Raw genomic sequence first — 513339 nt, 5'->3', positions numbered from 1 at the left:
TATGCTTCTGTATGTCCTAGAATATATATCCGTTTGATTACACTCAGAAAATTGCCTGCCTAAACAGTTCAGGTCATTTTTATTGGTATCAAATTGGCTCACATTGCCATCTTCTTACATTTATAAATAAGGAGAACAGAGGGAAAGAAGTTAACATGTTGTCAGATATCTATACTACATTAAGCTGTTTACTTCATCAGCATTTATTACATTTAATGTAAACTGAATTGGATAGTAGTACTGTTTAGAGAAGCTGTTTACACTGTGTTCTCTTAGTTAGGATATAATACACATTTGAAGGTTTTAGCTGCTCACATTAGAAGATACTGATTAGGACCATGTAAGAGAATAAACAACGTCTGACACCAAGTGAAGGCATATTGTATAAATATATTGAGTGAATTTACCTGTAAATATGAAAATTAAATGGCCCTTATATTTTGTGTCATGACACTAGAGGGAGCTCTGTGCAGTACTTTTATATTGGGATTAGTAGTGGTTGGAGTTTTTTTAGATTTTTTTTTTATTTTTTTATTTTTAGGGATAGAAAAGGGGGGAGGAGGAGCGGAAAGCATCAGCTCATAGTAGTTGCTTCTCATATGTACCTTGACTGGGCAAGTCCAGGCTTTTGAACCGGTGACCTCAGCATTCCAGATCAACACTTTATCCACTGCGCCGCCACAGGTCAGACAGAAGTGGTTGGAGTTTAAAGTTGTTTTTCTAAAACTTTTCTCTGTGATTTATAAATAATACTGGAGACAAGAACTCATTTCAGGATTTCTAAAAGGGCAAGAGAATTAAAATATTTTTATAAACTCAGTATCAGATATGAAATATCTGTGCTATGTATTAGATAAAGTAAGTAGTTTTACTGATGACTTTTTCTTTTCATACTGATAAATGTTCTTAGTTAGCTAATAATTTATAGCCTTCCTCTTAAGATCCAGTTTAAAATTTATATTTTTTTAAAAAATATTAACTAATTATAAACTTTCCTTTTGTCATAACAGTTCTGAATGCTTTCCTCAAAGTAGAGTCAGGTGTATCAGCTCCCTGCCTCCTGCCCTCTCCCAGACTCTCAGTACATCACCAGTATTACCTGTCCTTTCTGAGCTCTACTCTTCACTCGCAAGTTTTTAGGAGCCTAAAGAGTTAAGTAGATATAGTGCAGAAGTTCAGTTTAGAATTTAAAAAAAGCATGGAGTCCCTATCTGCCACTTAACTTGCTGTGTGGTCTTAAACAATGGTAAATAGCTGATTTATTGAATGCTTACATACGGTAGGCATAACACTGACTGCTTTCTCCATAACATGTATAATCCTCCCAATGATTATGAGGCAAATATTAAATAAATATCATCACTTACAGAAGATTACTACAGTCTTAATATCCTCACTTACAGATGATGATTACACTCCAAAATGAGTATTGATAAGCAAATAGCATTAAGTATAGGCAGTGTATAAGTATATATAGATGGTAAGCTATTTATTGTTAATTAAGGCTTAAAAGTAAAAGTTGAACCCAGATATAAGGCCAGGATGCCTGACACTAAAGCCCTTACAACTAGTCATACATTTTTACCCTTCCTATTCCCTTTGTGCCTCAGTTTCCGCATTTGTAAGGTGCTTGTAATGTTTGCTTCATAAAGTTGATGTGAGGGATGAAATGACAGTGTATTTATTATGACTCTTTGGTACCCAGTAAGTTTCATTCCATCTGTTTCCCTGTTTACCTTCCTTCCTTACACTGCTGTGAATACGGAAACCAGTTCTCATTATCTTCACGATCCCTCAGATTGTCCTGATTTTATGCTGTGCTTTAATGCTTTGTTTTTTATTTTAAAACCAGTAACTACTTAAAAGAAACTTCATTTCTCTAGAATTCTTTATTTGAGGTATTATTGGCCCTCAACTTTGTAATAGTATTTTATCATGTCATTTTTTTAAGTAGGTCTTGACACTTGCTTATCAACAATTGTTATCACAGCTACATGGAACTGTCACAGCCCACTGGCCAATGTGATAGCTGGCCTGCAATGCACATACTGGTTTTGTTTCCTTTCAGAATGACAGCTAATGACTGATTCTTTAACAGCAACACAAAAATAAGTACAGCCAGGTTATAGTAACAATGTGATATTTAGAGTTGCTCATTCTAATCAAAGGTCACTTTCAGTAATCATACCACTTTCTTTTTATTTCCCCTCACGTGGCAGGATCTCTGAGAAGTCAGTTAGGCAGTGGCAAAAGAGTGCAAATGGGATTTATGCCTTTTATCAGGAATTCCCTATGTAACTGGGATTCTGAGGAAACCACTTTATGTATTTTTGAAAAACTAAAACTAGCAAGGTATAAAAATGGAATGCAGTATGGTGGGCTGAAACAACCCTGAAAGAACCTTCTTTAGTCTCTGTTCTCTTAAATAGCTTTGTGAAAGTAGGTGTGGCTATCTGGGCCTATCTCTTTATCTGCAAAATGAAATAATTCAGTTATCTGACCTCCAGGGTTTCTGGCTTAAGAAATTCATACTAAAAAGCCTTGTGTTTTACAGCTACCTCTTCAACAAAGTTTATAATCAACTGGAATATCTCCACCTGGATATTATCCACAGATACCTCAAAATCAACATGAAATGGAACTTATCTTGCTCCTCAAACTTGTTCCCTGCTGTGTTCTGTCTGGTCACTTAGGCTAGAAACCCCATACTACCCTCACCCCTATGTTTCATCAGACACCGTTTCATTTTCTCCTTCCACGGAATCTGTCTAATTGTTTGTTTGTTTGCTTGCTTGCTTGTTTGTTACTCCTACTGAGATTGCCCTGGTTTTGACTTTTCTCATCTTTAATCTGGTCTATATAATTCTAAAATTCAAGCCAATGCTTTCATCTTGACCACATACAATAGCTATACAAGTCCTTGACCTGTTCAGGCTCTTCCCTGATAATATCATTTTGGGAGAAATACCTAAAAAGAGAAAAAAGTCCAAAGATCTTAGTAACATTTTTAATAATGAAAATTGAAAATTATTGTGACACCACAAAATGAGTATTGATCCAAATGGTACTCAGTATATACAGTGTGTATCAGAGTACCCAGTAAATAGTAGATGCTCATTAAATACTTATTGAATGAGCAAATGAATAAGGCATGCAGCTATAGAGATAATAGGGTCTGAGCCCTGGCTGGTTAGCTCACTGGATAGAGCATTGACCCAGCATAAGGAGATCCTGGGTTCAATTTCCAGTCAGGGAACACAGGAGAAGTGACCATTTGTTTCTTCATCTCTTTCCCCCTTCTCTCCCTCTTCTCCTCCTGCAGCCAGTGGCTTGATTGGTATGAGCACTAGGCCCAAGTGCTGAGGATATCTTGTTGGTCTGAGTGTCAGCCTCAGGCACTGAGAAAAACTCAGTTGATTCAAGCATCGGCCCCAGACAGGGTTGCCAGGTGGATCCCTGTCAGGGCGCATGCAGGAGTCTCTATCTCCCGTCCTCTCACTTTAAAAATAAAAAAAAAGATAACTGGGTGTGGATTAAATTATAATTTGGACATGTGCTCATGAAATAATGTTAGATGAGATAAAAGAGACCACTCAGTAAGAATGTTTCCTACATTAAGATAAATCAGGATGGGCCCTGGCCGGTTGGCTCAGCGGTAGAGCGTCGGCCTAGCGTGCGGAGGACCCGGGTTCGATTCCCGGCCAGGGCACATAGGAGAAGCACCCATTTGCTTCTCCACCCCTCCGCCCGCTTTCCTCTCTGTCTCTCTCTTCCCCTCCTGCAGCCAAGGCTCCATTGGAGCAAAGATGGCCCGGGCGCTGGGCATGGCTCTGTGGCCTCTGCCTCAGGTGCTAGAGTGGCTCTGGTCGCAATATGGCGACCCCCAGGATGGGCAGAGCATCGCCCCCTGGGGGGCAGAGCACCGCCCCTGGTGGGCGTGCCGGGTGGATCCCGGTCGGGCGCATGCGGGAGTCTGTCTGACTGTCTCTCCCTGTTTCTAGCTTCAGAAAAATGAAAAAAAAAAAAAAAAAAAAAAAAAGATAAATCAGGATGTTAGATATACTGCCCATCCAAGTGAATTAAAAATCAGAATATACCAGTTATATCACTTGAACATCTTGAAAATAAATGTTGTCTACCCCCTCAGGTCACTGGGTGTGGCAAAGATATTTCTTTGGCCAGAGTCCCTTATTCCAGCTCTAGTGATTTTTAGATCTGTGATATTGATCTCTTGGGCTTCTAAGCAGCTGTAATTTCAGCTTTTGGGCCCACCCAGAGAGCTGGCTGGTATCCTCCTGCAAGTAAGCACTGCATTCTCTTAAACAGGGTGGGGACTGAATCTTAACTGTACAGGACTTGAGCCAGAACAGGGGGGAAATGCCTATCTGGCTCAAAAGTGTCTGGGAAAATTACTGAACTCTGCTAAACTACTCAATCCATTTCTTAAAACCCAACAACATTAAAAAGTGAATCTAATGAATCATAATCAAAATTTTCTCTTTCTATGAAGTTGTTTCAGGTCACACCTTTTTTTAAAGACCTTGTGCTTTGAGTAAAGCTATGACTGTTACTCATGCTTGGAGTAAAGATATGACTATTAAGAATGGTTTTCAAACTATGTTAGTACATTGGGATTCCACAAACTAGACCAGTGTGTTCCCACAGCTGAAATCAAATAATGGTGGTCCAAGAAAAGTTGGTAGATAGAATTTTGTCAGTTGTATGTTTCTTTTCTATAAATATGAATTCTTGCTACCAAGTTTGAAAGATTCTAAGGAAGCATGGGAACATTTGGCCAGCTGAATGCTCTTGGTCTAATAGCTTGTCTCTGTGACCGCCTGTACTCCTGGTGGTGTTATATTGCATACATGTATTTTCTGCTAGTCTAGTCAGTTGTTACTTGTTCATCATATTCAATTAAATGTGTTAATTAGCCTGACCTGTGGTGGCGCAGTGGATGGAGCGTCGACCTGGAAATGCGGAGGTCGCCGGTTCGAAACCCTGGGCTTGCCTGGTCAAGGCACATATGAGAGTTGATACTTCCGGCTCCTCCCCACCTTCTCTCTCTCTGTCTCTCCTCTCTCTGTCTCTGTCTCTCCCTCTCCTCTCTAAAAAAAAGAAAAGAAAAAAAAAGAATAAATAAATGTGTTATTATCATAGTGGCAGCAAAGGACAACTTGATTTCTAGGTGCTCCACAACTGGACTAGGTGTCTGTGCAAAATATAAAATCCAAATATCCTTTGTAATTTGTACAGATCATTTACTCATAGGCACTACATACATCAATGAAAATAACCCTTGGTAATGAAAGTATAAATCGAAATTCAGGTAATCCCTGGTTTATGCCTTCAATACAGTGACTCTGGGAAAAGCCCTGGGAGAGTGTGCCCTATTTCTTTGGCACTCAGCCTATAGTTAAGACTTTTCCCTTATTTCTAACCTAATATACAAGATGGAGACTTTCTAGGACCCTTGAGTTATAACTGATAATACTTGCTTTATGTCTATTGTGCTATGTCCTGAAGTTACTAAGGGTAAACTACAGTTCAGTAAGTATTTTAAGGACATATAAATACCTAATTAGAGCACTGTTTAATAAGTCTTATAATAGAAAAATGTACCAGCTTCTATGACAGCACAGAAAACTATTGGAAGAAAATCAAGCATGTTTTCACAAAGAGGTGACCCAGCTTTGAAAAGCATAAAATTGCCTGTTGAATGTCAGATAAGGGATGGGTAGAAGGAATGGGGAAGCCTCTGCAACCAGAGAACAATTTGGGTAAAGTTACAGGTACATGGCACAAGAGAAGTGGGTTCTACTCAACATAGGATGTATTGGGAGGCAGTGGCAGATGGTGAGGCTGGAGATTGTAGACCAGGGTCAGGATGACCTGTGGCTGGGGCATTGGAACATTATCTTGTGGTAATGAAGAACTACTAAGGATTTTATGCAGATAAGTGAAACGATGAGATTTGCATTTAGAAAAATCTCTGGTCACAGTTTGAAGAATAAATTGGGGGTGTGGGAAATCAGGAGCCTTTCGTAGACGTCAAATTCCAGAATTGTTTTGACAACATGATGTAGAAAGTAGGACATGGTGGGGGCAGGAAGTACAGGGGGTCCTCAGGTTACGACACCAGTCTGTTCCTACAACAGTGACGTAACCCAAATTTTGGTGTAAGTCGAAGCACACCCTAGCCTAAGTCACTTACCTATCCTAACACAGTTGTAAAATCATAATCTAGAACAGGGGTCCCCAAACTACGGACCACATGCAGCCCCCCTGAGGCCATTTATCCAGCTCCCACAGCACTTCCAGAAGGGGCACCTCTTTCATTGGTGGTCAGTGAGAGGAGCACAGGATGCGGATGCACAGGAGTATTGTATGGGAGAGTGCCGCAAAGCACGGCATCGCTCACGTACAGTACTACTTCTGGTGACACAGAACGTATGTGTCACGGCTCTGGAAGGGACGTCATATCACTTGTTACAGCTAGCAGTGACAAATATGGAACCGGACATTGACCATCTCATTAGCCAAAAGCAGGCCCATAGTTCCCATTGAAATACTGGTCAGTTTGTTGATTTAAATTTACTTGTTGTTTATTTTAAATATTGTATTTGTTCCCATTTTGTTTTTTTACTTTAAGATATGTGCAGTGTGCATAGGGATTTGTTCATATTGTAGGGTTTTTTTATAGTCTGGCCCTCCAACGGTCTGAGGGACATGAACTGGCCTCCTGTGTAAAAAGTTTGGGGACCCCTGATCTAGAATATAAAAACACAACTAAACCGCAGAAAAAGGGAAAGAACATAAATACATTGTATATTCTTCCGCTGCATGCACCCACACTAGCTCACCCATGTAGCCCATAAGTACTATGCTAATGATGGTAGCTAAAACACGTCTCAATTTTTTCAAGTTTCTATGGGAGTGAGTGTCGTAAGCTTGTAATGTCATATATTGAGACTGTTGTAACCCGAGGACCCCCTGTAGAGGACAGGGAGAAGCCTTAAAAAATTGTTACTGGTTTCCCTAAGGGCAAACGCTGCTCCAATAAGCAGGTAGGGTTACCAAATCAGCTTTCCTCATGTATAAAAATGGGAACAAGTATTCTTCCTTTTCCTGTCTTAAGGGATTACAAAAATGGCAATGAAATGTAATCTGTAAAGGTATGTACAAATGGGCAACAGAGTAGTTATTAATAGTACTGTCATAGTAATCTTCATTCACAGCACAAATGCCATGAGGTTGAACAATATGAAATTGCTTCTTTTATGGCTAAAAAAATCAAATGTCAGCAATTTCATGTGATTCAACCTCATAGTTTGTGGGTTAGAATTTCCTGTTAGTTCCTGCCTTCTTTTCAGCCATTTCATTGCCTTTTTTTTTTTTTTTAAGATGAGCAATACATTTCATCAAGGGGATTTCCAGGAATGCTGGGAAAGCGAGTGTGGTAGAAAGTGTACATACAGGCTTTAAAGTCAGAAAAACCTGGAATCAGCTTGTCCTCTGTAATTTATTAACTGTGATCTTAAGTCAATCTGTTTCTGCCTGGAAAATGGAAATAATGTCTGTCTTGCTGGGTCATTAAATGAGAAAATTCTTGCTCTGTTACTATGTGGCATGTAAAAGTATGGAATAAAAGTTAGCTTCAACTCCTTACTCCACCCCATTATTATTATTGTTTGTTTGTTTTTTACTTGTTCACAGTTTTGGCATAGAACTCTAGCTTTCTTGTGTCCCAGAAAAGTGGAGTTAATAGCTACATACCAGGGGTTTTGGTGTGTATCAGAAATGTTCAGCTGTCATAATTTCAAGCCAAAATTTTAAAAACTGAGTGACCATTTATACTATCAAATATCATGCCATGGAACTACTTTAGTGCACAATTTGTATCGAGTCTTTCCGGAATGCCACAAGCCTCATCACTTTTCACATAATTCAGGAAGTTACTCATTTAGCCCAGACTTCCAATAAACTCATGCATAGAGACTGTGTCATATTCCCCTGAAAGTGTCATAACATTGTGTGTGTGTGTGTGTGTGTGAGAGAGAGAGAGAGAGAGAGAGAGAGAGAATGGGGGGGGGGTTCTCTTTGCAAAGGAGATAAACATTTGAAATAGTATTTATTTCCTTATATTTCTGACTGAATCTAACCCCAGAAGGTGAACTCACAATTGCTGACTCTCTATGCTATTGGGTCCCAGCAGAAACAACTGGGTTTCTGTCTGTTTCCGTGCTTACCATTTTCTCTAATGATGAATTACTTCTGTCTGTGTTTATATATTTGTGGGTTGTTTTTATTTTTGAGCTTCTACTTTGTACAAACCCTATTTTTGTCACGGCGTATATATGGGAAATGAGACAAAAATCTTTACTCTCTTGAGCTTACGTTTTTGTGACAACAATCAAATAAGATTTTCAGAGTGGATTAGTGCTATCAAGGAACTAAGTGGTCTGATGGGATATATTATACATAGTGGCTTGTAGATGAAGGGCAACTCTGAAAGCGTTGTCAGGGATGTAAGGCAGTGACTAGGTCCTGAGGTGAAAATGAGTTTGACAGTTTGACATACTTGAAGAATAGAATGGCTGTGATTTTATTTTCTTCTCTCTTTTTAACAGAGGGATAGAGTGGTAGAAGATGTAGTAAAGAGGTAGCCAGGAGACAGATAAAAATTATTCCCTAAGCTCTGGTCTGCAGCTTCCCTGGAGGTTGGATCTGTATCTTAGCCACTGTCTAGAACCTCCCTTTAAACCAGAAGTTTGCCACCCTGAAGTAGGCTGTGACTAACATTCTGACTCCATCTCTATTGCATAGAATCTGGCTGTTTTGCCCTCCCTCCTTGAATTTGCCCTGACCGAAATCAACTCAGAGTCCTTGATATTCCACCACACAATGTCCTTTATTTGACTTAAAAATTGATTACTAAGTACTGTCTGCTCATAAAGATAGAAAATAAAGGAAGGCAAAACTAAAAAAATTATCCACTGTCTCACCACCCAGAGATAAATATTGGTAATGATTTTGGGAAATATCATTTCAGACATGTATTCATTTATATGTTTTTTAACCTAAATAGCATAATGTGACTTTATTCAATGATATAAATTTCTATATCAATAAATCAGTGTGTGCCTCTACATTATTTTAAATTGTCACACTGATGATATACCACAATTGCTTCAACCTATTCACTGTTTCCAGGACTAATGAAATAATTACGATAGTCATAGCAGTAATAGATGTTAAGAACACAGATAATAATACACACATCATTTCTGAGGCAAAGAATGTTAAGTGAGTTGCCTAATATCACCCAGATAATAAGTAACAGACAATGGTAAAACAGAAATGATATTTCCTAAGTGTGTACTATAAGCTAGGCCTGGTGCTTGTCTCAATAGCGAAAGAATTTCTGCTCTTTAAACCACACAGGTTAGGACTCTGTAGCCCTTTAGTGACCTGTAGTGCGAGATAGGCATCTGGATGTCCACCCTCACCAAGACTGCATATAATGGTGCAGAAATATGACGGCTATTAGGACAGGGAAACATATGCTGGACAGCCTAAACTAGACAGTCTTTTTTTTTTCTTTTGCCTAAGGCTACAGTCCAGTCTCAGTTTTTGGTGCCCCTCCAAGATGGCTCACCCATTCTGAGCCCCTCACCTCTTAACTTCAGTTTTTTCATCTATAAAATGGATATACCATGGTTTTTATTATTGTTGGCTATTAAAGAAAAGAGCCCAATCCTGGACGACCAAGTATCCAGAAATAAGGCAGGTCCCCACCAATGCCCTTTGAGAAAGTGAGCAGGGAACCATCAGAATTTGGGAGCCTAAAGGAAAAAAGAAAAAGAATTAGATATAATGGGTTTTTCCTCAAGGTTACTGAAGGAAAATAGAGGAGAAGGGGCTAGGGTGGGGAATTCTCCAGCAACCTCATTCAAGTGTGGCACAATCATAGAGTGGATGGCAAGTCATTATTCCTTTAAAGCCTTGCTGGTTTCCTTGAAGAACTCACAAGTTGACCCCCTGACCTCTCATTGGTTCCTCTGTAAGGTAGGGCAGTCAGCCAATAACAGGCATCATCAGACAATTGGGAAGAGTTATCAAGAGGCAGAAACTGAAGCAGGATGCCTCATATCTTGGGTGCTCATATTCTAAGCTCAAAGAGATGAAGTAATTGCAAAGGCTGCTCAGCAAGTAAATGCTGGAGCCAGAAAGGCCACTGGCTTCCGACGGACAGCCTGTCTTCTCTCTGGTACATGCTGTGACTTTTACTACTGGAACAACCTTTGATCTATTATAAAATAAGCAAACAGACAAACCTTATGGTCAATGGGCAGACTACTGTCTTCACCTCCTGCTTAATGGAAACTTGGTTCTCTCCCAAGGCCACACCTCCTTATATTCTCTTCCAATCTCTTGATTAGCAGCTGCCTATTCTCAAATATTCCATTGGGTCTCCATTGGCAGTCTTGACAGTTCCTTTTGACATTAGCCTATTACACTTGTAAATTTTACTTCTCCTTTGAGGTTTATGCCATCCAGCTCAGCCCATCAGACCCTCTCTCCTGGGACCATGATTCTTGGATGAGTGATGCAGGAATGGAAGGGGTGGTGAGTGTCGGGGGTTGTCTGAGGCTCATGCTGTCTTCTTTGCTATCTTTGTACTGGTTGTCTCCTGACCACTTCAGTGCCTCAAGTCTTCTCCACTTCCAGTCCTGCCATCACCCAGGTGACTTCATTATGTGAAGCCATTTAATATCCTAACCTATTTGTCCCTCAATGTTAGCAACAATAACCACCACCTCACAGCCATGATTATACCCTGGACCATCTCAAGGCCTGGCACTCTACTTGAGAGATCTTAAGTTCAGGTATATTAAATCTCTTCCTGTCATCTCCTAGCTCACTGACTCTCACTCTTTGACTCCTACCCTACCTTCTTGACATCCTGGCCTTTGGCCTCACTCCCTTTAATATTTTGCTTCTTCCCTATTCTGCCTTGTCCTTGTACTGCAGCATGAACATCAGCATTATCCTCTTCCTGCCACGCCCATCCTGAAAAGGAGACTGTATAAGTCCCACCACCTACCTTCTTCATTCCTATGCTTGGGATCCTGAGCACAACCACGCAGATTAGCTCTAAAGTAGCCTTGGCCATCTCTTTACAATAGGTATGAATTAATTAACTAACAAAACTATTCAATAATTAGTCCATCCATTCATTTGGCAAACATTTACTTGCCATCTTTTATTTGCCAGGAATATCAAAAACAGTAGACAAAAATAGACAACAGACACAGTGCCTGTTTCATAGGATTATAGTCTAGCGGAGGAAAGAGACCTTGTCCACCATAACAAACATACCATTACAGTCATGAAGAGTGCATGAAAAACCTCAAGAATTATAAAAGTATACCATAGGAAGACTGACCCTAGTCTAAAGGATCAGTGAAGGCCTCCCTGAGAAAGTGACATTTAATTTCTGGCCTAAAGGAATGGTTCATATTGATTAAGTGAAAGTAAGAGTGGAATGGAAGGGTTTTCGATGTGGAGGGAAGCGTATCTGTGAAGGCCCTGAGACAGGAAGGAGGAAGGAAATGAAAGGGGGCCTTGTTAGAGTGTATGGAGGGGTTTGGAGGCAAGGTTGGAGAAGTCAATGTGAGTCCAATCTTTGAGTCATCTTAAGGATTTTGAACCGTTAGAGTTTTATGCAGAGAATGACATTGTCGGATCTGCCTTGTCTTTTTTAAAAGGTCAGCTCATTTGTAGTATGTTGAAAGGATTGAATGTAGGTAAGTAAACCAGATAGAAATTGTCCACTCAATGGCTGTTGTAATTGTAATTGTCCACTCAGTGGCTGGTGGCTTAGTGGAGATAGATTTGAGAACTTTCTCCAAACTCCAAAAGGTCCATAACCTACTTTTGATTCCTCCCACTACCACCACCACCACCACCACCAACTTTGGCAATTGACTTGCTCCCTACTTCTTAGGAAACTGAAAATATCAGGTGTGAACTTCCTCAGTTTCCTGTCCCTACACCCACAAGTTCAGCTAACTGCATGTCCTTCACTTCCTTCCTGCCAGTCTCTGAGAAAGAGGGTCAGGTCTTTCTGAGGCCAATCATTCCCCCTCCTACCTTCTCGAGGACCAATACCATGCTCTATTACTTCTCCACTCCCTGTTCTGTAAGCAAACTCAATTCTCTTCCAATCAGTAAAGCAAAACCCACTAACCTCCTGTCACCCTAGCTATGACCTTATCTCCTTCCTTCCTTCCCTTTATAACAAATTTTATATAGTCTGTTCTCCCTGTGTTAGGGATGGTGGTACTCACCAAATATTCTTTGTGCTCCCCAGATTTCTCAGCTCCTTTGAAGTTTGTCAGGCCTAGGTAACTAGTATCTCCCTTTGGACCAAAGCATAGAGTAACTGGCACATGACCTTCCAATGAGTTCTTCAATTGCTAAGGCAATTGTGGAGGGAGTTTTAAGTTATAGCTTCAAGATGACAGAGCCTCCATCACTCTGAGCTCCTAATGACTGTGTAGAGTAGTCCCTTCACCACCTAGAATGTAAGAAAGAAACAAAGTTTTGCTGTAAGACACTGAAATTTGTAGGTGGTTTTTTACTATAGCATAGCCTAGCCTAACTAATACATTTACTATCTCTACTTCCTCACCTCCTGTGCACTTTTTAAAAAAAGAATTACATTATTTCCAACATACATTTTAGCCCTTGGACTCCTCCTCACCACTGACAGTTTACTCAAGCAGATACCACCACAATTCTTTTACTGCTAAGTCACCTAATTTGATTTCTCTGTATCATGTAAGATAGTTGGCTACTCTCTTCTTGAAGCTTCTTCTCCTCTGACTGCCATGACACTAGCAACTCTTGATTTTCTTCCTGCTTCTCTAGTACATAGGTTTTGGAGGTAAATAGAACTTTTTTCTCATTCTATCAAAGGGAATCAAATGGCTTTTATCAAGTCAAACTCCCATTTAAAAGACTTCTATGGCTTTCCAAATCTAAGATAATATTAAATTGACATGTGAGACACTCAACAATTTAACCACAACCTATTTTTCCAGCTTTAGCTTCTAGTCCCCTTTACACAGCGTACCCTTTACCCAACAGGAGCTTGATGATCTCCTCCACCTCTGACCTTCATCATGCCATTTCCTGCATCTGTCACATGCTTCCACTTTGTTTTATCCTTTCAAATAATTTAGATGTGTGTACAAAGATGCTTGTATAAGGATTGCTTATAGTAGTAAAATTTGAGAAATGACCTAAATGTCCATCTTCAGGATAGATTAAAGAAACGTTATAAACATACTATGTCTGAAATGCATTTTCTCACCAAAATAAGAGAATAAACCAAGAAAACAGAAGTCCCAACAAGGAAAGAGATGAAGAGCACCGGAAAGGTGGCAGTGAAGAAAGATCCTAGGACCACAGCTTTGCACCAGGTGTAAAGGACAACCAATCCTGGTAAGAACAAGGTGATTCAAAAGATTTATGTTGTGGGCTCTGACCAGGCGAAAACTGATGAAGCCACTGGTACACATCTCTCAAATAAGGATGCAACCTAAGAAAGAGTAAGATACAAATTGTAGTCAACAAGGATTCCAATTTAACACAAGGCAAAAAAAAATTTTTTTCCTAGGATAACATGGAAGGAAAGTTCTAGAAGACAGCTGAGCTGGAAGACAATTTGGGCTAGAGCACAGACAGTTCCAACAGAAAAATGAAGGTCTCAAGGAGGGGTGCATTCAAGAAAAAAAAAAATGGAAACAACAGATTATCTAATGCCATTGACCACAAGAAAATTATAGTGAAAGATTATTGGAAGGTGTTAGAAGAGTTATCTACAGATAATTATTGCACAGAATATTAAGCAAATGAAAAACCAAGGCAATGGTTAACTTTAGGAAAAGCAAAAGTAGAAAAAGAACTATAATTTTGGTATGCTTCAATGGTCAGTTGTAAATAATATTTGCAGAGGGATCATAATGTAAACACTGAATAGTAATTTAGCCCAAAATTGTAATAAAATTTTATCATGAAGATGGGGGAGAAGAAATAAAGGATGAGGATATAAAAGAGCTAAATCATAATCTAGTATGTCTAAAATAGACTAATCAAAAGAGTGATAGGAATATATTGTTTAGGAAGAACAGAGGTACATAAATGCCAAAAGAAATGACTAAGATGGTAACCTCTGGGGAAGGGACTTTTGGGAATGGGGAGGGGAGAGGCAGGGCAAGAAATTACTTCTTTAGGAGTCTCTGAAGAATGTGATTGGCAAGGAGACTGCATATATATACAGTGTGTCTGTAAAGTCATGGTGCACTTTTGACCGGTCACAGGAAAGCAACAAAAGATGACAGAAATGTGAAATCTGCACCAAATAAAAGGAAAACCCTCCCAGTTTCTGTAGGATGATGTGGCAGCATGTGTGCATGCGCAGATGATGACGTAACACCGTGTATACAGCGGAGCAGCCCACGGCCATGCCAGTAGAGATGTGGACGGTACAGAGGAAAGTTCAGTGTGTTCTTGGCTCGCTAAATTCAAATCCATGACCTAAGTGCAATGTGAATATCAGTTCATTTATAATGAAGCACCACCACATAGGAATAACATTACTCGGTGGGATAAGCAGTTGAAGGAAACCGGCAGTTTGGTGGAGAAACCCTGTTCTGGTAGGCCATCAGTCAGTGATGAGTCTGTAGGGGCTATACAGGATAGCTACCTAAGGAGCCCTAAAAAATCTGTGCGTGAGCCCACATCAAACTGCACTGAATAGGTATGAAACTGGGAGAGTTTTCCTTTCATTTGGTGCAGATTTCACATTTCTATCGTCTTTTGTTGCTTTCCTGTGACCGGTCAAAAGTGCACCATGACTTTACAGACACACTGTATATATCTCAAAAATTAGGGGATGTTTTATTGCTTCATATTCATTGCTAAACTGTCCCCTAATTTTTGTGAGCAGTATATATAGTCAATGTGCTGTACCTATTTTCTGGGAATTTCATCTCCAGGCTGTTAAGATCATCTCCAGTCTCAAGCCCTGTGTGTGGGTTTGTCTCCTTTATTTGAATGACAGTAGGGCAATGGCTCTGTGGTTTTTCTTCTCAATCAAGAGCTCATCTCAGTTATTGGCAAACTCGTATCTTCATGCCATCTCCAAAGGGCAGGAAGCTGTGGCTCCCTTAGCCAAGTCAGCCATTGTCTTGAATGCCAAAGAGCCTTTGTCACATCATGGCCTGCCGTGCAGTATATCTCTCTATTTTGAAGTTCTCTCCTCCAACCCTTACCTTATTCCCACTTAATAGTTGTTTTCATCTTCATACCCCAACCCCCAGCTCCTGGGACAGGTGTTTCCTGGAACATAATATCATAGCTATAACTAATTAAGTTTGTGTTTGAACCTCACAAGAGAAAATACCCTGAAATCAACTTTGGCATTCATAGTCTATGATTAAAAGTTGAAACCTGTATCTTTATTAGATGGATCAGAATACAAGTCTGCCCTCTGCCATTGAGAAAGATACTTACTCTGTCTTCTAAGGCTCTTTGCTATACGAATGTCCTTAAAAACATTATCTGGCCTGACCAGACGGTGGCGCAGTGGATAGAGCGTCAAACTGGGATGTGGAAGGACCCAGGTTCGAGACCCCGAGGTCGCCAGCTTGAGCGCAGGCTCATCTGGTTTGAGCAAAAGCTCACTGGATTGGACCCAAGGTTGCTGGCTCGAACAAGGGGTTACTCGGTCTGCTGAAGACCCATGGTCAAGGCACATATGAGAAAGCGATCAATGAACAACTAAGGTGTCACAAGGCGCAACACTAATAATTGATGCTTCTCATCTCTCCGTTCCTGTCTGTCTGTCCCTGTTTATCTCTATCTCTGACTCTCTCTCTCTGTCTCTGTAAAAATAAATAAATAAATAAATAAATAAATTTTAAAAAGAAAATGTTAAAAAAAAAACACATTGTCTGGAACAAAGTTGATACAAGATGTGCAGAAGTGCACTGGAAAACTGTCTCCCAAGACTGACCCATAGAAACTATGAGATAATAAATGTTTGCTCTTTCAAACTATTAAGATTTAGAGTAATTTGTTACAAAGTAATAGATAACTAATACACATATAGTTTTATTTCTGATGTGTAGATATAGATTTTTATCTGGTGTGATTTTCTTTTTGCCTGGAGTACTTCTTTTATCCCTTCTTCCAATGTCAGTTTGCTGGTAATGACGTTTTTTCAGCATTTTTCTTTTTCTTAATCTCTAAAGGTCTTTATCTTTTTATTTTCTTTTAAACAGCTTTATTGAAGTATAATGTACATACCACAAAATTCACCTATTGCAAGTGTATCGATTCAGTAATTTGGTAAATAAATAAAGTTGTGCATCTATCACCGTGATCCAGTTTTAAAATGTTATCATCTTTCCAAAAAGTTTCCTGATGCCCATTTCATAGTTAACCTCCACTCCCACCCCAGACCTCAGCAACCACCTAATTGCTTTAAATTTGATTTTTCTAGATATTTTATATAAATAGAATCACATCTGTAGTTTTTTCTCTGGCTTTATTCACTTAGTTGTTCAGGTTCATCCATGGTACAACATGTATCACATGCTGAATAATGTTCCATTATATGGCTAGACCAAATTTTCTTTATTTTTCATCAATTAAAGAACATTTAAGGTCATTTCCATTTTTTACTATTATAAATAATACTGCTATGAACATTTTCATACATATTTTTGTATAGACATTCATTTACCTTGGATGGATTCACAGAAATACAATTGCTTAATAACTTTTTAAGAAATGGCCTGACCTGTGGTCGCAGTGGATAAAGTGTCGACCTGGAATGCTGAGATCACTGGTTCAAAACACTAGGCTTGCCTGGCCAAGGCACATATGGGAGTTGATGCTTCCTGTTCCTCTCCTCTCTGTCTCTCTCTCCTATCTGTCTAAAAATGAATAAATAAAATCTAAAAAAAAAAAGAAAGAAAGAAAAGAAAAAAGAAATGAACAAACTTTCCAAAGGGGTTGCACCATTTTACATTCCCTCCAGTAATGCATGAGGTTTCTAAATTCTGCACATCCTCATGAACACTTGGTGTTATATACTATATCTTCCTTATTATACCCCTCTAGTAAAGGTATAGTGGCACTTCATATCTTATTTTTACTAAAGTATAGTTGACATACAATATTATATTACAATAGTTTTAGGTGTACAACATGGCGATTTAATATTTACATACCTTACAAAATGACCACCACAACAAGTCTAGTAATTATCTGTCTCCAAACAAATTTGTTACAGTATTATCGACTATATTCCACATGCTGAACATTATATCCCTGTGACTTGTATCTTTTATAACTGGAAGTTTGTCCCTCTTAGTCTCCCATTTGTTTATCTTCTTTTTGCCCATCTGTAAATTGGATTACTTTCTAAAATTGAATTGTAAAAGTTCTTTATTCCATATGCAAGTCTTTTATCAGAAGTGATTTGCAAATATTATATTTCAACTAATGCCTTGTCTTCTCATTTTCTTAATGATGTCTTTGAAACACAAGATTTAAAAAAAAAATTTGCCTGACCAGGCGGTGGCTCAGTGGAGAGAGCATCAGGCAAGGATGCAGATGACCCAGGTTCGAGACCCCGAGGTCGCCAGCTTGAGCACAGGCTTATCTGGTTTGAGCAAAAGCTCACCAGCTTGGATCCAAGGTCTCTGGCTTGAGCAAGAGGTTACTCGGTCTGCTAAAGGCCCGTGTTCAAGGCACATATGAGAAAGCAATCAATAAACAACTAAGGTCTTGCAACGAAAAACTGATTGATGCTTCTCATTTCTCTCCGTTCCTGTCTGTCTGTCCTTGTCTATCCCTCTCTCTGTCTCTCTCTCTCTGTCCCTATCAAAAAAAAATTTTTTTTGAAGTCCAATTTATCAACTTTTTCTCTATTGCTTATGCTTTTAGTGCTGTGTCTAAAAACTCATTTTCCAATCCAAGGCAATGAAGATTTTTTCTTACATTTTCTTTTAGAAGTCTTATAATATTAGTTCTTAGATCTAGGTGTATGATCCATTTAAATTAATTTTGGTATAGTGTAAGGTAAGGGTCTGAGTTAATTTTTTTGTATATGGCTATTCAATTGTCCCAGCACCATTTGTTGAAAAGATTGTCCTTTCCCTCACTGAATTGTCCTTGCTCTTTTGTCAAAAGCAAATCAGTGTAAAAATAACATTTTATTCCTGAACTATTCTGTTTCATTGATCTATAGGAATCTCTTTGTGTCAATAACATAGTCTCTTGATAACTGTAGCTTCGTAGTAAGTTTTGATTTCTTTTATTTTTGAAAGATAATTTTGCTAGGTGTGAAATTCTAGGTTGACAGGTTTTTTCCCCCCTCTCAGCACATTAAAAATTTTGTGCTACTGTCATCTGGATTGCATAATTTCATATGAGAAATTTGCTGTCATTAACTTTACACCTCTGTACACAATTTGCTTTGCTTTTGCCTTTTGAAGATTTTTTTACTCTGTCATTGGTTTTAAGTATTTTCATTATAGTATATGCCTTCATGTGTTTTTTAAATTAAAGTTTTTATTAATTTATTGGAGTGACATTAGTTAATAAAATAAGTTTCAGGTGTACAGTTTTATAAGATATCATCTATATATTGTATCATGTGTTCACCACCAAAGTCAAGTCTCTTTTCATCACCGTTTATTCCCCCATACATTCTTCAACCTCTCCTTAGCCCCCTTTCCCTCTGGTAATCACCATACTGTTGTCTGTGTCTATGAGTTTTTGTTGTTGTTTGTTTGCTTAATCCCTTCACTTTTTTCACACAGCCCCCAACATACCACCTCTCTGAGAGCTGTCAGTCTATTCTCTATTTTGTTTGTTAGTTTACTTTGTACAATAGATTCCACATATGAATGAATTAATATGGAACTTGTCTTTCTCTGACTGGCTTATTTCACTTAGCATAATGCTCTCCGTGTCCATCCATGTTGTTTATGGCAAAGGGTAAGTTTTACTTCTTTTTTATGGTTGCATAGTATTCCACTGTGCAAATGTACCACAGCTTTTTTTACCCATTTATCTACTCATGGACATTTGGGCTCCTTTTATATTTTGGCTGTTGTAAATAACACTGCAATGAACATGGGATGCATACATTCTTTTGAATTAGTGTTTCAGATGTTTTTGGATATAATCCCAGAAGTGGAATTAACTGGGTCATAAGGCAGTTCCCTTTTTAAATTTTAAAAAATATTTCATTTACTCATTTTAGAGAGGAGAGAGAGAGAAAGAGAGAGAGAACAAAGGGAGAAAGGAAGGAGGAGCAGGAAGCATCAACTCCCATATGTGCCTTGACCAGGCAAGCCCAGGGTTTCAAACCTGTGACCTCAGCATTCTAGGTTGATGCTTTATGCACTGCACCACCATAGGCCAGACCCCTTTTCAAATTTTTGAGATAACTCCATACTGTTTTCCACAGTGGCTGCACCAATCTGCATTCTCACCAACAGTGCAGGAGATTTATCTTTTCTCCTCACCCTCGCTAATACTAGTTTGTTGATTTATTGATGGTAGCCATCTTGACAAGTGTAAGATGATATCTCATTATGGTTTTAATGTGTATTTTCTCTGATGATTAGTGACATTGAGCATCTTTTCATGTCTGTTGGCCATCTGTATGTCCTCTTTAGAAAAGTGTCTATTTAGATCCTTTGCCCATTTTTTATTGGATTGTTTGTGGGTTTTTTGTTTGTTGGTGTTGACTTTTATAAGTTCTTTATAAACTTCATATATTAACCCTTTATCAGATTTATCATTGGTGAATATGTTCTCCCATTCAGTGGGTTGTCTTTTCATTTTGTTGATGATTTCCTTTGCTGTGCAAAAATCTTTTAGTTTCATGTCATACCACTTGTTTATTTTTCTTTTATTTCCCATACCCAAGGAGATGTATCATAAACAACATTGCTATAAGAAATGTTTGATATTTTACTGCCTATCTTTTCTTCTAGGACTTTTATGGTTTGGGTCTAACATTTAAGTCTTTAACCTGTTTTGAGTTTATTCCTATGTATGGTGTAAGAAGGTGATTTAGTTTCATTATTTTGATTGTAATTTTATCCAATTTTCCCAATACCATTTTTTGAACAGACTGTTTTTACCCCATTGTATGTTCTTGTCTCCTTTGTCAAATATTAATTGACCATAAAGGTGTGGGTCGTAGCTGGACTCTCTGTTATGTTCCATTGAGCTACATATTTATTTTTGTGCCAGTGTCATGTTGTTTTAATTACTATGGCCTTGTAGTATAGTTTGACATCAGGTAGTATGATTCCTCCAACTTTGTTCTTCTTTCTCAAGATTGCTGTTGCTGTTTAAGGTTTTTTTGTGGTTCCATATAAATTTTTGGAATATTTGTTTTAGTTTTGTGAAATATGCCATTGGTGTCTTGATAGGAATTGCATTGAATCTATAGATTAATTTTGAGTAGTATGGACATTTTAATGATGTTAATTCTCCCTATCCTTGAACATGGTATATGCTTCCATTTATTTGTAGCTTCATTTTTTTTTCTTCAGTGTCTTATAATTATCTAAGTACAAGTCTTTTACAACCTGGTTAAATTTATTCCTAGGTATTTTATTCTTTTTGAAGCAATCATGAATGGGAGTATTTTCTTAGTTCCCCTTTTTGATAATTCATTATTGGTATATAAAAAATGCAGCTGATTTCTGGATATTTATTCTGTACCCTACCAGACTTTAAAAATCCTCCCTCACAGAATGTCATTCACAAGTTTATCTTCTTCATATAGCCTTAAATATTGACTTCTTACTTCTCTTCTCATTCAATATTTATATTTTTCCTGAATGATTTCATCTATTACACTGGAGAACAAAATTTTTGTTGTATCCCCTAAAACACTTGTTCTTACCTAATTCAAGTGTGCTGATCTTAAATCTGACATTAGTTTTTCTCTGTAAGCTACAATTTCTTTGCAATTCAAGATTTTAGGTTTTCATCTAATTGTAAATTTTTCAACATTTAATTTAACATAATTAAGAAGAATGTCTTCTTGGGCATCATCTTTGTGAAAATATAATAATTTATATAATGCAGTAAATACACTAATACATTAAAAGATATGATTGCATCAGAATTTGTCTATAATTTCAAAATAGAACACATTAAGACACTTATTTTAATCATAAAATTTGCACAAAACTTATTTAAATTCTATTCAGGAAAAAATTTGCATTTGTAGCTCTTGCATTTGTGTACTTGTTGAGGACAATCTTGTTTGATGCTCCAGCAGTAGTCTGCTCACTAACAGCTCCAACATTTTTGGGAAACTTATCAAAATGACTGTACAGGAAGTGAATCTTAACACTCAATGTTACATCAATGTCGTGGAAAGCCAACAGCATCCTTTGAACCAGAAGTTCATAGTTTTCTGCCTTTTTGTTGCCAAGGAAGTTCTTTGTAACTGCCACAAAAGACTGCCATGCTGCTTTTTCCTTCTTATTCATCTTCCTGGAAAATTCTTCATCATGTATGAGGGTTCGAATTTGAGGTCCATCAAATACACCTGCTTTTATCTTCTCAAAAGACAAGGCAGGAAAAGCAGAAATAATGTGTTGAAAGCATTTACTTTCTCTATTCAAAGCCAGAACAAACTGCTTCATTAAGCCAAGTTTGATGTGAAGTGGGGGGAAAACGATCCTATCTCAATTAACTACAGGCTAATTCACAATATTTTGCATCCCTACTTCCAGAGCTTCACATTTCGGCCACTCCTATGTCCAGTGTTTCTCTCGAGCTTGGCTGTCCCACAAACACAGAAAGCAAGGATACTTCATGAAACCTCTCTCTTGTCCTATCAGGAAATTTACCATTTTAAGATCCACACAGCCTGACCAGGCAGTGGCGCAGTGGATAGAGTGTCAGACTGGGATGCAGAGGACCCAGGTTCAAGACTCGAGGTTGCCAGCTTGAGTAAGGGCTCATCTGGTTTGAACAAAACTCACCAGCTTGGACCCAAGGTTGATGGCTTGAGCAAGGAGTTACTTGGTCTGCTGAAGGCCCATGGTCAAGGCACATATGAAAAAGCAATCAATGAACAACTAAGGTGTTGCAACGAAAAACTGATGATTGATGCTTCTCATCTCTCTCCATTCCTGTCTGTCTCTATCTATCCCTCTCTCTGACTCTCTCTCTCTGTCTCTGTAAAAGAAAAAAAAAAGATCCACACAAATGATCCAGTTATGCTCCTCATACTTCAGAACGTCGAGGACAATTTTTATGTCATTCTTACTAAGTCATTCAATTCAGGTTGGCTAAACTGCTGAGGAGTTAATGACTGCTTGGCATCAGAAGAAGACCCTTCAGATTCTACAACCATTTCCTCATGCACCTTATCAAAATATACTTGATCACCATGTTCACTTTCTTCATCCTTAGAAGAAATAAAACCATTGAAAACTGGAACTAGGAGTGTCTCAGTGTTTGGGATAGGTCTTATTGCTGAAGGAATATTAGGATATGCGATCATATGCCATTTTTTCTTGCGGATGTCCTTTGTATGGATCAGACAGAAGTAACAGTCACTGCTATGGTCCTTGGGTTCACACCAAACCAAAAGGCATTTCTTTACGTTTTCCTTTTGTCCAGTCATGAAGCATTTCCTCACAATTATGACACACAATATGTGGAGCCCAATTCTTGTCTTGATTGCCAAGGGGAACTTGAAAATAAGCAATATATGCACGTGTCACAAATGATGAAATATTGCGCCTTTGACGTTGAAGTGTGTAACAACCATATATAATATATAACAGAAGGTGTCAGGACTATTCTTACATTTACGCCTATTTGAAGAAGCCATGATTCAATCTTAAAATAAGAGGGTGTTTTTATCAGATAATAATTTTTTAATTTAAAAACAACTACAGTTATGTAAAAGTGATGTTTGTAAAACATTAATTGTCTTGTGGTTATGTTCAATCCAAGAGTCATTGCCCTTGAACTCTAATTTAAAAACCAACGCATGCCATTAACTATAACAAAAATAAGTTAAAATTGCATAAAAACTAGAGCATGCACCAAAAAATGAATTTCAGATTTAAAATCAGCGATGAAGAAATATATATAAACAGTTCTAAAACCTCATGCAACAGGAAATGAAAAAAAAAATTATTCCCCAGTGTTATCCATGACTTCAGTTATCATTCATCTGCTCAGGACTCACAAATTTATATTTCAGAATCTCTTTCTCTAATACTCTAGGTCTATATAGCCAATAGCCTAATGTACATCTCTAGTTGGATGTCTCACAGTATGTCCCAAATGAAACTCATAATTTTCTCCAACAACCAATTCTGCATCTTGGTTTCATCTCAATAAGTGGCATTAATATCCACCATTCTTCCCAAAGTAAAAACAGAGAGGTTATGCTCAACTGTTCCTTCTTTCTTCTTAACTCCATACATTTAATGGAAGCACACAATTCTTAACTAGTTTATTTCCTAAAACGCTTCCTCAAACCTGCACCCTGGTTTTCTCACAATCCTCTTGTTCACACCTTTGTTATATCTCACCTGAACTACTGCAACAGCCTCTTATCTGGTCTCTGGATACATTGTGTTCTTCACTTGATCTTAGCTGAAAGGCCAAGAAGGGATACACACTGTGGCCTATATAAAACACCAATTAGATCATGTCACTCTCTTGATTCAAGAGCTCCAAGGGTTCCTCATCACATAGGATAAAATCTAAACTTTAGCTTAGTATATACAAGGCTCTTCTTCACAGCCTCCAGACTCCCTTTCAGCCTTACCTCCTGATCATCACAGATATATTGGGTTGGGGAATAAATTCATAGCCTTTTTACCGAAGACTTTTATTTAAACAAAAAACAATAATTATATCAATAAGTTAATCAATTATATATTCGCCATTGCTGTTTACAACCTCTTCCCACCTCTCGACCAATTTGTTGATGCCGTTCTGCCAAAAAGCGCCTGGTCTGGTGTCAAAGAAGTTGTTGAGCCTTTTTTTTTTTTTTTTTTAATTTATAAAAATTTACCAATTCCTCCGAAGCTGGAAACGGGGAGAGACAGCCAGACAGACTCCCGCATGCGCCCGACCGAGATCCACCTGGCACGCCCACCAGGGGCGACGTTCTGCCCACCAGGGGGCGATGCTCTGCCCCTCCGGGGCGTCGCTCCGCATGACCAGAGCCACTCCAGTGCCCCGGGCAGAGGCCAAGGAGCCATCCCCAGCGCCCGGGCCATCTTTGCTCCAATGGAGCCCCGGCTGCGGGAGGGGAAGAGAGAGACAGAGAGGAAGGAGGGGGGGGGCTGGAGAAGCAGATGGGCGCCTCCCCCATGTGCCCTGGCCGGGAATCAAACCCAGGTCCCCCGCACGCCAGGCCGACGCTCCACCGCCGAGCCAACCGGCCAGGGCCGTTGAGCCAGTTTTTAAGGACCTCTTTGTTATCGAAGGTAACGCCCTTCATATGGTTTGACAGGGAGCGGAAAAGATGGTAATCGGTCGGTGCAAGGTCCGGAGAATAGGCGGATGCTGAAGGACCTCCCATTCGAGCTCTTGGAGTGCGGTTTTGACGACTTGTGCAACATGGGGCCTGGCGTTGTCGTGAAGGAGTATGGTTTGACCATGTCGATCAGGTCTTTTCAGTCGAATAGCCTCATTCACGCGGTGTAGCTGGGCAACGTAGAGCTCCTTGTTGACCGTGGCATTCTTTTTGAGCATTTCCCAGTTCTTCATCGAATTCAGAAGGCCTTCCGCTGCGGCACGTGTCATCGACGTCAAAGTCACCATTTTTGAACTTTGCAAACCATTTCCATGCTGTAGACTCACCTATGACACCTTCTCCATACACGTCGCAAATGTCCCGGACTGCTTCGGCAGCTTTTTGACCTCGATGAAAAGCAAAAGAAGAGCAGGTGTCGAAAATGTTGATTTTTTCCTCCTGGGTATTCCATTTCTAAGCCTCAAAACTAATAAAAAATGAAATAACTCAAAAATACAATTAACATAGTTTTGTAGAGCAGAAAGAGTTTTATCAAATGAATACTTACCCTTTGCCAAACAGCAAACAAATCGTTGTAAAATAAAATATAAAAATGCTACGAACTTATTCCCCAACCCAATATTACCCCCAAATGCAGTATCACCTCTGCTTCATACATGCTCTTCTTTCTGCCTAGAAAGTTCTCCCTCATCTTCTCTTTTTCACAAATGTCTTCTCCTATTTCAACATAAAGCTGAAATATTCATTCTTCAGTGACTTTTTCCCTGGAACCCTCCAAGAAGTGCATCCCATCATTCTTCTCATGCGCTGGCAGTTCCTTCATTCAACCATTATTGCACTTGTCTCTGACCTGAGGTTATACGTGTACACTTATTTCTCCTACTAGACTGTGTACTCTTCAAAGACCATGATCATCTTATTCCTCAATGCACTTATCTCTCTAACAAGGGCTCATTAGAATAATACTCATAAGTGTTCAATAAGTGCTCAATAAGTGTTTGTATAATACTTGATTTCCTAACTGAGGTCCATAATAGGCTTTGGAGGGCCCCTGAGCTCTGTGTAGTATACATAAAATTGTAATTTTTGAGGGTATTTTCTTTGAAACAAGATCCCATTCTAGTCACCAGATTTTCAGAGAAGCCTGGATTCACAACAGTTTAAAACCAGGGTGCAGGTTTGAAGGAGCGTTTTAGGAGATAAACTAGTTAAGAATTGTGTGCTTCCATTAAATGTATGGAGTTAAGAAGAAGAAAGAAGGAACAGTTGAGCATAACTTCTCTGTTATTACTTTGGGAAGAATGGTGGATATTAATGCCACTTATTGAGATGAAACCAAGATGCAGAATTGGTTGTTGGAGAAAATTATGAATTTCATTTGGGACATACTGTGAGACGTCCAACTAGAGGTGTACTCCTAACTTAGGGAGAAACTGTAGCCAGAATGTTATTTTTAGAAACTTGAAGCTTGGTCAGAGCCTAAACCCCACTCTGTGAGTGGGATGACTTTCTGCTGTAACTCATGTCCCTCAGACCTATGATGAGGGGAGAGCTGGTGGGCCAGGTGAGCAGCAGCTCTCCACCATAGGTGAGAACATTGAAAAGGCTGAATTCAGAAAGCCTAGGACTCTCCTTGCCCTTTCTCTTTCATGCTCATGAGCACACATACCAGGATGAATGCAAACTTGAAATTCAAATACACACACATCTCTGCATGCACACAAATATGCACACACAAATACACAGCCAGGCATGCCCATACACACCCATCTGCATGCACACAGATAAACATGCACACACAAACTGGCCACATACAAGTATGTATTCTGGGTCACAGACAGCCTAACACATGCATGTTCCCTGTCACCTAACTCACGTACACACGGCCATGCATGTGAGAATCACACGCCCTGGCTCTGGCCCTCCCTCCTGCAGATTGCAAGCGCTGCCCTTGGCATCAGGCCGGGAGAGACAGCCGAGTGGAGCCATCTGTCAGGCTGAGGTTCCTGCGCCGCCCATCCTGCCTGAGCTCAGACGGTCGGCATGCCGGGCATGCAGCCTCACTATTCTCTCCCTGGCTGAATCATGCTGAGTGAGCTGGCTGGCCCGGCCAGAGTTTATCAAATCGGAACAGAATTTTGGCAAAACAGATGACTTGTGAGCTTGGCATTTGTGGGCCTGGGAGGTGGAGACCTGCAGAGGGAGGGAGGAGAAGTGGAGGTGAGGAAAGGGGAAAATTGCTTCTCAGTATACTGAGAGACAAAGGAGGTGACATGTGAACCAAAGTCTTCAAGAACAAATAGTTCTAGGGCAGAGAAGTGGGAGTGGGACAAAGGTGTTCTGGGAAGAAGGTATTCCAGGCAGAGAGTACAAGATTTATATAATTATAAAATTTATAAGAGCATCAACATCTCTTCTCTGGCTTCTTCATATACTGTCCTCTTTCTATTTCTCTGCCTCACATATTGGTAGAAACATTGTGGTGTTTAAGAACACAGGCTCTGAGCTCTGACAGGTTTTGGTTCTGCCACTTACTATTCATATGACCTTGTGCAAAGTCACTTCTATCTGACAAATAAAGACAATAATTCTATTTGTTTCATATGATTGTTGAAAACATTAAAGGAAATTACAAACTTACAGACTTAGCCCAAGGCAATGCTCCAGAAATGTTGCTGCTATTATTTTTATTGTCATCCTTAAGAACCTTTAAGCATCAAGGAACAGAGAGCCAACTCAAACTGGCATAAACAGTAAGGAGATTCTTCATTGTGTATAATAGGGAGGGTTGAAGTAGTGTGGGCTCCAGGCATGGAATACTCGGGGCTCTGACTTTATTTCTCTGCAGTTCTCCCCTCTGTTCTCTTCTTTGTATTGTCTTTGTCTGCAGGGTGGCTTCCCTCATTGTCTAGAGATGGCTGTGTCACCATGTCCTGAGCAACTCTGACAACATGCTTCCTTGTTCACATCCACCACGACAGAGAAAATAATCTCCTCGCCCAAACAGAAATATAAATCCCTTCTTTCAATCTGTTTAGGCTACCTTAGGCTGAGTGCCTGTCCCTGAGCCAATGCAGTGACCAGGGGATTCCCTGTGTTAACTGAAGCCTGGCTTCCTGAACCAGTCACTGTAGGTGAGGTTGGGTTGCCAGGATTGGCTTAGACTAATTGGGATATACCCCTGGAGTTGGAGATGGAGTCCAACTTTCTCCTGGTCACATGGCTGCATCATGGCAAGGTGGGTAGGGCTCTGTTAGAGAAGTGGGAGAAATATCTGGGCCCTGGCCAGTTGGCTCAGCGGTAGAGCATCGGCCTGGCGTGTGGATGTCCCAGGTTCAATTCCTGGCCAAGGTACACAGGAGAGGCGCCTAGCTGCTTCTTCACCCTTTCCTCTCTCCTTTCTTTCTATCCCTCTCTTCCTCTCCCACAGCCAAGGCTCTATTGGAGCAAAGTTGGCCCGGGCACTGAGGATGGCTCCATGGCCTCCACCTCAGATGCTAGAATGGCTCCTGCCACAATGGAGCAACACCCTAAATGGGCAGAGCATCGCCCCCTAGTGGGCTTGCTGGGTGGATCCCGGTCGGGTGTGTGTGGTAGTCTGTATCTCTGCCTCCCCACTTCTCACTTCAGGAAAAAAATAATAATAAAAATAAATAAGAAAAAAGAAAAAAGAAAGAAAAGAAATATCTGGATATTGGCTGGACAACCAACAGCATCCTCTGCTGTAAAAACTATTTCATTTGGGGGCATGGGAGTTCATCTGGGTCTTTTTAAACCTTGGCTCAAATAACTCTCTACCAGTGAGGTCTCCATTGACCATGGGACCAGTTACATAAAATCACACACAGACACACACACACACACACACACACACACACACACTTTCTCTTTCCTGCTTCTCTCCTCCACTTTTTCTCTGACTTCTGTATCCCTCACCCTGTGTTTGTTTTATCACCACTTGATATGTCATATACTTTTAGCTTTATTTGTTTATTGTGTCCATGAAAACAGTTATAAGTTGAGGTTTGGTTTGTTCCAAGCTGTATTTCTAGTACCTAGAAGAGTCCTAGCCCATGGTAGGTACACAATAACCATTTGTTGAATGAATAAATTATTCTGGCAGGAGCCAGGCGCCTCAGCTCTTCACCTGTTACGGGGCCTGGGAATGGTCACAACTTTCACAGCTCCTTCTTTTCTTCTCTCCCTGCTCTCTTTCTCTCTCTCTCTCTCTCTCTCTCTCTCTCTCTCTCTCTCCATCTATTTCTCCCTCAGGTATCTCCCTGTCCCTCTAAAATCCATCTGGGGAGTAAACTGTTATTTGCAATTTTGCTTTCTTTCTATGTAGTATTGATTATAAATCTTTTTTCTCCCTTTTCATGCTAATGATTACCTCTTATTCTCTACATGCACAATATTATCTATTTTGTGGTCAAATAAAATAAGAAAACCAGAGTAGCCCTTCCTTCTTACAAAGATTTAAGACATGGTTTCTCTTTTTTTTTTTAGAACTGCATTTATATTTTCATGCATGTGTTTAAGAGATCCATAATCCATAATGGAGTGTTTCCTGGTGCGTACTTCTGTGTCTTCCCCTCCAGTTTCCTAAATTTGTGTCCCCTTTGAAGTCTAGTTTGCTAGAAATATTTTTTAAATTTTAAGAAAAAAAATAATCTCTGCTTTTCCCCACACCATCTGCCTCTGACAACCTGTCTGCCTCTAATGAGGGACATGTAATAGTGCATTGTTCACTTGGGTGATCTTTTCTGACTCTAAGACTATACAAAAGAACAATGATAAAAATAACAGGTAATAAATATTTCCCCAGAAATTTACAATGAACCATGCCCACTGGTCTTTTCTTAGTTATAAAATTAACATGTGCTCATAAAATATTACTTATTTAGAATAAAAAGTGAAAGTCTCTCTGTCATCTCTAATCTTACTCCCTAGGTGACTACTGTTAATAGATGGGTGGTGTGCAGGCTCCAGACTTTTTGTGTATGCATGCATGGCCTGTCCTCTAGAATTTCACTTCCTCCTCTGTGGTACAAGTTGTTGACAGAAGCAGCTACCTGGGCAAAGATTCTATTTTCTAGCCATCCTTGCATCCAGGTGTACAGTTGTAGCCTTTGGAATGTGAGCAGAAAGACATGTTATCATTTCTGGGCTGAAGCTTTCAGGAAGTGAGCGTGACTCTTCCACACCCTTGTTCTCCTTCCTTCCGCCTGTTGAAGCCCTGGGGGATGGCAGAACCACAAGATGAAAGGACCCCGTGTCTTTGAATCACTGAGGGGGAAAGGGCCACCTGCCAAACAACCTTGAACTTATGTGAGTGAAAAATTAACTTCTATTATGTCTGAGTCTTTATATATTTGGAGACTTACTTGTTGCAGCAGCTAGCAGTAGCATAATTAATATAGTATGTGCAAACTCAAGCTATTTTATGTTATACTATAGTCACCTACACAAACTTTTTTTTTAAAAAATGGATCACACATTACACCAAGTTATCTGTCCTTCACAGCTGAGAGAGGCCACCTAAGAGATATGTCCAGAAGGCGCAGAAGCCAGAACTGGAACCTGGGCCTTGGAGCCCCAAAGCCTATGTTTTATTCAGTGCCCTCATGCCTGCCATAACCTGGTTCTAGCCTGCCTTTTTAATGATGCTCCCATGTAAGAAGGTGTTATTTGTTAGACTTCTTTGATGACTCAGAACAGCTGCGTTGCCCTCGGAGGTGGGGGTGGGTGGGTAACCCAGGTAGGCTCTGCCCACCCAGGAGCCTGTGGCTTCCTGTCTTCCTCAGTTCAAGAGTTTCTCAGAGAAGGAGCCTTCAAAATGATCACATTTCCCAGAAGACAGTTTTATTTGACAAATACTGTCCCAGGAGAGGGGGTATGGGGTTCTGGTAAACACCAGTAAAGTTTAGAAGAGCCGGGTCTGAAAGCCTCCTTCTCCAGTTCAACATGAACACCCCCAGGCCCCCAGAGTTTATAGCTAGAGAGCTTATGTCCCCAGAGGGGCTTTACTCCGTCGGGTCCCAAATACCCCCAGAAAGTGAGCTGTGGAAAGCCAGATGGCCTCAACTCTCACAGACTTCCAGGAAACCTTGACAGTTTTAAGAAGCCCCCATTTCCTGCTTAATATCCAGAGCCTGGGTGGGGAACGTCAGGGAGGCCTCCACCCACTGCTCGCCACCCCCAAACTTGACCCTGGGGAATATCTGTGTGCACAGATGAGATGCTCACAGAAGTAGAATGGGTAGCAGGATGGGTTGGGGACAGAGGGCCCTTGGGTTATCTAAACTCTAGGGTCCCCCACATCCCCAGGGCACCCACCACACCCATTCTTCTGGCTCAAAATCCTTCTATCACCTCGTGAGCTAAAGACAGGCCCAGAGGTGAGCCAAAGCAACTGATAACTCAAAAAGTATTTCATTATGGTTGTGACATTGAATAAATCAATGTTCCCCAGTGTGAGAACCATATAGCAATTGTGGGCACAAAATGATTGAAAGTTTCTACATAAACATCAGCAGTGAGTAATATTTAATTATTCCCCTTCCATCCGTTTTCAACACTTTTCATTACATCAGAAGAATGTCACCATTGGATGCTAATAGGTCTTTAATACTTCTTTAATATCAGTAAGACTCATCCAGAAAAAAAAAGGTACAAATAAATAATATTAGAAATAAAAATGTGGTCATAACTGATATAGAAGATATTTTTTAAAATATACTAGTGTCTGACCAGGCAGTGGCACAGTGGATAAAGCGTCAGACTGGGACATGGAGGACCCAGGTTCGAAACCCGAGGTCACCGGCCTGAGTGCGGGCTCATCCAGCTTGAGCACGGGCTCACCAGCTTGAGCGTGGGGTCACTGGCTTGAGCATGGGATCATAGACAGTCACTGGCTTGAGCCTAAAAGGTCGCTGGCTTGAAGCCCAAGGTCAGCAGCTTGAGCCCAAGGTCACTGGCTCAAGCAAGTGGTCACTCGCTCTTCTGTAGACCCCCAGTCAAGGCACATATAAGAAAGCAATCAATGAACAAACAATCAACAAACAAGTAAGATGCCACAAGAATTGATGCTTCTCATCTCTCTCCCTTCCTATCTGTCTGTCCCTATCTGTCCTTCTCTCTGACTCTGTCTCTGTCAAAAGAATAAAAGAGTAAAATATACTAGCAATAAACATATTCTAATGTAAGATCATTTTAAAAAAGATATCCTTTACAAAAGCAACTGAATTTTATGCATCTAGAAGCAAATCTGACAAAAGGTGTATGCTTGGTCTTTATAAAAAAATATTGTAAAACTAATGAAAAGCATAAAATAAAACCTAAACAAATGAAGAGACGAAGCATGGAGAGGAAGATGTAGTATTATAAAGGTGTCAGTTCTCCTAATTTTTTCTAGAAATATATGAAATTTCAATCAATATATTGACTCTGTGTGTGTGTGTGTGTGTGTGTGTGAATAAATGAATGAAAATTTTCTAGCTGATTTTAGCGTGTATTTGAAAAAGCAAAGAGCGCTGCTATTTCATATTAGGTGTTCAGAAAAGAATCTGAGTACTGAAGCATTCCAGGCAGGTTGAGCCAAGGTTCTGAGGCAGCAGCTGGCCGGAATGTCTGAGGAATACAAGGGGTCAGTGTGGCAGGAGACGACTGAATGGGCGGTAGAAATGAGGTTAGAGGATTTGCCAGGGGCCAGATTATATGGGCTGGTAGGCTGTGATCAGAGCTCTGGACTTGACTTTGAGATGAAAAGTCAGGGGAGTGTTTTGAGGAAAGAGTGATCCAATCTGATGTAAACATTTTAAAGATTGTGCAAGAGTTGGAAACATTAAATAAACATGTTTCCAGGTGGTATGGAAATGCAATAAAAACTGTGAAGGGAGTACATGAATGACTGAAATTTTGGAAATTCTGCCTTCAGTAACTCTGTGGGTCAGAGATTTGATCTTAATTTTGCTCTGCCCAAACAGAATGTGAAAGGAATCTAAACCCTAGGAGCCGACACTGACAAACATGCACGAGGGCCAGGCTCCGCCCGTCTTCCTGCTCGGTTGGCTCAGGGCTGATGTCCCAGGGAATCTCTTCCATGACTGGGCCTCTACTTATAGCCTCCCAGGGAGCGGATCCAAAAAGCAGCAACTCTGTCCGGCTCCTGAAAAACATCACGGCCTTCCAGACTAATGAGGCTTAAAGAAGGCTAAAGGTGAAAGAGACTCCAGAGAGAGTCATAAAAATAGTGAATTATAATACAGCTAGCATGTCCCCAAGGGAACTCATTATCTTTTCCCCCAAAATTGTTCCTTGTCTGGTATTCCCTAGTTAAGTAAATATCAATGCCATTATTCATTAAGTCAATAAATACTAATTAATTAAGCCTGACCAGGCGGTAGTCCAGTGGATAGAGCATCAGACTGGGACATAGAGGACCCAGGTTCGAGCCCCGAGGTCGCCAGCTTGAGCATGGGCTCACCTGGCTTGAGTGTGGGCTCACAAGCTTGAGCGTAGGGTTACTGGCTTGAGTGTGGGATCATAGACATGACCCCATAGTCGCTGGTTTGAGCCCAAAAGTTGCTGGTTTGAAGCCCAATGTCACCGTCTTGAGCAAGGGGTCACTCACTCTGCTGGAGCCGCCCAGCCAAGGCACATATGAGGAGTCAATGAACAACTAAGGAGCTGCAATGAAGAACTGATGCTTCTCACCTCTCTCCCTTCCTGTCTGTCTGTCCCTATCTGTTCCTCTCTCTGTCTTTCTCTCTCACTAAAAAATAATAATAATAATAATTAAATAAATACTTATTAAGCATGTACCGCCGGCATTGGATTCACTGTGGTGAGCAAGATAGACATAGTCTCTGCCCTCATGGAACTGATAGTCTAATTTGAGGAGAAAAACAATAAAAAAAATAAACAAGTTGTTACACAAATGCTGTGAAGGAAACAAATAGGGTGATGTGCTAGAGCAAAGATACTATAGGTAGCTGGTGGGCCGCATGTGTCCTACTGCCTTTTCGTTGTAAATAAAGCTTTATTGGAACACAGCTATGGTCATTTGTTTATGTATTGTCTATGCTTGCTTTCATGTTTTCAAAGGCTCAAACATTTACTATTTTATCCTTTACAGGAAAAGTTCGCCTACCCTTGTGATAGGAAATAACAGATAAGCCTGTCTCCTACCAAGTGTCTGCTAGAACCTTCTGCAATGAAGGCAATGTTCTATGTCTGTGCTGTTCAGTATGATAGCCACTAACCATATGTGGCCATTGAACTCTAGAAATATAGCTAGTAACTAAGAAATGTATATTTTACCTTATTTAATTTTTTTTTTTTTTGTATTTTTTCGAAGTTGGAAACGGGGAGGCAGTCAGACTCCCGCATGCGCTCGACCGGGATCCACCCGGCATGCCCACCAGGGGGCGATGATGCTCTGCCTATCTTGGGGCGTCGCTCTGCCGCAATCAGAGCCATTCTAGTGCCTGAGGCAGAGGCCACAGAGCCATCCTCAGCACCTGGGCCAACTTTGCTCCAATGGAGCCTTGGTTGTGGGAGGGGAGGAGAGAGACAGAGAGGAAGGAGAGGGGGAGGGGTAGAGAAGCAGATGGGCACTTCTCCTGTGTGCCCTGGCCGGGAATCGAACCTGGGACTCCTGCACGCCAGGCCAACGCTCTACCACTGAGCCAACCGGCCAGGGCTACCTTATTTAATTTTAATGATTTTTTTTTTTTTTTTGTAATTTTCTGAAGCTGGAAACGGGGAGAGACAGTCAGACAGACTCCTGCATGCGCCCGACCGGGATCCACCCGGCACGCCCACCAGGGGGCGATGCTCTGCCCCTCCGGGGCGTCGCTCTGTTGTGACCAGAGCCACTCTAGCGCCTGGGGCAGAGGCCAAGGAGCCATCCCCAGCACCTGGGCCATCTTTGCTCCAATGGAGCCTCGCTGTGGGAGGGGAAGAGAGAGACAGAGAGGAAGGAGAGGGGGAGGGGTGGAGAAGCAGATGGGCGCCTCTCTTGTGTGCCCTGGCCGGGAATTGAACCCGGGACTTCTGCATGCCAGGCCGACGCTCTACCACTGAGCCAACCGGCCAGGGCCTAATTTTAATGATTTTAAATTTAAATAACCACATGTGACTGGTGACTACTGTGTTGGGCAGCATAGTTCTATACCTTGATTCATGTCTTTCCTGAATACTCATTTCTTCTTTATGCATCTCCTGAATATCAATTAAAGTCCAAATAAGTCAATAAAAGCCAAAATCAAAATATATGTTTACCATAATTTCAGTTGTATACAAACATATATAAGATACACAGAAGTATATAACTAACACTTGAAAGCTATTACTATTATTATTAGGTACTTTAGGGTGATTTTATCTTGTTCTTTCAACATTGTCATTGATACTAAGAAATCATTATATTTATTTAAAATCTGACATTAGGCTATGCTTGTCAGGAACAAATAATCATTCAATTTACCTCATGAGGTGGCCCCTATGGTAGTGTGGCTGGGCCATAAAACCTTATGCATTGGCTTGGGTTAATATATCTAATGAAGCTCAAGGGACCTTAACAATACGGTTTCCATGGACCTTTACTACCCTACTCTAGTTGTGTGACTCAGTTACTCTGCATGTCTATTATGTCTACGCTATTTTCTATTATGTCTACGCTATTATGTCTACGCTATTTTCTCAATACTGCCTCAACTCATAGTTTCTAATTCCTTTATTTAAATTAATCTTTATTTTTTATTGATTTTTAGAGAGAGAGAAAGGGGGGGAGAGAGCGAGAGAGATGTCAGTTTGTTGTTCCATCCATTTATGCATTCATTGGCTGATTCTTGTATGTGCCCTGACCGGGAATTAAACTCGCAATCTTGGTGTTTTGGGAGGATGCTCTAACCACCTGAGCTAACTGGTCACGGCCAGTTTCTGATTCCTCATAATTTCCTTATAGTTTTTGCCTGCTCATCATGGTGGCCATTGGTTCTAAATCATAACTCTTTAATGTCTGCTCCTGCTGCTAAATGCCTCATTCTGTGTTTCTCTGTTTAAATTCCCAAATAAAAAACCACAGTTATCCCAGTTCCTCTTTCTGTGCCATTCTGTATTGGAGGTCACTGGCCACCCTGTGGGTTTGTTACAGTTGGGTTCAGCTTCCTGCTTCCAACTGACCAGTTCGTTATAGCCAAAGGGAGAGGGAGTCACATGATAAGAGCAGGGCTATCTTTGGCTGTAGGGACAATAAGTGGAAGGACTGTGGATATAAAGTTGAGTTAATTGACATGATGAATACCATCTTATAATGTCTCCGCTAGCTGGGACCATCTCTAGATACCCAAATCTGCGACACTGTGATTCTTTCATGAGGCTTTGGCCCCTGGAAAGCTGGGTCTTTGACACAAATTGACTCTCTCTACAGCCAGAAATTCCCAAATGGTTCGTTGGTTGGGGCAAACCTATCCCTCTGCCTCCTTCCCCCTCAGAATTCCCCTCTCGCTTTCCCAGTTTACAATTGCTTCAGCAAGGAAGGGAAGGCCAGCCCTTCCCACACGTGGGTTTCAGAGACACAAAGAAACACTACTGTCCTTTGGGAGGAAGCCTGCTGAAGAGGCTGCTGGAGGATTTCTGATTTTCTGCTCTGGGCCTTAGTAATTCAGGAATGATGTGATCAGAGCCAGAAGGGATAAGTTTTCAATCTCACCCCTAATAGCATTGGCTTGGGCTCTGAAGCTTGGGCCACCTCTGACTCAGAGTTGAGTTAAGGGATTAAATCTGCTGCCTCCCAAATTTGGCAAGGATAGCAGAGTGGGCGATAGCTGCACAGCCCCTGGCAGGCAGAGTGGGCTTCACTTGGCCATATGGGGGTGAGGGATGGAGGAAGCTGGAAATTTTCCATCCCCAGCATACCTTCCCCAGCTGCTCTGAATGCCCCAAACAAGCCAGCAGACACTTCCCTTTACCTGGCAGCTTTGGTCCCAATTAAAATGCAACTTCTCTTTACTGCCCAAGGCCGTCCTCAAAGTTGACCCTCTCTCCATGGGCTTTATGGAAGACTGACTTTCACACCCTTTCCTTTTCTCTGGTTTGGAGAGGAAGATAGTGGAGCACTGGGAGCTGGAGAGGAGATGAGGGGGTTGATGGAGGAGGTGGAATTGCAAGAAGAAACATGTTCAGAATGGGGGCTTGGGCCCACTGAATGTAGATGATAACAGAGCTGTACCTCTCACAGAGACCTGGTTTAACCCTGGCTGTGCCACCAATCCTGTGTGTCCTCGAGCAAGTTGCTTCATCTCTCTGGGCCTCAGTTTTCTCATCTGTAAAATGAAGAGGTTGGGTAAGGAAGTCTCTCACGGCCTTTTCAGTTTTAAATCACTGGACCTGAAACAAATGCTTTCTGGAGAAGAGCCAGTGAGAGGAGGAAGTTTCCACTGGAATCGCTTTTTTTAGGCTTTGAACTCATAAGAGCAGTGGCAGTAGCTCACACCCAGAAAGTTGGAGAGAGGGGAAGGTATTGTAGCTAAGCTCAGCTGGCTCCAGCTCCCAACACACTCTAGCCACTGCCAGTTTTACCTCCACTCCAATTAGAAAAATGTGTCTCTCTTCAAAAGTCAACATTTTACCTCTGCCTTCCTGAAATTTGCCTTAATAGTCTACGAATCTACAATGTCTATAATGTAAAGGGCACTCCCTGGCGTTGTGCAAAGCACACCCCGCACAGGCTGAAGCAGCAGCCTCCCCACCACAGCAGGGCCAGGGTGGAGGCTCAGGAGGCACTGGGTACCACAGAGACCATACTGTGGAGCAATGATTTCAAACCACCGAGCCCCACCTCAGAGTTTCTGACTCAGTGGGTATGGGCTGGGTCCTGAGAATCTGCATTTGTATCAAGTTTGCAGGTGATGCTGATACTGCTTACTTGGGGACCACATATTGAAACCCCCACAATAAAGCATTAGAGCAGAAAAGGGTCTTAGAGAAGAGTTCCCCCACTCCATATCCTTTCTTAGAGATTAGGAATCTGAGAGAAAGGGAGTTGTCAATGTGATGGAACTCTGACCAGATTTCTCATCCGTCTTTCTACTCCGTCACCTTGCCATTTCCTGGGTAGTGACTTTGATGGGAAGCCCAGCATCCTTCTCAGCTTCCCTGGATATCTTTGAGGAGAAATGAGGTTGGATCAGGGCTCCCTGGAAGCAGGAGGAAGGAGGCACAGCCTTGGGAGGCTCTGGGAAGTTCTGTTCGAAACACAATCTGCACAAAGGCAAGTGAAGCCTGCGCTCACTAAGGGACCCCGGTGGGGCATGCGGTGCAGCTGCCTGCTCACCCCAGACAGGGGGAGGCCTTAGCAGGAGCAGCCAGTTCAGAAGCAACTGTGTGACGCTGCAGTTTCCTGCTCCAGCTCTGTCACCTTTTGCTGACCTTGACTGGATTGTTTGCCATCAAGGTAGCAAACCGTGTTTCCCTGAGTTCTGATTCCAGTTTCTCTGTGAGACACTAATCCTGCTTCTGCTGGAAACCTTCAATGAGCAGAAACTCATACCTCCCCAGGCATCATTCTATTTCAGCTAAGTACCTAATCCTAGCTGCAGAATATCTCCTTTCCAAGGAATATGTACACTGACACCTAAAGTCTTCCTAGTGCCCACTTTGTCTTCTGAAGACCAGAAGGGTTGCCTCATGCCTATCAGCTATTAGGTGATCAGTAAGTACTTGTTAAACAAGTGAAATGGAATGGGGATGAGTGGATAGAGTGATACTGATGAGTAGACTGGCTTTATCAGCAGATATAAGGCTTTGCACGCTCTGGCCACTGCCTGCCTTCAATCTCATCTAATATGACCTTTCCTCGTACTTTATTTTTCTAACTATATATTTATTTGTGGGATGGTTTGGATAATATCTGTCTGTCCCACCATATTGGAAGGCCTGTAAAGGCAGGGAAAGTATCTGTTTTGCTCACTGATGTATCCTTATCACTTAGCAATGCACCTATTGCATAGTATAAGCTCAATAAAAGGAGGGAAGGGATTGCCTATTTTGTGGCAGGCCCTTGCATAGCCTTCTTCAATCTTTGTTTAAATAGACAGAATATGTATAAATAAACCATTTGGCTTAGACATTGAAGGCAGTACTCCAAGGGCCTATTTTCAAAATATATTGGATGGATGTTAGAAAAAAGGCCAAGTTACTGCCAGACCTGTGGTGGTGCAGTGGATAAAGCGTCGACCTGGAAATGCTGAGGTCGCCAGTTCGAAACCCTGGGCTTGCCTGGTCAAGGTACATATGGGAGTTGATGCTTCCAGCTCCTCCCCCCCTTCTCTCTCTCTGTCTCTCTCTCTCTCTGTCTCTCCCTCTCCTCTTTAAAATGAATAAAAAAAAAAAAAAAAGCATGAGGCTAGAAAAAAGGCCAACTTACTATAACAAAAGGGCCCAAAATACAATGACTTAAAGAAAATAGAAGTTTATTTTTCTCTCACAAAAGGTAAAGAAGCCATGGTGGCTGAACCTTCTGATCCACACAATCATTGCGAGTTCCAAGTTTCTTCCACTTTATTAGTCTGCCATCCTCAGTGCCATTATCTTCATCTGCATGGCCAAAGATGAGTCACATGCGACCCATGCATGTTTCAGTTTGTGAGAAGCGGGTGGAATAGAAGTCCAGGACAAGTGATTCTTTTTTTTTTTTTAACAAATAAGGCAAAGTTGCACCATTCACTTCCACTTACAGTCCTTTGGTGATAACTTAGCCACAAAGCTACACTGAGCTGCAAACTAGCAAGAAAATAGGTAGACATTTGCCTAGATTACCTTCTATTACTACAAAGGATGGGAGAATGAATTTGGGGGATACCTGGAAGTCTCTATCATAGGGGGTCTTATAATTATAAATAACCATTACTCAGGGAATGTGATATTAACCCAAATTATAAGTTCAAGCCACTAAGTACCACCAGTAAGTTAGCAGAAAATCATTTTCTTTATGGATTCTCCCAGTTATTTTTGAGAATTCTTAGGTATTCCCTTGTGTTCAAGAATAGGTACCTCCTCAATTTGGCAATATACATCAAAATTATAAATATACCCTTGATCTAATATACCCTCTGATCCAATAGATATATTTTCTCACAAGAGAAATGAAATACGCATTATTGTTGGTGGAAGGAAAAGATTAAATGAAATATAAATGTCCCCATACAGTGAAATATCATCCAGCTATTTTCTAAAATAAGGAAGCTCTTCTTGTACTGCTATGCAAAGATTATTTATTTATTTTTATTTATTTTAATTTATTGTGTTTACATAGATTCTAGTGTTCTGCTATGCAAAGATTTTAAAGATTTTATTTATTGAATTTACAAAGGGGTGGGGGATTGAGATCAACTCATACTTGTTTCACTTTGGTTGTTCTTTGCTGGTTTGTTGCTTGTCCTATGTGCCTTGACCAGGCAAGCCCAGAGTTTTGAACCAGTGACCTCAGCGTTCCAGGTGGATGTTCTGTGCACTGCTCCACCACAGGCCACGCAGGTATATTGTTAAATGAATTAAAAAGGTGCAAAATAATAAGTAGAGCAGGGGTCCCCAAACTTTTTTCACAGGGGGCCAGTTCACTGTCCCTCAGACCGTTGGAGAACCAGACTATAAAAAAAACTATGAACAAATCCCTATGCACACTGCACATATCTTATTTTAAAGTAAAAAAACAAAACGAGAACAAATACAATATTTAAAATAAAGAACAAGTAAATTTAAATCAACCAACTGACCAGTATTTCAATGGGAACTATGCTCCTCTCACTGACCACCAATGAAAGAGGTGCCCCTTCCAGAAGTGCGGCGGGGGCCGGATAAATGGCCTCAGGGGGCTGCAGGCCGTAGTTTGTGGACCCCTGAAGTAGAGTATCCTAACTTTTACAGTTGAGAGTAAAAAGGAATATATGCATTACACATATTTATATTTGCTTTTATACTCATAGGACATCCTAGAAGAATAAAAAAACCTAGTAACAAGGGTGGGGAGAGGACTGGTTGACTGGATGTTTGGGGCATACACTTTTTATACTTTTGACTTAGGACATGTGAATCTATTGTATTTTTTTTTTAATGAAAGGGAAGGAGGAGAGGAGAAAAAAAGGAAAAATAAAAACAGAGGAAGAAAGGAAAGAAAGGCAGACAGAAAGGGAAGGAGGAAGAAAAAGGAGAGGAGGAGGAAGGGAGGGAGTGTCTTTCCTGTTCTTCTGCTCAGGCCTTCTCTCCAAGAATCCATGCTGCTGCCTCTGTTACTGTGGCCCCTGAGCTTGCTACTCTACAGGCCTCGCCCTCCTCTGCCGACACTATTTAGGCTTCACATGAGGCACTACTCTCTTCTGGGCTTTTTTGGCCCAAATATGAGACAAAATCTTCCCTTCAGGTTCCCAAGGTCCAGCAGATACCAGTCTATAATGTTTAAAGAAAAAGGATAGATGGTTCCAGAATAAAGAAAAGGAAGAATAACAAAAGATAACTTCCTGTGACTACACGAACGCAGATCCTTCCTCAGGTATTCCTATGGGCCCATCTCCTGGCTGTGTTCCAGGCCTGGCCTCACTGTGCCAGGGTCAGTGTCCGTCACCACCAGGAGTTCTCTCGGAATGTCCCCACTTCAGAGACCAAGCCAAACTAGCCCAAGGCTCCAGAAAGAGAGGGAGTTTCCCCCTTACCCTAGTTCAGGAGATGGCTTCCCAGACCTTATCTTCAGCCAAAGGACTGAACTCTTGCCAGGATGACTAACAATGACAATATCCATTCTCTTCCAGGAGTGTCCCCTGCATGCCCACAGGGGTATATTTTGGCCTTATGGTTCTCCAAAGACAATCACAAGAATCTGACTTGAAAACATTACCAGTGTTTTCTAAGGGGGCTTTAGGTATCAAATTAAAATCAACTTAAGATCTGTAGTCTAGAATGTCAATTGCTGACCCAGGGGAAAATACAACAAACTTAGTCTGTTTTCAGTTGCTCTCTCCTCACGGGCTCAAAATTCTGGGGCTCAATCTTTCCCAGAATTAACTTATTACATAAAGAAACAACAACTAGCCTGATTAGGCAGTGGCGCAGTGGATAGAGTGTCAGACTGGGATGCTGAGGACCCAGGTTCGAGACCCCGAGGTCGCCAGCTTGAGCACGGGCTCATCTGGTTTGAGAAAAAAAAAAAAGCTCACCAGCTTGGACCCAAGGTCTCTGGCTCAAGCAAGGGGTCACTCGGTCTACTGAAGGCCCGTGGTCAAGGCACATATGAGAAAGCAATCAATGAACAACTAAGATGTCGCAATGTACAACGAAAAACTAATGATTGATGCGTCTCATCTCTCTGTTCCTGTCTGTCCCTGTCTATCCCTCACTCTGACTCTCTCTCTGTCTCTGTAAAAAAATAAAATAAAATAATTATTAAAAAAAAAAGAAACAACAACTACCCAATCTTAGACACAATATTAAAGAAAGGAGAAACAGAATGGTACCAAGAGCCTGGGATGAGATCATTGTGGCTGTTGACCACTACACATAGCTCTAAGTTTCACTGCTGTAAGAAAGAATGACCATGGATTGTGTCATTGTCCTTGTTTCGTGAGAGGGTATTTGTCCACATACACAAAGTTGTAATTCAAAGAAAGATTCATCACAGATTCTTACATAAAGATAGTGAACAAGAACATAAAGTATCTTCCATAGGAGTGCAGTGAAAACCTCAAGGGAAACACAAGCTGTGCCTGAGGGGCTGATACCAGAGCTCCGTGTGGAGGTAGTGAACAAGAGAGATGAGTAATGTTTTTGGGGAGGAGTCCATGTCAGAAGGGAGGGTGGTGAAGACAACCAGAATCTCTTACAGAAACTGTTGTCTGGAGACTTGAATTGCAGTGTGCTATGTGGAGAGTTACATGGTGTATGAACCCTCAAAGGACACTCCAGCTTCCATTTTAATAGAACCATGATCTTGTTCTGCTATCCACTTCTCCCTCGCACAGCCGTGTGTAGCAGGGGAGTGGACCTTACTCCCAGCTCCTAGGGATAGGCCTAATTGACTGGTGTAAAAGCAGCCTTATTCCCTTGTCCATGATTAGTCTAGGAACATGCATATGACCCAAGTCCAGCCAATGAGAGCTGAGAAGTCTGCTGAAGGATTCTGGGGAAAGTTTTTTGGTTTCAAAGAAAGCCACACGGAGATGTTCTCTCTTCTAGACTTTGTGTGATGCCTGGAGCTCTTATAGTCACCTTGCAGTTTGAGGATGAAATCAGAGATGATATATAGGGAGCTGGAAAGGAGCAGGATTTTTAATGGCATCACTGAGTTGCTTACCTGGGAACCTACCATACCTCTATCTTCTTGAGTATGATAACATATTTTCTTCTTTTAAAGTAAATTTTAGTTGTGGGTTTAGTCACTTGCAACTGAAAACATATATTCCATCCACAAATGTTTATTGGAATCCAACTATTTATTAGGTGCTGAGAAAGCAGTTTTTTAAGACACATAAATGGTCTCTTTTCTTTATTGATTTTAGAGAAAGAGAAAGAGAAAGGGAGAGGGAGAGAGAGAGAAGAGGGGGAGAGATGAGAGAAGCATCAACTTGTAGTTGCTTCACTTTAGTTGTTCATTGATTGCTTCTTGTACATGGCTTGACACCAGGGGCTCAAGCCAAGCCAGTGACCTCTGGGCTCAAACTAGCGACCTTGGGACCATGTTGATGATCTCATGCTCCAGCAAAGGACCTGGTGCTCAATCAGGAGAGCTTGGGGTTTCCAACCGGAGACCTCAGTGTTCCAGGTTGACACTCTATTCACTGTACCACCACAGGTTAAGGGGAAGAAATTTTAAATGGTGACACATTGCAACTCCAATAAAGCTTATCTTTTTTTTGAGGGGGTGGAAAGAGAGAAAGAGAGAAGCATCAACTCATTGTTCCACTTAGTTGTGCACCCATTGATTGCTTCTCATACGTGCCCTGACCAGCACTCAAACTGGCAATATCAGGATCGCGCTGACACCCTCAGGATCGAGCCGAGGACCCTGAGGTTGAACCGACAACCTCGGTGTTCCTGGAAGAAGCTCTTACACATTGTGCCACAGGCCAGGGCCAATAGAGCTTATCTTTAAAAAAAAAAAAAAATTAATGTATTGATTTTAGAGAAAGAGGAAGAGTGAGAGATAGAGACAGACAGAAACATCAATCTGTTCCTGTATGTGCCCTAACTGGGACAGAACACACAATCTTGGTGCATAGGGATGATGTTCCAACCAACTGAGCTGTCTGGCCAAGATAGAGCCTATCTTAAAGTGGAGGAGGGCTAGACATCATATAACTGATTTCACAATTGATCATGTAATCATGATAGTGTAAAGCGCTACCGTGGAAAATGTGCATAAAAAAGGAGCTGATCTTGTCTGAGGGAGACACGTGTCTTTCTGAAGAAGTCCCTCTCTTAACTAACTGGGCTTTTTTATTGCAACTGTGCTTCTCGTAAGAAGGTAGTCAGCATTCAGTTCTAAGTTTTGCCTTGGCAAGGGCTTGAGGAGTTAAAGGGATATGCATGGACTTTAAATATAAGACCAACAGGACCAAAGCTGATGTGCTTCTGTGAAAATTGTGGAGCCCGAATTATATTCCTTCTTGGATGGAAGGAGTCCAGCCTGTGATTTGCCGAGGAGGAGCAAATCCCACTTTGCCAACCAGCAATGCCAAAGAAATCCTGGGAAGTGAGATAATTAGGACAGCTGGGGACAGTGCATGGGAGTCACTTACAGTAGTGCAAGGATTGGATAAATTACAAACAAGGATTATATTAGTCACCAATTAGCAAACTTTTGATTACAAATTAGAAAATCCAGGTCTTTTTTAATCTCCTTTACTCAGAAGCAGTCCACACAAACAATGAGACCAATAAAAACAGAAACTCCATCTTTGGTGACACGATCTGAACTCGAGAAAGCAAGTGAGGAAAATGTCTTCAGAAATAACATTGTGATAATTATGTATGGGGCCAGGTGGGGACTTGACGCAGTCAGGCACAACTCTGTAAAGTATCTGATTTTCTAACCACTTTGCTGTATACCTGAAACTAATACAGGATAATATTGAATGTAAATTGTAATTGAAAAGTAAAAAAAAAACAACAAACACAACATTTTAAAGAAAAGGCAGTGGCGGCAGGTAAAGGCGCTGCAGCAGCACCTGCCCTCCTCACTCACAGGCCCCCAGACTCTCTGATTGCAGCCCCAGCTCAGCCTGCCTGCCCGACAAGGCAGTGGCCGCAGGTAAAGGCGCTGCAGCAGCACCTGCGGTCCTCACTCACAGGCCCCCAGCCTCTCTGATTGCAGCCCCAGCTCACCCTGCCTGCCCGACAGCACTGTGCCTCAAGCATGTGACTTGTATCTTTTCTCTTTCTGCCTTGGAGCTTCTGTGATATTGTGAAAGCTACTTGGCTCCTGTTCAAGTGAAAGTGTGTTTTGAGGAGAGTACACTTCTGCTCCTGGGGGGCAGTCCTCAAACAAAGAGGGCTTGGGAGAGAGTAAGTGCTCCAGCAGCCAGAGCTTCAGGCAGACAGTGCTGAGAGGCCCGCTGTCCACTTCTCCAGCCCCCAGAGCCCGCAGTGACGACCTCAGTAACATGCCCTTTTCCTTCTTCCCCTGACTCGCTTTTCTCAACTTCCTTACTCCAGCTTCCTGGGCTTGTCTGCTAAATAAACTGCCTGCTTAAGCCTCTACTTTTGGGAGAATGCAAGCTAAGGCAGACGGTACTTGCAGAGGGGGACACTGACAAAAAAAAATCATCAATATTTTTTTCAATACCCTAGAAAGGCTCAGGAATTGGAGGGATAACAGATTCTCTGGAGAGTGCCACTATCCTCTAACAAAAAATGCATCTCTCTACCTATGAGAAAGTTATAAGGAGGCTCTCTAGTCAACAATTTCTGCCCATAGACAGATTCCAATAAGCATTTTAATGTCCGGTGATCTTCTTCCTTTAGAAGAGATTTTTTTTTCATCAAAACAATCTTTCAAATCTACAGAAAGTTTGTCAGTATAATACCTACAGAGGTACTGGTGGAAACTGATGAATTTCAGTATGTGTGGAATAACTTTTTTTTTTTTTTGTATTTTTCTGAAGTTAGAAGCAGAGAGGCAGAGAGACAGATTCCCGCATGTGCCCAACTTGGATCCATCCAGCAATCCCACTAGGGGGGGTGATGCTCTGCCCATCTGGGCCGTTGATCTGTTGCCACCAGAGTCATTCTAGCGCCTGAGGCGGAGGCCATGGAGCCATCTTCAGCGCCTGGGCCAACTTTGCTCCAATGGAGCCTTGCCTGTGGGAGGGGAAGAGAGAGATAGAGAGGAAGGAGAGGGGGAGGGGTGGAGAAGCAGATGGGTGCTTCTCCTGTGTGCCCTGGGTGGAAATCCAACCCAGAATTTCTACACGCCAGGCTGACACTCTACCACTGAGCAAACCTGCCAGGGCTGGAATAACTTTTATCCCCTCAAACTACTTGAGAGTAAGGAACAGACATGATGATTCATCTCTGAATACTTTCGTGTATATTTCCTAAAAACAAAGACACCCTCCTACCTAACTGCAATACAACCATTAGAATCAGGAACTCAACATGGACACATCACCACCATCTAATCTCCAGACCCCATCAAATTTCACTGATTATCCCAATAAGTTCTTTTACAGAAAAGTGAGCCAGTTCAGAATCACGTGTTTCATTTACTTGTCATATCTCATTAGTTTCCTTTAATCTGACACAGTTCTTCAGACTTTCCTTGGCACTCATGACCTTGACACATTCAAAGCTTACAGTACAATTATTGTGTAGAATGTTCCTCGGTTTAGGTTTGCCTTATGCTTCCTCATGATTAGATTCAGGTTCTGTATTGTCGGCAGAGATATCTCAGGAACAATGTGGTGCTGTCATCGCATCCTACCAGGCGGTACATGGTTGCAATTTATCCCATTACTAATGATGTTCACTTTAATCATTTGATTAAGGTGGTGTCTTTCAGACTTCTCCACTGAAAAATTACTCTGTTCCCTTATGTAATGAATAAGTATTATTTTTATCATGGTAAAAAACATATAACATCAAATTTATCAACTTAGCCATTTTTAAGTTTACAGTAAAGTTACTGTGCATAAAGTGTTATCTATATACACACTGATGTGCAACAGATCATGTGAACTTTTTCATTTTGCAAAACTGAAACTATATCCATTGAGCAGCAACTCTCCATTTGTAAGTAATGAGTATTTTGTGGAGATGTGTTTTAAAACCATGAAAATATGCTGTTCTTCAAGCTTTCAACTTACTCATGTTTTTCCATCAGTATGCACTCATGGCTTCCTAATTTATGTAGTGAATTATAACCCATTATTATCATTATTTCTTTTGACGTGTAAATTATTCTAGATCTGGCCAGCTTGAGGGTCCCCTCAAGCTTGCTTCTGTGTCTTTTTGACCCAATTGATTTTTGAGAACTTCCTTACTTTCTGGCACAAAGAGATGTTCTAGGTTCATCTGGTACTTTTCCTGACTAAGCCCTGGAATCAACCATTTGCCCAAGGAGCCCCTGGTTCTTTTTCGTGGAAAATGGTTTTTAGAAACCAAGAACTGAGTGCTAGGTATGCTCATTGTGTTTGTTCCCAGAGCCTAAGAACGGACAGCTAGGGAATATAGCTATATGTATCCATGTTGCGGTGTGTGTGTGTGTGTGTGTGCGCGCGCTCGCGCGCGCTTCAATACAAACATTTATGTTTATAGTTGTTTCTACATCTATTCATACATATTAAAATTACCAGTTTCCACCAATACTCCAGCTTCTAATTCAACACTCTAATTCAGTTTTCTTCCTTTCAGTATCTTTGTTGATTTTTTTTTTTTTTTTTTGGAGAGAACAAAGAGAAATAAAGAGAGAAAGTAAGAAAGGAGAGGGAGAAACAGGAAGCATCTACTTGTAGTAGTTGCTTCCTGTATGTACCTTGACGGGGCAAACCCAGGGATTCAAACTGGCGATCTCAGCATTCCAGGTCAATGCTTTATACACTGTGCCACCACAGACCCTTTCAATATTTTTAACTTCATACTTTGACAGTGAGAAACTTAATGGATGTCTAGCATATTCTGTTGAATAAAAAAAGGAAGTCACAAAACAGTATATACACTGTGAGATCCACCTTTTTAAAGTTAATGGAGTTACTATTTACTGCAAAAAAAACTATAAGTATATGTATCAAACTGCTAACACTGTTTTTATTTTTCAGAGCAGTGAGATAATGAAAACTTTGTACTTTCTATATTACTTCTTTATTTATGGTATATAAAAATATTTTTGCCAGGAGCAGGGACTATTTCTTTTTTAAGTGAGAGGAAGGGAGATAGTGAGACTGACACCTGCATGTGCCCAGACCAGAATCCACCTGGCAACCCCACCTGGGGCCAATGTTTAAATCAACTAAACTATTTTTAGCACCTAAGGCTGAAACGCTCAGATCAGCCGTTCTCAGCTCCCAGGGCCAATGCTTGATCCAATCATGCCACTGGCTGTGGGATAGGAAGAGGAAAGAAGGGAGAAAGGGAGGGGGAGAGAAGTAGATGGTTGCTTTTCTTTGTTTTTTGTGTTCTTTTTAAAAAAATTTTTATTTATTATTTCAGAGACAGAGCGAGAGTCAGAGAGAGGGATAGACAGGGACATTCAGACAGGAACGGAGAGATGAGAAGCATCAATCATCAGTTTTTCGTTGCAATATCTTAGTTGTTCATTGATTGCTTTCTCATATGTGCCTTGACCGTGGGCCTTCAGCAGACCGAGTAACCCCTTGCTCGAGTCAGCGACCTTGGGTCCAAGCTGGTGAGCTTTTTGCTCACACCAGATGAGCCTGCGCTCAAGCTGGCGACCTCGGGGTCTCGAACCTGAGTCCTTCTGCATCCCAGTCCGACGCTCTATCCACTGCGCCACCACCTGGTCAGGCTGGTTGCTTTTCTTGTGTGCACTGATTGGAAATCGAACCCAGGATGTCCATACGCTGGGACCAATGATCTATTCACTGAGCCAACTGGCCAGGGCCAGAAACTATTTTTTAATAAGATGTTGGTGGCTCTTTTTCTCTTGCCCTGCAGTCACACCAAAGCTTATGAAAAACAAACAAGCAAACAAAATCCTCAAAACTCAAACATCTAAATACCTCACTTTTGAAGTGAACAACCTACATTTGGAGGTATACTCCCCCACCCTTCAACCTTCTCCTGGGATTACAAACAGGGTGCAAAATTTGTCCTGCTGCCATCATCCACCTCCTCTCCACCAATAAACCCCCTCTCCACCAATATACCCCCTCTCCAAAACATACTAAAAGATAGGTTAGGGAAGACAGGAGATTTCTTGAGGGCAGTTGGCCTTGTGGAGACTGCAGCATTTGTTCATGATGAGTGGGTTCTTTCTTCTCTACCTGAAGCCTGGTGCTGGCGTGTGGAGAGGGAGCTCCAAGAGAATCATTTGCAGAAATTAGAGTTGCCTGCAAGACAAAGAGACCAGATTCTATTCCCCAGCTGGGCTTCTGCTATGACAGTAGATTACTGAACAACCTCTAGTGTCTAACTGAGCAGGGGGAAAAAAAAATTGGAGGGAGATAGCAGGCCCAAGAGAGGAAGTGGGGGGCAGGAAAATAGTCTGCACACCCATTACTTGGAACTAAATGTTTTTGTGAGTTCCCTGAAGGTCAAGTGAGCATCTCAGACAATAGGGAAGTTTGAGCTTTCTCATTTAATTGTCATTCTAGTTAAGAGGGCTACCTGCCAGGCAGGAGCCTTCAACACTAGTAAGCTAGTATGCGTGCTCTGGGTTGATATTCACATAAATATTTAACAGTTGGACAGCATGGATGCTGCTTAATTAGAATGTACATGATTCACAAACGACTTTGGCAACAGGACTGCTGATTATCACTCTGATAGTCATTGCTGACAGGTGTGGAAGAGTAGAACCAGAGCCCTATCTCTTACATCAGATGTGCAAGGTTTTATCCACTTGCCCCTCCGACTCCCTTCTCCACCCTTCTCTGTGCTGCTCTGGGGTGTTTACTCCTAGGGACCTCATCAGAAGGCTCCTTTGCCCTCTGGCTTCCAGCTGGGTCTGGGCCATAAGAGACACCAGCAAAGATCAGAGGATAGGAGGAAAGAAAGACGTTTATTACCCTCCAACCCACCATCCCAAATTCCTCCCTGCTGGGCTATGGTTTTACAATAGCCTCACTCATCTTCCTATGACCACAGCCTTCAAGCGGCTCCTCTCCTATGGTTAACCATTTCCTTCTCCATACTCCTCCAGCCCAGTAGTGGTAAAAGTTTCCACTGACTATCCCTGGTGCTTCAGCAGTCCTGCTTGGTTCCCTTAACCTTATCCACTCCTCTGTCAATAGTCCAAATAGTCCTCAATCAGAGTCTCCTCAGTTACTTTTTTTGAACGTGGAGTCTGTTTCCTCCCTGGACTATGATCTTCAGACAATTCTGTAATGGGGAAGTAACTGCATTCCACCCCCCACCCCCCAAAGAACTCCCACTTGCTCTTCACGAGAGAGCCTACTTTTGGAAATCTGCCTCACAGAGGTCATCAGTGGCCAGTCACTGACAGCTACCTCAAGGAGGACTATAAACAGGGCCAATCAAATTAAGGCACTTGTCCCATTCCTTTTTGCCCACTCCAACATGCTAGAGGCTAAAAGAAGGATAAAGGGTATTAGAGTCTCTGATGTGATCCTATTAGCATATATCTCTCACTGCCTGGATTCTAAACAAATTGAGAAATTATACAAAGAATTAGGTAGATAGATGGTGGCCAAAATATTACCTTTTTTATGTTAAAGACTAAGCTGAGGCATATAGCTCAGCAAAGGCCAATAATTAATTGAACTCCAGAATTAGGCAGACTCACCACCCAGTGAGAGTAGTACCAGTCCCCAGCAGCCTGCAGACATGGGTCCTGCCCTGGTAAGACTTAAAACAGAAGCAGAGGGGAACTGCTGCTTCCGGCAGACAGGTTCTCTCCCAAGAAAAATAAGAAGAGGAAAAGGAGTCAGTTTAACATACCCAGCCTATTCCCAAATTTACAAAGCAAATAAGTCACTCCACTTTCTATGGACAGAGTAAATAAATAGAGACAGTCACAGCAATTGAGCTCTCTCGTTTTGAAATAAAATGTGGATGGTGGAAAAACCTCCCACCCAGTAAGGAGAAGTATTGTTGTGCTAGATTTCACCCCCTACTTCTACTCTAAGCAATCGAGTTTTCAACCTAAGTCTGGAGTGGGGGAGGGGAGAAGATAAAATTTACACTGAATTTAAGGTTGAACCTTTTAAACTCCAAATGGATCATAGACCTAAATATAAAAGTTAAAATTATAAAACTTTTAGAGGTAAACATAGGAATAAATCTTCATGACCTCAAGTTAGGTAGAGCCTTTTTAGATACAACACTAATAGCATAACCAGCTAGAAAAAAAATCAGATAAATTGGACTTCAGCAAAATGTAAAACTTTTGTGCTTCAAAGGGCACTAATAAGAGAGTGGAAAGAAAACCCATAGAATGGGAGAAAATATTTGAAAATCATATTCCTGATAAGAGACTGTATTCAGAATATATAAAGAATATTTACAGTTCAATAATTAATAGACAAATAACCCAACTTAAAAAATGGCCATAGATTTGAATAGACATTTCTCCAAATAAGATATATAAATGGCCAATAAGCACATGAAAAGATTCCCAATGCCACTAATTATTAGGGAAACGGCAATCAAAACCACAATAAGATGCCACTTTATATTTACTAGGATGACTATAATAAAAAAGAAACCCACACACAAGAATCCTCATATCCTACTGGTGGAACGATAACATGGTACAGCTGCTTTGGAAAACTGTCTAGCTGTTGTCAAAGGGTTAAATGTTTTTTGGGTTTTTTTTTGTATTTTTCTGAAGCTAGAAATGGAGAGAGACAGTCAGACAGACTCCCACATGCGCCTGACCGGGACCCCCCCCCCCCCCCCGGCACGCCCACCAGGGGTGAAGCTCTGTCCACCAGGGGGCGATGCCCCGCCCCTCCGGGGCATCGACCAGAGCCACTCTAGCGCCTGGGGCAGAGGCCAAGGAGCCATCCCCAGCGCCGGGCCATCCTTGCTCCAATGGAGCCTCAGCTGTGGGAGGGGAAGAGAGAGACAGAGAGGAAGGAGGGGGGGTGGAGAAGCAAATGGGCGCCTCTCCTATGTGCCCTGGCCGGGAATTGAACCCGGGTCCCCCGCAAGCCAGGCCGACGCTCTACCGCTTAGCCAACTGGCCAGGGCCGGGTTAAATGTTTATCCACTCAAAAACCTGTACAAAGCAACACTATTCCTAAAAGCCAAAAAGTGGAAACAAAGTAAATGTCCATTAACTGAGGAATGGATAAATAAAACATATGATTCATCAATAAACAGAAATGAAATACTGATGCTTCCTACAACATGAATGAATCCCAAATGCATTAAGATATCTACCTACCTATCATCTTTTTATTAAAGGAGAGGCAAATATAGCAGGTGGGCAAGAAAATGTTGAGTGCAAAGTTCTACCTCAGAGATAAGCCTGAATGCTATAGAACACAACAGGGATGGATGATATTTTGGGTGAACTTGGAAGAGTGAGTAGGCACTAACTAAATGATGAGGATGAAGAAAGAGCTTTCCTGGTAAAGCAAACAGCATGTGGTGAATGCAAAGATAAAAAATGAATTCAAAAAAATATTTACCAAGTGCCTATTTAGTACTAGATAACAGTGGAAGTACAGTACTAGGATTCTACAGTATAAAAGATTATGATAGCCTGACCAGGCAGTGGCGCAGTGGATAGAGCAGTGGTTCTCAACCTTTCTAATGCCGTGACCCCGCAATACAGTTCCTCATGTTGCGGTGACCCCCAAACCAAAAAATAATTTTGGTGGCTACTTCATAACTGTAATTTTGCTACAGTTATGATTCGGAATGTAAATACCTGATATGCATTATGTATTTTCTGATGGCTTTAGGCGACCCCGCTGGGGTCGCGACCCACAGGTTGAGAACCGCTGGGATAGAGCATCAGCCTGGGATGCTGAGGACCCAGGTTTGAAACCCCGAGGTTGCTGGCTTGAGTGTAGGCTCACCAGCTTGAGACAGGGTCTCCAGTTTGAGTGTGGGATCATAGACATGACCCATGGTCACTGGCTTGAACCCAAGGTCGCTGACCTGAGCAAGAGGTCACTGGCTCAGCTGGAGCCCTCCAGTCAAGGTGCATGTGAGAAAGAAATCAATGAACAACTAAGATACAGCAACTATGAGTTGATGCTTCTCATCTCTCTCCCTTCTTGTCTCTCTCTTTCCCTCTCTCATCAGAAAAAAAGAGATTATGATAAAAGCTCTTGGGCCTTATGTCCACATTGGCCCAATCAGCCAATGATAGGGATAAGAAATAGGGTAATGAAATTACATGGCTTCTGAGCGTATACTCCTGGGGGGAGGCAGGTGGATTCTCTAAAGGAGTGAGGACTATGTGTCCCACTGGGGCTGAGATGGTAAGGGTTTTATGTCCCAGGTTCTGTTGGGATCTACACAGTCTTGACAGTTTTTCCTGGGTCTCTTTCAGATTACACACCCCTAACCGTAATGAGCTGCATCTCATTTTCTTTGCTCCTAGTCCAGGCTGAGCCACCAAAAGATGGACAGTGAGAGACTGACTGGCCAGGGCAAAGGTTGCTCCGAGTCTGAAGGAAGCAGAGACGAGGGTGCAGTTTCCAAAGAGTTTGGCCTAGGGACAATTGGGCTGCCCCAAAGGAGGCAGAGAAGATACAGGGAAGATGATGCCTAGTATTAAAGGCACCCTGTTAGGAGCTCAACTCTGCCTCAAAGTCATTTCCATGAAATTACCACTCTGAGGCTCTAATAAAGTGATCTGGGAATAACTGGTATTTTGCATAATTCTTTGTAAGCCTGAAGCAAGTGGAGATCAGGACTGATTCCCTTGTACCTCTCTAGAGCAATAAAGGTTTGTGGCTAAATGTCATTGAAGGAGCAGAGACTGAGAGACACCTGGAGGCCCCCTGTGGAGGAGTCATCCCTAGGGAGCCTCTGGAGTTGCTCTGGAGGAGGAGAGACATTAGGTTTTGGAGTTTTGCTCCAAAATTGGCCTATATCTGGGAGACAGGTTAATAAGAGCGTCTCCCTGGCTCGGGGTTCCTTCCTTCTACCTAGGACATGCTCAAGCCTTATTCATACTTATAAAGTTCTCCTTCACCCCTCCCCTACCTCAGGTGTCACATTATCTCTCTTTTTATTTGTTTATTTGTATTGATTGATTTTAGAGAGAGATAAGGGAGGGGAGAGAAACATCAATTTGTTATTCCATTTGTTTATATATTCATTGGTTGATTCTTGTATGTGTCCTGACCAGGGATTGAACCTGCAACCTTAGCATGGTTGGACACTGCTCTAACCATCTGAGCTACCAGGCCAGGGCTTCACGTTATCTCTTTATTCTCCCTCACAGTCAGGCATCTAGAAAGAGTTTGCATTGGCTACGTTCACTGTTTGCATAAAAGTCATCAAACCTGAAACCAATTCCTCATTTTCCTGGATCCTCTGTAGGATTTAATACTCTCTTTTGAAAACCTCTTCTCTTGGTTTCTGTAACACTATCCACTCCTGGTTCTCTTTCTACCTCTCGGGTTTCTCTGAATCTATCTTTTTCACTGAATTCTCATCCATGCTTCAGTGCTTCTCACCTTGGGTTCTGTCCTTGGCACACTTTCTTTTTGCTCTGTGTGATCTCATCCATTCCTTTGGTTTTCACCAATCCAGCCCATGCTAATGACTCCCAGCTCCTGTCTGTTTCTGAGCTTCCAGCCTCTGTTTTGTCCTGCTGCCTGGATATACCTTGGTTCCCCAACTCAATATTTACATAATTGAGCTAATGATCAATTTCTTCAAATTTTCTCTTGTAATATTCTTCAGCTCAGTTGATAGTAAGAATATTTTACTCATGTACAAAAATAAGAAATCTAAGCAGCATTCTTGCCAATCAATCTCTATGTTTAATGTCAATGGCAATTTAACATCTCTAATTCCCTCTGTCTACCTCCGTAACTCCCACCCCGATTCTTGTCCTCACTAACTTAGTTCATACCTCATTATCTCTTCTATGGATTTTGCCATAGTTTGCTAACAGGACTCTCTGTTTCTCATTGTTCCCTTCCTCTATTTATTAAAATGAAGGCTTCTATCACCATTTTAGAAAGAATTAGATCTGTATCTTTATTTTGTTCATATAGCAGTGCTGTTGAGGCATTTTTGTTTTGGATTTAGATTTCTTTTAACTTATGACAGCCAAAGCAGTTACTGCTGCGATGGTTAGTCAAATGCATTCTTAAATTCAGTCTATTACTTATGCAAACACAAAACTGCCCACCCCTAAGAGTCATGTCTAGTCTGCTTTAGCCCTTAGGTCAGTGCAAGGAATGTAATAATAGCTAGTCAGCTACATTCTGCAGAGAGCTGGGTGTCACAGCTCATCCCTGATGAAACATCTAGTTATGCTGAACTGGTAGTCATGGAAACACAGCTGATGATGTGAACATATGGCCTAGAGCCTCTGTCTCTTACATTCTCAGTGAGGGAGGGGAGCTGGTTCTTGAGAACAATGTGACAATGTCCTATATTATCTGTCATGCTTGTTGAATGAAGGGGAGAAGAGGTTGCTGTGGAAAGGACTGAGTTGGGGGTGCTGTGAGGAATTAGAACTTAGAGAGCTCTGACCCCTCTGTGAACAGACACTGAGTGAGGCCTGAGCACCTAGAATGTGTGCAGATGGACCTGGGGAGGGTGGAGGAGTGGCGAGGGAGATGTAGGGAAACAAACTAATGAGTGCTCACTGTGTGCCAGACACTGTATGGTAGATAATAACAATAGCCTTTTTTTAAAAAAGTGTTTTTATTTATTTATTCATTTAGAGAGGAGAGGGATAAAGAAAGGGGGTGGGGGAACAGGAAGCATCAACTCCCATACGTGCCTGGACCAGGCAAGCCCAGGGTTTTGAACTGGGGACCTCAGCATTCCAGGTCAACATTTTATCCACTGCGCCACCACAGGTGAGGCCACAGTAATATTTTTTAAGTACATGAGAAGTGCAAGGTACTTTACATCGTTATTTCATTTAATTCATAGAACAATCATATGAGAATGATTCCATTGTTCTCCCAATTTTTCAGAAAGGAAAACTCTAAACAACTGTCCAAACTCAAGCAGCAAGTAAGTGGTAAGCCCAGGGTTGTCTATCTCTAAAATATCTGCATAAACCTAGTCTATACTATCTGTCTGTTATGACAACTGCTTTGGATATTTTCTCTTGTTAAAGTAAGTTATATTGGTATTAGATTTCACACCAAGCTTATAAGACATAATACAAGACACTGGTCTAAAGTATCCTCATATAGAGTAGATGAGAGTTTTTTGAACTTTAAATTATATTAAAACATTATTCTCATGATAATTTGGTGAGGTAGCTAAAGTCATTTCTGTTTTAAAAATAAGGAGTCTCATGCTCAGAGAAATGAAGCTATTTGCTCAAAGCCACATGACTGGTGACAAAGAGGGAACAGAAACGAATAGGTATCATTCAAAGCCTGTGCTCATCTACTACCTATTTTTTTTAGGGCCAGGCAAGCTACCTCTCCCTGTCCACTGTGGCTTCAGTTGCCATATTGGGTTGACTCTAAAGCCCACTCCTCAATCTGACTGAAAGGTTCATGTGTCCAACCAACTGCTTTCTCAAAGTCATGGTTGCGTGACTGATGGTGGCGCAGTGGATAAAGCGTCAACCTGGAATGTTGAGGTCACTGGTTCAAAGTCACAGCAAACTTGGTCTGTCCAGACCAAAACAACCACCTTCACAACTAGAAAACCCAAAATGGTCAAAGTCAAATTAAAAATCTTTTCCTTCATTCTGGCCTATGGTGGTGTAGTGGATAGAGCATTGACCTGAAATGCTGAAGTCCCTGGTTCGAAACCCTGGCTTGCCCGGTCAAGGCACATACAACAAGCAACAAGCAAGCAAAGAACAACAAAGTGAAGCAACTATTAGTTGATACTTCTCGCTCTAGCCCATCCCTCATAAAATCAATAAATAAAATCTTTTAAAAAAAAGAGTAAGTTTAAAAATCTTTTCCTACCAAAGCTACTCCTCCTCTCATACCCAATCTCAGTAAATGACACCATAATTCACCCTGTGGCTCATATCAGTAACACAAAGGTCATCCTTAATATACCCTCTCTCTTCCCTCTTTCATGTCTAATCCATCATTGAGTCCTGATGGTTCTGTCCCATTAGTCTATTCTCCCCACTACCCTGACCCACATACGTCATTGCCATCTTTTGTCTGAATTATTGCAAGTGCTTCCCAACAGGATTTCATGCCTCTGCTCTGTGCCTTCCAATCCAGCCTTTACTGTAGCAAACTCTTACTATCATTCTTTTCCTTAAGTGATTTCCTATGACTTTTTGGAGAATGTCCAAAATATTTCACATGGCTTATATGTCATGTTGTAATCTGTTTTGTGCTCTCTTTTCCATCACATCATCTGTCACTTTTATGATTAACCATTGCATTACTTATTTGTATGATTATTGATTTGATGTGTCTCTATGTGCGAGTCCAATCCCTGCATTCTAGTCCTCACTCTGCTATTCATTGTCCGTGCTGGCTTGAGCAAGAAGCAAGACTACTGCTCTTGTGCCAGTCTCTATTGTCTGTCTTTGTTTGTGTGTCTGTGTCCTCCACTGAACTCTGAGTTCCGTTGGGAAGAACTTGACTAGAAACCAAGTCTGTCTGACCTCAGAACCTAAATTTCCCAATTCTTGCAGCAGGACAAAAATTAGGAAAGGAATTGCGTAGATGAAGAAACTAAAGACCAGAGTAGCAACGTGATTTGCCCGACATCACACAGAGCCAGAGCAAGAACTATATAGCCTCTGGCTCTTAATCAGGGGCTTGTTCCTTCAGCCCACAGCCTCTCAAGCAGCAGCACCTGGCAGAGGCTGTGAGCTCTGAAAAGGCATTTGCCACTTCTACCTTGAGTGTTGGCAGCATGACTACTGCCCTTTGTGGTTTCTCTGGACCTCTCTTCCCAACTCAAATCTGTGTTAAGAGTTTTGCTCCAAATGAGCTCTGCAGATTATCCTTACTAGTCCAAGGCAGAATTGTTGATGATTCTGCAGGGGCCCTGGAGGGGCCTCTGGGAAAGAATGTCTGACTCCAAGGGACCATCTGAGTTTCAGGTTATCACCTTGCAGTCGTTGATGAACTTTCCTTGGAGCCCACATGGGACCCTGCTACCACATAGAGCACCTTTGGGCATATTACAAGCAGGCAGCTCTTCAGGTGGACAAACTGTAAACTGAGCTGTCCTAGGAGCCCACATTAAACAGCCTGCCTTCCTCCACTGGCTGAGCCTAGGCTGGGGCCCTGTGCTGCCTCCTCTGCAGGGTGCTTGCCTACGGCACAAACTGCCCCACCAGAAGCTGCAGCTCATCATTAGTTCTTCCCCTCCTCTGCCCACTTCCTTTTATCCTGTGCAATTTGTCCAAAGCTTATTTATCAACTACTTGTTAAGGTCCTCTCACTTCCACATCTGTGTTTCCATATCAGCCTCTTTATGGAATCACAGCTCTTTCCGCCCTGCAGTTTATAATCTAGGGAAAGAGGGAGAAAAATCTGAGGTGATTCTGGAGAGTCAGAGTCAGTCCCGGGCACGTGAATGTGTTACTGCAAGAGCCTCATCATAGGCCTTCACACCTCTGCTCTGTATCCTTCCAACCCAGTGGTCACTGTAGCAAACCCTTACTATAACTCTTTCCCTTAAGTGATTTCCTACAACTCTCTGGAGACTGTCCACAATCTTTAACAGGGGTCAACCAGGATGATGACGGAAGGGACCCAAGGAGCAGCAGTGGGTAAAGGAGAGCCAGGGGAACTGGACTGAAGGTCAGGAGGGTTTAGCCTGTTCCTTCCCCCATGTGTGACCTTGGGCAGGTCTTGTCCCTTTGTGGGGCCTCACTCTTCTTGGAGGTGGTCCAGGAAGTTGGCACCAGTGACAGCTGGGATCTCAGTCAGTGTGGACCTACCATGACAGGTTCTATAAGGGGGTGTATTAAACAATGAGAGTAGTTTCTCCAGTATAGTACACATAGCTCACAGACAGTATAGACACATACATCTTATGTGGCCTCTTAGATGATCTTAGGTGGTAAGAAGATGAATACTTTCAACTCTAGTGGTTATGTATTTTTAAATAAAGTACAGGCCCTGACCGGTTTGCTCTGTAGATAGAGCATCCGTCTGGCGTATGGACATTCCAGGTCCGATTCCCAGTCATGGCACACAGGAGAAGTGACCACCTGCTTCTCTCCCCTTCCATCTTTTCTTTCTCTCCCTCTGCCTCTCTTGCAGCAAGTGGCTCAATTGGTTTGAGCATCAGCCCCAGGCACTGAGAATAGCTCCATTGGTTGGGGTGCATGCAGGAGGCTATCTCACTATCTCCCCTCCTCTCATTTAATAAACAAACAAACAAACAAATAAACAAAGCACGGTATATTAGGGAGAATATATTTCGTAGGAAATCATTTTTGTTAGACTCTTAGAAAACGTACTCATTAACTAAAAGTACATGTGGCCTTTTTTTTTTTTTTTTTTTTCTGAAGCTGGAAACGGGGAGAGACAGTCAGACAGACTCTTGCATGTGCCCGACCAGGATCCACCCAGCACGCCCACCAGGGGCGATGCTCTGCCCACCAGGGGGCGATGCTCTGCCCCTCCGGGGTGTCGCTCTGCTGCGACCAGAGCCACTCTAGCGCCTGGGGCAGAGGCCAAGGAGCCATCCCCAGCGCCCGGGCCATCTTTGCTCCAATGGAGCCTTGGCTGCGGGAGGGGAAGAGAGAGACAGAGAGGAAGGAGGGGGGGGGGTGGAGAAGCAAATGGGCGCTTCTCCTATGTGCCCTGGCTGGGAATCGAACTGGGACTTTTGCATGCCAGGCCGACGCTCTACCGCTAAGCCAACCAGCCAGGGCCACATGTGGCCTTTTGATACAGTCAAGCACATGAGGTTGTTATGCAAATGACCAATACTGGGGCAGTGTGGATTTAGAGCAGTGATTTTCAACCTTTTTTGAGCCGCGGCACATTTTTTACATTTACAAAATCCTGGGGCACACCACCTACCAAAATGACACAAAATGACACTCTAACACAGTACATATTATACATATAGTTAATAATATAGTTTCTAAAGGTATTTATACTCACTTAGTGTGAAACCTGGGCCTGTTTCAATGAACACAAAAGGGATATCCTGGCAGGAATGATAGAAAGACACACATGAAGCTCTTCCTCAACAGTTCTCAGTCTCTCTCTGTTTTTAGGGAGGGGGGGTTGTTTTTGTTTTATTTATTTATTTATTTTTTACAGAGACAGAGAGTGAGTCAGAGAGAGGGATGGACAGGGACAGACAGACAGGGACGGAGAGAGATGAGAAGCATCAATCATTAGTTTTTCACTGCGTGTTGCAACACCTTAGTTGTTCATTGATTGCTTTCTCATATGTGCCTTGACCGCGGGCCTTCAGCAGACTGAGTAACCCCTTGCTGGAGCCAGTGACCTTGGGTTCAAGCTGGTGGGCTCTTTCCTCAAACCAGATGAGCCTTCACTCAAGCTGGCGACCTCGGGGTCTCGAGCCCGGGTCCTCTGCATCCCAGTCCGACGCTTTATCTACTGCGCCACTGCCTGGTCAGGCTGTTTTTAGTTTTTATCGCAGTCAAGCTTGAGAAGCTCAGCTCACATAGATATGTGGTTGAAAACGGGAGCAATGTCAAAATAGCTTTGTTGGCCAGAATGGGGAACTCCTTGGCAACAGATAACCAAAAACTGTCCAAAGGAAGATCAGCAAACTTTAGCTTTAAAGTTAAATAACATTGTGATGCATTGTATATCACCCTCTGCAGGGGCCTCTTTTAAAAAGAAAAAGGTCAAATATCTATATACACCATCAGGATAGACATAACCAGCTGAGGCTGAGGCTTCATCCACTGGTGGCAACATTTACCTCCAGTCCTGACCAGGATTAGAAATTGGGACCATGGGGAGGAGTAGGAGGAGTAGCAGCTTCAACTACTCACCGCGGCCACACAATGACAAGTGCCTGGCAGCCTGAGCGGGGACCTTCCTGGGTGTGGATGAGAGGCGGCCTACTATTGGTTCATCGCTAGTGGTTGGGATGAATCGTAGAAGGTGATTGGTCAGTGAGCATTCCCTGTGCCTCCACTCTTCCTGTCACTGATAGCTGGAGGGATTGTGAGGGGAATGTTTATGTTTGGAGGCGGCTGGCAACGGGCCAGATAAATAGCCTCTGCGGGCTGCATCCGGCACACAGGCCATAGTTTGGGGACCCATGTTTAATTTCCCCACGGCACACCTGACCATGTCTCACGGCACACTAGTTTGCCGCGGCACACTAGTTGAAAAACACTGATTTAGAAAACATTATTTCCCCTGAAGACGCAGGGGAACAACATCTTTCATCATGGCTCCTTTTACACTCAATTTCATTGATCTTTCTGTTGGCAGGTATCTGTTCTCCTTTGCTCTGGATCTGAGTTCCTTCCTACATCTAAATGATCGTTTCTTTGTGGAGTCTTCTACTGTGAGTGGTGGGAAGTGGAAAGTGGTGAGGTACCATTAAATACAAAGAACATACAAAATTAGAGAACTTAAAAGCACACATCTGATGAGCAGGGACTGACATTAGGTAGTCCTTCATAATTGATGAAGCAGTTTTGACATTTCTTTTTAAAAAAATTTTACTGATTTTAGAGAGACAGAGAAAGAGAGAGAGAAAGAAACACTGATTTGTTGTTCCACCTATTTATTCATTCATTGATTGATTCTTGTATGTGCCTTGACTGGGGGATGGAATCCATAACTTTGGTATACAGGGCCAATGCTCTAACCAACTGAGCAACCTGGCCAGGTTGACATATCCTTTCTTATATCACTTTTGTTTTCATTAATATAATTCATAGCTACCTATTGGGGTAAATATTATAATTATCCCTGTGTCACAGATGGGGAAACTGAGGCATGAAGCAGCATAAGGACTTACTCATGGTCACATGAATTGAGAGTCAACTGTAAGTCCTCTGATTTCTATTTTCATATTCCTTCTGTGTCACCACACTTTGTTTTTGTCATTTTTAAAACAAAGTTATTGATTCTAGAGAGTGAGGAAGGGAGGGAAGGAGAGACAAGCAGAAATATTTACCTGTTCTTGTAAGTGCCCTGACTAAGGATCGAACCCGCAACCTTTGCCTGTGGGGAGGATGCTCCAACCTCGCTCTTCTGTCAGGGCTGTTTTTGTCTTTTTAAATCGAGACCACAGCCCCCTGGGTGGGAACGGAGGGGAGAACTGAAGCGGGTGAGGAAGGCCCGGAGCTCCAGGACCCGAAACACGAAACACGTGACCCCGTCTGCCCTCGTTACCCCGCGCGCCTCACCCGCCAGCGGGCCGCCTGCCGCCGCCTAGCCCGAGCTCGCTCCTTTATGGCTCCCGGCGGCACGCGGGGGGCCGCGAGCGCTCAGGCGGCGGTCAGTGGGCCCGGGCCAGGCTGGGTCGCTTGCAGAGCTGCTTCCGCCAAGTTGACTTGGCTTTTCACAAGATTAAGCTCATACCTCTGTACGCACAGCCTGTTAGCACCCTTGTCAGCAGGCCGGACCGCAGCGGACGCCCCCACGCCGAGCTCCCAGCTCAGTGCCCTGCTGGAGTCACACAGCCTAGAGAGTCTCCCGGCCAGTGGGCAAGGTGGAGCGACTGCTCCGCGGCGACCCGGGGGCTGGCCGCTGGCCCCGTGACGCCCGCCGGCCTAGGCTTCTTCTGCTTTCCCCCTGCTTCTGTCCTCTGTCCTCTCTTTACTGTTACCTGCGCGCTTGGCTCTGTGAGCAAAAAAGCCTTTGATTTGGTCAGTTCTGGGTTTCCCCAAGCTCGAGGCCGGTGGGAAGTGTTGGGAATTGTGGCAGTAGGTGGGTTCCCTGGACACATAGGCAGCAGGTTTTTCTTAAAAAAAGGAAAAAACAAGTTGCGGGGGGGGGGGGGGGGAGGGAGGAACCTCCCCTCACCTTCTTAATTACATAAATAAGATAGATACACAAGACAGAAAAACATGAGAAAAGCAGAATAGCATGAAGGAAAAATACAAAAATTATTCTAATCATCCCTCCCAACCCAAGGACAATCACTGTTAACATGTTAGTGTCTGTCCTTTATTGTTAGTATTTTTTTAAGCCTATAATAGCATATGTTGTGTTCTCCATCCAAAAAAATGCACCCAAATAGTTTACTATTTGATAGGGTTTTTGTTGTTGGTTGATTGGGTTTTATTTTTCTTCTTAGCAGTAAATCATGAACATTTTCTGTGCCTAACAAAATTCTTCCATGATCTGATTTTTTTTACAATGTGATTTTTAATGGTTATACAGTATCTCATTAAAGTATGTCATAATTTATTTAACCAATATTCTTTTGTGTGTGACAGAGACAGAGAGAGACAGAGAAAGGGACTGATAGGGACAGACAGGAAGGGAGAGAGATGAGAAGCATCAATTCTTCATTGCGGCACCTTAGTTGTTCACTGATTGCTTTCTCATATGTGCCTTGACCGGGAATGTGGGGCTACAGCAGAGCGAGTGACCCCTTGCCCAAGCCAGTGACCTCGGGTTCAAGCTGGTGAGCCTTGCTCAAACCAGATGAGCCGGTGCTCAAGCTGGCGATTTCGGGGTTTCAAACCTGGGTCCTCCATGTCCCAGTCCAATGCTCTCTATTCACTACACTACCACCTGGTCAGGCTTAACCAATATTCTCGTTTGGCATTTTAGTGATTTTCTTTTTTTCCCCCTACTACAACAATGCTGTGATTATCTTACATTTTCCTGCATTACCTCTAATATAGAATACCTTAAATTCTTGGAAGTAGTATTACAGAGTTGGACTGTATGCACACTTTGAAAGCTTTTCTCCAGCAGTTCTATGGTGGGTGTTTTTTTTGTTTTGTTTTGTTTTGTTTTTTGTATTTTTCTGAAGCTAGAAACGGGAAGAGACAGTCAGACAGACTCCCGCATGTGCCCGACCAGGATCCACCTGGCACACCCACCAGGGGGCGACGCTCTGCCCACCAGGGGGCGATACTCTGCCCCTCCGGGGCATTGCTCTGCGGCGACCAGAGCCACTCTAGCGCCTGGGGCAGAGGCCATCTTTGCTCCAATGGAGCCTCCGCTGCGGGAGGGGAAGAGAGAGACAGAGAGGAAGGAGAGGGGGAGGGGTGGAGAAGCAGATGGGCGCTTCTCCTGTGTGCCCTGGCCGGGAATCGAACCCAGGACTTCTGCACGCCATGCCGACGCTCTACCACTGAGCTAACTGGTCAGGGCCTCTATGGTGGTTTTAAAACATAATTTTAGCCTGACCAGGCGGTGGCGCAGCAGATAGAGCGCTGGACTGGGATGTGGAAGGACCCAGGTTTGAGACCCCGGGTTTGCCAGCTTGAGTGCGGGCTCATCTGGCTTGAGCAAAAAGCTCACTAGCATGGACCCAAGGTCACTGGCTCAAGCGGGGGTTACTCAGTCTGCTGAAGGCCCACGGTCATGGCACATATGAGAAAGCAATCAATGAACAACTACAGTGTTGCAACAAAAAACTGATGATTGATGCTTCTCATCTCTGTTCCTGTCTGTCTGTCCCTATCTATCCCTCTATCTGACTCTCTCTCTGTACCTGTAAAAAAATTTAAAATAAAAAAACCCCATAATTTTATTTAATGTAAAAACGTTAGCCTGACCTGTGGTGACGCAGTGGATAAAGCGTCAACCTGGAAAAAACTGAGATTGCCAGTTCAAATCCCTGGGCTTGCCTGGTCAAGGCACATACAGGAGGGAACTACTATAAGTTGGGCTTTCCACTTCTCCCCCCCCTCTCCCTTCATTCTTTCTAAAAAACAATAATAAAAAAATAAATAAATAAATAAATAAATAAATAAATAAATAAAATCTTTTAAAAAAGTTCTTTAAAAACAAACATTTACAACATTAGAGCAATAATAGTAAATTCCTGAAAAGATATATCACCCACAAACTCTCTTCTCTGACAAATCAGTTGTTTTCATTTGCTCATGTTCCTGATCACATGCAAAGAGAATTTTTCATGATTGTGTTTAGACCTACTATAATTTCCAGAAATGCATACTCATATAAACCACAGGATCTAGCTAAAAGCGAAGAGAAAAGACGTACACCAAAATTTAGCAAAATGGGCTGCAGTCTAGCTAGACCTGTTGGACTGGAGCTGGAAAGGTATTCTGGATCAAAGGCAGTTTTCCAGACCCCAATGGACTTATGGGTCTTCACTCTAACACTCTGCCATTTACCTAAGTCAGCTACTCTTTGTGTTTTTGCTTCTTTTCTGCGTCTACCTCTTTTTTCTCCATTCACCTGGCTGACTTCCTCATACTCTACTCTGTCTTTTTTTTCAACCTAATATTTTCTGGCTCCTGATAACACACGTGTTCACTGATTCTCATTCCCGTACTTGACCTCATGGTCTAAATATCTTTTATGCTTCAGCACCTGATGTGGTTTGCCTGAGTCTCTTGGAATTCCCCAAAGAATGAAAAACCTATTGGCCCAGTTTACCTTCTTTGAGCAGAATTTTGCAGCAAAGTATCTCAGAAGATGTTGTCTACTCTGGATCAGTGCCCACCCCAGAGCCAATCAGTTATGTGAAAGGGAGGGGTCATAGAGCTACATGGCACAGAACATGGTTGTTTAGGGCTATTCTGCTCAGTAGGTGCTCAGGTGATTTGGTTTCTTAAAAAGGGATAATGGGCGCCTGGCCAGGTGGTGGTGCAGGTGGATAGAGCATCGGGTTGGGATGCGGAGGACTCAGGTTCGAGACCTGAGCGCGGGCTCATCTGGCTTGAGCAAAAAGCTCACCAGCTTGGACCCAAGGTCGCTGGTTCGAGCAAGGGGTCACTCGGTCTGCTGAAGGCCCGTGGTCAAGGCACATATGAGAAAGCAATCAATGAACAACTAAGGTGTCACAACGAGAAACTGATGATTGATGCTTCTCATCTCTCTCTGTTCCTGTCTGTCCCTATCTATCCTTCTCTGTCCTTGTAAAAAAAAAGGGGGGAGGATAATGGGTATCTTCACCAGGCGGTGGAGCAGTGGATAGAGCATCAGCCTGGGACACAGAGGACCCAGGTTTGAAACTCTGAGGTTGCTGGCTTGAGTTTAGACTCACCAGCTTGAGTGTGGGATCATAAGCATGACCCCATGGTTGTTGGCTTGAACCCAAGGTCACTGGCTTGAATCCAAGGTTACTGGCTTGAGCAAGGGGTCACTGGCTTGGCTGGAGCCGACCAGCCAAGAGAAAGCAATCAATGAACAACTAAGGTGCTGCAACAAGTTGATGCTTCTCATCTTTCCCTTCCTGTCTGTCTGCCCCTGTCTCTCTCTTGCTAAAAAAAAAAGAGATAATGGCTATTGTAGGTACTGGACTTTTATGTATATAGTAATAATAATATTGATGAAATTATATATTCTAATGTTTGAATTATTGTTATGTCATAAGCACATAAAGCCTTCATCCAGGAAATAGACTGTAATTTATTTAAGCAAATTCCTATAATTAGACATTTAAATTAGTTGTTTCTTTACCAATTTTGAAAATTCTGTAATGAACAATATATCAATACACATTTTTATTTTTTGATTTTTTTCTTAGGGGATTATTAATTAGTAATGTTTTCAGCTGCAAGGTACAGAAAGCTTCTCTAAGTGGCCTTTAATATCATATATAAAGGGTTATTTTTCTCACATAACAGGTCATTCAGAGGTGGGTGACTGCTGACTCTAGTTCCCTTGGCCTTTTTCTCATGTTCATGTTCTCAAAATGGCTGCTGAAGCTCTAGTCATAACAGCAGTCAAGGCAGAAAGGATGAAGAGATAATGCCAGTAAGGTCAGCCTGTTTGTTTTTGTCATCCCAGCATCATCCCTAGCAGACATAAACGTGTGTCCCTTTGGCTAGAATTGTGTTACGTGGTCACCCCTGACTCTAAGGAGACTATAAAAGCAAAAATCCTTCCAATCTCTTTATTTGTAGGCGGCAAAGAAGAAAAGAGTTGGTAATGTGTGTTAAACCAGCCTTCCTGGTGGGCTCACAATGGCTTTTCAGATGTGTTGGAGCTGCAGAAAACTTCTTTCAAATAAAATTTTGCCTGGGAGCCTATTTGGTAATGCTGGTGAAGGTGGAGTGCTTTAGTTGAGGTGAGGATAGGAGCTTAGAGCTTTATGTGGTCAGCACCCTATCATCTAGTACAGGAGTCGGGAACCTTTTTGACTGAGAGAGCCATGAACGCCACATATTTTAAAATGTAATTCCATGAGAGCCTGTGTACGTTACGCATTATCCAATAAAAATTTGGTGTTGTCCTGGAGGACAGCTGTGATTGGCTCCAGCCACCCGCAACCATGAACATGAGCAGTAGGAAATGAATGGATTGTAATACATGAGAATGTTTTATATTTTTAACGTTATTATTCTTTTTATTAAAGATTTGTCTGTGAGCCAGGTGCAGCCATCAAAAGAGCCACATCTGGCTCGCGAGCCATATGTTCCTGACCCCTGATCTAGTAGAAGATATTTCCTGCTTTTTAGCTGTCCAGCACCCATGTCATCTGGCAATTAGTCCCCCAAGTCTTCTGTTTGGGGGACTCCCCATATGTATGTAGACTTGGGAGATAGTTTCCATCTCCCAATAGGAAGCCAAAACCTCAGATTCTTCAGCCCCACTTCCTGCTTCCTTTCAAAACCTGAGACATGTGATTTAGGTACAGGCAATCAGGAATTCTGTCCTACGGTTTTGAATCATGAGTAAGTGACAGTGTAGGGGTGATTGGAGGTCATTGTCCTCTCAGCACAGTGCCACACGCACCTGATTGTTCTGGCTCTGTGACCTGTGGTGTGGTTCCAGTTGCCTAGCCCTCTGGAATTCTCCAGTTTCCTTCCTGTTTTCAGAACGTGGTTGTAGAGACGTACAACCATTGATTCCGCGAGCCTCTGAATTTTTTTTTTTTTTCAGTGCTTTGACTTTTTGCTTATGATAGGGTTAATTTCTCTGGCTCAGGGCCCCATACCCTGACTAGTACATACCTTCCCTAGCAGTCCCACAGACAATTCTGCAGAACTTCTAAGGTTGCAAGTAGCATAGTTTAAAATGTGCTGCCTTAGGACAAATCCCTTGGAATGGAATTAAGGGACAAAGGTACAAATAGTTTAAAGTTTGTTGATAATTATTGCCAAAGAGCGTTCCAAAAGTATTGTGTAAATTTACTTAACCACAAGCACAGGGTATTATCATTGTTTTAATTTTTGCTAGTATAATGGCAGGAAAACGGCCCCTTTAAGTGTATTAATTTGCACATACTTGAGAATATTAAACCAAACACTTTTCCTTTTGTTGATTTATGGTTATATTTCTATTTATGGCTGTTTATTCAAGCTTTGGTTTTTCTTTTCCTGATATGAACTTCCTATAATTTAGATATTCATTCTTTGAATGTTACTGCAAACATTTTTTATCTGTTTTTCTTTTTGTTTCCATCTTTTTATTTTATTATTTTTGTATAGTAGCTTCACATTTTTATGAAGCAAAATCTGTTCATCTTTTCCTTTGTGGTTTCTTCCTTTGCTTAATGCTTTAAAAGTTATAATTCCTCCAAAGATCTGATAGTCAATTCAATTTCCTGCCAGTTTTCCTGTGATTTGACTTTTATATGTTTAACTCTTTAATCTGCTGGAGATATATTTTTGAGTATCATATAAAGGTATGAATCCAAATGATCACACTGGCTTTTAGATTGATAAGCTTTTGTGAATAAGCCAAGTCTCTGTGGGGTTTTTGTTTTGCTTTGTTTTGGGTCCAGTAATGCAAGGAGCATTGTCCAGAGAGCTGGGGCTTGTTATTGAAAGAAATGTGAGTAAAATGGAGAAAGAACATGAGACAATTGACAGAGAAACAAAGAGACAGAGAAAGAGAAGACTGAAACAGAGACAAAAAGCTGATACAGGGGCTGAAATAGAAACAAAGACTCAAAGATCAAGAAGCCAAGGGAGAGAAACCAAGGTCTAGTGGAGGGGGAGCTTCGGAGGTCTTAGGCCTGCAGCCTAGATTGGTGACCACTGAGGCCGTGGGAGTGACTGACTCAGGGGCATTGGGGAAAGCCTTTCCTCTCTCTTACTGATTGTCTTCCTTCTTTCTGGTCTGGCTTCAGACAAGCATTCAAGGAAGTGGCTGAGATCCTGAAGACCAAGCACCCAAAATGGCCAGCAGTGGAAGCTGTAGTGAAACTATCTCAGCCTGGCTCTGAAGCCCCATTCTTATCCTGATCAAGGGGATTAAGTAACCGTGCCCATCAATACAAGATTCAAACCCCAGTTCTATTCAATTCTAAACCTTGTAGTTATTTCACATGCATTGAGATATTGGCCTTATTCTGTATTTCCACTAGAAATGGTTCTCCCTAGAATGCCTTTTATCTCTGCTTCTCCACATGTCATCTTCCCATCACTTCAAGAAATATGGCTATTTCTTGCCTCTGATTTTCTATAGCTCTGGCTACATTTGGCACTGAGACCTTACTTATAATCCTGGTTTCTACTCTTACCTAAATATTGTGATATTTTTGTTTTGTCTTCTCAACTGAGTTATAACTTGGAACTGCATTTTGCCCGTTTGGGCTTCCTGCATTATATGATGCTATGGTGCCCAATTATTGGTCCATTCATTCACTCAAGAAATACTTTCCAGATCAGTTTAAATAGGTTCCTGTCCTATAGCATGGCCCCAGGTGCTGGTATGCTCCAGTCACAGAAAGGTATGAAGTAAGAACACTCCATTGCTGGTCCCTGTGCTTTGGCTCTGGCATGAACATCTGTACAGAGGGGTCAAAGAGGAAATGGTTTTCCCTCCTGCTCACTAGTATACTTTCAAGCCTGGGCCTTGGTGACTGTGACTCGAAAATGTGATCCCCTTTTTACAAAGCTTTTATCAAAATTATATCTTTAATAGGTATATGATTGGCATATATCTTGCTTTGGATTCAGCCAGACCTGGGATGGAATTCAAATTCTACTTCTATAAACTTGAACTAGACTCTTCAACTCTCCAAGCCTTTGTCTTCTTAGCTGTGAAATTGGGATGATAGCTACAGGGCACATAAGACAATGTATACAGAAAGCTCTTTTATAGGGAGATTTCACAGGAAGGGGGAGGTGTTATTTACTGTAATGAGAGCTTCAATATCCCCAAGTGCGACTTTGGGCCCTTCAACAACCTTCCCTGTCTTTTGTTCTTCTTTAAATTTTTTTTCCATTGATTTGAGAGAGAGAAAGGAAAGGAGAGAAAGAAGCATCAACTTGTTATTTCACTTAGTTGTGCACTCATTGATTGCTTCTCATATGTGCCCTGACCAGGGATCGAACCTGCGGCCTTGGTGTGTGAAGATGACACTCCATCCACTGGGCCATCTGGCCAGGGCCTTTTGTTCTTTTTATCTACCTGGTTAATTAATGCATTATCTATACCTTTTAAAGCTCTAGGTGGCCATTGATAAACAGTTTTTGGACATGTTGCAATTTGTAGCATTGTAGTTTGTAGTGTTTATAGTTACTCATAATAATATCTAACATTTTAAAAATAAAAATGTTTCTGAAGTGAATGACTCTTAAATAAGTTTCTGAGTGTAAAATTTATTCACATTCATATTAAAGAAGTTTTTAATTAATTATTTTGCCTTAATTAATTTGTTTACCTTTACACGATTCAAAATTCAAAAAGTGCCAAAGAGTATATATGAGAATAGTCTTTCATTTTCTTGTCTATCCTTCTAGAAGTTATCTATATTATTACAACCAAATACACATTTATATATTGTCCCTCTTTTACACAAATGGTACTGTATTATACATTCTTTTTGGTATCTAGCTTTTCTCATTTAAATAAATCTTAAAAATTATTCCAAGTTAGGAATTCCTCTTTTTAAATTTATTTTGCAAAACAAATAAATAAATAAAATAAAAAAATTTTTGCTGGATAGTATCATTTTATAAATGTACCTTGATTTATTTGACCAGTCCTAAATTAATGGATATTCAAATTGTATCAACTTCTTGCTATCACAAATAATGCTTTGGTTAATAGTCTCATATATGTTATTTTGCACATATGTGAACATACCTGTTAAATAAATTATTAGAATCATATTTGCTAGGTCAAGAGCATGCGAATTTGTATTTTGCTAAATGTTGCTTACTCTCAAAGATGTTTATATCTTGGTTGGGGTTCCCTCAGAAAAGCATATCTCTGTGTCAATTATTCTAGTGCAAGTAGTATATTTGGTAGGTGCACAAAACACCAGAAAGCTGAGGGGTGGGGGAATGAGTGACACAGGGAAGGGAAAACAACCATTAAAAGGGTGTGTTATGAGGCTAGTTACTATAGTAAGTGACTGGAGCTTAATCCCACTAGGAAGTTATGAGCTAAGGTACAGAAACTCACTTTTGGACTTTCGTAACAAAGGTAAGGAAGCTGCATCTTCCAAGAGTCCTTAGCTAAAGGCTGCTCCGGGAGCACAGAGTGTGAGATGAGAGTACCTGTTAACTTTCCGGCCTGGCCTAGGCTGCTGGGGACCAGAATGCACTTCCATAGTCTAGAACAATTCTTCAGGCAAAGAGATGAAATTCTGGGCATACTGGGTTCCCTGAGTACATTGGAAGGTTCTAGGATATGAGCTAGACCTCATCAGCAATGAATGAGAGGATCTATCCCCCCCCCCCCGACTTTTGCTCATAGTGTTCTCAAATTTGATCTTGCCAGTTGTCTAGTTGGAAAATAGTACTCATAAAAAGTAGCTCTATAGTTTTAATTTTTATGTATATTATAATTCACATTGACTTTTAAAATAACTTAAAGCTTCCATCTATCTAATATTTCTCTAACCATAAAGGTCTCTTACATGTTCCAGTAAATCATCATACCCTCATCCTACTCTATGAGTAGATATTACAGTTATTTTCATTTTTAAAACATTAAAGCAAAGAACAAAAGTGGTAAAGTACTCTGCCCTAAACCCTTCAGGTTGTTAGTGGTGGGGATGGGATTTGACATCAGATTTTTTACTTCAAATTTCTTACTTCACTCTGTGTTGTGCCAACATGCCCTTTGGAAAAACTTCCATCTTTGATAAAACAGACCAGCCATTCAATCTTTCAGTGTCTTGATCTGTTAAAGGAAGAGTAGTGAACACCTACTGTTTGTGGCCCCTCAGCATCCATCCATTCTCCATTCTTCTGACAGTATCAATATTACCAGCTGGGAATTTGTTAGAACTGCCAGTTGTTGGGTTTTACCCCAAACCTATTGAATCAAAAACTCCTGAGTTGGGGCCTAGCAGTCTGTGTTTAACAAACCCTCTAGGAGATTCTGATTCATGCTGAAGTTTGAGAAATACTGGCTTAGGGGAAGCAATGTAACTGGGGCTATCTTGCCAGTAAACACCAGGGGAAACCCTGGTCAAGACTAGAGTCATATAGAACAAACACAACTGAGAGATACAGAGAGTGAAAGAGTCAGTCCTGAAGATACCACCTGAGTCTTGAAGTTGGACCAACAGCTGTATCAGTTACGTGAACCAAAGCATTATTTTTTTTTAAAAAAAAAGTCATTATGTTTTGTTTTTAATGTTTATTTTATTGATTTTGGAGAGAGGAAGGGAGAGAAGGAAAGAGAGAGAGAGGAATATTGATCTGTTCCTGAATATGCCCTGACCAGGGATTGAACCGGCAACCTTTAAGCTTCAAGGAGATGCTATAACTAACTGAACTCTCTGGCCAGGGCAACCAATAAATTCTTTTTATTTCAGTTTGAATTGAGTTTCTGTCACTGACAACCAAGCAAGTCCTGATTATCAAGGGAAACATTATTCCTGCTTACATTTCCAATTAAATAGAGTCTTTTTGACCACTGGTTCTCAAAATGTGGTCCCAGGATAAGCAGTCTCAGTATCATTAGAGAACTTGTTAAAAAAACACAGTTTATCAGACTCTACCTCTAGACTCACTGAATCAGCATTCTGGGGGTGGAACACAACAATCTGTGCTTTAATAAGCTCTTCAGGTGATTGTCATGCTCACTAATATTTGAAAATCACTAGAATAAGACCTCTAGCCTCTCTCTCTACTCCTTACTTATTCTTCTCTATGAAGAAGGTATGAGTTATCTAATTAGTTTGGAAGGATTATCTGGGCATGCTTGGTTTAGCGCCTCCCTTTTTTATGTAGAAGAGGGATGCAAGAGGAGCCAGCCTGACCCAAGGGGGCAGTTGTTTCATGATCCCCTATGTGCTACCAGTTTTATGGAGACAGACCCCTATAAGATGAGGCCTGCAGTTTTTTCAGCCCTGCCTGTAACTCAGTGTTAACTGTATTCTGGGAACAGGGTAAGCAAGCTCATTTGATCTCATATCTAAGCCATAGCCTCCAGCCTAGCTCTTATCAACTGACATTTCGATTTCCATCTGTTATTTTCTATGTCTGATTTCTCAATAATTGGTTCAGAACTTGGGTGAGGAAGATGGCTATTTATTGAATCCCCTAATGCCCCAACATTGACTAATTTGGGGGGGGGCAGAGTAGAAGATTTCTCATGCCCCTTCCCCTTCTAACATTTAGGATGCCATGTCTCACACTATCTCTCCAGGGCTTCCGATGCCATGTGAAGAAAACCTTGTTTGTTCTCACCAGACCACTGATGTTGTACCCACGGGAGACAGAAGTATCCCATGCCCCATGGGGCACAGGAGGGAAGATTGCAATCACAAAGCATTTCCTTTCAGTTCTCTCCTGAAACAGTGTAATTCTGTGCTGTAGGAATGGGGCTTAGAAACCATCGCATTCTAAAAACTTCCTGGGAGCTGTCTGCCATGCCTATTATCAGGTTCTACCAGCTGTCTAACCTAAATCCATATGGCTGCATTTGAAGCACCCTTCTGTTTTGCACTCGCTCTTAGCCAAAAGACTGAGAAGTGATACGTACCCTTCTGTTTTGGAGGCTTATCATTTGAAAGAAAAAAGGAGTTCCCTCTTCTCTCTTCCACTCTTTGGTCTTTTCTGAGTTAATCACAAATCTTTAAAACAGCCACAGACCTGTCTGGAACTCTGTAAACCAAACCTGGGTGCTACAGGAAGCTCTGTTTTCAGGGCTCAGTCCCTTTAGAACAGCAGGTGTGCCTCTCATTGGAGAGTTGCTGCCGGGGTGAAAGAGACAAAGCAGCCGTTACTGTTCAACCGGAGTGATGGAGGACAACATAAGAATGCTCTATATATTGACCTGTTTCTCAGTCTTCCTGGAATAGTTAGTTCTCCCAGATTATCTAACTATCACTTAGTTTTACATAGATCATATTTGTACAACTGCTTTACATAGTTGGAACATATAGGTATAACTGTGGCTTCTGTGTTGCCCAGATCCTTAAGAATTGCTCATAAAAATAATTTTATATTTTTCTGGCTTATGATGAATAAAAATTGAACTTCGTTAAAATTAAAAATTTGTGCACCAAAGAACACTATAATGGAGAGCCACCGAATGGAAGAATACATTTGCAAATCACAGATCTGATAAGGGCTTAATATCCAAAATATATAAAGAACTCCTACAGCTCAACAACAGAAAGACTAGCAACCCAATTAAAAAATAGGCAAAGGCCTGACCTATGGTGGCGCAGTGGTTAGAGTGTCAACTTGGAATGCTGAGGTTGCCAGTTCGAAACCCTGGACTTGACTGGTCAAGGCACATATGGGAGTTGATGCTTCCTGCTCCTCCCTTCTTCTCTCTCTCTTTCTCTGTCTCTCTTCTCTTAAAAAAATGAATAAATAAAAAATAATTTAGATGAGTCATTGTTTAAAAAAAAATAGGCAAAGGACTTAAATAGACATTTCTCCAAGGAAGATATGTGAATTGCAAATTAGCAGATAAAAATATGCTCTACATCATTAGTCATTAAGGAAATGTAAATCAAAACTTTAATGATATACTACTTCACACCTAAGATGGCTATAATCAAAAAAATGGATAATTACACATGTTGATGAAGATGTGGAGAAATTAGAACCTTCATACATTGCTGATGGGAATGTAAAATGGTGTAGCTGCTGTGAAATACAGTTTGATAATGCCACAAAAGTTAAACATAGACTTTCCATTTGACCCAGAAATTCTACTCCAAAGATTTGAAAACAGGAACTCAGCTAACTTGTACACAAATATTCATAGCTGCATTATTCACAATAGCTAAAAGGTGAAAATGATCCAAATGTTCATCAGTACGTGAATGGATAGGTAAATTGTAGTATTTCACTACAGTGAAATAAATACTATTCTGCATAAAAAAGACTGAAGCGTGAATACAAGCTACAACATGGAGGAACCTTGAAACATTAGGCTATGGGAAATAAATCAGATATCAAAAGACACATATTGTATGATTCCACTAATATAGGAAAATCCTAGAGATAGAAAATAAATTAGAGGTGATCTGGGATTGGAGATAGGAGAGAATGGAGAATTACAAAAAAAAAATAAAGAAGTTTGTACAGAAAAACTAAAAAATAAGAAACCCCACCTGTTATCACACTACGTAGGATAACAATATCCTGCCTGTCATTTTTTATTTTTTTTTGTATTTTTCTTAAGTGAGAAGCAGGAAGGTAGAGAGATAGATTTCCACATGTGCCCAATCGAGATCCACCCGGCAAGCCCACTAGGGGGCGATGCTCTGCCCATCTGGGGCATTGCACCTTTGCAACTGGAGCCATTTTAGCGCTTAAGCAAGTCTATGGTGCCTTCCTCAGCACCTAGGCCAATTGGTTGCTTCTCCTGTGTACACTGACCAGGAATTGAACCTGGGATTTCCACATTCCAGGCCTATGCTCTACCACTGAGCCAACTGGCCAGGGCTATTTTTAAAATGTGTACATGGTGGTCAAGTACAAAAGTTCGGTCCTTCTGGATTCAAACGTACACTCTGTCATTTACTAGCTCTGACATCTCTGTGCTGCTGCTTTTTGTAAAATACAAATAATAACAGAACACACTTCAGATAGCCAATTTGTAGATTAAATTGGATAATATGTTATAAGTGATTATTAGCACAGTGCCAGGCTCATGGTAAATGCTCAATGAATAATAGCTATTATATATTTATTTATATTTTATAACACTGGAATTATGCTATACATACTGTTTTGTATTCCACTCTTCTTGTCTTCTGGTATAAATAAAAATTATTTTTAATGGCCACATAGTATTTCATACCATGTAGCATCATTTATTTAACCAAGTTGCTGTTGTTGAATATTTAGGTAGTTTTTAAAGTTTTCATTATTTGACAAAATTGTTATGGTAGACATTCTCGCTTGATTCCTCCTGTCAGACATGCTTCAAAAGGGTGGTATGACTTTGGCCCTGCTCAGCCTTTTGGGCTTTTAGGCTTCCAAGGCAGTGCACCACGTTGAGGCCCACGCTGGGAGATAGAATCTGAGTTCCAGTCGTTCTTCTGTTCTATCTCTAGGCAATGCTGGGACTGCTCTTTTCTGTCTGGGTCTTTGCTTCCTCATCTGTAAAATGAGAGCTTTAGTAGGAAAGATCTCAGGGAGGATTTTCTGCTCTGTGATTCTCGGATGATCCCTCTGTTAAGCTGTGGATTTCTCCAGCCCTGTTGTGGCCTTCCTCACGGGTGTGTGTGTGCACACGCTTGAGTGTGTGTTTCAGTTTCTATTCTTAGCAGCGTGATCTTTAAACAAGGAATAGATTTGTGCGTCTGTCTCATCTCAGATGCATGCAGCTCCTGCTGGGCTGTTTCATTCTCTACTAAGGAAATAATTGGCTGATGCTCTTCCATCAACCAAGATAAGGATCGAATGCTCTCTGATTTGGGGGGTTGGCCTTCTTTTGTCACTAGGCCTGGGCTCTCCCTGACTCAGCTATAGATGAGGTCAGGGGAATCTTGGTTTCAGCACCTCCCTCCCCACTCCACTCCCGGATCCTTTCTCTGGGATGGGCCCAGGATGGTATTTGGTCAATGGTGATTTTTAGAGATGATGAGTAAGTAACATTCCAGAAGAGAAGGTCATTGTTTGTCCTGAAATAAAGAGTGGATATGAATGAGTCTACTCTCCTCCAAGAGTTCTCAGTTGTGGAGGTGTTTCAGAGTTACCTTGGATATTTAAATATACAACTTCAAATTCGTGGTCTGCAACCTCAGATATTCTTATTTATTAACTGTGGGTGGAACCCAGGCTCTTCATTTTAAGACACTACCGGGAGAAAACATTGGCATATATAATAGTAGTAAGATTTGTAAATTCTGAAAGCTCACAAAGGCCAGGCAGGAACATCAAATGGATGGGATGTGATACAAGAGTGCTGGTGACTCTGAAGAATAGGAACATCCACACCTTTTTTTCAAGGGCAACTTGTACTTACTTCTAGCCAGTTGTCATATAACTCTGGCCCAGTGTTGCTAAATGTTTTATTTAATTTGGGGGGAGCAAAGAGTAAGAAATCCAAACTTGTTTGTAAAATATCCTACTTTTAAATATTGGCAACCAATTCAAAAAATATATATATATTTTTATTGAATTTGGGGCTAAAACATATCTGCTGGTCAAATCTGGCCCTTAATCTGCCTGTTGAAATCTCTTGACAACTCCTTAGCCAGACAGTTGCTCAACCTAAGCCAGAATGATGCATTCAGTAGCGCTCTTGATTGACAGCATCATACTATCATTGTGCTGGGAAGCTTTGAGGGATTCTAGACAACACCTGGCTAGGTGTGAGGCGAAGTGCTCTGAGCAGGGGAGTCAGGAGACCTGTATCCTGCTAACAACCTGCTAGCTAACATTGTTCTTCCCAAGGTTCTAGGTCATTCTTCTCATGAAGATTGATATATTCACCTATTATCCTCCTACTTGAGAATGAAGCTTTTCAGATTAAGATAAAAATTCATCTTAAATTGGCTTGAATGACAATTAGTGCTTTCTCTTCCATAGTCTCCTATATCGTCAGCAAGTTGCTTTTGCAGGGGCGTTTCTTTTTGCTGAAGGCTTTGGGTTATTTTCTGAGGGCAAGAAAGCATTTTGAAATAGAATGTCTAAGTGAAGTTGAGCATATGGACTTTTGCTTGTTGAACACATGACTTTGAGTTAAAAAAATAATAAAGGAATAGAATTAATATGAGGGACATTTTTATTCTTGAAATAAAGACATTTTCTTGATAGATCAAATAAAACCCTGCAATTGAATCTTTTCTCCTCATAGCTTTATTAAGATTTTAAATCACATACCATAAAATTCATTTTAAAAGTGTATAAGTTAATGGTTTTTAGCATATTGACAGAGTTGTGTAACCATTACAACTATCTATATAATTTCAGAACATTTTCCTATCTCCGAAAAGAAAGCTCATACCCATTATCATTACTCAACTTTTCCTATTTAGCCCTGGAAACTACTAATCTATTTTTTGTCTCTATAGATTTTCTTATCCTGGAACTTTTTTTTTTTTAACAGGGACAGAGATAGAGTCAGAGAGAGGGATAGATAGGGACAGACAGACATGAACAGAGAGAGATGAGAAGCATCAATCATCAGTTTTTCCTTGCAACACCTTAGTTGTTCATTGATTGCTCTCTCATATGTGCCTTGACCATGGGCCTTCAGCAGACCGAGTAACCCTTTGCTCGAGCCAGCGACCTTGGGTCCAAGCTGGTGAGCTTTTTGCCCAAGAGAGATGAGCCCGCGCTCAAGCTGGCGACCTCAGGGTCTCGAACATGAGTCCTCTGCATCCCAGTCCGACCCTCTATCCACTGTGTCACCACCTGGTCAGGTTTGTTTCTTTGTGACTGGCTTTTTTGTTTAGCGTATTTTCAAGGTCCATCCATATTGTATAGTATGTATCAGTACTCCATCCCTTTTTATTGCCAAATAATATCCTGTTATATGATATGCCATATTTTGTATATCCTTTCATCATTTGATGAACAACTGAGTTTTCCCCCACTTTTTGGTTATTATGAATAATGCTGCTATAAATTTATATGTGCAGTGTTTATACAGACTTATGTTTTAATTTATCTTGAGTATATTCTTAGGCGTGAAATTTCTGGGTTGTGTGGTAACTCTATGAATTAATCTTTGAGAAAAATGCCAAACTGCTTTCCAAAGCAGCAGCACCATTTATATTCCTAGCAGCAGTATTTGAGGGGTCCAGTTTTCCACATTCTCGTCAACCTTTGTCATTATCTGTCTTTTTTTTAATTTTTTAATTTTTTTTTATTTCTCTGAAGCTGGAAACGGGGAGAGACAGTCAGACAGACTCCCGCATGCGCCCGACCGGGATCCACCCGGCATGCCCACCAGGGGGCGATGCTCTGCCCACCAGGGGGCGATGCTCTGCCCCTACGGGGCGTCGCTCTGTTGGGACCAGAGCCACTCTAGCACCTGGGGCAGAGGCCAAGGAGCCATCCCCAGCGCCCAGGCCATCTTTGCTCCAATGGAGCCTCGGCTGCGGGAGGGGAAGAGAGAGACAGAGAGGAAGGAGAGGGGGAGGGGTGGAGAAGCAGATGGGCGCGTCTCCTGTGTGCCCTGGCTGGGAATCGAACCCGGGACTTCTGCACGCCAGGCCAATGCTCTACCACTGAGCCAACCGGCCAGGGCATTATTTGTCTTTTTGACTATAGTCAATCCAATGGGTGAGAAGTGGAATTTATTGTAGTTTTGATTCTGCCTGATTGATGGTGGTGCAGTGGATCAAGCGTCAACCTAGAACGCTGAGGTTACAGGTTTGAAACCCTGGGCTTGCCTGGTCAAGGTACATATGGGAGTTGATGCTTCCTGCTCCCACCCCTTCATATTTTCTCTCTCTCTCTCTCCCCTCTCTAAAATGAATTAAAAAAAAAAAAGAATCTGTTCCTGATTGGCCTGATTTACGTCACGTGCCCATCCTTTAGCTAATTACTATGGCCAGTGGAGAGTGAATTTGAGTGAACTCCTGAAACTGGGGGTGGGTGTCAGTCTCTCCCAAAGAGAGGGAAAACTTGGAGATACTATTTGAAAGCAAGAAGAAATGAACTCCTGGGAGTCAACTAAAGCATGCTTTCTACAGGATGGGTTTGCTTGCTTGGTTTCAAGTTGGAATTGCCCTGTATAAATGGATCATAATGGCGCAGAGTACGAAAGAAAGAAAATCTCGGTCAGAACTCAGGCAGAGAAGGAGCTTAGCAAATAGGTTATTATTATTATTTTTAAAATTGATTTTAGAGAGGGAGGAAGAGAGAGGGAGAGAACGAGAGAAAAACAATGATTTGTTGTTCCACTTATTCTTGTATGTGCCCTTACCGGGAATCAAACCCCCAACTTTAGTGTACCGTATTGAGATGACGTGCCAACTAAGCTACCTGTCTAGGGCCAGCAAATAGCTTATTGAAATAAGTTCTACTGAAAATAGGTTTCTCTCTGAAAACTCTAGTCACTGACACTTAGGTGCTTACCAGTTTGCAATTGTTACTATATCCTCTTAATTTTCTTTAAAATTTTTTTTATTGATTGATTTTAGAGAGGAAGAGAGAGAGAGAGAGAGAACATTGATCTGTTCCTGTATGTGCCCTGACCAGAGATCCAACCGGTAACCTTTATGCTTCAGGATGATGTTCTAATCAACTGAGCTAATCCAGCCAGGGGACTTCATTTTAATTTACTGGTCAAACTATCATCAGGCTCAGTACCCCTGACTGCTCCTCTGCTGGATGCCAAGTCACAGAATAATAAGGAGTTCATTACAACTGTTTTAGGACCTATGTCTGATCCCCCAGTCTAAATAGCTGTGGCTAGTTTAGCTATGTTTTCTCGATCAGGGAATAACTTTCTTTTTTTATTTTTATTTTTATTTTGCATTTTTCTGAAGCTGGAAACAGGGAGAGACAGTCAGACAGACTCCCGCATGCGCCCGACCGGGATCCACCCGGTACGCCCACCATGGGGCGATGCTCTGCCCACCAGGGGGCGATGCTCTGCCCATCCTGGACGTCGCCATGTTGCGACCAGAGCCACTCTAGCGCCTGAGGCAGAGGCCACAGAGCCATCCCCAGCGCCCGGGCCATCTTTGCTCCAATGGAGCCTTGGCTGCGGGAGGGGAAGAGAGAGACAGAGAGGAAGGCGCGGCGGAGGGGTGGAGAAGCAAATGGGCGCTTCTCCTGTGTGCCCTGGCCGGGAATCGAACCCGGGTCCTCCGCACGCTAGTCTGACGCTCTACCGCTGAGCCAGCCGGCCAGGGCTAGGGAATAACTTTCTTTTGAATATTTTTGAGATTTGGTAAGCTTTTCTGACTACCAAAACTTTCTGAAAGGAGACAAAGATTTTGGATTGTACTTTAGAAGGGAAGGAGCATAAGAAGAACACTTTGTGCAGGAAAATTATGGGAAATTTCAGGGCTTGGTAGACACTGAGAGGCATTTGTGGGAAGTTGAACTGGCTCTTTCTCAGCTCTTCCTTGATGTAGGTTCCTCTTTCCTTTCTCTTTTCTCCTTTTCACATTGATAATAATAACTGTCATTGAGGCTCTCTGGTTAGTTCGGCTGTGTAACAAATACTGTCAATAAAGATAGCTGCACCTGACCAGGCGGTGGCGCAGTGGATAGAGCGTCAGACTGGGATGAGGGGGACTCAGGTTTGAGACCCTGAGGTCGCCAGCTTGAGCACAGGCTCATCTGGTTTGAGCAAAAGCTCACCAGCTTGGACCCAAGGTTGCTGGCTCGAGCAAGGGGTTACTCGGTCTGCCGAAGGCCTGCCCTCAAGGCACATATGAGAAAGCAATCAATGAACAACTAAGGTGTCCCAACGAAAAACTGACAATTGATGCTTCTCATCTTTCTCCATTCCTGTCTGTCTGTCCCTATTTATCCCTCTCTGACTCTCTGTCTCTGTAAAAAAAAAAAAAAAAAAAGCTGCTTAAAACAACCATTTTGTACCACACTTAAAAAAAGTTAAAAAGATTTGACAACCAGTGCAAAGCCTGATTCTAGACTGGATCCTGTACTAGAGGGAAAAAAATTCTCTAAAGCACATTGAGTCTACTGAAAAAATTGGAATATAAATGGTAGATTATACAAATGTTTTCATATCAATATTAAATTTACTAAAGTTGACAAATGTACTTTGGCTTCGTGGGATGATAACTCTATTCTTGGGATACATAATGAAGCAGTTAGGGGTAAAGGACCATAGTGTTTGTAACTTACCCTTAAATAGCTACAAAATTCATTTTATGAATTTTATATATAAATATATATCATATATATATGAAAGAGAGGGAAAGAGAAAATAGGGGAGAATAATAAAGGAGGTGGGGAAAGGTGTTCATAATAGTTGAATTTGGGTAAAGGTGTATGTATGGGTGTTCTTCATACTTAATATATAGAAATTATTTCCAAATAAAAAGTTTAAAATAAATGACAACAACAAATTTACTATTTTATTTTGCTCATGATTTTGTGGGTCAGGAATGGCTGGCCTGTGTGGCTCGTGCTTGGAATCTGTCATGCAGTTGCAGTCAGTAAAAATGCCAGCAGGGAGGGGCTGCAGTCATCTGAAGGTTGGGCAGAACTGGGTGTCCAAGACATCTCACATGGCTGGTAGTCGTTGCTGGCCATTGGCTAGAAGCTCAGCTGGACCTTTGACTGACATGTTTATATGTGGCCTCTCTAGCATGCCATCTCAGGCTAGCCAAACTTCTTACTTTGTTTCTCCTAGAGCGAGAATCCCAAAAGAACAGGTGGAAGCTGTGTGGCCTCTTCTGACCCAGCCTTGGAAGTTATACAGCAACTCTTCTGCTGCATTCTGCTGGTTCCAAGAGAGTCACTAGGTTGTGTCCAAGAACTTGCAGTCATGTTCCAAAACTGCCACAAATGCTTACTACAAGTCAGGGGCTATTACATGTATTACCTCATTTGATTCTTACTAAAAAAAAAAAAACAACCCTCAAGGTAGGTAGTCTTAGTCTTCTTATTTTAGAGAAGAGAGGCACAGAGGACAACATTATACCATTATTGGAAGAACTAGGATTTGAATCCAGACAATCTGGCCCCAGAACTCATGGCCTTATCTACTACCCTACACTGTCTCTAAATCTTGCTACATTCGGTTAAACTGTCATACACATAGATAATCATTTTTCATTCACAATTAGTGGTGTCCAAACTCCCAATACATTCAAAATCATGTGACACAATTCTCAGCTCTGGTTTTTACATATGTGGTTTCTTTTCCTGGAATACTTTTATTCCAACTGCTTGGCTGCCTATATTATTTATAATTCAGGTCTTTTAGGGAGCTTTCCCTGACCACTCACCTTTAGGGTTAGTGCTTCTCCTATGGGCACACATTGCCACCGGTGCTTAGTTACAGCCCTTAGTGCTACGCCTTATACTTTGCCTATTGTCCTGTCTCTCCTATTGGACTCTAAGTTCCCTGAGGGCAGAGACAAAATCTTGTCCCTGCCCTCCAGCAGAGTGCCTGGTATGTTGTATGCAAATAAGAAGTACAGACTAATCTCTCATACCCATGCTCTTCAAATACAATTACTACATATTTCTCACACAAAAACACAGCCACTAAGCCACTCTCCTGATACATACAAAATCTGTCACATTCACTATTGCCCACACACACTCAATCACTGTGACTTATTCCCCATGCTCGGTCTCTGCCACATTCCTCACACACTGTCACCACAAGTTCATCACACAATTTCTGTGACACAGCTTTAATCCTCAGTCACTGCTACATACTGTTTTTCGCACAATCATGGTCACCATCTGTACTCTTAAAACAGGATATTTACTTTGCTACAAATTGAGTTAAGATCACAACTCTTGTTTTTTACACATGCCTTCACATACTGTATTTTTCATCCTCATAATTCTTGACAATCCCTGACATACACAGTTTGATACCTTCTCTGACACTCTTTCTCACACACATAATCACGCACACACCCACTCCACAAGGGGAGTTACGGGACACATCCGCGGGGGTCTGAGCCCAGGTCAGCTCCGGAATCTCGGTCGGCGCAGCCCCGCCCCACCCCGCCCCCTCATGCATATGCAGCACCTCAGCCTAGCAGCCCGGCCCCCAGACGGCCATTTGTAGCGGCGCTGGAGGCTGCATTCAGCAGGCGCTGCGGAGACGTGTGGACTAGCGTGCCCCTCGGTCGCTGCTACCCCTAGTCCCCTTTGGTCACCACGCTTCTCGGCGCTTCGGGCGGGACTCGGCCAGCCAGCGCGCCGCGCTGCCGCACGCACCGGCCTTCCTGGCATCTCCGGGCGCCCGGGACCCCCGCCCGGCCGCTCGCCCGCAGCCCGCCGGCCGCACACGTCCCCGGACCCGGGCCTAGGGCGGGCGGCGGCTCGGCGTGGCCGGGCTGGGCTCGGCGGCGTCCCCATGGCCGCGGCCGGCTGGCGGGACGGCTCTGGCCAGGAGAAGTACCGGCTCGTGGTGGTCGGCGGGGGCGGCGTGGGCAAGTCAGCGCTCACTATCCAGTTCATCCAGGTGTCCGGAGCGGGCCTGCCGGGGACTCCAGAGGAGGGTGGCGGGCGGGGGCTCGCGCTACCTGTGGCGGGGCGGCCGCCTCGACCCCGCCCCGGAGGTGCCGCGCGCGCCGGGGGTGGCCGGGCCAGCGGCGAGCGGCGGGGGGCGCGGGGCCGGTTCTGTGCTCTGACCCTGCGGCTTCAGCGTCGCGCTCCTGTCTGCCCCGCGCCGCTGCACGGCGTCCCGGCAGTCGGGCTTCTCAGGAATGTGGCCGGGAGGGCGGAGCTGGGAGGGTAGGAAGCGCCGATCCACCTTATCGCTCCGGTCGGGGCCCGAGCCCTCCCGGAGAGGCAGCGCCGCCGTGCCGGGCTTCCTGCCCGGAGGGCCCGGGTGCGGGGCGTCGGGCGTGGGGCTGGAGCCCCGTCGATGGCTTTCCAGCTGCTCCGGCCGTCTCCTGCACCGTCGGTGCGATCTCGGTGGCTACTTGGCCGCGGCTCCGCGTGGTCTCCGGGCTTCTGCGCGCACGCTGAGCCAGAGCTGCCCGCTTCAAGCAGTGCTTCTCTTTGTGTGTTTGTGCTTTTCTTTTAAGTAGTCTCGTAGGTAATATGCCCGGGTGGGAGTTTGCGATAATGCTCCAGGGAAATAAATGGTGGCTTTGAGGAAGTTAAGAATTTTCTCCGATATGGGTGAGACCATTTCCTAGGAATTCCTGGTGCCTTCCTCCTCCTAGCTGTACCAAGGTGAAGTTTGGGATGGGCCAGACTGGGAGGTGACCGACCGAGTCCAGTGTTCTGTGCCTGTTTCAAACACCCTGTCCCCCACCCCCAACCCTTTCTGGTAGCTGGAGGCGAAAAGTCAGGGGTTGTAAAGAAAGAGATGTAGTTCATTCTTGGGATTTGCTCTTGGTTAGAGGTTTGAGTGATCTTTTTTGGGGATTTTAAAAAAGAGAATCCCAGTTATCTCTCGGCTTTTGTCAACCTAAAAGGTGTGGCTTTAGGTTGGGAGAGAGCAAAGGTACCCCGTTTTAACAGGTAACAAAGATATTCTTAGTATATATGTCATGGGTATTGTTAAGATGCTTTGGTGAAATATTTATTTCTTGTTTACGTTTCACCCATTTCTTATCAATGTGGATACTTGAATAGCTTATTTCGTTTCACTTAATGTTTATAGTGACATTAAAATACAGAGTTACTGAAATGTAAATGTGATCATTACCTTTCACATTGACTAAATGAACAGTAATTGATGTTATGTTATTTCAGGGTTTAAAAACTGCTTCTTAAGCCTTTATATCCAGAAAGAGAAGATGTTTATGTAATGAGCATTTACAGTGTGCTCATTAGTGGGTTAAAAAAAATTACGCTAAGATGTGAGATTGGTTTAAGTTTAGCAGGCATCAGGGATGCTGTCATGTTGCTGTTTCTCTAGGGCAAAGCAAAACAGTCTATAGCTAACCCTTTCTTTGGGGACTGTAGTTAAAGGGGGGAGGATTTGAGGGGAGTGACGAGTAGTGAGAGTATAATCCTGGGTTCCACTATTAATTAACAGTGTTACTTAAAAGATTTAAACCGCAAATATCTCTTTAGATTTTTGAGGGAAGTGACCATCTGAATGTAAGTGAATTATTTAATTAAGAAATTGGAACCTTTTGTTGTTGGAAATAGTATTAGAAACCATTAAGATAATGGCAGTTGCTGGCTTTCTAATGATTTTCTAGAATTCATTTGTTAAAGAAATGCCTCCTTTATGAATAGGAATGTACCTGGGGCACTAAGTGATATAAAAGAAATTCAGGAGACATATATACATGGGGGAAACCATGTATTTATACATAGATAAATAGTGTGAGCTTTAAGTCATACAGACTTGAGTGTCTGGTCTTGCTATGTTACTTATTCACATTGCCAAAATACAGGGGTGGGCAAAAGTCGGTTTATAGTTGTAAGTACACAAAACACAGTTTATTCCTGTATTATTAATTATTATTATTTTCCATACGAACAACTGTAAACCGACTTTTGCTCTCCCCTTTATTTATTGAGCTTCTTTGAGCCTCAGTTTTTATCTTCAGTAAAGTGGATCTGACCACACATTCTTTATAATCCTTTAAATCATGGGAATGTTCTTAGCATTGCATCTAGCGTGGCGTATTTACTCGGTTAATGATGGTTATTATATGTTTATATATGTACAATTCTGTAACACATTTAAAAGCAAAGAGAATTCAGAGTCAGGGAAAAGTCCGTTTGTAAAGGGTTGATAAAAGTACAATGTAGAGTTGGTAGGAGGGAGAGAAGAAATGTCTTAAGTGAGTATGGGGAGTCATGCTAGCTTTGAGAGAGAGGGCAATCAAGGAGGGGAGTGGGGTAGGCAGATAACTTGGGGTCAGTGAAAGGGAGAAATATAGGCTCTGGCTTGGAGGAGACTTTCTGAAGAGTCAGGAGCCAAACTACTTGGATAGAGTTTTAGCTCTGTAATCTTTGACAAATTTTACTTCTCTGTACCTCAGTTTTTCCCATCTTTACACTGGGGAAATACACAGTATACTACATACCATTGTTGTGAAATTAAACAAGTTAATATGTCAAGAGCCTAGAACAGTGTCTAGTACATAGTAAGGCTACATACATTGCTGTTATTGTTTTTGTTATATTAATCTTTAATTGTGGAGCTAACATGACTATCATCTACACTTAATAGAGCTGCTATTTATTTTCTGACTCCTGGGAAATTAAAATTCATTCTGCTATGATTGTCTAGCAGTAGTAATTGGAGGGAGAGGAGATGGCAGAAGGATAATAATCTTAACAAGCGGAAGTCAGTTCTCTTTGGAGATCAGGAATTAGTTTTATTTTTTAAAACTCCTGAGAATTAAAAACAGTGTTTTTATAGTGTTCAATATATATTTTTCCATTTTATAATCTTGAGCAGGACAAATTTAATGAATTTGGGAGTGGAGAACTTAAAATCAACTTTGCCCTGACTTTCTTTAACCTCAGCTTGTTGCCTGCTATACATATGAAGAGCTGCAAAATTAGAAAAGTAAAGCAATGATTACTTAATTAAGGTGTCTTTTCCTCTTAAAATGAATATAACACATCATACAGTGTGATAAGAATTGAAAATATTATATTATTAAGACTATATGTGTGGGCCCTGGCTGGTTGGCTCGGTGGATAGAGCGTCAGCCCAGTGTTCAGACATCCCAGGTTCAATCCCTGGTCAAGGCACACAGGAGAAGTAACCGTCTGAATCTCTTTCTTCCCTCTCTGCCTTCCCTCCCTCTACCCCTCTTTTTAGCCAGTGGCTCGATTGGTTCTAGTGCTGGCACCAGGCACTAAGGATAGCTAAGGTGGTCTGAGCAGCGGTCCCAGATGGGGGTTGCCAGGTAAATCCCCATTGGGGCGCATAAATAGAATACCTAAATGTGAGTAAATTCTAGTTATGAAATTACCTTAACATTGTACAAAGTGAAGTGGAAGGAGCATTTAATATCTGGGTTCTAGGCCGCCCTACTCAGGTGAAATGGGGGATTATTTTAATCTACCTAATTTCTCTCTCTCTTTTTTTAATGCTTATTTTATTGATTTTAGAGCGAGGAAGGGAGAGAGTGGGAGAGATGGGTACATCAATATATTCCTGTATGTGCCGTGACGGGATCGAACCAGCAACCTCTGTGCTTCAGGAGGATTCTCTAACCAACCAGATTATCTGATCAAGGCAATCTCCCTAATCTCTTTAAGGCTTCAGTTTCTTCATAAAATACTGGATTTGGTTGAACAAATCTCTGCACCTTTCAAAGTCAAGGTTTGTTCTTGCTTATTGAACTAGCTTTGTATCTTTGGTCAAGTTTCTTAGGTTCTCTAAGCCTGTTTCCTGTATGAAAAGGGAACTATTAGTAGTACCGTTAGGATTTTTGGAGGAAATAATATAATACTTGCAAACCATTTAGCACAGTGCCTTCTACAGAGTAAGTAAATAATAATTGTTACCTGGTTTTATTTGCTGTTACTTCTGTATTTTGTTCCTCAAAAACAAAATTTATAATTTATTCATTTTTCTTTGTCACATAATCTGGTCTTTTATTTTAAATTTTCAACATCCTCCTCCCCTTTCTCACCCCAAACTCATAATCCCCACCTCGCTTCCTTGTGGTACTTAAGTGATGAATGTTGATCCCATTTTGAGTCGGGGAAATTCTTTTTATTAGTTAGGGGTTAATTTTGGGAAATAATGGATTAATCATTGGGGTTTAGAGTTAATGCTAATCTAGCAACTTTGAGAAGAGACCAAACATGTTTTACAGAATTAGAGGGGACTTTCCCAGCTTCTGTTCTTTGTTTAGCATCCTGACTTTTATTCAGCAGTTTGTAAGATTTTGAGCTATGTAGGGGGTAGCTGATTGCTCACATAGAGTTTTAGTCAGTCTTACAATCTGTTAGTCTGGACCTGACTCAGACATTGTTTTTCACCTAGCGCTTTGTGTATTGCTGAGTGCTTCTTCCTTGTACTTTCCTGGGGCTGAGATCCTAAGAGAGATTTCAAGGCTCTTGTATTTGTTGTGTTCATAGTTAAATTGATCCACATGTGAAGATTTAGATTCCTTAATTGCTGTTCTATTGCTACATCTTGAAGACACATCCTACAATTATAAATCCTTTAAAGTTATTTTTATCTGTGCATTTGAAACTACTGTAGACTTATTTTTAGTGTGCAGATTGCTGTTTTACATTTTCAGAGTAACTTACAAGTGAGTCTTAGCATTGAAAAATAAGAAATCTCTCCCAATTGTGGTATATACTAGAGATTTCTTCATTTTGGTAACGGTTGAAATGGCTTTGCTGGCAATTACTGGATAGAAATGCTAGTTATCTAAGGAAGAACACTGTCTTCTTTAGAGAGGGTGGCTGCTTTTATCAGAGGAGAAACAAGGAAATTCTAACCTAGGATTTCTTAAAACTCATTCTTACTTGTTCTAACCTGTGTGTGTGTCCCTTCCTTCTGGATGGGGAAGTTGCAGGAGTGTAGTGGGGACATTTCTGTTGAGTAAAGAACCCTGCTTTTGACAGGCAGCTAATTACTGGGATGGGATTTTTAACTCACTGATGTTACTGAACTATCAAGGGTCTGTTTTAAGGTCTGAAATGAAAATAGTCTGTTTAATTCACCCAGATAGGAAAATAAATGGAGACTTTAAAAGTAGGTGAGGGTAGAGAAAGAGACTTTCTTCAAGCAGTATTATTTAAAAAAAATTTTAAGGTTCTTTTTTGAAGTTAAAATTGATCTCAAATTGAAATAGATTTTGTGATGCCACATGAACATTTATATGTTTATTTTTTTGGTGTGAAAAAATAGAAGTGCCCATAAGGTATTAGTTCTACTGTGCTATCCTTACTGAAAAGTAGAAATGAGTAAAAGACTTTCCCTCTGCCTGTAGACAGTGTGGAGTTAATAGTCATGGAATCTTCTTGAAAGGCCTTGATTTTGAATTACTTTGGGTATAGCCACTGAATCTGTGTTTTATATTGAAATTTAGTTTAAAGTGATGTGCTCCGTGGGCCTCTGATTTCTGTTTTGTAAAGAAAAGTGTCTCAGGCTTTTATGAAAAAGACAAAAATTTATACGTTTATTCACATATTTTCTGTGGTTCTGAAAGAGGCAAAGAAATCTAAGTTGTCAAATTGTGCTACTGGAGATATGATTAAACTGAGTTCCTTGTCACCTTTTAAATTACATTTTTACTGTTTTATAAAAGCAGTGAGATTTTTTATTGGTTATGTAGCAGTAAATAGCATTGCCTTAGTTTAATTAAAACTTTTCTAGTCACGGAATTTGTTGTTAGTATATATTAGTTTGATATTGTCAACCAACTTATCTTGTCACCTCATATGATGATGTTTTTTCCCTAGGAGAAGCTGTGTTTAGAATTAAGAAATGGTCAGTGCTAGAAATACGAATATAAATGTTAAAATAACACCTGCTTTAAAAAAATTTTTTACCCACATTTCCTTAATGCTAACACTTGACCATATCTATTTCATCCCTCCCTCATATGTACAAACTATTTATTTTCTGAATCATTTGAGTTGAAGACAGTGCCCCTTATTTTTAAATACCGCGATGTACATTTCCGAAAAACAGGCATTTGCTTACATAAACACAGTATATAACCAAAATCAGAAATTAGCGGGACAGTTCCAGATTTTGCAAAATGTCTCCAAAATGCCTTTTATAGCAATAGAAAATCTCAGATTATGCAGTGCATTCTGTTTCCATGTCCTTTTTTCCTTTGGAACAGTTCTGTAGTCTTTGTTTTATGACATTGACATTTTGAAGAGTACAAGTTAGTTGTTTGTAGAATTCCCTCAGTTTGAGTTTGTTTCTTCATGGTTAGATTTAGGTTAAGCATTTGCATTTTGGGGGCAGAAATAGCACAGAAATGATGGTTTCTTTCCAGTGCATTATATAGGAGACATAAGATACATTTTGATTTTAACTACATATGAATTTGACTCAATAATCCAAAATTTAGGAATTTCTTAGGAAGATACACTTCTGATAGTATGAAAGTACACATGCATGACATCACAGCATTGTTTGTGATTTAGAAATAACCTACAGGATAGAGAGGTTGAATAAGATATGATATATTCACTCAATGGAGCATTAGATATAGCTATAAAAAGAATGGGAAAGGTTTCTATGAACTAATGTGGAGTAATTTTCAGGATATATTGTTTAGTGGAAAAAAAGGAAAGTACAAAAGTATCTACTTTATGTATAATATACTACCTTTGATGTAAGAAAGAAGGAGAGATAAGAAGATACATATATATTTGTTCATTGGGGTGAAAACAGCACAGGAAGGACGAGTTAGAAATGAATGAGATTGGTTACCCATAGGAGGTAGGTGGGAATGGGGGTGGTGACCCTTCTGAAGATACCTTTTTGACTTTTGGAACCATGTTAATGTTTTACATATTCAGTATATAAATAGCAAACACCAATAAAATGAAGTGATGAAGAATAAAACCTCCCTAAGGTAGACTACCCACAGAAACAAGTGAACCAAACCCTTTTAAAATGAATAACTTAACCATACTGAAGGGAGGAAGGAAAAAAAATAAGTCACTTTTGACCCGATATTTGGACTCTGGCCATAGGATAAGGACCAAAAAAACTACAAAAAACAAACAACCTTCCAAACAAACATTGAACCCATGTCCCCCTTTTGTTTTTGTTGGGTCACAGAAGCATGGGTTTGCTATTTTGAAACAATTTTCTTTAGTAGGATTAAGCAAATAAGTAAATATAATTGTGGAAAATGAAAGCCACATTTTCTCACTGTTGGGGAAGGGGGATGAGCTCTGATGTTTGGGTGGAATTGAAGATATTGGCATGAACTCATGGTTTAAAGAGTATATAGATAGATAAATAAATTAGATGTGGGCCCTGACCAGTTGGCCCAGTGGATAGAGCATCAGCCCTGAGTATGGGTGTCCTGGGTTCAATTACAAGTCAGGGCTCACAAGAGAAGTGAGCATCTGTTTTTCTCTCCCACCCTTCCCCTTTTCTCATCTTCTCCTCCTATAGCCAGTGGCTCAATTGGTTTGAGCAGTCAGCTGAGGTGCTGAGGATGGCTTGATTGATCTGAGGGCATGGCCTCAGGTGCTAATAATAGCTCGATTGATTCAAGCATTGGCCCTATCTGGGCCAGGCACATGTGGGAGTCTATCTCCCCTCCTCTCACTTAAAAAAAAAAAAAAGGAAAGAAATTAGATGTGTGTATATACACATACACATTTATATGTATAAGTATACACACACACACACACACACACACACACACACACACACACACAGAGTGTCTGTAAAGTCATGGTGCACTTTGACCGATCACAGGAAAGCAACAAAAGACGATAGAAATGTGAAATCTGCCTGACCAGGCTGTGGCGCAATGGATAGAGCATTGGACTGGGATGCAGAGGACCCAGGTTCGAGACCCCAAGGTCCCCAGCTTGAGTGCGGACTCATCTGGTTTGAGCAAAGCTCACCAGCTTGGACCCAAGGTCGTTGGCTTGAGCAAGGGGTTACTTGGTCTGCTGAAGGCCCACGGTCAAGGCACATATGAGAAAGCAATCAATGAACAACTAAGGTGTCGCAATGAAAAATGAATGATTAATGCTTCTCATTTTTCTCCGTTCCTGTCTGTCTGTCCCTATCTATCCCTCTCTCTGACTCTCTCGCTATCTCTGTAAAAAATAAAAAAAAAATTAAAAATTAAAAAAATTTTTTAAAAAGAAAAAGAAATGTGAAATCTGCACCAAATAAAAGGAAAAACCTTCCAGTTTCTGTAGGATGATGTGGTAGCATGTGCGCATGCGCAGATGATGACGTAACACCGTGTATACAGTGGAGCAGCCCACGGACATGCCAGTGGAGATGTGGACAGTACAGAGGAAAGTTCAGTGTGTTCTGTGGCTCGCTAAATTCGAATCTGTGACCAAAGTGCAACGTGAATATCGGCGTGTTTATAAAGAAGCGCCACCACATAGGAATAACATTACTCGGTGGGATAAGCAGTTGAAGGAAACCGGCAGTTTGGTGGAGAAACCCGTTCTGGTAGGCCATCAGTCAGTGACAAGTCTGTAGAGGCTATACGGGATAGCTACCTAAGGAGCCCTAAAAAATCTGTGCGTGAGCCCACATCGAACTGCACTGAATAGGTATGAAACTGGGAGAGTTTTCCTTTTATTTTGGTGCAGATTTCACATTTCTATCGTCTTTTGTTGCTTTCCTGTGACCGGTCAAAAGTGATCCATGACTTTACGGATACACTGTGTGTGTGTGTGTGTGTATCCCAGCTTTGTCTGCTGAGAGGGCCTAGAAATAGTGGGCACTCCATTAGCAGGGATAACACGTAGACCCAAATTTTGGTTTCTTTTTTTTTTTTTTTTTTTGTATTTTTCTGAAGCTGGAAACGGGGAGAGACAGTCAGACAGACTCCCGCATGCACCCGACCGGGATCCACCTGGCACGCCCACCAGGGGCGACGCTCTGCCCACCAGGGGGCGATGCTCTGCCCTTCCGGGGAGTCGCTCTGTTGCGACCAGAGCCACTCTAGCGCCTGGGGCAGAGGCCAAGGAGCCATCCCCAGCGCCCAGGCCATCTTTGCTCCAATGGAGCCTTGGCTGTGGGAGGGGAAGAGAGAGACAGAGAGGAAGGAGGGGGGGTGGAGAAGCAAATGGGTGCTTCTCCTATGTGCCCTGGCCGGGAATCGAACCCGGGTCCCCCGCACACCAGGCTGACACTCTACCGCTGAGCCAACCGGCCAGGGCCCCAAATTTTTGTTTCTGAGTATCATTCTTTACTAAAAGGAACCTTGGTGAAATGACTGGCCCTAGGGTTAGGGCAGGGAAAAATAGAAGATTAGCTTGGAGCATCTTGTAGTGCCATAAAGAAGTCCTCAAAAAACAAAATGAGGGTGCATGTCAAAGACGAACAGCCAATCTATAAGAATTCCCACTGGTTAACTCTGGGACAATATATGATCATTGAAATAAATAATGATAGTAATTATTACCCATAAATAAAGTAAGACTCTATGACTCCATAATGATAAATAAATGAAGAAGGAAGGGGATTTCTTAAGGTAGAATTCTGACTAATAAGCATAGAGTAAATGGAATTAGAAAATCATTTGGCAATCCTAACAGTTGATTCATGTATGTATCATAACTGGATGTTAAAACTAGTGCCTAAAAGTTTGAGTAGTGCCACAACTATTACTAGAGTATTACCCAAGGGGAAAATAATAATCACAGGAGAAAAAGCCGGATCTATCACCTGGAATGCGTGATCAAAGGTAACATTTCTGATGCCGTTTTGGGTGATGATAATAAGCAGAGTTTGTTTTATACAGTTATGCTATCAAGATCACCCTATCTAGGCACTGAGTGAATTAAACCTAAAGGAACAAAGTTGACAAGAAGGGGACCAGTTTTCTCAGTGTTTAAGGAGAAAATTTCTGCTTAACTTTGTAGGCAGATATCTTTCAAGGGAAAGGTTGATAAATTTAGTTAGACCAATGCAGATTTTGGCTATGATCTTTAGCATAATGACCTCCCTTTGCGCTAATCTTGTCTTTTGCTATGTGGATTTTTTTTTCTGTGTTCTGTAGTGGTTTTGAAAGGTAGATTCTCTTTTTTATTTACTACTTGGATTTTCTTTAAAATTATTCATATTCTTTTTTATTTTATTTTATTTATTGATTTAAATTTATTTGTATTTATATAGATTCAAGTGTCCTACCAAATATATCCCCCCACCCCCAAATTATTCATATTCTTAAACATTTTATTAGAAAGTCAGAATAATAGTGTTGTTTCCAGTTATGGAAAAAGAGGAATTAGTAGTTTTGTTTGCTCTGTTTCTACCCACTTCTTTCATAACTTTTAGTGTCCTTATTTGAAGCAGCCAAAAGCATATGACTGAATTGTTTTAAAAGATTATTTTTTTGTCTTTTGCAGTTTATTTTGTTATTATAATAATAAAAAATAAAATACTCAGTGGTATGAATTTCTTTCTCATTAAGGGTTATTGCTTTTGCTGTTTCTCTTACTGTAACTGGATTCAGTGCTTACAAACAGTCTTCATCAACAGCTAATTTTAATAGCGAATTGTGATTTAGAGAACTTTTTACTGAGATGTCAGTAAAAGATTATATTTACTTTTACATGCTAAATAAGGATTTAGTTGGGTATAAAATTATTGGATCCCAATCTTTTTGTATTAAAACAGTGAAGGCCTGACCTATGGTGGCACAGTGGATGTAGTGTTGACCTGGGATGCTGAGGTTGCTGGTTCAAAACCCTGGGCTTGCCTGGTCAAGGCACATATGGGAGTTGATGCTTCCTGCTCCTCACCCCCTTGTCTCTCCTCTCTCTTTCTCTCTCTTCCCCCCACTCCTATTTCTAAAGTGAATTAAAAAAATAAACAAAAACAGTGGAGCTACTGCTTTTACTTCTCTTCCATGGCTTTCCCTTTATCTGGCTGGTCTCAAGTTTCTACTCTGGGGGAGTAACTGGTTTTCTACTTGTATATTTGTAGTCTTCTCTTATCATTGGAAATGGAAACATTGGTCAGGAATTAGAAGTTTCTCTCTGTTCAGTAGTTTTTCCTGGGAAACACCCTAGGGTCAGGAAAGGTTTTCTTCTCCATTTTTGTGTTCATTCTCTGTTATCTTGTTATATTGTGAAGTATCTATTATTTGTGCACTGATTCTTCGTAATTTTTTTTTTTTTTTAAGGGAGAGAGACAGAGAAAGGAAGGGAGAGATGAGAAACATCAAATTGTAGTTGTGTTACTTTACTTGTTCATTGATCACTTTCTCATATGTGCCTTCACGGGGGTGGGGGGTGGGGGTGGGGGGCTCCAGCCAAGCCAGTGACCCTTGGCTTAAGCCAGTGACCTTGGGCTTCAAGCCAGTGACCTTTGGGCTCCAACCAGTGACTATGGAATCATTTGGATGATTCCATACTCAAGCAAGTAACCCCACACTCAAGCTGGCAACCTCAGGGTTTCGAAACTGGGACCTCAGTGTCCCAGGTTGATGCTCTAGCCACTGTGCCACCGCTGGTCAGGCTCTGAAATCTTTATAACACATTGTCTTTAGTTAGCCAGTGAAAAACATAAGATAGTACCCATTATAGAATTTATCAAATTTCCTTTTTGTATCACAGATTTTTTATTTTTCTTGTGTGGTAGAATATGTTTTTAAAAATTTATCCTCCCATTTGAACAGTCGATGATAGCTGTTCTTTTTTTTTTTTTTTTTTTTACAGAGACAGAGAGAGAGTCAGAGAGGGATAGACAGACAGGAATGGAGAGAGATGAGAAGCATCAATCATTAGTTTTTCTTTCTTTTTTTTTTAAGTTTTTTATTTATTTTAGAAAGGAGAGGGGGGGGGAGAGAGAGAGAGAGAGAGAGAGAGAGAGAGAGAGAAGGGGGAGGAGCAGGAAGCATCAACTCCCATATGTGCCTTGACCAGGCAAGCCTAGGGTTTCGAACCGGTGACCTCAGCATTTCCAGGTCGACGCTTTATCCACTACGCCACCACAGGTCAGGCAATGATAGCTGTTCTTGATGTTGGAAGTAAAGAATTGGCCATCTCTCAGAATTACTGCAGGCCACTGAGATTTCTTTATTTTTTATTTTTATGCCAAAGGGCAAGTTGATACCAGGGAGCTTCAGTTTTTGGAGTATCAATAGTAGGATTTCAGCAAATGTGAAATTCTGTTAAATCTGCTAAGACATTCAGCACATTTGGGTTTTTGGCTGAGAGGTATAAATTTGGAGAATTAGATGGTTAAAAGGAATAGTTTTCAAATTTATTCTTCAAGTTTATGCTTTTTGCACTGCGGCAAGTGGAAGAGTCTGGGGAGTGTGTGTGTGTGTGTGTGTGTGTAGCTGTAAAATGTAGATGAAGGCAAATTTTTTTGCTATAGGTATAGAAATTGGAATGGTCTAGAAGCAAAAAAGTCCGTGTGTGTGTGTGTGTGTGTGTGTGTGTGAGAAAGAGAGAGAGAGCATACGAGGGATTTGACATATGGTAATTTTATATTGCATATTAAATTTTGTTGCTGCTTTTTTCCTTTTTTTAAAAAGAAAGATTGTTTGCCATCTGTTTCTTACTGTAGTACTCTGGGTATATTATATGATATAATTTATATTTTTAAAGATATTTTGAAGGAATTCTAGTGAGGGCAAAATGTTTTCTTATGTTACTATCATCACTAACTCTAGTATACCTAATGACTTTTGGAAAGGCATTATAGGACTGATTTTGCATTGTTCTCTATGATAAGTTTTGTGCTTTTTATCAGTTCTTAAATAATTTTAATTTGAATATCCTCCTAATTTTTGAGTAATTTAAATTTGGTAAAGGATTTAGTTGATCTTTTTTTTTTATTTATTTATTTATTTTTTTTACAGAGACAGAGAGTGAGTCAGAGAGAGGGATAGACAGGGACAGACAGACAGGAATGGAGAGAGATGAGAAGCATCAATCATTAGTTTTTCATTGCGCGTTGCAACACTTTAGTTGTTCATTGATTGCTTTCTCATATGTGCCCTGACCACGGGCCTTCAGCAGACCGAGTAACCCCTTGCTGGAGCCAGCGACCTTGGGTTCAAGCTGGTGGCCTTTTCCTCAAACCAGATGAGTCCGCACTCAAGCTGGTGACCTCGGGGTCTCGAACCTGGGTCCTCTGCATCCCAGTCCGACGCTCTATCCACTGCGCCACCGCCTGGTCAGGCTAGTTGATCTTTTTAAAGATTTCTGGCTTTAATGATATATTATCAAAGAACATGACCTGTAAATTCTTTGTTTTGTAACATTAAGAATTTTTAATGTAATGGCCCAACATAGCATTGATTTTTGTAAATATTTCAAGAACATGAGAGAAGAATGAGTGTTTATTTGTATCATATAAGATGAAAAGTTTTACACAAATCTTAAAAATGGAATTTGTTGGTTGTATTATTCAAATCTTCTGTATCTTTTCCTTTTTTTGCCTATTTAATCAGTGAAACTCTGAAATACATTTATTAAATATCCCATAAAGACTTTTAATTTTTCCCTTGCCTTTCTAGTTTTGCTTTCTTCCTCTCTCTCTCTCTCTTTCTTCCTCTCCTGCAGACATGGCTCGATTGGAGCAAGTTGGCCCTGGTTTCTGAGGATGGCTACATGGCCTCTGCTTCAGGTGCTAGGAAGAGCTCGGTTGCTAGCAATGGAGTAGCGCCCCAGATGGGCAGAGCATCATCCGCTAGTGGGCTTGCTGGGTGGATCCTGGTTGGGGCACATGTAGTCTGTCTCTCTGCCTCCTCTCCTTTCATTGAATTAAAAATAAAAAAAGTAGAGATTGTTTCTGAGAATCCTATTCCTTGTGGTTGTCTTATAAAATTAACCACCACAGCTGCCATGTTTTTTCTTTTTTTAAAAATATGTCCTAGACCTGGGAAAATTCGTAGACTGCTTATCTGAGAAAAGGCAGCTTAAAGCAGTGTCAAGTCACTTGCAAGTGAAGTAGTATAAAATCCTTGCAAGTCATGACATTTAGATTCGGTTCAGCCCACTATGTGACTGGTTTTAGACAAGAGCCATTCTCTGTGTGGTTCACTTTGGCATTATTATTTTAAATCCTAAAAGCACTAGAGTATTTACAAGTAAAACATATTTTAGTAGAAAATTTTATAGATTTGGAATCTTTGGCTTAAATGTCTGCCCCTTTGTTGTATTTATACATTTTATTCATATTTAGGTTTTAAGAATAATAGACCAGCAATACCTTTGTTACATGAAAGTAAGCACGTATCAAATATCTGTTAATATTTATTCATTGCTAGTGTTAGGTCTCCAACAAGACATAGTAAATAGTTGGAAATTAAAAGAGGTCTTAGGAAAATGAGTTGTGTCTGTTATGGTCTTGTAGTGGCGAGTTACTGAAGGGGACAAAGAACTGGATATTATAGTTTCCTTGTAATTAAAAGTTCATGTATATGTGGCATGTGCACATTTGAATCTTGAGTTTATAAAGTTTTAGCAGTTGATCCATTGCATTCAGTTTTATTCAAAATAGTCTTTAGAAAAGAAAGCCCTATTTTAACTTTTCTCTAAAAATTCTGACTCAGGAAATGTAAAACAGCCTGAATAAGGTCTAAAGATTTATTACTTTTGTTTTATTTCCTGGTGGGTTTTCTCTTAATGTCTTATTTTTGGTTAAATGATGATATGTTGGGATCACAACAGTCAGCAATTTGTTTAGCCTAAAGGAAAAGAATAATAAGCAAGTAAGTAATCGAGTCAAATTGCAAAGGAAGATTTGTGATAGATAAAACAGTAAGTTTCAGAAATCTTTTGGGAAAGATAAATGCCTGTTATATTTGTCATTTAGTCCTTTTTACCTCTGAAGATGTGTCAATTAAATAAGGTAAGGAAATTCACCTTATACGGGCGTATTCATGTGTGTGTAAGCACTCACAAGTGTGTTTTACTTAAACTGAGGAATGAGTGACTTTAAGGTTAGAGAAGGATTCATGGGTTTTGGGAATAAGAAAATAGAAATGTGGCCTGACCTGTGGTGGCGTAGAGGATAAAGTGTCGACCTGGAAATGCTGAGGTCGCCGGTTCGAAACCCTGGGCTTGCCTGGTCAAGGCACATATGGGAGTTGATGCTTCCAGCTCCTCCCCCCTTCTCTCTCTGTCTCTCTCCTCTCTCTCTCTCCCTCTCTCTCTCTCCTTTCTAAAATGAATAAAAAAAATTTTTTTTGAAAAAAAAAAGAAAATGGAAATGTAAAATAAAGGTGTATGTTTGATAATCAGTGACTTGCAGACTTTTAAATGAATGGTTATAGTAGCTTGAGTACTATCTGAGCTAAATATTAGCATGGGATTTCCGTGGCAACTACTTGGTTCGAATGAGCTGCTTTTAAATGATCAAGTTACTTAATGTTAAACCTTTCTTATAACCACTGCTATGTTTTATGGTTAAGTTCTTTTCATTTTGTTGTAAGTTAAGAATGGAGTGGGAGTTAGTGAAGTTGTGAATTGGTGATTCCACCTTCATCAAATGTTGGGTTTTGGGATATTTCCTTGCCATTATGAAGTTTAATTCTGTGGTGATAATTTTAGCAGGTGTTAAAAAGAGTGTAGAAAAGCTTGACTTCTTTTACGTACTGTTAGATTCTGAGTCAAGTTTTTTAATTTTACAGTTAAAGACACATAAGACTAATATTTTATTTATTTTTTTCTCTTTCCTCAAATCATTGCAAATTATGTTGTTGGTTAAATTTGTAGCAGTTTCAGGAAGGAGCCATTGACTGAGCTGGTTAATCAAATGAAGTTGTCTGACATGGGTTACTTTAGTTTGTGGTTTTAGATGAACAGTACATAATACACAGCTGTTGTTCCAACAGCTTCGTTCCAGCTGTCTTACTGGCCTGTCACAAAATACCCTACATTCCTTTTTTTTCTTTAATGGAAACCCTTGTAATATTCTATTAAAATGGATCCTAGTCATTTAATGACTTGACTTTTATGCCTATCAATAGTTTCATTTATTCAGAATGATGGTAAATGGATTATGACTGATAGATTTAAACCTTTTTGTATTTATAATTTTGTTGTGAATTAAAGTTGCAGTTGTGAAATATTTATACAAAACCAGTTAAGTGCTTAAAATAAAAAAAACACACCAAAGTTACTATCCCCAGATAAGTAGTTGGTAACTGGCATCTTCTAATTTCTTATTTTAATCTTGAGTTTGTATTAATTAATTTTGATAGAATTGTAAGGTGAAAAGCCATAGTAGTGTGATTATAAAGCTTGTATAGAACCTATACAGGTAAATTTTAGTTTGTATTTTTGATAATGTGGTTGGATTTCAATTCATTTTTTTTATTCTATATAGTAACTGACTTAAAATACTAAGGGTTTAAGTTTTGTTTCACTAAGGAACAGGGACCTCTGAAAAATTTTTGAATCAATAATGACTAATGTATATTAAACTTTTTTTATGTGTGTGTAAGACACCATGGTAATAACTTTTACAAGCATTGTCTTATTCAATCTTTACAATTTATTATATATTTTTACAGATAGGGAAACCGAGGCTTAGAGGTTAAATAAGTTGCTCAAGATCCCACAATAAGGCTGAGATGGGACTTGAATCCATATTTTCTGATTACAAAGTATCAGAAGAATATACTACTTTGCCTCCACCAATATATATTTATATATTTTTTTGGTGACAGAGATAGAGAGAGATAGAAAGGGATAGATAGGGACAGACAGACAGGAAGGGAGAGAGATGAGAAACATCAGTTCTTCGTTGTGGCACTTTAGTTCATTGATTGCTTTCTCATATGTGCCTTGACCAGGGGGCTACAGCAGACTGAGTGACCCCTTGCTCTAGCCAGAGACCTTGGGCTCAAGCTGATGAGCCTTGCTCAAACCAGATGTGCCTGTGCTCAAGCCGGTGACCTCGGGGTTTTGAACCTGGGTCCTCCATGTCCCAGTCCGACACTCTGTCCACTGTGCCACTGCCTGGTCAAGTCCCCAAACATTTTTTATTTAAAACGCTTATGGGTTTTTTTTTGTTGTTTGTTTTTGTTTTGTTTTGTTTTTTGCATTTTTCTGAAGTTGGAAACGGGGAGGCAGTCAGACAGACTCCCGCATGCGCCAGACTGGGATCCACCTAGCATGCCCACCAGGGGGCGATGCTCTGCCCATCTAGGGCGTTGCTCTGCTGCAACCAGAGCCATCTAGCGCCTGAAGCAGAGGCCATGGAACCATCCTCAGCGCCTGGGCCAACTTTGCTCCAATAGAGCCTCAGCTGCGGGAGGGGAAGAGAGAGAGACAGAGAGGAAGGAGAGGGGGAGGGGTGGAGAAGAAGATGAGCGCTTCTCCTGTGTGCCCTGGCCGGGAATCAAACCCGGGACTTCTGCATGCCAGGCCGATGCTCTACCATTGAGCCAACCAGCCAGGGCTATTTAAAACATATAGTTAAAAAAATTTTTTTTTTTTAAATTTATTGATTGGTTTTAAAGAGGAAAGAAGAGAGAGAGAGACCTTGATTTGTTGTTCCACTTAGTCATGGCTTCATTGGTTGATTCTTGTGTGTGCCCTGACTGGGGATTGAGTCCACAACGTTCGTGTATCAGGATGATGCTCGACTTAACTGAGCTACCTGGCCAGACCCAAAGTACTTATTTCAAACACTTATTTATTTACTCATTTATTTACCTACATGACTACCTTAATAGTGAAGTTTTTGCCCGAACTTTTCTTTCTTTTTTAAAGATAGTTAAGTTCATGGAGCATTTTTCATTTAGTTGAAAAATTAGGAGAGCTGGGATTGAAGAGGGAGTGAAGTTGTTGAAGGTGTCCCTTTTCCTCCTTCTTTCCTCCCTCTTTCCTCTCTGCGATCCATTTCTCAGCACTCCCACACGTGCTGCTCCCGTGGCTGCAGCTCCTCCCCCGCCGGCGCCCTCCGGAAACCTGCCCCGTACAGGCGTGTAGTTCACGCTCTCACACAGCCTACTGGAGAAACAGTGTGGTCACACTTAGTCACAATCTGTAGGAAATACACATCCATGGCTCTTCTGAAGTTGTATCATACTTTACCAAATATGCCTTTTGGCTAATTCTTAGTCATCTTTCTAGATGTAAATAAACCTTGACATCTCCAACAAGCCTTTCCTGAGGGAATATCCAGATTGGACTAGGTGCCCCTCCCATGTGCTTTCATAGTATTCTCTGTATTTTTCCCCCCTAAACCTTTTGAGAGTAAGTTGTGGCAGTGATGTCCCTTTAGTGTTTAATTCCGGAAGATCAAAAAAGAGTCTTCTGTATAACCTTAATACAGTTATCAAAGTCAGGAAATTATAGTACTATTATCTAACTTAATCCAACTTCACCAATTGTCACAATAATGTCCTTTATAGCAACAGAATTTTTTTGGGGGGGTCCAGGATACAATACAGGATTGTATATTGCACTTATTTTTCATGCTTTTTTTTTCATCTTAAAATTATTTGGGCCCTGGCCGGTTGGCTCAGCGGTAGAGCGTCGGCCTAGCGTGCGGAGGACCCGGGTTCGATTCCCGGCCAGGGCACATAGGAGAAGCGCCCATTTGCTTCTCCATCCCTCCGCCGCGCCTTCCTCTCTGTCTCTCTCTTCCCCTCCCGCAGCCAGGGCTCCATTGGAGCAAAGATGGCCCAGGCGCTGGGGATGGCTCTGTGGCCTCTGCCCCAGGCGCTAGAGTGGTTCTGGTCGCAACATGGCGACACCCAGGAGGGTCGCAACATGGCGACGCCCAGGATGGGCAGAGCATCGCCCCCTGGTGGGCAGAGCGTCGCCCCTGGTGGGCGTGCCGGGTGGATCCCGGTCGGGCGCATGCGGGAGTCTGTCTGACTGTCTCTCCCTGTTTCTAGCTTCAGAAAAATGCAAAAAAAAAAAAAAAAAAAAAAAAAAAATTATTTGTAAAATATCCCACAATTTGGGTTGTCTGATGTTTTCTTACTATTAGAATCAAATTGCATTGTTTTGACCGAAATAGCACAAAAGTCTCATTATATTATGGAGGCACATGTGAAATTTTTTTATTGCTTATAATGTAAAATCTGATGACTTAGTTAACTACTGAAAAATCATTGTTCCCTTCATAATTGATAAATATCTTGTGGGTAGAGATACTGAGACTAGGTTAATAATTAGTTATTTTTGAGCCTTTAGAGTTGGGTCTCTTTCTCTTTTTTTCAACTTTTTTCTTCCTTATTTCCTAGTTTCCTTATTTCTTGTTACATTTGCTGTCTCCAATTTGCCTTTTGTGGAAAGAATGTTTTTTAATATCCTCAATGAATGCTTGCATTATACTCATATCTTCTTCAGGGGAAAAAGCCCCCAGTTACTACATTTTCTTTCTTTCTTTTTTTTTTATTTATTCATTTTAGGGAAGGAGAGGATCAGGAAGCATCAACTCCCATATGTGCCTTGACCAGGCAAGCCCAGGGTTTCGAACCAGCGACCTCAGTGTTCCAGGTAGACATTTTATCCACTGCGCCACCACAGGCCAGGCCTACTACATTTTCTTTATTTAGTAATAGGATCTATGTTTTCTTGACCTTGGTTTATTCATCTATAAAATGAAGAGGCTGAAATAGATTTTATCTAAGGTGCTTTCAGATTCTAAAGTCCTGAGGTATGTGAGTTTGATTTTTTTTAAAAATTAGATTGTTATATCTTGACTCTTTAAATAAGGTTTCTAAAAAACTGTCTCTATACCTCTTTTTGTACAATATATAAATGTCTCATTGCTTTGGGTTGCAAGAGAACTGTTCTTACTTTGACTGAGGCCAAGATATTTTTCACATCATGATAATGCCTCTTTCTAAGCTGGAAGACAAAGTGGTATTCTTCTCATTTGATGAGGTAGAGGTGGGAATGGGGGATTCATTCCCACAACAGTCATTAAATAAATCCTGTAATTCCTTAGAGTTTCTAAATAGTTTAAGATTAAAAAAGGTGGCGCAGCAGATAGAACATTGGACTGGGATGCGGAAGACTCAGGTTCGAGACCCCAAGGTCACCAGCTTGAGCGAGGGCTCATCTGGTTTGAGCAAAAGCTCACCAGCTTGAGCCCAAGATTGCTGGCTTGAGCAAGGGGTTACTTGGTCTGCTGCAGCCTCACGGTCAAGGCACATATGAGACAGCAATCAATGAACAACTAAGGTCTCGCAACAAAAAACGGATGATTGATGCTTCTCATCTCTTTGTTCCTGTCTGTTTGTCCCTGTCTATCCCTCTCTCTGACTCTCTCTCTGGAAAAAAAAAAAAGATTAAAAAAGAAAAGAAGAAAAAATAATTCAGTCTAATAATGTTTATTATCTCGAAAAATATGATTTATGTATAATCATGTTTTGGAGAGTGTTACAAAGTTTCTAAAGAAGTGAGAATCTTGATTTAGTGTAGAGTTTATAGAAAATTATTTAGTTGTAGAATTTTTTCATTGTAAACAGACTGAGTCAAGTGTTATTTCAACATTGTTAAGTTTAAGCTCTGCAGTAAAAGCATTAGGTTATTTAATGAATTATAAAATATTAATTTGGGTACATTTAAACTTTTTAAAGTAATTCTTCCTTAAGAATTTTTATAGTAACTAGCATTTATTTTATATTTATGTAATACTTTAGTTTTCAAAGAACTATTGTGTACCTGATTTCCTTCTATACCAGTAACAACCCTTTATGATTGGAAGGTGGTTTGACATTGTCATGGTCATTGCTATTTCCGTTCTATACATGAAGAAATAGAGGCTTGGGAAGAAGTAATTTGCCCAGGGTCCTGTGGCAAATAAACAGTGAAGGTGGGATTTATGTTGGTTTCCTAATTTTTTTTTTTTTTTACATTTATTCATTGACTTGAGTGAGAGAGGAAGAGAGAGAAAGAGAGAGACAGGGACATCTGTCTGTTCCTGTCTGTGCCCTGACTGGGGATCAACCTGCCAGCCTCTGTGCTTGGGGACAATGCTCTAACCAACTGAACTATCCGGCCAGGGTGGCATCCTGATTCTTAAACTAGAGTGTCTTACTATAGAATTATGGATGTTAAATTGGAAAAATGTCAACACTTACTAGAGGGGGAACTGAAAAGTGATATATACTCATTTAATGAGTGAAATGCTGTTATGTGACTGGAACACTGGCAGGGGCCCCCAAACTTTTTACACAGGGGGCCAGTTCACTGTCCCTCAGACTGTTGGAGGGCCGCCACATACAGTGCTCCTCTCACTGACCACCAATGAAAGAGATGCCCCTTCCAGAAGTGCAGCGAGGGGCTGGATAAATGGCCTCAGGGGGCTGCAGTTTGGGGACGCCTGAGGGGAGAGGGAAGAGTAAGTGAGGTTTCATCAGAAACACATTTAACTACCTGCTATGTTGCTATGAAAATTATCAATTATGGTGACTGAGGAAATCAGTTTGGGCCAATGATTTATAGTGGTATCCGCTCTCTAAAAATGTAGCTTAAGACAGAGGTATCCATTATTTCATAGATATCACTGTTGTATAAATCAGGTCTGCCAGAAATTTTTTTTTTTAAATTTTATTTATTCATTTTTAGAGAGGAGAGAGAGAGAGGGAGAGAGAGAAACAGAGAGAGAAGTGGGGAGGAGCTGGAAGCATCAACTCCCATATGTGCCTTGACCAGGCAAGCCCAGGGTTTCGAACCGACGACCTCAGCATTTCCAGGTCAACGCTTTATCCACTGCGCCACCACAGGTCAGGCGGGTCTGCCAGAAATTTTGTGCCAGTCTGCAGAAGAGGTAATCACCCTGATGTTGTATGAAGATTATAGACCCAATGATCTTAAGTTGAATTTGCTTATACTCAGGGTGGTTTCTGCCTTAGTGGTCCCCAAAGTGATTCTTCTATTTTCACCAGTCTCCAAAGTATAAAGGTCGAAAACCACTGGTTAAATGCCTAAGAATGACAAATACTAAATTTCGATATTGATTACCTCTTGGGGTGGAAAGAGGGAAGGGGAGGGGATATATTGGCGAGGGACATAAGGGCCTGGAATCATATTGCTAATTTTTACTTTCTAAATTGGGAGATAGGTAGTCTTAATTTTTTCTTTATAACATTTTTTTGAGATACAGTTAATTAACAAGAATGTGTTCTGAATTGACTGGAAACTTTTAGCCTTTTATTTGGTGTTCAGGGTATCTTGACTTGGTTGACAAGACACAAGTGTATTCCTTAGGAGTTTTCCTCTAGGGAGGAAGCTATTTGTTTCTCTGTCTATTCAAACAATAAATAAGACTTGAATATAATACTTATTACAGTAAAAGAGTTTATGTTTGAGTTTGTGAGTAAAATTGTTTCATGTGTATGTGTATGTATAAGTGTATGCATTGTAATTTGCTTTTTAAAGTATCGTATACAATTTTTAACGTTTTCTCCAAAGTACAGTATCTGATTTCATCTTGATGATTATAGGAACTATTGATTAATTTTGCCTTAAATTTCCTGTATGAAGAAGTGATACTTTTTTTTTTTTTGTATTTTTCTGAAGCTGGAAATGGGGAGAGACAGTCAGACAGACTCCCGCATGCGCCCAACCGGGATCCACCCGGCACGCCCACCAGGGGCGACACTCTGCCCACCAAGGGGCGATGCTCTGCCCCTCCCCGGGGTCGCTCTGCCACGACCAGAGCCACTCCAGCGCCTGGGGCAGAGGCCAAGGAGCCATCCCCAGCACCCGGGCCATCTTTGCTCCAATGGAGCCTTGGCTGCAGGAGGGGAAGAGAGAGACAGAGAGGAAGGAGGGGGGCGGGGGTGGAGAAGCAAATGGGCGCTTCTCCTATGTGCCCTGGCCGGGAATCGAACCCGGGTCCCCCGCACGCCAGGCCGACGCTCTACCGCTGAGCCAACCGGCCAGGGCCTACTTTTTTTTTTTTTAAGAAGTGATACTTTTAACTCTTCCCAGCACAAAATTCTTAATACTGTTTGTAGGTATGCACAATGAATGCTCATATTATGTGGTTTTAGGTAGGTGTGAATAGATATAAATAAAAGAAAATCTAGAATACCGTATTCTAGACCTGTGCTTTGTGCTATATTTTGACATTTTTAGTAATAAAATTTACTCAGTTATATAATAGGTAACTTTATGACTGAGAACATTTTCACTAAGCTGATTAAAAAAAGTAGATTTTATGTGTGTGGGGGGGGCGGTATAGGATTATTTATTTATTTAAAAAAATGTGCTACCCTTTTGGTGGCCTTGTGAATGAAAAGAATTTTATTTCCAAGTTGAATAATCATGGGATTAGAAAAAAATGTTGGTAGTTGTTCACCTCAGAGCTTTGCCTTTATTAGGATACTTTTGAGTTTTGGAGAGGTTAGATGGGAAAGAGAAAAGGAATTCTGTGTTCTTTAATGTGAAAGTATATACACTTAGATGTTGCTAATTTCCTCATTAAAGAAATTGATTAAAAATGTGATTTAAGGGCATCTCTAGATTTATAGCTTATAATGTGTACTTAAGAGGAAGCGAGTGAGGAGTGTGGGTGAGAGGTAGTAGGTTGAGATGGTGGGATAAATGCTCTTTTTTTAATGGTAGTTTTAGATCTTCTAATACAATTGACAAACATTAACATAACATTTTAATATAACAAGAATTACAAGTGAATATTATATCAGAACTTTGTAGACCCTTGGAAGAAAGATATTTATATAATCTCTAGAGCATTCATTTAATAATGACATATACATACAAATATAATTATTTCCTTAGTTGACAGAGCTTCCTGTATAATTTAAGCATATCAAATAGGCCTAATTAGTTTAAAATTAATCTTTTGTAAGGAGATAAAAATCTTTTGAGGTGTTCCAGAGACCGACCCATTGTGTTACTGGCAATGTTGGCTGCAAAATGACACCCGATGTTTTTGGCGAAGTTGGAACCCGGTTCTTGAGTTTGGCAAAGAAGAAATTCAAAGCCAAGAACTCAGCTTATAAGAGAAAGTTTATTTAGAAAGTTACAGAGGTAGTAAAAGTGAGCAGAAAAGAAATGGGCTAAGGAAACAACTTACAGAGACAAAAGAAGGGCCCTTGGAGCTTAAGAAAGTACACTTGTAAAATGATTCAAGTGGGCATGCTCTGGCGCTTGTCAGTGGGGTGGGGGTGGAGGGGGAGCAATTCTTGTTTTTGATTTTAGAGGTTTGAGTTGTCTCCTTTTAGGGGGGGGATTACCTATGAATTAACTCATGATACAAATTGGGGGTCCCTTGGTGTTTTTGAATAGATTCTGAATGTCATCTAAGGACTTGACTCTTGAGTATTGATTTTTGAGAACTTGAAAGTATTTTGCTTCTGGCATGGTTTTCTTTCTCTGGTGTCTTCTTAAGAGCAGAGCCATTCTCCAATCCCAGGAGCAGATGGAAGCTGTGGTCCATTAAAATGTTTCTTATAGAAGAGAACTTAGAAAATGTTCTACATGCAAGGTTTTTTTTAACCTCTTTTGTACACAGAACTCTTGGCATTTTGATGAAGCCTGGACTCTTCATAATACAGTTTTTTTTGTTGTTGTTGTTGCTTTGTTTTTGTATTTTTCTGAAGTTGGAAACAGGGAGGCAGTCAGACAGACTCCTGCATGCGCCTGACCCGGATCCACTCGGCATGCCCACCAGGGGGCGATGCTCTGCCCCTCTGGGGCGTTGCTCTGTTGCAACCAGGGCCATTCTAGCGCCTGAGGCAGAGGCCACAGAGCCATCCTCAGCGCCCCGGCAAACTTTGCTCCAATGGAGCCTTGGCTGCGGGAGGGGAAGAGAGAGACAGAGAAGAAGGAGAGGGGGAGGGGTGGAGAAGCAGATGGGCACTTCTCCTGTGTGCCCTGGCCGGGAATCGAACCCGGCACTCCTGCACGCCAGGCCGACGCTCTAACACTGAGCCAACCGGCCAGGGCCAGAATACAGTTTTTTAAAATGTATAACTACATAAGATTATATAAAGGAGACCAATTATGTTTAAATACAGTTATCAAAACATTAAAAACAAACGTCCTATTTAATTTGTGTTGAGTGTAAATGCTCTTCTGAATTATCTGCAACCATTGTTATGTGATGTATCTGTGATTTCTATTGGTGATAGTCACAGGCACTGCTAGAGTGGTTTCCTGAAGAAAATGCAAAATTTTAGTGAGAAGTTAGAAAATATTTTCCCCATCCATATTTTTGAAATTTTTTTTTTCTGTATTTTTCTGAAGCCGGAAACGGGGAGAGACAGTCAGACAGACTCCCGCATGCGCCCAACTGGGATCCAACCGGCACGCCCACCAGGGGGCGATGCTCTGCCTTTCCGGGGCGTCACTCTGTTGTGAGCAGAGCCACTCTAGTGCCTGGGGCAGAGGCCGAGGAGCCATCCCCAGCGCCCGGGCCATCTTTGCTCCAGTGGAGCGTCCGGCTGCGGGAGGGGAAGAGAGAGACAGAGAGGAAGGAGAGGGGGAGGGGTGGAGAAGCAGATGGGCGCTTCTCCTGTGTTCCCTGGCCGGGAATCGAACCCGGGACTTTTGCACGCCAGGCCGACGCTCTACCACTGAACCAACCGGCCAGGGCCGTATTTTTGAAATTTTAATCTCAAGAATGCCTTTTTAAATGCAGTGAAAAAAGAAATAAGAATTTGGAGCCAGATGATTAAGGGATTGAGTCTCATGTTCACTACTTGCTATTATCTACCTACTTTTGCAACTCTGAGTCTTAATTTCCACACCAATATAATGGAGATGGTAATAGTACTTGTGGGATTTTTGCATATTATACCTAGAACACCCACAAAAAAGTTAGACTCCCACAGGTACTATTACCATCTCCATCTACTATTACAACTTACTGGGATTGTCGTTTTACCAGTTTGAGTCAAGTGTGGAAACCTTACCTCCCTTTATGTCCCTTTACTCTCTCTTGTTTATAATATAATTCTTTTAAATATTTCCTCTACAGACATATAGAGAAGCACATTGGCATTATTTAAAATTTTTTAAAAAAAAATTATTGATTTTAGAAAGAGAAAAACATCAGTTTGTTGTTCTACTTATTTATGTATTCATTGGATGTGCCCTGACCACAGACTGAACTTGCAACCTTGGTGTATGGAGATGGAGCTGTAACCAACTGAGCTACCTGGGTGAGGGTTCCACATCAGACATTATTATAAGATTTGCTTCAACTGTCAAGCATACCTCAGACAACAAAAGAGAAGGAAAGCTTGTTATATTTAGCCATGTTTTTGCTGTGTTCTTCTTTCTGAAGTTCTTTCTTTTTTTATTTCTTTTCTGTTTAGGGAACTTCTTTAGCCATTCTTTTAGAGTAATTCCACTTGAAACAAATACTCTTATATTTGCTTTATCTTCATTCCTGAAGCTATTTTTTTTGTTGGGGGGGGGAGTGAGGTGTAGGATTCTTGGTTGATAGTTCATCTTACTAAGTACCTAAAAAGTTGTGCAGCTTCTGGTCTCCATGGTTTCTTATGAGAAATCTGCTATCATTCTAATTGCTATTCTCCTAGAAGGAAGATGTTTTTCTCTGGCTGCCTTCAGGGTGTTTTCCTTGTCTTTAATTTTTAGAAGTTTAATTATGATGTATCTTGCTGTGGATTTCTTTTTTTTTTTTTTCTTGTTAGTTTTGCTCAGCTTATGAATGTGTAAGTTTCTGTCTTGCCAGTCTGGGAAATTTTCAGCTATTATCTTTTCAAGTGCTTTCTCAGCCCCCTTGCTTTGTCCTCTCCTGTACTGTACTAATATGTTAGCTCTTGTGTTAGAGTCTCATGGGGCCTCGAGGCTCGGCTCTTTTTTTTTTTTTTTTTTTTGTCTATTTCTTTCTGTTTTGCAGATTGGGTAGTTTTTTGTTCTTTATTTCATTTCATTGATCATTTCTTCTTCCCTTCCATTCTGCTGTTGAGCCCATCCTTTGAGCTTTTTAAGTGCCCATTTGGTTCTTTATGAACGTATTTGTTTGCTGAGATGTTGACTTATTTTTCATTTATTTCAAGTGTTGAAACATTTTTACAGGACTGCTTTAATGTCTTCATTAGATGATTCTGTTGGTGTCAAATCTTTTTTTTTTTTTTTGTCATTCAGTTTGAGATATCCCTGGTTCTTGGATTTTCTGTTGAAACCTGCATATTTTTGTCTTGTTCTGAGGCTCTGGATCTGAAATCATCTGTTTTAGCTGACTCTGATGATACTGCTCTGGCAAGAGAAGGGTGGTGAAGATGCTGCCTCATTGCTGCTGGGGCAGGGAGGGGTGGACATCCAGATTCCCAACTCAGCCCCCATTGAAATCTGAGGCATAAGGACACTGCTGATTACTGCTGGGTGGGGGTGGGAGTCCAGGCTCCCACGTGATGTCCATTGATGCTGTTGAGGGAGAGAGGTTCATTACTGGCTGGCAGGGATGAAAGTCCTGGCTCCCTACTTGTGTTTCTCTGACACCAACTGGTGTTGAGGTACCTCTTTATAGCCTTGAATGTGGAATTCTAGACTTCCCAGTGGGTCTTTGCTGGGCCATAGTTTTTTTCTGTGGCATGTGACTGGAATAGAGTGATTATTATCTAAGTTTTCCATCTTTCTAGGCTGCCTTTTTCCTGGTTTGTTGGCTAGAGAGAGCATGCTTTGGCTGAAGTTCTTTTGGCTTTCTCTTGTTGGCATTTCCAGGTTGCAGGCATTTTCAGCTCCAATTCTGGAATTTTTTAAGGTAAAAAGAAAACCCAGGGAACTCACCATGATGTTGTTCCTTGAGTTCCAAAACATTAGCCTGTCTGCACTCCAACACTGAGAGTCTTCTTATATTTGTTTTATATACAGTTGTCCCTTGAACAATGCAGGGATTGGCATGCTAACCCTATGCAGTAAAAATTCTGCATATTATTGGATCCACCGGGTACGAGAACAAACATCGGAGACTTTCAGGAGCTTAGATCGTACTTTATTGGCCAAGTTTATCTTGCGCAGGGGCGAACTCCCCAGTGACCTGAGACACCATACTCACAGGGAGGTGCAAATGGGAGTCCCCCTGGCGCTTACAGCCAGGTCCTTATATATCCTAAGAAAGCAAGCATTATACAGAAGCAGATGTGGCAGTTAACAATTGGCTAAGGGGTCCGCACGCAGCATAGCAACGGGCTGGGTTTAGCTTAGTGGTGAATTTCAAACATAAACTTCTGATAAGGGTCTCTGACCAATGGAATGCAAATGTTTTTCCTCCTTTGTGCTGATCTTCTTTGTTCTCAGCCTCAGAAAGGCTCTATCAGCACCTCCCTGTTCTGATTCCTTCAATAATTACTTCTGGCAGTCTCAGCACCCCTTCCTGAATCTAACACATATAACTCTTGATTTTCAAAAACTTAAAATCAAAACTTAACTACTAGTAGTCTATGGTTGACCAGAAGCCTCACCAGTAACAGTCGATTAACCCATACCTGTATTTTGTGTATGTATTATGTACTGTATACAGTCTTATAATAAAGTAAGTTAGAGAAAAAATGTTATTAACAATCATAAGGAAGATAAAATACATTTACAGTACTATACACATTTATTGAAAAAAAAAAAAAGCCGTGTATAAGTGGACCCGTACGGTTTACCTCAGGGGTCCCCAAACTTTTTACACAGGGGGCCAGTTCACTGTCCCTCAGACCATTGGAGGGCCGGGCTATAAAAAAAACTACGAACAAATCCCTATGCACACTGCACATATCTTATTTTAAAGTAAAAAAACAAAACGGGAACAAATATAACATTTAAAATAACGAACAAGTAAATTTAAATCAACAAACTGACCAGTATTTCAATGGGAACTATGCTCCTCTCACTGACCACCAATGAAAGAGGTGCCCCTTCCAGAAGTGTGGTGGGGGCTGGATAAATGGCCTCAGGGGGCCGCATGTGGCCCGCGGGCCATAGTTTGGGGACCCCTGGTTTACCTGATTCAAGGGTCAACTGTATAAAGATTATCAAGGATATTTTGCTTAGCAGGAAGAATGGGAAAAATATGTCTTTTCTATCTTTCCAGAAGGAAAAATCCTTTTAATATTTTCTTTTTGTTTTGGTTATATTAAATAATATAATTAATAATTTCTCTGGACTTTAGATTATTAACTCAAAAATGAATTAGTATTTTTATGCCTCTTGATTCACACTGCAAGCCATTATGTTATTCAACTAAATTTTGTAATGAATTTAGTTCTGTACCTATGGAGTTTGAGCTGCTTCAGGGACAGCTGTGTGAAAGACAGTGTTATCCCTATTTATAACTAGAAGGCAGTGTAGGAAGGAGATCTGGGTATAGAGATAGGTTTGAAAACCTAAAGTAATAGACGATTCTTGAAGATAGTTATGTAGACGAGGTTTACACATGTTAGCTGAAGATGGAACTCTACAAGGCTGCCATTGAAGAGAGCAAGAAGAAGAGGAAGATCAAGATGACTGAAGAGATGCCTGACCTGTGATGGTGCAGTGGATCAAGCATGGACCTGGAATGCTGAGGTTGCTAGTTCAAAACCCGGGGCTTGCCTGGTCAAGGCACATATGAGAGTTGATGCTTCCTGCTCTTCCCATTCTCTCTTTCTCTCCTTTCTCTCTAAAATGAATAAATAAAATCTAAAAAAAAAAAAAAAAAAAAAAAAAAGACTGAAGAGAACCCATTGGAGAACTGGAGATGGGAAGCATGTTATATATTGCAGAAACGAGAGAAGAGAGTTTCTGTAATGGCTATGTGTTGAACAGGGCACATGTCTCAGTTTGAAACATAATCTAAGGGTGAAAATTTAAGATTGGATTCAGCAATGGATAGGTTACAGAGAGCAGTATTAGTGGAATGACATGAATAGAAGCCAGACTACACTGAATGGGAGGAAAAAAGAAACATTGATGGATAAGAAAGAAGGTAAAAACTTGGGGGGGTACATGAGAGTATTTTCAGATTTTATAAAAGAAAGTTTCTTGTTTATATGCTGAGTGATAAAGAGCTAGCACGATAGAAAGATACTAGAGAAGGGACCTTTGAGAAGGTGGGAGTAGATTGAGATTGAGTCTAGAGCACAACTGAAGGATAAAAGCTGGGTAGGAGTGATACTTGTTTTTCCTCTCCACGAATTGTAGAACGGATAGTTAAATGCATTTGATTCTGGATAAAGGAGACTTTTTAGAAACAAGGGAGAACTTGATGGGAATCTCAGCTAGAAATAGGAGGCAAAATAATCTAGATGTATTTATATAAATGCTTTTTTAAAAGTTTTATCCAAATTAGTCATTTCATAGGTTACATTACAGGCATTTCAGAATTGCTTGTATTTTAAAAAATTTGTTAATACAAGCTGTTCTTATACCTTAAAAGAAAAATGGCAAAAGGTGAGCAATTAAAATACAAAATACAGTACATATTTTAAATTATTACCCCTCACCGAATAGCAAAAAAGAAAAGTAAAATGAGGCCATTTAAAAATTATCAGTTGATGAAGATTGATAAAAAGTTACCTGTTGTAGGTAAAGGTGTGGGGATACGGGTACCGTCACATTACTACTTAAATTGTAAACCAACAAGCTGAATCAAATCTTACATTTTATACACTCTGATCTAGTAGTTATTTTTCAAGAAATTCTTCCTGATGAAATATTTTGCTCTATGTGCTAAGATTTGCATACAAAATTTTGTGACATTGTTACTTATAATGCAGTTTTTGAAATAGCCTATATGGTCAATAGAAAATAAGTAATAGTTCATTTCATTAAAATTAATCTTAAGAGACTATTTGGCAAGGAGGAAATGCTCATTAAGTGGGGGGAGGGAGAATCAGATTGTAAAACTGAATATACATTATAATACAGATTTATTTATATACAGGGGGCGGGGGGAAAGACTCGTAAAGAATAAACATCCCTGGATAATTTTATTTATTTTTGTTTTTTTCTTTTCTTAGTCTGGGTTTTCTTCACTGACCATGTAATATATTCTGAAAGGAATTTTAACATGTCAGTGCTGCTGAGAGCACTCTTAGGGGAATACAATGGGTATAGCTTGCTACAGTACAGTTTTGTATTTATCAATAGTACAGCCTTATCCTTTGACTTGATAATATACCTCCAGGGATTTTACTAAGGAAATGAGTAAGAACCATAAAGCTCTTTACACGAAGATATTTACCATGACATGATTTATAATAGTGACATGCCATAATTGTTCTAAGGAGGCCCATGGTTAAAATATAGGTCATTGCTCTAGTGGACTTAACGCAAATCAATACAGCCTATAAAAATGATTTTAGAAATGTATATAATGGCACAGGAAGTTGCTTATTATAATTTACATGAAGAAAGAATAGAAAATGGTGTATTAAGACTTGTCCTGATTTTTATTTTTAAAATAATAGAAAAACAATGTGAAGGGAGACCCAAATATTGACTTATTTTCTTTATACTTTAAAATTTTTTTCTACTACAGTGGCCATTGTTTTATAATTAGAAAAGTATTATAAATAAATTTGCTAATTGATATAAAATGATATGTAAAGTTGTTTGGTTTACATTGTTATGATATGCTGGGAAGTTTGAGTTCTTATTTTTACTATTGCAGTTTTTCTTACATGACTTATTTATGTCTTTTGCCCGTTTATCTATTAGATTCTTATTTTGAAAAGCCTCTGTGTGCCTTTCTTATATTTACTTCATTTGGTGGAGAAACATTGTAGACTACAAATCAAGATTTCTTTCATCATTTAAAGCTTAGAAAAAGATAATTTCTCTTAAGATCTAATGTGGAGTTCTTTATTACCTATGATCAAATTTTTAAATATTGTTATCTTTTATCTATGTCTTGGCTTTATTGTGTGTGTTTTCTTAAATTGGTTGAAATACTGAGCAAAATTTGTGAAAATTTAAAAGTGCAAATTTTTTACCTCATCCTAGGCAAAGATGTAAGCACTAGAAAGATGTAAAATAAAAAGTAAGTTTTCCTACTCTTCCCCACTATTTTATTCCTGTTTAGGTTCTCATTCTCTAATAGTAATCAAAATAAAATGCACCCATTTTAAGTGTATTGTTAGATGAGTTTAGCCAAGTGTATATATGAAAACTGTGTAACCATCACGAAAAGCAAGATACAGAACATTTCTGTCACTGGAAGTTCTTGTGTCCCTTTCCCATTCAGTTACGTCCAGAGGTAACCACTGTATTGATTTTGATCACTGTAGTTTAGTTTTGCCTATTTCAGACTTTGTCTTGTAATTATAGAGTATGTACTGTTTTGTATCTGGGTTGTTTTTGTATGGCATAATGAATCTCGGTTGAGCGTCATCCATGATATTGCTTGTTTTGGCCATTTGTTCCTTTTAATTGCTTGCAACATTCCGTGGTATGGATATGCCAAATTTACTTGTCTGTGTACTTGATGATGGAGCATTTGGGTTAATTTAATTTTTAAAAAAGTTTTTTCTTCTTTTCCAAGTGAGCAGAGGGGAGATATAGAGACAGACTCCCACATGCGCCCCAACCAGGATCCACCTGGCAACCCCTGTCTGGGACTGATGGTCTGCCCTTCTGGGGCCGTGCTTGCCGCTGAACTATTGTTTCTGGCGTCTGAGGTGGTGGTTCCACAGAGCCATCCTCAGAGTCCGTGGCCAACACACTTGAATCAATTGAGCCATGGCTGCAGGAGGAGAAGGAGAGAGAGAAAGATTATGGGGAAGAGGGAGGAGAGGAGAAGCAGATGGTTGTCTCTTCTGTGTACCCTGACTGTGAATTGAACCCGGGACATCTACACGCCAGGCCAACACTCTACCACTGAGTCAACCGGCCAGGGTCTATTTAGTTACTAAAAATTACAAATAAAGCTCCTCATATAGTACAAGTTACTATATGGATTTATATTTTCATTTTTATTGGATTAAAACCAAACTGTGGGTTATTAGGTCATATGGGAAGGGTATGTTTAACTGGGAAACAGTTTAGCAGTTTCTTGGGTCCTTAACAACACTAGGTATTTTAGTCAGTCTAATGGGTGTGTAATGGATGGTATCTCATTGTGGTTTTAATTTGCTTTTCTCAGACTGATAATGAGATCTTTTTGTGTGTACATGGGGCATTAGTATACCTTTAGTGTTTGTTTAAATCTTCTGTCTGTTTTAAAAATTGGGATGCTCCTGTTACTGAATTGTAAGGGTTCCTATATTTGGAACACAAGTTCTTTGTCACTTACGTACATTGTTAATACTTTTTCCTTGCCTTTTTGTTTCCTTTTATGTATTTATAGCGGTGTAATTGATTATATTAATTTTAGGTGAACAGCATAAAAATTTGATATTTTATATATAGCAAAATGATCACAGTAAGTCTAGGTAACATCTGGCACCATACACATTTCTTCCTTTAAATATTTATATCCTATTTTCAGTTGTATTGCTTTGCTAGAACTTTTAAAATAACGAAACAGTTAAAATGAACACAGTACATATTTTACTACTGATTTTTTCTTTGTACGTGAGAGGAGGGAGATAGTGAGACAGTCTCCTGCATACGTCCCAACAGCAACCTCATCTGGTGCCGATGCTCGAATCACCTGAGCTATCCTCAGCACCTGAGGCCAAAGCTCAGACCAACTAAGATATCCTTGGCACCTGGGGAAGATGCTCGAACAAATTGAGCCACTGGCTGTGGCAGAGGAAAAGAGAGAGAAGGGGGTGAGCAAGGAAAAGAGAAGCAGATGTTGCTTCTCATGTGTGACCTGACCAGGGATGGAGCCTGGATTGTCTGCATGACAGGTTGATGCTCTACCCACTGAGCCAGGGCCTGATTTTTTTCTACGTCATATAAAATACCTAAAAAGTTTTTGGGTAAGTTAGGTAAAATAAGTATCCTTCAGTATTTTATCGAATGCTATTATTAGCAGTGTAATTTTATCAGATGCTATTTGGCATCTATAGAAACTGATCCTTTTTGCTTTCATTAAACCATTGTTGTGGTATTCCTTAACGTTGAATTGTTCTTACACATTTAGGACATGAATCAATTCATTTATTTAACATACTGAGGAATTTTATAAACTACCATTTTACATTTCTTTTTTATTTTATTATGTTGTATGGGTGTTATGTTTCTTGTTTACATTTTCTGGGTACATGGAACCTGTGATCAAGACCATATTTGTCTTGTAGGGTCAATTAGATATGTTCATATTTGCGTTCTCTTAATTTTTTTTTTTTTTTTTTTTTTTTTTTTACTGATTTGAGCTAGAGAGGAAGGGGGTGAGAGAGAGAGACAGAGACAGGAACATGAATCTTTTCCTGTCTGTGCTGTGACCTGGGATCGAATTGACAACCTCTACGCTTCAGGACAGTGCTCTACCGAGCTATCCAGCCAGGGCTCATCTTTGCATTCTGGAAGAATTTAAAATTTTATGTTCTTTAGAAATGAGAATTTACCACTGTTATTATTTTAGATATGAATGTTGATAGTTTTTAGACAGTTTTGTCCATTATATTTCCTGTTTGTTTGTTTTTTTAAAGTTTAGAGGAGGGGAGGCAGAGACAGACTCCTGCATGTGCCTGGACTGGGATCTACCCAGCAAGCCCACTAAGGGGGATGGATGCGCTACTCATCTGGGGCCCTTGCTCCGTTGCACTGGAGCCATTGTTTTTAGAGCCTGAGGTGGAGGCCATCCTCAGTGCCTGGGGCCAACTAGCTTTAATCTGGCAGTGGCTGCAGCAGGGGAGGAGAAGAGAGAGAGAAAGAGAGAGAGAGAGAGAGAAGCGAGAGGGGAAGGGTAGAGAAGCAGTTGAGTCCTTCTCCTGTGTGCCCTGACTGGGAATTGAACCTGGGACATTCACAATGGGGCTGACCGCTACCACGGAGCCAGCCAGCCAAGGCCATTATATTTCCTATTTAATTTTCTATTTCTTGAGATTTCAGCTTTGTGCATAATTAAATGTTTTTTCCTTTATAAATTTTGGTGTAAAAACATTACCTAATTAGGCGTCTCAGCTTTTTTTTTTTTTTTTTTTTTTTTTTTCCATTTTTCTGAAGCTGGAAACAGGGAGAGACAGTCAGACTCCCTCATGCGCCCGACCGGGATCCACCCGGCACGCCCACCAGGGGCGACGCTCTGCCCACCAGGGGGCGATGCTCTGCCCATCCTGGGCGTCGCCATGTTGCGACCAGAGCCACTCTAGTGCCTGAGGCAGAGGCCACAGAGCCATCCCCAGCGCCCGGGCTATCTTTGCTCCAATGGAGCCTTGGCTGCGGGAGGGGAAGAGAGAGACAGAGAGGAAAGCGCGGCGGAGGGGTGGAGAAGCAAATGGGCGCTTCTCCTGTGTGCCCTGGCCGGGAATCGAACCCGGGTCCTCCGCACGCTAGGCCGACGCTCTACCGCTGAGCCAACCGGCCAGGGCCTTCAGCTTTTTTATATAACTGTATAAGAGTACTGTATTTTGTTTTTCTTATAGACTCTTTCCTTTGAACACATAAATAAATATCACGTGAACATTTTTTTTTGAGTGTTACTACATGTCAACAACATACTTTTTCAAGGACTCTAAGATGATCAAAGCATCCCTGCCCAGTGGGTGTTAACTCATTTAGGTTTTCTAGAATGGGCCCCTCCACCTGCTCCCAGCCTGGGTGCCAGCTCTAAATTGTGAGTGCTGTCAATGATTATGTTGTTTTCCTTTGTGCTTAATAGTTTTCTGAAACCTTATTATTTATTGCTTTGTTTTTCTCTTTTGATGAATTTATTTATTTATTTATTTATGGGAGAGACAGAATCAGAGAGAGGGACAGATAGGGACAGACAGAGAGGAAGGGAGAGAGATGAGAAACATCAATTTTTCATTGCGGTTCCTTAGTTGTTCATTGATTGATTTCTCATATGTGCCTTGACTGGGGGGCTACAGCAGACCAAGTGACCCCTTGTTCAAGCCAGCGACCCTGGGCTCAAGCTGGTGAGCCTTGCTCAAACCGGATGAGCTTGTGCTCAAGCTGGCGACCTACCTCGGGGTCTCGAACCTGAGTCCTCCACATCCCAGTCCAACGCTCTATCCACTGTGCCACCGCCCGGTCAGGCTCTTTTGATGAATATATTTAAAATTATGATTTCACCTGTGAATGCTGCATTAGTCATTTTGGTACTTGTTAAATTCTTGTTTTAATTTTCTAAATTAAAACATGATTTTTTTTCTTTCTCATTTTTATGGTTTAGTATATAATATATATTTGAAATTTAGCTCTTTGTTGATTTCTGCTTTTTTGTTTTGTTTTTGGCACTGTGGTCAGGGATCTGTAAATTTTAGACATTAGAGAAGATATATTTGTTGTCTTTAGTACAGGGACATATCCCATTGTTAAGGGGCCTAGAGCTTCTGTATATCGGACACCCTCTTTCAGAAAGAGAATGCAGCCCTGGCTGGATGGCTTGCTTGGTTGGAGTGTTGTCCCAAAGTACAGAGGCTGGTGGTTCAGTCCCTGGTCAAGGCACGTATAGGAACAGATTGATGTCCCTGTTTCTTTAAAATCAAAACAGAAAAATGTAAACAAAGGAAAGAATATGGAATTATGTACGCAGGATAATATTTGTTTAGAATGAAGAAAGAAGGCATCTGTGTAGACGGGGGGGCCTCAAAGCCCAATCTTCATTTGATATTGAATCCTTAGTCTACTTCGAAGTAGACAGTTTGATTTGTGTGTGTGTGGAATCTTTATTAATTATTTATCACCTTTGTATCATATATTTTTGACTACGTGATAGAGATAATGTTTTACTTAACTTTCTAATAGTTTTTGCATTGATTTATACTTTTCGTTGCCTAAGTAATGTTTCTATTATTGCATAACGGCATTTTAAATTATCACTATAGCTCTTGCCAAATGTTGCCATGTTTAATAATGATGATTTCTTACCTGCTGTCCTTTGTTGACTAAATTTGATGCATTTTTTTTTTTGTTCACCCTTTTGTTGTTAGCTTTGTGTTTGTAAAACAACATATTACTGGATTTTATTTAAAAAGAAATCTTATGGAGCTTCTTTTCTAGTGAAGCCACTAAACTGTTATCATGATTATTTTGTTTTCAGTTTATCGTCTTTATATTTTTCCCTCCATACATTCTGTGTTTGACCTGTGTTTTAGTTTCTTTATTTTATAATGACTTAAAAGGTGCAAACATTTATTTTTATTACTTGCAGTGTGTTGAAGGAGAGTAAATAGTTTTCATTTATGAAATCTTTTCTCTGATGAGTTGTGGTGTGGGTAAGAAGTGTATCTGAATCTGAAGAATTGGTTAGAAGAGATTAAAATTATGTACTGTACATTATTATTTTCTCTGAAGTATTTAGAAATTCATTAAGTAGGGGGGAATTTATGTTGTTTGGGTTATGCTGCATTAATTTGTATCATCACAGTTCTAGTAGCAGTTCTACCAATAAGCTGACTTTTGAATGAAATCAACTGAGAATTAATAAAAAATCATTTATTCTCTTGGAGTAAAATTTTAATTTCCACATGCTTTGGGGGTGTTTTAGATAATGTGTGTGTGCGTGTGTGTGCACTCAAACTTAGTTTACTTAAGTAGATTAGTGCAAATTAAAAGGCAATTTTGCTGGTACAGATACACATGCTTCTGAGGCTAACATAACACTGCTTAGGTTTTGTTTTCTGTTAGCAGTGACAAATTGTATTTGTTCTCTAAATACTTAGGAAGGCCCTGACAGTGATTTTTCAACTGGTATGCTGCAAGAATTTTTAAAACATGCAATACTGGACTATTTAGTTAGGGGCAGACCTTTTTCCCCTTACATTGTCAAAAAAATGAAAACGGCCAGCCAACAATAGTTGTCTGATGTTAATTACGTCTTGAACTATAAATATAGGCTATATATTAGCGCTGCATCTTATTGGTCACATTGCATAATGTTGTATCTGATAGGTTAATTCATGATACCAGAAATCCTTATACATAAGTAGAGGACCTGATTTTTTTTTTATATATAATTTTATTTTTTTAATGGGGCGACATCAATAAATCAGTATACATATATTCAAAGATAACAAGTCCAGGTTATCTTGTCGTTCAATTATGTTGCATACCCATCACCCAAAGTCAGATTGTCCTCTGTCACCTTCTATCTAGTTTTCTTTGTGCCCCTCCCCCTCCCCCTCCCCCCCCCCCCCCGTAACCACTACACTCTTATCAATGTCTCTTAGTTTCACTTTTATGTCCCACCTACATATGGAATAATGCAGTTCCTGGTTTTTTCTGATTTACTTATTTCGCTTCGTATCATGTTATCAAGATCCCACCATTTTGCTGTAAATGATCCGATGTCATCATTTCTTATGGCTGAGTAGTATTCCATAGTGTATATGTGCCACATCTTCTTTATCCAGTCATCTATTGATGGGCTTTTTGGTTGTTTTCATGGAGGACCTGATTTTTTAAAAAGTCACTTTGGAACAAAAAGGGTAGGTGGTTACCATTATTATTTTTTTGTAAATGAGTCAAAATTACACCTGTATTTTTGTCAGATTGGCAAAATATTTTTTGGTGTACTGCAGAGTTTTAGTAATTGGTTTATGTGTGCCAAGAGATGAAAAAAGTTGAAATGGCTGGGCCAGGAGACTGATTTCCCTCACAAAGATTCCCCACCTAGTAAACAGAATGAGGCTTTTTTTTTTTTTTACCTTTTCACTCTGAAGAAGAGAACTTCCTTTATTTTGCATTTTTGGGTGGTGGTTATAGCACTTGTTTTGAGGTTTGACCACCCTCTGTTCAGCTGTTTTTATTTTTACTTGTCACTTTGAGTATACTTAGTGGTCTTTTAACTATATCTTCTATAATTAAATTTGTGTAAAAATGTTAGCATAATAAAAAGAAATGTATGCATGCATATTCTTAAAACACCATTGTTTTGACTTAATTTGGTTTAATTGATTTATGCTATTTCTGTTTCATCTAAGTTGTTTTTTAACAAGTGAATGCCTATTTTCTGCAGCTGAACTGAGTAGCAAAATCATACTCTTAATAGATTTGCAGTGTTTGTTTTTCTCTGTATAACATGTAAATGATTGAAGATATGGCATGAGTTTCAACTGCTTGGCTGTTCAGTGTCCCCACCTTTCCCTCCAACACCCTAATAGAGGATATTTTGCTCTTATTGGAAACTATGTCCTAAATTGAATTGGACTCCTGATACTGTTGTGTTAGTTAGAATAGTAAAAGTATAGGAGAACATTCATTAACTCCTTAATTTTTATTTTGCCATTGTTTAGCTTTCAGAGGTTTCAATAAACAAGTTTCAGAATTAGTGAAACTTGATAATTTTATGTTGCTCATTTACAACCTTTTCCAAAATTTTATTAACATGAGATAGCATATGCTTCCTAAAATAGTTTTATTACCACTATTAGTGTGGAGTTTAATATCTGTAACATTTTTTTTTATTAAGTGAGAGATGGGGAAGCAGGGAGGCTGAGAGACAGACTCCCGCATGCACTCCAACGGGGATCCACTCCACCTGGCAAGCCTTCTACAGGGCGATGCTCTGCCTATCTGGGACTGCTGCTCGGTTGTTTGGCAAGCGAGCTATTTCAGCGCTTGAGGTGAGGCCATGGAGCCATCCTCAGTGCCCCGGGGCTAGCTTGTTCAAACCATTCAGAGCCATGGCTGCAGGAAGGGAAGAGAGAGAGAGGGGAGGGGGGATGGAAAAGCAGATGGTTGCTTCTCCTGTGTGCCCTGACCGAAATCAAACCTGGGACTTCCACATGCTAGGCCAGTGGTTCTGAAACTTTTTGAAGTTGGGGCACATTTAAAATCCTACAAATAATTGTAGGCGCACTATATACAAATTTCTGAGAAATATGTTATAATAATTAAGTCAAATATTAAGGAAAAAAACATAAAGTCCAAGTGTGCTTTTATGGTAATTAAATGAAATAAATACAAAATTAAATTTATTCTGACATTAAAAAACATTTAAAAATTATTTTTATTTATTTATTCATTTTAGAGGGGAGAGAGAGAGAGAGGGAGAGAGAAGGGGGCGAGGAGCAGGAAGCTTCAACTCCCATATGTGCCTTGACCGGGCAAGGCCGGGGTTTTGAACTGGCAACCTCAGTGTTCCAGGTCGATGCTTTATCCACTGCGCCACCACAGGTCAGGCAAAAAACATTTTTATGTTACATTTTTTGAGTTATGCTTTTTAGAATTCGTTGAAAAGGGGTTAAAAAATTTAAAAAATGACAAAAAAGCTATCTTTTTATATATATAGATACATTCTTAGTAAGATTTAGTAAGGCAGGTCCTGGCGTGAATGTGTTAAGCTTTTTCATTCTGTGTTTATGAGAAACATGAGCCTGATGTGTCCTAGCGATTTCTTCAATGTTTGGGCATCTATTTGAAAGGCAAACTTTCATTTCCTCGTCAATACATCGAAAGATTCCTCTCTTTTTAGTCTTAATTGTGTTGAGTGTAGAAAACCCCCACCCTACATATCATCTTAACTTTACACCAAACAAAGGATAGAGGAAAATTGCTTCCAGTCTTTCCGGGAAATGTAGGGGGTAGTGTAAACAATCCAGCACCACAGCTTAACAGCCTTTTGCAACCTAATCAGGCAAGTGAAGTGGGAGATTGGGCAGACTGTCAGCTAAAAGCCAATTCCCCACACCTCTGTCCCCCAAAATTCTAAACTCCAAAAACCCTGTTGGTTTTTTGGTCCCCAACAGGCACATATTTCTCTGGAATACCATAGAGTGCACCACTCTGAGAAACACTAGAGCACACTTTGAGAAACACTGTGCTAGGCTGACACTCTGTCACTAAGCCAACTGGCCAGGACCTGTTCTGTAACTTTTGATTTAAAAGATAACTTGAGAATCATGTAAAATAGTTAACAATTTTATACTTTCTGGCACAGATGTTCAGTATATGGAGTGCTAAAAATTACATTTTTAGAAGCTATGCAACATTCTAGTGACTTGTAATTTTAAGCTGTCACTATTTCTGGTTTTTTGAAAAATAAAGCATTTGGTATATGCCTTGAGATATTCAGATTTATATGTGTTCTATTGAAGCCGTCACTGCTGTTTTTGGCTTCATGCCATGGATTAATGAGGTCATTTTTAGTGCTGTTCAAGGAAAGAAAACTAAATTCTTTCAGAGATTCTAATATGTTAATGTTTTGCTGAATGCTTTTCTATAATGTTCCCAGACATAAAGTTTTAAATTTCAGGAAGTAGATGAGAGACCCCTAGTGGGATTCTAAACTCCATCCTCCAAATGGGATCAATTGCTGCTCCTTCCCTAATGCTGATTTCATTCTGTAATTGGACAGTAGTGCTTTATGAAAAATTATGTTACAAACCAAGTAGAAGATACAATGGGAAAAGAGACCCGCTGTACAAACAGCAAACAAAAGACAGTTTTTCCACACACTTAAAAAATGTGTAACTTCTATATCAGGAAACCTAAAAATACTACTGTGGTTTACATAGAAGACTTAAATAAATAGAAATACATACTACATTCTTGAAGGTTCAAGTTCTTAACTGTGCCAACTCTAAAGCTTAATCTACAAATTTAACGGCACTCTACAATAAAACTAAAAGGATTAAAAAACCCCATCAAACAATTTGTAGAGATAGTAAATCTTAATGTAAGCTCATTTTGTAGAAAAGTAAAATGAAGCTCAGAGAAATCAACTCTGTAAGATCACAAAGCTAGGAAGTGGTTGAAGCAAGGCTCACAACAAGGTGAGTTTGAGAGCTCAGATGTAATAATAGCTAATATTTAGTAAGTACTTACATTATTGAGCATTACTGTTTCACTAAAGTACTCTATATTTTCTTAATTATAATAGCATCTAAATATATTTAGAAAATCAAAATTTGAGAGACTTTTCCAGGGAGGTTTTAGAGATAATGCATGCTTTATTTATAGATATAGTATATATAGGTCCTTTATAATTCCTCCCTCCTGGTGCTATATTTTCCTACACGCATAAGCAGTTGTAAGAGCATTTATTTTATTTTATTTTTTTACAGAGACAGAGAGTGAGTCAGAGAGAGGGATAGACAGACAGGAACGGAGAGAGATGAGAAGCATCAATCATTAGTTTTTCATTGCGACACCTTAATTGTTCATTAATTGCTTTTTCATATGTGCCTTGATGGTGGGGCTACAGCAGACCAAGTAACCCTTTGCTCAAGCCAGCGACCTTGGGCTCAAGCTGGTGAGCTTTGCTCAAACCAGATGAACCCGTGCTCAAGCTGGCGACCTCGGGGTCTCAAACGTGGGTCCTCTGCATCCTAGTCTGATGCTCTATCTACTGCGCCACCACCTGGGCAGGCTGTAAGCATTTATTGACTAGTCTGTCCTTACCCTGTGGTCTGCTATTCTGCTTCTTTGTATACCAAATTTCATATATGCAGATGTGTTTTTTTATAGGCCTTCTATTTTAATCTTTTGGCTATTTCTGTGTCAGTTCTATTTTATTATTTTCATAAATGGTTGGAATAAGATTCACTGATGTGTTCATTCAGTAAAAATTTTATTAAGTAAATAACAGTATTTATTGGATAACTACTACTACTATGTGCCATGCCAGGAACTGTGTAGATGCCAGGAAAAGAATTTCTTGAGTATTTATCTTGCTTATACATTTTAGAATTAGCTTGTCACTTTCCATGAAAAACTCAATAGCCTTTTTTATTTTAAATTGTATCAGATAAGGGAAAATGACATTTGATACATTTGGACATCAAACACTTTTTCATTCATATATATATATCCCACCTTTAGCTTTTGTTTAGAACTTTTAATAAAGTTTCACCCTGGCTGGTTGGCTCAGTGTCGGCCCAGTATATGGATGTTCTGGGTTCAATTCCTGGTCAGGGCACACAAGAGAAGTTGACCATCTGTTTCTCTTCCCCTCCCTCTCCCCCTTCTCTCCCTCTTCTCCTCCCGCGGCCTGTGGCTCAGTAGGTTTGAGCGTTGGCTCTAAGCCCTGAGTATAGCTCTCAGTTGGTCCTAGTGCTTCAGCCTTAGGCACTGAAAATTGCTCAGTTGATTCGAGCATCAGCCTCAGACGGGTTGCTGGGTAGATCCCAGTCGGAGTGCGTGCAGGAATCTGTCTTACCAATCTCCCTTCTTCTCACTTGAAAAAAATCTTGCCTGACCTGTGGTGGCGCAGTGGATAAAGCATCGACCTGGAAATGCTGAGGTCGTTGGTTCGAAACCCTGGGCTTGCCTGGTCAAGGTACATATGGGAGTTGATGCTTCCAGCTCCTCCCCCGTCTCTCTCCTCTCTCTCCTCTCTCTCTCTCTCTCTCTCTCTCTCTCCCTCTCTCTCCTCTCTAAAATGAATAAAAAAAAAAAAAGAAAGAAAATTACCTGGAAAGCTTAAAAAAAAAATCTTTAGTTTCTTCCATAAAGGTCTAGAATATATTTTATTAGACCCGTTCCTATAACAGTTACCATATATTTGCTTTTGCTGTTGTAAATGGTGTCTTGTATTTGACTTAATTTTTCTAATGGCCTGTATATAGAAACTATTTTCTTCTGAGGGGGATGGGACTGGGATTATGTAGACTTTTGTATCTAGACACCTTGCAGAACTCTATTCCCAGTAATTTTTCTGTAGTTGATGGTAGGGATTTCTATGTAGATAACCACATCATCAAATAATTTTTCAATTTTTATACATTTTTGTTTTCTTGTCTAATTGCTTTGGTTAGGACCTTCATTATAATGTTGAAAAAACATGGTAATAGAGGCTGTTCTTTCTTGTTCTTGATTTTAAAGTTTCACTGTTAAAAAAAAAGTTTGCTATAGATCTTTGGTTTCCTTTTAGTCCCACTTACTATTAATTTTTAAGTAAATGAGACGTTTTCTCATGCTTTTCTTGTATCTTGTGATCATTTTGTTTTTCCTTTTATCTGTTCATATGGTGAATTATGGTGTGATTTTTCATAAAGGTTTATGTATCTTTGTATTTCTGGATTCCTGGAATATACTGGTCATGATATATATTCTTGTTAATGTACTGTTGAATTCTATTTGCTAGTATTTATTTATAGGCTTTTTATTTATTTATTTATTTTGCATCTATGTTAGTTAAGTTGGCCTATAATTTTCATTTTTCATAATGTCCTTGTCTTGTTTTGGCATCTGGTTTATACTGGTTCTGAGTTGACTATTATTTCCTCATTTTTTGTTCTTTGGAAGAATTTTTGTAATACTGGAACTACCAGCCCCCAAGTGTAGTAGAACTGGTTTTTACAACTCTGGACCTGGTGTTGTATGTATGCATGGCAAGGTTCTTTTGTTTCTTAATTTTTCCTCCTTTATTGGTCCTAGGACTCTTCAGGCTTCTAATTATTCTATTCCCAAATAAGGCTGAGCTCAAATGAGACTAGGGCGCACTTTTTAATAGAAAACAAAGGAAAGGCAGATGTTCAGAAATGAGTCCATTTGAATTAGAGACTTAACTTTGGGCCAGCAGCAAGCTGGGGGCTGGAAAGGAAGCTAAATCTGACTTCCTCATTAAGAAGGGTCCATCCAACCAGGCTGTCTGGTCATTGGTGGGCTAATGCTGTCTTAGCAGGGAGGGAGCCCCCTGCTTGCCCTACTCCCAGTCACTCCCTGGAATGATCAAACAAATGTGCACCAACAGAGCACAAGACAAGGCAGAAATTACAAACAGATTTAGGCTCCTCTCCCACCCAGGTACTTCAGATATTTTGACACTTTCTGATCATTTCTCAGGGAGTATATATAAAGAATGAGGAACTTCAATGCCATTACTGTAGAATTCCCTGCCCCATCCCTACCACCCTTTGCATGAAGGGAAATTTATTGAGAAAACCTAAAATTTGCTGTCAGCAGTCAGGCTAGCAGAAGGAGAAATGGTATGGACTTCCCAAAGGGTTTAAAGTATTGATGTGTATTCATTTACGCTCAGTTTATCTTTTATCATTGTGTTACTGAAGTTACTATGAAGATTACTCATATTTTCAAAGTTTTCTCATCTTTTACATCATACTTCTTTTCATGACTGGTTGTCAGGATCTTGAGAAAGGAATTTTGAAATACATTTAAATTATTTGGTATTTTTATTTTTGCCAGTCCATGCTGTTTTATATAAACTGACAATTTTTCTAGTGCCTTTCAGAAAAGTTCCTTCCCTGTGCATTTATCTCTTTTTTCCCCCCTGTGCTTTTTATCTTAAACCATTCTTAGCTAATGTTTTTGAACCACTTTCTGAAAGCAGCAAAAAATTGATTAAGGGGGATGTCTGGGTCAACCTGAAGTTTAACTTTGAAGGCTAAGTAAGTATTCATGAGTTGCTGTGGGAAAAACTTTCTACTGCTTTTGTTTTGTTTATAGATTGAAATTAGCTAAATGAGCAAGTACCTAAATGAGGTTTGCTTAAAGAAGTGTAACATTTTTTACTTGATTAATTTCCAGTCTCAGTGTCAATTGACCTTTTACTTTTGGTAGAAAGCATGTGACTGTAGACAAGCATGTAGTCATTCTAGGTGTATTGGTGTTTAAGGAAACCGCTTAAAAATAATCTGTTAGGACATGGGAAAAATGATCTTGCTCTTTTGTGGTTTTTAGGGTGCCAGAGGTTTGGTTGCTTGTATGTTTTACTCAGTTGCTTTCTGTTCAATGAATAGGATCACACCATGCATCACAACTTTGCAGACTCACTCACTGCAAAGGAAATAGCAAGAGGTAAAAAGACCTCAAATGAATGTGGCTTTTTTGTGGGTGGGCATTGCTACAACTAAATAAACAAACTGAATTGTGCAGGAAGACCTTTATCTAATCTTTGCTCTTTTTTACACTGTGACATTTTCTGGATACTACTCTTTATTTTTTAAACATTTATACAGCAATTAAGTTCATTGTAAATATGTAACAATTAGTTTAGTGTTTTTATAACTTTATTATCATTTCTCTAGTAAGGTCTTTTTTTCTTTTGGGCTGTTCACTTATTGTGAGTGCCTTAATAAGAGAGATGTGTGGGTTAAATGGCATTGACCCCCTTTTATTTTGTCACCTCGAATTCTTTTACATCTGGTTTTGCTAGATTATCATGTAAGTTGTTGTTTTGATCACACAGTTTTGTACTAAAAAAATAAAACTGATATTTGTATTGCTACTGTAAATAAGTCTCATGGCCTTTTACCAGTTGAGTGTTGGGTATGACATATGATAATAATTTAAAGAAATCCTTGATTATGTATGGTAATCTTGTAGTTATCTGTGCTCTTAGAAGACAGAGGGAGTCTGGATAGTGTATGTCTATGTTCATTGTAATGCAGGTCATATTCACATGCCTAGTAAACCTTCTGCTTGCCAGCTTATTTTATTGTCAGTGTCAGGATTGTCTGAAGTGTGGGGAGAATGATCTGAGGTCTGGACAATTTACTCTATAAATATAGAGGAGGTAGAGTCAATTCTTGTCTCTTGTTTTCTGAAGGTAGCTCACAGTGTAATGATGCAATGGTTTGGGGCACAGAATAGAGCCAGACTGCTTGGAATCAATCTCTACTCCACCGCTGATTGTTGTGTGCTTTGGGCAAATCACTTAACCTGCGATGTCCCGGTGTCCTCAGCTGTAAGATGGAGGCAATAATATAGAGCATCTGCCTACTTCATGGCCTTACTGAGAAGTTTCAGTGAATTAATGAGTGTAAAACACTGAATACCCAGCCCATAGTAAAACGATAGAGTTATTTTTGCCAAATCAATGCATGTGACTCAATGTGGGTAGACCTATGTTTCCCTGAAGGAGTTTTGAAAGAATCAATAAAATGTCTGAGTTTGGGTTATCTTCACCTTCTTTGGAAACATTTCTTCTGTCTTAGCTACTCCACGGCGCGGCCTAGCCAGGCTCTCTCCTGGAGTGACCACAGCACTGAAGCTTGTCCGTTCCGGGAGACCGCATGAGGGCCCCACCTGGCTGGGTACAGAAGTTCTGCTGTAAAAGAAGGGGTTTGCTTCTCTTATAAGGTCACCTACCTGAATAGATGCTCTCTTATTCCTGGGCACTCTGGTGTTAAAAGAAGTAAATGTCCGAATAGGATTTATTGGGGTGATTCATTCATTCAACAAATTATTCTCTAAGGGTTAGTGTGTGGCCTTAAAGAGTGTGCAGAGGCAGTTTTCCTCTCCTATGCTAGAGCGTTAGTACTTACCAAAGAGGAAAACGTGGAAGTGATTGCTTAGTTCTTCCTGCTATCCTTGAAAATAATGTGATTTTAGAAATGTAGTTTATTTTATGATTGCCCCCTTCATTCACTTAAAAGCTCTGCTGTGATTTGTTTTGCAGAGGAAGATCAAGAGGAAAAACTGATAAGTTCTCTCATCTTCTAAGTTCCTTGTTGATATTATTAGCACTATGCTCTAACCAACCGAGCTAATTTGCCACCCTGTTTCTTAGAAGTAAAGAAATTACCTGTGAATTTTGTTTTTCAAAGGAGTTAGTGAAGTGTCAGTATGACTTTATGTTGGCCTAAACATTTTTATTAATAAAGATATTACAAGGCTATGTTACATTTTGTAAATAAGTCTGTTCCTGACAAGATGTATAAATTGCAAATTCTATTTTCCCGTTGACTTAAAGGATTAAGAACCTGTGAAATTGCTCCCTCCCTCCCCCCAATACCTATTAGAGAGCACAATATCAAACGGTAGAACATTCACATCTGTGTTCCCCATAGTGAATATGCTAAGCCTGCTCTAGCACTTACCACTCAGAAACTGTAGTATCTTATCCATTCTAAGACACCTCAAAAAGTTTTCTTATGGGCCTGACCTATGGTGTCAGGAACGCTGAGGTTGCTGGTTCGAAACCCTGGGCTTGCCTGGTCAAGGCACATATGGGAGTTGATGCTTCCTGCTCCTCTCTCTCTCTCTCTCTCTCTCTCTCTCTTTCTCTCTAAAATGAATAAATAAAAATTTTTAAAAAAGTTTTCTTATGTTAATGTCTTTGTAATTACCTGTAGGAATGCACCTTCCTTGTTTTCTTCTTTGGTCTCCTGTTTCACCTTGAGTACATTCCTTGAGGGCTAGAGTTGATACTCATTTAATTTTGTTATCTCTAGGGTCTGATTTGCATTTAGAGCCCTGCTTTTGCTGAGTTACAGTGTAACAGTTTTTAGGATTATCTCTTGAGTATTAGGTGAAAGGAGTTTCATCAAGACACTTGAGCAGGGTGAGCCATAGAAAAGGAGGGCCTTGCCTGACCTGTGGTGGCGCAGTGGATAAAGTGTCGACCTGGAAATGCTGAGGTTGCTGGTTCAAAGCCCTAGGCTCACCGGTCTAGGCACATATGGGAGTTGATGCTTCCTGCTCCTCCTCCCTTCTCTCTCTCTCTCTCTCTCTCTGTCTCTCTCTTTCTCAAATGAATAAATAAAATCTTAAAAAAAAAGAAAGAAAAGGAGGGCCTGGTAAATGTTGGTAAACAGTTAAATGCTACTTCTACTTTCCCCTTCTTTGCACCCATTCTCTCTTTCTCTTTTGGTTGATTCTCTTGCTTTGTACTCATTAGTCCATCACAGACAAAGCATTGTGCACACTACCTGAATTTGTTGCTTTTAGCAGATGCCAGCAAAGTGAAAGAATAAGAATGCTATGTTCTTATTTATGCTGTTAGGTTTTGAGTATCCTTTGGATATTGCACTGTGCCTTAGTCATTTACCATTATGTAAATGAGGAAACGGGGAGTCAGTGAGGTTAGGAACATAATGTTTAGTCTGTGGTGATGGAAGAAAGGCCAGACTTCCTGATCAAAGCTTCTGCTTTAGAAGCACCCTCTTCTTTTTTTTTTTTTTTTTTTTGAGAGAAAGACAGGAAGGGAGAGAGATGAGAAGCATCAACTTGTAGTTGTATCACTCTATTTGTTCACTGAGTGCTTATCATATGGCCTTGACTCGTGGGGCTCAAGCCAGGGAGTGACCTTTGGGCTCAAGCCAGTAACCTTGGATTCATGTCCATGATCCCGTGCTCAAGCCTGTGACCTCAGAGTTTCCTCAAACCTCTGGGACCTCATCGTCCCAGGCTCATGCTCTATCTCCACTGCTCCACCGCAAGTCGGGCAGAGAACAAGAATCCTCTTCTGAATTGCTTTTTATATTTTTATTAGTTTAAAATTGTATATTTTACTTATAAATAGTTGTGATTATGAGACTTTGGGTTTTCACACCCTTATCACAGTAAATCAAATGTTAACTTGAAAAAGTGGAGCAGGCCTAGTCTCCCTTTATCTTGCCTCTGAGTACTTTGATTATTTCTTATAAAACTAAGATGTAATCTTACTGCTAGAAGAAACTGCTTAGTGGATCTAGTTCTTTTCCTTAAGTGTTTACAGGTAGGCAATTAGGAAAGTCTTATCTAGGACCTTCATTAGTATTTTTTCTGGAAATGACTGCCATGTAAGAAATGTTTTAAAACACTTTTTGTTTTAGAAGAATTTTAGATATGTAGAAAAATGGATAAGATAAAACAGACTCCATATACCTAGTACCCAGTTCTCTTATTATCAACATCTGACATTGTATGGTACATTTGCTATAGTTAATGAACCAGTATGGATGCATTATTATTGACTGAAGTCCATGCTTACTCAGGGTTCCATAGGTTGTATCTGATATCCGTTTTCTGCTCTGAGATCTCATTGCGATACCACATTACGTTTCGTTGTCATGTCTCCTTAGGCTCTTCTTGTTTTTGGTGACCTTGACCATTTTGAGGAGTACTTGTCGAGCGTTTTGTAGAATGCCCTGCGGTTGGAATTTGTCTGTTTTTCTCATGACTGGACTGGGATTATGGGTTTTAGGATGAAGACCACAGAGGTCAAGTGCCATTTTCGTCACATCACATCAAGGGTTGCATAAATATCAACATGATTTATGACTGTTGATGTTGACCGTAATCGCCTGAGTGAGGCAGTGTTTGGTTCTTCCCTGTAAAGTTACTGCTCTCCTCTCCCCCTCCTTTCCACTGGCATTCTCTGGAAGGAAGTCATTATGTACAGTTGGGATTCTGTGTCATTTTGAATAAATATATTTAAATGGCAGAGCAGTTTAACTATGTACCTGCAGTTAGTGAAGCAAAACATTATTTTAAAACGTTAAGAAATTTGTTCACATTTAGAATTTGGTTTGGTAGAGTTTTTCTAGTTTTTTAGAATTTCTCAGTGCTTTAACCTTTTTTTATTGTGTGGCAGCTGTTGGACATTAGGTGTTCCTCTTTACCTACTTCTTGTTCTATTTGATACTTACTTTTGAGAAAATACAATGCAAGGGAAATGTAGATCATGAGTCAAAAACTCTTGAATAAAATTTGTTAATATTTTGATCTTCATCGGTTGTTTTTTTGCACTGAAAAATATTTCTAAAATTGAGGGCTTAGTGGATATGTAAATTATGATTAGAGACCAGAACAGTGCAAGACCCAAAATGATCAAGGGAAAGTACCTTGTCGGAAACCCCCATGACAATCAACCTCTCCTTGTAGTTCCCATTTGTGTGTTTAAATTATAAGGCTTATGTTAAAATTAGATCAGAATTTCCATCGTAGACTCTCAATTTCATAGTTGTGTAACTGCCATAGAAAGTTGATTGTAAACAAAGACCTTTAATGGTGGTCCTTATTCGAGCAATTTAAGAAAGGGTAGGCAATACATGCTCACTTTTACATTTTAAGTTAAATTGTGGAGACAGGCTTTGATTCTCAAGTTGAGCATGAAAACTTTTCCTTACAATTTTCCTTATTTTATACAATGAGAACATATTTTATAATAGGAAAAGAAACTCTAAAAAGTAAAATTAGCCTGACCTGTGGTGGCGCAGTGGATAAAGCGTCGACCTGGAAATGCTGAGGTCGCCGGTTCGAAACCCTGGGCTTGCCTGGTCAAGGCACATATGCTTCCAGCTCCTCCCCCCTTCTCTGTCTGTCTGTCTGTCTGTCTCTCTCTCTCTCTCTCTCTCCTCTCTAAAAATGAATAAAGAAAAAAAAAAGATTTAAAAGAAAAAGTAAAATTAACTGTTCAAGTCTTGAGACTTATTATATTTTAAAACAAATAATTATTTTGACTACTTGCCCCAAACTATTAGAACCTTGGAACCAATATAAATCAATTTAGTCTTTGTAACTTTTTGTGTTTTGTTGACTAACTGAATCTCTCTCTAGAGAATGAAGACTCATTTCATGTGTCTGTGAATATATCTGTGCAATAGATTATGGTACTGGTATTGTGAAGACAGTTCAGTATTTGAGTTTCAGTAGCTTGTGAGTAGAGAAAAAAATTCTGTTTTGTCAACTACTTTTTTTGGGCTTAGAAACTACAGAAAATCATTAGGAAGGATGAGGAATTCAAATTTTATAGTTGAGTGTATTTGTTTCCTAGGTTTTGCTATAACAAGTTACCACAAACTCCATACCTTTGAATAACAGCAGTTTTTCTCCCACAGTTCTGGAGGCCAGAACCCGGAAATGGAGTTGTTGACAGGCTTGATTCCCTCTGGAGGCTCTGAGGGAGAGCCTGTTCCATGCCTCTAATCTTCTGATGATTGTTGGCAGCTCATGGCAGTGCTTGGCTTTATGGATACATTACCCCAATCTCTGTCTCCACCTTCACATGGCCTCCCCCAGGGTCTTTGTCTCTTTGTGTCTCTAATCCCCCACTCTTTTCTCTTAAAATAACACAGTCTTTGGATTTAAGCGCAGGATGATCGCATCTGGAGATCCTTCATTGCATTTCCATGGATCCCATTCTTAATTAAGTTCACATTTATAAGTACCAGGGGTCAGAGGTTAGACATATCTTTTTGAGTGCCACAGTTCAACCCACTAAAATGAGTAACCTACTTCCTGAATTTGCTAATAAGCAGTGTAAAAGTACTTTTACTATGGCTCAGCGGTAGAGCGTCGGCCCAGCGTGTGGAAGTCCCGGGTTCGATTCCTGGCCAGGGCACACAGGAGAAGCGCCCACCTGCCTCTCCACTCTTCCCCATCTCCTTTCTCTCTATTTCTCTCTTCTCCTCCCATAGCCAAGGCTCCATTGGAGCAAAGTTGGCCTGGCTGCTGAGGGTGGCTCCATGACCTCCGCCTCAGGTGCTAGAATGGTTCCAATTGCAGCAGAGCAACTCCCCAGATGGGGAGCATCGCCCCCTGGTGGGCATGCTGGGTGGATCCCAGTTGGGCGCATGCGCAGGAGTGTGCCCCCCTTCTCACTTTGGAAAAGTACAAAAAAAAAAGAAGTAAATAATAGTTATAGACCCTGACTTATATGCATGTAAATGTGATTCAGAATTTAGTTGTACGTTTACTTTCTCTTCATGTGGTTTGCAGTTGATGTGGTATTCTTTTACTGTGAAATTAGGCTGTGCACATAGAGGCAAGCTATAATTTGTGACTTGAAATGGTGTGAGCAAAGTCTTAAACTCTATGAGCATGTGCCATGTAGTTCTTATATTTTAAACCTACGTACTTGGGTATTTTTGTAAGATTAAAGTTTATATCATTTTAGTTTCCACTGGGAAGAGTTTAATTTTCTCCAGTGATCTCGTCTGATTTATATTTATATGCCACAGGAGAGATCTTATAGGAACTACTGAGAATTGCTGGGTGGGTAAATGAGGTTAAATAATTAGAAGTAAGAAGGTTGATGCTTGGTGCAAATAGAGCTGCTTTCTGAGAAGGGCTGGACTGGCCTCTTGGCATGTGGTTTGGAGCAAAGTTCTGGTGAGAGCATTCTTTCCTTTTTTTCCATTTTGAGATGAAGGTCAGTAGGAATTTAGTTCATATTGTTATTGGGATAATACGACAGTGATAAAGGCTCAATAAGGTTGGTTGTTTTTTAAAATTCAGTTGTGTTGTAGCCCTGGCCGGTTGGCTCAGTGGTAGAGTGTTGGCCTGGCGTGCAGGAGTCCTGGGTTCGATTCCCAGCCAGGGCACACAGAAGAAGTGCCCATCTGCTTCTCCACCCCTCCCCCTCTCCTTCCTCTCTGTCTCTCTCTTCCCCTTCCGCAGCCAAGGCTCCGTTGGAGCAAAGTTGGCCCAGGCACTGAGGATGGCTCTGTGGCCTCTGCCTTAGGCACTAGAGTGGCTCTGGATGCAACAGAGCTACGCCCCGGATGGGCAGAGCATCGCCCCCTGGTGGGCATGCTGGGTGGATCCCGGTCGGGCGCATGCAGGAGTCTGTCTGACTGCCTCCCCGTTTCCAACTTCAGAAAAATACAAAATAAATAAATAAAATTTAGTTGTGTTGTAGACACACAGCTATAATATTTAACAATGTAATTTTCTAAAACAAGCCCCTTCCCTCCATTAATTCTCCATCCACATAAATTCCAGAAGTGCTAGAACCATGTCAGTTTTATTTTCATTCAGGGCCCTAATCCAGCTCCTAAGTAGTAAGCATTTAACAAATATTTGTTGAGTGAATGAACTTAATACAAGGTGGGGCAAAAGTAGGTTTACAGTTGTGAGCATGCAGTTTGTTGTATTATAATCTATTAATTACTGTATTTTCCATATGAACAACTGTAAACCTTGTTTGCCTCAACCTGTATATCATGGATACTCTTGAATTCCATACATGGAGACTTATCTTATTCCTTTTTTTTTTTTTTTAAGCGAGAGGAGGGGAGACAATGAGACAGACTCTTGCATGTGGCCCAACTAGGATTCACCCAGCAACCCCTATCTGGGGCCAATGCTTGAATCAGCTGAGCTATTTTTAGCCAACTGAGCTATCCTCAGCACCTGGGGCTGATGTTCCTATGAATCAAGCTACTGACTGTGGGAGGGGAAGAGGAAGAGAAGGGGGAGAGAAGCAGATGGTTGCCTCTCTTGTGTGTCTTGACTGGGAATCAAACCCGGACATCCATGTGCTGGGCTGACACTCTATCCACTGAGCAAACCAGCTAGGGCCTTATCTTATTCCTTTTAATGGCTCTTGACTATTTCATAATGGATATACCATGTCCATTTAATCATTATCTATTAAAGACATTTGGGTTATTAATAGTTCTTCACAATAACAAAGAAAGCTGCCTGAATAGCTTGTTTGAGTATATGTAAATGTGTATGTGTAGCTTTGGTAGTTTGTAGTGTTAATGTCCTTCATTTAGTGTTACATTCCTATAAAACAAGTACATTTAAAAATGTGTTATTCCCTGGTGACTCAGTGGATAGAGAGTAGGCCTGGCATGCAAACATCCAAGGTTTGATAGCCCTGGTTAGGGCACACATGAGAAGGGACCATCGGCTTCTTTTTCCCTTCCTTTACCCCTTCTTTCTCTCTTCCCCATCTTGTATCCAGTGGCTCAATTGGTCCTAGCTTGGCCTCAGGTGCTGAGGATAGCTCGACTGGTCTGAGCATTGGCCAAAGACAGGGTAGCTGGGCAGATCTGGTCAGGGCTCATGAGGGAGTCCATCTCTCTATCTCCCCTCCTGTCACTTAAAAAAATGCACTATTGAAATAACTTTAATTGACCTACATTTTCCTAAGTGCAATTTAAAATGTCTTCTTTTTTTCTCTCTTTTGAATCAATAGAAATCTCTTGCCATGACATCTTAAAGGCATTGTAAGCAATGGTGAGCTATGTGTGTATACACACTGCTTTGATTGCCTCCGTGGGATGGATCTTGGCTAATCCCTGTGAAAGGAAGTATCAAAATCTTGTCAGTTGCTTGGCAAGTCTGGGAAAGGAAAGCAACAGCCACTGTAGAAGATTAGAGCATCAAACTCTAGTGGTATTCATTATATTAAGAATAAAATCCAAAGTTTTTCCCATGGCCTGCAAGGCTCTGCGTGCTTCGCTGATAACATTCTGAACTCTGTTAGCCTTGTCCCTACTACTGTTTGTTCTGTTGTGGCTGTACCGACCGCCTTGCTTCCTTGCTTTTCCTCAGATGTGTTACCCATATTGCTCACTTTGCTGTCTTTAACTTCATGTTCACTTTGCCCAGAATGATCTTCCTCTCGATAGCAGCTCACTCCCTCAATTGGCCTTGGTTTCTCTCCTCAAATGCCACATTGTGAGTGAAGCCTTCTGTGGCCATTGCTTACAATATCACACCTCCACCTCCAGTTCCCGCACTGTCAACCACCTTTATTTTTCTTCAGAATTCACACCCCCTCTGATATATTATATTTATTCATTTGTTGATGGTCCGTCTTCGAAGAAACTGCAAGCCCGTTGAGATTGGGACTTCATCCTCAGCTCCTGGCACAACGTGGGTGTCAGTTAGTGTTTGTAGGTTGAGTGGAAGAAGATTCTTGTGGAAGTTTAGTAGAATATGACTACTTTCTTTACTTCTAGTTTTGCTTCTACAGACTATTCTCTGAAAAATGAAAATGGGAATTAAGATTCGTAGGTAGCAGTGGATAGAGGAGAATGAAAAGGAAATAACCAGACTCTGAGTAGCAAAAGTTACAGCCAGAAGTGAGTAGGTCAGCTACCTGCTTGGGGGGCAGCCTTTCATTTCTAATTTGCAAAGGAAGAGAACCAATTTCAAAATTCCCATTTTGAGCTAAACAGTGTACTGGGTACTTGACAATGTCACTTAATCTTCACAATAGTCCTTTCAAGTAAGAATCATTATGACCAACTTATAGGTCAGGAAATTGAGATTTATGAGGTTCAGTAACCTTCCTAAGGTCACATAGCAATTAAGTGGGATATCCAGGTCTGACTGACTCCAAAATCCATGCTCTTTCTTACACTACTTCATAATATCTGAAGGGTGGATGCTGCATTTATTAATAATTTGCATTTTACATGGTGGTATAAAAATTTCAGAAAACTTCCATGTATCCTATTTGTTCCTTGTGACAAACCTGTGAAAGTATCTATAGACCTCAACTTTACAGGTAATAGAACTTAATGTCAGTGATACAATTTGTTGCAAATCCTACAGCTAGGAAGTAGCAGGCGGTAGGGCTTTAAGCAACCTTTCCTGTCTAAAATACAGGTATTCTTTCTATTATACCACAAACTTAAATTCTTGATTGCTCCTACACATTATGTTTGACACACTGTAGGAGCTATATATGTCATAATGAAATTAGACAGCTGGAATCTTTTAAGAGATCATAAAGATTGTCAACCAATAGTAGTTGGCACCAATTCAAACAACAGGAATTCCCAATTTGGGGTGTGGCGAGGAAGGAAACCTTAGTGCAGACTGCTCAAGGGTAATACAGCATAGCTGTGAGAACAGCACTGTTGTAAACAGCTAGTTACAGCTTGGCTGCTGTGAGGCTGCTGGGGAACCAGGCGGCCCTGGGGCCAGGCCCCTCCTGTAGCTAGGCAGCTCCCTATCGTCTGCTCTGTTCTGTCCAGGTCTGCCCTGCTCAGTGCTGGTCTGCACTGGTCTGCTCCGTGGCACTGGTCTGTTCTGCTCTGCTCTGCTCTGGTGAGACACACATCTTCAGTGTTTCAGCTGCAGTTAAGGAATGGCACTCTTGAGTCTTCTATCCTGCTCCTAGAGCTAGAGAGGAGTTGGATTGCTAGACACAGACCCCGCCCATGGTCTGTGATTGGTCAGAATGGAGCTGCTCTGATTGGATGGGGAAAGCCTCAGTCACATTGGTTGCAATAGAACTCCCGGAACTCTTTTATAAGGACTGGCCCAGATGTTAGAAACACAGTGTCCTCAGGCAGTTAGCACACAGAGGCTTCTCTTGAAGCGCAGTTTGTGGTTTTTTTTGTTTTTGTTTTTTTAAATAATTGAGCCCAGGTAGCCACTAGGAGCCCTTCTTAGTCCTCAGGTATCTTCTCTTCCCATACCCACTTTCAGGAGAAAAAGAGCAAAGTCTTCATGTACTGCTAAGAGCTAAAAAAAGGTTGACTCTCCCAGGAACTCATCTTGTTGTAGAGCGGGAACTAGAACCTAGGTTTATTCATGCTCCTGTGCTCTGCGTTTATTACTAAAGAGTTTATATTTAATCTGTGTAGATCTTTTCCCTTGGTTCCCTCTTTCATTCACATATTTCAGCTTTCAAAACTTACAAAAATATTTCCCTCCCACTCAGACCTCCCAGCAACCCAGTTCTTTCCACAGGTAATTGAGACTAATCAGTTTCTTGTATATCTTTCCAGAGATATTTTATACATATAAAGGAAATATGTAAACTTGGTATATTTATTTAATGACGTATCTTGCAGATTACTCCATATTAGTACAGGAGATCTTTTTTTAAATACTTCATTCATATTGAATGAAAGTTTCATCATTTAACCATTCATTTACTAAAGGTCATTTAAAGTTGTTTCCAGTCTTTTATTTTATTCTTTTTTAATTTATTCATTTTAGAGAGGAGAGGGAGAGACAGAGAGAGAGAGAGAGAGAGAGAAGGGGGGAGGAGCTGGAAGCATCAACTCCCATATGTGCCTTGACCAAGCAAGCCCAGGGTTTCGAACCAGCGACCTCAGCATTTTCAGGTCTACGCTTTATCCACTGCGCCACCAAAGGTCAGGCTGTTTCCAGTCTTTTAAATGAAAAACAATTCAATAATGAATGACCTTGTACAAGTTTTAGCTTATAGGCACATATGTATCATTAGAATACATTTCTAGAAATAAAATTGTTAGGTCAAAGAAAATGTTTTTGTACATATTTTTAATATTGCCATACTTAGACCATTATTAATCTTAATGTAGAAATGGGAGTGTTTTCATTTTAAATGAAACTGCCTTTGTCTTCTCTATTGGGCAGTTTATAATTTTTAAAATAGCTTACTTTAAGAATAACAGGATTTCTGTTTTAAATTGGTGCACGCTACATGTTCTTATGTTAATATGGAAATTTAAAGTGTATTGGAAGCAGTGTTGCTTTGGAGTCAGACCTGAATTTGGATCCCCGTTCCACCAACCTACTGACGTTGTTGAACTTTGTTGAACTTAAATGCAGAGCCTCAATAATCTCATCTGTAAAATGAGAATAGTAACACCCACCTTACAGAGCATGTGGTCTAGAACTACTGTATATCATTGAGTTTAATACACACATTCCTCCCTGCCCTTGCATCTTCAATATCAAGACGAGCCCTAGTTGTTTTGGCATATTTTTATTTTATTTTATTTCTTGGCACATAAAATAGTGATGGTCTTACAACAGGGGTCCCCAAACTTTTTACACAGGGGGCCAGTTCACTGTCCCTCAGACCGTTGAGGGCTGCCACATACAGTGCTCCTCTCACTGACCACCAATGAAAGAGGTGCCCCTTCCGGAAGTGCGGCGGGGGGCTATATAAATGGCCTCAAGGGGCCGCAGGCGGCCCGCGGGCCGTAGTTTGGGGACATTTTTCTTACAATTTGGTGGCACCTCGATTGATCAAGTGGGTGATTCTACACACAGTGAACTGTGCTAGGGCGTGGTGTTGGTAGAAGTATTCAATGTGATGGGGAAAGTTCAGGGTGGGAGAAGGAGCTGGGTGGGCGTTAGAGGAGAGTGTATAGCAGTGGAGTTTTGTTCTAGGTAAGTAGTCAGCACAGCAGATACACCACACAAGGGGAGGATAGTACAGCTCTTGGTGAAGTCCAGGAACAGATATTACACGCAAATTTGGGACTATGGAAGTTGTAATTATGGCAGATTGTTTTTGGATAAGAGAACTTTGGCCCAGGGTTGAGATTTATGAACTGGGGTGGGAAGAGTTTAAAATAATGACTATGAAGAAGATATTTGCAGATCTGCTAAGGGATTTGTATCCAGAATATATAAAGAATTCTTATACTCAACAATGAAACGACAATCCAATTTAAAAGTGAGCAAAGATTGGAATAGACATTTCTCCAAAGAAGGAATACAGATGGCCAATAAGCATGTGAAAAGATGACCAACATTTCATTATGGAAATGCCAATCAAAACTTCAAGGAGATATCACTTTACACCCACTAGGATAGCTTGAATCAAAAAGACAGATGTTCAGTAACAAGTGTTGGTGAAGGATCTTGAGAAAGCAGAACCCTCCAACACTGCTGATGGGGATGTAAAATGGCACAGCCACTTTGGAAAACTAGTGCCTCAAAAAGTTAAACATAGCCTTACTGTGTGATCCCGCAATTCCACTACTAGGTATATACCCAAGAAAAACAAAAGCATGTTTACACAAAAGGTTGTATATGAATGCTCATGGCAGCATTGTTCATAGTAGTCAAAATAACCCGATTATCCATCACCCAGTGAATGGACTAAAATGTAGCATGGTATTTATGAGATAGCATCTCATAAAGAGGAATGAGAAATGAAGTATTGATTTATGCTACAACCTGGATGAACGTACAAACAAAAAAATGAGGTCCTGGTTCTTGGAATGACCTGGGTTATTTGGCAGATTATCAGCATATGTCAAGGGTTCAGAGTAGAAGAAGCTGAATTAGAAGAGCTGAAACACCTGTTGATTAGGAAAATCCTTGAGAAGAGGGAGGAGAAATGATGATATTGGGGTTTGGGAATAAAACAAGCAGTTATCAACATTGCCAAGGTCAGACGAATAACAAAGCTAACAATACTGAGACTTTGTTGATCTTGTAATGGTTGAAATTGCTTCCTGCCTGAAGTAGGAAGTAGACCCTGAAGTCTGTTTTAGAGGCTGACCCTGCACTAGAGGATCTAACGAACCCCATTGTGGGGAGGACCCTGATACAGAAAGAACGGATACACACATAGGACCCAGCTTATGCCTGGATGTTGCATGCCCCTAGAAGTCAGGAGCTGTCTTGTTCATTTAAAGGTCCCCACTGAGGCCCCTCTCTATATTGTTTAGGCATCTGTGGTCCACGTGAGGTGGAGGTAAGGAATGCTAACTTAACTAAGGGAGTCGTTGTCTGGATGGAAAGGATGGGGTGCATGTGCAAATTCCAGGCAAGAGCCAAGAGACACAATAAAGACTTGTGCCTTGGTGCAGAAAGGGGATGTCAGGAGATTTATTCAGATTTCTCATGGGGATGATGTGAGATACTTATTTGATGTCTACATATCATACATAGGCCTTCTCATTGTATCTGTTACTCTGTCCCAGTCATCATTGTACTTTGAAAAAATGGTTTATTCTTATCCTTAAAATTTCATATGGGCTTTATGTGTTACATGTTGTAAGAAGACTAATAATTGGGAGATGAGAGCAAACAAATAACTATTAATGTCATGCAAGGGAAATAAACTTTTCCTGCTCCATGATAGAGGCCTCTGGCTTATTGTTGCTGAATGTTTTCAAGATGCGCCAGCTCTAAAGGATGAATAAATGTGTAGTTATGCAGGCTGCCCTTCAGTGAAGCTTTTAGTGCCTACAAGTGATTTGTATATAAGAAGAGTGGCTGTAGCCGTGGTAGGTTCCTTTCCTCATTTGACAGTTTTCAAAAATCACTCCCCTGGTATTATGAACCAACATGTTTGCGTGGTCTTGTCCACGCAGTAGGTCAGCTTTACAAGCTGTAGTGTTGTGAAAGGAACAGAAAGAAGAGGAAAACCTTTGTCTTTTCTTCTTTCCTTTTAAAGCCTATGGGTTTGGAAGGATAAAAGCGTTGAAGAAGCGAGAGCTCCCTTTGAGGAGCTGACATGAAATGTTGGTTGACCCCTCTGAATAATTTCCCCTTCACAGTCTGAAGCTTTTCTTTTCTCACCTGTACTCAACATATTACTAAAGATTCATTTTGGTTTAGAATGTTGTTTGTTAGGCCAGCAAGCATTGCTGGAAGGGCGGGAGCAAGCTCTTTTCATACTGCAGCGCGCTCTAATTTAGACTGATAATTTTTTCACCTTGTGCCTCGGGATGAGATTAGCTTTCTTGAGGGAGCTGTTTGTTTTAATTTCAGAGTGGAAGGAACAGCAGAGAAAGAGGTCAGTGGTTTTGTACCCAGTATTTTATCAGAATGAGGCAAAAGGTCGGATAAGAGTGTCGTAGTGGGGAGGTGGGGCAGGATGAGGAGGCAGGGTGTAGAAAGGGTACCCCAAAGACAGTTTTTCTTCCTTATAAGTAGCTTAGGGTTGGCCCTGTACTCTGGGAAAGGAAATGAAATCTCTCTCCCCCTCCCCCATTTCCAAATGTGACTCTGCTTCAGACGTTAGAACTCCGGGTTAATATTGTCTCAGGACCATATTCCAATGGTAGTTTTTGTGGTCTGGCCATTGGACCTAAACAGATTTTTCTCTGGAGAAATGACTACTGACTTAGAAACAAACTTTTGTAATAAAAGAACCAGTTTGTTCTGTACTTTTGCTTGTTGTATACCAGGCCCATTGATTAGCAACCAAATGTCCAAGACATCCACGTCGCTGAGATTGTACAGAAATCACACAGAGGCCTACCTTTTGTTACAAAAAAACCAAACAACCAAGAAGATTACTGGGCTCAGTGTAGCTTTTTGATTCTGCATTCGAGTTCTGGAGGAGAAATAATGGAGATCTCTGTAATTATACATGTTAGATTAAATGAAATATTAATTTTAGTCAGGAAAGAAATAAGTACTTGAGTGAAGGAATAACAAGCATATTGGAAACATTTGACATAAAAATAAGAGAGGGTGTTGCAGGGAACAAAGGTTCTCTGTGACCTGACAGCTGCTGTTAAAAAGTGACACCAGGAGGAGCCGGGCTCTGGCCCCAGCTGCCTGGAGTTGCTGCAGTCTTCTCTAGTGTTACCAGAGGAATTTGTACTGCTCTTGTTTTAGCAAATAGAGGCTACTGACAGCTAACCACGTCCTTGCTGTGCTTTTGGGACATTAATTCCTAACTCCTCATTACAATCTTTATGATGTTGAGTTTTCCAGCAGCCCGTATTTTGAGGTTCTGTGTACAAGGTACGTTGCTTAACTCCTGTGAAAGGAACTTCTAAAAAGCATGAGGTAGGCCTTGGATACATCAAATATGATCAGATGTATATAACTGGATTTTAACTGGAACTCTAACCTTTCTTTAGTTTCTCTTGAAGCCCTAAAGGCTGAGAATAAAGTAATAGTTGCCAAGTCACCCTTTTATTCCAAGGACAAGCATAGAATGTGACCTTAAATTGGTTTTGCACATTTAGCCCATACCTGATCTCCAGGAAGTAGGAGTGTGAAATGCGAAGGGTTCTGAGTTGAAGGTGTTTCTGGAGAGTATGGTCCATATGAGGTATGTTATTTGTCCTTTCCCACCTTCACACTTTGCGGAGAAGAGAGGATGCCTTGCTTATATCATAACCCTTCATTTTAGCCTGATGATAGGATAAGTGCTAACAGGATCATTCTGAGAACTTGACATGTATCTCTTTTGTTGGGGAGGATTCGGATTAGCGTGTGACTCTGAATCGATAGAGCGGAAAGGAAAAAGGGGGCCGGGCTATGTATTTGGTTAGGAATCCAAACTTTAGAAGACTGTAGTGTTTCTCAGAGCTTCTGGATGGAACCAGCTGAAAGCCTTCTAAAAAGGGACGCTATGCCTGGCCGCCTAGGAGGAGGTGTAGACCAGGAGGAGGTGCCCATGGAAACCCCAAGGACAGAGAGTTGGGAGTGTCAGTGGCCAGGCCTCACCTAGGCCTTGGGAACGCGCACGTGGAGGGTCTCCGCTGAGGGGCTCTTCCAGGAAACACACAGGCCCTCCTGAGAGAGCACGGGCTCCTGCAGCTCCAACCTGAGTGAAGGCGCCAGAGATGATGACCTTGTTGTAAAAATTAATTGGGAGCCCTGACCGGACAGCTCTATTGGCTAGATCATCATGATACAGCACAGAGGTTGTCAGTTCAATCCCCGGTCAGGACACATATAGGAACACATCAATGTTTCTGTTGTCTCTGTCTCTCTCTCTCCTTTTCTCTCTTTCTAAAATCAATAAAATAAACATGAAAAATTTAAAAAAATTAAATGGGAAAGTATCCTATGTGTCACATAACATAATTTAATGTTATAAGCTGCTTGCCATGTGTTAAATGCTAAATAAATACAGGATGACTGCTGTTACTGTGATTAGGATACTTCTTTTTTTTTTTTTTTTTTTGTATTTTTCTGAAGCTGGAAACGGGGGAGGCAGTCAGACAGACTCTCGCATGTGCCCGACCGGGATCCACCCAGCATGCCCACCAGGGGCGATGCTCTGCCCATCTAGGGTGTTGCTCTGTTGCGACCAGAGCCATTCTAGCACCTGAGGCAGAGGCCATGGAGCCATCCTCAGTGCCCGGGCCAACTTTGCTCCATTGGAGCCTTGGCTGCGGGAGGGGAAGAAAGAGACAGAGAGGAAGGAGAGGGGGAGGGGTGGAGAAGCAGATGGGCGCTTCTCCTGTGTGCCCTGGCCAGGAATCAAACCTGGGACTCCTGCACGCCAGGCTGATGCTGTACCACTGAGCCAGCCGGCCAGGGCCCACTTCTTCTTTTTTTTTTTTTATGAGAACAATGGAGCTGAAGTGTAGGTGTCATTTAACTCTCAAAAGGAGAGGAAAAAAAGGAGAAGGAGCATTGGCCAGGGAGCCGGGAAACTTTGATTTTAGTCCTGTATCTGCCAGGGATTTGCTGTTTAAATGCTAGGCAAGTCACTTTATCTCTGACAAAAATCTGTGTCTCCACTGAGTTTATATTCTAGCCAGGTGGAAGAAAGGATGAATAGTAAAAATAAAAAATAAAATATAAAGAACTCTGGGAAATATTCCGACCAAGAATAAAAAGTTAGGCTTCTAAGGGAGTTGATCTTGAGCAGAGTGTTAAGAAAGCACAGGGTTAGAGCATCCCTTCTTCCCTTGGGCTGACCCTTTCTGTAGTTCTTATGTGCTACTCACAGATTTAAAAAAACGAGCTTCATATGAAAACTGGCAAATACATGCACAAGTAGAGAGAATAGTATAATGCACACTCATATATACATCACCCAGATTCAGTAGTTAGCAGGGTTTTTCTATATGGTTTCATCAGTTTCCTTCCCCTCCTCTCTCCTTTTCCCCTCCCTTTCTGCATCCCATGTTTTTAGAGGGCTCCCAAGACTCCTGAGAATGATGCTGTGCTCAGAAATGCTCTGTTATATGTCTACAGCTCCCCAATGGCCCAGTAGATCTGGCCTCCGGTCATTATATGCACGGGTAGTCAGTGTGCTGGTTTTCCTGTTTCTGTCCCGGGGCACAGACCAGGCACCGCTCTGTGGCAGTGCTTGGGAACTACACTTTCACCAGTAGCTTGGCAGCAGGAGAAAGTGGGTTGTTCCCCTTGCTCACTGAATGCAGAAGTTGCGTCAGTTCTTTCTCATTCCTTCCCTCCCCCCTCTTTTTTCCCCCAAGGCAGCTTCTTTGAATGGGAAGATAGTGAGTTGGCCAAGCAGAGCTCCCGTTGTGCAATCTAGTGGTGTGTAATCAGGAATAATATTCCTGCTATCACAGCATAATGTTCTTGCGTTACTAAAGGCTACTGACAACCTTACTCAGACCAGATTTTATCAGGGGAAATAGATGTCCCTGTCTGAATGGGAGAGCTTTCCTAATCCTAAACTTTCCTCTACAACTCCTAACAACCTTAAGGAGACTTAGGTCCATTTGCCCTTCCTACTACCTGGAAGCATCCTGCACTTTAAAAGGAGGCATTCCCTTTCTTTCTGGTTAGGATCCTTCTCCATGCATCCTTTCTGTGATATCAAGAAAGCATATGATCTATCCCCACCCCCCCACCCCCCACGCGGGCACCTCTTCCCCCACTGAAGCATGTGTTCTGAACTCTTAGTCCATTCTCTATCCTGTCCTTGGCTGAATCTCTACTATCTTCCCCAGTGCAATACTGTGCTTGTTTTTGTTTGTTTGTTTCTGCTACAGAATATCCTTTCTGGACTGTGGTTGGTAACATTTTTCAACCTCAAGAGAGAGACTGTTTTCTGGCAAATTTCTGGGTCCTTATGTTTATAGATGAATGTACACTAGTTCTATACATGATTGCAGTATTAACCCCTTACGTTTTGTTGCCTTCTGAATAAGCACGGTATTGGCATTTCATGCTATTTCTGTTGTTTGGCCAATACACTTAACACTCCTCTTTCTCCTCATCTCCAGTCACAGCACAGTTACTGGATATTGTGCAAAAAGCAGCAATGGGCTCTGTAAAAGTAGGAACTTTGTCCCTGGGATGCACCATAAATAGCTGCCGAGTAAATGAATGAAACCAAGAGAGCAAGAGCAATCGGCTGAAGGATTTCAAGTAGTGAAAAATAAGTCTTTGAGTGGGGAACAGCATAGATCAAACTAAAAGGCTTTGTATGCGATGTGCACAAAGTACTGAATCCTATAAGCAATGGAGGAGCCATTTGTGTAATTTAGGTATAATTTGTATCATGCAAAAAAGTACATTTACCTTAAATGTACAGCTTGATGAATTTTTACATATATATACATGTATATTATATGCCCGCAATTACAGCTCGGATCCAGAAAACATTTCCAAAACCCCAGAGGAGCAAGGGAGGGGAGCTTTTTATCTTGATTCACGACATTTTGGATACCAAATCCCATGGTTGGTCTGTGGGATATCTAGGATTGGAATTATTCCAGCTGTTCCTGGGATTAGCAAATCTTTATACTTGAGTCAAAACACTAGTTTATATCATCTAACCATGTGACAAAAATAATGCAGTGAATATTATGGTTAATGTTGATGGATCATCAGTATGTCTTGGCACTTTATATGTATTACTTCATTTTATCTGTTCCACCAGGTTTTGTTACTCTGCTATTTTAAGAAGCTAAAGGTTAGAGTGGTAAAGTCATTTGCCTCAGGTTCCACAGTCAGCAAGTAGAGTTAGAATTCAGTCCAGTACTTCTATCACCAGAGCCTGATTTCTTGTTGGAGATCAAATATCTGGTACCCAAGTTTAAGCAACAAAAGATAGTGCATCTTTTTGGTGGGAGATAATGATTATATTTGTTAACCTGCACATGATGAATGCTCTCTTTTAGGCACATTCTGACCTGTGTCTTATTAGAAATATGAGAGGGGAAAAGGGGTCCTTGATTCTGTGACAGGCCCAGAGTGATGTTGTTACCAAACTCAAGTAGTTTGCTCCTTGGGGTGTTCTATTCAAGAAAGAGATGTAGTTGTCACAAGGTAGATTTATTTACTTGCAGTAAGTAAAGGAAACGGGATTTATAGCCCAAGCTCTGTCTTGCCCAGACCTTGAGACCCTTGTCCTATCAGTGTTCCTTAGGATGGATGTTTATGAGGAGGAAGATGCTTTCAATAAGAATTTAGACTCTTGCCCTGGCCGGTTGGCTCAGTGGTAGAGAGTCGGCCTAGCGTGCGGAGGACCCGGGTTCGATTCCCGGCCAGGGCACATAGGAGAAGCGCCCAGTTGCTTCTCCACCCCTCCGCCGCGCCTTCCTCTCTGTCTCTCTCTTCCTCTACCGCAGCCAAGGCTCCATTGGAGCAAAGATGGCCCGGGCGCTGGGGATGGCTCCTTGGCCTCTGCTCCAGGCGCTAGAGTGGCTCTGGTTGCGGCAGAGCGACGCCCCAGAGGGGCAGAGCATCGCCCACTGGTGGGCAGAGCGTCGCCCCTGGTGGGCGTGCCGGGTGGATCCGGTCGGGCACATGCGGAAGTCTGACTGTCTCTCCCTGTTTCCAGCTTCGGAAAAATGCAAAAAAACACCAAAAAAACCCCCCCAAAACAAACAAGAATTTAGACTCTTTAAAATCTACAATAATAAGATGACGGGCTGTACAGACAAATTTTTAAAACTGGACACAGCAAAGATTGATATGTGGACCTAAATATCCATATATTCCAACAATTAATTTGTTTTAAAAATTAATATTAATGGAATAAAAGCTTGCCAGTGTTAGATAGCAAAGTGCCAAAATTCTTACAACTTTAAGACTGTGTTTCAAGAACCAAGCCATCCAAAGAAAACATGAGACTTCCACAGCCACTAAATTTATTCTAATGGCCCTCAAAGTTGCTTAAATCACCAGACTTCTGGAAGTGTAATGTTTTAATTTGGTCTCACAATACAAAGGGAACCTATCACACTGAAAGAATTCTAGCTATTAGGCATGACCCGGACATTGGAAAAATATTTAATATTTGTCCATTATGCTACCAGATAAGTGGGAGGGAGAGTGGGGCACATTTCAGCACATTTACACATATACTGGGAATACTCAATGAAATGCAGGTTTTGTGAAATGAAAGCATGGCAGGAGGTATCAGACTGCTGTGGAGAAACATGTTTCAGGAAACTAATCTTAAAAAGATATAAACAGCATGCTTTATCCAACATGCTTGGTGAAAGACTGCAGTTTTAAGTTGTTTAGAGTAGCCAGTACAAAGACTATAGTTGCCAGTTGTATTTACTTTTTGAAGAGGTGTGGCCAAGAAGTAAGGTCATGATTATGTTGATACCTGTTTATTTTATTTTTTTTGTATTTTTCCAAAGTTAGAAGCGGAGAGGCAGACAGACTCTCGCATGCGCCTGACTGGGATCCACCCGGCATGCCCACTAGAAGGCGATGCTCAGCCCAGCTGCAGTGTTGCACTGCTGTAACCGGAGCCATTCTAGTACCTGAGGCAGAGGCCATGGAGCCATCCTCAACGCCCGGGCCAACTTTGCTCCAGTGGAGCTTTGACTGTGGGAGGGGAAGAGAGAGATAGAGAAAGGAGACGGGGAAGGTTGGAGAAGCAGATGGGTGCTTCTCCTATGTGCCCTGGCCGGGAATCGAACCTGAGACTTCCACACATCAGTCTGATGCTCTACCTCTGAGCCAACTGGCCAGGGCTAATACCTGCTTATTTTTATTTTATTTATTTATTTGTATTTTTCTGAAGTTGGAAACGGGGAGGTAGTCAGACTCCCGCATGCGCCCAACTGAGCTCCACCGAGCATGCCCACCAGGGGGGGTGCTCTGCCCATCTGGGGCGTTGCTCTGTTGTGGCCAGAGCCATTCTAGCGCCTGAGGCAGAGGCCACAGAGCCATCCTCAGTGCCCGGGCCAACTTTGCTCCATTGGAGCCTTGGCTGCGGGAGGGGAAGAGAGAGACAGAGAAAGGAGACGGGGAAGGGTGGAGAAGCAGATGAGCGCTTCTCCTGTGTGCCCTGGCTGGGAATTGAACCTGGGACTCCTGCACGCCAGGCCGACGCTCTACCACTGAGCCAACAGGCCAGGGCTGATACCTGTTTATTTTTAAAAGGGGAGTGAGGTGGTGATGGAAATGGCTTTCTACTCAAAGCTGCTCCTGTTGGAAAATATTTCCTTTATAGACTTTCTTCAATAAATCATGTGTTTAAGTGAAACCATCAAAAGGGAAATAGGATTATGGATACTGAATTTTGTGATAAAGTTAATTCTAAAATATAAATGTGGAAAGTGTCCTTCAAAAATAAAATAAATATGTAAAGTCATGGTAGGAAGCAGATCAGTAGTCTCTCCCTTCCCACTCTGCCCTCCCCAAACCAGGGGTTTCTTTACTGTTCTGTGCAAAGTGCCTGTCTCTGAGTCGCTGTTTGGAGTTTGCATAGGTCACCAGGCCCAGAATGCTGTGTCCCTGGAGCCAAGCAGGTCCAACTGTCAGGATGGCTGAACACCGTGGTGTTGGTTCTTAGCAGTAAACTGCCTTCTTCCAAGCCCTTCCCTCAGACTCTGTGATGAGCTAGTGGGAAAATGGGCTTTGAGGAAGTCAGGAGGGAGGGAGAGTGAAGGAGAAAGATACTCAGAACAAAAGCAGGATGATGTCAGTGTCCTAGTTTTGCGACCTGCAAAAACGGGGACCCAAGCTCTCCCAGATGCTTGTTGTTGCTGTTGTTTCTTTTTTTTTAAAGAAAAATTGTGAAGTGTAGTGCACAAACATTTTAGTGGTTTGTTAAGTAAGATTAACAAATCCCTTTTTGAATGCCACCTGAACTGTCCTTTTTGCTGGTGACGATTTCAGAGGAGAATAATTGGGAGGCTTTGCTAACAAAAGAGGGAAATCAAAGTTAAGGTAAAAAAAAAAATCAGTGAAAGAATAAGATTGAGATCCCTGTAAATGAAAGAATCCTGAAGCCTTACTCCTGTGATAACACACAAGGCAGATGAGAGAGGACAAAGACAAGGCAGGAGCGGAGATGGGACTCGGAATCTCCCAGGCCTCTCTTTGTTGCCTCCGTCTGTTTGACTATTTTGTTCTTAGGGCTGATGCTCACCGTCAGGTTGCAGGTAGACCTGAATTTTAATTTACTGGGTTTTTCTTGAGATTTAGATTCTTCAATCAATATTTATATGTTATGAAAAAACTGCAGCTCTTTTACAGTCTTCATGAATATTTCAGATATGAAAATTCAGAGATACATAATTTTTTTTTTCTTGGAAGCTGCTCTAAACAGACTTCATTTAATGGGAAATTGACATAATAAAGCTAAACCTTAATAGAATGAAAGTGTTTTGACTAATTCTGGATATGTGGGATTTGATAAAGTTACACTGGTCCTTGTATAGGCAGACATAAATTTTAAAATAAGATAATTTTTCTTACAGTCCTATTTTGTAACGGATTATGATCCAACCATCGAGGATTCCTACACAAAGCAGTGCGTGATAGATGACAGAGCAGCCCGGCTAGATAGTAAGTAATCTTCCTTTATTTGGTGGTTCTCATATCTCATTTTACAAAACTAAGTTGATGTTTTTCTAGGTTAAATATAATTTAAATATTAAAAAATATATGATAAAATATTAAATGATCTTGCATATAAGCCCATCTCTTTCATTAGTTTTGATTGATGAATCTGTATATTAGGGAATTTAAATATTCCTCAGTAAATGTAATGGAAAACAGTACCAGGATTGATCTTGTTCTGGTGAAACTAGTATTGTAACATTGTAATTTGAAATTGTATTTATTGGGACATTTGTAAAAAACATGAGGTTTCAGCTCTTCCTATTGTTAAACAGTAAATTTTAGCTTCCATGGCTGAAAATCATTTAAAAAAAAGGGTTTATTAGGCCATTGCTAGCAAAAAAAGACAATTCTTGGGGCGTGGAGTCTAAACCACCAGCAACACGGCCAGGTAGGCAAGACAACATATCATCCTGGAGTTTTGCAAGTGGTTTTATAGATTAATTGCAGGGGAGAAAGATGTAAGCAGTTCTTTTTTTTTATTTTTTATTTTTTACAGAGACAGAGAGAGATAGATAGGGACAGACGGACAGGAACAGAGAGATGAGAAGCATCAATCTTTAGTTTTTTGTTGCACATTGAGACATCTTAGTTGTTCATTGAGTGCTTTCTCATATGTGCCTTGACCATGAGTCTTCAGCAGACCGAGTAACCCCTTGCTGAGCCAGCGACCTTGGGTCCACGCTGGTGAGCTTTTGCTCAAACCAGATGAGCCCGCACTCAAGCTGGCGACCTTGGGATCTTGAACCTGGGTCCTCGGCATCCCAGTCCGACGCTTTATCCACTGCGCCACTGCCTGGTCAGGCACATAAGCAGTTCTGAAAGGGATTCACATTATCTCTAGACAGAGGGGATAGGATAGAGTGAGGCGGGCCAGTTCTGGCATCGGCTCAGAGTCTGCAAGGAAGAGGTGTTAGCAGCTCCTGTGGATTTGCGGTGGCAGCCCATTGGAAAGTTCATGTGTAAATAAGAAGTGGAGGCTCTTGGAGTCCTGTGAAGCTGCTATTCTCTTTTGGACTATTGGGGAAATAGCCACTTGAAAATTAATCCAAAATCCCAACAGATACACAGGAATGTGAGCAGTCTTTTGTCAGTCCTTGTCCACAGCTATTAATAGACTAACTCTTCTACCTCTCTCGCTCTCTGGCTGCTGTAATTTGTTTTCTTCTTTTGAAAGCGAGAGGAGGGGTGATAGAGATACAGACTTCCACATGTACTTCAACCGGGATCTACCTGGCAACCTTGTCTGGGGCTGATGATGCTCTGTGTACCTGGGACCATGCTTGCAACTGAGCTATTTTTAGCACCTGAGGTGGAGGTTCCATGGAGCCATCCTCAGTGCCTGGGGCCAATGTGTGCTAGAACCAATCGAGCTATGGCTGTGAGAGGGGAAGAGAATGAGAGAAAGAGAGAGAAGGGGATAGGGATGAGTGGAGAAGCAGATGTTTACCTCTCCTGTGTACTGTGACCAGGAATTGAACCTGGGATATCCACACGCTGGGCTGACCCTACCACTGAGCCAAATGGCCAGGGCCTGGCCGCTGTAATTTTGATTTAGAATGTGTAAGGATTTTTTTCTTGCTACCTTCTGGCAAAGCTTAAAATGAGTGAAGTAAATAAAGAAGAGCTACTGTATTTGTTAGTTTCTTAAAATTTATAGCACAGAGGCTCTGGCAAATAGTGCTTTTTGCTTGGCAAATGTTTTACCTCTCCACAAAAGAAAGCCCTGTTCTTTTTTTCTTTTGTGACAGAGAGAGGGTCAGAGAGAAGGACAGACAGACATGAAGGGAGAGAGATGATAAGTATCAGTTCTTCATTGGGCACCTTAGTTGTTCATTGACTACTTCCTCTTACTGTATGTGCCTTGACAGGGAGGGGTGGTGCTAAAGCAAAGCAAGTGACCCCTTGCTCAAGCCAGTGACCTTGGGCTTCAAGCCAACAACCTTTGAGCTGAAGCCAGTGACCATAGGATCATGTCTATGATCCCATGCTCAAGCCAGATGAGTCTGCACTCAAGCCGGCAACCTCGGGGTTTTGAACCTGAGTCCTCTGCATCCTAGTTCTATGTTCTATCCACTGCGCCACTGCCTGGTCAGGTGAAAGACCTGTTCTTTAACATGTACAATTCTTTCGTTCATGGAGCTGAACAAATACATTAGCACCTGCACTTTAAGTATGGTCCTTGGGGAGTAGAGCAAAATTTCCTTTTGGATTTATTGGTATATTTTTCAGTTCTTTACATGGAAGAGATAAACATACTTCAAATGATTTCTGAGGTTACCTGATTCCATCTGCCTAGATGTATTTGATATTTTTAACTTTGTTAATTGGTACATTAATATATTCTAACTACAAAACCAACTTGTACTGATGAAAATAACATTGAAACTGGCTGCCATTAGAATATATTTGTCTTTAGTATTGAGAATAAAGTACTAAAAGGAGATGCCATTTCTTTATCACACTAAGTATGATGTTCTCTAAAGGACCCACATTAATGGGGCCTGCCTTTGTGGGGACTCTGGTTGTAAAATGAAAACAGGAGCACAGTTACATCTGTTGTTTTTTTTTAGTTCTAGATACAGCAGGACAAGAGGAATTTGGAGCTATGAGAGAACAGTACATGAGAACTGGCGAGGGTTTCCTGTTGGTCTTTTCAGTCACAGATAGAGGCAGGTTTGTATCAGTGTTAAATGCAGATCTGCTCTTCAGTCTAGACCACTGTTTTGTTGAATCTGGATTTTGTGTTTTTTATGGAAAAAGGAAAAGAAACAGAATACTAAATGGGACATGTAATGATGCTAATACTTGGTCAAATGGATTAATTTATTTTTGTGTTTTTAGTTTTGAAGAAATCTATAAGTTTCAAAGACAGATTCTCAGAGTAAAGGACCGGGATGAATTTCCAATGATTTTAATTGGTAACAAAGCAGATCTGGATCATCAAAGACAGGTGAGATGGAATTTTGTGCTGGGGAAACCAGTTTGTTTTATGTAAGTGAATGGATGTCTTTAATGAAACTGTTCAAAGTGCTGTGATCAAAAAAACCATGCTCAGTTTGATACACTCAGCACAGTTTTGACAGAAGTCACAATAGGTAAGAAATAAAAAGGAAGTCGATTTGGGGAAATTAAATTTTCACGTTTTTTACACAGAAGTTCAGGGGACTGTATAAGGAGGCTAGTATTGGTACCAGCTCAGTTCAGATGTTGTAATTCTTGGGTAACATCCAAAACTCTAATTTAGTTAGACAATCTTACATTTACTCCTAAAGGCCTAATTTATTCAGTATTCGTGCTAAATTACCTTCATTTAGGAAATGGATCTGATTTAAATTGCAGTATTTGATTTTTTTCTAAGTCCTGTTCATGACTGTTAATTTCTCACATTGGTTAGCTCTAGCACTGGTAACCAGCAAGAAAAGAATGTTTTTAGTATTTGGTTGCAGGCTGGTCTATACTCACTTGTTTCTTTCCCCTTCTATTTCACGTCTCATTAAAGAAGAGTTTGGTATGTATTGTTCACTCATGTTTCTGTGGATGAGGGAAACAATGTCAGATGTCAGTTAATGCAGGCTCTACATTACTTGGGGGTTTCTTTTTGTGTCTTTATTTCTTTTAGGTCTTTATTTGTTTACCCTGCTTCTGGAGTAAAAGTGTTGAAATTGTTTCCTAACCTTTGCTAGTATTTAAGTTTTCTTTTATTTTTGTATAACCTTATAGTAAGAGATTCTTAAGATTTTGTTTAAAATGTGCAAACACCAGGAAAAGTTGCTTGATCAACAGCACTGAGGACATTCTTCCATTTTGTAGTTAAATAGTTAAAACATAACCTTTGATTTGTAAAATTTTATTGAAGGTATACTAAGTTTAAATCATGGAGTTATGAGAATATTGTTCTAATGCTAAAATTTAGAAATTTTACTGATGATACTTGACATAGAATAAATTTCACTTGCTAGGTCCTTTTCAAATCTGCATTATTATAAAGTTAAGGTAAAACATTTCATCTTCATTTCAAACTTGTACAAACTGTGTAACAGTCCATCTATTTTTAGGTTTATTTTTTATTTCTTTGGGCTGTTTCTAAACCTAATTATATTTATTGAGAGTTAGCCAGTAGACTCTTTGTACTGCTCCTCCCAGCCTTTCTACTTCTAGGAAGACTGTGTTCCTGGGTCTGGGAAATGATGGCAAGGCTGCTCGCAGCGAGCCGAGATTCTCTTCCCTCTCTTACCAGGGTGTCTTTCTGCCCTGACTGTGGAACTAGGTTTGTCACAAAACATGTTGGTAGCTCTAGGGAAGGAATAGGCCTGGGGTAAGGGGACGGTCTCCACTAGGCTGGGTAGTGATAGACGAGGGAAAGTAGGGGGCATATGTCACCAGAACTGCACCTGCCCTGCCGTGATCACTTGGGGCCAGGGGTCTGCACGAGTTATTTTTAAGTCATCTGTACATTAAAGATTGCCGGTATTTAGTGTGTGGTTTCCATCTGTCTGTAGCTGTTCAACATACTGTGGCATTTTGGCTCTGTTTTGTTACCTTACACTTAAAAATTTTTTCATCTTGAATTTTTTTCTGCATCATCATAAAGATATGCCATTAGCTTGGAGTAATATTTTCTATATTTATTTCTCTGCTTTAAACCGTAATACCTAAGTTATGTATGTACTGAAAGCTCAGATATGTATATATTAAAGGGAGAAAAGCATGTGGCTGGAATCCGACTGCTTAATTTTCTGCTCATTCCTGTAGATTCTATTCTCGAAGGATAGAAAAATGTTATTTCTTCCTATGCTTCATCTTCTCTTTTCTAGGTCCCTTCACACCTGCACTCAGGTATGTTAGCTGCTCTCACTTTAAAGTCATGACCGCTGCCTTTAGTGCCCACTGGAAATCTTGCATTTCCCCAGTCCATTCATTTCCCACTTGTTCAGGTGATGCCGACTTACTTTCTCATTCTTAAACTTACACCACTTTCTTCCCCTTCCTTACTCTCAGTTTGTGATAAGCAAAATTTTTGTTTCACCGAGAGATTTCTGCGTGCTCCCTCCTCTCCACGAGCTAAGCTCAGTGCACATATACTCCGTCAAGTCTTCCTTCCCCCCTCAGAGGGATAAGCTCTTCACCTCTGTATGACCTGCCCCTCCAGTGGCACTGGGTCCTGTTCCTGCCCCCCAGATCATGGGCATTGCTCCACCAACTGTTCCACTCCACTTGGTTCTCTCCTCTCCTACGTGAGCATTCCCATCAGCATACTGCATGCTACCACAGTGGCTTTCATCTTTAAAACCAAAAGGAATTATAGCAGAAACTTGTTCTTTTTTTAAAAAAATAAATTTTTATTAATGTTAATGGAATGACATTAATAAATCAGGGTATATATATTCAAAGAAAACATGTCTAGGTTATCTTGTCATTAAATTATGTTGCATACCCCTCGCCCAGAGTCAGATTGTCCTCCGTCACCCTCTATCTAGTTTTCTCTGTGCCCCTCCCCCTCCCCCTAACTCTCTTCCTCCTTCCCTCCTGTGTCCTCCCTCCCCCCACCCCTGGTAACCACCACACTTTTGTCCATGTCTCTTAGTCTCGAGAAACTTGTTCTTAATCTCACTTTCCTCTCAGTACTTTTTGCTGCTCTTCAACAGTAAAACTCCCTAAAAGCATGATCTACACTTGCTCTCTCTACTTTCTTCCCTGCCATGTGGGCTAGCGCTGACTTCGGGCACACAGTGCCCCAGTCGAGGTCACCACTTGCGCACATGTCAGTGACATTTGACACAGTTGCTCACATTTTCCTTTTTGAAACACTGTTTACTTAGCTCTGGGACTTCATTCCATGCCCTCCCCTCCTCCTCTGCTGTGGCCTTTGTTGGCTCCTCCTCATCTTATCTTTCTCGGTGTCTTAGGGCCCAGGGATATACAAAGGCAAACACATGCCTTAGCTTCCAGCCTCGAGGGCCATACTCAGTACATTTGAAATTGAGATGTTATATAAAGGTTTTGACCTTTTAAAAGTCTCTTCACTGTTAAAGGTGATGTTTTGTAATGTCATGACACCCTTAATTGCTCTACCAACTGAGTACAGATAGGCCACAGGACCTCCATAAAAACTTCCTCCCTGTTTAGAAATGTTTACAATTTGGTCATCTCCATGGTCTGGCTTGCTATAGTTGTTCTTCTAGCTCGTTCTTTTCTGCCTTTGTCTTAGATACTCCTGTGTATTTTCTCTAGCCTTTAGCTGTTTGTGATAGTTAATGCCAGTTCTTTCAGTTTGTGGGTCAGCCTTGGGCATTGTTGCTACTAGCTCCTGAGACTGTGAACCCATCAAGATGGGAGATAAGCCAGAAGAGGCTTCGTCTGCTTCCTTTTGGCTGTTGTGCCTCTGTGGACTTGCTTCATGCACCCCCGCCCCGCCATCCACCCAATAGTTGTTGAACTCTTCTCCAGACACTGACAACAGAGCGGTAGAAAAAACCAAAGTTACTGGAGTGAACATTAAAAAGAGATTTGTAGAATTCGAATGGTTATTTAGCATTACCACATACCTGGCCCCTTAGAGATGCATTGATGATTTTGTTTATCCTGTCAGAGGTGTAGGAAGAAAACATAAGAAAATGATTTGCTTGCTCTTTGCTAAAATGTAAAAGGTAAACATGACAGCATACTGATGCTGAAACTTAATACAGTGGTTTTGGGCTGGGGACTTTATGATATTTCCGATTTCAAGTTTCTTGTTCTTTACATAGCCCTGTTCAGGATGCACTGTTTTTGTGCCCTTTTTTTTTCTCCCTGGCTTACCTCAGCTTACCCTTTTTCTTTCCCCTTTGTTTAATTGCTAGTGGCCATCATCATTTCAAGAAAGGAACCCATTACACTTAAAATAATAGATACCTAAGTGTACCAACCTCCCCTCCTCCCATCTGTCAGTTCCTGGACCACAGTGAGCTCTTGCAGTCTCCCAGAAAAGAGAACCCATCCCCTTCAAACAATACAGTAAGGGTCTTCTAACCTTTCCTGTTTGTGCCTTGTCTGCATCTGAAAGGTTTGTAAGCCATTGGCTCAAAGTAAGTGCATTGAGGCTTTCTCCATTTCTGAGTGTTGGTTTTGTTCATGTTTATCCTAAGTACATAGAACAAAGATATGCACTCAATAAATATTTACTGAATGAATGAATCAGGGCATTAAGGAGTCAAGACGTGGTATTAATGTGATGACTGTTTCTACGTAATAGGTATTTTTGAAAAACAAGTTTTGCTTCTGTAAACTTCGGTTATTCATTAACTGGACACATCCTTAAGTATTACAAATATTGTGGTTTGTTTCAATTAAACCCAGTTTGTTTTAATAAAACTGTTCTCATCATTCCTATTTGCTCTTCTCTATTTGAAATATATAGTACTAGATAAGTTCATGTTATCGTGGGTTTGTGCCAGTATTCCTTCGTGCCTTTCAACTGAGTCTCACTGGAGGTTTCTCAATGCAGATCAGTGAATGTGTTGCATCAGATTCACTCCAGTTGTTTAAAACAAAACATTTGGAGACAGGGCTCAGACCTACCAAATCAGAATTGCAGAGGTGAAGGCGATTTGGCATCTTTATAAAACTCTCTGGGTTGGGACCCTCTGGGAAACCCTTGTCCGTGAAGCTTTCGGACCTTTTGTTGCTCTCTGGCTTCACATGGCTGTGGCTTCGCTTTGTTCCATGCGGTGTTATTTCTGTTCGCTTTTGTTTGCTTTGGTGGTAGCAATACTATTTCTACTTCTTAGTTAAAATTAGGCTACACCAGTGAGCTCGACAGCAGCTTTATATGTGGTTAAAGAGTTCTTGACCAGAAATGTGGTTGTACAAACTTAGCTGACCTTGATTCCTGGAAGACAGTGATGTGAGACCATGCTTTAAAAATAAATAAATGAAGCGCGTAAATAGCTTAGCAGTGGGATTGTTTTATCATCTAGACCACTCATTTGTTAATTTTCTTACTGGTTTTAAAGACAGGTCATTTGCGGTTCCCCTCTAGCTGAATTACATTGTGCAGGAAGGATAGGGCAGACAACTTTTTGAAGAATAATTGAGCAGAAAGACAAATAGCAGAATTCTTAAAAGACATGTTTTCCTCCCCCAGTCAAATTTATATTAAGTTGTTGAGATTGACTTGCCTCGGATATTTACTTTTATTTTTCTTCTTATATCACCCGTTCTTTTACTTCAAGGTGTACTTACCTGATTGGTCATATTCATTAACATGTGTTTATTTAGTTAACTACTTGGTACTAGTCTAGGCTCTAGGGTTACAAAGACAAATATGCTTTATTCCCTAACTACAAAGAATGTAATGGCAGGAGAGTGAGGAAACAAAACCAAAAATTGTAGTGTAGCATAGTGTGTTAAGACCATTGTCACAGGCCACTGCAGGGTGTGATGGGAGCTCTGGTATGCTGTGCTAAAACAGCATCGGCACAAAGAGAAATTTCTGACTGCTGGAGTCTTGAAGAGTAAGTAAGAAACAAATTATGAGTATAGGAGGTCTCTCCCGGGAAGAAGGAACAGAACCTGTGACAACATGGAGGTGATTTTTTTTAAAGAGAGACAGGAAGGGAGAGAGTAGGGGAGGAAAGAGATGAGAAGCATGAATTCACGGTTGCTTCACCCCAGTTTTTATTGATTACTTCTCATATGTACCTTGACCAGAGGGAGGAGGGGTTCAAGCCGAGCCAGTGACCCCTTGCTTGAGCCAGCGACCTTTGGGTTCAAGCCAGCGATCCCAGGATCATGTCAATGATCCTGCTGTGGCGACCCCACACTCAATCTGGCAACCCCAGGCTCAAGCCTATAAGCCCTCACTCTAGCCAGAGACCTTGGGGTCTCGAACTGGGGCCTTCAGTGTCCGTTTGGCACTGATGCTCTATCCGTTACACCACCACTGGCTGGGCTTTGGAAGTATTTTATAGAAAGGAATTTATCATGTCAAAAAATATATAGCAATTGTTTTTTCTAAATTCCTGGTTTCATGAAGCTTTCTTTTCCTTCTTGCTTGCTTACTTATTGTTATTTGATTGATTTATATTTTAAAACAACAGTGTTATGGTATGTATGCTATTTTGAAGAGAATAAGGGTAAATTTAAAAGTTATGTAAACTTGAAACCTGCTTGCCACCCTTTTGGACCAGAATGGTATCAAGTGTTATGAAGTAATTGTAGATATATATGCATTAATGTGATAACCTAATGATATTTCATTGAGAGATTGCTGAATTTGGGAATAGAATATTAAATTGGGAGAACAGACTACCTGAAAAGATTAGAGAGAACAATACCTTGAGCTCAGGTAGGGCTAGAAATAATTCATAGTCTGATCAGATTGGAAAAGCTCATAATTCTTGGGGCATTGAGTGGTGTGCTCAGCAAGGCTTTGTTTCAGTAGTGGGGCAAAATTAGCCCTAGAGCCTAGACTAACTGCTTTCTGGTACTATATAACAAAAAGGATTAAACTTTTCAAATAACTGAATCTCAAAAGAAAGCTCAAAATGCTTGTAGGAATATATATTATCCAGAACCCAATAGCTAAAAATCCACTACCCACGCATTCACTCAAAAATTACCAGCCATGTAAAGACACAGGAAAATATGACTCATAATAAGAAAAAAATGGTGACTAGGAACAGACCCAGAAACGACGCAGATTATAGAACTGGTGAACACAGACATTAAAGGAGTTATTGTAACTGTTTTCCATATGTTCAAGAAGTTAGAGAAAAGACGAACTATGTTAAGTGGAGACATGGACGACATCAAAATAGAGCTTCCATAAATGAAGTCTACAGTGTCTGAGATCAACAGCAGAAGTAAAGGATGAAAAAAATCTCTAACTTTGATAAAAACCATAAATGTGTATATCTAAGAAGCTCAACAATCCCTGAGCACAAGAACTATGAAGAAAATGACAACAAGGCATATTACAGTGACATTGTTTAAAACCAGTGATAAAAAGAGGATTTGAAAAATGACTGGAGGAGAAAAGATAAAGGTGCCTCTGTCATCATTGTTTCTCCTGGGAAACAATGCAAGGCAGATGATAGTGGCGCAACATCTTTTAGTGCTGAAAGGAAAAACTGTCGCCTAGAATTCAGTACCCACTAAACATTTATTTAAAAAATGAAGCCTGACCAGGCGGTGGCGCAGTGGATAGAGCGTCAGACTGGGATACGGAAGGCCCAGGTTAGAGACCCTGAGGTCTCCAGCTTGAGCGCGGGCTCATCTGGTTTGAGCAAAAATTCACCAGTTTAGACCCAAGGTCGCTGGCTCAAGCAAGGGGTTACTCGGTCCGCTGAAGGCCCATGGTCAAGGCACATATGAGAAAGCAATCAATGAACAACTAAGGTGTCGCAATGTGCAACGAAAAACTAATGATTGATGCTTCTCATCTCTCCGTTCCTGTCTGTCTGTCCCTGTCTATCCCTCACTCTGACTCTCTGTCTCTGTAAAAAAATAAAATAAAATAAATAAATAATAAAAAAAAATAAAAATGAAGGTGAAATAAAGACTTTTTCCAGATAAACAAAAAGTGAAATACCTGCATTACAAGACATGTAAAAAGCAAAACAAACAAACAAACAAAAACCAAGTCAAATGGAACTCTGGATCTATGCAAAGAAATGGAGAATACCAGAAATGGTCATTATGTGGGCCGATGTAAATTACGTTTACTGTTATTTAAATCTCTTGAAAACATAATTGGATGTCTGAAGCAAAAATAATAACAATGTAATATGAGGTAAAAGGTAACAAAAACAAAAAGGCAGGAGGGAGAAACTTACTCTTGTGATAAGGTCCTTCAACTATATGGGAAATGGTATAGTATCATTTGAAGTAGACTATGATGAGTAAAAAAAATAACACAATAGGTAGACAGTTCATTAGCCAACAAACTATAGAAATGATCCCTGAAAGTAGAGTCTTTCATTAGCCAACAAAGGAGATAAAATGGAATAAAAAAAATGATGAGAGTGAGAGTGGAGAGGAGGACAGGCCTCAGGAGGCTTGGGGCTTTCCCCCCTCCGCATCTCCCAGTACCTGGTACCTAGGAGATGCTCGACAGATGTGGAAAGAATGGGCAATGAATAGGATCTCAAGCTCTTACAATGTATGATGCCCTTCTTACATTAGGAGGCAAAGAGAGGTGGGTGAGGGAGGGTGTCATACTGTGACATATAAAATAGCAGGCCCGAATAAGAAACCAATAATTGCATGTAAGGAAATACCTTATATATTTTAAATGTAGAAGGTTAGAATAGTGATATTTGCCTAAAATTATTAAACCTTTTATATTTACATTTATATATAATGGGACTGAAAAGTTAATGTCCGAAAAAAATGACTTTTATTGCTGTCATTACCACAAAAGTAAACATTTGCAGAAAAGTTAGAAAATAGAGATGAGGGAAAAAATGTTTAGGAGCTTATCACCCATAGAGAACCACGTTCTTCTGGTTTTTCAATGATGTACATTTATAAAAATAGGATCATAACTTTTGTATATTTGTGTTACATCCTGGAAAAATGCTCAAGTCATTTATCTAGGTGTTCTTTTGTAAATGCCGTAACATGATAAACAGTCGAGTCATTTGCTAGTAAAGACAGTTTTATTGCTTCCTTTCTGACGTGACTGATGCCTTTTCTTCCTTTCTTGGCCTTACCTCACTGCCCAGAACCACCAGTACAATGGCAAGAGTGGTGTAAGGGGGACTTTTGACACAGTTCGTCTTGGGGACAAAGCGTTTAGTCTTGCACCATTGAGTATGCTGTATGTTGTAGGGTTTTATGCACCTAATAACAATTTAAAAAATTTTCAAGTCAAAATTGAAAGAACAACAGGGAGAAGCGGACATACTCATACTTACCATCAGAAATTTCAGAACCTTTCTCGCAGTGATTGAGCAAGTAGAAAAATCAGTAGTGATATAGATGGCTTGAACAACACTGTCGAACACCTTATTCTATTGTAATTTGACATTAGACGCCCTTTGTCATCAGGTTAACAGAGTTCTCCACTATTCCATTTGTAAAGTGTTTTTTTTTATTTTTTAAATCAAAAATGGATGTTGGATTTTGTCAGAATTATTTCTGTATCTATTAAGATCATATGATTTTTTTTCTTTTTAGTTTGTTCAAGAGGTGAATTATATTGATTCATTTTTGCATATTAAACCAATACTGCATTCTTAGAAGAAAACTCTCCTTTCCATGCAGTGTTAAATTCTACTTATTAAATTTTTATTCAGAATTTTTACATTTAGGATCATGAGAGATATTGGACTATGTAGTTTTGTTACATCTTTGGTTTTGGTGGGAGAGTAATGATGCTTCATAGAAGGAGTTGGAAAGAATTCTTCAATTTTTCTGGAACAGTTTCAGCAAAACTAGTTTGATAGAATTCACTCATGAATCCATCTAGGTTTTGGTTGTGTTTGAGGGAAGATTCTTACAACAAATTAAATTTATTTTATCAATACAGCACCATTCAGGTCATCTATTCTTTTGTGAGTGAGCTTTGTAGCTTGTGTCTTTCAAGGAATATGTCTGCTTCACCCAACTTGCTGAATTTATTAGTGTAAAGTTGCTTGTAATATTTCTTCACTATCTTTTAATATCCATATCCCTATACGATCTGAAGTGATGGAATATTTCCCATTACTGATGTTGGTAGTTTGTGTCTCTTCTCTTTTTTTTACCATTCTAGCCAGATTTGTCACTTTGACCTTCTAAAAACCAGTTTGGAGTTATTTATGTTTGCTGTGGTTTTCTATTTTCTATTTCATTGCTTTCCATTCTTAGCTTTATTATTTCCCTTCTTGTGAATAGTATGGTTTTCATATGTTTTTTTTTAAGTATCTTTGTTGTAAAGTACCTGTACCTCAATTCTGTGGGTTTACGTAGAGACACCAAGTCCAGATGAATTTTTAAGAGTTTTATTAAAGGAGGAGATTTATTAAATATGCCGTCCACATATGGCTTACATGGGGCCATCTGGAAGCCCAAATCATTTGCAAGCCCCCAGAATATTTCAGGGGCTGTTTATATACCCTTGATCACACATGGGCAGGGGGGAGCATGACATCATGGCATAAGCTTACAACATTTGTTTAGGGGATACACAGAAACATTAAGACTTTCAAGGTAACACAATCAAAGATGTTTACAAATCTTTTAGGGCAGTGGTCCCCAACCTTTTTTGGGCCACGGACCGGTTTAATGTCAGAAAATATTTTCACTTTAAGGTGGGACGGATAAATGCACAAAATAAAATTATGTGACCGGTGTAAAAACTGTGGTATTTTTATTTATTTTTATTTTTTTAAATTTTTTACATAGACAGAGAGTGAGTCAGAGAGATGGATAGACAGGGACAGACAGACAGGAACAGAGAGAGATGAGAAGCATCAATCATTAGTTTTTCATTGTGCGTTGCAACACCTTAGTTGTTCATTGATTGCTTTCTCATATGTGCCTTGACCGCGGGCCTTCAGCAGACTGAGTAACCCCTTGCTGGAGCCAGCGACCTTGGGTTCAAGCTGGTGGGCTTTTGCTCAACCCAGATGAGCCCGCGCTCAAGCTGGTGACCTCAGGGTCTCGAACCTGGGTCCTCTGCATCCCAGTCCGATGCTCTATCCACTGTGCCACCGCCTGGTCAGGCAAAAACTGTGGTATTTTAAAATATAATTGTCAAACTTACAAGACAAGCATCAAGAGTGAGTCTTAGATGGATGTAACAGAGGGAATCTGGTCACTTTTAAAAAATAAAACATTGTTCAGACTTAAATATAAATAAAATGGAAATAATGTAAGTTATTTATTCTTTCTCTGTGGACCAAATGGCCCACTGACCGGTACTGGTCCGCAGCCCGGGGGTTGGGGACCACTGTTTTAAGGTTCATATTCTCTCAGTAGCCTAGAAGTATTTTACTCTCAAGATTCCAGGAAGGGGGAGGAACTACAGTCAATGTAAAGTATTATGTAAATTCTGTCTCCTATTGAAAGAGAAGAAGTTTCTTGGTTAACCTTTATTTTAGATTTAAAACTAAATGACCCATTGTTCTTGTAAGCCAGAAACATCTACATTCTTTTCCCTCCCCTCCCCAAAGGAAGGACGGGCAGAAAAGCCTGACAGGAAAGCCTGACCTTTCCTTCTAGAATATCAATATTAATTTTTCAGCTTTTTGGTATCTTACAACATCTTAAGGTAGAAGGTAGTCATTACATTGAGATTTTTCCTCATAAAAACACTTAGTCCTATAAATTTCCTTATATACATCTTTAGTAGCATCCCACAAATTTTGAAAAGTATGTAGTTTCTCCATAGTTAGAGATTTCCTATTTATTTTTTCTGTTGATTTCTAATTTATTCTACTGTGGTCAAAAAACATGCTTTTTCTCATTTGAATCCCTTTAAATTTATGGAGATTAATGACCCACTCTCATTTCAAAGGAATGTGTATTTTGCTGTTGTTGGGTAAAGTGTTCCCTGTCAATTAGGATAAGTTTGTTTGATAGTGTTGTTCAAACCTTCTATATGTATCACTACTGATTTTCTTTCTGCTTGCTTAGTCAGTTGTTGAGAGAGGGATGCCTACTGTATTCCAGCAATTTTTGGCTTCTTTCTGTTCCTCGAACTTAGGAAGCCCATGCCCCACTGTGGCCTCACTCACACGTGCTGTTTCCTTTGTGAAGGATATATCCTCACCCTACTTCCACCTAGCTCTGTATTCTTTATTGAGTTCTTAGCTTAAATATCACTTCCTCAGGAAGTTTTCACCTGCCTGACACAATTATAGACTCTCATAGCACCTTGTACTTTACCTTCCCTAGGATTTATCACATTTGTAGACAGTACTTTTTGAGTAATCACTCGCCTGAAATCTTGTTCTTGTCACAGGTATGTTCTTATGAGTTGTTCCACAGAGCTGAACTTCAGTATGTGTTGAGCTATGAAGTCTTCTTGGTTCATCTGTGACAAACCAACCTGGCCTCTGGGCGGATAGATAGTGCAATCTGTGGCCAAGGGTTAGAGGGAGCAGATCTGATTATTAACACAGTACCTCAAACGCAGCTCTTGGAATTTCAGGTGACACAGGAAGAAGGACAGCAGCTGGCACGACAACTGAAGGTGACTTACATGGAGGCGTCAGCAAAGATTAGAATGAATGTAGATCAAGCTTTCCATGAACTTGTCCGGGTTATAAGGTAAGGAAAACACATTTTAGAAATTTGTTTTTTTTATTTTATTTTTTTTTATTTTTTTATTTTTTATTTTTTACAGAGGCAGAGATAGACAGGGACAGACAGACAGGAACGGAGAGAGATGAGAAGCATCAATCATCAGTTTCTCATTGCGCGTTGCGACTTCTTAGTTGTTCATTGATTGCTTTCTCACATGTGCCTTGACTGTGGGCTTTCAGCAGACTGAGTAACCCCCTGCTGGAGCCAGCGACCTTGGGTCCAAGCTGGTGAGCTCTTTGCTCAAGCCAGATGAGCCCGCGCTCAAGCTGGCGATCTCGGGGTCTCGAACCTGGGTCTTTCTGCATCCCAGTCCTACGCTCTATCCACTGCGCCACCACCTGGTCAGGCAGAAATTTGTTTTAATTTATCGAATTTGACAGATAATAACACTGTGCTTTTAAAGACCATTAATTGAAAAAAACCAAAACAAAACATTACATGTTTTTAGTAAGAAAGGAAGTTTTATGCAGGAGCTTTTCTGAGAATTGAGGGATTAATACATATGGTATGTTAAAAATTTTAAGTACATATTCTAGTACTTCCTACATATAAACCTAATTTGATTATATTTAAGTGGAGAGGACACATGGGGATTTTGAAAAGAATCTGTGCAATTTGCAGAGGTGGTGGTGGTCTGAAGAGGGTGAAGAGGGTGAAATTTGAGTGGCAGTTTCTGCCAGACGCTGTGCTAGGTGCTTTACATATATTCATACATTTAATCCTCACCACCACCCGAAGAGCCAAATACTTTCATTTATCTCCACTTTCAGATGAGGAAACAGGTACAGAGAAGTTAAATAACTTGTTTGAAGCTTAGACATATTACATGGCAGAACTGGGACTTTGCTTCTTAACCAACACCTTCCAGTGAAGAGTAAGCCTAGTAGTAGAGATTCAGCACCCCCACAGGCCATGAAGTGTAGTATCCAGACTACAAAGAGCCTTTCTGTTTAGCTGGCTTAGGGGGCCCTGTGGTTCAGAAAGTGTTAATGGGTTCCAGCAAGCTTGAGGTGATGGTTCAGGTCAGCTGGAGTCACTGTATATGTTTGTGTGTGAGAAAGATTGAGTTGCTTTCGTGGGCAGGGTTTGGTTTGATTTGATTATTTTAAGTCTGTGCCTGGCCCCTACTTCACCCTCTGCTCTTTAGATCTCCTGGTTTCTCTGCTAGTTAGAGATTTTGACAGGTATGCGGAGTGGGCTCATGTTAATTGTGTATCTAAGCTGAAGTGCTTTCTGAACTATGGGCTTCTTGTAACCCTTAGCTTCTTTTCAGAGCATTCTCTTTATGGGGGTGGAATAATGAGTCTAGTTTTTTGTTTGTTTTTTTTTTTTTTAGTAGTTTGTTAAAAATCTGAGGTCTTATTTTTTAATGAATCCAGAGTGAATTTTGTGAGATGGAAGAGTTCTGGAGATGGATGGTGGTGGGTAGTAGTATAACATTGTGACTGTTTAAATGCCGCATGCTTAGAAATGGTGATGATGCTAAATTTTATGTTATGTGTATTTTAACGCAGGGAGAGAAACTAGTTTTTCTTAAAATTTTACTGCTGTTTTGAAATGTTTTGTTCTTGGTTTTGATCCTCAGAATCCATCTGTATCCATTGATCAGTCAGGAGTGAGTGGGTGGGAAAAGGGGCTTTTTACTGCCAGGTACATGAGGCACTAAACGTAACAAGATCTTTAATCCTCATAGCAGCAGTGAAAGGTGGGTTTTTATTATTCTCTTCTAAAACATAGTGGTTCAGAGAAGTCAACTAACTTGTCTAATATTGACTTACAGCTACTAAGTTGTAGAACATGGTTAAGAACTGTAATACTCATAAGGGTAATGTTATATTGTACTCTAGTGATGGATATTTATGCCAAGTATACCTTAAAGTCATGGAATTTTAAACTGGGAAGGAATTTAGAGGTACTGAGTTCAGCATCTCATCTGATTTAAGACTCACCTGTTAATACAACTTAGACAACCTGCATATGCTGGTGTTAAAGCATTTGCTGCTGGACTCCCCCTATCCCCCCATCAACATTTGCTTTGATTCCCTAGTTGAAATTTAACACTGAAAAGCATATACATATACCCTAGACTTATCAAAAAATAACCTGTATTTGTAATAATATATAACCAAGAAGGCAACTATATATAGATTTTTCTGTCTTCCAGGAAATTTCAAGAGCAGGAATGTCCTCCTTCTCCAGAACCAACGCGGAAAGAAAAAGACAAGAAAGGCTGCCATTGTGTCATTTTCTAAGAATCCCTTGAGTTTTAGCTACCAACTGCCAGGAAAAGCCCTTATCTTCTCCTCTCTGTACGGTTTACGTCAGTTGCTACCTTTCTAGCCTTAGACACACGACCACTGTGGTGGCCTTAGACCGAGAAGCTGGCTCATCTTTTCCGGGAAGCTAATCCTATGATCATTTCAAGACAGATTTAAAGGAAACACTAAGGCTGCTTCAGAGATTATCTGATTATTTTAAAATGTATATCTGTATAAACAGACACATTTCTTTTTTAAGGGCTTATATTTTAATAGGGATGAATGAGATTTGGAACCTAAGCTGTTTGCCAAACTGAAGTCATGGGTTTTGAAATAACTTTTAACTTCTGGAATCATTTTGCCTACTGTTACTCTAAATAGAAACATAGGGAGGTGTTTTTTTTTTTAATGTGAATTTTTGCCTATCTTAAAACTTTTGCCGTCACCTTCAGTTACCTTAAATACACTGAATTGAATCCTCAAAAGTGAGACATCTCAGACCTTCACTGATGCTCCAGCCTTTGTTTTCCAGTGGCCAAAATACCAACATGCCCTTTGTAGATTTAGGTTAATTATTACCCCTGCTCGTAAAGGTGATAACATTGTATGTGGCCAAATAGTTGACTCACTCTGGACTTAGGCGTTTCAGTGTTCTTGGTTTTCTATTTTAAGTCTTTTCACAACCATGTTCAGAGTAAAAATAAAGAATTTATGTCTGTCTTCCTTTTTAAGTATTTCTGGATAAGGGATTCAAAAAAACTAAATCTGTTTTTGTTTGTAATATAAAATATGAAATTGATCTTTCCAGGGTCAGAGATGATTAATGTTTTTGCTATATACTTTTATACATTATTTTCTTATCAAACTAGTTAACAAGTATTTTTATATGTTTGTAAGCAACTATGCTTCCACAGCATACCTGTGTATATGTAAAGATAAGTATTTAATTCTCACTGTTCACTTTTAACTGACAAGAAAAAAAGTGAAAACTACAGAAACTGGTTTAAAGAAACTTTCCTTGCTGTTCTGGTCCTGGTTGTAGCCACCTCTGGCAAGTCCCATAGCTTCCAAGTAACCCTCCTCATAGGGTATACAACAGGATGAGGATCTAAAATCACTTTCCCATATCCCTACTAGACTGTAGTATCAAGTAGTACGTGTAAAACTTTAAGTTGACAATTAGTTTAACTGTGGATGGCTTCCAATTTTGTTTTTAATTCTGTGGATTGTGTTTAAACAATTCAAAAGTACGTCCCTGATTTTGAGATACTAAGTGGTATTGCACAGTTGTCACTTTATTGAACATGTACAACAGTCCCGTGAGGTTTATAAAGCGTACCCTTGTATAGCTTCAGGTGCTAGAATTAAAATTGATCTGTTATCACAAGATGCTGCATGATGACTTGTTATTTTGGTGGTTCCTTGAAGGAGTGAGTGTTGGAGGAAATTTACTTTAGTAGCTCTAAGCCTTTCCCAACAATGCCTTCAGGGTTTGAATCTAAGAGTCAATATTGGTCATTTTAGTAGGTAAACTTGAAGTGAAATGGCTTGTTCTTACTGATTTCCTAAGTCATGTTTCTTAAACTTCTACGAAGTGCTCCTGATGAGAGAACCCCAACTACAGAGGAAAGAGGAATATTTCTGAGGATGAAGCCTAAAACAGCTGGAGCAAAGCACACGCATTTATTTGAATGTCAATAAAAATTATTGCCCAGTAAGATACCACATTTATCCTGTGGCTTTTGATACTATAGCACTATCATATGTCCTTCTTAGTACTTTCAGTTGGGAAAGTTTTTTATTTATCATGGGTAACTTCAGAAAGCAAGAGACTGTCACATAATATCTAGACTTAACGGAAAACCTTTCATTTTATTCTGAATAGATGATTTGTGGCAAAGCGGCCTGAAAGTTAAATTTTGTTATCTCAGTTACTTATTTTTTTCTCTGTGCTTCATGTGGGATAAATTTTATTGCTGTATCTTAAAGTTTCCTAACCTTTTCTTCTGCACTTGTTTGATCTGCCAGTAATCCCATTCAATGAATTTTTTATTTTATACCCTTTTTTTCTTCTCTAGAGGTTCTGTTGTTTTTTGTTGTTATATCTTCTCTTTCTGTACTCAGTATGGTCATGTATTTCTCTGATCTGGCCTCTCTCACCTGGGTTCCCAGAGAATTGAGTCTAATGCCCTATCTGTTATGTGTAATAAATGAATGTCTCTTCCATGAATCTAGAATGATACTAGCTGTGTATCATCCTTGGGAGATTTGAGAAAACAGTCACTAAAGTAACTTTATAAAGGATTTAATTCTCCCATTGTATTGACTATTTGGACATGGTTACAAATATTGATAATTGTTGTAATGTTCTTTTCTGCTGATCTCATCATATCTGCAATTTTTGGATCTGTTCTATTGACTGATTTTTCTCTAGTTATGGATCACATTTTCTTGCTTTTTTGCATGTCTACTAAATTTCGATTGGATGCTGGACATTGTGTATTTTATGTTTGGTGCCTAGATTTTGTTATATTAATCTAAACATTGTTGGGCTTTGTTCTGGCAGTTGGTTTAATTTACTTATAGTTCAGTTTGATCCTTTTAAGGCTTGTTTTTAAGCTTCATGCAGTCTCAAGTAACTTTTTCCCAGGATAGTTTAACTCCACTAGTAAGTGTGGACTATTTGGGGTCTCTACTGAATGCCCTAAGTAATCAATGAGGAATCTCCAATTTGGCTAATGGAAACTGAAACAATTCTCAGCCCCGTGTGAGCTCTGGGGACCATTCAGTTCACAGCTCCTGGGTCATTCTTTGCCCAGCTAAGTGGAGTTTCACCTTATACATACATATCTTAATATTCAACAAAGACTCATTGACCCAATGTATATTTTTAGAACTCTTTTTCTGTGTAGTTCTCTCCTTGCCAGAACTTTGTCCTGTAACCTTTGGCTGCCTCAAACTCCCAATCTCCAGTGTCTTGTCTTTTCAGCTCAGGGACACATTTGTACCCTGCTTAGAATTCCCCATCCCCTCTGCAGTCTGGAGTGGGCCTCTAGGCCCAAAGCTAGGGCAGTTTTAAGGCTTACCTTACTTGTTTCTCTTCCATCAGGGAGTATAATCCTATGCTGCTTGGTGTATAATGTCTGAAACCAATTGTTTCACATATTTACTCCAGTTTTCTGATTGTCTAAGGTAGGAGGGTAAATCCAGTTTCTGTTACTTTGTGGTTGGAAGCTGAAGTTTCCTATTTGATTTCCATCATACAGTCAGAGGTGCCTTGTAGCCCTCTTAATCTATGACTTGAAATCTTTTCTCTATAGCTGGGGGGTTGGCAAACTTTTTTTGTAAAGGGCCAGATTGTAAATATCATCTTGGGCATTGTGGGCCATTTAGTCTCTGTATCATTGTAGCACTGAAGCAGCCATCAACAATGTATAAATGAATGAATGTGGCTGTGTTCCAATAAAACTTTATTTGTGGACACTGAAATTTGTATTTTCTATCATTTCCATGTGTCATGAAATATTAATCTTGAATTTTAAAAAGAATTTATTTAAGATGGTAAAAACCCTTCTGTACAAAAACAGATGGAAAACTGGCTTTGATCTATGGGCCATGGTTTGCCAATCCTGCTCTTTAGCACATTGAATATTTGAGATCACATTTCTAACTTCAAAATTTCTTATGTTTCTTTATATATTTGGAAATTCAGGATTTCCTGAATTGAAAGTCATGAATATCTGTTCTAGGAATTTTCTTCCTGTAATGTTTAAAGATTTATAATATTTTAGAGTTGGACACTATGCCTTATTGACATACATTTTACAGTGATGATTCTTTAAATTAGGGACTTTGAGTTTTATAATATAAATTGGTCCCTTACTTTAAATTGACTTAAAATTTGCTGTAACAAGGTTGTATATACTTAAGGTCTAGCCTGTTTCTCTTCTTACTTTCAGCACCACTTACTCTAATTTATTTCTTTTCCCATTCCTATATAACGAGCCCATTGAACAGATGACTGGCAGGTAAATATGAGGAGGGAATGATAAAGCGGTCCCTTTCAATTACTTGACCACTTATGAATATTTAACCAATGACTGCTTATATAAAGTTTCAAAGCATTTTTTAGGGAGAAAAAAAGGTATTTTTTTTTTTTTTTGGTATTTTTCTGAAGTTGGAAACGAGGAGGCAGTCAGACAGACTCCCGCATGTGCCCAACCGGGATCCACCCGGCATGCCCACCAGGGGGCGATGCTCTGCCCACCTGGGGCATCGCTCTGTTGCAACCAGAGCCATTCCAGTGCCTGAGGCAGAGGCCAAGGAGCCATCCTAGCACCCGGGCCAACTTTGCTCCAATGGAGCCTTCTCTGCAGGAGGGGAAGAGAGAGAGAGAGGAAGGAGAGGGGGAGGGGTGGAGAAGCAGATGGGCGCTTCTCCTGTGTCCCCTGGCCAGGAATCAAACCCGGGACTCCTGCACTCCAGGCTGACGCTCTGCCACTGAGCCAACCGGCCAGGGCAAAAAAAGACATTTTAATTTAAACATTTCCTTTGACAAACTTTACTAGGTGTTCTGGGGAAATGGATACATTTGAGCTTTTCCTTCCTACAAATTAGTATCTAGTGGAGAAAGGTTAAGAATGACAAAAACAAATGTCAGGGTGTAGAGTTAAGGCCGAGTATGAGAAGCATGCAAAGTCGGTTCTGCAGAAGCGATGCTATATATTCCTCCTGGAAAATCTGAGGGAGTTTCTTAGTTACAAGTGGTGTTTTGGCTGGAGCTTTGCCAATTGATAGGATTTGAGGTGGAACGGGGTGAGAAGGCTGGGGAGAGCCTGGGCAAAGGCACCAAGTTGGCAGAATGCAAAGTGTGTTCTGGGATTGGGATCTTAACCTAAAAGCATGTTAAGTTTAATGGGAAAAACTAATGGTAAAATATACTCAGCTTAGAATGTAGAGGGCTTTAAATAGGATAGTCCTTCTGTCTATAATGGAAAACTGCCAAGGATTCTGAACACAGGCTGCCTAGATCTGCTCTAGTGGTAGTTTGAACAGCGGAGAAACAAGGAACTTAGGAAGGTGATCAGGTAAGATACTGGAATCGTGGAATCTCCTCATTCTGTTTGTTCTGCCTCTTTTGTCTCAGCCCCTTTTCTCACACCCAGGTTACCATAGAGGACTCTGAAATAATCTGTTTATTTCCATTTTGCCCTCACAAAGTTGTTATTTCAATGTGGCCATAGGGATATTTTTTAGACCATAAATTAAATATCACACTGCTGTTGAAAATCTGTCATCATCTCAGTACACTTTGGCTAATATCTGAATTTCTTACCGTGATATACAAGGAACTGTCATCTTCCTGCTTCTCATTTATGTTCAAATTGATTTGCTTTCTTAGACCCCAGAACAGTGGTTTTCAACCTTTTTACACTTGGGGACAGGTGAAAATAGAATTATTTTGGGGACTACTGAGGCAAAAATTATCCTGAGCATAAGTGAATTCGACTAAGATAATTGGGTCTGTAATCTTCATACAACATCAGGGTGGTTAACTTTCGTGGCCTGGGCCGAAATTTCTGGTGGACAGGTCTGCGGATGTGGTTGAAGGACACTTCCCTAGACCACACCACATATTTTCCAAATCAGTTGCTTCACTCAACTATTCCAAATAGTTGTTTTATCCGTTTGCTCTTGGCTTAGGTGCTACATCCTCAGAGAGCCCTCTTGACTAGCCTCACACTGCTGCCCTGTATTTATGTAACTTATTTAATTTATTTAATTTCCATCTGTGATTATTTTGTGTCTTGTCTGATTTGCGTCTTAGTGTCATAAGCTCTGTGAGGGGAGAACCATGTCTATTGCTGTATCCATATTTCCTGGCACGTGCAGAAAAACCAACCATTTGATGAATGAATGAGCATAGGCAGCTCTAATTATAGAAATAAATGGTGATTGTGCCAGTTACAAATGGGGTTAGTCTAGGGGGCGTTTATGAGTGGGGAATGGGGCTCAAAAGAAGAGGCCAGGACTAGAAGTCCAGATTTAGAATTTATTCATTTAGAACTAATAGTTGAGATGGGAGTGGATTGAAATAGCAAGAGCATGTTTGAGGAAAGGTCAAAGGGTATATATACATTTGGAGGAAAAATAACATTGGGGGTAGAGGATTAAGAGGCAGCAAAAAGTTGAGGGAACAGCCAGAACCTGGAGAAATAACCAGGAAACTTCTTGTCAAGGATGTCGGGAAGGCGGGGGGGGGGGGGGGGGGGGGACGGGACGGAACCAGACAGGGACCAGGGAATAAGAGGCAGCAGTGGTGTTTTGGAGGTTGCTGATGACTGACAGGTTTGTTTCCATCTGGATGTAGGAACCAGATTATAGTAGATTGAAGTATGATTGGAGGGCAAGGAGGTGGGGAAAGTAAGTGAACTACTCCTGAGAAATGCCATGGCAAAATCAGAGGACACTGGGCAGTTATCTTGCTCAATAGGGTAGGATAGAGGAGTAAGAAAAAGAGCGAGTGCAGGGTACTTAACTGTAGATATGTAGGTATACAAGCCTGGAGGTAGATCTACTGTGTAGATACTGAAGCATTTAAAAGGCTCAAAAGCCTGGGGTTTGCATGCGGGCGTCCTGTCCTGGAGGTCCAGTAAGAATGGCGTAGTGTGGCCCTTCCCTGACTGTGGTGAAGAGCCGGTTTTTAAAAATTTTTCATCTTTACTTTTGTGAACTGATACTTTTGCTAAATGGAATAAAAATGAATTACTAGAAAAATAGTCATGCTCTTGGATATCATGCAGTGTCAGATTGTCACAAAACTTTCTAAGGGTTGGCTTTCAATTTCTGCATAGCCTTGTAGGGTGGTAACGATGCTTTGTGGATGTACGCAAGCTGCAGATCTCGCGTGGAGTAGCATTAACGTAGTAGGGAAGGGAGCAGAAGATTGGAGTTTTTTTCACGTTTCCAGATAAGCTAGTAAATTGCAGGTTAAGATCATGCAGTATGGCCTGACCTGTGGTGGCACAGTGGATAAAGCGTTGACCTGGAATGCTGAGGTCTCCGGTTTGAAACCCTGCACTTGTCTGGTCAAGGCACATAGGGGTGTTGATGCTTCCTGCTCCTCCTCTCTCTCTCCCCTCTCTAAAATGCAGTAGGCATAGCATACCAATACATTTTAAAAAAAAGACTGCTTTTATAAACAACTAATGTAAAGGGGTCAGTAGTCTTGAATATGATGTTTGCCCTTTTCCCTTATGCTGATACTTAAGATTATTTGAGATAACTCTTTAAACACATAACTACTTAAAATATAAGAGCTATTACCAGTCAATTTTAATGCCAGGGAAGTAGCTAAGAATATAATCTGAGTTTTATGCAGAATTTAGAGCAATATGAGAAAATGTTAATGAATGCTAGCTTACATGATGATGTTATGCATGTTAAGTGGCAAGTCCAGAGTTGCGTTTTGCTCTGCTGCTACCTTGGTCAAAGTATTGCATGTGTTCTCTATTTGTCAGAGTGTTTTCAGTTATAAGTGACAGGCACGCAACTCGAGCCAGCTTCAACATGAAGTGGGCATTTCCTGGTTTTTAAAGAGGTGGGAGACCTATGGGGTAAGATTGGTTACTAGTAACTGCTGTGTCAGGATGCGCTCAGGACTTGCTGTCGAGATGAGACCTGGCTCCATGGTGGAGGTGGGACTGGGGAAACCTTTAGTGGAAGAGCTGTATGGAAGCCCAAGGCCAGAAGAGAGCACCAACTGGCGCTGCTCTCCCATCCTCTTGGACACAGCAGTACTTGAACCCAGGTCCCCTGGCTTAACGCCCTCTGCCCCCCTGCCCTGCAGAGCGTATGGAACCTTCTGAACTGACAGGGATGTCATTATTTAAATGTGTTATTTTAGTACAGATCTTTCGCTCACAGATTTCAGAGCATTTAAAATGAAGAATTATCCTCATGCTCATTAGCATTCAGCTGCTATTTATAGTTGGTTAGAGCACCTCACTCGTTTTCACAAGGAACTATTTTATTTTCATTCATTCTCTACTTGGGGCAATTTTTAAGAACAAAATGAATCATTCTGTTATTAAAATCAATGGTACCAAATAAGTAGTGGAATGTCTGTATCTTCCTTGATTCTGTGTTGTTGTGATTAGGGATTAAACATTTCTGCTTAGTTTTGTTTGGACAATCGTATCCATTTCTTTAAGATATAAATATTTAACTCTGGGGATAAAGGGACTGATTGTACAGTCCTGGTACACGCTAATATTGAACTCCTTTAAACCTGCCTGAGGAATGTGGGCTATTTGTTAGGCCACAGGAATAATTTGACACGGAGAATTTTTTGTGTATTGACATTTTAGCCATGGGCTTGACCTGAACTAAGTTTCATGTGAGAATGTACGCTTACTTCCTGGAAGAAGTACACAGACTTGGAGTATGCCTAAAACAAGTTTAATACACAAAGTTCAAATGAAAAACAGCACAAAATCTTAATTTTTTTTAATGTTAAGTCCAAAGAAGCCCAGGCTTTATTCTTATTTACTACAACAGTTTTCCTTCAAATAATGCATTGGCAAGGTGACAGGTGAATGACCCAGTGTCTGGCTAGGGACTGTATCTCTGAACTTATTGTAATCTTAAAATGTGGATGTAAATTGGAGTGCAACTGGTCTGGCATTGATAATATATATACAACCATGATAGCTGCCCTTTGTACGGACATTTTTCCTGTGTTTGCTATCTCAAGTGCAAGTCCAAACAAATTTAATTTTTGTAGTAAAAAAAATCTTTATTTCCAAAATGATTGGTTAGCCAGAAAAACTATAAATCACCTAACACAAGACTTTGGTAAAAAAGAGATTTGACGCTTCTTATAAATTTCCCCTTGTAAGCAAAAGAAATAACATTGGTGTCACAAGAAAGATGTTACCCATTCTCTGCCATTAACAAGTTACCTGGTTTTCACTCTCCAAAATTAAGATTAAAAAGCACCCCGTAGGGACCAGATAAGAGTATGAGACACTAGTTACTTAGGAATCACTGTCTTGAGGAACTTTGATTTTCAGGGGTTGAGAGGAAGTATGCCTCTAGATTGCAAAGAGTAATGTTGCTCAAGTGGACAGATTTTGTATCGACATCTTTTTTTTTTTTTTGTCCAGGTAGAAAATTAAGCATGTTATTTCTTTATGTTCCTTTGTGGAGGGAGAAAAGTATTCATTTAAGGGCTATAATAATGTTGGCAACAAAGCTCCAGAAACTCAGAGATGTAGTAAGAATGGACCCTCCAGATTGAGGGAGCAAAAACTATCTTTAGCTGAATATGATTGAGGTGGATAACAATTGTAAACAGACGCAACCTTATGAACCCTTAATTAGTGTAAAAACACAAATGACCCATATGAGTTTTTTATTGAACAGTCTTCCTTGTGTTAAAATAATACAGATCCAGGTCTAAATAGCATATATATGTTGTGTTTGGAAGTATCCTGATGTGTTTAATGCAGATTCTTAAAATAGTGTATTCAAAGCATTGTATGCATCTCATCCATGATACATATTTGGATTAAGCATAATGAAAAAAAAACTGGCAACAGAAATACAACTAATTTTAACAATTAATGAGTAAAAACTGCTGATGGACTGCACTCAGTAAAATGTTCTTTTACACTAATCCTTGGTAGTCAGTTTCCCTGAACTCGGTGTACTTATATGAGTGCTGGGGTGGGGATGGATAAGCACAGCCTTCCCTCCCCATGGATATGTCGAGGATCAGAGCCCCCAGCTGGAGAGCCCACCTAGGGCTGACTTCCACCAGATTCTCTTGCCCAGCTTGGTTCTGTCATATTCCTTTCTCCTTAGATTTCTATCTTCCTTCTGAAGGTCCTGGCAACACCTTTCCTTTCTACAGAAGAAAGAAAAGCTCTTTCTACATGGACAGTTTTATGATTAAAAACGCCCTTTAAAGTCTCAAGGAATGGCTTGGCGGGCTGCGGGGAGACTTACCAAATGTTCGCATAAGTAAAAAGAACTGTTAGAACTGGTTTGAAGACTTAAAAGTCTAGATGTGTGTTGAAAGATTTTAAAAACTCAGGTTTGGGATTGCTAGGGAGGCCTCTTTTGCTGCCTTGGTTCTAGTAAGGACCTAGTATTGGAAACTTTATAAGGCTGGCCTGCTAGGAGAAGTGTGGCAAAAACGAACAACAAAAAAAAAAGGAAAATCCTTTCTAGACTTAGTTACTCTTTGCATCAGGTACAAGAACTGGCAACCTTACATTCAAATAAAGTGGCCGTCATTTCCTTTGGGGTATCAGGAACCAGAATTAAGAGGTGAGATAAATGTATTAAGAATTTCTCAGTGAGAGAAGAAAGCCAGCCAGCATCTGTGCCCCTCTTCGCATCTACCAGCTCTGTTTTCCCCAAGAACTATTGATTACTGATGATGAGGAGACTCAACAAGGGACCTAAAGCTCCGCTACGTTAAAAGAGATGAGCAAACAACAGCTTCCTGCAGAAGGAGTGGGCCAGAGATGAGAGGCAGAGGAGCTGCTCTCTTTGTCTGAGGGGGCATATTTCCTGCTGCACCTGGGACCGAGACAGAATCATTTCCAGGCACAGCTGCCTGTTTATGGAGGCCTGTTTATGCCTGTCCTGCACCCAGGTAGATGCTGCAAAGGACACATTTCCGTTTGGTACAGGGTGGCTGACACTACCCATGTCTGCTGGAGGAGGGCTGGCTGAGGATGAGGGAGCCCTACTCAGCCTCTGCCCACCAAGAAGTAAACAGAAGGGATGGCTCTGGCATCCACAGAATACTGGGCTAATAACACTGCAGAAATGAAAACTAGTGTACACGATTTACATTGCCTTAAACAAACAAGCAAACGGTCCAGCCACTGGTGACCCTGGAATCTAGAGTGCAGCCCTGGCCCACGTGGACCCTTGCTAACAAGGGTGAACGTTGCAGGCTCTGATCTCCTTCTTGTCTTTGCAGCTGGTAAACTGGGAGCTTTTGAACCTCTTCTTTACAGTCATGTAGCGTTCCTGGATCCCGCCTCCACACAGTTTGGTGCATTCCGACCAGGCTGTCCACGGGCGCATCCTACAGCCTGCAAGCAGGAGAAGCCTGGTTAGGCTGGCAGAAAATGAGGACAGACATGAGGGCTGAACTCGAGTCAACAACTGTCAAATATAGTTCTCTGGGCTTCTCTTCTGCTCCTGTATGTAATAAGTTTTGAATTAAATAATGGTTGGAGTCCTTATACCACTAGTTCATAGGTGATAGACTACAAATACTTTGCAGCTCTTCCCACCAAGGGGCAGCCTATTCCTCCACCTCTTGAATTTGGGCTTGATTATATGACTTGCTTTGGCCAATGGGACAAGAACAAACAGCCTGGAAAAAAAAAAAAAGCATGCTGGGGATCCTTTCATCATCATGTAAGAGAGCCTGACTAGACTGTTGGAAAGATCACGTGGAGGAGCCCCGCCGCCCTAGCTGAGCCCCAGAAATGCAGGTGAGGCTGGTGTAGACCTTCCAGCCCCAGCTGAGCCAGCCACTGACATAACCACATGAACAAGCCTAAGCTGGACCACAGGATGCATCCAGCTGAGCCAGCCCAGGTCACTGAACCACAGAATCCTTTTAAATGGCTGCTGTTTGGGGGTGACTCAAACCCCAGCAACCACTCAGGGTACAGTCAATCACTTCTTTATGCTGTGCTCCGCAAGTACTTAGCCCCCCAAATACTAAGTAAAGTCAAGTATAATCTGTTATTTTTCCTCCATAAACATGTCCTTCTCAAAGAGAACTTCCCTGACCCCAGATGTCCGGGTAGATCTTTAATAAAAAGTTTCTTTGGTGCTGTATATATGACTCATTTGTAGAAGCATTTATGGTCATTCAATACCAGGCTAAGTTTCATAGAGGAGAAGACCATGGCATAGTGGCTGCCTGGCATGTAGTTGGGCTTAAATGAATGTTCACTGGCCACCTGACTACCACATGCAACAGACACTTTGATCTGTGAGCAGCTTCCTATCGGAAAAATCGTGAACTTGTTGGGTGGTTTTTGCTTGAACATACCATGCTCTTTGGCATCTTTGTGCCTTTGCAATTACTGTTCCTATTGCTTGGATGCCCTTCTCTAACTGACAAACTCCTACAAGTTCCTCAAAACCTACTCTAATTTCCCCGGCTTTGACAGCTCCCTGAACTCCAGCCTTACACTTGGGGGTGGTACCTGGGAACTGCTCCCCGTCAGACTCCTCCCTCAGCTGCTCGCTCCTCCGGCTCTCTCTGGCCTCTCTCCAGCGCAGCTTCTGGATGGAGGGGTGTCGGCACTTCCGGAGGCGGCACTTTTTTCGCTGCACAGTCTCTGGGCAGGGTGCTCCTCCAAACTGAGGCTCCATTTGGATCATCCGGGTTCGAATCATGTGGCCTTTCCCACATGATTTGTTACATTCTGACCATTGGGACCACTCAGTGAGCTCACAGTCAATGGCTGGCAAGACACAAATTGGCATGAGTATCTCATGTCTGAAACAAGATATGGTCACTTACACTATCCTTTCAACATCTCAACACATGCTTATGAGAAATGCAAAGCAACAGCCCCTGGCCTGTTGGCTTGGTGGTAGAGCATCGACCTGGTGTGTGGATGTCCTGGGTTCGATTCCCAGCCAGGGCACACAGGAGAAGAAGCACCCATCTGCTTCTCCACCCTTCCCCCTCTTCTTCCTCTCTGTCTCTCTCTTCCCCTCCTGCAGCCAAAGCTCCATTGGAGCAAAGTTGGCCCGGGCGCTGAGGATGGCTTCATGGCCTCCACCTCAGGGACTAGAATGGCTCTGGTTGCAACGGAGCAACACCCCAGATGGGCAGAGCATCACCTCCTAGTGGGCATGCCAGGTGGATTGGGGTAGGGCGCATGCAGGAGTCTGTCTCTCTGCCTCCCCACTTCTCACTAAAGAAAAAAAAGAGAGATGCAAAACAGATTCTACTATTCCATTTCACAGAGGAAACCAAAGCTCCAAGAGGCAGACTGACTTCACCCAGCCCATGTGGTTGGTAAGCAGTAGAGGCAGAATTGGTGCCCAGGTCATAAACCACATCCTGTGGCTTCTCTGTGACTCAAGAAGGCTTTGGGGGGACTTTACAGATGTGTTCAGAGCCTCTTGCCTTGCTCTGAACTTCTGGACTAGATCTGAATCTGGGCAAGCAGCCTGAGTAATAAGGAAGGGGGAGCAGGAGACTGCAAGTGCGTTTCAGAGGATGCCAACAGAGGGCGTTAACCAAGCGTGTCTGACTTTCCAACACCTGAAAGAGAAGCTCTCTTGGAAGACTAGCCAGGAAAACAGGCTTTCTCCCCTTGGTTTAGTCCCCGTGTAATACATACAGCGAGCGCACCACAGAGATTTTGGAGGAGGGGGTGGGCAGTGAGCTTTTGTGAGCTTGTTTTTCTGCTGGCTGGGCTTACCATGGCTGCAAGAGTACAGGAGGCAGGGATTCAATGTTTACCCCCTGGCCATGGATAAATAAAATGGTCAGAGGGAGAAGGAATAAAACTTAAAAGTTGGAAAATGCATTGGCCAAACAGCCCCTAATTGGGGATGGGGGTTCGGGGAGGGAACTAAGAAATAAGGTTTACTGAGCTTTGTGCTAAGTGTCTCTCATCTAGGTCTCCCGTTTAGACTCCGTAGCAACTTGCAGTGTGTGCGCTTTGTAGATGGTAGTGGGATCCTTGTGATTAAAGAGGAGATTGACTGAGAGTTTAAATAACTTCGCCAAATTCATGCTCTTTCTTCCCACCAAACAGACTTTACAATCTAACAGTGTGCTCCCGCACAGCGCTGGTTAATAGGGAACAGAGTGGTGGGCTTGCGGGAGCTCCGGACTTACGGCATTCTGGCAACATGCACTTTTCCACCTGCTCTAGCTCCTCGTTACAGTCCCCGAGCTCGGCCAGAGACTTGAGCATCCGCTGTCGGGTCCGTGTGCCCTTCCCACAGGTCACGCTGCAGTCACTCCACTCGGACCACGGGGACAGCAAGCATGGGATGGTGTCTAGGCCGAAAGCCAGGTGTGCCACTGAGAATAGGTCCCTTTGCTTTCTTTGATCTCTGTGCCCTCCCACCTCCTGTCCCCCCACTTTGGCTCCTGGGGTAAAGTGAGATTGACTGATGGGTTCAGATACTCAAGTGAAACCCATGAAGTAGGCAAGGAGCGGCCCGGCAGACTACTTGTCACTCTCCTGAAACTCCCCTGATCCTGCTGGAGGCAGACATGACATTAGATGATATTGAATATACAAGTAACATGGATACACAAGTCCCTACTTGAAACACCACTGAGGGTCTAAATAGGGTCTTACTAGAGGCAGAAACATCCATCCCACCAACCCCAGGAACCAACAGTAAGAGATAAACTCAATGCTGCAGTTTTGGCCACTGGTGCCCAAACTCCTAGAACGTGTATGTAGTGTGTGCCTGTGTACAAATGTGTACTGATGCGTGGACCTGTGGGCAACTGTGTGTAGAGCAGGGGTCGTGATGATTTTCGGGGCCAGGCAAATCCAATGTAAAAGAGTGGGGAGGCCTAGGATGACCTGGGGAATGTGCATCCACCTAAATATATTATTACCCTCACAAAGCTATTCTGGGGTTCTATAAACACAGCTGCAGGTGAATTCTATCCAGAAGTCACCAATTCCTAGCATTGCTCAGAGTGTCCCTCGATGGAGGCCACACTTTCTGGGTCTGGTGGATGTCCACACAACTATAGCCTTCATCTTGATCCTAGCAGTGCCATGCACCATAGTGGACCACTTTTTCCCCTGCACCTGCCCAACCTTGACCTTGATGGAGGAGGTAGTAGGGGATACTGCGGTCCCCCATACTGTCCCCGTCCCCTCTCCCGTCTCCCACGCCCACTCACGGCACTCAGGCATCATGCACTTCTCTGCCTGAGAAGTCTCGGCCTTGCACATGGAACCGTCCGCTGGGCTCATCTTGACCATGCGGTGCCGCTTCTTCATGCCCATCCCGCAGGTGGCGCTGCACTCATCCCACTCTCCCCACTCGGTCATCAGGCAGCTGCTGGAAGCTGGGAAGTTCCGTGGCCTTGGAGTCGTGTCGGCTGCCTCGGGAGTGGCGCCCGCCCCACCGCGCCCGCCCGGTGCCCCCACTCACAGCACTCCTCGTTGACCGTGCACTTCTCCGTTTCTTCGGTGGGCAGCGTGCACACCGAGCCGTCCTCCGGGAACTGCTTCACGTACCTCTCCCGGGACCGCACACCCATGCCGCAGGAGATGCTGCAGGGCGACCAGGTGATCCACTCGGACATGGTGCAGGTGGAACCATCTGCAACACACGGAGTGGATGCTGCAGCCCGACCATCGCATGCCAGGGCGTGGTTCAGACACTACAGCGCGACCCAACTCCCTAAGGGCAGGAATCAAGAAGGAACCAGCTGGCTGTCCGGGAGTTAGGCAGTTGAGGATGTAAGGGAACATAAAAAGGCATGCATTTTTAAAGCAGAAACTTCTCAAGAAGAAATGAAATGCCTTTTTCCAGGTACATGGGGCAGGCAGTAAGGATTATTCCTTATCCCACGATAATACATATGAAAGACACTTGGATGGAGAGAAGGATGTTTTATATATATAAGACGTGTTATAAGATATAATTTGATTTACATATAAGTCATAATCCACTTGTATGGTCTGGGATGTATCATACATAAAAGATCATCAAATAAAATGTTAGCATTCACTCCCTCAGTCACTAACCACATTTTAAGTGCTGACTAGACAGGCATGCCTAGTGGCTACCATATTGGACAGTGCAGATATATAATAGAATATTTCTGTTGTGACAGAAAGTCCTACTGGACAACACTGGAAAACAAGTATATATATAAATAAATTCTATATTCTGAGTTACTGTTTAAGTTCTTTTGCTCAGAGGAACCTGAGACTTTGGTTATTGTCTAAAGCTGCCAGTTCCCAGTCTAGAAAAACAGATGAGAGAATTTTGCTCCTGAAGGTAAGAGAGGGTGGCTGGCCTTGGGAAGTAGGGAACTGAGGGCTAATTTGTAACCAAAGAGCATCTTATACTAAGTGGCCACAGGCAGCTCAATGCCTCAGTTGAGGTTGGTAACAAAGAAGAGAAGACCCCAGCTGCCAACAGGGAGTAAATGGTGGAATGGCAAGTGGGGTGAGAATGTCTGTGTGTGTCAGGAGAGGGGGACATAGAGGAAGAATGAGAAAGACAATGGAACCAACCTTCTGTGTTGGTATCTTGGATTACATATGGCTTTGCTCCCATGAGTGGGTGTTGGCAAAGGCCATGCCCATGTAGGAGACACTGGGAATGCTGATGAAAAAGATAATTGAATCTCTCAGCATGGCTTGCTGGTCTTGTTTCCTGGGTGGTGGTAGTGTGCTGCTCCTGTTGGAAGTTGTGTGTGTGTGTGTGTGTGTGTGTGTGCGTGCACTTGCTTAAAAAAGAAGAAAAATGCAGTCACCCATCTACATCTACTCATTTATTCATGTCAATAAGGACATTGAATATTCAGAGGTATGCTCTGAGGTTAAACAGATGTGTAAGATATGGATCTTGTTCTACTCCATGAGAGAGAGAGAGAGAGAGAGAGAGAGAGAGAAACTGACAATAATTCCAGGTATTGAAAATATGACAACAGAGGTAAGCATAGAAGAGAGGAAAAAGTCATTTCTTCTGGGAGTTGTGGGGAAGATTTCACACAAGAGGGCACATCTGAGAGAACTTTGTTGGGTAATGGGTATTTGCATTTCAGGTAAAGGGAAGAGCTTATGCAAACACCCCTGAAGAGACTGTACATGTGTGTGGTATTAGGAGAAGAAACTAGAAGGGACAAGCAAAGTCAGAGTGTGAGGCCAGCCTGCACATGTCCACAGGCCTGCGCACGTGTGGTGCCTACACACTGTTATTTAACCTTTGGACCGTGTAGCTATCAATGCTGGTGATATAGTGAGAAATCATAGCTGGAACCCACATGTTAGACCACGAGGCCAAAGCTAACTAAAAGTTCATGTACAACCAATAAGATAATTATGTTCCAGTGCGATATGGTTGAGGTACAGGTTTCCCATAACCTGGCAAGACATTCAATAAGCACATGAAAAGATGCTTACCATCACTAATCATTATACCAAAACCATAATGAGATACTATCTGACACTCATTAGGATGGCTACTATAAAATAAAAACAGAAAATGCAAGTGTTGAGGATGCAAAGAAATCGAAACCCTGTGCACTGTTGGTGGGAATGTAAAATGGTACAGATGTTGTGGAAAACAGTACGGCAGTTCCTCAAAAAAATTTAAAGTAGAATTACTGTATGACCCAATAATTCCACTTCCAGATATATACTAAAATCAGAGTCTCAAAGGTTGAAATCAGAGTATTTGAAAGTATTGAAATTAGAGATTCAAAGACACTTGTATACCGATCGATGTTTATAGTATCGTTATTCACAGTTATTAAAATGTGGAAGCAACCCAAGTGTCCATTGATAGATGTGTGAATAAACAAAATCTAATATGTACATATAATGGAATATCATTCGGTCTTAAAAAGGAGGTAAATTCTGACATATGCTGCAACATGGATGAACCTTGAGTACATTCGGCTAAGTGAAACAAGCTTGTCTCAAAAAGACAAATCCTGTCTGATCACACTTATACGAGGTCCTAGAATAGTCAAATTCACAGAGACAAAGTAGAATGTGGTAGCTAGGGGCAGGGCGGGGGTGGGGAGGTGAATGGGGAGTTACTGTTTAATGGGTACAGAGTGTCAGTTTTGCAAGGTTAAAAATAAAATAGTTGTAGAGATGGACAGTGGTGATGGTCACACAACAATGTGAATGTACTGAATGCCACTGAACTGTGCACTTAAAAATGATTCAGATGGTAAATTTGATGTTATATACTACAATAAAAAAATAGAAGCAAAAAGGAGGCCCAGCCCAATACGTTTTAGAGATGTCAGTACCACCTAGGAGCCACTTGCACTGTATAAGGAAGGTCTGTTCCCTGTGAAGGGGCGAGGACCCTCACTCCCACTGCGGTCCTTAGCCAGACATCCCCCAGCCCCAGCCCAAGGAAGGGAGAGTACCTCCACCATTGACAGGCCTGTCACAACCTCCTCCCTGCCTGTTTGTGGGAATGTGAGGGTTCATTCACCTCTGAAGTGTCTTATCCTGGGCACACGTGACAGTAAACCACTGTGCAAGTGCAGCCGGGAGAGGTATTTAAGACCGTCCCCAGGAAGGGCCATAGAGTGAATGACCTTCACATTCTCTCACTGCAGTTCAGAGACGGTTAAGATCTCAGAGGACAGAGTATAGATCAGTCCAGACAGAGAGGAGTCGTGCACTGGAAAGTAGGCGGCTGACCTTTGCACAGCAATCAGCTTAGTGCCATCTGGAAGCTTGAGCCATCGTGACATAGGTGGTGCAAGCTCATAGCTCAAGTTTGACCTTTGAGCAGTTGCAGGGGAGAGAGACAGTCTAAGAATCCTGCGATCAGCCCCCAGGTCCCGACACAAAGAAGTGACTGCTCTGACTCGGGCTGAAGCAGGCCATGAAGAGGGCCTGTCAATGACACAGAATCAGGGCAATGGATGTAAATTTAATTTCGTCTAACCTGTTCATCTGCTTCTTAAAAAGAGGTTGGTTGGTGTTGAGGCCCCCAAGCAGGCTGCTTATTACTTGTAATTTGTCATGAGATGTTTGTTAGCACTTTGGTAACTTGTGTATGTTTTCTTGCATGGCCGGAAAAGGAGGCGTGTTCAATCAATCCCCAAAATTCTTTCTTTTTTCTTTTTCTCTTAGTGAGAGGAGGGGAGATAGAGAGACAGACTCCCACATGTGCCCCAACTGGGATCCACCTGGCAACCCTGCCTGTGGCCGATGCTCTGTCTGTCTGGGGCCATGCTCACAACTGAGCTATTTGTAGTGCCTGAGGTGGAGGTCCAAGGAGTCATCCTTAGTACCTGGGGCTGATGTGCTTGAACCCATGGCTGTGGGAGTAGAAGAAAGAGAGAGAGAGAGAAAGAGAGAGAGAGAGAAAGAGAGAGAGAGAGAGAGAGAGAGAGAAAGAAAGGGGAGATGGGGAGTTAGAGGGGGGAGAAGCAGATGCTGTTTTTCCTGTGAGCCCTGACTGGGAATTGAACCCAGGACATACATACACCAGCTGATGCTCTACCTTTGAGCCAACCAGCCAGGGCTCCCAAAATTCTTTTGATGTCATAAGACATGTTCTGTGTTCAGAGTCTTAGAGACACTGTTGGAGATGTGGGATGGAACCCACTGACAGTCAGGGTCTTGGTGTCCCATTAGGGGCTTGGCCCTACCAGGCATGAGAGGACAGCATCATGAGGCAGCACTGTCCTCTCCTGAGCTCCTGCCAGCCACTGGCTGGCCTGGGTTGTCTCCTCACCTTCGTCACTGCAGCCTGGGCCCATGCAGGGCTGGAAGTCCTGGGTGTCGGGGCAGGGGACACTGAGGTCCAGCTGTGCCTTCAGCATGCGCTGCCGCATCCGCTTGCCTTTGTCGCAGGTGGAGGAGCTGCAGGCGGACCACGGAGACCAGTTGGAGTAGATGCAGGTTTCAGGGGTGTCATCTGGGAAGAGCACGTGACAGGTTTTCCCTGGGATCTTGTGGATTCTGGGACTAGCCCTCTTCCCAGACAAGCACATTTGGGGACAGGAAAATCCCTGCAGCCTGACTGGCCTCCATGAGCCTGGTACTCCTGGGATGGAAGCAAGCCAGTCGCTTCCCCTTAAAAATTAATTATATTTTAGCATTCCACTAATACACACCTAAATAACCTAAGAATAAAGAAAGTCCGTCTTACTATCCCTTCTCCTCGACACATGCGGTCGTCTCATTCCCAGTCCCTCACCGTGGCAGACGTAGTTCCTACAGGTGTGGGCACATCAGGGGCGGTTTGGGGGAGCACAGGTTTTTCTGTGTGGCTGCTTCATCTTCCCAGTGGTCACGATACACACACAGGTGTCATGACAAGGATAAGAGCAGCCATTGCTTACTGAGCACTTATTATGGGCCAACATTATTCTAAGGCCCCTACGTGTTTTCTATACCCTTGGAGGCACACAACAACCGTCTATGAGGCAGGTTCTGTTAAAATTCCCCTTTTGCAGGTGAGAAAACCGTGGTAGAAAGGTGAGCTCATCTGAGGCAAGAGAGTGCGAGCCCAGGTTGTCTGGCTGCAGATGGCGTGAGAAAACGTGGACCAGAGCCAGGGCTCTGCCACGCTCTCCTGGCGGGAGGATCTGGCCTGGCTTTTATTGCTGGGAGAGGGGACTCACCTGCATCTGCCTTACAGGCCAGTGTGAGAATCAAAGCAGAGGGGCATCTGAGGACTGCGAAGCCTATGCCAATGCCACTTACACGATCGTTTTAAAGGCCCAACACTGCAGAGGGCATATATACCCCAGTGTCACACCTGCCTCAATTCCTGGTCCTCTGTGCCCAGTCTTGGCCTTGCTTTGGAATACATCTCTCAAGCAGAAGTCCTCCAAGATGGGATCCCCAAGTCAAAGGATATATTTGTGGCTTTTAAAACATGTTAGCAAACTACTTTCCCAAAAGGTTGGGCCAATTTATGTTGCCATCCGCATCAGAGGGAAACGGTACCTTCATCTTTCTCTTCCGGAGCAAGGTCAGCTACAATATCATCCACGTTGTCAGGTACAATATTGCATTGCTCCCCCTGCAAAAGGAATTTTACTCGGAGGGCTCACATGGAATGTGTGAAGGAAAGATGAGGGGAGATGTAAAAGTGAATGCCCACACCGTGTGTGTACAAGGCAGAGTTCTGGGCCAACATTTACAATCTGACTGAAAAAGAACTGGCCATAAGCCCACAGCTTCCACTTCCTGACCCGTGGCAGACGTGAGCACTTGCTTTTATGAAAGTCACGGTGAACCCTACTTGCTTGGATCAAATCATTCAGTTGAGCATCAAACCCTATTATTAGGTTTATTTTGCTCATTTATATTGTATGAATAATTTGTATACTAAGAACCTTGCGAGGCCCAGGAATTCTACACCCCAGAACCTGCCAGACACCCCAGGATTCTAGAACAGGAAGGGGTACAGTCTCCTCATACCCCTGGTGGCAAAGGTCTGTGCCAGGGAAAGCTCTAACCCAGTACCTTCCGGGCAATTCTCTCGATGACAACTCTGGCTACTTGCGTGATGGACCCGCCCTCTGGGTCGTAGAAAGGACTCTGAGGATGGTCCAGACTGGTCAGAGGCCGGATTTTCTCCTGGGGAATTGTGGGCTTGTTGGGTGACTGCAGCGAGGGTGGGGGGTGGGGGCAGATACAAAGAATGGGAAATAGAATTGGTTAAAAACCACAAAAGCAATTTGATCATAATATGATCAGAACAAAAACCTTGATAGGGATTTAACAAGTATAATTACTATTTATGTTATGGAAGCCTGTTCGTCCCACGTGCTGTGCATGGAAACATGGAGCTTTGTAATGCAGGCTGCCCCCCCCCCCCCCCCACACACACACAGTAGGGTTAGGCCCAGACGAGGAAGCCAAGTTTCAGAGCGGTCGCCCCAGCTAGGAAATGGCCGAGCCAGGCTGGCCTGAATCCAGAGCTTTTCCTACCAGACCAGGTGCTGGCAAAGTTTTCCGTGTCGAGGGTCAGGTGGTAAATAGTTTAGGCTTTGTGGGCCTAACTGTGTCTGTCGCAGGGACTCGACTCAGCTGTTCTAGTGAGAAAGCAGCCCCGGACAACAAGGAATCAAATATGTAAAGCTGGGTTTGAAAGTTTTATTTATGCCTTAGGCGGTAGGCCACATTTGTCCCACAAAGCACAGTTATCATCATCTGTTCTAGACTGTTCTACCACTGGTTTTCTGATGGCTCCAGATTTTGATGTTGTTGGTGGACTGACCCTGTGTGAGAGATACTGACATTCAGGGAAGATTCCAAACTCCTTAGCCTGAGGCCTTTGGAATGCGGCCCAGCCCCCTCTCTCTGCTTTTCCTCCACGGATTTGCCTTTGTCTGCTGTTTCCTTGCTTAACTAGGAGCTGTTCTTTGGCAGGTTACCTCTCTGGGCGCTCCTGGCCGGTGGCATGGACACTTTCCAGAGTCCAAATCAGACCGTGTGTGAGCAGACATGATGATGAGACCGTGCTGGCCTTTCCTACCACCCTGTGAGTTCATCTAAGACACAGCCTGGGCCAGATCCACCTCTACATCCAGGACCCCAGCGACAGGACTGGGCAAGGACTGTCACTCGCCACGCCAGGCGCACACCTACCTCATAGGTCACCCCGCTGTCGGTACCGGCGTCCCAGGGGATCAGGTCTTGCACCACCTTCTGCACCCAGCCACACTCCTTGGTGCACAGGTCCTCTGCAGACAGGCCCACGTTCCAGTCGGGGCTGGGGCCCATCATGGTCAGGAAGGACATTAAGTGACGTGTCCTGTCCACGGAAAATTCAGCCGAGGGTGCTGCTCTCCTGGGAACCAAACACAGAGACCACTGCAATAGGGGCTCCAGCGGAGCACACTCTGAGGGACAGCTGGCCAGACCACAGCTAAAGGACGAGAGGCACAGAAGGAAGGCAGAGTCTCGGTCTCCTGTCGCCTTTGGCCACGAGTGGTGTCCATCCTTCTCTCTCCTGAGTCCATTCATTGGCCACATGTAGAGAGAGAACCGTATGCTCTCATCCTATCCACTTTTTTTTTTTTTTGCATTTTTCTGAAGCTGGAAACAGGGAGAGACAGTCAGACAGACTCCCGCATGCGCCCGACCGGGATCCACCCGGCACGCCCACCAGGGGCGACGCTCTGCCCACCAGGCGGCGATATTCTGCCCCTCTGGGGCGTCGCCATGTTGCATCCAGAGCCACTCTAGCGCCTGAGGCAGAGGCCACAGAACCATCCCCAGTGCCCGGGCCATCTTTGCTCCAATGGAGCCTTGGCTGCAGGAGGGGAAGAGAGAGACAGAGAGGAAAGCGTGGCGGAGGGGTGGAGAAGCAAATGGGCGCTTCTCCTGTGTGCCCTGGCCGGGAATCGAACCCGGGTCCTCCGCACGCTAGGCCGACGCTCTACCGCTGAGCCAACCGGCCAGGGCTTATTATTATTATTATTATTATTATTATTATTATTTTTGTATTTTTCTGAAGCTGGAAACGGGGAGGCAGTTAGACAGACTCCGGCATGCACCCGACCGGGATCCACCCGGCACGCCCACCAGGGGCGACGCTCTGCCCACCAGGGGGCGATGCTCTGCCCCTCTGGGGCATCACTCTGTTGCGACCAGAGTCACTCTAGTGCCTGGGGCAGAGGCCAAGGAGCCATCCCCAGTGCCCGGGCCATCTTTTGCTCCAATGGAGCCTCGGCTGCAGGAGCGGAAGAGAGTGACAGAGAGGAAGGAGAGGGGGAGGGGTGGAGAAGCAGATGGGCGCCTCTCCTGTGTGCCCTGGCCGGGAATCGAACCTGGGACTTCTGCACGCCAGGCCGACGCTCTACCACTGAGCCAACCGGCCAGGGCTGACTATTATTTTTTATTTTCTTATTTATTTGTTGAGCGGTTTATTGACTGTCACCTCTCACAGGACTATCAGCTCTGGGAAAGCAGGGCTTTTGTCTGTCTTATTCATGGCTTTATTTCCAGTTCCTATAACGGTGCCTGCCATGGAGTTGATGGTCTGTTAATGTTTCCGAATAAATGGATGTACAAATACTTTGTGTTATCAGGGAGCCCAGCTGTTTGGATGTGTGATGAACTTTACTGATAAAAAAAATTGGCTAACAATGCCCCAAGCCTTTTCCTACATATTTTCACTGACTCATGAGAACAGGATAATTGATTTTAATATACAGACATGGAAACTAAGACTCAGAAGCTTATGTAACTTGTCCAAAGTCACAAAAATAAAGTGGTAGAATGAAGACCATAACCCAAGTCCATATTTGTTCAAGGGCAGTATCCTTTTCATCATCACTTTCTAAGTCCTCACTCTGTCCCCTTTCACTGTACTGAGATCAGTCTACATTGTGTCCCATCCTGCTGCCTCCATGACCCTCAAGAGACTGCTACTGAAGCCCTACCCCAACACCCGACTCAGCCATTCCCTCCAGTCGGCGAGCAGGGACCCAGCTACAGAGCCAGAGACCTTTGGCTGACAGCCCTTGAGCTACAAGAGGCAGTTCTTCAACCTATCTCCTCGTGTTGCTAAGAAGAGGTCTTCAGAGTGGCCAGGGCTGTATGAAGTCAATGGTGATGACCCACTGGCTGGAGGATTAGAGTGAGCACACACTTGGTGGCAAACCTGCATTATTTTACGTCCCTAACCCATGACAATCCTGTGGGGTTAGAATTATTCTGTCGTTTTGCAGAGAAGAAAGCAATGCGTATAGGGGTTCATGAGCTTAGAGATAACGGGCTGAGTCTGAAAGCTGTGCTGCCTGGCTCGACACCCCCAGGCTGCTAATCGTGGGGAATCCTTGGCTGGGGCCCAACTTGTCTATTCAGTCCAGCTGGCAGCTGGTCCACCTCAGCTGTCTAGGAGTCCCTATGGTCCTCTGTTGGGACCAGCTGCTTCTGGCTGCCCTCACCTGTCCCCAGAAAGCATTGACTCCAGGCGCCATGGAACTGGACTGCTTGGGCTCTGGCTGGCCAGCTGGGATCAAACAATGAGCAGAGAGAGAGGGAAGCCTGGGGTGCATCCCGGCACTGCCTCTTGTAGCTGCGTATCCTTGGACAACATACCAAAACTTTCTGTGCCTCAGTGTCCAAATCTATAAAATGGGGGTCCCAATATGGACTCTTAAAAGTGTTCAGGGAAATAACTGGCATACAGAACTTAGTCCAGTGTCGGATACCTGAGCTAGTATTACTGTGCCTGCCATCCTTTCCCCATGCATGTGTTTTCTGGCATGTAGGTCACTGGTTTTAGAAGCTTCTTTAAAGACCTGGTTTCTAGACTTGTAGTCTGGGGAGCTGCAATATTGCTCATTTAGAGTCTAATAGGATACAGTCCGGGGCCGGCCTTCAATTAAATGCCAGACACAGAACACTGGCATCTGGCATTTATGGGCTGCTTTATGCCCCAGCCCTCCTTGGCTCTTGGCCTCTGGAAGTCCAGCAGTGCCTCTTCCATTTCTATAGAGACCAACCTCTCCACCTATTCCCATCTTCCTGAGCATGTGGCTTTGGGTGAGGCTAGTGGCTCGTATCCTGTACCCTACTGGTGAAACTATTCACCATGACAACCCAAGGGGACAAAATAGCTCCACTGAGGAATCCAGAGCTGGAGAAATCAAACCAACCTTCACGCAACTCCCTCTGGATACACTTCCCAGCTGATGGATGTAACCGTCTGAGAACCATGTGTTCTATAAGGATTTATGCAAATCATTTTATGCAAATGCATTTTGGCCAAATCTGCAATCTGAATGGGCTATCCTACAGTCCTTGGTATGCATTTCAAGAAGTAGAAAATTTGCAGCAACCAATCTTTGCACAAAACATCTGATGTTATGTTGGGTGACATAATAAATTTGAATCTATAAAGGCTTAGGAGCAATTCTCTAATACCTTCAGTTATGCCCCACTCTTTTCTTATACCCTTTTTTCTTTTTCTTTTCTTTTCTTTTTTAAATCAAGTAAGAGGCAGGGAGGCAGGAAGACAAGCTCTCACATGCACCCAACCAGGATCCACCCGGCAACCCCATCTGGGGCTGATGTTCTGCCCATCTGGGTACACTGCTCTGTTGCTTGGCAACCGAGCTATTTTAGTACCTGAGGCAAGGCCAACTTGATGAAGCCAACTTGCTCATTCGAGCCATGGCTGTGGGAGGAGTAGATGGGAAGGGAGAAGCAGATGGTCGCTTCTCCTGTGTGCCCTGAGTGGGAATTGAACCTGGGTCTTCCACACGCCGGGCTGACACTCTACCACTGAGCCTACTGGCCAGGGCTTTTCTTGTACCCTTGACTAGAAAATTCACCCCTGGCTTACCCCTAGCTTACATAGTATGTCCTGCAGGAAGTGTTTCCTCATTTTGTCTCAACTGCTTAGGACTCCTGGTGTACCTTCCCAGAGAATATTGAACTCAGTCTTTCTACGGAGTGTCTTGTTTCCATCTTCCCTGCTGGGTGCCTATAGAGTAGGGACCATTTTCTTCTTGTTCACAGCAATATGGCTTAAACACAGTGCTTGGCTTAAACTGGGTGTGCAGAATATTCTCCTTGAATATTTGTTGAAATAAATGAATTAATCTAAGAAACAAGTATGGAGCTCTTGTATTTCCTTTGACCTTCAAATTTAATTTAAAAATCACCTCAAAGTATTTATTACTTCTATAATAAAATGTTATTTAAAATAATGAAATGGATAAGAATATGTGTGAATTTTCTCTAGAAAATGATAGCTATGGTTAATTTGTCTGAACTATAATGAAAAATTTTATCCATGCTTCTTATATGTCACATTTTCCCATTTAGGGTATTTTGTTAATTTAGATTCATTTTTCTATGTGGGATTTAAATTTTAGTCAGTTTTCTAGCCAAGACAGTTCTTCTGATCATACCTTATAACTGAATATATTATAAAGCATGATAATTAAAATGATGTAATATTCAAGATAAGAAATAAATATAAATTAGTGGCACAAACTGGAGATCTCACAAACTTTAGAGAAGGATTTATTCAAAATTGGGGGGGGGAGAAAAGATTGGGCAACAAGTGGGGTTAGGCTAACTTAATTGCAATTAAAACAATATAGGGTTGACATCTAATATTGTACACCAAAAAAAAAAAAAAAAATCCAGTGTTAAATAGAAAACAACCAGATCATAGAAAAAAAGCCACTTCTGATTTGTTAGGAAATTTTTAATTTTCTCAGCTTTGCAACAATAAAAGCAATCACAAAGGTAAGTCATTGAATTAGACATTAACTAAAAACATCTGTATAATGCAAACAGCAGTACTGCATTAGAGAGAGAAATAACATGTTGGTAAAATGGTCTCCCCCTAGTGTGACTGAAAAATGTCAACATCTATTGCATATACAGAGCTAATCCAAATCTGTAAGAAAAATATCACAATCTTAATAGATAAAGGAAATGTTTCTAAAGAAACCTCCCAAAAACATCACAAAAGAGGCAATATAAATTTTTTGTGGTCCTTTTAGAGACTTAATATTCCTTCTAAATTACAGACTCACATTAGACTCAGGTCGCTGGTTAGTTCTGTTCCTCATCATGTGTTTCAAATAATCCCCAATAAAGTTTTTGATGTTGCAGAAACTCAATGGGCCACCAGAGGGCGCTCGAACCATGCACCAGGCTGAAGTGCTATGTGCGCGGAGTAGGGTTTGAGTGAGGATTTCTGACTTGGAAAGTTGTACAGAACCTGAAGGTATCTATGGCTCCGGGTCCATCTGGTTGATCAGATCCTCTACTCCAGTCTTCTTTTACAATGCCAGGACATCAATGGACCTGGGCAAGTGCTACAGGGTGCAGGGATGGCCTTGTGCCTTCAGCCCTTATTTGAGAGAAAGATAGGGAACCCTGGCCTGAGTGATTATGGGGCACAAACCCTCCAGAGGCGGGATTTCCGGCGAGGGTGATTGTGTCTCCAGTTCACCCACCCCTCATCTGTCTGGAAAACACGGACTCCTGATTAATGCAAATATTAATTAAACAGTGGCTGGGAATAATTAAGGGGCCTATAGTTCTTTACAGGACTCATTATAAGAAAGGGCATATAATTTCTTTAAAAAATTAAACTATTATTTTTTAAAGAACTAAAAATTATTTTTAAAAAAGTTCCCTGTGCCCTGGCCGGTTGTCTCAGCCATAGAGCGTCAGCCCCGCATGTAGAAGTCCTGGGTTCGATTTCCGGTCAGGGCGCACAGGAGCCATCTTCTTCTCCAACCCTTCCCTTCCCTTCCCTTCCCTTCCCTTCCCTTCCCTTCCCTTCCCTTCCCTTCCCTTCCCTTCCCTTCCCTCCTCTCCCTTCCTTCCCCCCTTCCCCTTCTGGAGCTGATTGGCACGTCAACCCCAGGCGCTGAAGATGGCGCCATGGGACCCGTGCCTCAGGTGCTAAATAGCTTGGTTGCCAGCATGGCCCCAGATGGGCAGAGCATCAGCCCCAGAGCCGATTGCACCCTGAATCCCAGTGGGGGTGCGGGTGGGAGTCTGTCTCTCTATCTCCCCTCCTCTCACTTAAAAAAAGAAGAAAAGTTCCTGTAATTCCTAGCATCCAGACTAAACCAGAGGAACTGGGTGGTGGAAATTCAGAACTGATTTGCAGGAAACCTGAGCCTTTCCTCCTCGGGCACCAGAGGAACTAGTGAGGGATGTGGGTTTTGTGGAGACTGTCTCTTCTGTCTCTACCTGCGCTGTGGGCTGTCCGAGCCATAGCTTGGTTTATTGAGCTAAACAAGTCAGCAGCTACTTCATTGGTAGCTGTCCTTTGAGAAATGGCCCTGTGGATAAAGATGAAGATCATTGAAAAACAAGTCAGTTTCCACCAGCAGGACCTGGCAAAGTAGGTCACCCTGGCTTTCCACTGGCCCAAGGGAGGCTGGAATCCCATTAACCTCAATCGGGTAGGCTCAGGGAGGAGGCGCAGGGCTGTGTTTGCAAAACAAAACTTGGCTGCGTGGCATCTTCCTAATTTGACTTCCTAATGAGATTCGGAAGGGAAGTAGGGGAAAATAGGGTCTGGAGTTATCAAAGGAAAATACTTCCCCTTAACAAACTGGTAGCCGTGAGTGCAGAGGGTTTGGGTGTTTGGGAGGTCAAGGGTTTGCCATCAATTAATTCTTTTCCATGGGGGTCCTAGGATGTCTGAGGGATGGGTGAAGGGTGAGGTGTCCCCAAATATATTTTTTTCAATTTTTAAGGAAGTCTCTGCCATCTTAAAAAAGAAGACGAAGAAGAGAAGAAAGGTCCATGAAGTGTCAACCTGGAATGCTGAGGTCGCTGTTTTGAAACCCTAGGCTTGCCTGGTCAAGGCACATATGGGAGTTAATGCTTCCTGCTCCTCCCCCTTCTCTCTCTCTCTCTCTAAAATGAATAAATAAAAAAATCTAAAAAAGAAAGGAAAGGAAAGAAAAGAAAGGTCCACTGACTCTTTCATCCGTGTGGCGCTACTACTGCTCCTTCCCTTCTTCCACAGCAAACTTCACAGAAGCTGTCGGAACTCACTGACTCCATAACCCCATTTTCTGTGCACATTTCACCCTGCTCCAGGCTGTTCATCTCTCTCCCATTACTCAGCAGAAAGGAGTCCCAATAAGGTCATTGAAAGGAGTCCCAATACGGTCACTGATGGGTCCTCATGTTGATAGGTCCAATGGGATTTTGCAGCATTATCTAATCTTACTTGATTTCTCAGCTGCACTGACCACTCTCTGCTGGAATGCTTTCTTCACTTGGCTTCCCTGGTATCAAGCTTGTTTCCCCAATTTCTTTGCTGTTCCTTTTCTGTTTCCTTTGCAGGTGAGTCCTCCTCAGTATTAAATGTTGGAGCGCCTCTGGATTTAGTCTGAAGCCCTTGACTTTTTCTCAAGCTCTCTCTCATCCATAACCTTTTCATTGTCTCCCATTCCTTGTTGACTTAGTGCAGAATTCTTCCCATGGGCTTCAGAACTTTATAGTTAACTGTGCACTTAACACCTCTAACTGGATATGTTGGTTGAAGGCATTTCCAACATCTTCCACCCAGAACTGAACTTATGATCTTTCCCGTTGAACTTCACCTGATGTTCCATATCTTACTAGAGGAGCTGCCAACTCATTAATTATACATCTTGAACTCTCTGCCTTTCTCCTACTTTTTATCCAATCTATCCCATAGCCTATCGGTTTTTACTCCTACACATTTCTCAGACCTTGTGCCTCTCCAACTCCACAACCAACATCGTAGTCAAAAGTCACTGTTAATTCTCCCGGGACCTCTGCAATAGCCTCCTCATTGGTCTCACCTCCTCTACTCTTATCCTTTTCATAGTGGAGCCAGTGTTGTTTTTGTTTTAATCTAAATCTGATCATGTCATCATCCTGCTTATAACCCATCAATGATTTCCCATTACCCTCCCTCCCTCCCTCCCTCCCTCCTTCCCTCCCTCCCTCCCTCCCTCCCTTCCTACCTTTCTTTATCTCCCTCTCTCTCTCTATCTCTTTCTTTCTTTCTTTCATGGGGGGGGGAGAGAAAGAGAGAGCGAGGCAGGAAGGGAGAGAGATAAAAAGCATCAATTCATAGTTGTATCATTTTTAGTTGCTCATTGATTGCTTCTCATTTGTGCCTTGGCCAGGGGGCTCAAGATGAACCAGAGACCCCTTGCTCAAGCCAGTGACAATGGGATCATGTTGGTGATCCCACACTTAAGCTGGATGAGCCTGCACTCAAGCTGGCAACCTCGGGGTTTTGAACCTGGGACCTCAGCATCCCAGGTAGACACGCTATTCATTGTGGCACTGCCTGGTTAGGCAAGCTGTAAGTTTTATGAGAAGCTCTGTTCAGCTCACCACCGTATCCCTAAGGACCTTTCACAGTACTTTCCTTTGGAGACCCCCACTAGATGTTTGTTGAGGCAATTAAATGTTTCAGTCATCCTTTGATAGGACACAGGGTAAGTGAAAGTTAAGAATCTGTTTTTTTGTTTTGTTTTTGGTGGGAGTCAGAAAGAATATTGGTGTGGTCACACATGCTGATCAGAAGTGCAAATGCCAGATAAGTGTTTGATTGATTAAAAAACGGATAATAAATGGTAAATTAATTGGAAGGACATTGTTTTAGTGAAGACCATAGACATTGGAGTCAGCTAGATACTGTTTGAATTCTAGTTCCTCCATTGATGGAGCTGGATGCTGAAGTTGGACCTGTTACACAACCTCTGCGCCTAACCCATTACCGGTAAAGTGAGGACCATAATCCCTGTGGGGACGATTATGAGGTTAGTACGAGGATTAAGTGGGATAAGGAACATAAGTGCTTAGTAGGGTATCTAGCACATAGTAGATGCTCAAGGTAAAAGGGTTTCTCTCTGCTTTCCTCTTTTCCTCTCTTCCTTCCTCCTTCTCTCCTTCCTGAAGCCCCTTGCTTCACAGTTTACATCTTTCTAAACGCAAGATCCTGAAGAGAAATGGTATAAGGCAGTGGTCCCCAACCTTTTTTGGGCCACGGACCGGTTTAATGTCAGAAAATATTTTTATGGACCGGCCTTTAGGGTGGGACGGATAAATGTATCACGTGACCGAGACAAGTGTCAAGATGAGTCTTAGATGGATATAACAGAGGGAATCTGGTCATTTTTAAAAAATAAAACACGTTCAGACTTAAATATAAATAAAACGGAAATAATGTAAGTTATTTATTCTTTCTCTGTGGACTGGCACCAAATGGCCCATGGACTGGTACCGGTCTGCGGCCCGGGGGTTGGGGACCACTGGTATAAGGTTTCCTTAGTGGTGTAAAAATTGACATCCACAATTTCTGTGGCCCAGACGTCCGTGAGGTGGGGAACTCTTCACATGCAGGGTCTGGAGCCTGGGAGCTGGGGGCCGCTGGGAGAGAGCCTGAGCAAACAGGGTTCAGGGTGGACATTCTCTCTAATTGATGTTAATTTTGCAAAGGGGGCTGAGGGCCTTTGTGAATTTACATCAGTGTTTTTTGCTGAGACTGGCATGAGTCAGGCAAATGCCCATGCACCAGGAGAGCCTAGGGCGGCAGGCTCTGCCTCTGTTGCCTCTTGGAGAGAAAGGTACCTCCAAGCCTGGGCAGCTTTTCAACTCTAGCTGACCCTTGAACAACACAGGTTTGAGCTGCATGGGTCCACTTAATGTAGATGGGGAATTTTTTTCAATTACTATATACAATCCTGTAAATGTATTTTCTCTTCCTTATGATTACCTTAATAACATTTTCTTTTTGCTAGCTTACTTTATTATAAGAATACAGTGTATAATACATAAACATACAAATATATGTAAATTGGCTGTTTATGTTATTAGTAAGGTTTACTGGTCAACTATAGGCTCTCCAACAGTTAAGTTTTGGGGGAGTCAAAAATTATACATAGATTTTCAGCTGCGCCAGGGGTTGGCACCTGTGTTGTTTAAGGGTTAACTCAGTCTGGTCTCAGCTTCCTCAGAGGAGACGAGAGCAAGGCCCGGAGATCAAGCACGCTAGAAAATGCCTGCATGCAGTCGGCGGGCTGTCCTCGGTCCACTGTCCTCCTCCCTTGCTCTCCTCAGGGCCTCCTCAGGGCCTCAGTCCCACCAGACCTGGGCCATGCCAGGGCAGGGAGCATGTGCCAGGCTCAGCACCATGGGGCCTCCTGCACAAAGACTTCATGACCTCTCCCCAGCCCTGGGCTGGGCTGTGCCCCTTCTCTGGGGCACCCATATCCGCATCATCACACTGTTCCCTTTGGAGCAAACAGGGTAATCACAGTGACTTTAGAATGTATATTTGGTGCCACTTGGACTTGTGCGGAGCACACCTGCAGTGAGAGAACTCAACTGTCCGTCTCCCTCTCGGCTGGCCACTCCGAAGGGAGGGGCTGTGTATGGGGCTGGCACGTGGCAGGGCACGAGCCATTCAGTTCCTGAGTGATGAAGCAGGTGGGTACCAGGTACCTGGCAACAGGCTCCCTGCCACCAGCTAGCTAGTCACGTGTGAGTGCTCCGCCTCTCTCAGTGCCTGCCGCCCTGTCCTGTGAAGTCTTCCTGGCACTTGCCTTCCTCCCATTTTGAGCTTGCCTTTTCTCCCACTGAGCGGCCTCTCAGACATCCCAGGTCGCTGCCGTCCTCATCAATGCCCTCGTTAGTGGATGCAGACTGCTCCACAGAGGGGTTAGCCAAGACATTCTTTTTTTAAAAATTTAAACTTATTATTTTTATTTTTAAAATCATTAAAAAATCTTTCAATTACAGTCAACATATAATGTTATGTTAGTTTCAAGCGTATACCCCAGGTATTAGACATTATATAACTTACTAACTGATCATCCCGATAAATCTTCCACCTATCTGACACCACAGTTATTAGGATATATTGATTATATTTCCTATGCTGTGCTTTACATCCCTATGACTGTTCTGTAACAACCAGTTTGTACTTCTTAACCCCTTCATCTTTTTCTTTCTTTTATTTTTTTTTTTTCATTTTTCTGAAGCTGGAAACAGGAAGAGACAGTCAGACAGACTCCCGCATGCGCCCGACCGGGATCCACCCGGCACGCCCACCATGGGGCGATGCTCTGCCCACCAGGGGTTGATGCTCTGCCCATCCTGGGCATCGCCATGTTGCGACCAGAGCCACTCTAGCGCCTGAGGCAGAGGCCACAGAGCCATCCCCAGCGCCCGGGCCATCTTTGCTCCAATGGAGCCTTGGCTGCGGGAGAGGAAGAGAGAGAGAGAGAGGAAAGCGCGGCGGAGGGGTGGAGAAGCAAATGGGTGCTTGTCCTGTGTGCCCTGGCTGGGAATCAAACCCTGGTCCTCCGCACACTAGGCCAACGCTCTACCGCTGAGCCAACCGGTAGCTCAGGGCAAACCAGGGCAAAGCCTTCACCTTTTTCAACCAGCCCCCCAACTCCCTTTCTATCTGGCAACCATTAAAATGGCATGAGCCAAGACAGGCCATTTGAATGGAAAAGCCACTGGAAACAGCTTGGGTGGGCCAGAAAGCTGGGTGGGGTGGGGCCTCAGGGGATCACCAGGGAGGGGAAAACTGTGTGAGCCAAGTTGATGGAGTCTCAGATATGATGCCCACCTGTCAGCTCTGTGTGGGGAGGACTTATCAAAGGAACAACGGCCTCTGCCAGCACTCTGTCTGGAATAAAGCTTACCCCAGCCCTTATGCTGGACAATCCTGTGTGTATCCTGTGCCTTTCAAGCTGCTGCCCCAGTTCTAGAACTCAGAGAGAGTGAGTCCGAGTGAGTTCATGCACGGGCTCTTTTAGAGGAGGTGCCTGGGACTCCAGCAGCCCTGTCTCCCTCAGCCTCAATCTTCATTTTTACAGCCAGAAGTTATGGGGACTTCTCTTCCAGGCACTGGAACCCTGGACTGAGGGACCTAGTGTGGGTTTGGGACCCCTTGCTCCTGAGAAGGGACCTCTGCAGCCAAGATATTCATCCTAATTTTAAACTGCATGTGGGGGACCAGCCCATTCTATATCTCCACCCCTCCTACTACTCTCAATGTGGTTTCTTCTCTAATTCCCCACTGGTAGGACTTCCGGTCACCCAGATTTCAGGTGGTTCTGAATGATGGTTGTTCTCTAGTTTAGTTGTAATTTTGATGTGGTTGTGGGAGGAGGTGAGTACTGCATTTACCTATGCCTCCATCTTGACCAGAAGTCTAGTCCATTTTTCAAACCATTCTTCATAAAACATTTTTTTTTTGCAATTAATTGGGAACTTTGTCTGATTTAGGCCTTGCATCCATAAAGGATAAATGAAATCAAGACTTGTTCAAGGATCTTTATGGGACTCAGGGTGGCTGCAGGGAGGTGTAGAGTAGGGAGCAGCAAGACGTGAGTCCTGGGGAAAAGGGGGCAGGGGCTGGAGCAGGTTCTGCTCAGTGTGTCCTCTCAGGTGCCCTGAGGAGTGCAGACTTGATCCTGGAGACCAAGGGAGGTCAGGGAGGGATTCTAAGGCAGGTAGTGAGATTTGAACTCTTTTTTTTTTTTTTTTTGTACTTTTCTGAAGCTGGAAACGGGGAGAGACAGTCAGACAGACTCCCGCATGCGCCCGACCGGGATCCACCCAGCATGCCCACCAGGGGGCGATGCTCTGCCCCTCTGGGGCGTCGCTCTGTCGCGACCAGAGTCACTCTAGCACCTGGAGCAGAGGCCAAGGAGCCATCCCCAGCGCCCGGGCCATCTTTGCTCCAATGGAGCCTCGCTGCGGGAGGGGAAGAGAGAGACAGAGAGGAAGGAGAGGGGGAGGGGTGGAGAAGCAGATGGGCGCTTCTCCTGTGTGCCCTGGCCGGGAATCAAACCCAGGACTTCTGCACGCCAGGCCGACGCTCTACCACTGAGCCAACCGGCCAGGGCCGAGATTTGAATTCTTAAATGATCACTCTGGTAACAGTGTGGACGAGGGATCAGATCGGGAAGACCATAGAAGAGGGAAGAATTGAAGTTGTCTGGGTGAGAAAAGATGGTGGCTTGAACTAATGGTGGGAGAATGGCCAGGTGAGGATGGATTGTGAAATACTAAGAGGGAAGAAACAAGAGGATGGGTCAGTAATGGGTTCTGTTGGGCAAATGAGTTTGTAAAATTTGTATTTTTTGAGTTTGCTCACTTTTAGTGTTAAAAAATGAAATGGCGCTGGGCAGCGCCAGGTATGTGATCTGTGAAATTGCTAATTACCTTCCTGCTTGGGAAGGGCCATTGTCATGCTAATGTCACCGGAGGAGAGGTTTTTTTTGTGCCAGAAAAGTTTGAAAAGGAGAAAAGGAGAAGGAGAAGAAGAAAGAAGCTAAGATGGCAGGGAAAGAGAGAGAAGCCATTTTTTGTAGAGTGAGAGCAGAGAGGATGTAGAGTGCTGAAGGAGAAGCCAGTTTTGCAGAGTAAGAAGCCATGTTGGCAGATGGGGAACCAGAGGTGAGGGGCTTTTGGACTGGTGGGGCCTTTGATTCTAGGAAAAACTGGAGAAGATTCTCCTGGTTGTGAAACCGGAGAATGTTTCAGTGGCTTTGGGAGCCCTGTGTGTTTGCTCGTCGGCCGGTACGAGTCTTGAATAAAGGAATGGCCCGAGTCTTGAATAAAGGAATGGCCCACTATTTTTTGGCTCCGCTGTTTCTTTACCGTCTTCCCAAATCTAATAGGAACCTGCTCGTGCATGGTCACAATGGCAGCGACTACTAGCCGTACAGGTTCCATTTTGGATATGATGAGTTCAAGATCCATGTGGGCCATCCACAGAGAGGTGTCCAAGAAACTGATGGATGAATTTATCTATCTACCTGTCTACATAACTACAGTACCTGGAGGAGTGGTAGTTTTGGGAGCCAACAACATATCACCAAAATGCATGGGAGGATGAAATCTCCAAGAGATAGACAGAAAGATGGAGACGGAGAAAGGAACCTGGGGTAAACCGGGCTTTCCATGAGACAGATTTGCTTAGAGTATACCTGTGTGCTCAGAGGGTGAATGTATTTGCAGCTGAGAACGTGAGTGATTACAAACTGGTTAATCTTTATTCTGAGTGGGGTCCTTTGCAGTGTTAGAATCATCAAGGGGAAACAGAGACCAAGCCTGTGTTTCTGGGAAGACAGGGACGCCTGAGATACTCTACACATGGGCCGTGTACCTCACCTGTTTGTCCATCTAAGAGCTGTTGTTGACTATAATGACCTAACCAGCATGTGGTGGCCATTAGGTAGGTGGCTCCCCATATAAGACTAGGACAGGGGCAGGGCAGAGCCAGGGTCTGCTTGTTACTTACACGTTGAGAGGCTGCCAGGCTGGCCACTGAGCTTTGGCTTTGATGACAGTGAGGACCTCATCGCTCTGCAAAAAAGACCACAAATATTTAGTGAGGAGAGCTGGGCTCATGGGAACAAGAGGGCTCTGACGTGGTCACACTGTCTGCTCCTATTCACTTACCTGCTATTGAGATTCTACCTGCCCAGGTGTGGGAGCCATCTGGCCTCAGGGTAGGGGAGCCCTGGAGCCTTGGCCATCCCAGGAGGTGGGGCTGAGTGTGCAGTGTGCCTGGTGCATGCTGGACACTAATGAATCCACTGAGCCACACCTTTGTTTCCCAGCGCAGCCCACGCCTTCCCCCCTGGAGCCAGGCTGTGCCCTGGACTCTGCCTAGGATGGCCAGACTTCCATATCATGTCTTGCCTGGAGGGAAGACTGTGTGCCCTGTGTCCTGACACTGACTCGGGTCTATTCTGGGCCACCCTGTTACAGGAGCTGCAATGTAGCCAACAACTGGCCCCAACGATGGTCACCCCCGAGGCGTGTCCTGCTGTTGAGACTCACACACTGGATCAGACTCCTTTGGGTGAGGAGGTCAGAACAGAGCTGGGGCCACCTTCTGTGCCACTCATGTTATTATTCTCTGTTTTGCTTTGGACAGTGTGTCAAGAAGCCTTGAAGTGTGAGGACCTAAAATAATTTTTTTAAATTATTTTTATTTATTGATTTTGGTGAGAGAGAAAAGGAGCAAGAGAGAGAGAGAGAGAGAGAAGAACATCAATCTCTTTCTGTATGTGCCCTGACCAGGGATCAAACTGATCATCTCTGCACTTCAGGATGATACTCTAACCAACTGAGCTATCTGACCAGGGATCAAACTGATCATCTCTGCACTTCAGGGTGATACTCTAACCAACTGAGCTATCTGACCAGGGATCAAACTGATCATCTCTGCACTTCAGGGTGATACTCTAACCAACTGAGCTATCTGACCAGGGATCAAACTGATCATCTCTGCACTTCAGGGTGATACTCTAACCAACTGAGCTATCTGACCAGGGATCAAACTGATCATCTCTGCACTTCAGGGTGATACTCTAACCAACTGAGCTATCTGACCAGGGATCAAACTGATCATCTCTGCACTTCAGGGTGATACTCTAACCAACTGAGCTATCTGACCAGGGATCAAACTGATCATCTCTGCACTTCAGGGTGATACTCTAACCAACTGAGCTATCTGACCAGGGATCAAACTGATCATCTCTGCACTTCAGGGTGATACTCTAACCAACTGAGCTATCTGACCAGGGATCAAACTGATCATCTCTGCACTTCAGGATGATACTCTAACCAACTGAGCTATCTGACCAGGGCTAAAATAATTTTTTGAGGAAGGATCTGACAGTTAACATTTTTTGAGGAAAGCATTAAGTCATCAATGCAGGGAGAAAAAAAATCAGAACTTTGCTGATCTTGTTAAACTTTGAGGTGTGCTTAGGTTCTTATTTTCAATTACACACTAGGATGGAGGGGGGAATCACAATCTTTTCAAGGCTTAATTCTTCCCAGAGCCCAAATATGGCTTTGGCTGGGGACATTCCTTAGGGTGGATTCAGCCAGTTCTGGGTCTATCTCTCCTTTCCCTGGCCTGGCCTCAGCAGTGCTCAACCAACATCCATTAATTAGGCACAGAAAATCCCAGAATGTCACCCGCTGGGGAAGGAAGGGCTTTGTTGCTGACTGAACAGGTCCCTGAGTTCCAGGAAGGCAGAGACTTGCCCCAGTTCTTAGTGCCCTGCCTGGCTGTGGCTGCCCGGAACCGATTTGGAATGAATTGGTGAATTTTTCCTTAGTTGGGTACCTTGCCCAGAAAATCCCATATCCTTAAGGAAACTAGAAGGAAGGAGATGAGAGGTGTCTCCAGGCCCAGGCCCAAAGATTATAGAAGGCCTTCTAGTCCGGTGTGCCTGGCCTGCAGCTCAGGGAAGGAGCTGGTGGGTGGAGGGACTTGGAGAGGAAGGGGGGTCAGCCACACCCAGCGTGGCTGGGTGCTGCGGATGGTCCCGCTGTGGTGCAGTGGCCCCCAGGGACAAGCCACAGAGCCACCCCCCAGGGAACCCTGTAGCCTCTTCCTGAGCTCAGGCTTCCCTGGGGGTTCCCCCTTCTGACCAGAGGAAAGAACTTTTGGACACAAATAGCCCACATTCACGTTTTCAGAGACAGCACTTCTAGGGCCTAACTGAGGGGTTTATACTTCCCATGAAAGACATCTTCATCTGTTGAGAATATTTTCCTGATTCATTTCTATTAAATATCTGCTGAATAACAGAGAGAAGCTGCTTAGCATGAAGTCCCGGGTGGGACCCGACCGATCTCCCGAATGCCAGCGCTGAGTCTCCATGACCCGGGCTTCCTATAGTCATCTCAGACCTCCATGGTCCACACTGAACTCTTCGTCTGACCCAGAACCCTGCTCCTCCTGCAGTGGGCCCCAGCTGGGTTAAAAGCACATCCCCTGCTGCCCGAACCTAACACCGGGCATCACCAGCTTTCCTGCATTGCCCACCCCTTCACAGTGGTCAGGCCCTAAGCTCCACTGTGTTCACACCTTAACATCTCTTGAATCCTCCCACCGTCTCTCCCCCTCTTTGTCCCCTGTACTTCTTGCTTTCCCGTAATCCACCCTCCACATTGCTGCAAATCCAACCTATCTATTCCTTGCCTAACCCCTTCAATGGCTCCCCACAACTTCCATGATCATTTTTAAGTTCCTGCTATACTATTTAAAAATTTTTTTAATTCCAGAATAATTTATGCTTATGGTAGACAAATTTAGCATCACAGAAGCACACAATGTAAATGTTGAGCACTTTTCACTTTAGCATCTACCCTGCCTTCTGCCTCCTTCTCCAGAATGCTAGTTTGATGTGTAGCATTCCAGGCCTTGACAATGCATATGCAACCACATGTGTGTGTGCATACATTAGACACAGCTTTTTAAACTGAATATCTTATTCTGCACATTTTTCCTTAATATTACATCATGGGAGACTTTCCATGTCAGTAGATACAACATCATAGCTCTCCTTTTGTTGATTTATTTATTTTTTTTAAGTGAGAGGTGGGGAGAGAGTGAGACAGATTCCCGCATGTGCTCTGACTGGGATTCGCCCAGCAACCCCCTGCTCCTCGTCTTGGACCAATACATGAATCAATCGAGCTATTTTTAGTGCCTAAGTTGATGTACTCAGAACAACGGAGCTATCCTCAGTGCCCGGGGCCATGCTTGAACCAATGAAACCACTGGCTGCGGGAGAAGACGAAGAGAAAAGGGAGAAGGAGGGCGAGAGAAGCAGATGGTCACTTCCTTTGTGTGTCCTGACCAGGAATTGAACATGGGATGTCCATATGCTGGGCCAACGGTCTATCCACTGAGCCAACTGGCCAGGGCCTCCTTTTGTTGATTTTTTTTTTTTTGTATTTTTCTGAAGCTGGAAACGGGGAGAGACAGTCAGACAGACTCCCGCATGCGCCCGACCGGGATCCACCCGGCACGCCCACCAGGGGCTACGCTCTGCCCACCAGGGGGCGATGCTCTGCCCCTCCAGGGCATCATTCTGCCGCGACCAGAGCCACTCTAGTGCCTGGGGCAGAGGCCAAGGAGCCATCCCCAGCGCCCAGGCCATCTTTGCTCCATTGGAGCCTTGGCTGAGGGAGGGGAAGAGAGAGACAGAGAGGAAGGAGGGGAGAGGGTGGAGAAGCAAATGGGCGCGTCTCCTATGTGCCCTGGCCGGGAATTGAACCCGGGTCCCCCGCACGCCAGGCCAACAACCGGCCAGGGCCTTTTGTTGATTTTTTAAAGTATTGAAGATCTTAAGTTATGGTAAGCCTGGTCAAGACTAATAAAAAATAAATCCAAGAAACACAATCTTGTCTGATAATGATCATTTTTGCCCTTAAAGAAATGCTTACTAAAAAGAAAAAAAAAATCAATGTGGGTGGGGTGAAGGTGTCCACCAAGTTTGTCGGCCTGCAGATTCACCTTGCATTACCATTAAATCTTGGTTTTCATGTCCCAACTAATGACATCTTGATTTTGCTTTTGCAGAATAACTGAACAAAGATTTGTTTATTTACGGTGATGAAATTCTGTCTGTCGTTCTGAGGGCTCTGGAGGCTCCGAGGAGGGGGGTCCACACGTGTGGGCAGTAGAACAGCTTGCTGCTATAATTTCTTTCATTAGTGGTTCCACACCGTCTGCAGGATCAACTGCTTATTTTCCTTGTTGGCGATCACTCGTGTTAGCCAATGAAATAAGAAAGCAGGAACATTCTGAAGATTTATTTTAAAAGCTAAATATTTTTCTTGCTGCATCAAAATTCTCTGGTAGAACTTAAATCCTACAAGATGGGAGATGGTCTGGCTAGTTCATGGCCGTAACTATTCAATACATGCTATGGTTGGACGGCTTGTAAGCTTTTGAAAAAGCAACGCCACATCATTCTTTGTGTTTTATGTGTAGAAAGCCATAGCATGGCGGTTCTCGAATTTTTTTTTTTTTTTTGTATTTTTCTGAAGCTGGAAACCGGGAGAGACAGACAGACTCCCGCATGTGCCCGACCGGGATCCACCTGGCAGGCCCACCAGGGGGCAACGCTCTGCCCCTCCAGGGCATCACTCTGTCGCGACCAGAGCCACTCCAACGCCTGGGGCAGAGGCCAAGGAGCCATCCCCAGTGCCCGGGCCATCTTTGCTCCAATGGAGCCTCACTGCGGGAGGGGAAGAGAGAGACAGAGAGGAAGGAGAGGGGGAGGGGTGGAGAAGCAGATGGGTGCTTCTCCTGTGTGCCCTGGCCGGGAATTGAACCCGGGACTTCTGCACGCCAGGCCGACGCTCTACCACTGAGCCAACCGGCCAGGGCCTGGTTCTCTAATTTTTTTTTAACTCACATTATTGGTGGCTATTTCATTGTTGCCATAAATGATGCTCTGATGAACACTTGTGTACGTACTCTTTTGTTTACAAACCCAAGGGTTCCTGTGTTACGGATTCCCAGGGATGATTAAAAGATGAAGAAGATTGAAATGTTAGGCAGGGCCTACCAATTTATCCTCCAAATGTCTGTACCAATTTATCCTCCAGCAAGAATGTATATGTGCCCGTGTCTTCACCGCTTTGAACGCACTGGATACTGTCATTCTCTTTAGTATTCACTAATCGAGCAGGCAGGGATGTAGTGTGGTTGAGAGCCCAAGCTCTGCAGTCATACCTAAGTTCAAATCCTGGTTTCACTATTTACTAGTTCTATGTCCTTGGGCAAGTCTTTTGACCTTGCTTAGTTTTCTCCTCTGTGAAATGGGGTGGAAAAGTGGCTTATTAGAGGGACTGAATGACCTAGTTCATGCAATGTGGTAACACAGTGCCTGTATCAGCATAGATATAGCTACTGTTCTTATTCTCATTCACACCCAGGCCACACTGGCAGAGAACTGATTTGCGCTGCTTGAGTACCACAAGTGGAGCACACAGTCGCATCTACAAACTGACAGAGCCTCCGGAGGACTGAGCAGCTCAGGGAGCAGGTGACGGGAGCTGTGTGTAACTTGGTGAGCCGCTGACGGGCCCACGGGGGCATTTTCCACGTTGGAGAATGGAGGACTTCCATTCAAAGTCAGCAATCCAAATTTCAGAGTTAAATGAAAAGCCATTTTAACAAGTCTCTAAGGCACACAAAGGATCTTTCAGCGATCCTTAGAGCCCTTTAGACATCTCTCATAGGATCCTTTTCAAACAAAGCATTTCAGGGCACTCACAGTTCATGCCTCGTTTGGATAACATTAGCAATTTTCCAGAGCTATGCCAATTAAAATGAAAAAGTCCCAAAGAAACTACAGGTCATCCATGTCCATCCCTACAGGGATGAGTTCTTTCATTTTGCTTTTGATAAACATATGGGGAAGATGTGACGGTTATACTCAGACTTCCTAGTTACCAGGACCAAGTGGGAATCGCACAGCCCCAAACAGACCATAGGCGGAGGTCAGGTCCAGAGGAAGGAGGGCTCATGTGGAGTAAAAATGGGCCGGGATGGGGTGGAGGCAGAAATCACATCGATATTAGGAGACGCCAAGTTTCAGCAGAGAGCAAGAATGTGAGTCTGAGAGGGTCAGGGTGGGGACCGAGGTTTGAACCAACCTTACCCCACACTGACCCTCCCCTGTCCTCCAGAGCCACACCCAGTGAGGGAGAGCTCTGGGCATCTTAGCCATGCTCACAACAAAAGGCCAAATCTGTCTTCTCCTCCCTGCCTTGCTCCTCACCTCCTCCTCTGTTCCTGCATTTCCCTGGATCCTGACCTTTGGCCTTCATCTTCTAGTCCTGAACCACACCTGTTCCTCATCCTAAGGCCCCCTTGCTCAGAAGGGCACTAAGGCTAAGCTCCCCCACCATAGCATGTCCTGCCCAGACCTTCAGTCCTGGATTCAGCCCACCCAACCTACCCCTCTACCCCCTAGGAAGGGAAATAGATGCAAGCTGTAATTAGACAGAAAGAAATGGAAGGAACAATAATAATAGTGATCTACTGTTTTTATGTGCTAGGCACCTTGCTAATTACCTTCAATCTTTACATTTCAAGGTAGGCATATAGTTTTCAGTTGTCAGAAACACATTCACTTAGCCAAATTACTGAGAGTTTAAACCTCAGTCTGACTCTGGAGGCCACATCCATCGCCCTGTGAACCCAGGCAGAGGCGAGCTGGCAGGAGGGTAAGCTGTGGTGCAGTGTCCAGGCACCCATGGAAGGTCAGGCCCCAGCCCTGACCTGTGCCTCTGCTGCCCGTAAGAGCATTCTCTGAGCCTACTCCGAGTGCTGGATATTGCAGCAAACTCACAGGATTATCAGCAAGTTCAAAGTACCGTTAATATGAATGCTGTCCTGGTTTTGAAGAAGGTGGAGAGCATCAGAGTCCTTGAATGGGGAGAAGCTGCCAGCTACCAAAGAGAGGGAGACCCAATGACACTAAATGCACACAAGGCGACACCCAGGCAGGCACACAGACTGCCCCGCTCCATGTGCATCTCTGTGCATTCATTGACAGCTTTCTTAGGAAGATTTTTGGAAAACAACTAAGACCTCATTTTGCAGATGAAGGTTGAGAGAAGTCACACGAGTTGTTGAAGACTACCAGGGATCATGATTCCAACACAGATGCATCTGACTCCAAAACTCTTGCTCTTCCCACTTTCTCTGCTTTTTCTGTCTCCTTCCCATTCCTCCCCCAGTTTTCAGCAGGAGCATGGCTGCCCCTGGCTGACAATTTTTTCCAAGGAATCCTTGCTTTGAGGCGCAGGATCACCGGTTTCCTCTGGGGGCAGGGCCATCCAGATAGAAGGTGACAGAAGACAATTTGACTTTGGGTGAGGGGTATACAGAATCAAATGTCAAAATAATCTGGAGATGTTTTCTCTCAACATATGTACCCTGATTTATCAATGCATTAAATTTAATAAAAAAAAAGACCCTAATGAGCAGTGTTTGGTCCCATTTTTTGCTTCTACCCTTTCCCAGAATTCCCACTTAACACCCATAAAAATATATCATCCTGACGGCTTCCACTTCTGAAGGGAAGCGGAAAGTCGTTCCTCCATGAGTGTGTCCTGGGGATGTGCAGCGGGAAATGAGCCATTTTATGAGGTGATAACGGAGCCTTAAGCATCTTTAAAATCAATTGTGCCCAACTGTCCCTCCCATTATTTCAACAGTCTCTGGGATTATGGGGTCATAAATAAAAAGACACCTCATCTTCCTGGGCGCTTTACAGTTTGCCCATGGTGTCATGTGGTCTCCACCTGCCACTCTCTGAGATAAGCAGGCGAACGAATAGTCCCATTTCTCAGATGAACTAACTGATACCTCTCTTCTGAAACTGCTCTGGTCAAGGTCACCAATGATCTCTCCCCACTGCCAGTGATCAATGCCCAGCTCTTAGCTTCTAGGACCCCTGAGCTGCCCTGGACACAACTGGTCCCTCCCTCTCCCTGAACTTTCTGCTCGGCTCTGGCACTTGCTTCCTCTCCGTTCACCTCACTGGCCATCCTTTCTCAGTTTTCTTTACTGACACATCTCTACCTTCCTGCAAACACTGAAGTGCCCTGGGTTCAAGCCTTTGTTCCTCTTCTTTTATCTATCTATCTATCTATCTATCTATCATCTGTCTATCTATCTATCTATCTATCTATCTATCTATCTATCTATCTATCCCCACTGCCTTGATGAGTTCATCTTGTCCCATGCCCTAAAAAACTAACTAAATGTACACTGGTGACTACTAATGTAGATCTCCTACCTCATCCTCGCCTCTGAACTCCAACTTAGAGATCAATGGTTGAACATTTTAATCTGACACCTCAGACCCAATGTGATGAAGTCAAGCTCCTGATCCTCTCCTCCCCAAACCTGGCCTCCCTCCTTCCCTCCCACGAAACGGCAGAACTGTGCTTCCAGTTCCTCATCCTTGCTGCCTCTTTCTCTCCTATTCTGCGTCAGATCCACCAGCACATCCTGTCCACTCTACTTCTCACGTCTATTTATAAACCACTACGTTTCATTCCCTGCCTTGCCGCCACGCTGGTCCACGCCGCCATCATCACTTTCCTGGGTCACTGCAGTTGCTACCAGGCAGATTTCCCTGCCTCCATCCTCCCCTTCCTTGTCTTTCTCCAGGCTCTACAGTAGCCATATCATTTCTCTGGTCAAAATCTTCCAATGGCTTTCCATCTCACAGCAAACGGGGACCTTGCCATGGCCCCCAGGACCCTTCATGATCTTCCCCATCCCTCTGGTACCTTGCTGACCCCACCTCTTAGGACTCTTTCCTCCGCTCCCTTTGTTTCTGCCATCCTGGGTGTGTTACTTCCCCTCAAACATGCCAGGAACACCAGCGCTGGCTGTTCCCTCTGCCAGGACTACGTCCTCCCAGATGTCAGAACACCCAGTCCTTTGCCTCCCTCAGGCTTTGCTCACGTGTCACCCTCTCGGTGAAGCCTTTGCTGACCACACGATTCCAAACAGCAATTCCTGTCCCTTCCCCTACCCAGCAGCCCCCCCATCACTTCACATGATTATTTTTTCTCTGTGACATTTGTCACTGTCCTGTAGACTATGTATTTTGCTTATCTACTTTTTGTCATCTATCTCCCATGCTGAACAAAGGCTCCATGAAGACAAGGCTCTGTTTTGCTCACAGCTGTACTGTGAGCATTTGGAACAGTGCCTGGAACATGCTCAATCAATGTGTGCTGAATGAATGAGAGAGGCGGTGATGAGGAACCAGCGGTGTCCTCGGAGCCCCACCCACCAGCACGCCCTCAGCCCAGGAGCCGGTGCTGAGCTGGTGGGCACTGGAGGATAGCGCCGGCCAGGACACTGCTGGGACTGCCAGGGAGTAGAAGGAAGGGAAGGGGACAGACACAGAGTTCACATTAGGAGCCAGGGCCGGAGCGCAGAGGTTCTGAGTCTGCTCCGGAAAGCTGGGTCGGCCGATTGTAAGCGCCCACAGCGTGCCTTGACCCGGGGAAGCAGCCGCCATCCCAAGCTGCTGCCAGATCCACTGTCTCAGAGCCAGAGAAGGGATCTGAAACCCATTCACTGAGCCACAAAAAGATGATGTGGCTGTACAGAAGCATTTCAAATTCAATTTCTTTTTATTTCTTTTCAAACACAGCCTGTAATTCTGATGGGAAAATTGCATAACGCTTATAGATAACAATTTTCCTGCGAGGCGGTTTTGTGAAAGCAGCTTGGCATTTCTGAAGCGGGAGAGAAAGGGCCCATCAGAGCCACCTGGGTCCAGCCTGCTGTCCTTCCTCTGCGTCTGTCTGTCTCTGGCAGGTGGAGAGCCCTGAGGACAGGCTTCACTCCGTGAGCGGGGAGAGAGGGCCATTCTTCCATGTACCTCTATTAGCCACAGCCATCGATTTAGCTCACCCTCTGGTGACTGAACTGCCAATCCTGGCTTGAACCTCATTTTCTGGATTTTCAGCATGTCCTCTGTAATGCTCGTGAAAGCCTACCTCTCCCCAGAGGCGAGCGGCGAGCTGAACAGGTCAGTGGGCACATCTGTCTCTCCCATCCTGCTAGCCCCTCGTGACCGGATCTTCCCAGGCCCTTCTCCTCACCTCCTTCCTTCTCTCCAGCAATTAGAAACACATTAGTGCCAGGGTCAGAGCAGAGAAGTAAGAAAGGAGCCAGGCCAGGTGACATCCTGACATCACACAGGAGAGAGCATTCTAAGCACGCTAAGCCGGGACTGTCTGCTTTCAAACAGGTTGGGGCTGCAAAGAAGCCCAGTTGGAGCCTGGAGAGCAAGGAGGAGCCAGGCCGGGCCTGGCTGGAGCTGCCTGTAAAGGCAGAGCCTCAACCCTTCCCACTTCCAGTGGCCTTAAAGGCACAGCATCTGACACCCCTCGCTCCTGTTCCTTGTCTCCCCTCCCCAGCCTTCCACTGAGGACAGCTCCCGTTCAGTCCTGGAAGCCAGTGTTAGAGCAGGGGCTGGACTGTGTCCTCTCTGTGTCCCCAGCACCAGCCTGGCTTGGGGTAGGTATGCAAGGGATGATTAAGGAATGAATAATGGATTAGTTAATTACATAATTAATTAATGACAAGCTAGAGGAAGCCTCAGGCATTGGCTGCCCTCCCAGGGGGTCTTAGGGACACTTCTTTTTTTTTAAATATTTTTTTTATTTATTGATTTTTTAGAGAGAGAGGAGTGAGAGAGAGAGAGACAGAGAGAGAGAGAGAGAAGGGGGAGGAGCAGGAAGCATCAACTCCCATATGTGCCTTGACCAGGCAAGCCCAAGGTTTCGAACCGGCGACCTCAGTGTTCCAGGTCAACGCTTTATCCCACTGCGCCACCACAGGTCAGGCCATAGGGGCACTTCTTGAGGGTGCTGTGGGACTGTGATGCTGCTGAAGTGCTGGTGAGCGGGAGTGTGATGGCCTGATTTGTGTTCAGTGGCTCCTGCTGACGGCCGTGGGAGAGTAACCTGTCGCAGGGCCGAGGGGCCAGCGGGGAGCTCAGTCAGGTGAGACTGGACCAGGAGAGAGCAATGGAGGGGGTGAGGTGATGTCAGATAACAGGACATTATTTTAGAGGGAGAAGCAAAAAGATCTGCTGATGTGTTGGACGTGGGGTGTCAAACGAAGAGGGGTCTGGGATGTCTATCACACAGGCAGTTGGAGATAGGGAGCTGGAGTTCCAGAGAGAAGTTAGGCTAGAGATATACATTTGAAAGTCATCCACATGTAGGGCACAGATAGTTAAAGCCACAGGACATAGTCCCTGGGGAGCAAGTGGAGACAGAGAAGAGGGTGGGGAAGAGCAAAGAGCCCAAGAACAGCCAGAGAGGCAGGAGGACACTGGGACCAGCTCACAGGGCCTCTTCAGAGCTCCTGTGCTGTGATCACTGTCCTCCCACTGTCCCCTGCAATCCTCATGGTCCTCCTACTGTCCCCACTGTCCCCCTGAGGTCCCCACTGCTCCCTGCTATCTCCACTGGCCCCCTGCTCAGTGCAGCCTCTACTGCTACTTGCTCGCTGCAGCCACCACTGTCCTTGCTGGTAACTGCAGAAAATGCAACTGAAGCTGGTTTAGGAGAGATAGAAGGCGAGGCAGTGCAGGTGGCAAGCCCAGACAACTCTTTCTGAGGAGGTGCTGCATGAGGAGTTGAGAAAATTGGCAGTAGCAGGAAGGATATGTAGTTATTTTTTAGAAAATGAGCACCATTATGATAAATTTGTATGTGGAAGGGTATAATACAATACAGAAAAATAAATTGCTATTGCAGGAGAGAGAGAGGGTGCACTGGCAGGAATGTGTCTTTGAAAAGATGAGAAGAGGTGAGGCCCAGGCCCTAGATGGAGGGCAGCCTGCCAGCCAGTGCAAGAGGACAGCGGAGGAAGGCAGAGTATGGCAGCTACACACGCCTGTGAGTACTGGCTTGGCTGGGAGCCTATGGCAAGGAGTCATTCACCCAACAAATATTCACTGAACCCCTACCCTGTGCCCGGCTCCACTCTGGGTGCTAGAGACAGAGCTCTGAACACAAGAGACACCAGTCCCTGTCCTCAGGGAGCTTTTGTTCCAAATGCACAGCTACAGTGTGCCAGACTTGACTCTCTGTAGGCAATAATGTAGGGGACAGTGAGAGGGAGGCCAGGGTTGGTTAGGAGGGATGTTGCAATTATGGAGAGAGCAGTTGAGGAAGGCTTCACTGGTAAAGGGATGTCAGACGTACTGTAAGATAAGAGGTGCTAATACATATGAAAAGGACAGGAAAGGCTCTACCAAGATGGAAATATACCTCACATACTAAAATAACATCTTTAAAAGACAAAAGAACATATTATAAGAAAGAGAGAATAAAAAAGACCCACAATTTCTCCATCCTTACTCAGGAATAATCAATCCCTATATTTGTTTATATGGATGTATGTTTTTGTAACATAGTTGAGATCATACTTAAACACACACACACACTTTATTTCTACTGTTTCCTTGCACAACACTAGCTAGATTATTATACAAATAGATGATATAAACTGCTCCATATGTTGCTTTATTATTTACTATATCATATATGATAGTATTTATGATATAATTTCTATAATAATTAACCCAAATATCATATAGTGATCTAAAAGAAAGGATATAAAATCACTGTTGTTTTTTAAACATTTCTATATGGTCTTTGGGTTCACCATGAACAGAGCTATACAGGTTTCCCCCGCTATCTGAAAGCAGAGCTTTCCTATAAAAACCCTTCATAAAGTGAAATAGCATAAAGCGAAGAAGGAATTGCCTTAGGGCACATCTTGCTAACGGATGCACAACATAAATTGAGATAAAGCACAGATGCTTACAGACACAGTTCAAAGCTCTGGTATCTTGATGCTGAGATACTGGGTGTAGTTCCCGGAAAGGGCGCTAGGTGGCGCCAGCCTCACTGCTCTGGTGTGCACGGCCTCTGGAAGGGCTCAGTGCAAAACCGAAGCTAACTATATTTTCGCTTTTCTCCTTTTTTTCGTAAAACTGAAAATCTTCTTTGGATCTCTCTCACTAGTGAAAACAGGTACTAGTGTAGGTGTTTTGTAAAAGCGAAGTGGCAAGTGACGTATGTAATTCAAATTTTCAAAACGTGGGGGATACCTACGTCACTAGTGAGATTATCTCTAAAATATGTAAAATGATAAAGCAAGGTACAGAACAGTTTGTATAATAATCTATGTGTATAATAAACTAGCTACTATGATGCGAAGGAATGCTAAGGATAAAATATGTGTGCGTGCTCATGTGCGTGGGCGTGTACTCTATTTGCATAAAGTATCTCTGGAAGGGTACATAAGAACTTGACAAAAATGGGGTGCCTCAGAGGAGGGGAACAGGGTAACCAGGGAGCAAAGGAGACAATAAGACTTTTCACTGTAAAATCGTACGTATTTTTTAAATTTGGAACCATGTGAATATATTGCCATTAATGAAAAATGGGAAGAAAAGGCCACTTCAGGTCTGTTGTCCGCGGTTTTCTCAACTGGACAGTGATGAAGGCTTCCGAGGAGCATGTGTGTGGTCTTCGCTGTGTGTGCAGGGGGCAGGGCAAATGTCTAGAGGGGTTGGGCTCAGAGCCAGGGCAGAGGTGCAGAGAAAGGGCAGAAGAGCTAGGGCAGGGGCAGAATTGATAAGACATCTGCTGGCTTCTTTACTTGACAATTTTAAAGCCTGGTAGGCTTTTTAAACCTTTATTATCTTTAAAATAAAAGCAGTTTCAAAAGGAAGTGAAAGTTCATTTGTCTCCCAAGATCTCCCTCTCCTCTCTCCCCACGTAGGAAGCTGCCCAGCCAGGTATCATACTGTCAAGTCTGCTGGGTGGTTCCTTAAATATAATAACACTTCACTTCATCATCTCTCTTCAGCCACTGATTTCCAGAAAAAGCTTTCAAATTATTAAGAAATGAAGCTATAAATGACCTGGATGGGGGAGAAATAAGCATGCCCTAAGGTGCTCAGCACGTAAGCTTCAAATAAGGTTCCAGAAATGCTGCTTTCTTAAATGGTGCTATTTAAATGCATAGGAACAACTTGATAAGCTGTAAAAGCTTAACCCTTCTCATTCCCGAGACCCCCATATACTCATTGAGATTATCATAGAGGTAATAGCAGAAATTGTGTGCCGCTGGCTGACACTAAGGGGGTGTCCCCACCAGGAATTTAAGATCACACACACACACACACACACACACACACACACACGCTGGCCTCTGCTAGGCTTCTGATGGTAACGGAAGGTTCCCTGACACAAACCTCTGAGTTCTCACTGTGGCATCCCCGAGCAGGTGTGATGGAGCAGTGGGGTGGAGGAAGGCAGACTGAAGCTCAACTCTCGGCTCAGGCACTTGTGTGCTATATTAAATTTTATTTTTTGTGACAGAGACAGAGACAGATAGGGACAGAAAGGCAGGAAGGGAGAGAACTCTTTTTTTTTTTTTTTTTTTTTACAGAGGCAGAGATAGACAGGGACAGACAGACAGGAATGGAGAGAGATGAGAAGCATCAATCATCAGTTTCTCTTTGCGCGTTGCGACTTCTTAGTTGTTCATTGATTGCTTTCTCACATGTGCCTTGACCGTGGGCCTTCAGCAGACCAAGTAACCCCCTGCTGGAGCCAGCGACCTTGGGTCCAAGCTGGTGAGCTCTTTGCTCATGCCAGATGAGCCCGCACTCAAGCTGGCGACCTCGGGGTCTCGAACCTGGGTCCTTCCGCATCCCAGTCCGATGCTCTATCCACTGCGCCACCACCTTGTCAGGCACTTGTGTGCTATATTAATTTGAGGAAGTCACTCATCCTCTCAGAGAGGGTTCCTCATGTGCAAAGCACATATTTATTGAGCTTTTTTTGGAGGGGTCAGAGACTGTGCTGGGCACAGGTCATAGGGCAGTGGACAAGGTGACAGTCCCTGCTCTTGTGGGGTATGTCCTCTAATGAGTTAATAATAACACAAGAAGATTGAATGAGAGAACATAGGCCAAAGGCCAGGTGAATGGTAATAAAAAGGGTAACTATGATCGCTTATAGTCACATTCTCCACTATGCCCCTTCTTTCACTGTGATGTCCCACTTCTGCCGACCTACCTTTTAGCTTAAATTTCTTCTATGACTTGTCGTATCCAGGTTGCTTTAAGGCTGTGAGTCCATTTGCCTGGAATGTTCTTATCCCTTTCCTCTTAAGCAACTCCTCTGGAAAGCTATCTTTTTCTGTATTTGAATAGAAATTTATATACAGTTGTCCACAGTTATCCTCTGGGGATCTGTTCCAAGACCCCCTAGTGGATACCTGAAACCACGGACACTGTTGAACCCGGATATATATACTATGTTTTTTCCCATACATACCTATGATAAAGCTTAATTTATAAATTGGGCACAGAAAGAGATTAACCAATAACTAAAAATAAAACAATTATAACAACATGCTGTAATAAAAGTTATGTGAATGTGTTGTCTTTCAAAATATGTTATTGTACTGTACTCAACTTTTCACTTAACAGAAGCACTTTATGGCTTCTCTTTGGCATATCTGAATTGTCAGCATTACTACTCTTGCAGTGTAGGGCCATTATTAAGTAAAATAAGGATTATTTGAAACTTGTACTACAATAACATGACAATAGACCCTATAACCTGTCTGGCTACTAAGGACTGGCTGGTGGGGGATGTGTACAGTGGATACATGGGGCAATGGGATGGTTCATGTCCTGGGCAGATGGAGAGGGAGGGCATGAGATTTCATCACCTATGCAGAATGACATGCCATGCAATATAACACATAAATTGCTTAGTTTTGAAATTTTCTACTTAATACTTTTGGACTGTAATTGACTATAGGTAATTGAAACCACGGAAAGTGAAACAAATGATGGTGTGTGTGTGTGGGGAGTACTGTATTTAAGGTGCATTACATCATTTTTTTGCTATAGCTATACATAGTGAAATGATTACTACAGCCAAACTAATTAACATATTGATCTCCTCACATAGTTGACTTTTGTGTGTGTGGTGGTGGTGAAATCTACTCTTTTAGCAAATTTCCAGTATACAATGCAGTATTATTAACCATACTCATCATGCTGCCCCTCAGATCTCCAGACTTATTCATCCTGCGTAACTGAAACTTTATGCCCTCTGCCCAACATCTTCCCAGTTTTCCCCTTCATCTGGTAATACTTTCTTGATGCCTCCATATTTTTAATCCATCCTTTTCCATGACCTCAATCATGCGGTGTTGTCATTTGCATGATTATGTGTTCACTTCACGTTTCTGTCTTATCAGAAGTTGTCTAGCAAAGCACCTGTTCCACAGTAGGTGCTTGATCAGATATAGTGAATGACTGTTCCCTAAATGGAAGCTTCTGTTCCCAAATGTTACATGTAAATTGGGAAAAGATCCGGAAATTATTATTATTGCTACCCAAAGAAGTATTTGTACAACTTTGTGATTTTCGTGCCATGGAGATACCACGGGATTTTACAGTAATTCATAGCAGAGCTAATGAGATGCCTCCTAATGTTCTTTTTCAGGGTAAGAGCTAAGGAACTCCGGGGCTCCGTGAATTCATTGTTAGTGTCTCTTAGTTCTCTATGGAGATTTAAACATTTTATATTTTTATGATAATTTAAAAAATCAATTAAAGTATATTATGGGATGATTTCAAAGCCATATAAGCAAGCACCACAGGCAGTTTTATCAGCAGAATACGTTTGTGTAATAGCCACCCCTGTTCTGCAACCTTTACTGTGGGCTAGTGCGGTGACCCTGGGACACCCTGCTGCTTCTGCTTGTGGGAAGGAAGCTAAAAGGCAGCCCTTAGCTGTCAGTTCTTTGGGGGGATTGTGTTGACTGAATGAAACTACCTCTTTCCAGGGGCACAAAGGTTGGGTCCCTCACCCCCAAGTCAGGACAACTCTGCAGAGCCACTCCTGCCCGGTGGATTGGCAAAGGCCTTCTTTGGCCCTGCAACCCAGCTCAACTTCTCCCTCTGCCTGTGTCTGCCTGCGCCCCTCCCTTTCACAGGTGTGGTTCCTAAGAGCATCCTCTGATAACTTCTGCACACCAATCTTGACTCAATTTGCTGCCCAGAGAACCCAGCTGCCATGCTGGTGAAAAAAGAGAGGTAGAGTGAACAGATCAGTGACATTCTTGCCAGGTAAAGCCTGAATGATGTGTGTGATGTCTACGCCTGGGAGGGTTGTGGGAGGAGCGACTTGAGCCCAAGGACCCTGGTGTACAGATACGCCAAACTTCAAAGGACCTGGTCCGGCAGTCAGCATTGCATGGAGATTGTGAGCAGTCATTTAATTTCAGGAGCACAGCATCACCCATCACATTAAAACAATGCTACTAACTAACATTTTAAAAGGTTTTTAGTTTTGCTTGTGTCATTAGTATTATTGCCATTTTGCTTTTATAGTCATATGAGAGCTATAAGCATAAGGAGTTAATATCTAGTCATCTTTGCACATCTTTAAATAATAACATGGCAAAAATACTTATAACTCAACCATGAGTGTTTGTGAGCTTATACATTTCTTTTAAAAGAAGTCCATACATTACGCAGGTTTGGGAATCATGCAATTGCAATAGCATGTTATTAAGAGCTTGGGTTTTGAAGGCTCTGTGACTTAATTGTATAATTGTGAACATGTTACTCAACTCTGAACCTTGGTTTTGTGATTAGTAAAATGGGAATGATAACTAACTTACAGGCTTATTGCAAGGTATAAATGAGCTATAAATGAATGCAGAATGCTTGAATAGGTCCTAACATATAGTAAGTGATCAATAAATGTCTGCAGGCAGGAGAGGCCCAACAGTAAAACGTGCTCAAGCTCTTTCCTAACCTGGAGCACCTCTGCTGCCTGCTTCCATCCCTGAAGACAGCGGAAGGATCAGGTTTTAGGCAAATTACTTCCAAAAGAAGTCAAGAGTTAAATTTGCTTAAAAGCTAGCAAGCAAGCAAACCCCAAAGCCTTGAGATCCTCAAAAATAAAAGGTTAAAAATAGAAGACTGGCCTGACCTGTGGTGGCGCAATGGATAAAGCATCAACCTGGAAATGCTGAGGTCGCTGGTTCAAAACCCTGGGCTTGCCTGGTCAAGGCACATATGGGAGTTGATGCTTCCAGCTCCTCCCCCTTCTCTCTCTCTGTCTCTCCTCTCTCTCTCTCTCTCTCTCTCTCTCTGTCTCTCCTTCTCCTCTCTAAAATGAATAAATAAAGATTAAAAAAAAATAGAAGACTAAGAAGAGCCTAAATTGAAATTCAGAGAATTTTACATTTAAGGACCGCTCAATACGTGAAATAAATATTCTTGTGGCCCCCAAAGATATCCATGTTCTAATTCCTGGAACCTGTAAATGTGACCCTTTCTGTCCAAAAGGACTTTGCAGATGTGATTAAGTTATGAATCTGGAGAAGGGGAGATGATCCTGGATTGTCAGGGTAGGCCCTAAATATCAGTGTCCTTGTTACAGGGATGCACATGGAGATTTGACTGCAGAGGATGAGAAGGCAGTTGAGATCAGAAACAGAGATTGGGGGGATGTGGACACTAGCCACATTCTGGAAGAGGCTGATGCTCACATCCTGGAGCCCCTGAGGACTGAGCCTGGCCAACACCTTGATTTCAGCCCTGGAAAACTCCCTATGGACTTCTGATCTCCAGGGCTGTAAGAAAATAAATTTGTGTTTTCTTAAGCTGTTAAATTTGTGGTGATTTGTTCTAACAATAATAGGAACTAATACAGTTCCTATGGGTCCTAGTCACCCTTTCAATTAGTGCATTTAGTGAAAATCCTGGGTGGGGAAAAAGTAGGTTTACCATTTGAGTACACAAAACACAGAATTTATTCTTGTATTATTATTTACTAATTACTGTATTATTTTTTAGAGAGAGAGAGAGACAGGGAGGGACAGACAGGGACAGACAGACAGAAAGGGAGACACATGAGAGCATCCACTGAGGCACTTTAGTTGTTCATTGATTGCTTTCTCATATGTGCCTTGACCAGGGGGAGGGAGAGCTCCAGCCAAGCCAGTGACCCCTTGCTCAAGCCAATGACCTTGGCCTCAAGCCAGTGACCATGGGATCAGGGTCTATGATCCCTCTCTCAAGCCAGCAACTCCATGCTCAAGCCAGGTGAGTCCACATTCAAGCTGGCAACCTTGGGGTCTTGAACCTGGGTTCTCAGTGTCTCAGGCTAATATTTTATCCATGGTGCCACTGCCTGGTCAGGCATATTGTATTATTTTTTATACAAACAACTATAAGCCAACTTTTGTCCCAGCCTGTAAAATAACAGACCACTTGTGAGAAGAGAGAGTGACAAGGTCCTAATTGTTGGAGTCTGAAGAGCTGATCAGAGTCCTGTTCTCTCCACTTCCTAGCTGTGTAATCTTATGCTTGTCAGTCTGCTTTCCTGAACCTCACTACCTTCCTCTCTGAAATGGGACTGAAGTTAACTCATGGGGTTGTTGTGAGGATTAAATGTTGAAACACCTTACAAAACATAAAACTGTGTGAACTAGTCTCATAATTATTGTTTTAAAAAAAACAAATGGAAATTTTTTTTAAATTTTTATTTTTTTGTATTTTTCTGAAGTTAGAAATGGGGAGGCAGTCAGACAGACTCCTGCATGCACCCAACTGGGATCCACCTGGCATGCCCACCAGGGAGCGATGCTCTGCCCATCTGGGGCATCGCTCCGCTGTGACCAGATCCATTCTGGTGCCTGAGGCAGAAGCCACAGAGCCATCCTCAGTGCCGGGGCCAACTTTGCTCCAATGGAGCCTTGGCTGTGGGAGGGGAAGAGAGAGAGAGGAAGGAGAGGGGGAGCGGTGGAGAAGCAGATGGGCGCTTCTTCTGTGTGCCCTGGCCTGGAATTGAACCTGGGACTCCTGCACGCCAGGCTGACGCTCTACCATTGAACCAACTGGCCAGGGCTTGCAAATGGAAAATTTTAATCAAGATTCCACCTCTGGCCCTGGCCAGTTGGCTCAGTGGTAGAGCGTCAGTCCAGTGTGTGGATGTCCCGGGTTCAATTCCAGGCCAGGGCACACAGGAGAAGTACCCATCTGCTTCTCCACCCCTCCTCCTCTCCTTCCTCTCTGTCTCTCTCTTCCTCTCGCACAGCCAAGGCTCCATTGGAGCAAAGTTGGCCCCGGCGCTGAGGATGGCTCTGTGGCCTCTGCCTTAGGCGCTCGAATGGCTCTGATCACAGCAGAGCGATGCCCCAGATGGACAGAGCATTGCCCCCTGGTGGGCATGCCAGGTGGATCCCAGTCAGGCGCATATGGGAGTCTGTCCCTCTGCCTCCCCACTTCTTACTTCAGAAAAATACAAAAAAAAAAAAAAAAAAAAAAAAAAAAAAAAGAAAGAAAGAAAGAAAAAGATTCCACCTCTTAGGAAGATGGTCTAATGAAGCCTTACATGTACATCTAAAGAGACTTCATGAAGGCTGGAGTTGGGCATGCTGATTCAATGTTTTAGGACATGATGCTGAAAATTCTAATTTCGTAGAGCCCCTAACTAGTGCCTGTTAAAGTTCATTAAACTGACCCCAGAGCCCACCTGTAATGCCTTACCTTTTTTTTTTTTTTTTTTTTTTTTTTTTTTTTTTTTTTCAGGGACAGAGAGAGAATCAGAGAGAGAGATAGATAGGGACAGACAGACAGGAATGGAGAGAGATGAGAAGCATCAATCATCAGGTTTTTTTTTTCCTTGTGACACTTTGGTTGTTCATTGATTGCTTTCTCATATGTGACTTGACCGGGGGCCTTCAGCAGACCAAGTAAGTCCTTGCTGGAGCCAGTGACCTTGGGTCCAAGCTGGTGAGCTTTTTTTTTTGCTCAAGCCAGATGAGCCCGCGCTCAAGCTGGCGACCTTGGGGTCTCGAACCTGGGTCCTTCCACATTCCAGTCCGACGCTCTATCCACTGCACCACCGCCTAGTCAGGCGCCTTACTTTTATAACCCAGGCTGAGTGTGAAGATATTATCACTTGGGCTTCTCTCTGATGAGATATTTTATTTTTCTTAAGAAGAGAATATAAGTAATCCAATCATCTCTAACTATTGGACAATTTTCTTGCACTTGAAGCTTCCTGGAGTATAAATCATGGAAATAAGCCATGCTTGAAGCTATAACAATAGCGACGACTATAATTTTTCTAACGCGAGACTGTTCACATGTCTCCGGTCTGTCTTCATAGGCACAGCACCCCGTCTCCCGAAGCAGAAGGGAGAAAATAAATAGCTTAGAAGTTTAAAGCTGGAGCCTATCAACCATTTTTTTTTCCTTTTCATAATTCAATTGAGCATTTTCTTACTCAGGTAGTGAGAAAAGAATTGCTCTTTTGTTTGAAACTATGTGTAGTTTTGGTTTTTTAAAAAACATTTTTTACAATGAATTTTTCCTTATTACAAAAATGCAGAACATTTAGAAAATAGAGATAGGTCCAGAAAAATAATATAAAGACAACCTGTGCACTACCCACAGATAACCGCTGAAACTTTTTAATTTTAAGCTGGAAAAGAGATACTTCAGTGTACCTGAGTGACATTTATGGAGTCAGCCATGCAGTTTACCGTATTTCCCCATGTATAAGACTCGCTTAAATTTTGTGGCCCGAAATTTGAAAAAAAAAAAAGTATTACATAATGTTATTGAACTCAAGTGTTTTTTGTTTGTTTGTTTGTTTGTTTTTTTACAGAGACAGAGAGAGAATCAGAGAGAGGGATAGACAGGGACAGACAGACAGGAACGAAGAGATGAGAACATCAATCATTAGTTTTTCGTTGAGACACCTTAGTTGTTCATTGATTGCTTTCTCATATGTGCCTTGATCGTGGGCCTTCAGCAGACCGAGTAACCCCTTGCTCGAGCCAGCGACCTTGGGTCCAAGCTGGTGAGCTTTTGCTCAAACCAGATGAGCCCGAGCTCAAGCTGGCAACCTCGGAGTCTTGAACCTGGGTCCTCGGCATCCCAGTCTGACGCTCTATCCACTGTGCCACCACCTGGTCAGGCTCTAGTTTTATTCATCATAAAATTCATACAATTCCTTATCACTGTCAAAACTCCCATAGATTAGCTTGTCCTCATCTGTGTTTGATGACGAATCACTGTCTTCAACAATGAGTGCAAAAACAAGCACGAAAAAGTGGGAAATGCAAGTAAAAAAAAATCTACAGTCATTTTATAAGACGCACCCAGTTTTTAGACCCCAAAGTTTTCATAAAAAAAAGGTGTTGGTTTGCTGCCTGATTCCATCTTCTCATCTCTCCGTTCCTGTCTGTCTGTCCCTGTCTTATACATGGGGACATATGATAATTCCAATGATAATAGGGGCTTGGATTTTCTATTCGTTCGTGTAGCTGGGCCCTCCCGAGAGTGAGCAGAGCTGGCCTAGGAAAAGTCACATCCCAAATGGGAGATAGCAACAGCTGCCTGATTCCATCTTCCATCAGCTGCAGCCTGGCGAGGTAGCCCCGCCCTGCCTCTGTGTTAGTGCAAGGGACCTCCTAACTTATCTTGCCTCCAATTTTACTCTCCCACACCCCCCTCCAAACCTTCATGGGAATCTTTCTACAGCATGCATTTGACCAGATCACTTTACTTCTTGAGATTCTTCCTTTGGGTTTAGGGATAAAGTCCAAATTTTTTAGCATGGAATACAAGAGTTTCACCCCTTGGCCTCTGCGGCTCCACAAGCCTCATACCTGCCCCCGTGTACATGCGCCCTTTATTCTAGTTGCCACCAGCCTCAACTTCCTCCTCCTCAGCAAACCAGCTGCTGAGGCCTGGGTGTGGTCTGTGTGCCAGGTACCTCTAGTCCTGTAGGGTGGAATTTAAGAATGAGGGAACTGAGGCTCAGAAAAGCCCAACAATTAATTTTCCTCAAAATGCTAATAAGCAAAGGAGCCTGTGATCTCAAAGCACAATCACTACGTGCCTGCCTTCCTGCTGTGCCTTTGCATTAACCACCATCACCCTGAGGTTCCTTTGAACCCTTTCTCACCTAGATAATACCTCCTGGTCCTTCAGATTGAGTTCAAGCCTTCAGTTTAGTGTAGAACCCCCTTCCCCTGTGCTTCCAACGTACCCAATGTTGACCTGAGTCATGAACAGCAGTTACCCTCTTACATAGTAAGTATCCCCTCCCCTCCCTTCCCTACTGTGAGTGCCTCAAGGAGGGGGGTGGGAGTGGGGAGGGTGGGGAGTTGGGGGGGAAAATAAGTCATATGCCTCTCTATATCCCTCCTTCACACTGTCTAGCACAGGATTTGGCACAAAGAAGATAATAAATAAATGTTAGTTTAATAAATGAATGAACGAGTAACATTTCCTAAAGACTTCAAATAGGCTTCAACTAATCAAAACTTGATTTGCTTATAATGTTCCTGCCAGAAGTGGCTCGGAGAAATAAAGGAAATGAGATTCGGAAAGAATTCTTTTCCACCAGATTCCTTGCCAGGCTAGAGCCAGATGAAAGGGCCTGTCATTTGTAACTAGCTGCTGATCCTCAGTGGTGCAGAGGGAACCTGGACTTCCTGATCTTTTTAAAAATCTTTAATTCTTGTTATTGGCTATTTTGTGACCCAGGTCAAGTTCAGTCGTGGGTGCAGGGTAACAGAATATGCCACCCTGAAATAAGTAAGTGAGGACTGGGAATGACCAGGAGGTTGGTCAGTGACAGAGATCAGGATAGGGGCTGTTTGGCTGTGTGTGAGGAGCCGCCAAGGAGCATGGTTCTTTCCACAGATGAAGTGAGAGGAGGTGATGGAAATGAAGTGGAACCCAATACCTTCTCTTGCCTTGAGTTATGTGAAATGTGGGAAAACAAGTACCCTTCACTTGAGAGACTGGGGGGCATGTAGACCAGGTTTTTGATAAGAAGGAGATAGAAATAGAGCTGTTTGATGGAGTTAGGGATATAGAGAAGCTTTGGGGGACACATGAGGGCCACTCAGATATTTCCCATTGCCCAAAAGTGCCAATGAATCCACCCAGAATGAGGCTACAGCTCTCCTCAGTGTGGCTATCCTGCTCCATGTTATTGTATATCATCTATCACACTGTTTTCTGTTTTATAATTTTAAAAATGTATTTATGTACTAAGTCTAAATTACAGATGTAGTAGAAATAGCCAAGGCCTGGAAATAAGACAAACCTAAGTTTGAATTCTCATACTTTATTTTTACTAGTTAAGAGACCATTGGCAAGTCATTTCACATGTCTGACTTACAGTTTCTTCATGTTTAAAATGAATATAGTAACTCTACCCGCCGTATGGGTTGCAGTAAAGAATAAACCAGGTATTTCTGGGGAGCTCCCGCTGTATTGTCTGAGATACAGTAGGTTCTTAATAAGCCTTGCCCTTCCCTCCTCGACTCTATCATCTTTGTTTCTCTATGGTCTGGCACCTTCTGTTTAATGAAGGTGCACAAAATATGTTGGTTGAATGAATGAATGAGTTGGTTGAAGGAATGAATGGATATGTGAATAAATGAACTAAATAATGAATGCCAACTGTCAGAGAGATATATTGTTGAAGAAACTCAAGATACTCTGCCATGACTGAAAGCACAGCCTTTGCAATTCTTTTAAGCATTTAGCCCAGGCCAGGTCCTCTGTCCTGTTTCAAGGTTGGGGCTATTCTTCTGTCCTGACCTTGGCATAATGAGCCATGAAAAGCTTGCAGCTTTTTTTCTATTTTAATCCTCCCATCCTTTTAATGGGCTATATTTTCTCAGTAAACGGGGAAGGGGTGTGTGTGAAAGCACCAAGATAATGTGCAATAACATTAACTACTAGCATTATCCAGATATTATTCAATTAAGGTAATAACTCCTAATGCAGGATGAATTGCTTTTATCTTAAGAATCCCATTCAGCCATCACCTCACCATCATATTCAAATGACAGAAATTACATTTAAGTCATAGATCTGTAACATGATGTTGGAATAGATTTCTAATTATATTTTAAGATGCTCTATCATAAAGTTTTGTTTTTTTTTCTTTCATTTTTCTGAAGCTGGAAACAGGGAGAGACAGTCAGACAGACTCCCGCGTGCGCCCCACCGGGATCCACCCGGCACGCCCACCAGGGGCGGTGCTCTGCCCCCCAGGGGGGGGGGTGCTCTGCCCATCCTGGGCGTCGCCATATTGCGACCAGAGCCACTCTAGCGCCTGAGGCAGAGGCCACAGAGCCATCCCCAGCGCCCGGGCCATCTTTGCTCCAATGGAGCCTCGGCTGCGGGAGGGGAAGAGAGAGACAGAGAGGAAAGCGCAGCGGAGGGGTGGAGAAGCAAATGGGCGCTTCTCCTATGTGCCCTGGCCGGGAATCGAACCCGGGTCCTCCGCACGCTAGGCCGACGCTCTACCGCTGAGCCAACCGGCCAGGACCTCTATCATAAAGTTTTTGAGGATGGAGTGTATAGCTTGTGTGTTTTCATTTTCTATCACCAGGCAATTTGAAATCCCATTCAAATATATAATGAACAAAATTTAGAAAATTTTGGAATAAAATCATTTCAAAGGAGTGCTTAAACCAACCCAACAATTCACTTTAGTGAGAATTAAAGAAAAGAGACTCAGATTATTTAACTTTAACACTGGCTCTCTGAAGACAGAGAGAGGGGAAGATAAATATCCTCCCATAGTTGAATTCAAGAGCTTTGTCATCTAGGATGTTGGCTGGACCAGTAGAGTCCTCTCATTTCCTGACCCACTACCATGACTTTGGTGGTTTGTGTAGGGGGGGTTAACCAGAGGGACTGAGCATGCTCAACAGTGAGAATAAAAAAGTCAAGTGGATTTTATGCAAACCTCTGAGTGTGGCCTGACCAGGGGGTGGCACAATGGATAGAATGTTGGACTGGGACACGGAAGACCCAGGTTCGAAACTCCGAGGTTGCCGGCTTGAGCACGGGCTCATCTGGCTTGAGCGAGGGCTCACCCGTTTGAGCATGGGGTCGCTGGCTTGAAAGTGGAATCATAGACATGACTGATAGTTGCTGGCTTGAGCCCAAAGGTCGCTGGCTTGAAGCCCAAGGTCACTGGCGTGAGCTCAAGCTCAATGGCTTTAGCAAGGGGCCACTTGCTCTGCTGTAGCCCCCTGGTCAAGGCACATATGAGAAAGCAATTAATGAACAACTAAGGAGACTAAGGTACCACAACAAAGAATTGATGCTTCTCATCTTTCTCCCTTCCTGTCTGTTTGTCCCTATCTGTCCCTCTCTGTGTTTCTTTCTCTGTCTCTATCACAACAACAACAACAACAAACCCATGAGTATGGGGCAGAACAGCCTACCCGAATAGAAAAGTCTTTTTGAGGAGCCATAATCTGAACTGACAATGGCCTGGGCAGCACAGAGGTGAAGCAAAGGTATACACATAGTTAAATGGTTTTAATGGACACACTCATGGAGCTATCTTGGTCAAATGAATTTACCTCCATTATGGGGACAGACCTGCCTTGCAGATCAAAGCATCATGTTTGCTGGCCATAGTATCCTCTCTCTTGGACTGCACAGAAAACTCACAAACTGGTTCTCTTTGAGCATCCTCTTTCTAGAGGCCATGCAGACCACTCTCTTTCATCTGCATCTCTTTTTTCATCTAGGCTACAAGCTGATACAAATAGGTGACAGTTTTATAATAAATATTTGACCTTAGAGGGTACACATCCTAGTTGGATGGTTGGAATTTAGCCATCACTCACTTGTAACTAGATCACAGGGTCACGTCCATGATTGATTGAACTCAGATCCTCTGCATTGCTTCTTCCTCCTTTGACTCTTAGAGGGTGCCTGCTGTCCTCATTGTGGGGGCCTCTCACCATAGCCCAACACAAATCGACCACACTTGCATTTAGAGCAGGCGTCCCCAAACTACGGCTTGCAGGCCGCATGTGGCCCCCTGAGGCCTTTTATCCAGCCCCCTGCCGCACTTCCGGAAGGGGCACCTCTTTCATTGGTGGTTAGTGAGAGGAGCACTGTATGTGGCGGCCCTCCAATGGTCTGAGGGACAGTGAACTGGCCCCCTGTGTAAAAAGTTTGGGGACCCCTGACCTAGAGAGAGTGGCTAGAACTAGAATAGATTTTTCCTCATAGCCTGAATTTATCTGTCAAAGTTTTCTGGTGAAGGATGATCTTCCTGCTGCTTTTCAATAAAGTTGAATGTGACTGCAGCAGGTAGGAACATTGCAGTGAGAAAGACATAGGAAGGTTTCATAAATTAATGTGTGGAAGAAGAAATCTATATTTATTCTGGCTCTTTTAAGTGAGCTAGACAAACGGCTTCCAGCATAGGTGGCGGTGGGAGGGGACAGGCTGGGGAGCAAGCTGGCTTTCTGCACCCGTTCAGCGTGGAAAGCCCTGACAGGCGGGAACAATCCAGCGACAACCCAAAGCAGGGCCAAATTCTTCCTCAGCCAAGGCTGCTCAGTTCCCACCTATCCTGCTGAGTACTTGGGTCATTATCCACAGCCCAGAGCAAAACGCAGTCCTCCACTGCTCAGAATTCATGAAACAGAAAAGTTATTCTACCCAAATTGTCAACAGACAAAGCTCATTTCAACCTCGTCTACAACTGGGAAAACAATTTACGACAGAGAAAAGAAATGGATATTTTCAGTTGGCTTTTCTAGGCGGTTCCTAATGTGGTTCCGATCTGCCTGGAGACTGTCACACAGCTCTCCTTGTGGCACTGAACGGAGCCGAGAGATGGAGGAGGCGTGGCTCAGGTAACATTTCACAGGTCTCTAGGCAATCTTGTTACCTACTTGTCACCAGGCCCGGAGATATATTGGCTGTGAGGGCACACCCACCACCTGAGTGTTCCTGGAACAAATGCCCCTCTGATTTGGGGTTGACACTTCATTCATTCGTTACCCATTTATTAGGTGTCTACTATGTGTACCAGGCGCTGGGAACACAGAGATGATTAAGACATGGTTCTCGCCCTCACAAAGCTCATATTTTATCATGGGGAACAGATGGAACACATAATGACAAGTTGGGGAGATAGTGGCCCCAGGTGCCAAGGTTGCACTGAGGAGGAGCCATTCAAGCTTATAGAGGCGCTGAGCTCTCAGCAGGCATTGCACAAAGTGTGTGACACATAATAGTGCAGACCCTCCGCGGAAGGAGGAGAGGACCTGGGAGGGGGAGGAAGGGAGAGCCTGGGTTTTCCCAAGTCTCCTACCTCCCATCTGCTGGTAAGAAATGGTTCTGGGAACCACAAATATCACAGAGCTGACTAAGTCAGTAAGACTCTGGGGTTATAATCAAAGAAAATAGAAGAGGGCATGTTTGCACTTTTTTTTCCAGCATAAATTATTAGCTGTAGTGTAATGTGGATGCGAAAATCATATTTTCCATTTCTTAAACACCTAGGCTGACAGTTTGCAAACTCGAGTGTGTATCAGAATTGCCAGGAAGGCTGGACTCCGCCCCCAAAGTTTCTGATTCAGTGAGTCTAGGATGGGGACTGAGGAGAATTTTTATTTTTAACAAGTTCCCTGGGAAAACCACTGACCTAGACGGTATCTGTCATATAGTAAGGGATTAATAAATAATAGTTGTTAATAGTTAAGGCACTATGCTTAGGGTTTGACATAAACTAGCCAACTTAACCTTCACCGTAGCACTCTATTGCAGGAATTACCATTATCCTTATTTTATACTTGAGAAAGTAGAGACTCAGTGATCTTAATATTTTTCCTGGGGTCATAGAGCTAATAAGTAGCTGAGATAGGATAGTGAAAACTAAATCCTTTGAGTAGAAAACCCATGTTTTTGTCCTGACACCCTTTTCTGCCTAGTCAATAAAAAAGTGCTTTTTCTTTCCTCTTCCTTTTTTTTTAAATACAGAAGCTAAAGAGATTTAACTATAAATAAATGAAGTCTAGAGTCATAATACCCATATTCCATTTCAAATATGTCCCCAAATATATTATTAAAGTTATTCCTCAAGAGCCAGTGGAAAGACCATTTACTTCTCAAAAACCGTGAAAATATATGAGAGCAAGAGCTGGCTGTGCCCTGAACCAAGGAGCCTCCTCAGCCAACAGTCATCAATCCTTTCCATTTTTTTTAAAGTAACAAAACATATTTTGTTAAACAAAAGTATAGTCAGAACCTCAATACATAAAGCAGACAGGAATAGGGCTGCTTCTGGACCTTCGGAAACAAATGTTGGTGCTCGCTAAGGCGAGGGAACTGGGAGCACTTGCGGGCAGACACAGAGAGCTCTCTCCCTGTGGGAGCATCCGCTCTGACAAAAGCAGCTTCTGATCTGCTTTGGAATCAGATACAAGCGTGGCTCAATGAGTTTCTCAGAACCAGGAAGAAGGCAGAAGAAATCCCAACAAACACCCATGACACATGCCACCTTCTCCTCAGAAGGGCTTCACCAGCCCCCTAGAGAGGTGGGGCTGGTTGGTTAAATCAGGCTAATACTGTTGTGAGGTCTTCCTCATATAAATGGTTTTTAACACAAATAGTGAACTATTTAACTTATTTTTTATCAACTAATTCTTAGGTGGTCTTTGTAAAGGTTGGAGTAAGATACCACATCAGATATTTCTAAGGAGAAAGACCCCACCAAGTGAAGCCAATTGCTAATTATCACTACTATTTAATGAGATATTCAAGAGAGCGACCACTTCTAATAGGGGGCTATCTGTACATTGTGTCTGTCTGGTTGAGGAGATCAGTATTTACAGGTGTGTTCAGAGTATGATTTACTACCCAGCACTGGGTGTGAAGACCCTCTGCACGTACAGGGCTAATTCATAAACCACCCCAGAGACCAATGCATTATTTAGAGTTGAAGCTCATCTACCACCACCTATTTCTTTCTGGGCTGTCAAGAGACAAAGAAGTGATAGCTCCCAATACCCATACTCCCTATCTTCCATTTGGTAATAATTTGCAGTCAGGTGTGGCCAAGTAATCAGGACTTAGCCAAGGCGATACAAACAGGAAGGATGTGTATAATTTTTCAATTCCCCTGTACAAGAAAGCTATTTGCCCTTTCCATGTACTCCTTCCCCCTGTTCAGGAAGGGGTGGCAACCAGAGCACCAGCCCTGGACACAGACGTGGCAGCCATGTGCAGAGCCTGGCAGAAACAGACCGCCAGCCTTGTGCCACTCACCTTTGCAGTGTTATGTGTGAGGGAAACAAACTTCTATCTGATTTAAATCACTATGTTTTGGGGTTTTTTAAAATTGCATCAGCTTAGTTTATAACTTATTAATGGGTCAAAGATGATTATAAATTCTGACATCCCTCCCATTAAGAGGTGGGGTTCTATGTCCCTTTCCCTTGCATGTGAGAAGATTTGTGACTGCTTTGGCCAATTTCTGGGCCCAGGTCTTAAGACACTGGTAACTTATACTCTCTGTGTTTAGGAATGCTCTCTGTGGGAACCTTGTGCTGTTATGTAAGAAGTCTGATTCCCTGAGACCAGTGTGCTAAAGAGGCTATGTGTGGATACTCTGGTTGAGAGGCCCAGACTTCCAGACACCCCTCCAAGGTTCCATATATATGAATGATGCCATCTCAGACCCATTAGACCATCCCACGGTACGTCAGCTCAATACTGTAAATAAATTGGTCAACAGTACTCTGAACAGAGAAATATCCAGGTTGTCACATGGGGAGGTAATGTGTGGAACTGCTGTACTAATCTCGTGGCTGTAAATGCAGCTACTGACAATACGTTACAAATGGCAGAGTGAAAAGATGGAAGTGTTTTAGTCCTAATGACATCAATGAACCACTGTCCTAATCTTGGAACCAGTTATCTCCAAACTTCTCATTTACTGAGATAGAAGAGTCCATATTGTTTAAGCCACTCTTGATTCACTTTTCTGTTACTGTGGCTGACTGTATTCTAACAGACATTTCCCCCCCAAATCCTGTTTCTCAGGAGGAGTTTGTTATGGGGACCGGAGATTGTGGCTGGGTTTGAAATCAGACTCTGACTTCTTTAATAAATTTGCCAGTTGGGAATGGCTGATTTATCCTGAGGCAACCCTCTGAGGTGCTCCTGGATCGTGATGCGTAACCTCCAGTTATTCTGGCCTTGTGGTGGGCAACACAGGTGCAATTCCTTTGCACATCATCTCATCTGCCTCCCTTTACCTCCCTTCACCCAGGACCAGGGGCTGGAGGAGAGCCCGGATTACCTCCATGACTCCTGGATGGATAAAGAGGCGATTCTTCCAAGAGCTCCCTCTATACACGATTTGTCTGGCTGGACGTGAGGGTTCTATGGGGAGAGGACTGGATCTGAGAGTTTCTCCCCAAGACAACGCAGAAAAAAGGGCTTAAACTCAAGGGAGGGAGCAGAACCAACAACCATGCAGAAAAGACTAGATCTAAGAAGCCAAACTTTGGAGGTCACCAAACTGAGGAGGGCCAGAGGCCATCTGTGAGTGAGGATTTGGGGCTGGAAAAATGTAGTGGGGGATAGGAAAGCAAACACATGTGATTTGGGAACAATTTTGTGTGCTTGTGTGCACACACAAGGCTGGTTGAATAGCCCAGAATAGCTGCTTGTGTTTATTGACATCTGGGGCATAGTGAATGGCTGATCTGGCTGCCTCACCTAAAAAAATCTGAGGAAACACATATTTAGGAAGCCTATTATGTTCCAAAATTCAACCTAAATGCAAGTTGCTCATGAAGCCTTGCTGATCTACCCAATTGATCTGTGGATCAATCAACTGGTCTGGAGATCCAATTGGTCTACAGGGTGTGGCTTATGATCAATTATAGTATTTATTCCAACTTCTCATGTATTACAGCCAGCACTTGTTTAGCCATTTTCTCAATTGGATTAAAGGACTTTTGAGGGTAGGGACCATTTCTTAATTCTTTCCTTATAGCATATACCATAGGGCTTTGTAGATAGAAAGTGCTCAATAAGTATCTTTTGATTAATTGCTGTTGTCAACCTTTTGGCTTATTTTTCTGTTGACATTTAGAAACAGATTAAGAATGTTTTTAACAGTGCATTTTTTCCCCTAAATGACAGAATAAACACAGAAATCCATCATCAAGTAGGCAAAATAAATCTTATGCAGAAGAGTTAAACATATTTAAGAAAAAAGGGGAATAGGGAAATAAGAAAAGGATTCGGAGGCTGAAAATTTCTGTCTTAGACCAGCTCCAGGCAAATGAATGTCCTCTGAAAACTTCATCAGCTTTCTTCTATACAAAGTGCTTTCTGACCATTGCTCTACAGTGTCTCTCCTATTTGGACACAGAGTTTCACTTATTAATCAAACATAATTGGGCCCCATTTCAAAAGGATGAACAAAGCCCATTTTGTTGTCCCATTCAAAGGCTGAGTTTAGTCTGGGTCATGCTGTTTTGTCAGCATCTGTTTCCAGGCCCTGAAGGGTTGGATACTGGAAAAGGACAACTGGAGGCCAGTTGGTCAATTTCCCACTCCCTTGAGCCCTTGAAAGGGCCTCTCTCAAGGTCTGGAGCCTGTGTTCTCGGACTCTGAATGTAAAGCTTACATCTCCACATCTCACTCAGCAAGAACAGTCTAGCTGGCCTCTTGTCAACTGGGTCATTTCCCACAGCCTAAGCCCATCTTCTGATGATCTGTCCACAAACCCAGCTCACACTTGATTACCAGAGCTGCTACTCTTTCTTCAAAAACTTTCAGTGGATCCTCATTCTTATATGTTGCTTCTGAAAATATAAAAAAATGCTATGAAAAATAGACACCCCACACAAATACAATGAAGAACAAGAGAGGAAGGAGATAAACAGCGTTAGAAAAAGAGAACATTGTAGTATCTTCTATTTACTGAGGTGCTAAGAACTGCACGTACAGTATCTGTAACCCTCACAGTAGCCCTGGGACATAAGTAACATGACCTGCATTTACCAGAAACTAGTGTCAGAAGTCAAGTGTCTTGGTCCAAGTCACATGGATAATTAGTGGTAGAAGCTGGATGAGGATTCAGGTCTGATTCTGTATGTGAAATGTAAAAAGGGAATCGACTCCTTATATAGGAAAACAATACCTAATTACATGCTACTTGACTAACAGCTTCAATAAATGAATGAATGAATAATATTTTGTAATAAAAAATACCCCAAAGAAACCCTATTAAACTAGTAACAGAGAAAGAAATTTAAAAACTTTTCAAAATACTCAAAAAAAGTCCCACAGACCTAATGAATTCCTTCAAATTCCCATGGAACAGCTAGTTTCCAAGCTATGCTAACTGTATGAAAACACAGGCGAGGTTGGACTTCATCTCATTTATTTTATGTGACAAATTTGATCTTAATAAAGGTCACTCCCGGAATGCAGACAAGAAATCAATAAAGGAAAATTTGCGAACATTAGATGATGCGATGCATTTCAATATATATCAAAGAGGAACTGATAAAACCTTCATTTTATTTTTTTTAATTTTTAATTTTATTTTTATTTATTCATTTTAGAGAGGAGAGGGAGAGAGAGAGAGAGAGAGAGAGAGAGAGAAGAGACAGAGAGAGAGAAGGGGGGAGGAGCTGGAAGCATCAACTCCCATATGTACCTTGACCAGGCAAGCCCAGGGTTTCGAACCGGCAATCTCAGCATTTCCAGGTCTACGCTTTATCCACTGCACCACCACAGGTCAGGCTCATTTTATTTTGAGTAAGAGAATTACTACCTTAACTTGATAAACATACCTATTTTAAATCACCAACCACTAAAGAAGTAACACTAAAAGCTTTTCTTTCAAAAACAGGTCGAAAACAAGAATGTCACTACCATTATAACTTAATATTGCTTTAGGCAAATGATATAAAAAACAATAACTACTGAAAAAAGAGAGAAAAATATTTATAAGAATTTTACACTTGGAACTAAATCAACAAGTTTGGAAAGAAGGCAGATTTGGTCTACAAGTTAAAAAAATCCGTAGTATTACGACAGAATATGTTACTAGGTACTATGTACCTGGTATTATTATACACAAGCATTAAACAGCTAGATATCATATGTATAAAAATATAAAAAAGGCCCTGGCCGGTTGGCCCTGGCCAGAGCATCGGCCTGGCGAGCGAGGGACCCGGGTTCAATTCCTGGCCAGGGCACATAGGAGAAGCGCCCATTTGCTTCTCCACCCCCCCCCTTCCTCTCTGTCTCTCTCTTCCCCTCCCACAGCCAAGGCTCCATTGGAGCAAAGATGGCCTGGGCACTGGGGATGGCTCCTTGGCCTCTGTCCCAGGCGCTAGAGTGGCTCTGGTCGTGGCAGAGTGACGCCCCGGAGGGGCAGAGCATCGCCCCCTGGTGGGCAGAGCGTCGCCCCTGGTGGGCGTGCCGGGTGGATCCCGGTCGGGCGCATGCGGGAGTCTGTCTGACTGTCTCTCCCCGTTTCCAGCTTCAGAAAAATACAAAAACAAAACAAAACAAACAAACAAACAAAAAATATATATATATATAAAATAAGAGGCATGCAGTGACTTGAGAAGTTAAGTATAATGATTAATTTTAAATTAAAATCATTTTTTCTCAGGATTTGAAAAAATAATTCTAACATTTATTAGGCAAACAGAATATTAAGAACATAACAGGATATTTTGAAAAAGAAGACCTTTGGTGGGATGAGACTAGAACTGTAAATTCTATACATATTATGAAGCAAAAATAATTGAAACAGTATAGTACTGGTGTAAAACCAGGCAAATAGAACAGTAGAGGAGAATTAGAAGCATTGAAACAAACCTATTTATAAATAATACTCTGATATATGATGATAAACAGTGGGCAAAGGAGAAGTTATTAAATAAACAATGACATCAATTTATATATGATTTATATCTAAACACGTGCCAAATATAATCAAATGAATTGGATTTTGTGGAACCCTCTTTGATTGGAGCAAATGGTGTGAGGCCAGAGTCATATCCCTTTCAGTCAAATCTCCATGGAGCCTGACCAGGCGGTGGTGCAGTGGATAGAGCGTCGGACTGGGATACAGAGGACCCAGGTTCAAGACCCTGAGGTCGCCAGCTTGAGTACGGGCTCATCTGGTTTGAGCAAAACTCACCAGCTTGAACCCAAGGTCGCTGGTTTGAGCAAGGGGTTACTCAGTCTGCTGTAGCCTTTCACGGTCAAGGCACATATGAGAAAGCAATCAATGAACAATTAAGGTGTGGCAATGAAAAATTAATGATTGATGCTTCTCATCTCTCTCTGTTCCTGTCTGTCTGTCCTTATCTATCCCTCTCTCTGACTCTCTCTCTGTCTCTGTAAAAAAAAAAAAATCTCCATGGAAACCTGATTCTTAGTGGTGCCTGTGGAACACCTGAAGTCCCACGGAGGAGTTGGGAAGCCACGGGCAACAGGGAGATGTGCAAGGATTTTAAGTGAAGAAATGATTCAATCAAATTGGTAGGGCCAAACTATGCCAGTTTAAGAAACTACTATTGTCAATGGCTTGCAGTATGTGATCTCTGTACGATATTTTTTTCAATATTGTAATCATTATTCTTTTTTTTATTCAGTGAGAGGAGGGGAGGCAGAGAGACTCCCTCATGAGCCCTAACCAGGATCCAACCAGCAAGCCCAGTAGGGGGTGATGCTCTGCCCATCTGGGGCATTGCTCAATTGCTCAGCAACTGAGCTCTTCCTAGTACCTGAAGTGGAGGCCATGGAGCCATCTTTAGCACCCAGGGCCAACTCGCTCCAGTCGACCTATGGCTATGGGGGGGGAGGAGAAGACAGAAGTGGGAGGGGGAGGGGTGGAGAAGTAGATGGTTGCTTCTTCTGTGTGCCCTGACTGGGAATTGAACCCAGAACTTCCACACACTGGGCTGACACTCTACCATTGAGCCAACTGGCCAGGGCTATTCATTATTCTTTTTTTAAAAAGATTTTATTTATTGATTTTACAGGGAGGGGAGACAAGAAGTAGTTGCTGCACTCTAGCTGTTCTTTAGTTGCTTGTTGTATGTGCCTTGACTGGGCAAGCCCAAGGCTTCAAACCTGCGATCTCAGTGTTCCATCCAGGTCAACACTCTATCCAGTGCTCCACCACAGGCCAGAGTAATCATTATTTTTACAAAAATAAAATTCCAAACAGAACTAGTTAAAAGAAGTTATGTTCTTTGTTAAAACATGGCTTCTTGGATTGATTATGAGACTGTGGCTCTTTGAATTTCTTTGGAATCAAGCTGTTTGTGAAAATGCCAAATTGTTATCTGGTGGTGAATTAAAGAACTACACATCCATCCACCAAATATTTATTGAGGGCCCACCGCATGCCAAGCCCTGGAGGAAGATGGAGGAGAGAAGAAATAAAACATGGATTCTATGTTCTATGAGTGTGCAGACTAGTGCAAGATATAACAATTCCATGTCTATGAACACATGCTCAAATGTTATGGTATGATAGCTAATAGCTGCTAACACAGGAAGAGTAGCATCCAAAAGGCAAAATTTGAACCACATCTCAGAAGAGAATACAGCTATACTTGGTAGAGAAGGAAGAACATTCCAAGCAGAGGGAATGGAAGGAAGATGTGACACCTAAGAGAAACGAAAGTCTTTGGGCGCGAATGGACTACGCGGGTGTGCTAGGGTTGTCTGAGAGGCAGAGAGGATCAAGAACAGGCAGGACTGTCGAGGTTTTATGCTGTAGGCAGGCCGTTTTCATTATTTGTTTCTAAATCACCAAACTCTTTGTTGGTAATCCGTGGAGCAGGGGCCTGGGGCTGAGAGCCACACCCCTCCCCCTCAGACCCCACAGAAGCCCGAGCCTAAGGCCCCACACAACAATTTGTTTTTGGTATTCATTGTTATTATATACTTTATTCAAACCAAACTACGATAATTCAAAGGAAAGACGGAGGTGGCAGCTGCCCAGAATCTTTGTGGGTTACAGAGGCAAACTGGCTGGAGATGAGTCCTTGGACCCATGCTTCAGTTGAGACAGACAAGTCAGTTGCATAAATACAGACAACATAAGACATGAGGCATTTCACAACCTTTTGCTTTGTGTTTCCATTTTAAACATATGTATGTTACAACTTTACATTCTAAATGACTACTCCATATATTTTATAAGACCTCAATATTCTTCTGTATGCATTTAAGGCGCTCCTAATGTCTTGTTTTCTCATTTTCCCTTTCTTCCTGTTCATATAACATAAAGAGCATTGTATTAATCTGATTTTTAAGGATCATTTTGTATGTTATGTGTTAAGAGTTTGTATGGTATCTCACTGAAACATTCCATGTTGCAGACCAGAGTCGGTTTATGTCAGGGGGACGGGGTCATTGCATCCTTCACCCTTGCCACAAACTATGTGGAGTAGTAATTTAAAATGAAAAGTTATAACCACCCAGAGGAATTCAAAAGTATCAGTTGTGGGCAATAGGAGCCACACAAGGATTTTGAATAGGGAATGACTTGATCAGATTTGCAGGAGTCAAACCATGCAAAATTTAAAAGATGGCTATTATACCAAAGATAAGCCCTTGGCAGTAATAGCAAAACACCCTGGATTTCTGATTTCATTTTCTTTGTACCTGAGCTGCTAAGCATTATGGATTTTGGACTTCCCTTCTCCCACTGTCTGAATGATTATTTCAATTTTTGAAAAGTGGAAAAAAAAGTCTTTTACGTCAATGTCTCCCCTGATGCCAGGGAACCAACATTAATGTGTTGATCCACAGTGCTCACTCAGTTTTTTACTTGGCTGGGGTCATATATCCTGCAAGTATCTATTCATAGATCCAGTCAACAAGAGACTTGAATGTCATCTCCCCCAGCCCTCTCTGAGGTGAGAATCTCCCCCTTGAGCCAGTGGGAGCTACTCAATGTACCCAGGCATGTGTTGGCCAGGAGCATGCAGTCACTTAAGAGTTTACAAATTTGTTTTTTCTAAAAGCTCAAATTCTCCATCTGCCACCTCCATTCTGTGACTGTGTGTGATTGGGCATCTGGTACAATGCTTGTTGGAACGGACGTCTTGATGTATGATAATCATCTCTTAAGGACATTTACATTGCTTGTTTCTCTTTCAGAGGCTAAAGTATGAAGTTGTCTCTCAGTAAAGCAGGTGCTGCTTCCTCTTGCCAAATCCTGCCTTGGGTATTTAAAGCAGCCCACCTCACAACGAGACCCAGTAAGTGGCAGCAGCAATGTGTGTATGCGGGGCTGCTAGAGCCAAAGCAAATATCTTGTTGGAGAGGTGATTAGGTGATATTAAATGTCAAGATCTCAATGAATGACTCTCAGAGGTTTCATAAAAGAGAAACACGATCTTGTTTCCATTGCTGCTGTGTCAAACAAAAACATTTTTTGTCTGCTCCTTTGCCGAGAAATCTAACTATTGGCTTTTGAGTTTGCAATACATTCTAGGGATGAATTAGAGGAGAGACCAACCTCCTAAATCAGGAGTTCTTGGGCCCTGGCAGGGTGGATGAGATTTTCTGGGTCTCGAGGGTGGCCGTTAGTTTATTTCTTGTCTTCTGGCATTTATCTTTTTGGCACGGTGAAGGGTAGATCGAGGTTGATTACGGACAGGCACTATTAGCACAGACACTGCCAAGATGAACAGCACCCGAGCTTCCAGAGGAATCTGTAAAGAGCAGTGCCAACACCTCCGCTTGACTCTGCCCGGTGCAATCAGTGATATACAGGAGCCCACAGAGAGATGGCCTTAAAACTTGGATTAAAGAAAAGATTACCCTCTGAGAATTGAATGAGTCAAATAATCGATCTTAGCCACCTTCAGAAATCGTGGTAGAAGTGGGCTGTGTCCCTAAGTGTTGAACAGGAAGAACAGGATCTGGCATGATCGAAAGTGAAAGAAATTGAAGGCTATTTGGTGAATTTAGCTCAAAGGATGCACAGTTAGCTGAAGGGCATGGGGCCGGGAAGCAGAATGCACTTGGAAGACAGAGTCTAGGGGAATGACTTTGGTCAAGTGTGACCCAGCTTGGGCAAGCAAGCACAGGATGTGAAAATCTTCACCACTGAAAGGTGTTCTCCTCACCCCTGCCCACCTTCCTTCTGTATGTGCATTCAACACACATGCATTGAGCATTACTAGGGCCATGCACTGTCCTAGGCATGGAGGGTGGGTTTGCAGTGAATAAGACAGAAAGGTCCCTGTGTTCATGGAAGCTTCAGGATGCTAAAAAATAATGGTGTTTGATCACTTCAGAAAGCAATAAACATTATAAAGAAAATATTAGGGAAAGGGAAAGGAGCTTTCTGCAGAAAGGATGGGAGGCAAATAGCTTTCCAAGTCTCACCCTAGTCTAGGCAACAGAGCCTTGGGGAGTTCCTCCTTCCCTTTGCTGGGATCTCTGCTGACCACAGGGACTGCTGGACCAGTCCAAACCTGAGTAAAGGCTGCTCTAGAGTGCAGATGAAAGTGCTCTCCTCACTGACCACAGGCTTCCCTCACTGTAAATGGACAGTCAGCATCCGGTGTAAGAATGAAGCCTCGCTCAGGTTGGGGAGCCTGTCTTGGGCTGCCTGACACACAGCATTCAGTCAATGCCACTTATGATTAGTCTTGTTGTTGATGTTGTGAGACCTCCTTCAACACACAGATGACTGTCTCCTCAGTGACTGACATTTATAAAAGGGACGATGTCTTGGACTCATGCTTGGTTCCTACTGTGTGCAATTAGAACTTTCAATTTAGAATATTAATCCATATTAGAATCTAATCTTGCAAGCAAATCATATTAAAGGGAAATTTCTTCCATTTAAATTAAGATATCTTTTCAAATACATCAAAACAGTGGAGAATTTATCCATTTTGTAGGTGAATGAAGAACCTTATAGCTTAATTATAAGAAAATGAGCTAAACATATTAGGGAAAAATGGTTTCTCCATCATCTCATTATCTCTCTAAGTGAATTTTTTGTTTCTCCTTTATTACAGTCCACTGCTTAATAGTTACCTGCTAATGAAACCATGACTTAGGATTAGTATTAGATTTTTATCTTTATAATAATAATCATTTATTGGCAGATGTGTATTTACTCAATTGTATGTATTTTCCTTTTTAAGTTTCAAATGAATGCTATGGAGTTGGTAGTTTTATTATCCCTGTTTTATAGATAAGGAAATTGAGGCTCAGAGATTGGCGGTAACTTGCCAAAGCCACACAGATGGTAAATGGGCAGGAGGGATTCAAACCAGGTCTGTTTCACTTCAGAGCCCAAGATCTCAGCAGTCGTCCTGTAAAGGACCCTTTGGGGATCTCGGAGCATTGCAGGTTTCTATGAATTCTTTGTATAACTTTAAAACAATCACCAACAGTGAGAATAAAGAAATCAGCTAAAAGATCTTTTACATTAACACTTAAAATACATGAAGTCAGCCATAAAACCTTATAGAAGATGTTCATTAAATGAATGTTAAAAATGTTTTCTATGGCTTTGATGGAAAGGAAATGATGATAGCTCCAATTTTCCACCTTTTCTTTCTTCTTCTTTTTCTTCCTAAATAAGAAAAATTAGCAAATTCCTAGGAGGCAAAACAGTATGAAAGCCATTGTAGTCTTAAAAATTAATACTTCAAAGTCCCTGTGCACAAGATAAGCCATAAACTTGAGTGCCCTCTTAATTACAAATAAGGATAGAGCCATACATAAGCTCAGGGGAGGAACATATAATTAAGAAACTGGTTGGGGTGGGGTGTGAGGAACATGGAAGGCTTCCCCAACCAGGGAAGAAGCAGTGGACAAAGAAGAGATGGATTCAAGGAATATATTATGATTTAGAGCTGTTGTCCCTTGGTGGTCAGCTGTCGTGAGGGTGAAAGAGAGGAGTGGTTTGGGGTGACCACTCAGTATGTGCAGCGAAACGTCAGTAGGCAAATCAGAATGTCCAAAATACCAAACTGTGTAGCTGTCAACTTAATTTTAGAGCCGGAGCTGACAGCTGCAGAAAATGAGGGGTCGGTGTTAGGAAATAGCACCATGTCACTGCCTTGTAAGTTAGTATTTAATTTACTTGTAGTTCACCAGTAATTCAGTAAACACACATTTATCAAGTTCCTACTTTGCAACCAGCCCGGAGCTAGATTCTCAGGGGCATACGAAGGATGAAGTGCAGATCCTTTTTTTATTTTCTACTCATAAGTTCTGAGAGGAGGCAAACCAGCGTGTATGGAAAACTGGGCACCACCTAAGCAGAGGAAACCCCTAACACGTCCGGCATCAATTACAGACCTGCTCTATTCCGAAATGAAGAAACAGGATGACCACTGGCTGAACATCAAGAAACAGGAATACTTGATCTCCTTTCCTCCCTTTCTTCCTTCTTCCCACAGATATTTACTAAGCACCTGTTCTTATTTTAAATAGCAGCTTTATTGAGATATATTTCCCATACTATACAACTTACCTATTTAGAGTATGCAATTCAATGGTTGTTAGTGTATTTTTTTAAATGTTTATTTTATTGATTTTTAGAGGGAGAGGAAGAGAGGGAGAGAGAGAGACAGAAACATTGATCTGTTCCTGTATGTGCCCTGACCAGGGATCAAACCAGCAACATCTGTGCTTCAGGATAGTGCTCTAACCACCCAAGCTATCTGGCCAGGGCAACAGTTGTTAGTGCATTCACACTGCTGTGGAACCGTTACCACATCAACTTAGGATATTTTCATTGCTCCCCTAACCCAAACCCCCATACTCACTGGCAGTCACTCCCCCTAGGCAACCACTCATCTACTTTCTGTTCCTATAGATCTGTCTGTGAGGGACTTTTCCAAGGACTTGTTATGTGTCAGGTTGAAGGCCAGGAGCGGGGGGTGGGGGAGGGAATTATAGACACCAGTTTCTCAGCCCACCCCACCAGCTGTGCTTTTAGCTTGGAAGACCCCTCACCTAACCTCCCTCAGGCTTCAGGTTTTTTTCTCCTAAAAATGAAAGGAATGGATGGATTTCAGGTTCCCTTCTATTTTGAACACTCTCCTTTAAAATTTGTCCCTTGTGACTAGGTAGGAAATGGGAACTTTCAAATGCTCATGTTAGGAACACAGATTGCACAATCTTCCTAGAGACCCGTTTGATAAGATACACTGAGATTATTAGGGATGCATTCACGCCTAGACCCGGAAATTCCACTCTTAGGATTGTCCTTAGGCATTCATCAAGGTGGCCACAAAGATATATGGGCAAGGATGACCATGACAGTATTGATGGGGCTATTAAAAATTGTAAAGTAGCTCTGACAGGAGAGGCTGTGACCTCTACATGCCACACAGGAAGCCCCGTTAAGAATCTGTGTTCTTTAGGTAACATTCTAACATCGTCCACATGCACACTGGCCTTTCTCCAGCCTCTGCAGGCTACTGACTTTGACTGACTTTACTAGCCACTAAACCCTGCAAGTTATACTTATACACAATGCAGTTCTCTGCTCCTGTAATTGCGCTATGGTTCTGGGGCCCAAGTCGGGAGTCTGACCTTGACCCTCCCCCATAAAGCATTCTGATCATAGGACCTGATTTGACCTGAACCATAAAGAAACCCATGATATCACAGGGTTTTTGATTGTGGGATTTTGCTCTATTATTTTTAATGATTCCAGCTTTTGTCCTTTGACTCCAGGCTTTTTGCACTCGTCTTTGCCTCCACCATTAATACCCTGCACTCTTTCAACTCATAAATAACTTTCATCTTGTTAGAGAGCTTGAAAGCCTGACACTTTTATCACATGCTATCTTCAGACTTATTTGTGATCAAATAGAAATGACTTCATTAAGGGCTCTGCAAAATCAATTGATCAGAGACAGTCATTTTTTTTTAAACTTTGGCATCTAATAAAAGTGTAATTTAGAACTTGAAAATAACTTTTTATATTTTCATAATTTTAAGAGGGCAGAGTACTCACTGTTGAAAAAGGCATAGTTACATATGGCAGAGCAGCTAAATCAAATGACAATATCTACAGCAAGCACCATTAATTCCATCCCACTTATTCACCCCTGACGACATTTCAGTAACTCAGCGACCTTGGCTGACAAGAGCCACCATGTAAACATCTCACGGAGGCTGTCCCCTCTTGTTTTCAAGGTTTCAAATATACTGTCCTATATGTGTCATTCATTAAAGGTCGAATAACTATTTAGGTATACCTTTCAGTTTAGGCTTTTCTTCTAAAATTAAAAATACGTTAGTAAAAGAAAGAAAATATTTCTCAATCTGGAATTATCATTCAAGCTGGTGTTTTACCCTAAATAATTTTTAGAAGAATGCCTTTGAGTTTGATAACAACTAATTTATTCTGTAGCTAATTTAATTACTTTGTAATTAGCTTACCAGAGCGGGAAAGAAGACGCACATCTTTGAGACTGGTGCTTTGTAATGAATGAGGTGAGTGAGTGAACACACGCTGTGGGTTGTGTCAGCCACCGCAGACCCTGTTTCCGCGGAGCGGGTCCAACTTCTCCCCCATGCCTTCCCACTGCTTTCTAGTATTCTTTCAATTGATGTTCTGCTGTGGGTGTTGCACTATTGAAATCTACCCTTAAGCTGATCCCGTGGCTGTCATTTGCCATTCCAGTTAGAGTCACTAATGAAGTTTAATTTGCATTTATTGCTTAAGAAGCTGAAGGATACTTAGGACTGTCATTACTCAATTACGTGCTCAGAGGTATTGCTTTGCTATAGCTTTTGCCGGATACCCTTGAGATCAAATCACAGCTACCAACGGGAAGGTTTTAGAGGCACATTCTGCCTCACCAGTGAGGAGTGTCTGGGAAGACAAAAAATTGGGAGAGGTGAAGTTCATCCTTAACCAAGAGGGCTGGAACTGCTGACCTGAGCGGGGACTGGAGAAGGGGCTCTGGGCTGGCTGGAGTGCAAGCTTGTCTTCCGTAGGCAGTCTCACGGGCCTGAGGCCCTTTCTGAGAAAGATGCTCTTTGGGGCCAGCTGTGCAGCGACTCAGCTGCAGTAGGGGCTCAACAAGGTCTTTTTCTAAACTGCTGCCTTATAGAAGCACTACTGAGAGTCTTATGGTCATCAAAGAGCGACACTGGTCAGCAGGAAGCCCTGAGAGTCATTAATGGTCATTGCTGTCCAAAGACTTTGTGTCAATCCTCTGCAAGGGTCCTCTGCTCGGCCAGGCCCACAGTTGGGGGTCACCCTACTGAGGGCCTCCTTGAATAGCAAAGAGGAGAGTATATATATAGACTGATGGCATATTTTAGTGTCTCCACACCAGGAAAAGAAAATAACAATTTTCCATGAGGACACAGATATGGTTGGAAACTCAGGTGGGGTCCAAGTTCAAGACAAAACTATAACTTACAGATTTCCACTCGAGGGCTCTGCCTGAGAAGCAATGGTGAAATCCTGGCCATAGGTTCCCTCCTATTCACCTCCTTCCCATACAGACACTGACCAATCTTTGGCCTCCTAGTACTTAACTTTTCTAGGGTTTGTGGTAACACATGACTTATTCTTATGAACAAGTCTGCACACAGAGCTGAGTAGTGGTCTTAGCTGATTAGACCCCCCTAGCCAGAATTCCCTGGTGCTTCTAAGCAATGCCTGTGCACTGGGGACAGTGTCCCAGCTCCATTAGTCTGAGGACAACAAGCTGGGGGAATGCAGAACTATGGCAGGCTGAATAAGGAAAAAGACTCTTCTCTCCCAGAATCTCATATTGCAACTTTTTGAAGGCAAGACACATCGAATGTGAATTCACTTAAAGCAAACATGAAGGTCACTTTGAGTGAAATGAATTACCACTTCCTTTATCTTTGGGACAAGTGGGGCTTACTATCCTCAAAAACCCTTGAGCAGAATGATAAATATGTATGTGTATATGTATTTTTTACCACAATGCACATGTTCACGAGCTGTCACAAATCAAGTTCAGAGTGCAATGTCTTTAAGATTGGGGTGGTGTGCCAATGGGCGTAAGGCTAGGGGCTAGGACCTTTAAGGAGGCTTTATCTTTGCAGAACCATTTGATCATCTCATAGGCCTTTCTGCCAACCCTTGTTCCAATCTGGGAATCTCAGGCTCACCCTGCTCTGACCTTGCTCTTGACCTCACCTGTTGCTGACACTGTTTTTCCCCTTGCTTGTATCATGGGACCACTGAAACACTTTTCCAGTGTCTGACCCCAACTGTGTCCAATTTTTGGCTTTACTATTTTGTGGAGCTAACACGTCAGAGATTTACTCTGGTAGAGCACAAGTTTCGTTATGATGCTGTCATTTACCCATCTTTTTGTAAAGTAGCTACATGCCTTCTGCTCCAGTTTCTTCAAATGCACACAGAGAGTAGGTGCAAAACACTGTTTGGATGCCCTCACTCTACTTCGAGATTTCCTCTAAACTCATTCAGTTGAATACTCTTCACTAGCATCTCTGGTTTGATTCCTTACCTCAACTATAAATTTTCACTTTACCTTTGGTTTGGATTACTGGCTTTGGTTTTGATATCGGGTGTCCTTCAGGGCACAGCCTCCAGTCCTACCTGTTCTCCAAACACTGCATCTTCTGATAGGAGACACCTCACTCCAAAGCCCTGTCTTTGTCCATGAGACACATGAATTGGCTGCGTCTGTGTTTTGCCTGACTTTGCTCAGGTGTGTTTGAGCCGAAGGAAGAGGTACAGTGCAGGAGAGCACTTAGACAACAGGCTTACAAAAGGCCTTCATTTGTCACCCTTCCTGCTCATGTCTACTCTGTGTTCCCATAAGATGCTGGTTATTTTAAGGCACAGAGCAGCCTTAGGAAACCTTTCTTTCTGCTTCTTTTTCTATATTTAGGGGCAGGAAAATATACCTCTACTTCTGTGTACAATGAGATCCTTAAAATGTTGCAACAGACATGTCTATGAAGCATCCATTACGTTCAGAGGAGGCACGGGGACCTAACAGCGAATAACAGAGAAGCTGCCCTAACAGGGACCCAGGTAAGAGAAGGTTCTATTTTCAGTAAACTATATATATTTTCCAACTTCCTAATAAGACTTTGTCTTTAACCCACCATTTGCTACCAATATTTTCAACACATGTTCTCTAATTTTGTTGTTTTCCTTCAGAACATGGTTGACTGGCTTAAGTCCAATGACCATCCAAGGCTAAGGTTGTTCTGTTTCTAACACGCCTCATAATTTCTTCTATTTCCTCAAATACATGATGAGCTTATAACACCTACATTTCTTATTACTTTTGTTCTTTTGGTTTAACACTTTTTTTTACTAAGCCTATAAGGGCAAGAATGACGATAAAACTTGCAAGTAGTTACAGAAACACTGCTGTACAAACAGTGCATTTGGTGTTCACAGGGCAGTAGAGAGAGGTCAGTGTTTAATGTATGAAAGTGAAAGTATTTGGAAATTGAGTATACAACAAAAATACAGGACTGCTTGGATCTTGAACGCCTCTTCACAATTACGTCTTTCGTAATTGGCATAATTTTTGCAAAAAGTGGATTTCCAGCTGTTTCAAGTCACAGATGTATTCTTTTTGGGGTTGTTCTAAAAATATGTACAGGCTGTTTTCTTAAGTTTTAAATCAACATTCACTGGATAGATTTTTGCTTTGATTTGGAATCTTTTGGCTCAGGATTGTCTGCAAGAGTGAACTGGATGCTCATTCACTCTGGAGGACAATCTGGAGCCAGAAAGTCACGCAGCCCTTACTGGTTCTTCTCTTCCCTTTATTATTTCACAATGTGTGCCCTGTCCTGCAAGTTCATAGAGAACAAAATGTGCCCTACTGTCTTAAGTGTGTGGGGAAGGAAGAAAGAATGACTCGATGTTAAAGGAGTTCTGCATCAGGGGAGGTCGGAGTGGGAAAGTCTGTGGGAAACCAGAAGGCTCAGGCACAAGGTTATAAATTAAGGAAGACATTTAAACTGTCAATGCACTGTTTATAACCTCAATCTATGTCAGGGGTTGGGAACCTATGGCTCGTGAGCCAGATGTGGCTCTTTTGATGGCTGCATCTGGCTCGCAGACAAATCTTTAATAAAAAAAAATAATAACGTTAAAAATATAAAACATTCTCATGTATTACAATCCATTTGTTTCCTACCACTCATGTTCATGGTTGCGGTGGCTGGAGCCAATCACAGCTGTCCTCTGGGACAACACCAAATTTTTACTGGATAATGCATATGTACATGGGTCGTTGTATGGCTCTCATGGAATTACATTTTAAAATATGTGACATTCATGGCTCTCTCAGCCAAAAAGGTTCCCGACCCCTGATCTATGTGCTTTTTCCAGGCAGAGGCTGATCCTTATTCATGTAAGTTCTGTTGCTTCAGGGGCCATTTGGTTAAGGAGTTGGGTTTCCCTTCCAAGGTGATTGTGTGCTATCAAGGCAGATGGGAGATAAACAAAATCATCTATAGAAGAAGGATAAGACTCAGTAGTCTGGGAGTGCATGCAGGAGGACAGCTTTATGAGAGGTGGCCTGGAATACTGGAATGAACAAAACCTGTGGACAGTGGACTGCAATCAAATCCCAGCTATGCCACTTGGAAAAATAAGTTGCCTATCTGCCCTGAGCTTCAGGTGTCTTTCACCTGTTAAATGGAGATGGTAACAGCACCGGCTTCATACCAGGGTTATAGAATTAAACACAATGATGCATGTCAAGTATCTAGCAAAGCTGGCTGCCTAGCCAGCATTCATATGTTCGAGTTCATGGTGACAACAGTGATAAAATACATAAAGGTATTATTAGTAAATAAGTGATAATGGCCAATAAACATACAAAAATGTGAGATGTACAACCTTTTGGCAAATCAGGGGAATATGAATTAAAATAGTAATAGCTTTCTTTATAAGACTGGCAAAAATAAAACAATAGAGGACTCCTCAGTGCTGGTGAGGGTAGGAAAATGGGCACGGTAGCATAGGGCTGGTTGCAGTGTGAGTGGGTGGAAAATATGTGGTAAGCAATTGGGTAATATCTATTTTAGTTGAAGAAGACACATACTCTTTGAGTCACTAATATCACTTCTGGGCATCTATTATAGATAAATAATAACACAAATTTGTAAGCATATATATATATTCATAGGATATTCACTACACAATTGTTTATAAGAGCAATTGCACAAAAATGAAAAACAGACTATTCACCAAGAGGGGCATGTCTAAATAAATTATGGACCTTCCATATCATAAAATACTAATTAGCCATTAAAAATAATTAAGTAAAATCCATACTATATGAAGTAAAATAATCAAGTTGTAGAGACTACTAAGTATAGCATCGTTCCATTTCTCCAAGGAATGTCTGGGTAAACAGATACATAGACAGCTTTATGTAAATTTAAGAAGAAGTTGGGAGGGACATATAGCAGGACAGGGCCCTGGACAGCTTGTTCTGTGCTCTGCTGAGGAGGTTCACACAGGGTTTCACCATGTGGTGAGTCCGGGTCACTCAGGGTCCAGCTGTTTGAGCTATCCAGAAAAGCACAGTTGTGAAATTGTCCTTAAAGTTAAAAGCATTGAAGCCCAATGCTATCTAGTATCTGCCAAAGCTGTGAAATTGCAAAATGCACATAATTATGCAAGCTCAAGAGGAAGCAAATGTTCTTCCTCTTAGGTATTATCAAAAGAAATTCCAGCTTACAAAATAAAGGTAAGCCAAGTGATTTTTATTGAATTTTTTTTTAAACCAGCTAAATGTCTGTCTGTCTAAGTTCATGGATGCCAGCTTTGAAATGATGTGGTTAAGTAAAATCTTAGTCTTCACTTGAAGGATTCTGCAAAGCCCTCAAGGCTCTAATACTCAGAGTCTAAGTGCAAATGGGCTTCTAAATAACATTTAACATCCAAGTCAATCTTTTATCTCCTTTGTGTTTAATTGGATGAACAAAATCTGCACACTTAAGAAAATACTTTCTCTTAGAAGGACATAACAAACTATGTTGGAAACAACAGGGAAAGAAGCTGGAAGTGGGAAGACAGCAGGGAGGTGAGGTGGTGGCAGGGCTGAGGAAGATGCATTCGCAAGGCAACCTTGGAGACCTCAAGAGAGCTGAGCCTCTGTGTTTGTGGTGGGGCAAACCTCAGTGGGGCGAGAAGCTAAGGCTGTGCAGTGGGCTCTGGCATGAAGCCCTGTCAACTGTGCCCAGATGACAGACAATGGGAGGAAAGAGGATCTACTTTCTGGTCTTTGGGTCATGCAGAGAACCCCTGCAGAGCAGAGGGGTGGTTAATGAATGGAAGAAAAGACTATGTTTGATCCTCGATGGACTTCACCCATTTTAAAACATTGCTCTGAGCTCTGCATTTAACAATGACTTAAAACGTTTTTATAGCATCAACAGACTGCACAAGGACCTCTCAATCATCTGCTCCTGGACGTTCAGTTTGCTTCTAATTTTTCACTCTCAGCCATCTGTGCAGTGAACCTATTGGTGCATTATGCTCTTCCTGTATCGAGGACAATTTCCTAAGAATAGATTCCAAGAAGTAGAACAACTGGGTCAAAGGATATGAAATGAACATTTTTATATGTCTTATTATACAGTGGAAAGCCAAATTGCTTTCCAAAGGGTTGATTGAACCCAATCACTTTTATGTCAAACAAGATTTTATGGGTGATTATGCAGGGCTTTTAATGAGATGCTTGCTTAAGAAATGATAGTACAAAATCTGACATTTATTTTATGTTAATTATAGCCTTTCCATCCATTGTCTTATTTCATCCTCACAACAACCCTGTGGGACAGATATTAATATTCCCATTTGACAGATTACTTTCTCAAGGTCACATGAACACAATCCAAGGAACAACAATATACGTGAGGTGCATTTGAACCCCAAGCAGATATGAAGCTATAGGTTTATTCTTTTCAGATTAACACAACATCGTTGATGAAAAAGTTTGTTGCCCTGGCCGGTTGGCTCAGCGGTAGAGCGTCGGCCTAGCGTGCGGAGGACCTGGGTTTGATTCCCGGCCAGGGCACACAGGAGAAGCGCCCATTTGCTTCTCCACCCCTCCGCCGCGCTTTCCCTCTCTGTCTCTCTCTTCCCCTCCCGCAGCCAAGGCTCCATTGGAGCAAAGATGGCCCGGGCGCTGGGGATGGCTCTGTGGCCTCTGTCCCAGGCGCTAGAGTGGCTCTGGTAGCAACATGGCGACGCCCAGGATGGGCAGAGCATGCCCCCTGGTGGGCAGAGCATCGCCCCTGGTGGGCGTGCCGGGTGGATCCCGGTCGGGCGCATGCGGGAGTCTGTCTGACTGTCTCTCCCTGTTTCCAGCTTCAGAAAAATGAAAAAAAAAAAAAAAAAGAAAAAGTTTGTTTCACAAGGCATACATTTTATTTCACAGTGAAATGAGCTGATTCTTTATTATCATATTCTGTCTATTGCTACCACCATTACCTTAATTCAGGTTCTATCACCTTGCGTTGAACCACAAAATAGGCTGCAAATTGTTGCCTTTCCCTGCAGCCTCTCTATAATCTCGGGGAGAACAGGCAGTGCTGGTGCATCTTCTGAAAACATGGGTTTTGACTATATTATTCCTCATGATTATAATCATCATGAAACCTTCATTGGCTCCTATTGTCAACAGAGTCAAATATAAGTTTGGGTGCTGAAAGTCTTCCTGGACCCTAAACTAACTTCCCTACCAACAATCCGTATCTGTATCATGTTCTTGGTACCCAGGGATTCGTAGATGACAGCATGAGACAGGGTATGGGTTTCCAAGGATTGACTGAAGTAAGCCATTCTATCTAAGGGTGACCAAAGAGGAAAGAACCAATAGGGTGGATTTAGGCAACGAGAAGCTGTATTGTCTGCCTAGTGGTTGGGAATCAGTCTATGGGGTGAGATGGCTTGGAGTTCAAATCCTAATTCTATCATTTGTGGGTGATGTGACCTTGGACCTTCACATCTCAAGCATCAGTTTCACACCAGCAAAATGGGGGTAAAAGCAGCACCATCTCACAGAGTTGTTTATTTGTTTTTCAAGTGAGATAAGGGGAGACAGTGAGACAGACTTCTTCATGCACTGACTGGGATCTACCTGGCAACCCCCGCCTTTGGGCCAATGCTCGAATTAACCGAGCTATCCTAGGCACCTGAGGCTGATGCACTTGGATCAACCCAGTCATCCTCAGTGCCTGAGGTGATGCTTGAACCATCCAAACCATTGGCTGTGGGAGGGAAAGAGAGAGTGAAGGGGGAGAGTGAAGGGAAGAGAAGTAGATGGTCACTTCTCCCATGTGCCCTGATTGGGGATCGAACATGGGACGTCCATATGCCGGGCTGACACTCTATCCATTGAGCCAACTGACCAGGGACCTCACAGTGTTATTTTGAGAATTAAAGGAGGTAGGATATTTAAAGTGTTAAGCACACAAAAGCCTAGGTAGGCATTAGCTCCAATTCTATAGGCTTGAGCCAGAATTCAATGGTAAACTTCAAAGGTCAAACATTAGAGTCAGGTTATTACGGCCTGAGCAGGGGTGTAAATGGAACTATAGACAAGTTAGGAGTCTAGCTGAGCCAGGATGGCAAAGGACAAGCAGGGAGCAAGAAGGAGAGTGTGCTGGACAAAAGACGTGGTGAGGCTTGGAGCTTATTTTTCATTTGGTTAGGACATATGGCACCAGGGTATTTACATTTGTGAAAGGTATACAGTCAGAGCAAACATCATTCACAATTTCTCACTACATTCATGCTCTACTCTGCACACTGTCTCTCCACCCCAATCTTCCCCTGAACACCCCATTGCCTATCTGTCCACCGATCTCAATATGACTTACCTTTCCTGGAATGCCTCCCTCCATTGGTTCTACCAGAGCCAGAGCAAATCTCTCTTAGTCCCTACAGCCTCTCCAGATCCTCATTCTACCCCTCCCCACCAGCTACAGCTGGGCCTTCGCTCGGTCATACTCCTCTGGCAATTATTCTTTTCACAATTCACTTGGCAATTAATCACAGGCTGTCTTGTGATGCATTTACTGTTGTTGGCTTAAGCAGATAAAAATATCTTCTATGCCTGTTTAACTTGTCACATGTGTCTGGCTTGCCTTTCTGAAGGGCAGTCCAAAAGGGCAAGCCAGGAATCATTAATAGGGAATAGCTCCTTTCAAGAAGAAATAATAACAACCGGGCCTATAAGCTTTTCAAACTCATTTTGCATGTCTTATTTCATTTGTTCCTCATAGAACCCAAGGAGGTGCACATTATTATTAGGACTTATTCTTTGGCTTAATCTTCATTGACTACAAGAGCAAATGCAAAATCTGACATCCAAAGGCCCCCCAGTCATGTCAGAACAGTTGGGCTGACATAAAAATAAGGACTTTGCAATGGGAACATCAGCTCTGATGTATGAAAATGGCCAATTTGAGGAGAAAGTGTGTTGATTAGCTTGGATTGAAATGTAGGTCAGCAGAAATCACAGAGCCACCACAAAGACAGAGGTGGACTGGGGCAGTCCAGGACACGGCCAAGGGCTTGCCCAATGTCCTGTTTTGAAGAAATTGATGTTTAATCGAATTTCACTCTGCGGTGATGCCTGTATGCTATTTATGGTGGCTCTGTATATATCTCTTTGGTAAACTGTATATAATTCATTCTGCCTTGTAGGTTCAGGTTTCACTGACTGTGTTGCTAGTGTTACCCTCTCTGTTGTGCGGAATCTTTCCTGTTGTTGGTAAAGAGTGTCAAACCTCTCACCACTTGGTCAGTATCCTGATGTCTAAGATGGGCAGGCCACAAAACACACCTCCTTACCCATGAATCTGTGCAGAGCATTGCTCCTGTTTACAAGGCCCACCACTGAAACACACACAGGCTTCCACAGACATTGTTCTAGGAAGGCAGTTCCCACGAGCTTGACTGCCATGACACCATCTCCAGTGAGAACACCATTCAAGAAAGAACAAATGAATTCAGGAAAGCCAAAGCTCTAAGTGCTATGGAGAGCTGAATTAAAAGCAGTGGAATGCTAGATCCAAACCCAGAGCTGAATTCGGAACCAAGCCCCTGGTCTGTTCCCAGCATTTTCTCAGGAAAAACGGTTGCCATATTCTGTAGATGAGTGATGAGATCAGCCAAGTCTGGCTGAGAAAGGCTCTTTTAGAGAAGAGGGTGGAGGCACAGGATTTGAACAACAGTCAGGGCTCATAGTAAAGGAAGGAAAACAATTCATATAGATCTTGGATGGTAACAGATGGGGTATACAGATGGGGTATATACCATGGGCAAAACTGTCAACTATACTGGAGCCAAAAAACAAGGACCAATGGCTATAATATATAAGAGAAAATGATTCCTTTGCTGATGGTATGGAGAAAATGTGATACTATATTTGCTTGATTGGAATAATTCAACAAAAGCCAATGTGCTTTGCATTGGCATTACTCTGGTCTCTAAGTGGAAATGCCTCAGGGCTGTGTGCATTGCAGGAGAAATTTGTATGACTTTTCTAGGACTCCCTTCCTCACCGGTAAGAGCTGAGTGTGAATGAGGGTGGAGCGCAGTAGGCTGATGAGGGGTCTGGGCTCACCCTGTGTCCTGCTGACTTCAGCGTCTAGAGCTCTTGTCTTCCAAGGACTCTGAGTGCAGGAGGACACTGCCCTTTCAAAGGCAGGTGACAAAATTACAGCTACCTGATGCATTGGCCAGAGCTTGCAGGGACCCCAGAAGCTGGTAGGGCAAACAGTCCATTGTTTTCTTATCTTGCCTGACTGGCTCTCAGGAATTCCTGGCTGAGAATGGTCTTGGGGTGAGGGGAGTGTCAGCAGCACAGGGCTGGGAGTGGGGTGTTGAGAGAACCACAGTAGTTTTGGGAGAAAGCCAGGGAACACAAAGGAATGGGTTCGTGCCATGACAGTCTTACACACTTGTACTCTCAAGGTGACACTCACTTTCTTTACCACACTGGTGACGTCCCTCATCTTTCCCATGGGGGGAAGACACATTCCTTTTGCTTAGCTCTCCACCCCCTTAACTCTTTGATGCTTCAAAGGTAACTGCAATTAATGATGATTGTAAGTTATGAGTCATTAATTCATGAATTAATAAATTAATCTCTTTCCTCATTCTACAAAGAATCTGAGGCAGGAGTTATTAATAGCATTTATCATGGCAGCCAAGAGAAAATGGTAATGGCAGGGCAAGAAGCTTGGACAAATGGTAATTGCAGTCATGATTGTAATGGCTGTAAGTTAGTATTGATAGGTCGATGCCAAGTACAATGGCTATTTGGAGAAAGAATTTATGTTAATAGATCAATGAGGAAAGAGCCATGGAAGAGCTAATCTATCAGTGAGCAGAGGTAACATATGTGGGAGTTTGCCAAGGACGAAGACTGGCTGAAATGATTGTGAAATGAAATTAGTATTTCAATATTTTGTTGAGTGCTTCAGTTCAGGGCAATGTGCTGTTTGTTCTACATACTACTATCTGATTTAATGTAAAGATCAACCTGTACACCCCCTTGTTTACAGATGAGGAAACTGAGGCACCTCAAGAGTTGCAAATCCATCAAATTGCCTTTGGAACCATGAACAACTCCTTTTCATGGTTCTGCTTTCTTTTTCTTTTGGATTTAATTTACCTAAGTCCCAAGTATGTGGTTTAATTGGTGCTTTCTCCAGTTTCTTGGGGCATTGAATATATGGTTTCAACCCCACAGAAAGAAGACAGATTCTACCCAAGACCCCATGTAGCAACATTTGGGTATTATATCTACATAACACTTTATCTTCTGCAAGGACCATTTACATTTATTACTGTATTTGATCCACAAAATGAACTGTATGTGGGGGGGTGAGTATTATCATCATTCCCATTTTATAGGTCATAAGTTAACATTTATTAGGCACCTACCATCTCCTAAGTTCTGGATTAGATGCTTACTATCTGAAACAGCCCTGTGAGCTATAGCTTATCTTCACTTACGGATGAAGAAACTTAGCTCAGAGAGGATAAGCAAAGTATCAAAATCACACAGATGGCAAGTTGTGGAGTTGGGATTTAAACTGTCAGTCTCCTTTATCCAGAATTTAGGAGATGGTAATATTCCTTCCTTCCTCCTGCCTTTCTTTCTATTCTAATGTTAGAGGGTTGAGCCAGAATAACACTCAGTATGATACTAAGAAGAAACATTTACTGGTTCTTTTTTTTAAAATTGATTTGAGAGAGAGAGAAAGAGAGAGAGAGAGAGAGAGAGAGAGAGATTTATTGTTCCACTAATGCATTCATCTATTGATTCTTGTATGTTCCCTGACCGGGGGGGATTGAACCTGCAACCTTGGCTTAATGCTCTAACCAACTGAGCTACCGGGCCAGAGCCTACTGGCTCTAATTAGATCTTACAGACTTTTTAAACAGTGGTGTCATATTAACCAGACACTCTGTCTGCTAGCAATACGTAATGGTTTAAGTGAGATTTTGTGCAGTTAAACGTCTATAACTCTAATTGCTCAGAAAGTTGTGTTCCACCAACATTACTAAGCAGAAGAGGAAGGAAAACAGCTCTTCTTCAGTTCTTTCTGCAAGGAACACTGAGACAATCTAATTAGCATGCCTGGTGTCTCCGAAATTGAATTCAACCTAAGAGTTTGCTATTAAAGGCTCCCACATTAGACAAGGAAGTAATTTGAAATGACTTAGCGATCTGCACAAACACCTTAATGTTACTCTAATGGGCTCAGAAAAAGGATGGCATCAAATACAGTTAAAAGGAATTTAAGTTTAATTGCTGCCTAATAAAATTATTAGTATATTTTCCTAACCATAAAGCCATTTCACAGTCATGGATAAGATTTTACAATTTGATAAATGATCCAGCAGAGCTTGTTGCCACAGGTCCTTGTTTATTCTGTTATATTCTTTCCTTGTAGAAACATTCACTGGGATGCTGACTAACTGCTGGTCTTTCCACCTCTGGACCCATTTGGGAACTTGGTCTTTACCAAGGGGAGCCAAAGGACACAAAGTTTTGCTGCTTACATGGTATGTGAAATGACACCTTCATGATGGAGACTGAAGTCCCTTCAAATTTTTAGAGCCCTGGAGTGCGCCAGCCAAACAGGGTCACTGTTAGTCCGTATGATGCCTTTGGGAAAACTAGAGAAAGGAGCTTCTATCGATGGTCAAGTTAGAAAATGACATCCCTTTAGGAACACCCAGCTTGACAAACAGGAAGGAAACTGTATTTCCCATTTGCTCAGCTGTACGCTCTTGTCACTGAATGAGGACCCTGTCACTGAAGATACTTGATTAGAAGTAGGGTGACTATCTGCTAGAAATGTGATAAAGTGGTTTCTAGCACTGGATGAGAATTTGGATTAAGTGATGGGTGTTTGAAGATTTTACCTAATGGCAGATAGACAAAAGCATTGGTCTTCTGCAAAGATGAAGTGGTTAGGGTTAGAATTTAGCCTCTAATTCTGAAGCCCTTGCTCATTGAGTCTTGGTAGACTGTCTTCTACAGCTCTCTATGGAAGATTTTGGCTTGAAAGTGAATAAGCCTCTACGATACATGCTTATTTAAATGTAATTTGAAAAGATTAGTGAACTTGGAAGGTGAACTAATAACTGTCAGAAACAATCCTGCATGGAAATAAGGAGTCTAAGGCAGTGGTCCCCAACCTTTTTTGGGCCATGGACCAGTTTAATGTCAGAAAATATTTTCATGGACTGGCCTTTAGGGTGGGACGGATAAATGTATCACATGACCAAGACAAGTGTCAAGAGTGAGTCTTAGACAGATGTAACAGAGGGAATCTGGTCATTTTTCAAAAATAAAACATTGTTCAAACTTAAATATAAATAAAACAAAAATAATGTAAGTTATTTATTCTTTCTCTGCGGACCAGTACCAAATGGGGGTTGAGGACCACTGGTCTAAGGGACAGACACCAAGAGTTATAGAAGAGAGATTAAGGCTGTGAAAGATCCCTCTCCATCTGTGAGACTTAGGAGCAGAAATATGAGAGTTAGCAGAACACAGGTGTTTCTAGACCTTTCCAGATACTTCCAGCAACTTACAAACCACCATTTTTTTTTAGCTTTTTACAGCACATGGATAGAACCACTGCATTTCCCAGAAACCTCTTGACAGTTCTAATTATTTCCTGTTCAACATAGTATTGTCCTTCTATTCAAAAGTAAGTAATTAAAAATGCATAAATCTAAATTTGATTTCATTAAAAACAAGCTTTCTGAGTTATTATTATAAAGAACTCTACAAATGAGAAGAAAAATCCTTTGTCAGAAGTGTCATTTTAGCAAATACAGGAGTCAAGAGCGGGGAAGAGAGCTAACACACACTGAACATGCCCTGTGCCAAGGGCATTTTGTGATTCTTCTCACTGTGGAAATCAGAAGACAGAGGTCATATAACTTGTGCACAGAAGAGTGGGGTTTTGATCCCAGGCCCATGTGATCTCAAGGCCCTTGGACCTTTCTTTGTGTACTCCGCATCTACTTCCAAGAACAATCACTCATGTTCCAATCTGCTCTCGTTTTCTTCATGCTGTCAAAACCCTTGAGGTCTTATTCCTACTAGGCTCTTGACTCAACTGGCCATAAGACTTTTTCAGGGAGAAAAAGTTGGCTGGAAGGGTGATTAGGGGAAATGAGTGGGACCTGCTGGTTGGCCGACTTCCTGCCATCAGGCAGTGCGATCTGCACTGTCAAAAAGTGCTCTCGGCATTTTGATGCTGAGCTCCAAAAAGGCTAAACTACTACAGAAATGGAAATGACACATATTTCATCTCTTTGTAGTGGGAAATCCATCTGGTGTAGTTTATTTCCCCATGTGCTAGTGTAGTGGCCTTTGTACTCAATTGTGTAGGGAGTCTAGTAGAGAATTTTCTTAGATATGAAATCAACCTTTGGACAGAAACGATATTTCTTCTGGAGTTTGTATCTATAGGAGAGGCCATGACCCTGGTAATTTCCTGCTGAGAGCTATCTGGGGGACAGCATGGGGCCATGTTTAGTCTGACAACTGGGCATAAGACTAGGGGAGAGGACAAACTGAAGGAAATTTTATTCCACCATAAAAGCTCATTGTCTGGCTCATAACTAAAAAGAGATGTATTTACTTATTTATTCAGTGAGTCAATATATTAATTGAGCCTTGCTGGGACCAGATGCTGGGGGAGTCAATCAAGAAATCAAAGAATATCAAGACTTGTTCTTGCTGCTTTTGAAGGTTCACACAGTTGTGCGGGTGGGGAGGCAAATATGTCCAACTCATCTGTTCATTCAACAGTGAGTACTTACGATGTGTCAGAGCCTGGAGTTACAAAGAGAGGAAACAGATTCTATCTTCAGGACCTCTCAGTCTATGAGGGCATGCAGACCATAGATGTCAGGTCGAGGCAAAACCAGAATGCTATGGGAATGCAGTGGAGGAGTAGCTATAAGACACAGGTGCAGTAGGAAGAACTTTAAGTGGAGGTGATGCATTCAGATCTGAAGGAGTTACCAGATGAAATGAGTAAAGGAGTGGACATCGGAAGTAGAAAGAACTGCTGGGCAAAGAGAGACAGGGGCTGGGAAAGAGCGTGAACTATGTGTGGAAAAAGATCTAGAGCTCAGTGTCGCTGAAGCAGAGGGTGTGTGTGTTCGTGTATCGGATAGGGAGAATGTGGTGAAGATGAAGGAGAGGGGAAGGCGGGGCTGGGTTACACTGATTCATGTAAGTGTATCTTGGAATCTTTATGGAGCCACTGAGAAATTTTAAGCTGGGGATGTAGGGTAACCACTCATCCTGGTTTGCCCAGGACAGTCCTGATTTTAAAACTCAAAGCCCGGCCCTGGCCAGTTGGCTCAGTGGTAGAGCGTCGGCCTGGCGTGCAGGAGTCCCGGGTTCAATTCCTGGCCAGGGCACACAGGAGAAGCGCCCATCGGCTTCTCCACCCCTCCCCCTCTCCTTCCTCTCTGTCTCTCTTCCCCTCCTGCAACCAAGGCTCCACTGGAGCAAAGTTTGCCCGGGCTGAGGATGGCTCTGTGGCCTCTGCCTCAGGCGCTAGAATGGCTCTGATTGCGGCAGAGCGACGCCCCAAGATGGGCAGAGCATCGCCCCCTGGTGGGCATGCCGGGTGGATCCCAGTCGGGCACATGCGGGAGTCTGTCTGCCTGCCTCCCTGTTTCCAGTTTGGAAAAATACAAAAAAACCAAAAAAACAAAAAAACCTCAAAGCCCCACATCTGAGGAACCCATTCAGTCCTGGACAAACTGGGATGGTTGATTAACCTACAGAGGAGGGGTAGAAAAAAATCACTGTGGAAACCTCATGGAGAAGCAATGGAGGGAGTAAGATGGAAGGTAGGCATATTTGTAGAGACTACTACATTAATTCAGGGGAGGGATGAAAAAAACCATGTATTAAACAAGGCAGTTAGCAGTGAGGAGCAAGGGGAGTGAATAGATGAATAGATCTAAAACAGGAGTTAGAGACAACTAAACTTGGTCACGTTTTTACCTGGGTAGAGTAAAGAAAAGAACAAAGAATAATTTGAACCCATTTTCTGACTTGTTCATCAATTAGCATCATAAAGAAGATTTTTAAAAATGCTACTGTTGCAGGTGCTGAAAAGGAAAGTAAATTATACCTATAATGCCCCTTCTATGACCAGTCATCATCCTGAGTGCTTTATATAAAATATCTCATTTAATATGCATAACAAATATGACCTAGGAGAATCTCAACTCTCCTCCAGTGTACAGATGATAACCTTGGACTCAGAGAGCCAAAGTAACTTGCCCAAGGTCATTATAACACTGGGATTACCAGTCAGATGTGTCTTATCTAAGTTCTTCTGCTCTTTCGATCGCCACCCCCTACGACATCCCCAATACAGGCAGGGCAAAGGAAGCAGCAGTTGAGCTGGGCTTTGTTAAACAATAAATACTATTTACCCAAATGAAAAAGGAGAAGGAAGGGAATAGCGTGTGTCAGCAGCCAAAGGCACAGATAAGTATGGAGTGTTCTTGAAAACCCCAAGAATGTCTTTGGCTCTGTCTCTGTGGGACAATATAAATACATCTGCATGTCAGAGTTAATTATTCTTGACCTTTTTATGCAGAACATCTGCAATGATGGCACAATATCATCTCATATCTTGACCTGCTCAATGCATTTTAATTGCCCAAGTAAAATAAACAAAAAACAAGCTGAATGATGCTTTCTCATGGGTTCCAATCTGCTCGCAAATCTCAAACACTTGCCAGTATTTCCCAATATGGAGCTGACTGAATCGTGGTGCAATAAACTACGAAAAGGAGATCTGTACAAGCAGAGATCACCACACCCTGAATTTTATTTTCCTTCCAGGAGGTCTTTTGTTTCAGGACAATGAACTGAGGTCAAAGTGTTGCACTCTTGTAGATGTATAAAATGGAAGTGGCTCCCCTCTTCCTCAGTGATTCGGCATTGATGGAATCATCATTGGGCCATTCTAGCAGGCTGCCACGATCTCTATAGTAAATGCATCTCAAGGTGTCTGCTGTAGCAGCTACAATTAAAATCTATTGGGTAGTGGGGTAACATGAACCAGACACTGCCACTGTAGCAGAGGTATTGGATAAAGAAGGGATGTGTAATTAACAGATAACTTGAAAGGGTATTTAACCATTGAATTCATGTAATAATAATAATAACAATAAAATAATAAAGCAAGCTGGTTTTATTTCTTTTCCCACTGGGGTGAAGGTAGGGATTGGTTCTGATTTCTAAACCCTCATTTCATTAAAGAATTATGTGTAGAATGTAGACTATGAGAATAAATGACTCTTCCTCAGTCACTTGAGACCAAAGTATGTAGGTTTTAAGACAGTGTAGTAAAGAAAAAGGAAGTCAGACAGTCTGATGTAAACATACTTCACATGACAATGTCCTTGAAAGGGAACAAGATACAAGCCTTCCAGTCTCTGAAATACCTTTGGAATGTTTACCTATGTCAGTTAGAAAGAGCTTTCACTGCATGAAACTTAGGATGCTGGAACCCCATACTTTACCAGGTTTGGTGTGGGTCAGGGAGAATTCGGAGGACTAGAGAAAGGCATTGACTCCTGAAGGAGAGAAAAATGGGCTGAGTTTATAGGTACTGACCAGAGCAAGAAAATGAAAATGGCAATGTGGGGAGTTGGCTCCTGCCTGAGAAGTAGAAAGGACTCATCATCAACTTCCAAGTTCCATGACAAGGGATACAGTTAAATGTGTTGCTAAAAACATGAGTTCTGGGTTCTGGTGATCTGGTCTTGAATTCTGCATCTACTATTATTATCTACAAACCTTTGGGAAAGTCATTTCACTTCTCTGAGCCTCAGTTTTCTCACGTATAAAACAAGGATAATATCAGTACTACTTAATAGGGTTCTAAAAGTTCAGTGAGATGATTCATGTCAAGTGTTTATCAGTCTGGCACTTGGTAACACACAAAGTTTGCTGTTATTATTAGTAAACCTAGGTAGTGTTACAGATTGGTGAAGGAGCTTGTTTTTAGTCATTCTAAAATCATGCCAGTGAACGAATATGAAGGATAACAGGGATGGTGGCAAGAAAGGTGACTTCAAATAGACAAGATTCAACACCAGCCTGAGAAAAACATACTGGACTCATCAGTAGTATTATAAAAGCTTTTTTTGACTGTCTGCCACTTAACCCCCTTGCAGGACTAACCAATGCTTGCTATGCCTCTCTAGCATATGCTGACAGAGCCCACACCATGCTGACTGGGAGATTTTTTGCTATAGCAACACGTTAATGCTGTTACTGTAGAGTTATATGTTTACTAGGAATTATGTATGTCACCAAATTTCCTTATGTCAGCTATTCTTATACTGTCTTTAGGTGATTTATTATTTTTTAAATTAATTGGTAATGAGTGAGAAAATGAAAGTGACTGCCTTGAAAGCACTCAATAAAGTCAACTTGCTAAACATACTGTATATGGGTGAGAACAAGGTAACTGTCAAGGATTGGGCAAGTTGTAAAAATTGGTTTTTCTGTACTCATGCTGCTTTGCTAGTATCTTTAAGTACTAGACCTTCTTTCAAGAAACCTAAATTAGAAATCAGGGATAATGAATTTTTGGAGTGTTTTATATTTGACGTAGTCATGTATTCCTTTTTTTTTTTGAGGGAGAGAGAGAGAGGAAGGGAGAAAGATGAGAAGCATCAACTCGTAGTTGTAGCACTTTTAGTTGTTCACTGATTGCTTCTCATATGTGCCTTGACGAGGGGGCTCCAGCTAAGCTAAAGACCTCTTGCTTAAGCCAGCAACCTTAGGCTCAAGCCAGTGACGTTGGGCTTCAAGCCAGAGAACTGTGGGCTCAATCCAGCAACCATCAGATCACGTTGATGATTCCATGCACAAGCTGGTGAACTGACACTCAAGTTGATGACCTCAGGGTTTCAACCCTGGGTCTTCAGTGTCCCAGGTTGATGCTCTATCTACTGCATTACCACCACTCAGGCTTATGTATTACTTTTTATAATTCCCTGCTTTAACAATTCTGGTTGAGATTGCAGTACTTACTATTGCTCCCAGTTGAGTTGGATTGGAGCTCATCTACCACATTAGACATTTCTACTATTGGTTGGTGCTCAATATCTAACCAATATAGTTTATTTTATATATTCAGCAAATCCTTTATTATTTTTATTTAATTCCTTTTCAAAGGCATCAAGAAATTTTTAAATAATTTCTGATTTACATCTAATATCTCAAACACTGTAAAAAATGGCACAATTTCATGAACCCTTAGAATCTGAGGGATATAATTAACTACTGTTAATTATTTATTTTTAATTAATTAATTTTAATATTTATTTTAAATCTATAAAGGTTTAAAATTTTTTAAGGGTTTGAATATTTGGAAAAATCAAAACCCAGTTTTATTAACACTTATCATGACACCTTGAGCAAATCTGTCATTCACATGCATGGGGCATCAATAAGTCAGAGAGCAAAGATCCAATACAGGTTGAGTTCAAACTCAGAGGCAAGTGGTTCCTGTGTAATAGGGTTATGTGAGTGAGAAGCTGGGCACAGAAAAACAGTGCTCTGATCCGCAGGAGAAAGACTCCACTGCAGAGGAAAGCCTGCCAGTGAAAATATCAGAACATTATAGCCCCTTCTCCACTGCAGAATTTTGCCAAGGCACTCACATTGAAGAAAGTTACAGCTGGTATAATGCTGTAATTTCCCAATATAAATTAGAAATGGTAACAAACGGCAAATATAAACACAACAAATATAACTCAAAGGGGAGCTTTGAACAATTATAGATAGAAAGGCAGAGTTCCCCATGTGATTAGTACTGATACCAGAAAGTGGGATTGGGTTTCAAACAAAGGATCAGAATGATATCAGAGCAGAGGTGGACTAAGGTTGGTTGAGGCCCCTGGCACAGAAGAAAATATTAGGCACCTTACATTAGAAAAAAGTGTAAAGTTGGGCTTTTGTAGGGCCCTTCAGAAATTGGGGCCCAGGGCACGTGCCCTGTGTGCCTGCTATTAAATCTGCCTCTGTATCAGAGACACAGTTGCATGTTGCAGAAACAAAACACAAATGCTTAAAGAAGAAATTCTAGTTTCATCTCCAACAATGATGAACTAGCCTGTGTCAGACCAATAACCTTCCAAGAACAGCTTAAAATGATGGATAAAACAAGACGAAACAAAACAAAACATTTTGGTTCAAAGCACTGGAGAGCTGTCAATGCAGCTGAGATTTGAAGACCAAGATGCTGAAGAGAAGGGAAATGCATAGAAGTGAGTCAGATATTCTGAGCTGCTTTTCCTCCGTAGGCATTGGCTTTTCCATCAGCCATAGAAGGCTAGAAGCTGAGTATGGCTTTTGGCAGTCTCACAGGACTGGGGAGAGAAAATGACTTGAGCCAAGATCATGAAGAGAAAGGAAGGACACAGAAGCGAGTCCAACATTTGGCATTGCTTTTCATTCTGAAGCAGTTGCTGACTTGTAAGAGTCACAGGATAGAGTTAACAAATTTGAGTAGAAATTAGTAGCTAAGAGGCTGAATAGAGCTTTCAGCAGCCTCATAGTTTAAGAAATTAAAATTGGAAGTGAGAAGCCATAAGGAGGAGAGACACTATTTGACTCCCTAGGCATTCAGTTGGGATCCCAGAACAGTTACCCCTTTGGAGTAAGGGCGAAACATAAACAACTCAGCTCCCACAAAGACTGATGTTCAGCTTCCTAACAGCCCGACCCATGATTTAATTAAAGTGACCTTCCCTATTCTAACTGGCTGCTAGAAGTAGATGTCCTGTGAATGAAGACAATGCCATCCAGAGCTTTTACAACTTTTCATATGGAATATCTGGGACTCAATAAAAAAAAGTTATCAGACATACCAGGACACTGGACCAAGAAAAATAGATATTAGAAACAAACCCACAGATAGTCCAGATATTATAGTTTTCAAGCCTGGATTTAAACAAAAACTGTGATGAATATGTTCAAGAAAACAGAATGAGAATGGAGAATTTTAGCAACAAATCAAAATTTGTAGAAAAGAATCAAATGGAATTTCGAGACCTGATAAATCTGATAACTGGAATTAAGAACTAACATGTTTAACAGTAACTAAGATCAGCAGAAGAGAGAATTAGGAATATCCAGGCTACAGTATGAAGGGGAAAATGATAAAGAATGTGGAAAAGAAAGCACAAGAAACATGAGAAGTAATGGCAAAATGTAACATATATGCAACTGGAGTCCCAGAAGGGGAGGAGAGAGGAAACTGAGGTAGAACCAATCTTTGAAGACTTAATGGCCAGAATTTTTCAAAACTGACAAAAGATATCAAGCCATGGATTCAGGAAGTGCTACAACCTTCCCTCCCTCAAAGAATAAATAAAGTGAAATAAAACCACATCGAAGAATGTAGTAAAACTGCTAAAAATCAAAGACAAAAATCTTAAGAACAGGTTGAGAGAAAGACATGTTATCTTCAAAAGAGCAACTGTCAGACTGACATGTGACTTCTCAAGGAAATGAGGAAAGTCAAAGACAGAGCAATGATGATGTCTCTAAAATACTGAAAGAAAATAATTATCAACTTCTTTTTTTCTTTATTTATTTTTATTTTTATTTTAATGAGAGGAGGGGAGGCAGAGAGACAGACTCCCTTATGTGCCCCAACCAGGATCCACCCAGCAAGCCCACTAGGGGGTGATGCTCTGCCCATCTGGGGCCATTGTTCCCTTGCTCAGCAATGGAGTCATTTTTTAGTGCCTGAGGCAGGGACCTTGAAACCATCCTCAGCACCAAAGGCCAATTCACTCGAATAAATTGAGCCATGGCTGCAGGAGTGCAGTAGGGAAGCAGAGAGAGAGAGAAAGAAAGAGTGGGAGGGAGTGGTGGAGAAGCAGATGGTTGCTTCTCCTGTGTGCCCTGACTGGGAACCAAATCAAGGACATCCACGTGCTGGGCCAATGCTCTACCACTGAACCAACCAGCCAGGGCCACCAGCTTATTTTTTTTAAATCCTTCACAAATGAAGGCAAAATAAAGACCTTTTCAAAAGCTCAGAGAACCTTTGCCTGCAAATTGTCATGAGGAACAATGCAAAAGGAATTCTTCAGGTAGAAGAAAATGACTCCTGAAGGAAAATGGGAACGTGTAAGGAAGGAAGAGCAACAGACAGGGAAAATGCATGGCTAAAGCTAAAGGAATATTGACTGTACGAAACAATACTAATAATGCCTGACCAGCTAAATATAGTAAAAGTATCTTAGATGATAGTACATTAGACTCCAGTAAGTCAGAATGGATGTTGTAAAAGAATGCAGGTGTTAGAAGAATGTAAAACTAATAGGCTAATAGAGGTTGGAATGATAAAATAAAGCCCTAACCCAGGCCAGACACCTACCCTGCCACAGACACTGCTCTTGTCTTGGTCCTAATTTGGATAGCTTTGGAGTTAACCTCTGACCCACTTCTTTGTGGTAGGTTTGGATATTATATTTATCTGTACTTGGTATATATCTTTGCTCAAATTTGGGGTCACTGATCTTACTGTAGATAGTTTGAAAGAGTGAGTTTTAAATAATCACCAAGTTCATTTTAGAAAGAGAACCCTTTGGACACTAGTACAGAGAAAGACCTCGTTTGGAAAGATCCAACCATGCTTGCAGTTATGACGCCAGACCGTCAAGCCAGAGGAGCAAACCTTCTATATTTGCATTGATTCTTGAATACATTTCGCAGGGAGTTCATTAAATTTTAAAGAATAAATTAATTTTTCTCCGGATAATACACACATATCTGTCATTGCTTATTGCTTAAATGCATGCAGCTATAAATCCTATGACATACTTATTACTGACAAGCAAATAGTTTCCCCTTTCTTATTTCCCATCTCCCCAGTAACAATCTGATATGTTTCTATTTATTCAAAGGCTATTTCAGAAAAGACTCCTGTTCCCCCACTTCTACCCTAGAGAGCTGCTCTCAGGAACTGTAGCTACCAATGAACAGGCTGCCCGTAATGAGATAGATCAATGCCCTTTGGAATAGTGTTGGCTTGCCAGCTAATAGACTTTTGATTTTCTTTACCCATTGATTAATGAAGCAGTTATTTTGCTTCCAAATAAGAAGATAAATTAAGAAGTACTGTAACTGGAGATTACAGGGAAACAGACTGTAGTTTGGAGAGCCAGTGGTAGGTATGGAACAAAGAAGGTAGATTGGCTGACTTTACCAAAGCAGTCCTTCTGTCACGGAAGTGTGGGTTAAAGTGTTCAACACAGTTTAATATACACTTATCAATGTATAATGAGTCATATGCAAAGGCCCACCGGGGGAGCAGAAGGGGTGGGTCCAGGGCACAGCTTGGCTCAGACTGACTCTTACGTTGTGTCCTTTCTTTGAGAGGCAGATGCAGACATTTATAATACAGGGGAAGAAATGAGCCAGACTAGGATACAAGATGCTCTGGAAGATCTGAGAAGGTGGAAACAACATACATTTGAAAGGACCAGGAAAGGCATCATGACAAGGTGGGGTATGGGAGGCTGGTGGAATTGTCATAGATACAGTTAGGGGAAGGAAAGCTCTTCTAAGGATGGTGAGGCAACATGAGGAAAAGTATGAGCCAGCAAAAAGGAAAGAACTCAAATTCCAGGGCTACTGAAATTATTAGCTGTGTGACCTTGGGCTAGTTGCCTAACTTTTCTGAACTTTGGTTTTCTCAATGGGTAAATGAAATCAGTAATAGTCATCTTTACTATAGGATTGTTGTTAAGATTCATTGAGATCATGAGTCTGTCAGGAATCTATCGTAGTACCTAGCACAGGGAAAACAATAATGGAAGCTATGAAAATGAGAGCAAAATTTTAAAAAAATCATTTGCCTTCCTTGCCTGAAACAAAGGCAGTGTACTGCTTTTGGAGGTTTTATCCAAACTCTGAGTACTTGAGCTCCTTCAAGGTAAGTAAGACCTGTGTCTTATGTACCTTTTTCTATGCCTTCTGGCTTATCTCAGGGCATGGCCCATAATAGGTGCACGGGAAATGTTCATGGAAAGAATGAATGAATACATTCTGCCCTACTATATCTCCTAGTGCTCTCTGTTACAATTTCATGAAGATATTCCCCACCTCCATGCTGCCTGGCCTGCTCTTCCCGATTGTCTACCTGCAAACTCTCTTCATTCTTCAAAATTCAGCTCACGGTTTTGTGAGGTCCTTCACTCAAGACAGAATTAGTGGAACTGATACTTTCTCATTAGCACTCCTGTGTAAACTTATACATAATTCTACCATGACACCCAGCTCATCAGCTTGAAATTACTTGCTTTTCCATTTCCATCTTAGTCCTCAAAGCCAGGCCTTATAAACTTTATTGTCTATGTGGTGTCAAGAAGACATGCTATAACGTGAAGGCAGAAGTTGAGAAGGCAGCAGAGTCTCTCTCTGTGAGACGGGGCTCCTGTTTCTGTTTGTTTATATATTCCTATCCTAAAGAAAAATTGCTATGTTTACACATTTATAGAACAATTGGAAGTGTGACTTATGCCTTTATAATTTCTGTAGCTAATTTGATATACTATGAAGTTTCAAAGGCAATTCAATTTTTTTCCTTCTCTGAGACAAGAATTTTAAGCTGTTGCATGGGAGTATAGAGTACATCAGGGGTCCCCAAACTACGGCCCGTGGGCCGCATGTGGCCCCCTAAGGCCATTTATCTGGCCCCCGCCGCACTTCCAGAAGGAGCACTTCTTTCATTGGTGGTCAGTGAGAGGAGCATAGTTCCCATTGAAATACTGGTCAGTTTCTTGATTTAAATTTACTTGTTCTTTATTTTAAATATTGTATTTGTTCCCGTTTTGTTTTTTTATTTTAAAATAAGATATGTGCAGTGTGCATAGGGATTTGTTCATAGTTTTTTTTATAGTCCGGCCCTCTAACAGTCTGAGGGACAGTGAACTGGCCCCCTGTGTAAAAAGTTTGGGGACCCCTGGAGTACATGATACCCCAGGAGATGACAGTGTGTGCTTCCCACACTGGGTCTTACTCATCTCTGTGCTTTTAAGGCTTCGCATGGGGTCTCTTCAGTGCTTCACACACAATACATATCAATAATTACCGGCTAATGGAACGAATGCCCTGGTCTCTGTTCACTTCCCTACTCAGAAATTCTCAGTGGTTGCCCTATTCCTACTGGTCTATGTGTAACTTTGCAGCCTGGTATTCAAGTTCATTCATGAGATGACCCCAACCTCCCTTTACAGGCCCATCCCCTATCCCTTTATTCCATGCATCACTGTAGCAAGCTGGACTACTGGGTGGATGGTTCTGGGCTTCATGGAGGGTGTCTTCTATGGGCTGGGAGAACTTATTTGTATGGGGAATGTCAGGTTTACCTTGAGGAGAGTTTCAGATGACACAGTGAAAGAACAGCACGAATAGGAGGGCATTCTATAGACACTCTGAAGAGAGGTGGGAAGTAAACAACCCGTTCTCAAAACAGACCCGAAGACCAGCTGTAGTGGTGGCGAGGCATATAACTCTTGATGCAGCTGTCTCATTCAGCCAAAGAGCATGTACTGTCTGCAATCCTAACATGCTCAGTTCAGTAGTTCGTCCTTACAGAAGGAAGGTGACAACAAAAACTGCCATCCTGGTCCTGATAGTCCAGCAGAGCAAGACAAGAAAGGAGCTAATATTTTTTTTTGAGTATCAAAAATTTGAGTTTAATATGCTGCTCATGAAACCTCAACTTCCTGAGACAGGGGAAAGTTCTGTCTATACTTGCAGTCAGCTCTGTACTTGACTTTCCTAGTCCAAGTTGCACTGTGTTGCAATCACCTATATCTACATCAATTTTACCCAAGAGATCAAGAGTCCCTTAAAAACAAGTGATTTCCTAAATATGGCATTTGACACATGAATGAGTGAATGAATGAATGAAGTCTATACTAAGTGCACACAGGCACACACCTTTTTTTTTTTTTTTTACCACTAGATGGCAAATATTCATCAGAAAGTCCAGCTCTAAATTGTCAGAAACAATCCAGTGAAAACTACTTAAGTTTTTCAGTAAACTGGATGGGTCTGCACAGGGTGAAAATTTCAGGACTGTCTATCCCTGAAAAGCAAGCACCGGAATGGAAATCAGGAGTCAGGGTTGCAGATCTGTGCTGCCATTAGCATTTGGGAAAGTCACATATATATATTTTTTGGGATCCAGTTTTCTCATCTAAAACAAAAACAAAAATAATCAAACAAACAAAAAACAGTGAACTGTGGTAACTTCAGATAAACATTTATTAACATCTATGGTATCCGAGACCCTGAATGAGGTACTGGGGTTAAAGATATGACTTAGAAATGGTGTTACCTTCCAAAACAATGCTTCTCAACTCAGTAGTGAAAGACCAGTCTATTGTCATTTTAAAAATACATGATCTATTGCAGACTGTATTTTGGTAGAATATAATTAAAATGTAATAGTAAAAAAAAAAAGTAAAAGCAAAAGCATACAAAATTCAAGTTCTCAATAGCCATTTCTAAGCGCTATTCTTAACTTCTGGACTTAGCGCATTGTGGACTGGTTGCAAATGGCGTGTGGACAGGCACCAGTCCACAGATCACATTTTGTGTGATGATGACTTAGGAGCTCACACTCGCGAGGGCCACTTACACCAGAGCCCCATGAATGTGAGACCATCCACAGGCAAGGTTCTCTCTTCTGCAGAGTATTAAACACCTAAAGATGTACAAATACTGCTTGGAAGTTTTGAAGGTGACAGGCAGTGGTTGCGATCATTCCCAGAGCCTTTCCGGAGAAAGTTTTGGCAAGTTCTTTCTGATCCTTTAAATACAACAGGCCCTCCTAGGCCAAGTGGCTGCCAACATACCAGAATGCTCTTTGGGAACCTTTCAGCCCTTCCCATACTATCCGGGATTCTGGGGTCTTCCTGGTTGTGGCCTAACCCCTCAGATCTAAGGGCAGGTACCAACTTCACCTGTGCTTTCCTCCTTGGCCATGATTCATACTTCCTCTGTGAGCAAATGGCTTTGAGCTGCCGGGATTATAAATCTCTGCCTCTGAGCAGCCCCGTCTCTGGAACCATGTCCTAATTGGGGATTTTCAGGGCACACTGGCACTGTGTTGGCCTGACTCCATGAGCAGAGTCTACACAAGCTATGCCAGTCACCAGGATGAGAACAATCCACCAAGAACATGCAATGTGTTTCCTTATGTGGTGTCTTTTAAAGATTGCCAATCTTAGGTGTTTAGCTTATTTATTTTTATTTCAACTATGAAATAATCAGTTTTGGGAATAGATACTGCAAAAACATGGAACAACATTTAAAAGGCACCGAAGACAGTACAATGAAAAGTCCCCCTCCTATTTCTATCCCACAATCTCTCAGTCCCCATTCCAGAGGCAAGCGCCATTCACATTCATACACACCCTTTAAGTGACGTACACACACGTCTTCAAAAAGATAACACAATGGAGCACACCATAAATCCTCTGCTGTGCTTTCTTTTTTAACTAAATGCTTTGTCTTGGCAATGTTTAATCTCAAATTCTCATTTTTTATTTAACTGTTTCCTCTATTAATGGATATTTAAGTTTTCCCTCTTTCTTGGTTACAGTGTTCAATAAACAGCACATACTTATGTGTATCTGCACATATAAATTCCTGGATAGAAACTACTGAGTCCGAGAAGTGTGCCCCCCACAATGTTTAACCATCCTGCACTGCCACGGTTGGCTTACTAAGGTGTCTGCTTTTCTACATATCCATCAAATGTAGCTCTATGAGTGAATTTGCATTTCTGTAATAGTAAATAAAGTTGAGCACTTTTAACATATCTAAAACTGTCCTTGTACTTATTTTTAAACATTTTATTTATTCATTCAGAGATGAGAGAGAGAGAGAAAGAGGGGAGGAGCAGATGGTACTGACTCCTATATGTGCCTTGATCAGGCAAGCCCAGGATTTCAAATTGGCGACCTCAGTGTTTCCAGGTCGATGCTTTATCCACTGCGCCACCACAGGTCAGGCCTGTCCATGTATTTTGATCATTTTTTGATCGGTTTTTTGGTCTTTTAAAATTGACCTGTAAGAACCAGTAGTGGGATTCAAATAATTTAACAACCTGTTCTCTGCCCTAACGACTGTTTTAAGTATAAAATATTTATATATGTATAAAGTAGTTTATTATTTCACGCATTTAATACTTAAATAAGAACAATAAAAGAGGTACAAAAAACTAGATTATATGAGTTTTAAAATGTTAATGAAAAAATGTTAAATAATACTTGACAAAAAAAAACAGTAAAACTGTTATTTAAGATATTTCCATTCCATATTGGTTGGCATCCTCACTTGCAATTTTTTTCACCTATGGACGGAATAAACATTACTACGGGCTCTTAGAGTACACTGTTGTGCAGATGAATGTTAAAAAAGAGTAAGGAATATAAATTCATTATTTCTACATTGGGTGGCTGCCCAGATGCCCACCTTAGAAAGAACCCTGATTACAAGTGCCATTTTAACACCGGTTTGCCAAACTTAACAAAAAATTATGTATCAGTTCTGCTGAACCAGAGCAAATTGGCTAAATCCCACCACTGGTAAGAACTCTTTATATACTAAAGAAATTAGCCTTTTGTCCTGACCAGGCAGTGGCACAATGGATAGAGCATCAGCCTGGGATGTATAGGACCCAGGCTCAAAACTCTGAGGTTGCCAGCTTGAGTGTGGGCTCATCCAGCTTGAGTGTGGGACCATAGACATGACCCCCATGGTTGCTGGCTTGAAGCACAAGTTCACTGGCTCAGCTGGAGCCCCCTGGTCAAGGCACATATGAAAAACAATCCATGAACAGCTAAGGTGCCGCAATGAAGAATTGATGCTTCTCATCTCTCTCCCTTCCTGTCTCTCTCTCTCCTCTTGGAAAAAAAAAAATCAGTACTTTGGTTATTGTATGAGCTACAAATATTTTCTCCTACGTTGTCTATCATCTCTAAAATTTTAAAGAACTTTCCACAATTAAAAAATGTTTATCAATATTTTCTTTTATCATCTCTGGGTTTTGTAACTTGCTTAGAAAGGACTTTGCTGTAGATTATAAAAAGTGATTCATGTTTTCTTCTAATGCATTCATGTCTTCATTTTAAAATATTTTAAATCTTTTATATATTTGGAGTTTATTTTGGTTTAAGGATTGAGGTATGGAGCAAACTGTTTTCCCACGGCTTCCAGTTGCGTAATTATCATTTATTAAATAATCCATCTTTTCGCAACTGATTGAAATAATGATTTTTTCATATACTTAATTTAAAATAAATTTGGGTCTATTTCTGGACTTCCTAGTAATTTCTATTAATCTGTCTATCCATGCTCTAGTTCCATGCAGCTTTATTTAATGCAGTTTGATAATGTAGTTTTCAGATCTGGTTCAGCTAGTATTCTCTCCCCTCCTCCTCCCAAATTATTATTCTCTTTAAGGCATTTTATAACTATTATTGACTATTTAGTTTTCCCATAGAATTAGTCTGTATAATTTTAAAAAGCATTTGTTATTTGGGGGGGAAAGCATATGAAATTTACAAATTAAATTTGGAGTATTGGTTTATTGGTAATATTCAGTTTTTTATCAAAGTTTTCTTTGTTTATTGAAATAATATTTTTGTGCATGTACAAATACCCTGTTTTCCCAAAAATAAGATATCCCCCCCAAATAAGACCTAGTGCAATTTTCTTCAAGCTTAGGAATATAAGGCCTCCCCTGAAAATAAGGCCTAGCATGTCTTTAGGAGCAAAAATTAATATAAGACACTGTCTTATTTTCGGGGTAATAAGGTAGATTGTTGTATGTGGAAATAGTCACAAGAAATTCTTGATGGAATTCAGAGTTTGAAAGCTGGTTATGCTGATGTTTGTGATGATATAACTACAGTATATTAATAAATGTTGATTTTTTGTTCAACAATAAATGTGAATTCTTGTTCATGGAAAAATAAGACATCCCCTGAAAATAAGACCTAGTGCATCTTTAGGAGCAAAAATTAATATAAGACACTGTCTTATTTTCAGGAAAACACGGTAGAACCAGAAATGAACAAACAATCTAACACAAAATGAAGAAACTAGTGATGGGGAAAAAGAAAGCAAGTTCAATTCAAAGGAACATTAGTCTTTAAGACCCTGAGCTAATAGTTGGAGGGAAGCTGGCAATGTCCCAGGCTGAGATAAGGCCCAGATGCAAGAGAGGCCGCATGGTCTTTGGGAGACTGAGGAGGTTCTGCATGGGCAAAGCTTAGAGCTGCAGCAATAAATAAGATGGGAGAAGTAAGACAAGGCTGGATCATGGAGGGTCAAACTAAGATAAAGAGTTTGAATTTTATTTAGGGTGAATTAGGAGGCATTAAACATCTTAATTGGGGGTGTGGCATGATCTGATTCATGTTCTATTAAGTGGCCCTGGGGCAGCGTGAATAATGGGAAGAGTTGGAGGAGGGAGATCAGGAGGCTAATGCAGCAATTTAGGCAAGGGATGAAGATGGCTTAGACTCGGCAGTGTTGATGAGGGATTAACTGGATGAGTTTAAGAGAGAAGGCAGAAGTTGGGTAGGGGGTAGGATCAAGAATGATGCCTAGGTTTCTAGTGAAATTAACATGGTGAATGGGGGACCATCTTTCAGTCAGCAGCCAGCAGAAAACCAGACACCTAGTACACATGCCATAAATGTGTACTTGATGAAGTAGAAATGGTCTTAGTGTAACATTTTCATAACAATGACTATACATCAGCTCACTTTTTGTTCCCGGGTCTGCCTCCAAGTATGATTTACCATTTCCTGCTGTGTCCACCTGCCTTGTGTTACCTCTGTGTGACCTGCCAGGCTAATCCACAGTCCCTACTAGAGCACATGTGCTTCTATCTCCTTACTAAGAAGTGTGTACTGTGCCCTTCCCCCACTCTATCCAGCCACCAGTGCCATTATTGCCAATAACACTGGTGTAATTTTTCATTAATTTTCTTGATGTTTTGTAGTTATATTAACATTAAAATTTACACTCAGTGATATTATTACAATTTTCCACTGCTAATGGGATTGTTTGTTCATTTGTTTGAAGGCCATTAGCACAAGATTTACCTCCAATAATATCTACTCTGATTTTTAATGCCCTTGAAACTTGCAGTGAGCCAGTAAGTCTATAATAAGAGAATGCTGGTAAGCATATCAATGTCTTTCTCGGGAAAAGAGAGCTTTTTGTTTTTATCCTGGTTGGACTCAGGTTCTTTGATACAGTGATTGGTAGGGTATAAATATTAAAGGCTGAGAACACTGTGTTAGTTTGTAGATGTGTTCAAACAAATTCCCCAGTTATTCAGAGGACACTTTTATATTCTAGGAGAATTCACATTCCTGCTCTTTTTTATATTGTTTCTAACCTGACTTACATAAAAATGTATCCAATTGGGTGCTTGCAGGAACAATACTTAGAACCGTGAATCGTTTGGAAGTGAAGGGGCCCTGAAATCACTCTACCCAGCTGACTTTCCCAGGAGCTGGGAGTTCAAGGCATTCTTAGTGGGGCTCTGGAAACAGGGCTTATTTCTCTGTTGGACAGTTGTGTGGGGCAGGGAAGGTTGCCAGGCAGGGCCAGCTTCATGGTATACAACCTGCAGACTCTTGGGACCCTGTGTTGTGAAATTCACAGCATTGCCATCTTGAAATTCTTAAAAGGTTTTGAACAATGCAACTGACATTTTCACAAGGCCCTGCACATTTCATATCTGGCACTGCATACAGGGTTTGGAGCCTGACAGAAGTGGGTTCAACTTCTCATAGTCTCTAGCTATTGACTGCCTCAGTTTCTTGATCTGTAAAAGTGATAATATACTGTCTTCTCAAACTAGATGTGAGAGCTAAAAGTATAGGCCCACTACCCAGGGGGTCTGAAATCCTGTGACAGACCCTGAGAAATGCTCAGTGGGAGTTTTACCTACATGTGCAGTACCTGTAATTAAACTTATTACTCCGACTTAATGTCAGAACACTACTAGCCAGCTGGGACAAGCAGACATTGCCTGTGTGGTGCAGAAGCTAATCCTGGGTGTGCTGGTTAAGAACACACCAAGCAAAGAATATTTTCCTAAGGAGGACATTCTAAGGCTGAGGGTCCCAGCTGTCAGTTATCAACCTTTTTACTGCTATGACATATAACAGGTAACATTCACCAGCACTACATGGTCTCAGCTTCTCACAATTCCTACATACTGCCTCCTTTTCCAGAAACCTCTCAAGAGAGCCAACAAGTGGGATTGGCATTATTGTGAAGATGCCCTTGTGCTTGATATAATTTATTTGCACACCTTAGTGTTTCAACCATTATTTGTAATTAATGTTTTTAACCATGCCACCCAAAAGAACTTGACAAACCAGTGTATCATAATTCCAAGCTTGAGAACTAGAAATAGGGACCCCCAGAATCCCAAACAAGGGATTTCCCTTCCACAACCCCATGACAAGTCGAACAGACTAGGACCAATATGGAGCCCTCCATAACCTTGCAGATGTACATGGTTGTGCTGTGGCCTGAGTGAGTGATGTTAGTTACAAGGCAGGACACCCAGAATCAGGAAAACACTGAGTAGTTGGTCAGATAGACTTGTGATGAATAAAATACAATCTTAAAACATCTAGTTAAACACCCCTCCCCAAGATTGCAGAAAAGGCTTTAAACCCAATAAATAAGAAACATAAGCTAATTCCTGGGCATTTTTGGTCCAAAAAAGATTCTTCAGGGGATCATAGGAGTCAGGGTGACCTTTGTTGCATTCAATTGAGGGTTTGTGGGGGCTGGGAGTCCAGATGTTTGACCTCAAGGGGAAAAGCCTCAGCTGTGCTCACCCTTCTTTGCTGCTCAGTTCTATGGGCACATGCACATGTGAGATGTGGGCCCAGTGCCTCTGGGGCATCCTGTATTGTCTCAAGAGACATGGGACAGCCTCATGGTGACCTGTGTTATGAAATGACCACATTCCAAGCACAGTTTGCTTTTGCTTTTTCTCTTGAGCCCTTGTGGGCAGTGAGATGTGGCTGCCCACTTAGCTCTCTCTGGCCCAAAGGGTTTTTGTGGGTAGTGATGGTTAAAGCTGGACCATTTCCTCTCCACAAGGCAGCCTGTGAATGACCATAGAAAAACTGACACTCTTGGCCCTGGCCGGTTGGCTCAGTGGTAGAGCGTCGGCCTGGCGTGCGGGGGACCCGGGTTCGATTCCTGGCCAGGGCACATAGGAGAAGCGCCCATTTGCTTCTCCACCCTCCCCTCCTTCCTCTCTGTCTCTCTCTTCCCCTCCCGCAGCCAAGGCTCCATTGGAGCAAAGATGGCCTGGGCGCTGGGGATGGCTCCTTGGCCTCTGCCCCAGGCGCTAGAGTGGCTCTGGTCGTGGCAGAGCAACGCCCCAGAGGGGCAGAGCATCGCCCCCTGGTGGGCAGAGCATCGCCCCTGGTGGGCGTGCCGGGTGGATCCCGGTCGGGCGCATGCGGGAGTCTGTCTGACTGTCTCTCCCCGTTTCCAGCTTAAAAAAAAAAAAAAAAGAAAAAGAAAAACTGACACTCTTTTTCCAAGATCCCTCATCAGAATGACTATTCCTCCTTTGTCTCTCAGTGGTATAAATGGGTACCTAGATAATGGTATAGTTCTTAGGCCCACATAATGTGGCATGTAATACCTAAAATATGCTTTAGTCTCTACTGGTTATGACTAATGACCAACTAATTTATTAAATACATCAAGACATAGTTGCAAGAGCATGTGCTGAGATACAAATGTTTATTTTTTGAAATGGCAATTTGGCTTAGACAACTTGGATGTCACTCCCCAACCCTCTCAAGGGTCATAGCAAGCAAACCATAATCCATCATACTAACTCTCAGGAAACCAGAGACGTGGTGTCCCAACAATGTGGCCATAGCAGCAGCTTTTAGCACAAACTGAAGAAAACACAAATGCAGTCAGGGAAGGACAATGAGACAAACATTGATGCCTCTGTCCCAACCTAACCTAAACCTTCCGCTCAGCAAATAGATTTTCTTCCATTCAGCAAACAGAATGTGTTCTTTTCCAACACATTGTACTATACATTTCAAGCTCCTGGGAAAGAAATCTAAAGAATGCTCTGATTGCATTTCTGGTTTTGGGTTATTCTGTGATTGTTTTTCTTACCTGTTGTCGAATTTCTTCCTCCATTTTTACCGGTGAGCCCAGTTCTGCAACTTGTTTGACACCTTCACTTGCATATCCTCCATACTCCCACAACACATAATTCTTGGAGTGGGATCCACCAATGATTGCAGACCAGTGATTGGCCCGACCTAGGAAAGCCAATCAGGATGCAAGAGTTAGTGTGGCTGTGGCTAAAACTCGATTGCCTTAAGTGATGGGGAGGAGGTGTAATTGGACAATGATTCAACCAGAGCTGGCTATGCACCTGCGCATTGTTGAGCCCTGTTCTATTCAGTGATGAATAAGACAGCCGTATAAACAAGTTAAGTCTTGGGAATACGCAGACAGGGCAATGACAGATGCCTGAACAAGACACAGAGGGAGCCTGGAATGATGACTTCCATTTGGGAGGGTTTCAGAGAAGGGGACAGCCAGCTGAGAAAACTTTAAAGACTGATCAGATTTATAAGACAGAATAGAAAGGCTATTTCTGGCAGACTAAGAGACATTAAATAACATTGTGTGTTTGGGGATCCATAAGCAATTCAGCATTGCTATGTCACAAACTGTCGAGGGAAGACGTGGGAAATGATGCCGAGGAAGAAGCCTGCTCATGGATGGCTTTGTTCTAAATACTTCAGGAGTCTGGATGTCATTCAAAAGGGTCTGAAACCACTGGAGGGTTCTGAGTAGGGGAATGACATGATCCCATTTGAATTTCAGATAGGTCTTCCAGGCGACAGTGTAAAGAGAGGAAGCAAAACTGGGGTGCAGATTCGGGGAGATCAGCAAGGAGCAAAAGTAAAGGGATTGAGTGTGGAACAGGCTCAGCAGTACTGGGCAATAAGCATTGTTGTCTTTATTTGGCATTTACATACCTTCCAGGAAGGTAGGGGGCAGGCAGGCAGGCTAGCCACATTAAAAGATGGGGAGGCAGTTGGTATAAGAAGAAGTGACCAGTTCACTGTGGTTTGGTGATGATCATGCATGACAGAAACTGTCATGGGATGCAGGCAGAAATGAATGGTTGACACAAGAGTGAAACAGAATAGGGTCTGGGTGGGACCAAGACAGATCTAAACCTGAAGACTTTTTAAAGTCCCAGGAGGAGCAAGGAGAGAAACAGAGTCAACACCAGTGTGACATTGGGTTTGTTTTTTACGTGATGAGTATAGACACATACAAATATTGATCGACTTACGACCTATGCAACTTATGACCATTCGACTTTACAACCACAATCGCTAGCCACGACTGCTCCACGTCTGGCAGCACAAGCATTGCCCAGCTGGGCATAGGACAGTGCGGACCAGCTTCCGGCAGCACTACCATCTCCACATGCACCATTTCAACTGTTATCCCAGACTCGGTACAGCAATTTGTGTTCTGTGTCTTGGATATTTTTCATCAAACCCTTCTCAAGATGTCTACCAAAAGGAAATTGTCTTTACAAATATTAAACCAGTTGTACTGGTGATGCAGTGTTTTACATAAACCTAACGAATGTAAAAATAAGAAACAAAATTATACAAATGACATAAAATGAACAAAGGAAATTATGATATATAACAATAATGAAAGAAAATGATGATAAAGTATGATTTAAAGATTTTTATAACATCATTTCACAGTACTGTACATATAGCCTACTCAACTTATGACCAAATCGTATTACAACCTGTCTGTCAGAACCAATCGTGGTAGTAAGTCGAGCACTAGCTGTATCTATTTCTTATTGAGTTACATACAGTTCATCACAGGATTGGCTTAGTCATCTGCCAGTTTTGGTTGGGTTCATAAAGTCTCAAGTTAAAAACCATTTTCAGACATAGCGAAGGGAAACTTGAAGGGGGCAGACTCAACTGGCATTTGCAGCTCACCACCCTGTGGCCCCGAGAGGGTGAAACACTCCACTCCACCCCACCACTTAAGAAAATAATTCTCAACAGGGCCTGACCCTGGTTAAATTTTCCACCTGCTACCCCCATGGTCCCCGTTCCCAGGGGCACATTAAGAGCATGGGCACAAAGCCAGCTTCCTGGCCTGCTTGAGGGCAGCCTTGCTCCACCCCAGGCAGATGACACCACCATTGTGGGTCTGCCCAACTGCTTGTTCATTATTTTCCACACATCAGAGAGATGCAAACTTGTGTTTATCCGACATGTCCCTAGAGAAGACAGATGGAGATGCGGCCAGCTATTTCTCTAACTTTCTGAATGGGGAGAATGTCTTAGCTGTCATCTAAGCCAAGAGCATTGTTCGTGTAAGAGCAAGACTGAGGAACTAGTGCTGATACTTGGTTTATAATGTGAATGCAGGGAAACCAGTTACAGCACATCTTGGGCCCTCTGTTCTGTTCCATCAGAATGTCCCCTTTTTCCAGATTCATCCTATCTACAATTTTGTACCTCAGTGGCTTAGCACATGCCGATCTCTCTGTGCTTCCTTATTCTTGACTTGGCCAACCCATTCTTTCTTCATGATTTACCCAAAAGCCTCCTAAGGCCACCCAAGACTGATTAAGCCCTTGTCTTCATCTCCTCACAACACAGATCACTTTTATAATCACTATTACATGTCCGTTTTCCCACTAGACTATAAGCTTCCCAATATATGCCCAATACCCGACACTGTGCCTGATGCATTGTGAGTGCCTATTTCCTAAAACATTTTATTCAAACACTCCAGTGGGAAGGTGGCAATATTTGTGCTCAAAGCATTTGGTAGCAGGCTTGTACAGATTGGATTCAGTGTGTGATTAAATTCAAGTCTCAGTTCACCAGAGTTCTTGACACCTACTGTGTTAATGCATTCAGCTATCTTGCATGCTGTTAAGAAACAAACACTAACCAACAGAAAAAAGAAGGTCATTGGTCTTAGTGCCAGCAGATAGGGATTCAAATCCTGGCATTGCCACTTCCTAGCTATGTTAACTTGGTCAGATTCCAATTACTGTATCTCCTCGAGGCTCTGCCCCCTCCTTTGTAATTCAAGAATGATAATGCTACCTTATCAACCTATTATAAGAATTAAATTCAATTTTTGAAAAAAAATGAGATAATAGATGTGCAATCACTACTGGCAACACAATAGACACTCAATAATTAAAGTTTCCTCCTTTCCTGGTTGTTGGGGAGACTATAAAAATGAGAAAAATATAAAACCTGCTTTTAATTCAGCATAGGAGATAAGAAATAGATAATATGAAACAGGATAAAAGAACAGGAACAAGCACAGTCATAGGGGGATTAAGAAATGAGCCCAGATGGGTCTTTTTGGTTTATTCATTCAACTTCCATTGAATGAGTGCCAAGCCCAGTGGCTGGCCCTGGACACCAACAGGAATTAGATATGGTGCTTGCTCTGAAGGGACTAGCAGTCCAGGGGTGGGGAAACAGATGAATGAGCAGATTACTAACAATTAAGCATGGTCAGGGTTATTACAGAAACAAGAGCACAGAGCACACAGGGGATGGAGGAGCTAACTCCAAATTTTCCTGATATCCAAGGATTCAGTCTAAAGGAACATGTGCAGAGAAGCAAGTGCCTCAAGAGTGGGATGCCTCTGTGGTTTCTTATCCTTGAATAGATGTCATTGTAGCAGTTCAACCTTCTAGTCAGTCTTGTAATTTTTCTACAGTAGCCTTTGAAAATATCAGATTAATTCATATTTTAACACATGAATAACATCAACCACATAACAGAGAATTTCAGGGCACTAGGCTAGGGTGAAGGACCAGACTATACTCTCCCTGGTGGGGCAAGAAAAGTACTCATGGAAAAACAATTTGCAACACTAGAGGGTGAGGGGTAGTTATTCAGGTGCAGAATGATACAGGGGAGAAAAGCATGATAACCTAGAGCTGGAAGACCTGGGTTCCAGGCCTCCATTCATGACCATGAAGTAGTCACTAATTTCTCAGAGCCTCAGTTTACCTTTAAAAAATATTTTTCAACCACAGTTTACATTCAATACTGTTCTGCACTAGTTTCAGATGTATAGCAAAGGGGCCAGAAAAGCATTCAATCTACAGAGTGGTCCCTTGCAGCCCCATAGCCAGTTATCTTGACATTGTTGACTACAATTCCCATTCTGCAAGTTGCATCTCTGTGGCTATTCTGCAGCTGCTAATTTGTATTGAAAAAATAGAAAATAATTACTAGACTTGACCGTCTCTGAGTTGTGCAAAGTAATTGGGCTGGTTTTGGAAAGAACTATGAAAACTTTAAAGAACTGTACAAAACAAAGGTCTCTGAATGACTACAGACAGACTGCACTATGGGAATACAGGTGAAGGCAGGGGAGCTAGGAAACTTTCCCATTGGAAGGAGGCTCCTATGGGAAGACTGGGCAGTAGGAAAAGGATTCTATTAAAATTAGGATTAATTATTTCTTAAGCGTAACCCTCACTACAACCTCATTTTCATCTTCTAGATGAGGATACTGAGGCCCAGAAATGTTAAGCAACCCACTCAAACTCCCAGAGATAGTGACGAGCAATACTTGGGTTGAAATCCAGGTCTGCCAGATTCCAGAAGACACACTTTTTTCCCTACATACTACTGCGAGGTCAGGAACCAGAAAAGATCATTTGGGTGGACTGGAGTATCAAAGGACAAAGAAATAAGATTGAAAAGAAAGTTAAGAGTGACATCAGAGAAATGGCGCTGTAAGGAGCAATACCGATAAATCTCCCCCAAAATTCAACAAGATCTTCAACCAGAGACAGAAAAAATCTATCCTTGGAGCTTCCAGCAGTTCCACACTAAACACAAAGTACTATCAACAAAACCACCCTCAGATGCCATTAAGGAAAAGGAAATCGAATATCATGGATACAAAAGACAGAGAGGTAACACAGATAGATGAGGAAAAATCTATGGAGAAAAAATTTAATACATTGGAAACCTTGGAGCTAAATGACAGAGAATTTAAAATAGAAATCCTAAAAATACTCAGAGATATACAAGAAAACACAGAAAGGTAATTTAGGGAGCTCAGAAAACAACTCAATGAACACAAAGAATATATTACCAAGAAAATTGAAACTATAAAAACAAATCAAACATGAAAAACTCAATTCACAAGCTGAAAAACGAGGTAACAAGCTTAGCTAATAGTACAGGCCAGATAGACAGTAGGATTAGTGAAATAGAAGACAAGCAACTTGAGGCACAACAGAGAGAAGAAAAAAGAGAATGAAAAATTAAAAAAAAATGAGAAAGCCCTACAGGAATTGTCTGATTCCATCAAAAAGAATAACATAAGAATAATAGGTATATCAGAGGGAGAAGAGAGAGAAAATGGAATGGAGAGCATACTCAAACAAATAACAGATGAGAACTTCCCAAGCCTGTGGAAAGAACTAAAGCCTCAAATTCAAGAAGCAAACATAACTCCGAGTTTTCTTAACCCCCCCAACAAACCTACTCCAAGGCACATCATAATGAAATTGGCACAAATCAACGACAAAGAAAAAATTCTCAAGGCAGCCAGGGAAAAGAAGAATACAACATATAAAGAAAGGCCCATTAGATTATCATCCGATTTCTCAACAGAAACTCTACAAGCTAGAAGAGAGTGGACCCCAATATTTAAAGTCCTGAAAGAGAGGAACTTTCAGCCAAGAATACTATACCCATCAAAGCTATCCTTCAAATACGAAGGAGAAATAAAAACATTCACAGATACAGAAAAGATGAGGGAATTTATCATCAAAACCCCCCACTCTAGGAATTACTAAAGGGGATTTTCCAACCAGATACAAAGAACAAAACAAAACAAAACCACAAGTAAAAGCTCCACCAAGAAAACAATAAAACCAAATTTAAACTGTGACAACAAAAACAAACAAAAAAAAAAGGGGAGAGGACAGAAATTAACAGTAGCAAAGGACGATGGACTACAGAAGTACTCACAAGATAGTGCACTACAATGAACAGGGTAGGAACCCTTTTCATTACTTAATGGTAACCACCCTTGAAAAAACCACCACAGAAGCACATGATTTAAAAAAGATAGCAACAGAGGAAAGAAGTATGGAATACAACCAAACAAAAACAAAGGATAGAAAAACAAAAGAGAAGAAACAAACAAGACACAAAACTGACAGAAAGCAATGTATAAAATGACAATAGGGAACCCACAAGTGTCAATAGTTACACTAAATGTAAATGGGTTAAACTCACCAATAAGAAGGCACAGAGTAGCAGAATGGATTAAAAAAGAAAATCCAACTATGCTGCCTACAAGAAACTCATCTAAGCAACAAGGATAAAAACAAATTCAAAGTGAAAGGCTGGAAAACAATATTCCAAGCAAATAACATCCAAAAAAAGCAGGCGTAGCAATACTCATATCTGATAATGCTGACTCTAAGACATCAAAAGTACTCAGAGACAAAAATGGCCATTTCATAATGATTAAGGGGACACTGAATCAAGAAGACATAACAATTCTTAATATATATGCACCAAACCAAGGAGCACCAAAATATATAAGACAGCTACTTATTGACCTTAAAACAAAAACTGACAAAAATACAATCATACTTGGAGACCTCAATACACCGCTGATGGCTCTAGATCGGTCATCCAAACAGAGAATCAATAAAGATATATTGGCCTTAAACAAAACACTAGAGCACCTGGATATGATAGATATCTACAGGACATTTCATCCCAAAGTGACAGAGTACACATTTTTCTCCAGTGTACATGGATCATTCTCAAGAATTGACCATATGTTGGGCCACAAAAATAACATCAGCAAATTCAGAAAAATCGAAGCTGTACCAAGCATATTTTCTGATCATAAAGCCTTGAAACTAGAATTCAACTGCAAAAAAGAGGAAAAAAATCCCACAAAAATGTGGAAACTAAACAACATACTTTTAAAAAAATGAATGGGTCAAAGAAGAAATAAGTGCATAGATCAAAAGATATATACAGACAAATGAAAATGACAATACAACATATCAGAATCTATGGGATGCAGCAAAAGCAGTGATAAGAAGGAAGTTCATATCACTTCAGGCCTATATGAACAAACAAGAGAGAGCCCAAGTGAACCACTTAATTTCACACCTTAAGGAACTGAAAAAAGAAGAACAAAGACAACCCAAAACCAGCCGAAGAAAGAGATAATAAAAATCAGAATAGAAATAAATGAAATAGAGAACAGAAAAGCTATAGAAAAAATTGATAGAACAAGGAGCTGATTTTTAGAAAAGATCAACAAAATTGACAAACCGTTGGCAAGACTTACCAAGGAAAAAAGAGAAAGAACTCATATAAACAAAATCCAAATGAAAGAGGAGAAATCACCCCGGACATCATAGATATACAAAGAATTATTGTAGAATACTATGAAAAACTTTATGCCACTAAATTCAACAATCTAGAAGAAATGGATAAATTCCTAGAACAATACAACCTTTCTAGACTGAGTCAAGAAGAAGCAGAAAGCCTAAACAGACCAATTAATAGGGAAGAAATAGAAAAAGCTATTAAAAACCTCCCCAAAAATAAAAGTCCATGCCCAGACGGTTATACTAGTGAATTGTATCAAACATTCAAAGAAGACTTGGTTCCTATTCTACTCAAAGTCTTCCAAAAAATTGAAGAAGAAGCAATACTTTCAAAAACATTTTATGAGGCCAACATAACCCTCGTACCAAAACTGGGCAAGGATAGCACAAAAAAAGAAAACTACAGACCAATATCTCTAAGGAATACAGATGCTAAAATACTAAACAAAATACTAGCAAATCGAATACAACAACATATTAAAAAAATAATACATCATGATCAAGTGGGATTCATCCCAGAATCTCAAGGATGGTTCAACATACGTAAAACGGTTAATGTAATACACCATATCAACAAAACAAAGAACAAAAACCACATGATCTTATCAATAGATGCAGAAAAGGCATTCGATAAAATACAACACAATTTTATGTTTAAGACTCTCAACAAAATGGGTATAGAAGGAAAATATTTCAACATGATAAAGGCCATATATGATAAACCATCAGCTAACATCATATTAAATGGCACTAAACTGAAGGCTTTCCCCCTTAAATCAGGAACAAGACAGGGTTGTCCACTCTCTCCACTCTTATTTAATGTGGTGCTAGAGGTTCTAGCCAGAGCAATCAGACAAGACAAAGAAATAAAAGGCATCCATATTGGAAAAAAAGAAGTAAAGGTATCACTTTTTGTAGATGACATGAACCTATACATCGAAAACTCCAAAGAATCTACAAAAAGACTACTAAAAACAATAAGCCAGTACAGTAAGGTCACAGGATACAAAATTAACATACAAAAGTCCATAGCCTTTCTATATGCCAACAATAAAACATTTGAGAACAAACTCAAAAAAATAATCCCCTTCACGATTGCAACAAAAAAAATAAAATACCTAGGAATAAACATAACAAAGAATGTAAAGGACCTATATAATGAAAACTACAAAGCATTGTTAAGGGAAATCGAAAAAGATACAATGAGATGGAAGAATATTCCTTGTTCTTGGATAGGAAGAATAAATATAATCAAGATGGCCATATTACCCAAAGCAATATACAAATTTAATGTAATTCCCATCAAAATTCCAATTACATTTTTTAAAGAAATGGAACAAAAAATCATCAGATTTATATGGAACTATAAAAATCCCTGAATAGCCAAAGCAATCCTAAAGAAAAAGAATGAAGCTGGAGGCATTACAATACCTGATTTCAAACTATATTATAGGGCCATGACAATCAAAACAGCATGGTATTGGCAGAAAAATAGACACTCCGACCAATGGAACAGAATAGAAAGTCCAGAAATAAAACCACATATATATGGTCAAATAATTTTTGATAAAGGGGCCAAAACACACATTGGAGAAAAGAAAGCCTCTTCAACAAATGGTGCTGGGAAAACTGGAAAGCTATAATGAAAAGAATGAAACTTGACTACAGTTTGTCTTCTTGTACTAAAATTAATTCAAAATGGATCAAAGACCTAAATATAAGACCTGAAACAATAAAGTACATAGAAGAAGACATAGGTTCTAAACTCATGGACCTTGGTTTTAAAGAGCATTTTATGAATTTGACTCCAAAGGCAAGGGAAGTGAAGGCAAAAATAAATGAATGGGACTACATCAGACTAAGAAGTTTTTGCTCAGCAAGAGAAACTGACAACAAAATAAACAGACAGCCAACTAAATGGGAAATGATATTTTCAAACAACAGCTCAGATAAGGGCCTAATATCCAAAATATATAAAGAACTCATAAAACTCAACAACAAACAAACAATCCAATAAAAAAATGGGAAGAGGACATGAACAGACACTTCTCCCAGGAAGAAATACAAATGGCCAACAGATATATGAAAAGATACTCATCTTCATTAGTTATTAGAGAAATGCAAATCAAAACTGCAATGAGATACCACCTCACACCTGTTAGATTAGCTATTATTAACAAGACAGGTAATAGCAAATGTTGGAGAGGCTCTGGAGAAAAAGGAACCCTCATTCACTGTTGGTGGGAATGTAAAGTAGTACAACCATTATGGAAGAAAGTATGGTGATTCCTCAAAAAACTGAAAATAGAACTACCTTATGACCCAGCAATACCTCTACTGGGTATATACCCCCAAAACTCAGGCACATTGATACGTAAAGACACATGCAGCCCCATGTTCATTGCAGCATTGTTCACAGTGGCCAGGACATGGAAACAACCAAAAAGCCCTTCAATAGAAGACTGGATAAAGAAGATGTGACACATATACACTATGGAATACTACTCAGCCATAAGAAATGATGACATCGGAACATTTACAGCAAAATGGTGGGATCTTGATAACATTATACGGAGTGAAATAAGTAAATCAGAAAAAAAACAAGAACCGCATTATTCTACATAGGTGGGACATAAAAACGAGACTAAGAGACATCGACAAGAGTGTGGTGGTTGGGGGGGAGAGGGAAAGGGGGAGGGGAAGGGCACAAAGAAAACTAGATAGAAGGTGATGGAGGACAATCTGACTTGGGTGATGGGTATGCAACATAATTGATTGACAAGATAACCTGGACATGTTTTCTTTAAACATATGTACCCTGATTCGGCCCTGGCCGGTTGGCTCAGTGGTAGAGCGTCGGCCTAGCGTGCGGAGGACCTGGGTTCGATTCCCGGCCAGGGCACACAGGAGAAGCACCCATTTGCTTCTCCACCCCTCCGCCACGCTTTCCTCTCTGTTTCTCTCTTCCCCTCCCGCAGCCAAGGCTCCATTGGAGCAAAGATGGCCCCGGCGCTGGGGATGGCTCTGTGGCCTCTGCCTCAGGCGCTAGAGTGGCTCTGGTCGCAACATGGCGACGCCCAGGATGGGCAGAGCATCGCCCCCTGGTGGGCAGAGCGTCGCCCCCTGGTGGGTGTGCCGGGTGGATCCCCGTCAGGCGCATGCGGGAGTTTGTCTGACTGTCTCTCCCTGTTTCCAGCTTCAGAGAAATGCAAAAAAAACAAACAAAAACAAAACAAACAAACAAACAAAAAAAACATATGTACCCTGATTTATTGATGTCACCCTAGTAAAATTAATAAAAAAAAGAAAAAGAAAAGAAAAGAAAGTTAAGGCCAGGTTGTAGAGGGTGCTGAGTGCCCATTATTGTAAATGGCATTGACAAAAGGGGTAAATGTGATGAGAGTTTCCTTCTGGGAAGAATGACATGAATAGCTACATACTGAGCTGCTACTATGTGCCAGGCACTGCGCACTGTGTCAAGGACTTGACCAATATCATCACATTAAACACTCATAAAAAAAAAACCATTTTGATACAGATGCTATCATAATTTTCATTTTCCAAATGAGTATATTCAGACTCAGAGACATTAATTCATGATCACAGAAGACAATGAGTAAAGGTGCTGGGATTGAGTTGGGTCTGTATGGTGCCAGGGCCCAGCTCTTCTCCGCCACACTGCACTACATCTCCAAAAGGACACAGGCTAGAGGACCCAAGGGTGGGGGCCACAAAGAGGAGACTCATCAACATTTCCTGCGTGAGTTGCATAAGGCTTAACTTAGGGCAGTGGAGAGAAAATGGGGACACAGGGTCAGAGATGTGAGCCAATAAGAGGGAAGTTAGAACAGTCTTTGGGAGGCCATTTGGTGAAATAGGTAAAACTCTGACTTTTGGATCAGACTGACATGTATTCTAGTCTCAGTTCTGAAACTTTTAGGTTGAGTAAGTCAATTAATCACTCTAAACCTCAGTTTCTACTTCTCTAAAGCAGGAATACTAACATGACTGCCCTCCTGGTGCTGTTCTGAGGCTGAAGTAATGACTAGTAGCTGGCACATAAAATAGGGTCAATGCTAATAGATGTTTGCCAGTCAAATAAAACTGGAACAATGCAGGACAAACCAAGACAAAATACTGGAAGGCATGGGAACCAAGGGGAATCTGATTAGGTGACTAGGTGGCAGTTTGATTTAGAACTAGTAGAAAGAGATGAAATCTCAGATGTAGAACCTGAATATAAAAAACTGGTAGAGAGCCATGGCTGGATAGCTTAGTTGGTTATATCATTGCCCCAAAGCACAGAGGTTGCTGGTTTGGTGCCCAGTCAAGGCACATACAGAAACGGATCAATGTTCCTGTTTCTCTCTCTCTCCCTTTTTCTCCCTTCCTCTCTCACTGCAATCAATAAATAAAACTTTTAAAAATAATTTTAAAAAATGGTAGAGAGCTGTCTAAATATAACTCAGTGGTCTGGTGTCTGTTTAAGCAGAATCCAGTAAATTGAGACACAAAGAAGTTTAGACCTGGGCTCCACCATCCTCTGGAAAATGAGGGAGAAGAGAGAGAGTATCTCAGGTATTAGAAGTCCTGGACATGGGGGTCCAGGTAAATGGGTTTCTTCAAGGAATACTCAGGGAGGCAGTCACTGGGGTCCTTGAAACATGGGGGCTTCTGTCTTGGGGGCTGGGTCACAGACACCAAGACCATTGCCAACCCCTTTTGCTCTCAGGTACAGCTATAGCTACAACTATTTGGTTTAACATGCCTCTCTCAGGATCTGGCAGTGTTCAATTGGTCTATACAAATTTGGGTCTAGACAGTTACTTCCAATAGCTTGGATGAGGCATAGATGGAAGAGAGGCAGATGGGAGGCTGGGAGGAAGACATGATTAGATGTGTGAGTTTGAGATAATGATAGCCAACCATGTGCATTTGTCTAAAAAGCCACTCCAGGGACCTATATCCTGAATATATGTGTAGTAAACTTATTTCTGACACATTTTCTGTTGTCACTGCTTGTACCAAATTACTGGTGTTCACAATGATGCCCAAAATGCCATCACTGATAAAAGAAGAACCACATCTGGCTTTTTTGCCTGGTGTAGGAAGAGGCATGCTGCATGGTGGACGGGTTCTCTGAGGCGTTCTGCATATGGCAGGTGTTCAGTGATGGTCTAGACTTCTTGGCCTGCTTTGACAGTGGCTGTATTCCCATGCCAATCCCAATCCTAAAGAAAGCCACCCATTCATTTCCGTGTCATTCATTTATATCACTTCACTAGAGAGTGTTCTACAACTTGGTGACTGATTTGCTACAGCTTCCTGTTACCTAACCTCAGCCTCAGCAAATCTTTTTTGGAGGGTAGAGAGGGATCTGAAATTGCTATAGAAGCAACACCAGAACTCCTCTAATCACTAAGTCTCAGCCTCCTCTCCCCCTTTTATTTCTTAGTAGATAACCTTGACACTTGATTCTTCCGAGAAGATCAAGGGCAACCCATCCACAGATTCTTCCATGCACCACATGACCAGTAACCAATAGAAACATGCTGTGGACCTGCTAGCTGTATTCATAAAAGTCATATTGGATCTCACTTTCATCTTGCCCTGGTTATTCTCATGCTAAGCTCAGTTCCAGAATTTGCATGGTTTCCGGCACTTTGGATTTGGCTACAGAACTTGGCTCCTCTGGGTTTGCCCCTGGGTGCTGCCCAGGACACAGCTTGTACTTGCTCCAAGGCTCTTTCTGCCCTTGGATGCTTCAGAAAATCACTAAGTAACCCATTCTGGTTTTTAGGATCTCATCCCAGTATGGCCTCCTGGATAAAGCCCTGTGGGGAAATATGTCAATTAGGCCAGAAATTCCTCACCTTTCTATCACTCAGCAGTCCTCTTTTCCTTCCTTAAGGTATCAAGAGAAGTGTCACTTTACCATTCCAGGACAAGCTATTGCACTTATACAATTGGTTATATTCTTTTGAATTTCCTCTGAAGGCTCCAATTATAGTATCTATTCTATTAATTAGTTTATTGAATATTTACTAGGCATATACTTTGGTTACGCCAGGAATGAGCAAGCTACAGCTCACTGCCTGTTCTTGTTCCAATAAAGATTTTATTTTACATATTATTTATTACTGTTTATGGTTGCTTTCATGCTGCAATGGCAAAGTCAAGTAATTACAACAGACAGACTGTCTGGCTATAAGCCCTAAAATATTTTCTATCTGGCCCTTTATAGAAAAAGTTTGCTAAAAACCAGTGCTACTCCATGGAGAGTTTGAGGGGAATAGACTGGGACCCTGTCCTTGAGATGTTCATTCTAGAGGATAGAGTGGAAGGAATGAAGAAAAGATCATAATAGGCAATTTCAATAAACTGTGTGCAATACTGCTTTGATAAAGGCAAAAACAGAGTTATATAAGAGCACAAATTAGGGGACATTCAACCCTGACTGAACCAGAAAAGGCATCTTGGAAGTGATGGTAGTTGAGCTACATTCTGAAGGATAAGTAGAAGTATCAAGGACATTAGGGGATAGGAATTAAGGTATTTTTGCAGAACGACCACTAAGTGCAAAAACAGAGCTTAACAAAAAGCAGAGGTACATGGAAAACCACAAGTTGGTCAAGTAGTGTGTGTGTGTGTGTGTGTGTGTGTGTGTGTGTGTGTGTGTTTGTAAGGAGAGGATGATCAGTGATGAAGCCAGTTAGCCAGGCATATTATAAAAATATATAAGTGTCTTAACAGCAAGTTTTTATTTTATCTTGAAGGCAATGTAAAGCAGAGAAGAGAATAAGATAGTCCTGTCAACAGACAACTCCCAAATCTATATATGCTCACGTATCTTCTGCTTCTCTTATGTAGGAAATTGCATTGGACTAGTCCTCTACACATAATTATACAACTGGGAAAAATATATGAAACAACCATTTTCAGAAGTTGGAAAACAGACAGTAAAAAAGGGAAACATAAGAGTTGAGCCCTAGGTTTGTCCTAGATATTTCCTGGTGGTTCAGGAAGGTGTAGCAGCACAGCAGTACATGGCAATCTGACTAAGAAGAGAAGATAGAGGCTGGAATTTGAGGCTACTGAAGTAAATAGGACTTAATGGTAAAAATGCCAGAGGAGGAAGCTGCATAGAGAAGGGAGTTCAAATATATGCATAGGCATCCCCTTAAATCTTTGACCAAACTCAAAGTTACACATGTGCAGGGTGAGACTCCACAAGGCCTGGGAGAATATAGGTGCTGAGAAACTAAGAGATTAATGGAGATTCCAAAGATCACACAGTGCTAAAGATGTAGGACTTCTAACTATCCACATTAGAGAGACCTAGCTGACCATTCTAGGCATTGAAGTGAGACCCTAGAAAAGTCACAACTTAGTAAAACTACTTTATTTCTAGAGTAATGTTGCTCTAGATTTACCCTAAAAAAGCTTAGAAAACAAACCTAGAAAGCAAATCAAGAAAATTTACTAACAAATTAACCATTTTTCCAGGTCAAAACTGTATTTTTTAAAGGAAGACAACAAAGCCAGATACTCAACAATGTAGGTTCTCCGAAGTCTCTCATACAATTAAAATTGCTAACATGTAGGGAAGCAGGAAAATATGACCTATGACCATAAAAAATCAATAAGGAGAGTTTTTGAGGTAACAAATGTTGGAATTAGCATACCAGGACTTTAAAACACCTATTATCAATATGTTAAAGGATTTAAAGAAAAAGATAAACTTAATGAGTGAACAGATGAATGAATATTCAGCCGAAAAACAGAAAATATTTTTAAAATACCAATGAAAATTCTAGAACTGACAAATATAATATACGATATCTGTATTAGGACATAGCAATAGGAAAGATCTGTAAACTGACATATAGTGTGATATAAACAATTCAAAATGAAGCACAGAGATAAATATGAAAAAAATAAATTGGAGTTTTAGTGGTCTTTAGAACACCAATAAGTAGTTTAACTTAGGGGTAATTGGAGTTCCAGATGGAGAAGATAGAGAAATTGAATTATACGAATATTTAAAGAAATAATGCCTGAAGTTTACCAAATTTGATGAATATTAAACTATAGATCCAAAAAACTCAATAAATTCCAAACATGATTAACAAAAATTACACCTAGATACATTGTATTCAATTAGTAATAACTAGAGATAGAGAGAAAAAATTAAAACTAGTCACAGGCAACCAAGACAAATTATAGTCAGAAAAACAAAGGTAAAAATGCCTGCTGGCTTCAGCAACAAGACAAACTAGAAGACAATGAAATGACACTGATAAAATTCTAAAAGAAATAAAAGAGTGTCAACCTCAAATTCTATATCCTGCAAAACTATTCAACACCTTTGAAAATGGGAGCTAAATAAAACACTTTATTTTGATAAATAAAAGCTGAGTGAATTTATTACAAGCACATCTGCAATATACAAAACAGTAAAGCAAATTTTTTAGACCAAAGGGATATAAAAACGGAAACTCAGATCTACACGAAAGATTGAAGAGTGCTAGAATTGTTAAATACATGGGTAAAGTCCACTATTAATTTCTTTTTCACTGAATAGCTTTTTCCTTGAAATAAAGATGTTCAAGTTTTCTCATTCTGGGTGAAAAAATTCTTCCATCAATGCTTCTTCCCACAAAGCTGACCTTTTGTCTACCCTTCCAGGCTTTTCAGGGAAGTAAGGCTCAATATTCCTACTTTCTCTCCATAAATTCTCTTTTCAAATCCTTGCCATCTGATCCTGAGCTCTCATCTGAACTCATTTATTCCACCAAGTTGGTGAAACTTTGACTTTTGCTCCCCTTTATTCCCATAGTTGGACAAATATTGGGGGCAATCAGAGGAAAATTACTATGTTCTTTATTTTCACTTAAAAAAAAAAGTATACTTTAAGTTCAGTAAAATTCATCCCTTTAATGTATGTATAGTTTAGTGAGTTTTGACAAATGTATGCAGTCATGTTAATGACTACCACAATCAAGATATAAAATAGTTCTATTACCTGAAATTGCCATGTGCCCCTTTGGAGTCAACCTCGTTCCTCTGTTCTCAGCCCTTGGCAACCTCTGACCTGCTTTTGGTCCCTATAGTTTTACATTTTCTGGAATATACTATAAATGGACTCATACAGTATATCATCTTTTGAATCTGGCTTCTTCAATTTAGCACAATACATTTGAGATTCATCTATGCTGTTTTACGTATCAGTTCCTTTTTCTTTTGAATGTCTTAAAAAAGAAAAAAGGAGACCTCCTCCTGGTTTAAGGCCACCACCACATTCCTGTTTCCACCACTGACTAGCTGACCTTGAACAAGCTACATAAGTTTTCTAAGACTTTACTTATCTGTGAAAAGGAAATAACAATAGTACCTACCTTCTAGGGTTGTTATGGATATTACAGAAGGAAATCCATATAAAAATAGTACAGCTTTTGTTATATAATAAACATTTAATAAATGTTACTTTTAATATTAATATTTCATTTCTCCAAGGAAGATAAGGATGGGGAGCAAACTAGAGCATGCATAGGCCCTGTCCATAGGGTAAGGCAAAATCTTAGAGGATAGCTGGTCTTTGCAAATGGTGTGGTCAGCTTAGCCATGATTCAGGTGTCAGTCATCTCTGGGTGGGGGAGGGTAACAGAAGCCCATCAGGTGGATGGAGCAAGGGGTGAGGGAATGGCAGCAGGAGGAGTCATGTGTCCAGACAGAAGCAGCCAGTAGAGCGCCTGTCACAAGCTTGCAGTTAGGGTTCAGATTCTACCTTCTGGGGTCAGGGTGGAAAACTGAAAAGAACTGAGTTGGAAGCAGTGGCCAAAGCAGCTGTCTGTTCTGAGCCTTGGTGCACATGGCAGAGACATCTTGAACATGGAGGTAATTTAGGGGCTCAGAGATGAACCTTTAGGGGTCCAGGACCGGAATCGGGCTGAAGGATCTGTCTATCTCCCATAGGAATTGCCCTAGAAACTGGAAAATAACAATAGCTAATAACAGCTAGAGAGACTTTACTATGTGCTTTTTATATTGTTAGTCATCCTTGAAACAAGGGCATTTAGCAGACTAGGAAATAAAAGCACAGGAAGTTTAAATCAGTTACCCGGCCAGCGAGTAAGTGGTAGAGCCAGGATTTGGACCCAGGCAGGCTCACTCTAGAGAAGCTCTGTCTAAATGAACTATTTTGTGAAGATGGAGGTGTTCTATATTCTGCTGTCCAATATGGTAGCCACTTGCCACATGTGTCTATTGGGCACCTGTAGCAACAGGAGGCCAGTGTGACTGAGGAACTTAATTTTAATCAATTTAAATTTAAATAGCTGTATGTCTAGTGGCTATCATATTGGACAGCACAGCTCTGGAATCTGGGATAGATCTGAGTATTGCTAAGTGTAAGGGCCAACAGTGCAGGTTATCCCTCCTGGGAAGTGGAGACGGAAGAGGGTACCCTCCTGGGGCCTGAGGTCTCTCAGTGGAGAGTCACATGGGGCAGGTAGACAGCCTGCAGGAAGGGCACACACTTGAACTAAGACGTGGCCTGCGACGGCACTTTGCATCACTCACCCTCCGCCCACCTCTCACTTCAGCCGCAGCGGTGGCAGGCAGGCGCAAGCATGTGCTCATGGTGTCAGTCCGAGTCCACTTCAAGTGTACAGTGCTTCCTTCCATGTGTCGCCTCATGGCTTCCCGTGAAGCTTTGAGGCCTGGGTGGCCTAAAAGCAAGTGCCTGGGAGTGCAGGAAAGTTAGTGCTCCTGAGACAACCCTCAGCTCATGGACGGCGGGTGCTAGTGGACAAGTCTTGTAGGTGGATAGTTCTTGAAGGTGTTCTGTACACTTTTCAGAGGTACACTAATGCCAATAACCTCAAAATGCGCTCTTAGGTTGATTCCTCTTTCTCATCCACTGTCCCCCAGTCCCTTCCCTCCTGCTTCCTGGATGATCTTCTACAGGAAGCATCGGCACCAAAGTCCTGGCCTCAGGCTCTGCTTTGGGGAAATTGAGAAATGGCTCATTCAAGGAAAATCATGTGTCTGGACCCAGAGATCCATAAAAGAACAGTCTGGAGATTAGACGAGAGACAGCTGGGGCTGCTCCTCCTGCTTCTGTAAGCAGAGTAGTCTTAGAGTAAAGATGATCCTTCAGCAGCCCTCTGCCCAAAGCTATGCATGCTGTCTTCATCGTCATTGTCATCATCGCTGTTGCAATTATCATCGCAGCCACTACCATTTATTGAATACATTCCCTGCATCATGCACTTCATAGGTATTAATGAGCATTCTTCCATTGTCAACTACGATCATACTAGGTTGATCGGTTTCCATTCCATGTTATGGATGAAGGAAATGAGCTCTTGGTAAGAGGCAGAGCTGAGATTATAATTAGACCTGCCAAAGCCATGCCCTTTTCACTCCACTGGGGATGCAGAGCTTGGATTAAGTCCAGATGTAGTTAAAAGGTTATTCTGATATCATCCATGGCTGTCACCAGAATCAGATCTTGGGGTGGGTATACCAGGGGCATAAATAGAACCCTGCCTATCCAGCACCCCTGAAAACATTGAAGGTATTGGCTCTTAACATAAATTTCAACCTTCTTCAAACTCAGCCTTTCCAACACAATATTTTTCTTGAACTTCTGACTGTGATTTATATAGACATCTCTAAAACCTAGTTGACCATGTGATTCTTATCTTAGAGGCAAAGAATATAATCTCAGGGCACCCCAGACTCCCATCTCCATTGCTACTGTGCAGGCTGGTTAGAAGTTTATTGTGCACTGACAAGTAGCAGTAGGGTTATATTTCTAGAAAAAGGAATTTTCTTTAAAAGTGTCCTTCTAAGCTGACTTTTATATCTAAACATTGTTATATATGAGGGAGAGGCTATATTCCTGCACATCTTCCAAATGTTTAATACACCATTAACATCTGAGTTTAGAACCCCAGGGAAGAAGCTGTAACACTTTGGATGATAAATTTTTAGCAATGTTTATCTAATTTTAAAAACCTAGGAGCTTGTAGTTAAAAACTTAACATAAGCAGTAAATAACTTTGGTTTGTTTTTTAGAGTATAACAAAAAAAGACGGACTTCTTCCACCCCCATTAGTTCATATTTCATATTTGAATCTTAACTTTCAGCTACATCCTGTAATTAGTGAGTCAATGCTCTACTACATTAAAAAAGTTTTTAGGCAGCAGAGAAAAGAGGTCATGAGAAATAGGAATTACTGAGCACAGAGTTGTTCCAGGTGCTTCATAAGTATCCTCTAATTTACTTTCAATCTCATTTCATTGATGAGAATACAGAAGCTCGAAGAGGATCTATAACCTGCCAATGGGTAAAATGCCCATGAGTGGTTGAACCAGGATTTGGATCACGATTACTTTGTGTTTGGGAAGATATTTTGTTCTGCTGGTGAGAGGGAAGCTAGAAACTCTGGGGAAAGTTTGTTAAGCTAATAATAGAAACAAAGTCTATTGAACCAAATCTCTATATAGGATGAAAAAGGAGTCAGGCTGAGGTAAAAAATTCCACCTCAAAATTGAAGGTAAAAGTGAAGATAGGAGTCCAATTTCTTTCATGACTATAGATGCAGAAACCTCAAACAAAATACTGGCAAACTTTGTATCCAGTTATTTAGAAAATGTATATTATATCACAACCATGTAGTGTTTATTCCAGAAATATAAATGTGGTTTAACATTCAACTTTCAATCAATATAACTCATCATATTAACAGAAAAATTATATGAATATCTTCACAGATACAGAAGAAGGATTTGATTATATTTAATATCCATTCATGATAAAAAAAATATCAGCAAACTAAGAATAGAAAGGAACTTTCTTTACCTGATAAATCATCTACAAAAAAGCTATAGCAAAAAGTCATACTTAATGATACAATATTAACACTTCTCCCACAATTATGTTAAAATAAAATGCTTTCCCCACAAGACTGGGAACAAGGCAAGAATGCCCACTATCACCATTTCTATTTAACACATTGCACTGGAGGATCTAGCCAGTGCAACAAGGCAAGAAGAGAAATAGAAGGCAAAAAGAAAAAGAATAAGTGTTAACCAGAAAGAAAAAAAGATTATATGGATTACATTAAAATTAAAATATTTTGTTCATCAAAGACTAGGAGAGTAAAAAGGCAAGCCACAGAATGAGAGAAGATGTTTGAAATACATATACTTGACAAAGGACTCATACCTAGTATTTATATCATATTTATGAACAAGAAAAAAGGTGGACAACTTAATAGAAAAAGATGGTCAAAGACCTGAACAGTCACTTTAGATTACCCAAATGACCAATATCAATATAGCAGTCAAAATTAAAGAAATTCACAATAAAATCACAATATGATATCACTGCATATACAGCAGGTAGCCAAAATGAACAAAAGACCAACAGTGTTGTGAAGAATGTAGATTCACCAGATCTCTCTTGTTGTGCAAAATTACATTAGAGTATCTACTTAAACTAGATTACATATATTATGACCTAGAAGTTCTACTCCTAGTATATAACCAACAGAAATTCATACATATATTTACCAGAAAACATGCACATGAATGCTTGCTTATACTGTACTATTCATATTAGTACCAAACTGGAAATTATGCACATGTTCATCCATAATAGAATGGATAAATGAAATGTGGTACATTCACATGGTGGAGTATTATATAGCTATAAAAAGGAACAAACCAAAATTATACACCATGTGAATGAATCTCATAAACTATAAAGTTGACAAAAGAAGCCAGACACTAAAGAGCACACGGTATAAAATTTCATCTACAAAATATTTAAAAACAAGCAAAGTTACTCAATTACAGAAATCAAGATGGTGGCTGCCCTTTGCAAAACTGGAAGGGGACAGATGAGGCTTCTGGGGTCCCAGTAATTTTCTTATTTTTGTGCTGGTAACATAAATGTGTTCACATGAATGGCAAACTGTGAGCTGTACACTTACAATTTACCTACTTTTCTCTATGCATGTTATGCTTCAATAAAAAGCTCACTTTAACACCAAAAAAAAAAAACTACTAGAAACAATAAACCGATACAGTAAAGTAGTAGAATACAAAATCAATATACAAAAGTCTATTGCTTTTCTATATGACAACAATGAAACTTTGGAAAATGAACTAAAAAAAATAATTCCTTTTACAATTGCAACAACAACAAGAAATACCTAGGAATAAACTCAACAAAGGATGTGAAGGACCTATATACTGAAAACTATAAAACATTATTGAAAGAAATTGAAAAAGACACAATGAAATGGAAAAATAGTCTATGTTCATGAATTGGAAGAATCAACATAGTTAAAATGGCTATATTACTCAAAGCAATATACAAATTTAATGCAATCCCCATTAAAATCCCAATGTCATTTTTTAAAGAAATAGAAGAAAAAATTACCAGGTTTGTAAGGATGGAACCGTAAAAAACTTCAAACAGTCAAAGTAATTCTGAGGAAAAAGAATGAAGCCAGAGGTATCACACTACCTGACTTTAAATTATACTATAGAGCCATGATAATCAAAACAGCATGGTATTGGCAGAAAAGCAGACATACAGACCAATGAAACAGAATCGAGAGCTCAGAAATAAAACCACATATATAAGGAAAAATCATCTTTGATAAAGGAGCCAAAAATGCACAATGGAGAAAAGAAAGCCTCTTCAATAAATGATTTGACTTCGGATGATGGGAATACAACATAATCAACAGTTCAAATGATAAAGAAATGTTTACCAGAAACCTATGGACTCTTATTGACCAATGTCACCCTGTTAAATTTAATTTTTTAAATAAAGTTAAAAAAATAAACAGAAAAAAAGCTCACTTTAAAAAATGAAAATATGAAGGTGAAAACAATGTTACCTCTTTTCTTATGTCTCAGTCTCACTCTGGAGTCCCCCAGGCTTGAGCTGCGATGTATGGGAACCAAAAGTTCAACCCTTTCAGTTGTAAGTTTTTTTCATGCTCGCTGACCCCCGGGAGTGAGTGAGGTTTTTTTTTAAATGTTGCCTTAAACATTTTTAAGATACAAAATTTTGTATGATCGAATTTTGGATGGTCAGGAGGCATGAGGACGTACATGAACATTCGTACTACTCAAAGGGTTAAGTAATTCTCATGTAATGGGGGTGTGACAGGGAAATGACTGAGACGAGCTGTGAGCTTGTGAGAGGTAGAGGCAGGAGGTCAAAGGTTACTTTAGCATATTTTAAAGATCAGAGATTAGGTGCTCTGGGCCAGGAGCTCAGCCTGCACAGAACCATTAGCTGGGAATTGCAAAGCTGGTATCTTTATTCTGGCATTTGACCTCTCAGGAGGCAGTTTGGTAGAGCAAGAGCTTGGTTTATCTTAGTGCAACTCACTGGTCACATGTTATACTCTAAGTATTGTACTATGCAAGGTCCTTGGGATTCTGAGCCAAACTAGACAAAGGTCCCTGAGCATGTGAGGGAGATCAAACACATGAATGGGCATTTACAATGCAGCATGGAAATTGGTGAGATAGGATAACCACAAGGCTCAAGCAGAAAAGAGGGAGTTGCTAATCTAGATTGGGGGATTGGAAAAGGCTTTCTGAGGCAGTGGGGTTTATGCTAAGAATGAAAGGGTGGCCAGCAGTCAGCCAGATAAGGGGGTGTGGCTGGACAGAGTGTTGCAAGCACATGAAAGGACACGTGCAAAGGCCTAAAGGTCACCACGAGCAGGGTGCTGTCTGGGGACATAGATGGCTATGGAGCCAAGAGTACAAATTACAGAGGGGCAAGAGATTAGATGGGTACAGGTCAGGTCCCAGTGAATTTAGCCCGGCTGAAGTATTTGTATTTTCACCCAGGGTGATGTAATTAAATCTAGAACTTACCCTTTCTGGGGTCTTTGACCTTGATAAAGTTCCTTCTACTTTGATAGTATCAGAAATTTATTAGTTTTACCTTGAGTATTTCATTTACTTTGGCTTTCCCGCCAATAATTTTAAAAATACATAAAGAGGCAACTTGTTTTCTAAAGGCCTGCACATACTAGGTAGATGCACAAAAGTGGTTGACTGACAAGTGCCCAAAGCTCTACAGCAAAGGAGGACAGCATCTCAGCTGGATTATTCAGGAGCACAAAAGCTGGCGGAGATCCACGCCCACCGCCATATGCTGGCAGCAGAGAACACTGCAAAGGCAGTAATCAGGATGGAAAATTCCCCTTTCCAAGTTTCTGAAACCTGCCGCCCAAGGTGGCAGCTGGTGGCCTATTATTCCCTGGAGCTCTGTGAAATGGAAGAGCTCTGTTTGTGCAATTCTAGGCAGGAGAAGTTTGTTTTCTCTTGATGAAGAGGCATAGTTTGTGATTAGATGGATATGTCCTCACTTCTTTCAAAACTTCTTAAAGATTAAATTATCACAGTAACTGAGAGGGGCAGCAGAAATTCCTTTGATAAGGTTTGGCTTTTTAGTTCTTCCTTGGAGGGAAATAAAGATTGAATAACTTCAAGGGTGCTGTCAGAATCAAGACCAGACCAGGATTAAAGATAAGACAGAGAAATCGGTGGGGAGGTGAGCAGGTAGATCAGGGACCTCCCAGTATTAAGGGACACCAGAGACACTGGGCATCATGCAGATCTGAGAGCTCTAACAGGCAGAATTCCAGGGCTTGAGAGGATTGTTAAGAGCAAGGGAAGGACCCAATGATTGGCGGGGCAAAGATAGGGCTCCAATGCGGGTCTCACTAACATTTCTGTGCATCTGGTATTGAGCTAAAATGAAATATGAGGAATAAGGTCAGCAGAAGAGTAGGCAGCCCTTAGATACCTGTAGAATCAACGGGTGCCTGAAAACTGAGACCTAATTATGAGAAGTAGGGTCCAAGGCAAAAACAGGAATACAAAAAATGAGGTATAATAATAGTTAATAATTATGTAACAACATATGCCAGGCACTTTTCTAGAGCTCTTTGCATATATTAATTCCTTTCATCCCCACAACAGTCCTGTGAAGTCAGTATTATTATTATTTCCCAATTTATAGATGAGAAAACTGAGGTACAGAGAAGTTAATTAAGTGACTTTTCTATCATCTTAAAGATAGTGGTAGAGGCGGGGCGAAGTCTAGTTCCAGGGTCCACACACTTAACCCTTAGAGGTGATAGTTTTGTTAGAATGATACAATGATGGATCCCTAAGCATTTGACAGATTCTTCCAAATAAAGAAAATCACTGGTTCTAAAACCCGGGGGCTGGATGGAGTCTGAAGAAGGGGCTCAAGGTGCTACTTAGCCAGTTCACTCTTCAGGAGCACTTTTGCCTGTAAATGTTATTTGTTGTGAGCTATTCTCCAGGCATATCCTCTCTAGTAGCTGTGCTTAGCAAATCCAAGCCACCTACGGCTGCCAGCATTTATTCTGCAAGTTTTGGCCTAAAAGCCACCAGGATGGGGGTGGGAGCTGATGTTTTGCTTTGGCTGATAGAAATATCTGACTGACAACCGCTCAGTTGGTGCCTCTGGCATGGAAGTAGTGTGAGCCATTTTCCAAGTGTTGTCTGTTCAGAACCTAAACTGACAACACAATTCTATTAATTTGTTTCCATGCTCTTTGGTTGAAAATCCATGCCATTTTGTCAACCAAAATGCCCTTCAAAACAGAGCTTGGAAGTTGTTCTAATCACAGTAGCTTAAATAAATGCTAATGAAGAATAAGACCCATATAAGTTGGGTTGAAGAGACATTTTCCTTCTTTACTTCCAAAGCAAAATCCAAGAATCTTGGCAAATTGGATGTTTTGCAGGAATGCAGTGGCTGGCACGAACATGCAGCAATTCTCCTCGTGACCATAAATAGTCAGCCTTATTTGACATAAACAATTCTTTGGGGTATATTTTCAATTCATTGTTTGGAATATGTAGTACATACATGCTGTGACCTTCAGCAGAGTTTTGTGTATACAATTCTGAGTTACCTTATTAAGATTTTTAGAACATGTACATTCTCCCTTCCTGTGAGTGTTTTAAGTAGTTAGAATATTTTCTAAAAAAATAGTGAAGACTTTTTGCAGCAAGTCCATTGACCGAGAGTTTTGAGCACTAACTCTCTATCAGATAATGTACAGGATGGAGCTGGGGATACAGTGATGGCCCCAACCAACTCCAATGCCTTTCCCCGGAGTCTGCCATGAAAGTATTATAGAATATGGGAAAAAAGCTAAGAGGACTCAGGAAATAGAAGGTAAAGAAAATGATCATAAGGAATTTTGTCCGATATTATTTCTAATATTCATAGTACCTTAAAGATGCTAATTATAATTGTAAGCTCAAGGTTAGGGAGATTACGAAAGATTTTTCAGATTAAAGAAAACAGAATGTATTTAAGGTAGGTTCTGGAGATGGTTTAGAGTCTATCCTACATGACATTCCTTTGATGCCATTACAAGGGACAGATTAGACTCAGGAGCCCCATTTATTCATCTGTCCTTTCATTCATCCATCTGATACTATTAAATATCTGCTCTGCTTTGCACAGGCTGTGAGACAGTGACACAGCCATGAAGAAGACATGGTCCTGCCCTCAGGGAACAAGTAGTCTAGTGTAGGGGATAGATTGATAAATAATTTTTGCCAGTTAGGATTTGTACCATGATGTAGCAGTGGACAAAATGCTGGTGGGACCCAGAGGAATAGGTAACTCTTTCTACTGTCTTTGAAATGAAAGACATGACCGTCCTTCCCGCCCATGGAGAAAAGAAAATTGTCTCTTCTTCAGATTCTCAGAAGATGTTACTTTCTGCCTTCCTCGGCTCCTCCCAGGTTTCCTGAGTGTCTATCACGTACCAGGCATCTTGCTGCGCACTCCTGTACAGCATTGAACAATGGGAAGTGTGATAGTCCTGGAAGTTACTTTTTGGGAAGGACAGCTAATTTGAATGGAAGGTGGCTAACACAAAGAAATTTATTCTCTCTCAGTTCTGGGGCCAGAAGTCTGAGATCAAGATGTGGGTAGGGGTGCGCTCCCTCTGAATGCTCCAGGGGAAACCTGTTCCAGGCTTCTCTCCCAGCTATGGTGGCTTCAGGTGTCTCTTGGCTTTAAACGGTTTCCTTCCCTATGTCCTCGCATGGTCATCCCTCCTTTTCGTATAAGGATGCCAGTCATATGGATAAGGACCCACCCTAACAACCTCATCTTAACTTGATCATTCGCAAAGACCCTATTTCCAAACCAGATCACACTCAGAGGTCCTGAGGATTAGGAATGCAATGCCCTTCGGGAGACACAGTTCAGCCCTTAACCGTGGGTCTTGCTTATTTACTGGATTAACCCATATCTTCATTCTCTCTGGACCCAGAACTCAGCCCTGTTTTGGCTCTGTGACTTTGTCCACCGGTCGCACTGAGCTCGTATCTGCTTTATGGTGCAGCAAGGAGTTCGGGCTTCCCTGCACTCCCTGCCCTCACCAGCCTGGGCCTTCCCCCACCCCTGGGGAGCTCAGTGCCAGGTCTGTGCTGCCCCTCCCAGGATGGTTTCCCTGGCTGTCCAGGGCTCAGACTGCCTTTGGGACACATTTGCCAGTCCAGTTTCCCAGGGCTGGATACCTTCCCCACCCTTGAGCGAGTGACACCCTGCAGGGGAAAAGGGAGGTGGCTGCGGCAGTGGGAGCCTGTGGCGGGTCTTGCTCTCTGCCTCTTTCTGCTGCGAACAGAAGAAGAGGGTAATAGTGAGAATGGCCTGCCCTGGGTGGGGTAATTAAACAAATAATGACAGAGTAGCTTCATTTTATGTGGCTGTGAATCACAGGGCATAGAAATATATAAAGATATTAATGAAGACATATATAAGGAAATACACTGCTCACAAAAATTAGGGGATCAGGGAACATGCAGATACTCCAGTACTTTCAGCCTTTTGTATAGCGCATTTTCACCAATGACATAAAAGTTGGTTTTGCATCTCATTTGCATAATCAAACAACTTTCTTTGACTTGTCCTTTGCTTTTCTGATGTTCTTATTTAATAAAATAAAAAAATGCTTTTTTTTATCGCTTCATATTCATTTTGAAATATCCCCTAATGTTTGTGAGCAGTATATTCAAGTATTAAAATCCCTCCATGCACAAAATGTAAAACAGCGCAAATTACCCCTCACCCAAGTTAAAAAGGATTGTCAAGAATCATAATTTCAAAGCTGGCGGCAGAGTGAATTTTAAGCTGTTACTTGTATTATTGGTGCAAAGATGTACCACTCCATACCTGGGTTGAAAAAGCAGTCTTAATCCTCTGTCAGGAATAATTTTGAATTCTGTAAGCTTTCCATTATATAGGTATCTTGAGGAACATAACCCTAACGAAACCTGTAGCAGTCACAGTAAATAAGAAACGGTTTAGAAGGGGACAAAGGTCATACAGGGGCTTTGAGAACTGGAGCCAGTCCGATGTGGGGGGTCAGGGAAGACTTCCTTGAAGAAGTGATGGTTGAGTCCGCATTAGGAAGGCTGAGCAACACACGGCTTGGTGAAGAAAGGGGCTGCACATAGGACTGAGCTCAATATTTTAGGTCAGTTTCATCTTCCGAATCCTAACTTTTATGTTCTCTCTAGTTGGTTGCTGCTCACGGCCCTAGTATACTTTGAGGCAAATCCCACCTAAGAATTGCTTTTGCATGTTTTGGGGGGAGGGGAGCCTAGGGGAAGAGAGGAGACAAACCAAGTGAAACGAAACTTGGCCAAGACAAATCACATAAATCCCAAGTGCTGTTTGCTTCCCTTAGCTTATTTACAAAAAATACAAGTCAGTAAATACTAACTTGTAATTAAAACTCCCTGACTAGTTCCATGTGCGTGGCTGACTGATTGTGAAACGTTATGTTGTATTTGTTATTAAATTCTTTTCTGAGGGGGGAAAAGTCACAAATGCAAGCTCTAACTACTTCCTCATTGTTGGTGAGGCTTTCTGCAGTATGAGATCTTTTCGTGAAGCTTATTTTAATTTTAAATTTGGGGCCATTCAATTTCAGTGGTATTTGGAGAGTGAGGGATATAAAATACACCTGGAAGTCAGCCTCTCTCCGTTCGGAATATGGGGAAATTTCAGGACTCAGGTTGGAACATCAGCAAACTCTCACTGGAGGCTAGAAGCCAATCTGATGAGATAATGTGTCCAAGATATTAACATAAGAACTGAGCTAAATCCTTATTTAAAGATTGAGAATTTGGGTGGACGAAGAATTGACTTTAGGGGATTGGTGTACACACAATACAGTGTACAGATGCTGTGTTGTAGAATTGGGCACATGAAGCCTATATAGTTTTGTTAACCAGTGTCACCCCAATAAATTCAATAAAAGAGAGAGAGAGAGAGAGAGAGAGAGAGAATTTGGGTGGATATATTAATAAGGCTACAAATAAGTGCATTACCACCACAGCTAATGCAGCACTTTTTAAACTTCTGGTACTGAGCTAAAATATGATTTATGCATTATTTCATTTTAAAATAACAATGGCTAATGCTGTGAGCTCTCCCTATATGCCAAGCCTGTTTTAAAGGCTATAAGAATATTAACTCATCTAACCCTATAGTAGTAACCCAGTAACATAGATTTGGTTTTATTGTGCAAAATCAGAGCTCAGAGAGGTCAGTCTGTGTTTTTCTTTTCTGAGGTCCCACAGGCTAGTAAATGGAGGAGCTTAGCTTTGAACCCAGGCCATCTTCAAAACAGCTTTATGAGGTAGGTGCTTTGATTATCCTTGCTTTACAAATGAGAGAAATGAGGCAGAGAGAGGTACAGCAATTGTCCCAAAGCCCTATAATAAGTCTCAGAAACAAGACTCATGCTGGATCTGACTACCAAGTCGATGATGGTTCAGATAGCAGTATATGTCCCAACATCCTTTCAGTGAAGTGCTGACCACAGGCCACTCTTTCTTGGGGCAAGCAAAACCTGGATTGTGTCTTCTCTCATCTCAGAAATGCTCTTTCAGCTTCTACATTGTTCCGATATCTGATGTTCAGTTTCGTTATTCCAGCAAAACCTGCTCTCTCCCACCTTTCTGCTTTAGCTTATTTTTCTTGCTTTAAGCCTCCTCCTTAAAAGCTAGCCCTGTTTCATTATTTTTTCCCCGGATGTGTTCACCTTCAGAATACAGATCAAAGTTTAAGAAGGAGGCAGAATTAGCCCAGGAGCTGGGTAGCCACTCAGGTCTGCAGGCAAGAAATGTTTACCTAAAAATTTAGTCAATGGACCAAAGATGGAACCAGAGAGTTGAAAGACAAAGCCAAATGAATCCGTCTGCTGCAGTAGGGATAGCCAGACAGATAGATATACAGCTCTCTTCAAAGGTTGCTTAGGGACCCAATAAACCTGAAAAGACTGTGCCCTGAATCTCAATGTGGGTGGGCAGATAAAGGAACATTATTCCTCTTCTTCCTCATAGTTTTCCCAGAGAGGGTGCAACAAAGCAAATGCAATTTGCATTCAATGACTGAAAGCCACTCACATCTGTAAACACTAACGGTCCCAGCCAGCAAAACCCTCCAGAAAGCCTCTTAGCCCATTTTGAGGAGCCAGATGTGAAGAGAAAGCCTTCTGCTTTCTATTGTTCTTTCCTCTTGAGCTGCAAGACCCTCTGAAGCTCCATGTGTGAGGGAAACAGGGAACATTTTCCTCTTAAATTGAACCCAGCTTATTATGTTGGAGTGAGTTTAATTAAACTCTTGCTGGCAGTTGTGGGAAAGTTTAGCTTCCACCCAAGCCTTTCTTCAAGGGGTCCCTGCAGGTAGTGCACACTTTTGGTTCCAACGGAAGGTCATTAGGATCATATAAATATGCACAGACTCTGAAAGGTTCCAAGATGTTCTGGGGCACTTGATTTGTAACTTTCATTTAATCAATCAACTCAGCGGTAGAGTAAAGGGATTACAACTAACCTATTCCCTAATCGCAGGCAATGAGCTTTACTGCAGGGTCACCCGTACTAATCCTTTTTACTAAAGACAAGGCAGGACTGCCTGTGCTGTGATTTCCTATACCCTTTGTCCTTTTATGTGTTTGTTCTCGCACTCTGAATTTAACCAAGGCTAGAAAAAAGCTGAAAGTATTCCTTTGTACTCATGCTTCTCTTCCAGCCCAAAACAGTAGAGTTCTTGCAAATTGGGAGGGATGTTTGCCAGGACTGTAGTGCCTGGCACAGACCTTTGCAGAAACTCCACTTGTGATTATAAATAGTTGGCCTTTCTTGGCATAAACAATTCTTGAGGGTATATTTTTCAACTCGTTGTTTGGAAGACTTAAGTATATAAGCGCCATTAGCTTTAGCAGTTTTGTGTGCAAATTCCTGGGTAACCCATACATAATGTTGTTGTTTAATGGACTTTGTATATTCCCTCTCCTATGATTTCATAAAACTTCTTAGAGTTTAAAATATTTTCATGCAAAGGGAAAATTAAATCTTTACTATTGAAGCATGTATTTCTTGGAATCACAACATAAGAACTGGCAAACAGGTTTGGTGGAAATATTAAATGAAAAATGCATGGGTTGCTCACATACTTAAATGTTAACCACATCAATTTTGCCAGGAAAACTGGTAGCATTAGAACTTACACAATAACCGATCCATGATGTACCAATGAATCCAATCTTTTTTCCTTCCCAAATCAGTTCAAAACAGGTGACTATTTAAGCTACATGAACGAGATGCAGAAATTGTGTCCTATTTAAACTACCAACCAGCTAGAGTAAATGTAAGTTATCAATAAATAAACTTATACGTATCAGTGGCAATGGGATTTTACCTTGATTGCTATAAAAAAAGTATTACTTTATCTAATTCTAAATGGTCAATCTAATAGAAGCATGTAAGAATATGTTCAAGAAATATAGTTTGTAGACTTCCAGAAGGAAGCTGGAGTGCAAGGCTATGAATCTTCCAATTTCAAGTCCCATTTAAATGACAATACAATAGTCTGAAGCAAAGGTTCAGAAGTAGCAGTCATAACCATCACAAGAAACTGCACAAAAAATGAGTGTGGATGAATAAAGGGGTTCTATGGAAAGTAACCTCACTGCGTGATCTGACCATCAATTCCTAAGTGGATAGGTCAGTGGTTCTCAAACTTTTTGAAGTCAGGGCACATTTAAAATCCTACAAATAATTATAGGCACACTATATACAAATTTCTGAGAAATATGTTATAATAATTAAGTCAAATAATAAAGAAAAAATATAAAGTCCAAGCGTGCTTTTATGGTAATTAAACAAAATAAATACAACAAAATTAAATTTATTCTGACTTTAAAAAACATTTTTATGTTACATTTTTTGATTTATGCTTTTTAGAATTTGTTAAAAAGAGAGGTTAAAAATAAAAAAAACACACAAAAGTTATCTTTTTATATATATATAGATACATTCTTAGTAAGATTTAGTAAATTCGGCAGGTCCTGGCATGAATGTGTTAAGTTTTTTTATTCTTGTGTTTATGAGAAACATGAGCCTGATGTGTCCTAGTGATTTCTTCAATGTTTGGGCATCTATTTGAAAGGCAAACTCTCATTTCCTCATCAATACATTGAAGAAGTCCTCTCTTTTTACTCTTAATTGTGTTGAGTATAGAAAACCCCCACCAAACATATCATCTTAACTTTACACCAAACAAAGGATAGAAGAAACTTGCTTCCAGTCTTTCCGGGGAACATGGGGGGTAGTGTAAACAATCCAGCACTACAGCTTAACAGCCTTTTGCAACCTAATCAGGCAAGTGAGGTGGGAGGTTGGGCAGACTCAGCTTACAGCTAATTCTCTACACCTCTGTCCCCAAAAAATCTAAACTCCAAAACCCTGTTGGTTTTTTCATCCCCAACAGGCACATATTTCTCTGGAATACCATAAGGTGCACCTTGAAATCTTCTAAGGCACACCAGTGTGCCTGGGTGCACAAATTGAGAACCACTGGGATAGGTAATGGTGGGTTGTCACTTCTTTAGTAAAAGTTTTATCTTTAAGAAAGCCCTGTCCTTTGTTTCGGTGCACCTAGGTTAACACCTTTGAAATAAGCCTTAACCACCCTCAAAACAGCATATAATCTCACTAACTGTCCTGTAATCCAATTACTGCCTTGCTTTCTCCCACCTCCATGTAATGTTCCTGATGTTTCCTCCTTAATTTCAAATCCAGAAAAGCCATAAAACTGTTATTTCTACAGGAGCATTTGAGATTTTGTCCCCTGACATATGTTATTAGTTTGCCTCAGATAATCTCTTATAAAAATTCTCTACAGGTTTCAACATTTTTTATGTCAATATGAGTAAAAGATAAAAAAAAAAGATTCTTGAATTATTAAACATATTTGGCTGTTTAAGAGGAGAAATATAAATAAAATATTGGGTTCAGGGTGGAGTGGTGGTGGGGTGGTGTATGTGGAATCAGTAGACCATGAAATAAAATGAGAATAAAAACAAAATTTAAAGAATAGTTGCAATCTATATTTTAGATATGGGAGAAATATTTTACTTACTTCCAAAGAGCTCATTATGGGAGGGAGGAGTGAGAAGGAGTAAACAATGATAACATAGGTAAAATGTGGAACTGGATGCTATAGGACACTAAACAAAGAAAGAGAAAATAGGCCCTGGCAGGTTGGCTCAGTGGTACAGCATCAGCCCAGTGTGTGGAAGTCCCAGGTTCAATTCCTGGCCAGGGCACATAGGAGAAGTGCCCATTTGCTTCTCCACCCTTCCTCCTCTCCTTTCTCTCTTCCCCTCCTGCAGCCAAGGCTCCATTGTAACAAAAGTTGGCCCAGGCACTGAGGATGGCTCCATGGCCTCTGCCTCTAGTGCTAGAATGGTTTGAGTTGGCCCTAGATGGACAGAGCATTGCCCCCCTAGTGGGCAAGCTGGGTGGATACTGGTCAGGCGTGTGCAGGAGTCTATCTCTCTGCCTCCCTGCTTCTCACTTCAGAAAAATACAAAAAAAAATAGAGAAAATAAATTAGAGAAAAATATGCAGAGCATGGAGAGAGATGAAAAGATAAAAAAGAAGATGGATCTGGAGAATGGAATGCTCTGGGAGAGAGAAGAGTTCCCAAGGAAAGAGAAAGAATAAACAGGAAAACCAGGAACATTGTCTGCACACAATCAATGCTCTGAATAGACTGGTGGCATGAATGAAGCAAACAACAACAAAAAATAATCAAATATTTTTAAATAGATGCACGAGACGAAAAACGCCACTACTTATGAAATAGCTGAAAGCATAAATAAAGTCCTACTTAAGATCCCATTTAAAATAACTGAGATCAACATGCATTATCAAATATTGAATTTTAACTACAAAAGAAAAAGAAAGCATTCTATAAGAGCTTGGTTACAGATGTCATGTGAAGGAATATAACTCATAAGTGAATAAGGGCTATGTTTTCTTCCACTGTAATGGAAAACCATGTACAAAGCCTAGTCCAGAGTAGAAAGCTGTATAATTTAGGTTTTCATACAAATAAAAAGACTTTCACAGATTTTTCAGTCTTGAAAAACTTAATCACTCGTTAATAAGCAAGCACTAAATTCAAAGGTACTTCAAAAAGAAATCTGATATTTAAAGACAGACCTAAAAAAATGTTATTAAAAACAGTAATTGGCCCTGGCCAGTTGGCTTAGTGGTAGAGCATTGACTTGGCATATGGATGTCCCAGGTTTAGTTTTCGGTCAGGGCACAAAGGAGAAGTGCCCATCTGCTTCTCCATCACTCCTTCTCTTGCTTCTCTCTCTTTCTCTCTTCTCTTCCTGCATCCATGGCTTGATTAGAGTAAGTTGGCCCCAGATGCTGAGGGTGGCTCCATGGCCTCCACCTCAGGTGCTAAGAAGAGCTCAATTGCTGAGCAATGGAGCAATGCCCTAGATGGGCAGAAAATCCTCCCCTACTGGTCTTGTCGTGTGGATCCTGGTTGGGGCGCATGTGGGAGTCTGTCCCTCTGCCTCGCCTTCTTTCACTGAATAATAATAATAATAAATCACCTGTGGTGGCACAGTAGATACAGTGTTGACCTGAAATGCTGAGGTCACCAGTTTGAAACGCTGGACTAGCCCAGTCAAGGCATACACAGGAAGCAACTACTATGAGCTGATGCTTCCTGCTTCTCTCCTCATTTTCTCTCTCTCTCTCCCCCCAAATCAAGAAAATCTAAAAAAAAATTAGTATGAAAATCCTGAATTAGTAAGTGTCTATTAAAGAAATAAGTAAATAAGAACAATCACAGGGAAGAACTGTTTGTGATAGGAGTTTGAAATTAGGAGAATTATTAAATTAAAAGTATATTAAAATAAATAAATTGAGTAATAAGTTAAATCAATGGAGAATAGAAATGAGAAAAGATTGGAGAAAAACAAAACAGCAAAGGTTTCCATAAGACTGAATTAAAAGATACTATTCAAATAAGATATGGATGTATTTACAAAATAGAAGTGAAATCTCTTTTATTTTAAATTAATAGTTGATTGAATTTAAAGATTATAACCAGAGAGAATAAAATGAAACAAAATTAAAAAACAAAAAAATGCATTGTCTATATAATACCAAAGAAAATCTAGAGAAAAGAAAACAAATTAACTACAAAAATTGAGAGGCAAAAAAAATTGAGAATGGCAGAACATAAAATGAATAGAACTAAGGTTAAAATACATGTAAGTTCTGTAGGTTTCTGTCTGTAGGGCCAGTGGCCACTGCCATCATGGCCATGCAGGTTCTCATTGGATTTGGGCAGTTGGTAAAGAAACACTGGAGCCAAAAAACGGTGGGCCATTCTGTTTATTAAAGTCTCGCACCAGCCAATGAGCAAACACACAGGAAAAACACACAAAAAAAGAAAAAAAAATACTTGTAAGTTTAAACCATTATATAGGGATCAAAACAAAAGAAATTTAAAAAGTAATACAAAAAAAGCTTCTAATAAGATTAATGCAATAATTTATTGGAAAATCTTTAGAAAGGTTTGAAAAGTCTAAAAATAAAACAAAAATTTAATTTTAATTTTTATTAATTTTTAGAGAGAGAGGAGGGAAGGGAGACAGACTGAAGCAGACGATCTGTTCCTGTAGGTGCCCTGGCTGGGGATTGAACCAGCAAACTCTAAACTTCAGGATGAGGCTCTAACCAACCAAACTATTGGGTCAGGGCAAAAAAAAATTTAAAACATTAAAAAGATAAATTAATTAAAATGAAGTAAAAGCAAGTACAATGTCAGACATAGTTGAATTTAAGGCAAATATTATTAAAGGGAGCTAATTATGTGATGATAAAAGTCAGAGTTAATAATGAGAGCATAACAAAATTGTGTTTATAGGACCCAAAGAACACAGTGACAAATAAAAAGCAATCACTACTAAGTATCAATGATGACTAAGTACAGAATTTTATATTAAGGTGTTAATACCATGCTATAGAATATAAAAAAATCAAGCAGAAACAAAGTAATAGAAAAACATAATTAAACTTAATATAGTGGTTAAGAATGATATTGCTAAGAATTAAATGGACTGAATGGAAATAACAAAAAAACCCTACAAATCTATGTTGGTGCCTGATGAGATGGTGAATTAGCATACCCCTCTCACTCCTCTAAATTTAACTTTTGGAAACTTCTGAAACAGAATCACAGACCCATGAAGCTAACAGAGACATTAAAATAAAGGGGAGGTCAAAGTCTGTCCTGACAGGAGAGTCAGGATGGGGGTGGAAGGCGCCTGGCCCTGGAGTAAGAGGAGGAGTGGAAGAGTCAGGATGGGGGTGGAAGGCGTCTGGCCCTGGAGTAAGAGGAGGAGTGGAAGAGTCAGGATGGGGGTGGAAGGCGTCTGGCCCTGGAGTAAGAGGAGGGGTGGAAGAGTCAGGATGGGGGTGGAAGGCGCCTGGCCCTGGAGTAAGAGGAGGAGTGGAAGAGTCAGGATGGGGGTGGAAGGCGCCTGGCCCTGGAGTAAGAGGAGGGGTAGAAGAGTCAGGATGGGGGTGGAAGGCGTCTGGCCCTGGAGTAAGAGGAGGAGTGGAAAAGGACTGATGAGTCCTCCTCCTTCCTCTGACCCATGGTGGAAGGGTGAGTTTGGTGTTCTCCTACTTCCTGTCTCTGACATTGCTAAAGGAGAGACCTTGTCTGTCCTGCAGCCCAGAAATCTGCAGCACCAGGCCAGCCCCATCCTGTCTCTTGCCAGAGTAATCTCAAGGCAGCAAAAAGTTCTCCTCAAGGGAAGTCCAGGCACCTTGGGTGGACTATTCTCCACCCCTTCCCTTTCCAAACTCATGGGGCTGGGGATTAGGAGATCACCTTTTCTCATTTTTCCTTTGTTCTAAGAGTGTGGGGATGGATGGGCCCTGGCCAGTTGGCTCAATGGTAGAGCGTTGGCCTGGCATGTAGAAGTCCTGGGTTTGATTTCCGGTCAGGGCACACAGGAGAAGCGCCCATCTGCTTCTCCACCCTTCCCCGTTTCCTTTCTCTCTATCTCTCTCTTTCCCTCCTGTAGCCAAGGCTCCATTGGAGCAAAGTTGGGCTCAGGTGCTGAGGATGGCTCCATGGCCACAACCTCAGGTGCTAGAATGGCTCTGGTTGCAACGGAGCAGTGCCCCAGATGGGCAGAGCATCACCCCCTTGTGGGCTTGCTGGATGGATCATAGTTGGGTGCATGCGGGAGTCTAGATCTCTGCCTCCCCATTTTTCACTTCAGAAAAAAAAAAGAGGGTGGGGATGAATCTCTTACTGGAGGAGGCATCCGTAGAATGGAAACAAATGGGGAAGTTGATAGAGGGATGTGATGCTTGGACTCTCTTTCCCTTCCCTTTCCTCCCCTCACACACATGAGAAGAGATGCCACCTAGAATTTGGTCCTTTCCCATCATGCACTACCAGGCCTAACATGACCTCATCAGAGAAAAATAAGAGCACCTGCCACAATAACTAGATCCCAAGGGGTACAACTAGTAAAACAGGAAGCAAGCCAAATGTGAAGCATCTTGCTTTCAAGAGATATATGAAAGATTTAACATAAGCACATACATGTCCTCAACATAGGGAGGATGTTAGTAATATGAAGGAAGATCAAGAAGTAAAGAAAAAGAATCAAATGCAAACTGGGTGTTAAACAAACATTGATAGTGGCTGTGGTGTCCCTGCCAAAGATGTACAACCTGAATCTACTCATGTGGAAATACCAGATAATCTCAAATCAAGACACAATCTACAAAATAACGATCTGGCGCTCTGCAAAAGTGTTATTGTCATGAAAGTCAAGAAAGATGAAGGAACAATGAAAGTCAAGAAAGATGAAGGAACAGTTCCAGATTAAAGGAGGCTAAAAGAGGCATGACAAGTAAATGCAGTGTGTGATCTTTGATTAGATCTTGGGCTGAGATTTTTATTTTTAACTTGCTATGGAGCTGTGCTGTGTAATATGGTGGCCACTAGCCATAAGTGAAATGTGGCTATTCTGAATTGAAATGTACTCTAATTGTAAAATCTACCTTGTGCTTTAGCATTTAAAAACTGTAAGATATCTCAATAATAAATTTTCATATTAATTACATGTGGAAATGATACTATTTTGGATATATTGGCTTGCATAAAATAAATTATTAAAATTAATTTCACTTGATTCTTTTTACTTTTTTAAAATGTGGCTACTACATTTAAAATTACCGGTATATACTGTATGTGGCTAATGTCTGTGGCTTGCATTATAGTGATATCGTATAGTATTGTTATAAAAAACATTGGAGGTACAATTAATGTCATTTGAATGAGTATGTAGATTAGATATTAGTATTTTATCAATGTTGATGATGTGTACTGTGATTTGTAAGAGAATGTTCTTGTCCTTAGGAAACTCATGACAGAAGTGATTAAGGGTAAACAACCAGGCATGATGTCTGCTACTTAGAAAATTAAAAAAAAAATAAGGGTTGTGTAAAATAGCAAAGACTAAAGAAGAGAAAAAAGAAAATGTCCATAACAAACCAGAAATAAAATTCTAGAAAATAATCAATATAAAGTGTGCATTTATAGAGGGATGGTAGAGACCAAAGGAATCTGAGAGCATGTTAATATTCTCCCTTTGTTCAAGGAAGACGTAAACCTTAAACTGTTTATGAAATCAATAGAGAAAAATAAACATAAGCCTGTGTCTTAAATTAAAGGCAACCACCATAAGAACAACAACAATAACATGAATCAAATAACTTTTAAACCAGTAAAAGAAAACTTAATTTAGGCAATGGAAAGAAAATAAATAGTTCTGAAAAAAAGAAGAAAAAGAAATTATAATCAGAAAATGGAGGCCCTGGCCGGATAGCTCAGTTGTTTAGGGCATCATCCTGATGATATACCAAGGTTGAGAGTTTGATCCCCAGTCGCGACATGTATAGGAACAGACCGATGTTCCTGTCTCTCTCTCTTTCTCTCTCTCTCTCTCTCTCTCTCTCTCTCCACCTTCCTCTCTCTAAAGTCAATAAAATAAAAATTAAGAAAAGAAAATATAAAATCATATGGCAGAAAAAATTGTAATATGACAGTAATCGCAAATGCATATGGGGTAATGAAATGAAACCAAAAACAAAGTAAGCCACAGGAGCCTTGTATGGACCAGGGACGCTCATCTGTCATGAAATAAGTAACATATTCATCAGCACCTGAAGTGGAATGAGAAAAAAATGCTTTCCAAAGTAAACATATATAAGGTTTTTTAAAAAATTACTACAAAAAATCAGAAGTTATCTACAATTCTCTTACCAAGACAAAATAAACAAAATTAAGAATAAAAAGTATAAACCAAAATCTCCAACTGCTTGGAAATTTAAAAATACTCTGCTAATTAACAAGTATGTCAAGAAGATAAAGTACAAAAGTACTCTGTTAAGAAAACTATGAAAATGAGAAGTATGTATTAAAATCTCTAGGAAGGGCCCAGAGCTCTTCTAAGAAGAAAATCCATGGTCATTGTGCATTTATTATTAATATCTAGAAGAAACAAAATTGGGAAAATCAGCATATTAAGGAAGCAATATTAACTAAACAATATAAAAACTTAGCAAAGGAATAAAAGGGCAATCTAAAAGAAACAGAGAATAGTCTACATAAAAAAACCAGATATACGTAAATAGAAAAAGGATAAAAAATAGCATTATTTACTAAGCTAACAGTACTTATTAGATAAAGCTGAAACAGGTAAATTTAGTCACGAAACAAGGGAGAATTATCTTTTTGTACTCTATAGCAATTTGTTATGGACTATGAAAATATTAATAAACTAGACAATTTTTTAAGGAAAGGAATAAAATTCTACAACTAACACAAAAGAAAGATCCTGAGTATACCGATAACCGATGAAGAGATTGGGAGAGAACTTGGAGGTGAGAATGGAGGAAATATTCTCGGTGTTTGGGGTTAATTCTTTCAAAGTATCAATGACGATTAGAGATGGGTAGGTAATAACTAACCATTTTCCTCCTGAAAGTTAATATGATCTTGAGACTGAAGGCAGATAAAGAGCAGATTTAAAAATCAGAAACTACAGACCCATTTTACTCTTGCATATAGTTGTGAATAATATAAAAACAATACTGATTGATTACTATTTTAAAGGAGAGTCAAGGCAAAGGACTCATTGACTCTATGAACTGCACCTAATTGCTAACTTTTCTGGGACTCAATTTCCTCTTCTGTATATAGAAAACACAACACTTATCCTATGGGGCTAAAGCAAGTGTTATTGAGAAAATGAGTGGAAAAATTAATATATGCCTTGCAAATAGCATCTAGTAGTGGAAGAAGAATAATCATGCCTGTGCACTAAAAGAAAAAAATATGCCATCACCAAGTTAGGTTCATCATAGACTAGAAGAATAGTCTAGCAAATTGAAAATTATTAATTATAATATTCTACAAAAAAGAGATTAAATCATATCAGTTATATGTTCAAATTCATAGATGCTACAATAGCATTTGACAAGTCCAATAGCCATTTAAAAGATAAAAGTAGACATTTATATAGATATCTATTTAAAGTCAAAAGTTAACATTGGACTTAAGAGATATTAAAGGTATTTTAAATGCATATAGGTGCCAAACAAAACTACCCATTTTTACCATTATTATTTAATTATAGTGGTGTTTCCTGTCAGTGAACAAGTAGATCATAGAAATCGTAGGACAGTAACCAGAAAAGAAAGACAAAAACATATTGCTTTTTGAAGGCAAATTATGAGTGATTACTTATGTAATCCAAGGAATTGTGGATAAAACTATTAGTAAATAAAAGCATATAATTGCAATATAAGTGAATAACAGATCAATAGTATTCTAAAATACTCAGTATAACTTGGCAGAAAACATGATAAAAACGAGAAATTTCATAATAATAACAAGAATATAAAATAATCTTAGGAATTTATGAAGGATATACAAGAAAGAAACTTCAAAGCTAACAAGGGGGAAAGGGACTAACTTAAAAAAAATTAAAATTTATTCAGGTCTCAGTGTTTACAGAAATTGCATATATTTTTATACCAGGAAACATGACCTGTACAAATTACTCCTATTATTAAAGGGTGTTCTCTTAGCTAAAATTCCAGAAACCACCTAACATACATGCACCAAAGTGTCTAATTATAACACTGCTGAATATGCTTTGGGTGGAATGAGAGCCTAGTGCTGCTAGCAGGGAAGGGAATTAGAGGCCTTAGGAATGAGAATTGAATTGGCATCTGAGCTTACCCACAAGCCAGAGAAAAGACAGTTCCATTCAATAGTCTCTAGGTTCCAGGAGCAATGGGAGGGAAGCAGCATTTGAGAAATGGGTGATTCTAAGACAAAGGCGGTGGTGGTATTGTAGTGGGGATACAGGAAGAACCCTACAGTGATAACTGACTTTCTTGTATATATTAGTTTTGCTTTTTATTTTAGTGAGTTAATAATAATACATGTAGAGAGTCAAGAATCAATTTCTGAAAATGTGGCCATATCAGTCAGGGTCCTGCAGGAAAGTGATGATATAATCAATGAGGCAAGAGAGAAGAGTTTGATGAAGGAAAATTTTATAAGGACATGTCAGGGTTAAATGCAAGCAGAAAGGCAAGCCCTTGGAGGGAAAAACTTTCAATGAAAAAGTGATCCAAAAAGAAAGGTTCTCTCTGTGCCTGGGCTCTGAACTGAACAAAAATGGTCTCCATTGAGAGTTTGTAACCATGGGTTTGAAGTTTGACACTGCTCCATTGTTTTGTAGCTTTGTGTTGCTCAAAAGAGGTCTGATGCCACTTGGTTCCCGATCCTTTGTTACCTGTTATTCTGGATGCTTTTAGGGTTGTCTCTATCCTCATTATTCTAAAATTTCAAGATAACATAACCTTTCGTTCATTGTGCTTAGCTCTTGACCTTCTTTTAGTTCCTGAGGCTATTCCTACGTTCATATGCCATTAATTGTCTAGGTTCTTATGCACTGTCCTCTCTGCCAGTTTCAGCACATCTTTCTGTGCTCAGGTAAGACAGTGGTCTCCTTGTTTTTCATTTCCCCAGATTTTGGTATTATCTCTTTTTTTGGTATAGCCTCGTTTCTTCTTTTCTTGTCTTTGTGGGTTTATATCTTTTTTATTCATCTAGTTTATCTTTAGGGGAACTGAAGAAATATCAGAGATTAATGTGTGTGTTCAAGCTGCCATGTTTAACTAGAATACCAGAATACTGACTTTCTTTCTCCATTCCATAGTGAGCTGTTGCTATAAGACATCCTAGAAAGTTGGAGAGAAGGGAAAAGGAAAAGGGGAAGAGATAGTTTTTTCTCTTTTGCCCTTTCTTTCACCTACCCAGTATATCATGACACAGGTGCTTGATACCAAATTCTATTTCCTGGTGACATGCTCTATTTGTGACTCAGCCTGGTGGTGGCACATCTGGGAGGCTCTGATGCACACAATTATTCAGCTTAGGGAAGAATTTTCCAATGATGACAGAAAGGAGTAGAATTATCGCTTGTTAGATGTTTAATTTTGTTGCTGAAGTTAGACCAAGAGAAGAGTCTTATGGTCCATATGCAGCTCATCACTGTCCTCAAGAAACCCATGAACAGACTTACACATGGACGGGAAGAACCTGAGCAAACTAAAAATTACAACGCTAATCATTTTTCCCAAAGTAATTTGGGGATTTAGTGTAATCTCACTTAAAATTCTGACGGGATCCTTTATAGAACTTGATAAAATGATTTCACAATCATTAAAAGAAATAGACAATGATATTGAAGAATATTTTAAGAAGGAAGAGTACCCTCATTTCCAAGGCAGAAACCAGACTTGTCAGCTTTGATGTTTCTTTCTCTCACTCCTCCACATCTAATAAGTGACAGAATTTACTGCTAAAAGATCTCAAATTCACCCCTTCCCTTCTCTCCATCACCACATCTACTGCCGTAGTCTGAGCTACCACTCTCTCTGCAATATCTTCCTAACCCATCTTCCCATATGCTACCAGCTCCGTCCAATGTGCTCTTCACTCAGCAGCCATATAAAGTCCTATCTCTCTCCTTCCCTCACCTCTTTGTGGTTTTTTACTGCTCATTTCCCTCCCCCACTCACCCTTGCTCATTTTGTAACTGCTAGTCATCCATCCATCCATTCATTCATTCATTCATTCAACACTACTTGTTGAGAGGCTTTCAATAAGCCAGACAATGAGCTAGGCCCCGGGGAGATAATGAACAGTTAGGTTTGATTCCTACCAACACCCTAGTGGTTTTAAAGGCAATGGACAATATATATACATGAAAAAAGATTCAAGTGTATTAGTAATTGAACCAATCCCAATTTAAAATAATACAATTCACTTTTTATTACTATTACTTGGAAAAAAAACTCAAAAAGGTTAAATTGAACACCTAGGAGGCTAGATGAAACAGATATATTTATTCATTCTTGATAACATGGTGAATTGATAAAATGTTTTGGAATAAGAGTGTGGCAAAAAAATCTCAAAAGCCAAAAAAAAAACCTGTATCCTTTGATTCTGTAGTCTTACACTGGGGAAATTATTTCAAAGAAATAATTCAAAGGAAGTAGAAAGGGTGGAGGAAGACTTTACGTACAAAGTTTTGGATTGCAGTGCTTTTGATGTTAGCAAAAGACCTAACATCACCTAAATGTTCAATAATAGAATAGTTAGGTAAGCAGTTAAGAGCAAACTGATGTAATAAATTGTGACCATGGAGACAAAATCCAATGCCAAAAGCGGGACACAATAAGTTCAATGTGATGTAGAAACTCTGTATACAGATGATATACAAAGAAATGAAAGTAGTTGCCAAGTGTTAAAATGGTGGTTTTTCATGTGATTGAATTTAATAATTAATAATGTTTTAAATTAAGTGACCCAATGAAAAAAGTGGATGAATTTAATTGTAAAATTAACTGTGATTCTGTAGAGTATTTCCCAGTGGCCATGTTTGTAATTAAAGCAAAGTGTTCTCAAATGCAAAAAATAATTGGCTCCTGGAAAAAATGTTCTTTTTGCCAATATCTATTTGTTAAGTAGTGTTAAACCTATATCAAAAATGGGGGGAGAGGTTACATTGTCAAGGGAGACTACAGTCTCTCCAGAGTAGAAGCATTAGTCACAAACTGGGGAGCTGTGTTCAGAACAGGAGAGTAAAGAGACTCAGCATGTGTTAGGCAACTCTCAATTCCCTGGCAAAGACTGGGCAGGTCTCCAACCCCTGGGACATCCCTATGAAGTAACACTGCCCAGTCACCATGTTCCTGTAAAGAACACGTGCTCCTAGACATGTGCTGGGCACCACAGACTCACAGTGCTGGAGGATGGACACTGGGATGGAGGGTAGTGGGGCCTCCCCAGGTTTCTGGAGAATCGAGACTTTCTTTTTCTCACTTCTAAGGATCATATAGCCTGTTTCATCTAGTCTCCTAGGTGTTCAATTTAACCTTTTTGGGTTTTTTTCCAAGTAATGGTAATAAAAAGTGAATTGTATCATTTTAAGTAAGGATCGCCACAGAGCAGGTCTTTGTACAATGGTACAAAGCCTTTCTGAGTTTGGTATGTGTTGAGTGGTACAGCAGGGTCTTATTAAAAATGCTTTGTGTCTAAGACATTTAATTTTACTGCAGAGGAGAGAAGACTACCTTGTGACAGCCCCCAGAGAAAGGCAAAAAATGAATCAGGAGATCTGAGCTTTGATTTTGGTTCTGATACTCTCTGGCTATGAGATCTGAGCCCATAGCTTCATTGTGCTTCAGGTTTTTTCCACTTATAAAATTTGGAGGTAAAACTGGCATGACCCAGCCTTAAAATGGATTTCTAACAATTACTCAATCGGGAGTGTTTAAAAGGATTTCACTATTTCCAGATGGTCAGCAGAGATTTATGGCATTACAATAGAGAGGGAATGTCAGAAGTCACTTAGGCCATCTTCCTTAGCTCTCCACACCCAGCCCCTCCAAGAACAAAGGGTATGTATTGGATGCGGAGTCTCTGGTTCTCCAAGAGAGGAAACTCCAATCAGCATTTGGAACAAAGCATTTTGTATAATGGTTGAGAAGAGCCAGGGGCAGACGTGGCCCACCACAAGAGGGGGCTGAAAGCATAGGATGTTGCCCAGTCCTCTACGTGGAGTCCAATGTGAATTCTCAAGGGCAAGTTAGCCAAAAAGAACAGAAGGACACACACCCTAGGTTGCTGTTTTATCTTATTGCAGAGGTTCTCAAAGTGTGGTTCACTTTGAGAGAGTACTACAGAGACCCCTCAAGACTCTGAGGCCTTCTCAGGGGGACTGTGAGGTGAAAACTCTTCTAATGAGAATACTAATATTATTTGCCCTTTGCAATACGTTGACACTAACACTGATGGTGCAAACACAAGGTGGGTAAAACTACTGGAATTTAGTGCAGACCAAGGCAGGGGCCTTAAACTCTATCAGTATTCAATATATTCTCCACTGCCAGGAACTCGCTGTAAACAACAACCAAAAAAGCCAGTTTGATTTAAGAATGTCCTTGATGAAACCATAAACATTAATTGTATTAAGACTCTGTACCTTTGAGTACACATCCTTTTATTATACAGTGTGGCTAATTAGGAAAGCACTTCAGCTATATACTGAAGTACCATGGCTGGCTTGAATAGAAGCTCTTGTGCGATTGAGGTGCAAGCTGGACCCACACGTTATGGTTCTTCAGACTCGCAAACCTGGCAGATATTTTCTCAGAAAAGAAGTGGGCCTGTCACTGCAAGGAATACAACTGACAGCATTTGCTGCCAATGATAAAATTCAAGCTTTCAAGCCCAACTTAGAATTTTAGAAAACTTTTATCTGTCAGTATGAATTTTATAGCTTTCCAATACTTAAACCCTTTTCTGATGAGACTGAAAGGAATACTAGTGGAAGTGATTTTTGATACTGTACAATGAAACGTCTCAACATTTGGATCATCTGCCTAACTCAGTGAACCAGTATTTTCCAAAAGACCAACTTATAATGTTACAAAATCATTCATTTGTAAAAGAGCCATTCACAGTGCAAAGGAAAGCAAAGGCATTTTAATGTAACAGTGTACAAGTTCATTAATATTCTACGCTGTAATTATCCTTTAAGAAAGTAGAGTAATTCCTCCTTGTCTGAGGTTTTGCTTTCCACGGTTTCAGTCTCCTGAAGTTAATCATGGTCTGAAATTATTTTTAAAAAATTTCAGAAATAAACAATTCATAAGTTTAAAATTGCACACCGTTCTGAGTAGTGGGAGAAAATCCCCCGCTGTCTTGCCCTGGACACGAGTCATCCCTTTGTCCTGTATGCCTACACTGTATGCCTTATCTGCCCATTAGTCTCCTGGTAGCTGTCTCAGGTATCAGATGGGCTGTCGCAATATCTTATGTTCAGGTAACCCTTATTTTACTTTATAATGGCCACAAACCACAAGAGTAGTGATGCTGGCAATTTGGATATGCCAAAGAGAAGGGATAAAGTGCTTCCTTTAAGTGAAAGTTTTTAACTTAAGAAAAAAAATCTTATGCTAAGGTTGCTAAGATCTACTCTAAGAATGACTCTTCTGTCAATAAAATTGTGAAAAAAAATGAAATTCATGCTAATTTGTTGTCCTACCTCAAGTTATTACAGAAGCTATGTCCACAGTGCGTGATAAGTACTAAAAGGGTTCTGTACAAGCCATGGGTTCAGGCATACACTGGGGGTCTCGGAATGTATCTCCTGCAGAGAAGGGAGACCTACTGTATTTGTAGAGTTTTGTTATAGTATCAGAAAAGATTATCTGTAATTATCTGAAAAGGTTATTAAAATATTCTTCCATTTTTAAATTACATACCTGTGTGAGACAGAATTTTCTTCATATATATTTATACATCAACTGAAAAAATAAACCATGATAGGCTGAATGCAGAAACAAATATGAGCATCCAGGTGTCTGTTAAGCCAGATATGAAAGAGATTTGCAAAATTGTAAAACAGTGATGTCCTTTTTACTAAATTTCTTTTTGTTTTGGACAATATAGTTATTTTCATAAAATATGTTCACATGTAATGAGTTTATTATTGTTAACTCATTGTATTTTAGCTTTTATAATTAAGTAATACTTTTAAATTTCTGTTTTGATTTTTGATATATCGAGAGACACAACCCACATAAACAAAAGCATGCTGGAGTTCTCAAGTTTTAAGTGTGTCAAAGGCGACTTGCAATTAAAAAGTAACTTGAGAACTACTCCAAGATCCTTCCAGGGTTTTGGATGAGTAATTAATAAGGAGAGAGGGACTTGCATTTATTAGTTTGCATTTTTGTTGGGAAGCATCATGGCTTGCGTGGGCTTAATGACAAGTGTTGGTTATCAGGACAAAATTATCCCTGGAAAGGCAAAAGGAAAAATCTATTATGATCTAAGATTGGTAGAAATCACTTTTGAGAATATCATGTTTTTATAGTCCCTGTTAGACCTTCTCTGTGCCCTTTCCGTTGGCTCCAGTCTCCTGAGAGGACAATCCACTCCTTTCTCTCCAAGGAGGGTCTGGCCCACACTCCCTGCTCAATACTGGCCATGATGACTAGATGTGCACTAGAAATCTGCCTCCCGGGTCATAGTGAATGCCACTCTGAATTCAACAATCAGTACAAAGTACTTGGGAAGGCACCAGGCACTTCCAGGGACTGAGAATAAAAAATGATCATGGCGTAGCTTTTGTCCTGGACAACTTCTTTGTCTGAAGAGGAAGAAAGACTCCTGAAGAATTAGAGTGTGATGTGATAAATGCTCTTCCTTACAGTGATCAAATTTTTTCCAACCAATTATTAAGACACACTCTGCCATGTGACAATGAAACCATCCTGAAGGATCTGGAACACATGGTCACTATATTTATTAAGAAACTCCCAGCAACTGCACAGAAATTCTGTACAGATTTGTCCCCAAGACCCAGAAACAATGGTCTGTATCTTTTTAAGTTTATTTTTTTAATTCTGGGAAATAACAGTGTCATAATAGAAAAGAACAAGAAGCTCATTAGGATTACAAAAAATGAGTAATGGCCCCTAACGTTTTATTCCCTCTGGGTTGGTGGATAGGAGGCACCGGAGGAAAATTTTTCCTTCGTATTTGTTCCAAGTGGTTTCCACCCCCAGGCAAGGAGCCCAAGTTTGCTCACGTAGGTCTCCCGCACCAGCTGAAGCAGATCAAGCTGAATCCCAGAGTTAGAAGAATGAACTAGTTTCTAAGACCCCAAGCCTTAATTACATTTGGGTAAAATTAAACAATGGGGCCCTTGATCTGTCAAAAAATATTGGAGTGCCCTCTGGGTGGGCTGTTTGGGGACCATGAAGGTTCTAGTCTGAACTGGGATGTTTTAAGTCCCAACCACGTACCCTTTGCTCCCCCTTCCTTTGGGGCTCACTCAAATCCCTCTCCTTAATCTCTTTCTCCCTGTCCGCTGTTCTTTCCCAGCTGTGGTAATTCCAAAGTGAAATGAACAAGAAAAAAAACAATGAACAGAAAAAGTGTGCTCAGTGCCACACACGAACATTCTGCCACCCACAGTTAGAGACAGTGGATCCTAAAGGCAATCCAAAGGAAAGTCGAGGCAAGGGGCCTGAAAATCCCTTCTGGAATCTTGGACCCACTACGTACATTTGACTCAGGGCAAATTAGAACATTTCTCTGATCTTCAGTAAACTCATCCACAAAAACAGGTTATTTTTTGAGAATTAAATGACATAACGTGTAAATGGCACACTACGTCCTCTAATCATCATAATTTTTACATCTTTTTGTGTGATTATTTGTTTAGTGCCTGTCTCCCCACTAATCTCTGAGTTTTATGAGAACATGAGCTGTGTCCTTTTTTATTCACTATTCCTCTAGACTTTTGCACAGCGCCTGGCACATGCTACGTATTTGTTGATACAATTGTGTGATAGAAGTGAGTTTGCAGAGTCCCAGTTAAGGGTCTGTTCCAAAATAGCAAGTTTGGGACCTCCTGACAAAGCTCACGAATTGGTGTTGTCTATCTGGAGCATGGTGTCAAGCAGGATTATAAAGTGGTATCTGGAATCAATAAGGAAAGGGCGTACTGGTAGACTCCCAATCCCTGCTGTGGTTAAAGATGTTGAATATTTGTTGACCTTGGTCTGTGGAGTCAAGAGCAGGCCCCTTTTGCCAGCTATTTCTAGCACAAAGATGTCTATTGTACACTTGGTAGACAGAGCCACTTGGGGAGGACCGAGGTTACCACAGGTTTCACCTAAAGAGAAGCAGCATGACCTCAGGGATATATATATATTTTTTTAAGTCACAAATAAGAAAACACTCAGTACAATTCTATGCAAAGAAGCTAGAAGCAAACCATTGTCTTGATGAATTCACTTACAGGCAATGTGCATTTTTGAATCATTTGGCAAGAGTAGACCTAACATACTTCAGCTAGTATATCCCACAAGTAGAGAAACTTGGTAATGCACTTTTCCCAACCCATAAAGTAGCTACTCTACTCACGAGGATAATCTTTTGGATGTGTCTTCTCCGACCAATTCCCATAAAAGGTGAGTCTGTACTTGGCAGTTCCACAGGCACAGCAGTCTAAGATTGGTTTTTCAGTCACCCCATCGAATGTGGAATCTGAAAGAACCAGGGAGGAAGGCACTGAATTAGGAAGCAAATGTAGGTTTTGGGTTGTCCCTAATGCTTGGGAAAATAATAGGAGGTACATTTTTCATTGATTAGTAACACAGAGAACCAGGTCAATACTTCAGTACATGGGCTAGAAAGGATTCTGTATACCTCTATGTATGGGGGAAAAAAAATTGAACTTTTGCTCTAATCAAGCAAGGAGACCCGTGGGACCAATAAGGCAGACTATTTGGGACGGAGGCTATCTTGAGAAACCAGAGATAAAATTGACTCAGTTATCCATGTGGGCCCCAGTCTCTTCCTTCACCCCTCCCACAACATGATTTTTCCAAATATCCCTTGAGGCCAAGTTGTCAGAATCAGAAGAAGCTGCTTTGAAGAAGAGCAATGAGAGCATACAGAGACAGAGAGATAAAGGACTGCTGAAAAATATTTTTTAAAAAAAGATATGCATATATAGTCACAACGGTTCTTATCAAGCTTTCAGAGGCTTTAATGGGAGGGGTGGGGGGTTGAGACTATGTTCCTAAGTTCAGGTTTCCTTCTGAGCATAGTGACAGCCAGGAAAAACTTAAGATTCCCTCTTGCTCCCATTTTTAGCTGTGAATAGCTGATAAGTGGGGAAAGAGCGATTGCATGAATAAATTCAGAATTTCCGCTGTGGAACCCACATCCCTAACTGTGCATTGTTGCTGGTAGCCTGTTCTGCTTCCTGCAAGGCGGAAACAATGACTACAGCTGCAATTTGCTTCAGTTGCTTTATCTTCAGTTCCTCTAGCAGAATTAACATAAATGTTCTTTTTTTCCAAGTTGGCCACTTACTCTTAAATATTATATAAAAAGCAGCGAAAAGAGTACAAAAATCTTTTCAGTGTAAGGAAGAGCACTTTACAAATGTCCCATATGGAATACACTGGGTTCATTTGGTTTGAATATGCAGAATCAGTGATGGGTGGAAGAAGCGCATTCTGGGATGGAGAAAAAGGATGGGTTATTGTAATAATACCTGCACTGTACAGAGTCCTTGTATGTGCTGATTATTCTCCAAATATTGCTAGGATTGTCCTAGCAAACCTACGAGGTAAGCCCTTCTGTTAAATTAACTTCAGTTTACAGATCAGGAAACTGAGACAGATTAGGTAACCAGCCCAAGGTCACAGGGTTGGTGAATGGTGCAGGCAGAACTGGAGCTCAGGTCTTTTTGAGTTGGGAGATTAAGAACTATGCTCTTAATCTCAGCACTGTATCTGCCAGTCAAGGAAAAAAGTTTTTTCTGGATAGGTCTGCAGAAATACCAGTGAGTGAAATTTTTACTTATGTGTTTTGCTTTTTCAAATGAAGAATGGTACATTTAGAAAATCATCTCCCTACACAGCTCCAGGATTTCTAAATAGCCCTATAGAAGAAGTCTGAAACCACCCAAATTAGAAATCATTGTGTGGCTAGTCTTTGTACACTCGGAAGAGACCTGAGCATCCTCTGTGCTTAGGAGTAGGCTCCCTACTGCTTGTTGCACATGAAACCCATGGCGGATTCCTTTCTGAGACACTTTGATGGTTAAGGGACAAGCCATGTTGAATATATTTCAGGGAAGGTAGGGTAAAACAATAACTCTTGAAGATATTTTTTTTCTTTACATTTTTATTATGACCAACTATGTTGTGAAAAAAAGAAAAAACTAAATTAGTTTTGAGAAAGGGATTCAGAGCCGAGACTCATGCTGGGGTTTTGATTGTGACTACCAGGCACTGTCAAGTGAGGCAGCAATAATCTCTCGAGGAACGCAAAGAAGGTAAATTGGCAGTGTTCCTTTATCAAAAGGGTTCTCAGGTCTATAGGTCGTAAACTTAAGATGTATCCAGGAGTTTAAGGGAATAAATCTACTTATAATAAACCTTGAAGACTTCCAACAGAAAATAAGCCTTTGCTTAAAAAATAAACTTCTAAGTTTGAAACTAGAGACAGACATACTGTTTCCTACTGAGAAAAATCCTATTGAAACGAACCAGGTTTTCAAAGGGCAGTGATAAGCATTACCTTCCCTCCCTCTCCTAACCACAGCAGGGCCTGCCAAATGCAACCTCTCCAGGCTGCGTGTCCCCTGGTTTCCCCTTTGCCCCATCTCCACTCGCAATCCATCAGCTTCCTTTTCAGCTCTCACCCTTTACTCTCCTTCCTCTTACCTTTTCCTCCTTTTCTCATTATCCCTTCTTTCCCCTTTTCCTGCCATCGTTTCCTCTCCCATCTCTCTCCCTTAATTGTCGGAGACATGGTTTTAGTATGAGGGTGTGGATGCATGCTTATTATAGGTCACCTTTTTGAATATTTTATGTTTCTTATTTAATTGTGAGTAGCTTAATGCTTTATGTTTCTTTTAAAAAATAATGATTGCCACTGTTTTTTTTTATATGTGCAGTTCTTCATTTCCCCTCTATGCAATTAACAGCTTCAACTGGGAAACAATAATAGACACTCTCTCCAATTCCTTGATAGATTTGTTATACCACCACGGAAGCAAAGAATGTAAAGGCCCTAATGAAAGAGCTAGAGATAATTAAGGAAGCATAGACATTTAAGAAAAATTCCTTTGCTCTATGCTTATCAATGAAAGACTTTCTTTATGTGACCTGCTTGCTAATTGATGAATTTCCTCAGGGGTCTGCTGTTTCCGGGGATCTACAACGGTACCAAATGATCCTACAGCCCAGGTCCTGCTGCCCCCCCCCTTTAGAAAGTGGTGTTTTTAGGCAGGTGTGTGCTTAGTCATTTTGATCTCTGCTTCAGAAGTGATAGCCAACAGAGATTTGAAATGCCATTTTATTGACACTGTATCTACAGAATTTTAGCATATTTATGGATTAGATAAGGACTGAGGCTTTGAGGGGACGTATCTCCTAAGAACCTTCAAATCTGGGAAGCAAAACTATCCTCTGATAGTCAAACTAATAAAACCATGGTTGTGATTAGTCATCTGTGGTTATAAACCAAGAAGTGGCCTCAATGTCCTCTCATGGAGGCAGGGCAGGAACAGGATTGCCCTTTAGGAATCAAGAGCCTTCACAGTTGAGATGTTCCTTGTTTGGAGAAAAGCTGAGTGAATTTATGGACAATAATATACAGGAAAGGAAAGCCCCAAAAGCCATGTGTGGTGATGCCTACCTGGAAGCTGACCAGCATCCTGATCCATAGGTTCCAGCTCTCTGGCCCCAATATCAGGTATGGCCCTAATGCAGGGTATCCAACCTCTCCCTTTTGGCTCTTTTCATGCTCACCATACAACCCCACACTCCTCATATAGGTCCTAGTTTCTGTTCTAGCTCATCTACAAGAAAACCTATGCTTTAGTATGCTTTGATCTACCAAAGGCAACAGTTCCCACTGCTTAATTAGGAAGTAGTCCCTTTGATAAAAAGGAAGTGGTCAAGGGTATTGGCTCTTACATTCAAACACTGCCCTCTACCACGTAACTGCATGCTGCTGAGCAAGCCATTTAAACTTTTGTGCCTCAGGATTCTCATCTATATGATTGCGATGATGTAACAGTTTTTACCATATAGGGTTGTGCAGATTACATGATAAAGATATATGAAGTGTTTAGAATAGTGCTTGTCATGTAGCAAGCACTAAAAAAGTATTACCTATTCTTATAATTTCCCCAGAAGACCTTTATCAACCTTCTTTTTTCTTAGTAGTTTAGGATTTGCTAGAACTGGAGAGGATTATTTCTTCTCAAAATGTTAATTGCTTGAAATGCAAATAAAATTCTGCAAAAATGAATATAAATGAGATAAAGATGTATAATTATAGAACATTTTCTATTTCTATTTAGTTCTTTAATGACTTCTAAAGATATTCAGATTTTTAAGGTCTTAATATTTTATAGTAGATTAATAAATAAGCTTTCAGATATAGATAACAATAACTAATGCTTATATATATACAGCATTTACTATGTGACAAGGAGGCATGGTACTATTTTACATATATTAAGTCAGATGGCTAGGAAGCATAGATGCAGGCTTTAAACCCAAGCCAGACCTGAACCCAGGCCTCTGCTCTGCCCTCCCCAGTCTACTTGGTCTGGGTGGGCTTTGTTAGAATGCCTTTAATCTATGGATGGGCAATGATGAGCTTGGATATCTAGAATATCCAGTCCCTTGAATGTGGTGAAATCACAAGGTCAGTGTCCTCTTGGAAACCCCATCTCTGGAGAAGATCCTCACCATATTGTCCACTGCCACACAAGTTTCTGGTGGTGATTATTCTGAAAAACCATTACAAACTTCTTAAAGGTACACAATCATGCATTCCTTAATTAAGTCCTGTGAATTATTCCAAGGAACCTCTTCAGAATAATCACTGTTTCACAAAAATAAAAAGTCGACACTGATATAAGGTACATTACCTCCTACCCATGGAATCAAGCTGGGTAATTAGAGCTTAAGGTGGATCCAATTATCCACAGTACACAGCCAGATTAAAAACTGAAGCTACATGAGGAAGCAGGGGGGGGGGTACTCAGAAAGCCCAATCATCTTAATTCCCAAGGCCAGATGTTTGAACTGAATGAGCCACTGTCCATTTATCTGGCCCTTTCTTACCTACATGTTCTTACCTTGTTCACAAAGTTTCTTGGTCAGAGAGCCCTCATCTTGAAAATAAATGATGCGTTTCTGTACAATGCTGGCCCTGTGGGGAAAGAAGACACAAGTGCAGTGGTGAGGAAGGCAGATATGGGGGATGTCAGTTCCCTGATCACCTGCTTGCAGCTTTGGGAGAGTCACTCAGTTTCTTCATTGGAAAATTGACATTAATAATAATACCTACCTCATGGGATTGCTATGAGAACTAAATAAGAAAATATATATTAAGAACTGAGCACATAACCTAGAAACCACTCAATAAACATTAGTAATTGTGTTGCTGTTGGTGGTGCTAATATTATGGTAAAAAAGTGAACTAACAGGACCCCCTGAGGTAGCCACTGAGATCTGAGCCAACTGAGGCAGCCCCAGAAGCGGTCCAAATGGGCACGTGGGCACACATGAGCCTGACCAGGACAGCGGTAGTCATGGAGATGGGCTGAGCCCAAGAGCCCCAGGCAGCAACAGCAGTGGTAGCCTGGTAGACAGACCACACAACGGGAGCTAATATGTCTGGATAGAAAGACACCTGAGGCTAAGAAGTAGGCCATATCTAATACCGTATCTAATCACTGAATTATAGTAATGAGCCCAACAATTAACCAGCAATAAAAGACAACAGAACGCAGATTTTAGGGGAACTTGAACTTTTAAAGTAACTTCTCCCAGGCCAAGAGTAGATAAAAGCAAGCCTAGGAGTGCAGCTGATATTTACAATGGCACCTGGACCAGCAGAGGCAGCCACAAGATCTGGATAATCTGTAGCTCCCAAAAGGTAGATAAGAACCAGTCACAGACAGTGACCCCCAATGATCTGTCCCAGGCCCCAGCCAGGGAAGTCCAGAGAAACACAGACAAAATGGGAAGACAGAGACGTGCAATCCAAATGACTCAACAAAAAAAAAACCCTTGGAAAAAGAGCTGAGTGAGATGGATATAAGCAAACTACCAGAGGCAGAGTTTAGAATAATGATTATTAGAATGCTGAAAGGTCTTAGAATAACAATGGATGGTCACAGTGAGCACATAAATAAATAACAAGTATTAAAAAGGACATTGAAATAATAAAGAAGAACCAGACAGAAATGACAAATATAATATCTGAAATGAAGCTTACACTAAAAGCAAATAAAAGTAGGCTGGATGAAGCAGAGAATTGAATCAGTGATTTAGAAGACATGATAAATGAAAACACAGAAGTGGAACAGCAAAAAGAAGAGAGAATGAAAAAAATCTGAGGAAACTCTAAGAGAGCTCTGTGACAATCTAAAGAGAAACAATATCTGCATTATAGGACTTCCTGAAGAAGAAGAAAATGAACAAGGGATAGAGACTTTGTTCAATCAAATCATAGCTGAAAACTTCCCTAAATTGATGCAGGAAAAAGTCACACAAATTCAAGAAGCACAGAGAACTCCATTAAAGAAAAACCCAAAGAAATCCACACCAAGACACATCATAATTAAAATAACAAAGCTAAGAGATAAAGAGAAAATATTAAAAGCTGCTAGAGAAAAAAAGGCTATCACCTACAAAGGAGCCCCCATAAGGATGACATCCAACTTTTTAACAGTAACACTTGAGGCCAGAAGGGAATGGCAAGAAATATTTAAAGTAATGCAGAACAAGAACCTACAACCAGGACTACTTTATCCAACAAGGCTATCATTTAAAATAGAAAGAGAAATAACAAACTTCCCAGACAAAACTCAAGGAAATCATTAAAACTAAACCAATGCTGCATGAAATGTTAAGGGGCCTGTTGTAAACAGAATAAAGGGGGAAAAGAATATAACAAAAGAGAAATATAGCTTTAAAGAACAAAATGGTAATAAACAACTACATATCAATAATAACCTAAAATGTAAATGGATTAAATGATATGATCAAAAGACCTAGGGTAGCTGCATGGATAAGAAAACAGGACCCATACATATGCTGTCTACAAGAGACACACCTCAAAACAAAAGACACACATAGACTAAAGGTAAAAGGATGGAAAAAAATATTTCATGCAAATGAAAATGAAAAAAAAGCTGTGGTAGCAATACTTATATCAGACAAAATGGACTTTAAAACAAAGGCTATAGTAAGAGATAAAGAAGGTCACTACATAATGATAAAGGGAGCAATCCAACAGGAAGATATAACCATCATAAATATCTACGCACCTAATATAGAAGCACCTAAATATATAAAGCAGACTAAGGGCAAGATCAACAGAAATACTATAATAGTAGGAGATTTCAATACCCCACTAACATCACTAGATAGATCCTCAAGAAAAAAAATTAACAAAGAAACAGCAGACTTAAAGGACACACTAGATCAACTCGATTTAATAGATATCTTCAGAAACTTTCACCTAAAACAGCAGAATATACATTTTTTTAAATGCTCATGGTACATTCTCTAGGATAGACCACCTGTTAGGACACAAAAGCAGTCTCAACAAATTAAGAAGATTGAAATCACATCAAGCATTTTCTTTGATCACAATGGTATGAAACTAGAAATCAACCATAACAGAAAAACTGAAAAATACTCAAACACATGGAAACTAAATAGCATGTTATTAAATAACAAATGAGTTAACAATGAAATCAAAGAAGAAATAAAGAAATTCCTAGAAACGAATGATAATGAGCATACAACAACTCAAAATTTATGGGACACAGCAAAAGTAGTACTGAGAGGGAAGTTTATAGCACTGCAGGCATTCCTTAAGCAATGAAAAAGCTCAAATAAACAACCTAACCCTGCATCTAAAACAAGTAGAAAAAAAAAACAGCAAGTAAAGCCCAGAGGTAGTAGAAGGAAGGAAATAATAAAGATCAGAGCAGACATAAATTACATAGAGGCTAAAGAAACAATACAGAGGATCAATGAAACCAAGAGCTGGTTCTTTGAAAGGGTAAACAAGATCAATGAACCTTTAACGAGACTCACCAAGAAAAGAAGAGAGAGGACTCAAATAAATAAAATTAGAAATGAGAGTGGAGAAATAACAACTGACACAACAGAAATACAAAATATTGTAAGAAAATACTATGAAGAACTGTATCCCAAAAAAATTAACCTAGGTTAAATAGACAAATTCCTTGAAACATATAATCTTCCAAAAATCAATTTGAAAGAATCAAAAAACCTAAACAGACCAGTTACAACAAATGAGATCAAAACAGTTATCAAAAAGCTCCCCAAAAACAAAAACCCTGGGACCAATGGCTTCACTGGTGAATTCTACCAAATATTCAAAGAAGAACTAATGCCTATTCTTCTCAAGCTAATTTCAAAAAATTCAAAAGGAAGGAACACTTCCAAGTTCCTTTTATGAGGTGAGCATAATTCTGATTCCAAAACCAGGCAAAAACAACACAAAGAAAGAAAATTATAGGCCAATATCCCTCATGAATTTAGATGCTAAAATCCTCAACAAAATATTAGAAAACCAGATCCAGCAATACATGAAAAAAATCATACATCATGATTAAGTGGGATTTATTCTGGGGAGGCAAGGATGGTACAACATTTGTAAATCAATCAATGTGATTCACCACATAAACAAAAGGAAGGAGAAAAACCATATGATAATTTCAATAGATGCAGAAAAAGCATTTGATAAAATCCAGCACCCATTTATGATCTAAACTCTTAGCAAAGTTGAAATACAGGGAACATACCTCAGCATGATAAAGGACATCTATGAGAAACCCACAGCTGTCATCATAATTAATGGACAAAAAAATTAAAAGCAATTCCCCTAAAATCAGGAACAAGGCAGGGGTGCCCCCTTTCACCACTCTTATTCAACATAGTACTGGAAGTCTGTCCTAGCTACAGGAATAAGACAAGAAAAATAAATAAAAGGCATCCAAAGTGGAAAAGAAGAAGTAAAACTATCATTATTTGCAGATGATATTATACAGTATATAAAAAATCCTAAAGTCTCAGTCAAAAAACTACTGTATCTGATAAATGAATTCAGCAAGGTGGTAGAATATAAAATTAGTACACATAAATCAGAGGCATTTTTATACATGAACAATGAAATGTCAAAAAGAGAAATTAAGAAAATAATCCCTTTCACTATTGCAACAAAAAAATTACTTACCTAGGAGTAAATTTAACCCAGGAGGTTAAAGACTTATACTCAGAAATTATAAAACATTGATAAAAGATATCAAGGAAGACACAAACAAGTGGAAGCATATACCGTGTTCATGGTTAGGAAGAATAAACATCATTAAAATGTCTATATTACCCAAAGCAATTTATAAATCCAATGCAATACTAATTAAAATACCAATGACATACTTCAAAGATATAGAACACGTATTCTAAAAATTTATATGGAACCAAAAAGGAACACAAATAGCCTCAGCAATCTTGAAAAAGAATAAAGTGGGAGGTATCACACTTCCTAATATCAAGTTATACTACAAGGCCATTGTACTCAAAACAGCTTGGTACTTGAATAAGAACAGGTGTATAGATCAATGGAACAGAACTGAGAACCCAGAAATAAACCCATACCTTTAAGGACAATTGATATTTGACAAATGAGGTAAGAGCATACAATGGAGTAAAGACAGTCTCTTTAACAAATGATGTTGTGAAAACTGGACTGCTACCTGCAAAAAAATGAAACTAGATCACCAACTTACACCATTCACAATAATAAACTTAAAATGGATAAAGAGCCTGACCAGGCGGTGGCGCAGTGGGTAGAGCATCGGACTGGGATGCGGAAGGACCCAGGTTCGAGACCCCGAGGTCTCCAGCTTGAGCATGAGCTCGTCTGGTTTGAGCAAAGCTCACCAGCTTGGACCCAAGGTTGCTGGCTCAAAGCAATGGGTTGCTCGGACTGCTGAAGGCCCACAGTCAAGGTACATATGAGAAAGCAATCAATGAACAACTAAAGTGTCGCAACGAAAAAACTAATAATTGATGCTTCTCATCTCTCCGTTCCTGTCTGTCTGTCCCTATCTATCCCTCTCTCTGACTCTGTAAAATAAATAAATAAATAAACAAAAAATATGGATAAAGAACTTAAATGTAAGTCATGAAATCATAAGCATCTTAGAAGAAAACATAGGCAGTAAGCTCACTGACATCTATTGCAGCAATATATTTGCTGATTTATCTCCACAGGAAAGTGAAATAAAAGACAGAATAAAAAAATGGGACTATATCAAACTAAAAAGCTTTTGCACAGCTAAAGACAATATGAACAGAATAAAAAGACAAACCACACAATGGGAGAACATATTCGACAATACATCTGATAAGGGGTTAATAACCAAAATTTATAAAGAACTTGTAAAACTCAATGCCAGAAGACAAACAATCCAATCCAAAAATGGGCACAAGAAATGAATAGACACTTCTCCAAAGAGGACATACAGATGGCCAATAGACAGATGAAAAAATGTTCAACATCACTAATCATTAGAGAAATGCAAATTAAAACCACAATGAGATATCACCTCACACCAGTCAGAATGGTGCTCATTAACTAAACAACACATGATAGGTGCTGGCGAGGATGTGGAGAAAGGGGAACCCTCCTGCACTGCTGGTGGGAATGCAGACTGGTGCAGCCACTGTGGAAAACAGTATGGAGATTCCTCAAAAAATTAGAAATAGAACTGCCCTTTGACCCAGCCATCCCACTTATAGGAATATATCCCAAGGGCACCATATCACTGACTTAAAAACGAAATGCACCTCCATGTTTATGGCAGCATTGTTCACAATAGCGAAGATCTGGAAATGCCCAAGTGTCCGTCAGTGGACGAGTGGATTAAAAAGCAGTGGTACACATATACAATGGAATACTATGGGGCCACGAAAAAGAGGAAATATTACCTTTTGCAACAATATGGATGAACCTGGAAACTATTATGTTGAATGAAAGAAGCCAGGCAGAGAAAGAAAAATATTATATGACCTCACTCGTTTGAGGAATCCAAGGAACAATGTGAACTGAAGAACGGAATTAAACCTGAAGGGAAGGGGAGAGGGAACTTTTGGGAGGGCAGTAAGGGAGATGTTGAGGGGAATGTGGGGGAGGGGGATGCTTTTGGGCAGATACTAGAATCTATATAAACACAATAAATTAATTAATTAATTAAAAAAATTTTACTGATTTTGTGATATTTGCCCTATAGTCTCTGTTTCCCCCAAGTAAGTTTTGTGATTTTTTTCCTCATTCTGTATTGAGTCAAAAACAAAAAAGAAAGAAACAACATAAATATTAGAAAAAAGAAAGAAAGTGAACTAACAGCATTTTCAACATTTTGAAATGGTTCATTTTACTCTAGTTTTATATCAAACTATTGAGGTCATTTGTATATCAACCAAATTCAAGTCAGAGAAGCATGTCAAATCCTCTTTCAGAAGGAGAAAAGAAGAATTTTAAAATATTCTTTTGATTTGTTCTGAAAATGTCATCCTGCATCTTTTCTGAACATCTAAACAAAACGATCTCCTACATTCTGAACAAAGACAACTTTAGCTGTTATAGCTCTCTCTTAAACATGTCAAACACAGGCTCTTTGAATCTGGAAAGAATATTTTGAGGTTAAAAAAATGACTTACTTTTGGCTAGCACATAAATTTTTTTTTTAAATTAGGATTGTGTAGACATGCTACTTCTCCTTTAACCCAACCAGCTACTTATTTTTAACTGGCTTCACAGAAGTTGAATCCCAAAACTCAGTGTTCCAGTAATCTGAAAGTCAACTACATTTAACATTGAGATGGTGCCAGTGCATCTCCAGCTATTTCTACTGATTTTCTTCATTGAAGCTACTTCATCAAAAGGTAATTTTTACTTTGATTTATCCTATTAAACAGATAAAGGGAGCCCTTGACTTCATCCCAGCTGACTACATTGAACGAGTGATAGAGTCACACAACTTGCCCTGTATCACATGACCTCACACCCAGGAATGTGGCCAAGTATCCACAGGTCTGCCAAGTACAGAGGCAGTTTTCTCAATGGTCTGGGCCTGGGCCAAGATGACTTTCCAAAGAAATGTCTACTCTACACCCTGTCCTGCACAAAAGGATAAAATTCAGACCAGTCTACATATGTCTTTTATAGTCTTTCCCCACCCAAGGGAGAGGAAATGTTGAAATAAATGAATGAAATATGCTTCCTGTCTACACAAAGCTACATGGATCATTTATCCATTCTGCTGACCATCAAGCAGAAAGTTTGCTCAGGCCAAGAGAACACTCTTGAGAACATTTACTCTCACCCCAAAAGCCAGATAGCAAAGCCTTTTACTAGTCAGACAATCCCACAATGCTTTTCAGAGTGTTTCTGCTGAGCAGGGCCCTAGGGACCCCTGTAAAAGGCAAGGAAGAGGCCTAGTGGGAAGTATTACAGGCCCCATGCTCTTGCTCCCTCCAAAGGCTCTCTCCTCATTTCAACCAATGCAGTCTTTGCCCTCATCTGCTATTCTGTTTTATTTGCTGGTATATTTTCAACAAATAGTTGTTGGAGCACTACTTAGTAGCCAGGCACTGGGGCACTGTCATGAACAAGATAGATGGGGTCACTTTCCATTCTCAAAGTTTACAGTATAGTGAGGGGAAGCATCATACTAAATCCTCACCTAGTCATTTAACACAACCATGAGTAAGTGCTGAATGGAGAAGTCCACAGAGTGTGGGAGAGTACAATACAGAGGGTCCTGACCAAGCTGAGAAAGGCTCTCCCCAGAAAAGATGACTAAGTAGGACAAGCTACCTAGGCAAGTGGAAGGGAGAGGCAAGGGAGAGGGCTTCCTCTGTAAAATCTTGCAGTGGGAGGGTCAGGGCTCATCGGAGAACCTACAAATGGCAAGCAAGGTAGGTGTGAGACGAGTTGGAGAGTGAGCAGAACCACTTCACCCAGAGCCTGCAAGGAGATGGCATTTAAACCAACTTGATGAGATATCTTTGAAGAGTGTGTCCTGAGGAGTGAGATGATCAGATTTGCTCTTTCAAAAAAGCACTTCGGCCATAGAGTAAAAACATGTTGGCATGTGGTTGCACAATACAGAGCTCCCATACCAATCAGATTTTGTCTCAGCAAAATTCTCTTGCCAACTCTTAATGTACAGGTTAAATACAAACTTATTATGGTATTTAAAGATTTTCATAAAATTTCTCCCAAACATTCCTCTGACTTCATTTGCTGTCATTTGGTGCCATGCTTTCTGGGTTCTAGACTTTCAGAAGTGCACGCCCCTGTCTGAACACCTCTTCCACTCTACCAGCCCCTCATCTGTGCTGTTTTCTCACCCAGGATCTCTCAAAACTTGCCTTTGCTAGTGTCTATAACAAATATTTTGAATTTTCTTCCTCTTATTGTAAATATGAGAAAAATGGCAAAGCCAATGATTTAAAAGCATGATCATACTTTTTTATATAAATAAATTTTTATTAATTTTAATGGGGTGACATCAATAAATCAGGGTACATATATTCAAAGAAAACATGTCCAGGTTATCTTGTCATTCAATTATGTGGCATACCCATCACCCAAAGTCAGATTGTCCTCCATCACCTTCTATCTGGTTTTCTTTGTGCCCCTCCCCCTCTCTCTCCTTCTCTCCCCACCCCCCGTAACCACCACACTCTTGTCCATGTCTCTTAGTCTCGTTTTTATGCCCCACCAATGTATGGAATCATGCAGTTCTTGGTTTTTTCTGATTTACTTATTTCACTCCGTATAATGTTATTAAGATCCCACCATTTTGTTGTAAATGATCCGATGTCATCATTTCTTATGGCTGAGTAGTATTCCATAGTGTATATGTGCCACATCTGCTTTATCCAGTCTTCTATTTTTTTTTACAGTGATTAAAGCCTTTAAGCAAACTCTTGGCCAGTACAGCAAGAATTCATAAAAGAGTAGTGTCCTTAACATGTTCACCAAGTCCAAGTTGGCACCAACACCATTCCAAATCCCTGAAAATGCAACCCAACCCCAGTTCAGTTCATTAGGAGCTGTCACAAGGAGCGGGAGTCCAGGAAAAGTCCACATCCAGGAAAAGTCCGCATGGCACTGGAATTGTTGTCACAATTCTATACTTTGCAGCTCATGTCCAAGTCCCAATGACCGCTGCTTCTAGCTGGTAATGATTCAGATAGACTGGAAAAGCCATCTGCAGCATGTGTGGAGATGGCTGTTCTTCTCTGCCTGGAGAGATGAGACCAGGTTGCTTTTCCCTGGAGCTCTGCAACTGTGGCATGGTAAAGAGAACCTTGGGATATACTAAGCTGGGTGGCAAAGGTAAATTCATAATAGAAGTTGGCAAAAGGAGGAAAGAGAGCTCTAAATTAGGAGTGGGGCATTGAGGTAGGAGAAATAAAGGAAACACTATATATTAAACAAAGCAGCAGAAAATAGGACTATCAACACACACAACAGAGATCTTCAAGGGAAGAATAAAAAACCTGACTATTCAGGCAAGACATAGTTAAGTGGCCCTTGTGCAAATGAGATTAGTTTACCTGCTTCTTGGAAGAAATACCCTAGGCTCATCCACAGTGTCATAGATGGGGCCGACAGCCCTGCACACCTTCAGCCTTCAGTGGCAAACCCCAGTATTCTGGGCAAGGTTAGGTCATTGGTGGCTGGATCAGGGCTGGAAGAGACTGAACCCTCCCTTAGAGGAGCGAGGGGGAAGCCTATCTCCCAGTGTCCCTTTTTCCTCACAGCAGAGGCATGTAAGCCTGGCAGGCTTTAGCTCAATGACCTTCCTATTCACTATTGAAGCAGGACCCAAATGGAATCCTATGAGACCCCTTTGGGGCGTTGGAGCCTTTATGGGTGTATCCTAAAAGCTGGTAGTTCACCTGATCTCTATTGGGCTTTTTCTGCCTCTTGGCACCTTAAAAGCCATGCTCAGAAGATCTCACTGAGGGGTTTGAGGATCCCCATCCACCTATATAAACCTTTTCTGTATATCTGGAGCTATTTGGAAAAAGACAAAACAGTGTTATTAGCTGGATCAAATAAAAGAAGGTAGAAGTTTGCAGGAGAAAAAGATTTGGCGTCTCCTGTTCATCAGCATTCAAAAGAAATTTAAAAATTTTTAAGTAAAAAGCATGATATGGTAGACCTGTAGGAGTTCCAGGATATGACTCCCCCCTTTTAAATTTTTTTAAATTGACCTTAAGATATTTGTTGGGTACACTTTAATAATACCTTGACTTTAAACATTGTAAGAAATACCCATAATTCGAAAGATTTGACAAAATACAGTAAATGCTTTTGCTACATATGCAGGAGCATTGTAAGTTTAACCAGTTTAGGAAATCCAACAATAGAAAAATGCATATAGACAATGAGCTATAACATGCTTAGCAGCCTTTCCTGTTCTGACAGAGATTACTATAAATCCAGAATAGGTATCCACTGTAACGTGGACATAGGATTGTTTGCCAAATGAAGGTATATGAATAACATCCATTTGCCAAAGATGTCCTGGTAGGAGTCCTTGAGGGTTAACTCCAAATGAAGGGACAGATTGTAGTATAGGACCCCTTGGACAGGATTTACCAATCTGTGTGCTGCTTCCTGAGAAAGTTGAAACTGTTTACACAGGGCTGCAGCGTTCTGGTGATGAATAGTATGAGACTGAATTGCTCGATCTGTCATGGTTGCTCCAAATAATTTTCTTTTGGGTAGCTTGATCCACAAGGGCATTCTCTTGTGCTAAAGCTCCAGGGAGCATGGAGTGAGCTCGAGTGTGTCCTATAAAACATAAAGCTCTATGTTGACATACAAGTCGTTGAAGAAGGAGGAACTGATGAAATAGTTCATCAGCAGTTGTCCCTAAGACAGCAGTCTTTATAGTGAAAACAACCATAAGTAAATATTTGCTGTCTGTATATAGATTAAAGGAGGAATATGGCAAATGCTGAAAAGCCATGATAATAGCATATAATTCTAGTCTTTGAGCTGATTTTAAGTTGACTGTTTCAGTATAAAGTTGTCCATTGATTTGCAAAAGTGATTTGCCATTTAGTGGAAGTTTCCCGGAGCCATTGTTGTTGATCTTTTGAAAAAAGGAACAACAATAATTTTGAGGCTCAAAATCTATAAACTGTAAGGGTCACCTATGCCCCTTGATAATCCAGGAGGCGGCAGGATCAAAATATGGAAGTGTATTCCATGGGCTATTAGATGGTTCAATATGCCCAAGCTGTAGCTGCTCTTGTACTAATTGAGCAGCTGCCCTAAGTTTCTCCTGAGAAAGGGGCCATTGGTCTACCCATAAAGGATTATCTGATTTCCAAGTAATTGGGTCTTCACAATGCATTATTGGGGTAGCAGGAGCTACCAAGGCCCCTATGCTTAATTTTGATATCCTAATCCACACCTTCAGGTATTGGGTGCCACTTCTATGGGGGTAAGAATTCCTCGCTGTTCTTTCCCTAGACCCTTAGTGGGCAAAAATCCCCAATCAAGCATCTGAGTACTGACTAAACCATTAGGACTGACAAGGAATGCTCCCCTATTTTTCAAAACATCTCTACCCCACAAATTAACTGGCCAGCCAGGAGCACATAAGGCTTAAAAAATCCAGAATGACCTTCTTAATCTTCCCAATGTAAAAACTAGAACTTTGTTGAGGGGATTTACTCTGCCCTATACCTTGTGATTCTGTGGCTGCTGCATGAGTGGGCCAGGAAGGAGGCTGATGTAGCTTAGCAATAACAGATACATCAGCTCCAGTATCTAAAAGTCCTTTAAATTTATGCCCATGTATTGTTAGTTCCATTTCAGGGCATTCCTGACCTATTTTTTTAAATCCAATTGGCAAAATCAGAGGAGCCAAATAACCAATTTTCTTGGGGCCCCTTTTGCAGGATGTGGCCTGAGAAGCAGAATTAGCATCCTTATACTATTCTTCTAACCGCTTGAATTAGCTGTGAGACAAATTCTTTTTTTTATTATTATTAATTAAATGGGGTGACATTGATAAATCAGGGTACATATGTTCCAAGAAAACATTTCTAAGTTATTTTGACATTTGATTATGCTGTATTCCCATCACCCAAAGTCCAATTGTCTTCCGTCACCTTCTAACAGGTTTTCTTTGTGCCCCTCCTCCCCCCCACCCTGTAACCCCCCCACTCTTGTCCATGTCTCTGAGTCTCATTTTTATGTCCCACCTATGTATGGAATTATATAGTTCTTAGTTTTTTCTGATTTACTTATTTCGCTCAGTATAATGTTATCAAGGTCATCCATGTTGTTGTAAATGATCCAATGTCATCATTTCTTATGGCTTGAGTAGTATTCCATAGTATATATGTACCAAAGCTTTTTAATCCACTCATCCACTGATGGACACTTGAGCTGTTTTCCAGATCTTCGCTATTGTGAACAATGCTGCCATAAACTTTGGGGTGCATTTCTTCTTTTCAAACACTGCTATGGTGTTCTTGGGGTATATTCCTAACAGTGGTATAGCTGGGTCAAAGGCAGTTCGATTTTCAATTTTTTGAGGAATCTCCATACTGTTTTCCACAGTGGCTGCACCAGTCTGCATTCCCACCAGCAGTGCAGGAGGGTTCCCTTTTCTCCACATCCTTGCTGTGTTTTTTTGTTGATGAGCACCATTCTGACTGGTGTGAGGTGATATCTCATTGTGGTTTTAATTTGCATTTCTCTAATGATTAGTGATGCTGAATATTTTTTCATCTGCCTATCGGCCAACTGTATGTCCTCTTTGGAGAAGTGTCTATTTATTTCTTTTGCCCATTTTTGGATTGGATTTTTTTGTCTTCCTGGTATTAAGTTTTACAAGTTCTTTATAAATTTTTGTTATTAATCCTTTATCAGACGCATTGTCAAATATATTCTCCCATTGTGTAGTTTGTCTTTTTATTCTGTTCTTATTGTCTTTAGCTGTGCAGAAGCTTTTTAGTTTGATAAAGTCCCATTTGTTTATCTTGTCTTTTATTTCACTTGCCTGTGTAGACAAATCAGCAAATATATATATGTATTGCTGCGAGAGATATCAGAGAGCTTATTGCCTATGTTTTCTTCTAAGATGCTTATGGTTTTACGACTTACATTTAAGTCTTTTATCCATTTTGAGTTTATTTTTGTGAATGGTGTAAGTTGGTCTAGTTTCATTTTTTTGCAGGTAGCTGTTCAATTTCCGAACACCATTTGTTGAAGAGGCTGTCTTTACTCCAATGTATGTTCTTACCTCCTTTGTCAAATATCAGTTGTCCATAAAAGTGTAGGTTTATTTCTGGGTTCTCAGTTCTGTTCATTGATCTATATGCCTGTTCTTATGCCAGTACCAGTCTGTTTTGAGTACAATGGCCTTATAATATAACTTGATATCCAGAAGTGTGATACCTCCCATTTTATTCTTCCTTTTCAAGATTGCTGAGGCTATTCGTGTTCTCTTTTGATTCCATATAAATTTTTGAAATATGTGTTCTATATCTTTGAAGTAAGTCATTGGTATTGCATTGAATTTATAAATTGCTTTGGATAATATAGATATTTTAATGATGTTTATTCTTCTTAACCATAAACATGGTATATGCTTCCACTTGTATGTATCTTCCCTGATTTCTTTTATCAATGTTTTATAATTTTCCAAGTACAAGTCTTTAATCTCCCTGGTTAAATTTATTCCTAGGTACTTTATTTTTTTGGTTGCAGTGGTAAAGGGAATTGATTCCTTAATTTCTCTTTCTGACAGTTCATTGTTAGTGTAATGCCTCTGAATTCTGTGAATTAATTTTATATCCCGCCACCTGCTGAATTTATTTATCAGGTCTAGTAGTTTTTTTACTGCAACTTTAGGGTTTTCTATATACAATAGCATATCATCTGCAAATAATAATAGTTTTACTCTTCTTTTCCAATTTGGATGCCTTTTTTTTTTTCTTGTCTGATTGCTGTGGCTAGGACTTCCAGACCTACGTGGAATAAGAGTGGTGAAAGGGGGCACCCTTGTCTTGTTCCTGATCTTAAGGGGATTGCTTTTAATTTTTGCCCATTGAGTATGATGTTGGCTGTGGATTTGTCATAGATTTCCTTTATCATGTTGAAGTATGTTCCCTGTATTCCCATTTTGCTGAGAGTTTTGATCATGAATGGGTGCTGGATTTTATCAAATGCTTTTTCTGCATCTATTGAAATTATCATGTGGTTTTTCTCCTTCCTTTTGTTTATGTGATGAATCACATTGATTGATTTGCGAATATTGTACCAGCCTTGCCTCATAAGAATAAATCCCACTTGATCATGGTGTATGATTTTTTTCATGTATTGCTGGATCCGGTTTGCTAATATTTTGTTGAGGATTTTAGCATCTAAATTCATCAGGGATATTGGCCTATAATTTTCTTTCTTTGTGTTATCTTTGCCTGGTTTTGGAATCAGAATTATGCTCACCTCATAAAAGAATCTTGGAAGTCTTCCTTCCTCCTGAATTTTTTGAAATAGCTTGAAAAAAATAGGAGTTAGTTGTTCTTTGAATATTTGGTAGAATTCACTTGTGAAGCCATCAGGCCCTGGAATTTTCTTATTGGGGAGTTTTTGGATAACTGTTTCAATCTCATTTGTTGTGATTGGTCTGTTTAGGTTTTCTGATTCTTCCAGATTGATTTTTGGAAGACTATATGTTTCAAGGAATTTGTCCATTTCATCTAGGTTGTCTAGTTTTTTGGCGTACAGTTCTTCATAGTATTTTCTTACAATATTTTGTATTTCTGTTGTGTCAGTTGTTATTTCTCCACTGTCATTTCTAATTTTATTTATCTGAGTCCTCTCTCTTTTTTCTAGTAAGTCTGGTTAAAGGTGCATCGATTTTGTTTACCCTTTCAAAGAACCAGCTCTTGGTTTCATTGATCCTCTGTATTGTTTCTTTAGCCTCTATGTCATTTATTTCTGCTCTGATCTTTATTATTTCCTTCCTTCTACTAGCTCTGGGCTTTACTTGCTGTTCTTTTAGATATAGGGTCAAGTTGTTTATTTGAGCTTTTTCTAGCTTCTTGAGATATGCCTGTAATGCTATGAACTTCCCTCTCAGTACTGCTTTTGCTGTGTCTCATAAATTTTGAGTTCATGTATGCTCATTATTGTTCATTTCTAGGAAATTAAAAATCTTCTTTGATCTCTTTGTTTACCCATTTGTTATTTAATAACATGCTATTTAGTTTCCAAGTGTTTGAGTATTTTTTAGTTTTTCTGTTGTGGTTGATTTCTAGTTTCATGCCATTGTGATCAGAGAAAGTGCTCGATATGGTTTCAATCTTCTTAAATTTGTTGGGACCACTTTTGTGCCCTAACATGTGGTCTATTCTAGAGAATGTACCATGAGCACTTGAAAAGAATGTATATTCTGCTGTTTTAGGGTGAAAGGTTCTGAAGATATCTATTAAATTGAGTTGATCTAGTATGTTCTTTAAGTCTGCTGTTTCTTTGTTAATTTTCTTTCTTTTTTTTTTTTTGTATTTTTCTGAAGCTGGAAACGGGGAGAGACAGTCAGACAGACTCCCGCATGCGCCCGACCGGGATCCACCCGGCACGCCCACCAGGGGTGATGATCTTCCCACCAGGGGGCGATGCTCTGCCCCTCCAGGGCGTCACTCTGCTGTGACCAGAGCCACTCTAGCGCCTGGGGCAGAGGCCAAGGAGCCATCCCCAGTGCCCGGGCCATCTTTGCTCCAATGGAGCCTTGGCTGCTGGAGGGGAAGAGAGAAACAGAGAGGAAGGAGGGGGGTGGAGTGGAGAAGCAAATGGGTGCTTCTCCTACGTGCCCTGGCCAGGAATCGAACCCGGGGTCCCCCACACGCCAGGCCGATGCTCTACCGCTGAGCCAACCGGCCAGGGCATTAATTTTCTTTCTTGAGGATCTATCTAGTGATGTTAGTGGGGTATTGAAATCCCCTACTATTTTAGTATTGCTGTTGATCTCACCCTTTAAATCCATCAAAGTCTGCTTTATATATTTAGGTGCTCCTATATTAGGTGCGTAGATATTTATAATGGTTATATTTTCCTGTTGGATTGCTCCCTTTATCATTATGTAGTGACCTTCTTTATCTCTAACTATAGTCTTTGTTTTAAAGTCCATTTTGTCTGATATAAGTATTGCTACCCTACCTTTTTTTAAATTTTCATTTGCGTGAAATATTTTTTCCGTCCTTTTTTTTTTTTTTTTCATTTTTCCAAAGCTGGAAACAGGGAGGCAGCCAGACAGACTCCCGCATGCGCCCAACCGGGATCCACCCGGCATGCCCACCAGGGGGCGATGTTCTGCCCCTCTGGGGCGTCGCTCTGTTGCACCGAGAGCCATTCTAGCACCTGAGGCAGAGGCCACAGAGCCATCCTCAGTGCCCGAGCCATCTTTGCTCCAGTGGAGCCTCGGCTGCGGGAGGGGAAGAGAGAGACAGAGAGGAAGGAGAGGGGGAGGGGTGGAGAAGCAGATGGGTGTTTCTCCTGTGTGCCCTGGCTGGGAATGGAACCCGGGACTCCTGCACGCCAGGCTGACACTCTACCGCTGAGCCAACCGGCCAGGGCCTTTTTCCATCCTTTTATCTTCGGTCTATGTGCATCTTTTGTTTTAAGGTGTGTCTCTTGTAGACAGCATATGTATGGGTCCTGTTTTCTTATCCATGCAGCTACCCTAGGTCTTTTGATCGTATCATTTAATCCATTTACATTTAAGGTTATTGCTATGTAATTGTTTATTGCTATTTTATTCTTTAAAACTGTATTCCTCTTTTGCTATATTCTTTTTCTCCTTTGATCTGTTTACAACAGACCCCTTAGCATTTCTTGCAGCCTTGGTTTGGTTGTAGTGAATTCCTTGAGGTTTTTTTTGTCTGGAAAGCTTTTTATTTCTCCTTCAATTTTTTAAATGATAGCCTTGCTGGACAAAGTAGTCTTGGTTGTAGGCTCTTGTTCTGCATTATTTTGAATATTTCTTGCCATTCCTTTCTGGCCTCAAGTGTTTCTGTTGAGAGGTCAGAAGTCATCCTTATGAGAGCTCCTTTGTAGGTGATAGTCTTTTTTCTCTAGCAGCTTTTAATATTTTCTCTTTATCACTTAGCTTTGGTATTTTAATTATGATATGTCTTGGTGTTGATTTTTTTGGGTTTCTCTTTAATGGAGTTCTCTGTGGTTCTTGAACATGTGAGATGTTTCCCTGCCTTAATTGAGGGAAGTTTTCAGCTATGATATGCTTGAACAAAGTCTCTATCCCTTGTTCTTTCTCTTCTTCAGGAACCCTTATGATGTGGATGTTATTTCTCTTCATGTTGTCACAGAGCTCTCTTAGAATTTCCTCAGACTTTTTGAGTCTCTTTTTTTTTCTGTTCTGCTTCCATGCCTTTATTTATCTTGTCCTCTAACTCACTGATTCGATTCTCAGCTTCATCCATCCTGCTTTTAATTCCTTCCATTGTGTTCTTCATTTCTGATATTGTATTTGTCATTTCTGACTGAATCTTTTTTATTATTTCAATGTCCTTTTTTATATTTGCTATCTCTTTATTTAAGTGTTCGTAATGACCATCTATTGTTGTTCTAATATCTTTGAGCATCCTAACAATCGTTATTTTAAGCTCTGCATCTGGTAATTTGGTTATATCTGATTCATTCATGTCCTTTTCTGGGGATTTCTCTTGATTCATTTTTGTTGCATTTCTCTGCCTTCTCATTTTCTTTGTGTAAAAGAAGGTTTTGGCCACTGGAGTCCACTGGGTGTGGCCTCTGTTCCCTAGGTATGGTCTGTCTGCAGGCCCATCACCCCTTCTGCTGTTGCTGCCTAGAGCATTTGGGTATGGGCGTTGCCGGTGCCTGTCCACTGGGGTGTTGCTGTGGTTTCCGCCTCTCCTTCATGGGAGCGGCTGTGATCACGTGCTCGGGTATACAAGCCTTGGTGGCCTTGGCCTTTGCCCCGCCTCCATGAGGGGCATTATGCTTGGCCCTGAGGGCAGTGGCGAGCACCTTTGCTCAGCTGCAGATCTCCGCCTGTTTCCGGGCTTTTGCCCTGCCCTTGCAGGAGGAGCCTGCTCGTGGGACGGCTACAAGCCTTGGCTCCACAGGCCAGGTGGGACTGCGTGCCTACGCTCAGTAGCTGGATTCTGCCTGTTCTGGATTTTTGGCTCCACCCCCGCTGGAGGAGCCAGCTCCCAAGTCAGGCCACAAGCCTCGGTTCCGTGGGCGGGGCAAGGCTGTACTCTTGCGCCCTAGCTCAAGGGCTGGTCTTCCCCCCTTCTGGGGTTCCTGCCCTTCTTCCGCAGGCTGAATTGCAGGCTGCCCGCAGCTGGGCTTGACTGCTTTTGCATGCTCCCCCTCCCCAGCTGGGCAAGACTGAGCTCACACCTGGACCCAGTGGTGGCCAGCCGGCTTCCACCCTTGCTGACAGAACCATGCTTCTGCGTCCCACCACCACCCGCCCTCCGGCGAGCCCTCAGTGCTGCAGCTCAGACCCTAACACTCACTACTGTAGTCCTGAAAGCTCTCTCCTTCTAAGCAACTCTGCTCTGAGTGCCACGGGAAAGCTTGTCTGGCTGGCGTCCTGCTTCCCTTTCCTGGTATTGCTATTTCCAGGGGAAATATTCACTTCAGATTTGGGGATTGACTCATCCCAGGGGTTAGGGTGGCTGTCTCCCAAAATGTTTCTCCCTGTGCCTCTTAGATTACACTCTCTTCCTGCTACTGCAGTACTCTCCTCTCTTCCCATCTCCTGGAGCCCTGGGTGAGTGGTTGTGAGAGAAGTGTTCTGTGCGGTCCCTTTAAGAAGAATCCTGGGTCTGAGAAATCAGTCTCTTTCTCACAAACAGTATCCTGACTTTTTTCCAGCTAAATACTGTCCATACGTCTTTTCTAGGCTCTTGGGCTTTGTTCCTGGGATTCAGGACCCTCCCCTCTCTGCTAAACTCGCTTCCTGCCATGCAAGTCTCTCCCGGCTGCCATTCACTCCGAGGAGCTGGGCAGCCCTCTCTGTGTTTCTGCTTTTCCTACCAGTCTCAGTGTGGCTTCTTCAGTGTTCTTTGGTTGAAGAGTCCTCTTAGTTTAGTCCAAAGTTGGTTTTTCCAGATGACAGTTCTTAAAATTAGTTTGTAATCCACTTTGGTTCTGGGAGGTAGATGTTGGCACATCCGCCTACTCCAGTGCCATCTTGTCTTCCTCCCAGCATGATCATACTTTGAAAAATTAAATCATCCCTAAGTTTTCCAAGAAAGATGATTGTAAAACTTTGGGAGGCCAGAGATGGAGAACATATAGTTCCAATACGATGCTTCAGTTTATATTATCTCCTGTTTTCTGAAGTCTAAGGTGGCTCACTCATTTTGACAATAGTTGTAATTTCTGAGCTTGGACTGGGTGTATACATCTTATATATCATATACTTTATATATATTACAGGTCCTTAAATTCCTTATGCAAAACCCTTAAGCTAGATGTGTCTCTGAATTCAATTTTCCAGATATTAGAAAGTTAAGATGGCAATACAGGGAGTCCTCAGGTTACAACAGTCTCGACATATGATGTTTTGAGTTTACAATTCTCACTCCCATAAGAGTTAAAAAAATTGAGATGAGAGTGTTTCAGCTTACACTGTTAGCATCATATTTATGGACTACATGGGCAAATTTGTTTGGTTGTGCGTGGTGGAAGAATACATAGTAATGTGGCATTTGAGTAAGGGAGTTTGGCCCCTTCCAGTGTGCAAGCCAACCACAGGAATAAAGGTGAGGAATTTTTATACACTCACTTTTTGTCATTTTTTCCTGTTACTATAGTACAGTATTCAGTATAGTATATTTATGTCCTCCTTTTTCTGTAGCTTAGTTGTATTTTTATGTTCTAGATTAAGATTTTACAACTGTGTTAGGATAGGTAAATGACTTAGGCTAAGGTTTGTTTCTACTTACACCAAAATTTAAGTTATGTCACTGTCATAGGAATGGAATTGTGTTGTAACCTGAGGACCCCCTGTATACCATTAACACCCCCATAATCAAATACATCAATATTCAGCACTAAGTATAAAAATATTTATACTAAGAGAGTAAATAAAACTATAAATAGCTTCATGTCACTTTAGGTCAAATTTGGCAAACTTATGAAAATGCTCTTGTTTTCAGAGGACTTAAGATGAAGACTTGTGGCTATTTTCTCCCTTATCTTCCAGGCCAGAATGACTAAGATGCCAGAAGGTTAAAGTAACATGCCTCAGATTTTGAAGTTCCTTCTGTCTACCTCCAAAGTCCCTGGCTTGTCTTATGCTAGGAGTGGGTGAAAGGATTAAAGATTAGGCATAAAAAAATATAATTATCCTGTGAGATAAGTATTATTATGAAACTGAACCCCAAATTAATTTTCCTTTGATCTGTTTCCCTAGGGCCATCTCATGGAACACATTGTGGAGCACTGAGGTTTTGATGGGTCTGCCTGGAGCCTAGGTCACTGTCACCATGAAAAGCCTGAGCATATGTCTCTAAGCCTGTGCTTGGCCAGCCCTCTGTATCATGCCCTTTGGATTTCAAACTCTGCAGATCAAATTTGGGATACAAGGCTTGTTCTAATCTGGTCCTGGTGATTGGCCACAGCCTTAGCCAATCCTGCTTGAGCACTGTATCCAAGTCATACCCTATATGTCTTCATGGTCTCATACCTCTGGGCCTCTGTCCATGGGCCTTCTGCTGTCCTTCCTCATGACTCCGCCATACAATACCACCTCATAGACACACACACACACACACACACATACACACACACACACACCCTCAGGTACCTCGCTCATACTGAACTAAGATGTTATTTCATTATTTCCTTCAGGTTGATTCCTTGACCTGGTGCTCTTCCTATGAGGACCACAGCCACAAGCTCTTGGGTTTCTCTCAGTACAGCACTGATTAACTTATATTGCAGTTGCTTATTTACTTTTCTGTGTTATTAGAATTTTGAGAGCAGGAACTATATCTTACCTATTTCTATAAATATTAATATCATTGTAATACTGGGAAAAGAAATGGGGTTTGGAGAAAAGGAGGGAATTTGAGATTGAGCTATCTGTAGGCTATGATGGTATGATGGTGGTCTTCTAATGGGTAGCTTGACAGAGGGACCATGAGAGGGGTGGCGATATGGAGGTCACTGAGGCAGAACTAAAAGTTGAAGCTTTCAGAGTGGCTGATATCACCTAGGGAAAGTGTATAGAGGAAGAAGTCAAGCTAAGCCCAGAATTCTAAAGAAGACCAGCATTCACCTACTGACATGCCAGCAGGGACCAAGACTTTGATACGCCTGGTTGCAGAAGATGTTTTTTTATTCCTCATTTGGTCAACTTTTGAGCAGTTTTTATATTCCGAGAAAATGCATTTCACTTGAAGTCTGTTCACATCAAAAGTATAAAACTCAGCTGAGACTTATAAATCATATTATTGTTCAGAAAAATAATAGCTTTACAAGATGAGAAGGCTGTTAGTAAGAATTCCCTTAGCATTTCAAAATGACAAATTTCTCCCATTCTGTGTTGCAATTTGGCAGTCCTGTTGCCTAGCATTTATATACTGATCTATTGAATGCTTTCTTATCATGAGAGAGTGAGTGTGTTAAGGAAATCTAAATTACATTTCTCAGTGTGTTAGCCTTTCAAACTTTGGAATAGCGAGATTCCAAATAACTTAATCATTTCAAAAGTTTTCTTTTAAACCTAAAGTGGAACATTTCCAGAAACACCATCCTGAATCTCTTAGACACTCGGCTCTTTTATGTCTGAAGGATTTATTTATTGGCTGTTCTTTTTCCTTGGGGAATTTGCCTGTGGGAGTGAAGTTCGAGTTTGCTAAGTTGTGGGTTTGCTGTCTAGTGTTGAAAGGGCCTGGGATTCCCGCTCGCACTGAAAGTTAACAGGAAGACCTCTGAAACAAAAACTCTTGGCCATGAAATGGCTTAAAAATACATGTGGCTCTTCAGTGGCTGTGTCACTGCCATGGGCAGATAATTCATGTCAAGTCCTTATGACATGCACATTGCACAAAGTATATACATGTATTCAGTACGTAATAGCCATTATTGTTGCTATTGTTAAATCACCAGCCCTTAACAAAGTACCTGGCACTCTAATGTAGTTAATAAATAGTAGCTAGTTCTATGATTGATGTCAGGTCTGTCTCCTTCACTTATGGGGAGAGGAGTGAGGATGCTACCCTGGTCATCTGCTTTAGGCAGAGATAAGGTAAGGTCAAAATGACTTGTGGTCTCCAGACTGTGTCTGCCAATCTTCTTCCCAATTCCAGTCAAATCCCTATTGCTGAATGTTTCTTGGAATACATTACAAACTTATTCTATGATCTCAGGGATGTTTTCCATAGAAGGGATCCAGCTCATAACCAGTACATCTACTTCCTTCTACCATGAAAGAACTCTGTGGGAAGACCCAGAAATAAAATATTAAAGCTACAGTGATGGTAATAGCATCAGGAACTGAGGCTATTGCTTTATTTTACTTTACTAGGATGCCAATTGCTAATCTGACAATGGTCTCATGTTAATTAACAAATATTTACAGACGCAGGGTGCTTTCTATGATCCAGACCATTCCCAATATTTTTTATGGCTGTGGGTGGATCTAAGGACATGGAGCTGTGTCCAGGAGTTACCAGGCCTCCTGGAAGCCCATAATAATGTGCTCATGGGGGAAAAAAAGTGACAGTTTATCTGGAGGGCTCTGTCCACAATGAACACACACACAAGAACTCATGTCTGTAATAAGGTCACAACCCTAGCTTGAGGTCACAAAACTATTGATTCAAAGATTGGTATAGTTGTCTATCATTACTGCAAAGAAGCAATTCTAGTACTGCCAGGAAATTATTCCTACTCAATTACCAAGCACTTATTTTGTGACAGACGTTTTTTTAGGAGCTGAACATGTATAGATAAATAAAAGATGTTGCCTTCTAGTAAGGAGCCCCTAGTCCAGTGAGGAAAAAGAAAGAAATAGAAAAAGGTAATAGGAAATCAGTGTTGAGTACAATAGTGGAGGAGCCAAGGGAGGGAGAGGAGCAATGATTAGCTTCGCTTGGCAAAGACACAAGAGGAGGCACAACGGTGGCACTAAGGGTCTGAATTGTAGGGACAGTGGAAGTGCAGAATACAAGAGACATGTTGTAGGCAAGCTTATCAGGCCTTAGTAACTTACTGGATCTGGGGCAGAAAGAAGAGGTTGAGTACATGATATTTTATTTCTCTTTTGTTTGTTTAACAATTAAGCACCTAACAACCCCATAGAATGGGCACTGGTGTTATCCCTGTTTTACAGATGAAAAAAGTGAGACAGAGGGAGGTAAGTAAACTGAGTCCCCATATACAAACCCCAGTGACTAGAGAGAGAAAAGGTGACGCCAGTGAATGAAAAAAAGACCGAAAGGGCAAGGAAGAATTAAAAAATAACTATTTAGAAATGTTTATTGAGACACTTGTAGATTCACATATACTTATAAGAAATATTGCAGAGTGATTGTACATTTTTTCCCAGTTTTTCCCAATGGTAACATTTTATAAAATTCAATATAATACAGGGTAGGGCAAAAGTGGGGTTTTAGTTGTGAGTATGTGAAACACTGAGTTTATTATTGTATTATTATTTATTAATTATTGTATTATTGATTAGTATTACAACTCTAAACCTACTTTTGCCCTACCTTGCATTACAACCAGGATATTGACATTGGTACAATCCACCAGCTTGAGTCTGGTAACAAAATGGTACAACAAGGCTAGATGAGGGCCAGATTGTGCCATTCTAAAGAAATTGTGCCTATAAAAAACTGCCACACTCTATGACAGAGCATTTCCAAATGAACCTCAGAATACATGGTATGCTAGAGCCCCAACTGAAGAATCATCTACAAGTGCTCTGATGACTCAGGTGGATGGCCATCTCTGACAGGGATGAGGTGGAGGTGGAGGTGGAGGTGGAGGTGGAGATAGAGATGGGGGTGGAGGAGGAGATGAAGTTGGGGAAATTACTGGCAGGAATGAGGGCCATCAGAATAACTTCTTGGATAGATGGCACTGGAGCTGTAACCAAGGATGAACTCTTTGAAGCAGTTAGAGCTGCACACCCAAAAGAGTCCCTTGCCAGGTAAGCTACACAGCCCTTGCACCTTGGAAACAACATCATCTGCTCTGAGCAGACATCAACACCTGAATCAGAGGCCTCAGCTCTACATGGTGCTACTCAGTCATATGCAGCTTTGGTTGTGGCCAGAATATGGCAAAGAAGTCACTTAGGTTCTTAAGACTATAGTTCATTCCTAAACCTACATGGTCATTGGATTTCTGGAGCTCTTGATTCACACAATTGGACAGAGTTATGCCTATGAAGCTCTGGATCTAATTTTAACAAAAATGAGAGGCAAATTAGTTTTGGCCCTCAGTTTATTTCCTCATAGAGTAACCCTGAAAATAACAAGTGTGTTATGGTTCCATTTTCTCTTATTAGTGTCCAATTTCAGATCTCATCTTTATCATATATCTTATCAATACTATTACTCTAGCATTTAAAATTGTACCCCTTCCCATGCAAAATCCAATGGAAAATTAACAATGAGGAATTGACTTTAATATCACAAGAGAAACATAAAAACAAAAGAATAAAACTGCATTGTGTTTTAAAGAATGAATTTAGATGTGAGAGACATTAAGACCAGGAAGACATTCATTTACTCATGTTTCTGTTTAATGGAGTAGGTGCCACAAAGCTGTATGAGGAATTGGAAGGACAAAGATGTATTAAGACAGCGTATGTTACATCAAATAGTTGACAGCTTGATGAGAGAGAGAGAGAGAGTTGTAATCTGATGAATCAGATACTGCATAGCAAGTACTGGTCTACCCAATATCCATCTCTTCCATCCGCTATGCCTGCAGAGCCCTCATTTTGGGCTGTAGTACAAGGTAAACCAATCACAATATGCTGTTTTCTCTTTTCCCGCCATTTTTGCAGCTGGAGAATGGAAATATAAGACCCACATGTGGCCTCATTAACATATGGGCAGGTTTGCAAGATGAAGGGGAGGCCACCTGAGGAAGTTTTACTTTCCAGATAAATTAATGTGTCACCTGGCCTGTCCTTTTTCCAGCCATGATTACAAACACAATGTGTGAAACAAGGCAGCCATTTTGTTTGACTGAGGAAAAGGCCAAGAAAAAGCACTGAGACACTTGCCCTGACATCCTTTAGGTGCTGGAATAACATGAGCGGTTGCCTACCCCTGGTCTTCTTGTATAAGAAAAATAAATCTTGTTTGTTGATGCTACCATTAGTCAAGTTTTTAGATGAACACTGCTCTTAAAAGAATGCCAAATGATAGAAAGAAGTATGAACAAAATACTATAGCAGTACAGAAGAGGGCAGTTCAGAAGGTAAGGAGGAGCAGGTGTTGTTGACCTTATTTATATACCAGGCCAAGAGATTACACAGGGGAGCCACTAGCAGGTAGGTGAAGTGTGCAGGGACAGTTTGGTCAAAAGAGTCTTGGCATAGGACACTATGACCAAGGCCTTAAAAAAGGATGGGATTTGGTGGGTGGGAGGCCATGCTTTCCTTTGCTGGGACTTTCTACCTGTTTGCAGTGATTAGAAAGGGAGCAGGCATGCCTGCAGGTACACTCCACTGTGAAGAGAGACGTGGCTGTAAGGGGAAGGGGGGTGGGTGAAAGTTTGACAGGAAAACACAGGCGAAGGAAATGGCTTTTCTCTGAAGGAGGCTTTCATGTGCCCTTGCACCGTGGCTGAGGAAACAGTGGAAACCCTTCAGGGTACCCGCTAGATCACTGGCTGAAATTTGTCATCTGTTGGTAAAAAAATCTTAAGTAAACTCACATAGACAAAATAAATAGACTGCAGGAAGTAGTCCCAGTTGTGGAAGCTCTGACAGGTAGGCAATTCTGGGCAGTGAACGGGACCATTTCCCATTTCCTATAATTGTTTTAAACCACTCAATTTTTCTTCCCCAGCATCTTTTGACCCTTGCCAGGTTCTTCTCTCTGGCTTAAATTATCCATGGCATTTCTTAACCTTGCAAAGAACTATGAGCCTGGAGGGAAGGCAATATCTCACAATACATTGGTAGGCCAAAATATTTTTTTCCTAAGAATACAAAACATGAGGTTTTTATGTTCCTGAAAAATTACTTAAAAAAAAAATCAGCCTTAGCACATTATTCAGCATTTAGCAACATGGTTAATGGTACCTGGGGTATGACTGATCAAAGGACAACTGACAGTTCGGGTCATTGTTTCTGTAATGTTGTTGAACCATGATTCTTCTGCATAATGTCTCATACCGTTAAGCTGCTGGTCAGCCTCTGCCTTGCTGTCTCCTCCAACTTCTTCGTGTCTATAAACCCTCGGCAGGCTGTGAGTGCCACTCCACCCTCAGTGTCTTATTTCTCATTGGACAACTGGAAACTAGCAGAGGATTTGACCCAGACTTACAGAACCCAGGGCTCATAATCTGGGGTCTGCAGACAGGTGTCAGGATGATGGAATTTTGTGTGATGTGCACAAGTGCATATTTCTGGCTAAGAGTTCAGAGCTTTCGTCTGCTTCTCAAAGGGGTTCCTGACCTTGAACAGCTTAAGAACCACTATTAGGTCTGAAACGAATGACAGGAGATATGTAAAATGGTATGACTGTCATTCCATTGAATAAAATCTTCTATTAAGATGTTTGCTTTGCTTTTCTAAAGATGAAGGTTAAATTTTTATTCCAAACACTGAAGGCATCAACTGCTTTCTCTCCAGGCTGTGCTCTGATTGGAAATAGAACCTGTCTCAGCTGTAAAACAAGGACTAGAAAGCATTGCTTCTGGGTTTCTCGGGTGCTCCTTGCTGAGTCTTTGCCGCTCCACACAGAGCGTGGGTGTAATCATAGTCACCACATCTCCTCCTTAGAGAGGAAATGCTGTCACATCGCCAGCTCTTTCTCGGCTGGTTGACACAAGCCATTACTCTCTGAAGTTGGTCCCACTCTCCCGTGGCCTCCATCGCCTTCTCTTTCTGTGGATTCCCTTAAGCCAGGGCTGACAACATTGTCCCCTCAGGTGTAAGGAAACAAGACAGGTGACAGAGCAACATCCTTAAACACAGGCTACCTGCCATTCTTTTTATTCCTCGGACAGCTTCCCTGACCACCCAGGGTTTCTGCTGTGGAAATGGGAGGCTCTTGTACAGTAGCAGACCTGCATGTTGGGAGCTGCTGCCTCCTGTATGCTGGGTTAGGAACTGTAGGAAGGGTGGTTATGGTTCTTAGCTGGGAATTCATGGTCCTTTAATGGGTTTCAAGGGATTCTTGAACCTTGGAAAAAAAACCATATGGAAAATGGTAAGTCTGTGCTTTGCTTTGGGGAGAGATTCTACAAGAACCAATACTCTAAATTAGGAGACATGATTTTCATGCATGTTGGTATCCACCTGAGTTCTATCCACTCCACCCTCAGGAAGGACATGCATGGAAGATTAAGTGAAGGATCCCTGTACAATTACTCCCAACAAGTCTCCTTTCCTTGCTAACCATCCAATTTACCTATGCTCTGCCAGGGGATTAATTGTCACCTCTAGCACATTAGCACTTCCTTTCACGAATTATTAGGCAGCAATGGCACCATAGTGCTAGTTATCTCATCTTCCACCTCCGTTCTGCCCCAGCCTAGCCTGCCCAGGGTCTTACACATAGTCAGTCCTCTCCAAACAAAGGTTCCTCTCTCACTTATTGATTACAGTCCAAACTTTTGGCTAAATGTCAACAGTCTTGAATTCCTAGATACAAGCTGCCAGGCCTGACACCTTGCTGGCACCATGTGACTCTTCCCAAACACCTGAACTCAGTCCTGCCTTTTCACTGTGTACAGAGCATATGCATATGACCCCTCCTGGCTTCTGCTCATGCTACTCAAAAAACCAGAAGTGTACTTCGTCTCTTCTGTGCCTAACCACACCCCACTCATCTATTACTACCTCACTGTCTCCTCAGAGTCTCATTGGGTTTCTATCCATTTGGCATTTGGGCATTGGCTATTCTTGAATTTGCTTAAATTTTAATATCTTGTATTACTATATATTTCATGTGTGTTCACACTGTGTACTTTTGACTGAATTCTGAATTCTTTCAGGGAAGGAGCCTTGTTTGTGGCCCCTGTGGCCCCTCTAGCACTTAGCACAATGCCTCTCATGCAGGAAGCATTGAAGGTGTGTTGACCTTATATATTTTCATACACTGACTTTACTCATTTAATTCTTTTATATTCATCATGTAGTGTTGAGTGTCCACCATATGCCCATGATCTGGTAAGAAGCATAAGCTCTTCAGTATCAGCAGGGGGCACCTGGAGCACTGGTGAATAGCAGTGACTGGTCTGAGTCACTCAACATTTCCCACAGCATAAAGGCCAGTTAAGGCTGCTTTGCTTTGTTCAAGCTAGGCTGTTTGGCTGATGGCAATCACTAGTCTCAAAAGGAGCCATTCAGGTTGAATTCAACATCTCTTCACAATGTTGGGAATCAGCAGGATATTGGTGTGGCTATCAGGAAGAGGTTAAGCCAAGGATGGAACTTTCTTTATGGAAAAGAGAGTTGTTGATTTTACAATGTACTTATTCTACTTTGCTTATCTCTTGAGTTGACCCTTATAAAAAAAATACCCATTTGACCCATGTTTCTTCTTTTCAACACCTGTACCCCTCTTGTAGCATCTGACCTCATTCTAATGTCACATAAGCTTATCAGTGGTAAGGCACGATCATATTTGACCCCCAAAGAGTTCTGGAGCAACAACATGAGCCATATCTAAAGAAAAAGAAGGAGAGAAGGAGGCAGGGAGGAAGAGAAAAAAAGAAGGTCCAGAAGTCTAATTTTCTGAGTAAAATATGTGGAAGAGAAATTAATGGAACCTTATTATGATGCAGAGTAAAATACAAGTGGCTAATTCTTTTTTTTTTTAATACAGTAAATTTAAAAATTTTACTAATGCTTGAGATGGGGAACTTGGGAATGAATCTGGAGCCTCTTATCCATACTAAACAAGGCCCTGAAAATCCTTTTCTTCTTCAAGTAGGCAAGGAATAAATTGAAACCCAACAAATCAATAAAAATATCTATCTCAAAGGTAACAGCGTCACCACATTTATACGTGCATATCTCTGAGAGATGAAGGTGACCTTCAATGCATATGTTCCTAAGGAAATGGTTAGAATTACCCCAAAGTAGGGATAGAAGTGGAAACGGAGAGGAAAGCAAGGGAGGGAGGCAGAGGCTTCAATGCTTTATCTCTAAGGGAACAAGAGTAAAACCAGGTGGTAACCACCTCCAGAAGGCAGCACAACAAATATCTTCAAAGCTGGACCCTCACAGTGTGGTGGAACCAACAATCAAGCCTTTTCCAGGGCTGTGCCCTGGTCAGGGCTTTGTTTTGTGTTTGCAAATGGACGAGTTTGTGCCATCAGATGGGGTGTGCATTTCCCTAGTTTTTGGATGGCTTCATGTCGTTTTGATACAAAGTTAGACATATTTCAAGAGAGGAAATTAGCAGAATTCTTATCCCAGCAGGATATTTGGTGATGATCTTTTGGTAATGACACTTTGTATTCTTAGTTAACCCTTTTTTTTTTCTTTTTGTATTCTTCTGAAACTGGAAACGGGGAGGCAGTCAGACGTCAGACAGACTCCCGCATTCGCCCGATCGGGATCCACCCGGCACGCCCACTAGGGGGCGATGCTCTGCCCATCTGGGGCGTCTCTCTTGTCACGACCAGAGCCATTCTAGTGCCTGAGGCAAAGGCCATGGAGCCATCCCCAGCGCCCGGGCCATCTTTGCTCCAATGGAGCCTTGGCTGAGGGAGGGGAAGAGAGAGACAGAGAAGAAGGAGAGGGGGAGGGATGGAGAAGCAGATGGGCGCCTCTCCTGTGTGCCCTGGCCGGGAATCGAACCCGGGACTTCCGCACGCCAGGCCGACGCTCTACTACTGAGCCAACTTTGTCCAAATGCTTAGTGTGTATTTGGGTTGACAGAGCTGGTCTTGGAAATCTATAATTCAGCTTCCTGCTAACTTGAATTCTTCTCTGATCAAGTTGCCCTTGAGATGATCAGGAGTCCCTCACGGCTAGGGGTCTAATGTAACTGACTGAAAGGGTTTGTGATGCTGTTTTACTGCATATCTGTAGAAAAGGCTAATAAATTCTAGCCTTCCATGTGCCTGGTACTTTCCTTAGGAAAATCAAACCAGTTCTTTGATTTAGAAATTGTTATGATCCATGCAACATATTTTGGTGAAACCAGTTACTGCAACTGATTAGGCTGGGAATCAACGCATGAGCCAAAGGGTTATGCATTGATGGGTTGAATATGAAAGATGCTGGCTACTTCTAGATTCCTTTCCTGAAAATCTTTCTAGTGGGGTTCTGCATATTAAATGGTACAAACTGGCTTTTTCAATTCTGTCTTTTGGGGAAAAAAATGTCAGACAAATTAAGAGAAGATGATTCACTTATACACATCTAGGTCCAGAGCAATGGACAATTGTCCAGAGTACTTTTCAGCTCCTCTCTGGAGCCTGTGGCATAATCCCATTGTCACCCAGTATGACTGTGGCTGATGTAATGATGTCACTTGCCAGACTACCCCATAGATCCCATGTATTTGTATGATAACCACTGGCACTGAAGGTCAGTGGTGCATGAGAAACATCACATATAATAAGCTGGCAGTTAGCAACATTTCCATTTGGATCTTATTGGGTTCTTTTGGTTGTTGTCTTGGCTCATCAGCATAGAAATAAAGTTGTTTTGATTTGCGACTGCCTCTCTGCTATCAGACAACTGTTATTAGGAAAATCATATTAATTAGCAACAGCTGAGGGGAGGACCAGCTATTTTAGAGCTGCAGCTGCAAGTCTAGTCTCCTTGCAATCTGACTGTTGCCTAAATTTTAACAATTAACAGAATAAATAGTCTCTGAGTATATTTAATCACATTAATTTTGTTTTTCTCTATTTCTATTACTGTTTAGGAATGGTAGTTAATCTACATTAAAAACTCTGATACCATTAGCGTACCTTAAAGCATAACCTCAGCGTTCTTATTTCTCTGTGATTTATTGGAAGTGATATGTTGTTTAGCTTAATGCTATTTTTTTAACTCTATGTAGGAAAATGAAGAATACATTAAAATTTACCCAACAAATTTGCCTTATTAACCAAAATATTTGATTAAACTGAAAATCTTATTTTAGAGCCAAGTTAGGTAACATAATTAAATGGATGGATGAAAGGAAGGAAGACTAAATGAATGGAATGTTAGATATATAGAATAACAGATACACACACACACACACACACACACACATAAATGAGGACTGAGATTTACATTTTTTAAATTCTAATTTCAGCTAGTTTATTACTTTTGTTAATAATCACCACAAAGCCAGCATGGTAAATATGTGGAGTAAGAGAATACCTTTGTAGTCAGATCTTGATCTACCTCTTCAGTATGTAGTAGGTGAATTATATCATATTTCACAGCCTCAGTTTTCTGCCCTACAAATTGGGTTAATATCAATGTTATGGGACTTTTGTGAGCATTAATGAGCTAAGCTGGTCTGCAAAGAGCCTAACATGAAGTAAGCACCTGAAAAAAATGGTGTCTTCCTTTATGCCTTCTACTTTAAATCTTGTGCTGCTGTTTAACTTCTCAGTATTTATGCCTTTTCTAGACACCTAGGGAGTTAATTAAACTCTATGAAATAGGGACTCTCTCTTGCTCATCTCTGTACCTACCCATAGTGCACTGCATGGTAGCAGGAGCCCCCTGGTTATTCGTACCAATCCACCAGTCTTAGCCCACATGGCTTACTTTATTATCAGCTGGTACAATAATAATAATTAACATCTATTGAATGTTTATTATGTTCTAGCCATTCTGCAGTAAGTGTTTTACATCCTTGGAGGGTTCTCGGCCCTGGCTGCTCATTAGAATTATTTGGGGGGAGCTTTAAAAACCAGTGACATCCCAATTACATCCCAGACCAAAGAGATCAGTTTCCAGCAGTGGGGCCAGACACTGGTAATTTTAAAGAGCTGCTCTGGTGATTCTAATGTACAGCCAAAAACCACTGACTTAGATTATTTTGTTTAATTCTCCAATCTATTAGGTAGGTACTATTATTATTTCCTTTGGTAGGTGAAAAAAGCAGAGGCACAGAGGGACCAAGCACCATATTTCCCCATGTATAAGATGTTGCCATGTATAAGATACACCTTAATTTTGGAGCCTGAAATTTGAAAAACAAAAAATTGTATTACATAAAGTTATTGGACTCAAGTTTCATTCATCATAAAATTCATACAACTCCTCATCACTGTCAACTCCCATCCATTAGCTTGTCCTCATCTGTGTCTGATGACGAATCACTGTCTTCATACATTGCCTCGTCCTTGGTTCCATGGCATTCGAAATGCTACAACCACTGTGTAAGATGCACCCAGTGTGTAGACCCCCAATTTTTCAAACAAAGGTGCATCTTATACATGGGGAAATATGGTATCTTGAACAAGTATATATAACTCTTAAGAGGTGGAGCCAGGATTATGAACCCAATGAGTTATTCCACAATCCATCACTTTCTCTATTGGGCTTCCCTGACTTCCATGTGACAAGTAAATCACAAGCTGAAACTACTGAACAAAAATAAAATATGCAGATGTCCCCAGTGTTAACCAGTGACTTTGATCATCATAAAATAAAATGTGCCAAAGCACAGCAAATCCTTACTGTTTTAATAGTGGAGACCAGGTTTCCATCTTGACTGTTACACTCATAGTCTATGTGATACAGTTTAAATCACATTATCTCTCTGAGCCTCAATTTCACTCAATGATTATGATGTCAACCTTGCAAGGGAATTGGGAAGGCACTCTGTAAACCCTAAACTACTTGAAATATGTCAAGGGGCACTTCCCAAGCATTAGCACCTTATTCCTATTTTATAGGGGAACAAACAGGCTCAGAATGGGTAGAGCCAGAATTCCAGCCTTAACCTATCTGACATCAGAGCTTGTCTGTAAGGGACAAACTGTCTAATGCAATACTGGTGATCAATCGAGAACCATCTTGGAAAATGTGATTAGCCATAGAATCTGTAGTGATGGCTAGAGAGGTGTGGAAAGCGAGACTTTTCGTGTTGTGGAGGAATCATGGAATGATTTGGCTTTTCTGTAAAGAGCTGTTTTAGAGATGGTCTCGCTGCTGGGGGAACTTGCTCTTCTTTCCTCCCATACTCCCCGCCCCCCAGCTGCTAACTCTGTCACTTCCTGGCTTTGTTCCAGGGGCTAGAGTGAAAATGGAAATGCAGCCTTGTTCCGAAGAGAGCTTGGCATTTCAAGTTCTCAGACGAATATTCATGATGCTAGGCCCTCAGCCTGTTCTCTCATCTTCTCCCTCATCCCTAGCACAAACTTGGCACGTAACAGGTGCTCACTACATGTCTGTCAAATCAACAGAGTCCAGTGGGGTAGTGGGGTGAGGAGGGTTATTTAAAAATTAGAGTGAGGCCCTGGCCAGTTGCCTCAGTGGTGGAGCGTCGACCTGGCTTGCAGAAGTCCTGGGTTCGATTCCCGGCCAGGGCACACAGGAGAAGCGCCCATCTGCTTCTCCACCCCTCCCCCTCTCCTTCCTCGCTGTCTCTCTCTTCCCCTCCCGCAGCCGAGGCTCCACTGGAGCAAAGATGGCCCGGGCGCTGGGGATGGCTCTTCGGCCTCTGTCCCAGGTGCTAGAGTGGCTCTGGTCGCAACAGAGCGATGCCCCGGAGGGGCAGAGCATCGCCCCCTGGTGGGCGTGCCGGGTGGATCCCGGTCGGGCGCATGCGGGAGTCTGTCTGACTGTCTCTCCCCGTTTCCGGCTTCAGAAAAATACAGAAAAAAAAAAAATTAGAGTGATACTCAGCTGAATGCTCAAGGAAGGAATGTTTTGGCAAAGGAAAGAATAAAGAATAGAAGAAAAGAAAATTCATATTTACTGAGTGTCCCCTTCACCTCAACCACACTTCTTCCTCCACGATCAGGGTCCACATGTAGGTCCTCACATGTTCCTTGCTTCCTCTGGGCGAGGAACACTCCACACAGTGTTTCCTTGACTGTCTCTCCCCAGTTGCCTTCTGTCTGCTCACAAGTTGTGCTCTGTGGCCCTTCTGCACCACCCCACACTAGGCTGGGTGTTTGCCCCAACCCTGTGTTCTTCCCACGTGGCCTCTTTCCCACCACATAGTGGTTGGCACTGTCTGTTTCCCCACCATTCTGTGCACTCCTGGGAGGCTGGGCCCTGCTCAGCTTTGCATCCTCAGCCTCTGGCACGGTGCCTGGTAGGGAACAGTGGTGTTCAGTGAGGGATGAAAGAACAAGTGAACTCAGCCCAGTCTCGTGCCTGGTGAGTCCTTGCCTGTCTTATCCATTGAACCCAATGTCTTCTTCCTTACATTTAAGCCCAAGCTGCCGAGAGGAAGAAGCCAGGAAGAAACGGGAATGAGAATGGAGAGGGGGAACAATGCAAATGCAGCTCTTCACTTTCCCTCCACCTCAAAGAAAACTTAGAAAAAGAGCAGTACAAAGAATTTTTCCCCCCAAAGCATTTGAGAGCAAGTGGTTGATTTGATATCCAATCACCTGAGAGATATTTATTGTGCATTTCCTACAAACAAGAACTCGCTCTCATGAAACCATCACACAACTATCAGATTTAGGAAATTAACATTAATACATTTAATCCTCAAACTGTATTGAAATTTGGCCAATTGTTCTTATATAGCCAAAAGGTTGTGTTTAGAATCATGGTGTTGCACTTCGATTTTATGTTTCTTTAGTCTCCTTCACCCTGAAACAGCTCAGTCTTTCCTTGACTTTTATGACTTTGACACTTTCAAAGATTACAGGTCAGTAATTCTGTAAAATGTTTGAGCTTGTCTGATATTTCCTCAGAATTAGATTTAGGTTCTGTGTCTTCGGTGGGAATCTCATAGGAGGGATGCTTTGTTTTTCTCTCTGCATCCTACTGGGTAGCATATAATGTAAATCCAGATTTGTGCCATTGCTGGTGTTTGCTAGACTCTCCCATTCTCAAATTCCCATCTCTCTCTGCGTAGGGATTACCGTATTTCCCCATGTATAAGACGTCTTTTTTTTTTTTTTTTTTTTTGTATTTTTCTGAAGCTAGAAACGGGGAGAGACAGTCAGACAGACTCCCGCATGCGCCCGACCGGGATCCACCTGGCACGTCTACCAGGGGCGATGCTCTGCCCACCAGGGGGCGATGCTCTGCCCCTCCGGGGCGTTGCTCTGTTGCAACCAGAGCCACTCTAGCGCCTGGGGCAGAGGCCAAGGAGCCATCCCCAGTGCCCGGGCCATCTTTGCTCCAATGGAGCCTCAGCTGCGGGAGGGGAAGAGAGAGACAGAGAGGAAGGAGAGGGGGAGGGGTGGAGAAGCAGATGGGCGCTTCTACTGTGTGCCCTGGCCGGGAATTGAACCTGGGACCCCTACACGCCAGGCCGATGCTCTACCACTGAGCCAACTGGCCAGGGCCTAGAAGTCTTTTTTTAATTTTTATTTTTACCAAAAAATTTGGGATCTAAAAACTGGGTGCATCTTATACAGTGGTTGTAGATTTTTTTTTAACTTGCATTTTCCACTTTTTTCTCCTTGTTTTTGCACTCATTGGTGAAGACAGTGATTCGTCATCAGACACAGATGAGGACAAGCTAATGGATGGGAACTTTAACAGTGATGAGGAAGTGTATGAATTTTATGATGAATGAAACTTGAGTCCAATAACTTTATGTAATACTTTTTTTTTTCAAATTTCGGGCCCCAACATTACAATGAGTAATGGGGCATCTTATACATGGAGAAATACAGTGGATATTTTGAGTGCAGATACTTTGAGACTACAAATTCTGTTCTTTATCAAACTTTCCTACATTCATTGCTTCATTCCTTTAATTGTCATATATATTTGTTTATATCAGATAACCTCTAGCTTCCCACTTTATTTAATAGGTCATAATCTGTTACACTCATAATTCTGTGAGAATTTAGAGCCCAAGTACATTTGTGATTGGTCTCCCACTTATCTAGATGAAATATTTTAATTTTCCCTGGTTTTGACTTTTGGGTTTTTTTTTGTATTTTTCTGAAGTTGGAAACGGGGATGCAGTCAGACAGACTCCCACATGTGCTCGACCGGGATCCACCCAGCACGCCCTGCGGGGGGGTGCTCTGCCCATCTGGGGCGTCACTCTGTTGCAACCAGAGCCATTCTAGCGCCTGAGGCAGAGGCCACAGAGCCATCCTCAGTGCCCAGGCCAACTTTGCTCCAATGGAGCCTTGGCTGCGGGAGAGGAAGAAAGAGACAGAGATGAAGGAGAGAGGGAGGGGTGGAGAAGCAGATGGGTGCTTCTCCTACCCGAGACTCCTGCATGCCAGGTGGATGCTCTACCACTGAGCCAACTGGCCAGGGCCTGGTTTTGACTTTTTTAATTTAACACGACTACTTTTTGTTTTTCTTATGTGAACTGGCAAAGAGTAAGTAAGTAAAAAAAAAGACCCAGTGAGACTGAAATTTAATAGTTTCCAAAGCTCCAAAAACCACCTTTAAAAATGTATGGTTTTTGTCTGAAGTGCTGAAACTGGAATTCACTTCTAGGGATAAATCTCTTCTTTTGTCTTAGGAGACATCTACAAGATGATCTGCATTTGATTGCAAATGTAAAGCAATAACAATAACAAAACAATTATAACAAGTAGCCTTGTATGGACTTGCCTAATGTCGTTAGTAAGTGGTGAAGCCAGCCAGAATCCAATCACAGACTACTTGACCTGTGAATCTGCCTTCATAACTACAATGGCAAATAAACTAGTCTAGAGGAGAGTTGGGTGGGAATTCGGGGCAACTGGGACTTGTACAAGGGTGTTCTTTCAGGGGAAGTAAACTGGCTCCTACGGTTAGGCAGGGAAACTGATGCCCACCAAGTGTGAGGAGAAGGAAACTCCGAGGATGACATTAGGCTTCTGGTCCCTGAGAGCAGCCAAATCTATAAGCCAGGTATGTAGGTTCTCTGAGGTAAAATTCCTGCCTGGCAATCCCCAAGCTCTCAACAACATCTAATTAACCATTGTCATCTAACCCTGGTAGCTGTGATGTGGGATATTAAAGGATGGGCTCTGAGCATGTAGCAAAGGTCAGGGAGCAGCTGCTTGAGGAACAGACACATAGTTTAGACCACTGGTAGTCAATCTGGTCCCTACCACCCACTAGTGGGCGTTCCAGCTTTCATGGAGGGTGGTAGCAGAGCAACCAAAGTATAAATAAAAAGATAGATTTAACTATAGTAAGTTGTTTTATAAAGATTTATTCTGCCAAACTTAGCGAAAATCCGACATAAAGTACTTGGTAAGTAATTATTATTATATGCTTTAACTTGCTGTAACTCTGCTTTATAAATTTTATAAAGTAAAGTTACTTCCCTACTTTATAACTGGTGGGTGGTTAGAAAATTTTACTACTAACAGAGATACAAAAGTGGGCGGTAGGTATAAAAAGGTTGACTACCCCTGGTTTAGACCTAGGGAGATGGCGGGCAACAGCCAGGAGATTTTGATACATGCAATAATTCCCTATAGATTTCCAAAAATTCTTGGGTGATCCACCTGGCAGAAGCCTGGTCTTTCTGTCATTAAGGAAGAATTAGTTCCTGGTTAATAATTTGAAAATACTACTTTCCATGCAAAAGGATTGGGGGTGGGCACCCTCTGAGGATTCAGACTTGGCTTTCAGAGTGAACATCCATTCTGTTTAGAGCCTTGTTATTTCTAACACTAGTTGGATCAGGCTGGGGGTCATTCCTCTATCACAGCGGTCGGTAACCTATGGCTTGCAAGCCAGATGTGGCTCTTTTGATGGCTGCATCTGGCTAACAGACAAATTTTTTAAATATTTTTTTGTTGTTGTTGTTGCACATTGCAACACCTTAGTTGTTCATTGATTGCTTTCTCATATGTTCCTTGACCGCAGGCCTTCAGCAGACTGAGTAACCCCTTGCTGGAGCCAGCGACCTTGGGTCCAAGCTAGTGAGCTTTTGCTCAAACCAGATGAGCCCGTGCTCAAGCTGGCGACCTCGGGGTCTCGAACCTGGGTCCTTGGCATCCCAGTCCGATGCTCTATGCACTGCGCCACCACCTGGTCAGGCGCTCACAGACAAATTTTTAATGAAAAATATAATACGTTAAAAATATAAAACATTCTCATGTATTACAATCCATTCATTTCCTACCACTCATGTTCATGGTTGCAGGTGGCTGGAGCCAATCACAGCTGTCCTCCGGGGCAACACCAAATTTTTATGGGATAATGCATAACGTACACAGGTCATTGTGAGGTCAGGAAGTAAACTTCCCTCCTTTTAATCAAGTAGTTAGCTAGCTAATTGCAGAAACCCTTTTGACAAAGAAGATGGCTAAAAGAAAAAATGAGGCCCTGGCTGGTTGGCTCAATGGTAGAGCGTTGGCCTGGCATGCAGGAGTCCTGGGTTCGATTCCCGGCCAGGGCACACAGGAGAAGCACCCATCTGCTTCTCCACCCCTCCCCCTCTCCTTCGTCTCTGTCTCTCTCTCTTCCCCTTCCGCAGCCAAGGCTCCATTGGAGCAAAGATGGCCTGGGCACTGAGGATGGCTCTGTGGCCTCTGCCTCAGGCGCTAGAATGGCTCTGGTCACAACAGAGCAATGCCCCAGATGGGCAGAACATCACCCCCTGGTAGGCATGCTGGGTGCATCCCGGTCGGGCGCATGTGGGAGTCTGTCTGACTGCCTCCCTGTTTCCAACTTCAGAAAAATACAAAAAATATATATAAAAGAAAAAATGATAAGGAGTATCGCACTTTTCAGCAAGAATGGACAGAGAAATTTGCCTTTGTGGAGAGAGCAGGTTCTGCAGTGTGTCTAATATGCAATGATAAAATTGCATCAATGAAACAGTCAAATATAAAGCGGGACTTCAACACACATCATACTACATTTGCATCAAAATATCAAGCGAGGGACAGCAGGAAGAAAGCATGTCAAGAGCTACTGTGCAGAGTGCAAGTTAGTCAGCAGCAACTCAGTGTTTGGACCCAACAAGGTGACTGGAATTCAGCTAGCTTTGCTGGTGCTTTAGCAATTGTAAGAAACAGAAAGCCATTCACAGATGGGGAGTATGCCAAAACATTCATGCTTGATGTTGCCAGTGAACTTTTTGATGACTTTTTGGATAAAGACAAGATAATCAAATGAATAAAAGACATTTCTCTGTCGGCAAGAACTGATCATACCATCCTGATGGTAAATCAAACTGAGGCAGCACTATTCTTTTCTCTCTCTTTGGGTGAATCAACAGACATAAGCCATTTATCCCAGTTCAGTGTGATTGCAAGGTATGCTGTCAGTGACACACTATGTGAGGAAAGTCCTTGCTGTTTTGCCTATGAAAGAGACAACAAGAAGGGAGGATTTATTCAAGTCTTTCACTGAGTTTGCTAAAGAAAAAAATCTACCGATGAATAAACTTATTTCAGTGTGTACTGATGGTTCTCTGTGCATGGTGGGGAAAAACAGAGGATTCATAGTGCTTCTTCATGAACATGAAAAGAGACCCATCCTAAGTTTTCACTGCATCCTACATCAGGAGGCGCTTTGTGCTCAGATGTGTGGCGAGCAGCTTGGTGAGGTGATGTTGCTGGTCATTAGGGTGGTCAACTTCATTGTTGCTCGAGCTTTAAATGATCGTCAGTTTAAAACACTGCTGGATGAAGTTGGGAATAATTATTCTGGTCTGCTTCTGCACAGCAATGTGCATTGGTTGTCAAGAGGGAAGGTGCTCAGTCATTGTCTGAGCGAAATCGGGACTTTTCTTAAAATGAAAAATGTTGAGCATCCTGAGTTAGCAAACACTGAGTGGCTCCTGAAGTTCTACTATCCTGTGGACATGACTGAACATCTGAACCAGCTCAGTGTGAAAATACAAGGCTTTGGAAATACAGTCTTATCCCTTCAACAAGCAGTGTTTGCATTTGAAAAGCTGGAACTCTTCATTGCCGACATTGAAACAGGTCGTTTACTACACTTTGAAAAACTGGAAGAGTTTAAAGATGCATGCACAGCAAGTGACCCTGCTCAACATCTTGATCTCCAGCAGCTAGTGGACTTCATATCTAATCTTCAGCAGTCATTCAAAGTGCACTTTGGAAAATTTCACGAGCGCATTTGTCTTTTTAAGTTCATTACCCATCCACACGAGTGTGCAGTGGACAGCGCCGACCTGAGTTACATCCCTGGTGTCTCCGTCAGAGATTTTGAACTACAAGTGGCTGACCTGAAGGCCTCAGACATGTGGGTGAATAAGTTCAAGTCACTGAATGAAGATTTGGAAAAACTTGCATGACAGCAAGCAGAGCTGGCGAGCAAACACAAGTGGGGAGAAATGAAAACACTTCAACCCGCAGACCAACTGATTGTCAAAACTTGGAACGAGCTTCCCATCACATACCACATACTGCAGCGTGTGAGTATTGCTGTACTGACAATGTTTGGCTCTACATATGCATGTGAGCAGTCTTTCTCACACCTAAAGAACATTAAGACCAACCTACGATCACATTTAACAGATGGAAATCTCAATGCCTGCATGAAGCTTAACCTCACCACGTATCAACCAGACTACAAAGCCATCAGCAAAACCATGCAGCACCAGCAGTTGCATTAATGGTAAGAAGTACTTTATTCATCATTGGTTAGCAACAGCATAACAACGTTATTAAAAAGAATTCAGAGACTTATTATACTTTAAAAGTGTTGGTCTTACATAAAATGCAAACATTTACTTGCATTTAGTGTTAAACATTGTATGGCTCTCATGGAATTACATTTTAAAATATGTGGCATTCATGGCTCTCTCAGCCAAAAAGGTTCCCGACCCCTGCTCTATCAGACCATGTCTTATCACTGGAATTCAAGACATCTGTGCACTTTTACCTTTGGGTAGGTCTTTCTTTAGCATAGCACAATCACAGTTGTTGAATGTAGGTAAAGGCAAGGTGAGTCTTTCATCTCATTGCACAAAGAAACAGGTACAAAGATATACAGTTAGTATCTTACTGCAGCTAGTATTCCAACCACAGCAGCATTGTCAAAGAGGTACTGAGGGCCATGAGCAAACACATGATAGATGATGGAAAGTAAAAGCCAAGGGAAACCACTGAAAGCCAAACACAAAAAGGCGAGGGTAGGGAAATCAGATCCAGGAAGTGGCTTTACCTAGCAACACAGCTGGTGTGAAGGAAGATTCCCTCCAAGCAACGTGGACTGGAATGGCAGGGCCTGTTCAAGTACATTCTGACTCATCAGATTTTTACATGGAGCCACAGATGTGTTTAATTCTATGCACTGAGACCAATTTGCACGCTGTGAGCATGCATGGACCCAGCTGCCTAAGCCACATAAGCATGGTAGATATGTCAGAGGGAGTGAGAGACCCTGGCTGCCATTCCCAGGGCTCCGTTTGCTCCAGCTGGTTTCCTGACTCCACAGCCACAAGACAAGACTAAGCCCTGTGACTTTCACTGGAGGCTGGGGCCCAGTCACCCATCATTCACCACTCCCTGATTTTTCCTGGACTGTGGAAGGCTTCTCTGGTCAGCTGGGACTGTTTTGTGATAATTACACAAAACAGTCTCTGACTTTAGGAAAAAAAAAATTTTTTAAAAAGGAGTTTGGACCAAGCAAGGGGATGATAGCTAACCAGTCTGCACCCCAAACTGCAGTTAGAGCAATTCTGATGTCATCATTAATCATGCCGATTTATGTTTTGAAAAGAAACCAAATGATGAATATAATGATTATTTCTGTTTCTGCTTCCCTCTCTCTTCCCCCTCCCCCCAAAATTGGCAATAGCACTAAAGTCAAATTAAACATCTGTTTGAAAAATAAGCTGGAGTGTTGATGACAGCTGTCCTAAACTTACAAATGCACCACAGCTGTCAAACTATAAATTAACAATGATGTTCATTTTTGACCAGCTTAGAACTAAGATATAAAGGAGCTTTCTCTCCTCTGTTTTCCCAGCATCCAGGGGCTATTATATGTGAAATTTTAGGAAAATGCCCAAGAAAAAAAAAATGTAACTGAAATCAACCTGCAATAATTAATCATGGAAGGTGTGGGGGACATTTTTCTTATATAATCTCATGAATTCATTGGCTTTAGGTTGGGTATTCTCTGTGGGAAGCAGGCTTGCAGGGAGGCAAATAATTCAGGGACAATTCTTTGATTACTGGGTGAAAGTGAATGGGGGTGAGGGAGCCGTGAGCATCTGTGAGGAATGCCTTCTTTCCCCAGCACCGGGGACACTGTGCTCACCTTCCCAGCATCGTTTGTACCCTCAGTGGGCTTCAGCCCATGCTTCTTCCAGACGAAGTAACAGATGCCAAGGTAGGAGACTTTGTGACACTGTGGTCATCTACTGGGTGTAAAAAACAAACAAACTACTCTCTAATCAAGTCATATGGTGACAGGATAAAATATGCTAATCTGTTTCACACGTACTTCATGACCCTGAAAGACAAAGTAGGTGTGGAACCATCTCTTTGACCTTTTCTACCTTTGTCCCAGAATCATCACTATCCTTCCTGGGAATGGGGAAGGCTTGGGAGTGGAGCACTATGTCTATTGTATGATATGATATAGTTGAAAAAATACTGGAAGGTTAATGTACGTATAATACCGCCTGGTACTTTTCAATGTGGCTCAAATGTTTCCATTTTTATCCTTTGACTATTTCATGTCCAAAAAATGTCCACAGGGATAAATAGATTGTGGTATATACATGTAATGGACTATTATTCAGATCTATAAAGGAGTGAAGTACCATACATACTAAAACATGAATGAACCTCAAAAACATTACCTAAGTTAAAAAAGCCATATGCAGAAGATCACATATTGTATGGTTCCATTTATATGAAATATCAGGAATAAGTAAATCCATCAGGATAGAACAAAGATTGGTGGTTGTCAAGGGCTGCGGGGAGGGGAGAAAGGGGAGAAGCTGCTTAATGAGTAAGGAGTTTACGCTGAAGCAGTGGAAATGTTTTGGCTCTAGATAGAAGTGGTAGATACACAACATTGTGAATATACGAAATGCTACTGAATTGATTATTTTAAATGGTTAATTTTAGGTCAGGTAAATTTTATCTCAATTTTAAAAAAATATCCACAGGGTCAAAATGTGTTTTGATCTCACTGTGACTAGGGCAGGGGATCTACTGGCAACTCCTGCTCCATCAGTGGGAGAGGACTGGGGCCTGTCTTGCTGCAAGGGCCCTGGGCCCTGGTCCACAGGTAGAGGGGTGGGGCGTGGACTCACACAGGCCCACCAAGTTGTAGTCAGCCCACTGCCCCTTGCGATGTTGGCACGGTCCGTGGAGCAGGGCTTTAGTGTGACCACCTGAGCTTCAGTGTACCGCGTGCCTGTGCCTGGAGCACCTCTGCAGCCCATACTTCCTGCTTCCTTCATGACAGCCTCCTTCCCTGGGGGAGATCCTGCACCTGGGGCTTCAGCTGCTGAGAGAAACTCCGCAGCCATCGGACAGCTCCCCTGGAACTGTGCCACCGTCAGCCCTTCTGGAATCCCTGGCAGCTGGATTCCACCTGTTGGATGGTAGGTCTTAGGATATCTAAATCTTTCTGAAACCAGTAAATGTAGCCCTTTTAGCCATGGCCTTGGTCTTTCCAAATGCTCTCTCAAGAACCAGCCACTTCAGAAGGTTGGGGGGTTTACATCCCCTTTTCTCCAGACTCCTTGTTTTCTCCCCTGGTTAGCATTGCTGAGGTTCTAGACAACCTCAAGGGAAAGCAGCCCTGACTTACGACAAAGGAGCTTGTGGTTCTTCTCATTACCCAATGCCAGGAAAATTGTGGGGTAAGCCGCATCCCAGCCACATCAGATCCTCCTAACCCTGCCATCTTGCTCTAAATCACACACAGAGTCATCTCATGTGGGTTGTCTGCGTTATTTCCTTCCAAGATAAAAGGAGTTGGTGAAGCTACAAAGTATTACTAATGCTAGCTAATTCTTCAGTACTCATCTTCTCTTCCCACTAATACGCCTTTCTACTGCCAGATCCCTGGGTTTGTTTTCCATTTTCTAAATGACAGTTAGTTTCCTCACTTGGGGAACATCTCTCCCCCACAGGCACTTTTCTGCCCCTTGGTATATAGGAGGGGCTATGCCCTCACAGGCCAACTGAGGCAGAAGGTGAGGGGGAAGGATGGGGTTGGTTAAGTTCAGTGTAGTTTAGTGATGATTGTTAAAAACAAGGAGTTTTAAGTCAGGCACCAGTGGATTTAAGACTCAGCTCTACTGCTTCACTGCTTTATTATTCTGAATATCAACTCTCTAAACCTCATCAACAAAATGGGAATAATATAGAGAAGACCTATAAGCTTTTATGAAGATTAAGTGTGGCAAGGCATGCAATGCACCTAGCATAGTGCTTGGCAATAAATGTAAGCTACTTACACTGTTATTCATACTAATCAATGCACTGGGGCACCTCTATATGCCTCTTCACATCCTCTCATCCAACTCTGACTCCAACCACTGTTGTGCTGTGAGCAGCTCTGCCCGCTGTAATTGGATGATGCACGCCTTGCCTGCATGGTGTACCTCTTATTCCTGTCCCAGAGCTTCTCTGATCCTGTAGTATGTGTTCAGAATTTGAGGAGCACTCACATGTGTGTAATGCAGAAGCACAGGGGAGATGATGCCTGTAGGCCCCTCCTTGATCAGTGGAGAATGGAAAGCAATGGATAACGGCTTTCTCCTATATCCCTGGGCACACTATTCTGAGGTACATGTCATAAGCTTCCTCAAAAAATCCCAGCAGGATCAAGTACCACTTGTGATTGACAACCAAGTCAATAACACTCGATTGCATCGCATTTGCCACCACACTAACCACCCACCTTCTGCTCTCTGTGATCACTTCCCAAATAAAGTACCTGCATATAAGCCTTTGCCTCAGCTGGGCTTTTGGGAGACCCTGGACCAGAAATCAGCAGTTACCAAGTCCCTAGCACTGGGGGATGCATAAGAGCAGGAGTCAGTATGCTTTTTCTATAAAGCTCCAGAGAAGAAATATTTTATGGTTTGTAGACCATAAGGTCTCTGTTGCAACTTCTTGATTATGGTGCTTTACTGCAAAAGTGGCCCTAAACAATACATACATAAATGAACATGGCTGTGTTCCAATAAAACTTTATTTACAAAAACAATCAGTGGGCCAGGTTTGGCTTACAGGTTATGGTTTGCCAACCCCTGCATTAGGACCACAAAGAGAAGATCCTCTTCTCCATGAAGCTCATAGTCTCATATTGGGTGGAGAAATGCCCAGAAATAAGGCCACAAAGCAGCTAGGACAAGTCATGAGCCACCCCATGCTAAGGTATTTCTACTTTATTCTTTGGTGATGAGGAACATAAAATAAATTCTCAGACCTTGTAGTGACTGCAGCTGGGAATAGGCTATTTCACTGAAAAAAAGTGAATTGCTTCCTTTTAACATTTATGTGACACCCAGTCCTGCCAGAGGGCTGCCTCTTCTGCATTCCTCCATCTGACTGATATCAAAGTCCCCACTCCACCCCCCTATTGTATCAACAGGGCACAAGTTCCTTCATCTGACAGCCTTGAGGCCAGATGTGTTTCAGAATTCAGGATATTTTTGGATTGCAGAAAGATAATAGAGTGAAAGTCCATAGATTTTGTAATATCCCCATTAGGGTCTGGGTATCAAACACCTTAATATTTACACTAAAAACCTCCAATTAACTTCAAGTCAGTTCAGGGCAGCTTTGGGCCCTAATGAGTTATTAAACATATTTTGGATTTCTGAATTGCAACCTGTGCACCTGATTTTTTTGTAGTGTTTCACACTTAGACTGTGTTGTCCTCAAAGACAGCTTCTGAGTCCTCAGTACCTGCACACTGGAGGTGCACAATATGTTCCTGAGAGAATGAGCAGACAAAACTGGCTGGAGAATGGTGTTCAAGGATGAATTCAGTGGAAGAAGAGGCTGGTCAGGCACTCTGGTACAGGACATGGGGAGACTGACATGCTATAATTAGGATCTGGACTTAATGTTGAAGGTGATGGAAGCCCGTGTTCAAGTTGTTAGCTAAGTGGTGTGACTCAGCTGCATATGAGAGCTGTGAGTCCTATATTAGCATGGGGCCAGTGCCAGGGCAGGCAGTTAGGAGGTTCCTGCAATAGTGAGGCCAGAGGTGTCTGCGAATAAGGCAATGGATGCAGAGCAAGTGATGGACAGAAGAGACAGATCTGGCAACTAATGATATTGGGGGAGAGGGAGAAGCTAGAGTCAAACCTGACCCAGTGGCATTAGTCAGAGATGGTCCAGCGCCATGTTAAGAGCATAGACTCCAGAACCAGGTTGCTTTTGTTTAAATCTCAGCTCTGTCATTTATCCTGGGACCTTGGGAAAATGAGTTAACCACTCTGTGCCTTAGCTTCCTCTTTAGCCTCAACTTCCTAGGGTCACTGTAAAAATAAAATGAGTATTTATATTGCACCTATAACAGGGTTTGGCTCTTGCCTATTACTACTACTTGTAACCAGTCATCGTTTCATAAGGTTTAATTCCCCAAATGACTGTCTCCTCAGGAATAAGATGACATCTTAGACCCTCCTAGGAAATGACAAATGAGGGTCAGGAATATGGTAATAAGAGTATATAATAAAGGCAATAAATGTATAGAAAGAGATGATCACTTTAGGGGACAAGGTCTTCCCTCTGGTGGGGTCTTGTAAATATCTATGCTATTCACAATGGCTTTTTTCCAATCAGCTGTGACTTTGCTAAAGTGGTTTTCAGTGTTCTTGCAGCATTGTAGCATGCCAAGAAAACTTTTAAGTGCTAGGTCATTCTTTGGAGGGAAGAGGCTATGAAGAGGGCTGCCTGAAAAGCTTATAATTTAGAAATGTTCAGATCTTTACATCCAAAATGGTGTCAGGTTGGTGCCAAAGGGAAAGTCGTAATTGCCATTGCTTCCCATCCCAGCCCTTGATGGACAAAAGAAAACAACCAACCAAGTAGGCTTCTAACCTGTTGTCTACAGACATTTAAACAGACTCTGTAGCTTATCCTACCGGGCTGTCATCTCCCAGGAACATTACCCAAACACTGCAACACAAATGCTCCTTTTTTGCAAGTGAGGACTCTACAACAAAGTTGGCATCTCCCCTTTCATCTGTCTTGAACTTTGCTGCCCAGTTTCAGTGTCCTTACTAACTTTTTAATGAGCCTTCTTCCCAGCATGTCAGTCCACTGTTTAATAACCATGAGTGGCTCCCATGGTCCTCTTGAGTCAAATTCAATCTCTTCATTGTGAGACTGGAGAACCTTCATAATTGAGCAATGGAATTTGGCTCTCAAAGACCTTCTAGGCCCTGGCCGGTTGGCTCAGTGGTAGAGTGTTGGCCTGGTGTGTGGGAGTCCTGGGTTCTATTCCTGGCCAGGGCACAAGGAGAAGCGCCCATCTGCTTCTCCACCCCTCCCCCTCTCCTTCCTCTCTGTCTCTCTCTTCCCCTCCCGCAGCCAAGGATCCAGTGGAGCAGAGTTGGGCACTGAGAATGGCTCCATGGCCTCTGCCTCAGGTGCTAGAATGGCTCTGGTTGCAACAGAGCAACGCCCCAGATGGGCAGAGCACCACCCCCCTGGTGGGTATGCCGGGTGGATCCCGGTCGGGCGCATGTGGGAGTCTGTCTGACTGCCTCCCTGTTTCCAACTTCAAAAAAAATTTTTTTAAAGAATTAAAAAAAAAGACCTTCTAATCGTGCTAAGTCTGCCTGTTTAGTGTCTCCCAAGGCTGCCATCTTTTTTTTTTTAATTTTTATTTATTTTTTATTTATTCATTTTAGAGTGGAGAGGGAGAGACAGAGAGAGAGAGAGAGAGAGAGAGAGAGAGAGAGAGAAGTGGGGGAGGAGCTAGAAGCATCAACTCCCATATGTGCCTTGACCAGGCAAGCCCAGGGTTTTGAACCAGTGACCTCAGCATTTCCAGGTTGACGCTTTATCCACTGCGCCACCACAGGTCAGGCCCAAGATCTTTACTCTCATCTCTAAGCTCTCCCTTCAGTTTTCACTCTGTCTACCACCTTCACCTGGAATAACATTTTTCCTTCTGTCCATTTATCTAAACCCTACTTCAGCCTTTAAGATATAAACAAACTAACCTTTCCAAGAAGCTCTGGTGCACCCATTCTTCCATTTCTCATTCATCTCCTTTCTGACTAACATGCTCAATCTGTCCCCTGTTCATGCCTGTCTTGGGTTTACTGACTTTTGCATACATATTTTTATTCATCACAACTAGACTGAAAAGTATCTTGAAAGTCAGGATAACGGCTGGTGTATTCTAGGCATATGATAGGTGCACATGGAATATTGGTTTCTTGGTTGGTTTTCCAACCACCTTCCACATGCAAAGGATGGAAACTTCTCAGCCAGACACAGAGTCTTTCTCAGCTTGATTACAAACATTAACCTGTACTTCATGTTATACTTAAAAGTGAAATATAATAGTATTCCCATTAAAATCAGGCATATACATGACTATTAGTATCTAATATTCTACTAGAGGTGATAGATAAAAACTAATGCATGAAAAAGAAACAAAAGATATACTTATTCATTATATCCCAAAAGAATGAAAGAAAACTATCAAGAGAGTTTGGCAATGTTCAGATTCAAATTCAAGGAACATGAATCAATAGGTTTTCTAAACATCAGCAATCAACAATTAGAAAGTATAATTTTTAAAAAGCCCACTCAAAGGGCCATAAAACTATACCTATTGGGGAAAAAAAGTCTTACAAAAATGTGCAATCTAAAAGTTATATTACTTTGTTGAAAGACAGGAAACAGCTAAATAAATAGTCCATGTTTCTGACTTGGAAAATGTATTATAGGAATGCTGACTTTTTTTCTCATTAAACTATTAATTCAATGCAACACCATTCAAAATCCCAATATAAGTTTTTATTGAACACAACATACTTATTTCATGATTTGTCTGGAATTATGAATCTGCTTGAATGGCCATGAACATTTTGAACCATGAGATTAATGAACAATGACTTGCTATCAAAACATGAAATAAAATTATGCTACTAAATGGTGTGGGTTTCATGCAAAAATAAAGAGATTAACAGAACAGAATAGACCTGTATAAAAAGTTTGTATTAGATAAAGTAGCATGTCAATCAATCAGGGAAAGAATGTACTATTCAATAAATAGATGTGGGACAACTTAACTAGCCATTATGAAAAAAATAGGTAGATTTTAATTTTCCATCTATGAGGATGTCTTTGGCTTGCTTCTCCAGGTACCATCCATATCCTTTGGCACCCTGGTCTTTGCCCAAGAGGAGGCTCTATATAGACTGTATTAATGTCAGTGGACTCCATCGTCCTGAGAGTTGGAGCCAGGTCAAAGGGGAGAACTAGCAGGAAATCAGAAGAAGGGAGTAGGGCAGGAGTCCCTATAACCTCAGGCTGGTTGTTTTCCTTAACCGGAAATCTCAGCTCCTGAGAGGTAGTGGTCTTCTCTGCTCTGTCCTCTCCTTCCCTACCTCCTGCTCCTTCAGTTCTGGGTGGTGGAAGCTCCTCCCACTGTTGTTACGATCACACCATTGTAAATAGACTCTTTGGCACCTACCTCATTTTGAGCTTGCCTTTTTTTCTTTCTTTCTTTTTTTATTGATTTTAATTGTTGTGTTTACATAGATTCTAGTGTTGCCCTGAATGCATCCCCCCTCCCCCGTATTCCCCTCAACATCTCCCTTGCCCCCTTCCCATAGTGCCCTCCCCCCTTCCCTTCAGGTTTATCCCATCTTATCATCCCCTTTCCGTCTGTCCTCTTTTCCTCTGGTCCCTTTGATCTCTCCTCTGTCTCTATTCCATTCCTCAGTTCACATTGTTCATTAGATTCCTCAAATGAGTGAGGTCATATGATATTTTTCTTTTTCTGCCTGGCTTATTTCACTTAACATAATTGTTTCCAGGTCCATCCATGTTGTCGCAAAAGGTAAGATTTCCTTCTTTTTCATTGAGCTTGCCCTCTATTTTCTGTTGAGACTTACTTGTAGCATATCATTCACAAAATTAAATTCCAGAAAGATTAAAGGCCTAAACTTATTATTTTTTTTTACAGTGGCAGAGAGTCAGAGAGAGGGATAAATAGGGACAGACAGACAGGAACGAAGAGAGATGAGAAGCATCAATCATCAGTTTTTCGTTGTGACACCTTAGTTGTTCATTGATTGCTTTCTCATATGTGCCTTGACCATGGGGCTGCAGTAGACCGAGTAACCCCTTGCTCAAGCCAGCGACGTTGTGTCCAAGCTGGTGAGCTTTCCTCAAACCAGATGAGCCCACGCTCAAGCTGGCGACCTCGGGGTCTCGAACCTGGATCCTCTGCATCCCAGTCCGATGCTCTATCCACTGTGCCACCGCCCGGTCAGGCTATTTTTAAAGTCATAAAAATATGGGAATACATTTATAATCTTGGACTTAGAAAGATTCTTTAAAATAAACATATCAAAATTCACAAGGGAAAGAATGGATACATGTGATTGAAACAAAATTTCAATTTTCTGGATGATTAGATGCCCATAAGCAAAGTTAAAAGAAAAGTAGAAAGAAAGAGTTGAAATTTACTAAAAAGTATTATTATTTGGTATATAGAAAGATCAATTTTAAACATAAGTATATTTAAATACATAGAATTATATATTTATACATTTGAGTGTTTAAATGTTATATATAGATATAAAAATTTTGTACCTAAAATGTTTTTATGTAATTATATATTTAAATACTTCAAAATCAAGTGTAGAAAGCTACATTATTATGAAATCAGACAAGAATATGAACAGGGTTTCCATAGAATAGGAAACAGAAATGAACTGTATATAAAAAGATTCTGATTATTACTAGTAATCAGAAAAATGCAAATTATTATAAGATATCATTTTCAACTATCAGATGGGGAGAACTTTAAAGATTAATAATACCAAGAGTTGTTGAGCAAGTAAGGAAATAAACTCTCTTGTTCACTATGCAGGAAAATGTTTAAGTTGGCAAACTGTTTGGATGAAAATCTGGCAATGGCTATTAAAATTATAAATATGTATTCCTTATGATTCCATTTCTTGGCGTCTACTGGATATAAAAACTTGCATGTCTGTTCCAAGAGGCATGTACGAGGGATGCTCATCATAATATTATTTATAATAGAAAAAACCTTGAAACAATCTAAATGTCATTCAACTATGGAATAATGAACACATTCCCACTATAGAGTATATGTAACAGTTTTTAAAAAGAGGTAAATCTATATGTCCTGACCTGGAAATCTCTCTAGTGCATTTTATTTAGTGAAAACTCATTCAAGTTCAGTATATAAAGTAGACCATACAATTTGTGTAAATTAAAATTCCCACAAAAATGAAATTATGCCTCCTTATGTTTACTTATATGCATTTAAACATACAGATAAATCTAAAGAGTAAACACCAAATTGATATCTTTGCTAACTTCAGGTAGAAAACTCAGATTTTGGGGGGACAATGTCAGGGGTTGTTTTTACTTTCTCTCTAGTCTGTATTTCACTACTTTCTGTATCTGAAATTTTACAGTGTGAATGTATATATTTATGTCTTACCTATAAAATTATTATTTATCTTAATATTTGTAGCTTATATTTAATTCCTTCAGAAGAAACAAAAGAAAGGAAGATGGATATTGGACTTCAAGAAACTAGTCTAATTCCCTGGGACCTGACTCCTCTCCTGTAAAATCGGATAGTTGTTGTGGAGATCAATTTAGACAAAGCCTGCGGCATGTGCAGCCGAGTTTCTGGTGCACAGAAAGTACTGACTGACCCTTTCTCTCTCCTCCATTTGGCCCATGAGAACCTTCAGGGCCAAGAACGTACCTCCGTTGCCTGTATATCCTGGATGCCTGTGCAGATAGAGCTCAGTTACATTTGCTGAAGGAATGAGTGAACGCACAAGCCACACTGGTTAACGGTTAAAAAATAAACAAATGTTCACATATGCTCATTGTTAATGGGTAAACAAAAGATGCCTTTCTGGCTTCCACCAGGACATCAAATGCTTGTGAGAACAAGAAATCAAAGAATAACAGAGATCCAGGCCAGAGAGATAAATGTGTTTAGAGTGGGAAAACTCCCCACATAAATCTGATGCTTTCTAACTTTCTTCTTCAGAGCCCCAGGCTCTGTGGAGTGGCCACCATGAGCAGGGGTATGGGTACTGGAAAGCCAAATTGAGACCCCATGTTCAGACTGAGAGACTGGATATACTATTGGACAAGGACTAGGCCATTGGTGACAATGAAAATAGAAATCTGACTCCAACTTTTACAACAACTGGCCTGGGAAGCCAAACCACAACCTCTGCAGCGCTCAGCTCAGAACGTTTAGGACATGGTCAATGACCTCCAACTTCTCTACTTTTTCCCCCACTGCCTCCTCTATTTTTAACTCAGGACCAACCAAAGAAAGCCAAATACACTCTTCAAACCAATCATATAAGATGCTTCACTTCTAGTTAGCCCGCTTCCAGCTTTCTCATGGCAACAACCTCTGATCAGAACGTACCTGCATTCTTCTCTCTTTTTCACTATAAGCTTTCCCACTCCCCTGCCTGCCTTTGAGTTTCTGACAAATGCTAGCAATGGCAGCAGACTCTCTTAATATACAGCAAGCTCTGAATAAATAGCTTGTTCTCGTTTCAGTGGTCTTTGTTTATTTCCACAAGGTCTTCTCCTACATTTCAGCTAGATACTAGATACATGTAATATATTGGGTTTATATAAAATTTCATTTAAAAATTCCACTGCTATTATTTTAAACAAATCTCCAACATAAGTCAATGCCAAGAGCTAAAGTTCTACTGCTAATTTTTTTAAAAAAATCACCAGTATACATTACTGCCAAGAGCAAACTTCTCAAAGACTCAGTTTAAATTAAACTAAAAAAGAAACAAATAATGCCTAGAGAGATAGCAGCAAAAGACAGGGTTGACTCTGGACAGTGGACAGAGGCTTCCAGAGAAGCCTTTTTTTCCATAAGTCAGGCACAGCTGAGTCCAGAATCTGCAGCAACTGGATGCCTAGCTAAAGTGCTTCCTTATCAGCCACTCCTCTGAACTAGGCTGAGTTAACTACAGTTGTAAGTCTGTTGAAAGGTCCACCTGCCAGAGGTGCAGACAAATGAATCAAATACATGAATAAGCCTTGGATATTTAAAAAAGAAGGAGGTGGTTGGGAAGGTCCCAGCCATTACCTCCATGGAAAAATGACTTCTGGAATGCTGGAATTGAAGCCCTGCTACTCAAACCATGACTATTTGCTTGTCTGAAACCCTACATTTCTCATTGTCACTCTAGATACTCTGTAAATCTATTTCAAATAAGTTATTCCTATGTTTCCTAAATTGGTGAATATCAGTAGATGTCTCCGGGCCCTGGCCAACTGGGTCAGTGGACAGAGTGATGGCCCAGCATGTGGAAGTCCAGGGTTCAATCCCCAGTTAGGGCACACATGAGAAGCGACCATCTGGTTCTCTCCCTCTCCCTTTCTCCCTTTTCTTCTCCCACAGCCAGTGGTTTGATTGGTTTGAGCATCGGCCTCAGGTGCTGAGGATAGGTTGGTTGATTTGAGCATTGGCCCCAGATGGGGTTCAGTGGATTCTAGTCGGGGCACATGTAGGAGTCTGTCTCTCTATCTCCCCTCTTCTTGCTTAAAAAAATAAAATAAATGTCTCAGTAGAAAAGGAGCTTTTCAGTCAAATAAGTCTGGGAAATGCTGGGTAAAACCTAGTTAAACAAATTTTATTTTAGTAGGACTCTGTAAAACCTTCAACATACTAACATACTGTAAATCTGCAAGAAGAGAATACAGTATACAGCATTTCCCAAACTTGTTTAACCATGGAAGTTGATTTCCTGCCCACCTATTTACATCTCCCCAAACATCATCCTATGACATACAATTTTGAAGACATTTTTGAGATGATGCTATCTTTCAGATGAAAACTATTAGCTGGTTAACACCTCTTATCATCTACTCTAACTCACCAAAAGGAAAATCAGGAGGTCCTATAGGAAGGGGCACAAGAGGGCAATTTTGATGGGAGAAGGAAAAAAAAATATAGACTCATAAAGCAGACCTGGAGGCTAATGCAAGTTATAGTTGGGTCTCAGGTCAGCCTAGCACAGATTAAGGATACTAGGTATTAAGCTCCAGATGGAGAAAGTCAAAGGGTGTCCTCACCTGATTCATAATTTTTCTTAACCAGCCATAGTATCATCATGTCTAGGAAGATAGAGAGTGGGCAGCAGAATCACTGTATTAGATAAAAGTTGAGTTTCAGGCAAATGATTCTTTTCCAGCACTTTACCAATGATGTTCTACAGTCCCATTTCAAGTTGAGATAACTGAAGGCAGAGAAATGAGGCAACATGCCTGATGCCCCAGCAAAGCCACTTTTCTTTCTGCAACCACTCCATGAATGTGTTTGATGGATCGCAGGGAAAGGGAGTGAAGTGTTACAAGAATTCCATGCTCACTTACTTTAGAATGACACAGCCCATTCCTGCTGGGGGTGCTATCCAGAACACCTGGATCCGTGTCCTCCTCCGTGGGGTGCTTTCTGTGACTGCGACAGGGCAGTTACTCATAAACTGTGTTTCTTCTTCATCTATGATCTATGGAAAACCAGCAGAAAATAAACACATTAAAATGCGCTTCGCATTTAAATTTCCAAGTTGACACTTCCTTAATTTTATTTTTAAACCTGTCATTTTGTGTTAGCAGCTCTAGATCCCCAGACACCAGAATAGTGCCTGGCATAGAGTCCTACTCAATCCTTGTTGAATTAACAAGAGGGCAAGGATTTGGCATATGTTCTCTGCTCTCTGCAACCAGGATCTTGGGTCAGGATTTTGAGGCACAAGCTAGTAGGTGCTGATCTCACTCATTTAACTTAAATAAACCGTGTCCCACTTCAGGGAAGGAAGAAGAGGATGGCAAAGAGAAAAATCCAAAGCAAACACTCTATACATAGCTAGATTTTGTAAATCAGCTACAATTTTATAACTTGAAATTAAAATGTTAGAAGGAAACATCCCTTTGAAGAAGTATCCCAAAGTACATAAAGTTCCCTAGCTTCACAGTACTGTTTACTTGTATGTTCTCTACTTTCTCAATTTGTGCATCACATTAGTGTTCTCCCAAGTTAACCATCAAGGTTTCTGGTGACACTGCAAAAACACCTGTTAGCCATTCCTGTTTCCCAAGGCTGCTTTCAGCATTCTCCTGCTTGCTTCTGGACCTGCTGCCAGTACTTGCCTATCCATCTAGTAGAACCACAAACTGTGGATCTTTTGGGGAATCATCTAAATCCATTTGAACGTATGGGCCAACTCCAGTCAATTGGTAGTAACTATGTCATGAGTAATGTTTACAACATTAATGGATAACCTGGGTGTGCCAGGTACTAAACTAAGTGCTAATCTGAATTACTCATTTAATCTTTAAATATAGTCTAAGGAGATCTTTATAGCCATATTGTATTTATTTTATTTTTTAAAATTTCTCTTCTTTTTAACACAGCAGTAAAAACAAGTCACTCTGACTCCTTAGTTCATCATATATTTTCATCGCCAAACAAAGCAAAGGCAATTGTCTATTATATTTTGTTTATAGTGGTTCCTCATCTATTATGGGGGTTAGATTACAGAACCCCCTGCAATAGGCAAAAATCTGTGAAGTAGCAACCTTATATAAATATTTATTTTATTATTTACATATATTTTAAGGCTTTATTTCAATTTGATATTCTCTTAATATGTTTTAATTAATATTTTTATTTTTTATATTATTTTCAATAAGCTAGAAAATGCTTATTTTACTGCAAAAATAATTAAAATAATAAGTATATAAAAATAGCTAGCTATATAACGCAAAATCCCACAATACAATGAAAAATCCGTGATACAAAATTAGATATATACAATTTTAAAATCCGTGATATAGTGAGACCACAAAAAGTGAACTGCGATATGGTGAGGGACAACCATAAACATTTCTATAGCATTTGAACTGTTGATTGTGTTGTATATCCATCACCCAAAATCAAATCATTCTGTCACCTTATATTTGTCCTTCTTTACTCCCTTCCTCCCCAGGTAACCACTTCACTTTTATCTATGTCCACAGGTCTCAGTTTTATATTTCACCTATGTGGGATATATACAGGGGGTCCTTGGGTTATAACACAGTTTTGTTTCTACAACAGTGAAGTAACCCAAATTTTGGTCTAAGTTGAAACACACCCTAGCCTAAGTCACTTACCTATCCTAACACAGTTGTAAAATCATAATCTAGAACATAAAAACACAACTAAGCCACAGAAAAAGGAAAAGGACATAAATATACTGTACTGTGCATTGTGCTGCATATTCCTCTGCTGCACGCAACCAAACTAGTTTGCCCACGTAGTCTGTAAGTACAACATTAACTGCATAAGCCGAAACACTCATGTCTCAATTTTTTAAAGTTTTTATGGGAGTGAGCCTCGTAAACTTGAAATGTCATATGTAGAGACTGTCGTAACCCAAGTATTTGTCCCTCTTTACTCCCCTCCCCACTCTATAGATTATTTTTGATATTCTTGATCAAGTTAAGGACATTTCTCTCTATTCCTAGTTTGCTGAGAGTTTTTGACAAAAATGGATATTGGATTTTGTCAAATGCTTTTTCTGCATCTATTGATATGACCGTGTGATTTTTCTTCTTTATCCTGTTGATATGGTGGATTACATTTTTATTGTAAATGTTGAAACAGCTTTGCATACTGGGATAAATCCTACTTGGTTGTATACACAATTCTTCTTATATATTGTTGGATTCAATTAGCTAATACTTCTTTAAGAATTTTTGCAACTATGATCTGACCAGATGTGGCACAGTGAATAGAGTATGAGCCTGGGAAGCTGAGGTCCCAACTTCAAAACCCCAAGGTCCCTGGCTTGAATGCAGGCTCATCTGGCTTGAGCATGAAATCATCGACATGATCCTAGGGGGTCACTGGCTTGAGCCCAAAGGTCACTAGCTTGAAGCCCAAGGTCACTGGCTTGAGCAAGGGGCCAAGGGCTTGGCTGGAGCCCCCTGGTCAAGGCACATATCAGAAGCAATCAATGAACAACGAAAGTGTCACAACTATGAGTTGATAATTCTCATCTCTCTCCCTTCCTGTCTGTCTTTCACTCCCCGCCCCTTTCTCATAAACAAATAAATAAATGTTTACTTCTATGTTCCTGAGAGATACGGGTCTGTAGTTTCCTACAATGTCTTTGCTTGGTTTTATTAGTCAGGTGAAGCTGGCTTCATAAAATGAGTTAGGAAGTAGAGTTGGTATAATTTCTCCCTTAAATGTTTGATGCAATTCACTAGTGAATCCATCTGGGCCTGGTACTTTCTGCTTTGTAAGGTTATTAATTATTGATTCAGTTACTTTATTATGTATAGCAGTGGTAGTCAACCTGGTCCCTACCACCCACTAGTGGGCGTTCCAGCTTTCATGGTGGGCAGTAACAGAGCAACCAAAGTATAAATAAAAAGATAGATTTAGCCTGACTTGTGGTGGTGCAGTGGGTAAAGTGTCAACCTGGAAATGCTGAGGTTGCTGGTTCAAAACCCTGGGTTTGCCTGGTCAAGGCACATATGGGAGTTGATGCTTCCTGCTCCTCCCTTCTCTCTCTCTCTCTCTCCTCTCTCTCTCTCTCCCTCTCTCTCTCCTTTCTAAAATGAATAAGTAAATAAATAAATAAATAATTTTAAAAAAGATATATTTAACTATAGTAAGTTGTTTTATAAAGATTTATTCTGCCAAACTTAGTGGAAATTTGACATAAAGTACTTGGTAAGTAATTATTATTATATGCTTTAACTTGCTGTAACTCTGCTTTATAAATTTTATAAAATAAAGTTACTTCCCTACGTTATAAATCACCACTACTGTGGAACCAGTGGGTGGTTAGAAAATTTTACTACTAACAGAGATACAAAAGTGGGCGGTAGGTATAAAAAGGTTGACTACCCCTGATGAATAGGCTTATTTAGATTATTTCTACTTGTGTGAGTTTTGGCAGATTGTGTCTTTCAAGGAATTGACAATTTCTTCTAGTTTATCAAATGTGTGGGTAAAAAGTTGTTCATAATACTCCATTATTATCTTTTAATGTCCATGGAATTTGTAGTGATGTCTCTTCTTTCATTTCTGATATTAGTAATATGTGTCTTCTCTCTTTTTTTTCTTAGTTAGTCTGACTAGAGGCTTATGGTATTTATCTTTTCAAAGAGCCAGCTGGTTTAGTTGCTTTTCTCTATTGACAGCTTGTTTTCAATTTCATTGATTTCTGTTCTAATTTTTATTATTTCTTTTCTTCTGCTTACTTTGAATGTAATTTGATATTCTAGTTTCCTAAGGTAGAAGCTTAGATGATCAGTTTTATATTTTTCTTTTATCGAAATGTACATTCAATGATATTAGTTTTCCTTTAAAAACTACTTTTGCTGCATCCCAAAAATTTTGATAAGCTGTATTTTCGCTTTCATTTTGTTTAATATATTTTAAAATTTAGCTTGAAGTTTCTTCATTGACCCATGTGTTAATTAGAAGTATGTTGCTTAATCTCCAACTGTCTGAGGATTTTCCAGCTCTTTCTGTTATTGATTTTTAGTTTAATTTCATGGTGGTCTGAGAACAGTCATTGTGGCCTTTTATTCTTTTAAACTTAAGGAGTGTTGCCTGACCTGTGGTGGCACAGTGGATAAAGCGTCGACCTGGAATGCTGAGGTTGCTGGTTCAAAACCCTGGGCTTGCCCGGTCAAGGCACATATGAGAGTTGAAGCTTCCTGCTCCTCCTCCCTTCTCTCTCTCTCTCTCTCCTCTAAAATGAATTTAAAAAAATAAAATAAATAAACTTAAGGAGTGTTTTATGGACCAGAATGTGGTCTAGTTGGTGACTAGACTAGTCCATGTGAATTTCAGAAGAATGTGTAATCTACTGTTGTTAGATGAAGTATTCTATAGGTGTCAATTATATCCAGTTGATTGATGGTGTAGTTGAATAAGTATGTCCTCACCAATTTTCTGCCAGCTGGATCTGTTCATTTCTGATAGATGTTGAAGTCTCCAACTATAATAGTGGAGTCATCTATTTCTCCTTGCATTTCTACAAGTTTCACCTCTTGCATTTTGACACCCTGTGTTAGGCACATATATATTAAGGATTGTTATGTCTTCTTCAAGTATTGATACCCTTAGCATGATGTAATGTTCCTCTTTATCCCTGATAAATTTCCTTGGTCTGAAATCTGTTCTGTGTGAAATTAATATAGCTATTTCTGTTTCCTTTTGATTAGTGTTAGCATTGCAGAATTTCCTCCATCATTCTACTTTTAATCTTTATGTGTCTTCATATTTAAAGTGAGTTTCTTATAAACAAAACATTGTTGGGTCTTGTTATTTTATTCACTCTGAAAATGTCTTTTAAGTGGTGCATTTATAATATGTGGATTAATATTTGCCATATTTGTAACTATTTTCTATTTATTGTACTTGTTCTTTGTTCCTATTTTGTCTTTCACCATTTTTACTTTCTGCAGTTTTAATTGAACACTTTATGATTTTTTTTTCCCAGAGACAGAGTCAGAGAGAGGGATAGATAGGGACAGAGGACAGACAGACAGAAATGGAGAGAGATGAGAAACATCAATCATTAGTTTTTCCTTGCGACACCTTAGTTGTTCATTAATTGCTTTCTCATATGTGACTTGACCGTGGGCCTTCAGCAGACTGAGTAACCCCTTGCTGGAGCCAGCAACCTTGGGTCCAAGCTGGTGAGCTTTTGCTCAAACCAGATGAGCCCGTGCTCAAGCTGGTGAGCTCGGAGTCTCAAACCTGGGTCTTCTGCATCCCAGTCCGACGCTCTATCCACTGCGCCACCACCTGGTCAGGCTGAACACTTTATGATTTTATTTCTCTCCTTTCTTAGCATATCAATCTAACTTTTTCTTTTGCTTTTTTTAGTGATTGTCCTAGAATTTGCATTACAGTATACATTTACAACTAATTGAAGTGTATTTTCAAATGACACTATCTTGATTCACAGATAGTGCAAATACCTTATAATATGAAAATATTCTTAATTCCTCCATCTTGTCCATTGTATTGTTATTTATTTCACTTACACATCAGCATATTTATAGCTGTAAGTATACAAAACTGAATACATTGTTGTTATTTTGAGCAAGCTGTTATCTGTTAGATCACCTAAGAATAAGAGAAAATATTTTTCCTTTTATCTTCACTTATTCCTTCTTTGATGCTCTTCCTTTCTTTGTGAAAATCTGAGTTTCTGACCTACATTATTTTTCTTCTCAGTAAAGAACTTTTTGAACATTTCTTCCAAGACAGGTCTACTGGTAACAGATTCTTTCAATTTTTCTTTGAGAAAGTATTTTTCCATCACTTTTTAAAAGCATAAAATTTTCAGGGTACAGAACTCTAAGTTGTTGATTCTTTTCTCTCAACAGTTTAAATATTTCACTCAACTCTTTGCATGGTTTCTGAAAAAAAAGTTGGATATAATCTTTTCTCTGTTCCTCTACAGATAAGGCGTTTTTCCTTCTGGCTTCTTTCAGGATTTTTTTCTTATCTCTGATTTTCTGTACTTTAAAAATGATATGCCTAGATGTAATGCTTTTGACTCTTATCTTTCTTGGTATTCTCTGAGCTTCCCGGATTCGTGGTTTGGTGTCTGATATTAAGTTGAGGAAATTCTCAGTCATTACTGTTTCACATATGTCTTCTATTCTTTCTTCTCTTGGTATTCACATTACACTATGTTATGCCTTGTGTAGCTGTCCTACAGTCCTTGGACATATTATTTTGTCTTTTTCAGTCTTTGTTCTCTTTGCTTTATAGTTTTAGAGGTTTCTGTTGATACATCCTCAAGCTCAGAGATTCCTCAGCTGTGTCCAGTCTAATAAGCCCATGAAAGCATTCTTCATTTGTTACAAGATTTTTTATCTCTAGCATTTTTTTTTGTTGTTTTCCTTATGATTTTCATCTCTCTACTTATATCACCCATCTGTTTTTGCATGCTGTCTATGCTATCTACTAGAGCTCTGAGCATATTAATCATGGCTTCTTTAAATTTCTCGTCTGATAACTCTAACATGCCTGCCATGTCTAGTACGGAGGCTGTATGGCAAGTAGTTGCAACTACCATCACAGCCACCTGGCTTGTGCAGGTTCCAATTAGATTTGGGCAGACGGTAAAGAAACAATGGAGCCAAGAAATGGTGGGCCATTTTCTTTATTTCTAGCCTCGCACTTGGCTGGTGAGTAAAAACAAACACACGGGCACCAAAACACATTCACACATTCTTTAGTTCCACAACCAGGAGACTTTTCCAAGTTTTCCTAGAATCAAAGGCCCTGCTAGCCTCAGCCACCTCTTTTTCCCCATCTGCATGCCTCCATCTTGCTGCTTTCTCTCCAACCACCACGTGGCCTCTTTGCCTTGCAACAACATGGTCTCCTTCAAATGGCCTCCTAACTTCTTCTTAAAACTATTCGGAGAGACAACCCCTCCTCCAGCACACATTAGCATAACCAAGCCCCTTCCCAAGCAGGAAGGTAATTAACATTATCACCTGGGTAACAAAATCACATGGCAATTTTTAACAATAAAAGTGAGCAAAACCAGAAAATACAGATTTTACAAACTCATTTGCCCAAAAGAGGCTTTCTCTGTCTCTTCCAATTGTGGAGTGTTTTTGCCTTGTATTAGGCCTTTAAATTTTTTGGTGAAAGGTGGACATGATGTACTGGGTAGAAGGAATTGAGGTACATAAGCCTTTAGTAATGTGATAGTAGTTGTGTGTGTGTGTGTGTGGGGGGGGACTTCTATTGTCCTATTATTAGGTCTTAGTCTTTTGTCAACTTGTGCTCCTGGATTGTGAACTTCATATGTGCTTCTCAGTACCCCATCCCCTCTTTATATGAGAAAGAATGGCTGGAGGGGGCTTGAGTTGTGTGTTTCCCTTCCCCTTTCTAGGTTAGGCTCTGGTAAAATAGTTTGTCCTCAGGGAAGGCCTTAAGAACAGAATGCTCTGGCATATTTAAAAATGGTTCATTTTGCCTGACCAGGTGGTGGGGCAGTGGATAGAGCAGCAGTTCTCAACTTGTGGGCCCTAGAAAGGTTGAGAACCACTGGGATAGAGCATTGGCCTGGAACTCTAAGGACCCAGGTTTGAAACCCCAAAGTAGCCAAATTGAGTGCAGTGTCACTGTCTTGAGCACAGGGTCTCTGGCTTAAGTGTAGGATCATAGACATGACCTCAGTGTCTCTGTCTTGAGCCCAAAGGTGGCTGACTTGAAGCTCAAGGTCTCTGGCTTGAGCCCAAGGTTGCTTGCTTGAGCAAGGAGTCACTCTCTCTGCTGTAGCCCTCTTGTCAAGGCACATATGAGAAAGCAATCAATGAACAACTAAGGTGTCGCAATGAAAAACTGATAATTGATGCTTTGCATCTCTTTGTTTCTGTCTGTCTGTCTGTCCCCATCTATCCCTCTCTCTGACTCTCTCTCTGTCTCTGTAAAAAAAAAAAAAGGGCTAAGCTTTTCCCACCTTTGACTGTTGCATGGTGTGGGGTGGTGCACTCTCATGAGGAATCCCATTATGCCTCAGGTAAGTGACTTTGTATCAGAGACTTCCTTGTTTGTATATTGGATTAAAGGTTTTGATTTCTACACTATAAAATGGGGCAGAGGACCCCATGCTGAAGGATAACAAAGAAAGGCCATGTGGAGGAGAGGAGAGGCAGCCAAGATGGTGGAGTGCTGAAAGAGAAGCCAGTTAGTGCAGAGTTTGTGCAGAGAGAAGGAGATGGGGAACAGAGGTGAATAAGGCTGGTGAGTGATAGATATATGAATTTACCAGAAATTCCAACTGCCCTTTGGTTGTTCTGCCTGACTGCCTGACCTCACCCTTACTTAGTGGACAATCGCCCCTGAGGCAGAAGAGTTCCAGGAAGCTGGTCAACTGCTTCAAGAAGGAGCATTCCAGAAAGCCGAAACCATAAATTTGCAGGAGGGGACATACCAGAGCTTCTGACTCAGTACCTCCTCAGGCTCTCTCAAACCCTATAAAATTCACCTTATAGTCTGTACCAGTGCCCTTCTCCCCAAAGAAGTGCCCATCAGGGTTCTTTTCTTCCTTTCAATAAAGCCTGTTACTCTGGTCTTTTTGGACTCTCATGGATCCCAACAGTGAGGTAGAACCTTTGATTCTAGGAAATTCGGATAAGTCAGTGGCTTTGGGAGCCCTGAAAGGAAAGGGAAGTGTTTCCCCACTGTGTGTATTTCTTGTCTGCCTGGTGCAAGCTAGGATTAAAGGTAATGGCCCACCAGTTCTTGGCTCCGTTGTTTCATTACCATCTGTCCAAGTCAAATGCAAACCTGCACGGGCCAGGCGGCTGTGATGGTGGCCAGGGCTACTGGCTCTACACTCTGTAATCCTTTTTTTTAAAGCACTCTCCTCTTTTGGTTTCTGTGCTCCTTCCTGCCCTGTCCTACTTTAACTTTCCTGTCCACTCTTTCTCTACTTTCTCTGGCTGCTCATCCTACTCTACTGGCTTTTAAATTTAAAATTTCTCAAGTCTCAGTCCTAAGCCCTCTCTTGTTCTGACTTTATTCTGTGTATGTGATCTCATTCGGCTCATACTTTAATTACTATTTCTGTGTAGACAATTCACAAATTTGTATTTCCAGTCTTGGCTGCTTCTCTGAGCTCCAGGCATATATCTCTAACCTTTTATGTTCTTCTTGTATTTACTTTTGGATCAAAAACACCTCATATCTACCTTGTCGACAACTAACTTAACTATCTTCTTCTAACCTGGTTCTATTCCAACTGAACAAGCCAGAAATGTTGGATGTTGTCCTTGGCTTGGCTTGCTCTACTGTATCCAAATGCTATCCATTTTACCTTCCAAATGTGGAAGAAAAGGGGCCACAAATTGAACCTGACAAGCTCACGGAAAGCCTGCATGGTTGCCTTACAGACTCAGAGATCTAAAGTAACCACAAAGGATGGTCTGAAATTAAAACTTTTTAACTAAAAGCAGTTCATGGCAGATAGTCATGTCCTCTGGAAGTATTTTTTTGTAAAGAAGGTCAATGCTTACCTTAATCTAGCCTGTCTGTTGTCTTTTGCATCTACAATGTTGTACCTGATAACATGCAGGTAATCTTCTTTTCCTGCCCCACCCTTAGGGCAAGTATCCCACCAGGCCAGGAACCCACAAATCCCCTCATTGTTATTGTTATGTTGATAAACTGTGAACTATCTTTTTTTTTTAAGTTTATTGTGTTTACATAGATTCTAGTGTGAGCTATCTTATTCCTGACTATGTAAGAGAAGTTTCAGTACTTTTTATCCAATCCTAGAGATTTTTCCACCTTGCTTTTTCCCCATCTCCCTAATCTATCACCAATCCAATCAATTTCATGTAATCCCCTTACCTCTCTGTGTAAAATAAGTGGTGAAACCACCATTTTCCAGAGCACTTTTTCAATCCATTGAGACTTTGCTTCCTGGCAATTGTCAACAGTTTGGCTCAAATAAATTCATTAAAAATTCCTAGAGGCCCTGGCCGGTTGGCTCAGCGGTAGAGCATCGGCCTGGTGTGCGGGGGACCCAGGTTCAATTCCCGGTCAGGGCACATAGGGGAAGCGCCCATTTGCTTCTCCACCCCCACCCCCTCCTTCCTCTCTGTCTCTCTCTTCCCCTCCCGCAGCCAAGGCTCCATTGGAGCAAGGATGGCCCGGGCACTGGGGATGGCTCCTTGGCCTCTGCCCCAGGCGGTAGAGTGGCTCTGGTCTCGACAGAGCGACGCCCTGGAGGGGCAGAGCATCGCCCCCTGGTGGGCAGAGTGTTGCCCCTGGTGGGTGTGCAGGGTGGATCCTGGTTGGGCACATGCGGGAGTCTGTCTGACTGTCTCTCCCCGTTTCTAGCTTCAGAAAAATACAAAAAAAAATTCCTAGAGGCTTAAAAAAGAATTCCTAGAGGTTTAGAAGTTTTTATGTTGACAAATATCTCTTGAATTCCTACTACCATCTCTGCTACTGCCCTAGACTAAGCTACATCATTTAAAATATAAAATAATCCTAAATAATCTGCATATTCTTTTGCCTTTCTTCAGTTTGTTCTTTATACAGCAGGCCAGATCTTTTCCAAACACAAATATATTTATAATATCTTTCTCTTTAGAAAAATTCAACAACTTCTTATTGTTTCCAGAATCAAGACTGTTGTAAAGTAGCGTTCCGCGGGTTTACCTAGAGAAACCAAGGCAGGATACAGAAGAAGTTTTAGGAGAAGATTTATTTAATAAGCTGGCTGCATATGACTTACACAGGGTATAACTAACCCAAATTGTGTAGTCTCGAATATAGCTCTGAGGCTGGTTATATACCCTTGACCACATACAGGTTGAGGGGAGCATGACGCAATCATTAACAAGCTTATAGCATTTGTCTAGAGGATCTATAAAAAACATTAAAACTTTCGCCTGACCAGGTGGTGGCACAGTGGATAGAGCATCGGACTGGGATGCAGGGGACCCAGGTTCGAGACCCTGAGGTCATCAGCTTGAGTGTGGGCTCATCTGGTTTGAGCAAAAGCTCACCAGCTTGGACCCAAGGTCACTGGCTCGAGCAAGGGGTTACTTGGTCTGCTGAAGGCCTGCGGTCAAGGCACATATGAGAAAGCAATCAATGAACAACTAAGGTGTTACAACAAAAAACTAATGATTGATGCTTCTCATCTCTCCCTATTCCTGTCCCTACCTATTCCTCTCTCTGACTCTCTCTCTGTCTCTGTAAGAAGAAAACAAAAACAAAAACATTAAAACTTTCACGGTACGGATGGGAAGATGGCAGCGAAGTAGGCGGATGCACAGACGCCCAGCTCTCACCACCAAACTGGAATACAAATCAATTTAGAAAAAATCAGCATGAAAAACCAACTCTGGACTACAAGAACAGCTCTCAAAAACCAAGGAGCAAAGAGGAAGTCACAACAAACCTGGTAGGGAGCACCTGAATCTCCTCTGCTTACAGGAACGGAGGGCAGGGGGAGGCTGAGAGCCCAGAGGGGATCTCACCCAAGGGAAAAGAGCAGAAAATACTACTCACAGCCACTTGCCTGGCAACCAGGGAGCGAGATCTGTTGAAAAGACCAGATTATCTCCCAAGTGAAAAGGACAGGGAGAGGGACAGACTGTGAGGGGCTAAGGAATGCAGGAAATGAACTAAAAAAACTGACTCATCCATGCTGGAGGCAGCCATAGCTGGGGGAGGGACTGAACCTTCCACAAAACAGTACTGAATTGCTTCCTGATCAGAGATCTCTGGACATCTCTCCAGCTCCAATTAGCACAAGACACAGCTGAAAACAAGAAGTGGGAGGAGGGGCAGTAACTCAGGTCTCCATGGAGATCTGAGATACACCTCTTCCTACTGAAGCTCAGAAAACACTCTGCCCCCAGAGAGATTAGTTGGCTGAAGAGGCCTTCAGAGTCTCAGGTTACACCCATCTCATTCCTGGATACTCTTTCAAGGAAGCCCCCTGCTGAGATCAATAAACAAGACTATCACCTGTTAAAAAAACAAACAAATAAAGACTTCAAAGCTGCCCAAATCCAAAAGTGGATTACAAATAATAGCTGATACCAACCCTAGAAAACCCAGAAATAACATAACTGGAAACTGGAGGCAGACAACACCAAGCCTAGACTCAACCATCTCTACAAATAAAACACCCAAACACAATGAGAAGACAAAAAAGTGCAATCTAAATGAAACCACAAGAGATATCTTCAGGAGATGAACTGAGTGATATGGAAATAATCAAACTTCCAGATGCGGAGTTCAAAATAATGATTGTAAGGATGCTTAGGGATCTTAGAACAACAATGGATGGTCATTATGAACACCTAAATAAAGAAATAGCAAGTATAAAAAAGAATCAGAAGGAGATGACAAATACAATATCAGAAATAAAGACCACAATGAAAGGAATTGAAAACAGGATAGATAGAGCTGAGGATTGAATCAGCAAGTTGGAGGACAACTGGAATGAAGGCATGAAGGCAGAGAAGAAAAAAGAAGAGGCTCAAAAAGTCTGAGGAAACTCTTACAGAGCTCTGTGACAACATGAAGAGAAATAACATCCGCATCATAGGGGGTCCTGAAGAAGAAGAAAAAGAACAAGGGATAGAGACTTTGTTCAATCATATCACAGCTGAAAACTTCCCTAAATTAATGCAGGAGAAACTCTCACAAGTCCAAGAAGCACAGAGGACTCCATTAAAGAGAAACCCAAAGAAACCTACACCAAGACACATCATAATTAAAATACCAAAGATAAGCAATAAAGAGAAAATATTAAAAGCTGCTAGAGAAAGAAAAGCTATCACCTACAAAGGAGCCCCCATAAGGATGACATCCGACTTCTCAACAGAAACACTTGAGGCCAGAAGGGAATGGCAAGAAATATTCAAAGTAATGCAGAACAAGAACCTACAACCAAGACTACTTTATCCAGCAAGGCTATTGTTTAAAATTGAAGGAGAAATAAAAAGCTTCCCAGACAAAAAACAACTCAAGGAATTCATTACAACCAAACCAATGCTGCAGGAAATGTTAAGGGGCCTGTTGTAAACAGATCAAAGTGGGAAAATAATATAGCAAAAAAAAAATACAGCTTTAAAGAATGAAATGGCAATAAACAACTACATATCAATAATAACCTTAAATGTAAATGGATTAAATGATCCAATTAAAAGACATAGGGTAGCTGCGTGGATAAGAAAACAGGACCCATACATATGCTGTCTACAAGAGACACACCCTAGAACAAAAGATACACATAGATTGAAGGTAAAAGGATGGAAAAAAATTTTCATGCAAATGGAAATGAAAAAAAAGCTGGGGTAGCAATACATATATCAGACAAATTGGACTGTAAAACAAAGGATATAGTAAGAGATAAAGAAGGCCACTATATAATGATAAAGGGAGTAATCCAACAGGAAGATATAACTATTATAAATATCTATGTACCTAATATAGGAGCACCTAAATATATAAAGCAGACTTTGGTGGATTTAAAGGGCGAGATCAACAGCAATACTATAATAGTAGGGGATTTCAATACTCCACTAACATCACTAGATAGATCCTCAAGAAAGAAAATTAACAAAGAAACAGCAGACTTATTGGACACACTAGATCAACTAGATTTAATAGATATCTTCAGAACATTTCACCCTAAAGCAGCAGAATATACATTCTTTTCAAGTGCTCATGGTACATTCTCTAGGATAGACCACATGTTAGGGCACAAAAGTGCTCTCCACAAATTTAAGAAGATTGAAATCATATCAAGTACTTTCTCTGATCACAATGGCATGAAACTAGAAATGAACCACACAGAAAAGCTCAAAAATTCTCAAACACATGGAAACTAAATAGCAGGTTGTTAAATAACACATGGATTAAAAATGAGATCAAAGAAGAAATAAAAAAATTCCTAGAAACGAATGACAATGAGCATACATCTACTCAAAATTTATGGGACACAGCAAAAGCAGTACTGAGAGGGAAGTTCATAGCACTACAGGCACACTTTAAGAAGCTAGAAAAAGATCAAATAAACAACTTAACCCTGCATCTAAAAGAACTAGAAAAAGAACAGCAAGTAAAGCCCAAATGTAGTAGAAGGAAAGAAATAAAAAAGATCAGAGCAGAAATAAATGACATAGAGGCTAAAGAAACAATACAGAGGATCAATGAAACTAGGAGCTAGTTCTTTGAAAAGGTAAACAAGATTGATGAACCTTTTACTAGACTCACCAAGAAAAAGAGAGAGAGGACTCAAATAAATAAAATTAGAAATGAGAGTGGAGAAATAACAACTGACACAACAGAAATACAAAATATTGTAAGAAAATACTATGAAGAACTGCACATCAAAAAAATAGAAAACCTAGATGAAATGGACAAATTCCTTGAAACATACAATCTTCCAAAAATCAATCTGGAAGAATCTAACAGACCGATTACACCAAATGAGATTGAAACAGTTATCAAAAAACTCCCAACAAAGAAAAGTCTGGGGCCTGATGGCTTCACAAGTGAATTCTACCAAATATTCAAAGAACAGCTAACTCCTATCCTTCTCAAACTATTTCAAAAAATTCAAGAGGAAGGAAGACTTCCAAGCTCCTTTTATGAGGCGAGCATAATTCTGATTCCAAAACCAGGCAAAGACAACACAAAGAAAGAAAATTATACGCCAATATCTCTGATGAATATAGATGCTAAAATCCTCAACAAAATATTAGCAAACTGAATCCAACAATATATGGAAAAAATCATACACCACGATCAAGTGGGATTTATTCTGGGGAGGCAAGGCTGGTACAATTTTCATAAATCAATCAATGTGATTCATCACATAAGCAAAAAGAAGGAGAAAAACCACATGATAATTTCAATAGATGCAGAAAAAGCATTTGATAAAATCCAGCACTCTTTCACGATCAAAACTCTCAGCAAAGTGGGAATACAGGGAACAAAACTCAACATGATAAAAGCCATCTATGACAAACCCACAGCCAACATCATACTCAATGGGAAAAAATTAAAAGCAATACCCTTAAGATCAGGAACAAGGCAGGGGTGCCCCCTTTCACCACTCTTATTTAACATAGTCCTGGAAGTCCTAGCCATAGCAATCAGACAAGAAGAAGAAATAAAAGGCATTCAAGTTGGAAAAGAAGTAAAACTATCATTATTTGGAGATGATATGATATTGTATATAGAAAACCCTAAAGTCTCAGTCAAAAAGCTACTGGACCTGATAAATGAATTCAGCAAAGTGGCAGGATATAAAATCAATATTCTGAAATCAGAGGCACTTTTATATGCCAACAGTGAACAGTCAGAAAGAGAAATTAAGGAAACAATCCCCTTCACAATTACAACCAAAAAAATAAAGTACCTAGGAGTAAACCTAACCAAGGATACTAAAGACTTGTACTCGGAAAATTATAAAACATTGATAAAAGAAATCAAGGAAGATACAAACAAGTGGAAGCATATACCGTGCTCATGGTTAGGAAGAATAAACATCATTAAAATGTCTATGTTACCTAAAGCAATCTATAAATTCAATGCAATACCAATTAAAATACCAATGACATACTGCAAAGATATAGATCACATATTCCAAAAATTTATATGGAACCAAAAAAGAACACGAATAACCTCAGCAATCTTAAAAAAGAAGAATAACTTTGGAGGTATCACACTTCCTGATATCAAGTTATACTACAAGGCCATTGTACTCAAAACAGCCTGGGACTGGCATAAGAACAGGCATATATATCAATGGAACAGAACAGAGAACCCAGAAATAAACCCACAGTTCTATGGACAATATTTGACAAAGGATATTTGACAAAGGAGGTAAGGAAATATAATGGAGTAAAGACAGCCTCTTTAATAAATGGTGTTGGGAAAATTGGACAGCTACTTGCAAAAAAATGAAACTAGATCACCAGCTTACACCACTTACAAAAATAAACCAAAATGGATAAAAGACTTAAAGGTAAGCCTTAAAACTATAGGCATATTAGGAGGAAACATAGGCAGTAAGCTCTCTGACATCTCTCGGAGCAATATATTTGCTGATTTATCTCCACAGGGAAGTGAAATAAAAGACAGGATAAACAAATAGGACTATATCAAACTAAAAAGCTTTTGCACAGCTAAAGACAACAAGAACAGAATAAAAGGACAAACTACACAATGGGAGAACATATTTGACAATACGTCTGATAAAGGGTTAATAACCAAAATTTATAAAGAACTTGTAAAACTTAATACCAGGAAGACAAACAATCCAATCAAAAAATGGGCACAAGAAATGGACACTTCTCCAAAGAGGACATACAGATGGCCAATAGGCATATGAAAAAAACGCTCAACATCACTAATCATTAGAGAAATGCAAATTATAACCACAATGAGATATCACCTCTCACTGGTCAGAATGGCGCTCATCAACAAAACAACACAGAATAAGTGCTGGCGAAGATGTGGAGAAAAGGGAACCCTCCTGCACTGCTGGTGGGAATGCAGACTGGTGCAGCCACTGTGGAAAACAGTATGGAGATTCCTCAAAAAATTAAAAATCAAACTGCCTTTTGACCCAGCTATCCCACTGTTAGGAATATACCCCAAGAACACCATAGCACTGTATGAAAAGAAGAAATGCACCCCCATGTTTATGGCAGCATTGTTCACAATAGCGAAGATCTGGAAACAGCCCAAGTGTCCGTCAGAGGACGAGTGGATAAAAAAGCTTTGGTACATATATACTATGGAATACTACTCAGTCATAAGAAATGATTACATCGGATCATTTACAATAACATGGATGGACCTTGATAACATTATACGGAGTGAAATAAGTAAATCAGAAAAAAACTAAGAACTATATGAATCCATACATAGATGGGACATAAAAATGAGACTCAGAGACATGAACAAGAATGTGACGGCAAGAGGGGTTGGGGGAGGGGGGAGGGGGCGAGGAAGGAGAGAGGGGTTGGGGGAGGGGAGGGGCACAAAGAAAACCAGATAGAAGGTGACAGAAGACAATTTGACTTTGGGGGAAGGGTATACAGCACAATCAAATGTCAAAATAATCTGGAGATGTTTTCTCTCAACATATGTACCCTGATTTATCAATGTCACTGCATTAAATTTAATAAATTTAAAAAAAAAACTTTCACGGTAACACAATAGTAATGTTCTTTTACATATCAAAGACATTCACAAATCTTTTAGTGTCTATCTCCCCTCCTTTGCCTAGAGGTATACGTCACTCTCAGGACTCCAGGAAGGGAGGATGATTTAAAATCAGCGTAGGGCATTGTATGGCCAGTAGCTGAGGCCACCATCACAGCTGCCTGGCCCATGCAGGTTCTCATTGGATTCGGACAGATGGTAATGAAACAACAAAAAGAACTGGTGGGCCATTACCTTATAATCCTAGCTTGCATCCGGTGGGCAAGTAATACACACAGCCTTTCCATTCAGGGCTTCGAAAGCCACTGACTTATCTGAGTTTCCTAGAATTAAAGGTTTCTAACCTCACCAACCGTATTCACTTCTGTTCCCCATCTCATTCTCTCTGCACAAACTGGCTTCTCCTTTAGCACTCCGCCATCTTGGCTGCTTCTCCTCTCCTCCATGTGGCCCTTCTCTGCTCTCTAATGCTAGTCTCAGGAACTGAGAGAGAGCAAGCTCCCGGTCTGCCCCATTTTATAGTGTAGAAATCAAAACCTTTAATACAACATGCAAACAAGGAAGTCTCTGATACAAAGTCACTTAGGGTGGGAAAGGCTTAGTCTTAAAACTAAGCCTTTGGGTATAACAACCCTGCCTGCTTACAGCCTGACCCCATACCCAATGCAAACTATAAGTGAGCAAACCTATATATCATATTTACAAATTTATTTGACCAACAGGCATGCAAACATTGTCTCCTACTGAAAGGGAAAGGAAGTTTTTCAGATAACCTTTATTCTATAGTTAAACTAAATGACCCAGTCGTCCTTAAAAGCCAGAAAGCTTTTGCATTTTTTTCCCTCCATTCTCTACAGATAGAATGGGGCAAGAAGCCTGACTTTTTATCCTAAAATATTAGTATTAATTTTTGCAATTCTTTGGTACTTCACCACACAGACTGAATTCTTAGAAGAACCAACTCCCTATTTTCCTACCTCTGCGGTCTCATTGTGCCATCTTCTGTCTTGTTTTCTGCTACCAAACCATGGTCAATTCTGATAGATACATGAATTTACCAGAAATTCCAACTGCTCTTTGGTTGTTCCGCCTGACTGCCTGACCTCACCCTTACTTATTGGACAATCGTCCCTGAGGCAGAAGAGTTTCAAGAAGTTGGTCAACGGCCCTAAGGAGGAATGTTCCAGAAAGTCAAAACCATAAATCCACAGGAGGGGACATGCCAGAGCTTCTGACTCAGTACCTCCTCAGGCTCTCCCAAACCCTATAAAGATTCACCCCCTAGTCTGTACCGGTGCCCTTCTCCTGGAGAAGTGCCCTGGCAGGCCTTTCTCCTCTAATAAAGCCTGCACATTTGGTGTTCGAGTGCCGTCTCATTCTTACAATGTCCTATTCCCTTTTTCCCTAGGCCTACCCACCCCCATCTCCCCTCCCTCCCTTCCTTCCTTCTTTCCTTCCTTCATGCTTTTCCTCCATTTTAGCTCATTTTTCCTGAAAAGCCTTCCCTGTCTTCTTTCATGGTGGCATCTCCCCCTTCCTTATGTTCTCAGATACCTATGCCTCTCCTTCAGACTTTTTATCACTCTTTTAATCTTACATGAATTTGTTATATTCATTGATTAATATTTACTTCTCTAATAATCTGTAAGCTACATGAGGACAGGTATTATGTTTCTTAGCATTTTTCCCCCCTCATTTTTTTTCCAGCACTTAGCACAGTGCCCAGTACCTAACAGGTATGCACTAAAGAACTAGGTGTGCTTGCCTCCTCCCTTTGGTTGTGAGATTCCTGGCTCTATGTCTTGGTTGCATTATCTGCCCTAGCTTCCTAATTAAATTAACTCCCTGGACTTGCTTCTCATTTTGGACTTTGTTTTCCTAGATGGTTATTAATAGCTTTGATAATAATAAACAGCTAGCATGTTTGAGCAGTATCTTTTTTTTTTTTTTTTTTTTGGTGACAGAGACAGAGAGAGTCAGATAGAGACAGAGAAACAGAAAGGGAGAGAGATGAGAAGATCAATTCTTCGTTGCGGCTCCTTAGTTGTTCATTGATTGCTTTCTCATATGTGCCTTGACCGGGGGGGCTACAGCAGACTGAGTGACCCCTTGCTCGAGCCAGCAACCTTGGGCTTAAGCTGGTGAACCTTACTCAAACCAGATGAGCCCGTGCTCAAGCTGGTGACCTCGGGGTCTTGAACCTGGGTCCTCCGCGTTCCAGTCCGATGCTCTATCCACTGTGCCACCACCTGGTCAAGCTCGAGCAGTACCTATTGACTAAGAACTTTGCATATATTATTTTCATTTCCCTCAAACATTATTAAGCCTACCCTTGAAGAAACTACTTGGGTGAAGATGGATTAAATAACCTAGCGAAGTCCCACAGTGGCTGAGCCAGGAGTTGACCTCAGCCCTAAGTGGTTCTAGTGCCTGTACTCTTTTCCTTATACCACAGTCCCTCCTAATAGTGTCATCTTCCTTACATTAGGTGGGAAGTTTCTCTCTAGACAGGCTTAGTCCCATAAAACCATATACACTAACCAGCCCACAACAACTAAATATCTCACTCCAACACACACACACACGTATTTGGTAAATGTAAATAGCACTTTGTTTCATATTTTCTTTTTTTTTTTTTTTTTTTTTTTTGCATTTTTCTGAAGCTGGAAACAGGGAGAGACAGTCAGACAGACTCCCGCATGCTCCCGACCGGGATCCACCCGGCACGCCCACCAGGGGCGACGCTCTGCCCACCAGGGGGCGATGCTCTGCCCATCCTGGGCGTCGCCATGTTGCGACCCTCCTGGGCGTCGCCATGTTGCGACCAGAGCCACTCTAGCGCCTGGGGCAGAGGCCACAGAGCCATCCCCAGCGCCCGGGCCATCTTTGCTCCAATGGAGCCTTGGCTGCGGGAGGGGAAGAGAGAGACAGAGAGGAAGGCGCAGCAGAGGGGTGGAGAAGCAAATGGGCGCTTCTCCTATGTGCCCTGGCCGGGAATCGAACCCGGGTCCTCCGCACGCTAGGCCGACGCTCTACCGCTGAGCCAACCGGCCAGGGCCATATTTTCTTCAAGAAAACTTAGAGTCCCTTCTGCAGCTTTGTTGGTGTAAGGACAGATTTCCAAACAATGTGATTTTCCTGCACTTGTACAGTTGACCTCCAGTGAGGATTCCCTTTATAGCTGTCCCAGAGAACTTTCGCAGGTACTTTTAATCTTAAATCTTTAAAATCCTTGGGAGGATTCTGGGTCACTACATGGGTTAAACTAAAGGGCACTAATATTTAATTAACACCAACTATGTGCTAGATATTTAACGTGTCACATCTTTGAATTCCTGATGGTAATAATTATTACCCTTTTACAGATAAGAAAATAAAGCTCAGAGTGATCTGGTTTGGGTTCTGACCCAAGGCTGCCTGAAGCCAAAGGCCCTGCTCTTTACAGTTGCCTCTGGCCAAGATCCCAGTGGGCAATAAATAGGATAAAGACCTTTGGCCCAGAACTGAAACCAAAAAGAATGTTTTCCAAACCATAGAAACCTCCTCAGGTAAGTGCCCTTGTTTATGTACAATTTCAGTTGCCAGATGGTAATTAAGTGTTGAACAGAAGGGGTTGTTTCCTCCAATTCAGAGAATGCTTCCAAAGTTGTTTGCTTTTTAGAAAATATCAGCTTCTTCCACAAGCTTTGGTCATATCAGAACCTGCTCTTGTGCCTTTCCCCAACCCCCAAATGTTTCCACATTTGCTGGGGTCTAGAGTAGACTCATCATGTTAGCAGCAACTAAATAAAGTTCCCTTAAAGAGTCTTCAGCGATGATTTCAACCTGTGGTTTGTTTTCTGAGTACCTGAGACAGAAAATTAAAACATATCACAGTAGGGGGTTTGTGTCTGGTAGTAGTAGTATGGGTAATTTTTATTTCCTTTCTATGATTATTATATTTTCTAAATTTTCTACAATAATGATGTATTACTTTAAATGAAGAAGTTTCTAATTATTTAAAGGACCTCATTACAACAGTCCATGGGTAACATTTCCATTTTTTAAATACAGGCTAAAGTAAACTTTCTCAGGATAAGTTTAAGTTGCAAGTCGCTTAAGAGCTGTTGGGCAAGCCAATGTGTTTCAAGTGTGATACAAGTGAGTTAGTTTTGCTGGGCTTATATTTTGCATTGGAATGGGGCAGCACTGTGTGTGTGGTCTGTGAGGGGCTGCGGGTGCTTGTCCTCACGGCAGCAGATTGCAAATTGCCTATTACCTTCCTGCTTGGGAGTGGCCATTGCTTGCTATTGTTTGCTGGAGAAGGGTTTTTTTTCCCCAAGACTGTTTTGCTGGTGAGTTCAGAGAGGAAGAGAGAGTGCTGAGGGGCTTGCGAGCCCTGCTGAGGCTGATGGGGGCTTGTGAGTCCGGGAGAGTCCAGAGAGAGGAGGGGAAGCATTCTTTCCTGCCTGTTTGCTCATCTGCCATTACAAAACTTTAATAAACAGAATGGTCCACCATTTTCTGGCTCCACTGTTCCTTTACCATCTGCTCGAATCCACTGAGAACCTGCATGGCCACAGCGACGGCCACTGGCCTTACAAGAGCAATTTGCTAGTCAAACGGGCTGCTTGACTTCCTGCAAGAGAGAGAGTGTAAGGACCTGTAACTACAATTGGTCCTCATCCAACCAGATGAGGTAGCCAGGTAAGACATGTAAGACCCAGGTTTAGACAGATATACAAGGTTTGATTTCCACAATTTCTGGCAACCAATGGTTAAGACAACTGGTTAAACACCTCGTCATGAATAAGCTTTTTCAAATATTAGGGACTTCCTAAACTACCTCATAAGCATGATTTTAAAGGGTTCTAAAACTTTTCATTGATCACAATCTTAGTACTGAGTCACACCAAACTTATATTAAAAGAGGCATCATGACCTACCTTTACTCTGGTGTTTTATTCCTCCCTCATCCTATTTATGTCCTCACTTTCTTTAGACTTGAATACATAATATAATTATACTTCTTTCCTAAATTTAATCTTGGCTCCCCTCCTCACCTCTGATGTAGATTCTTTCTCCTGATAAGCTGTCTCACCTTTTCTGGTCCAACAGACATAAGGCTCAGGAGATGAACCTAAACAGTGTTAACATCCAAGATAAAGTTGTAAGTGTTCTAAAAAGTGTGTGGACTGTGAGAGTCAGACATCTAGGGTAATACTATGCACAAATTTATGTAGGTGGCCTCTTGGACATTTGTGTTTAGGAAACAGTTAAGTGACCCATCGTCCTCCTTTAGGGAGGACAGTCCTTCTTTTGTAAGTTCTATCCTCTCTCCAAAAGTGTCTTCTACATGTCCTCCTTTTTGATATTGGAAGACTAATTTGTAAATGTCCGTATTCGATTGATGCAGAGTCGATCCATTGCGTGTGATGTGACGTATTTGTATTTGACATGACAATTCATCAAGGATGAGTACAGTGCAGTGAGACGTGATTATGAGACGCATGTGCTCTGCATGGGAGACCTTGAGAGAGTGCATGATATACTGAGCGCACAAATGGCTTTGTGTACTTCTTACTGAAACACGACACGGCACATACGACAGTGTAGACTCACGATTATTATTCAATCATAGACAGGTAAGCACAATTCACATTTTATTAATTCATTATCTATTTAATAATTTCCAAATACATATAATGTTATTTACAAATATTTTCCTGAAATTCAAATTTTAAAGTGGAAATCTAACCTCAAACCATATTTATTAATAATGCATTTTGATTAAATAGTTGCATAAAACCTGTTCTTTAATTAGGAAATGATAAATACACCCGAATATCACTCCAAATTAGTCATTTTGCTTGATATTTAGTTTTACTAAATGAGTATGTTTTTCTTACAATTATTATTCAAAATTAATAGGCATGTAAGCATAATTACAATATAAAATATTACAAATGTTTTTGTTATGCATTTATCATATTATAGTGTATTATTGTTGTAATGAATAAAATGTTTCTTTTATTTATGATATTGTTTTCTTCAATTTATTTTTGTCCTCCTTTTCATAGTAAAAAAGTTGGTCGCCTTAGAAACAGAGCCCAGACACAGAGATCAAGACTAATAATGGTTGGGGTCAGGGCTCCAGTTCCTACATGAGAACTGAGGTTAAGTCATAGAGTTGTAACCAGAACTTGGAACAGCACCCACAACAGGAAACTGGTCCCATGAGCATGGGCTTCCAGCAGAGCTGGCAGGAAAGGAGAGGTTTAGAAACTTGCGCCCTGGGATAAGAAGGGCCTTCTGCGGAGGACTGTGGAATGGGAGGGAGAGAGCAGCTCAGGAGCCAGGGATCAGCACAGGGCACCACAGCCAAGGATGCCTGTGAGGGGGGCCAAAGGTTTGCAGGCCAGAATATGCCTTTTAGGATACCGATTTTTTAACATCTTGTTTTTAAGAAACAAAAGGCTCAGGAAAAATCTTTGACTTTCTCCCTAACTGCCTAAAAGGAATTTCAATAGAAGACTTGCTCCAGGAAAGGAGACATCACCGTAGATAACTAGAGTTTAATATAAACTAGCTTTTGAATGGCAGAGGAATCTAGCAAGGTTCATTTGTTCAAAGTCCTGTCTGTGTCCCATTGTTACAGATGACCCAGCAAACATTGATTTAGCAAACATTTGCTTTTCCATATCTATATGAATTGCCTTCCTGTCCTGTGAAGTCCCAAACCACATCTCTTTACCCCTTCTCCTTAGCTTTAGATGGGGCGGGTAAGCCTCAACAGCCCAGTGCCTCCTGGGATCTCATATTCTTACAGAACTCCCGAATGTACATCTTTAATGAACTTTAGACATTTTTTCCTGTTATCCTGTCTGATGCGAATTTGATTATTAGCTCAGCCAGAAGAATTTAGAAAGGTGGGAGGAAAATTATTTTTCATGTTCCCACACCTATCAGGAATAATAATGTGATAACCCTCAACTGGGGACAATGGCTGTTTAAGTCCTTATTGACCTGAGTAATGGGTGGGCTAAGTCTGATGGAGAAGGTATCAGTGTATCTATTGATAAATACAGACTGTCAAATCAGAGAGGGTAGGGGACATTGATAGGGACTGGGGTGGAGAATGAAGAGAGATATGTCCGACAGCATCATCTCATGCATATTTCTTCTCTAGAGATTTGTGAGTAGTGGTAGAGTAGAAAGTGCATGAATGCTTCAGTCAGGTGGGTTTGGATTAAATCTTGGCTCTGTCATTTTCCAGTTATATGACTTTGACCGAGTCACTTGACCTGAATTTGCTTTCTCATCTGCAAAATGAAGATGATAATACTCATCTTGTTCAGTCAACAAAAGAAATATGTGAGATTGTATTTAGGAAGCATTCAGCACCCATGATGGGTCCCCAGTATGTTGTTGTTAGAGAAGAGTAGTTCTCCAGCACTGTGGTCTAACTGTATTAACACAGAAGAAAAACACCCTTAAGAGAAGAAGCAGGAAAGCTTTTTCATTGAAGGAAAATCAGAAAACAATGAAGTGAAGATTATGAAACAAAAAATACTCATAATTCTACTACCCCCAAGATAGTTATTAACATTTTGATGTATATCTTTTCAGATTACACATATCCATACACAAACAGGGGGTGGGCAAAAGTAGGTTTACAGTTGATGTATGAAAAGAATACAATTGAGAAATAATAATAAATTCTTTGTTTAAACAAGAATAAACTCTTTGTTTTGTGTACTCACAACTGTATGGGTTATCCACACTTTATCTGACAAACCTCAGTGTGTTAAACATTTCCTTATTTATATAATTTGGGACTATTATGATTATCCCTTATGGCTAAATTTCACATCTTTAATTTCTCAGGGAGGAAAACTAATGTAGGTTATTATGACTGGATATGCCCAGAAAGGGATTTTGAACCACTTCAGTCAAACCTGAGAGAAAATCCAAAGAAAATAATCCCAGCCATTAGACTACCCGTTTCTAGTTTCCCCGTGTATTTTCTCAGTCTGAAAATCATGGAAGGAAAGACAGCTGCTTTGTCTTTTATGAAAGAGCTCTCAATACAGATGTTTAAAATTTTTTAAATTAAATAAAGAACTTTTCTTTATTGCTCTAATGAGTAAGTTCCTTATAGAAAACTTTACAAAGAAAAAAACGTAAAGGGAAACAAATCCTCCACCATTTCAATAATTTTGGTTGTGTATTTCCTTCTTACCTTTCCCCTATTTATACTTTGAAATTTGTAAACAGTTGTGTTCATATTGTGTGTGTGATGTTATGTCTTGTTTTTGTGCTAGGAGCCTCTGCATTTTCCCAGGGTTTTCTAAACATACTAGAAACATCACGGGAATGTCTGCATTGGCTGCATTAGACATTGTAGCTTTTGACAGCAGCCCCTTTTCTAGGCTGTCAAGGGTTAGGCCCGAAACTTGTCTTCTTTTTCATAAAGTGCTACATGCTACCGAGACCTATAATGGCTCTCACCTCCCAATCTCATTTCCTCTCACCAGGTACTAGCATCCCTTTCTGCATCAGCATCTCTTGTAACAGTTTTATGTTCATTTTATTTATTTTGGTTTCCCTTTCTGCTTTATATTCTCTTTCCCAAGGTGTGCCCTCCATCTCTTTGAGAAGTGCCTGAGAACCTGCAGAAGTGGCCATGAGCACTGTAGGTGGCCCCTCTGATACCCTGCCCTGGGCACATGGCCTCCAATCTCCACAGAGGTTGAGTCCTAAGAGTCAATGGACGGTGCTCTCACTCAAAATCTGATTATTTCTCCAAGGTAATGGGTTGTTTCCCATAGTGAGACCAAACACAGCAGGTCAGGCTTAGGAAAAGAGCTGGACCAGAACACATGGGCACTCTGAGAAGGCTAAGAATGGGTGACCTTTGAAAATGATATTCTCTAAATATTGTCCCAACACTCATTTGGAGGGGAGGCTGAGTACTGTGTGCGAGAAGGAGACAGGGAAGCTGGCTGGCCCCGCACCACTCAGTCTTTACTGCCCTGAGCACTTCAGTTCCCAGCCCTGAACTTGTACACCATACCCAGCAACTCGGGAGCCTGGAGGGCAGGCTAGTCAACCTCTCTTGTCACTTACGTGCTTCCAGCAGTTTTTCCCCCTATCAAGAGGCGATAGTAAATATTCTGGGAGAGTCCAACAGCTTATTTACTAGTGGTGTGACTAGAAAATTCTTTAACCCTTCTGGAAGGAGTCTTCTTATCTGTAAAGTAGGGGATAATAGTATCTATGCCTCAATGGGCTGGAAGGTTTAAGAGTTAATATATGGAAAGCAGAGAAATTCCTGGCACAAAGCTATCACTGTGTATATTATAGTCATTGTGTATCACTTATAATAACATTATCATCATTCTCATGTCATGGTGCTCTCAGTAATTCTGGTAAAAACTATTTTCCCCATCTCATTACATTTGCAGTGATGTGTTAGTGCTCCTTTCAAACTGGTGTCCTGGCACCAGCCCAGCTGGCTGGCACCAAAATCCAACTTGGCTTGGGAGCCTCAAGTTCAATGGACAGGCTCCAGTGGAACTGGTGTGTGTGCATGTGCACGCATGTGTGTGGGGGTCATTGCCTGATCACTCTAGCTACAGTGTAGCCCTTGATTAAAAAGAGAATCTTATCTTCCACATGATGATTGGGAGATCCTAAAAGATAAAGATGGACTGTGGGGTAACTAGTCACTTACCAGGGGTAGGTAATCCTCAGTAAAAAAAAAAAAAAAAGGAAATCTCCTTTAAAAGAATCAGAAGAGAAGGAAGAATTCTCCTTTGAACTGGGTGAGATATGCCTCCTGGGATCCCGAGAGGCAGCATGGGGCAGTGGAGAGAGTAGGATGCGTGGGCTTTGGAGCCAAAGCAAACCTGGGTCTGATTTCTGTCTTAGTCACTGAATATGCTTGAATGAAGTAACTAACCTCTTTGTGCCTCAGGGTCCTGATCCATAAAGCAGCTGGGTCCCGCTGAGGAAAGAAGATGTTCTGTCTACAGTGCCTAGCAGGGTGGCTGGGAGAGTCGGATGGCTCATAACTGTGACTTCCTTTGAGTCCTTAAAGTGAAATCCAGAAAATGGACCTTGACAGTAACTTTGGTGCCCAGAACCTAGTAGATGACTGATGCATGTGTGTGAATAACTGGGAATTCAGGGGATCACAGAATGCAAAGTCATAGCAATACAATCTAGCATTATCAATTTTTCTGTGTTCTTGCTAATACTTCATGTCCCTTGTTTCACATAATCACCTTAATAATCTTGTGAAGTAGGAATGATCCTCATTTTATAGATTCAGAAACTAGGACTGGGAAGAGGGGAGCCCAGCTGGGCTCATATCACCCATTCCCCCAAAGTTTGTAATCACTGGACCTAACTCATTGTCCCCTCATCTTCCCCTTGGGGAGATGATGCCAGTTTTGACTCAATGCTGGAAAATCACTCTGATAAACAGGTTTAAACCAACAAAACCATATAACTGAGGAATGCTATACTAGGCAGTCTAATGCCTAGGAAATAAATCAGCCTTTTAAGTTTTATATTGCAATACAATTGAAGGGCTTAATAATTATTGCCAGAGAATGGTATAAAGCAGTACTAAAAGTCAGTAACTGAAAAACCCATCAAGGTAGATGAGGTATTTTCTCACTGTATTGCTACTCAATGCTTTACATAATTATTTCATTCAGATTTATGATCAGCTCAGCAAAATGTCTGTCTATCCCATTCTGCCTGTTCAGGAAACTTTTTTATATTGTGCTAACACCTTCTGAGATGGACAGACAAATGTCTGTTATACACTAATGGAGCTTTTAATGGTTTGACTTCATTTAGCAAAGGACAAAATTGGGAGTGAAATCTTGGTTTGTTGAGAACCCACCATGTCCCAACCACTGTGCTGGGGTTTACATGTATTACTATGTTGGCATATTCAAAGTCCATAACTATCCTGAGGGAGGACTGTGTTTTCTACCAAAGAAATGGTGTCACTTAATCAGATTCTCCAGGCTTATAGGAAACTCCTTCCAGGCAGTCTGGCTCCAAGCCTCCAGAAAGACCTTATGTGCCCAGAGAAGGCTTAGATTATTGGAGAGAGGGTTCTAGTAAGGTCAGATGCCGAAGAAAACTGAGCCTGGCCAGATTTTATCTGCAACCCTGGCTCTTTAAGCATCCGAGTTGATCCTCCACTCCACCCCCTCCCTCCTTATTTCTTCATTCTGAAGATGTCAGCACCTCCAGGCAGGGAGGGGTCCAGAGCCATCTCCATAAGAGACACAGTTTCCCATAGACTCAGCCTCCCCACCCTGCTCAGATCATCTGAGGCTGTGAGCTTTATCAGAGGCACAAGCTTATCAGCTTGCCTCTCCTGAGAGCCCTCAGAGTGGGAGTTCTTGGCAAATGCAGTTCACTTGCAAGTGTGGACAGATGGCTGCCTGGATGAAATGACAACCTTTGTTTCTGGTTATATCCGTATGTCAGAGTGGCCCAAAATGAGGGAAAGTGGGTAGGGAGGAGGAAAAGGATGGGTCTATCTTACAGGCTGGAAAAAAATATATATATTCCTTTTCTATACTGCATTTAGAAGATTATAAATAGAAGAAGTGGACTCTCTAGCTCTCCCCCACCCTAGTGCAGGACAATGACATTTCCAGCAGAAGATGAATTTTTCTCCTCAATGTCCCAGTCTCCTCCTTACACTGATGCTTGGTTGTGCTCTGCTTAAGCAGACGTTGGCACAGGGTCAAAACTGGGCTCCCCTCTGCCCCACTCCTCGCTTTGAGAATGAGGTAAGGTTCTGCTGAGGGTTACTTCAGGAGAGGCTTAAACAGGTCCTTGAATGTCTTCATTCTCCAGGATATAAAAGCATGTCAGATTTCCCTCTTGTTTTAGCACATTAAGTGGCAGACACAGTCACAGACTTAAATCTTACTGGCTATGGTACATATCTGTGTACTTCTCCACATCCTGGGGTGTTGGTCAAATAAGTTTGTAAATATGATATATATGTTTGCTTGCTTATAGTTTGCATTGGGTGTGGGAGACAGGCTGTAAGCCTGCAAAGTCATTATAGCCTAAGGCTTAGTTTTAAGACTAAGCCTTTCCTGCCCTTTTAATACTAAGATCTTTTCAAAACTAAGCTTCTCCCCACACCCTTGACTGATTGCATGATGTGGGGTGGTGCACTTTTATGAGGAATCCCATTTATGCCTCAGATAAGTGACTTTGTATCATAGACTTCCTTATTTGTATATTGCCTTAAAGGTTTTGATTTCTACACTATAAAATGGGGCAGACCAGGGGCTTGCTCTTGCTCGGTTCCTGAAATTGGCATTGCATAGGAGAGGCAGTCAAGATGGCGAAGTGCTAAAGGAGAGGCCAGTTTGTGCAGAGAGAAGGAGATGGAGAACAGAGGTGAATAAGACTGGTGAGGTTAGAAACCTTTGATTCTAGGAATACTGGGATGAGTCAGTGGCTTTGGGAGCCCTGAATGGAAAGGGAAATGTTTTCCCACTGTGTGTATTTCTTGCCCGCCAGGTGTGAGCTAGGATTAAAGCTAATGGCCCATCAGTTCTTGGCTCCGTTGTTTCATTACCGTCTGTCTGTAAAGCCAGTAGCCAGGGCCACTATCACAGCAGCCTGGCCCATGCAGGTTCGCATTAGATTTGGACAGTCGGTAAAGAAACAACGGAGCCAAAAACTGATGGGCCATAGTCTTTAATCCTAGCTTGCACCCAGTGGGCAAGTAAAAAACACACACTGGGCTCCAAAACCCACTCACATTCAGTGCTCACAAAGCTACTGACTTATCCGAGTTTCCTAGAATCAAAGGTTTCTAGCTCACCAGACTTATTCACCTCTGTTCCCCATCTCCTTCCTTCTCTCTGCACAAACTCTGCACAAACTGGCTTCTTACTCAACACTCCACCATCTTGGCTGCTTCTCCTGGCCTCCTCCACATGGCCTTTCTCTGCTCTCCTCTCTGCTCTCTCCTCTAATGATAATCTCAGGATCCAAGAGAGCAAGCTCCCATTCTGCCCCCATTTTATAATGTAGAAATCCAGACCTTTAATCCAATATACAAAATAGGGAAGTCTTTAATACAAAGTCACTTATCTGAGGCATGATGGGATTGTACCATCCCACATCAAAAAGGGTGGGAAAGGTTTAGTCCTAAAACCAAGCCCCAGGCTACAAGGATCCTGCCTGCCCACAGCCTGCCCCCAACACACATTAATATCACCTGGGCGATGGCTTCTGTGTGGGCAGCGCCATCTTTAACAAAGTGAGCATAATATATTTTATCTGCCCAACACCGTCTGTCCAAATCAAATGCGAACCTGCATGGGCCAGGCGGCTGTGATGGTGGCCGTGGCTACTGGCTATACACTGGGGAAAATTCAAACTTTAACTATATCTTAACACTAAGAATCTCTCTTAACGAAGTGGATTCATGGTAACTCTCAGTGGCTATTTGTCAAACACATCCAGTGTGGTTACCAGCCAATGGAGGGGGGTGCTGAGTGCAAAACAAATCAAATATCTGAGAAGCATGCATTTCATCTTTGTGCGCCTGAAGGTGGAGGGTTGGGGAAAATACGCTGATCCAATGATTCAGAGATGATGCGGGCATTCCCCCCTTCCGCAGCAGCGCAGTGGGCATGTGAGCTGGGGCTGGGGGAGGGAGCTGAGAGCCTGGCTCATGCCTGCCTGAGGAGCAGGAGATGTGAGCGGTTCACCAGCGGACAGATGACTGGAAGAAGCTTTTCCAGATAATTACTAGAAGCTGAAGAATCAGCTGTTGTCCTGTCAACACAGTGTGTTGTAGGAAAAAGAACATTAATAAGGAGAGAGCAGGGCCGGGAAGAACAGAGGGAGAGAAACAAGCGGAGGAACCAGGACTGATGGCCGAGCTCTGGCCACCGACTGTGTTAATACATGTCCGTTCTCTGAGGTCCTCCCACCTTCCCAAACTGTGTTCCCTCTTCTCCTTGCTAGACCAGCTTCTGCCAGTGGTCTCATTTTACATGTCACTTCCTCTGGGAAACCTTCCCAATACCCAGTGCCTGAGCCACATGTGCAGTTCTTTGTACCTGTCCTGTCACCTCCCTCATCAGCCTGTATCCTTTATCTTTGCCTCTCCAGCACTTCTTCACCACCACCCACCAACATTAGGAACATCTGGAAATACTGTAAAACTAGTGATGCCTGGGCCCCACCCAGACCAGCTGAATCAGAAGCTCTGAGAGTGAGGCCAGGGTAGCATTGAAGTTTTAAAGGCCACAGGCACTGAGCTGGCCAGGCTGTTCAGTGGATAAAACATCCACCCAGCACACCAGAGGTCGCGGGTTGCATACCGGGTCAGGGCACCCACAAGAAGCAATCAATGGGCACACAACTAAATGAAACAACTAAGTGAAACGAGTTGATGCTTCTCTCTCCCTCTCAATAACGGAATATTAATAATAATAATAATAATAATAGTAATAGTAATAATAATAATAGTAATAATAAAAGGCCCTGGGAATTTAGATGGACATTTAGGATGACATCATCTTGAATCATATCTGAAAGCAGGGGCTTACTTTTGTGTTACCAGCACCTAACTCTGTGCCTGGCACTTAATATACACTTAATTAATCTTTGCAGAATGAATCAATGAGGTAATTAAAATTGAAGAAGTATTACTACTCCCTTTTTAGGAAATTGACTTGTGGAGGCAAAACAGCTAGCCTATGGTGGCAAAGTTGCTGTAAGAACTAGAATGCAGGCTCCATGGGACAGGGACTTTGTCTGTTTAATTGTGCTCTGGGTTTCCTGTGCCTGCAGTTGGGGCTTAGACAGAGCAGGAGCTCAGTACATGGTTACCGAATCAATTCTGCACCTGTCTCGCCTACATACAAAGTCAATCTCTTTCCACTCTATCTTGTTACTAGTTATACCTCTGCCATTATTTATTTATTTTTTTTGGCTTTTCACAAGTCAAAAAAATAGGATCTCAGATTCCCAAAATGAGGACATTGGATGAAATGGCCTCCAGAAGATTCTTTCCAGGTCTAATCACAGCAGACTGCCCAGTCCCCTCCCTGTTGTCACTTGAAGGATGCATATCCAGTCATTATGCTAGCAGCTTCTGCACACAGCAACATCTTCACATTTATTAAGAGGTCCCTGAAGAGCACTGTAAAGCCAGGAGCCACGGCCAGGGCCACCATCAGAGCAGCCCAGCCCATGCAGGTTCGCATTGGATTCGGACAGTTGGTAAAGAAACAACGGAGCCACAAACTGGTGGGCCATAGTCTTTAATCCTAGCTTGCACCCTGCGGGCAAGTAAAAACACACACTGGGCTCCAAAACCCACTCACATTCAGTGCTCACAAAGCTACTGATTTATCCGAGTTTCCTAGAATCAAAGGTTTCTAGTTCACCAGACTTATTCTCCTCAGTTCCCCATCTCCTTCCTTCTCCAGCGTCAAACTGCACAAACTGGCATCTCATTCAGCACTCTGCCATCTTGGCTACTTCTCCTGGCCACATGGCCTCTTTCTGCTCTCTGCTCTGCTCTCTCCTCTAATGATAACCTCAGGAACCAAGAGCGCCAACTCTTGTTCTGCCCCCATTTTATATTGTAGCTTCACAACCTCTAATCCAATATACAAAATAGGGAAGTCTCTAATACAAAGTCACTTCTCTGAGGCATGATTGGATTGTACCACCCCACATCAAAAAGGGTGGGAAAGGCTTAATCCCAAAACCAAGCCTCAGGCTACAAGGATCCTGCCTGCCCCTACCACACATTAATATCACCTGGGCTACGGCCTCCTCGTGTCATCTTTAACAAAGTGAGCATAATACATTTTATCTGCCCAACAAGCACCTTCTAGTCTTTTCTTCCACACTTCTCTTCCTCTTTTCCCTGATTCCTGTCTCTTTTTATTTTCTCCCTGCTTTGACAGGCCTTAACTTTCTGGCCAACTCTCTCTCCAATGAGCAAATCCATAGCCGAGACAATGTGGTTATTAATTTCTCAGCCTTCTAAATCTGATTCCAGAGAAAATCATCACACTGTGAGGTTGTTTTGGCACAAAGGAGGGAGGGAACTTGTGTTTGTTAAATGTCTACTACACATTTGGAATTTCATTCTGTTAAGCTACAGCTCTGACTGCCTGTGAGTTGTGCCTCTACAATATTTCTCTCTAGCATCCCAGAGCACCTGAACGCTGTAAACTATGGCAGCAATGTCCTAACTTACCTCTCTGCTTCCACAGTGAACTCCTATAATCAAATCTTCCCACAACTGCCAGACTGCACATTAAAACAATATATTAAATCATGCCCTTCCTATGTAAAGACTTCCAATGGCTTTCCATTGTACTTAAAATCTAAACTTTATACTGTAGTGCCCCCTTACAAGTGGTTTCTCTTTCCATAGTTTCAGTTACCTGTAGTCAACTGCAGTCCAAAAATATTAAATTAAAAATTCCAGAAATAAACAATTTATATGTTTTCAATTATTCACTGTTCTGCAGAGCATGATGAAATCTTGGGTCATCCCAATCCATCCTGCCTGTTGTCCAGCATATCAACACTATAGGCGATCTGCCCATTAGTTACTGTTGGGCAGATAAAATGTATTATGCTCACTTTGTTAAAGAGGCCATTGCCCAGGTGATATTAATGTGTGTTGAGAATTGTTGTAGCCTGGGGCTTGGTTTTGGGATTAAGCCTTTCCTACCCTTTTTGCTGTAGGGCGGTACAATCCAATCATGCCTCAGGGAAGTGACTTTGTAGTAGAGACTACCCTGTTTTGTATATTGGATTAAGAGTTTGGATTGCTACACTATAAAATGGGGACGAAGTGGGAGCTTGGCCGCTTGGTTCCTGAGGTTAGCATGAGAGAGCAGAGAGAATAGAGCCAGCAGCGGGAGGAGGCCACGTGGAGAAGGCCAGGAAAAGCAGCCAAGATGGCGGAGTACTAAGTGAGATGCCAGTTTGTACAGAGTTTGTATCTGGGATAAGGAAGGAAATGGGGAACTGAGGAGAATAAGGCTGTTGAGCTAGAAACCTTTGATTCTAGGAAACTCGGATAAATCAGTAGCTTTGTGAGCACTGAATGTGACTGGGTTTTGGAGCCCAGTGTGTATTTTTACTTGCCCGCCGGGTGCAAGCTAGATTAAAGACTATGGCCCACCAGTTTTTGGCTCCATGGTTTCTTTACCGACTGTCTGAATCCAATGCGAACCTGCGTGGGCTGGGCTGCTCTGATGCTGGCCCTGGCCGTGCCTCCTGGCTTTACAGTTACTTAATAGCCATCTCAGTTATCAGATTGATTATCATTGTATCGCAGTGTTGTGTGCAAATAACCTTGTCTTACTTAATAATGGCCCTAAAGCCATTCACATAACTTTTATTACAGACGATTATTATATTGTTTTTGTTTTATTTTTAGTTACTGTTAATCCCTTACGGTGCCTAGTTTATAAATTAAAATTTATAATAAGTGTGTATGTATAGGATAAAACATAGGCTATATAGGGATTCAGTACTAAGCATGGTTTCAGCATCCACTGAGGTCTTGAAACAGATCCCCACGGACAAGTTCCCCATCTGATCTTGTCCCCGTCAACTTCTTGAACTGCATCTCCTGCAACTCTTAGTTTTATCCACCACACTCCAGTCTCTTAAACATGCCCCACTCAGAGCCTTTGATGGTTACTTTTGGTTGTCTCCATCCTACATGATCCCATCTATAGATCTTAAAGAGTTAGGAAGGAAAAGAGAGGGGAACACATTTATATATGCATGAGAACTTGTGAGAGCTGGTTTTCTGGTGAAGCAACATGAACCTGCTTTTCACTTCGCTCCTCACCTTTGCTTTCTCAGTGTGGTGCTCAGGAAAAGTAGCCGAAGCAACCCAGAATAGTCTATGGGTAAAGTCAAATGATGTGCAAAATGTGGCGAAGAATCAATACATTGCCTTCTCTTTACTTATTGAAAGATTTCAGTAATTCATAAGTTGGTATTTTTAGATGGTGAGGGAAGAGAAGTTTAGCTTTAGAAGGAAGCTAGAATTTATGGAACTACGTGCCAGGACTTTTAAACATGATCTTGTTGAATCAGCAGAACAACCCGCTGAAATAGGTACGTATACATATTATGATCCTATGATGCAGAGAAGGAAACTGAGGTTCAGCATACTTACAGGATTTCCTGAGGAACACACAGCTCCCCTAATAGAGCCAATATTCTACCCAAATCTCAAATCCCAGGCTGTCTGCTCTACCACACCATCTCCCTTCACTAAGCATGTTCATTCTTTCCAACTAAAACATCCTGAGAATAAACAACAATATATGAGTAAGCAATGATTAAGATATAAAAGCGAGAAAAGGCTGTTTTCCAAGAGCACATTTGAAGCCTCCATTTACCTGTGCTAATTGCAATATCTTAACAACAAGCTGTTCTTAAATATTCATTAAGCTGGATCCCCTAAGGGCCTGTACTTGAGAGCTCAGTTGGCTGGTATTCTGAATTCCTAAATGTACTTGAAAATAACCAAATGTCTTTTCTCCCAAAGAGAGAATGTCTTTTCTATAGTTTAGATTGGTAACCAATTCAAAATGACTCTCCGTTCCATTAGTGCTTTTTTTGCTTTTTCTTTTATTCTTCCAAACCATAAGGTCAAACTTCAACAGTGTCACAAGCTGAGCCCCCTGCTGGGCGCTCATTCTGGATGTGTGCTGTGAAAAGAACAATCCTGCCTTCCATAGTAGAAACAACAATCAAGGCTTGCACAAAAGACAGGCTTCTGGTCAAGAAGGCGTAGGTAAATGAAGTATTTGCATGTTCCCACAACCACATCGAAATTACAGCTAAAGTACAGAACAACCATTATTCAGAACTGCCTAAAATCTAGCTGAATTAAAGTCCTACAACTAAGGATATAAAGAAGAAGCCATCTTGAGACTGGTGGGAGGGGTGGAGGCATGGAAAGGGCTGGTCCCACCCCCAAGTGTGGCAGATAAAAATCAGGAGGGATATCTCAGCTGCAAAGATCCTCCATGAGGAATGAGAGGTCCCAGTCACACACCAGGGCTCCCAGCCTAGGATTCTGTTGGAATCCATGGGAGTCCGAAAGGCCAGAGTAACAGGCTTTATTGAAAGAAAGAAAGGAACCCTGCAGGGCACTTCTCCTGGGGGAGAAGAGCACCAGTTACAGACTAGGGGCGAGTTATATAGTGTTTGGGAGAGCCTGAGGGGATACTGAGGCAAAAGTCTTGGTATGTCCAGAATGCTCCTCCTAGGGGGCTTGGAGCATGTGGGTGTTGAATCAAAAGTCCTGGTGTGTCCGGAGCCCCTCCTTGGGGCGGCTTCTCAGCTTTTTGGAATTCCTCTGTCTCAGGGGCGATAGCCCAGTAAGAGTGAGGTCTGACAGATAAGCGGAACATCAAGAGGGCAGTTTGGAATTCATGTATCTATCAGATTCCAGTGCTGAAAGAAGTCCCCATAAATTATGGCTGTGAAAACCAGTGGGGATTGTGGCTGAGTGAGACAGAGAACTGTTGGAGTCCCAGGCAGTTCCTTTTTTTTTTTTAATAATTTTATTTTTTTTAATGGGGTGACATCAATAAATCAGGATACATATATTCAAAGATAACAAGTCCAGGTTATCTTGTCGTTCAATTATGTTGCATACCCACCACCCAAAGTCAGATTGTCCTCTGTCACCTTCTATCTTGTTTTCTTTGTGCCCCTCCCCACCCCCTATCCCTCTCCCATTCTCCACAGCCTCTCCAACATTTGCTATTACCTGTCTTGCTAATAACAGCTAATCGAACAGGTGTGAGGTGGTATCTCATTGCCGTTTTGATTTGCAAAAATAATGTGATGTATTTTTTTAAATTATTCATTTTAGAGAGGAGAGGGAGAAATAGAGAGAGAGAGGAGAGACAGAAAGAGAGAGAAGGGGGAGGAGCTGGAAGCATCAACTCCCATATGTGCCTTGACCAGGCAAGCCCAGGGTTTTGAACCGGCGACCTCAGCATTTCCAGGTCGATGCTTTTATCCACTGCGCCACCACAGGTCGGGCTAAAATTTTTTTTTTTTTTTTAATTTTATTTCCTAGAGGTGAACTAAAGGTTAAGGGTTGAGAGAACCTATATAAGGATAAGGGTTGAAATAACTAAGGACAGGGGGGAAAAATGGATAACTGGCAACCTCTGTGCTTCTGGAAGATAATCTAACCAACTGAGCCATCCAGCCAAGGCAATAGCTGTTTTTTTAATTTTGGCTTTTCAATTGGAATTGCTTTCTGAAGGTCGAAACAAAACCTTTTAAAGGTTTCATTAAAGAAGAGCCTGAACTCATTTAGCTCAGAAGATAATGCATACTTCCTCCCTCCAACTCAAATCTTAGGTGTTCTTAGACAACTAAGAATCTTTGTGGAAGTGTCAGAGGGAATAACTCACAATGTGCAGGAGCCCCACAGAGAATTCCCCCTTGACTGTAATTAAATAATTGACTTGTCTGGGGACATGACTCTGAGTCCTCATGGCTATACTAGACAACTGGGGAGAGAAACCAAGATATGTAAGAGGGTTTGAGAGAACTTGGAAGGTAACATTCCCTTGAAGCTCAAACCACAATCAATGCACTTTCACCCACCACACAATATCCCAAGAAATTTGTTCAGACTCTACAGATCTCAAAATAAAGCTAAAATTAACATGGGAAATCATGCCTACAAGGCCAGGCACTCCCAGACCCCTGCCTTATCAATGCCACCATGGCTGTTGTTCTCACAAGGCCTCCCCTGTTTGATTAAACATTTCTTCGGTTTGAGGCCCAAGGATTCAAGGGAATGGGATGTTAGAAAGCCTCTGGGAATGGGAGGGTGACAAATCTTTCCGTGCACTGGTAGTTATGTCAACTTGGTCTGCTACTTTTCTGGAAATTCCAGAAATTAATGAAGGAACAAGGAGTCGAGTCCTTATCCCTGAAGTCAAGTACTGCCCTGCTAAGCCTCCTTATGCATCTTGAGGAGTGGGAATGGGAGAGACGAGAGATGGACTAGCAAGCTCACTTGCTCAAGACAAAAGGTTGGAGAGGAAGGAGATCCTGTTGGTGAGTTTAGAGATGAAAGATGGTTCCTAGACAAGACTGGGGACGAGTTGCTCAGAAAGGCTAGCTGATTCTGGGAACCCATGACCAAAGCAGCTCACTATAAACTGGGAAAAATGAGGATGCCTGTTTTCTCCCATACTTTCCTCTATTCTGTTCAAGATGGGAACCCTCACCCCCCCCACACACACACACACCTTCCTCAATATTCACCCTTAGGATGCATCCTCAAGAACTGGTCAAGCCTGATCTGTGGTGGTGCAGTGGATAAAGTGTCAACCTGTAATGATGAGGTCGACGGTTCAAAACCCGGGGCTTGCCTGGTCAAGGCACTTATGGGAGTTGATGCTTCCTGCTCCTCCCCCCTTCTCTCTCTTTATCTCCCTCCTCTCTAAAATGAATAATAAAGTCATAAAAAAAATAACTGGTTAAAATTTTATCCCCAAATATAATATTAAAGAGGCTATTATTTTGCAAAACAGCCTGGACCCAGTATGAATAGGGCACTGGAGAGGTTTGACTAGTTAATGGCACCATTAATTTCAGTACTGTCTTACAGCTAGACCTGTTTTGCTAGTCCCAAGGAAATCAACAGAGTTTCCATAGATCTAAGCTTTTATGGCTCTCAAGAATGACTCTCAGCTATAAACTAGATCTTTCTGTAATTGCTACAGAGCTTCAAAGAAAAATGTATCCAGATGGGAAAATATTTTCAAAAATGGGTGAATGAATTTGTCAGTCCTTTGCAAACATTTGGGTGGCAACTCAATTCTTGAGATATTAAAAACAACTGTCCTTATTTTACAAACAAAGTCTTTATAGGGTCAGAGTTGTGGCTCCAAAACCAATTCAAACTCCCCCAAATCTTATCTGGGCCATCTTTTAAAATACAAGTTTCTGGGAGGTAATCCTTATTGAAAAGAAAGAAAAAAGACCTTAGCCATCTGAGCAGATCAAATTGATTTCAACTGTTAAATATTAATTGCTAGACAAGTCTTAACTTCACCTATGTTTGGCCTTTTTATTACAGAGAAGCTAGAAAATCCGTTAATGAGTGTCTTATATTTTATTAGAAAGATGTCTCTTAAAAGTAAGTGTGTGTTTGCCAGTCAAGGAGCCTATGCCTCTGGAAGTTATGAAATGCATTTGCCACTCAAAAGGATGTGAATTGCTTACTTTTTAGCTGCCACTAAAAATGAGGTTAAGATGCTTGTTGATCAAAAGTAAGCTAATACAATGTTGGAGCTTAGTTCTTTTCCACTCTGTTAAAAGGATAAGGATTTTCCTTTTGCTTTCTATTTTTCTCCTTACCAGATCCTTCCAGAATCTGGATTCTTATTTTTATGCCAATATGTTTATTTGCATGAATCCAATAAGAATCTGATCTCTTTATAATAGGACACATAGAACCAGTTTCCAATTGTGGCTTTATTAACCAGGACTTTGACTGGAATGTCATAATTGAGAGAGACATGCCTAGACTCTGCATGTCACCAGAAAGCTTTAAGGAATTGAGATTGACTTTGAAAGCCAATAAAGTCTCTTGGAGAAATGACCTGGTATCTTGCTCATTCAATATGATTCATTGAAGTCTTTCCAGGTAAGAAATGAAGGTGGCTTTCCTGGGAGATGGCAAGGGAGGAACCTGAAGACATTTGAGGGGACGTGGAGAACTTGAGGAGTTCACCAAAACCTATAGGTATTGCAGGCAAAGCCTGGTGGCAACTGTGTGGCTTGGCTTCTTTGCCCTGATGGGCTAATTAAAGCATAATCTAGAGATTCCTTATGAAGATTCCAGCAAAGCCGATTTAACAAAACCAATGTGATCGACTGCTATTCTTGCTGTGTTTCTGCAAATAATCAGGTCAAATTGAAACTGGACTTAATGCAGTAAATGGGCTAGTCTTAATTTGGCTCTTTGATAAAAATGAGGTTGGTTTTTAGGGAGAAAAATTGTGTATTAATACACTCTATACACAGTTGTGGATATTAGACTCTAGTTTAGTAATTTGTCTTTTCACCTATGAACTAAACTAGATTCTGAATTTTTCTAGTTTTCTTTTTTTTTTCTTTTTTTCTTTTTTTGCATTTTTATGAAGCTGGAAACAGGGAGAGACAGTCAAACAGACTCCCGCATGCACCCGACCAGGATCCACCCGGCACGCCCACCAGGGGGCGATGCTCCGCCCACCCTGGGCGTCGCCATGTTGTGACCATAGCCACTCTAGCGCCTGAGGCAGAGGCCACAGAGCCATCCCCAGCGCCCGGCATCTTTGCTCCAATAGAGCCTTGGCTGAGGGAGGGGAAGAGAGAGACAGAGAGGAAGGCGCGGCGGAGGGGTGGAGAAGAAATGGGCGCTGCTTCTGTGTGTCCTGGCCGGGAATTGAACCTGGGTCCTCCGCACGCTAGGCCAACGCTCTACCGCTGAGCCAACCGGCCAGGGCCCTTTTCAAGTTTTCTTAATAGTTGGCTATAACTCTCCAAACTAATGTTTCATTTTTCTCTCATCCTTTGACTAGGAATTATTGAAAACTAAAACTTTTTTCCCCCTTCCATTGGACCATTCATCATAATTGTCATTCTAGCTTTTGACTCAGTAATACTGAGATTTGTAACACAGTTTTTCTCTACCGGGTACAAGCCCTCCTCGTACTCAGGGAATTCCATCCCTAGAAACCATTGCAAATGTCTTCCGTGCCCAGGCCTCATTGTCTCTCTGATAGAAAGCAAGGATCTCTTGGCTCTGAAGGAACATGTTACCCCTCTTCAGCAGGAAGCAGCTACAGAAGAGACCCTATGCCCTTCTTCCCTGAAAGATCCTTGAGGGAGAAAAGTGGTAGGCAGTTAGATGTGAGCAGAGCAACAACCAGAAGCCAGGCACAGAGGATCACCAGGGCGGGAAGCCCCAAGTACCATGGGCAAAACTGGGAAAACAAGGATCTTGTCCTTAGCATAACCTTTCCTCCAATGGCATGTTGCTTGTCATGAGGGTTAGACCCCCCTAGCAGGGGAGTGAACAGGGGCTGAAAAATAGCCCTTACGCATTCACCCCTAGGAATAACATCTAGGCCTCATTTGTGTTTCAGCTCTAAGCCCAGAAAAGCAGCAAAACTAGATAAACAATGCCATGGCTGACCTCAGGACCAACTGCGTTGACTATGTCCTCCTTGCCCTGACACCAACTCATGGGTGGAGACCATAACCTTGAAAGGACACACCTGTAAAGCTGATGAATATTCTACGGAAGTCCTCCCTGAGACCTCTCCTAAAATCTCTACCTTTAAAAGCCTTTAGGACAGAGTACCAGCTTCCTTCTGGGAGCATGCCTACCCTTTTCTCCTCCTCCTCCTCTTCTTCCTACCAGGCCTGTTTTCCTTGCCTGTTTCTCCTAAACTCTAGGGATCCCATGAGACTAGCAAGCAGGGGAGCAGTGGGCAGCGGCAGCTTGTTCTGGGCTAACCCCTGAACCTGTCTCCAAGGCCCCCTTTCTTCCTACATGGGCAATAAATTCCTTTACTTTCTGTAAAAAAAAAAAAAAAAAAAAAAAAAAAAAAAAAAAGTTTATCACCAACATACCAGTATTATCTAAAATGTTAAAGGGTCTTCTTTAATAAGAAAAAATTTTAAACAATAAAATGACAATAAATACATATCTATAAAAATTAAATCTAAAGAAACAAAATAAATGAACAAGCAGGACAGAAACAGACTCATAGATACAGAGAACATTTTCATGGTTGCCACATGGGAGTAGAGTCGAGGGGTTAGATAAAGAAGGTGAAGAGTTTAAGAATTACAAATTGGGGTATATTCCTAAAAGTGGGATAGCTGGGTCAAAAGGCAGTTCGATTTTCAATTTTTTGAGAAATTTCCATACTGTTTTCCACAAAAGCTGCGCCAGTCTGCATTCCCACCAGCAGTGCAGGAGGGTTCCCTTTTCTCCACATCCTCGCCAGCACTTATTCTGTGTTGTTTTGTTGATGAGCGCCATTCTGACCGGTGTGAGGTGATATCTCATTGTGGTTTTAAGTTGCATTTCTCTAATGATTAGTGATGTTGAGCATTTTTTCATATGCCTATTGGCCATCTGTGTGTCCTCTTTGGAGAAGTGTCTATTCATTTCTTGTGCCCATTTTTTGATTGGATTGTTTGTCTTCCTGGTGTTGAGATTTACAAGTTCTTTATAAATTTTGGTTATTAACCCTTTATCAGACGTACTGTCAAATATGTTCTCCCATTGTGTAGTTTGTCTTTTTATTCTGTTCTTATTGTCTTTGGTTGTGCAAAAGCTTTTTAGTTTGATATAGTCCTATTTGTTTATCCTGTCTTTTATTTCACTTGTCCGTGGAGATAAATCAGCAAATATATTACTGCGAGAGATGTCAAAAGTGTCTGTCAGAGGACGAGTGGATTAAAAAGCTTTGGTACATATATACTATGGAATACTACTCAGCCATAAGAAATGATGACATCGGATCATTTACAATAACATGGATGGACCTTGGTAACATTATACAGAGTGAAATAAGTAAATCAGAAAAAAACAGGAACTGCATTATTCCATACGTAGATGGGACATAAAAGTGAGACTCAGAGACATGGACAAGAATGTGATGGTAACAGGGGGTGATGTGGAGGGTGGGGAGGGGGCAAGGAAAGAGAGAGAAGGGGTGGGGGAAAGGGAAGGGCACAAAGAAAACCAGATAGAAGGTTACAGAAGACAATTTGACTTTGGGTGAGGGGTATGCAACATAATCAAATGTCAAAATAATCTGGAGATGTTTTCTCAGAACATATGTACCCTGCTTTATCAATGTCACTGCATTAAAATTAATAAAAAAAATTTTTAAATTATAAATTGGTAGTTACAGAATAGTCATGGAGATGTAAAGTACAGCATAGAGATAAAGTCTGTAATATTAAAATAGCTATGCATGGAACCAGATAGCCTATTTTATCAGGATGATCACTTAGTAGGTTATATACTCACTAATCACAGGGGTATGCACCTGAAACTAATATAATATTATATGTCAACTCTAAATGAAAAATAAAAATGATTTTTAAAAAAGCCTTAGGGCAATGGAAGACATGGATGAGTTAATTATGCTCCTATTCCCTTTGTTCTTTACAAATAAAGGGCCTGGGTGATCAATGAGCTTCAGAAATGTAAGTCCTGGTACATAAGAGAAATGGGTTTCTTAGAGACCCAATGTCCTTTCCCAGAAACTTCATTTATATCAGAAATATCCACACTGTGGGGTTCCTGGAGGAAGGAACCAACACCAGAGCAGGAACTGGGAGACACAGGTTCTAGGGAGACATGGGAAACTCAACCTTTCTGGGCATTCACGCACTCATGTAAAATGATTCAATGCCACCCAAACCCCCGCAGTTCTAAAATACATGGCTGTACTATCAGATGCAGCCAGCTTGGGAAGGGCTGCACAGAAGCAGCGACTGGATTCCAGTGCTTCCGGGCCTGCTTTTCTCTCATGCTGTCCCCATTCTGGAAAATTGCAGTGTCCATGCTGATGACTGATAGGCAGCCCTCAGCTTGAGTTCCTCCTCCCTGAGGTCACCCTGGGCCTCGTCAGTACTGGACTGCTACATCCTTGAAATTTTGGAATAGGCAACATCCTCCTAAACACAACTTCCTAATTTTTATTCATTCATTCAACAAATATTTATCACCTGTCTGCAATGAGCCAGATACTGTGATATACCATTGTGAACAAAACTAAAATGGTGCCTGCCTTCATGTGGCTTATAGTCAGCCAGGTGAATTGGACATTAAAATACCTTCGTTTTAAAGGTAAGAAATACAGAAATGTATAAAGTAAAAAGTGAATTGTTTCCATGATTCCACCTCCCACAAAAAAAGTACTGTTTAACTGTCAGATCATATTATCTTGCTATTCTGTAACTTCACTTTTTTCTCTTAACATCTAAACAGCTCTATTTCCATACCTATAGATCTACCATATATTTTTAGTGTGGCATAATAATATATGCTAGACATATCGCTTCTTGGCCTTTTGGCTAAGATCAAGTGTAGTATCTGTTCTTATCAGCTTAATATATGCTAGACATATTCTATGTGTTTCATTTGTATCGATTTCCTTGATTCTCACCATCTCTTGATATATTAGTACTGAAATTCATTCTCTGGCTAAGGAACAGCTGGAGACAGTGTCCCAGAAAGCTGAGGTCAAGCAGTTGGTAAAGGGTGAACGAGAATTTAAGCCCTGACTGTCAAATTCCAGAACTTCAGCTTTTAGCCACTGTGCCTAATATTCCACTGCCAAATTATGCCCTCATTTCTTTTAATTAATCCTGCATGATAGACATTTAGATCAGTTACCCTCTTCCCCTTTTTTTTGCTATCATAAACAAGGCAGCAATCAACAAACACCCTTGTACCTACTACATCAGCCTACATTTGTTTAATTCTTCCTATTGGATTAAATCCTAGAATAGAAATTTCCGAGTTAAGGGGTATGAGCATTTTAAATTTTGATACACACTGCCAAATCAATAGAAATGTTGGATGAATTTGCATTTTCACCAACTGCATATGGTAGAGATGCCATTCTCCTCTCAACCGTTGGCACCACCGAATCTGCTCTGGCAATGGCCAGTGTGACCTCCTCACTTCTAAATCTGACAGCTCTTTACAGATTCATTTTGCTCAAAGCTCTGCCACATGAACTGCTGCAGACACGCCCTCCAGGAAACTCTTCCTGGGCTTTTCATGGCACTCTCTCCCGCTCTCCTCTCCTCCTATTTTGTTGCCACCCCTCTTCCCTATATGAATGCCATGCATCCATGGAGTCCTGGGTTCTCCTTTTTCTTCTTCATGCTCTAAATACCCATGTTCCCTTGTGTAGCAGGTTTTCTTTTTTTTTTTTTTAACTAGTAATTACGTTTTAAATTTTTTAAATTTATTTATTCATTTTTTCTAGAGAGAGTGACAGAGAGAGAGAGAGAGAGAGAGAAAGGGGGGAGGAGCAGGAAGCAACAACTCCGATATGTGCCTTGACCAGACAAGTGCAGGGTTTTGAACCAGTGACCTCAGTGTTCCAGGTCAATGTTTTATCCACTGCACCACCACAGGTCAGGCTATAGCAGACTTTCTTAATTGCAGGCCCTACAGTCGTTGTTAAAAGAACCCTGATTTTGTTCAAGGCTTAAAATGTGCAGCCCCAAAGGATGTATCATGAACTGTCTAAGGCAGGGGTCCCCAAACTACGGCCCGCGGGCCACATGCGGCCCCTTGAGGCCATTTATCCAGCCCCTGCCGCACTTCTGGAAGGGGCACCTCTTTCATTGGTGGCCCTGGAGTACTGTATGTGGTGGCGTGGGCAAAGCATGGCATCGCTCACGTACAGTACTACTTCCGGGATGCACGCGTCATGGCTCCGGAAGCGTGTCACATCACTTGTTACAGCTAGCAGTGACAAATATGGAACTGGACATTGACCATCTCATTAGCCAAAAGCAGGCCCATAGTTTCCATTGAAATATTGGTCAGTTTGTTGATTTAAATTCATTGGTTCTTTATTTTAAATACTATATTTGTTCCCGTTTTGTTTTTTTACTTTAAAATAAGATATGTGCAGTGTGCATAGGGATTTGTTCATAGTTTTTTTTTTTGTTTTTTTTTTAAATTACCTATTCTTTATTAGCACCATGAAGTAATATTCACTCATTAAGCCTCCCTAAGTTTTTTTTTTTTATTGATTTTTTTTAGAGAGAGAGGAGAGAGAGAGACAGAGAGAGAGAGAGAAGGGGGAGGAGCAGGAAGCATCAACTCCCATATGTGCCTTGACCAGGCAAGCCCAAGGTTTCGAACCGGTGACCTCAGTGTTCCAGGTCGACGCTTTATCCCACTGCGCCACCACAGGTCAGGCCCATAGTTTTTTTTATAGTCCAGCCCTCCAACATTCTGAGGAACAGTGAACTGGCCCCCTGTGTAAAATGTTTGGAGATCCCTGGTCTAAGGTAATCATGGCTGTCCTGTTCCCCTTCCATGAGCTACAGGTGCCCATGTAACCCAGTTGACACAGGGGGCACTTTGCTCAGGAGCTTCTGGGATTTTCTTGTCTAATAAAAAAATAGAGATCTTGAGGGGAGCGTTTATTTCCCACAAACCTAGGTATTTGGAACATTGTTGGTGAGGATGAGATACTTTGAGTTAGAGCAACTGTTTTATGGGCCAGGAGAGGAAGGCCAGCTGAATCATAGAACCACCTGTCCAGTCTTCTGACATCAGTGAGCTGTTGAAAGAATGCTGAAACCACTGACATCCAAACTCCTTATTCAACAATACAATAACCCAGTGCTGTTCTCAAAGTGTGCGCCAGGGCGCAATGGTGCACCCTAGAAGATTTCCAGGTGCGCCCTATGGTATTCCAGAGAAATATGTGCCTGTTGGCAACCAAAAAACCAACAGGGTTTTTGGAGTTTAGATTTTTGGGGGACAGAGGTGTGGGGAATTGGCTGTAAGCTGACAGTGCCCAACCCCCCACCTCACTTGCCTGATTAGGTTGCAAAAAGCCGTTAAACTGTGGTTCTGGATTGTTTACATTACCCCCCATGTTCCCCGGAAAGACTGGAGACAAGTTTCTTCTATCCTTTGGTGTAAAGTTAAGATGATATGTATGCTGGGGGTTTTCTACACTCAACACAAGAATAAAAAGAGGAATTTTTCAATGTATTGACAAGAAAATGAGAGTTTGCCTTTCAAATATATGCCCAAATATTGAAGAAATCGCTAGGACACATCAGGCTCATGTTTCTCATAAACACAAGAATGGAAAAACTTAACACATTAGTCCTTAGTCCTGGGACCTGTCGAATTTACTAAATCTTACTAAGAATGTATCTATATATATAAAAAGATAACTTTTTTGTCATTTTTTATTTTTAACCCCTCTTTTGTATGAATTCTAAAAAGCATAACTCAAAAAAATGTAACATAAAAATGTTTTTAATGTCAGAAGAAATTTAATTTTGTCGTATTTATTTTACTTAATTACCATAAAAGCACGCTTGGACTTTATATTTTTTTCTCTAATATTTGACTTAATTATTATAGCATAGTTCTCAGAAATTTGTATATAATGCGCTTACAATTATTTGTAGGCTTTTAAATGCGCCTCAACTTCAAAATGTTTGAGAACCACTGCAATAACCTATGAGAAGAACCTCAAATGGGTTTTCTGTTTCTTATAGCCAAATACTTCCTAACAATAGATACATAATGGTCATCTTAGCCTACTACTCTACCTTGATTGTGCCAACCCAGCTGTCTCTTGAGCCTCATAGCTATATACGATGATAATAATAATAATTAACTACGATAATAAATATTCTTTAAGAACCTGTTATGAGCTAAGAATTGTTCTAAGTGATATATATACACACACACACATATCATTTAAACATCACTACAACTTAATGCTAAAGAACTATTAGTATTCTCATTTTATTAATAAGAAAACTGAGGCACAGAGAGATTAAGTAACATGACTAAGGTCATAGATCCCCTAAGGCCACCCTAGAATTCAAATTGAGCAATACGGTTTCAAGGTTCCTATGCCCAAATATGAAGTGATACTTCCTCTCAGCTACTTGGATAACTAAAGAGACTTTGAATTTAACATGTCTCAAATGGAGCCCACCCTCTTTCTCCCTCATAAGTGGGCTCTTCCTTCAAACTCCCCCTCTTGGTCATGGCTCCTAGGACCTGTGCTTCTCTCTTCTCATTCACATCTATTCAGTTACCACATGCTGACAATTCTGCCTTCGGAACATATTCCAAACTATTCTGCTGTCCTAGCTTACAGTAAGTGCCCAATGGACCCTGGCTGCTATTACCAGGCTCTTTACGAGTGAGCTGCTCCTGCAGTCTCCTCTTTCACCGTCCAAAATTCCAGCCCACTGGACTCGCCTGACCTACTGCAACTAGAGTTTTGGTGAAGGTCTTCCAAAGGGAAGAAGAATTTGTCACCCCAAGATATGCCTTCTGGAATATTGATTTTAAGATGGTTATTTTTAAGTAACAAAAGACTCAGGAAAAATCTTTTATCTTTCTCCTAAGTGCCTAAAAGGAATTTACCATATTTTTCACTCTATAAGATGCAGCTTTTCCCCCCAAAAGTGGAGGGAAAATGCCCGTGCATCTTATGAAGCAAAAAATACAGTATTTTATTAAATATTTTAACACACTATTTGGTTCAGAATATTTTTTTTCTTACTTTCCTCCTTAAAACCCTGGGTGTGTCTTATGGTCAGGTGCGTCTTATGGAGCAAAAAATATGGTAAATAGTGGACCTGTTCCAGAAAGGAAGAGATCATCACAGATTACTAGTTTATTATAAACTTGTGTGTGATATACAGGGAAGAACCTAGCAAGGTTCATTTGTTCAAAGTCCTCTCTGGGTCCCAATGTTAAAGATGGCCCAGCAAACGTTTATTTACCAAACATTTGCTTTTCCATGTCCATGTGAATTGCCTTCCTGCCCTGTGAAGTCCCAAACTACACCCCCCACCCCCTTTCTCCTCAGCTCCAGATGGTGTATAAGCTTCAACTGCCCAGTGCCTCCTGGGGTTTCATATTCTTACGGTGCACCGGAAGGCCCATCTGTAATCAATTTTGGACATTTTCTCCTGTTAATCTGTCTCATGTAAATATGATTATTAGCCCTGCCAGAAGAACTTAGAAAGGTGGGAGGAAAACTATTTTTCATGCACCTACATTTCCATTTGAGTGTATAATTTTGGAAATATTTGGAAAAGCAGCATGGCCCTGTGAGATGTGCTTGGCCTTGCCACTTCCTGGCTTGGTACCTTAGGAAAGTCACTCAACTTCTGATTCTTTATCTGTAAAATTTGGATAAGAACCCAGTTCTGTCAACATCACAGGGCTATCACGGAGCTCAAATGAGAGTGAGCATAAACAGAATTACCATGCTAAATTCTCTAGAAATGGAAGGTGCTTTGTGCAAAAGGATCAGTCCATATTCAACCCAGGAAAGAAAGAAGAGAGGTTTTATTCACAGATTACTTAATAAAACTAATGAAAGCAAGCAAAATTTAAAATCCCTTAGTTGATACTTGATCTAGAAACAATAATACTAATATAAAAAAAAAACAAAACACATTGACACTGATTTTTTTTTTTTTTTGTATTTTTCTGAAGTTGGAAACAGGGAGGCAGTCAGACAGACTAACGCATGCGCCCGACCGGGATCCACCCAGCATGCCCATCAGGGGGCGATGCTCTGCCCATCTGGGGCGTCGCTCTGTTGCAACCAGAGCCAGTCTAGCATCTGAGGCAGAGGCCATAGAGCCATCCTCAGCGCCCGGGGCCAACTTTGCTCCAATGGAGCCTTGGCTGTGGGAGGGGAAGAAAGAGACAGAGAGGAAGGAGAGGGGGAGGGGTGGAGAAGATGGGTGCTTCTCCTGTGTGCCCTGGCCGGGAATCGAACCCAGGCCTCCTGCACACCAGGCTGATGCTTTACCACTGAGCCAACCGGCCAGGGCCTTGACACTGATTTTTAAAATCAATTTATTTCATTATTTGGCTCTCCCTATTTACTAAAGGAATGAGATATTTTTCTTGTTGTGTTTGACTAATTTTTATTTGTGACCTTATTGGTTTTCTAATTTCTTTTTTTTTAACAAATGAGAGGCAGGAAGGCAGAGAGACAAATTCCCTCATGCACCCTACTGGGATCCACCCAGCAACCCCCATCTGGGGCCGCTGCTCTGCTGCTCAGCAACCAAACTATTTTAGCACCTGAGGCAAAGCCATGGAGCCATCCTCAGTGCCTGGGGCCAACTTGCTCATTGAGCCATGACTGCAAGAGGGGAAGAGAGCGAGAGAAAGGGAGATGGGGGGATGAAAGGGGGGAGGGGTGGTGAAGTAAATGGTCACCTCTCCTGTGTGCCCTGACCAGGAATAGAACCCAGAACTTCCACATGCTGGGCAGACATTCTACCACTGAGCCAAGTAGCCAGGGCCTGGTTTTTAACTCAATAAAAATGTTTTAATGAAACAATATCATTATTTCAGGGCCTTGGATCCTCATACTTGGCTATTCAAGTCTCAACTTGAAAAATGATTGTAATATTTTCATTAATAATTAATATCTGGAGAGTAAAATTAACTTACCATCTGGACATAAGAAAATACAACCTATGCCAGGAGGGCCACTGCCAATGAAAATGGGCTTGACACCAGCACTGACACCTGCAAAAATCTCCCTCAATACCAGCAATCCATGGGCACTTGAAAAGGGGGTGTAAAGATTGCTTTCAAAGTCGTAATGCCCTGTGTCCGTTCTGGAAGCAAAAGTCTGAGCTGCTGTCAGCTACTGTACAATGCACACAGGTCTTACTGGCTAAAGGAGGCGACTCGCACTAGGCGAGTGATCAAGTGTTGCCTGAATTGAAATGAAAAAAAAAATGGCATATTACCATCTGTGGAGATTAAACCGATTGAGTGAGTCAAGCTTCCTTTCTTTCCCAATTTAAGTCCCCAAAGCACTACTAAAACGATCATTTTAAAATTCTATTTAAAAAGGATTAATTTTAGATTAAACTAGATATAAGCTATCTTAAATTCTTTTTGAACAAGATTGGGTATATATTTCTCTTTTAATGTGAGTATAAAAATATAACAGGAAAAAAAAACCTACTACTCTGAAAACTTAACTTTAAAGCACCCATTAGCAATAAGTGAACAGTATGTTCATTTGACTACTAATCAAATTTAGATAAAATATAACCAACGCCATAATTATATGGGCACTTTTTGAAACAGAATGAATGAAGAATAAGTTGACTGGTATTTTTATACGTGTCTACCTTGATGCATATACTTTTGCCTTCTTGCTGAACACAGCACAACAGACAGAACAGTAGTGTCTGGAGCTGCTGAGTCCTTCCCCTTTGTTTTCTTCCCCTCCCCCACAAAGAAATTTAAAAACAATCATTGCCAAGACTTTATGACCCCAGCGGCTAACTTATCAACTGCCCAGTCCTCAGAGGCTATTGCATTTGATCCATGAGAAGGAAAGACAGTGGCCTGACACCTCAGAGGTCCCTCCTGGAGTCCTGCCAGCGTGGACTTTTCCCCAGCCTGCTGTGAACGATTCACTTAAGGCAAGTAAAATCAGTGGTGACTCAGAGTTTTGCATATTTCCCAAGAGGTATCCCCAAGACCCTGCCCCCCTGATTCACTGCATCTAGGCAGCATGACTTGCTCCACTCCTAACGAGAGCTGTTGCTAAACAGCCAACATGGATACACAGTGAGGTGTTCTTTTGTTCTTTGGTAATGGAAACATAAAACCTTTATTATTGAGCTTAATTTTACCCATATCGTAAGTGTCCATCAACCAAGTCTGTGAAACATCAATTTACAAATTATCAAAAACTTTAAGCATATTCTTACCCTTTAATATACTAATTCCATTTCTGGGAAAACATTGTAATGAAATAATCCAACACATAAGAAAAGCTTTTCTGGTTAATGAATTTTTTTTCTAGTATTTATAATGGTGAAACCAGGAAATAATCTTTGAGCTACACTTTAATAGGGAAAGGTTAAGTGAACTATTTTTTTTGCCTATTAAAAATGATGTCTACTCAGAATTCTGTTTCTTTTAAAAATTTACTATATAGATGTACAAGTGAATATGTGTGTGACACATGCCTGTAAAAATGCATTTTGATTTGGTAATAGAAAAAAGGGTAAAAATAATGTCTATGGACACTAACAGTAACATTCATAAAATGAAAAATTTTAATTTCAATACTTATATCTTTTTGTTTTACAATAAGCATGTGTTATTGTATAATTAAACTAAAACTTCTAAGAGCTTTTTTTTTTTTTATTACAGAGACAGAGTCAGAGAGAGGGATAGACAGACAGGAACGGAGAGATGAGAAGCATCAATCACCCGTTCTTCACTGCGACACCCCAGTTGTTCATTGATTGCTTTCTCATATGTGCCTTGACCGCGGGCCCCCAGCAGACCGAGCAACCCCTTGCTCGAGCCAGCAACCCTGGGTCAAAGCTGGTGAGCTTTTTACTCAAACCAGATGAGCCTGCGCTCAAGCCAGCGTCCTTGGGGTCCCGAACCTGGGTCCTCGGCATCGTAGTCCAACGCTCCATCCACTGCGCCACCGTTCAGTCAGGCTCTAAGAGCTTTTTTAAAAAGACCAAAGTCACACATCTGTGTGAGTTGAGGCAGGCCTCTAACCTGGTCCCTAGGAGAGGTCCCCTGTGTTTTGTGTCCCTCGGTTTACAATTAAAGACATGGCAGGTGTTTCTTCTTTTTCTCCGACAGACACATTATGAAGTTGTGAGTGTCCGGTGTTGGGGATTCCTGTCACCTCCCATGCACATGGTCGCCCCAGCTTACCCTTCTTCCTCACTGCGACAGGACACAGCATCTGACCCCTCTCCTCCCAAACTCCAGATAGTCTCCACCAACTGATCAGAATTGACATCCAAGACTCAACCTGCCACAATTCCTTGAATCTTAGACGCCATTGAATGTAAGAGGCGTCGATGATGCAGTATCAGTTTATCTGGGGAGAAGGGATCCTACATTTCACGTGTATATCAGTTGTAAGGTGCACTCCAGTTTCTGACTACAATGTTAAAAACGGGCAATTTAGAACCTATGGAATGCTGCTGTTGCCTTCCCTGGTCAGTGGCAGCCTGTCTTTTCTTTTCCCATCCGTGACATTCTGTGCTTGCTGACATCTCACTTACTGTTAAGAAGCCACAGCCCAGGCAGAAGTCACTGGGCTGGGCCCACTAAGTCCACTTAGCATGGGCTTCTGGGACTGCCTGGGGCTGTCTTCCAGCCTGCAACTTATTCTGAAGGGGGAGCAGGAACCTCAGGCGAGGTTGGAGCAAACTCATTCAGTAACGTGTGCGAGATTCCATTTGGTGGATGCTGTTACAAACAGACTCACAGGGAAAAGATGTAAGAAATACCAGACTACAGTCATCGGGGACCAATTTGTGCAGGAACAAGTCACACCTCCCCAATAAGGCAGGGTACAAAAACAGACATATTTAATATTTAATAACTAAGGAAGGGGACATCAAATACAGCTATTTTTGGTTCAACAAACACTTATTAATCAACCACTAAGAACTAAATTTTTTGCTGGGCCTGAGGATTCCAACATGATTAAAACATGCTTTGTCCTCAAGGGGCTTGCCGTCTAGAAGGCTGAGGCAAAGAGGTGAGAACAAAAGGGAAATTCACCTGAACCAAGGACAATGGAAGCCTCGGGAGGGCATGGATTCTATTGGGAGCTGGGATGGGGGCACAGGAGAGACTTCACAGAGAAAGTGACCCTGAGCTGAGTCTCAAAGAGCAGTGAGCATTTGCCGGATCGACGAGAGAATGGGTTCCTTGTACCTGCTTACAGGGCTGCAGCGCGTGGAAGGTGCGCATAGGGAAAAGAAGCCTCCTCCCCTTGCACACAGGATAAATGTGGCCTGTGTTTCCACAGTGAGAAAATGCTTGGCACCACTAAGTTGTTCTACGAGGGAGCAGGTGTTAGTCTGGTTTCCAGATGTATCTCACCAGGGTCAAGAGCTGACCCACATGTGGGGCCACAGGAAACACTGCTGTGGCATGGCATCAATCTCCCTATCTGGGGCCCTGTGGCCCCAGGTGACATGCCAGGGTGAGTGTGGGGTTGAAGTGCTGTCAGCAGGCTGGGTCTTCTTGGGCTGCAATCACTGTCAGGATGAGGAGGCTTTGCAGCTACATGTTATCAAGGACAGGAGTTGGGAGCACTGGGTGTTGGGCTTGGGAAGGCTGCCCAGCAAGTCTTGAGTCTGATTCACTAAGTCAGACAATTTGACTCAAGGTCAAATCTGACTCAAGGTAAGGAAGGGAAGAAGCATGGATGAACTCCCACCTGTGGCCTATTTGGCTTCCATCACCTGGCCCTCAACCACCTGAGGCAGCAGGAGGTACCTCAGCTTCCTACATTCATCTACTACTTACAGACCAGACTCCGCTGAGCACTCTCCAGGCGTTATACTGCTGCCTCTCACCCGTATCCTCAGTAGAGTCAAATGCTCTCTCTTTGGAATCTCTTGAACTGAACTCAGACACATACAAAGGGGCCGAGAGGAATGAGACCATCTCTGGGGCTGCCTGTGCTCCTCACAGGCTGTTGCCCTGAATTCGAGTCACAGTCTATGCATGATGTTTTAGTCCTTGGTCTGTCCCAGTCACCCACACAAATTAGGAGAATGTAATTCATTCTTAAGAGCTCCTCATTAAAGGAAGAGAATGGTTTGTTACCAGGAACATGAGGATTTCTTAAAGCTGAGATGCCCTTATAATGCCATTTACCAAGGATGTTCTATTCCCCCGGCTGGAGGCCGGTTGCATCTGCAGTAGGCTGAAATTCTGAAAGATGGCAGTAACACATTCCCACGCTCAGGCAGGCAGGCTAGAGCAGGGGGAGATAGTGTGGTTTAGTGGAAACAGCACAGGCGCAGGGCATGAATCCCACTTAATATTGCATCTAGAAAAGAAAGGTCATCACACCCGACATACCTGCCTCAGTGAGTTTGGGTAGCTGTGAACAGATGCACAGTAATCTACTGGGAAACAGGTTCACACCGAGAATAAGGTGATCATGTTCCCACATACACATGCACATGCGCACACACACACGCAAGTGTACACTCACACAGATACACACACTTTGCTCACAGATTACTGGCTTCACCTATGTCAACAGGAGCTTTTTTCCCCCCAGTAAATATAAACCTTTCCTCTTCTCCCCCAGCCCCTTTCCTCTTCATTTGGTCTCACTTTCTGCTTCACATCCCCTCAAACTCTCCGCTCCCTTCCATCTCCACACTTATCTCTATCCACATCCATCTTTCACTTCTGTGCTTCTCCCGTCCTAAAATAAGCTCCCAGTCTGCTTTTAACCAACCCGCTCTCATCTCCTGATGCTAATCCTCTTGGATCTCCAATCTTTCCTCTCTCCACAGTTTCACCAAACATCTAAATCTAAATAACCAGCCTGGACTCTGTCTTGAACTCCAACCTAAATTTCCACCTGAATTATCCACTGGGCTTTCTCATGTTTGCAAAACTGAGTTTTCTATCAAACTGTCTCCTCTTCCTGTCTCTGATATGAGCCCCATTATCTAGTCTTTATTCCTGCATAACTTATTTATTGAGTATTTCTGTCAGACAACATGCTAAGCACTAGGAAAATAATGGTCCGCATTCCCAGCTGGTGGGAAGAATGGCCATTATCAGTCATCCAATAAGAACATGATGACTGCTGGGGAATTTTCTACAGAGGAAACATATGTGCTAGGAGAGCATATAAGAGCAAATAAGGGTGCTAAGGAAAGCTTCTCCAGGGAAGCAACTTCCAACATCTATGCTAGGGTCTGAAGACTGAGTCAGCATTAGGTAGGAAACAATGGGCTGAGTGTTTCAAACAATGAAAAAGAAAAAAAAAACACATTTATTTACAAAGGCCCTGGGGCAGGAGGGAACTGGAGTGTCTACAGAAGACCAGTATGTATAGAGCCCAGGGAGGAGGGGGGGATGATGTAAAAAGAGAGGCAGTGGGGGGCCAGACCTTTAAACTATTAAGGAATTTCATCTTCTTCCTGAAATTGGTAATAAGTTGATCACCTTCAACAAACATTGAATGAGCACCAGGCACTTATCTAGATGCTTGGGACACAGAGACTACAGCAGAGAATGACACAAGTCCTGATCCCATGGAGATGACATACTGGTCATACAGGCCTCTGAAGGGTGCTTAGCTGAACCACTGTGAGGTAGCAGAAGAGGTCGCCACGATGGTTCAGGGATATATGACAGGAGATTAGACTAAGACTAGGCTGAGGAGAGAAGCTGGTAATTTAGAAAGAACTGTAGGAGGTACAATCAGTAGGACTTAGTGACAGATTGGTCAGGGGCTGGAGTTTCCAATTATTGTGGGATTTTGTTGTTGTTATTATTTTAAGAGATTCATGAAGGAAGAAATATAAAACTTAAACTGAAGGGAAGGATCTAATTGAAAGGGAAAGACTGACTATGGAAAGGAGAAGGGGTTAGTGGCAATTTAAAGTTCCTGAGAAGGTAAGAGAGGGTTGTATCCAGAACCTAAGTAAAGGATTTGGCCTTAGGAGGAGGGATTACTCATATTCCATTATTTTAGTAAGAGAGATGGTGAGAAAAGACACAGGTAGTTTATTAACTTGATACCAACACATTTAGTAGTAGTTCAAGGTCATTTGATGAGAGAGACGTGGAAAGAGGTAGAGAAAGGTGAGAAATTAGAGAAAGCAGCATTAGGGAAGTGGGAAAGAGAACCTTTCAGAGTAGTTTAGTCAGATTGTCAGGCAGCTTGAGGGTCCTCCAAGGTCAATGATCCTAAATGGGTGTGTGTAATCAGCAGAAAATGTCGCCTCAAAATATATTTACTTCCTCATTCTCAGAACCTGTGAATATAACCTTATATAGCAAAGTATGTGATTAAGTTAAGAACCTTGAGAAGAGGCATTTTTCCTGGATTATCTGGGAGGAGAAGGAGAGGGTGCTAAATGCAATCTCATGGGTCATTCAAAGAGACCCAGAGGCAGTTTTGAGAGAGAGAGAGAGAAGGCAACGTAGAGACGGAGAGACTGGAGTGATGTGGCTACAGGCCGAGATTGCCGGCAGCCACCGGAAACCAGGAGAGGTAAGGAGCAGTTTCTCCCCTAGAGCCCCCAGAAAGAGTATGGTCTTGTTGACACCTTGACTTTGGCTTAGTGCAACTAATTTTAGACTTCTGGACTCCAGAACTATGGGAGAATAAATTTCTGTTGTTTTAAGTCGCCAGGTTTGTGGGAATTTATTACAGCAGCCTTAGGAAACTACAACACCGTCTATCTACCAATCTGCACGGCCATGTACGGGGCTCAAGAACAAGTACAGAGAGCCTATGTTGCCACTAAAATGAAAACATTACATTGGTATCAGGGCAAGATTCTATACTAGGACCCAGAAAGACAGGTGTACAAGTACAGGTCACTTTAGAAGAGGCCCGGAGGTGTGTGCAAGCATGTGTGTCCTCATATGTGTACATGTGAAGAAGCCCCGGATGTCAACTGACTTTGAAAGGCAAGGGACTGGGTAGGGGGCAGAATCATTGTCTTTATCAGAGTCATTGCCATTTAATTGTCAAAAAGAACTTGGTTTAGGGCTGAATTCAAAAAGGCACACCTAAGAAACAGACAGCTATCTATTAACTGCCTTTTATGTGCCAGGCACTGTGATAGTGCTGAACAAAGCAATGTTCGCACTCTTGTGAAGTGACATTGCAGGGAGGGGAAATGGTTGAGGAGCCAGCAGGCACATCTCAGATCAGGTGGTGAAAAGTCAAATGAAGAAAACTAAAGATCAGTGGGATTAAGAGTGGTGGGGTATTGTTTCTTTCTTTTCTTTTTTTAATCTCTCTCTTTTAAAAAAATTTTTTTTGGTTTTATTCATTTTAGAGAGGAGAGAGACAGACAAGCAGGGAGGAACAGGAAGCATCAACTCCCATCTGTGCTTGGACCAGGCAAGCCCACAGTTTTGAACTGGTGACCTCAGCATTCCAGGTTGAGGCTTTATCCACTGCGCCACCACAGGTCAGGCCTTGGGGGTATTGTTTCTAAAATATGGTCAGAAATGGACTATTTGATAAAAAATGATGTTTGAGTGGAAACCTAAAAGAAGTGAAGGAGCAAGACCTCTGGATACTAGGGTGGGGGTGGGGCTTCTGGCTAAAGGAAGAGGACACACAAAGTCCTGAGGCATGCATCATGGCTCAGCTGAGGACATAGGCTCATTTAATCTGCAGATGGCATGAGGCTATGAGGACAGCAATTAACTACATGGGAGAAAAGATGCCAGATCTAAAAGAATCTTGATATGCTGGAGAGAAGGGCTCTGTTGAATAATCAGTTTTCCAGGGCAAAAATCTAAGGTCTTGAAATTTATTCCAAGAAAGTGATTGCACAAGAATGGGATTTGCAAACTGTGGTTTAGTTACCACATGAAAGATGGTTGGGAATTCCTTCCAATCAACTTTCTGGCCTCCCCCAAAACAAAGGACTGTGGGACATCAGGTATCAGTCAGGAGTCAACAGGAGGGATAGTTTTGTGTCCAGGGGAGAAACCAAGAAAAAAGTAATGGCAAAGATTCTACATTCTCTCTAAAACTAAGCTTTGAGTCAGGCTCCTACTCAGACTCCTACTTTATTAGGTGCAATGGGAAGTGATATAATCTATATCAAGAGCCTTAACACTATTTGGTCCAGAAATCTGAGACTCTATTCCATGAAAATATCTAAAATATGGAAACACAATGTCCATAAGAAAAGGGATTTTTCATCTTATCACAGTTATACTCTCACAGCCTGGAATATGTCTTACACATAATAGATTTAATAAATATTTGTTGAATCAATAAATAAATGGATAAAAGTTCTTTTTATAAAAATGTACATTGTTAATTATTTATAATATTTTTAAATTGACCTAAATAGCCTATTATAGGCTTCTACTTAAGTAAACTATGATCCACTCACTCTTTAAATTTAACTCTATTTTAAAAAGCAAACATGATGACTTATGTGTAAAACCAGAATTAAGATCTATCCTATAAAATAGTTTGTTCTGGAGTGGAGGCTTAATTATTTCTTATTTTTTAATTCACATTTAACATACCATATTATATTAGTTTCAAGTATACACCCCAGTGATCAGACATGTACTAAAATATATTCACTTCCTAATCCCAAGAACCTGCAAATATAACCTCATATAACAATGTGATTAATTTAAGGTGACCATTCCAATAAATCTCATACCCATCTGACACCATACATTGTTATTTGGATATTCTTTACTCTATGTCCTATGCTGTACTTGACATCCCCATGACTATTCTGTAACTACCAACTAGTAATTATTAACCCCTCACCTTTTTCATCCATCCCCACGACACCCATCTCTCCTCCCATCTGGTAACCGTCAAAATGTTTCCTGTATTAATGAATATGTTTTTTGTCCTGCTTGTTCAATTATTTTGTTTTTTAGTTTCAATTGTTGATAGATATGTATTTAGTGCCATTTTATTGTTCATATTTTTTTATTTTTCTCCTTCTTCTTCTTAAAGAAGACCCTTTAACATTTCATGTAATACTGGTTTGGCGGTGATAAACTCCAACAGCTTTTACTTGTGAGGAAAATTATTTTATATGTCCTTTGAGTCTAAAGCAGTGGTCCCCAACCTTTTTTGGGCCACGGACCAGTTTAATGTCATAAAATATTTTCACGGACCGGCCTTTAGGGTGGGATGGATAAATGTATCACGTGACCGAGACAAACGTCAAGAGTGAGTCTTAGACGGATGTAACAGAGGGAATCTGGTCATTTTTTAAAAAATAAAACATTGTTCAGACTTAAATATAAATAAAATGGAAATAATGTAAGTTATTTATTCTTTTTCTGTGGATTGGTACCAAATGGCCCACGGACCAGTACTGGTCCGCGGCCCAGGGGTAGGGGACCACTGGTCTAAAGGATGGCTTTGCTGAGTAGAGAGATCTTGGTAGTAGGTTCTTGCTGTTCAGTGAGTGGGCCCTTTAAGAGGAACATGTGGGACTCCAGCAGCCCTCCCTCTCCCTCAGCCACAATGCTCACTGGTTTTTACAGCCAGAAGTTGTGGGGACTTCTTTTCTTGGCACTGGAACACTGGGCTGGGGGGTCCTCAGGTGAGGCTGGGATCCCTGGATCCTCAGGGGGACTGCAGCAGCTGAGATATCCTCCTGATTTTTATCCACCAGTCTTGACGTGGCTTCTTTTTAAGTCGCTAGTTGTAGGATTCTGTTCAGTTAGATTTCAGGCAGTTCTGAATAATAGTAGTTCTGCAGTTTAGTTGAACTTTTGATGTGGTTGTGGGAGGATTCCAGTACTGCATTTACCTACACCGCCATCTTGACTGGAATCATCATTTTCATTTTATTTTATTTTATTTTTTATCAAGTGAGAGGCAGGGAGGCAGAAAGACTCCCGTATGCATCCTGACTGGGATTCTCCTGGCAACCCCCCTCTGGAGCTGATGCTCTGCCCATTTGGGGCTGCTGCACCATTACTTGGCAATCAAGCTATTTTAGCACCTGAGGTGAGGTCATGGAGCCATCCTCAATGCCTGGGGCCAACTTGCTCATTTGAGCCATGCCTGTAGAAAGGGACAAGAGAGAAAGAGAGAGGGGGGGGAGGGAGAGGGGTAGAGAAGCAGATGGTTGCTTTCCTTGTTTTCTCTGACCGGGAATTGAACCTAGGACATCCACATGCTGGGCCGACACTCTACCACTGAGCCAACCAGCCAAGGCCTATTATTTTCATTTTAAAGATGAGAGATTACAAGGCTACACAGTGACTTATTGGCATTTTGAAGTTACTTAATTTATATATGATAAAGGTCTTTGGAGCAGTCAAAGTTACATATTGCTTGCTAAACAATTTATAATGCATTTAAAAATAATTTCCAGACCTTTAGAAAAATAGATGTGGAAACGATGTTAGTTCCCATGCAAGAAAGCATGAGGTCAGCTAATGCCAGTGAACAAGCTGGTAGGGCCAGAAATTTCAGCAACAGTCATCCATCAACTTGGAAAATATTTATCAACTAGCCAGTGTGCCAAGCCTTGGTGAGATCGTGGGAATACAGAGATAGAGATGATCTGGGTCCAGATTTCTGCCTCTTTGCAGAATCTTGCAGGGTACCACAGATTTAATACCTCAGGGATGCACAAGTGAAATACTAAGATAAAGGGGGGTGCCTAGTGTTTGAGGGCTCACAGGTGGAGCTGGGGGCACAGATTCAGAATCCAATAAAACTAAGACATGAGAAAGCACAGAGGAGATGGCCTGTGAAGGGCTGAGACCTGTGAGATGACAAATCTGATGTGATCCCCAGAACAACCCAGAAAGGGTTTCGGGGAACCAAGTAGTCGATGTCTGTCTGCCTCTACCACACATCTGCCTCTGTAGCTACAAAAGATGCTCAACAAAGAAAGTGGCACAGACCTCAGGTGTTTTATTCCACAATTACTGCCATTGACTGGCTCTGTGCCCTTTACCACATTTTTAATTTGCACTGTGTTACCTGGCCTGTAAGAGGGGGATCATAATAGTGCCTACCCCTGGGATGGGACTGAAACTGATGAGAAATTGATTGATTGGTTTGGCAAATATGTACCAAGAATCTGTTGTGTGTCAGGCACTGCATCCAGCTCTGAGATTGCTGTCATGAAGGAAATAGACAGTCCCCAATCTCCTGGGACTTATAGCTGAGAGGGGGAGAATTAAAGTAAATGAAGCAACTTGACCAGTTAGTACCTGGAGGTGACTGTCATGGTCTCCTAAACCTGCTCACTCCCGTGTGTGAAGCCTTCGTCAAGGTATGATTTAAACCCCATTTTCAGTGAAGCTGCTCTGTGGGATAGGTCACAAAGCCAGCAATTGAGCCCAACCAAACAGCTGGCACCCACATTAAAAAATGTTGTTTTTATTTACTGGGTATCATGGACCCAGCAGCCCTAAAAGTTTTTTTTATTTTACTATTTTACTTTATAGTCCTCCTAATCATATTGCAGTGAAGAGAGAGAAGCCCGTCTTTCCGCTCACCTGGTAGAGTCCTATAGACAGCTGGTCAGTTTTACCTACACTGAGATGTCTGCCTGCATCCACAGAAGGATGGAGTTTGTGAGTCAGAGGACACAGAAATATGGAAGCCTATCCTAGATTGCTGGCTCAGAAGGAAGAGGCACTGACTGATGCTCCATCATGTCCAGGCACTATGTTGGGCATCTTACATAAATTATCTCATTTGATACTCAAAAATTAAGCAATTTTGTCACCTAGCTGGCAGAGGTAGAGTTTGAGCCCAGGTCTGCTGATTCTAAAACTTACATTCTTTCCACATACCCTTTTCTAAATTGAAAAAGCTAAGCTAGAATGGGAAGAATAATGAGATACAGGGTTCTTTTGGGGAAAGAAGATCAGCCCAAAATGTTTCCTACTGTCATAATAATGTATGCCCACCACTGACATTGTCAAATTCAAAATGGTGACCTCTAGAAATAGAGGAACTAATATATACACACAGCGGTGGGCAAAATAGGTTTATAGTTGCATTCTGATGCTTTTTTGAGTTAATAAAGCTAGTGTAATAATCATAACTTGCATATCTTTTTCCATATGAACAAATGTAAGCCAACTTTTGCCCACCCCTGTATTCATATGTGCATGCCTAGGGGAGAGAGAGAAAAGAGAGACAGAGACTTTAGTTTGACCCTGTAATTTAATTCTTGAAATTAATAATGAGGAAATACTCATTATTATGCTGACAAAGATTATCAGTTAAAGTATTCATTGCAGTGTGTTTTTTTAGAAGAATAAAGAGAAAAAAGAAAAAGGAAAACTGGAACCACCTAACATAGAGGAATGATCGACTATATTGTAATTCAACAGTAAAAAGGAGTATTATGAAGCTATTACAATTCATGCTGTAGAATTATATTTAATTGCATTCAGATATGCTCATAATATAATGTTCACAAAAAATAAAACAGGATATAAGACCCTATATATAGTATGGTTCCAAAATCTTGTTGGAAAATTATATATATGCATACATATACTTAAAATCTAGAAGGAAATGTACCCAAATGTTAATAGTGATTTTCTCTAGGTTATAAGATGATGGATGTTTTCTTTATCCTTTTTTATCCTTTTCTATATTTTCGAAACAAAACAAGGATGCGCTCTGTTGAAGAGTGATGCTGAATTGTTCATAAGGCGTCTGGTTCCCACGCTCAGAGCTTGTCTGCCTGGAAGGAAACTATTTTGCATCCTCCCTGGTAGCAAACACAACAAACCAGGGAGGGCTGTGGAAGCCTGCAGACCCCGTGTCCACCCCAGGCACTCACAGTGCATGCTGCTTTTCACCTTCTTACAAATGTCTTAGCTAGCAATTAAAAAAACAAAAACAAAACTAAGTGTTGAACAAGAGGTATCAGCATTGCTTTTAAAATGTATTCTTTTGCTGGTTCTTTTAGGATAACAACTCCACGAGGCATTTTATACTGAATGAGTTTCTGAAGGGCAGGGGCAGGCATAGCATGTCATTCATCGCATTTCATTTATTCACTGATTCATTTGGGAAAACTTTTACTGTGCTCTGGATGGGCTCTGTGTACTTATCAAAGAATATATAGAGAAACACTAAAGTAGGGCAAGTTTTATTTTTATTTTATTTTGTTTAAAAATTTTTAGTTACTGATTTTAGAGAGGGAAGAAAGTGAGGAGACAAAAAGAAATAGGGAAAGAGAGAGTGAGAGAGGAAGAGAGGAAGAGAGGAAGAGAAGAAGAGAGGAGGGAAGAGAGAGAGGATAGGTGGGGGGGGAGGGAGGGAAGGAGAGAACCATTGATTTGTTGTTCCACTTACTTATACATTCATTGGTTGATTCTGTATGTGCCTTGACTGGGGATTGAACCCACATCCTTGGCATATAGGGACAATGCTCTAACCATCTGAGCTACCTGGCCAGGGCAATAGAACATGTTTTAAAATAGAGGTGTGAGGGAAGAGTGGAGTGGTCTTCACACAATCTTTCATCTTCATCCCTTGTCCACTTGCAAACTTGAACTTGAAAGAGAATGTTATCATCTCAATAACTGTCTTTTGTTATCCTACCCAGTCAGCACTCAAGCACTCACTTATCACTTCTTGAAATTTTTCTTATTTGCACACATGCAAAATTATGGCACCTAGCATTCTTTGTATACAAGTCTCTTTACTCTATGTCACCTGTAGGAAATTATAGAATTTCCCTAGAGTAAAGCAGATCAGACCACTCAAATATCTAGGGAAGCAATATCTGAGCTCTCTTATAACCCATTTGTAACCCACCAGTGTATGTAGCATACCAGAGTTAGGAAGTTCTGCTGTAAATCTTGACCTTCTAATACCAAAGACTATGCCTTAATTATTCACCTCCAAATGTTTAGAGCCTAAGACATTGCCTTTTACATAGCTGGTAATTAGTGCTTTCATTAATTCATTTCAGCAAATACCTGTTGAGTGTCCACCATGTGCCATGTACCACGCTACGCTACTAGTACACAAGTGAACAAAGTAGATTTGGTTTTGCCCTTCAGTTTTATGGGGCAAAGCTATATTAAACAAATAATCCTATAAACAAAGACACAGTAATAAGTTGTAATATTCACTCTGAAGAAAAAGTGAAGGGTCCTATGAATGCTATGAAAATATTTGAATGAAAAAATGCATGAATAAAAGAAAACACTGTATAGTTGTTCACTAGAAAGGTGTCCTCTATAGGGAAAGAAAGAGAATATTGTGGACTCTTCTCAGGATGGATTAAAAATTCCATAAAATAGTCTGACTCCTGTGTTCATGCTCCCCCTAAGGCCTGATCAGTTTTTGTGGTCCTATTTCATGGATGACACATTCTGAACTTACTTACAGGCAACTAAAAATTCTAGGATATTTTTGTTGTTTGTTTAATGTGCTGCCACAAATTGCAGTCTCTCTTCTTGCACTATTTTTCACCTCTCAGAGAGGACATTCTGATCACCCTATTTGAAATTTGGATCTAGGTAGATGACTTTCTTGGCTCCTCCATTAGCTTTCATCTTGTTAGATTTGGTCCATCAAGTCGACCTGCCCACCCCAGTCCTGATATAGAAATATATGTTATGCTTCACCTCAGTGGATGTGACTACCATAGTGGAAGGCTCATATTCAAATTGTTGAAAAGAGTACTGAATGAATTTTGGGGGGTGGGGTGGGGGGGTTGAAAATCACCTTTGCAATATATACGAATAACATAAAAATGTTCATACCCTTTGCCTTTATAATTACACTTCTAGGAATCTATTCTAGCAAATAGTACCAAATAAAAATAAAAGTTTTTGCCAGAAACTGTTTTTACTTTATTACTTATAATAGTGAAAGGCAGATGAAAAAAATCTTAGTATCTTATAAGGAGCAGGATTAAGTGTAGGTGACTGTAACAACAGAAGTTTTCTTATAAACTAAACTAAAAATTTATTTTTATTTTTTTATTTTCTTTTTTGGCAAGAGAGACAGAAAGACAGGGATAGACAGAAAGGAAGAGAGAAGGGAACATCAACTTATAGTTGCCACATCTTAACTGTCCGTTGATTGATGTTTCCTATGTGCCTTGACCGGAGGGGCTCCAGCTAAGCCAGCAACAGCGGACTTCAAGTCAGCAGCCATGGGGTCACGTCTACGATCCCACACTCAAGCCAGATGAGCCCACATTCAAGCTGGTGAGCCTGCACTCAAGTCAAATGAGCCCGTGGCAAGCCGGTGACCTCAGGGTTTCGAACCTGGGTCTTCAGTGTCCCAGGCCTATGCTCTATCCACTGAGCCACTGCCTGGTCAAGATAAACTAAGAATTCTTAACAGCAGGCTTGCAATAGCATTTTATTTATTTATTTTTTTTTTGAAAAGTAGGGCAAAAACTCTTTTAGCTTCTTCCATGACTCACTCAGAACTCATTTAATGCTACTAAATATTTATTGTTAATGAAGAGATAAGAAAACAGGTGATTAACAGTATGAAATAATTAGCTACGAAAAAGATACGTGTTTGTGTGGTATTGATAAGGAATCTTCTCAGGCAAACGGTTCTTCATAATGAGTCTTTCTTCCTGTGATTGCCAGACTGTTGCCTTAACTAGTTGATGCATATAAACCTTCAATTAAAATTAAGTAAAGCAATAGTATTATAAATTAGCAGCTTAAAATTCTTCCCATAAATATTTGAGTGCCTACTCTGTGCAAGGCACAGGTCAAGGTGCTGGGGATACAGCAGCAAACAGGACAGATAAAAATCCCTGCTTCATGGAGCTTATAATTTAGTGGAGAGGGGCAGGTAATACTCAAGTCAACAAGTAAAATAGATAGCATGTCAGGTGACAATAAAAGCAATGGAAAGAAATTAAGTGGATGAAAAGGACAGAAAGTCCAGCTCAGGGGTGGAAGGGGAAGGGAATGAAGTTTCAAAGCAGGTGATCAGGATGGTCTCCCTGGGAAAGGGACATGTGAGCAGAGACCTGAAGGAGGTGAGAGAGGGAGCCAGGCAGTTGGCTGGACCATGAGCGCTCCAGGGAGCAATTTGTTCTTAGCAAAACAATTGTAAGGATGGCTGGTTACTTTATACAGGCAATCCGGCCCTGCATTCCTTGTCACTTTCAATTAACCATGAGTATACCCAACCAGCTCATCAGAGAGAGTCCTGTGTCTCTCCCATCTGCCAGCCAGAGACAGATCTCCTCGTTGGTGCCAGTGCTGCCACGCTGGACCCTCTGCTGGAAGCGGAGATGGCAGCCCCACCTCTTTTCTGGGCCCTCTGCCAGAGTGGTGAGCACTGTAACCCTTATCTCCCTGTACCAAGCAGCCCTTGTCCCTCCCCACTGAGTCTAAAGGGGCATAAAGTTAACTTCTGTGGTCTCTGAACCTGGTGAGTCTGGATTCTCCATGGAAGGGCTCACTCATTTAGAGGCAGAATCGCCCTCTCCGAGTCACTTTCAGAACTAAGAATGTAAACTTTAACCAGATTTAAAGAGTATTAGAATTTTGCTATTGATGTTAAGTCCCCAAAGCTGTCAGATTTAGAGTGAGGGTATTAACAAAGAAGTATGTAAATATCTGTTCATTATTATGTGTATATATATATAATTACAATGGCATTTGCTGCTTCTGATTATCTACTCATGTCCCTACTGATGACTTGCTGACTTTCTAGCATGCCCGTTGGCCGCCGAGGTCTGTGCCGTGGAGAAAACAGTTTACTCCGTGAAGGCAAGACTGTCTGTTTTTCTCACCTTCATATCCCCAGTGCCAACCTCAGTGCCTAGCACATAAGAGACATTCAATCAATACTGATGAATAAATGAATGATTCCAACAATGACAGCTTTGGTACAGAGAGAAAAGACTTTGATGCTCGAGGGGAGGGGGCAAGCATAGAGACCACCATATCTGAAGCAGGAGAGGTAAGACAAAGGGATGAACTATGATGCCTCGCCCTCTGGCATCTGAGACGGTGGGAACCCAGGTGGAGAGTGCGTTTAATGCACAAGGTAGGGCAGGGGTGGGGAGATGAAGTGAGAGAAAAATCACTGGCACGGTGTTTGTCCTCATCTCCCCCCATAGATGCTGCATTACTGTGGTCAATTTACTTAACCCCTTAGAGACTCAGTTTCATCATCTGGAAAGTGAGAATAACAAGACTTGTCTCAGGGGATTGCTACAAAAATGAAGTAGGATAGTGCAAACAAAGCCCTCAGCACAGAAACTACCAATATAAAAATGTCATAGTCCACTCTCATTTGTTTCATTAAACATGTACGCATTGAGAGACAGTGTGCACCGTGGTTAGAAGCAGGGGCCTAGACTGCCTACGTTTGAATCACAGCTTTATTACTTAGAGCTAAGCAATCTTTAAAAAGTTGCTTAATTCCTCTGTGCCACAGTTTCTTCATCTGTGAAAAGTAGGACAATAAAGCTTATCTCATAGTGTTGCTGTGAGGATTAAATCAGTTAATAAATGTAAACCACTCAGAACTACATCTGGCACACAAGCATTGTTACTGTATGGTAGGCGTTTTTCATATTTGTTTCCCACTTTGATCCCTGTAGGGCTGGTGGAAGCAATGAGAGGACAGATAGGAGCAGACAGACATGTTGATGTGATGATGGAGGAGTACATGTGGGATGGGCTGGATCTATGTCTCCTTTCAACACTGGTTCTCAAAGTCCAGCTGCACTGCTTTCCCTTTGCCAGCTTGTTAAAGCACAGGTTATGGGGGCCCTGCCCTCAAAGCTTCTGATTCAGTAGGTCTGGGAGGGGCTTGAGATCTTGTATGTCTAACAAGTTCTCAGATGGTGCTGATGTTGCTGGTTGAGAGACCACACTCTGAAAACTAACGAGATGTAGTAAGAAAGGATGTCGGAAGCTCTAGAGAAGGGAAAAGGAGGCATGCATAATGACATAGGAGTGAGTTCTTAAACAATTCCAAATATGACTGAATTAGGGGCACTGATAGAAAAAATAATTTGTTCATTTATTCATTCAACAAACATTTACTCACTGCCCACTGTGAGCAGGGCTCTATATTTACCAGTCAGTTTCAAGAGCCAAGCTTTAACTGAGCAGCACACAACAGTGATTTGGAGAGGACTATCTATTAAATTAAAACAGAATAGCACTCAGCAAAGAGAAGCCATGTCCCCACAGGTCTAATTCTATATTATGTCTCCATCTGGCCTAACTCAGGCATCATTGTTTTTTATTATTATGGTAGGATATGTAACATAAAATCTACCATTTTAACCATTTTTAAGTGTACAGTTTAATGGCATTATGTACATTCACATTGTGCAACCATTGCCACCATTCATCTCCAGAACTTTTTTCATTTTCTCAAATTGAAACTCCATACCTGTTCATCAGTAACTCCATATCCCCCCCCCCCACTGCCCCTGGCAACCACCGCTCTATTTTCTGTCTCTGAATTTGATTACTCTAGGTACCTTATGTAAGTGAATCATACAATATTTGTCTTTTTGTGGCTGGCTTCTTTCACTTATAATGTCTTCAAGGTTCACTGATGCTATAGCATGTGCCAGAATATCCTTCCTTTTTAGGAATGAATAATATTCCTCTGTTTATATAAACCACATTTTGTTTACCCACTCATCCATCAGTGAACATTTGGCTATTGTGAATAATGTGGCAAGTGCCTGTTCGAGTGCCTGCTTCCAATCCCTTTGGGTATATACCTCTAAGCATCATTTTAAGGCAGATAATTTTTGTTTGGGTGAAGATTAAGATCACACCTCCCTATCCCACCCTCACCTTTTCTTTTTCTTAGAACTTTACCCCTCCTGACAGTCAGGTACCCAGATCTCTCAGCTGCTAGAATCTGATAAATCATCCACACCTCCAGCTAAATTAGCATAACAAGGACAAGGGGAATATATTTTAATGCTTTGTGGGCTGAACACATGTATGAATCTTCCTTTCTCTACAATGAAAAACTTACTGATGTACAGTCCAAACACACCTGTGCCAGGAGCTTAGTCAATACTCTAAAGAAATGGTTTAGTTAGTTTCTGAAATCAGACACCTGATACAGAAACCTGGCCTCACTATTTACTTACCATTTAGGTAAATGATTTAATCTGCCTCGTTTCAATTTCCTGATCTATAAAATAGGAATAAAAGTTCCTATCTATTTTGTTTTGAGAATTAAACTACAATAAGACAAGCTAATTAAATTAAGATAAACCAAGATAAGGTAAAGCACTTAAGCTAGCGCTTGGTTTATGGTAAGTACCAGAAAAAAAAAAAAAAAAAAGCTAATTGTCATTAGTATTATTATGGGGTAACTCCTTCAGCTATATGTCAACAACCTCTCTGCCATCTAGGTACATAGAAGGACATTACAATGAGTGTGGAATTAACAGACCTACTAGGCTAGAAGCTCTGCATCTAAAAAAAAATGGACTTTTTTTTTAATTACAGGATTCAAAATTAGAAGCTGGCCACAAGGGATTAAAAAATATCTTTGGATGGGGAAGACACCAGGGGCAGGGTCCTCTGTGAAGCCCATAGATTGTATCTGAGTCCCCAGCAGCCAGCTATGGGTATAAGTAATCTTCTAGGTTGTTTTCTTTGTTTTCCTGAGTTTGCAAATGCTAGATAGAAATGGATTCCAGAACAATGGGAATTTGAGATGAGTAATGGTCATAGTAAATTTGGCGGGGCCTCCCACTAGGATCCCCCTCCTGTTCTGACAATTTGCTGATCTCTTTTAAGACCTTTGAAAGGAGCTGATGCTCCCTCCACTTCCCTTGGAAGAGACTATTCTGCGGTGAAACATGACTCACCGTCAGGGCCCTTGCCTTTGAGATTCCCTTTCTTCTCCTGACCCACTTTTGGTGTACTGCGCCCTTCTGTGCAAAGTCAGACGAAGCCTCCCCTGGAGGAGATTGCTCTGTGAGGACTGACATTTAAAGACCATTACCACTTCTTAAACTTGGTCCTGTTCATTTAGCCCAGCAAAGCATGTTTAATTCTTTTAATCTTCCCTCATAAATCAATCCCTTCAGTCTCTTAATAGTCCTCCTTCTGTGCTTTGAACTCCCTCCAGTCTGGCTATCCGCAGCCCTCGTTCCGTTTACACTTGAGAATTGGCAGCCAATCGCTAAACGGCTGTGCAGGAAAAGCAGCCTGGCCTCTCTGGTTTCCCCTGCTCGCACCATGCTGGACTGTCTGCTGCCTACAGGCACTGTGAGCCCAGAGAAAAGCCCTTGCCTGGTAGTCAACCACTTAAGGGAGATTTGAGGCATTTTCTGCCTCCTCTTGATTGGATCTTTCAAGTAGACATGGTCCACGTGGTCAATGGTCAAGGAACCTGGAGGTGAAGCCACCTCAGACACTTGCACCTCTCATTTTACCATGGCCTCTCAGTTTGTCTCCGATGCACTTGGATTCTATCTACCAGGGCAGGGAGGGCCGCTGCATAAGCCCAGAAAGGACATTACCTGGAAGGTCCCAGCATGGTCTTCTTCCTTATCACCCTCTCTGTTTTCTTTGAGGGCAATTAATGTGAATCCTCTGAAGTAGGAGGGAGGAGCAGCTGAAAGTGTCACTGTAGAGAGAGAAGAAAGCAAATTATCAGCACAGGAATCAACTTCCTTGTGTTTGTCAAGTGGATAGATAGGAGAGTTCTCCATCAGCATCCCAGGCCTGTGGGCTAGAGGGGCAGCGGACAGAGGGAAAGACTTGTCCAGTTGAGTAGTGAGCTCTCTCTCTTTACCCAGTTCCCTCTTATACTTCAGAACCTGCTAAATGCCTGAATTGCTCTCTCACTTGGGAATTCTTGAACCAACCAAGGCTGTGGTGAGCTCTCTCCCAGTAATCACGATTTGATAAAGATAGTCCCCGGTGAGCAACTCTAATCTTGACAGTTATGTAATAGTACACTTCCATTAGATCGGTCCAAGGGAAATCTAGCTGCTCACAGCACAAACTGGCAGAGACTCCTGTGTGTTCTCCAAAACACATTTCCTTTCTCTTGTGGGAACTCAGCTGGACCACACTGCCAGTCTCCTTTGCAGTTAGGTGGAAAACATGGGCAGACATGATGCAACTTGGCTCATAGAAACTTTCCATATAATCCTCCACTGTTCTCTCCTGCCTCTGCCTGCTAGATGCAGGGGATCCAGCAAAGAACTCTGGTATCTCTGGAGAAGGAGCCACAAGACAGAAGGATCTTGGGCTTCTGAATAACCACAAAGAATCACTCATTGACCAGAGATAACCATATTGTACTTTGCATAAACTGGAAATAAACTTATATCCTGGGATTTTGCTATAGCAACTGGGGTTAGGAACTGACATTATACATATCTCACATTTACCCATAGAACTATGTTTTCACTAAAATCTAGTTCAAATGCCTTCTTAGCAATGATGATCACCCCTCCCTTTGTATCCCCTACCTCCTGAGATAGAAATCTTTTATTGTAATTTTTTTTCACTGACTTGCAATTCTCTGTTTGCCTGCCTTCTCCACTGGACTGTCAGTTAATGTTGAAGAGAGACTGGATTTTAATTATCTTTGTATCCTTCACTCCTAGCACAGAACCTGTCATCTAATAGAAATTCTTTTGAACTTTCTTGAAATTAATATAAATCGAGTTTTAAATTACTTTACTGCCTAATCAAAATGCTAATATTATAGTTTTTAATCATAGAATTATTGACTATCACAGCCTCAAGCTATCCCAAGAATCCTCCATTCCAGTCTTCCAACATCACAGATAGGAAACAAAGACACAAATGGTCAACAGATACTTTGAAGGTAATAAGACCACCCAGGGAAAAGTTTAGGGCCAAACCTTTTCCCCATCTTAACTCTCCACCTATGAATGCACATGTGGAGTATATTCATCACAGTATGGGTATTCCACAAGTGTTGATCACATTTAAAAAATTTTTAAATCATGTGGTTTTATAGTGTAGTGGTTAGCACATCTGCTTTACAGGCAGAAGGTCCTAGGTTCCCACCCCACTGGAGCCATGGTGTGGTAATGTTTACAGAGGGCTCTGGTTAAGATGATGGCATAGGTAAACATAATACTGAATCCTCCCACAACTACATCAAAATTACAATTAAACTACAAAACAACTGTCATTCAACTTTGCCTAAAGTCTAGCTGAATGGAAGTCTTACAACTAGTGATTTAATGAATCCACATCGAGACGGGTGGGAGGGACAGGAAGATATCTCAGCAGTGTAGGTCTGCCCTAAGGAGTGAGGGGTCCCAGCCCCACATCAGGTTCCCCAGCCCAGGGTTCCAGTGTCAGGAAGAGAAGTCCCCAAACCCCTGACTGCAAAAATCAGCAGGAACTGAGGCCGAGGGAAAGAGGCCTGCTAGACTCCTTGGCAGTTCCCCTTAAAGGGCCTATGAATGGACTTACTAGGTCTTACTCCCTCCAAGCTCCAGCACTGAGGCCGCAGCTAGAAAGGCACCAGGGACATATAGGGAGGAAATAAATTGTCTGGCATCAGAGTGAGAGCTGGAGGACAGCTTTCTGCCAAACAAAAGCCATTGTTCCTTTGATGAGCTCTCCCCCCACAGATATGTGCCATATCTAGTCTCCATCAACCTGGCTATCACTGCCCTTGCTCCCCAGAGACTCCCTGAGACTCTGCCCACCCAACTTTCAGGCTCGCCCAAGCTGTTTCCAGTGGCTTTTTCACATGATGGCCCCTATTGGCTCATGCTTCACACTTTCCTAAAATCTCTCAAACAAGCAGCAGCTGGCCTAATCATGCCCCGTACTTCTTGCTAAGTGGCTCTAGGCCCAGCCCTAGTGGCAGAGAGCCTTGGTTCACAGCTTGGCCTCTCCTGGGCACTTCCAAGCCCAACACAAGTAACAGCCATTTGTAGATCATGTTGTAGTTCATGCCAGGTTGCTCTGGGCAGAACACAGGCAGTGGCTGAACTTGGCCTGCACCTCCCAGGAGACTACATAGCCAGCTACCTGGTGGACAGATTCAGACCATGTTAAGTACCACCTAAGCACCTCCACAAGTGACACACACAAGGTGTAGACTCAACAAGTACCAGAGCCCTACTGAAGTAAGTCCTACTTTGTGGGGTAGGCCCCTGCACAGCTGATCGTCCATGGTGGGCGAAAGTTAGTGGTCAGTGGTTGTAGCCAGTTCTTACAGCCAATCAGCCTGGAGGTAAATCCCCCCCATTGACAAGCCAATAGCAATTAAACTCAACTACAACAGGAAGGTGTACGTAGCCCACCCTGCAGAAAGGGGACACACCCGAAGTGCCTAGCTTGGGTGATCAGGGATGCTATGCCACTGGACCCTGTAGAACACTTACTACAGAAGCCACTCTGTGAAGCCTGGAAAACGTAGCAGTTCTACCTAACACAGAGAAACAATCACAGGGAGACTGCCAAAATGAGAGGACAGAGGACCGTGTCCCAAATGAAAGAGCAGAACAAAACTCCAGAAAAAGAACTAAACAAAATGGAGACAAGCAATCTATTAGATGCAGAGTTCAAAACACTGGTTACAAGGATGCTCAATAAACCTAGTGAGAACTTTAACAAAGAGTAAGCATAAAAAAGGACAGAAAACCATATAAAAAAGAACCAGTCAGAAATGAAGGATACACTAACTGAAATTAAAAAATAATTTACAGCCTGACCAGGCGGTGGCGCAGTGGATAGAGCATTGAACTGGGATGCAGAGGACCCAGGTTCGAGACCCTGAGGTCGCCAGCTTGAGCGTGGGCTCATCTGTTAGAGCAAAAAGCCCACCAGCTTGAGCCCAAGGCCGCTGGCTCCAGCAAGGGGTTACTCGGTCTGCTGAAGGCCCGCGGTCAAGGCACATATGAGAAAGCAATCAATAAACAACTAAGGTGTCGCAATGTGCAATGAAAAACTAAAGATTGATGCTTTTCATCTCTCTCCGTTCCTGTCTGTCTGTCCCTGTCTATTCCTCTCTCTGTCTCTGTAAAAAAAAATACACAACAACAAAAAACAAAGAAACAAAAAAAATAATTTACAGGGAATTAATAGTAGAGTAGATGAAGCTGCAAATCAAATCAGCAATTTGGAATATAAGGAAGCCCCCAATCAAAACATCAAAAAGAAAAATAAATCCAAGGAAATGAAGGTAGTGTAAGAAGCCTCTGGGACAACTTTAAGCATACCAACATTCACATTCATAGGAATGACAGAAGAGGAGAGAGAACAAGAAATTGAAAACCTACTTGAAAAAATGACAGAACACTTCCCTAACCTGGTGAAGGAAATAGGCATACATGTCCAGGAAGCACAGAGAGTTCTAAACAAGAGTCCCATACAAAGACACATTATAATTAAAATGCAAAAGTTTAAATACAAAGAGAGAATCTTGAATACAGCAAGAGAAAAGCAGTTAGTTACCTACAAGGGAGCTCCCATAAGACTGTCAGATGATTTCTCAACAGAAACTTTGCAGACCAGAAGAGAGTGGCAAGAAATATTCAAAGTGATAAAAGCAGGGACCTACAACCAGCGATAACTATCATTTACAACTGAAAGACATATCAAGAGTTTCCCAGACAAGTAAAAGCAGAAGGAGTTCATCACCATCAAACCAGTATTACATGAAATGTTAAAGGGTCTTCTTTTAGAAGAAAAAAAAGAAAAAGATCAAAAATATAAATAATAAAATTGCAACAAATACATATCTATCAATGATTGAATATAAAAAAGCAAAATAAATGAACAAACAGAACAGTAAAAGACTCACAGAGACAAGAACATTTTGATAGTTGCCAGAGGGAGGGTGGTTGGATTGCTGAATACAAAAAGGATTTATTGGGATGATCACTTAGTGAGTTACATAATATCTAATCACTGAGTTGTACACCTAAAACCAGTATATTGATAATATTATATGTCACTGTAATTGAAAAATAAAAATTGATTTTAAAAGTTTTTAACCAATTCACTTAATATATAATATTTATGCAATCCTGATAAGCAACCCCCTGCTTGGAAGGGGCATTTAGCCTTCCAAATTCCTCAATCTAGTTTCAGTCCTGAAAATGGAGCACTCTAAAACTCTGAAAACTAAAACCACCAGTTTAGATAATATAGCAGTGGCTCATGAGCCACCAACACAGTGACATCTCAGAAGACTACAAAACTCATACTGTGACTGGTCGGTTCATCGTTTAAAAGTAAAGGAACAGTCTTACTGACTACTGATGTCTATAAAAGGTCAGATAGAAAGTAAGGGGGGAAAGTGCAAGAAAGTACAGTTAAGAAAATTGTGGTGCTCAGCAGTGGCAAGCAGAAAATGATGGTTATGATGTCAGGAGAAACAGCTGAGATCTCTGAGGGACAGACAGTTCCAAAGCAGTCTGAGGCTCTCTGGGATGGAGTGAGGTAGTCTTTAATGCCACAGTTCTGTAGGAAGAAGAGCAGACAATAAAGATTTGTCTGCCTGGATCTCCTCAAATTATATACTTTTTATCATTTTAAAGTGACCCTGACACTGATGTCTTTTTGCTTCTAGCAGCCAATACCTATGGCCCTCAGGTCACTGGAGCCTGCTCTGCTGAATGAACATCCTGGTTCCCTACAGTGGAGAGCAACTCTGAGAGCTGCCTGCCACTTCAAAATGGCCCTTCCGGATCAGACTGAAACTCTTCTCAGAGGCCTCCCCTGGGGTCACAGCCTGGCAGGGCTTCTTCCCTCCTCTGTCTGGCTTCCCCACTCCCTTGACTGGTTTCCCCTGGGAGCACTTTCTTAATAAGTCATTTGCACACAAATCCTCACCTTAGGGTTTGCATTATGGGTTAAATTGTGTCCTCCAAAAATATATAAATATGTTGCAATTTTACCCCCTGTGTCTGGAAATGTGACCTTATTTCTTTGTAGGTATAATTAGTTAAGATGAGCTCATATTGGATTAGAGTGGGCTCTAAATCCAGTATTACTGATGTCCTTAGAAGAAGACACATGGAGACACACAGGGAAGAATGCCAGGTGACAACAGAAGCAGAGATTGGAGTGATGCATCTAAAAGCCAAGAAATGGCAAAGGTTGTCACTAGAGGCTAAGACAGACAGCTGAGCCTTTGCTGACACCATGGTTTCAGTTTTAGCCTCCAGAAATGTGAGACAATACATTTCTTTTGTTATAAGCCTCTGGTTTGGGGTACTGTGTGTGGCAGCCCTAGGAAACAACTAGAGTCTGCTTCTTGGGAACCCAAGCTGAGACGGCCAATCCCTGCTTCAGCATGAAGCTCAGACTCTGCAGACAAAAAGGCCCTCAGCCTCTGCCTGTCCCCTTCACCAACCACATTCCCATTACCGGCCACATTGCATTCCAGTCCTGGGACTTCCTCCCTGGCAGTTCCCTGAAAAGCCTTATCTCTTCACCCTGCAGTATTTTGTTCTCCACAAGCTACTCATATGACTGGAATGTTCCACTTCCTCCATTCCTAACAAACTTCTTTAAAAATCATCTAAATTTTCACCTTTTGTGTAATGTGTCCTCTGATTACCCCATCAAGACCTCGGTATTCTTTTCCCTTGGACTCTGTTAAGATTAAAGATACCTCTCCAATGGGCATGATAACAGCACTTACCTCAAAGTATCAGTTTGAAGCATAAATGAATCAATACATGTAAAGGCTTTAAAACCATGCTTGGCAAATAAAAGGTACTTAATAAATATTAGCTCTTATTATTATCAGTGATGATATTGTCGCACTAATTATGTTTTGTGTATAAGTACCTGTTCACCCATTTGTAAGGCCCTCAATGGCAAGAACCGAATCTGAGCTCCACACGGAATTGATGCACAATTAAGTTTACTGACTTGTTCATGGGTCGGTAGACTCAGTATTATAAAGATGTCAATCTTCTCAGATTGATTTACCAATTTAGTGCAATCTAACATAAAATCCCAGCTTGTTTTTATGACATTGATAAATTAATTCTAAAAGTTGTATGAAAAATGCAAAGGGCCAAGAATATCTAAAGCATCTGAGGAAGAAGTACAAAGCTGGAGGGCTTATACTTCCAGATGTGAAGACATAGACATCCATAGGGATGAAGCCAGTGTACTAAAGCAAGGAGAGGAAAATAGGCCAACTGAGCAGGTTGGTGTCCAGAAAAAGTTTCACAAATATATGGAAACTTGGTTTAGGATAAAGGATGTACCTCTGAGCACTGGGAGAAAGAATTATTTTCAATAAATGGCTAAGGCAACTGGATAACTGTTGGGCAGATAAAATATATTATGCTCACTTTGTTAAAGATGGCACTGCCTACGTGGAGGCTGTTGCCCAGGTGATATTAATGTGTGTCTCTGTGGGCTGTGGGCAGGCAGAATCCTTGTAGCCTGGGGCTTGGTTTTGGGATTAAACCTTTCCTACCCTTTTTGATGTGCGGTGGTACAATACTATCATGCCCCAGATAAGTGACTTTGTATTAAAGACTTCCCTATTATGTATATTGGATTAAAGGTTTGGATTTCTACACTATAAAATAGGGGCAGAGCGGGAGCTTGCTCTCTTGGTTCCTGAGATTAGCATTAGAGAGCAGAGAGCAGAGAAAGGCCACGTGGAGGAGGCCAGGAGAAGCAGCCAAGATGGCGGAGTGTTGAGTGAGAAGCCAGTTTGCGCAGAGTTTGTGCAGGGAGAAGGAAGGAGATGGGGAACAGAGGTGAATAAAGTCTAGTGAGCTAGAAACCTTTGATTCTAGGAACTTCGGATAAGTCAGTAGCTTTGTGAGCACTGAATGTGAGTGGGTTTTGGAGCCCAGTGTGTGTTTTTACTTGCCCGCTGGGTGCAAGCTAGGATTAAAGAAGATGACTCATCAGTTTTTGGCTCTGTTGTTTCTTTACCGACTGTCCGAATCCAATGCGAACCTGCGTGGGCCAGGCTGCTGTGATAGTGGCCGTGGCTTCTGGCTTTATAATAACCATATAGGAAAAGGTAACTCTTAGCCTTTATGTCACATCATACACAAATCTTACATAGATTGTAGAGCTAAATGTGAAAAGTAAGACAGTGAAGTTTTTAGAAGGTAGTATAAAATAGTATGTGAAATTTTCTTTGGAGGGTAGAAAAAGTTTTTTAAACTGGACATAAAAAAGCTGATAATAAAGAAAAAGATACAAAAAGGGGATGATATTAAAATTTTGCTCATCAAAAGAAACCATTAGTATATATAAAGTAAATTACAGTATGAAAAAGATCTTATCAACCCATATAATCAATAACTGACTTCTATCTGAAAATATATAAAGAATTCTTTCAGATAATCAAAATAATAATAAAGAAAAATAGGCCTTTTGGCCCAAAGCCAATAAGCATATGAAAAGGCTGTTGACTTAACCTCGTCAGTCAACAGGAAAATAAAAATTAAATCCACAATAAAATACTACTGCATGTCCCCCAGATTGACTAAATTTAAAAGGATCAACAATATCAAATGCTGTTAACTGGAATTCTCACACAGTGTCGATAAACTGAAAATAAGCAGTTCACACTGGAAAACTCTCCAGCAGTATTTGCTGAAGCTGAACATATACATAACCTGCGATCCAGCAAAGTCACTCCCACATCAACAGAAATGCACAGATATGCGGGAACACACCAGATGTATGAGAATGCTCATAGTAATGTTATGTGTAACAACACCCACTGGGAACACTCAAGTGTCCATCAGCAGTAGAATATATCTCTATAGTGAGATTCATAGAACTGAACATCTTCTAGTGACAAAAACAGACAAACTGCTGCACATACAACATGAATAAATCTCACAAGCACAATCTTGAGTGAAAGAAGACAGACACAAAAGAATATAGAAGGTACGATTCCATTTATATATATTTATGTAAATTCAAAAACAGGGAAAGTAATCTATGATGCTAGAGGTCAGGACAGTGGTTACATATGAAAGAAAGAGAGTGAGAACTGATTTGAAGTGGGTACAGGGATGCTTCTTGAGTACTAGTCATGTTCTATTTCTTGATCTGGGTGCCAATTGTGTGACTGTATTCAATGTCATAATTCACTAAACTGCATGATTAGATAAGTTTTCTGTATGAAAGTTACATTTTGATTAAATGTTTCTCAATAGAAAATGTTCACCTTTTTTTGTATATCTGTGCAGTATATCTTAAAGGACTAATTATAAACTCAGCTTCCCAGAATGCTGCATTCCTGTGGGTTCTAGAAAACTAAGATTTGACTTTACCTTACATATACAAACCCACAAGATGGAGGCTCTGGAGGCTGAACCCAGTGTGGTGTTTCAATCCATAATTATGACTGGTGATGATATTATACCATATAATTTGAAGGAAGAGAGGAGACCCTATCTCTCCAAAGGACCCCATTATATGACTTTATCCTGAAAGGAACAAATGTGCATCACGTTCTGAGTCCCAATAATTACTAAAGATGACTGCTTGGCAATAAATAATAGAATTTTCTCTCTAATGACTTCTTCCAAGTGCCTCCCATGAGAGGCCATTAAGAGGCCTAAGAAATTCAAGAAAAATGCTTACAAAGGAAAAAAAAAAAGGTCCATTTGAAGCCATTCTGTGCTCACATACAGGAAACTGGTTAAGAGTAAAAACTGTGGATTAGAATCTTAGAGCTGCCATTTATTAATTATGTGACCCCTGGCAAGTTACTTAACCTCCCTGTTTCCTTATTTTTAAAAAGAGGTTAATGATATTGCCTCTCTCGTGAATGTGGAAAGGATTAAATAAACATTTATCACAGTGCCTAGCACATCTAAAGGAGTCAAAGAATGGTGGTGCTGGTGGTAATAATGTTGGGGATAAAAAAGATAATGATGAAAATCATGATGCCCAGTAGGCTGACTAACCAACAGAGTTTCAAAGAGGTGGCCCTGAGGGACAATTATTGAATCTCTAAAGAAAAACTCTAGTAGGTGCTAGTGAAGGACCACTGAGAGGATTGCAATGGCGATCATTGTTTTGGGGGACAACTTTGCAGGGCCAGGTTATAGGGGGATTTGAATAAGTCCTTATAATGAATCGAGTCTCCTTGTAGCTCATCATCATACCCAAGATAGAGTGCTGTGTGTGTATGAGGTCCTCTCAGCCCTCCATATCCACACAATATACCGTGTCAACATCCCTTTACTTTTATTGAATGCCTCTCATCTCATTTTAATTAAATATTTATTTATAAATTATTAAATGCCAGCCTCCCTTAAAAACTTGTAAACTCTATGAGAGCAGAGACCAAGTCTGTCTTGAACTGCATTATATCTTTAGGATTTAGTATACCTCTTAACACAAAGAAAATTGTCAATAAATACTTATTGAATGAATGAATGACAAGAAATTCATTTGTTTTTAGTGCATAGTTTGCTACTTCTGCTGTGATTCCTCCTCCAAAGTTCTCATGGGTTTTACAGGTTAGCATGTGTAATATGCCAACTTCTCTTATCCTTTTGTTTACTGAACATTTGTCTGTGCCAGCCCAGTGCTATGTGCCTGGAGACAGCAAAGACATGACCTCTGCCCTCTAGAAGCAAACAGTCTAATAGGAGGAAAAGATACACCAGCAGGTTTTTTTGGGGAGGGGGGGTCATTCCAGTTTAATAGATTCTCACAACGGCAGACGAGCAAACAGGCAGGAAAAACTGCTTCTCAGGTAAACAAACATCAAAAATGGCCCCTCACAGTGGCAGGCAGGCAATCACAATCTACAATCTGCCCTGAGCACAAGCACCCATAGCCTTACATAGACTATCCACATGTAACACACCCACGTGCTCGTACAATAATCAAGCAAAGTGCTTGCAGCCAGTAAACCAGCAAGCAAGCCTAACACAGCTGTTTACCCCACATTCCACCCTTTTAGGGTTACTCGCCTCACAATCTACATGACAGGTATCTTCTATGATTGTCCCCGTATGAGGAGCGAGGAACATTACAGAGACAAACAGATTACAACAGCACAAGTTATACAGTAATTACAATAATTACAAAGGTGCCCTTCTCAATGTCTTCCTGAGCACTCTGTCCAGAGAATTAACTGGAGGCCCACCTATAGCCCCCTACACCATGATAGGTGAGAAGGCCTGTATAGTCCAGGGCTATGTCCATTGAAGAAAATGTCCTTGGTGAATCTCTGCAACTGGATGGGAGCAGCTTCCCAGTGCAAGAGGGCCTCCTCATGAAGGTCTCTCACAGTACTGTCCACAAGTGGCATGTCTATCTGGCAATGAAGCCGATATCCCCCTCTGGTTGCTGTCCAAGAGTCTATTACACTGCTCAACGATCAGTCCTAATAGACAGCCCAGCTGTCTGTGCAAACCACCAAGGTAAAGGTTCATTATAGGCAACTGGCCATACTGCCCTTCATTAACGGTCCTCAGCGCCTTTCCATAGTGTTCTTTCTGTTCCCATAAGCCCCATCCAAACCCCTCAGCCTGACCAGGCGGTGGCGCAGTGGATAGAGCATCGGACTGGGATGCGGAAAGACCCAGATTCGAGACCCTGAGGTAACCAGCTTGAGCACGGACTCATCTGGTTTGAGCAACAGCTCACCAGCTTGGACCCAAGGTCGCTGGCTCGAGCAAGGGGTTACTCAGTCTGCTGAAGGCCCGCAGTCAAGGCACATATGAGAAAGTAATCAATGAACAACTAAGATGTCACAACGAAAAACTGATGATTGATGCTTCTCATCTCTCTCTGTTCCGGTCTGTCTATCCCTATCTATCCCTCTCTCTGACTCTCTCTGTCTTTGTAAAAAAACAACAACAAACAAAAACAAAAACAACAAACAAACCCCTCAGAAGTCCAAGATCGCAGGGCCTAATAGAGTGAAACATTTCCAAGGCCTATGCCACCTTGATAGTTCTCATTTTTTAAAAATATATTTTATCATTTCCCCCCTTTTTTAAATGTTATTTTATTATTATTATTATTATTATTAAATTTAATGCAGTGACATTGATAAATCAGGGTACATATGTTGAGAGAAACATCTCCAGGTTATTTTGACATTTGATGATGCTGCATACCCCTCACCCAAAGTCAAATTGTCTTCTGTCACCTTCTATCTGGTATTCTTTGTGCCCCTTCCCTCCCCCTACACCCTCTCTCTCCTTCCTTGCCCCATCCCCCCCGCACACACCCCCACCCCATTACCATCACATTCTTGTCCATGTCTCTGAGTCTCATTTTTATGTCCCATCTATGTATGGATTCATATAGTTCTTAGTTTTTTTCTGATTTACTTATTTCACTCCGTATAATGTTATCAAGATCCATCCATGTTATTGTAAATGATCCGATGTCATCATTTCGTATGGCTGAGTAGTATTCCATAGTATATATGTACCAAAGCTTTTTAATCCACTCATCCTCTGACGGTCACTTGGGTTGTTTCCAGATCTTCGCTATTGTGAATAATGCTGCCACAAACATGGGGGTGCATTTCTCCTTTTGGAGCAGTTCTATGGTGTTCTTGGGGTATATTCCTATATTCCTAAAAGTGGTATAGCTGGGTCAAAAGGCAGTTCGATTTTCAATTTTTTGAGAAATTTCCATACTGTTTTCCACAAAAGCTGCGCCAGTCTGCATTCCCACCAGCAGTGCAGGAGGGTTCCCTTTTCTCCACATCCTCGCCAGCACTTATTCTGTGTTGTTTTGTTGATAAGTGCCATTCTGACTGGTGTAAGGTGATATCTCATTGTAGTTTTCATTTGCATTTCTCTAATGATTAGAGATGTTGAGCAATTTTTCATATGGCTATTAGCCATCTGTATGTCCTCTTTGGAGAAGTGTCTATTCATTTCTTTTGTCCATTTTTTGATTGGATTGTTTGTCTTCCTGGTGTTGAGATGTACAAGTTCTTTATAAATTTTGGTTATTAACCCCTTATTAGATGTATTGTCAAATATGTTCTCCCATTGTGTGGTTTGTTTTATTCTGTTCTTATTGTCTTTAGCTGTGCAAAAGCTTTTTAGTTTGATAAAGTCCCATTTGTTTATCCTGTCTTTTATTTCACTTCCCTATGGAGATAAATCAGTAAATATATCACTGCGAGAGAGGTCAGAGAGCTTACTGCCTATGTTTTCTTCTAAGATACTTATGGTTTCACAACTTCATTTAAGTCTTTTATCCATTTTGAGTTTATTTTTGTGAATGGTGTAAATTGGTGGTCTAGTTTCATTTTTTTTCAGGTAGCTGTCCAATTTTCCCAACACCATTTATTGAAGAGGCTGTCTTTACTCCATTGTATGCTCTTACCTCCTTTGTCAAATATCAGTTATCCATAGAACTGTGGGTTTATTTCTGGGTTCTCAGTTCTGTTCCATTGATCTATATGCCTGTTCTTATGCCAGCACTACGCTGTTTTGAGTACAATGGCCTTGTAGTATAACGATATCAGGAAATGTGATACCTCCCACTTTATTCTTCTTTTTTAAGATTGTTGAGGTTATTCGTGTTCTTTTTTGGTTCCATATAAATTTTTGGAATATGTGATCTATATCTTTAAAGTATGTCATTGGTATTTTAATTGGTATTGCATTGAATTTATAGATTGCCTTGGGTAATATAGACATTTTAATGATGTTTATTTTTTCTAACCATGAGCACGGTATATGCTTCCACTTGTTTGTATCTTCCTTGATTTCTTTTATCAATGTTTTATAATTTTCCAAGTACAAGTCTTTAGTCTCCTTGGTTAAATGTACTCCTAGGTACTTTATTTTTTTTTGTTGTAATAGTGAAGGGGATTATTTTCTTAATTTCTCTTTCTGACTATTTATTGTTGGCATATAAAAATGCCTCTGATTTCTGAGTATTAATTTTAGATCCTGCCACTTTGCTGAATTCACTTATCAGGTCCAGTAGTTTTCTGACTGAGACTTTAGGGTTTTCTATATACAATATCATATCATCTGCAAATAATGATATGATATCTTCTTTTCCAACTTGAATGCCTTTTATTTCTTCTTCTTGACTTTAGGGTTTTCTATATACAATATCATATCATCTGCAAATAATGATATGATATCTTCTTTTCCAACTTGAATGCCTTTTATTTCTTCTTCTTGACTTTAGGGTTTTCTATATACAATATCATATCATCTGCAAATAATGATATGATATCTTCTTTTCCAACTTGAATGCCTTTTATTTCTTCTTCTTGTTCTTGCTGTAGCTAGGACTTCCAGGACTATGTTGAATAAGAGTGGTGAAAGGGGGCACCCTTGCCTTGTTCCTGATCTTAAGGGGATTGCTTTTAATTTTTGTCCATTGAGTATGATGTTGGCTGTGGGTTTGTCATAGATGGCTTTTATCATGTAGAGGTATGTTCCCTGTATTTCCACTTTGCTGAGAGTTTTGATCATGAATGGGTGCTGGATTTTATCGAATGCTTTTTCTGCATCTATTGAAATTATCATGTGGTTTTTCTCCTTCCTTTTGTTTATGTGATGAATCACATTGATTGATTTGCAAATATTGTACCAGCCTTGCCTCCCCAGAATAAATCCTACTTGATCATTGTGTATGATTTTTTCCCTTATATTCTTGGATCCGGTTTGCTAATATTTTGTTGAGAATTTTAGCATCTATATTCATCAGGAATATTGGTTTATAATTTTCTTTCTTTGTATTGTCTTTGCCTGGTTTTGGAATCAGAATTATGCTCACCTCATAAAAGGAGCTTGGAAGTCTTCCTTCCTCTTGAAGTTTTTGAAATAGCTTGAGGAGGATAGGAGTTAGTTGTTCTTTGAATATTTGGTAGAATTCACTTGTGAAGCCATCAGGCCCTGGACTTTTCTTTGTTGGGAGTTTTTTGGGTTTTTTTTACAGGGACAGAGAGAGTCAGAGAGAGCGATAGAAAGACAGGAACAGAGAGTGATGAGAAGCATCAATCATCAGTTTTTTGTTGAGACACCTTAGTTGTTCATTGATTGCATTCTCATATGTGCCTTGACCATGGGCCTTCAGCAGACCGAGTAACCCCCTGCTTGAGCCAGCGACCTTGGGTCCAAGCTGGTGAGTCTTGCTCAAACCAGATGAGCCCGCGCTCAAGCTGGCAACCTCGGAGTCTCAAACCTGGGTCTTTCCGCATCCCAGTCTGATGCTCTATCCACTGCGCTACTGCCTGGTCAGGCTGTTTGGAGTTTTTTGATAACTGTTTTGATCTCATTTGGTGTAATCGGTCTGTTTAGGTTTTCTGATTCTTCCAGATTGATTTTTGGAAGATTGTATGTTTCAAGGAATTTGTCCCTTTCATCTAGGTTGTCTAGCTTTTTGACATATAGTTCTTCATAGTATTTTCTTACAATATTTTGTATTTCTGTTGTGTCAGTTGTTATTTCTCCACTCTCATTTCTAATTTTATTTATTTCAGTCCTCTCTCTTTTTTTCTTGGTGAGTCTGGTTAAAGGTTCATTGATCTTGTTTACCTTTTCAAAGAACCAGCTCCTAATTTCATTGATCCTCTGTATTGTTTCTTTGGCCTCTATGTCATTTATTTCCACTCTGATCTTTATTATTTCCTTCCTTCTTCTACATTTGGGCTTTACTTGCTGTTCTTTTTCTCGTTCTTTTAGATGCAGGGTTAAGTTGTTTATTTGAGCTTTTTCTAGCTTATTAAGTGTGCCTGTAGTGCTATGAACTTCCCTCTCAGTACTGCTTTTGCTGTGTCCCATAAATTTTGAGTTGTTGTATGCTCATTGTCATTTGTTTCTAGGAATTTTTTTATTTCTTCTTTGATCTCATTTTTAATCTGTTCATTATTTAACAACCTGCTATTTAGTTTCCATGTGTTTGAGAGTTTTTGAGCTTTTCTGTTGTGGTTCATTTCTAGTTTCATGCCATTGTGATCAGAGAAGGTGCTTGATATGATTTCAATCTTCTTAAATTTGTTGAGACCACTTTTGTGCCCTAACATGTGGTCTCTGCTAGAGAATGTACCATGAGCACTTGAAAAGAATGTATATAATGCTGCTTTAGGATGAAAGGTTCTGAAGATATCTATTAAATCGAGTTGATCTAGTATGTCCTTTAAGTATGCTGTTTCTTTGTTAATTTTCTTTCTTGAGGATCTATCTAGTGATGTTAGTGGGGTATTGAAATCCCCTACTATTATCATATTGCTGTTGATCTTGCCCTTTAAATCCATCAAAGTCTGCTTTATATATTTAGGTGCTCTTATATTAGGTGCGTAGATATTTATAATGGTCATATCTTCCTATTGGATTGTTCCCTTTATCATTATGTAGTGACCTTCTTTATCTCTAAGTATAGTCTTGGTTTTAAAGTCCATTTTGTCTGATATAAGTATTGCTACCTCAGCTTTTTTTTCATTTCCATTTGCGTGAAATATTTTTTTCCATCCTTTTATCTTCAGTCTATGTGCATCTTTTGTTGTAAGGTATGTCTCTTGTAGACAGTATATGGGCGGGTCCTGTTTTCTTTTTCTTTTTTTTTTTTTTTTTTTTGTATTTTTCTGAAGCTGGAAACGGGGAGAGACAGTCAGACAGACTCCTGCATGCAGCCAACCGGGGTCCACCTGGCACGCCCACCAGGGGACGACGCTCTGCCCACCAGGGGGCAATGCTCTGCCCCTCCCGGACATTGCTCTGTTGTGACCAGAGCCACTCTAGCGCCTGGGGCAGAGGCCAAGGAGCCATCCCCAGCACCCGGGCCATCTTTGCTCCAATGGAGCCTCGCTGCAGAAGGGGAAGAGAGAGACAGAGAGGAAGGAGAGGGGGAGGGGTGGAGAAGCAGATGGGCGCTTCTTCTGTGTGCCCTGGCTGGGAATCAAACCCGGGACTTCTGCACACCAGGCCGACGCTCTACCACTGAGCCAACTGGCCAGGGCCAGGTCCTGTTTTCTTATCCATGCAGCTACCCTATGTCTTTTGGTTGGATCATTTAATCCATTTACATTTAAGGTTATTATTGATATGTAATTGTTTATTACCATTTTATTCTTTAAAACTGTATTCCTCTTTTGCTATATTCTTTTTCTCCTTTGATCTGTTTACAACAGGCCCCTTAGCATTTCTTGCAGCCTTGGTTTGGTTGTAGTGAATTCCTTGAGTTTTTTTGTGTCTGTAAAGCTTTTTATTTTTCCTTCAATTTTAAACGATAGCCTTGCTGGATAACGTAGTCTTGGTTGTAGGCTCTTGTTCTGCATTACTTTGAATATTTCTTGTTATTCCTTTCTGGCCTCAAGTATTTCTGTTGAAAAGTCGGAAGTTATCTTTATGGGGGCTCCTTTGTAGGTGATAGTCTTTTTTTTATCTAGCAGCTTTTAATATTTTCTCTTTATCACTTAGCTTTGGTATTTTAATTATGATGTGTCTTGGTGTAGATTTCTTTGGGTTTCTCTTTAATGGAGTTCTCTGTGCTTCTTGAACTTGTGAGATGTTTTTTTGCCTTAATTGAGGGAAGTTTTCAGCTATGATATGTTTGAACAGAGTCTCTATCCCTTGTTCTTTCTCTTCTTCTTCAGGAACCCCTATGATGCGAATGTTATTTCTCTTCATGTTGTCACAGAGCTCTCTTAGAGTTTCCTCCAACTTTTTGAGTCTCTTTTCTTTTTTCTGCTCTGCTTCTGTTCCTTTATTTATCTTGTCCTCTAACTCGCTGATTCGATTCTCAGCTTCATCCATCCTGCTTTTAATTCCTTCCATTGTGTTCTTCATTTCTGATATTGTATTTGTCATTTCTGATTCTTTTTTATTATTTCAATGTCCTTTTTTATATTTGCTATCTCTTTATTTAGGTGTTTGTAATGACCATCTATTGTTGTTTAATATCTTTGAGCATCCTAACAATCGTTATTTTATACTCTGCATCTGGTAATTTGACTCATTTGGGTCCTTTTCTGGGGATTTCTCTTGATTTATTTGTGTTGCATTTCTCTGCTTTCTCATTTTGTCTGTGTAAAAGAAGGATTTGGCCACTGGAGTCCACTCCCAGCAGATTTTTTAATGATATATATGATGAGTGTTATGAAAGTATAAACAGAGGAGGATGAGAGGGCATCTAAGCTGCAAATTGAATGAGGAATAGGAATCTGTCCAGTGAGTGAGATAAACAACATTACCACAGGTAGAGAGAAAGGCATGGCTGGCAAATTTTGGCCATAGAAATCAGAACTAATTCTGTATTTCATAAGTTGCAAGCTGGGATGGAAGGTGTGATAAGAAGCTAGGGGAGGAAGAAACACAGGGGGTAGATAGTTAAAACCTTCAAAGCCTTGCTAAGAAGTGTGGATACCACCCTGGAGGCAATGAAGAGGCACTGAAGGATTTGATTTAAGGAATGTCATATTCAGATTTATGTTTTAGGATTATCAGGCTAAAGGTTGCATGATTATTGGATTACAGTCCTACTTTAAAAATCAGCTGAGTGGCAAGGGCCTTTCTGGCTTGCCTTATTTATATGAAGACTCTTATTTCACACTAGAGCCTAGCCTCAAATCTCCAACCAAGGTTGATATCTCCCCACTTTTGGATACACTCACCATGTGAAAACTTCATTTCCACTTAATTCCTAAAAAGTTTTCTGGGACCTTCAAATGTTGGTTTGCCAATCATAGAACATGAACTCTGATAAACTGTTACCCAATCCATTGGCTATGCCCATTACTCTTATTGGATCTTGTTCAATACTATCACCTTCCCCACTCTGCCTTTGGGATTTAGATCCCCCAACCTTAATCTTAACAAGCAGGTTCTGTTTCAGATCCCAGCTTCATCACACAGCCAGCCCCTGCAATCTACCTGCTATGTGTTACTGAGATATGCCCATACATCAATTACAAGGAACACAGCTTAATTTGTAACATGACGTTGTATGGATTTCTGGAGCATTACATAAGCCACAGTGGTCCACTCTGTAGTTAGCACCACTTCCAGAGCTCTGTGGGAACTGCAACTTGCATGTTTCACTTAGAAATTGGCACAACAATTCAGCCCACTCCACTCAGATCAGGCAGAAAAAGATGCTGGTAATGGGTTGGCAGATGGGAAGACAAAGCTAAAAGTCCAAGGGTATGCAAGTGTGTAAGTGGGGCTGGATTATGCTGTTCCCCTGGATGATCTTCTTCAGTGAATGTTCCCAGAATTCCCAGACAGAGATGAAATATTTCCCATTCCAAATCAAAGATCATGCATATTTGAAATTGCAAGGGCTGTCTTTCTACAATGAATGTAGCTAACAGACTTGCATTCAAATTCCCCTCTGTTTACTATATGTAACCTTAGACAAGGTATATATATAAGCTCTCATTATCTCAGCTTCCAATCACCTATAAAATGGCAGTAATAATACTTACCATATTTTTTGCTCTGTAAGATACACCTGAGCATAAGACACACTTAGGCTATTAAGGAGGAAAACAAGAAAAAAAAATATTCTGAACCAAGTAGTATGTTAAAATATTTAATAAAATATTGTATTTTTTGCTCCATAAAACACACGAGCATTTTCCCCTCAACTTTTTTGGGAAAAAATTGTGTCTTATGGAATGAAAATATGGTATGTTGTTATTATGACAATGTGTTAATATTTTAGATAGTAAGTATATATAAATGTTTACTAAATTAATAAAATATATTAAAATAAATCAGTCTCATATAAAATAGGGATCATCATTTTCAACTTATTAAATTTGTCATACAGATTTTAGAGAAAATAATGAATATGAAATACATTACAGCCTGACCAGGCGGTAGTGCAGTGGATAGAGCGTCAGACTGGGATGTGTAGGACCCAGGTTCAAGGCCCTGAGGTTGCCAGTTTGAGCACGAGCTCATCTGGCTTGAGCAAAAAGCTCGCCAGCTTGGACCCAAGATCGCTGGCTTGAGCAAAGGGTTACTCGGTCTGCTGAAGGCCCGCGGTGAAAGCACATATGAGAAAGTAATCAATGAACAACTGAGGTGTCACAATGAAAAACTGATGATTGGTGCTTCTCATCTCTCCCCATTCCTGTCTGTCTGTCCCTATCTATCCCTCTCTCTCTGACTCTCTCTCTGTCCTTGTAAAAAAAAAAAAAGAAATACATTACAATAGCTCAATATAAGTTCATTCTTTCTTCCAGGAGCTACTTTATCATGGGATAGCTGAGAGCCAAATGAATGGGTTCTGAGCTGAACACTATGTGAATAAGAAGAGGAATGGATGGCAAGGATGCTTCTGGGAAATTGGGGATAAGTCAGCCAAGAGAATGTAACTGAGAATACAAATGAGGGATCTGACCGGTGGTAGTGCAATGGATAGAGCATTGACCTGTGATGCTGAGGTCCCAGATTTGAAAACCTAAGGTCGCCACCTTGAGCATGGGCTCATCCAGCTTGAGCACAGGCTCACCAGCTTGAGTGTGGGATCATTGATATGATCCCACGGTTGCTGGCTTGAACCCAAAAATTGCTGGCTTGAAGCCCAAGATTGCTGGCTTGAGCTGGACCCCTCACTCCAAGCCAAGGCACACATGAGAAGCAATCAATGAACAAAAAGTAATTTAACTATGAGTTAATGCTTCTTATCTCTCTCCCTTCTGGTCTCTTTCTGTTTCTCTTTCTCTTGCACACATGCACACGTGCTAAAAATAAATGAATAAAGGACCTATGCTGTCTAGGACCCCATTTCTTCCCCTACTGTGACCATGTGATGTTCAGTTCCTCTCTCCTTCTTAAGATATAAAGTCACAGAAATAAATGTGACCTAGAACCAGCCTATCTCCATACTCCATTCTCCTGGGCATGTGTGACACACAGCTGGACCAATGAGAATCCTTTCCTTGGGTTTTTCAGTTTAGAGTTAAAGGGAAAGGGGTTTTCTTGTAGTTACAGAACTAACTGAAAGGTTTTTCACTGAAGGTCATTGTCAGCTATCTTTCTTGTCATTTGTAGAAAATTTATCTCTAATAAGTAAAATGAGGGTACCATACAGAAATCCAGACAGAGATAAAGTATGAAAGGAGTGAGACAGAGTAGGTAGAAGGGAAGGATAGGGAAGGAAGAAGAAAGAGAGAGACAGAGAGAGAGAGAGAGGCTCCATTTGAGTCCCTATCCATTTATATGTGAAACCAGATCCACCCCGGGACTTTCTAAATATGGGACTCAATAAATTCTTTTTTTTTTTTTTTATTTCTGTCACTTGTAGTGGAAAAAGCTTTGACTAATTTTGAAGCAAAGAAAGAAAATAATCCTGCCTGGACTCTAAGATTCATTAGCAGACTAACGAAGCACTATTCATGACTGAACTGAGGTAGATAACCAGGAGGGTGGCAGTTGGTATTTAAATGTCATGGAGATGACAGCAGATCATTTGACTTCAAAACTACTTAACTAGATGTCACCTTTAGGGAAAGTCTCCAAGGGATGTAAGGAGGCTCTTTCCAGAGCCCTGGCCTGCTCTACATTCTTATCAACATTTTTGATAAAGACTTCCAAGGCAGCTTATTAAAACTGTGGCTAATCCAAATCAGATAATATGAATTAGTTACTCAATGACAGAATCCAGAGTCATGAATGGTTGACAGCTACAGGGGTAAACCCAAACATACTGGATTAAATGTAGTGGGGAATCATGTCAAATATTATGTTCAAGGACTGGCTATACCACTGCAATGTTAGCAGGACAGCAGGCCTCCCAGCAAGTCACAGGAATTTTGGCTGGCTGCAAGCTTGGTGTGATCCCAGAGGACAGCTGCCAAAATAGCAAACACAAGACCTGGCGAGCTTAACACAAACACAGTGTCCAGGACAAGGGAGATACTCATTTGGCCTGGTTCCATCCTGATCAGAGCACATCTGGAGTACAAAGTACAAGAAAACCAGAAATAGCATTTTATAAAAATGGCTGAAGAAATGCATTTGCATCAGAAGTCATAGTAGCTATTTCTCCACAGACACCTCCACGCCATACAGGGCTGCTGTATGGCGAAGGGGAAAACTTGCATGCTTGATTTCCAAGGACAGAACCTGAATGCTGAGTGAAAGTTACACGAGAGGCAGGTGCTGGCAGCAGAAATGTACAACTGAGCCAGCCCTAGCTCAGGCTCCACCAGTCTGTGAGTTTGAGCACCTAAAGGAAATTCAGTTTCTTCTCTCCTCACCACTCCACTGCCAAGGCAAGGAATGCTGCTATTGTGTTGGCTCTGAGAAGATTCCACAGTCCATCATACTGTGCCCACTGCAACAGGACAGGGCAGTGAGGTGACCAGGTGGTAAAGTACGTGGGGCATGGGAGTCTGAGGTGGGGGGGGCATGTGGGAGAGGTGGTGATGGGAAAGCACACTCACAGAAAAGTGACCACCTTTTGGTCACCTTCTCTTTGTGCATCAGTCTTAATTTCAAAAGAAAAAAAAAGTATATAGATTCCTAGAATCCAACCCTTGGATGGAGTAGGGCCAGTGAAGCTATGTATTTTTGTAAACCTTCCAAGTGATTCTGATGCAAAGCTAGATTGAGGAATAGCACACATGACCCCACAAAGTGTTGATTCCAGGGAAAGCCACTTTAATAACTGGTCTCTAGGCCTGATGGATCAAAAGTCCCTTCTGCCCTATTCTCCATATAATCAGAGTCAGTGTCTGAAGCTGGCAGCCCCTTTCCCTTACCCTTTTGCCTTCTGTCCTCTGCTCTTTACCTCTGAACCATCAATCATCTGTCTATATCTAGCTTTCACCATGCCTGTGACTGCTGACCTCTTCCCTCCCAACAGTCCTCATCCTGGACTCAGACCATCTGCCTGCCCTCAGGCTCCAGCCCAAGCCCACACCTGAAGCTTCTTGCCCTCTGTCTCCATCCCTTGATCTCATTTCTCTCTCTCTCTCTCTCTCTCTCTCTCTCTCTCTCTTTCACACACACACACACACACACACACACACACACACACACACACAGAAATATTTTTTCCTTCTTTCTACCCAGCTCTCTTAGAGGGATATCTCATACCAGGGTTCTTAGGTTTAAATGATACATTAACTTTTTCCAACAAATAATGATCTAGTGCCTGTTATAGCCACACACTGTTCTGAGTGCTAAAAATAAAATGGCAATAAGATAGACACAGTCCTCATCTCATAAAGCTTGTACTCTAGCTCAAGGAGGCAGATGATAAGATCATTTCAGAGAGTGGTTAAGGGCTCTGAAGAAAACAAAATCAGGCGAAAGTAATGGGAAACATAAATTGGTAGTCAGAGGAGCCTCTTTAAAGAGATAACATCTGAGTTGAAACTTAAAAACAAGGAATGAGTCATACAAAGAGCAATCTAGACATGGAGAGGAGCACGTACAAAGGTCCTGGGGTGAGAATGAGCCTAGTGTGTTTAGACAATTCAAAGGGGAGTATTGCTGTTTTTATTTTTTAAGTGAGAGGAGGGGAGATAGAGAGACAAACTCCTGCATGAGCCCTGACCAGAATCCACCAAGCAACTCCCACCTTGAATCAACCAAACTACCCTTGTACCCACACTGGCTGCAAGAGGGGAAGAGAAAAAGGAGAAGAGGAAGGGGGAGAAGAAGGGAAAGAGAAGCAGATGGTCACTTCTTCTGTGTGCCCTGACTGGGGATTGAACCTGGGACATCTGCATGCTGGGCCAATGCTCTATCTGCTGAACCGACTGGCCAGTGCTGGGAATATTGCTGTTTTGAGGCAAAGAAGAAGAAAAGGAGGAGGAGGTAATAAAAAAAGAAGGAGACAGAGGAGAAAAGGAAGAGGAAAGAAAGAGGAAGAACATCAGAAAGCTCCCTATAGAACCTAGAATAAACATTTAGTTTTTTAAGGCCTGCTTCCGAGTCTGCCCACCACCCCACACTCCTATTCCCCACACACAGGGGTTTGTGCTTGGAACCCTTCCCCAGCCTTCCTGCTCTCACACAGTCTATGAGACATATTTGCAAATATCTGAACCACAGCCGATAATTAGATTTGTTATTTCCCTTGGATCTCAAGTGCTTCAACAAATCAACTGATGTGAGTAGGCCCCTGTTTAAGTTTCCCTGAACTTTTCATAGCAGTTATGATTATTCTGTGAAAGTTAGAAGCTTTGTCTATGAAGAGGTTGCAAAGGATTTCTGGTGGTGTCACCTAACCCCTGACCCTTCCTATCTTAGACTCAATTACAGCCCAGCCAAGACATCTGGTAAAAATTATATACAAGCAAGAACTGGCCAGCCACATAGAAAGCTTTATGTGATGTAGTGAGTTCCATGATAGATATTCAAGCTCAACTACATACTGTTGAATAAAAAAAGAGAAGAAATAACACTTTAGATAATATGAACCACTTGCTACTTCATTATGTGCTTAAATAACCATGAGTTCCCTCACTCCATCATTCAGTGAGTATTTCAGATTTGTCACATCAGTGTTTAATGACAAGTAAACCAATTGTTTCATCTGGTACTCAGCTCAGGAGACCATCTTTTTTGATGCTGAGGAGAAACCCAGAAGTGCTGGACTTACTGAGAAATGTCAGTTTGTCTCTATTCCCCACTAACAAAACTATCTGAAGGGGCATATGAGTAAGGCTAGTTTGAATCTAGTATCCATGTTATATTTAATGTAGAATTTAAAAAAATTTTAAGGAATAATTTTGACTTACGTGATTTTGGATTTCCATAGTGCCTCCTGAATCTAAATCTCAAGGAAGATGAAACTCCACTCGATTTCCTTTGTCTTTATTCTGAATGTAAATCTCAGTGTTTTTCTTTTCTTTTAACTTAGTTTCTTTTCCCTTCTCCTTCTCTTTCTCTCTTGCATATATATACACACACTCACACACACACACATACACATTCCTCCTACTGATTCAGTCAGCAGTTATAACAACTTCACATGCTGTTGAGAAGACCCATCTAGATGACCTGTCACTTCAAGAACATGAAATAATGTTTTTTTACATGACTGTGTATTAAAACATGTGGCAGACATCTTATTGTCCCCCAATTCCATTTTCATCTTCATCCTTTTGAAAAATAAATTCTTCCTCCAAGTTTTAGCTGGGCATGTAGCTAAATGCTAGATTTCCCAGGCTCCCTTGTAACAAGGTGTGGCCACGTGACAAAATTCTTACCAATGGACTATATCTGAAAGTTCAGGGTGCAATTTCTGGTTGCATCATTAAAAGAAAGCTGCTTGCCCTCTACTTCTTTTCCCTGGCTGCATGCTGAGTGGAACTGGGAAGTAGGGGTAAATGAGCTAGCTGCAACTAAGTTGATGGAAACATACTAAAACAGTGCTATCCAACAGAAACAATTACTGTTCACGCCAGGTGAAATTAGTTTTCTTTGTTAATAGGCATTCAGTAGGAATACATGTAAAACAAATGAAGTTAATTTTAACAACATATTTTATTTAACCTAACATATCTATCACTTGGACATGTAATCAATATAAAATTATTAATGAGAAGTTTATTCTTTCTTCACACTAATTATTCAATAAGTGTGCACTTTACACTTCCAGCATATCGTAATGTGAATTAGCCATGTTTCAGGTACTGTAACTTGCAGTGACCACTAAACAGAAGAATGCCAGATGATGGGGAGCAACAAGACAGAAGGAACAACAACATAACCACGTATGAAGCACTCAAGTTTTAAACCTTGAAAAATTACATTTTGATATGCTTTCATTTTTGTATGTTTTGACTTTATTTTTATTTTATTTTTTTGCATTTCGTGAAACTGAAAGCAACAGTTTCTATAACCATTAAGCATTTAGGTAAGTATACCTCTTCCATTTTTTATTATCAATTTGAAATACATGCTTATTCAAATTTGTAGATTTCAGTTTTGCATTTTCCCATAAACCAGAGGATTAATTTAGAAGCATAAAGAAACTTGTCACTCTTTAGCCAATTCCTTTTGTAGGAAAATAGAAACAAATTGGATAGGAGAAATGAAACTAATTTGACTGTTGTTTTATTTTTACATGCAAAGGTTATATGATCATGCCTGTAAAATTTATGTTTGAAAAGTACATAGACATGCCCTGACCAGATTAGCTCAGTTAGTTGGAGCATCTAAAGACTTATTTCAAATAAGGTTAAACACAAATTTAAATAATAAAAAAGAGGAAAATAGAAAATTAAAACACTAATTTGAAAAGCTACCTAGACATCCATGTTCATTGCAGCACTATTTATAATAGCCAAGACATGGAAATAGCCTAAGTGTCCACTGAATGATAATGGGTAAAGAAGATGTGATATATATATATATCTATAATATATATATATACATACATACATATATATGTGTGTGTGTGTATATACATACACAATGGAATACTACTCAGCCATAAAAAAGAATAAAATCTTGCCATTTATGACAACATAAATAGACCTTGAGGGCATTATGCTAAGTGAAACAAACAAGTCAGATAGAGAAACACAAATACTGTGTGATCTAACATATGTGGAATCTGAAAACAAACAAAATAACAACAAAACCAAGTTCATAGATACAGAAAACAGATTGGTGGATGCCAGAGGGGGCTGGGGGTGGTGGTGGTTGACAAAACACATTGAGTGCTCTAAAGGTACAAACTTCCAGTTATGAAATAAATAAGTAATGAGGAGGTAATGTACAGCATGGCGACAATAGTTAATTGTACTGTACTGCATATTTAAAAAGTTGCTAAAAGTCTTAAAAGTTCTCATAAAGATAAAAAATTGGGCCCTGGCCGGTTGGCTCAGTGGTAGAGCGTTGGCCTGGCATGCAGGAGTCCCAGGTTTGATTCCCAGCCAGGGCACACAGGAGAAGCGCCCATCTGCTTCTCCACCCCTCCCTCTCTCCTTCCTCTCTGTCTCTCTCTTCCCCTCCCACAGTCAAGGCTCCACTGAAGCAAAGTTTGCCCGGGCTCTGAGGATGGCTCTGTGGCCTCTGCCTCAGGCGCTAGAATGGCTCTGATTGCGGCAGAGTCGACGCCCCAAGATGGGCAGAGCATCGCCCCCTGGTGGGCATGCCGGGTGGATCCCAGTCGGGCTCATGCAGGAGTCTGTCTGACTGCCTCCTCATTTCCAGCTTCGGAAAAATACAAAAAAACAAAACAAAAAAATAGAAACAACAACAACAACAAAAAGATAAAAAATTGTAACTACGTAGGGTGATCAATGGTAGCTAGACTTATTGTGGTAATCATTTCATAGTGTATACAAATATTAAATCATTGTGTTGTACGCTAATATAATGTTACTAGAAAACCCAGCGGCCATACAAAATGACCGCTGTTCTAGATATTATAAATTGTAATTAAAATGATTTGTGCAAAGGTGTCTGCTAATTCAAACTGAATTACCCAGGGCAGGCGGCGAGGACGCCCCTTTGCTTAGTGCCCCACGGGATTTCCCCCTTCTACTTGCTTAATTGCTTAAAGTAGAGTGCAATGAAGGAAACCACTGGCGGTACATTTCTTAAGAGCCACCGCTAGCTCAATAAATAAAGGTGATTTAAATAATAAAATGTTAATTCACATGTCAAAGATCTCTTTGTACACAACATTTCTTGTGTAGATCTTTCCATCATTTTTAAGCTTGCCTTGCAGAGGACCATCAATTATTTTTAATTTTATGTGATTGCTGGCTCATTGCTTGCTATAGCATTAGAGACCAACTTTTTTTCAACTTCGTGCATCATTTTATATGCAGTAGCAAATGGGTTAATGTCTTGAAATAATTCCCCCATTTCATTAAGTAAGGTCTCAGGAACTCTTTTATTCCATTCTTAACGTGCCGAACTGGCTTCTGAGGGATCAAGTATATATAATTGAGCAAACTTTCTTTTCCTGTCAGGAAGATGCAAAGTTCCAGTTTGATGGTAAACTTGACCATGAAGTCGAAAGCAATAAAGTCTTGGTCCAGGCAAGTCAATTGGTTTGTTTCCCATGGACGCAAAAGCAAACGAACTATTAATGGATCGAATGCTATCCATGTACTGTTTGCTATTTGGATGCTGATTAGTCAATAATTTATTCAAGAGTGGTGGATAATTCTCAATTAGTGGAACTACAATGTTTCTGTACTTGCAACATTGAGAAAATCCTTTCTTGCCACGGTCAAATCGATTAGTTTCTAACTTGAAGTTTAAGGACTGACAGTGTTCACATTTAATATTCATGTCACCAGAGGAATGCTCCAAAATTAAAGTTTCTCCGTTTGAAACTGTTTTAATCCTTTTTGCGTTTCGGTCAGCATTACTCTGTTGTTTTTTTTGCACTTCTCTCCTGCCTTTGTTCAAGGGACTCATTTTGTCGAGACAGGCTTTTTTGTCCTGCATCTGAGGCAAGCCTTGTTTCTCTATGCTCATCAATTCTCATTTTGCCGAGAAAGACGCATTTGCTCTGCGACTGAAGCAAGCCTTGTCTTTCTCTGCTCAGTGGTTTCTTTTTGTCGAGAAAGCTGTTTTTGCGCAGCTTTAGCTCCTTTTCTCTCCTCTTCAGTGCTGTGGAGGCATTCTTAAAAGAAATTACGTTAAGATGTAGTTTTTATGTAAAACAGATGATTGCCAAAGCAAACAAATGTTCACCTTCCCCCTGACCCGCTCAATTTGCGTTCAGCCATGGCAACTTCACCCCATTGGCTAGTACAGTTGCGCAAGCAACCAATAAGCTATCGGTGACAAACAGACACTTAAGCCGCATATAATAAAGATATGTCAATTATACCTCAAAAAGTATTTTAAGTAGAAGAGGTAATAGACACAAAAAAAGAGGAGAGGTGGGAGGAATGAACTTACAACTAATTACAATATCATGAGCAGCACCTAATTTTAAAAAAAGACACTAGGTAAAAATTTATTTAAAAGACCCCATCCAGCTTAATTTCTCAGATTATACCTACGTTCATTTATTTATTTTTTTTAAAAGACTATTTTCTTTGGGGTTTTTTTGTTTGTTTGTTTTTGTTTTTTGTTTTTTTCAGAGACAGAGTCAGAGAGAGGGATAGATAGGGACAGACAGACAGAAATGGAGAGAGACAGAAGCATCAATCATTAGTTTTTCGTTGCAACACCTTAGTTGTTCATTGATTGCTTTCTCATATGTGCCTTGACCGTGGGCCTTCAGCAGACCGAGTAACCCCTTGCTCAAGCCAGCGACCTTGGCTTTGCTCAAACCAGATGAACCCGTGCTCAAGCTGGCGACCTCGGGGTCTCGAACCTTGGTCCTCCACATCTCAGTCAGATACTCTATCCACTGCGCCACTGCCTGGTCAGGCTCATTTATTTTTTTTAATTAAAAATATTTTAAATTTATTTTAGAGAGAGAGGAATATCAATCTGTTCCTATATGTGCCCTAAATGGGGATTGAACCATCAACCTCTGCTCTTCAGAAAGATGCTCCAACTAACCGAGCTAATCTGGCCAGGGCATGCCTATGTACTTTTCAAACATAAATTTTACAGGCATGATCATATAACCTTTGCATGTAAAAATAAAACAACAGTCAAATTAGTTTTGTTTTTTCTATCCAATTTGTTTCTGTTTTCCCACAAAAGGAATTGGCTGAAGAGTGACAAGTTTCTTTATGCTTCTAAATTAATCCTCTGGTTTATGGGAAAATGCAAAACTGAAATTTACAAAAAGAAAAAAAAAGCAAATGTAAATAAGGACCCATCACTTCATACTTTGTGTCCCAGGATATGTCAGTTATTATCTTGATTTGTTGCTGCTGTTTTCCTTCAGCGAAGACACCATCCAGAAGGCTGAGGGTTGCTAAGTGAATTCATTCTACTCCCAACTCATTTTATGGACTGGTTAAGAGCCCAAATTTAGGAGTCAGACATCCCTAAATTTTTTCTTGACTTCACTGATTATTAGCTGTGTGACCATGGCAAATTACTAAACTCTCTAAGACTTGGTGTTCTCATCTGCAAATTAAGAATAACAATAAACCACCTCAAAGTACAACAAGAAATAAGATGCGAGATGAGTAGGAAGCACTTAACACAATGTCTCATCCAGGGCTCCCTGCCAAGTAATTTTCTATTTCTAAGAAAAATTTCATAACATATATTTATTTTAGCACCTACTGTGTGACAATTCCTTTTGAAATGGATTATTTCTAATTCTCGCAGCAACACTGGGGATGGGGTGCGGAAAAGCAGTTCCATTTTACCGTTGAAGAAACTGTGGCTCGGAGAGGGGAAGCGGCCTGTCTGAGGTCACGAAGTAATTATGTGACTGAGCAGGACTGAAACAGACTCAGCCAGTATCAAAGCCTGTGCTCTTTCCACCGGGCTGAGGTGGGACACTCCGGGACACACAAAAGAAAAAGCAAGGCAGCTTTGGAGGTCTCCCAGTTTAGAATAAATCCCCTGATTATTCTTGAAGCTAGAGAAGCTTTTCACATCTCAACTGGACATTCTTTCCCCATCAAGTTCCTTGAAATTTCCCTTTAAAGAGCATCTAGGAAAAGCCACTCTCATTAGCTAGGATCTGGCTTTATTTTCCTAATAAACAGACCTTTAGTCAGACAAAAGAGCCTCTTTTCTTTTCAATCAATTCTTGAACATTTCAGCTGATTTTCTTCTGTTTGGCTTGAAATTGTGATCTGGGAATGGCTGGTCCTGCAAATTGTCCTCCCATAAGGAATGCCCCTTGAGGATCCTCAACTTGTTATTTTTAATCACTGTAATCTCCTTTTCAAAGGAGGCCGTGGTCAGCAACAGAGCAGGCCTTTCAGAGCTTTCTAAAGCACAATTATTATTGCAGAGGGATGGGGGAAAGTAGAGAGAAGTGGTGGGAGAGGGAAGGAAGTCAATATAGTACTGGCAACTTGGAAAAGGCTGAATAATCATCTCAGTTGGATCCTGGCTATTGAGAAGAAACCCCATGTTTCAATATTTTTTAACAGTGACCATTTTATCGCAGTCTAGAATGCCTAAAGGATACATTGGGTTGGGGAGCCTGGAGAGCAGAAGCTATTTGGGAATGAACTGGAATACTGGGGACGAAGATCTGAGGCAGGAAAACAAGCCAAGGATTGATTCTGAGCACTGTGAGGGTCTCTAATGCAGGAAAAGTTAAAAAAAAAAAAAAAAAAAGCAAATAGAATCCTGGGGGAATGTTAATTTCCACAGCCCTAACTCAATACTCCAAGCAGAATGCATTAGACTTATTTTTTCCACACAATTATTCTAAGAAAGTATAAGCCAACAGAAAAATGTCAAACTAGGTCAGCACCCCTTTCTTCCTAACTTTGTGTGGCAGAATCAGGTTTGCTAATGACAGAAGGCCTTGGTATGGTTCCCGCAAGAGTTTTCTTTCAAGGATCTCTTAGGTACCAGAAAGGAGAAAGGACGATTGCCCACCTAACTGCCTGAGCCGGGGGCTTCACAGTCCAAAGGGCTAATATTTTTGGCTGGAATAACTAGGGTGAAAGTTTACTGTTCCCCGATTCCCTGGCCCCAGTTCCCACCTCCAGGCATGGACACCCAGATTGTCATGGAATCTCTGTCCACGTGAATACCTGATGCACTCCCTCCCAGAGCTGGGGCCACCCGCTACTGCGAGTGCTCAGTCAAACTGGGAGGGTTCCTGTGGGAAGAGACGCAGGGCAGAACACTTGGCCTGGGCCCCATGCTGATTTAACCCCCTCCCCCAAATCCTCCTGGGTTTAAATTGGGAACAGTCTTAGGCAAGGCTCCTACCATGGAGAAATCAATCATTCATTTATTCAGTTCATTTTCACCGGTAGATAGGACAGGTGGAGTACTGAGAAAACCTACTTTTAAATACACACACACACACACACACACACACACACACACACCAGAAACAGAACAAGTCTGACCAGGCACATCCTTCCATTATTAAAATAATAAAGGCTGCATATTCATCTCAAGCTAACATATATTGAAGACCTCAGGCACATTCAACTTTGTAAACTCATTTACTCCGGACAACCACACAGTGAAGTCGGATAAAAAAATATTTTTCACAGCTGGAAAACGGACTCAGAGAAATTAAGGATTGGCACGAGGTCATACAGCGACTAAACCCAGGTCCATGTGACTCATAGAGCCGTATCTTTCCTTGCCACGTGGAGCTGGGGCAATTGCCCAAGAGAACACAGATCTTCCGTTTTGGGGGACGACAAAAGAGGCCAGTGGGGTTATGCCCACTTCCCTCCGGTCCACCAAGAGCACTGGCTGTTCCCCAGCTTGGCGGAGGATCTGTGGCCGCACGTCGGCTCGGCTCCCTCAGCGGAGCGCCAGGCCCGCTCGCTCCGTCCGCGCTGGGTCGCGCACCCTCCGCCCAGCGTCCTTCTCCTTTCGGCGAAGTAGGGTCGATCCCGCGGGTCCGCGCTGCCGGCTCCAAGGAGCTGCTCGCCAAGCACTGAGCGCCCCCAAGTGCCAAGGGCGCCCGCCAGCCGGCTCTGGGGAGCTCCAGGTGGAGAAAGTCGGGGACACGGACCCAGGGACACGGGAGACGCGTTCTGAGAAGGTCCGGCCGCCTGTGTGGCCCGAGCGCCCGAGCGCCCGCCCGCTGACACTGCCCCAAACTTTCCCCGGCGTTGCTCCCACCGCTTCCTCCCGCGACGTTCTAGGAACCGGGGAGGCGGGGTTGGGAGGGCAGCGGCTTGGAACTCATTTGCCTCACCAGGTGCCCAGATGACCCACTTTTCCCGGCTTGGTACCAGACTTGACTTACAAAGGGGCGGGACACGCGCCCGGTCACTCTCCGCTTGCCGGGTCCCTGGTGAAACCCGGCGGGCTTCCTCCCCCGGCCTCGGGTGCTGCTTCCCGACTGGAGAAGGCAGCGGCTGCCTGGGATAAACTGTCTGGGGAGACGGCCGGGCTGAGGAGGGGGGAGGCGCATCGCGGGCATGGGGTCGGGTCCGTGCCGGCCCGGCTGCCTGTCCTGCCCGGAAGGCGCTCACATACTTGAACGTCCCTTCCCTCTGCTCGCAGAAGCCTGCTCTCGGCTGAGGAGCTGGGGCGCCACCTCCCCGGGGGAACGGAGCCTCGGGAGCCAAGGCACCCCGGCCTCCCAGCGGCAGGCCTCGGGAGTTTGGGCTTTCCTCTCCGTCGGCATCGGGTTCCCCTTTCCTCCCCGAGGCTACCCAGATATCTCTGAAGGCCCGTTCCACTGGGAACCTGTCCTGGAAATTTAGGGTCTTCTCCCTAGCCTGAGACCAGAGGAAAATAACTGGGAGTTCTTTCCAGGGACCCTTCCCCAAAGCGTCGGGCTCTTCCTTTCCTCCTCCCCGTGCCCAGTTGAGGGGTAAGCTTCAAGTCCCTTTTCCCGAAGAGATCTATCTAACTGTCCGGGAAGCTATAGTGACCACCTCGCCAGGGGTCAGTCCGAGAGAAACTGCTATCTTCTCCTTAAAGGAACAGATGCGGGGAAAGCCGGAGTTCACCACCTTGCTTGGGACCCAACTGGAAGCCAGGGTCCCCTCTACTCCAGGGACGTAACTGGAGAGAGGCGGGTCTCCACGGTTCTCCTGGAGCAGGTGGGTTCCCTCCCAGCCAGGCCGGTGTGACGCGTCGCTTTGCTCTAGCCCACGCCCGGGAACCGCGCGTCGGACTGGGGGGCTGCCTCGTCTGGCTGCGGCAGGCCCCGCGACGGCCCCGGAGCTAGCTTGGGAACTGGCTCGCGGCTGAAAGGGTTGAGGGCAGCCAGGGCAGAAGGGCCCTTGCCGGGCTGCGCCGGCACTGTGCGTCCGGGGACTGTGCGCCCTCCTCCGGCACCGCGCGGTCGGCGCCCTCCAGGGTACGGGTCCCGCGCCCCCAGTGCCACGCTGGGCCACTTACCGCGGTAGCTGGTTCCCGGCTTATAGAAGTCGGGGTCGCCCTCCACTCGAAGGCTGAACTCGGTGTAACCCTCGCGCCGCGTGCCTTGAGCGCGCAAGATGCGGCTGCAGTAGCCCTCCGACTTGGGCAATTTGTCCAGGGTCTCGTCGGAGAAGGCCAGAGCCGCGGCCAGTGGCAGCGCCAGGGCCAGCAGCGCTGGACTCCGGCTCAACCTCAGGGGCGCCGGGGACAGCCTCATCCTCGCGGGCCCCCAACTTTGTGCCGCTGCCGCCAGCCCTCGCCACGAGACTCCTGCCCGAAGGGGTCCCCGCGGAAGCGAGACCTGGCGGAGCCCGGGCGGGAAGCGGGAGCTCGGAGTAGGAAGACCGTGCCTGCCTCGGCTTGGCCGCTGCGCTGCGCTGAGCTGAGCTGAGCTGCGCTGAGCTGAGCTGAGCTGAGCGAGCCGAGCAGCGCGAGGAAGGGAGGGCGGCGGCGAAGGAGGAGGGAGGGCTGATTTTGCCCGGATCCCCCAGCGCAGCGCTGTTTTGTTTCCGAGCTGGCGATTATCGGCGCGGCCGTGTTTATTTTGCAATGCTGATTCCCAGGGTCTGGCGAGGAAATCAGGGTACCGGAACACCGCGGGCTTTGTCCCACCACCAAGGAGACTGCTGTCCCAACCCCCCAACCCCCCAATACTCTGGACCGAGTGGAGGAGGGTACTTGAAGGAGGAAAAGACAGAACTAACTTTTGTTGCACACCTACTCTGTGCCTAGCTATATGCTGGGCAGTTTACTTATGGTGTCTGCGCCCCTTCTCCACCCTCACTGCACACAGTAAACTTGACCTCACTTTCCCTCATTGTATAGAGGAGCAAACTGAGGCCTCAACCAAACAGTTACGGCAGGGTCAGCAGCCATGACTAGCATATTTTACTATTGCTCTTCCATGGGGGCTTTGGAATAAGTCAGATCTGAGGATGAGAAACAAAATAACTCATCCATTGGACCCAGTAGGCACAGTGCCTATGTTCTTTCATGTTTTTAGAGATTCCTGAAATGTTTTCTTTAAAACCAGAAGATAGAAAATTAGGTTCAATAAAAGGTTTCACTATATAATATTACTTGTATTTATTTATACCTTCACAATTATAAAATATGTTTATTACTGTTTCATGAAGGAAGACAAAAGTACCCAACATCCACGAGAGTCCTCATATGTTCTTGGAAAGGAGTTTTGAAAGGCTCAAAGAAAGGCCTGTGTTTTTCTTAGCTTAGATTTTAGTTCAGGTTCCCAGACCCCAGTGACAGATGTTTGGAGAAGAGCTGAGCCTGAGGGCTCACTGGGCAGAGCCTCAGGCATCCACCCCAAGTCCAGACAAGGGAAGGCCCAGGTAGAGAAAGCTCCCCCAGTGGGGACAGGCCAGAATCAAATCTTAGCCCTACCACTCACCCACTGTGAGACTGGGGAGAGTTACTTAACCTCTCTGAGCTTCAGTTTCATGCTCTCAACAAGGTGTTGGTGGGTGCCTTTGGGCCAACACACTCTTCTTCTAGGGCAGGGGTCTCAAACTCGAGGCCCGCACAAAATTGTTCGGCGAGTTTGAGACCCCTGCTCTAGGGGGTGCCAGAATCAAATGAAATGACTATAAAACACCTGGGCTGGTTTCCAGCGTCCTCCACTCCTCCACCCCTTCCATGGGTGGGTCTAGGCTGACCCTGAGTACCCCAGCAAAGAAGACCAAGCCTTCTCTGGAGATGCCTTAGGCCTTGGCTTTGGCTCAGTGTGCATCTGCCACTGACTGCTCTCAGAAGCTCCCACTTCCCCTGGGCAGTTAACACACCTAAAGAGTTTACATTTAAAAAGCAATCTCCTTTGCTTTCCAGGTCAGGTTTTTCTCTCTGACATCGCTAACAAACAGCTGGGAGGAGCTATGGGCATTAGCCTTCTCCATTCCTCTTCACCAGCCCACTTACTCCTCAGTTCTTGTGCTGGGACTCCCGCTGCCACTATCAACTGGACACATTTTCTCAGAGGTCACTGAGCATGCCCTCTTGCTGAAGCCAATTACTATATGTTCTTTTCTCAGCCCTGATCCTCCTTGACCCTCAATAGCACCTGATGCAGCTGACCAGCCTTCCTTTATAAAAGTAACATTCAGATTCATATCTGCATTCTGAGAGAATTCTCTCCAACATCACTCTACTAGTTCGGAGCTTGTGCTAGATTCCATGGTGCACAATCCCAGTCATCCAGCAAGCTTGCACTGAGTGTATATTTGGGGCTAAGTCTGGGCTGAGCAGTGGGCACCAGAGAGAACAAAAATCCATTCATTTATTCATTCATGTTGGAGGCCCTCCATGTGCTCAGCTTTGGGACACAAGACATACATGGCCTTTGCAGATCTTACAATCCTGTGGGAAAGGCAAATATTAAATACAGTTACATGAATCATTTCAAGTTATAAATGTGATATATGCTACAAAATAAGTGATTCATGAGAATGTACCGGATTTTTAACTCCGAGGAAAGGAAACTGAAGAGATGCATGAAATGTGGCTCCTGTTTCGCAAAGCTTATTGTATGTCCAGTTGCCCAAATATGAATGGCTTCTCATCTAAACAACACATTCAAGTCTAATCGTGGAGGTGGCATGGAGCAGGCTAGGATGTAATAGTAATTTTTTTTATGGAACATTGACAGGAAAACCATGTGAGATAGGAGGCCTGTTTTTCCTCCCCACTCCTATTTTCCAGATTAGGAACCTATAAAATTACCTGTCTGGGTGCCATGTCTAGTAAGAAAAAAAAGAGCCAGAATTCAAATCAGGCCTCATCACCAATAAAATGGGGTTCTTCCCACTATACAGTCATGACCCCATCATCTGTGCAATGACAGCAGGCTCTAAGCAACCCATCACTCTGCCATCTATTTCACTACTTAAACGAGATTTCCCTTACCCAGCACTGCTGCCACATCAGACCTCTGCTCTCTCTCTCTGCATCGAATGCATCACCGAGTCATTAGTTTCATGTTCCAACTGCCTCTCGAATCTGTCCACTTCTTTCCATCTCCTCTGCCACCACACCAGTCTGAATTGTCGTCCTCTCTCAGCCTCTTAATTGGACTGCCCCAGTCTACTCTTGCTCCCTTCCAACCTATCTTTTGTACTGAAGATTAATGACCCCCCTTTTTTTGACAGAGACAGAGAGAGAGTCAGAGAGAAGGACAGACAGGGACAGACAGGCAGGAAGGGAAAGAGATAAAGAAGCATCAATTCTTCACTGTGGCTCCTTAGTTGTTCATTGATTGCTTTTTCATATGTGCCTTGATGAGGGGGCTACGGCAGACCAAATGACCCCTTGCTCAAGCCAGCTACCTTGGACTCAAGCCAGTGACCTTGGGCTTCAAGCCAGCAACCTTTGGGCTCAAACCAGTGACCATGAGATTATGTCTATGATTCCATGCTCAACCCAATGAACTCGCACACAAGCTGGTGAGCCCATGCTCAAGCCAGCAACCTTGGGGTCTTGAACCTGGGTCCTCCATGTCCCAGTCTGAAGCTCTATCCACTATGCCACTGCCTGATAAGGCCCTAATGACCCCTTTTAAAATGCATTTTTGAGCCCTGGCCTGATAGCTCAGTTGGTTAGAGCTTTATCCAAAAGTGCAAAAGTTACAGGTTTGATCCTCAGTCCAGGCACATACAGGAACAGGTTGATGTTTCTCTCTCTCTCTCTCTCTCTCTCTCTCTCCCCTTCCATTCTTCTCTCTCTCTCAAATCAATAAAGTAAAATAAATAAATAAATAAATAAACAAATAATAAAATGTGCATTTGAATGTCATTCCCAAGGTTAAAATCCTTTTTCAGTGGATTTCCAGGGCTCTGAGAACAAAGAGAGACACTTTAATGTGGCCTCCAAGGCTCTGCTTGATAGTCTCAGGTCACGCACCCTTTCTCTCTTGGGCTCCAGCTGCCATGGCTTTTCTGCTATGTGAGCTTCGCCTGTGAGGTTCTCCCTGCCTGGAATCCAACACTCTTCAGTCTCTCCCAGCACCATGCCCTCCCAGCCAACTCCTATGCATCCTTTAGCACTCGGTGTGAAACTGCTTCCTCTGAGAAGTCCTTCCTGATTTCCTAAAACAGAGCCCAGCCTCTTTATATGCACTCCTGGAACCTGATACCTTTCTCTAATGTTCTCAAGATTTATAATTACTTATTCATTTCTCTGTTTAATTTTTGCATTTTGTGTTTGTTCAGTGTCTGTGTCCATCACTAAGTTCTAAGCTCTGTACGAGCAGACTTCTCTGGAGCTCACCACTGTACCGTCCAGGCACACCACAGTGCCTGGCTCCGTAAGTATTTGTTCTATAGGTAAAAAGTCTCTAACAGTCTCCCAATGTCCTGTGACTCAACCCAATTTCTTCAAGTGACCTCAAGACCCTCTACGATCTGGTCACAGATGCCAGGCTGCACTCCCAGCGCCACCCAGGTGAGTTTCCTTGCCCCTCACTTTCAGACTGGACTTGGCACATCCCATCACCGAGGATGCCCTTCCCCCTTCTGCCCATTGAAATTCTTCTCTCCTCTACAGAAGGAGACCCCTCATTCTCCCTTCTGGACTTCAGTAGAACCCATGAGGAGAAAATTTCTTATTTTGACTATTGTATTTCAATGGATTGTCATGAACTATTATTGTCTGTGTTTCATCTCCTAGCAATGAATTCAGTTTACTTTCTGTTTAATTTCCTGTTCCGATGTTTTGTTCTGTTGTAAAAGACACTGGACTTCAAGAAATCTCTTTCCGGTTTTGTAGCCTAAGGCAGAGCTGATGTTAGTTGCTAAGATGTTGCTAGGGAAAGTCATTTAGTCAAGGCAGACAATTAACTTTATCAGTGTGTGTGTGGGTAAGTCATAGATGAGAAGAGCTGGGGGCTTTACTCTCCTCCCCAAATCACTTTGATTGGAAGAGGTGAGCTCAGCCCTTCCCCTACACACATGCGCGTGTGCGCGCATGTGCGCGTGCGCGCGCGTGCACACACACACACACACACACACACACACCTCTTTAAAGAGAAGGAAAGAAAAAAGAGATTCTAGATTAGTGTGTTTCTGAGTATGGTCATTGAAATACAATCATCAGAAATTTGCTTCAAATGCAGATTCCCAAACTCCATCCTGGACCTATTGAATTTGCACTTTGAACAAATTAAAACTGAAGTTTAGGGAACTGCTGTCCCAGAGTTTATAACTCAGATCTGAGGTAGAGCCATCACTCTAACTTGCACTGCTCCAATGAGCTTAGCTCCCTCCATACCAGCTGTCTCCTCCCACAGAAACATCCTCAGCTTTGGAAATGTTGACTCCCAACTGCCCTTTCTCATTCTACCTTCAGCTTGCCCATTTCTTCACCCCCTTGCGTTGACTTCTCTGTGTCATTGAGACCTACAATTGTTTAATCACTTCTGATTTCCCCACCTATCATGTTGTCAGTCCCTTTCCCACCCAGTCTGGACACCATGATTGACCATTTTAACCACATTCTCACCAACATTCTTTGTTAGGTCACCTCTTTTATTTCTCTACTAACCTCCATCCCTAGATCAACTGAGCAGAACAACAGAACTATCCCAAACTTCTAAGTTCTGCTGCATAAAACCCGGCAATCTGGCAACCTAGCAAGAACCTTAGTACAAACATGAATTCTATTTTTTTTATTATTATTTTTTTGTGGCAGAGACAGAGTCAGAGAGAGGGACAGACAGGGACAGACAGACACACAGGAAGGTAGAGAGATGAGAAACACCAATTCTTCATTGCAGTTCCTTAGTTGTTTATTGATTGATTTCTCTCTCTCTCTCTCTCTCTCTCTTTTTTTTTTTTTTTTTTTGTATTTTTCTGAAGCTGGAAACGGGGAGAGACAGTCAGACAGACTCCCGCATGCGCCCGACCGGGATCCACCCGGCATGCCCACCAGGGGGCGATGCTCTGCCCACCAGGGGGCGATGCTCTGCCCCTCCCAGGCGTCGCTCTGCCGCGACCAGAGCCACTCTAGCGCCTGGGGCAGAGGCCAAGGAGCCATCCCCAGCGCCCGGGCAATCTTTGCTCCAATGGAGCCTCAGCTGCAGGAGGGGAAAAGAGAGACAGAGAGGAAGGAGAGGGGGAGGGGTGGAGAAGCAGATGGGCGCTTCTCCTGTGTGCCCTGACCAGGAATCAACCCGGGACTTCTGCATGCCAGGCCAACGCTCTACCACTGAGCCAACCGGCCAGGGCCTTGATTGATTTCTCATATGTGCCTTGACGTGGGGGGGGGGGGGGTTACAGCAGACTGAGTGGCCCCTTCCTCGAGCCAGTGACCTTGGGTCTAAGCTGGTGAGCCTTGCTCAAACCCAATGAGCCCGCGCTCAAGCTGGCAACCTCGGGGTCTCTAACCTGGGTCTTCCACATCCCAGTCTGATGTTCTATCCACTGTGCCACCGCCTGGTCAGGCTGAATTCTATTCTTAACCACAGTTCTTAAATTTAATTCTAATCAGTTTCCTTTCCCATTCTTCATAGTGTCTTCTCTCTTGCTTCTAGTCCTTAATATTATTTTTTTCAAGAATGCTATATCACTCTTATTATTCTTACTCTTTGGTCTCTTGTTTCAACTTCAAATAAAAGACATTAGCCATGAATTTCCTCAAACCTAAGGTGACCAGTTGTCCTCCTTTAGGGAGGATAGTCTTTCTTTTATAAGTTCTGCCCTCCCTCAAAAAGTGTCCTCCTACATGTCCTCCTTTTTGATATTGGAAGACTAATCTGTAAATGTCTGTATTCGATCGATGCAGAGTCGATCCATTGCATGTGATGTGATATATTGATATTTATATTTGACATGACGATTCATCAAGGATCAGTACAGTGCTGTGACACGTGATTATAAGACACATGCGCTCCGCACGGGAGACCTTGAGAGAGCGCACGATATACCAAGCACACAAATGGCTTTGTGTACTTCTTACTGAAACACGACACGGCACATATAACAGTGTAGACTCATGATTATTTCTTTCTCAGTGAATATTCAATCATAGACAAGTAAGGACAATTCATGTTTTATTAATTCATTATCTATTTAATAATTTTCAAATATGTATAATTTTATTTATAAGTATTTTCCTAAAATTTGAGCTTTAAAGTGGAAATCTAACATCAAACCATATCTATTAATAATGCATTTTGATTAAATAGTTGCATAAAACAGACATTTTTTAATTAAAAAATGATAAATACACCCAAATATCCCTCCAAATTAGTGGTTTTGTTTGATATTTAGTTTTACTAAATGAGTACTTTTTTCTTACAATCATTATTAAAAATTAATAGGCATGTAAGCATAATTATAATATAAAATATTAAAAATGTTTTTATTATGCATTTATCATATTATAGTGTATTATTGTTGCAATGAATAAAATGTTTCTTTCATTTACGATACTGTTTTCAATTTATTTTTGTCCTCCTTTTCATTGTAAAAAAGTTGGTCTCCTTATCAAATCTGTCTCCTCTACCCTCATACCAAACTCTGGCAAAACCCAAGTTCATTTCTTGCCTCAAAGTGAGAAGAGTTTTGGTTCTTCATTTCTTCCAAGGTTAATTCCCTCCTGAGATCTTGTCCTGTGTTCTGCTGAACACTGACCAGGCTGTGATCCTCTCTTCTCTCATGTTTGTTTCTGTTTTCCTTCCTGTCTGTGTCCTCAGCCTGTAGACATGGGTAAGTCTCCCCCATCCTGGGAGGGTAGCAGCAATGAGGAGGGGGCAAGGTGGCCCTGGACCTTTCATTAATATTCTCTATCTCTCCAGTAGTTCTCTTACTATGTTTCAGAGTCCAACTTTCTGAAAGAGTTGCCCTCACTTGCAATCTCTGCTCCCTCTGTTTTCATTCATTTTTCCATGCAGCTCAGTTTAGGATTGGCTCACATCTCTTTATAGAAAATACTTCAATAGAGATCACCTAAGACCTCCTAACTACCATAGTTTTGGTCTGAATTAAAATAGACAACAGCTGTCAGTAAGGGCCCTGTCATTACCCAGCCAAATGGAAGCTCACCACTGGAAGAAGTTAAAGGGAAGTGCATGGTGGGAGGTCTTCAAGGTATAGACCTGGTTCCAACCTGAAGACCTCTAAGTCTCCCTGCTTTGGGTTTACGGATTAGAGAGGACATTGTGTCTGAATGCAAAGCAGCATGTCAGGTGCAGCTGTGGGCAGCTCCCAAGGGAAAACCCTTGGAAATTTAGCCATGTATGGAACCTAGTGACAGCCCACATTCCCCCTGTGGTTCTCTTGCTATTAATCTAACAACCCCAACCACCTTTTGAAGTTCTGGAACTTCATGGCTTGGACCACATGACCACAGCACACTACTGCCACCTAGTGACAGCAAACTGAACACGCAGCAATATTAAGTAAGGCACTCTTAAGGTCACCTCTGTGGGCCAATTTTAGACTACATTGTTTGCTCTGTGAGTATAGAGTCATTGAGTTTTCCACTGTGTTTAGAATATTATGTCTGCATGAACTAGCTATTCAATGAGTTTTTGTGAAATTCAAGCCTTTCATTCAACAAACATTTATTGATTAACTAGGAGGGGGTGATACAAAAGGAAGACATAATTCCTGCCTTCAAGAAGCTGCAGAGACAGATAAAGCAGATATTTGTAAAATAAGGATTCATATATACTAAACATCAGTGAGAGAACAGAGAAAGGAGTGACGAATTCTGTCTGGGGTGATGTCCCAGGAAGAGGTAACATTAGAAAAGGCACTCAACACCTTCTTGCAAGATAAGCAAGAACTTGCCAATTAGAAAAGGGAAAAGGGATTTTAGGCAGAGAAGACAGATAGTCCATGACAGAGAGGTATAGAAAGGCAGGACGTGTCCTTGGGGTGATAGGATGATGTCTTTTATATAAAGACGGATTGTCAGGGAGAGTCTGGGACAGGGATAGATGCTAAAAACCTTTACTAGCCATCTGAAGGAGGGCCACGGGCTAAGGCTAGAGAGGAATGGATGACATCAAGGGCTGTTTAGGAAGTGGGGTGAAAAGGATGCTGGGTATGGTGATGTGTCGGAGGGGAGAAGGGAGTCAGGGATGGCTCTGAGGGTTCTCATATGAGCCATGGGACAGGGAGGGGAGTACCTGGGGTAATATAATTGCCTGAGATAGTGATTTTAAGAAGAAAAGCTATGGGATGTGTGGGACTAAGGTGAAATTATCATATGTACACTCAATTGTTGATGCATCCTATTTGAGAGGTCTATAAAGGGGGATGTATGATGGACCGCATTAAAGACAATAGGTCTCCAGCTCAGAAGATAGGTGGGTGCTAGGGACAGGCACCTGGAAGTTGGTAAGATATTAGGCCCCAGAACCACCACTTAAGGTGCTCTCAAAGTCCTATGTTGCTTTCTTTCAGTTTTGTGCTCTGACTTCTAAATCAACAGATCAATTTCATAAATGTACTCTTGCTAGCTGGCTAATAGAAAAAAGAATAACCTTGATGTTCCCTACCTGGTTCACCAAGTGACATGTGGCTGTTCACAGTGGGATCCTAAGGTGAGCAGAGGCAGGGTGCAGGTACCTGCGGTTTTGTGCAACTTTCAAGGTTTGTTGGCTGAGAGCTCCTCTGCTTACACATAAGGCTAGAACTGGAGGGAGGTACTAAGAGAGGAAAAGAGAGGGGAAATAGACCCACATCCCTTTAGCCTGATGACATGAGGGAGAGACAGAAGGGAAGGAGGGAAACCCAGCAACTGGAGATGAGAGAAGAAGATAGAAATGGCTAGAAAAAGAGTAACAGAGAAAGGGCAGAGGAAACGATGCTACCCTCCTCCTACTGCCATGGTTAAGTGTCCATGTGCTGAAAATAAAAAAGGTCTCCTTTGCCTTCCAATTATCTGTGGCTCCAGCTTTGCACCTCTTGCAATCTGAAAAATATAATTGCTGAAGTGTCAGGTTTATGGATTGGATTGTGGCTTTAAATAAGCTGCATCAACTGTTACTTCAAATACACAGCCCAAAAAGCTAGGACTTAGAAAAAAAAAAGTCTCCAGAAATAATTCAAACCTGGATTCATTTTTCTTAGAAAATTAAAACCAACTATGTTGGTCTGGGCATTAAGAGGAAGTAAGAATAAAACACATTTTATTCATTTATTAGATAGTGGTCACATTAACAATGCTGAGCTCTTTATTGAGTCGCTGAAGGACAGAAGGGTGTGCCTCTTGTCTACAAAAGGCTTGCAATAATTCTGGCTGCCAGTTACCTCATGCCTATTATGAGTCAGGCAGTGGTGGTCTAAATGCTTCATGTTTATAAACTCATCTCATCCTCACAACCTAGGTATTGTATTACTCCCATTTTGCAAATGAGTAAAGTGAGGCACGCAGAGATTAGGTGATCTGCTTGCCCAAAGTCACAATTTATCTGAGAGCCCACACAGATCTACAAGAGACATCTCAATGTCAATGAACAACCAAGACAATGGTCTCAGTGTTTCTTGAAGAATTCCCAAAAGAAGAGATCTCTACAAGCTGGAGGGGGCCAGAAGATTCAGGGAAGTAGTAGGACTTGATGGGAGGGTAGAATTTTGGAGAAAGACATCCCAAGTAGCACAGAGCATGAAACCATGGCAGAATAGTGAGGGGCCGCCCAGTCTAGAGGAGAAGGTTTGTGGCAGGAAATCACAGGGGAAGCTGTTGTGACAGAAGCAAAGTTGTGATGAGACTGTGGTATTGGAGTTATTTCTGAGAAATTTTCAATGTGAAATGAGCTTTCAGTTCTCGGCCCAGTGCACCGTAATATAGTGCACAGGAGCCAGTGTTCTGAGTGCATGCCTTCATCAGGCTCCATTAACTCATTAAACTTAACATTTCATTCTGTCTCTGGTCCTTCGTTCTCCTTAACAAGTCCTGGCATCTCAGATATTGACCTTTGAAAAAGATACTTAGGTTGATTGTCAGTCCCCTTTCTTATTCTTGAAGACACAGTTCAAACGGCACCTCCCTGAAGGCTTCACTAAACCCCAGGCAAGATTGCCACTCTGGTATGCACCGGGCTCCTGTGCATAACCCCTGTAGCCCTTAGCAAACAGAGTCATTATCTACACATACATCTTGTTAACTCGCACAAGATCCCAGGGTCTTTAAAAGGTAGACCTGTTTACTTTGTATCTCTAGTACCTTGCACAGTGCCTGGCAAATAGTAGACACTAGTAAATGTCTACTCAATAAATGGATAAAGGAATGAATGAGTGCCACTATTATATTGAAAGGAATCTAAAGGATTGTCTGGTCAAAACCTTCATTTCTTTTTTTTTTTTTTAATTTTTTTTATTTATTCATTTTTAGAGAGGAGAGAGAGACAGAGAGAGAGAAGGGAGGAGGAGCTGGAAGCATCAACTCCCATATGTGCCTTGACCAGGCAAGCCCAGGGCTTTGAACCGGCAACCTCAGCGTTTCCAGGTTGACGCTTTACCCACTGCGCCACCACAGGTCAGGCAAAACCTTCATTTCTTTTATGAACTCTCTATAAAACCAAAGTAGCTCCTTAGCCCTTAATTCCTATTACACTAGGCTATTTATTTATTGCCTTAAAATCCTTCATCACAATCTGTAATTATTGGACATGCCCGTTCACTCTTTGAGGACAGGAAACCCCACCAGTGGAGATGCCATATCTGTCTGGCTCACTGTTGTATCTATAGCTCCTCACACAGTGCATGGCTAGTGTAAATGCTCTGCAGATATTTGTTGAATGAAAGTATGACTATCACATCTCCAATCAACTGTTCAGATTCTTTTTTGATTCATCAAATGAAGGGACATTCACTCCTGTTCTTTTAGAGGACTCTAATTATTGGGGAATTTTTCTTTCTATTGAAATAAAAACTACTTCCTTAAAAGCCCTACAGAACAAGCCTAACTCACTTATTAAGAAGCAGATTTCAGGGGTTTTTAAATGTCTACAAATTCTTTGAGACTCTTTCCTTCAAGAGGTTGAGCTTAATACCCCTCCCCTTGAGGGTGAGCAGGACTCAGAGGCAAGCTTCTCATGCCTAGAATAATAGAGAAGTTATGGTATGTGGCTTCAGAAATGAAGTCAAGAAAGGCACTGTGACTCCTTTCTGTCTTAGAAAGCTTGCTCTGGTGGCTCTTAGCTGTCATGTCATGCGTACACTCATGGAACCCTATGACGAGACCTATATAAAAGACAGTAGTTCCTCAGTCATTACCAAGGCTTTTAGAATGCAGTTTCTCATTTGCCGTGGACATGACCACAAAACATTTTCCCATTAGGTTTTCTTTCTGCTACATTGCTAGCATTCAACTATTGGGAACATTTTATTAAAAAAGAAAAAAAAAGACAGTAGTTCCTACTGACATTCTGCCTGCAACTTCATGAGAGACCTAAGATAGAGCTCCCCAGATAAACCACATCTCAATTTCTGACCTATAGAAACTATATAGAAGATAATAAACAATGTTTTAAGCCAATAAGTTTTGGGTTAATTTGCTATACAGCCATAGATAACGAACACATAACTCTTTAAGTATTTGCTGAGAATTACCATGTTGTCCTATTGTCTCCTCTTGTCCAGGTTAGACATGATTTCTGCATCCTTCATCCTCCTGTTCTCTCTCCCAATAGCACGTTGCAGCTTGTTACCAACCCTGAAAAAAGGTTGGCACCCAGAACTGAAAACAGAATTTAAGATATGGCTGTGTTATGCCAGAAGAGAGAGGCCCTCATCTAAACATTATGCTGTTAATTGGCATTGGCCTCTTTCCTCATTTTATTATGACATATCAAACATACAGAAATGTTGAAAGAATTTTATGACTAAAAACCAAATATCTACTACCTAGATTCCACAATGAACATTTTACCAGACTTGCTTAATCAAATATCTCTCTACCATTCTACCATTCCATTAGTTCTTCATTTTTGTTTAACGTATATCAAAATGAGCTGGAGACATTCCCATTGACCTTTCAATCAAAACCTTCAAGTCCTTTTTGTACTTGTTCCCTCCCCCAACTTATTTTTTCCACATCTTATGCTTGGTCCTGAAATATAGGACTTGTTTTACATTTATTAGCATAGAAAATTAGAATGGCACAGGGGGAACAGAAAAGGTTTTGAAGATGAAAAGACCTGCGTAGGAATCTAGTTTCTTTATTTCCAGTTATGTGATATTAGGCAAGTGACTCAATTTCTTGGAGTAAAATTAAGACAATAAGATCTACAATGCAGGATATTTAGAAGACAGGAGATTATGCATGAAAAGCATTTACCATACTACCTGGCATGTGCAATAAATGATAGCTAATATTATATGCTCCACCATTCCAGCCCACCTAGAAAATTTTGGATTCTGAATCTGTCACTCTAGATTTACATCATCTTCAATTCTATAAAATCTGCTAGATCCTCATCCCAGAAACTGAAGGGGAGCTTGACTGGGATAAGGACTGAATCTCCTGTTGTTGTAAATATTGTGATTGTTCACAAATCTGACATTAATTAAAGTAATACAATGTAATACTAATAGTTTTTGATTATAGGACTGACATTAACTATTCATCAACAGTCTTTTAAATCTTTTAACCAGTGATAAGTCTATCTTCCTCTGCTGTCATATTGTCCACATCTCTCTGTCTTATCTATAAGGACATTACAAGTGGCTTTGTTAAGTGCCTTGCTGTTGATAAATGCATTTATTAAATCTCCCATATTTTCTTTTTCTGATAGCCTAGTAATATTTCCATTAAATAAAAGTTGATTAAT

General features: G+C 41.5%; 2 protein-coding genes, 1 non-coding gene and 1 pseudogene across 4 annotated transcripts; 3 read left to right on the top strand and 1 right to left on the bottom strand.

Annotated features, from left to right (window-relative positions):
• Positions 1-84074: 84074 nt before the first annotated feature.
• RRAS2 (RAS related 2) lies at positions 84075-172049 on the top strand. Of its 2 annotated transcripts, none has more exons than XM_066251011.1 (6): positions 84075-84489; positions 154037-154124; positions 156752-156854; positions 157023-157131; positions 169300-169418; positions 171619-172049. In XM_066251011.1, the coding sequence occupies exons 1-6, from the start codon at positions 84382-84384 to the stop codon at positions 171704-171706; spliced, it is 615 nt and encodes a 204-aa protein (XP_066107108.1). In that variant the 5' UTR covers positions 84075-84381; the 3' UTR covers positions 171707-172049. The 2 variants fall into 2 exon arrangements, with proteins under 2 accessions (XP_066107108.1, XP_066107107.1); XM_066251010.1 differs by lacking the exon at positions 84075-84489 and adding an exon at positions 84831-85033.
• Positions 172050-172106: 57 nt separating this feature from the next.
• Positions 172107-500127, bottom strand: SPON1 (spondin 1). Its single transcript, XM_066251009.1, has 17 exons — positions 499530-500127; positions 466236-466342; positions 394988-395121; positions 340146-340219; positions 335396-335518; positions 286031-286179; positions 208229-208293; positions 194068-194269; positions 192940-193080; positions 192418-192493; positions 191198-191380; positions 186905-187075; positions 186651-186818; positions 185616-185780; positions 183961-184221; positions 177989-182826; positions 172107-177942 (listed from the first exon to the last, which is right to left on the bottom strand). Exons 1-16 carry the CDS (start codon positions 499765-499767, stop codon positions 182663-182665), a joined length of 2421 nt encoding a protein of 806 aa, XP_066107106.1. The 5' UTR covers positions 499768-500127; the 3' UTR covers positions 172107-177942; positions 177989-182662.
• Positions 439528-439644, top strand: LOC136321437 (U2 spliceosomal RNA; annotated as a pseudogene).
• Positions 500128-511773: 11646 nt separating the features above from the next.
• LOC136321239 (small nucleolar RNA SNORA32) lies at positions 511774-511893 on the top strand. Its single transcript, XR_010728516.1, has one exon. It is a non-coding gene; the product is annotated as a small nucleolar RNA SNORA32 (small nucleolar RNA).
• Positions 511894-513339: the final 1446 nt, after the last annotated feature.

This window comes from Saccopteryx bilineata, chromosome 1 (assembly GCF_036850765.1).
Source record: "Saccopteryx bilineata isolate mSacBil1 chromosome 1, mSacBil1_pri_phased_curated, whole genome shotgun sequence".
Lineage (NCBI taxonomy): Eukaryota > Metazoa > Chordata > Mammalia > Chiroptera > Emballonuridae > Saccopteryx > Saccopteryx bilineata.
Note: the sequence above shows the minus strand (reverse complement) of the source record. Positions and strands in the feature narration are given on the sequence as shown.

What these genes read in the sequence shown, in the direction of transcription:
- RRAS2 (XM_066251011.1), top strand. Translation starts at nt 84,382, where the DNA reads ATGGCCGCGGCCGGCTGGCGGGACGGCTCTGGCCAGGAGAAGTACCGG. An exon ending in CAGAGCAGCCCGGCTAGATA is followed by an intron (nt 154,125 to 156,751) that starts GTAAGTAATCTT and finishes GTTTTTTTTTAG; the next exon opens with TTCTAGATACAGCAGGACAA. An exon ending in ATCTGGATCATCAAAGACAG is followed by an intron (nt 157,132 to 169,299) that starts GTGAGATGGAAT and finishes TTGGAATTTCAG; the next exon opens with GTGACACAGGAAGAAGGACA.
- SPON1 (XM_066251009.1), bottom strand. Translation starts at nt 499,767, where the DNA reads ATGAGGCTGTCCCCGGCGCCCCTGAGGTTGAGCCGGAGTCCAGCGCTG. An exon ending in CAAGAAACTTTGTGAACAAG is followed by an intron (nt 335,519 to 340,145) that starts GTAAGAACATGT and finishes TGGTTCTTTCAG; the next exon opens with ATTCCACATTCGATGGGGTG. An exon ending in ACAGCGGGGTGACCTATGAG is followed by an intron (nt 193,081 to 194,067) that starts GTAGGTGTGCGC and finishes CCCTCGCTGCAG; the next exon opens with TCACCCAACAAGCCCACAAT.